Source organism: Triturus cristatus, chromosome 7 (assembly GCF_964204655.1).
Source record: "Triturus cristatus chromosome 7, aTriCri1.1, whole genome shotgun sequence".
NCBI classification, from domain to species: Eukaryota; Metazoa; Chordata; class Amphibia; order Caudata; family Salamandridae; genus Triturus; species Triturus cristatus.
Genome location: NC_140590.1, coordinates 1,852,367,813 through 1,852,884,847, shown reverse-complemented (window position 1 = coordinate 1,852,884,847; position 517,035 = coordinate 1,852,367,813). Strand labels below are relative to the sequence as shown.

General features: G+C 49.1%; 1 protein-coding gene across 1 annotated transcript; it reads left to right on the top strand.

The window, feature by feature from the left end:
- The first annotated feature begins 64,822 nt into the window (after window positions 1-64,822).
- Window positions 64,823-439,158, top strand: LOC146813449 (protein FAM118A-like). The gene is made up of 12 exons (XM_085614763.1): window positions 64,823-65,230; window positions 110,481-110,594; window positions 131,335-131,587; window positions 204,888-205,109; window positions 216,689-216,817; window positions 225,060-225,345; window positions 237,781-237,804; window positions 246,541-246,573; window positions 287,147-287,221; window positions 307,389-307,472; window positions 363,773-363,850; window positions 438,974-439,158. The coding sequence occupies exons 2-12, from the start codon at window positions 110,491-110,493 to the stop codon at window positions 439,000-439,002; spliced, it is 1,317 nt and encodes a 438-aa protein (XP_085470889.1). The 5' UTR covers window positions 64,823-65,230; window positions 110,481-110,490; the 3' UTR covers window positions 439,003-439,158.
- Window positions 439,159-517,035: the final 77,877 nt, after the last annotated feature.

The following is a 517,035-nucleotide window of genomic DNA, read 5'->3' as shown; positions in this document are numbered from 1 at the left end:
GATAACCCATGGGAGGACCTGTCGATAGACATTCTGGGTCCGAAATTGGATGGTCAGGGAATCCAGAAATATGTGGTAGTACTCGTAGACCGGTACTCCAAGTGACCAGAGGTGGACTGAAGTACTGGGTTTTTCAGAACCAACCCAGCGGTGCCAGGGGACACACCCGAAGACTTCGAGTTCTTCCTGTTTCAGACCACAGAAACACAGAGTCTTCTAGATGAAGTCAAAGATCGTATTTATTGGCTGCAGACCAATCACAGGTATCCGAGAAGTACAGCACGGTGTATGTTCTCAGGAGACTGCCCCCAACCAAAAACCTGTCTTTTCTTATATACAGAATATTACGCTCTGGGCAACACCGCCCCTATTTTACAAGTGGTCGTTCACATATTTTCGCTTCAAAGAAAGAGCACAGTCATGATGATAATCCCACATTTCAGCTCAGTCAGCACATAATTATTTACCCAGCGAGGCTCAGAACCCTCATCAGATATCAGCAGACCCCAATAAAACGGACACCTCCTCCTCGTAAAACAAGCCATAAAGTAGGAAACAGAGTCAGGTGTGAAAGAGATTAGTCAGGGTTCGTGTGGGATGCACGACTTTATGATGTGTCGGGCCGTGATGCTAATCCCATTAGGCCGCAGTAAAAGGAACCGGCCGGGCAGGACTGACCTCGGGCAGCGGAGTCAGTTTACACAGGTCACAAAGAAGTCACAGAAAGATTGCGTGTCCTTTAGGCCTAGGCATGGCCTCAGTGCGCAGCCTATGTGAGGACAACCACAAAATGGTTACCGTTTTAAAATGGAACCCGAGGGTTTAATATGTAGTATTGCATACACGGTGAGTTCATCGGGAAAACGTGACGAAAACACTCATACATACCGCATTAGTCATTTGCGGTCCACTGATACCAAAATCGGCATGGTAGGACCATGCTACCAACATGGTTCTGAAATTTACAGTACCACAGACCCTCCTTTTGCCCATACATAGGCAATAACTATACTCATACTAATCTGACTCCAGGTCCATATTCATAAAGTCATGAAGATGTTGCTGTAGCATCATCCTATTGCTTAGCTCGTCCCTCGATACAGGGTTCCTTACACATGATGCAACACAGAGGCTACACATTGCAGGAGCACACTGTATACATAGACAGAACAGGAAAAGAATGGCTAAGATCGTTCCAGTGACTATTAGAATCTTCCATCCCCAAGCTGATATCAGTCCCCAGAACCACCCCATCATCGACCAGTCTCCTTTGTCCACATGAATGGATTCGGAAATCTTATGCAGTTTGGAAATGGCCTGATAGACTATCGGAGCGTTATCTGGTATGAAAATACAGCAGCTTGATTGGATAACCTTACATACCCCACCACGGTCTGCAAGTATGACATCTAGAACCATACGGTTCTGCAACGTCATGAGGCGATCCGCTTGGAGCTCAGCTGTCAAGTTACCAAGGGCACCAGCCGTTACATTAACAGTGGATTCAACTACACAAGTCAGTTGTCTCAGGTTCCTACTATTGACCATTGGTCCCCAAACCGGCAGGAAACCCAGGAAAAAGTCTCCCGCTTCCTGACCGGCAGTATCCTCCTTACTAACAACGCCTCTCACAACTCTGGTCTTGTGATAATCAGAGGCGGCAGTAAATGTCGGCGGTAGCAAATTTGCAACATAACACGTGCCCGAGAAATCAGGGGTCAACCATGTATATGCTCGGTCATTACAAACAAAGTATGTACCCTTGGCAGCCAAAAACGCAGGGGAAAACTGTGATGGAAAAATGTACGTTTCAGCACAGTCACTCTTCCCTAATTGAGCTCTTGGATTCTGACCATTACCTTGTAAATAGAACCGACCTATTTGGGGTACGACCCAAATCGGAGATGAACTTTTACGCTGTTTCTCGCCTAGACTAATGCTATACCCCGTCGCGTTCCAACCCACATAAGCTCGCAACTCATCCTTGGGAATAGATGAATATGCATCGATATCTCTACTCATATCAGCAACTCCTCTCATCAAGGCTTTATTGTTCGTGCTAGGTCTATTGGAACGCGGTGGTCGTGGGGAATAGGTCTCAAGTGCAAAAAGAAACATAGTCTGGAATGCCCATGATGACCCATTATAGCTAAACGGCAGCACTAGATACAGGATATCCTTATCGATGGTATGCGGCATCAAACCACACACCCAGCAATTTGTTGTGTTCATAACTAGTTGGTGCTGGTGCAGGAGTTGAATAAACGAATTGTTTACGAACTCAGAACGTCTAGCTTGTTCGTGTTCAGGCAGAGGGTGGAAAGAGTGTGAGGGAACAGTAGGAGGAGGCATGGGCTGTATAGTGGGTGCAAACGGCACCTGAAAAGACAATAATACATAACCTACAGAAAACATCATCATGCTAAATAGTACAAACAGACATAATATTACAAAACGTTTGCTATTTATTACTTTACATATTCTGCTCTTAAAATTTATTTCCTCAGCGGGTCTCTTCATCTCGAAAAACTCCATCCTCTAATCGTGCTGTTCGCGGCGGATGAGTGTCTTCTGCTAAGGAGTACACCTGTCAGTCCAGGGAACGCCCTAGACCAACCAGACCGTTGACCTAACGTCTCCGGCTTGTACCCCAAAGGCTTGGCACCGCGACCCTGCAGCTGAACCCGGATGGCGGTTCGAAAAAGCAAAAATAAGAAAGTTTCTCAGATGGAAGAGAGAGCTGCACTTCTCTTAAAAATATCAAAGAAAAGGAATTTTTATTTGTCCATAGTTCTCGGCCTCAAATTGTAACGACTTCTTGTAGGCACTGTTTGGTCTTGAAACAAGAGTTCAGGCTCGGTAGTGTCCAATCGAATTGATGGTGGCACAGCTTCTTGCGAGATGTCATCGCTTTCCTTCTCAGAAAGCGTTCCTTTTACTCGTGCATCGCTAAACAGCAGAAAACGAGGTACAGTCTCAGTCTCTGAGTCAGCGATCCCTTCCTGGACCCACTGGTCGTAAGGCAAAGGCAAAGGGACCCTCTTGCAGTGAACGCCGTGTATCCAGTTCTTTTTCCCTTTTACTCGAACAGCCGATCTCGTTGAAAGAAGGACGAGATGGGGGCCGGTCCAACGGGGCTCATCATTCTTTGTCCTCTTGAAGTTTTTGACCAGCACCCATGATCCAGGATTGATAGGATGTCCTGGAGCTTCAGAGACCTGAGGCAGAGTATCATGCACCTGTTGGTGTAAAACACGCAATTTAGCCGTCAATTCATACAAATAATCAAGCAGTACTGGATGTTCGATCTCACTGAATTTTGTAGGCCTTGGCACTCCCCATATATTGGCCGGGCGGCCAAACACGATTTCGTAGGGACTAAGTCCCACTCGTGAATGCGCAGTCATTCTTGTTGATAGGAGTGCTAAGGGCAGAGCATCAGGCCATTTAAGACCAGAACTTGCTTGAATCTTAGCCAACTTAAGTTTCAAAGTGCCATTGTAACACTCTACTAGTCCAGCTGATTGGGGGTGATTTGCAGCGTGGAATTTCTGCTTTATACCTAGTCCCTCACATACATTCTTCGTCACTCGTCCCACAAATTCACTCCCATTATCACTCCATACCATTCTTGGCATTCCAAACCTAGGGAAAAATTCCTTGACAAGGGCTTTAGCTGTGGATAAGGCAGTATTGTCTTTTAGGGGATATGCTTCTATCTACCTTGAAAAAGCGCAGACAACAACAAGTACATATTTCAAATTGTTGCACCTTTCCATGTGGACGAAATCTAGCTGCAAAACCTCAAACGGATACGTTGGAGGCGCAAAATGACCAGCTGGAGTTGGGGTTCCCCTACCAGGATTGTATTTCAAACATACCATGCAATTTCTGACCACATTCTCTGCACACTTGGGAATTCCAGCATTCTGCCATACTGGAGCTAACAACTTACAAATCCCTGAATCAGAAGTTGGTCGCACTCTGCTCGTCACACCAGCAAGTTGCCCCAAGGAACTGTGGTCAATGTAGTGGCGACGGCGAGTACGCCTATGCCACGGTGTATGTAGAAAAGTATGTGTTACATTAGCCATCCCTGGACACGTGTTTCGAGGTAGTTGCCTCTCGTCAGCAGGGAGCAGGTCAGTGTAATGGGGTGCCGCGTGGACTGCCAAAATGTAATTAAAACAGGTAGAGTACCTCTCATGGCGCGCAGGTGCAGGTCCAAGGCTCGTCAGCCCGTTGGCTCAAGGGAGCCGTAATAAAAGAACCAGAAGTTGGTCGCACTCTGCTCGTCACACCAGCAAGTTGCCCCAAGGAACTGTGGTCAATGTAGTGGCGATGGTGAGTACGCCTATGCCACGGTGTATGTAGAAAAGTATGTGTTGCATTAGCCATCCCTGGACACGTGTTTCGAGGTAGTTGCCTCTCGTCAGCAGGGAGCAGGTCAGTGTAAAGGGGTGCCGCGTGGACTGCTAAAATGTAATTAAAACAGGTAGAGTACCTCTCATGGCGCGCAGGTGCAGGTCCAAGGCTCGTCAGCCCGTTGGCTCAAGGGAGCCGTAATAAATGAATCAGAAGTTGGTCGCACTCTGCTCGTCACACCAGCAAGTTGCCCCAAGGAACTGTGGTCAATGTAGTGGCGACGGCGAGTACGCCTATGCCACGGTGTATGTAGAAAAGTATGTGTTGCATTAGCCATCCCTGGACACGTGTTTCGAGGTAGTTGCCTCTCGTCAGCAGGGAGCAGGTCAGTGTAAAGGGGTGCCGCGTGGACTGCCAAAATGTAATTAAAACAGGTAGAGTAGCTCTCATGGCGCGCAGGTGCAGGTCCAAGGCTCGTCAGCCCGTTGGCTCAAGGGAGCCGTAATAAATGAATCAGAAGTTGGTCGCACTCTGCTCGTCACACCAGCAAGTTGCCCCAAGGAACTGTGGTCAATGTAGTGGTGACGGCGAGTACGCCTATGCCACGGTGTATGTAGAAAAGTATGTGTTGCATTAGCCATCCCTGGACACGTGTTTCGAGGTAGTTGCCTCTCGTCAGCAGGGAGCAGGTCAGTGTAAAGGGGTGCCGCGTGGACTGCCAAAATGTAATTAAAACAGGTAGAGTACCTCTCATGGCGCACAGGTGCAGGTCCAAGGCTCGTCAGCCCGTTGGCTCAAGGGAGCCGTAATAAATGAATCAGAAGTTGGTCGCACTCTGCTCGTCACACCAGCAAGTTGCCCCAAGGAACTGTGGTCAATGTAGTGGCGACGGCGAGTACGCCTATGCCACGGTGTATGTAGAAAAGTATGTGTTGCATTAGCCATCCCTGGACACGTGTTTCGAGGTAGTTGCCTCTCGTCAGCAGGGAGCAGGTCAGTGTAAAGGGGTGCCGCGTGGACTGACAAAATGTAATTAAAACAGGTAGAGTACCTCTCATGGCGCGCAGGTGCAGGTCCAAGGCTCGTCAGCCCGTTGGCTCAAGGGAGCCGTAATAAATGAATCAGAAGTTGGTCGCACTCTGCTCGTCACACCAGCAAGTTGCCCCAAGGAACTGTGGTCAATGTAGTGGCGACGGCGAGTACGCCTATGCCATGGTGAATGTAGAAAAGTATGTGTTGCATTAGCCATCCCTGGACACGTGTTTCGAGGTAGTTGCCTCTCATCAGCAGGGAGCAGGTCAGTGTAAAGGGGTGCCGCGTGGACTGCCAAAATGTAATTAAAACAGGTAGAGTACCTCTCATGGCGCGCAGGTGCAGGTCCAAGGCTCGTCAGCCCGTTGGCTCAAGGGAGCCGTAATAAATGAATCAGAAGTTGGTCGCACTCTGCTCGTCACACCAGCAAGTTGCCCCAAGGAACTGTGGTCAATGTAGTGGCGACGGCGGGTACGCCTATGCCACGGTGTATGTAGAAAAGTATGTGTTGCATTAGCCATCCCTGGACACGTGTTTCGAGGTAGTTGCCTCTCGTCAGCAGGGAGCAGGTCAGTGTAAAGGGGTGCCGCGTGGACTGCCAAAATGTAATTAAAACAGGTAGAGTACCTCTCATGGCGCGCAGGTGCAGGTCCAAGGCTCGTCAGCCCGTTGGCTCAAGGGAGCCGTAATAAATGAATCAGAAGTTGGTCGCACTCTGCTCGTCACACCAGCAAGTTGCCCCAAGGAACTGTGGTCAATATAGTGGCGACGGCGAGTACGCCTATGCCACGGTGTATGTAGAAAAGTATGTGTTGCATTAGCCATCCCTGGACACGTGTTTCGAGGTAGTTGCCTCTCGTCAGCAGGGAGCAGGTCAGTGTAAAGGGGTGCCGCGTGGACTGCCAAACTGTAATTAAAACAGGTAGAGTACCTCTCATGGCGCGCAGGTGCAGGTCCAAGGCTCGTCAGCTTGTTGGCTCAAGGGAGCCGTAATAAATGAATCAGAAAATGGTCGCACTCTGCTCGTCACACCAGCAAGTTGCCCCAAGGAACTGTGGTCAATGTAGTGGCGACGGCGAGTACGCCTATGCCACGGTGTATGTAGAAAAGTATGTGTTGCATTAGCCATCCCTGGACACGTGTTTCGAGGTAGTTGCCTCTCGTCAGCAGGGAGCAGGTCAGTGTAAAGGGGTGCCGCGTGGACTGCCAAAATGTAATTAAAACAGGTAGAGTACCTCTCATGGCGCGCAGGTGCAGGTCCAAGGCTCGTCAGCCCGTTGGCTCAAGGGAGCCGTAATAAATGAATCAGAAGTTGGTCGCACTCTGCTCGACACACCAGCAAGTTGCCCCAAGGAACTGTGGTCAATGTAGTGGCGACGGCGAGTACGCCTATGCCACGGTGTATGTAGAAAAGTATGTGTTGCATTAGCCATCCCTGGACACGTGTTTCGAGGTAGTTGCCTCTCGTCAGCAGGGAGCAGGTCGGTGTAAAGGGGTGCCGCGTGGACTGCCAAAATGTAATTAAAACAGGTAGAGTACCTCTCATGGCGCGCAGGTGCAGGTCCAAGGCTCGTCAGCCCGTTGGCTCAAGGGAGCCGTAATAAATGAATCAGAAGTTGGTCGCACTCTGCTCGTCACACCAGCAAGTTGCCCCAAGGAACTGTGGTCAATGTAGTGGCGACGGCGAGTACGCCTATGCCACGGTGTATGTAGAAAAGTATGTGTTGCATTAGCCATCCCTGGACACGTGTTTCGAGGTAGTTGCCTCTCGTCAGCAGGGAGCAGGTCAGTGTAAAGGGGTGCCGCGTGGACGGCCAAAATGTAATTAAAACAGGTAGAGTACCTCTCATGGCGCGCAGGTGCAGGTCCAAGGCTCGTCAGCCCATTGGCTCAAGGGAGCCGTAATAAATGAATCAGAAGTTGGTCGCACTCTGCTCGTCACACCAGCAAGTTGCCCCAAGGAACTGTGGTCAATGTAGTGGCGACGGCGAGTACGCATATGCCACGGTGTATGTAGAAAAGTATGTGTTGCATTAGCCATCCCTGGACACGTGTTTCGAGGTAGTTGCCTCTCGTCAGCAGGGAGCAGGTCAGTGTAAAGGGGTGCCGCGTGGACTGCCAAAATGTAATTAAAACAGGTAGAGTACCTCTCATGGCGCGCAGGTGCAGGTCCAAGGCTCGTCAGCCCGTTGGCTCAAGGGATCCGTAATAAATGAATCAGAAGTTGGTCGCACTCTGCTCGACACATCAGCAAGTTGCCCCAAGGAACTGTGGTCAATGTAGTGGCGACGGCGAGTACGCCTATGCCACGGTGTATGTAGAAAAGTATGTGTTGCATTAGCCATCCCTGGACACGTGTTTCGAGGTAGTTGCCTCTCGACAGCAGGGAGCAGGTTGGTGTAAAGGGGTGCCGCGTGGACTGCCAAAATGTAATTAAAACAGGTAGAGTACCTCTCATGGCGCGCAGGTGCAGGTCCAAGGCTCGTCAGCCCGTTGGCTCAAGGGAGCCGTAATAAATGAATCAGAAGTTGGTCGCACTCTGCTCGTCACACCAGCAAGTTGCCCCAAGGAACTGTGGTCAATGTAGTGGCGACGGCGAGTACGCATATGCCACGGTGTATGTAGAAAAGTATGTGTTGCATTAGCCATCCCTGGACACGTGTTTCGAGGTAGTTGCCTCTCGTCAGCAGGGAGCAGGTCAGTGTAAAGGGGTGCCGCGTGGACTGCCAAAATGTAATTAAAACAGGTAGAGTACCTCTCATGGCGCGCAGGTGCAGGTCCAAGGCTCGTCAGCCCATTGGCTCAAGGGAGCCGTAATAAATGAATCAGAAGTTGGTCGCAACAAAGTCACGGATGCAGAACCACCAGAGAGAGGCAAGGGAGCAACAGGGGACATGAGGACACAGACCAAATGGTCATCCAGACCAGCACCGGCGAAGAAACCGGGCAACGAAAGCAAGAACACGTGCTACAGGTGCGGCAGTCTGTCTCACCCAGCGTATGATAAGCGGTGTCCAGCCTTCAAGGCCAAATGCATGTTTTGTGGGATAGTTGGGCATTACGAAATAGTATGTTGTCGCAAGCAAAAAAGAACGGCAGTTAAGTATGTCGCACAAGAGGCAGAAGAGAAAAAAGAAAGTGAAGAAGATGAAGACAGCGTGCTGTGCATAGACAAACACATACTAGGGATCAACTGCAACCGCTCCAAGAAACCCCAATGCGACCTAGTGATAGGAGGAATACCAATACAGATGGTAGCAGATTCTGGCTCCCCCTACACCATAATACAACGAACAGTGTGGTACGAACACTTCAAGGACCACCTGGGGCACCACCTGGGACCCCGGACATTCGCCCGGTCACCTTCACGGGAGACCCCATTCCCATGGTAGGATATCGCAGTCTGAAATTTGAATTCAAGGAACGAAGTGCTAGGTGCAAACTATACGTGGCAGAGAAAGGTCCCTCGGTCCTAGGGTGGATCGACCAAGGAGACCTGGGAATACAGTTGAACCCTGGTGGCACCACACAAGTCCTGATGACCGGCGAGGACCAACGACCGGATGTAGGAAAACTGAAGGAAGAGTTTCCCACCGTGTTCGGAGGCAAGGTTGGCAAATTAACTAAATTCACGCACAAGATCGATCTCAAAGCAGATGCAAAACCGGTGTACCACAAAGTGAGAAATATCCCACTGGCGATCAGAGAAAAGGTACAAAAAGAATTACACAGACTAGAAGAAAACGGCATCATAGAACCAATAACAAGTGCTGAGTGGTTGGCACCGTTGGTGATAGCGATGAAGTCAAACGGCAAAATACGCCTGTGTGTGGACCTGAGGGAGTTGAACAAAAACATAATAGTAGAAAAGTTCCCACTACCAAGGATAGACAAGATGCTAGCAAAAACCAAGGGGGTGAAATGGGTCTCGACCATCGATCTCACCTCAGCCTACCACCAGATAGCCCTACACCATACCTGCCGGAAGTTGACATCATTCATAACCCCCTTCGGGTGCTATCAGTTTTGCAGGATGCCATTTGGACTGGCCTCAGCAGCAGGCGTATTTCAGAAACTTATGTACAAGTTGTTCTGATAAGTAGAAGGAGTGCAGTACTTCCAAGACGACATCCTGGTAATGGGCATGAACAAAGCAGATCATGATACCAAGTTGTCTAAAGTCCTACAAGTCTTGGAACGCAATGGACTCACGGCAGAATGGGACAAGTGCCGGCTTGGTATGACTTCGGTCACATACTTAGGTCATGTGATCAGCGACCAAGGCATCACACCCAAACAGTCCAACGTCAAAGCGATATGTGAAGCACCACCCCCGAGGACCAAGGAGGAAGTCAGGTCATTCCTTGGTATGGCCGAGTTTTACAGCAAATTCGTACGGCACTTCGCCACCAAGACACACCACTTGCGACAACTCCTACGGGACAAGACAAACTTCAAATGGACGAAGCAAACACAAGAAGAATTCCAAAGGATTAAAGCGGACATCAGCACAGCGGTACCTCTGTGTGGATATGATCAGCAAGCCAGATCCGTATTGACGATGGACGCGAGCGAGAGGGGTCTAGGAGCGGTCCTAATGCAAGAGACGAAGGGAGGAGAACTGGCCACCCTCAGCTTTGCATCCAGATCATTGTCGCCCACGGAACAGAAGTACAGTGTGATAGAAAAGGAAATGTTGGCGGTAGTCTGGGCCATGGAAAAGTTCCGCCAGTTCCTATGGGGCACGAGATTCAGGCTGAGAACAGACCATAAGCCTCTGGTCAAAGTCCTCACGTCATCCGGACATGCGAATGCGACCCCCCGCATCGCGAAGATGACATTGAAATTATTAGACTATAGGTATGATGTGGAACACATCCCGGGAAAAAAGAATAAGGTAGCTGATTATCTCAGTCGAGCATCAGCCATGGAGGAAGCTCCGCGCACTTCCGAGGAGGAGGATACCAAAGTGGCATTCATGGAAGATCACGAACGAGTGATAAGCGAACATGGGTGGAAGGAAGCGTATGAGACTGACGCAGACATAGGAGCGATAAAGCAATTCATACTAAGAGGATGGCCGGAGAAGAGGCATGTGGAGGCAGCACTTAAGAAATTCTTCGAAGTAAGAGAAGAATTATCAGTTTGTGACCGAGGGATCTTCCTGCGGAGAGGAGAAAAGGTAGTGCCCCCCAACAAGTTGGTCCCACATTTACTTGTTCTCATTCACGAAGGTCACCTGGGCATTGTAAAGACAAAACTCAGGGTGAAACAGATGTACTGGTGGCCGGCGATGGATAGCCAGATAGAAAGACATGTGCGGGAGTGCGACCAATGCCTAAGAGCGGACAAGTCCCAAAGCCTTATGCGACCACCCTTAGGAAAGTTCGACAACCCTGATAACCCATGGGAGGACCTGTCGATAGACATTCTGGGTCCGAAATTGGATGGTCAGGGAATCCAGAAATATGTGGTAGTACTCGTAGACCGGTACTTCAAGTGACCAGAGGTGGACTGAAGTACTGGGTTTTTCAGAACCAACCCAGCGGTGCCAGGGGACACACCCGAAGACTTCGAGTTCTTCCTGTTTCAGACCACAGAAACACAGAGTCTTCTAGATGAAGTCAAAGATCGTATTTATTGGCTGCAGACCAATCACAGGTATCCGAGAAGTACAGCACGGTGTATGTTCTCAGGAGACTGCCCCCAACCAAAAACCTGTCTTTTCTTATATACAGAATATTACGCTCTGGGCAACACCGCCCCTATTTTACAAGTGGTCGTTCACATATTTTCGCTTCAAAGAAAGAGCACAGTCATGATGATAATCCCACATTTCAGCTCGGTCAGCACATAATTATTTACCCAGCGAGGCTCAGAACCCTCATCAGATATCAGCAGACCCCAATAAAACGGACACCTCCTCCTCGTAAAACAAGCCATAAAGTAGGAAACAGAGTCAGGTGTGAAAGAGATTAGTCAGGGTTCGTGTGGGATGCACGACTTTATGATGTGTCGGGCCGTGATGCTAATCCCATTAGGCCGCAGTAAAAGGAACCGGCCGGGCAGGACTGACCTCGGGCAGCGGAGTCAGTTTACACAGGTCACAAAGAAGTCACAGAAAGATTGCGTGTCCTTTAGGCCTAGGCATGGCCTCAGTGCGCAGCCTATGTGAGGACAACCACAAAATGGTTACCGTTTTAAAATGGAACCCGAGGGTTTAATATGTAGTATTGCATACACGGTGAGTTCATCGGGAAAACGTGACGAAAACACTCATACATACCGCATTAGTCATTTGCGGTCCACTGATACCAAAATCGGCATGGTAGGACCATGCTACCAACATGGTTCTGAAATTTACAGTACCACAGACCCTCCTTTTGCCCATACATAGGCAATAACTATACTCATACTAATCTGACTCCAGGTCCATATTCATAAAGTCATGAAGATGTTGCTGTAGCATCATCCTATTGCTTAGCTCGTCCCTCGATACAGGGTTCCTTACACATGATGCAACACAGAGGCTACACATTGCAGGAGCACACTGTATACATAGACAGAACAGGAAAAGAATGGCTAAGATCGTTCCAGTGACTATTAGAATCTTCCATCCCCAAGCTGATATCAGTCCCCAGAACCACCCCATCATCGACCAGTCTCCTTTGTCCACATGAATGGATTCGGAAATCTTATGCAGTTTGGAAATGGCCTGATAGACTGTCGGAGCGTTATCTGGTATGAAAATACAGCAGCTTGATTGGATAACCTTACATACCCCACTACGGTCTGCAAGTATGACATCTAGAACCATACGGTTCTGCAACGTCATGAGGCGATCCGCTTGGAGCTCAGTTGTCAAGTTACCAAGGGCACCAGCCGTTACATTAACAGTGGATTCAACTACACAAGTCAGTTGTCTCAGGTTCCTACTATTGACCATTGGTCCCCAAACCGGCAGGAAACCCAAGAAAAAGTCTCCCGCTTCCTGACCGGCAGTATCCTCCTTACTAACAACGCCTCTCACAACTCTGGTCTTGTGATAATCAGAGGCGGCAGTAAATGTCGGCGGTAGCAAATTTGCAACATAACACGTGCCCGAGAAATCAGGGGGCAACCATGTATATGCTCGGTCATTACAAACAAAGTATGTACCCTTGGCAGCCAAAACCGCAGGGGAAAACTGTGATGGAAAAATGTACGTTTCAGCACAGTCACTCTTCCCTAATTGAGCTCTTGGATTCTGACCATTACCTTGTAAATAGAACCGACCTATGTGGGGTACGACCCAAATCGGAGATGAACTTTTACGCTGTTTCTCGCCTAGACTAATGCTATACCCCGTCGCGTTCCAACCCACATAAGCTCGCAACTCATCCTTGGGAATAGATGAATATGCATCGATATCTCTACTCATATCAGCAACTCCTCTCATCAAGGCTTTATTGTTCGTGCTAGGTCTATTGGAACGCGGTGGTCGTGGGGAATAGGTCTCAAGTGCAAAAAGAAACATAGTCTGGAATGCCCATGATGACCCATTATAAACGGCAGCACTAGATACAGGATATCCTTATCGATGGTATGCGGCATCAAACCACACACCCAGCAATTTGTTGTGTTCATAACTAGTTGGTGCTGGTGCAGGAGTTGAATAAACGAATTGTTTACGAACTCAGAACGTCTAGCTTGTTCGTGTTCAGGCAGAGGGTGGAAAGAGTGTGAGGGAACAGTAGGAGGAGGCATGGGCTGTATAGTGGGTGCAAACGGCACCTGAAAAGACAATAATACATAACCTACAGAAAACATCATCATGCTAAATAGTACAAACAGACATAATATTACAAAACGTTTGCTATTTATTACTTTACATATTCTGCTCTTAAAATTTATTTCCTCAGCGGGTCTCTTCATCTCGAAAAACTCCATCCTCTAATCGTGCTGTTCGCGGCGGATGAGTGTCTTCTGCTAAGGAGTACACCTGTCAGTCCAGGGAACGCCCTAGACCAACCAGACCGTTGACCTAACGTCTCCGGCTTGTACCCCAAAGGCTTGGCACCGCGACCCTGCAGCTGAACCCGGATGGCGGTTCGAAAAAGCAAAAATAAGAAAGTTTCTCAGATGGAAGAGAGAGCTGCACTTCTCTTAAAAATATCAAAGAAAAGGAATTTTTATTTGTCCATAGTTCTCGGCCTCAAATTGTAACGACTTCTTGTAGGCACTGTTTGGTCTTGAAACAAGAGTTCAGGCTCGGTAGTGTCCAATCGAATTGATGGTGGCACAGCTTCTTGCGAGATGTCATCGCTTTCCTTCTCAGAAAGCGTTCCTTTTACTCGTGCATCGCTAAACAGCAGAAAACGAGGTACAGTCTCAGTCTCTGAGTCAGCGATCCCTTCCTGGACCCACTGGTCGTAAGGCAAAGGCAAAGGGACCCTCTTGCAGTGAACGCCGTGTATCCAGTTCTTTTTCCCTTTTACTCGAACAGCCGATCTCGTTGAAAGAAGGACGAGATGGGGGCCGGTCCAACGGGGCTCATCATTCTTTGTCCTCTTGAAGTTTTTGACCAGCACCCATGATCCAGGATTGATAGGATGTCCTGGAGCTTCAGAGACCTGAGGCAGAGTATCATGCACCTGTTGGTGTAAAACACGCAATTTAGCCGTCAATTCATACAAATAATCAAGCAGTACTGGATGTTCGATCTCACTGAATTTTGTAGGCCTTGGCACTCCCCATATATTGGCCGGGCGGCCAAACACGATTTCGTAGGGACTAAGTCCCACTCGTGAATGCGCAGTCATTCTTGTTGATAGGAGTGCTAAGGGCAGAGCATCAGGCCATTTAAGACCAGAACTTGCTTGAATCTTAGCCAACTTAAGTTTCAAAGTGCCATTGTAACACTCTACTAGTCCAGCTGATTGGGGGTGATTTGCAGCGTGGAATTTCTGCTTTATACCTAGTCCCTCACATACATTCTTCATCACTCGTCCCACAAATTCACTCCCATTATCACTCCATACCATTCTTGGCATTCCAAACCTAGGGAAAAATTCCTTGACAAGGGCTTTAGCTGTGGATAAGGCAGTATTGTCTTTTAGGAGATATGCTTCTATCCACCTTGAAAAAGCGCAGACAACAACAAGTACATATTTCAAATTGTTGCACCTTTCCATGTGGACGAAATCTAGCTGCAAAACCTCAAACGGATACGTTGGAGGCGCAAAATGACCAGCTGGAGTTGGGGTTCCCCTACCAGGATTGTATTTCAAACATACCATGCAATTTCTGACCACATTCTCTGCACACTTGGGAATTCCAGCATTCTGCCATACTGGAGCTAACAACTTACAAATCCCTGAATCAGAAGTTGGTCGCACTCTGCTCGTCACACCAGCAAGTTGCCCCAAGGAACTGTGGTCAATGTAGTGGCGACGGCGAGTACGCCTATGCCACGGTGTATGTAGAAAAGTATGTGTTACATTAGCCATCCCTGGACACGTGTTTCGAGGTAGTTGCCTCTCGTCAGCAGGGAGCAGGTCAGTGTAATGGGGTGCCGCGTGGACTGCCAAAATGTAATTAAAACAGGTAGAGTACCTCTCATGGCGCGCAGGTGCAGGTCCAAGGCTCGTCAGCCCGTTGGCTCAAGGGAGCCGTAATAAAAGAACCAGAAGTTGGTCGCACTCTGCTCGTCACACCAGCAAGTTGCCCCAAGGAACTGTGGTCAATGTAGTGGCGATGGCGAGTACGCCTATGCCACGGTGTATGTAGAAAAGTATGTGTTGCATTAGCCATCCCTGGACACGTGTTTCGAGGTAGTTGCCTCTCGTCAGCAGGGAGCAGGTCAGTGTAAAGGGGTGCCGCGTGGACTGCTAAAATGTAATTAAAACAGGTAGAGTACCTCTCATGGCGCGCAGGTGCAGGTCCAAGGCTCGTCAGCCCGTTGGCTCAAGGGAGCCGTAATAAATGAATCAGAAGTTGGTCGCACTCTGCTCGTCACACCAGCAAGTTGCCCCAAGGAACTGTGGTCAATGTAGTGGTGACGGCGAGTACGCCTATGCCACGGTGTATGTAGAAAAGTATGTGTTGCATTAGCCATCCCTGGACACGTGTTTCGAGGTAGTTGCCTCTCGTCAGCAGGGAGCAGGTCAGTGTAAAGGGGTGCCGCGTGGACTGCCAAAATGTAATTAAAACAGGTAGAGTACCTCTCATGGCGCGCAGGTGCAGGTCCAAGGCTCGTCAGCCCGTTGGCTCAAGGGAGCCGTAATAAATGAATCAGAAGTTGGTCGCACTCTGCTCGTCACACCAGCAAGTTGCCCCAAGGAACTGTGGTCAATGTAGTGGCGACGGCGAGTACGCCTATGCCACGGTGTATGTAGAAAAGTATGTGTTGCATTAGCCATCCCTGGACACGTGTTTCGAGGTAGTTGCCTCTCGTCAGCAGGGAGCAGGTCAGTGTAAAGGGGTGCCGCGTGGACTGCCAAAATGTAATTAAAACAGGTAGAGTACCTCTCATGGCGCGCAGGTGCAGGTCCAAGGCTCGTCAGCCCGTTGGCTCAAGGGAGCCGTAATAAATGAATCAGAAGTTGGTCGCACTCTGCTCGTCACACCAGCAAGTTGCCCCAAGGAACTGTGGTCAATGTAGTGGCGACGGCGAGTACGCCTATGCCACGGTGAATGTAGAAAAGTATGTGTTGCATTAGCCATCCCTGGACACGTGTTTCGAGGTAGTTGCCTCTCGTCAGCAGGGAGCAGGTCAGTGTAAAGGGGTGCCGCGTGGACTGCCAAAATGTAATTAAAACAGGTAGAGTACCTCTCATGGCGCGCAGGTGCAGGTCCAAGGCTCGTCAGCCCGTTGGCTCAAGGGAGCCGTAATAAATGAATCAGAAGTTGGTCGCACTCTGCTCGTCACACCAGCAAGTTGCCCCAAGGAACTGTGGTCAATATAGTGGCGACGGCGAGTACGCCTATGCCACGGTGTATGTAGAAAAGTATGTGTTGCATTAGCCATCCCTGGACACGTGTTTCGAGGTAGTTGCCTCTCGTCAGCAGGGAGCAGGTCAGTGTAAAGGGGTGCCGCGTGGACTGCCAAAATGTAATTAAAACAGGAAGAGTACCTCTCATGGCGCGCAGGTGCAGGTCCAAGGCTCGTCAGCTTGTTGGCTCAAGGGAGCCGTAATAAATGAATCAGAAAATGGTCGCACTCTGCTCGTCACACCAGCAAGTTGCCCCAAGGAACTGTGGTCAATGTAGTGGCGACGGCGAGTACGCCTATGCCACGGTGTATGTAGAAAAGTATGTGTTGCATTAGCCATCCCTGGACACGTGTTTCGAGGTAGTTGCCTCTCGTCAGCAGGGAGCAGGTCAGTGTAAAGGGGTGCCGCGTGGACTGCCAAAATGTAATTAAAACAGGTAGAGTACCTCTCATGGCGCGCAGGTGCAGGTCCAAGGCTCGTCAGCCCGTTGGCTCAAGGGAGCCGTAATAAATGAATCAGAAGTTGGTCGCACTCTGCTCGACACACCAGCAAGTTGCCCCAAGGAACTGTGGTCAATGTAGTGGCGACGGCGAGTACGCCTATGCCACGGTGTATGTAGAAAAGTATGTGTTGCATTAGCCATCCCTGGACACGTGTTTCGAGGTAGTTGCCTCTCGTCAGCAGGGAGCAGGTCGGTGTAAAGGGGTGCCGCGTGGACTGCCAAAATGTAATTAAAACAGGTAGAGTACCTCTCATGGCGCGCAGGTGCAGGTCCAAGGCTCGTCAGCCCGTTGGCTCAAGGGAGCCGTAATAAATGAATCAGAAGTTGGTCGCACTCTGCTCGTCACACCAGCAAGTTGCCCCAAGGAACTGTGGTCAATGTAGTGGCGACGGCGAGTACGCCTATGCCACGGTGTATGTAGAAAAGTATGTGTTGCATTAGCCATCCCTGGACACGTGTTTCGAGGTAGTTGCCTCTCGTCAGCAGGGAGCAGGTCAGTGTAAAGGGGTGCCGCGTGGACGGCCAAAATGTAATTAAAACAGGTAGAGTACCTCTCATGGCGCGCAGGTGCAGGTCCAAGGCTCGTCAGCCCATTGGCTCAAGGGAGCCGTAATAAATGAATCAGAAGTTGGTCGCACTCTGCTCGTCACACCAGCAAGTTGCCCCAAGGAACTGTGGTCAATGTAGTGGCGACGGCGAGTACGCATATGCCACGGTGTATGTAGAAAAGTATGTGTTGCATTAGCCATCCCTGGACACGTGTTTCGCGGTAGTTGCCTCTCGTCAGCAGGGAGCAGGTCAGTGTAAAGGGGTGCCGCGTGGACTGCCAAAATGTAATTAAAACAGGTAGAGTACCTCTCATGGCGCGCAGGTGCAGGTCCAAGGCTCGTCAGCCCGTTGGCTCAAGGGAGCCGTAATAAATGAATCAGAAGTTGGTCGCACTCTGCTCGACACATCAGCAAGTTGCCCCAAGGAACTGTGGTCAATGTAGTGGCGACGGCGAGTACGCCTATGCCACGGTGTATGTAGAAAAGTATGTGTTGCATTAGCCATCCCTGGACACGTGTTTCGAGGTAGTTGCCTCTCGACAGCAGGGAGCAGGTCGGTGTAAAGGGGTGCCGCGTGGACTGCCAAAATGTAATTAAAACAGGTAGAGTACCTCTCATGGCGCGCAGGTGCAGGTCCAAGGCTCGTCAGCCCGTTGGCTCAAGGGAGCCGTAATAAATGAATCAGAAGTTGGTCGCACTCTGCTCGTCACACCAGCAAGTTGCCCCAAGGAACTGTGGTAAATGTAGTGGCGACGGCGAGTACGCATATGCCACGGTGTATGTAGAAAAGTATGTGTTGCATTAGCCATCCCTGGACACGTGTTTCGAGGTAGTTGCCTCTCGTCAGCAGGGAGCAGGTCAGTGTAAAGGGGTGCCGCGTGGACTGCCAAAATGTAATTAAAACAGGTAGAGTACCTCTCATGGCGCGCAGGTGCAGGTCCAAGGCTCGTCAGCCCATTGGCTCAAGGGAGCCGTAATAAATGAATCAGAAGTTGGTCGCACTCTGCTCGTCACACCAGCAAGTTGCCCCAAGGAACTGTGGTCAATGTAGTGGCGACTACGAGTACGCCTATGCCACGGTGTATGTAGAAAAGTATGTGTTGCATTAGCCATCCCTGGACACGTGTTTCGAGGTAGTTGCCTCTCGTCAGCAGGGAGCAGGTCAGTGTAAAGGGGTGCCGCGTGGACTGCCAAAATGTAATTAAAACAGGTAGAGTACCTCTCATGGCGCCCAGGTGGAGGTCCAAGACTCGTCAGCCCGTTGGCTCAAGGGAGCCGTAATAAATGAATCAGAAGTTGGTCGCACTCTGCTCGTCACACCAGCAAGTTGCCCCAAGGAACTGTGGTCAATGTAGTGGCGACGGCGAGTACGCCTATGCCACGGTGTATGTAGAAAAGTATGTGTTGCATTAGCCATCCCTGGACACGTGTTTCGAGGTAGTTGCCTCTCGTCAGCAGGGAGCAGGTTAGTGTAAAGGGGTGCCGCGTGGACTGCCAAAATGTAATTAAAACAGGTAGAGTACCTCTCATGGCGCGAAGGTGCAGGTCCAAGGCTCGTCAGCCCATTGGCTCAAGGGAGCTGTAATAAATGAATCAGAAGTTGGTAGCACTCTGCTCGTCACACCAGCACGTTGCCCCAAGGAACTGTGGTCAATGTAGTGGCGACGGCGAGTACGCCTATGCCACGGTGTATGTAGAAAAGTATGTGTTGCATTAGCCATCCCTGGACACGTGTTTCGAGGTAGTTGCCTCTCGTCAGCAGGGAGCAGGTCAGTGTAAAGGGGTGCCGCGTGGACTGCCAAAATGTAATTAAAACAGGTAGAGTACCTCTCATGGCGTGCAGGTGCAGGTCCAAGGCTCGTCAGCCCATTGGCTCAAGGGAGCCGTAATAAATTAATCAGAAGTTGGTCGCACTCTGCTCGTCACACCAGCAAGTTGCCCCAAGGAACTGTGGTCAATGTAGTGGCGACGGCGAGTACGCCTATGCCATGGTGTATGTAGAAAAGTATGTGTTGCATTAGCCATCCCTGGACACGTGTTTCGAGGTAGTTGCCTCTCGTCAGCAGGGAGCAGGTTTTCTACATACACCGTGGCATAGGCGTACTCGCCGTCGACACTACATTGACCACAGTTCCTTGGGGCAACTTGCTGGTGTGACGAGCAGAGTGCGACCAACTTCTGATTCATTTATTACGGCTCCCTTGAGCCAACGGGCTGACGAGCCTTGGACCTGCCCCTGCGCGCCATGAGAGGTACTCTACCTGTTTTAATTACATTTTGGCAGTCCACGCGGCACCCCTTTACACTGGCCTGCTTCCTGCTGACGAGAGGAAACTACCTCGAAACACGTGTCCAGGGATGGCTAATGCAACACATACTTTTCTACATACACCGTGGCATAGGCAACGCTCGCAACCCACCAGGGGCTGAAGGCGGAAACAGGAAGTGATGCACCGGAAGTCAGGCAACGAACCACAGGACGGAAACAGAGCTCACCGCAAGAACGCTAAGCGGAGTTGAGAGCATCGCGGGTCCTTAAATACTGACTCGTCTCACGAGTCGGACCCCGGGGCATGACAAGCAGCAGTAATAGGATAGACAGGTGGCAAGTCACTGATTGAGAGAACAGCTACTCACTAGAGCATACAGCACTGACACAGGATCTCACAGGAGGCTGGGAAGAGAGAACAGCAGCAGTTATAGGATAGACAGGTGACAAGTCACTGACTGAGAGAACAGCTACTCACCAGAGCATACAGCACTGACACAGGATCTCACAGGAGGCTGGGAAGAGAGAACAGCAGCAGTTGTAGGATAGACAGGTGACAAGTCACTGACTGGGAGAACAGCTGCTCACCAGAGCATACAGCACTGACACAGGATCTCACAGGAGGCTGGGAAGAGAGAACAGCAGCAGTTATAGGATAGACAGGTGACAAGTCACTGACTGAGAGAACAGCTACTCACCAGAGCATACAGCACTGACACAGGATCTCACAGGAGGCTGGGAAGAGAGAACAGCAGCAGTTATAGGATAGACAGGTGACAAGTCACTGACTGAGAGAACAGTTACTCACCAGAGCATACAGCACTGACACAGGATCTCACAGGAGGCTGGGAAGAGAGAACAGCAGCAGGGATGGGATAGACAGGTGACAAGTCACTGACTGAGAGAACAGCTAATCACCAGAGCATACAGCACTGACAGATGATCTCACAGGAGGCTGGGAAGTGAGAACAGCAGCAGTTATGGGATAGACAGGTGACAAGTCACTGACTGAGAGAACAGCTACTCACCAGAGCATACAGCACTGACACAGGATCTCACAGGAGGCTGGGAAGAGAGAACAGCAGCAGTTATAGGATAGACAGGTGACAAGTCACTGACTGAGAGAACAGCTACTCACCAGAGCATACAGCACTGACACAGGATCTCACAGGAGGCTGGGAAGAGAGAACAGCAGCAGGGATGGGATAGACAGGTGACAAGTCACTGACTGAGAGAACAGCTACTCACCAGAGCATACAGCACTGACACAGGATCTCACAGGAGGCTGGGAAGTGAGAACAGCAGCAGTTATGGGATAGACGGGTGACAAGTCACTGACTGAGAGAACAGCTACTCACCAGAGCATACAGCACTGACACAGGATCTCACAGGAGGCTGGGAAGAGAGAACAGCAGCAGTTATGGGATAGACAGGTGACAAGTCACTGACTGAGAGAACAGCTACTCACCAGAGCATACAGCACTGACACAGGATCTCACAGGAGGCTGGGAAGAGAGAACAGCAGCAGTTATAGGATAGACAGGTGACAAGTCACTGACTGAGAGAACAGCTACTCACCAGAGCATACAGCACTGACAGATGATCTCACAGGAGGCTGGGAAGAGAGAGCAGCAGCAGTTATAGGATAGACAGGTGACAAGTCACTGACTGAGAGAACAGCTACTCACCAGAGCATACAGCACTGACACAGGATCTCACAGGGGCTGGGAAGAGAGAACAGCAGCAGTTGTAGGATAGACAGGTGACAAGTCACTGACTGAGAGAACAGCTACTCACCAGAGCATACAGCACTGACACAGGATCTCACAGGAGGCTGGGAAGAGAGAACAGCAGCAGTTATAGGATAGACAGGTGGCAAGTCACTGACTGAGAGAACAGCTACTCACCAGAGCATCCAGCACTGACACAGGATCTCACAGGAGGCTGGGAAGAGAGAACAGCAGCAGTTATAGGATAGACAGGTGACAAGTCACTGACTGAGAGAACAGCTACTCACCAGAGCATACAGCACTGACACAGGATCTCACAGGAGGCTGGGAAGAGAGAACAGCAGCAGTTATAGGATAGACAGGTGACAAGTCACTGACTGAGAGAACAGCCACTCACCAGAGCATACAGCACTGACACAGGATCTCACAGGAGGCTGGGAAGAGAGAACAGCAGCAGTTATAGGAAAGACAGGTGACAAGTCACTGACTGAGAGAACAGCTACTCACCAGAGCATACAGCACTGACACAGGATCTCACAGGAGGCTGGGAAGAGAGAACAGCAGCAGTTATGGGATAGACAGGTGACAAGTCACTGACTGAGAGAACAGCTACTCACCAGAGCATACAGCACTGACACAGGATCTCACAGGAGGCTGGGAAGAGAGAACAGCAGCAGTTGTAGGATAGACAGGTGACAAGTCACTGACTGAGAGAACAGCTACTCACCAGAGCATACAGCACTGACACAGGATCTCACAGGAGGCTGGGAAGAGAGAACAGCAGCAGTTATAGGATAGACAGGTGGCAAGTCACTGACTGAGAGAACAGCTACTCACCAGAGCATACAGCACTGACACAGGATCTCACAGGAGGCTGGGAAGAGAGAACAGCAGCAGTTATAGGATTATTAGGATAGACAGGTGACAAGTCACTGACTGAGAGAACAGCTACTCACCAGAGCATACAGCACTGACAGATGATCTCACAGGAGGCTGGGAAGAGAGAACAGCAGCAGTTATAGGATAGACAGGTGGCAAGTCACTGACTGAGAGAACAGTTACTCACCAGAGCATACAGCACTGACACCGGATCTCACAGGAGGCTGGGAAGAGAGAACAGCAGCAGTTATGGGATCGACAGGTGACAAGTCACTGACTGAGAGGACAGCTACTCACCAGAGCATACAGCACTGACACATGATCTCACAGGAGGCTGGGAAGAGAGAACAGCAGCAGTTATAGGATAGACAGGTGACAAGTCACTGACTGAGAGAACAGCTACTCTCCAGAGCATACAGCACTGACACAGGATCTCACAGGAGGCTGGGAAGAGAGAACAGCAGCAGTTATAGGATAGACAGGTGGCAAGTCACTGACTGAGAGAACAGCTACTCACCAGAGCATACAGCACTGACACAGGATCTCACAGGTGGCTGGGAAGAGAGAACAGCAGCAGTTATAGGATAGACAGGTGACAAGTCACTGACTGAGAGAACAGCTACTCACCAGAGCATACAGCACTGACACAGGATCTCACAGGAGGCTGGGAAGAGAGAACAGCAGCAGTTATAGGATAGACAGGTGACAAGTCACTGACTGAGAGAACAGCTACTCACCAGAGCATACAGCACTGACACAGGATCTCACAGGAGGCTGGGAAGAGAGAACAGCAGCAGTTATAGGATAGACAGGTGACAAGTCACTGACTGAGAGAACAGCTACTCACCAGAGCATACAGCACTGACAGATGATCTCACAGGAGGCTGGGAAGTGAGAACAGCAGCAGTTATGGGATAGACAGGTGACAAGTCACTGACTTAGAGAACAGCTACTCACCAGAGCATACAGCACTAACACAGGATCTCATAGGAGGCTGGGAAGAGAGAACAGCAGCAGGTATAGGATAGACAGGTGACAAGTCACTGACTGAGAGAACAGCTACTCACCAGAGCATACAGCACTGACACAGGATCTCACAGGAGGCTGGGAAGAGAGAACAGCAGCAGGGATGGGATAGACAGGTGACAAGTCACTGACTGAGAGAACAGCTACTCACCAGAGCATACAGCACTGACACAGGATCTTACAGGAGGCTGGGAAGAGAGAACAGCAGCAGTTATAGGATAGACAGGTGACAAGTCACTGACTGAGAGAACAGCTACTCACCAGAGCATACAGCACTGACACAGGATCTCACAGGAGGCTGGGAAGAGAGAACAGCAGCAGGGATGGGATAGACAGGTGACAAGTCACTGACTGAGAGAACAGCTACTCACCAGAGCATAAAGCACTGACACAGGATCTTACAGGAGGCTGGGAAGAGAGAACAGCAGCAGTTATAGGATAGACAGGTGACAAGTCACTGACTGAGAGAACAGCTACTCACCAGAGCATACAGCACTGGCACAGGATCTCACAGGAGGCTGGGAAGAGAGAACAGCAGCAGTTATGGGATAGACAGGTGACAAGTCACTGATTGAGAGAACAGCTACTCACCAGAGCATACAGCACTGACACAGGATCTCACAGGAGGCTGGGAAGAGAGAACAGCAGCAGTTATAGGATAGACAGGTGACAAGTCACTGACTGAGAGAACAGCTACTCACCAGAGCATACAGCACTGACACAGGATCTTACAGGAGGCTGGGAAGAGAGAACAGCAGCAGTTATAGGATAGACAGGTGACAAGTCACTGACTGAGAGAACAGCTACTCACCAGAGCATACAGCACTGACAGATGATCTCACAGGAGGCTGGGAAGAGAGAACAGCAGCAGTTATAGGATAGACAGGTGAGAAGTCACTGACTGAGAGAACAGCTACTCACCAGAGCATACAGCACTGGCACAGGATCTCACAGGAGGCTGGGAAGAGAGAACAGCAGCAGTTATGGGATAGACAGGTGACAAGTCACTGATTGAGAGAACAGCTACTCACCAGAGCATACAGCACTGTCACAGGATCTCACAGGAGGCTGGGAAGAGAGAACAGCAGCAGTTATAGGATAGACAGGTGAGAAGTCACTGACTGAGAGAACAGCTACTCACCAGAGCGTACAGCACTGACAGATGATCTCACAGGAGGCTGGGAAGTGAGAACAGCAGCAGTTATAAGATAGACAGGTGACAAGTCACTGACTGAGAGAACAGCTACTCACCAGAGCATACCGCACTGACACAGGATCTCACAGGAGGCTGGGAAGAGAGAACAGCAGCAGTTGTAGGATAGACAGGTGACAAGTCACTGACTGGGAGAACAGCTGCTCACCAGAGCATACAGCACTGACACAGGATCTCACAGGAGGCTGGGAAGAGAGAACAGCAGCAGTTATAGGATAGACAGGTGACAAGTCACTGACTGAGAGAACAGCTACTCACCAGAGCATACAGCACTGACACAGGATCTCACAGGAGGCTGGGAAGAGAGAACAGCAGCAGTTATAGGATAGACAGGTGACAAGTCACTGACTGAGAGAACAGTTACTCACCAGAGCATACAGCACCGACACAGGATCTCACAGGAGGCTGGGAAGAGAGAACAGCAGCAGGGATGGGATAGACAGGTGACAAGTCACTGACTGAGAGAACAGCTAATCACCAGAGCATACAGCACTGACAGATGATCTCACAGGAGGCTGGGAAGTGAGAACAGCAGCAGTTATGGGATAGACAGGTGACAAGTCACTGACTGAGAGAACAGCTACTCACCAGAGCATACAGCACTGACACAGGATCTCACAGGAGGCTGGGATGAGAGAACAGCAGCAGTTATAGGATAGACAGGTGACAAGTCACTGACCGATAGAACAGCTACTCACCAGAGCATACAGCACTGACACAGGATCTCACAGGAGGCTGGGAAGAGAGAACAGCAGCAGGGATGGGATAGACAGGTGACAAGTCACTGACTGAGAGAACAGCTACTCACCAGAGCATACAGCACTGACACAGGATCTCACAGGAGGCTGGGAAGTGAGAACAGCAGCAGTTATGGGATAGACGGGTGACAAGTCACTGACTGAGAGAACAGCTACTCACCAGAGCATAGAGCACTGACACAGGATCTCACAGGAGGCTGGGAAGAGAGAACAGCAGCAGTTATGGGATAGACAGGTGACAAGTCACTGACTGAGAGAACAGCTACTCACCAGAGCATACAGCACTGACACAGGATCTCACAGGAGGCTGGGAAGAGAGAACAGCAGCAGTTATAGGATAGACAGGTGACAAGTCACTGACTGAGAGAACAGCTACTCACCAGAGCATACAGCACTGACAGATGATCTCACAGGAGGCTGGGAAGAGAGAGCAGCAGCAGTTATAGGATAGACAGGTGACAAGTCACTGACTGAGAGAACAGCTACTCACCAGAGCATACAGCACTGACACAGGATCTCACAGGGGCTGGGAAGAGAGAACAGCAGCAGTTGTAGGATAGACAGGTGACAAGTCACTGACTGAGAGAACAGCGACTCACCAGAGCATACAGCACTGACACAGGATCTCACAGGAGGCTGGGAAGAGAGAACAGCAGCAGTTATAGGATAGACAGGTGACAAGTCACTGACTGAGAGAACAGCTACTCACCAGAGCATACAGCACTGACACAGGATCTCACAGGAGGCTGGGAAGAGAGAACAGCAGCAGGGATGGGATAGACAGGTGACAAGTCACTGACTGAGAGAACAGCTACTCACCAGAGCATACAGCACTGACACAGGATCTCACAGGAGGCTGGGAAGTGAGAACAGCAGCAGTTATGGGATAGACGGGTGACAAGTCACTGACTGAGAGAACAGCTACTCACCAGAGCATACAGCACTGACACAGGATCTCACAGGAGGCTGGGAAGAGAGAACAGCAGCAGTTATGGGATAGACAGGTGACAAGTCACTGACTGAGAGAACAGCTACTCACCAGAGCATACAGCACTGACACAGGATCTCACAGGAGGCTGGGAAGAGAGAACAGCAGCAGTTATAGGATAGACAGGTGACAAGTCACTGACTGAGAGAACAGCTACTCACCAGAGCATACAGCACTGACAGATGATCTCACAGGAGGCTGGGAAGAGAGAACAGCAGCAGTTATAGGATAGACAGGTGACAAGTCACTGACTGAGAGAACAGCTACTCACCAGAGCATACAGCACTGACACAGGATCTCACAGGAGGCTGGGAAGAGAGAACAGCAGCAGGGATGGGATAGACAGGTGACAAGTCACTGACTGAGAGAACAGATACTCACCAGAGCATACAGCACTGACACAGGATCTCACAGGAGGCTGGGAAGAGAGAACAGCAGCAGTTATAGGATAGACAGGTGACAAGTCACTGACTGAGAGAACAGTTACTCACCAGAGCATACAGCACTGACACAGGATCTCACAGGAGGCTGGGAAGAGAGAACAGCAGCAGTTATAGGATAGACAGGTGGCAAGCCACTGACTGAGAGAACAGCTACTCACCAGAGCATCCAGCACTGACACAGGATCTCACAGGAGGCTGGGAAGAGAGAACAGCAGCAGTTATAGGATAGTAAGGTGACAAGTCACTGATTGAGAGAACAGCTACTCACCAGAGCATACAGCACTGACACAGGATCTCACAGGAGGCTGGGAAGCGAGAACAGCAGCAGTTATAGGATAGACAGGTGACAAGTCACTGACTGAGAGAACAGCTGCTCACCAGAGCATACAGCACTGACACAGGATCTCACAGGAGGCTGGGAAGAGAGAACAGCAGCAGTTATAGGATAGACAGGTGACAAGTCACTGACTGAGAGAACAGCTACTCACCAGAGCATACAGCACTGACACAGGATCTCACAGGAGGCTGGGAAGAGAGAACAGCAGCAGTTATAGGATAGACAGGTGACAAGTCACTGACTGAGAGAACAGCTACTCACCAGAGCATACAGCACTGACACAGGATCTCACAGGAGGCTGGGAAGTGAGAACAGCAGCAATTATGGGATAGACGGGTGACAAGTCACTGACTGAGAGAACAGCTACTCACCAGAGCATACAGCACTGACACAGGATCTCACAGGAGGCTGGGAAGAGAGAACAGCAGCAGTTATGGGATAGACAGGTGACAAGTCACTGACTGAGAGAACAGCTACTCACCAGAGCATACAGCACTGACACAGGATCTCACAGGAGGCTGGGAAGAGAGAACAGCAGCAGTTATAGGATAGACAGGTGACAAGTCACTGACTGAGAGAACAGCTACTCACCAGAGCATACAGCACTGACACAGGATCTCGCAGGAGGCTGGGAAGAGAGAACAGCAGCAGTTATAGGATAGACAGGTGACAAGTCACTGACTGAGAGAACAGCTACTCACCAGAGCATACAGCACTGACACAGGATCTCACAGGAGGCTGGGAAGAGAGAACAGCAGCAGTTATAGGATAGACAGGGTACAAGTCACTGACTGAGAGAACAGCTACTCACCAGAGCATACAGCACTGACACAGGATCTCACAGGAGGCTGGGAAGAGAGAACAGCAGCAGTTATAGGATAGACAGGTGACAAGTCACTGACTGAGAGAACAGCTACTCACCAGAGCATACAGCACTGACACAGGATCTCACAGGAGGCTGGGAAGAGAGAACAGCAGCAGTTATAGGATAGACAGGTGACAAGTCACTGACTGAGAGAACAGCTACTCACCAGAGCATACAGCACTGACAGATGATCTCACAGGAGGCTGGGAAGAGAGAACAGCAGCAGTTATAGGATAGACAGGTGACAAGTCACTGACTGAGAGAACAGCTACTCACCAGAGCATACAGCACTGACACAGGATCTCACAGGAGGCTGGGAAGAGAGAACAGCAGCAGGGATGGGATAGACAGGTGACAAGTCACTGACTGAGAGAACAGCTACTCACCAGAGCATACAGCACTGACACAGGATCTCACAGGAGGCTGGGAAGATAGAACAGCAGCAGTTATGGGATAGACGGGTGACAAGTCACTGACTGAGTGAACAGCTACTCACCAGAGCATACAGCACTGACACAGGATCTCACAGGAGGCTGGGAAGAGAGAACAGCAGCAGTTATGGGATAGACAGGTGACAAGTCACTGACTGAGAGAACAGCTACTCACCAGAGCATACAGCACTGACACAGGATCTCACAGGAGGCTGGGAAGAGAGAACAGCAGCAGTTATAGGATAGACAGGTGACAAGTCACTGACTGAGAGAACAGCTACTCACCAGAGCATACAGCACTGACAGATGATCTCACAGGAGGCTGGGAAGAGAGAACAGCAGCAGTTATAGGATAGACAGGTGACAAGTCACTGACTGAGAGAACAGCTACTCACCAGAGCATACAGCACTGACACAGGATCTCACAGGAGGCTGGGAAGAGAGAACAGCAGCAGGGATGGGATAGACAGGTGACAAGTCACTGACTGAGAGAACAGATACTCACCAGAGCATACAGCACTGACACAGGATCTCACAGGAGGCTGGGAAGAGAGAACAGCAGCAGTTATAGGATAGACAGGTGACAAGTCACTGACTGAGAGAACAGTTACTCACCAGAGCATACAGCACTGACACAGGATCTCACAGGAGGCTGGGAAGAGAGAACAGCAGCAGTTATAGGATAGACAGGTGGCAAGCCACTGACTGAGAGAACAGCTACTCACCAGAGCATCCAGCACTGACACAGGATCTCACAGGAGGCTGGGAAGAGAGAACAGCAGCAGTTATAGGATAGTAAGGTGACAAGTCACTGATTGAGAGAACAGCTACTCACCAGAGCATACAGCACTGACACAGGATCTCACAGGAGGCTGGGAAGCGAGAACAGCAGCAGTTATAGGATAGACAGGTGACAAGTCACTGACTGAGAGAACAGCTGCTCACCAGAGCATACAGCACTGACACAGGATCTCACAGGAGGCTGGGAAGAGAGAACAGCAGCAGTTATAGGATAGACAGGTGACAAGTCACTGACTGAGAGAACAGCTACTCACCAGAGCATACAGCACTGACACAGGATCTCACAGGAGGCTGGGAAGAGAGAACAGCAGCAGTTATAGGATAGACAGGTGACAAGTCACTGACTGAGAGAACAGCTACTCACCAGAGCATACAGCACTGACACAGGATCTCACAGGAGGCTGGGAAGTGAGAACAGCAGCAGTTATGGGATAGACGGGTGACAAGTCACTGACTGAGAGAACAGCTACTCACCAGAGCATACAGCACTGACACAGGATCTCACAGGAGGCTGGGAAGAGAGAACAGCAGCAGTTATGGGATAGACAGGTGACAAGTCACTGACTGAGAGAACAGCTACTCACCAGAGCATACAGCACTGACACAGGATCTCACAGGAGGCTGGGAAGAGAGAACAGCAGCAGTTATAGGATAGACAGGTGACAAGTCACTGACTGAGAGAACAGCTACTCACCAGAGCATACAGCACTGACACAGGATCTCACAGGAGGCTGGGAAGAGAGAACAGCAGCAGTTATAGGATAGACAGGTGACAAGTCACTGACTGAGAGAACAGCTACTCACCAGAGCATACAGCACTGACACAGGATCTCACAGGAGGCTGGGAAGAGAGAACAGCAGCAGTTATAGGATAGACAGGTGACAAGTCACTGACTGAGAGAACAGCTACTCACCAGAGCATACAGCACTGACACAGGATCTCACAGGAGGCTGGGAAGAGAGAACAGCAGCAGTTATAGGATAGACAGGTGACAAGTCACTGACTGAGAGAACAGCTACTCACCAGAGCATACAGCACTGACACAGGATCTCACAGGAGGCTGGGAAGAGAGAACAGCAGCAGTTATAGGATAGACAGGTGACAAGTCACTGACTGAGAGAACAGCTACTCACCAGAGCATACAGCACTGACAGATGATCTCACAGGAGGCTGGGAAGAGAGAACAGCAGCAGTTATAGGATAGACAGGTGACAAGTCACTGACTGAGAGAACAGCTACTCACCAGAGCATACAGCACTGACACAGGATCTCACAGGAGGCTGGGAAGAGAGAACAGCAGCAGTTATAGGATAGACAGGTGACAAGTCACTGGCTGAGAGAACAGCTACTCACCAGAGCATACAGCACTGACACAGGATCTCACAGGAGGCTGGGAAGAGAGAACAGCAGCAGTTATAGGATAGACAGGTGACAAGTTACTGACTGAGAGAACAGCTACTCACCAGAGCATACAGCACTGACACAGGCTCTCACAGGAGGCTGGGAAGAAGGAACATCAGCAGGGATGTGGATTGAACAGTGGTCCACGTGGATATCACCACCCCAGAAGTGTCCAAACAAAGGAAGGGCTCTCTCTTTGAAAGAGGAAACCAAGTCCTAACTTGTCTGGATAGCAGGTGGGGTGGGGATCTGAAGGGAGGAGTCAAACCTATGTTCCCCAGCCAGCCGCAGAGGAAGAGGGGAACAGCCGATACTTTCTTGAGCAGCTGCTGTATGCCAGAAAGTAATGGAGCATACGTGGGCCCCGCGTTTTGTATAGCTGATGCACTTAACTTGCATCTAGAGTTCCTTCTAAGGCATCAGCGCACTGCATGCCGGGTACAGCAGGAAGCTGCAGCTATCAGTGGCTGGGAGACAGAGTTCTCTCGACGGAAACAAACTACCGCTGGGCTCAGCTCGTCTCCTCTCATACTTGGCCCAGTACCAGCTCTCCTCGTCAGGAAGGATGCTGTAAGAGTGTGGCAGCTCTCCTCGTCAGGAAGGATGCTGCGAGAGTGCGGCAGCTCTCCTCGTCAGGAAGGATGCTGTAAGAGTACGGCAGCATCTGCCAGAGTCTTCTGGCGGTGCATTGTGGGATACTCTAGGGCAAAGGACCTCTCTTTCGAACTGGCCACTTCTTGAGAATTTGATACTGTTGATCAATGATCTTATCGATAAGGGGAATTTTCAAGCAATTTCAGACACAACCTGTGCTCGGCTTGAGCATATTACTATATACAAATATGGTAAACATATGTCACTTCAGACCACATTGTATATGTTATTCATGTTATGTGGCTTTGAGACATAGATAACAAGACGCTTGTCCCAGAGTGATGTTGCATTAGATGTTCTCATTGATGTCTTTGTCTGGAGGACTTGACACCTTCACTGGTTCTTAGAAAGATAAGGACAGACGGTATCTACATCAAAGGTGCACATGCCGATGAGTAGACACAAAATGGAACCTGGCCTTATTGGCTTTAGTCACCCCCGGCTTGTACATCTGAATATGACGTCGTTGGGGTGAATATATACATATCTATTTAGGAATTATTGCTCCTGGATATCAGATATAAACTCCTATATCTAAAAATGAATATGTAAAATCAGCACAAATATAAAGCAGAAAGATGACTATATGTAATAATTATGTAAAACTTCAGAAAATATATGGCAGCATAAAATAGCAGGAAATAATGCAGGAAGCTTCACATGAATACTTTTTTTTTCACGTCTTGCATGTTTCCAAGCTATAAGAAATATTTGAAAAATCCTACTGTATAAAAGATATCATAAAAGGTAAGAGAGATGCGTTTTGGGATCAAATAGATCAGGCATGATCCCGAATATACCAAATTGGAAAACATTATGCAGCTTAAAAAGAAAAACAAACATCAGATAGAATTTTTCTTATCCACAGCAGTCTTTGTAGTAGATCCAATATCCTGTGCATGCTCTTTGTGGAATCACAAATGACTCCAAGTCCTCATGTGAGGAGATTTCGGGGACATCAGGTTCACACATAGCATACGTGTGGCCGTGGAGAAGGGGCGCATGTTGTCAGTGGCCCATTACGTGGATGGACCAGAGAGTGGTCGCAGCTCTAGAACAAAGAGCGATGGTGAACGTTCTTCATTTGGCGGCTCAAATGACAGCAGTGACGCAAGCCAATCTCTGGCGATAGATTGATCCATCATAACAAGCATCTTGCAGTATTGACAAATGCAGTGCTCGGCAATGTCTTTACATCAATAATCATAATAGTACATAAATGGTAAATAAACAATTCCAGATTTGTAAAGTGTGACTTGTCACCCCCAAAGGTATCCAGGCACTGGGGGCCGTCAGGGCGATTAAGTGAGCTATTGACCAGAGTCACATGATGCCGAGCTGAGCTGCCGCCAGGGATCGAACCGTGACCCCCATACTCCGGAGTCAGCCACTCTGGCCGCTGCACCACACCTTTTCCTTGGTGGGATTGCAATGGTTGCAGAAGCCCTTTAAGGTCTAGGCATGCCACTGGGGGCTGCTACAGATGTCCATCCAAGATGATTTCAGCTGCACAGTGCATGCACCGGGAGACGGTTACATTTGCTGAGCACCCGGCTTTCACGGCATTCAGCAAGCCAAGCGTGTCCCAGATATCGAGCTAGGGCTGCTCTGCACTTTCGCTCCCCTGGGTACATCTACTCTAGGTTGTCAATTTCCTTGTTGGATCAGGAGGAAGATGACAGTACCACAGCCAGTGAGTAGAAGGATGGTGGGAACTCTTGAAAAAAGATTGAAAAAATGATGGTATCAGTGCGAACTCAGCTTTATATCCAGTCAACAAAACAGATCCGATGATCTTAAAAGGATTACACAATCCCAGTTGTTGTAGATGTGTTAAAGAAGATTATATGAGCAACATCAGCAAAATGAGTTGAGTATTTCGTCTGTGACAGCCTGTGACTCTCCGAAGCAGTTCTGTTTGTAAGATCGAGGTCTCTGCCGCAGAGGCCACTGAGACCAATTTGCTACGTTTGTCGAAATGCATGCCCCTCATATCAATAGTAGACCAAGAGATACCTTTGATGACATGTTCAGGCTCTTCCACAACACTGGATTGTTTTAGAAACTGTAATCACATAAGGTTGGCCAGGTTTCATTCCACAGCAGCTGATGGTGGTTAACATTCAATAGTGGCCATTAGTTAACAGTTCATGGGGCATGGGGATGGATGGAATGTGACTAACAGACAGGACACAATTCAATCCAGGCATGAAAGCGTTGCACGCGCCAGGAAGCCACATTGAATCACGCAGGAATCAATGACCAGGAGGATTCCTGCCGCTGCAAAGGGTCATCTTCATTCAAAAACGCGAGAAAAGGGAAATGTCTACAAATTACACAAACGTGAACTGTGCATTCGTTCATTCCAGGCTAAAGTGGTGCACTTCTGGCCACCATGAAACTGTAAGGTAGTGATAGGCTGGGAAAGAACTCCTTGTATCAGCCCCATGGAACTGGTGGATTTTCACTAACTGAAAACGGTGTTTCTTTCATCTGCTCAATACTCAATAACATGTTTGTGGATTCCTTTTTAGCCATTGTTTTCTGTGCCAGGGTTAATTTATAGGGTTCTAAAATGGCTGTTCCATTCATTAGTTGCCCGGGTACACATAACCTGAACTAAGAGTCTGCAAATACCTATTTAACTGTTCTATAGCTCTTGACTGAGCCAGGCCGTGCTGTAAAAGAGTTAAATCTCCTTTAAGAAGATCTAGGGCCTCATGTAGGTAAATAAATTTTACCGTTTCTAAAATACCGAGCCGTACCGAATCGGTAAATTAGAATCGGTAAGTTATATGTAGGTAAAAATTCGGTAACAGTTACCGATTCGGTAACATTCGGTAATCACGATTCGGAATCCACCGAATCGGTAAATACCGAGGTGGTATTTACCGAATCGGAAAATACCGAGGTGGTATTTACCGAATCGTAAAATACCGAGGTGGTATTTACCGAATCGGTATGTACGGATTCGGCAAATAAAATCACATGACTTGACGAAACAGCTAATCCCGTGCAGCCACAGCCCACCCAACCAGGAAGTGGCCACACCCAGGCAGGTGTACATAATTAGCCGACCCTGGAGAGTCTTGGAGTGCAGAGGAGAGGCAGGGAGCCGGTGCCTGTGCGAGCGGGAAAACGAACATCATGTCCAGCCAGAGAACACAGAGAGACGGAGGGGAAAGGAGGAGGAAGCTGAAATTTAGCCCCAAGGAACTCCAGGTGCTGGTGGAGGAGGTGGTGAAGCAGCACCAGAAGCTGTTCGGAAGGCAATCCCTGCAAGTGCCTGAGGCGGAAAAGCGCAACATATGGCTGGCCATCCAGGCCCAGGTGAATGCAGTGGGAGTGACCCACAGGGACATAGAGGTCCTAAAGAAGCGCTGGTATGACCTGAGGATTGTAACCAAGAGGAAGATGGGCGACATCCAGAAGGAGGCCAGCCAGACTGGAGGTGGAACCAACAGGGCACCTGCCCTCACCGAACTGGAGGAGCTGGTGGGGGCCACAATCGAGCAAGAGAGCGTCGTGGGTCTTGGGGACGCCGACAGCTCTGCCAGAGCCGCCACACAACAAGGTAAGACGAAAGCACAGCAATGTAGCACCCCCTATCCCTATCCCACATCCCCCATTGTGAAACGAGAATCACACTGCAGTCCACACGTGTCAGTGCAGACAGGCAATGCATTCCGGGAGATGTAGTCAGGGAAACACTAACCATGACGTAAATGTAACAGGGCAACAAGGCATGTCACGCACTCGAGGCACAAGGAGACAGAGGACATTTTGGAATGTGAAATGATTCATTGTGACGCTTTCAATGCAGCCCTTCGGGGACACTGAGCCAATGTTGTATTTCTGTCCACAGATGTGACATCATGCAAGACAGGGCATGCTGCAGGAGAGACGGCACAACGGCCACAAATACCACCTCTAGCCAGCACAAGTACAGACCAGGGAGCAGGCCCACTGGCACCCGCACCACCAACACAGGCAGCCTCGCCGCAGCCAGAGCCAGCATCACCTCGCCCAGAGCCAGCATCACCTCACCAAGAGCCAGCATCGCCACTCATGTTTGAGTCACCGGCCACATCTCCGCTTGCAGGTGTGAGAATGATGAGGCGTCCAGCAGCCAGGCTACGAGCCTTAGACACCTCGTCAGACGACAGCATGGGCCCTGACGAACTCACCATGTCCCAGGAAGGGAGCCATGCCACTGTGCCCCACACCTCACAGGCAGCACAGACGGGAGCAAGAGGGCACCGCAGGTCGCGTGTCCAGAGTCCACCAGCACCCATTGACGGCCATGGTGTCTTCTTGGGTCTCGAGGGCCAAATGTTGAAGCAACAGCGCCTGCAACCAAAGGCAGTCATGTCAGTCCAGAGGCACATGCGGGTGATGAAAACCACATTAGTCACCATGGACAATAACATCAGCGGCATGGCTGCGGGCATTCGGGACATGTCCCAGTCAATCCAGCAGTTGTGCAGCAAATTAGATGCTGACATCGAAGCACGGCGCCGGGAACGCCAGAGAAGGGACACTACCAACAGGGCACTCAACCGTCTGGCAACGGCGACTTCTCTACTGTGCCGGCGCTCTGTGACGATGCAGGAGGGCCTAACACAGTGCTGCAGCGACCTGTCTCGGGGGATGGTGCAGGTGACAAGTGCACTAGGGGTGCTATTGACTAGTCAGGCGTCGACAACTGCTGCAGGGGATGCTGCGGAGAGCATCGACACCAGCAGCAGGAGCAGCATCACACCCCCGTCCCAGAAGGACGCAGGAGCAGCAGGCGGCTTGGGGTTGGCTCTAGTGAGGATGCACAGGCCGTGCCATCCACCACTGCAGCGCGTATGCGCAAACATTGATGTGGCCCTGCTTAGCCACTTCCCATTGGGTGACGTAACCCTGGACTTACTTCTTGTATAGATGGGATATTGCCAGATTGGCTTGTTCATGTGTTCATGGCGTGGTGCCACATTAAACTACGTCATGACTTCTCACAACTGGCTGTGTCCCCTTACTTACTCAGAAATAGTTGCATGTGATCTCTGCCCGTCTCTCTCTCCCATCTATTGCAGTTGGCACTCTAGCTGCGTTGCCCTGTGGCTGTCCTGACTCATCCTCGTTGTCCTCAAAATATGTTAGTTCCACATCTGTCCCTTTTTTCGTGGCAAGGTTGTGCAGCATTGCACAAGTGGCAATAATCTTGCAGCAGGTGATGGGTTTGTACTGGCGTGCGCCTCCGCTCTTGTGGAGGCAGCGGAACCTGCTCTTCAGTAGTCCAAACGTGCGCTCCACCACATTGCGTGTTGTTTTGTGTGCCACGTTGTATCGTCTCTCACTCTGGGTTGCTGGGTGTAGGTAGGGAGTGAGGATGAATGACCGGCATGCATATGCACTGTCGCCTAGATGAGTAGAAGGGTGACATCAGTAACATCCCTCTATACACTATGATTTGCAGGTTGCAAGGGGCGTCACTGTTACTTACCTAGCAGGTATCCCTCTCCGAATTCTCCTGCACTCAGTCGTGTGTAGATCCCACTATTCTGGAAGATGTAAGAGTCGTGGGTGCTTCCAGGAAACTTTGCAACAATATCTGTGATGATGTTCCCTGCATCACAGATCACCTGCACATTGATGGAGTGGGTGGACTTCCTGTTCCTGTAGATGTGCTCTGTGTCAGCTGGTGGACAGATTGGGATGTGTGTACCATCAATACAGCCGATGACATGGGGGAACTGTGCCATGTGATAAAAGTCTGTTTTTGTTTTATGCAGTGCAGCCTGTGTGTTGGGGAAGCTGATGTAGTGGTGCATTCTCTGCATCATGGCATCCAGGAACTTCCTGAAGAAACGTGACAGGCAACTCTGGGATACCCCACCCACCGCAGCTATCACCACCTGATAACTGCCGGATGCCAGCAGATGTAGGCTGCAGAGCACCTGCACATGTGGGGGTATGGCGTGCGCCCTTCTTATTGGCTGGTCTAGGAGTGGGTGAAGGTCCCTGATTAAGTCCATGATGGTTTCGGGGTGTAGCCTGTACCTCTCATGTATCTCTGCATCAGTCAGCTGGAATAGTGTGATGCGCTGTCTGTAGATGCGTTCCTCCCGTCGCCAAACCCTCAGTCCTGCTGCCTGTAGACGTAGGCGCCTTGCAATGACATACATAGCGGCCATGTTGTCCACGCTGTTGCATTTTGGGATTGCTAATATGCACTGTTGATGGTTACCACCTGCTTTCAATCCGTGTTAATTACCGACTCTTATTTACCGATTTTCTTGGATTTCTTAATTACCGAGTGCTCCTACATGTCATTTTCATTTTTACCACTTCATATTTACCACTTCATATTTACCGATTCGTTAAGTATGTATTCGGTAAATCTGATTCGGTATTTTAGAATTCGGTAAATATGATTCGGTATTTACCGCCTCATATTTACCGAAAGGTGGTTTTTGGACTCCTACATCTCACTTGTCTGAATACCGGTCGGTAACGGCATATTTACCGAAAATCGGCCGTTACCAACCGGTATTTGGCTACCTACATGAGGCCCCTAATGAGGAAGACATGATGTGGTTCAAAGAAGACAATCTTTTAGAAAGTGTGTGCATGCCACTGCTGATAACTTTAAACACTGTTTTCAGGTTTTCTTTACCTAATAGCAGAATTTGTACAACTTATTTTTCTGAATATTTGTCCTATTCATTGTAAATGGCATATATTCCTCTGACTATAAACCTTTTATTTCTAGTGGGACATGGTCCCGGGAGAAAATCAGAAAAATCTATGGGACTGATTACGAGTTTGGCGCACTTGCGCCAACTCTCCGCCGGTACAGTGGCATCAAACTCGGGCAAGGACTGCCCACCATATTACGAGTTGAACTTGTGTACAGCGGACGGTCCTTTGCCTTTCCCAAACAGGCAGCGCAATGGAAACGGAAAAAAGTTCCAGCATGGCATGGACGATGACGTCCATGCCATGCTGGAAGTTTGAGGGAATTCAGACGGGGGGCACATGTTGTGCCCCCCTGAATGTATCCCATGGCAGGTGGAATGGGGGCCCAGTAGGGCCCCTTTGTTCCTCCACCTCCAGCCTTTTCCTGATGGAACTCCCGCCATAAAATGTCTGGCGTTGGCGAAACTTGTAATCTGCTCAGCGGGACTGCACCAGTACCGCTGAGCATCTCACATCGTGGCGCAGCTGCACCACTACCAGGGAACGACTGGTGCAGCCATTGGTTCTCCGCCACAACAACTTTTAAATTCGTACTGCGGCAGACAATCGACCGCCACCGCGGTCTGAATCCTTCTTGATGTCCAGAATGGTCGGCTTTACAGAACTGGTCACATAGCGCTTCTACATATAGTTAATGGACACTTTTTCTTTTTTCTTTTAACCAGACAAAGGAGGCATGATTACAATTAGTTGACCTTTTACACCAAACATGCATTCAGTGGTCTGTCGGACTGTTTAAAGGCTTGCTCGTCATGGATCTTTCCTCGAATTAGATCTCCTACTTTAGGGACCCACCCATCAGCAGCTGTTAAAACCTTCCCTTTTCTGGTGGCAGCTTCAGAATGCTTTACATTCGACAACTTGTCTCTGGCCTCCTGGACACTATGTAAGACATTCAAACTTTGGTCCAGGTCAAACTTTGTTTTCACCCGTCACCTTCCCAGGGTTATCTAGCATAGGTTTATACATGCCCACTCGAAGAGAATTTCGCATTGAGTGCGCCCTCTCAATACTTGTATAGGCAAGTTATTTAATGCTCTCTGGACTCAATATAGATGATGGTATCAACTAAGACCTGAGCTTGGTAACCTATTAGTCAAGGCTAGTTTAATCATACCATTATCATGCTCAACTAGTCCAATACTTTCTGCTCTGTATGGTTTCTGAATTGCAAACAAACTCCCAGAGCAGGCATAGCATCCCCGTAAGCCTCGCAGGCGAACGCAGGACCATTGTCTGAATGAAATGAATGAACTGCTCTAATGGGATGTTGGAGACTGTGAGGGGAGTCTGCAGGGGGTGCTTTAACAGAAGAAGCTTCAATCTATTGACAAACATCACCTTGTCTATCATAATGTTTGGTCTGTTTATATAAACAAGGCTGCCAGTGGCGTTGTTGTAGCATTGCTCAGTTGCATTTATCTCAGCCTCCTACAAGTGTGACAACTCAGACCACTCCATGCCCCCAAAGTTATAATAATGGCTTCAGTGGCAGGTATTAGCCATTTTTAATGTATATTGAATGAATAAACAACTGTTGCTGTGCTCATCTCTAAGTTCGATAGACAGTACCACCATGTGGCAGACTGTCAAAAGTGTTGGTGTTGACAATTAAGTGCCAGTGCTAAGCACTGAAAACATGTAGTTGCCTGAATCGCTGTTAGTGTATCTGTGTCGATCTTCGTTTGAGATCTGGTTAAGACTGCTACTTTGACGGTATGAATTACAGCCTTTGCAGCTAAGTTGGCCACACTATTCCCTTCGGCGTGAAACCTGTCATATTGATGGCCCATTCTGTCTGTCACATGGACCAATAGAAGCTTATCTTGTAAGACAGCTGCCTTTCCCCAGAGATGTTTATTTTTAATATGTTTTCCCTTTGAATCTGTTTAGGTGCCCGTTTTTAAAACCTACATTTTAACCCTGTGCGTAGAAGCATGAATCTGACACTCTCAGTGTGGGAACTGACGAATCAGCCTTCTGCAGTACAAGTACCAGGGTATGTATTTCTACATGTTGTATAGTGCTTTCACCTAAGATTTTGGTGTGGTTGCACTGTGGGTGGATTTCACCATATTTCACTACACCCTGTACTGCTGCACAGGCTGCGGAGTACTTATATCTGGTTCCTACTGCAGGTTGAGAGAGCCATCCATGTAGAACACGCTGTGTTATGACTCAATGTTTTTCGAGTTGGAGTAATGTTCTGTTCTTATTGCAGAAAAGCTTGTTTCCAAATGCAAGTCATACTGAAACTCGACATACACTACACTTAATGAAAAGTGCCACGTCACCAATCTCAGGTGTAGAGTTCGAGCATTAGCAATGATTGCCTTAGTGGCTGCCTCTAGTGCTGGAATGGGAGAAATCACGGTAATTAGTTTCCCCTGCACCAACAGGCGCTCTTTCAAAATAACTGTCTGCACAGCTGCAAGATGTTTCTCAGTGGAAGCAAAATGTACTAGCTGGAGAATGCAAGTGTGATTTGTAGACTATTGGACTTGCCTGTCCCTCTTTGTGGATGACATATGTGTAACCTGACTGGCTTGTTAGGACCCTCAACACTAGGTTTGTTTTGCTATTCTAAGTATGCAAATATTTTGTCTCCAGCATGTCTGCTTGTAGCGCACGCAAGATAATATTGTCTTTGTTCTTCCATTGTTATGCAGAAAACGTGAGGGAAATCAAGCCGTACAAGGTCTTCACTCGCTAAGCAAAGTATGGCAAGTACGTTTGCTCGAAGTTAAGGAATCCCAGCAGGGATTGTAACATCCTCCGTGTGCTGGAAGGCTGCAGGATGGTGCGTTTCTGAAGGAAATCAGGTGCCAGACCTTTGCTCTCATTGGAAGACTGATATCCAAGAAAAGACACCTTCACGGAGGCAGTTTTAGACTTTTTAATGTTGATCTTATAACTGTGCGATGTTGGCATTTTCACTATCAAGTCCACCCTGATTAGGTGTGCAACTAAATCGTCGTTGGCGAGTCAGATGTCATCAATGTATGACAGCGCCTAGGGATCTGGTTGGGAGATCTCCATGATACGTGCTGAGAAAAGGCCAGGGCTGTTTTTAATACCCCATAGGCAAACGTTTGAAAGAGTTCTGCACTCAGTCAAAACTTAAGGCAGCTAGATACTTGCTTTCAGGCACTAGATTCCGAGTGAAAAATCCATTGGAGATGACCAGGGTTATTTTGTACTTTTCCTGTACCAGGTTTATCATTAAACCCATGCTGCGTGCATTTTGCACTGCATGTGTTTGTGTATGGGAGTTTAGATTATTATAGTCTAAAGTTATTCCATAGGACGCTTTTAGTTTTGGGACAGAAAAAGAGGAGCATTTATTGGTGAGAGACATGGCGCTATAATGGTTCCATATTGCAATTGATTTCATATTGCATTATTGCGCTGTGCTTCTGGCTTCAAGGGGTAATGAGCCTGTGCTTGGGGCTCACTGCCCAAGGGATTGACATGTGGAATAGAGTGTTCATCCCTCCCCACATGGTTTCTGTATAAGGTCGAAGCCTAACAGCCCATTCACTGTTGTAAAGTTTTCTTTATCCTTGGGTACTATGGGAGACAAAGACACTTGCATTACTTCCTCCACCCTGGTTGCTTCTGTAATGAAGACTGGTGTCCAATCATCTTCTGCTAGAATCATGCCATATTCTTCAGCTAAATGCAGCGAGGAGACTGCTTAAATTGTGCGCAGGAGATCCCCTTCAATCTATATATCTGAATTATAAACAGGAGCATTTAAATGTTATCTGGAGTTTCAGTCTGTATGAACTCATCATTTGGACTCACCACCAAAACCTCTGGAGAGTCCGATCCACGATTGCGACTTCTGCTGCGCTGCCTAGAAGCGATCTTGCCCAAATCTCATTTTGCTGAGTATCCGTAGCTGAATTGGCATGCTTCTTAGAAAGTCCTTTCACTTTCTTCTTCTTAAATTGAGTTTTGAAGTCCAAACCTTTCTCTTCCCTCAACCTCTTGTCCTGTTTCATCTCTTTGCTTGTTATAGTCTTCTTTTTTTCAGTACTCGGTCTGAACCCTTCTCTCTGCTTGTTTACCGTCAAAGCCCTCCCTGTAAAGAATGGGGACATAGGCTAACAGAATACTGATGCCGTTGTGGCTTTTTAATTTTTTCTCGATCCCTTAAATAACCGCCCGACTAGACTGCCGAGATACGGAATGTCCGGTCTAGCTTTTCCTTAACGAAACCCTCAATATCGCTTTTATGTTTTAAATGTGGCTTAAGGGCTCGTTTATTCAAGGTATCATGATTCACAATCTTGAACTGGAACTGCTCCACTTCTCTGGAGTATGGCCAGAGGTGACGCATCTCCCTTAATGTTGCTTAGGACGATCGAGGAGACTGTAGAAACGTTTTCCATTCATTTCGTTCCTAGGTCTAGAGCCTGTGCAGCCCGTGCTCATTTTGGTCTTGTTTCAATACAGAAGGAAGATCTGCCAATGAAGCATGCCATGCTTGTTAGTATAAAAGGATGCAAATATACTTCCCCAGGTGCTACACTCGGGTGGCAACATTCCTGGGGCAAAACACATAGGGCCTGATTAAGATCTTGGCGGTAATGGCCCCACCGCCACTTTTTCAATTAATTCACCGCCCACCTACTTAGCAGTTTGCCTGCTCTATTTAGATGTTGGGTGGTCAATGGGTGAAAGACTGATAGAGTCCTACTGAGTCCGCCAGGAATTCTCATCGGCATCGACGTCGTCATAGGCAGAAGTGGCTGTCGGTGGTAGTCCAGCCAAGATGACCGTCGAGCTAATCACAAATTGGCTGTCTGTCGAGGCAACTGTGGTGGGAATACCTCCTACTTTGAGTTGGCGGAATCGAAGGAAATGAGGTAAGAACTTACCTTTTTTAAACTATTTTTCACTTTCCATTTCCATCTTGAACCCCCATCATCCAGGTCCCTTCTTTGCAGCTCCGACTCCACCACAACGGCAAACGACTCCGTTGTTGCCGGGATCTAAGGTAAGCAACTTTTACAGATGTCTGACTATGAAGCGTCTGTTGATAATTGCTGCAGCCTTGTGTATTTTTCGCATTGCTCTTACATGCAATTTCTTCTTATGTGTAATGCAGTAGTGTTCATTTTCCAACTTATCAAGGTGAAATGAACACACCTGTACTGACAAAATTTGCTCTGGTGGTGGTTGTGGGTGTTGTGCTTGTGATCTCTTTCCTTCTGGACCCTTGCCACAAATGCAGCTATGATTTATAGAGGAACTGCCACATTTTTTGGTTCAGTCCGCCCTGGTTGTACCACCATCTCAGGGTGTGGATAGATGCTGATGATGAAGCATGGGAGAACAAAGAAGGGCCAATGCTGATAAGTCCTTCAAAGCCTTAAATTGCACGTGGAAGATACCATCAAACAACCACGAGAGTACTACTTAATAGTATTTATTTCATAACGTTTTTTGGTTTATTTTGTATGAAAATGTTTTTGAATACAAAATTGAGAAGCCGTCAATTACTATAAATGCATGAACATAAAAACATTTTTAGACAAGCAAAATAATTTTTTGAGCAAAGAGAATATTTTTTGAAAAGGGGACTACACTCAACTCATCTGCCGGAGAGGCAGACATGATACTATAAACAAACATTCATACACCACTCCTCAAACATCCAAACAAACACTCAAAAAAACTTTCCTTTGGTAGCCTATTTCTTTGTATTATTCTAAATTACCAAAGGGCCTACCAAACCTGGTGGGATTTTGAAAAAACTGTTTAGAGGTGCATCTCCGTGATTGGTAAACAAATTCTTAACAACTGAGAACAATTCATTTGAATGCACCAGGTATAAATATTTTGACACCAGTGTTTGTTGACACAAAAAACAAAAGGTCGACGCGTTTCGAACCCCTGATCCTTGACTACCAAGTGGGGGGGGGGTTCTCCTCAGGAACAAGACTCAGAGTGGCAGCGTGAATCAAGCCTTTTCGAACTTGGCCAAAACTATGGCGGTAGTAGTCACTTTGGAGATCAATGGATTTCTTTTAAGAAATATAGACAAGTCCCATGGTTAGAATGGAGCGGGGGAGCTCTTGATTCTGTCTTTGACTCGACGCACTGGAATCTCTTGAATTTGAGACGGCGCCGCCGTATCTTGTTAACGGCGGAGGGCACTTGACTTGCGGCAGGGTGCGGAACTTTTGCCAGGCAGAATCGAGAGCTCCCCCGCTCCATTCTAGTAATTGACTGCTTCTCAATTTTGTATTCAAAAAAATTTTCATACAAAATAAACCCAAAAACTTTATGAAATAAATACTATTAAGTAGTACTCTCGTGGTTGTTTGATGGTATCTTCCACGTGCAGTTTAAGGCTTTGAAGGACTTATCAGTATTGGCACTTCTTTGTTCTCCCAGTTATTTGGCTCAGCCTTGCTGATTAGAGCCACACCCATTGTTGTTCACAGATAATGAAGCGTGCCACCATTAAATGGGTGAGGCGTCTACTCCAAACTCTTTAGATATTCCCCTATGACTGTCTCTTCTGGCAAGTTAATCCTAGCTGCCCTTTTGTGTTTGTGATTGGATTTGGGAGAACGCAACTAGGACCCCTTTTCTCTGCTCTCTCATTGTGAATGAAGAATTTATCAAGCTAACATTGGCAAAGTAGCCCCTTCATTACTCAGGGCTCCCTATCTAACATTCTTTTGTGTGTGCGTGCTAACCCACCAGCAAACCAGTTTCGGTGTTCCTGGTTCGTTAAATGAATTTCCAGATCCTGGCACGGCCCATGGGGGCTGCGCATTTCTAACCCTAAAACTGCCATGAAGCAGCATCTACACTCTCAATCTCCACCCATGGGTAAAAAGTTTCAAAGGCATATGCTGCGTGTGCAGCTATTACAAATGTAACGCCCCCACCCCACATCGGGGACACAACTTTTTCTTGAGATGTTGTGTGACTGCATTTCTGCGATGTATTCCTAGTCCAACACAAGCCGCCATTTTAACCAAACTGATTCCAAACACATTGGTTTAAAAATGACACCGAAAACCCCAGATGGGGAAGAGCATTTGAAAAGTCAAGCTTGACAAATCCACGGCAATAGATGCTTCCTCATTCCCTACAAGAGGTAACCAAGATTACTACAGACGTCTCCGTAATGATGTTAGAATAGTTCTTTTGTGTGTGCATATTAGAAGACTACTCAAAGGTCCCAAAAATCCGAATGTCCACTTTGGGCGTCATGTTGCGTAAACTAAGACTGTGGCTTAGCTTCTACAGGGTTTGCTTTCACATCCACAGATGCCTGAATGTGAAAACTCAGGCTATTGTCGTTCCACACAAGCCCACTCAATATGTGGTTGATGTGGTCTATGCTTTGTGGTTTACTAACCGTCCCTTGCACAGTCAAGTGTGTTATGTCTACCGAGCGCGAGCAGACAGAGTCCACACGAGGTATAAGAGTCTGCCCTATTCAGGGCCGGTTTTAGAGATTGTGGTGCCCTGTGCGACAATCTTTGTTGGCGCCCCCCCCCAGCAAACATTATTTTTTGTGTTGAGTTGCATGGTTTCTCAACCGCATTTTAAATATATGCAGCCAAGGGTATTCTCTGTCGCTCTGGGGGCTGCAGGAAGGAACACCACAGCACTGTCAGTGGGTCAACCCTTTGGGGTGGCTGTAGCGAAACTGCAAGCCTGGCACTGGGCCAACCCTGGGTCTGAAGACGGGGACAGCGCAAGAGTGACACATTATTTTTTGTTAAAATCTGCAAAGCATGCAGTGTAGGAGAGTAGGGTCTGCAATCCTATGATCACCCAGATTTTTTGCTTTTGCTTCATTGGTTTATGACTTTCCCCGGCTGTGGGCCTTCCAATCAGACCCACAGCCTAGCTGTTCTCTCTCGAAATTAAACACATGTACATTAGGTGCATCCACCAATTGGAACTGGGCCGCCTTGTCAGTCCCTGTCTCAGCATACCACAGGTATCCAGGGCATCGGTGTACCCAGGGCCTACCAGGGGCTGCAGCATGTATTATGCCACCCCTGGAATGGCCGCCCAAATCTGACACAACTGGCTGCACGACAGCTGGGGCAACGTGGTGTAGTCACCCGTTGCTGTAGGTGTAGTATTCCTACACCTAACCCTAAAATGGACACATGGATTCCTATCAGTCACTCCTATGGCAGGCCTTATCAATCCTGAAGGCAGAGTGCAGGGAATCATGTGGGACGGTGCTCTGGCGCGAGCTGAGCCCGTCGACGGCTTGCGGAACCAAGTCCTAATAGCCGTTCCATGGTGACGCGGGCCAACTACTTTTAAATGCATTATAATCCTCGCGGTTATTTGCTAACTTTGGCATCGCATCACCTACACATGTCGAGTAAGGTGTCATACGAATTGGAATACGAACCCCTCGCCAGTTCTGGCGACGGGGTTAGCATTCCCCCCTTTTAGAGGGGCACGACATGGAAGTAACCTTGAACCCCGGTTAAAGTTGACTCAAGCCTCAGCATCACAAAATGGATGCTGCCACCAGACACAAGTCTGACCTCCTGCTGCTGGGAGACCTTCCAGCGAGGGGAGCTTGGACAAAGGGTTTCCTGTCGAGGGCGGTGTTAGCACCATCCCAGACAGGGTTTGTGTATCCCAGGTGGGCAGGGCTGAAAGGAAGGTGATTGCCAGTGGCACCCCGGTGCTCACTGTGCATAGCCCGGCTCAAACCAGTTTCGGGGGCACACCAGCCCCTGAGCTGGGGCGAAGCCGGACAAAGGAAAGGGGTGTAACCACCCCCCTCCTGGCTCCACCCATAGGTAGAACCTAGTCACGGGCCAGCCCCTTTTTCTTAGAATAAAGGTAGGAGCGAGTCCCCTTCCCAAATTGGATAATTCTGAATCTTGAACTACTTTCCACGAAAGGAACTCTTGACTATTTCTGAAGACTCTCCCTTGTGGCTAAGGAGTAGCCACCCTGCACCAGCAGGCACCACCTAAGCGCTTGCGGTTTGCTGTAAGTCTCTCCTACGGATCAAGACTGCCCAGCTCGACGAGACCCGAGTTCCCTGCCATCTCTGACCTTTTACCTACCTCATCAGCCCAGCTGAGAGCCGTAGGTGTGACGAGACCTGCGGGACCGGCCATCTTCAGAACCTGCACGACGCTTATCTAGCACGCCCACCGAGGGATCCTCGAGTGAGTGCACCTAGGGTTTGAGAAGCCCTAACCCTGAGCAGCTCCAGCACCGAAGTCCACCTCCCCAGCATCCACGAGATCTGCGTGGGGGCCCTTCTGCTCCTTGCTGTTCACCGCGTTGTCCGACCACTCGCCGACCGGCTTGTGGCCCTCCTCACGACGCACCACGTTTGTTTCATCACTGGTCTGGTTGCTCCAGACTGGCCCTTGCTCCCCTTCAACAGAGGAGTACCTCGGACCCTCCTGGTCCACTCCAGACGCCATCTTGACTCCACCGCGTGGGTTGCCACTGCCAAGATCCGCTGCCCCATTCCTGGGCCCAGCCTCATCGACAGCAGACACCTGCGTGGGACAGCTCGCCCTCCATCCTGGTCGCCGCCGCGCCTCCTGGTCCGAGGAACAGCCGAGTCCGACGTCATCCACTCACCTGGTCGAGGTGACTTCAGCCGGTACCCTCCTGGTGCCCACCCGATCGCTGGCTAGCGGTTGAGAACTGAGTCCCCTCTGCTTTCAGGTTTCCTTCATCACCGATCCAGGCTTGGATCTCGCTGAACATCGACACTGGTCGCCTGCCAGCAACTCTTCTTTCAGGCTCCTGAGACTACAACGAGAACTTCCGACATCTTGCCGAACCTTCCACAGTCGCAGCCTCTGGGCTAGGTAACTCGAGCATTTCGGTGCTCCATCGCAGGTTCGCTTTACAAGTGTCCAGTTCCTTTTTCGTTTAGACCCACTGATCGGATCACTCCGGAATCAGTAACTTTAGACTTTCTAACTTCTCCCCTTCCACTTGCAGTGTAATGGTTTCGTGCCCTCGGGCATTTGTGTAAATTGTGCAACCAGAAGTATTTTCCTAAGAGTTTTGTATTGTGCTTAGCTCCCTGACTCATAAAGAGCCAGGGTAGTCTTGTTATAAATAAATATCCTTTATTTTCATAACAACTTGTGTGGTGTCCTTTCACTTGGTGTTCAAGGGGTATATGTGATGGTAAACAGCTGGCTTAACACGCCCTCTAGAGTTTAGCCTAAGACTGCTCGTATCCACGCTACTAGGATAGCTGGTCTATAAGGTTGACTTACAACCAATCATCAATAAGGGTTGTTTGGAATGATACACAGTGATCACTAGAATAGTGAGCACTACATATCAGGCCAACTTCTCACATTGGTGAGCAGCGGTTGGGATTTGAGCTTGCTGTTGTTTTACCACACACGTATCCTAAGAATATCGCAGTGAAAGATCACATAAGTACCCAGGTACATATAACTTAACTTAGAATACTCCGAGTTCTACTGAACCGGCTGTTGTAGTGTAACAGGGCTTAGCACACCCTGACTACAACTCTTAGCAAGGGATCAGTAGGTAAACACATAGTGTAGGTAGGTGCATCACTTACACCTCACTAGAAAAGCATGTCGGTCCACGGAGAGTCTTCGCAGACTCCCTTAGTGGTCAGTGACCCTCCACAGGGCGTGTCACGATATGCAACTCTTAGCTTCAAGGAGATGAGACAACTGTGTGCCTCCAGGAAGCTAAACCAGGGTTCTAACCCTACCATCGCAATTCTGATAGGTCTCTTAGAGGCGTACGATGCTAGGAGGTCCTCCAACACAGGTCCCCCCGATGCTGATGGGAACATGCCGCCCTTAGAGGGAACCCTCGGTGACCCAGACCTCGACCTCCACGCAGAGGAGGAGGACGAGGAGGAGTTATCAGGAGACGAGGCAGACAAAGGTCCAGTGGTAGTCGGCAGGCTTACAAGGACCAACTTAAGCAGGCATGAGAATGGAACTGGGGGAGCCCCGGGCCCACGCTCAAGCAGGCCTAACCTTGGGAACGGACGAGCTAGGTCTCTCTCCAGAGGCTCTGGCAGATCGGTTCACACACATGTCTCTCAGGCATCTTCTCAGAGAGGAATGACGTCCCCTCAGAGAAGGGAGCATGAAGCGAAGATGAGGGAAGTCAATCTGAGGATCGAGCGGGAAGAACTTGCCCTCGCCAAAGAAAGACTTGCCCTGGCCCGAGAGCAGAAATTGAGTGGGTTAGATCCCACTGGTGGCAGCATTCTCAATAGAGAGAAAGACAGGGGTATAGACACTAGACACCTGAGTAAAATAGTGCCCCCCTTTAAACAAGGGGACGACATCCACAAGTGGATAACTGCCTTGGAGAGGGCCTGCACTGTCCAGTGCGTCCCCCCAAGTCAGTGGGCAGCTATACTGTGGCTTTCCTTTGAAGGTAAAGGAAGGGACAAGCTCCTCACTACAAGAGCTGAGGATGCTAACAACTACCAAGTCCTGAAGAACACACTGATTGATGGGTTCGGCTTAACCACGGAACAGTACCGGGTGCTGTTCCGGGACACCCAGAAAATTCAGTCTCAGGATTGGACTGACTTTGTCGATTGTGCCACTAAGGCTTTGGAAGGCTGGTTGCTGGGTAGCAAGGTTACTGATTACACAGGATTGTACAATCTTATCATGCGAGAACAGATTTTAAACAACTGTCAGAACCAATTGTTGCATCAGCACCTTGTCGACTCGGATCTGACCTCTCCCCAAGAATTGGGAAAGAAGGCAGACAGATGGGTCAGAACAAGGGTCAAGCAGAACCAGAACCAGAACCAGGGTGGTCAGAAGAAAGCAGACCAGAAGGGTAGTAACAAGAATGAACAAAATGACCAGAAGTCTTCGACAGGTCCCCAACAAACCAAAGAGGGTGGGGGTCAGGCTTCACAGAAGAAGAAGACTCAAGAAGGCCAGTCAAAAAGGTGGTGCCAATACTGTAAAAGTAAGACTCACTGGTTTAGTGAGTGCACCAAGAAAGGAGGGCAAACTCCTACCACTGCAGCCCCTAAGGCACCTGCACCCCCTAGTACAGTCAGCAGTGGTAGTGCGCCTCCCAAGGCATTAGTTGGGTTAACCTTGGGAACCGAGGGGAGTGACGACTTAGTCGGCACACTCACTCAGGCCGTCCTTGTCTGTACAGGGGATATGGATATGTCCCCTGATGCCAGTCCCAATACTTTGGGCAAATACAGACAGACACCTTTGATTAATGGAAAAGTGGCTCAGGCCTACAGGGACACTTGTGCCAGTGTCACCATGGTGACGCCTAACTTTGTGGACCCTGGACAGATCATGCTAGGTACCAGTTACCTAGTGACCAATGCCAGCAACGTCACTACCAATCACAGTATGGCAGTTGTTGATTTCTCCTGGGGAGGGGTAAGTGGCCCGAAAAAGGTTGTGGTTAGTTCAGACCTCCCCGTGGAATGTCTGTTGGGCAATGATTTGGAAACGTCACAATGGTCAGAAGTGGAGCAGAGGACTCACATGGAAATGTTAGGCTTGCCAGCACATGTCCTTGCTGTGACCAGGTCACAGGCCAAAAGGTGCCCCACTGAACAGGTGCTGGATCCTGGAAGAACGGACCAGACACCTTCCAAGAAGAGGAGCAGTAAGGGTAAGGCTTCGCCTTCCCCCTTGCCCCAGGTCGTGGATCAAGTCTCTGAGGAGGCTGACCTTAAAGAACTGAGGGAAACTGAGCCGAAAGAGCTTGAACCTGGTCAGGTTGAGTTTCTGGGCTCAGGGGGACCCTCCAGGGAAGACCTGGGGAAGGCACAGTTAGACTGCCCCTCCCTTGAACCCCTCAGACAGCAGGCTGCTGCTGAGGCTGCAGGGAACGCCACAGGTACCCACAAGGTGTACTGGGACGATGGACTCCTGTACTCCGAGGCAAGAGACCCCAAACCTGGTGCGACCAGGAGGCTGGTCATCCCCTTGTCTCTGAGAGGTTTCCTTCTTACCTTGGCCCACGAGATTCCCCTTGCAGGTCACTTAGGCCAGAGTAAGACTTGGGACAGAATTGTTCCACACTTTCACTGGCCCCACATGTCCGAAGATACGAAGGAGTTTTGCCGCTCCTGTGTCACTTGCCAAGCCAGCGGTAAGTCAGGTGGCACGACAAAGGCCCCCCTCATACCACTACCGGTGGTGGGGGTACCCTTTGAACGAGTGGGGATCGACATTGTCGGACCAATGGAACCCCAGACAGCATCAGGGCACAAGTTTATACTGGTGGTGGTGGACCACGCCACTAGGTATCCTGAAGCTATTCCACTTAGGACCACTACAGCACCTGTGGTGGCACGGGCCCTACTTGGAGTGTTCTCCAGAGTGGGCTTCCCTAAGGAGGTCGTCTCAGACAGAGGTGCAAACTTCATGTCGGGATATCTGACTGCAATGTGGAAGGAGTGTGGTGTCAACTACAAGTTCACCACACCCTATCACCCACAATGCAATGGGCTTGTTGAGAGATTCAACAGGACCCTAAAAGGGATGATTCACGGACTACCTGAAAAGCTTCGGCGGAGATGGGATGTCCTGATACCCTGCCTCTTGTTCGCCTACAGAGAGGTCCCGCAGAAGGGGGTTGGCTACAGCCCTTTTGAGCTTCTATTCGGACATCCTGTAAGGGGACCCCTTTGTTTGGTAAAGGAAGGATGGGAGAGACCTCTCAGAAAGCCGGCATCGAACATTGTGGACTATGTACTCGGTCTCCGCTCGCGGATGGCGGAGTACATGGAAAAGGCGTCTAAAAACCTTGAGGCGAGCCAAGAATTACAGAAAGCTTGGCACAACCAAAAGGCTGTCCTGACTGTGTACCAGCCTGGACAGAAGGTGTGGGTGCTGGAGCCGGTGGCCCCAGCAGCACTCAAAGACAAATGGTCTGGGCCCCACACGATCATTGAGCAAAAGGGAGAGGTCACCTACTTGGTAGACCTGGGAACTCCCCGGAGCCCCCACAGGGTGCTCCATGTAAACAGGCTCAAGGCATATGTCGACAGGGAGGGCATGGGCTTGCTCATGGCCACAGACGAGGGACAGGAGGAGGAGAGTGACCCTCTCCCAGACCTGCTCTCTCAGAACCCTGACGATGGGTCAGTAGATGGTGTTGTCTTTTGTAGCAGCCTCTCTGGACATCAACAAAAGGATTGTAAACAGGTTCTTCAATCCTTTCGACATATGTTCTCTCTGACGTCCAGTCAGACCAATTGGTGTACCCATGAGGTCGACACTGGGGACAGTCTGCCCGTAAAGAGTAAAATCTATCGGCAACCTGATCATGTCAGAGACTGCATCAAGACGGAGGTGCAGAAAATGTTGGAGCTGGGAGTCATTGAACCCTCGGACAGCCCCTGGGCTAGTCCCGTAGTTCTCGTGCCGAAACCTCACACCCAGGGCGGTAAGAAAGAGATGAGGTTTTGCGTGGACTACAGAGGTCTCAATGCAGTCACTAAGACTGACGCCCACCCAATACCAAGAGCAGACAAACTTATCGACCGGTTGGCTTCGGCCAGCTACTTAAGTACGTTTGACCTGACAGCTGGGTATTGGCAAATCAGGTTAGCTGAGGAGGCCAAGCCCAAAACAGCATTTTCCACCCCGGGTGGGCATTATCAGTTCGTGGTAATGCCCTTTGGTTTGAAAAATGCACCTGCCACCTTCCAAAGGCTGGTGAATCGAGTTCTCACTGGGTTGGACGACTTCTGCGCGGCGTATCTGGACGATATCGCTGTCTTTAGCTCCACCTGGGAGGATCACCTGGTCCACCTGAGGAAAGTGTTAGAGGCCCTGCAAAAGGCAGGCCTCACTATCAAGGCCACTAAGTGCCAGATAGGGCAGACACAGGTTGTATACCTGGGCCACCTTGTAGGTGGAGGCCAGGTTCAACCATTGGAGAGCAAAATACAGGCCATCCAGGACTGGGCTCCTCCAACCACCCAGACTCAGGTTCGAGCTTTCTTGGGCCTGACTGGTTATTACCGGAAGTTTGTCAGAAATTATGGATCCATTGTGACCCCGCTAAACGACCTGACAAGTAAAAAGATGCCAAAAAAAGTTCAGTGGACAGCAAGCTGTCAGAAGGAATTCGATGACCTAAAGCAGGCCATGTGCACAGCACCTATCCTAAAGAGTCCAGACTACTCCAGACCATTCATTGTCCAAACAGACGCTTCGGAGCTGGGTATGGGAGCTGTTCTATCTCAACTGAATTTTGATGGTCATGACCAGCCCATAGCTTTTATTAGCAGGAGGCTGACCCCCAGAGAGAAGAATTGGTCAGCTATTGAGAGGGAGGCCTTTGCTGTGGTTTGGGCCCTGAAGAAGTTGAGGCCATACTTGTTTGGCACTCACTTCAAGATTCAGACCGACCATAAGCCCCTCTTGTGGCTAAATCAAATGAAGGGTGAAAACCCCAAACTACTTAGGTGGTCCATTTCCCTACAGGGGATGGACTTCACAGTAGAGCATAGACCTGGCACTGATCATGGCAATGCAGATGGGCTCTCCAGGTATTTCCACTTAGAGCAAGAAGACTCACCTGGTCAAGGTTAGCTTATTGTCCCAAAGTTTCGGGGGGGGGTCATGTAGGAGAGTAGGGTCTGAAATCCTATGATCACCCAGATTTTTTGCTTTTGCTTCATTGGTTTATGACTTTCCCCGGCTGTGGGCCTGCCAATCAGACCCACAGCCTAGCTGTTCTCTCTCGAAATTAAACACATGTACATTAGGTGCATCCACCAATTGGAACTGGGCCGCCTTGTCAGTCCCTGTCTCAGTATACCACAGGTATCCAGGGCATCGGTGTACCCAGGGCCTACCAGGGGCTGCAGCATGTATTATGCCACCCCTGGAATGGCCGCCCAAATCTGACACAACTGGCTGCACGACAGCTGGGGCAACGTGGTGTAGTCACCCGTTGCTGTAGGTGTAGTATTCCTACACCTAACCTTAAAATGGACACATGGATTCCTATCAGTCACTCCTATGGCAGGCCTTATCAATCCTGAAGGCAGAGTGCAGGGAATCATGTGGGACGGTGCTCTGGCGCGAGCTGAGCCCGTCGACGGCTTGCGGAACCAAGTCCTAATAGCCGTTCCATGGTGACGCGGGCCAACTACTTTTAAATGCATTATAATCCTCGCGGTTATTTGCTAACTTTGGCATCGCATCACCTACACATATCGAGTAAGGTGTCATGCGAATTGGAATACGAACCCCTCGCCAGTTCTAGCGACGGGGTTAGCATTCCCCCCTTTTAGAGGGGCACGACATGGAAGTAACCTTGAACCCCGGTTAAAGTTGACTCAAGCCTCAGCATCACAAAATGGATGCTGCCACCAGACACAAGTCTGACCTCCTGCTGCTGGGAGACCTTCCAGCGAGGGGAGCTTGGACAAAGGGTTTCCTGTCGAGGGCGGTGTTAGCACCATCCCAGACAGGGTTTGTGTATCCCAGGTAGGCAGGGCTGAAAGGAAGGTGATTGCCAGTGGCACCCCGGTGCTCACTGTGCATAGCCCGGCTCAAACCAGTTTCGGGGGCACACCAGCCCCTGAGCTGGGGCGAAGCCGGACAAAGGAAAGGGGTGTAACCACCCCCCTCCTGGCTCCACCCATAGGTAGAACCTAGTCACGGGCCAGCCCCTTTTTCTTAGAATAAAGGTAGGAGCGAGTCCCCTTCCCAAATTGGATAATTCTGAATCTTGAACTACTTTCCACGAAAGGAACTCTTGACTATTTCTGAAGACTCTCCCTTGTGGCTAAGGAGTAGCCACCCTGCACCAGCAGGCACCACCTAAGCGCTTGCGGTTTGCTGTAAGTCTCTCCTACGGATCAAGACTGCCCAGCTCGACGAGACCCGAGTTCCCTGCCATCTCTGACCTTTTACCTACCTCATCAGCCCAGCTGAGAGCCGTAGGTGTGACGAGACCTGCGGGACCGGCCATCTTCAGAACCTGCACGACGCTTATCTAGCACGCCCACCGAAGGATCCTCGAGTGAGTGCACCTAGGGTTTGAGAAGCCCTAACCCTGAGCAGCTCCAGCACCGAAGTCCGCCTCCCCAGCATCCACGAGATCTGCGTGGGGGCCCTTCTGCTCCTTGCTGTTCACCGCGTTGTCCGACCACTCGCCGACCGGCTTGTGGCCCTCCTCACGACGCACCACGTTTGTTTCATCACTGGTCTGGTTGCTCCAGACTGGTCCTTGCTCCCCTTCAACAGAGGAGTACCTCGGACCCTCCTGGTCCACTCCAGACGCCATCTTGACTCCACCGCGTGGGTTGCCACTGCCAAGATCCGCTGCCCAATTCCTGGGCTCAGCCTCATCGACAGCAGACACCTGCGTGGGACAGCTCGCCCTCCATCCTGGTCGCCGCCGCGCCTCCTGGTCCGAGGAACAGCCGAGTCCGACGTCATCCACTCACCTGGTCGAGGTGACTTCAGCCGGTACCCTCCTGGTGCCCACCCGATCGCTGGCTAGCGGTTGAGAACTGAGTCCCCTCTGCTTTCAGGTTTCCTTCATCACCGATCCAGGCTTGGATCTCGCTGAACATCGACACTGGTCGCCTGCCAGCAACTCTTCTTTCAGGCTCCTGAGACTACAACGAGAACTTCCGACATCTTGCCGAACCTTCCACAGTCGCAGCCTCTGGGCTAGGTAACTCGAGCATTTCGGTGCTCCATCGCAGGTTCGCTTTACAAGTGTCCAGTTCCTTTTTCGTTTAGTCCCACTGATCGGATCACTCCGGAATCAGTAACTTTAGACTTTCTAACTTCTCCCCTTCCACTTGCAGTGTAATGGTTTCGTGCCCTCGGGCATTTGTGTAAATTGTGCAACCAGAAGTATTTTCCTAAGAGTTTTGTATTGTGCTTAGCTCCCTGACTCATAAAGAGCCAGGGTAGTCTTGTTATAAATAAATATCCTTTATTTTCATAACAACTTGTGTGGTGTCCTTTCACTTGGTGTTCAAGGGGTATATGTGATGGTAAACAGCTGGCTTAACACGCCCTCTAGAGTTTAGCCTAAGACTGCTCGTATCCACGCTACTAGGATAGCTGGTCTATAAGGTTGACTTACAACCAATCATCAATAAGGGTTGTTTGGAATGATACACAGTGATCACTAGAATAGTGAGCACTACATATCAGGCCAACTTCTCACATGCAGCAGACGTTGGATTATGTGGCAAATGCGGCACATCCATTACTTTGAAAAACAAACAACATGTCTATCAGTCCCTTTCCGAATGCGCCGCAGAAGAATATTCATTCTAGGTTAAGCAAAGCGAATGAACATACATGGCTATAGCCCGATATATGCAAACCGAGACCTCGATGCTCATAGATTAGACATTCAGGATTCTAGGCGCAATGTTTTTTTCCCCGATTACTTTCACTTCAAATCCCTGATTTGTTTTTTTGGATAATTAATTGAAATTACACAATACTAGCAATATTCCAATGTCAACCAATACCAACAGCTGTAGACTATTAGATAAACAATACATTCAAAATCCCCATTCTTGCAGATTAGTGCACTTTTAAAATGGCTATTTAAAGACAAAAAGCGTTGGCACAAAATAATGCGCACATACCGACAGGGATAAGTCACTAGTTTCCATTCAATGTTACTGCAGGCAACATTCTACCGAATACTTTACTGCACTGTTCAACATAATCTTTTCAACAACTTTATCCAGCTAAATACGTTTTCATTGATTGATGAGGTTGGTATAGGGGGCGTGGCTATGTGTTAGCGTGTGCCCCGTGTACTTCACAGGCGCGCAGAATTTCCGACTTGCTCAGTAAATGGGGCTGCTCGAGGCAGCGCCTTGAGCTGAGTTTTTTGGGATCCGATCTAGCGCCTCGTTTTCCATTAGAAACATTTTTCTGTTGGGCGCAGGAGGAGCAGTCCCTGCTTTGTTCTGACATCACTAATACTTTTCGAGTTCCACACCTTGCGGAGCTGTAAAGCGCTGGCAGCTTCGTTGCTTATTAAAGCGCAAAGCACACGGTTAAATATAGCGCCCAAAAATAGCTTCAGGGCACAGGGTTCAAAGTGTTAACCCACACAAAAGTTTGAAGTTTTATCGAACTTGGAAGGGCGACATTCTGCATAGGTCCCTTCAGGCTTTCTTACTACCTGTGACCTGTTGCTTGACCTCCCGGCAGCAGGTGCGGGAGCACACAGCTATTCCCAGCTAAATACAAATTGCAAGTTTTTGAAAAAGCTACACAAGGGCAGGTGAAGCTGTGCTGCCTGCGATAGGCGGCATACTTGATGTAGTGTGTTTTTGGGTAGTATATCATCTGTAAAGAAAAGTCTGAGATGAAAGAGACTCCTGCTCACAAAACAAAAGACAAGCGTGAACACTCTCAGGGTGACGCATTCGGCGACCAGAGCAGTGTTTGAAGTATACCGCCGTGTGGGAGGGGGGGGGCAGAAGGAGGGGAGATCACCACCCTATTTGTTCATTTAATTTAACACTAATTTTTGATTAATAAAAAAAGTTGACTGTGACATATAACTCACTTAATGCTGCAGAGTGAAACTGCCAAAAATCCCTGCCGTGGACTGGAGTCGGAGAGCGCGTGCCACCAGTAACTTTAGCCACCGGAAGTATCTGTCAGGGCCCGGCCGTGTGCGTCCCGCGATGTAGGTTTAAGTTACAGGCAGGCCGGCAGCTAATCAAAACACTTACCGAGGCAGAGCAACGCATGGGCGGGCAAAACCGTGCGTGCCTCCTGATTTATTAACACGGTTTTCCTCTCTTCCATTTCTACGAAAATTAACATCATAGAAAAGAAAGAGGGAAAACCGTTTAACAGGAGTGACTGCCGATTTAAGAGACGCAGGTATGGTGGCGCGCGGCGCCCCCCTGATCTTGGCACCCGGTGCGGTCGCACCGCTCGCACCGCCCAAAAGCCGGCCCTGGCCCTATTGCAAAGAGCCTGTCCAGCATTGATCGCTAGGCCACCTCCCTTCACTATGTACAGCTATGATTGACTGGATGGATTCACGCGCCTGGCCAGTGATTGCGCAGTTGTGTTGCCTTTGTAAGGGTTTGTAATAGTTTGCCTTGCAGACCCCGCTGCGAGGAAGCTGACTCGTGCTTGCCAATCGTGTGGTGCAGATTTTCTGGTGTCTGTGGTGTAGCGGTCTAGTCTGCGGCGCGCACTACGTGCGACGTCAGCGGACTTCCGGCGGCGGCCATTTTGGAATCGGCATTAGCGCGCCGATTCGAACGCGATCGGAGCTCCGAGCCGGCGCTCCTGCATGTAGGTAATTACTTGTGAATAAACCCCCTATACCTCAGACCTGTGCTGCGTCTTCATTGAAGGTGAAGTATCCAAGGGGAGAGCACAACATTACAATGGCGACGAGGATGGGATCGGTACAAGCGGCAATCAGTCAGGGTACAAGCTGGGAGAAGGAACTCAAGCGACTGCTATGGGCATACAGGAGAACTCCCGCATCCACGGGCTACAGCCCGTTCCGAGTACTGAGAGGGAGAGAACCTTTCACTAAAGACAACGTGGCATGGAAGAAGCTCACGGTGCAGAGTCATTGGTCACCGGCAGTAGTATGCAAGAACTTGGAAAGGGCACAAGCCGTGTACACAGACTATTATGATTCACGGCATAACACCAAGGAGGTAGCACTGGAGAGAGGGGAGTGGGTGAGGGTGAAATTGCCGACGCCTGGGAAGAAAGGGGACAGCAAGTTCACACCCCCATTCCAAGTAGTGGAACCATACTCCACATCAGCCTTACTAAGCGACGGGAAGATATGGGCCCAAGATCGCATGGCGAGGTGTGCCAGGGCCGATGAGACGGAACAGGAAAAGGAACTGAGCAGCACAGAAAGGGCCAGAGCCACACCGGCGACAGAAGGTGAAAGGAGGAGACCAGAAGGCGGAGTAGGAAGTTCCCCTCGGGGGCCATGGAGCCCGGGAAGGGGAGGAGTCCGGACGCAAGGACAGGACACTCAAGAGACATTGGAGGAGACTGAACAGGGTGGCCCAGAACTCCGAGAAGTGAGTGGGGCGGCGTTCCCGAGTGGGGTTGACACCACCCCGACTGCGAGCGCAGAAGGCAGGAGAACACGCTGTGGGAGGAGAATAATGCTACCACGAAGGTTCGAAGAGTTCAGCTTGGACCACAAGTAAGACTGTTCATATTTGAAGAGGGGACTTGGTATGTTGTGTTTATAAAGGAGGGAGATGTGGTGTAGCGGTCTAGTCTGCGGCGCGCACTACGTGCGACGTCAGCGGACTTCCGGCGGCGGCCATTTTGGAATCGGCATTAGCGCGCCGATTCGAAAGCGATCGGAGCTCCGAGCCGGCGCTCCTGCATGTAGGTAATTACTTGTGAATAAACCCCCTATACCTCAGACCTGTGCTGCGTCTTCATTGAAGGTGAAGTATCCAAGGGGAGAGCACAACATTACAGTCTGCTTGTTTAATACACGAGGCGAGATGAGACAGGAGCATTTCCGCACTCGAAAACGTAACGATCAAAAACTGAGGTGACGTACATTGAGGGAGATCCAACACGGACCCCCGTCACTTTGACGCTTACACTTACCAAGAACTTCGTCCGAGGAATATTCAAATGAAATGCACAGGAGGAGAGACAGCTTAGATCCCCGCTACCTCAACGAAATTCAAGACTTCTGACGACAGTTCATATTTAGAATACCGCTTCTAAATACTGAGAAGTCCCAGAACAAACACTGAGGACTAGAAGCCTATATTTTTTGTCTTGATAAAGATGGATTAACCAGACACACCATCGAAACGCGTCGACGCTCTAGAATCACACAATCCTGGGAGAACTGTGGTTACAGAAGTAGATATAACTTGGTAACATATCACAAACCACGAAAATCGACTTATTACCCAATAGGATGTGTAACCCATGACAAAGTACACTGTCTCTTGTTGTTTTTCTGTTATGCGGGCTCATAACAGGTTGTTATATGTATTTTATTTATATTTGTTCAATTATATTCTTTGTACAAATTTTGTATTGTTCAATACTCATGTCAAAGTTTAATGAATTTTATTAAATGCATGTATGTAATTTTTACAATAAATGTGATCAACATATTTTAATTCTTTGAATGTGATAACATTTATTGTTTGCTTTTGGCTCTATTAGCATTGTACCATTGTGTCCCAGTACAGGGATTACATTTGATGTAGTAATACACCAATATACATGATTCACAGATTGAAATTTGTCTTGTAGCTTTGCAGCGAATACCCGCAGAAGGAAAAAGACGACCAGGCCACTGAGCTGCCAAGGTGCATGTGTAAGTCGTTGAATAGGTGCGGCGCGGCGACCTCGGCGGCATATCGGTTACAGTGCAAAGAAAGGATTGGGGTCTTGGTTGGTGCTATGCACATTGCTGTTTGGTCCTGCTAATCTTTTTCATTATTCTAGACAGATACTTGAACGCCACGAGGACGGACGCATCGGGGCAGATAAGTTTGAGGTCAGAACAAAGGACATAGGGAACTCCCCCTCCAGGCCCCTAGCAGGAATGCTTTACTCTGAGACCGTGTCTCACAAAGCCTTAAGGTTAGCGGGGGTGGGGAAACGTTCTACTTTCTAAACTTTCCCGTTGGTGCTAAGTGCAGAGAAGGCCTAGGTGTGCGTGGGCCTATCACACGGGAGCCTCGGGCGCTGTTTACCCACGCTCCCCCATTCTCTATTCTAGTCAAGGTAGTATATTTCCTTCGGTCTTCACGCACAGGTCCTCCCCTTAACAGCGACCTAAAGGGACGAGGACGCTCAGGGTAAGTCGGGACTCTCGGGTGGGAAAGCTTGGGGGTGGACCCAGGCGTTGGTGCCCAGAGTAGCGCAAACAAGCTTGGTGCAGGATAATAACCGGTGCTTATCTTTCACATCCCAGACTTCTCAGACTTCAGTACAACAAGTCCGTTGGTTGTCGTGAAACAAAGCGGGAAAGTAAGTATAGCGAAGTTGGGGGCACAATGAACAAAGTTGGGGCAGCGTAAGCCTATCGGGACCTGCTCAGATCAGCGCTCAAGGAGGGAGCGGGGACCAAACTCTATCACGTTTCTCTATCCCTGCAGGGCCTTCCAAGTCGGTTTCTAGCGCTCGAAGGCAAGAGCATGGATGACCTGGGATCACCCACCCCCTTTTTCGCAGATGACCACCGCCAGGGACTCCCAGCCCAGCACGTCTACGGAGGCGGATTAGGCAAGTTTCATAGAGATGGCGAAGGCGAAAGGACTGGAGTGGGCAAGGGGCACTGCACACGTGAGACCCAGAAGACTCAGGGGTTGAAGTGGACAGACCTGGCACGCTCCAGCGGGTGCAAGCAGATGCTGAGCCTACAAGGTCGAAACAGGCCCGCCGGCCTACGAACAAGGAATTCTCTGCAGAGACCCCTGCACCGAAAGCCGGAGCCCCAGTGCTGCAGCGTGAGGTGGAGATCGTGGCTTTGCCAGCAAGCACCATTGACACAACCCCAGCTAGCAGTGAAACCATGGACAAAATGGGTAAGCTTATGGGCTCCGTGTTGAGCTTTATGGCGGACTTCAAAACCCGTTTTGTTAATCCGGGGCCACAGCCCCCTCACATGGACCCAGCTTCCATGGGGGGAAGGGCACAGGCAATTGCGAATGTATGGGGTGAGCAAGCCAGTGTCACGCATACAGAGAGTGCAGTTTCCATCCCCCCCCGAGGCGACTCCTTCGATTCAGCCAGAGAAGCAGTCTCAGATAACTCAGGCCACTAGTAACACCACAGCAAGCGGCAGCCCCACAGCAGTGATATGTCAACCCCCACTGGTATCCACCCCCCCTGTTCTTCCGGCAGGCACACAGGGACCCAAGGTACAGTGTGTGGAACCAGGCCTACTGGTCAATTCACCTGATGCCAGGCCCCACTCCATAGTGATTCAGGCAGCCCAGGCAACACCCCTGGTGGCGGATCGGCTGCCGATGGTTACAGTTGCCCCCTTTGTTTCGGGTCGATGCTCCCTGGCGTGGCAGGTTCCATTAGCTGCCAAGGAGGGGATCCCGCGGCGGGAATTTGTAGATATATTTATTCTCCTGATGCACGGGCTGGATGGGTTGGACACAAGAAAGATGGGAAGGAAGGATGGGGACAAGAAAGTGAAATACCAGGCGTGGCTGGAAAAAAACATTGAGAACTGGTTAGAGGCTTTCTCCATCTTATCAGCTGTGGTGATGGAGAAATATTCAGAACAGGACACCGGGCTTTTTCGGTAATCCCGCTCCATCCATAATGAGGCCATCAGGTCGGGGGGCACCGGGTTGTGCAACTACAACAGGGAGTTTAGGAAGAAGATGGCCATGTGCCCAGAGCCGGGTTGGGACCAGAAGGAAGTCCAGCTCTGAATGAAGCACATGGGTAAGTTCACCTGGCTTCAGAAGGAAGCCTTTAACAAAAACCAGAAGGGGCCAGCACCATTCAAGGCACAGGGCCAGTTAGGGAGGCGCTATTTCAAACAGTCCTTTCGGGGGGTGCAGGGATCAGGCGGCCAGAGGTGGGGGGGGAAACGGTTCAACGTCGGCACTTGTTAAATGCAGGGTCCTGCTCTTGGGGGAAAGCGTGCAAATTCTCCCACAGTTGCAGCAAGCGCGGGGCTCCTTCCACATCCATCAGCAGACAGGACAGTTAGGCAGCATCAGGAAGCTGAGTCCCCCCGACCATCCCCTCCACCCCAATTTGCACCTCAGCAGCCGTCAGCATTGTCTTGAGACCACCCTCCCACCCATTCACCTCCCCAGCCAGAGGGACCCTTCACCACTAATTTTGGGCAACCTCCGCCCTTTTCTCAGGGATTACCCCAACTCTAAAGACGGCTTGGTCTTGGCTAATGGCTTTATTGAAGGCTGCAGAATCCCTTATCCAGGCCCTTTGGGAACCAGGGATGCAGACAACCTCAGGTCAGCCAAAGAACTCCCAGTGACAGTACAGGAGAAGATCATCAAGGAAAGAGGGTGGTTGGGTCTTTTTCAAAACCCCCGTTTGACAACTTTGTGGTCTCCCCCTTGGGAGTGGTCCCTAAAAAAGAACCATGGAGTTTCAGATTAATCCACCGCCTGTCACACCCTGAGGGCGATTCAGTGAACCACTGGTTGGAGGACCGAACCTGTTCTGTCTCCTCCTGCACGTTCGACGTGGCAGTGGACATGGTGAGGAGAGCGGGGAAAGGGGCTTGGTCAGCAGAGGCCGACATTGAATCTGCATTATGCTGGGTTTACCCAGACAGCTACCACCTGCTGGGTTTCAAGGGGCAGGGACAGTTTTACTATGACAGGTGTATGCCGATGGGTTGCGTGGTATCCTGTGCTTACTTCGAGGCATTCGGCTGTTTCCTGCAATGAGCACTCACGTGGTCCTATGGTGTAGTGGGGGTGACACACTACTTAGATAACTTTTTATTCATTAGAGGTGGGGGGACGTAGGATTGCAGTGAAGCACTAAAGTGCTTCCAAGAGATGAATGATCCCCTAGGGGTCCCCTTGGCACCGTGGAAGACCGAGGGTCCGGAGTAGGTTCTTATTTTCCTGGGCATCGAGCTAGACACGGTGGAGGGCATGTCCAGAATTCCGGCAGGAAAGGTGCAGGCCTTAATCCAGGACATCCAGATAATTTTGGCAAAGGACAAAGCATCCTTGGGTGAAATTCAGAACCTTTTCGGTAAACTAAATTTCGCAGCAAGAGTGATCCCAGCAGGCAGGGCTTTCGCAAGAAGGCTGGCCAGGGCCACGGCCAACGTAAAAAGAAACACCACCTGGTCAGACTGAGCGAAGGTTTGAAAGAGGATCTCAAAGTGAGGGCAGAATTCTTGGTAGATTTCAATGGCACTTTGATATGGAGAGCACGGTGGGCAGGCGGCCTAGAACAGTGCTTGTTTACAGTGCTTGTTTACAGTGCTTGTTTACAGTGCTTGTTTACAGTGCTTGTTTACAGATGCTCATAACAACACACATGCCAATACTGATACTTAGTCATACATCGTTCCATGAGATCACACGTGACACTCAATGTGATTGAAAGAAATGTCTTGATTTATTATTTCATTTCAGAGTTTAAACTTCAAATTGAAAACTAGATTTTTGAGGATTTCAATGGTTTACACAAAAACATACATTGGACAAATGTTATATAAACTACACCTATTTTTTCATATACATTACTTGTTTTACATATATTTTGCATCGAACAACTTGGACAACGCAAAACATGACGTAGAAAACAAATTCAACATTTTAAAGGTGAACAAGCTCAAGTTCCATATTTCTAAAAACGTGAACGTAACAAAACGAAAAAACTGAAAAGTGAAACAAAACGAAGCCTAAATTGGTTGAAATTTTTGGAAAACAATTTTTTACAACCTTGGTCTGGTCAGTGACCAAACAGTGTACTATTCAGGGTACCCAAAGAACTTCAACTATCTTTCACAAAAATGTATCTAAAGGACAGGGAGGGTCAGCCTGATAGTGTACTTTTACACACTTGTTAGGTCATATTGTGGTTTACAAACGCATCAGGCAGGGAGGGCTTTGAGGCCATAATGAGGCATGAGTGGTGTGCAGAGAAATGGCCTAGTGCTTGCCAAAAAAAGAAAAATCACCGCAAATGTAACAATACTGGAACTGTTTCCCATAAAGGCACTGCTGTGCTGGGCGGGGCTATCGGGGAGGGCCGTGTCGAGGATCCCACTGTGACGTCACTGCTCGGCAGGGAGGGGCTGTCGGGGAGGGCCGTGTCTAGGATCCCACTGCTACGTCACTGCTGTGCTGGGCGAGGCTATCGGGGAGGGCCGTGTCTAGGATCCCACTGTGACGTCACTGCTGTGCAGTGAGGGGCTGCCCGGGAGGGCCGTGTCGAGGATCCCACTGTGACGTCACAGCTGTGCAGTGAGGGGCCCTCGGTGCTGGGCTCAGTGCCTCTTTTTCCCCATCAGAGAGGGGCTGCCATTACCAGCTGGGCGGCAGCAGAGGAAACGAGAGCTGAAGAAGGCCTCACTCCCAGCAAAGGCGACCAGCAAACCCCCAGGGAGACCCACATGCACCGAAACAGCCATCAAACCCCTGCTGGGAACCTGTCAGCACCAAGTCTTTAGGTGGCCCTTCCCCTGGAAGCAGCCCTGCTGGGTGGTTGTGACTGCTCTCTGGCCTCCCACATCCGACTGACTGCCTTCCAGCTCGGCCAGGAGAGCCCACAGGTAAGCACACCTCCAGCCTTCACGAAAAACAGCCACAACAGGCCACCTGCTTCTTCACTGCGCCTCCAGGGTGGCTGCAGGAGGAGTCCGGCCTGTGAGGAAGCGCTGGGCAGACCCCACAGCCCCTTGGCACCGCTCACTCAACGCTCAGCTATGCCCCTGTATGCGCATTCTGCACCCACTCTGGCCAGATGGACCATTGATTGCTTCTTGATGTGCAGTGAATTGTAGTGCCTTGTAGAATCCATGTAGCGCTTCACAGCCCTGACTGAGGACTCAAGCGCTGCGACTCGTATGGGGCTCCTGGGCACCCTTGTGGAGTGTCTGGGGGAAGTTTAGCCAGCGCTTCATTTGCAAAACAATAAGTTCCAAAGCTCTGGTCACGGGGCCCCTGCAGCTGGCACCACCCATTGCCCCTGCCAGGCTGCCAATGATAGTAGCAACACAACTACTAACCATCACACCCCCACACAGTGTGACAATCCGGGCTAGTTCAGGCCTCTAAAGCTATGGGCAGCGGGGAACAGTCATCTGAATGTACATTGAATTCACTGTTGTTGTCGTCATCTCTAAATTAGCCAGAGAGCGCCGCCTTGTGGCAGACTCTCACAAGCGCCGATAATGACAATTAAGTGCCAGTGCCGAGCACTGGAACCACCGGCTCAAATTAAGCACTGAATTTACACTGCATCTGAAGTGTTGCGTGAGTGGTGTGAGCATCAGGTGATGGTGCAGTGAACTGGTATCAGTGTATAAGCAAGGGTCCTTGTAGGTATCTTAAAATAGGCGCGTTTCTTTTGATGTCAGTCCTCACTGGCAGGAGAGTGTCACTCATAAGAGGCTTCCGCAGACCCTCTTGAATGGAGTTAGAGTATATCTAATTGAAAGAAAATGACCATCTTTTGCGTGATGTCACCCAGGTATTTCCCTATATGCTTTTCTGGCTTTGGGACCCTGCGCACCTTACCTCTGCTAACCAGGAGTAAAGCACCTGTGCCCCCCCCCTTAAACATGGTTACATTGGCCTTTTCTTGATTGACACATTTAACTTGCCTGTAAGTTCCTAGTATATGGTGTAGAAAATGCATTCAGCGCCTAGAAGTTAAATGCCATTAGTGGTCTGCAGCACCTATTATGACAACCACGGCAGTGACAGTGTGAACATGGTTACAGGTGTCGCTGGACGTCTGCAGTGTAAAGCCTACAGTGCGTCCTGTCAAAATAACCCTTTTTGAGTTTTCATTATTCGTAAGGCCCCCCTATGTAATCTTTGCAGCCCAAAAGGCAGGGTGCATGGCATTTAAAAGTGAGACAGGTAGAATTTTAATATTACAATGTCCCTACAGTGATAAGGCCCAAAAGCTATTTTCTTTGTGGCAGACATACCTCGTCCTGTGTAGAAAACCAGAGTACAGATTAAAATGCCTAGTGCTAAGGCCTGTGGGAATGATGGATTCCCTGCGGAGTTTAAAAAAATATTCTCCAGTGAACTGGTGCCTTTTTTGGTGGAGCTTTTTAATTTTATTGGAAAGGGTGGAGAAGTCTCCCCTAACGTTCCGGAATCAACTATTCTTTGCGTCCTGAAGAAAGGTGAGAACCTGAAATGTGTTTGTTCATACAGACCCATTACTCTGTTAAATACGGATTACAAATCGTGGATGAAAATGTGGGCGTCTCGTATAATGCCAGCAGCGCAGCTGCTAATCCATAAAGATCAGTGTGGATTGGGCGCGGGCTGTCTTATGTCCACAAATACACAGTTTTTAATACAGGCAATAGATCATTTTTCAGCCAATCATATAAAAGCTTTAGTCATGATGATCGATGCTGAAAAAGCATTTGATCTGGTGAATTGGTACGCTCTGTTTTGTAGCCTTAAAAAATTCGGATTCCCCTCTTAGTTTATTTCAACGCTGCTAAATCTATACCCGGGGCACAGGCGACCGTAATGGTCAATTCTTGGATGGCCGGCTTAAGTGCACTTAAAAGGGGCACTCGCCAAGGGTGTCCTCTTTCACCAATCCTATTTGAGTTTTCCATTCAGCTTCTCGTGGGACAACTCCTAAAAGGAAATACCAGGGCACCCTGAGAGGGGGTGACTAGGATTAAATTAATTGCAGATAATATTCTTTATTACACCCTGATGAGTATAATATTAGGGAGCTATGCAGATGACAGAAGATTTCCCTACATGGATGGCTATTGGATCCAAAGTCAAACAGAAGTCCTTCTTTTGAATACAGTAGCCCCAGATCTCCCAGCGCCGTTTCGGCCCCAAGCACGATTACAAACCTCAATAAGATATCTGGAGATATTAGTTACGAATAACTTCTCCAAGTTGTTTCATCCGAATATGAGACAGTGTTAAGAAAAATAAAAGGATTGCTTGAGAGGCGGTCCCGGCTCCCATTGACTATAATAGGACAAGTTGCAATGATTAAAATGTCAGTTTTACCATTGCTGGTATTTCTTTTCTCTAATGTCCCCCCAAAATTTCCTAATAGATTTTTTTCAGGAACTAGACTCATTAATAAGCAGTTTGATTTGGAATAAAAAGACAGTGTACTACAATTAGAGAAACGATACCAAAGGGGAAGATGGACGGAGCGTTTGAGCAAATCAAACACTCACCCCCAGTCAACAGATCCGGGTTTGATCCATCACCGTTCTTTAGCCCACTCTGCCACCCCAGTTCAGACATGGCCATATGCAAATCAGTCTGACCCTGTGCCTCATGGGAACAGTCCAGCCCGAACTGCCAAGCCATGCCTTCCCTGGACCGGAAACACGCATCCAGGGACCTGTTTCGGGCGAAACGCCCTCTTCAGCCAGGATAACTTGATTCCAGTGGCAAAGTGAGCAAGGGACCCACGTCTGGGCATACCCTGCCAATTTAGGGCGAACAAAGCAAAACCAAAGGAAATGATGGACGGAGTGTTGAACATTGCAAGCACTTACCCCCAGTCAACTGATCTGGGTTTAATCCATCATCATTATTTAGCTCACTCCACCACCCTAGTTCAGATATGGCCATATGCAAATCAGTCTGACCCTGTGCCTCATGGGAACAGTCCAACCCGAACTGCCAAGCCAGGTTCTCCCTGGACTGGAAACAAGCATCCTAGGACCGGTTTCTGGCATTTCAGCCGTCTTCAGCCAGGCTTGCTTGATTTCCAGTGGCATGGAGAGCAAGGGACCCACGTCTGGGCATACCCTTTCCACTCGGGGTGACAAATGCAAAAACAACAATTGATGGACAGAATGCAGAACAATGTCATACATTCACCTCAGTACAGAGATCTGGGCCTAAATCCATCGTTTTTTTGCTCACCATGCCGTTCCAGTTTGAACCCAGCCATATGCAAATCAGTCTGACCCTGTGCCTCATAGGAACAGTCCAGCAAAAGAATGATGGATTTAACCCAGATCTCTTGACTGGGGGTGCATGTTTTGATTTGTTCTGCATTCCATCCTTCAATTGTGTGTCTTTTGCTTTCTCGCCCTAAGAGCGCGGGTACTGGACTCACTGTGCCACTGGAATCAAGCTATCCTGGCTGAAGAGGGGTGAAACCCTGAAACCGGTCCTAGGATGCTTGTTTACGGTCCAGGGAGGACCTGGCCTGGCAGTTCGGCCTGGACGGTTCCCATGAGGCACAGGGTCAAGACTGATTTGCATATGGCTGGGTCCAAACTGAAATGGCATGGTGAGCAAAAAAACGATGGATTTAGGCCCAGATCTCTGTACTGGGGTGAATGTATGACACTGTTCTGCATTCTGTCCATCAACTGTTGTTTTTGCTACAATTAGAGAAACCACAGGGTTGATTGGCATTTCCCCATATGCAAAGTTCCTATCAGGCGGCATTAATGGATTTTTTAACAAGGTATCTAGATCGGGGTGGAGTATTAGATGATTTTTGTTTTACCAAAATGGTGCAGGAATCAGAAATTAGCCTAGCAGCTTTTATTAAAACAGCAGAATTGGCAAAAAAGAGCAGATATAAGTTTTTACGAGAGACTAAAGGGGGCGTATGTAAGATATCTCAGCCGTCTCTTGGCGGTTCATACTTACTGATCCAGGAGGGCACGTTTTGGGGTTGTTGTTAGCGCCTTGACACCCTTTGGTTTTAGTGTGCTCTATAAATGCTGTCCTGTGCTTGTTAACGAACAGGGATGCCGGGTTCAGGAACTCCATAGGTTTTAAAGCCTGTGGTGATTTTATCTTGCAGGGAAGATGCACCTCTTGGGAAGAGCTGCTCTCTAGGAGTGGGGACAATGTAAGAAACATTTCTGAGGCTTCGGGCAGATGGCTCATTTTTGAAGGTGAATATTCAGGGGGAGAGTCAGCGACCGCGCCCTATTACTAGGGCTTTGGTGAAGAGTAGACCGACAGGGATAGGACATTGGTATAGATCGTTGCAGAACCTATCTTCGCAAGTAGACAGAACTAGCTTTTTGTCTAAGATAATGGAAAAAATACAATCTCACCTGCCTGAAAGGGACCGGCATTCCATCTCTGAGATAGGAAAGAGGTCCCTTTGTGCCGCACATTATAAAAGAATGCCATTCCTGACTAGATGGATTGCATGCGGCACTCCAGAGTCTCTCCATATAATATATTCTTCGGTGCCAGATAATTGTTTTGGCTGCCATCGACAAGGTGCAGGAGTTGGGATCCATACGTTTTAGACTTGCCCGCAAGTGCTCGAATTTTGGCAGGAACTATTCGAGGCCATTAGTCAGGCTACACAGTTTACCATACTTCCAGAGGCAAGTTGAGGGTTGTGTGGGGTTTCTAAAAAAAGCCAACAATTAAATTTAGGTAGACAATATTTCATATCTATAGCTCTGACGATTGCACTCGCCTCTGTCCTGCAGAATTGGAGAACCAGTCCGAGTCCACCAGTTCAGGGCATTAAGACCAAAATGTTACGCACTATGACATTTTAGGAGGCGTACGCAAAGGGGGTGGGGGGATTTAAGAGGTTTAATACTACATGGCAATATCTGGAACACAGTTAAAGGTTAATCAGAGTTCTGAATTGCATATCAGAAGGATTGTCTCCTTGCCTATATAAGTAATAGATTCTAGTTTTGGCAATAGGTTAGAGGAGCTGGAGGGAAGCTCTTGAAAAGATATTCTGAACTTTGTTGCACTTTAAACATGGCACTTTGTATTGCACTATGGCTGCACAAATGCACTTTGATTCGAATGCACTTTAACTTATTAGGAAAGCGATTGGACATTCTAGGTACGGCTGGATAACTGAATAACATTGGCACTTTAATTTGCTATTTGCAAACATAATAGACAATTATTATTGGTTAGGAAAGATGAGATTAGAGAAATTGTAAAGTTTTATCTGTATAATGTGTTTTGATATAACTTTTTGCTTCCTCTGTAAATTAAAAGCATACTGTATCTATTTCTGCTCAATAAAAATGTTTTAAAAAACCCAGTACCAATTAAAATACTAAACTGCCAAGTCGGGAATGCGACACGCTAGAAAAATAATCAACCCACTAATTTTAATAGTTATTAAAAATTCAACTTAGTGGAGAAGTCATATTTTTTATAAATATTAAAGAAAATCAACTTTTTGAAAATTACCTTTATGCTGGCTGAAGCTCATGTAGGCTAATTTACATTAGCTCTCCTGCGAGTCCCAGCTGAATGAGGTGTGAAAATCAAATTAAGTCAAACTGCACCTCGGCCCCAATCTATCCCTTCCATAGACTATCTTTGGCACTTTCTGGTGCTATTTGGTGCAGAATGCAGCACACATAGGTTAAGGATAAAACGAGGAGACATAAAGACATTCCTCCCCGTTACGCCTCACATGGGGGCATGTTAATGGATCCCCAGGTGTACCACTAATGGTAAATCTGGTAATGCACCAAAATCCATGTGTTGATGTGTGGGAACACCCACGCTCCACCCATGGAACGTCTCTCTGGGGTAGAGTAACGCAACACAGATTTGCGCTGCGTTGCGTTGCTCTAGATTTATCATGCCATGGAGGGCGAACGCAAGGTGCCCATGCGTGGCTTGATAAATCTGACTTAGTAGTTGCGTTGCCCTTGTGATCCATTGCGTGGTGCAAGTGAGACGTCATTACTTGATAAATATGTCCCTTGGTGTTTACGTCACTGCACAAGGAAGAATGGTCATCCATGGCCCTACCAGAAACGGCTGTGCTGTTGGCCGTTGGACTGCGGGGCTTCAATGACGTGTTCTGAATAGCATGTTCTGTTGGTTCTGAGGGAGCTGGCGGCACAAGAGGGGTGCTCTGTGGCAGCAGAGATAATATGCACACTTGTTGTTTTCTAGGCCGTGTTGTGAGTGGCCAAATGGTGGACACCAGTCCCTATTGGCAGAAGACGGCCTGCTTGTTAGGCTTCAGTTTTCAGTATCAGAGTTTCCACTTTGTCAGATTTTCTTCTGGGCCCTTTAGGAACGATGGTGCCCCTTATACCAAACGTCTGATGCCAGACTCTGCCAGGGACTTGAATGTTACGGGTATTCATATATATACAGGCCACCCCTGGACCCCCCTCTTTCCATAAGGAGGCAGGACCATTGGGATAAACACAGTGCCAGTCATTCTCTCTGCATATAGGAGGTTCTGACTGTATAAGTATCCCGCTTGCGCCCCCATGAGAGGCAGGCTAGAGACAAGGCCTGAAAGTGACGGTAGATAGAGGCAAACATGTAATAATGTGCACTAGCGTCCTACCCCTAAGTAACTTTACAATTAGCTGCAGCAGAGAATGATTTATGACGGATACAACAGTAATCAGGCCCACGGACATGAGCCGTCCCGCACGGATTCAATGCTGGTGCAACCAAGCTCGATGCTCCACACTCAGACGCCCACATGTCATGTCTATATGTCGTGATATTGACAATCCTATAGGGCGGAGTCTGTCGTTAGCGTGGCCCTGCTGTGTGTTCATATGTTATGTCGTGATATTGATAATCCTATAGGGCAGAGTCTGTCGTTATTATGGCCCCTGCCGCGTGCTCGCCGCTAGTCAGCTTCAGGACTAGGACACGCTGATAAGTTGGGTGCGGGGCGGGGGCATAAACGCTACCCACGCATTCAGGTTACGTAACTTACGTTCTGGCACGGAAGTCTCTGCACCGAGCCCCACCTGATTATTCCTGCCTGCATCATGTGACCGCAGGTGAGAGAGACTACGCGGTGGGTTCGTGACCAACACAGCACGACAATGACTCCAAATAGAGTCCCCCCAGGATCATGCTTAAAGGACAAAACAAAGCAGGTAAATGGATCCAAAGGATCCTGGGGGCGCACATCTGGGGTCCTGGCTGCTAGGGCCTCCTCTCGGTCAGTCCATCACATAGTCCAGGTTGGTCAGAGCCAGTCTGGGCACATTACAGCCCTGCAGCACTGCCCGCTGGCCTCTCACAGGACTCCAAGGCTTCCACCTCAGACCGGAGCCAGATTCTCCCTGTACCAGTGTTTGCGGTGCTGAGTGATGCTTTGCCTCTAAGTCGTCCTAGTGTAGCCTCCATGCTGTGCGGCGAGAGGTCAGATGTATGTGGAAAGGGTCACCCGTGTCACTGATGGGCAGTTGGGAGCTGGGTCATAACCAGTGAGTTGGATACATGATTCTGGGATCAGAGAGGTGGGCCTGAAAGGCTTCACCCATTGCCTCTCCAGCAGGTACAGAGGGGATCGAAGACCATCGCGCTGCAATGCCGCGTCTCTGACGTGAGTGGGACTGGAGTGTGAGCTTCCGGCTAATGCTTTCTATATAATGATGTGTAGCATTGATCTAATGTTTACTATCTCTATTTGCGTTGATGATGCATTCAGCCATAAAGATACCACGCTACAGTGAGTGGGCAGGAGCGGTTCCTCCGCTAGGGCGGAGGAGCGTTGCCCCACAGATTTGTGAGCACTTGAAAAAGAACAAATAAAATGATAATAACGAATATTATTATCATGTTATTTTTCTGTGGCCCGTCTGATCAGGGGCGGAGCCGGCTCTAACACAAAAGGGGAGGAGTGGTAGGCGCTCTGTTAGGTGCACAGAACTGATGGCCAGCCCTCTCGGGCCATAGCCCAGGTGCAGAACATGCACAGCCCCCAGTCCCCTCTCGGGCCATAGCCCGGGTGAAGAACATGCACAGGCCCCAGTCCCCTCTCGGGCCATAGCCCGGGTGAAGAACATGCACAGCCCCCAGTCCCCTCTCGGGCCATAGCCCGGGTGAAGAACATGCACAGGCCCCCGTCCCCTCTCGGGCCATAGCCCGGGTGAAGAACATGCACAGGCCCCCAGTCCCCTCTGGGGCCATAGCCCGGGTGAAGAACATGCACAGCCCCCAGTCCCCTCTCGGGCCATAGCCCGGGTGAAGAACAGGCACAGGCCCCAGTCCTCTCTCGGGCCATAGCCCGGGTGAAGAACATGCACATGCCCCCAGTCCCCTCTTGGGCCAGAGCCCGGGTGAAGAATATTCACAGCCACCAGTCCCCTCTCGGGCCATAGCCCGGGTACAGAACATGCACAGGCCCCCAGACCCATCTCGGGCCATAGCCCGGGTGAAGAATATTCACAGCCACCAGTCCCCTCTCGGGCCATAGCCCGGGTGAAGAACATGCGCAGCCCCCAGTCCCCTCTCGGACCATAGCCCGGGTGAAGAACATGCACAGGCCCCCGTCCCCTCTCGGGCCATAGCCCGGGTGAAGAACATGCACAGCCCCCAGTCCCCTCTCGGGCCATAGCCCGGGTGAAGAACATGCACAGGCCCCAGTTCCCTCTCGGGTCACAGCCCGGGTGAAGAACATGCACAGCCCCCAGTCCCCTCTCGGCCCATAGCCCGGGTGAAGAATATTCACAGCCACCAGTCCCCTCTCGGGCCATAGCCCGGGTGAAGAACATGCACAGCTCCTAGTCCCCTCTCGGGCCATAGCCCGGGTGAAGAACATGCACAGCCCCCAGTCCCCTCTCGGGCCATAGCCCGGGTGAAGAATATTCACAGCCACCAGTCCCCTCTCGGGCCATAACCCGGGTGAAGAACATGCACAGCTCCTAGTCCCCTCTCAGGCCATAGCCCGGGTGAAGAATATTCACAGCCACCAGTCCCCTCTCGGGCCATAGCCCGGGTGAAGAACATGTGCAGCCCCCAGTCCCCTCTCGGGCCATAGCCCGGGTGAAGAACATGCACAGCCCCCAGTCCCCTCTCGGGCCATAGCCCGGGTGAAGAACATGCACAGGCCCCCAGTCCCCTCTCGGGCCATAGCCCGGGTGAAGAACATGCACAGGCCCCCAGTCCCCTCTCGGGCCATAACCCGGGTGAAGAACATGCACAGCTCCTAGTCCCCTCTCAGGCCATAGCCCGGGTGAAGAATATTCACAGCCACCAGTCCCCTCTCGGGCCATAGCCCGGGTGAAGAACATGTGCAGCCCCCAGTCCCCTCTCGGGCCATAGCCCGGGTGAAGAACATGCACAGCCCCCAGTCCCCTCTCGGGCCATAGCCCGGGTGAAGAACATGCACAGGCCCCCAGTCCCCTCTCGGGCCATAGCCCGGGTGAAGAACATGCGCAGCCCCCAGTCCCCTCTCGGACCATAGCCCGGGTGAAGAACATGCACAGGCCCCCGTCCCCTCTCGGGCCATAGCCCGGGTGAAGAACATGCACAGCCCCCAGTCCCCTCTCGGGCCATAGCCCGGGTGAAGAACATGCACAGGCCCCAGTTCCCTCTCGGGTCACAGCCCGGGTGAAGAACATGCACAGCCCCCAGTCCCCTCTCGGCCCATAGCCCGGGTGAAGAATATTCACAGCCACCAGTCCCCTCTCGGGCCATAGCCCGGGTGAAGAACATGCACAGCTCCTAGTCCCCTCTCGGGCCATAGCCCGGGTGAAGAACATGCACAGCCCCCAGTCCCCTCTCGGGCCATAGCCCGGGTGAAGAATATTCACAGCCACCAGTCCCCTCTCGGGCCATAACCCGGGTGAAGAACATGCACAGCTCCTAGTCCCCTCTCAGGCCATAGCCCGGGTGAAGAATATTCACAGCCACCAGTCCCCTCTCGGGCCATAGCCCGGGTGAAGAACATGCGCAGCCCCCAGTCCCCTCTCGGACCATAGCCCGGGTGAAGAACATGCACAGCCCCCAGTCCCCTCTCGGGCCATAGCCCGGGTGAAGAACATGCACAGGCCCCCAGTCCCCTCTCGGGCCATAGCCCGGGTGAAGAACATGCACAGGCCCCCAGTCCCCTCTCGGCCCATAGCCCGGGTGAAGAATATTCACAGCCCCCAGTCCCCTCTCGGGCCATAGCCCGGGTGAAGAACATGCACAGCCCCCAGTCCCCTCTCGGGCCATAGCCCGGGTGAAGAACATGCACAGCCCCCAGTCCCCTCTCGGGCCATAGCCCGGGTGAAGAACATGCACAGCCCCCAGTCCCCTCTTGAGCCATAGCCCGGGTGAAGAACATGCACAGCCCCCAGTCCCCTCTCGGGCCATAGCCCGGGTGAAGAACATGCACAGGCCCCAGTTCCCTCTCGGGTCACAGCCCGGGTGAAGAACATGCACAGCCCCCAGTCCCCTCTCGGCCCATAGCCCGGGTGAAGAATATTCACAGCCACCAGTCCCCTCTCGGGCCATAGCCCGGGTGAAGAACATGCACAGCTCCTAGTCCCCTCTCGGGCCATAGCCCGGGTGAAGAACATGCACAGCCCCCAGTCCCCAGTCCCCTCTCGGGCCATAGCCCGGGTGAAGAATATTCACAGCCACCAGTCCCCTCTCGGGCCATAACCCGGGTGAAGAACATGCACAGCTCCTAGTCCCCTCTCGGGCCATAGCCCGGGTGAAGAATATTCACAGCCACCAGTCCCCTCTCGGGCCATAGCCCGGGTGAAGAACATGTGCAGCCCCCAGTCCCCTCTCGGGCCATAGCCCGGGTGAAGAACATGCGCAGCCCCCAGTCCCCTCTCGGACCATAGCCCGGGTGAAGAACATGCACAGCCCCCAGTCCCCTCTCGGGCCATAGCCCGGGTGAAGAACATGCACAGGCCCCCAGTCCCCTCTCGGGCCATAGCCCGGGTGAAGAACATGCACAGGCCCCCAGTCCCCTCTCGGCCCATAGCCCGGGTGAAGAATATTCACAGCCCCCAGTCCCCTCTCGGGCCATAGCCCGGGTGAAGAACATGCACAGCCCCCAGTCCCCTCTCGGGCCATAGCCCGGGTGAAGAACATGCACAGCCCCCAGTCCCCTCTCGGGCCATAGCCCGGGTGAAGAACATGCACAGCCCCCAGTCCCCTCTTGAGCCATAGCCCGGGTGAAGAACATGCACAGGCCCCCAGTCCCCTCTCGGGCCATAGCCCGGGTGAAGAATATTCACAGCCACCAGTCCCCTCTCGGGCCATAACCCGGGTGAAGAACATGCACAGCTCCTAGTCCCCTCTCGGGCCATAGCCCGGGTGAAGAATATTCACAGCCACCAGTCCCCTCTCGGGCCATAGCCCGGGTGAAGAACATGTGCAGCCCCCAGTCCCCTCTCGGGCCATAGCCCGGGTGAAGAACATGCGCAGCCCCCAGTCCCCTCTCGGACCATAGCCCGGGTGAAGAACATGCGCAGCCCCCAGTCCCCTCTCGGGCCATAGCCCGGGTGAAGAACATGCACAGGCCCCCAGTCCCCTCTCTGGCCATAGCCCGGGTGAAGAACATGCACAGGCCCCAGTCCCCTCTTGAGCCATAGCCCGGGTGAAGAACATGCGCAGCCCCCAGTCCCCTCTCGGACCATAGCCCGGGTGAAGAACATGCACAGGCCCCCGTCCCCTCTCGGGCCATAGCCCGGGTGAAGAACATGCACAGCCCCCAGTCCCCTCTCGGGCCATAGCCCGGGTGAAGAACATGCACAGGCCCCAGTTCCCTCTCGGGTCACAGCCCGGGTGAAGAACATGCACAGCTCCTAGTCCCCTCTCAGGCCATAGCCCGGGTGAAGAACATGCACAGCCCCCAGTCCCCTCTCGGGTCACAGCCCGGGTGAAGAACATGCACAGCCCCCAGTCCCCTCTCGGGCCATAGCCCGGGTGAAGAATATTCACAGCCCCCAGTCCCCTCTCGGGCCATAGCCCGGGTGAAGAACATGCACAGCTCCTAGTCCCCTCTCAGGCCATAGCCCGGGTGAAGAACATGCACAGCTCCTAGTCCCCTCTCAGGCCATAGCCCGGGTGAAGAACATGCACAGCCCCCAGTCCCCTCTCGGGTCACAGCCCGGGTGAAGAACATGCACAGCCCCCAGTCCCCTCTCGGGCCATAGCCCGGGTGAAGAATATTCACAGCCCCCAGTCCCCTCTCGGGCCATAGCCCGGGTGAAGAACATGCACAGCTCCTAGTCCCCTCTCAGGCCATAGCCCGGGTGAAGAACATGCACAGCTCCCAGTCCCCTCTCAGGCCATAGCCCGGGTGAAGAACATGCACAGCCCCCAGTCCCCTCTCGGGTCACAGCCCGGGTGAAGAACATGCACAGCCCCCAGTCCCCTCTCGGGTCACAGCCCGGGTGAAGACCATGCACAGCCCCCAGTCCCCTCTCGGGCCATAGCCCGGGTGAAGACCATGCACAGGCCCCCAGTCCCCTCTCGGGCCATAGCCTGGGTGAAGAACATGCACAGGCCCCCAGTCCCCTCTCGGGCCATAGCCTGGGTGAAGAACATGCACAGCCCCCAGTCCCCTCTCAGGCCATAGCCCGGGTGAAGAACATGCACAGCCCCCAGTCCCCTCTCGGGTCACAGCCCGGGTGAAGAACATGCACAGCCCCCAGTCCCCTCTCGGGCTATAGCCCGGGTGAAGAATATTCACAGCCCCCAGTCCCCTCTCGGGCCATAGCCCGGGTGAAGAACATGCACAGCTCCTAGTCCCCTCTCAGGCCATAGCCCGGGTGAAGAACATGCACAGCTCCTAGTCCCCTCTCAGGCCATAGCCCGGGTGAAGAACATGCACAGCCCCCAGTCCCCTCTCGGGTCACAGCCCAGGTGAAGAACATGCACAGCCCCCAGTCCCCTCTCGGGCCATAGCCCGGGTGAAGAACATGCACAGCCCCCAGTCCCCTCTCGGGTCACAGCCCGGGTGAAGAACATGCACAGCCCCCAGTCCCCTCTCGGGCCATAGCCCGGGTGAAGAATATTCACAGCCCCCCAGTCCCCTCTCGGGCCATAGCCCGGGTGAAGAATATTCACAGCCCCCCAGTCCCCTCTCGGCCATAGCCCGGGTGAAGAACATGCACAGCTCCTAGTCCCCTCTCAGGCCATAGCCTGGGTGAAGAACATGCACAGCTCCCAGTCCCCTCTCGGGCCATAGCCCGGGTGAAGAATATTCACAGCCCCCAGTCCCCTCTCAGGCCATAGCCTGGGTGAAGAACATGCACAGCTCCCAGTCCCCTCTCGGGCCATAGCCCGGGTGAAGAACATGCACAGCCCCCAGTCCCCTCTCGGGCCATAGCCCGGGTGAAGAACATGCACAGGCCCCCGTCCCCTCTCGGGCCATAGCCCGGGTGAAGAACATGCACAGTCCCCAGTCCCCTCTCGGGCCGTAGCTTGGGTGAAGAACATGCACAGCCCCCAGTCCCCTCTCGGGCCATAGCCCGGGTGAAGAACATGCACAGGCCCCCGTCCCCTCTCGGGCCATAGCCCGGGTGAAGAACATGCACAGTCCCCAGTCCCCTCTCGGGCCGTAGCTTGGGTGAAGAACATGCACAGCCCCCAGTCCCCTCTCGGGCCATAGCCCGGGTGAAGAACATGCACAGGCCCCCGTCCCCTCTCGGGCCATAGCCCGGGTGAAGAACATGCACAGTCCCCAGTCCCCTCTCGGGCCGTAGCTTGGGTGAAGAACATGCACAGCCCCCCAGTCCCCTCTCGGGCCGTAGCCCGGGTGAAGAACATGCGCAGGCCCCAGTCCCTCTCTGAGCGCCGAACCATGGTGCTCAGACCAATCGTGATTGGCTAGGGGAGTCTGGAAGTCTGGTTGCTTCTTGTTCCTGGTTCCCGCCCCTGGAAACAGGTGAAGAGGAGCGAGAGGCAGCAGCCGCCCTGCCGGGAAGTGTTTTATTTTTATTATTTAGTTACTTTTGATTACCCCCCCCCCACCCCCTCCCCCCTGTCAAGTTGCGGCCGCCACTGGTGGTTGGAAGGGTGTTGTCTTTACTAAGTGTGTTTTCTTAGCTTTGAGCCTTCGTGGATGGCGTTTCCATGTTATGTGCGATGGTCACAGTGCGGGTATTGTATTATGGCAGTGTGATGGGTCAGGGTCCGAAAGGGCGAGAGACAGACTTGCATTTCATAGTTTGCAGGATGCTGGCAACTCTGACTGGCCTCAATGGTCCCTTCATTATGTTTATCATTTTTGTTTCTCAATCTGATTCTATTCTGGATTTGGGAAGGAGTCATCTAACTGAGATTTAGTGGATCTGGGGGAGGCAACCCTTGTAGAGAAATAGTGAGGGGGTCAGACCTGCCCGGATAGTCTGTGTTACATTTCACCTTTATCTGATGCCATTATAAGACATCAGGCAAAGGCGTTTGCCAAGATGCCCTGCATACTAGGTTTCATTTTTATCGTTGATATTATAAGAGTTCAGAGTACATAAGTATTCGAGAAATGCAGGCTGGACTATGTTCGAGTTCTTAAAATATATTTTTATTGAGGTAGTAGAAAAATATAGATAGAGAAACTGTGAAATAGCAATTACATTTATTAATTACATGCATTCAGTCCTTGAGTCATAGAATAATTCTAACAAACGTATTCCATGTTCACCTGTCAGTGCTTAAATAAAGCAACGTTCCTTGGGTGTCGCTGTTAGATAAAAGAGCAGGCAACGGACACACAAACAAACAGAAACCTTCTTTCGCCGCCTGAGGCAATAGAGATGTTAACATTAGAAGACACGGACCTGGTGACATTAGAATATTGGATTTAAGGCTCAGGAATCCAGAGATCTCAATCAAGAAGGGGTTCAGACTCGGGCAGGATGCCTTCATATGATGCCAGTCTCCCAACGTGTCCTTTCAGCACCTCAAGCAGCAGCTTGAGTCACTTGGAGGAGAGTTAGAATGGTTCATATTTCATTCATCACACTGCAGCCCTCTGAAAACCATCCCATCCTCCTAAACTCTGCTCTGCGAAAGGATATGGAGCCGAACTGCGACATTTTGCACCAATCCTTCCTCGGGATGGTCAGCCCTGTTTTCCTTCTCGATTTTACTGAAATGATGAATTATTTGAGATTCCGGATTCTTTTGTTTAAGGGCCCTATACCAGCATCCAGGGCCTTTAAGTGAGTTCTTAAAATAGGCATTTTATAAAGGTTAGTACCTTGTTGCCATTGGATATAGTAAATGACTCCTCAACTGACTTCATCTGTTGAAGAATATGCCCAAACCATGAAATAATACGTTGACCCGAGTCCCCCCCCCCCCGATCCAACGAAGTCCGCTGGACTAAACATTATAGTAAACATGTCAACCCCAGCAGGAAAGTCCCCTCCCCCACCCCAGAGCTTCCTTGATAGGTAACGTTTAGAAGGCTTACATGTCGGGTCATGTCCTTCATAGAGTCATTATATCCGTTATAGCTCCCACGGGTTCGGATCCCACTACCGTAGGGGTGTTCACTGCAGTAGGGGTGTCCACTACCGTAGGGGTGTCCACTACCGTAGGGGTGTCCCACTACCGTAGGGTTGTCCACTACCGTAGGGGTGTCCCACTACCGTAGGGGTGTCCCACTACCGTAGGGGTGTCCACTACCGTAGGGGTGTCCCACTACCATAGGGGTGTCCCACTAAAGTAGGGGTGTCCACTACCGTAGGGGTGTCCCACTACCGTAGGGGTGCTTCTCTTTGCTCTCCTGGTTCTTATGTATCCGTCCCTGATCCCACAGGTGAGGTTCCCCTCTGGGAATGCGTAGAGGTGAGTAGGCACTGAGTCATCTCCACCCAAGCTGTCAAGGCCTCTTGTGCCTTCGGGTCTCTCCGTGTCCACTTCATGTATTTCCTCTGCCCCTGCCCATTCTATGAGATCCATTCCTCCGCCCCTGCCCATTCTATGGGATCCTCTCCCACGCGTCCCTGCCCATTCTATGAGATCCATTCCTCCGCCCCTGCCCATTCTATGAGATCCATTCCTCCGCCCCTGCCCGTTCTATGAGATCCATTCCTCCACCCCTGCCCATTCTATGAGATTCTCTCCCACGCGTCCCTGCCCATTCTATGAGATCCATTCCTCCACCCCTGCCCATTCTATGAGATCCATTCCTCCGCCCCTGCCCATTCTATGAGATCCATTCCTCCACCCCTGCCCATTCTATGAGATCCTCTCCCACGCGCCCCTGCCCATTCTATGAGATCCATTCCTCCGCCCCTGCCCATTCTATGAGATCCATTCCTCCTCCCCTGCCCATTCTATGAGATCCATTCCTCCACTCCTGCCCATTCTATGAGATCCTCTCCCACGCATCCCTAGCCGGTGCCCGGGAACTCATCCAGTGAATGACAAATCTTCTTTTTGCAATGAGGAGGCCTAAAATATCGTATTGCCTCCTGAGCTTTTCTTAGGATTCTCTGGGAGAAGGCCCAGCCGACATATCCTCAATGTCTGTGGGATCTTCCACCCTGGGGTTTCTCACAACTGATCCAAAATTTCTACCCAAAAACGATGTACTACGGGGCAGGATCAGGTCATGTGCAAAAAGTCAGCCGGTTCCAAATGACACCTCGGGCACTTTGGGTCTCTGGTGGGGTTTATATCATGTAGACGTTTAGGGGATAGATAGGTCATGTGTGTGTAATTATATTGGATCAATTTCCAGCGGGCACTCACCAGCACTCTTTTTACCCCCGTATGTATTTTGAGCCAATCCCGTTGGGAAATTGGATCATCGGCGTGGCTTTGCCAGGCATCCTCTATTGGGTGGGGTTGCAGCTGTTTATAGGTCTGTAATGCTCGATAAAGAAGGGTTATTAATTTACGCCCCGCTGCCATCTCTAGCAATGTAACCAGCTTGTGTGTACGCTCTGGTGCCTCAGGGAAGGCGGGCCAAATTTGTCTCGCCGTTGCCGCAATCTTTGCATACCGTAGGAATTGGCCTGTACCCAGGTGAAATGACTCCAGAGCCTCTTGCATGGATATACATCTATCCTCAGGGTATACGTCCGACAGCATTAAACAACCCCCCTCTTGCCATTTGTCTATAGCCATAGTCTGTGCGATTTGTGCGAAGGGTACCAGCAGCCAAATATCCATGTCTGGGGCATATGGGGTTCTTCTACGTATGCGCTTGACCACTCTTTCCCATATTTTCCCCTTGTGCCTAATTATATGGGTGAGAGTCTTTGGAGTTTCAGCCCCCTTCATCAGGAGCTCTACCAGTTGGTATCCAGGGTGAGTACCTTCCAGCAGGATTCGTTCCCAGTTTGGCTCGCCGTCTAGCCAATAAACCGCATACTGCAATTATGCTGCATAGTAAGGCAGCTCAAAGTACGGAACTTCCATGCCCCCCTTTTCCCACTCTCGTCTCAGAGTAGCTAGACTCACTCTACATCTCTTACCCTGCCAAAGAAGACACGTGGTCAGTTTGTTGAACTCTTAAAATACTGCTCGCGGGAACTCATAGAAGGTGTCCTGCGTTACGTATAGACAGCGCAGGAGCACCACCATCTTGAGAAGTGCGACTTTTGCCATAAAAGATAGTTGGAGGAAGTTCCAGAAATTTATAGACGATTGTAACCCGGCAATAACCCTCCCCATATTGAGATCGAAGAATTGCTTTTCATGACGGGCAATATGAATACCTAAATATTTAATGCTGTCTGTCTCCCATTGGAGACCAAGATCTGGCAGCATTTCTACCTGATGGTTGGCTAGAAGGCTGAGCGGGAATAACACCGATTTTTGAGCATTTACCCGAAGTCCTGAGATCTCCCCGAATGCCCTCATTACACCAAGTACAGTTGGAACCGAAGCTTCCGGTTGCCTGAGGTAGACCAAGGCATCGTCTGCATACAACAAAATTAAATGTTCTGTATTGCCCACGGGAATTCCCCAACCCTGGAGGGTCTGCCCAAGTTTACAGGCCAGGGGTTCAATCGCCATGGCAAAATGAAAATGAGACAGGGGACATCCTTGCCTTGTTACCTGTTGTAAGGCTATTATTTCTGAGACATATTGACCAGTACGGATCCTCGCTCTCTGGGTTGAATATAACAGTTTGACCCAATTTATGTTCGTGGCTCCCAATCAAGGAAGTCAAAGGCTTGCTCAAGATCCAGAAAAGCAAGCGCACAGTTTCTCCCCGGAATAAATGGAGCAGTCATAACATGAGCCAGTCTTTGCAGATTACGTTGCATATTTCTATTTGGAATAAATCCGGACTGATCCACATGAATCAGTCGCGGAAGGTGACGGAGGCGGCGTGCCGCAAGAACCTGACTGAGGAGCTTAAGATGAACATTGAGCATTGATATGGGATGATATGAACCTGGTTTGAGAGGATCTTTTCCTTGTTTGGGTATCAGGGTGATCAGGGCTTTAAACATCGACTGTGGGAGCTCTCATGGCTGGCATGCTTCAGCAAACATCGGGACTAATCTGTCGATTAAGATATTCGGGAAGGTTTTATAGAACTCGGATGGGAGCCCATCCCCACCTGTGTTTTCTCTGTGGTCATTAATTGTGGTCAGGCCCTTTATTCCATCTTAACATCTAGAGGCGCACCGTATGTTTGAGGAGTAAAGAGAACAGGAACTGATAATCCCTAATCTCATGATGTCAGCGACTATAGTACGGCTAAATTCCCCACCGAAGGTCTTTCAAATACTCCTGGGCTTCTTTCCCTGTCACACGACGCGGGAGCCTGCTTATATATAGTACTTTAAGTTTAGACTGTTGTAGTGTGGAGGCTTGAGCACTCACGGCTCTGAATGATTTGACCATATTTCTAAACTCTTTCCATCGCTAAGCTGTGACAACTGTTACAATGCCGTAAACTTGAAATCCAAAATCATTTTCAACCTTAAAAGATTTAGATTGAAAAGCTTTAGACATAACCTATTCTTTGATAGCAAAGTTTTCCATTATTGTTTGCGGAAATGTAGCATAGATATGACATGTTTGGCAGGGGCCAGATGGGCTCTTATAATTGATAAATCTGAGGAAACATTACGTAGAACATATTTATTGATTAAAATCACCACAAATATTATAGAGCCCATGTTATTCTCTTTAGATTCGGGGATACCTAAAAACCGAAGATTAGATTGGCAGGAATGATTTTCAAGCTCCTCCTGATTATAACAGAGTTGAATTATCTCTTTCTCGTATTTAAATCAATGTTCTTGAAGCTTGATCACCTGATCTTCAAGATCTGAAAAGCAGTGCTCCACTTCCTCTCCCCTTTCATTGAATTGGCTTAATTTCTGATTATTGCTGCTTCCTCAACCGTAGCCTGGCAGGCGCTTGTATTGTCTTCATTTTTCTAATCTCAAGAAATATTGCTTGGGGTATTTCATTTGAGGCTATTGCATGGGTTGTGACTCCTTGTTGACGCCTTTTGAATCCGAAGCCATATTTTGTTGCCGGGTTATTTCCTCTGCCAATATATGTGAATTGTCAGGGAATTTGAAGATGGCTGTGCAAAGCTCTGCCAATCAGGGATATTAAACGACGAACCAAGAAACGCAAGGGTTGGATCTATTTGTGCACAAAGAAGTGGATTTGTTCCAATATCCTGTTCAGCATTATCTTGAAGATGCTGTTTTTTCCAAGGTATTAGACCTTATTATAGAAGATGAACTGTTGATTATGTGTGTGAAGACTAATTCAGTTGTAAGAAATTAAAAATAAAGGGCATGAGTTATGACAGCGCAGCGAGACTCTGGGGCTTGTCGTTTATATTGGTAGGTTGTGTCGAACTTCTAGGGTTTTATGAGCTGTGTTAACTGCTGCTTGATGGTGAGGTTTGCTTTATTCTGGCACAGAGGGGAGTGGCAAGTGTGTTTTATGAATAAAGTCAGTACCTTCCTGAGATTTTGCCATGTTGGTTAAGAATAGACTCAAGTTAGAATTCAAAGTTAGAGTTAAGTTCTCAAAGGCCGGTTTTCTGGCAGCGCACACCCTGCTGGCGCAGGCACGCGCTCTTTCCCTGATGGCTCTCTGGCATGTTTGGCTGTGTGAGGGGAACTTCAGAGGCTATACGGCTTCATCAGCCCTCTTGTCTACGCACATCCAATATGCAGTTTAGTAAAAATACGTGCACTACTTCACCGCAAGCCCCACCTATGTAGTTACACAAATAGAGGTCAGATCCCTGGGAGAATGTACATACTCCCACCCTAACACCTTTAGAAAGAGGACACACTGACCTCGGGGTCGAAATCCACAACTAAATTACCCTGGGCTACTTCCACTGCTTCGGCACTGTAACAGCGGCTAACATTCCCGACTCCACTGCTTCGCTGCATCGTTAGTAATGTCCCGAGCCACCTTGATGGCTAGGGCACCCCAGTGACTGCGCAAGCTTCAGCCACTTTCACATGTTGATATCAGCAAACTTTGACCCGCGCATGAGTGTGTCCGCTGTTGGGCATTAGTCAGCTTCTGTTGCAGCTTCAGTTGTGGGTACCATGTTAGTGCATGGGGTATCAGGGTTGTGCTGGCAGTCAGCCCCCCTTAGGCGGAGACTATGTTAGAGTCCTCTGGTAACCAACAATGTGTGTCAGGTGTCTCCAGTCTTCGCAGGCTTGTATGGTTAGTATTGTGTGGTTAATTAAGTGGGCAGGTATAGCCGGCATCTCTGCCCTCCTGTCCATTCATACATTATATGCCTGCCCCCATTGATGAGGAGGGATGAGGTAGTGAACTGGTATATAACTATCATATGGTGACATGGATTGTGTCAGACTGGGACTGGGGGAACAGTGCAAAAGACTGCAGTTGCTGTCCACCATCTTGTGGTTACTGGTAGAAGGGCAGACATTGTTTACTATGCCTGTAATGTGTAGGGAGGGACAACAGTTTCCTCCATTTCATCAGTCAGGGTCTTCCAAAGCTGAGAGGCTTCGGGTACTTCTAATATTGAGTGGGAAGTGGGCACACCACATCCCATGGTTGTGATGGCGCAGTTATTATATCCTTTCCGTACGTCCAGCTCATTGCATGGCTGTGGTAGGGTGCTCATGTCTGCCTTCTTGGTGTGGTGTGGTCGTGTGGACTGTTCCGTAGCTTTGGACCATACTTATACATTTAGGTGGGGTTATTGTTCTCAATTGTTACCAAGATTCAGCAGTTTATGTCATTATCTTGGGAACAACCAGGGTGTTTTCTCTCTCCTGAACTTTAAATGTTCCTGAATGCCTTGAATCTTGGTTGGCGATGGGTCTTGGAGCCTGGCAGCTTGTTCTGTGGAAGCAGAGCCTCCCATGGATTTCTTATTCTGTTGCGAAATGTGCTGGTTGCCTGGAATGCAGTGTCCTCCATAGCTTGTATTGCTTCAGTTCTGCAGTTATCTCATTATGGCTGGTGCTATTGGATGTGTCTGTTATGTAGTGAATGGATGGGTGTAGAATGCTCTGCATAAGATGGTGCTGTGTGTTGCTATTGCTGTAAGTAGCTACATGATATCAACATATTTGGGATACCTGTCCTTTTTCAGATGCACATGAAGTATCTTGTCTAATGGGCTCTCCAGAGGTCATTTATTGGATAAAGCGAGGGGAGGGATCACACTGCCTGGCATACCAGCACACAATTTGCCCAGATGCATTCTGGTAAATGCAGTGCGTGGTAGCACTCACTTTAGTTGGAAGTCTTTAGTATTCCCCAGTATTGGCCCAGCCAGTGCTGTGTATCTCTAGACGTGCTTCAGGATGGTTGTCCTGCTTCAGTGGAGAGTAATACTTTAAATATAGGGATGCTGGCAATGCTGCCCACAGTCTTCTCAGGTTTAGCACTACTCCCACAGTGCGCGCGCATCTAAATGAACTTGTCAGCCCAATGACTCGACAAGTGTCAGGCAGCACGCTCCCTCCTGTCTTGTGTGATTGGCTGTTTGTTGAGATCATTCTTCTTTAAGGAGTTATAACCTCCCTGCTGTCTCTGATATTCGCTCCTGTGTGGCCTCTTAGCTCTGGGACCCCCTCCTTTCAAATAGTCCAAAAACAGCGTGACAGAAGCTCTGGAACATTGTTCAAGCTGCCAGACTAAGTTATATATTCAGTCTCTTAGTTTTATACCCCCAATTTCGAGTAGCATGTTTGAGTCCTCATTCACCTACGGTTATAGTAGTTGCTGCCCATGTCAAATTTTTCCCATCACCCATCAGCACAGGATGTGACATCACTAGATCTCCCCTCATCCACCTACCCAGAAAATGACATCACTGAATTTCCCATCATACATCTGGACAGGAAGTGACATTACTGATTTTCCCTGCCAAAACCCTCTTTAAAAGCAAAAAGCCAAGCAAGAGGACATCCTTTCCCAACACCCATCAGCACAGGTAATGACATCATGGCATCCTGCACTCCTTCCCCTCCCAGGGGCCGCCAAAGACAAGCCCGTCTGTGCCTGGTTCGTGACTAGCTCCAGAAACCCTGGTCCGATCACCACCCAGCGATACTCCACGGCACTCCTTTGGTTGCTGGACCCCAGACGCTGATCTCCCAACTGCAGCCTTGCTGTGACTCACACCCTGGTAGGAACTTTCACCTGCACCCACTACCAGTTTTCCAGCAGCCACACCACCACGCAAATACTAACAACATCCTCAACACCCCCTCCCAACACACATCCCACACAAGCACCAACAGCACCTACACCCCTACCCTACACCACACTCCACAACAACTCTGGAGGCCAACACCTACTTGCATGCATGCGTCTCAACACACATCCCACACAAGCACCAACAGCACCTACACCCCTACCCTACACCACACTCCACAACAACTCTGGAGGTCAACACCCACTAGCATGCATGCGTCTCAACACACATCCCACACAAGCACCAACAGCACCTACACCCCTACCCTACACCACACTCCACAACAACTCTGGAAGCCAACACCCACTCGCATGCATTCAGCTCAACACACATCCCACACAAGCACCAACAGCACCTACACCCCTACCCTACACCACACTCCACAACAACTCAGGAGGTCAACACCCACTTGCTTGCATGCGTCTCAACACACATCCCACACAAGCACCAACAGCACCTACACCCCTACCCTACACCATACTCCACAACAACTCTGGAGGTCAACAACCACTCGCATGCATGCGTCTCAACACACATCCCACACAAGCACCAACAGCACCTACACCCCTACCCTACCCTACACCACACTCCACAACAACTCTGGAGGTCAACACCCACTCGCATGCATGCGTCTCAACACACATCCCACACAAGCACCAACAGCACCTACACCCCTACCCTACCCTACACCACACTCCACAACAACTCTGGAGGTCAACACCCACTCGCATGCATGCGTCTCAACACACATCCCACACAAGCACCAACAGCACCTACACCCCTACCCTACACCACACTCCACAACAACTCTGGAGGTCAACACCCACTCACATGCATTCGTCTCAACACACATCCCACACAAGCACCAACAGCACCTACACCCCTACCCTACACCACACTCCACAACAACTCTGGAGGTCAACACCCACTTGCTTGCATGCGTCTCAACACACATCCCACACAAGCACCAACAGCACCTACACCCCTACCCTACACCACACTCCACACCAACTCTGGAGGTCAACACCCACTTGCTTGCATGCGTCTCAACACACATCCCACACAAGCACCAACAGCACCTACACCCCTACCCTACACCACACTCCACAACAACTCTGGAGGTCAACACCCACTCACATGCATGCGTCTCAACACACATCCTACACAAGCACCAACAGCTCCTACACCCCTACCCTACCCTACACCACACTCCACAACAACTCTGGAGGTCAACACCCACTCGCATGCATGCGTCTCAACACACATCCCACACAAGCACCAACAGCACCTACACCCTTACCCTACCCTACACCACACTCCACAACAACTCTGGAGGTCAACCCCACTCGCATGCCTTTGTCTCAACACACATCCCACACAAGCACCAACAGCACCTACACCCCTACCCTACACCACACTCCACAATTACTCTGGAGGTCAACACCCACTTGCTTGCATGCGTCTCAACACACATCCCACACAAGCACCAACAGCACCTACACCCCTACCCTACCACACACTCCACAACAACTCTGGAGGTCAACACCCACTCACATGCATGCATCTCATCACACATCCCACACAAGCACCAACAGCACCTACACCTCTACCCTACACCACACTCCACAACAACTCTGGAGGTCAACACCCAGTTGCTTGCATGCATCTCAACACACATCCCACACAAGCACCAACAGCACCTACACCCCTACCCTACACCACACTCCACAACAACTCTGGAGGTCAACACCCACTTGCATGCATGCGTCTCAACACACAATCACTCAGCAAACACACAACCGAAATATGGGACCTGCTGAGTAGTGATGCACCTGACATCCTCTTTAACACAGTGACCTGTCTCAACCCCTCATCAGCTCCCAACATCGCCACGGCAATCCCAGAGGACTACAAGATCACTCAACAGGATCGCCTTCACAAGCCAATCACCTACAAGGAATCCATCAAATGCACAACATCCACAGAGAACGCCACCATTCATGAAACACCTGCACTCCAAGCTACAAATCTCAGAAAATGTTACCCTGATTGGAATCCTCGCCTACTGACCGCCCGGACCACAAGCCAGCTTTACCAAGCTATTCAACAACTTCGTCGCTCCGCTCACCATCGCCTCCAGAGCCTACATGTTTGCGTTCATGTGTTTTTCATGGTTGACTGGGCTGCCCTTCAAGGCAAAGGCATTTGTGGATGGTAACATCGCCTCATTTATGCTCCCAGAAACGTTTGGTAATGAGACTCAAGGAAGGTTTCCATCTGTTTTATTTAGGAAGTGCTTTCTGTCTGGATGTTTCATCCTATTATAAAGACACCGTGCAATTTACTTTGGTGTCATTGTAATTAAGTGCCCCTTTTTGCGGGGCTATCCCCCCACATTTTGCATAATCTCTGATGCACTTCAACTGCATGTGCACTGGGTCACTGCTAATCAGGTTCCCAGTGCCTGTGTTCTTTCCCAAAACTGTACCTTTGTTCCACAATTGGCACACCTCTGGCCCACATATAAGTTCCTTGTAAAAGGTACCAGTGGTACCAAGGGCCTTGTGACCAGAGAGGGTCTCTAAGGGGTGCAGCATGTATTGTGCCACCCTCAGAGACCCCTCACCTAACACATATACACTGCCATTGCAGACTGTGTGTTTTGTAGCAGACAAAACCTAAAAGTCGTTATGGCACACATCCTTGTGTGCCATGCCCACAAGCACTACCTGTGGCATAGATAAGTCACCCTTCTAGCAGGCCTCACAGCCCTATGGCACGGTGCACTATACCACAGGTGAGGGCATAGCTGCATGAGCAATATGCCCCTACAGTGTCTAAGTCCATTCTTAGACATTGTAATGCAGAGAAGCCATGTTGAGCACATGAGCTGGGAGTTTGTCATTATGAACTCCACAGCTCCATGATGACTTTACCGAATGCTAAGAAGTTTGGTACCAAACGCCTCAGCACAATAAACCCTCACTGATGCCAGCGTTGGATTTTTTGAAAAATGCACTCGGAGGGCATCTTAGAGATGCCCTCTGAAAAACTTCCAACTCCATTGTGTCCAGCTGACTGGCCTGCACCAGCCTGCCACTTCCAGACATGTTTCTGACTCATGAGGTGGGAGCCCTTGTGCTCTCGTGGGCTTGTTTGGGGTGGGGGTGCTTCTCAACTACCCCCCGTCCTCCAGCAGGAACAGCATTCAGGGCTTCCTGCCTTTTGTTATGCTAGCCAGGGCTTCTCCAGCCGGTGGATATGACCGCGCTCATGACCAAGCCGCACTTTTGGTGGCAAGGTCGGCGGGAAATTAGTAGTCAGTAGAAGTGAGCCTCTTCTCACCCTCAGCCTGGACCACCCCTAAGGTGTCCTGAGCTGAAGTGACCCCCTCTTTTAAAAATCCTGCATGTTAGCTGGAAGGAGTTTTGCCAATTATGTTAGGGGATGCCCCCTCCCCAAAGGGAGGGGACATACAAAGGGTGTAGTCACCCTAAAGGTAAGTGGCCCATTGGTTACTACCTGCCAGTACCTGTAACACCCCTAAATTCAGTATTTAGGGGCACCTCCAACCTTGATTCTCAGATCTGGTACGATCTAAGAAGAAAGAAGACACACTGGAAGACGGCCCTGCAGAGAAGCCTGAAGACAACGACTGCCTTGGCCCCAGCCCGACCTGCCTGTCTCCAAGTTCGAAGAGCCTGCAACCAAAAGGGGACCTGTCTTGCAGCCCGCGACCTCTGGAAACCCTGGGAGGACTGCTACCTTCGAAAAAGACTCCAGTCTCCCAAGGACAGCGGACCTGTCCAGAAGACATCTACTTCCAGGACTCCGGATCCAGCTGGAACCATTCTGCACTCGACACCCACGGCCCATGTCGGATTGCCTCACCTGCCCAGTGAAGTCTCCCCAGTAATCCTGACCTCGAAACCAGCATTGGCTGATCTCTCCTGGACCTCACGAAGACGCCTGCAGCCTGATCACAAAGAGTCCCCCTGACCGCAACCGGATCTGGTAAAGAAAATCTGACACCTAAAGGCGCCCCTGCATCCTCAGCCCCCGACTTTGGTGAGCCCAGCTGATGGTGCCCAGGCCTTCTCTGACATCTCAGCTTACCTGCCCAGCTGGTGGTCACCTTCGTCCAGCCCAGCCGCAGTCCGTGCAGGTAACAGCGGTGGGCCGCATAAGGGGGGATTTCGAGGGATGATGCAGAGTGGAAAATTACATTATTTATTTGATTTTCCCTCTGCATTGTCCCTCAAAATCCCCCCTTAGCCGGCCCCACTGCCCCACCACTGTTACTTGCACGGACCGTGGCTGGTCCAGCCTCCTGGCCGAGCCAGCAGCCTCTTTTTGTGACCACGATCCCCCTTTACTTGCATTGGGCGCCCTGTGCTGATTTGCACCCTGCAGACGGCCACACCTGTGCCACTGGTGGTGTATGGTTGGTGCTGCCTTGTGGCACCCTCTGTGCTTGCTATGACCCCCGAGGCCTTTGGCCTGAAACTGCAGGCCCTCAGTCTCCATTGACTAACATTGGGCTCAGCGACCACTGCACCCGGCCGCCTCAGTGCTGCTGGTGGTGCAGTACCTACCTTGACCTGACCTTAGCCCAGTGTTGGTCTAAACCCCAGAAGACTGGATGTGTAAGTCGAATACTTAACTGTAAATGTGCACGACTGTTTCCTCCCATAGGCTTGCATTCCATTTTCTCCTATTTTCACTAAGTGTCTATCTGTTACAACTGCTAAGTTCTCCTACTGTTGATTAACACCACGACGTAATTTCAGTGCTACTGTAAAGTATGTCTATTGTTTCTTCAACTCAATTTACTGTCCCTGAAAAGTATTGCTATTTTAAATTTGGTACTTGCCTACAAGTGAGTTTGTCTTTGTTACTTTTATTTCTAGAACCAAGTAATATTTTTATACAAATAATTGGTCTTGGATTCAGTCTTTGAGTGTGTGTAATCATTTCTTGCCTGAGTGTGTACAACAAATGCTTAACTCAGCCCTCTGATACAGCCTTACTGCTCGACCACACTATCACAAATAGAGAGTGAGGTGCTATCTAACTTTACCTGTGCCTACCTCTGGGCAGCCAGCTTCCTACATTGGTGGATCAGCGGTGGTGTCTACGACTTTGCATTTGTTAGACCACTTTGACAAAAAGTGACAGCAGGGACTATAATCCAAAATTGCCTTTTTGTTTGCTGGATTATTTTTGAATTGATAATTTTTCCAAATTTTTGAAAGTCTTGTTAGGGCCTTGATTAAGTTGCTTTAGTATTTTAAAAGTTTAAAAGCTGTTGTGTCCAAATAATTATTCCAAGGGCCACACTTACCACTGGCCCGCAATATTAAGTGAAATAAGGAGCAGTTGGCAACGTGGAAGGTTCAAACGTTTATTAGCCACCACAGAGCTCTATATAGAGGAGCCTCGTCGATCCTCACCCATCAGGTGCGCTGAGGAAGACTGCTGGCTCCTTGACAGTAACACACTTTTATACATTATCAGTTCAGCATACAAAACCTTATATGTGGAAAAATACCAGTTAGTCCTGGCGCTCCTAATGAGCTCATGCCTATATCTAGTTTCGGTTACACATACAAAGGGTTACTATCTTTACAGAGAAGGTCGAAAGGGTGACTCCCTTCTCGTCCCAGGTCTAGAGGAATTTGCTTGATACTCCCTTTAGCAGATGTGACCTTGCTTCTCAGTAATTCAGCCTGTCTCCAAACAAATGCATGAAAAGGGGAAGCAGATGGTGTGCGGAAGAGGTCATGTGATTCCTAAGCGAGAGAGCCACAATCCAAGATGGAGGCGGTTCGGTTCTCGGCCCTTTCTGTCGTACTAAGCATAACAGGAATTTCGAACCCTTGAATACACCATAATTAATCATACTGTCATTAGATATTCTGCGCTAATCATACCATAGCAACTTGAACACCTCAGAACGGCCCTTTTAGCGCAGCATAGCTAATGACGGAGTCAGTCTTCAAAAATACCCTCATCGATCTGCATCAAGTCATGCATCTCCTTCTGAGCCCACTGGGTATCTATTCTGGTTTGGATGGGCTTGGGCCTAGGGATAGATTGGCGAACCTGAGTAGCGCAATATGCACAGCAAGCAGGCCCGCACTGGAGACAAAGACAACAGGTGAAAATGAACCCTACTACTCCCAAAAGAATCATGAATAACTTCCATCCCCAGGTAGTCACCAAATCCCAAAACCACCCGGACAAGGACCAAGTACCAGTCTCGGTGTGAATTTCAGAAGCTAGCCGATGCAGTTTCTGGATGGCTAAATGGACGGAAGGGGCGGAATCAGGTATATATACACAACAGGAACTGCCGATGACTCTACAAGCTCCTCCACGATCAGCCAGGATAACATCTAAAACAAGGCAATTTTGAAGGGTCACAAGCCGGGTCGCCTGGATCTCCACCGTGATATTAGTTAATATCCCTGCAGTAGTATTAACCACCCCTTCCACCACTCTGGATAGCCTCCTAATTTCTTTACTAGTGAGGATGGGTCCCCATATGGGCAACACCCCTTTCATGATGTCAACAAAGTGTTGAGCTGGAGTGTCAGTCTGGTCAGTGGCATCATTACTAGCGGCTCTAGCTCCAGACTCCGCCGACTCAAGGAATGGGACCTATGATAGTCAGAAGGGGCTATGTAAACCGGTGGGTAAAGGAAAGATAAGTAACACCTACCTGCCCATCCTCTGGGTAGCCAAGTGTATGCGTTTTCACCGCACACAAAATAAACATTGGGAGGGGTGAGTGTTGGGGGACTGCTGAACGTCTGTAGTCTATACGTGTAATTACATCTGCTATAACCTACAAACAAATGTCCAGTACCCTGCACGCAGAAGAAGGAGGATGTATTCAGCACCGGGACCGGAATGATTTTTTCATCTGAGACATTTCGCTCCTGAAAATATTTTGAAATACTCAGTAAAGTTAAAAGTCACGAAATCCAATACTTCATCCCTCAACCAGGTATCATTTTCATGATCAGTGTACACGTTCATGCAGGCGGTAGGATCAAGGGTACCATCTGTTCCCTCAGCATTAGGAGTAAAACCTTGGTGTTTCTCTATATAGGCTAGAATCAAGGCATAATCCTTCTCTGAGAACCGACGTTCATCTATAGTGTAGTGTTCATACAGCATGGATAACATTTTGAACCAGGCTTCGCAACTACCTAAATAAGATAAGGGCATTGATATAAACAAATCTTGCTTATGCATTACTGACGAGAGGAGACCACAGACCCAACAATCAGTAACATTTGTGGAACTATGAGTCTGGTGCAGCATCTCAATAAAGGCATTATGTACATACGTCTGTCGGTGCCTTTCCTTATGAGGGGCAAAGGTCTGGAAATGATGTTCCTTAGGAGCAGGGGTAGACACTATCAAGGTGTGTACAGGATGGCGGAACTCTAGATATATAAACAAACCTAAGCACAGTACGAATGATACAATTAACATAGAAACGAAAACAATTTTAACACGCAAACTCCATGAGGAGAACATTGGCAAATGCGGGGGAATGGTACGGGGTACTATGGAACGCCCTTCTTCAGGGACAAAACGAGCAAAAGGGTACATTTTCTCACTAAAAGTCCAATATAATCTCGGGAAAAAGGGGTCTACAAGCAGTCTGACCTGCCGGAGGGTGCTTCTTTCCTGTGTCCGTATAGAGCCTCACAGGCAGACTCCTATTGTTCAGAAAAACAAAAAGGTAAAAAGATAAAAACTTCTCGCGTTGGGGTCACACTTGACGCGACCCGTGTCAAAAAGGAACTCCACCTGGGCCCCACCAACTGATCTATGTCTCTATCTTCGTTCTGAACAGAGCTTTAGTGGGGTCAGACAAGGAGCTGGGCTCCCGACCAGATACTTTGCTTTGGGCAATCGGGTGGCCACAAAGAGGGGCTTCCAAGCTCACGGCACTCTCCCCTCGCCCGTCAACCTCTCTGCGGGTGTCCAGGGAAAGTGACTCTTCAGTACTGGGCTCGCCTTGAGTTGGCCGGCCTTCCTCCTGGTCAAGCTGCTCCCTTGGCAATGGGAGGGGAACTCGCTTAAGATGGGAGATATGGATCCAGTGCTGCTTCCCTTCGACTTTCACCGCCGTTCGCGTAGCCAGGAGCACCTGGTACGGCCGGGACCAGCGCGGATCCAAACTCGACTTCCGTTGGTAGTTTCGGACCAAGACCCACTGTCCAGGTTCTACGCTGTGTCCAGGACCCTCCGGCAGGGGCTGCAGTACGGCAGATATCTGTTGATGAATGGAATGAAGATCTTTAGTCAAAGCATACAAATAGTCAGTCAACATAGGATGGTCAATGTCCCTGAAAGATTTGGGCCGGGGTACTCCCCACACGTTGGCAGGTCTGCCAAAAATTACTTCATAAGGGGAGATACCGCTCCGTGAATGGGGAGTAGTTCTCACAGACAACAGGGCCAGGGGCAGGAGATCAGGCCATTTTAATCCTGTCGTGTCCTGAAGTTTAGCCAGTTTCAACTTCAGAATCCCATTATATTTCTCAACCAGGCCCGCTGACTGAGGATGTCGGGCTGCGTGAAACTTCTGCTGGATGGACAGACCTTTGCATACATACTTAACTAAGTTAGCATTAAAATGTGTCCCATTGTCACTCCAAATCACCCGTGGCAACCCATATCGAGGGAAAAACTCCTTTACCAGAGCTTTCGCAGTTGCCAGGGCAGTATTTTCTTTTGTGGGATACGCCTCCACCCATTTACTAAAAGTACAAATCACTACTAGCACGTATTTCAGATTGTTAACTCGCTCTAGCTGTATGTAATCCATTTGGAGTACTTCAAAAGGCAGAGTGGGTGGCGCAAAACTACCCGCCAGGACGGGAATACTAACCCCAGGATTATGCTGGAGACAAATTATGCAATGCTGGACCAAGCTCCTAGCTGTCTTATGGATATTAACGTTATACCACACAGGATCCAATGTTGCACAGATACCCTGAACTCCCACATGCGAAGGTCCGTGTGCCATGGATACTACCGCATTTACAAATGCGTTTGGCAACAACCATCTACACCTTTCTGACAAGTCAGTCCAACATCCATTCTCATCAAGCCTCCCCACCTGTTCTTGCCAGTATGTCAGCTCTTCCGGGGTCACTTCCTTTTGTAGCTCTTTCACACTATCTATGGTGTTGTTAAAAACCCCTGCTTCTATCATTCTTGTTACTACAAACATGGAAGTGGTGTCAGACTGGGCTGTTTCCTTGGCGATTCTATCCGCAAAGAAATTTCCCCTCCCCACATCATCAACTATAACCTTGTGTGCACTGCATTTGACTATGGCCAAGGTCTTGGGCAATGTTAATGCGGCTAGTAATCGTTCAACTAATGGTCCATTCTTTATTTTCTCGCCATGGGATGTCAAGAATCCTCTTTCCGCCCATAACCTCCCGAAGCTCTGTGCTACACCGAACGCGTACTGGCTGTCGGTGTAGACATTTAGCCTCAAGCCTTTCCCCAACTCACAGGCCCTGAATAATGCAACCAATTTGGCCGCCTGGGCCGACCGGTATGGTATCTTTGCTGCCTCAACTACCGTTTGCAGGGTAGTGATCGCATAAGCCGCAGCTGTCGTACCATCAGGTAGTTTGAAACATGACCCATCAACGTACAATTCCCCTTGGGCATCAGATAGTGGGGTGTCAGTTAGATCTATCCGGCCCTTGGTTTCTTCTTCAGTTCAAAAGATACAATCATGTGTGTCTTGTCCACCGTCTCCCAAAGGGAGGGGTAACAACGTGGCAGGGTTCAAATTAACACATCTTTTGATCGTTATATGAGGTGCGAACAGGGTCAATTCGTACCCTGTAAGACGCGCACTAGTTAAGTGCTGCGTCTGTGTCCTGTTTAATAATACATTCACAGCATGAGGCACCATTACTGTCAGATCCGTATTCAGGACTAGCCCTTCCGATTGTCTGATTGCTATGGCCACTGCCGCTGCAGCCCTCAGACAACTGGGAAGTGCTCTGGCGACATTGTCCAAAACCGCCGAGAAATATGCACAAGGCCTTTGCTTACCACCAAAGTCCTGTGTCAACACTGAAAGAGAACAACCGTCCACCTCATGCACGTAGAGCACAAAAGGCTTCCGGTAGTCAGGGGTGCCAAGCACAGGAGCAGAGCAAAGAGCAGTTTTCAGAGCGGAAAAAGCAGTCTGGCATTCATCAGTCCAAGGTAAAGGTTCATGCACATCCTTCGTAGTTAGATACAGGAAAGGTTTAGTCAAGAGGGAATAGTTAGCAATCCATTGGCGACAGTAGGAGGTTATACCAAGCAAAGCGCGGACATCACGTTGCGTGCGAGGAACAGGCATGTTAGTTATGGTTGCGATGCGCTCAGAAGTCAACCGTCTTCCCTCCTTCGACAGGAGATGACCGAGATAGGTCACCTCCGGTCGACAATATTGAAATTTAGAGAGCGACACCTTGTAACCATGAGTAGCCAAGTGCTGTAGCAGGGCAACCGTGGCATCGCGGCAACCATGTTCTGTATCAGAGGCCACAAGGAGGTCGTCGACATACTGCAAGAGGACATTACCTGACGGCAATTGCAAAGTATCCAATACTCTTTTTAGAGCTTGGCTGTAGATACTAGGACTTTCCGTATACCCCTGGGGGGGCGCGACAGAACCTAAAGCTGCGGCCTCCCAACGAGAAACCAAACAAATGTCTACTATCTGGATGAATGGGAATACTAAAGAAAGCATTCTTCAAATCAATCACCGAGAAAAAGATCGCTGTGGGAGGAATCATTGTTAAAATAGAATTAATATCTGGTACCACAGGATATTGGGGCACCACAATCTTGTTAATCTCTCGCAAATCAATCACAAATTGATAGGTATCAGCATAATCAGGGGACTGGGGTACGGGAGCTCATTTAAGAATCAGAAGAATAGGGCTGTTGCAGATATTGGAAGCCGTTTCCTCCACCACCCCTGTTTTAATCAAATCAGAAATAATGGCCAGTAAAGCGCGTTCTCCCTCGGGGTCTATTTTGTACTGTGGGATCCTCGGCAATTTGGCATTCTGTTTCAAAGTGATGGACACCGGGGGAATTTGTAGGAACCCTACATCAGTGTCCCCCAGGGCCCAAAGATCCCTCGGGAGTTTTGCAAGCTCAGGGGGTAGGGAGTCCGTTTTTGTAAAACATTGAATGGAGGGGATAGAGGTATTCCTAATGGTCAGGTAAACTCCATCGGGGGAGCAAAAGATGCGGGCATGCAGTCTTTTTAATATATCCATACCCAGGAGATTTTCCCCACACTGGGAGGTGAGGAGGAAAGGCGATTCTATCGTTACCGGTCCCAGAGTAAGGGAAAGTGGCTTAGAAATGGGGCTCACCACCAGAGTTCCAGAGAACCCCACGGACACATTATTCTGGCCAGACAGAGCGGCCCCCGGGACCAGGGCACGTGAAACAGAACTGTTCATAGCCCCTGTGTCAACCAAAAACTTACCTGATGCATCCAGTAATTGTGCATGGACATAAGGTCCAGCTTGATCTATCAGGATTGACACATGCCCCTTACTCTGCCCTTGGCTGTCCTATGCTTGAGAATATCCGGAGCCTTCGTCCGTCACACGTCCTTCATGGTAGTACTGTTTACCTTGGCTTTGGTCGAAATAATTCTGACTATTCTCACCTCGGGCTGACTGTTCTTGTCTCGTGTATCCACCTCGGTGCCCACTCATCCTTCCCCGTCCACGACCCCTTGAAGCATTATTTTGCTCATACAACATCGGGCACTGGGCTCTCCAATGCCCCTCCTCCTTACAGAAAGCACATTGATTTATGCCTAGATCCGTTCGTCTAACCGTTTGCGTGGGTCCCGCCCCTCTTGGAACGAAATTCTGCAACCCTCTTCCTCTTCCTCTACCCCTCTCTACTTGCTGCAGTAACACTCGTGTTTTCAAGTCTTTCGACTTCTTTTCTGTCTTATCCTTGCTCTCATTTTCCCGATGCTCATAATACTGGGCCATGCTTAATATTGTGGAAGGCGAGGTGGTCGTCCAGGTACTCTCAGCTGCCTGTAACCGGGCCGATACCTCAGGTAGCAGATTTGTTACGAATCTATTAACAAATAAACGCACACCCCCTTCCGTGGCCAGGTCCTGTCCGCTGAAATCAATGAATACTCCCTCAAACCTCGTGAAAAAATCGGATACACTCTCATCCTTATTTTGCTTACAAGCCGTCAGTTTATCCCAATCTACTTTCCTGGGTGGGATCAATGAATGCATATAGGTTATTATTTTTTCAGGCAAGGTCAGTATCTCAGATCGGGGCTTGTTCCCCGGTTTACGATCTCTATCCCAGTTTCTCAGTTGGTCCCATGTCCCACCAAATTCCGTAACATGGTCCTGGTCATGTACCTGGCGCCAAATGTCCACCGGTACTAATAAGGCAAAGAATAATTCAATATCCGCCAGCGTCATTACTGCTGACGAGGCGGCCTCGGTCAGTTCCTTGTAATATGCAGTGGGGTTTTTTCTAGGATCTGGCAACTGGCTTTTTAGGGACAATACCTCACTCCGTTTCCAGGGGGTATAGACCCATTGTTCCTGGAACCGGGCGTCTATTCTCGGACGGGTGACGACACCTTGGGCATCCACCACCTCAGTAACCTCAGGATGGAAGATAGGGTGCACTTCTCGCATAGGGAACTGGGAGAATCCGGCGGGAATGGCAGGCTGCAAACGAGTTCTATAAGAAACCAAAGTCTGCACCTTCCCATACACTTCTTCTGGCGTCAATTGAGATTTGTGAACCTGATCAAGGATATCATACAATATAGCCGGAGCTCTCCCTCCTTGGTGTACCTGTTCCCATAGAGAAATAAGACGGTTGGCCATATGTTCCAGGGCATGCTGTTGCATCACCGGTTCATAGTCTCTCATAGTACTCCAAATATCAGAAAGAGTATAAATAGGATGCCGCATCCATTGGGACGCTTGTGTGGCAATAGTTTCCCTTTCTTCCGTCCCCAAGGCAGAACGAGTGAACAACCTCCTACCCTCCGCTAGACTGGCCGGATGTATTGGAGTAGTTACAGCTGTTACCGGCGTTGTACTGGCGGAGGAGGAGGGCAGAGCAGAAGGGGAAAACGTTGACCCCGACAACAGCTGAGGGGTCCCGGCTGCAGCTGCCGTCAATAAATTAGGCAGCATGGCCATAACTTCAGACACAGATGTCTGCAATCGGGAGAGGTCCGGCAGGGAGGGAGGGGTAGGGGTGGCCGGGGGAGCCGAAGCCGTGGCCCCCAGAGACATATTTGGGACCGGGGCCGAGGCCCCTGTCACCTCCGGATATATTCTCTGCGGTACATAAGGGGGCGGTGGCCTGGTGTCTAATAAATCCTCTATTTCATCTTCCGCATTCGGGCGGGTCACATAGCTCTTATCAACCTTTAATCTAAATTCGCGATTCATGCAATCCAATCCCTTTTCTACTCTGTCTCGGTCATAGGCCATAGCTTTCTGAGTTATTTTCTGTCCTTCCTTGGCTCTAGCTACTTTCTCTTCCCTCATTCGCCGCTGTTTGGCCTCCTTCTGCCATGCAATTAGAGCATCGAACATGGCCTGCCTACTTCGCCTAGAAAACAGTTGTTCTTGTAGGAACGCAATTTTCTTCTCATCAAATGAACCCGTCTTGGGCCATCGTAACTCCTCATTACCCTTGGTGTACTTATGCCACAGAGTGCAGAACAATAAGGGAGAGATCCCATGTTTGACGTACATAAAATGGCTAGGACTGCCCTCCAGCGGGGCGGGTTGGCTCTCAGCTAATCTGGAGTCACTTGTTCGGCAGCAGCAGCCAAAACAATTTAGTTTACTAAAACAGGACATTTTGGTTAGTTTTCAGACATGTACACACAAACAACAATTAACACGAATCATACACAATATACGATCGATATCGGAGAACCAAGCCCGTCGACTCTGGTTCACGGTTCAGTCACCAAACTGCACGCGGGATTCCCGCCACCCTTCCGGCTCACCACTAAGACCAGCCCCAACGAGGACTAGCCCCGTCAGGAGTATGCCTTGTGGCTACCCAGTCTAGGTCGCAGGTCCTTCCACGTGCAATCCGTCTATATTCCTCCGGCGCGCCGTTTTAGTCAAATCAATCAAAAGGTACGTACTTCGAATAAAAAAAAAACACTGTAATGCTAACCCGATCAAGCAAGGCACCACTCTCCGGTGCGCGCCTTCAAATCAATGCACCGCCGTCCGGCGCGAGCTTCAAACAAATGCAGCCAGTGTTCAAATCAAAAAATGCATCGTTCTCAACGAATGCTCTCAAATCAATCAAATAGCGCACCGTCTCCAACGCGTGCTTCAACAAAATAATGCACCGTTTACAACGCGTGCTTCAAATCAAATCAATCTATACTCACCGGGTGCACCCAGATACGAATGTTCATTCTCCGCTGCCAACTTCTCCGGACCAAATCAGTCCATTTTCTGGGTTAAGCCCGTAGGACCCCGGTGAAGGGTGACTAGCAGCAGGGGACGTACCGAGAAGTCGTGCAGAGTGGAAGAAATCCTCAAGCTCCTTTCCCGCCAACCGATCAGGACGCCCCCAATCCCACCACCCGAATACGGGGGGAAGACCCTGTCACGGGGTCCCTTCGTGGTCGCCAACTGTTGTGTCCAAATAATTATTCCAAGGGCCACACTTACCACTGGCCCGCAATATTAAGTGAAATAAGGAGCAGTTGGCAACGTGGAAGGTTCAAACGTTTATTAGCCACCACAGAGCTCTATATAGAGGAGCCTCGTCGATCCTCACCCATCAGGTGCGCCAAGGAAGACTGCTGGCTCCTTGACAGTAACACACTTTTATACATTATCAGTTCAGCATACAAAACCTTATATGTGGAAAAATACCAGTTAGTCCTGGCGCTCCTAATGAGCTCATGCCTATATCTAGTTTCGGTTACACATACAAAGGGTTACTATCTTTACAGAGAAGGTCGAAAGGGTGACTCCCTTCTCGTCCCAGGTCTAGAGGAATTTGCTTGATACTCCCTTTAGCAGATGTGACCTTGCTTCTCAGTAATTCAGCCTGTCTCCAAACAAATGTATAAAAAGGGGAAGCAGATGGTGTGCGGAAGAGGTCATGTGATTCCTAAGCGAGAGAGCCACAATCCAAGATGGAGGCGGTTCGGTTCTCGGCCCTTTCTGTCGTACTAAGCATAACAGGAATTTCGAACCCTTGAATACACCATAATTAATCATACTGTCATTAGATATTCTGCGCTAATCATACCATAGCAACTTGAACACCTCAAAAGCCTAATTTAGTTAGGGGTAATAGTACTTAGAAGTTTTTTTGTCCTTTTAAAAAGACATCAACTATTAGTAAAATGATGGAAGAGGCTGAGAATGTGGGTGCGGAACTCAGCCTGACCCCTTACCTCCATCTTGGCTGAAATGAGCTAAGGACCCACTGTAAACTTAAAAATATCAAAACTGGTTCCAATTGTACAGTCATGATAAGAAGTTCTTAGATTTTCAGCTTTTGCAAACATATGCAATTTTAAGGAAGCAACAATAAAACGGCCCCATGTCCAAATTGATCTACTACGCAATATCTTGCTGTGCATGCTCTAAGACCGACCTGTCCTCTTTTGGTGTGATTTCCCCTTTCTTTTGACCTCCTGTTTTTGTCTGTGTGCTGCATTTAGTTTTCGCTGGTTTAGGACTCTGGGCACTTTACCACTACTGGCCTGTACTAAAGTGTAAGTGATCACTGTGTAAAAGGTACTGGTCATTGTTTTATACGTGATTTGTATATTTGATTTACCAGTAAGTCCCGAGTAAAGTGCACCAAGTGTGCCCAGGGCCTGTAAATCAAATGCTGCTAGTGGGCCTGCAGCACTGATTGTGCCACCCACACACGTAGCCATTCAAACCTGTCTCAGGCCTGCCACTGCAGCTTGCATGTGCAGTTTTGAACTGCCATTTGAATCAGGCAAGTGCACCCACTTGGCAGGCCCAAACCTTCCCTTTTACTACATATCAGTCACCCCTATTGTAAGCTCAAAGCAGCCCCATGGGCAGGGTGCAGTGTATTTAAAAGGTAGGAAATGCGCTGGTGCGTTTTACATGTCCTAATAGTGAAATGTGAAATACTGCTAATTTTGTTTTTACACGATTGCAAGGACTATCTCTCGCATAGGGTAACATGGAGATTGCCTTGAAATATCTTTTAAGAGTAATTCCCAGTTTGGAGCAGATAGATAGAGATTTGGAGTTTGGAGTCTCTGAACTCACAACTTAAAAATACATCTTTTGGTGAAGTTGGTTTTTAAAATACATGTTTGAAAATTCAACTTTTAGAAAGTGTTTATTTTCTTGCTTAACCATTCTGTGCCTCAGCCTTTCTGTAGAATACATGTCTGGGTTGACTGACAGTTGGCCTTCTGTACATTCTGTAGGAAAAGTGCCTCCTTTGACATAGTTAGCTCCCACTTTTTACCTGGTGCATGATGTGATTGCGAATGAAAGTGTACTAGATCCCTATTAACCAGGTTCCCAGTGCCAGATCTCTTTCCTAAAACCAGCCACGGCCTGTATAGGGCGTTCTACTGGGGCGGTGACGTAGGGCGGGGGAGGAGCAGTGTGGGGGGTTGTAAAATGAGGCATACGGCCGATTTCAGGTAAGTAACGAAAAAAAACAAATTATGTTGCGCGCGCTGCATCGCATTTGTTTTATTTTTTTGTCTTGTTTTATTCAGATAAATATTGGCTAATGTTCTAAACTGGTATGGAATCCACCTGTAGTGTTTTCACCATTTTATTGTGTGTTTGTACAAATGCTTTACACATTGCATCCGAGATAAGCCTGACTGCTCGTGCCAAGCTACCAACGGGGCAGGGGGCAGGGGTTACCTTAGCTGTGTGGGTCCCTGCTTGAACAGGGTGCAAAGCACTGCCAACTAGCACCCTATTTCTAACACATGGCTTTTAGGTTCATCCCTTACAACAAACTGGTCATCTTCTAGCTTCTTTTCAGTGCTTTGCTAATGTAACCTGTTTAGGAAAGGAGGCCTACTCCAAGCTTCAATATTGTTGTAGCCCATGATGCAGCTTCATGAGGTTACTTACTTTCTAGAACAGCTGGGAGCATTACACACAAAGTCACCCAACTGTTACCAAGCACTGCCCCTAACAAAAAACCTTAACTATTGTTTTTTTTAAATAATTGTTTTTATTGACAGTATGCATAGTGCAAATATGGTAATACAAAGTATTTCAATCATGTCTGTCTGTTCTTTTTTCCCATTGTTAACCAACCGTAGAAACATGTGGCTATAAGCAGTACAGCAGAACATACATTGAAATCAAGCAAGGTTACCGTATATGCATCGTAATGGGTTGACAATCTTGCAGCAACATAGTCAGTTTAAGTAACATAGTCAGGTGCTGTAGCAGTGCCCTGTGAGAGGAGAAATTGTATCAGTGGCTCCCAAAGATCCTTGGGTCTAGATATGGTGGGCAGTGCCTCAGCGTATCGGGCCAGGGTCTCTTGACAGTACACTAGATCCTTCAACCATTGTGTAATCGTCTGGCAGACACGGCTCTCCCAACACATAGCCACTCGGTGCTTAGCAAGTAGGAGCGCTATGTTGACAAGTTTTCGTCTCGTTCCCTACAGGGTTGGGATGAAACCCAGTAGGCAGGCGTGTGGGGTGCATTCTATGGTAAGGTCCGTTATCTCATTTAGCATGGCTATCACCGCTACCCAATATTCAGCCACCTTACTGACAGTCCCACGCCAGGTGCCAAAAATCCGCCCCAGGGGCGTACAGCGTTGGCATCTATCGTGGTCTCTGAGGCCGCACTTGTATAACTTGGCTGGTGTGTGGTAGACTTGATGCAAATATTTGAAGTGTATTGGTCTGAGGTTGCTGTTGGATGTTAATGTGGTAGAATCTTTAACTATTGTTTTTGCCAGGGCTTATTTAGAGATAGGGGCTATTCAGCATACTTCCCCAAATGACAGTGCTGAAAGCTTACCTCAGTAATATCACTCACCAAATGAGGCTCCTGAGGGCAGCCCCTTGTGTCAGCGACATTGTCTGTTATTCCGCAGATGTGTTCTCTTACTTGACTCAGGCAATCACTTGTCTTGACGTGTTGTAAGGGTCTGACTTCCTCAATCTTGACCGAACCACCTTCACCAGCCATACAACCCCGGCCAAGTGTCCTATGATGTTCCTTCCCTCCATACATGCTCTTCCATCTGCAGGATAAGAGCTCTGGTGTAACTGAAAGGGCCAGCGGGGGCAGATACTTTAGGGAATGATAACCTCTGACAATTGACCAACCCAATTTTGACTTCCTTTTAAGAACTATTGTGAATCTAAGTGTCGATAGTTAAGTATAGCCTTATTATTCTTAATTCAACATCCACGTACCCTGATGATATCAATATATCTTCAGGGAAAATATACATGGAGTAAACCTATGCATGCACTTGACGCATTCGCAATGTTATTGTGGTCAATATTCTAGCTATGATATTTTTGTAGCAGTCATTCAAGAAAAATATTCTGGTAGTAGCCTTAGAGGGGAACCATCCATTCTGGATCTTTAGAGGGGAACCATCCATTCGAGATCCTTAGAGGGGAACCATAATTCAGGATCCCTAGAGGGGGACCATCCATTTGGGATCCTTAGAGAAGAACCATCCATTCAGGATCCTTAAAGGGGAACCATCCATTCTGGATCCTTAAAGGGGAACCATCCATTCTGGACCCTTAGAGGGGAACCATCCATTCAGGATCCTTAAAGGGGAACCATCCATTCTGGATCCTTAGAGGGGAACCATCCATTGGGTATCCTTAGAGGGGGACCATCTATTCGGGATTCTTAGAGGGGAACCATTGATTCTGGATCGAACCATCCATTCTGAATCCTTAGATGGGAACCATACATTCTAGAGCCTTAAAAGGAACCGTCCATTCAGGATCCTTAAAAGGGAGCCATCCATTCTGGATCCTTAAAAGGGAATCATCCATTCAGGATCCTTAGATGGGAAACATGCCTTCTGGATTCTTAGAGAGGAACCATCCATTCTAGAGCCTTAAAAGGAACCATCCATTCAGGATCCTTAAAAGGGAGCCATCCATTCAGGATCCTTAAAAGGGAGCCATCCATTCAGGATCCTTAAAAGGGAGCCATCCATTCAGGATCCTTAAAAGGGAACCATCCATTCAGGATCCTTAAAAGGGAGCCATCCATTCAGGATCCTTAAAAGGGAGCCATCCATTCAGGATCCTTAAAAGGGAACCATCCATTCAGGATCCTTAAAAGGGAGCCATCCATTCAGGATCCTTAAAAGGGAGCCATCCATTCAGGATCCTTAAAAGGGAACCATCCATTCTGGATCCTTAAAAGGGAATCATCCATTCAGGATCCTTAAAAGTGTGCCATCCATTCTGAATCCTTAGATGGGAAACATGCCTTCTGGATTCTTAGAGAGGAACCATCCATTCTAGATCGTTAAAAGGGAACCATCCATTCTGGATTTTTAGAGAGGAACCATCCATTCTAAATCGTTTCCATTCTGAATCCTTAGATGGGAACCATGCATTCTGGATTCATAGAGAGGAACCATCCATTGGGTATCCTTAGAGGGGGACCATCTATTCGGGATTCTTAGAGGGGAACCATTGATTCTGGATCCTTAGAGCGGAACCATTGATTCTGGATCCTTAGAGGTGAACCATCCATTCTGAATCCTTAGATGGGAACCATACATTCTAGAGCCTTAAAAGGAACCGTCCATTCAGGATCCTTAAAAGGGAGCCATCCATTCTGGATCCTTAAAAGGGAATCATCCATTCAGGATCCTTAGATGGGAAACATGCCTTCTGGATTCATAGAGAGGAACCATCCATTCAGGATCCTTAAAAGGGAGCCATCCATTCAGGATCCTTAAAAGGGAGCCATCCATTCAGGATCCTTAAAAGGGAACCATCCATTCAGGATCCTTAAAAGGGAGCCATCCATTCAGGATCCTTAAAAGGGAACCATCCATTCAGGATCCTTAAAAGGGAGCCATCCATTCAGGATCCTTAAAAGGGAGCCATCCATTCAGGATCCTTAAAAGGGAACCATCCATTCAGGATCCTTAAAAGGGAGCCATCCATCCAGGATCCTTAAAAGGGAACCATCCATTCTGGATCCTTAAAAGGGAATCATCCATTCAGGATCCTTAAAAGTGTGCCATCCATTCTGAATCCTTAGATGGGAAACATGCCTTCTGGATTCTTAGAGAGGAACCATCCATTCTAGATCGTTAAAAGGGAACCATCCATTCTGGATTTTTAGAGAGGAACCATCCATTCTAAATCGTTAAAAAGGAACCATCCATTCTGAATCCTTAGATGGGAACCATGCATTCTGGATTCATAGAGAGGAACCATCCATTCTAAAACCTTAAAAGGGAACCATCCATTCAGGATCCTTAAAATGGAGCCATCCATTCGGGATCCTTAGAGGGGAACCATCCATTCGGAATGGGGAACAGCCATTACAACGCGGTTATTACCACGCTGTGCAGTTACATCGCATGCGTTACAACGCATGCGATGTTACAACGCTATGCCATTAGAACGCAAGTTTGTACATCAACTTGCGCTAGATGGCATGCTAACATTACAAATAGTGTAGTTTACTATCCCAACACCTTCCCTACTGTTAAGTGGACTGGAGTTGGAATAGTAAATTACACTTTTTTAATGTCAGCACGCCATCTAGCGCAAGTCGATGTAAAGACTTGCGTTCTAATGGCATAGCGTTGTAACATCGCATGCGTTGTAACGCATGCGATGTAACTGCACACGTGGTAAAAACCCGCGTTGTAATATCATACATCCGGGACGTAACCCAATTCTTTGTGTGGCACAAACCTGTCAAGTGGTTTCTCCCAAGGCAATGGTTTTCAAGATACGGCTGGTTTGCGCCGTAAGTATATTTATGGATTTTTGGGAAAAATGAATCCCAAAGTCTAATACTGTTTTTCAATATCTTGTTTTGTATTTATTATCATAAATACAAGAGAGCAATCGAAAAACCAACATGTGTTTCGCCCCTGCGGCCGGCAGGCCAAGAGCTTTCTCAAGGCTAATTCAATAACAAAGTGAAAGAAAGTAGTATTTAAATAGAGCAAAATCACATATAGTGATAGGAAAATAGTGTGTATGGTAGGGTGAGGTAAAGACCATATGGAAGTGAAGTAGACAGGGCAGAGAAACCAGGAGCCATTCGTCATGACAGAAGAAGAGAAAGTAAGGTGGCCGTCTTAAAGCATAAATAGTAGGATGAAAGTACAAGAGAGTCGTGTGTCATAGACCAAGTTAGCAGCACCAAAGTGAGGCGGGAGGGGTCAAGGGTAAAAAGGGGTTACCAAAATGGGAAAAGCAGAGGGAAGTGGAAGGATGGAGAAATGCAAGTGGTAGACATAGTAGTAGTCAGAGAGGAAAGAAATGGGCCAAAAATGGGTGGAGAGGGTAAGTCAACATGAAATTGAATAACATGCATGTTTACAAATTGGAGCTTCAAATAGGACAAGTTGCAGCTAAACAACAGCATATTAGACCGTGAAATGGTATGGCCATCAGAGCAAGTGATGATTAAAAACAAAGAGTGCTGAAAGTCTAATAGCAAAACGAGATCACATATATGTTACACAGCAACTACGGGAGGCGTCCTTGTGTTGGGCAAAATAGGACGAACAACGTGTAACAGAAAAGCCTCAGGCAGAGTAAGTTGTTTGTATGTAGCACATACTGATGTTACAAACAAAATATAGTGGGACACCATTACACATAAACGATGTTTAGTAGACAAGTGTATATGGTGTGCATTAAGTCGACGGCGTTTCGATCCTTACAAAACATATTAGGATCATCATCAGGACATTTACACTAGCATACCTGGGTAACATCAGTATGTGCTACATTCAAACAACCTACTCTGCCTGAGCCTTTTCTGTTACATGTTGTTTGTCCTATTTTGCTGAGTTGGATGCAGGCTTGTGTCCCACTTCAAATGTCTTTTGTTCATTTTTTGGAAACTAATTGAACATTAAAGTATCTGTCTGGCTGGACAGCTTCAAATATAGTACCGATTGAGTCTATATTCATTGTTTGTTTAATCTTCTGTTTAGGGACTATTGCGTTTGAAACTAGTTAACCACCCAAGGTTCCAGACCAATAGTAATGGGGCCCCCTTGTTTTCCAAAGCAAGTTTTACCCACACAGCAGTCCTGAAGTCCACCCGAACCCTCTACCCCATAGCTATCCAGAGTTCAGTTCTTCCCCAACAGCATGTCTAAAGCTCTTGCTTGTCTTTGTTTTTCAGTGGAGGTTTAATGGCGGGATGTGAGTGTACCAAGCGAGTGTCGTCCCCACAGAGGGGGGACTTGGGCAGTGAGAAGTGTGCAAGGCGCTTTTCGGACCGGCAGCTTGGTGTCAGGTCAGTAGAAAGATTTATAACCCAACTTATCTTCGGAATTTAAAGCAAAACATTCGATTCGTGATTGTGAGTGTAATTGGATTCATATAGTGCTTACTACCCTTGAAGAGGCGTTGAAGCGCTTTGACGTTCTGGTGCTGCACTGAACTCTAGTACAATGTCCAGTTCCGACTGGTTCTTGACATTTCTCAGCAGCACCAGCTTCTTTTGTTCACAGGAATATTTGTACTCTCAGCAAGAGGGGAAAGTGTCACACGGAGGGTGGGGAGGATATGTCGAGTTGGCATTGCTCCAGTAACCAGGCACTGTTTCCTCTACACACAAACCCTTCCTTCTGCGCTCTCCAAGCAGAGGCGAGGACTTGCACAGGAGCACAGGAGCGTCCGCAGGAGGGCCTCGGCCGCTGTGTCCCTGGGGTCAGTGTACACTGGGCGGTGGAGCCCTTTCTGGCCCCAGATATTCTAGACAGAGCTGGAGACCCCCTTCCCACCTTCTTCCTGTTATAGTCCTGCCTTCCTCGGGGGGGGGGGGGTGAGGGCAGGGTGTCTCAAAGACACAGCCAGTAACTGGTGAGTATCTCTAAGTGTGTGGAACTATCATGTTCCGTTTGGGGGTGCTCTGAAGCTTTAAGCTGTCCAAGGGACCTCCCATCACTCACATCTCATGGCTGACCTGTCCTTTCTTGTGCTGGGCTCCTCAGACTGTAGGCTGCACCCCAACCCAGCTCTCATCGGGGCTTTGGCTCCAAGACTGTAGCTGTGACTTCCAGACACCAGAAGGACAGAGCTGCTTCCACGCAGGCCTGAGCTGGAAGGGCCGAGGTCTGTCTCTGCTCCAGTGAGGGCTGCTCGGTCAGACCTCCAGGCACCAGAAGGACAGAGCTGCTCCCACGCAGACGTGAGCTGGAAGGGAGGTCTGTCTCTTGTGAGCTGGAAGGCCCGAGGCCTGTGTCTGCTCCAGTGAGGGCTGCTCGGTCAAGCTGGAAGGGCCGAGGCCTGTCTCTGCTCCAGTGAGGGCTGCTCGGTCAGACCTCCAGGCACCAGAAGGACAGAGCTGCTCCCACGCATGCCTGAGCTGGAAGGGAGGTCTGTCTCTTGTGAGCTGGAAGGGCCGAGGTCTGTCTCTGCTCCAGTGAGGGCTGCTCGATCAGACCTCCAGGCACCAGAAGGACAGAGCTGCTCCCACGCAGACGTGAGCTGGAAGGGAGGTCTGTCTCTTGTGAGCTGGAAGGGCCGAGGTCTGTCTCTGCTCCAGTGAGGGCTGCTCGATCAGACCTCCAGGCACCAGAAGGACAGAGCTGCTCCCACGCAGACGTGAGCTGGAAGGGAGGTCTGTCTCTTGTGAGCTGGAAGGGCCGAGGTCTGTCTCTGCTCCAGTGAGGGCTGCTCGGTCAGACCTCCAGGCACCAGAAGGACAGAGCTGCTCCCACGCAGACGTGAGCTGGAAGGGAGGTCTGTCTCTTGTGAGCTGGAAGGGCCGAGGTCTGTCTCTGCTCCAGTGAGTGAGGGCTGCTCGGTCAGACCTCCAGGCACCAGAGGACAGAGCTGCTTCCACGCAGACGTGAGCTGGAAGGGAGGTCTGTCTCTTGTGAGCTGGAAGGGTCGAGGTCTGTCTCTGCACCAGTGAGGGCTGCTCGGTCAGACCTCCAGGCACTAGAAGGACAGAGCTGCTCCCACGCAGACGTGAGCTGGAAGGGAGGTCTGTCTCTTGTGAGCTGGAAGGGCCGAGGTCTGTCTCTGCTCCAGTGAGGGCTGCTCGGTCTGACCTTCAGGCACCAGAGGACAGAGCTGCTTACACGCAAGCGTGAGCTGGAAGCCTGAGGCCTGTCTCTGCTCCAGTGAGGGCTGCTCGATGAGACCTCCAGGCACCAGAAGGACAGAGCTGCTCCCACGCAGACGTGAGCTGGAAGGGAGGTCTGTCTCTTGTGAGCTGGAAGGGCCGAGGTCTGTCTCTTGTGAGCTGGAAGGCCCGAGGCCTGTGTCTGCTCCAGTGAGGGCTGCTCGGTCAAGCTGGAAGGGCCGAGGCCTGTCTCTGCTCCAGTGAGGGCTGCTCGGTCAGACCTCCAGGCACCAGAGGACAGAGCTGCTCCCACGCAGACGTGAGCTGGAAGGGAGGTCTGTCTCTTGTGAGCTGGAAGGGCCGAGGTCTGTCTCTGCTCCAGTGAGGGCTGCTCGGTCAGACCTCCAGGCACCAGAGGACAGAGCTGCTTCCACCAGACGTGAGCTGGAAGGGAGGTCTGTCTCTTGTGAGCTGGAAGGGTCGAGGTCTGTCTCTGCTCCAGTGAGGGCTGCTCGGTCTGACCTTCAGGCACCAGAGGACAGAGCTGCTTCCACGCAAGCGTGAGCTGGAAGGGAGGTCTGTCTCTTGTGAGCTGGAAGGCCCGAGGCCTGTGTCTGCTCCAGTGAGGGCTGCTCGGTCAAGCTGGAAGGGCCGAGGTCTGTCTCTGCTCCAGTGAGGGCTGCTCGATGAGACCGCCAGGCACCAGAAGAGCTGGAAGGGAGGTCTGTCTCTGCTCCAGTGAGGGCTGCTCGATCAGAACTCCAGGCACCAGAGGACAGAGCGCTTCCAAGCAGGCCTGAGCTGGAAGGCGAGGTCTGTCTCTTGTAAGCTGGAAGGGCCGAGGTCTGTCTCTGCTCCAGTGAGGGCTGCTCGGTCAGACCTCCAGGCACCAGAAGGACAGAGCTGCTCCCACGCAGGCCTGAGCTGGAAGGGAGGTCTGTCTCTGCTCCAGTGAGGGCTGCTCGGTCAGACTTCCAGACACCACGACAGAGCTGCTTCCACGCAGACGTGAGCTGGAAGGCCGAGGTCTGTCTCTGCTCCAGTGAGGGCTCCTCAGTCAGAACTCCAGGCACCAGAGGACAGAGCGCTTCCAAGCAGGCCTGAGCTGGACGGCGAGGTCTGTCGCTTGTAAGCTGGAAGGGCCGAGGTCTGTCTCTGCTCCAGTGAGGGCTGCTCGATCAGACCTCCAGGCACCAGAGGACAGAGCTGCTTCCACGCTGGCGTGAGCTGGAAGGGAGGTCTGTCTCTTGTGAGCTGGAAGGGTCGAGGTCTGTCTCTGCTCCAGTGAGGGCTGCTCGGTCTGACTGACAGGAGGCCGCCGAGAACGGGACTCTTCTGTGAAGCAAAGCACAGGCCGCAGCAGTCTCGTGTCCATGTGCCTAGAATGGACCGCGCGCTGTAAGTAACAAACATCTGACAATCCAAGGCCTGCTTGCTCCAAGCTTGCACACATACAGCAAACCTGGTTTTGATAAGAATTTCCTGTCAAAGGTTCCCAAAAAGGCTTAATTCCTTTTTTTTACTTTGAAAATATGCCCTGTATATGTATTTCAAAATGCAATTTTTACATTTTAGAAACAGGCAAGAAAAGATGTTTCTTTTACACCCCCACACATCTGCATTTTGTGCAAATGAGCAAAACCTCTGCACACATGTTGTTGGTTTATCAAGGAGGAAGTTTAGACTTTTAGACAGCACATGGAACTGCCCAGCAGGCCTCACCAACTCTGAGATTGTTATTAATACGGCAAGGTGGGGGGGGGGGTTCCCTCACAGTATACATGGGCTTTGCTGATGGTAAAGAGTGCATTGCTAACCTTCGAACTTATATATGGGGTGGGTTTATTCATCCTTAGGGAAACCCAGTGTATGTTAGATCTATGGGAAAGGAGAAAGGGAACTAACCCCTCCAAGAGCTCCCCGTAAAAGCCTGGTCCAAGTCAGGGTGGTTCCCTTTGGCGCCTCAGTTTGTCGTTCCCTGGCAGCCAGTTTCTCACATGCGAGACCTGAAATCTGTCGCGCTCGTGCGAGGGGAGACCCTCCTTGCACCGTTGAACCCCCCTCAACTCTACCTTCCTTTTTACTTTTGCTTTTTTTAAATCATCTCATCGGAGGTCAAGGGTGAATTTGGGAATCCAAAAATATAAGTAGAGGGAGAGACCGTGGAAGTAAGACCCAAGCGCCTCGTGTCCTCTGTTTTTTAAGGGGATTGAATCTCGCGCGACACCCCACTCCAGGCTCCCAGCGCGTCTCCAGTTCATCAGGAGAAGTGGACAAGCTTTGGACTAGCGAGCTTCCTTCCTGGAGGGTAGAGGTCACGAGATATCTCCAAAGCCCCTGGAGTTGACGTGGGGGTGCCCAAGGGTTCGGCCTTGAGCCCCACACTGTTCAACGTGTGTCTTACGCCGCTAGTCCAGCTGGCGGAAGCCTTGGTGGTGAAAATGGTCTCATTTGCTGACGACACTCAGCTGCTGTTCCCCTGAGGTAGAGGAGAGGAGATTGCAAGCAAATCCACCAAGTGCTGCCTCACAGCTGTATTCTGCTGGATGACCACCCATCAACTAACCTGTGACGCACACAAAACCGAAATCCTTTTCTACGGTCAAAACCCCCCGGAAACAGGGCAGACCCTATGGCCTGAGGATGCGCCCGGGGCCTTCAGGGGGGAACAGTTAAGCATCTGGGTGCCAAATTTGACAACCGCTTATCCTTCCAACTACAAATAAATTCTGTGGTAGGTACTTGCTTTGGGCTGCTGCACATTTAATAAACATTCTTTCATTTCCTTTCATTCTCTGCGAGGAAATCGGTTTTCCAAGTCCTGATAACTTCAAGGTTGGACTATAGAAGTGCCCTGTGTTTGGGATCCCCTGACTACCAGATCAATAGACTTCAGGCCGTCCAGAATACAGCAGCCCGCATTCTTAGCCTACCTCCAAGAACTAACGTGTCCCCTCACCTACGGCCCGTCCACTGGCTACCAGTAAGGAAGAGGATCCTGTTTAAAGTGCTGGTCCTAGGCCACAAAGCACTTAATTAGGGGAAACATCCATTACAACACAGTCATTACAACGCACTACATTTACAACGCGGCTCTTACAACGCAAATGCCTTTTCATTGCATGCCATTACAGCGCAGCCATTACAATGCATGTCACTACAACGCACGCCATAAGTGGGCCTGCTATACCCTGTAATTGTACCTAGGAGCAGAGCACCGGGATACTCCTCGGAGTACCTGTGCGCTATACAAATTCCATTGTATTCATTGATTCATTCTTTCATGTGGATCTCTGCTCATTTCAAGAAACGACATTGGCTTTTTATTAACAAATTTGTTATCTTCGAATCTCTCTGCTTTAATAAAGCACAAAATAATGTTGGGACTACTTGCCTCAGACGGAAGTTCGCTGGTAGTGTCTTCCGTACACTTTATTCTCCACCACTACATATCTGGTCACACTTTGTCGCTGAAGCTGTCTCAGTGGTCACTCCTTTTCCTTCCTGGCTACCAAGCATTGAAGCTCTTTTCTCTTTATCCAGAACTCTTTCAATCTTCTTCTCTTCCACAAAAGATTGCAATTTTTCCATTTGCCCTGAACCCTCTATCTTAGCCCTGTCCCCACAGCACCAGGACACCCTGTTGGATAATAGTTTGCGCTATACAAATGCATTTGATCCATTCATTGCCAAGCCGAAACGTATCATTATTGGAAGGGGAGAGAGAGCGGCTATTGCACATTCGTTGTAAGTGGCCAGGTAATAAGAGCGGAAACACATTGCTTTACACTCCCACAGCCTTACATTACCATGGAATATTCAAGTTAATAGAGCTTGGACCATTGTGAAGTCAGTTTGTCGGATTACATGCATACATTGGAAGGACGTGAGAAAACACAATCACCGGTGAGGTGTTCCTCAGAATATGTATATGTTTGATAAGCACTAATAAGGGATATAAAATACACTTGGGATACAAGATTGAGTATTTAGGAAAGCTTTTGTTTGGAGAGATATTCTGAAACAAGAGTGTAGTCTTATCTTCCTTGATTTATACAACTCTCCTGCATTTTTTCAGATAATGTAAAGCAAAGAAATAATGTGTCATCTATAATATGCTGGTTGGCCTAACACATTTAAGTTAGTGTGTGTTACTGATTATTTGGTAAATAGCATCTAATTACTAGGTGGGAATGTGTTTGAATGACTATGGGTGTGGTATCTTATACTTTTCTTTGATACACTAGTAATTGTGCTCACAATTCTGAATTCCTACTCTGAGTGCTACTCTACTAAATATATTTTTCTTCTTCTGTACACATATGATTGACGGGGTCAAAAGGTTTAGGGTCCAGTTTGGTGCAATGCTATCTTCTGTTCATTCCCTGGAAAGTCCTTTGTAGATTATAGGCCGTTTCTTAACTAAACTTTGGTGTAAATTGTAGTTTTTAGGTCTGATCAACAGGAAATGAATGATGATGTCAGAGTACCTGAGCAGTTCTGCAGGGATGTCTTGTGGAGATTGCATTTGGACCTCGTCCACCGTGAGTAGTGGGTTGAGATTAGTAAAGAGCACTCAAGGACCAGAGTCTTCAGGGGAAAGGGGAATGGGATCGAGAGAAAGGAGCAGCCAGTTCGCTGTGAGGCGGATATTTATTATAACGGACACAATTTGCATCCGACAAAACAGGTTAATGCTAATTGTTATTTTTGGCGGTTCTATGTACTGTTGTATGCATAACTCATGAATTATAGCCCGCGGCCAAGGGCTATACGGTTGCTAAAGGCCCTGAACCTGAGTTATAGACCCGAGCCGCAGGCGAGTTAACGAGGGGGAGGGGCTTTAACAACTGGTATAGCCTGAGGCGCTGAAGGGCGCTGAAGGGCTGTAAGGCTATTAGAACATTCCACCCACTAAGGGAGAAACATGAAGACAAGCATTAGAATGTTGGAGCTCCGCACTTCTACCGGCCATTATAATCTCGAAGCTACTCCAGTGTCTTCAATATGGCTCTCAAAATTGCAATGTTCCAATATTTCACATATTATTTCTCAACTATTTCCACTTCCTTATCATGGACACATTTTGGGATTCTCCGACTCCCGGTAGTCCAAGAGATTTCTTGGATGATTGCTCCTACGAGGGATCGATCAATGATGATGTGCTCGGCTTGAAGAAAGATCTGGCCCCAGTAAACACATAAAACTGGGTACTGTATGAAGAACACTGCACTCCTTTTCCGACTAGCCGGTTGATCTCGGGCTGCAGAGACCAACCAAGGGATTGCAAGAGTCTTTTGAAAGCCAGGTTGTGGCTTACGTTGAAAGCTATGTTTTTAGTGAGCCGTTTGCCATATAGAAATGGTTTGATGGTTTATAGTACTTCAGGCCAACGCCTTATATGCAACGGGGATGCCCAGATGCGGCTCCTGTGCTCACTGTGTTACTGGAGCCATGCTGCGCTTGACTGACGAGCCCGTATAAGATCGAAACCAGTCTTGGGGTCAACGCCCCATACACAACGGGCATGCCCAGATGTGGCTCTTGTGCTTACTGTGTTACTGGAGCCATGTTGCGCCTGACTGACGAGCCCCAATAAGATCGAAACCAGTCTTGGGGTCAACACCCCGTATACAACGGGCATGCCCAGACGTGGCTCTTGTGCTTACTGTGTTACTGGAGCCATGCTGCACCTGACTGACGAGCCCCAATAAGATCGAAACTGGTCTCAGGTTGCTTGTGTTTCTGGTCAGGGAGGGCCTTGCCTGGCAGTTTGGACTCGACTGTGTACCCAAACTCGCACCTTGGAAGTGGTGGAACAAATTATCCTAAACATGGAGTGGAATTTCATCACTCCCCAACATTTTGTGATGGAATGTGCTGAATTAGCACTAACGGAGAATTTTTTCGAATTCGAAAACACCATCTACCACCAGATTACCGGTACTTCGATGGGCAGCACTTTTTGCCCCAAGCATGGCATGTCTCTATGTCCAACAATTTGAGGAAGACCACATTTACAATCCTAATAATCCATTCCTGAAACACCTCAAGGTGTGGAAACGCTTTATTGATGATGTGCTGATTGTATGGCACGAAACCAAGGAAGAGGCAACAGAATTTGTCCAATGGGTCAATTCCAAGGACACCCATCTCAGATTCACACACACGATAGATGTGAACCACGCAATTTTTCTGGATCTAGACATTACCATAACCCAAGAAGGATTCACAACAAAGGTTCATAACAAAACCACAAATAAAAACCGTTTACTTCTCTATGAGAGCTACCATCCAAGGGCCCTGAGACAAAACCTCCCGGTAGGTCAGATCCTCTGAATCCGACGGAACTGCTCGAATACAACAACCTTTGAGGAGCAGGCAGAACAACTGGAAAATAAACTTCTAGAACGCCACTACCCGAGAAAAATGGTGAGACGAGCAAGGAAACGTGCCAGGAACAATCCAAGAGAGTCACTACTAGAGGATATAACAAAAGGAGACACCAAAAGACCAGTATGCGTCACAACATACACTCCGATCTCAAACAAAGTACAAAAATCGTGAGAAAAAACTGGCACATCCTCAATAGCGCTGGAAACCAGTGGCAGCCACCCTTATTTTCCTTTAGAAAGAATAGGAGTCTGCGCGACTAACTAGTACACGCAAAGAGACCATCGACCGGAGAAGAGGAACAACAAACACTGGAGCCAACCACAGCCCGTCGGCCCCTTCTCCTGTGGGAACTGCACCTCGTGCGCACTGACTTCTAATACCAAGGAGGTAGACATAGGAACGGGGATGTTGGACAGGCCATGTGAAGGGCTTGCTCCCTCCCCGCATGACAGGGCCCGAGCCCCGGCCCTCCAGGTGTTACCCACAGAAACAACCCGCACCCCGTCCCCAGACGGGACTCCTGCCCCCGGACCTCTCTGTATCATGGGGCCGAACCACTACCGGCTCCCTCGCCCGGCCCGGCCGCCATCTTGGACACTGCACCACGAGGCCGCGTGGCCTCAGCTCGACCCTAACCCTGGGCCTGGCCAGGCCCCGACATCCCGGCACCACCATCCACCCAGGAGGTGAACGGACCACTTGGCAGGTCGATGGGAGAAAGAAGTGTCGATGGCTCTCCCCCGCCAGGTGCCGATCGCCCCCCAGCTCCCCCGGGCGCTGGCTCCACCCCCCTGCTGGGTGTCTGGACTCCCTCATCCCGGACCTCCCGACCTCCAAGTGCGAGGGTCCGGACATCAAAGGGCGCCAGACCTATAACTGGGGCAGCTCCAGAGCAGGAAGGCAGTTGTATCCTGGAGTCGAGAGACACCGTGAAGAACTCATCCCTGACGGACTACTGGCGCTGCCGTAGCCCTGCCTTGCGAACTATCGTCCTGCCTGCTGGCGCTGCCGCGGCCTTCTGCATCCTCCATCCTCGTTGGGACCTGCTGGCGCTGCCGCGGACCGTTGTAACTACCACCTTCACTGGGACCTGCTGGCGCTGCCGCGGACCGTTGTAACTACCACCTTCACTGGGACCTGCTGGCGCTGCCGCGGACCGTTGTAACTACCACCTTCACTGGGACCTGCTGGCGCTGCCGCGGACCGTTGTAACTACCACCTTCACCGGGACCTGCTGGCGCCGCCGCGGCCCGTCCATCTAGAACGCCAAGCTCGAGGATTGTGAGCTATCCATCATACCATCTCAGCTACAAGATTGTTTAACAAGACTGTCCCGCTACCCCCTTTCCCAACCAAGAGACTAGAATCGAGGGGACCCCTGAGTCCTGACCTCCTTGTACCATTCGATCGTACCTAAAGATTGCTTATAAAGAACGTCAAAACCTTATCTTTGTGTGGTGTACAACTGTGGGGGGGAAGTTACTCGTCTGTACGATCGCTGGAGACGGCTCTCCCCGGAGACCTCTCCCCTTGTCCTCGGCCGACCCTCCCGGTCCGTCTAACATTGGTGGCCAGCGGCGCGATCCGAATCAACGCATAATCGTACAGAGAGTAGCTCACCCCACGACGAAACCACAATGTCAACCAAAGAGAGCGGATCCACCGAGAAATTCCAGATGGAGAAATTGGAAGAGTACAGCCATCGTGAATTGAAACAATTCTGCATTGAACTAGGCATTGCTACCACCGGCCTGAGTACCAAAGACGATTTCAAGCACGCCATTGAGTCGTGGGCAGAAACCGGGGCCGCCAGATCCCTGGACCAAAACATTGCAGCATCAGAGAGGAACACCACGGCTCCCGAGGAGCGAAGAACGGGTCTCTCGCAGGAAGAGATCCAAGAGAGAGAAAAAAGCAGACTACATGAGCTAGAAATGGCACGGCTCAAAATGGACGGTGAACTAAAATTAGCCGAACAAAAACTGAACCTAGAACATCTGCGGCTCCGAGAAGAATGGGAAGAAAAACAGAGGCAGAGAGAGCTCGAAGAAAAGAGATTAGCGTACGAACACGAGCGCAAACTGGCAGAAATAGACCTACGGAAGCAGAACAAAGAACTGGAGGTGCCCGAGCGACCGCGCACCCCGGGAGCGACAGAAAAGAAAGTCCACATCCCCAAGGATGTCGTTCGAGAGTATGTCCGAGAGGACGACATACAACAGTGGTTCAAGGCCTACGAGATCGCCATGACCTCCCACCGGATCGATCGAAGTGACTGGGGAGCCGGTCTATGGGGGAGGTTCGTCAATGAAGGCCGCGATGCCCTGTTACAGCTCCCAGACCATCTGATGTCATCCTATGACCACATGAAGGCTGCCCTCCTCACCCGATATGGGCTCACACCCGAAATGTACCGCCAGAGGTTCCGAGACTGCACCCGGATCCCGGGTACAACTTGGGTGGAATATGTCAACTATTTCAGCCGAGCCTTCGAGGGTTGGATCAAGGGAAGCCACGTAACGACCTACGAGCAACTTTTTAATCTCATGGTGTGGGAGCACCTCTCTAACAACTGCTTCGTCGAGCTCAGGCAGCACCTCCTCAACAGTAAATTGACTGACCCACGGCAACTCGCCGCCGAAGCTGACCGGTGGGAAAGCACCCGAGTGGGCCGGAGAGGGCCGCACGAACAGAACCGGAACAACCAAGGTCAGCACCGTCCCCGAGGAGGAGGAGGAGGCCAGGGACGAGGAAGAGACACCGTCCCGGCCGCTCCCGCTGCCAGCACCCCGCCCCCGGCCAGCCGGGGCAACCCCCCGATGCGCCCGGGGTTCCGAGCCAATGTCACGTGTCACCGATGCCAGCGAGTCGGCCACTACGCCAATGACCCGAACTGTCCACAGAACCAAACTCCGAGACCCCGCCAGGTAGCTGCCGCCGCCCTGGGGGGAGAACAAATCTCAGAAGAACAGGAAGAATACGAGCAGGAACAACAAGAGTGGGAACCGGCCGCCATGGTTCTAGCGTGCCTAGGGGGAAGAGACATGGTCCCGCGGGCTCCCCTACCCGCCAACACCAGAAAATATAGTCAGTGGGTGAACATTAATGGACGCCGGGCCGAAGCACTACGTGACACGGGGGCCAGTGTGACGGCCGTCCGCTGTCACCTGGTAAAACCAGAGCAGATCCTGCCGAACATTCTCTGCCCCGTCCGTTCAGCCGACAATTCGGAGAGTCTATGTCGGATGGCCTGCGTCCCCATCGAATGGGGAGGAGTCTCCGGCATGTTGAAGGTGACGGTCCGAGATGATGCCCCCGTGGACTGTCTCCTGGGGAATGATCTTGAGAGTTCCCCGTGGGCCGCCGTAGAAAGAAGAGAGCACCTGGGGATGTTGGGCCTCCCGGACTGGGCGTGCGTAACCACCCGGTCCATGGCCGCCCGTGCCATCCCCCGACCAGAAGAACCAGAATGGCCAGCACCTCCTCCCCCGATCGCTCCAGTAGAGGACACCGACCATACCGACCCCCCAGAGCAAACCCCCGAAGGGCTCGCTCAGCCCCAGGACCTTCCCAACCTGGCTCAGTGGCGTCAAGAAGGGGGGCCCACCCAGGAACAGTTCCGTCAAGAACAGAAGACCTGTCCCTCCCTCGAGGGACTCCGCCAGCAAGCCCTCGCCCAGAGCGCAGGGGACACCACCGGAGCCCATTGGATCTATTGGGACAACGACCTATTGTACAGTGAACAGAGAATCGCGGAGTTAGGGGCCAGTCGAGTGCTGGTGGTGCCCCTCCGTTTTAGAGACTTCCTGTTAAATTTGGCCCACGATGTCCCTCTGGCTGGACACCTGGGCCAGGACAAAACCTACAGTCGCCTGGTGTTGGACCCGGCCTCGTGGCATGGTCCTTACCCCCGTGGATTGTGCCCGTTCCCCGCCCCGGCCTTCACGGGCCACCCTTCTGAACTGCACCGAGGCCCTTCATCTTGAGCTGCACGAGGTCGCATACCCCTCGTGGCTCCGCCATCTTGTTTGCACCCACGTGACTCTGTGCACCAGCCAGCACGACCCCGCGCAACCCGGCCTCGACCCCAGCGAAGCCCCGACATCGAGGCACCACGAACTGGCCAGGGGGTGCCGCAGGAACCATTCATCGCCCCCGGCGGAGGACAGTATCGATGGGACCCCCAACTGTCCTCCCCTCTCGAGGTGTGATCGCCCTGCAACTCCCTTGGGCCTTGGGCCTGGCGCCTCTCCTGCTGGGCGTCTGGCCACCTCCACCCGGCCTCTCCGCCCCCACCGGGCGCCTGGGTCCAGACATCAAAGGGCTCCAGACCTATATCTGGGGCGACCCCGCCACAGATCGGCAGTTGTATCCCGGAGTCGAGAGCCCTGCTGATTGAATCGCGGCTGACCCTACGGAGAAGAACTCTTGTCGGAACCATCACGAGCCCTGCTGACTGCGTCGCGGCTCCTTCTTGTGAACACTTTGAAGCCACCTGGAACATCGGAGCCCTGCTGACGCTGTCGCGGCCCAACCTCGCTGAAACCTCCCTCGGAGCCCTGCTGACGACGTCGCGGCTCGAGCTGAGCAGAAACCATCTTGAGAGCCCTGCTGATTGGATCGCGGCTCTCCACGAACTGTACGCCAGAGCCCTGCTGACGCCGTCGCGGCTCGACCCCTCCGAGATCCGGAGGTCCTCCAGCTTGAGGATAAGAACTGGGCCCCAGGTACCCTCGTACCGCACTCCTGCCAAAGACTGTCCCGCTACCCCTACCCTTCCAAAGAGACACTGAGACTTTTGGTGGATCCCGCGATCCCATCGTGTAAATATTGATCTCGTAACCTTTTTATTGCTGATAAAGAATTGCTTGTCTTGAGACAACCTCCTTGAGTCCTGTGTGGTGGTGTTACTGGGCTAGTACGTGATAGGAGAAGGATCTCTCAGGAGACTTCTCGGCAGCGCTCGGCTACTTCGTACAGTGTGAGGGCCCCCCTTGGTGGTCTCGCCGACTCCTCGGGGTCCGCCTTCCAACACCTGGTGACCCACTTTTTCTGGCCAAAGATGAGAAACGACGTCCTCAACCACTGCCGGTCCTGCCCCACGTGCCAGGCCAGCGGGAAGAGCGGCCGCAAACTCAAAGCACCTCTGCAACCCTTCCCAGTTGTCACCACCCCGTTCGAGAGGGTGGGAATAGACATTGTGGGGCCCCTGGACCCCCGTACAGCACAAGGACATCGGTTCATCCTGGTACTGGTGGACCACGCCACCCGCTACCCCGAGGCTGTGCCCCTGCGAACTGTAACAGCCCCGGTGGTCGTCCGGGCCTTAATGGGGATCTTCTCCCGGGTGGGCTTCCCCCGAGAAGTCGTCAGCGACAGAGGCACAAACTTTATTTCGAAGTATATGAAGTCCCTCTGGCAACAGTGCGGGGTCACCTACCGATTCACGACCCCCTATCACCCTCAAGGAAACGGACTAGTCGAGCGGTTCAACCGCACGCTCAAGGGAATGATTGGGGGATTGGAAGAGCCCCTCCGTCGCCAGTGGGATGTACTACTTCCGTGCCTCCTCTTCGCCTATCGAGAAGTTCCCCAGAAGTCCCTCGGCTTTAGCCCTTTGAAACTCTTGTACGGGCACCCTGTGCGAGGGCCCCTCAGCCTAGTCAAAGAAGGTTGGGAGATGGCCCCCCTAAAGACCCCTCCAGACGTCTTCAAGTACCTCCTGACCCTACGCAATCAGACCAGGCGATTCAGAGAAATGGCGAAAGCGAACCTTGAGGCCAGTCAGGAGGACATGAAAAAATGGTATGATCAAAATGCCTCCTCCATCGAATTCGAACCTGGCCAACAAGTGTGGGTGATGTCCCCCACCGAACCATGTGCCTTGCAGGACAAGTGGACGGGGCCCTTCAAAGTGGTCGAACGCAAGAGCCCCGTCACCTATCTCATCGATATGGAATCTCCACGGAACCCCCTCCGGGTCCTCCACACCAACAGACTCAAACCCCACTTTGTGCGCTCGGAGCTCAGCCTCCTGATGGCTACAGACAGTGGAGCGGAAGAAGACTCCGAGCCTCTCCCTGATCTCCTGAAGACTCGTGAGAAAGATGGTTCCGTGGACGGGGTCCGGCTCTCCGATGCCCTCACCCCGGAACAGCGCCAATGCTGCCGGGACCTCCTGCTGCAGTTTGCTACCTTGTTTTCCCTCACCCCAGGGGTCACCCCCTGGTGCTTGCACGACGTGGACACTGGGGACAGTCCCCCTATCAGACACCGGGCGTACCGCGTACCAGATCGGGTACGGGCCTGCATCCAAGAGGAGGTATCAAAGATGCTCACGCTCGGGGCCATCGAGCCCTCGGACAGCCCCTGGGCCAGCCCGGTCGTGCTGGTCCCCAAAGCTGCTGCCCCCGGCACCACTCCTGAGCTCCGATTCTGCGTCGACTATCGGGGCTTGAATGCTGTCACCAGAGCCGACGCTCATCCCATCCCCCGAGCGGATGAACTGATCGACCGCATGGGGGCTGCCCGCTACCTCAGCATCTTCGACCTGACAGCGGGCTACTGGCAGATCGGTCTCACACCCCGGGCCCAAGAACGATCCGCCTTTTCTACCCCCGATGGCCACTACCACTTCAGAGTCATGCCCTTCGGCATGAAGAATGCCCCAGCTACCTTTCAGCGACTGGTGAACCAGGTCTTGGCGGGGCTCGAGGAGTTCAGTGCCGCCTACCTGGACGATATCGCTGTGTACAGCCGCCACTGGTCCGACCACCTCCACCACCTCCGAGAGGTCCTGCAGGCCCTCCAACGGGCCGGCCTCACAATCAAGGCCAGCAAGTGCCAAATTGGTCAGGGGTCCGTGACCTATCTCGGACACCAGGTGGGAAGCGGTCTGGTGGCCCCTCTGCAACTCAAAATCGCTGCCATCCAGTCCTGGCAGCCTCCTGTCACGCAGACCGAGGTCCGAGCCTTCTTGGGGCTCACCGGCTACTACCGGCGGTTCGTGAGGGACTATGGCAGCATTGTGGGGCCCCTCACGGGACTCACATCCAAAAACCACCCGAAGAAGGTCAACTGGACCCCAGACTGTCAAGCGGCCTTCGAGAAGCTGAAAGCCGCCATGTGCACTGCCCCTGTGCTCCAGGCCCCCGACTACAGTCGGGAATTCATCGTACAAACAGATGCCTCCGACCATGGCATCGGGGCGGTCCTCTCCCAGCTGAACTCCGAGGGACTTGACCAACCGGTGGCCTTCATCAGCAGACGCCTCCTGGCCCGAGAACAGCGCTGGAGCACCATCGAGAGGGAGGCCTTCGCAGTGGTGTGGGCCCTCAAAAAGCTCCGGCCCTATCTCTTCGGTACCCACTTCCGGGTGCAAACAGATCATCGACCCCTGCAGTGGCTAATGCAGATGCGGGGGGAAAACCCCAAACTATTGCGTTGGTCCATCTCCCTGCAGGGGATGGACTTCACTGTGGAACATCGACCGGGCCAAGACCACGCCAACGCAGATGGCCTGTCACGCTTTTTCCGCCTCGACGAGGAGAGTCCCCAAGAGGATGGGTGACTCTCCCCGCCTTCAGCTGGGGGGGACGCATGTTGGACAGGCCACGTGAAGGGCTTGCTCCCTCCCCGCATGACAGGGCCCGAGCCCCGGCCCTCCAGGTGTTACCCACAGAAACAACCCGCACCCCGTCCCCAGACGGGACTCCTGCCCCCGGACCTCTCTGTATCATGGGGCCGAACCACTACCGGCTCCCTCGCCCGGCCCGGCCGCCATCTTGGACACTGCACCACGAGGCCGCGTGGCCTCAGCTCGACCCTAACCCTGGGCCTGGCCAGGCCCCGACATCCCGGCACCACCATCCACCCAGGAGGTGAACGGACCACTTGGCAGGTCGATGGGAGAAAGTGTCGATGGCTCTCCCCCGCCAGGTGCCGATCGCCCCCCAGCTCCCCCGGGCGCTGGCTCCACCCCCCTGCTGGGTGTCTGGACTCCCTCATCCCGGACCTCCCGACCTCCAAGTGCGAGGGTCCGGACATCAAAGGGCGCCAGACCTATAACTGGGGCAGCTCCAGAGCAGGAAGGCAGTTGTATCCTGGAGTCGAGAGACACCGTGAAGAACTCATCCCTGACGGACTACTGGCGCTGCCGTAGCCCTGCCTTGCGAACTATCGTCCTGCCTGCTGGCGCTGCCGCGGCCTTCTGCATCCTCCATCCTCATTGGGACCTGCTGGCGCTGCCGCGGACCGTTGTAACTACCACCTTCACTGGGACCTGCTGGCGCTGCCGCGGACCGTTGTAACTACCACCTTCACTGGAACCTGCTGGCGCTGCCGCGGATCGTTGTAACTACCACCTTCACTGGGACCTGCTGGCGCTGCCGCGGACCGTTGTAACTACCACCTTCACCGGGACCTGCTGGCGCCGCCGCGGCCCGTCCATCTAGAACGCCGAGCTCGAGGATTGTGAGCTATCCATCATACCATCTCAGCTACCAGATTGGTAACAAGACTGTCCCGCTACCCCCTTTCCCAACCAAGAGACTAGAATCGAGGGGACCCCTGAGTCCTGACCTCCTTGTACCATTCGATCGTACCTAAAGATTGCTTATAAAGAACGTCAAAACCTTATCTTTGTGTGGTGTACAACTGTGGGGGGGAAGTTACTCGTCTGTACGATCGCTGGAGACGGCTCTCCCCGGAGACCTCTCCCCTTGTCCTCAGCCGACCCTCCCGGTCCGTCTAACAGGGGATCCCTTGGCAACTGCGAGAATTCAGTAATTGCAACACGGAGAACGTCGTATACCTCTTGAACTGCCCATGCGACCTCAAATACGTGGGCATGACCACCAGGAAAATCAAAGTGCGTATCAATGAACATCGGAGCACCATTCGGTGTAAAAAGACCAACACCAAACTGACTCGTCATTTCACTGAAAAAAAACATAAAGACACAGACTTGAAATGGACCATTCTAGAAGTAATGAAAAAATGAAAGTTTGACCTTACTAAAGCCCTACATGTAAGAGAACAACGCTGGGTGTTTCGTTTACGAACCTGGGACAAAGGGCTCAACGATGAAATACCGTGGCTCCAAATGGGGCGCTGAAACCTCTAACAACCACCAGTAGATTAATTCACACTAACACATAGACGGAGTGTACCTGGTATACCATCACACGACACTGTGAAACCATCGGTACATGCAGTGCCCTCAGTTTTAAATGAGTTTACTTAAAATGGGCTGAGTATACCTGGAACTATCACACTTAGCTGGCTTTTAAACCAAGCCGAAGCCGTGAGGCCAATAGGCCACATGCCCTCCAAAGTCATCCTCCCCCAGCTGGAACCGTCTCTCACCCAGGCTTCACACATGAATAGAAATGATAGCGCAGACACTCGGCGCTAATACCCAGCATTTGACATCCTCACCCTTATCACCCTTATTATGATCTTCCTTTGGAATACCTGTTTGCACAAGTGCATCAGAGCAAGTCCAACCTAACACTGCCCGCTAGTACACGCACAACATCGCCCATCTGGGAAACTCTAGACTCTGGGTGGAACACCCCCCTTTTTTCTGGGCAATCAGCCGCTCACCCGTTCACACACTGGGTGCTTCGCAGTCACGCACCAGTCACACACAGAGCAGACGTGTACTTCTGCCCCTTCTGCAAAATCTCGCCCATCTGGGCAGCCAAAAAGATCTAGGTAGAATTTCACCTTGCATCACAATAATTGGCTGCCCACCCGTTTCCACATCGGGTGCCTTGGCAGTCACGCACCAATAGCACACAAGAGCATGCGTGTACTTTTGTCAATTTAAAACTAGGCACTGGCGCGTAGGGCACGGACCACCGCGCACTTTCCCTCAGTGATTCCCGTCACGCGCTTCACTTCTCTAATCTGAGCATGTGTGTAACTCCACCATTTTGGGTCCAGGCACTCTCGCTTCAGGACACAGGAAGAAGTGCTCCGAGTTTATCGGCATCACAGCCTACTGCTCCACACTGAGCATGTGCACAGTTCGGCCATGGATGAATCAGGCTTCCCCTCCACGGACACAGGAAACCACGCACCTGATTTCACCTAGCACCACTTAAAACCAATTTACTTAAGTGAGCTGACTATAAAAGCACAACGGCTCTCCACCCAGTCCTACACCGGGGAGGAACGGGAGCAGTCGCCTAGGATCCACGCAGGAAACTTTCATTGAGGCAGTAAGGGTGTGAATGAGAACGGATTGAATGAAAGTATTTTGGGGCAATTAGTCCACCATAAGCACAATTGGGAATGAATGCTCTGTGTGTTTTTTTGTACTTGAAAAACCATAATTCTCACGCCAGCTGTGATCTATATGTTTTTTTCCCACAGGTTCTGACAAACAGGGGTTTCCCCTCCCCTCCTCCCATGGGGCCAGTAGCTTTGGTTTTTAGGGTAAGAACAGTGAGACACGTGCTCTCACCTTTGCATCCCCATCATGTACACAAATTGAGTGGCACATGTCACATGAGTAGTCACTCACACAGAAACTGGATCAGTGCATGTATTGAGTTCAGTCATTCGCCACTACTACGGTCTGTTGTTATATATATTTTTATTCTCTCCCTACATTTTATTTTACAGGCTTGAATCTAGGAGTCATCCAATTGTGGAGTGTGACACTGATCACGCCCACACAGTGGTACACTCTTGCCACTTTTGGTAAGAACTGAGCCCCCATTTACATATTTAGGTCCTGATGAATGCCCTGGACCCTACTGGGCCAAGACGGCAGAAACATGTCAACCTCTAAACACAACGGTTAGGGGACACTAATTCCCCCCTATACCGTCACCTGCTTTTAAACATCATATAGTTACCTTTCACATTAAAAACACAATGAGGATAACTATAATGATTTTTAAATGCATCCCTGTCGTCAGGTGTATGCCCGCCCTCTATCAAACCAAGGTTTTAGAGGGCGAGGACTGGTCAATGATGAAGCATGACACCAGGTGGTGTGTGAGACCAGTCCGTTACTTTTTTTGAGATGTCGACACTCACAATATAACTCAAACCTTATAGTGGTTATCACTTTAGGAGCAGCTCTTTTGTGTTTAAACAAAAAATACCCAAACTCGCATCCCAGTCCATTGTCATTTTGCCCACCATTCCATTTTAGTGTGATCAGCATATGCAAATCAGTCTTGACCCTACTCCAAATTGGAACAGTCCAGTCTGAACAGACAGGCCGGGTCCTCCCCGAACGGGAACACCAGCAGTCAAAGACCAATTTAGCTGTGATGTGGGCTTGTCAGGCGAGTGCTGCTAGGTTCCTGTGGCACAGTAAGCACGGGGCACGCGTTCGAGCATATCCATTGCACTTAGGGCGTCGCACTGAAGAATACTAAAATGTGTGATGGATAGAAGGCCTGAATTAATATCAGCCACTGGTAATTACTCAGGGCTACATCCTACTCCATCATTATGTTGCACACTGTGCCCCGTCAGTTTGGGCCCAGTCATATGCAAATCAGTCTTGACCCTGCTCCAATAGAAATAGTCCAGGCCGTCACACTAGATCCTCCCTTAACCAGAACACAAGCAAGACAAGATCAATGTCACCCTGATTGGGGTTGTGCAGTCTTGGTTCCAGTGGCACGGGACCCAACGTGTTCCGCAAAGGGGCATAAAAAAGAAAAGAAAACCTTTTCCCTTATTGCCGAACTCCCATTCTCCAACAAACAAGGGCTGGCGGGTCATGGCATCCCTGCCCTGCACCCTTCTATGTGTTTTAAAAGATATTTTCAGGACTCGGGGACATCTTGCAATGGTGGCCCCAGTACTTTTCTTCATCTCGCAGCCGCCTATCAGATGGCTCGGTCCCGCAAGACTCTCACCGGTCCAACCAATCACAATTCATATTTTGCTGCTCTTGTTTTTGGGAGTTCTGCTGGTGTTGCACGGGACTCCTGCAGCAACAGATAGCTCTAAATGTTGAACCTTAATTTCTCTAAAACAGGTAAAACGAATTACAACAATCCCCCGAAGCATGCACTCTGAGTGACGATCCAGCTTTCCTGCCAGACTTGGTGTGATTCTGTTCAGCTGTTCTGGCTGTATTGTTGCCTAATTTTCCTATGTAAAATGCATGGGGGGGGAAGTGTTCTGGGACCCCCCCCCCCATTTATCTCGACCGTGCTTGATGGATCACCCCAAAACTTTCCAGGAGAAGCTCAGGTGGATGACCTTTTTTGTATGGCAAGTTTTGGGAAGATTTGTCAAACAGCTCCAAATGTATTAGCAAAACAAAAAACCTATGGAAACTCTGACTCATATGTAACTACACAGTGGCAACCAACAGTGTCTAATATGTTTATATATAGCTGTCTGTCTTTTACTGAAACCTGAGGAAATGGCCTGATCCTATGTGCAGATGGTATTTCACATACCAGTTTGCGTGCCCAAAGTTCCCTCGGGACGGGCCTGTTCCAATATTGTTCTATGTGCATGAGTGATGCTATCGCACTTTCCTTCCTCACATGACATGTATAACACTGCATGTGTCTTATTGCAGGACTATTTTGACAAGTTTAATCAATAAAGCGCCCAAGGACCTGGTGCTGGTGGTTGGTAGTGGCGTGAGTGCAGCCGCAGCTCCTGGCATCGATGCCCTCAACTGCTTCCGGTGCCTTCTCTTGGCCATCCTCGACGCCGCGGTGAACCTGCTGGTGCTGCACCCGAAAACTGTCCGGCTTTACATCAAGAAAGTGAGGAGAGGAACGGACCTGCTGGCGGTGGCCAATGAACTCATTCGAGAATTGTCGCCGGTGAGTGGTAGTGCTGGCAACGAGGGATAAAGGGTGACCGGGAACCCAAAGCTGCCCTGCCTCGGACCAGCCCCTGGGGAGCACTGCCTGGCCCGGGAGGCTGTAACTCCTGCTTGCTGCTTTTCTTACTGGGGGCTCCAGTAGCAAAACCGGCTCCCACTGATGCAAAACTGGCCCCACCGCTGCAAAACTGGCCCCACCGCTGCAAAACTGGCCCCACCGCTGCAAAACTGGCCCCACCGCTGCAAAACTGGCTCCATGCTTCCAGTCTCCTGCGGAAGCGCCCGGTGCCCGCTACGGCCAGTCCGGCCCTGGTGGATGCTACCAAATGTACTTGAATGAATCACTCTCCTGCTGCAATGTTTTAATCAGTCAGGCTAGTAGAGATGGATTTTTCTTGAGTGTGTCAACTCATCCAGCTTTCATCACACCTAGGGTCTTTTTACAGATTGCACTGTACGTACAGGTGGGGTGCAAACTCTAACAAGCATTGGCATAGCCAATAGGTCTCGCCTTTGGGACCTTATAAGTGTTTAGCCATGCAACAGTTGATGTTCTTGCACCAAGGATATTGTGCTGCAGAACTAAATACTTATAAGGTCCCAAAAGCGAGACCTATTGGCTATGCCAATGCTTGTTTCACACCTGTATTTGGATTTGAACATTTGTAGAGTGCATTATACCCAAGTGTGTCAACGTGCTAGCTGAGTGCAAGAGCTACTACAGCAAGACCTACACTGTAGGGAGAAAAGCCAGGTTTTCAAGTGCTCACGAAAAGCAGCATGGGAGGAAAGACTTGAAATGTAGTTGGGAAGGGTATTCCACTTTGGATCGAAACTGGATTGGCAGATTCGCCTGAACTTTCAGATTTGGCAGGCAGCTTCCAAAGCTTTAGGCTGTTATGTTATAAAAAGGTTTTTGGGACACCTATGAGAGAGTTCATGTTTTAGACTTCCATCCTGACTAACAATGAATATGGTGCACCCCTACAATTTTCGCATCACTACCATCCTCATTCTCTCTTCCTCTGGCTCCGTCTCAAATCTCTTTCTCTCTTTGATTTCTTTATAGACTTGACAGCATTGTCTGTATGGGGCTCTCTCTAGGTAGCGTCTTTACAGGTTCTCATGCATCCACAGAACACTGCAGTTTGGGGTCATTAGGTTATTACAACTTAAACATTGTTCTCTTCCACCAGTGGTACCCCTGAGTAGCACAGAGCTTGCGGATCTTTTTTGGGGCTCCATTTTAAAGTTGCTGGAGGTTGTTAAAAGCTGAAGGTCTGTTGGAAAGAGTGGTAGAAAGATTGGCAATTTATCTGGGCTGCCACCATCCTTGGACAAAAAGTCTGTTTTCAGGGACTCTATTCTCATGCAGGTCACCAAAGGAGCTAGCTAGCCATGGTCAAAAACTAATTCTTGAGCTGTTTTTGTGGAGACCTTTTTGGGAATATAAATGAGAGGACAAGGGTAACTAAGCCCAGTCTAAACGGCACAATGTGATTCCAAAAGTCTACGAACTCACTTGCTCAAAGTGAGCGTATATACAAGCAAAATGAGAGGAAGGAAAAACTGGGCGGAAGAGAAGACAAAATAAAAACCTGATGGGGAGAATACAGAGCAGGTTAAAAACAGTAAAACTAAACCCCCCAAAAATAGACTCATCCATAAAAACCTTGCCCATCAAGTGCCCTGATTTCATAGAACAAATGCAAAAGTGGTGCTGGTCGTCAGCGGAATAAACCATACATTTCCGGAAGGTAGAAAAGTTGGGAAATCCAGAATGGGGCGACCTGGGTTAACCCAACCTAATTTCCCTGCTCATGACTGACTTACAGGAGTAGACCTAATTAAAAGAGGAACAGATGTTAACTACGCAATTTACAATGAAGTGGACCTGTGCTCCAGATGTTTTTCATAGTCCACTAATGACAATACCAAACACCAAGAGTCCTATGATTACAGTGCTTGTTCCCTGAAACTGTGTGGAGGTGTAAGAGGAACAAAGACATTATGACTGCTCAGACGTGCCTTGCAAAACCTTGCGATTCTTTATCCTTGTCATCTGGTAAAGGCGTGCTTCCGTCCACCCACTTCCTGCCACAGGCCGTGGCAGGATTTGGGCTTTTGTAGTTGGGCCCAGTAAAGGAGGGGGGTCAGGCTGAGCAATGCCAGTTAACATCATGGTGACCGGGATAGTATTGCGAGCAGGGTGGGTTGTGGGTAATGAGTGCACAATGGTACTGACCCCCACACTATGGCACTGCTATCATTACACTGCATCTCGGCTGACCCACCCCACCTCTGACTCTTGCTGCTGCACAGGTACCCACACGTGTACCCACCGCCACCGACCATAGTACTGCGTTAGGTGCTTAACGATGACCTTGCCTCAGGACATCTTCTACTCTGTATCCACAGCATTGACTAGTTGCTAAGTGGTTAAACAGCTATGAGAGTCACTTCATTTTTTTATGTTACAATCATCCAACCTTCTAGAATACCAATGGTCGGCTCCAATGTTACGGGGTTATAAAATAGTGATTAAGACTGAATGGATAAAAATATCGATGCAACGGATACATCTAGCTATGAAGGTGTATCCAATGTATTTCTTGCAAAAAATTGGATGCAAAAAAAACTCTAAAACATGTCACCCACCTCATCAACCTTTCCAAGCACAGAAAGGCGTCATGAAGATGGACAAACATTATACCAGTCTCCTGTTCCTGCTCGAGCTCTGCTTAACCACCAAGCACTGTTTCATAGATTAGAAACATGCATGGTCTGCTTGGACCAGGTGCTGCAGTGGTTCATCTATTACCTTGTTAACCATCACAAATTACTCCAGATGAGAAGATCAAGATCCAAGAAGCTTCTCGTCTCCTCCTGAATGCCCCAACTTTCCACCCTGTCCGCTATCATCTTCAATCACTACATGGAAAACACTTGATACCCTACTCTCAGCCAGGAGCGTCAAGGCCCGTCCACACATCGAAAGCTTACACCTCTACCTCAAAATCTCTACCGATCACCACACCCAGCAACTCAAAGCCTACCATAGCCTCACTTAGAATTCTGGGTCCAGTGCCCACCTAAAACCCAACCTAATAAAGAGAGAAATCTCCCTTATTGCACACTGCAACAACACAAGTTTTGGCTGGTTCTCCAAAACAAAATTTGGCAGCGTGGACCCCAGCCGACCTCCAATGCAGAATCTCTCAAATTCTGCCCTGATGGTGAACCCTACGGCACAGAAAATATCATCAAGAAAACTGAAACAATATAATACAAGTTCTCACACCTGAAAAAAGTTAAACGTTTTGCCGCAGAAAATGAACTCAGTCCAAGCCTTAGTCATCCTTCAGCTAAAATGGAGGCAATTCCTGGTTCTTTGGTCTCCCTGACACAGCTCACAGCACAACACTGACCCCTGTCGAAAGTCATCCTGCACACTGCTGCATATCTCAGACAAGGCTTGGAGAAGTATCCTTTCACATCAACCTCAAAGGAATTACACTGACTACAGCTGCAAGTGTGCATCATCTCCAGGACCAGCTGCACCAAAAACAGGGCCAACAGAATCAGCACACCTGTGTACCTGGTGAAAGAATGCCCACCTGAGTGCTATGCAACAATACTGGGAATGATCAAAACTCCAAGATCCGAAACAATACCTCCGACAATAACAACATTGCCTCAATCCTTTTCAATTTACAAAGGAACCTAGGGGCATATGTAGCAAACGATTTTGTATTCGCAAACGCTGCGATTCGCAAAAAAAACAGTGTTTGCGAATACAAAATCGCAAAACGCGATGAATGAGTCATTTTCACATCGCATCATTAAGGAATCGTTAATTTTGCAATTCCTTAATTTTGCGCAAGCATTTAAGGAATCGCAATTTGCGATTCCTTAAATGCTATGTAACAAGCACCCAAGTTGTGTGATTTCTCCTTAAGAAATCGCAAATTACCACCAACTTCAAGTTGGTGGTAATTTGCGATTTCTTTGAAAAATGCACTTTTAGGCATTTTTCAAAGTGCCATGTGGCGCACATACATGCCCTTAGGGCATGTATGTGCGCCATATGCGCACACATGCTCATTTCAGGGGTGCATCAGCGTGTCCTTATGACACCCTTGCACCCTTGAAATTATTCTCAATTTGCGATTCTCTAATTGCGATTCGCAAATTGAGAATGACTTCCCATTCATTCCTATGTGCCACCTGGCCCATAGGAATGAATGGGAAGGTATTCCTTAATTGCGATTTCGCAATTTGCTAATTGCAATTAAGGAATAACAAGAAATCGCAAAATATTTGCGAATTATTAAATACATCCCGTTTTGCGATTCTCAAATAGCGATTCTCAAAATATTGCTATTTGAGAATCGCAATAACAGATTTTGATACATATGCCCCCTACTTCTCAAAATGATTGGAATCACCTCACTCAAATACTTTGCCTTTTGAAATGGATGTTTTATCATATCCCTAGCCCTATGGCCCTGTTTAGAGCCCCCAAACCCTCTAGATAACATGTCACTTTACAATTGTATCTACATACGTACCAAGTATGACCTGTGAAAGCAGCCGCTAATTTTGTTAATGGGGAAGCAATTATCTTTTTTAGCGACTGCTCTAATTACATCTTTAGTTGAGAATTAAATTAGATGGCAGGTGACCTCGTCACTGCCTCGGCATCACCTCCCCTCAGTCCTCATGGCTTCATTGTACATCCTCCTCGTGGAAGCAAAGAAGCCTTTTGGAAAGGATGTGCCTGGCCACCATGAGCTGCCATCAGAAGGATGCGAGAACTGGAGCCCAGTTCATGAAATATGTTGCACTGCTAGCATGTGGGCGTTTTGGAAGGTAAAAATATACCAGAACAGGGACATCTTAAGGATTTTGGGGGCCCTGGGCCAAATGTATTTTGGGGGCCCCTGTTCTGCAGAACCTTGAACGTATGGTCCAATTTCATCTCTTTCATGCCCTCTTAGGCAGGTCACTGGCAGTGCACTGGCCCACTGGTCCAAATTCTAAATGTGTTGGACATCTAATATTTTGGGATAGTGACCTGTGTTTTCAATATTGTAACACGGCAGCAGCTCATTAATATTACTGCAAATAATCTCTGTGACATATGAATATGTGAGGTCCTGTTTTGTCTAAAAAGCTTTTTTTATGGATGTTGCATGCAACATAAACACAACATTTCTGTGCAAAATGTCTGTGATAGATTCTCACACATCACCCACATAAAAAATAAAGGAAAACGGAATTTGAAACAATCTGTTTAAAAATGATGAAGGTTATCAGGGCAAAATACTCTGCAGAACAGAGCTGGCTCTATCAGGGGTCCCCCTGAAAGGGTGGGGCCCTGGGCTAAAGCCCACTTTGCCCATGCCTCAAAACGTCTCTTCCAGAATTAACCTACGTCGAGAACACATTAACAGCTATCTCCACATCAGCCCATTCGAGCTATTTAAGTGAATTTTTACACATAGATTTATTTTAGGGCGAGTTTTATACAGCGCGAACTAGACCCAAAGGTATCAGAGCGCTTTACATGAGTACCAGTTACTTGTTAAAATATACATATTTATATTTATCGATAACAAAAGTTTATTTCGCTTATTTTTTTCTGATGGGAACTTTAGTTAAAGAGAAATCTAGTCTAATCGCAAAAAGAAACAGGCTGAAATTTTAGAACTTAGCAAACAGGTGGGCAACTGAGCCCATTCTGGTCTACGCGGGCAAACGTTACAAAACAGTGAGAAATAACTGATCTCTACAAATCTGTCACAATGGTTAAACCCTAAAGCGCCGACTGACAAACCTATAAAATCCCATGTGCGGAAACAGAAAAGAACACACAGCGTGAAAAGGAAGCTTGCAATGCAATAGCAACCTTGCCTATGAAGTCATTCCCAAGCGACAACGAACGCTCTGTATTGAATCTATTGTCGACGATTCAGAAACACATTTGAGACAATCTTCTGCCACCCTTGCCTTAACTCACTGATAAAGAGGGAGTAAATCTGCTGAACTGAGGTTTGCGAAAACGAGATGCTTGATAGAGTAAAAGCGAGAGCAAGTGAATTAGACAGAGAGAGACTGCATAGTTAGAAACCCGAAATTTGATGAAAAACGAATGCATGGAAAAACAATTAAGTGAAAGGTGAGCAGGATAAAGGAGTACTTTGCGTTTACTTTCCCTTCTTTGAAGTTTTCTAGCACCTAAAATCGCCTGCCAGCCAACACTTCATAAAAGCAAACAAATTAATGTTTTATACATTGACCACTTAAATCAACAAGCATTGGCGGCGCGGCTCACTGAGAACATCAAAGCGGCCGAAAGCGGAGAAAGGAGGGATGAGTGCAAGCCTAGGTGACAAGAAGGGCTGGGCGAGAAGGGAGGGGGGAATGCCAGCAGCAGAGGAGCCTGATTAAAGCTGACGGAAAGGGAGGGGGAGAAGGGAGGAGGGAGTGCGAGCAGCAGCTGTGCACGTGCACGCCATCGTGCACTCAAGCTTCAGGCCTCCAAAATCATGTGGGTAGCACTTTGAAAACCCATATACTAAATGCTCTCCGAGCAGCGCATGCACGCTGGCTCAGCAAGACCTAAAAACAAAATTTACGCCGCAATAAGCTAACACCTCATCAGTACCATGCAATTATGAGCTACTCCCTCAGATTGGGGAATAACTGTTTGGATGTGATTTTACTGTGTGGAATCCTGCATGGCTTCCCCTGTCCCTGTTCTGGGGGGTAACTAACACGCACATTTACCACCTGCTGAGAGCTGGTGATGAATCTGAGCGAGGGGGCAAGTGCTGCGCGGAGGTGGGTGGAGGGGGGTTAGGAGGGTCGGAAGGGAATGGGCAAAAATTGCCCCTCATTAAACACTTAGGCATGGACAGGGCTGAGGCTTGCTGCTGTTTCAGCCAAAGCCACATGCGATATTACTGACCAGAACGCTGACGTTGGGTCCGGTGTTCGTGATGCAGGAACACTGGGCAAACCGGCATCCCGCCCAGCAAGACCGATCCTCGCGACTCGTCACGAAGACGTCAGTGTCTTATCATGGGTTGCCCGTTAATCCTGTTCCCCCCAGGTGCTAAGCTCTTTTTTGATGTTTGGGGAACAGTTCACTTCAGCATTTCGTACCTTTCTGGCACAAAAGCTATCCCGGCGACAGTTGTGTCCTTTTTTCACATGTTAGGGACTATAAACGTACCCCTTGTTTGTGGATTCCCCTGAAGTGAAACCCAGAAATTAGCCAAAATATGGCAACATTTTCATATTTTTTTTTAAAAGGGGAAAATACTATAGTACTGAACAAGAAGGCACCTTTTCCCTAAAAAGTGCATCCCCTAATGGTTTGCTGTGCAAAGATCACCATAGTCCCAGTTTTCACGAACAAGCAAAGTTGTAAAAAAGATTTTTTTTAAATATTTTGCTAAATGGTAATTGATTCTTCCTATTATTAGGGGAGGTGTCAACCTATGTGCCGTTTGAAGTGGGACCAGGTGTGAAACCTATGGGTGAACTATACATTTCAAAATTCAAAAAGGGGTCCTTCATGTAGGTCTCTGATAAGGTTAAGAAACTAATTGTTGAAATTAAAGAATAATGAAAATAAGTAGGCAATATAGCAGTTGGTGACACCATTTTCATCTGTGCTTTTTTGCCCCGATGGCTGATTTACAAGATAGTATACTGTGACATCTGTCAGAACCTTCTAGCTGCAGAAATACATAGTGTTTGCTGATTGTCCAAAAACATGCAATGCGCAGGGCCGACAAGCTGCAGTTAACCATTTGATTTCTATGTGTACGGGTCATGCAGCATTTCATATAGTAAAATCTAATGAATGAAAACTCGCTCTCGTAATGCATGTTGTGCCTTATTACATCACGGTTGTAAAATTTTGCAGCATGGTTTTGCTAATGAAGTTCTTCACCATAGTCTGCTTCCTGGGTGTTAATGAAGTCTCTGGCTCTTCACCATAGTGTATGGCCTGGGTGTTATTGAAGTCGCCGGCTCTTCACCATAGTGTATGGCCTGGGTTTTATTGAAGTCTCCGGCTCTTCACCATAGTGTAAGGCCTGGGTGTTATTGAAGTCGCCGGCTCTTCACCATAGTGTATGGCCTGGGTGTTATTGAAGTCTCCGGCTCTTCACCATAGTGTGCGGCCTGGATGTTATTGAAGTCTCCGGGTCTTCACCATAGTCTGCTTCCTGGGTGTTAATGAAGTCTCTGGCTCTTCACCATAGTGTATGGCCTGGGTTTTATTGAAGTCTCCGGCTCTTCACCATAGTGTATGGCCTGGGTGTTATTGAAGTCTCCGGCTCTTCACCATAGTGTGCGGTCTGGATGCTATTGAAGTCTCCGGGTCTTCACCATAGTCTGCTTCCTGGGTGTTATTGAAGTCTCTGGCTCTTCACCATAGTGTATGGCCTGGGTGTTATTGAAGTCGCCGGCTCTTCACCATAGTGTATGGCCTGGGTTTTATTGAAGTCTCTGGCTCTTCACCATAGTGTATGGCCTGGGTTTTATTGAAGTCTCTGGCTCTTCATCATAGTGTATAGCCTGGTTTTTATTGAAGTCTCCGGCTCTTCATCATAGTGTGCGGCATGGGTGTTTTTGAAGTCTCTGGGTCTTCACAATAGTCTGCGGCCTGGGTGTTAATGAAGTCTCCGGCTCTTCACCATAGTGTGCGGCCTGGGTTTTATTGAAGTCTCCGGCTCTTCATCATAGTGTATAGCCTGGTTTTTATTGAAGTCTCCGGCTCTTCACCATAGTGTATGGCCTGGGTGTTATTGAAGTCTCCGGGTCTTCACCATAGTCTGCTTCCTGGGTGTTATTGAAGTCTCCGTCTCTTCACCATAGTGTGCGGCCTGGGTTTTATTGAAGTCTCCGGCTCTTCATCATAGTGTATAGCCTGGGTTTAATTGAAGTCTCTGGCTCTTCATCATAGTGTGCGGCCTGGGTGCTATTGAAGCCTCTGTCTCTTAACTATAGTGTGCAGCCTGGGTTTTATTGAAGTCTCCAGCTCTTCACCATAGTGTATGGCCTGGGTTTTATTGAAGTCTCCGGCTCTTCATCCTAGTGTATGGCCTGGGTTTTATTGAAGTCTCCGGCTCTTCACCATAGTGTATGGCCTGGGTGTTATTGAAGTCTCTGGCTCTTCACCATAGTGTATGGCCTGGGTTTTATTGAAGTCTCCGGCACTTCACCATAGTGTATGGCCTGGGTTTTATTGAAGTCTCCGGCTCTTCACCATAGTGTATGGCCTGGGTTTTATTGAAGTCTCCGGCTCTTCATCATAGTGTGCGGCCTGGGTGTTATTGAAGTCTCCGGGTCTTCACCATAGTCTGCGGCCTGGGTGTTATTGAAGTCTCCGGCTCTTCACCATAGTGTGCGGCCTGGGTGCTATTGAAGCCTCCGTCTCTTAACTATAGTGTGCGGCCTGGGTGCTATTGAAGTCTCCAGCTCTTTACCATAGTGTATGCCCTGGGTTTTAATTAAGTCTCCAGCTCTTCACCATAGTGTAAGGCCTGGGTTTTATTGAAGTCTCTGGCTCTTCATCATAGTGTGCGGCCTGGGTGTTATTGAAGTCTCCGGGTCTTCACCATAGTCTGCGGCCTGGGTGTTATTCGAGTCTCCGGCTCTTCATCATAGTGTGCGGCCTGGGTGTTATTGAAGTCTCCGGCTCTTCACCATAGTGTATGACCTGGGATTTATTGAAGTCTCTGGCTCTTCACCATAGTGTATGGCCTGGGTTTTATTGAAGTCTCCGGCTCTTCACCATAGTGTATGGCCTGGGTTTTATTGAAGTCTCCGGCTCTTCATCATAGTGTATGGCCTGGGTGTTATTGAAGTCTCTGACTCTTTACCATAGTGTTCAGCCTAGTGTTATTGAAGTCTTTGGTGAGACCATTAATTTGGATGGTGACAAACATTGAAACGTCGATTTAACGTTGATGACTTCAGCTGTCGATGACTGACCGATAAGTGCAAGATGGACAGGATGTTTGTCTTTGATTTAAGCACTGAGTTGCACTGAGTATCTCGATTGGGGGGTTTTATACTGAACTGGTGGGAGAGACTTTGAAGAGTGTACGGGGCATGCATTTCTGACATAGACATTAAGTTGCATTGAGCATCCCCTATGGGTGGGATTGGCATCGAACTAGGGCGTGAGAGACTGCGAAGAGCGGTCGGCTGATGAAAGTCATAATTTCAATCACCAATCAAATGTCAGTGGGCTAATTGGAAGACATATGCAATGCCCTTAATTTTCCCATAAAGGTGTTTCACGTTCGTGTTTAAAGATGTTATGCAAATGTCTAATTATTATCTTGATATTAGAACAATTGGGCAGCATAGACTCCAAGCTAAGTGGTGTGAAATATGTTAATTGCAGGCAGTCTGAGGTAAAGATTACACAGAGAGTGTGCAAGCCTGTGGTTATCGGGCAATGAAACAATTCTCTGTCCATCTAACATTTAACGAGCATTGTCTACGTGAAAATGCAAAAATACAATATCTGCTCCCATCAGGTGTGCAGATTGGGGTAGAGTCCCCGCCATTGGAATTTGGGATGTTTTTCCCATTTGACCATGACTGTTCACACCTGACTCGTTGGATTGCATCACTGCATACATTAATAATCATTTATTATAAAAAGGTACATCTTGTCTACCACCATATGGAGGTTTTAAATTTAAAACCCACTTTTCTGTACAGGTGGCCTCATCTTACCCTATTTGAATTTCAAATTTAATGTTACTACTTTATCTGGATGATGGGTAAGTCTGCCTTGAATCTAAACGTCTACAAAGACTACATATACATCTCTCTGCTCTATTTCATCTCTATAGCTAGTTGGGTCGCTCACTATGATGTGGGGATTTTTATTTTCACAATTGGTTGAAGAATGTAACATTAGGAGTGGCACATTATATGGCCATCCTTTGGTTGAGTTTGCCTTAACATCTCCTATTGTGAACTAATTTTTAAAGTATTTTTTAATGTTTTATAAAAACCTTTATTTATGTCGGTCTGGAACACAGCTATTCAGCCGACATCCCGGAGGTTCGGCAGCCAATTAAGTACAACACATGGAAGTGTCCACAGCTCTGGTACCAGAAAAACAAAGGTTCCTTTTTTTTAAAACAACCTGAAAGTAAATAACACAAGCAAGGCAGTACACACAATGAACTCGAGCCAGTTCCCGAGCCTTTAAAGTATTTTTAATCGTTGTATTATGATATGCCTCCTTTTAAAAACAAAATATATGTATGTTGTATTTTATATATGGATTGTGAAAATACTTTTATTTATGTGTTCCTATATGTTTTATTTATAGCCCTGAGGAAGTTCAAGTCAGTTGAACGAAACGCGTTGGCTATTTGGCTGTTTTGATGAATTAAATAAGGGAATGCAAAAAAACATTTCAAGACTATTGGACTGTGAACTCTTGACTGTTTGGGTGCAACTTTCGATATAGTGTGTGTCGTGTAGTGCCTATATTACCCATACAGGACCTGCGTGTTCCGGATAACATAAACTGTGGGTTTGGCAGCAGACTGACTCTGAGCCCTCCTACCGAGAAATGTTAGCCTGTTTGCATTAGCTATCTCACAATGCCACTAGTGTCTCCTCTTATCGGGGAGAGAATAGTTTCTGGCAACCTTAGAACATGACAACCCTGATCCTCAGGATCGTGGAAACAATGTACTACTTTTCCCTAAGTCACTCGGGCTCACTTTTTCGGTCTCAGAGAGTTACACAGAAGAAACAGTCGGGCGTGTTAAAATAAGTATTTATTGCACAGTTGTTCTTCTAGTGTAAAATAGATGTGCTGCAACAACCGTTAGACAGTAGCAGATATATATGATTAGCAGTACAGTGAATATGAAAGGATAGTACTGTTCTACCATCTTGCAATAAGCATGAATAAATACATGAATATAAAATGCAGGATAAAAGTTAGCATAATCCTACGATGCCTATCTAGAAGTACCTAAGTGTACCTAGCATATGAATAGGTGTGTAGCCAAGAATCCCTCTAGGATTTAGTCGAACCCTACCTGAAGAATGAGAATGTAGGCGCCCGTCCTTGTATCGAATTGGACACCCTGCGAGGGATGTTTAGACCACTGTCAGCTGGAGTGTCTGCATGCAGGAGCCTCAGCGTCTCTGGTCAGTGTGTCGGCCTGGAAGTCTTGGTTCCTTCTAACTAACACTAGCAAGAGGTGTATTTATACAAAAAGTAGTGAGGGTTTCTTTGTCCCTTGTCTCATGTATTAGGCATTGTTGGATTTGAGGATGACGTATGGGATGAACCTTGTACGTGGATATGGTGGGGTAGGTGGTGTAGCCCCTGCCTGGTTTCCAAGAACCCTCATGAATATTCATTCATACTTTATGAGTCCATTAATGAAGTTATAGGACGCAATTGTTCAGGAAAAAACCCTCCTTCTGCACCCAGGACTAGAACTAGGTAAAGGTTCAATCCTAAAGGCTTGTTACTGTGTAGTTTAAGAGAGGTAATGTAGGTGAAGGTGTATGATATTACCCGGGCCTTTATTAGGGTACCTATATGAAACATAACACCCGCTCCTCTTCCGAACAGTCAATAATGATAAAAATGCTAATTAACTACTCGTTTTATTTGGTAGTAGCGCATAGAAATATCAGTGAGTTTCATAAAAACATCATTTCTTTTAAAATAACATTTAAAAACAGTCTAATAGGGGGAAAAAATGTATTTGAAAGTTCAAATTTGGAAATGTTACTCTAAGCCAAAGTCCTAATCGAGTCCATTTATATAAGTCGAATCACTATAAGCAATAGAAGGCCATGCTTTCTCAGTAAATGTGTCAATTTGAGGAAGTGTTCCAATTTAGACAACTTTTGAAACAAAAGGGAAAATGCCGAATTCTTTCCCAGAACACGATGAGCCAATTATAGATTAAGTGCCCTGGCTGGGAGACACAATATTGCTGTCGCTCGCCGCTACAGACGACGGTCCCTGTAACACCTCGCAGCGTACGTCAATGGAGCACAGATGATACTCAGAACTGCCAAAAGCTGGTGTTGAGGCAGCTGGTGCTGTAGTCTATACCTGAGTGCTAGTGGTGGAGGTGTTGCTCAACCCAGTTATAGTGAAAGGCACCAGCAGGTTCTCGAGGAATGCAGCCATCAGTATAGGAATATGCTGGGGACACTGCCGAGCATGGGACCTCAAAGGCTCCAGCCTGGTATTCAAGTCCGCAGGCGTGTCCGATGCAAGTGTCAGACAGAGATCCAACACGCACTCTTCACCGCAAAACAGGCATCGAAGGACAGGTAAGATGCAGTCCATCCAGACTGGTCTAAATGATGGGATCCAAGAGGTGCTCAGTTTCCATAGGCGAGGTGTGCCCAGATGCTGTGCCATGCGTTCACGGTATTTACGCTCCAGGAGCGCTTTTGCCATCTCGTTGGTGATTAGGCCGTCCATTGCGTAGCAGAAAAATGACAATCAGGACTCCTGCTATAGAGAACAGGATCAGTGGAAGACCTCCAAAGATGCTTCCCAATACGGAGTGTATAAAGTTTGGAATACCTCCGAGGATTGTCTGAAAGGTGCTTAGAAATCCTGACCCTATGGTCTTAAATGGGTGTACAATACCACTCATATTAGACATATTAAAGATACTACCCAACATTTCTGCGAAATGAATGGGGCAGTTTGTACGTATAAGTGCCTGGGTCTCAGTCGAGGTCCTTGCAATTTGAAGATCAAAGGTCTCTCGAGAGGAGGTTAAGGGTACGGTTTGCAGTAAAAGCATGGCTTTCCGTCTGCTCAAAGTATTAAACTGTAAAAAGGAAACATTCAATGAAGGCCATATCGGCGCCTTCCTGACTGTACTTGTTGGGTGAAACAATACTTGCATACAACAAGTAACCATGGAGTTCACAGTGACCAGACAGGCAATGCCCGGAAGCATCCCACAGCAACCTTGATCGTTCAACATCAAGTAACTCTCATTTGAGAGCAGCTAGAATACCGGTGTAATCACAGCTGCTGGAGTCCCTTTCATGTGGCAGGATAAGTTTGCTATTGAACCAAACGATTATGGATATCAAATGGTTTTTCATCCGCAACTGTGCCTTCACAATCAAGATCAGGTACCCACATTCTTGCCCCAAATAGGACCTCATATGGAGTGACACCCCCTAGAGAACCTCTTTGCTGGTTATTGAGTGCTCACTGTACCCCATATAAGGGATTGACCCAACTACCGCCCTTGCCTAATACCCTAGCTGTTAAAGATTGCTTTAGGTCACAATCGAATTTCCCTCAGGATGGTACGGAGAGGAGTACCGTAATGCTATGCCCATACTTTCCATGGCCTCTTTGTAAGCCCGAGAGCTGAACGCCGGGCCACGGTCAGAATGTAACGTGCCAACTGCGTCTGTCCCTATAAAGATTCGCAAATCTTTCATAACAGTTCGAGCTCCAGCCAAGCGGTGAGGCCATACCCATGGGAATCTTGAGCAGGAATCCACTGCAACTACGATATACTTGTAAGCCCCATTTGATTGTAAGGGGCCACAGTGGTCCATATACACACCTACATGAGGTTTGTCAGATATTAGTAACGGTGTCTGCGCCGGGCGTGTTATGGTGGAGCCTTTCGTCTGTTGGCAGATGTCACATTTCAAGACATAGCCTTTAGTTTGTTTTGTTAGACCTGGCCACCAATAGCGCTGTTTCAGTAATGAAATAGTCACTGTAACACCTGTATGTGCAGAGCCCAAACCCTCGTGTGCAGCAATAATTAAACCTTGCCTACAATCCATATTTGGTATTACTCTCTCCCCCACTCCAGGAATCTGAGCATATGGAATGTTGTTTGCATCTAACTTTTAGGAGTACTTGAGTGGAAATTCCTCCTTACTGCTGAGCTGCCTTTGTGCAAAGCAATAACAGCCCCCATAATCTCACCGTCTATTCTCGTTTTTGAACGAGTGATTATAGCTACAGAAGCCCTGTGTACAGCCCTCTTCCCGGCTTCAACAACAAATAAATTCCCTTCAACATGAACGCCATCACGTTGATGACTCAGTTAATTTTTCAACTCAACTACCTGTTCGCATAGCATTTTATGCTTAATTGTGCCACCTTTTGCATCTTTAAACCCGTTTTGTTCCCACTGATGTAAATATTCATTGAATGATTGCACACAGTAAAAAGAATCACACACAATTAGTGTGGGGAATTCATGATCCGTATTTACAAGTGCCAGTATCAGTCCTTTAACTTTGCCAACTGTGCCATGCAATCTCCTAGAGATTGCGTTTTGGTGCAACTTGGATGGAACTTTCCATCCTGCATGCGACCTTTAAAGATAACAATATATCGCAGCATGTGCTGTTTACTCCCTATTGCCGGTTGAGCAGATCCGTCAGTGTAAATAATATATTCATACTGATCTAGAGGCAATATTTCATTTGGTAGAGGATATTCTTGTTCGTTCTGCAGAAATGCTGTGTTTTTAGACTTGGATCAAATCTGTATTCAACACCAGTTGCACTAAGAGAATTAGCCCATTGTATCCATCTCGGATGTAAGGCTTTTGCGTTTGGAATATTAGCCTTTGTAACAGCTTCTAAAGCTGGTACCGGGGTGACGACGATTATGCGTTTCCCCTGAGCCAGTGCTCTTTCTCTTGCTACAGGGGTCTGAACTGCTGTCAGGGTTTTTCAGTTGAAGTGAAACGCATTTCTGCACTTTTGTACAGGTGTGATTTGTAAGCGATCGGTACGGTTTCGCCTTCATTGAAAGTTAAATAAGTGGACCCGCATTGACACGCTATTACACGGACCACAAAGTTGCATACGTTTATGCATGTCTGTAAGTGTTTGGAAGCTATCATGTCTTCTTGTGGTGAACGTAGGATATTTGTGTGTTCCTGTGTCCAATGTCTAACTGAAAAGTCAGGTCTTAATAAATCGTAGAAAGGTTTACTCTTTCTGCGTAATCCAAAATGTATGTTCTGCCGAAATTTAGGAATCCCAGTATTGATTGCAGATTTTTTTAATGATTAAGGTGGTTGAAGCAGCACACACTTTTCTAAAGCGTTAGCTGCCAGACTTTTCCTTTCACTTAAAGCTCATATCCTAAAAACAGGACATTGAGGTGGGCTATTATCGATTTCTTAAAATTAAATTTGGAGCCCTCAGAGGCGAAGCCCATAATTATGGTGCTCACCCTGGTCAAGCGTCTTTTTAAGTCATCGTCCGTCAGATAAATATCATTCACATAGGAGAATGCTTCCTCATCAAAATTTTGTAGTAACTCAGTTACTCTTGCTGAAAATACCCCCGGGCTGTTCTTATACCCGTGGGGGAGGCAACAAAATTGTTGCTGGGACCCCAACGCTGAGAATGCGGTCAAATACCTGCTTTCAGGAGCTATATTTTGGCAGCAAAATTCATTTGAGATATCAAGTTTGGTTTTGTATTTTTCCGCACAATGTTATTCATTAATGCGGCACTGTGTGCATTTTGGACAGCGACTGTCTTTGTGCAAGTGTTTAGATGTCTGTAATCTAAAACTAGACAATATAAGTTGTCAGGTTTCATGACAGGAAACAAAGGATTGTTCATTGGTGAGGTACATGTTTCAATGACTCCTTGATGTTCAAGTTGATCTAAGATCTCCTTGACTTGTTTTTTAGCTTCTTGCTTTATTGGGTATTGCCTCTGTGCATTTGGTGAAACTTTTAACGGGATCACGTGGTGGGTTGAATCCTCATGCCATCCGGCGTGATTTTTGTATAATGCTGGAGCTAGGGCAACTGCCCACTCCTGTGCATATGCATGTTGAAGATGTATGGGAACGAGGTCGGGCAATGCTGGAAAAATTACTGTTTATTCCCTAGGACACTCCATAACGAATGCCGGCGACCAATCTTGTTCAGCTAATAGGATATCATAACCAGATGACATATTTTTCCAAAATAGACCTTTAACTTTCCTGGGCTTGTCCCTCTCCATTTGGAGTGTTATTTCGTGTAACGTATGTGGGACGCTCACCCTTGTATCTGGTGTTTACACCGTGATGTTATCATTCAAGTCCGCTGTCACCAGAAATTCAATCAGGTTCTGGCAAGCTATTGTTACTTCTACCGCACTGCCTAGCATCGTCAGAGCCCATTCCCCGTTCAGAAGTTGCGTCCTCAGAATTCTGGGCATGTCTAATCTTCAGGCCTGCAACTTTCTTCTTCTTAAACTGAGGTTTTGATTTTGGCTTTTCTTCTTTTTTGGAAGTATAGTCTTGAGCGTGCTGCTTGTCCCTGGACTTTGTACGCTCTTCCTTGTGTCCTAACTGTCATTCAATCAATCAGGTGTTTGTTAAGCGCGACTACTCACCCGTAAGGGTCTCAATGTGCTGGGGGGTAGGAGGGTCGCAGGTTCCAGTCCATCAAGGAGGGGGTCTGTCGAAGAGCCATGTTTTGAGGTTTCTTGCGAAGATGGGGGGCAATGCTATTTGTCTGAGGTGGAGCGGAAGGTCGTTCCAGGCTCTGGACGTGTGGAAGGAGAAGGAGCGTCTGTTCAGGTATGCTGGTCCGGTGTCGTGGAGGGCCTTGTGAGCGTGGGTTAGCATCTTGAAGGTGACTCTAGCTTTGATGGGGAGCCAGTGGAGTGTGTGCAGGTGATGGGAGATGTGGCAGTTTCTTGGCAGGTTGCGGACCAGTCTTGCAGCGGCGTTTTGGATGTTCTGTAGCTTGCGGGTGAGGTTTTTGTTTATTCCAGTATAGAGGGCGTTGCCGTAGTCGAGCCTGCTGGTGACCAGGGCGTGAGTGACGGTCTTTCTGTGTTCGAGGGGGATCTACTTGAAGGTCTTACGTAGGAGGCAGGGGGTGTGGAAGCAGGAGGACGAGACGGAGTTGATCTGGCGGTCCATTTTGAGCTCTGAGTCCAGGATGATTCCCAGGTTGCGTGCGTGGTCCATGGGGGGGGCGGGCTTCCGAGGGCGGGGGGCCACCAGGTGTCATTCCAGGTGTCGGGGTTTGGGCCCATGATGAGTACTTCAGTTTTGTTGGTGTTTAGTTGTAGGCAGCTGTTGTTCATCCATTTTGCGACGGCTTCCATGCCTTCTCGAAAGTTGTGTCTGGCGGTGTTGGGTTCGTTGGACAGGGAGAGGATGAGTTGGGTGTCGTCTGCGTATGACATAATGTTGAGTCCGTAGGTTGTGATGATGGGGGCGAGTGGGGCCATGTAGACGTTGAAGAGCGTAGGGCTGAGGGAGGACCCCTGGGGGACTCTGCAGGTGGTAGGTGTAGGGTCCGAGAGGAAAGGGGGGAGTCTGACCCGCTGCATTGTGCCGGAGAGGAAGGAGAGGATCCAGTCGAGGCCCTTGTCTTGGATCCCTGTGTCGTGGAGTCTGCGTATAGGGTGCGGTGAGAGACTGTGTCGAATGCCGCTGAGAGGTCTCTCATAGTTTTTCGATGAACCCTGAAAGGAACGAGAGGAACGTGTATCAGTATCCTGATACCTGTCAGGTTTCCTAATATTATCCCTATTCCTAATGTTGTACCTCTTTTCAGAGGGCTCCTGTGGAGGAGATCTACCTTGGGATTGAGATCTCTTTTCTCTGTTATTTTGTTGTTTCTTATTATCCCACTTTTTAGAAGAAGCAGGTGTCTGCTTAGAAGTATCCTTATCAGGACTGCCTATCAGTTGTGGTTTTAAAGCTTTCTCACCCAAACTGTCTCTGCCTAATTCTGCATGTGCAGTTTCAATTATTTTGGGCAGTTCGTGTTGTTGTTCTAACGGACTGAAATCCCTTAGGCGTTGGCGGATTGCCACTGATGCTGCTTCCCCTTTAATATTAGCTAGTATTAGGGCTGATGCCTGGTCATAGTTATTTAGTAACTTCATCCCTAAGTTTAGGGCAGGTTCTGCTCTGTAGTCGTTCTGTATTTGTCCTAATACATCCGTTATCACTGCTAATGAAGGAATACCATGTGTCCTGGTCATAGTTATTTAGTAACTTCATCCCTAAGTTCAGAGCAGGCTCTGCGCCGTACTTGTTCTGTATTTGTCTTAATACATCCGGTATCACTGCTAATGATGGGATACCATGAGTCCAGGTATAAATGGCAGCAAAGACTGTACCCCAAGTGGTACAATCCTCTACCTGTGGTGTTATCCCCATGGGTAAGCAGATTGTTAGCATTCTGTGTTTTTCATACCGGGTAGTATTCGGGAATACCGCCTCAAGCTGAGTTATTTTCTGAGCTACCCAGAATGGCATTTGTTCTCGTTTCGTGGGCATTTTGCTCATTACCGTGGGTAATGTTTGTGGAGTTATTTTTAGTTGCTGTTCCCTGAGATTGAGTTCCATTTGCTGCAACTGTTGCTGGTTGGACTGTGGAATTCCTCATGATGAATTGCGTCAGGTTTCTATAGACTTTAATTAAATCCTTGTGTTGTAAGAGTAACTCTGCCTGTGGCATTGTTTTAATGTCAGGATGTGGTGTGTGGGCCGCTAATATCGGCCATGTTGCCCCCTCTCCTCCGAGCAGGCCTAATATTACTCTGTTTCTTATATGGGGTTGGGCACCTTTAAACCAGTATAAATGTTCCTGGTACGTGAGACGAACCTCTATGTCCTCGAACGGACCATATTCCACTGGTGCATCTCCTTCTGTATAGTAGTGAAATGTCTGTGTTCTCGCATCTGCTGCTGGGAATGTAACCCACGAATAAAATACCTCTGTTATGATTGATTTGTGTGCCTCACTCACGAAAGCTACTAAACCACCCCTAGCTGATAAACCATTTTCTAGTAGTTTAAGGGTGATAGTATATCTGAATTTAGGTGCAATTTGAATTGCGTTTAAATCCTCTTCTCCGGCTGAGATTTGTAGATCTGCTACATTATTTTCGCCCTCAGTAATTTTTTTAAAGAAGAAGTTTGTTCAAGGGAACTAAGATAAGGTTTTATTGCACAATTTTAGGAACACTATGTCCTTCAAGCTTGAATAACCAATAGCTAATAAATAGGTTTTTTAGCCTGCTCAGCTATGGCGGAGTTTGTGTCCTACCCACTCCAGACATCTCGGTTTTTTTGTGAGTAGGGGTCTCTGAGAATAGCACGACTGAACTACTCAGATTCTACTGTTAAATAAGTACCCAACCACAGTTGGCATCACCATGTCGTGTAGTTCCTATATTACCCAAACAGGACCTGCGCGTTCAGGATAACATAAACTGTTGGTTTTGCGGCAGGCAGACTGACTCTGAGTACCCCCACCGAGAAATGTTAGCCTGTTTGTATTAGCTAGCTCACAGTGCCACTAGTGTCTCCTCTTATCGGGGAGAGAATCCTTTCTGGCAACCTCAGAACATGACAACCCTGATCCCTCAGGATCGTGGAAACAATGCACTACTTTTCGCTCAGTCACTCGTGCTCACTTTTTCGTCTCAAAGAGTTACACAGAAGAAAAAGTTAGGGGTGTTACAATAAGTATTTATTGCACAGTTGTTCTTCTAGTGTATAATAGATGTGCTGCAACAACCATTAGATAGTAGCAGATATATATGATTAGCCGTTCAGTGAATATGAAAGGATAGTACAGTTCTACCATCTTGCAATAAGCATGAATAAATACATGAATATAAAATGCAGGATAAAAGTGTGTGCACTCCTTCGATGCCTATCTAGATGTACCTAAGTGTATGTAGCACATGAATATGTGTGTAGCCAAGAATCCCTCGAGGATTTAGTCGAACCACATAACCTGAAGTATAAGAATGTAGGAGCCTGTCCTGGTCTCGAATTGGACACCCTGCGAGGGATTTTTAGACCACTGTCAGCTGGAACGTTTGCATGCAGGAGCCTCAGCGTCTCTGGCCAGTGTGTTGGCCTGGAAGTCTCGGTTCCCTCTCCCAACCCTAGCAAGAGGTGCTGTATTTATACAAAAAGTATCTAGGATTTCTTTGTCCCTTGTCTCATGTATTAGCCATTGTTGGATTTGAAAATTACGTATGGAATGAACCTTGTATGTGGATATGGTGGGGTAGGTGGTATAGCCCCTGCCTGGTTTCCAAGAACCCTCATTCATACTGTATAAGTCCATTGATGAAGTTATTGGACGCTATTGTTCAGGAAAAATCCTCCTTCTGCACCCAGGACTAGAACTAGGTAAAGGTTCAGTCCTAAAGGCTCGTTACTGTGTAGTATAAGGGAGGTAATGTAGGTGAAGGTGTATGATATTACCCGGACCTATATTAGGGTACCTATGTGAAACATAACATGTGTTTCTACTTATTGTCTGCTGAAGCAGCAGTACCAACCAGCGGCTGGTACTGAGGAAGGAGTGCACTAACTTCGTATTTATGGACCTTTGTGGGAGGTGCGGCTTGGAGTGTCCGCCAGTGTTCTTAGTCTCTCAGTCACATCGATGAGGCTACACAAAGCCACTGTGCATGGCTGTGCATGGCCTCATAGATATGGAGTAAGACAAGGAGGCGTTCCATGTGCGTTGCTCTGGGAGTTCCCACTCAACACCCATGGATTTTGATGCTGCCCTAGACTTACAACATCATGTAAACCTGGGGCGGTGCCAAAACTTTACGCCTCCTCAGAGCAGGCGTAATGAGGAGAAATGCTCACATTTCTTCTAGTTTTTTCCTCTTTCCATTCTGCAGCAAACATAGAACGAGGAAAATGCCTCTTGTGATTGTTTTTGTGTAGGAAGGTGCCCCCTCTGCGCAAAAACAATCATGCCAACAACACAGGCACCCTGGCACCATAGTGCAAGGGTGTCTGCGTTGGCGCTCAGCTGTAAATTGTGCACCAGCTGAAAGGAATGCACCGTATCTTGTAAATACAGTGCATTCCTGCTGTTTTGATTGGCATAGGGTAGTTCAGCAAAATGACTTGTGGCGCTGCCCTATGCCAATTATTTGTAAACGGGGCCCGTAGTCTATAGAACTAAGTGGCTGTGTTTGTATTTAAGAATTCTTTTAGGTCATTGTAGCAACCAAGCTGAAAAAAGGAGTTTAGTATTACGTGCTTACGGCTGCCTCTTTGGAGGTTGGTTAAGCTGCCAAAGAAGGCAAGTCGTGCACTTTCAGACTTTTTCAATACGATGGAGATTGAAGGTGGCATAGTTTGAATCGTTGTTGGATAAATCTTGGAGGATCCATTTATTTCTTTTAGAATGTCCTCATGTGCAAACCAGCACTTGCATGCAAAGTTGAAGAGAGAGGCCAGGTATAAGCCGCTCACCGGTATTGGGTTCAAATCCAGGCAAAGATTTACCTGTGGATTGGAGGACCTTAGGTTGAGTCAGAGCTCTACGCTGCACATAAGGATTGTGTCGAGATTATTGATCTGTTTGGCTGGAAGTGCCTCCAAGGGATATAAAAGAGGCGGAAGGAGTTTGACGTTCAAGGCCAGAAGCAAAGGCATGATTGTTCGTGTGCCGTTGTGACAACGTGACACAGGTAGTTGCGAGCGGCATCTATTTGATGTTTGCCAATCTGCCAAGCTATATGCTTCCCCTTTTTGCCAAATGCCAACTTTATTTTGTTTTTGAGGCGTTGATGAATAACCCGTTGGCAGGATTGAATAGATTCAGGTTTGTTAGTTGGCTCTGTAGGTCGGAAGATGTTAAGGAAAAGATCACCAGATTGTCAGCGTACGCAAGATAAGTATTTGGTTGGCTGCCCAGTCTGGGTGCTAGACCATCCACATATGGTCATGAAGTTCTTGGATCATTCGCTGGGCCGTTTTTTGGAAATGTAAAAATGACCCCTTCCAGGACAAAGGTATAAAACTAGTAAGTAAAATGAGATTAAATAGACCAGAGAGGAGTGTCCCCCATAGCGATGGATTCTGTTTCATTAGTGCGATTGGAAGGCGTCCTGGGCGTGGGCCACGAGATACAGTTTTTGATCAGAGAGATTATCTTGCTTCAGGTGACGCTAAATATTTATATTAGAAAATTCTGCAAAAATGAATTGTAAAATATGAAGAAATATTCAAAAGGCTTAGAATGGAATGATTTATGTTGGGCACAAATCAGACAGCAAAGCAAGAACATATTCATGAACTTCAGAACAAGCGGTTGGCCACAAAAAGACTGTAAAACTGAATCAGTTGTGACACTCACCATAAAACCTTCAAATTCCGCTCTTGCTCCTCAATGTCCCTTGATGATCAGTGTGCGCAGAAACAACCATCCTTCTTAGCCTCAATGACCTGTCTATTCGCCTCATCTTGAAGCCCAGACACACTCTGCAATGTTCTATCCCTCCTACACTTTCCCTAACCATCCAAGCTCTCCTCATTCTGCGCATGCACAAGTTCCCCCTCATCAGTGGCTGTGAACGGACACAAGCCATGCAGTTTAAGGCTTTGAAGCCCGCCGTGCCACTGGCACCAAAGGGCCAGACTTCATTCAAGGAACATGTACTGAACAGTTCCTGGCTGGCAGGATGTTTTATCTGTCTCCTGTGCAAGATTAAATCCTTCCCCCTTACACACCTTTTGCCAGCTGTGCAAGGAGGGCACTGAAGACAATGCTCCGCTGATAGGACTCTGACACTACCCTCGCGTCTGTCAAAGAGGCCTTCTCTAGTGTCACACAAACATTTCCTGGGAAACTTAATTGGTAATAACTGCCAGGTGTCTCTGAAATATCTGCTGGTTCTCTATTGAAATTCACACTAAATTGCTTTTGCATCTTCCACAAAGCATTGCGCCCAAACTCCCAGCGACCTCAAGATGCGGGCTGATAGGCCACAATTGCCCCACTTGTAGCAAGAACCTACTAATTGAAGACCTCCCCAAAAGACTGCCCTGGATACCGCTTGCTTCCTGAGTGCCCCCCACCCCCATGGTCCTCCCCTCCCTACCACCCGTGCCAACTACTGATCAACCTAAGGTTTGTCCTAAGCCAACTCCAAGATCAAAGCTTCCATTATAATTCTAAATGCAATGTAATTAATGAAAGTATTACCCCATGTGATATAAGTTGTACCATTTAAAACCAAAGAACTCTGAAGACTGCTCTAGTAGACCTTTGTCTGTCATTCTGAATCCTGTGCACCATTGCCCTCCACTCCAGCCCCACTCTAGCACTACAAACAATAGGGGATCTGGAGAGGAGCCACACTGTGGGGGCATTTTGTGAGAAGTGCTGTTGGGTGATGAGCCATCATTTGGGGGTAATGGTGAATCCAATAATTGAAAGACGAGCCAGAGAGAAGGGGGCGAGCCATGTAAGAGAAAGGCGGACACGGTGAGCTAGAAGAGGGCGAGACATCGCACCTTACAGAGCTGTGTCATTGTTCAGGTCTGCATGTTTAGCGCTGTGTAATGGGAACGCCTGAGAATGCGTTTATGTCTGTGGTATCCTGGATTGCGAACCCAGCCAAGAGGCAGTGGTGCTCTGTAAAGGCTCAAAGCCCAGCATAGAGCCAACGAGTGATAGGGGGGGAGCTGCTTGGTGGAATGCCGATGCACTGGGATGTGGTGTACTTTAAAGAGGTGCACCTCCAACTCTTTTCTAAACTACAGTAGCGTTGGGGCACTCTTGATGGATACATGGATGCTGTTCCAGTTCCTGCTGCCTTGGCTTATTCTTTTTACACTTCAGAGTCTGCAGTCTGATGTGCCCTGGCTGCGGGTGTGCCGAGAACCACCAGAGTTGACGAGCATGTCTTCAGGATAAGAAGGGTGCTGGTTGTGATTGGTTTGTACATGATGCGGCTGCTTTTGAAGATAGTGTGGTCCGTAGCGAGAAGCGGATGGAGCGCCATCAGGGTGGGCATGATGTCACCACTCTGGGTAAGACATGCTGCGGTGTGTAGGATGCCCCTAAGGAATGCCAGTGTGGAGTCTGGGAGGCCATGCTGTGTGGCATTGTCGCCAATCTGAGGTCACAAGGGCTTGAATAGCGGAATCGAAGTCACTTTTTTGAAGAAACAGTTTCACTTTCTTTGGCCGCGACAGCCGGTTCCAGGTCCTCCTTGTTCTTGCGGCCCTGTGCTCCTCGAGAGCGAGGTGCTGTCCAGGGTGGATCTAAGTGACTTCTTGCCATTCAGTGAAGGTTGGAGTTCGGAGCGGCCTAGGTTTATGCCACTGAGCCAGCTTTGTACTGTTCCTCTGTTGTTCTTCTGGCAAATGACAGGAATTCTGTCTTGTTTCGGTTGAGCTTCATGTCTGGATGATGTGCAGACAGTCTTTGAGGCAGTGGAGACGTACAAGTAGAACCATCAGCGACTGGCATATTTTTTTTTATTTGAATGAGAGGGTGTAGATATGCATGAGAGAGCAATAGGCAATACAGTTTATATCAATCAGACCATATCATGTTATATTTTCGATACTCCTCCAATTCTACTGTCGATGAAGATGAGTAGATACGTACGATGGTTGCATATAATCCAAAAATCATACCTCAGTATCCATACATATATATATCTTTACCCGGTCCTTGGTGGGGTTCAGAGCGTGTGCAATAGTACATTCCGACATTATCTAATACATTTTCTGGCAGTATTGTATGGCATGGTTCTCTACTGCTCCACACAAATGTGTACCCTTGGAAGTTGTAGTAGCAGTCTCAAAACAATAGCCTACTGCAATAGACATATTGATTCATCAAAAGCAAACTCTGTAAAGGATACAAAACCTAGGAAACAATGTCATCCAGGGGATCTGAATTTTAAGGAATTGTTTTGGGACCCGCTCTAGTGAGAGTGGTTCCAATGTTCACAATTATATTCACTTAAAGGTGTCGGGGGCGGGGGAGGAAGGGGGCATCATATTTAGCAATTCTCACTCAAGAAGGGTCTTATTAAGTCAGTATATCACCTCCGGGGGATTCCATGATGTATTCATCTCGCTGTGCCCTATCCGTTGCGTCTCCAGTAGCACCTCTCTTTGCCATCCCAGCACCTACGCCCAGAGACCCGCCAATGGGCGACAGCGCACCCCTCGTGCATTCGCTCTGATCTGGGCTCTCTCTTTAGCTCTGGCTCACACATCAACATCCCTTTCTCAGACTGCCACTGTGGGACCTGTCCCAGACATCCAATGCCTTGCTAGGACCACGGCCAGGTCAACAAACCTGGTACCGACCTTGCGTGCCTTGGGTGTGGGAACAGACCCTAGAGGCAAACCTCTGCTGGACATGGAAGCGAGCGAGCCAGCACTCCGTTGATTGTGGTCACTACGGCATCCCAGAAGTCCTGCAGCTTCGGACACCTCCAAGTCAAATGCGCAAACCCTGCGTCCAACCCCCCCACATCTAGGACAAGTCCGCTCATCACCTCCATACATAACGTGCAGTCTGTTTGGGGTCAGATAGGTTACGTGTAGGTAGTTGAATTGGATGAGTTTACATTTGGTATTCCTAAAAATACGCTCTGGGCTCCTCATAATTTTACCCCACTCTACGTCCGCATCGCCCTGCCAAGCAGCGTTCTCCACCGCTCCAGAGTTTTAACCAATGGCTTTGTGTAATCATCAGTAGTGGTGCTCTATAAAGATGACGTCACCAATGCCTGAAGGACACCGTGGGTTTCCGGCCCTTGTCTGCTCCCAGGCCCTAATTCCCCAAACATTCTCACCAATGCATGATAGCTCAAAAACTGTCTGGGGTGCAGATCCTATTGCGACAGGAAATCACCCCGCGTGAGAAGCGCACCCTCCTGGAAACAACCACGCAACGCGACGATGCCGCTGTCGTACAAGCTGATCATTTTTGTATTTATTTATAATTTTTTCAACAAATACCTACAAGTGAAGCTGATTACCATATTCATAAAATAATGTTTTCATATGTGGTACAGCAGGTTACCCAGCAAAAGAAAAAGTTATGTCAGGCAAACAAGAGACATGTATCATCAAACAAGAAACAACTGTAAAAAACATGACATATCTCTAAGTAGATAATGAAAATAAAAGGAGAACATTATGCGCCATGGGGCAATGCAAAGAGATACCCAATAATATAAATAACAAGCATTACAAATGCAATAGGTCTCGCCTTTTATTAAGTTAAAGCCATTTGCTTTGCTGTACCATTAGCAAAGCAAATGGCTGTAACTTAATCAAAGGCGAGACCTATTGCATTTTCAATGCTTGTTATCCTTGTTACTGCCTCATTCATTTGCTCTACATTTTCAATCTCTCTCCTTCTCTCGCTGTTCCTCTTTCCCCTCATTTTACCTTCTCCCATTTTCTTCGGGTTCCTGTTCTTGCTTCCTTTATCCGTGTCTCTTCCTCTCGCTCTTGTTTTCTCCGCTGCAGATTGATTCTTGATACATCGGCTGATATCCTTCACCCCCTTCAGTAAACCAGGCTGCAGGTGGGGCACCTTCGGGAGCCCCGCGCGCCGCGCTCACGGCAGGAACTGCGCACCTCAGCCCGAGGGGAGGAAGCAAGAACCAGAGCCGGCCCGTGACCAGCGTCGCATCTCCCCACACCTGCCCCCTGCACCTCTCCTACCTCACTCCGGGAGTACCTGCCCTCTCTATACCTGCCCCCTGCACCTCTCCTACCTCACTCCGGGAGTACCTGCCCTCTCTATACCTGCCCCCTGCACCTCTCCTACCTCACTCCGGGAGTACCTGCCCTCTCTATACCTGCCCCCTGCACCTCTCCTACCTCACTCTGGGGGTACCTGCCCTCTCTATACCTGCCCCCTGCACCTCTCCTACCTCACAACGAGAGTACCTGCCCTCTCTATACCTGCCCCCTGCACCTCTCCTACCTCACTCCGGGAGTACCTGCCCTCTCTATACCTGCCCCCTGCACCTCTCCTACCTCACTCCGGGAGTACCTGCCCTCTCTATACCTGCCCCCTGCACCTCTCCTACCTCACAACGAGAGTACCTGCCCTCTCTATACCTGCCCCCTGCACCTCTCCTACCTCACAACGGGAGTACCTGCCCTCTCTATACCTGCCCCCTGCACCTCTCCTACCTCACAACGGAAGTACCTGGCCTCTCTATACCTGCCCCCTGCACCTCTCCTACCTCACAACGGGAGTACCTGCCCTCTCTATACCTGCCCCCTGCACCTCTCCTACCTCACTCCGGGAGTACCTGCCCTCTCTATACCTGCCTCCTGCACCTCTCCTACCTCACAACGGGAGTACCTGCCCTCTCTATACCTGCCCCCTGCACCTCTCCTACCTCACTCTGGCAGTACCTGCCCTCCCCACACATGCCCCCTGCACCTCTCCTACCTCACAATGGGAGTACCTGCCCTCTCTATACCTGCCCCCTGCACCTCTCCTACCTCACAATGGGAGTACCTGGCCTCTCTATACCTGCCCCCTGCACCTCTCCTACCTCACTCCTGGAGTACCTGGCCTCTCTATACCTGCCCCCTGCACCTCTCCTACCTCACAACGAGAGTACCTGGCCTCTCTATACCTGCCCCCTGCACCTCTCCTACCTCACTCTGGCAGTACCTGCCCTCCCCACACATGCCCCCTGCACCTCTCCTACCTCACAATGGGAGTACCTGGCCTCTCTATACCTGCCCCCTGCACCTCTCCTACCTCACTCCGGGAGTACCTGGCCTCTCTATACCTGCCCCCTGCACCTCTCCTACCTCACTCCGGGAGTACCTGCCCTCTCTATACCTGCCCCCTGCACCTCTCCTACCTCACTCTGGCAGTACCTGCCCTCCCCACACATGCCCCCTGCACCTCTCCTACCTCACAATGGGAGTACCTGCCCTCTCTATACCTGCCTCCTGCACCTCTCCTACCTCACAACGGGAGTACCTGGCCTCTCTATACCTGCCCCCTGCACCTCTCCTACCTCACAACGGGAGTACCTGGCCTCCCTATACCTGCCCCCTGCACCTCTCCTACCTCACTCCGGGAGTACCTGCCCTCTCTATACCTGCCCCCTGCACCTCTCCTACCTCACAGCGGGAGTACCTGCCCTCTCTATACCTGCCCCCTGCTCCTCTCCTACCTCACTCTGGGGGTACCTGCCCTCTCTATACCTGCCCCCTGCACCTCTCCTACCTCACTCCGGGAGTACCTGCCCTCTCTATACCTGCCCCCTGCACCTCTCCTACCTCACTCCGGGAGTACCTGGCCTCTCTATACCTGCCCCCTGCACCTCTCCTACCTCACAACAGGGGTACCTGCCCTCTCTATACCTGCCCCCTGCACCTCTCCTACCTCACAACAGGGGTACCCGCCCTCTCTATACCTGCCCCCTGAACCTCTCCTACCTCACTCCGGGAGTACCTGCCCTCTCTATACCTGCCCCCTGCACCTCTCCTACCTCACTCCGGGAGTACCTGCCCTCTCTATACCTGCCCCCTGCACCTCTCCTACCTCACTCCGGGAGTACCTGCCCTCTCTATACCTGCCCCCTGCACCTCTCCTACCTCACAACGGTGGTACCTGCCCTCTCTATACCTGCCCCCTGCACCTCTCCTACCTCACTCCGGGAGTACCTGCCCTCTCTATACCTGCCCCCTGCACCTCTCCTACCTCACTCCGGGAGTACCTGCCCTCTCTATACCTGCCTCCTGCACCTCTCCTACCTCACAACGGGAGTACCTGGCCTCTCTATACCTGCCCCCTGCACCTCTCCTACCTCACAACGGGAGTACCTGGCCTCCCTATACCTGCCCCCTGCACCTCTCCTACCTCACTCCGGGAGTACCTGCCCTCTCTATACCTGCCTCCTGCACCTCTCCTACCTCACAACGGGAGTACCTGCCCTCTCTATACCTGCCCCCTGCACCTCTCCTACCTCACAACGGAAGTACCTGGCCTCTCTATACCTGCCCCCTGCACCTCTCCTACCTCACAACGGGAGTACCTGCCCTCTCTATACCTGCCCCCTGCACCTCTCCTACCTCACTCCGGGAGTACCTGCCCTCTCTATACCTGCCTCCTGCACCTCTCCTACCTCACAACGGGAGTACCTGCCCTCTCTGTACCTGCCCCCTGCACCTCTCCTACCTCACAACGGGAGTACCTGCCCTCTCAATACCTGCCCCCTGCACCTCTCCTACCTCACATCGGGAGTACCTGGCTTCCCTATACCTGCCTCCTGCACCTCTCTTACCTCACTCCGGGAGTACCTGCCCTCCCTACACCTGCTCCTTACACCTCTCATACCTCACTCCGGGTGCCAGTGCTGACAATTAAGTGTTGGAGCCGAGCACCGGAAACAACCGGCTCAAATTAAGCACTGCTCCTAACTCTTCAAGGGGCCCCCATTTCACAATGACGCACAGAGCACATAATGTGTCAACCGGCCCATTTGTTTGTTTCAGTGACCTCTCCCAGAGATTGCGTCTCGCCTCTCATTGGTCCAACCTGTGTTCTCTCCCCACTAGATTGCTGGAGCACCCTCTCATAGAGATTAGAACTTGCCTATCATGAGGTCCAACTTACCAGTCACATAATGTACCCAAACCCATATAGACTGTGCCCTAACCATCTGCAGACTGTGCCAGCCTAGCACAGATGATGAGACCAGCCTCCTATATATTTCTCGCAGAATGGTACCAAATATGTACCACGGGTGCCTAAATGACCCATCACAAAAGGCTCCTAAAACTACTGTGGAAATATGACCTGCTCCCTACAGGATACAGCCCCGTTAAAGGATCTGCATCCACCATAACGTGTCACACAATCCGCAGGTAATGTAAGAGAGCGCCAACAATATGCGACGAAATACACACCAAAGTGCACCCAAAATGGAGGGCAAATGTGCCACAAATGTCCACAGAATATACCCTGGAAACATCACGCTGTGCCCCGTTTATACACAGAGGTGGGCGAGCCACTGAAACCTGGTGCCAGGCTCATGCCTGAAGCCTGGCTCTGTCTCAGCCCGAGGTACTGTTGGAACCTCAAGCCCATTGTAAAGGTGGGCCTCAGGCCCACATGACGCTCAAGCACTGACACGGACACAAGGATGTATAGTGTAGTAACTGGCCACAAGCACGTGCACTCGGGCCCTTTTATTGACGGGGCCACGTCACTCGTGGCACCTGTGATGGATGGGTGTGGGGGTGCAGTGTGTCCAGCCCTCGAGGGAGTGGCTAGGATTACAGCTTCCTGCGGGACACTAGAACGTGTCTCGCAGGACACTACATTCCTCCCCAACTTTATTGAGGGACAAGCAAAGTGTCAGTCCAACCTGTGGGAAAGAAACAAACAGTTCACTAAATACCACAGGGTCCATCAGTCTCTCGAGTCAGGTGGCAGGACGACATCAGACATGGGCTGGTGAACTTGGCTTGCAGCAGGACCTTCTCGGCGGGCACCCGTATTTTAACCTGAGGGACTCAGGACACGACCGCTGGCTTGGAAACGTCCGCTGCACACCGTCAGTTCGCTGACAATGCCATGTCTGGCTGTCTTGCATGGCTTCCCCTTGGCTGACGTTGGTGATGGTCTGTGGTGAGTTCTGACTGTTCTTTTTAGTGTGCTGACCATGGATGGAGTCTCAAGTAAGAATTCACAGAGGTGTTACTAGACCGACTATCCTTGTTGACCCGCTTGGCTGTGACCGGTACCCTGTCGGTGGGGCAATGTCTCTCCTCGCTCTCCTGCCTGGGGAGGCCCGTCGTCGGGGTTGCTGCGGGACTGTAGGAAGGCTGTGCTGGGGCCGCTGCTTGTGTGCCGTCTGGGGGCAGCTGCAGGACCGCCGAGGAGCTGTTTCTTGGTCGCACGCACAACCCTCACGGGTGGATGAGTCTTGGTCAGGACTTGCACTCGCTGCCGCGGTTCCGGTGTAGGCCAGGTTCACAGGTGGCTTCTGGTTTCTTTTAGTCGGCTTGTGTAGCAACGGTTTCGGACTCCAGTCCATCGGTACTCGGGGAGTGGTGTTTGACGCATGTGCTGATGGCTGGCGTGATGACGGTTGCCAGCCATGTGGTGGGTCGGAATGACAGGTGGTGGTGACTTGCTGGTAGAGTTTGGATGTCAGGATGGATGGACCTGGGCAGCCACGTGCCTCTGCCTTACTGATGTTGAGTGTCTGTGGCGGCTTAACAGGTAGAGTGTGTGGATCCTCTCTTGCCTGGCTTGGGGCCACTGTCGACTCCGTCTTGAGGCGGTGTGAGGACGGACACTCAGTGCTGATCTTCACCCGTGGCATCTGTGGACAGGAGCAGCGATGCCACTTGACTTAGACTGCCGACGCTTGGGGATGGTCAGTCACCTGGGGAAGCGTAGGGATGAGACGCGGCTTGCGCTTGCTGCGGCTTATGTTCGGTTCACCCGTGGAGCTGTATCCAGGGACGTCGGTCCGCCTCGGTGGCTGTCTGGAGTGTCATGGTGTGCTCTTGCTGGGCGAGTCTTTGGTCTTCTCACTTTTGTTGGTCTATTCAGCCCACCTGTGTTTATCCGGTTCTCAGGGTGACAAGGCTGTCACTCTTCTTTCATCGAGGGCGTTGAGCTTAGACCTCGAGCCGGCGCTGTCATGGCGCCGGCTTCTGCCTTCGCTCCGGCGCACTCCTTGCTTGCTGGGCGACATGATGTCCAGTCGCGTGTGGCTGGCGTTGGAGCGCCTGTTGCTGTGGCGGCCTGCCAAGTGGTGTGTGCGACTCCTCTCTTGCCTGTCGTGGGTCACTGTCGACTCCATCTTGAGGCAGTGTTGAGGAGGACACTGTGTTGCTTTCAGGCCGTTGCGGGTGCGACTCCTCTTGCCTGTCGTGGGTCACCGCCGACTCCATCTTGAGGCAGTGTTGAGGAGGACACTGTTGCTTTCGGCCCACTGCGGGGCTTCGCTGTGGCGGTGGAGATGTGGGTGCTCTCCTACCTGCGTTCAGCAGTGCTTCTTTGCGGAGATGTCTCTATCTCCCAGGCGCCTGCCCGTGCTGTTGGATTCGCTGGTGTGGTCTTCTGCGTGCCTCGGACCACGTGCGCTCCGTCTTCGCTTTGGGCGCTCCCTTCTGGCACTGGTGTGCCTGTGGTGTGGTTTGCGGTTGTGCCTGTTCACCAGTAGGAGCTGGTGATGCGACCTCTTCACTGGCGGTGGCGTTGGGCAGCCATGTGTGGTGCGTGCTCTGCACCAGTCTTTCTTGCGTTGTTGCTGGGGGCAGTTCCCTGGAGACGTTGCTGTCTTGGTTGGCCATCCACTTCTTGCTAGTGGTGGTGGTTGTCTGTGTGTAGCTCAAAGTTACTTGCAGCGCTTTGCGGGGTTTGTCAGTTTCCCCCCATAGTTTGCAGAGGTTGCAGGCTGTGCTCTTGCATATGTGATGCTGGTTTGCGCTGGTGCAGCTTGGGGCGCCTTGGGGCTCTTGAGTGTGGCAGCTACCTGGAGACTTTACGGTCTTCGAAGGTGCCCTTGCTGCGCTCACTTGCAGGGTGCAGAGGTCCACTCTTTGAGCATTCTTCTCCGAGGGCGCGTCTTGCTGTGCCTGGTACAGAGAGTCTCAGCCACTGGGCGTGAGCGGGCCGTCTTCCCCATGGTGGCGGTGTGCCCTCTTGGATCTGTTGGCTGGTGTTGCCGGTCGTGCACTGCTAGTCTGTTGGGTGCCGTGTAGCTACGCTTATCGCAGGTCTGCAGCCTTTGGTCGCGGTGGGCAATCAGAGTGTTGGATCGCTCTCTGGATGTGCCCGTATGGATCCTCTTGCTAGGATCCCTTCGTGAACCTCTTTTGATGATCCTGCCGCTTCTGGCAGGGTGGTGGAGTGTCAGGGCCTCTCCTCCGCTGTAAGGTGCTGTGCGGGCTGGCGGTCGTGGGGTGCAGCTGGCTATTCGCTCAGGCCTGGTAGCGCGTCTGTCCTTCTGCGCGTTGTGCCTGGTGGACCACCCGGTGGCGCTGCGGTCTTTGACACTTTCCTGTGCAGGGGGTAGCTTTGGGCCCTTTGCGCCCCTTGCTGGTTGTGGGTTTGGACTTTCTCTTCTTCTCACTGTTGGTAGCAGCACCTTGGCATGGATTTCAGAGATGCTCCTGAGCAGACCTTAGATGGCGCTGCCGCCGCCTGTACTGTGGTTCCTCTGCTGCTCATGCGGTATCTCTGGGTTTTCTAGGCAGCACTGTGGCCCTCCCCTCGCGGACAGTCTCACTCACAGCCTGGAGGCTCTTGATGGGTGCTGTTGGCTGTTGTGGCACAGGGTACTTTTTTTTCTCTAGGCTTGTCCGTGTGCGTGTGTGGAAGGAGTCCCCCTCAACGTGTAGCAGGTACAGAGGCTGCCGGTTGTGGGAGTGATGTCCTCATGCGCGTGGCTGTTTTTTTGTTTCAGGCAGTTTTGTGCTAGTGGCAGCCTTCTGTTCTGTTGTGGCACTGCGTGTGGCCACTAGATGGCGCAGATCCTTTACACCGGGGCGTTGGCAGCCCTCTCCGGTTGTATGCCGAGTCGCCCCTGCGAGTGTCGTGGGGGCGGGCGTGGCGGTAATACGTGCAGGGGTCCGCTGGTGGCAAGGTGGGAGTTCCCTTACTTTTCTTCAGTGAGATGCAGGTGTGGGCATCCTGTCGGAGGGCTGCAGACAGGGAGAGACACATTGGGGGAGGCAGGTAGATTTATGCTGATAGCCCGTTCTGCGGGCGTGTCGTGCTGTGCTGCATTGAGATGCCGAACTGCCGGTGTGTGACTTCTCCACCGTGACCGGACACCGGTCCCTTACAGACGCCGGGGTGCCAGGCGTGCAGGCTCTGCTGGAGGCGCTGCTCCCGCCTCACGTGTGCAGCTGCAAAGAGGCTGTGAGCGGAGCGCTTCCGTTCCCTGGGCTGCGGCGCTGTGTCAGTCTAATGGTCTCGGCTGCATAGACGCTGAGACTGGAGTAGTGGGGCGGGTGGTCTGTGCCACTTCTCCACGTCCTCCGATGAGGTAAACCGGCTCTGGCCTCATGCGGCTGCTGTCGGCGCTGGGAGCACAGTCGTGTCTCCACCTTTCGCAGGCGAAGCCCCACCGGTGTGCGGGACGGCTTAAAGGTTGCAGGCTGTCTTGCCGCCGCGGGCTGCCTGCTACGCTGCGGGCTGCTTGCAGTGCCGGTTGCGGGAGCAGACTCGGGCTCTGGCTCGCCGCTTGTGTAGCTTCACTTCGGGCCGCGTTGCTGGATCCTCCGCCTTCGGGTCCTTGTCGGTGCTGTCCCTGGCACTTCTTTGGCGGGAGACTCGTCGACCTACCGGGAGGGCTAGTCACAGCTCGGTCGCCTGTTCGCCCTCCTCCACCTCTGACATCCGGGAGAGGGGCATGTCTAGATTCGGACGCTGCTCTGGGACTGCGGGGAGTGGTGTCGCGCCAGAGCAGCACTGCAATCGCAGGTGGCCCTGATCATCGCCGTGAGGGTGCCACCTCTCAGGCACGTTGCTTTTCCTTCCTCCACGAGTGATGAGGAAGTGGTGAGCCGCAGACACGCGGGGGCCAACTATCCGCCTCGTCGCCAGTGTAATGTTGGGCCTCAGGCCCACATGACACTTAAGCACTGACACGGACACAAGGATGTATGGTTTAGTAACTGGCCACGAGCACGTGCACTCGGGCCCTTTTATTGATGGGGCCACGTCACTCATGGCACCCGTGATGGGTGGGGGTGCAGTGTGCCCAGCCCTCGAGGGAGTGGCTGGTATGACAGCTTCCTGCGGGACACTAGAACGTGTCTCGCAGGACACTACACCCATAAGGGGCCGAGCTTTCATGTTACTTCTGCCTGCCACCCTTTACCCACGACACGGCCTAATGGCCTGAGCTGCCAACTGTAGAACTGGGGAATCAGTTCAACATACTGACATTCTCAGCAAATTACTTCATTTCCCGTGCCGACGAACAATGCACGTGACCTTGTGTAATGTAACAGGTCCTCATGAATAATGCTTAGCCTTCCTGTCGAGTTCGCCCTATACTTAACAAGCATCGTCATACAAATAGAACACAGTGACCAGTACGGGGATGTTTGCTCTCCCCCACGCCCCAGTGACACACTCAGGAGTGACACCCTCAGTAATGACACACCCAATAGTGATACATCCAGGAGTGATAACCTCAGGAGAGACACACAGGACTGACAAACTTAAGAGTGACACGCCCAGGAGTGACACACTCTGGAGTGAAAGTACAGGGGCCCCTGTCCCTGCAGGCCGGACTCATTAAGATGTGGCCTAACGGTTAGAGCATATGACCTCGAAGCTGGGTAACCAGGTTCCAGTCTCTGCGGCTCAACCTCTTGTGATTCTGGGCAAATCACTTCATCTCCCCGCACCTAACAAAACATGGATGTGCCCATCTGGAACAGCTGGTGCTCCTGTAAAGCACCCTGATACCTCCAGGTTGAATTCGAGCTATATAAAATTGCGAGACAAAAAACACGGCTCTGCGGATCATACACGCCCGGAAATTGCTTGTACTGTCTCCACGCAAGGAAGCTAGAGATGTTTAGGAACAACTGCTGTGGCACAAAATGCCATGAAGGTGCTTGTGTGTGGCATAGAAGAACTCCCTGTAGATAAATCACGGATTACAGTGACATAGCGCGTGACAGTAAGAAAATAACAAGCGCTCGCCATGACTTTTTCGTCGCCTTTTTCTGACGTCGCACTTGGACGGCCTCGCCTGCTAAAAGGTTTCTCGTCTTTGATCCAGCGCAAAAACCCTAGCAACAGGGAAACAACCCGTACCGGTACCCTCCCTGCGTCGCAGACCCGACGTCACACTAACTCATTCACACATGCAGTCATTGGAGGGGCCCATAACACCAACTCTCACACGTTACTTCCACACCGGTCTGCACGCACAGGAGGGATGAGTGATTCAAGCGCCGGACATGTGAGGGGACCACCTTATAACCTATAGGGAAGGAAAAGTAATTTACAAAATATACATTAACACCCTTTCACCTACAGATCCTTAATCCCAAATATCAAGGCACTCCTCCCACTTCGGTCAATGGACCAAATTAGTTGGATTGGTTGATGGTGATTTAGAACCAGCTAAAACACATTTTAAGACTTTAGAATCTATCTATTAAATGAAACTCTGGACTCATGAATTCTCGTTAATAATTGTCTATTATTTCATAATGATTTAAATTTGCATTTGTCTCGTCAAAGTTTTAGAAAGTTTTATATCAAAATTTTAGTAAAGCGCAGAACACCATATTTACCTATTCTGGCTATTTGAAGTCCTCAAATTCATTGGCTCTGCATAATTTTTGTCATAAACCGTCCGAAAGCAAGCCAAAGCTAAAAGTTCTTTACTCAGCACGCTACAGTCCCACAGATCGGCAAAGGACCAGAGACGTGCAAGCATCTATCATTGCCCGTAGATTTTAGGAAAAGTTCGCAGTCATCAGATAATCGGGCAGCATCCAGACCTTCAAGGATTCAGGAGATCACGCAAAATGAAGCAAAGCGACGTGACCCAAAGGTAAGAGCGACATGAACACCACGAGTTCCTACCCTCTCTATTCTACTACTTCTTTTTATAAAAAAAATGAAGTCAAGAAGATACAATTTAATAATTCAGGACAGCCGTGATTGGCTGGTCGAGAACGTCTGATGTCAAATTTTAGTTTTCAGTTCAGTTCGGGGGGGTGATGTCATGAGATTGTCCAAAGTCGGCTTATTCCGGTTTTATTGTAAGGTTGATTGTTCTCTAGACTTGGCAGATATCCCACTCTGTCCTTGTTTGGGCACATGGTGTATAAAGGTTATGATGAGGTTTAGGAGATTTCTTGCGCCTGCGCAACTCACTCCGCGCCTCGTGGAACTGTGGCCACTTCGTCGTGTAGTGTCAGCGGCCATCTTGGTTTTAGGCCCAAGTGGTAATTTAAGCTAAACAAACACAAAAGTGTAATTAATACATAGAAATAATGAATCTAATGTTATCCCCTTACTAATGCCTCTATGTGCTTGTATTTATCTAGCGTATAGCAACATTTAAAGCCATTATATTCACCTTTTCGGTCCTCCTCTTGGGCAACATTACAAAGGCAACATATATCATGCAGTATTCTAATTACCACATATACTACTGTTAATATGCGTACAGATTTTAATTATACAGATTATTTTGGCCATGCAAAAGCAAATCCCACGTGTAATTCAAATGTTAATAATGTTGGTTAATAAACATGCAAACTCGTTTAATAATATTATGGTTAGTAAATTATTTATCAATCCCCCCTTTGGTGATTTTATCACCACATCATTAAAATTTTGTATCAATTTGTCATGAAAAGCGAAATGAATTCTTTAGTTTAGTTCACATTTCTGTTTCCTCAATTACTTCTCTTCTTGCTGTTTAATACATATTATCTTTCATCTCTTCTAATTCTACTTCTTCAAATTCCCTCTCTTGTCTCTTATTCTGTCTTCTTTTCCAATTTTCTCTTTTTAACTTTTTTCTGTATTTTCTTTCTTTTATAACATAAACATCCTAGTCTTAAAATTAATACTAGAAAAATCACACATGTTAATGGAAATAAGATACTATCTATAAATGTACCTTCTAAATTCAATAAGACTTTTTTTTATAGAAGAAAGTTTCTTTCCAATCTTTTCCCAAACACTTTCAACCTCCAGTGGTGTAATTTCTTCATGCAATTCAGTTATATTTTTAATGTAGATCTTCAGATCTTTACTTTCGTCTGGAATGTAAGTACAACAATGTTGAACTTTCAGCATTCCACAGACTCCACCCTCTTTTGCCAATAATATATCAAGGGCAAGTCGATTTTGCATTACCATGGCACGCATGGCAACCATTTCAGTATTTACCAATAAGAATCCTCCAGCGGTGCTTGTTGACAAGCGATCCACTACTGTTGATAGCTTTCTAATTTTGTGTGCATTCAGAGATATTCCCACTGCTGGTATCAATGCTCTAAAAATGTCTCCTACAATTTCTGACCAAGATTCTCTTTTTCTACGTGTTATTAGACTATCTAACTTATGTACACCATCTTCTCCTCTTCCCATGTGGAATATCTTTGGGAAAACTAGACCTACATAACATGTGCCATACCAATGGTCTGGCAACCGATAATATGCCTTGTTCCCGTAAATAAAATATAACCCAAGAAAAACTGGATCATTTCCTCCTTTAAATCCCCATCCACCCATGATTCGGTATGTATCATGGCATTCACTGTTACCTCCAAAATAATTATCATATGCAGTTTGATTCCTTCTAATACACAACTTTCCTTTCTGAGGCCAATCTAAAGCCATAGTTGGACTAGCTTCTCCCTTTAAGTGTTTTTCCATTTCAACATCCCAGACTGTCTTTTCCTCTCTTCCCTCAGATACCTTCTTTTGCATTTTCAATCTCCTTTCTTCAATCATATCTAAAAAAGGATTTTCCTCTTTCTTTAAGCTGCACGTCAAATTATTTCTAAATATATATTCTAATGTTAGTTCTTTAGTTTCTAGGAAAAATTCACCTAACACCTTTGCAGGCTTTACTTTATTCAATTTGTTAACTGCAGGTACTTGTGAAAATATGTTATCTACATCTGAAAAGTAATATTCTAATTTCCCTATTTTATAAAACAGACTAGCTATCACACTACATGTTATTCCATATGTTACTGGAAGGTGATGGTAGGTCACGCCCTCCGATACAGATGCAGGTAACTGCATACAGACGTAACAATCCCTCACATCCATTGTCTTTACATATTCATACAGTAGTTTAGAAAATACATTGTTAGGGATATCATTTATAGACCTGTCTTTATGAAGATAATTTCTATCTATTTTAGTCGGATATACTTTCTGAATCTTTTCTATATTAGTTTTATTTTCACTATGTCCTTCTATTGTCTCTAGCGTAACTTTAAATGATATCATCAAAGCTAATACACTCCACAGAAGCATTAGTAATCCTGTACAACAACAACACATTTTAAACCACCTTCTAAGAAACGTACATTTAGCTTTTCTACTTTCTGTGTTTGCCATTTTCGTAAAAATGATCAGTGTCTTTTGACTTAGCCTCTTCTACTTCACAACTAGTTTTGTCTAACCCAAGGCTCTAAGCACCTACTTGGTTCTGTCAGTTATGTCTTTTTCCATATCTTATTGTCCTTCCATCTAGCAACACTTTCTTTTTTTTTTTTCTCTTATTCAGTTTGGCATTTGATCGTCTTTCACTTTCCTCTCGTAATCTTGATACAGAACTTCTTGAACATCCATTTCTTCTCCAATATCGGACAAAATAACTCTCAGGATTTCCAATTCTTCGTCTTCCTCAATCACTTCTTGTACAGTCTCCTCTGGGTTTTCTTGGCTATCTGCCTCTTCTTTTATTTCAGGCAGGGCCACATACGTCCATTCCGGCGACTTATACTTCTGGTTAGGCTTTCTCATTCTTTTGTTTTCCTCTGCTGTAGTTATTTTCTAATTTTTCTGGACTAGATACTTCATTCACTCGTGTCAGTCTGTATCTCAATCTCTTGGCCAGATTTCATCTCTTGCTGTTTTTTTTTTATTTATTTCTTTTATCATTCTTTTCAGCGCTCCATGCTCTTTTCCTCAGGACTCGACCTTCTGGTATTTCTTCATCACTATCCTCTGACTCAGTTTTAACTTGCTTTTTGCTTTCAGCTGTTCTTCTTTCCACCACTTCTTTTATTTCCCCAACTTCTGTCCCTCCTCGTGGTTCTTGCACACAATCTTCCTGCTGACTAACTGACCCTTCTTCTAACTGGATGTTCGAATTCCCTACATCTCCTCGGGGGTCTTCCGCAAGAATCTTTCCCTCACTTTCTCTATCTGGCACCTGTTCATCTACTTTTGTTATTTTAGGTGGAATTTCTCTCAGTTTTCCATCAGGAACTTCCTTATCAACAATTTCTTTGATTGTTTCTTCACTGCTTTTCTCTGTTCTCCAATGTACCTGTTCTTGTTCAGTCTCTGAGTCTGAGCTGGTATCAGAAATCTGTAATTTTCTTCTCAAGGGAATATTTTCTGGAGCAACAATCAAATTTGGTTCTGACTCCCCCCTTTCGGGATTTTCTCTAGTTCTTGTTTCTTCAGCATCTGATTCAGAACTAGTCTCTGACTCTTCAAAATATTCTCCTTCCTTGTTATCCACTGGATTTGGAATTCTCAATGTGTGACTAGCATGAATCCAGTTCTTTATTCCAGCACACTTCACGGCTGTTGTTGTGGTCAAAATCACTTGTCGTGGTTTTCCCCAACGTGGGGGACCAGACAGTTCCTTCTTCTGTGTACTTTGATTCTCACCCAGCCTCCTGGGCTCAGATCATGAGCTTGCTTCTTTTGAAGGGTGGTGGCATCCGATCCAACCTGATGAAACACAGAATGAACTGCGTCAGCCAGCCCCTTATAGTAATCCAACGCCAAGTCATCAGATATAGGCAACAGCTTGTTGACTGGTATGAAAACATGTCGCATTGCTCTTCCCATGACAATTTCATGGGGTCTCAGACCTGTGTTCCTATCTGGAATAGACCTAATAGTCATGAGTACTAGAGGCAAGACATCAGGCCATTTCAACCCTGTGGCTAAACAAATGTTTCCCAATCGGTTTTTAATGGTGCCATTCATTTGTTCCACCACACCAAAAGCTTCTGGGCTATAGGCACAATGTAGTTTCTGTTGTACATTCAATGCTTCACAAATCAACTTCATGATCTCATTATGAAAATGCTTTCCTCTATCTGATTCAATTGTGACTGGGAACCCGAATCTAGGGATGAATTCCCTCAAAAGCAATTTTGCTACTGTGATTCCATCACTTCTTCTTGTGGGATATGCTTCTACCCATCTAGAAAATAAACAGACCATCACTAGAACCTACCTCAACCTGTTACAGGGAGGCATTTCAATGAAATCAATGATTAGGCAGCTGTATCGCCTCAAGCAACTTCCCAACCACTTCAGCATTCTTTATAGGAGTTCCACTTGAAGTCAGATATCCTCTCTGCAGCCCTATCTGTCCGAAATCATGCACAACACCAAAGCCATACTGACTATCAGTTATCACAGTCACGCTCACATTCTTTCCCAACTTGCATGCTCAAGTTAAGGCTACCAGTTCAGCAACCTGAGCTGATTTTACTCCCTTCAGGTATGATGCTTCCATTACTGCTGCAACTGTGCATACTGCATATGCTGCACTTAGAATTCCTTCGTCTGTTCTCAAGCATGACCCATCCACAAACATCACAAAGTCACTTTATGACAATGGTACATCTTTTATATCTGGACGTGGTTTGGTACAGAAATCGAGTACGTCCAAACAATCTTGATCCACTTCATCTCTGACTTCTACATTCTCAGCATCAGACAGTAACGTTGAAGGATTCACATTCAAGCATCTCACAAGGCTCACATTCGTTGCACCTAATATGACCTTCTCATATTTAGTCAGCCGACTATGTGTCATGAACTGAGTGCGGCTCCTTGTTAAAAGGATTGCCACATCATGAGGTACAAACACTCGCACAGGATATCCCATCACAATTCCTTCACTCTGTTCCAGACTCTTACAAGTAGCATAGTGGAGAAGATGTCCTTCCAAAAGGATGCTATGATCACACAAGTCCATGTCGAGCGAGAGAAGTCTGCATGATCTGTCTGACATTTCGAGCACTTCTCGGATCTAGTGGGGTCAATGGGCGTAGTGTAAGCTCTGTGGAGGGATTTATAATGCAATATCTTATGCTGGCGAGTACCCAAAACGAGTTTGGTCTGCATACAGCAATCGTACCAGACTTTGTCTGAAATAGGGGCCCCCAGATCACATTCACATGCAGCCCCGGCTCTCTCTGTTCCAGCATGCTTCAGCTGTAGGGAAGTATCAAGTATGATATAATTTAGAGACCAAGTGACCGCTGTCTGCGGATACAATCATTAATGTAAGAGGCAGGAAATCTTAAGGTTCAGTCTGGTGAGCAGACAGCACAGCACGCAGTGTGCTATTCAAGCGATGAAACGTGAATCTATCCATAGTTGACGATTGTCCTTCCTTGGCCATCGTAGAACAGGGCTTGGGCATACCACCTATAAGCAAGTTGCCCGCAACCCGCAAGTCGTGGGCACCAAGAGTGCGCTGTACAGTTTGTGAATGTATGACATTAAAACACAAACTATTACAACGAATACCTTTACAACGCGGTCAATACAATGCAGCTTCCATTACAACCAATGCCATTGCAACGAAAGCCATTACAAACCATATTCCATTACAACGAAAATTACTACTCTAACACTGCCGAGTGCTTACCTCAGGGAAGATGCTGGTTAGAGAGGGACATGCGGTCTAATGGCATGCATTGTAATGGATCCTGCGTTGTATTGACCGCATTGGAGAGGCATTGCGTTGTAATGCCTGCATTGTAATAGATGTTTCCCACAATTCGCTCCTGAGTGAGTGGAAGCCAAGAGTTGTTTATAAGTGAAACATGTGGGTAATAGAGAGCATCTCCACTGAGGTAGTGTAAACGTTTAAACCATGCCCAGATAGTTGTAGCAAGCGTCTGTATTGTTTTGGGATTGCGGGGTAGCCCTTGGGGCAGTATGATAGCAAGTGGAAGATGTGGTAGTTGTGCCCTTTCCGGTTTAAGGAATGGCAACTGGTCATATGGGTGATACCAGTAAAAAGCGTAATGCGCTTGGGCGACGTAGAAATAAAGTTGAAGGTCAGCGACTCCAGATCCGCTGCGATCATAGGGGAGCATTAGGACTTCCCAGCAAATGTGAGGCAGAGAGCCAGCCCATCTAAGCCGAATGAGCAACCCTCGCAAAGAGGTGTAAAAACTGTAAGGGCAATGGGAATAAAAAAAAAAAAGAAAGAAAGCGGGGCAACACAACCATTTTAATGATTGCTATACGCCCTTCTAATTTTGAATCTATGGATAGCATTTTTTCTGCTATTGTAAATAGTGCTCGCAACCGCAAGAAGGGTTGGTCCCTCTTGCACTCTTGACTGGATTTATCTTTGAGGCGCCACGGACAGGCGTCAGGGTGCTCGAAGCACATCATTGACAATTGGCGTACTGGAAGTTTGAATTGTCTAAACACAAGTGTGCATGTTGGCACCAAATAGGTACTTCTACACAATTGGTCCGCAGCATCCAACGTTGCACCTACATCAACATGTCGTTTGAAGAAATAGCTTTGCTTACATCCAATAAAGCAGACACTCTAGCGTTTTCTAACGAAGCAGCCTCGGAAATTTACGGCTTGGTACAGGAGACTAGACTTTTCAGTCCACAAATATCGTCCACAACGCAACTATTGAAACAACTTGAATATCTCAGTCGCAAAGATATCAACCAAAGACTCCATGCTACTACTCTCATTCACTATCACAAGGCTAAAAGAATCCCCAGAGGCCTACAGATTGCTCTTAAACCTATGCTCTGCAAAACAAATAAACAATTCATGGAAAGATGGTACCAGATTCTCAATAAGTGCTCGCTGGATTTGATTCTCCTAATAGTGAAGGAACTATCTAATATTTTAAAATCCTTAGAAGAAGAGATATTCAACATCAAAGCAGAATTATCTAAAAAGTCTATTGAGAATTGGAATGAGCTCCTACAGGATCTTAATGCTAAACTCGATAAGTATGCAAAAGAAATACATGAACGAAAGATCAAGAAATTTTGTCGCCATACCCTAGATTAAAAACTCGATGAGGTTTACACGTGGGCGGAGGTTTATAATCAATGAAAATGGCAAAGACCACAAAATTCTGGTTCATCACAAGAAAGTGTAGTATACGACTCTGAGTTAGCCCAAAATCATCCACCAATGAACAAGAACGCAGCTACGATTGATAACAGTGCCAGCACGTCAGGAGCAGTTCAGGCTTCTATATCAACTTTTTTATCCATCAGCCCAGCGGCAAATCACCGACCGGAAAAACTCACACAAAAACAAGAAGGGGAAAGAGAAAAAGATCAGGAAATAGAGTCGGACAAGAGATCTTTACGCAACAAAAAGAGAGCAACTTAGCCATGAACATCTCTAAGGTCCATCTTTCAAAAGCTCAAATAGCTATTTTAAATAAAGGAACCTCGTATGTCCCAATTTACCATAGTAATCTAGCAGAGACTGAAATTGCCTTTTTAAAGTTCTTAAGAATTCTCAAACTTTAATACTTCTTCAGCACGATTGAAACTCCTGTGACTGCTCAAGAAGAAGCATATTTCAAAGAATTCAAACCAAAAAGTTCATTTTGTTCTCCAATTTCACATAAATCTATCGATACCTTTGAGCGATTGGTTAAATCAGAAATCACGAAGATCAACTTCCGAAAACACAATCAAATGAATTTCACAACTAAAGAATGGAGTACTTTGAATCAATTAGCCAACAACCACCAGTTGACCTTCCAAAAAGCGGATAAAGGAGGGGCGCTTGTGGTGCTCGACACAAAATTTTATGAACAAAGTGTGATGCAACACCTCACAGATAGCGAGCGACACGTACACAAAACTGGATCAAGATCCCACGATGGAGTACCAAAAGCTGTTGAACCAGATCTTAACACATGCTGTTGAGATGAGATGGATCAGCAACAATACTAAGAAATTTTTATTTACAACATACCAAAATTTGGAAAAAACGACCTTTTCGCTCAATAGTCTCTGCATGTGGATCTTTGTCAGAACCAATAGGAAGGTACCTTGATTATTTCTTACAGCCAATTGTACAACAACAAGAGTCATATGTTAAAGACACCTCATCTCTTCTAAATCTACTACAGGAACTTGATTTACATGGAATAGGAAATTGGTGTTTATGCACTGTAGATGTCACTGCCCTCTATACTTCGATCCCACATACTGATGGAATGGATGCCATTGAATGGGCCCTTCTTAAACATGATAACATCAGAGCGGAAAAGGTATTTCTTTTGGAACTTCTACAGTTCGCATTATATCACAGTTATTTTGAATGGAAAAGTGTCTTTTATGCCAGGAACAATGGAACTTCTATGGGCTTTGCGGGAGCTCCTTCGTATGCTAACATCTATATGGCAAAATTGGAAACTGAACACATCTTGAGCAAACCTGAATGGACACAACATCTTGTTCTCTTTAAACGCTACATCGATGATATACTAATAATATGGAAAGGAGATCCCAACCAATCGGAACACAACATCAATGTCTTAAACATAATACATGACCGCATAAAATTCACACATCAAATTGAAAAATCTTGCATCAATTTTCTGGACGTGCTAATCCAAATAGATCTTGGTACCATAAAGACAAGTGTATTCACTAAACCCACTGACAGAAACAATGCTTTGCATTTAGCCAGCTTTCACCACACTGCACTAAAAGAGCATTTACCCTAGTCGCAATTTATTAGGTTAAAAAGAATCACATCTGACCCAGAAGAAACAGAAGGTGTTGTACATCAATTCATGGAGAGATTTTATCAACAAGGTTATCCATTAAACATTCTAGAAAAAGCCAAACAAAGAATTTCAACAGTCGATCGAGCGAGACTATTACGCCCCACAGTTTCTAAGCAATCTGACCTTTTAGTGTGCCTCTTGAAACATTCCACACAAGCTAACACAATTAAATCCATAATCATGAAGCATTGGAACATCATCCACACAGAACCTGATTTAAGATCTTTATTTCCTCAAAGACCCACTTTCGCAATGCAGCGATCTAAAAATTTAAAGGAACTACTAACTAAAGCAAGTATGGTCAAGACCCAAACGCATAAAGGCATGCAAAGGTGCGTGAATTGTGTACACTGCAACACAGTTATTGTAGGAGACTGTTTTATCCATCCCACTAAAGGCAACAAAATCACATTAAGACACTCCAGCACTTGTGACACTTCTAATGTCATTTATGCATTAAAATGCCCTTGTAGCAAAATTGATGTGGGAAGGACAGAAAGAACGTATAGGAGAACATAAAAGCAATATACGTAAAAAAAAATGAGAAAATGACTGTTGCACTACATTGGATGGAAGCCAGACACAATGTAGCTCAATTACGGTTCACGATATTAGAGGTGCAAAAATCAACCCACGACAGGGATCCACAAAAAGCGTTAGCAAGATCTGAATTTTATTGGACTAAAAAATTACAATCTTTACAGCCTCTAGGGATGAATGACAGAATCGAATCCAGCCCGAACTGCCAAGTCAGGCCTTCCCTGGACTGGAAACAAGCACCCTAGGACCGGTTTCGGGGTTTCACCCCTCTTCAGCCAGGATAGCTTGATTCCAGTGGCATGGAGAGCACGGGACCCACGTCTGAGCATACCCGTCTCACTCGGGGTGACAAATGCAAAAACAACAGTGATGGACAGAATGCTGAACAATGTCATACATTCACCCCAGTACAGAGATCTGGACCTAAATCCATTGTTTTTTTGCTCACCATGCCACTCCAGTTTGAACCCAGCCATATGCAAATCAGTCTTGACCCTGTGCCTCATGGGAACAGTCCAGCCCGAACTGCCAAGTCCGGCCTTCCCTGGACTGGAAACAAGCACCCTAGGACCGGTTTCGGGGTTTCACCCCTCTTCAGCAAGGATAGCTTGTTCCAGTGGCATGGAGAGCACGGGACACACGGTTGGACATACCCGTCCCATTCGGGGTGACAAATGCAAAAAAACAACAGTTGATGGACAGAATGCTGAACAATGTCATACATTCACCCCAGTACAGAGATCTGGGCCTAAATGCATCGTTTTTTTGCTCACCATGCCATTCCAGTTTGCACCCAGCCCTATGCAAATCAGTCTTGACCCTGTGCCTCATGGGAACAGTCCAGCCCGAACGGCCAAGCCAGGTCTTCCCTGGACTGGAAACAAGCATCCTAGGACCGGTTTCGGGGTTTCACCCCTCTTCAGCCAGGATAGCTTGATTCCAGTGGCATGGAGAGCACATGACCCACGTCTGGGCATACCTGTCCCACTCGGGGTGACAAATGCAAAAACAACAATGGATGGACAGAATGCTGAACAATGTCATACATTCACCCCAGTACAGAGATCTGGGCCTAAATACATCGTATTTTTGCTCACCATGCCATTCCAGTTTGAACCCAGGCATATGCAAATCAGTCTTCATCAACTATTGGCACTGTTTGACCAGCCAAATGCCCCATCACAAATAAGTACCTACCAACAAGGCCCGATGTAGACTGTGTCAACTGGAAGGGGACTCCACTACTTATCAAGATGCATACCCCTCGCGAATAGGAACTATAGTGAGAGAAATAACGATGCATGCGTCAGGAGGAGGCAAACCAACAATCCAGTCTGGGAGCCAAATGCGTCTCATGAAGGAAGGCCACCTGAACCCCATGCCGGTGTAAATAAGCAAGAACCTGTTTCCCTTTCGGGGATTGTTAAAACCTCTATTTTTCCATGTCATGCAAGAGGATGATGTCACCGTTTCTTTAGTAGTGGCTGCGGGCATGTTATTGAGAAGCAGGATTACACATGAAGAAAACTTATAGGGGTAGATTCAATGCATACCACAGTAATAACAAGGCTTCAAAAAAGACAATTCTAACAAACAATCAATAGACCTCTCCCTCTCCAGTAAGGCCTGGAGAACTCAAATAGCCCAAAAATAGAGCAAAAACATAAACATAGTGGTGTACACCATAGGGGGGTGACAACGCCTGAATAAGTACAACCCGAAAGGGACAATAATTAACATGTAGTAAAGCAGTAGAATTAAAAATAACATGACACAATGCAATTCACTGTGTAAACTAATTGACATGGGCCTGTAGAGCCATCACACAACATATAACAAGCTGCAGCTGACATAGTATCAAAGTGTATAGAGCAATTTAGGATGAATGAGTTCCAGGGGAGGCGTGTGCCAGGTCCACAACAACCACAGCACGCGAACTAGTGTTAGGTGGAGAGTAACTGGAGGGTATTTCTTGCAGAATCATTCAGCATCTGCAGGGGTGCTGAAAATATGATGCCGGCCATCATCTTCCACCCGGAGGTGTGCAGGGTATAGTCCCATCTTTTGGAGGGTACACTTAACATCCGTAAATTTGCTTTGAGCTTTTTGGGCCAATGGTGTGTAGTCGGGATATAGCGAAATTTGAGAACCCTGATATTACAGCAAACCATTTTCTCGAGCCATTCAGAGAGCGATGTCGAAGTCTCTACAAAAAAGGAGTCTGGCAATAATCTGTTGTGGCGGTGCTCCTGGAACTGGCCGGGGACTGAGTATGCAGCGTGATCGTCCGACCACCACAGTATCGGTCAAAGACTTCCTGTCGAAAATCTCCGCTAAGTGGTGTTCCACAAACATATCCAATCAGCCTGTGTTCGTGGATTCTGATATGTCAGCTATACGAATATTGTTACGACGAGATCTTGCCTCCAAGTCTTCACTCTTGGCTGCAATAGTCTTGCGGATATACTCTACTCGCTCAAGGTGCTTCATTGTGTCAGTAGTGCCGTCGAGCAGCACATTATGACGGTTGAGCCACTCGGACTTGGCATCAAAATGTTGCATTAGGGTATCAAATCTGAGGCGATAGATTTGAAGCTGGCTCGAAGTTAGGCCAAAATTGTGGCCATGCCATCTGATGGAGGGTCTGCCATTGTATGGTCTGAGGTACTAGTGGAGTCTAGGGGTGAGCGTTGGCGGTGTGGGGTCCTAAGTGGCTCTACATATCCAATTGTAGTACAGACGCTGCTGTTTCTCGGGTAAAAGTGCTGGGACCAGCCATAATAATGGGCAGTGTGTAGAAGAGAAGTTAAGTGCAAGTTTGTAGAGAAGAACCAGATAGGCAGTGGGCACAGTGGTGGCAGGAGAAGGAACACTGATCAATGGCCCTGGGTAATGCCTGAGTCAGTAGAACGAGCACCCAAAGTCAACATGGAACTATGACGCAGACAGTGCAGTAGGGAGCACTCCATAAGGGGAGAACCACAGTGTAGAGAGTCATTGGGTCAGCCTGCGCCACCAGGTGTGAGAAGTTGACGGCAAGCGAGGAATGAGAGAAGCGTATTACAGCTCTAGAGGCACACAGTTAGGTCCCCCAGCTCGCCCCCAGTGTATAGTCCAAGACCGGATTCAAGCCACCAGACAGGCAAGAAAGCAAATGCACGGGAAACCTGCCCGCAGGCTCCAGTAATAATAGCGGAAGGGCTAGCCAGCAAGGCCACCAGACCAAGCAAATGTAGGAGGGGGGCAGAGACCCCAATGCAGCCAGAATGTATCTTCCACTACAGCCTCTGACTTTGCTGCCACAACCACCGACTCAGTTGGTCCCAGGTTCCATGTGGGGTGACCGCCCAGCAAGTGGCCGATGTAAATCTCACCCAGGGGGTCCTGAGTAACTCCTGCATCAATTTGGGGCTGGTGGGATCCCCAATGGCACTGCAGGCCTGGAGTGGCCCAGACAGCGATTACGGGCCCGATTCCTTTGCACCTCAAACTGGTAGCACGCCCACAGCGCCTCGGTCTACTACGCCACAGTCAGGACCCAACCCAGGCCTCCTCAGTAGATGGGGTATCGTCCATTACTTCCCTTCTGTAATCCCTAGCTACGGGACGGCAAGTATGCCACGGCTCCACCCTCAGGCTCGCCCGCAGGCCCTGTCTCCTTGGATTTATTTATTTGGAAACCCACTAGTACCGAGAACTCCTCCAATAACACCAGCGCATGAGCCTCTCCCAGATAGCCATCACCGAGGTATAATAATAAGTCATCCGCATACAAGGATATGCTATGTTCTTTGCCCTCCAAGAGCAGGCCATGAACAAAGCTCTACCATTGGTTCAATGGGCAAAACAAATAAAAGGGGGGATAATGGGCACCCCTGGCTAGTGCTACGATGAATATCATATGAGGCGGAAATTACACGACCCATCCGAACTCTCGCCGTAAGATTAGTGTATAATAGAAAACCCATCTAAGCCATCCATTTCCTAACCCCAGCTGCAGAAAATCCCATCCTATTGAATCGAAGGCCTTCTCGAGGTCAATTGACATTACTAAAGCATTGGGTAGAGGCCAATGTCCCGTTGGTAGAGGATATGATACAGTCAGCGGAGGTTTCTGGAGGTGGACTTAGTTGGTATGATTCCAAGCAAAAACTTATCTAAGCATGTATGCAGTTTATAAAGATGTGAATAATAAGAATAGTCACGTATTAGCCCATGTTTCACCCTCCAGATATCCGTGAGGCCCCAATGCTCCATCCTGTCTCGAAATCCCTGTGAAGTCTTGGACACCCGCGTCCCAGGCAGAGGAGGTGTGGACCTATCCAGGTGAACATTCGCAACCCAGTTAAAACCCCACTAAAAGGATGTCCTCTACTTTGACAGAGGACAATGGCCTGAATAGATACCAAAGGAAAGGGACCTGTTTGAGGCATAGACACTCCCCAGAGTGACCTCCCTGCCTAAAAGGTTGCCCTTTACCAATACATAATGGCCCTCTGGGTTAATGATACAGTGGGTGGCATCAAAAGGGGTTCTTGCCTGAATCAACAACAGCGCCCCCGGGAATAAGCAGAGTAAGAGGTTGCAAATTTACAGCTTCCTCTGCTTTAAGATGTGTCTCCTGCAACATTACAATTTGAGCTCCTCTGTGACACAAATATCGAATGAATATTATGCTGCTTGGAAGCAAATGTAATCCCCCTTACATTCCAAGACGGTAAATTTATTTTGGTATGCAGGTCCCTCGTGTATGGCATCTATACCAGATCTCCCTCCACACCACCTCCCAGCCACTCCTTGCACCCCTCGACCGCCCCCCAGCAGTAGGATGACTATGTTCAACCCTCTGGACATGTAAAAAAAAACAACTACAAACTCCCTCGCCCAAGGTCAGTCTACCAATGGCTAACCACCCAAACCTGTAAAAAAAAGAGCATTGTTAAGAGAAGGCCTTCTCTAGTAGCCTCATAGGGGCAATCTGTTTGGGGGTGGGCAAAAAAGAAGCTGAGTGCTCATGTGCCACACCAGCCCATCTCCCAATGATATAGCCAAGCAGCATCCCCTGGAGGCCCCGGGTCGTCAACATGTCCCAGGTCCATGTTTTCCAGCTACGACGCTCTTGCAGATCTCTGCTCACTCTTTAGTACCAGGGACGTAACCAGTCTACAGGCCAGAGTGACTCAACCGGCAGCCACTGCTGCATGATGGGGACAGTCAGGATATCATGATAACTTTTCAAATTAACTTGTTTACTGATCATGGGGTCAAAACTGGGAGGACGGTTTTCCTCATGGCTGAGCCCCCAGAGTTGGAGGCAAATGCTTTATGATCAAATGAAATGTCTGTGCCTGCATCCGATTTTTGTTTCGATACAATCTCTGCTACAGCTAGTAACGCCGCCCTCCGCTCTCGCTCCGTCTGGGAAGATGAAGGTTACCTCAAGGTGGCCCTCCTGGATGATCATCGAAGCTGCTTCTTGGGTTTCTGTCCAGGAGTCCCTCCTTTGTAGGCCTCCAGCCAGTAACGCACAGCATCTGGAGTGTTACAGAAATAGGTGCTGCTGTCTAAGATCATCCGAAGCATGGCTGCGAACAAATATTGTATACCTTCTTCGCGGAGGGTTTTCTTGGCTTCTTGAAACGATGCACATTGCGCTTGAACCTTGGCAGTAAAATCAGGGAAAACAAGCCCTTTACTGTATTACATTGCAAATGTACCATTGGTGGAGGCGTTTTGAAGGATAATGTCTCCAACCCTATAATGTAGGAGCCACACCACCACCAGGTACCCGGCCTCCCTCGTGCCAACAGGCGGACTGGCACTTGATGTGTTCTCTGCAGGGCAAAGAATTGAGTGAGCTGGTCCAGGATGACCATAGGGCGCAGCCAGTCCTCCAGAAAAGACACCACGTCTGTTCCCTTAGCCTCCTCAGGGAGTCCCACAACCCTAATGTTATTGCGCCAGTTACGGCCTTCCGCATCTTCAGCCCGCCATAAGAGGGTACACACTCTGGCCGAGAGACATGGGTAGGAGAGGCGTCCACAGCGGGACCAAATATACCTCAGGCCCTTGCTCTCATGCATCTGGCAGCCGTACCAGCCTACTTCTAATGGCCCCAGCCTCCATACCGTAGCAAAGTGTAAGAAAGTGCCCTCTTTTTGCATGATTGCCCCCACTTTTTGCTAAACTGCTGATGTGCTTTAAATGAGTGTGCCCTAAGTTCCCGCCAAACAGGTACCTAGGGCCTATGTTCTTTCACTAAACTGCAGTAAAAACAAAACCCAATTGGCACTCATTGGCCACAGGTCAGTCCCTTGTAAATGGTACCATAGGTACCAAGGGCACTGTGACCAGGGAAGGCCTTTAAGGGCTGCTGCACATATTGTGCCACCCTTAGACGACCTGTACTTTTACACATAGACACTGTCATTGCAGGCGCGTGTTTTGGTGCAGAACAAAGTGAAGAGTCGATATGGCACACATCCCTGTGTGCCATGCCTACTACCCACTGCCCTGACAAAGTACAGCCACTCATCTAGCTGGGTGCACCATGGCAGTGGTGAAGTTAGAGGTGCATGAGCACTGTACCCCTACAATGTCTTAGTCGATTCTTAGTCATTGTAAGTACAGTGCAGCCATTACGGGTATATGGTGCTGGGAGGTTGACATTACGAACTCCACAGCACCATAATTGCTTTACTGAAAACTGGGAAGTTTGGTATCAAACTTCTCAGCACATTAAACCCACACTGATGCCAGTGTGAGATTTAATGAAAAATGCACACAGAGGGCATCTTAGAGATGCCCCCTGAAAAACGACCTAACACTATTGTCCAGGTTGAGTGGCTGCTTGCCAGCTGCCACCACCAGACATGTTTCTTGTCCCCCGGGTGAGAGCAACGCACATCCTGGGACAAGGTGCCAAGCCTCCTTCCCCAGGATGGGCAGTGTCCACGAAGGGGAAGCTTCAAAGGCATGCCTCCTTTGTGAGCCTCCCCAGGCCTGTTGCTGCTTTCAGGAACTGTCCCCCATCGGTTCTGACACCCACTTTGGGCGGGAGAATCGGCGGGAAAACCAAGTGAGGAAGGGAGGTGTGCGCAACTTTGCCAACCCCACCCCTCAGGTGGTGGAGGCGAGGTGAAGCACAACTCTCAGTCCCCCCTATCTTGAAGATGGGGGGACCCAGCCAACCAGAGTGAGGCATATGCCCTCCTCCCACTGGAGGGTGGCATAATAGGGGGTGTACCCACCCCAAGGAAGGGGCAGATTGGTCCCAACCTTTACCCACCTGTAACACCCCTAAATTTAGTATTTAAGGGGCCACCCGACCCTTTCCTCCTGAGACAAGAACCAACCAAGACGCAAAGAAGAAGTACCGAAGAGCCGTGCTGAAACTAAGAAGAGGAGGACGCCCATTGACTTGGCCCCAGCCCTACCGGCCAGTCCCCACCTCTAACCTGCTCCAGCGGAATTTCAGTGTGTCCTGCAGCCAGCAGCCTCAAGAACCCGTAGGACCTGCCCTGCCTTCCAAGCCGAAGACTTTGTCTCCCATGAGCACCGGATTTGCTCACCAACAGACTCAGACTCCAGCCAAAACCGTGGGTGCGCACCACTCGGCACGCGTCGCCCGTGGCCTGAGTTCTAGTGGCCCAACACCACGAGGAGGTCTCCCCGGTGATCCTGACCTGAGATCTGGTGATCTCTGACCTGCACTGAATCTCCAAGCAAAGCCTGCAGCCTCTTTCTGGAGGATTCCCTTGACTGCGACTGGAGCTGGTAAGAAAACCCAACTCCTAAAGACACCCCTGCACCTGAAGCCCCATGGCCTTGGGTGGCCTAACCGACGGTGTCCTAGCATCCCCAGGCATCCCAACTTACCTCTCCAACCGGGGGTCACCTCCAGAAGATCTTCGTCCCCGAGCCTGCAGTCTTTGTTGAAACCAGAGAGTCACCATTGAAATCAACAGAGCACCCGACGCCAAACCAGTACCCTGTACCCAGCCACCCCTGCACTACTGCGGGTGTACTTTGGGTGCTAACTCGGATCCCCCTTTGCCCTGAGCCTAACCCCAGCAGCTTTGCTCCCACAACCTTGGGGCCTGCTCGTGAGCAGCTACCAATCGGAGGCCCCCTAGCCCCCATTGGATAACATCAGGCCTCAGCACTCTGCACCCGGCCGCCATAGTGCTGCAGAGGGTGTTTTGAGAGTGCATCCTTGACCCTGGGGAAACCCTGGTCCTAGCCCCAGAATACCAACTCCCACAACAAAGTACTTACCTTTTAACCAATAACTTCATTTCTCTCCAGAGGAATACCTTGACTGTTTTCCCTTGAAATTTTTGCCAAGTGTGGAGTTGGTTTTTGTATTGAACTTTAAGAAGGCTGCAAAGAACTAAACATTCCTCACTTACCTTTTCTCTAGGAAATGTCCCAGTGTGATATCTAGGTGTATCACACTGAGTAGAAAAAGTAATCAAGAATGTAATCTGCAAAGTACTTCAAAGTAATCTAACAGTAAGTTCCACTGTATTGAAAGCATTTGCAAACCTGTAACAAAGTCCTTTTCATTCACTTTGCTTGTATTGTTCAACCAGCCTTGAAAATTATCAAGTACACTTACCTGTGCCAGGCTTGCTTGATTCTAGGAAATAAATACAACTAAATAATATATTTATACAAAACAAATTGGTCTGAGTTCAGTCTTTGAGTGTGTGACATCATTTGCTGATTGAGTGTGTACAACAAATGCTTAACACTACCCTCTGCTAAAGCCTTACTGCTCGCCCACACTACCACAAATAGAGAATAAGGTGCTATCTATGGTATAGTATATACAGAGCCAGCTTCCTACACCGAGTCCCTCCACGCCTACCGCCCAAAAGGACTAGGCAAGTAAGCTTCACCCCCAATGGCAAGCACCAGAATCACAGTCCAGCAGACATTCAGCACAGGTATTGGGACATTTCCTTTCTCCAATTCCAGCAAAAGCGCTGGACTATGTACATGGGAAAGGTCTCCCAGGCCCTCAAATGGACTAGGTCTGCCGACAGGGGCCACCACTCCAGGGGCCACTCTCAACGGAGGAGTGGCTTCGCCCCCAGGTGTCCCAGTTTCAGCTGGACACCAACCCCAGTAGTCCGCAGCCACACCGATCTGGGCACTGACCACGCCTGAGGGAATCACCGCCTCTTCACTTGTCACTCCTCCCCTGCACCCCAAACCATCAGTCAGGGTAGGGTAAGTTGTCTATGAGGCTTTGGACTGGCCCCAGTCCTTCAGTTCTGATTGTCGCAAAGGGATCTCCACACTCGGGGTCAGGCAGTGGCCCCAACCAGGATGCTTTCTCTGCCCTTCAGCCAGACCTAACACGCACTCGGGAGCCCCTGTGTCTCCTGGACCCAAGACCTGCCTCGTGGTCTTCAACACCTCAGCGCTCCGAGCCTCTGCCTAGACCCTGACCTCCCTCGCAGTTTCCACAAATTTGGCATCCAGGTTCTCCGGACCCCAATCTGGGCATTCATCCCACATCTGCAACAATATGTCCATGCATCGGGCTTCGATGCAGGCCCTGACCTGCCGCGTCGCTACAGCAACCTGGGCAGCCGCAGTTTCTCCGGTCTTACCGACCTGCAGCCTGTAAGCCCTCAAAGGATATACCTCTGGGATTGGCTTCTGAGCGGTAGCCGCAGCCCTCTACCCCCTGCGGTCTCAACCAGGCCTTTCTTTGCTCTTGATTGGATTTACAGACTTCTAAAGCGCACAAATGCCCAAGAGGGCTTGGTGCTAGCATAGTTAAATATTCAATTCAGAAGCACTAATAACAGGCAGGTGCCACGGGTAGATCAATTACCTAGTAAGAAGGAGAGAAAAACAACCAGGTCTTTAAGTGTTTGTGGAAGCAAAGTAAACTAGTTTGATATCACCAAAAACTGGCTTGGGGGACGACCACATGAGTGGTGAGAATTTGTAAGTGTTTGGATGGTTTTAAAAAGCTTTTTCGCTGATTTGGCAGCAAAGGGGATTTTTTTCAGAATAAAATCTAGTTTTTCTTCAATTATAAGTTTTTAGGTCTCGGCTGGCGTTGGAGCGCGCATGCGCTCCTCGCCTCGAGACTTGTAGTTAGCAAGTCAGTTTTAGAAAAGGGCTTCAAGCCCCCCCCCCCCTTATTCCCATTGGCTTGCGTCACCGTTTATGTTAAACGGTGCGCCGCCATTGGAAATAAGGTGTCCAGGGTGCCTCCTTTTGGCTTTTTTGTCCGTCCCCTCTGGACACAGTCGCCTGCTGTATGTGTGCCGTGAAGACTTTTCTTATCTGCTTGTTTATATAACAAGCAGTTAAGAAATGTCATTACAACAGGCATGGAGCTCAGAGGCGCACGGGGTCACGGGGAGAACAAGGCCATGGCGAGCGCTTGTTTGCAAATGGTTCTGTTCAGCATCCTCCCACTTACGTTACGTATGCCTCACAAAGACATTTTTCACCCCCATTCATACCCTACGCCCGCTTGGCGTTAGATTTTGTGTACTCAAAATGCCACTGAGTAATTGTTCTTCGTGTAAAGTAAGCATTAATCCTCGTTTAATGTCTGCCTCCTGCATTGTATGTTTTTAAAGTAATAATTCTCCACATCCGTGAAGTCTGGTAGCGGGATCGTTCTCCGTTTTGAACGAACCTCACGGCTAAAGAACAAGCTATCCTTATTAAACACGCGGTGCTACTTACTGAAAGGAAAGACTTCTTTTTTAAGCAGACATTGTAACTGCTCTGCTCTTAATCCACACCACTGCTGACTTCACATGCGTTCGCCCCCCTCTGCTTCATGTGACTGGCGTGGTGCTAAGACCGGTGGATTCCTTAAGACTTACTGCTAGCTGCAGAAATGTTTGGTTTACAGGAGAATTTGTCTAGTCCCACGTCCAAGGTATTTTAAATGTGACATGTTTCTCATCAGTGCGTGTTTGCTTCCCGGCCTTATTCACGGAGACTTCTTCACCTCCTCTGTGTTCATATATCTTATTAATAGGCTACCACTGCTCCCCGAGCCGGATTCATGTGCGTTCGTCTGATTGGTTCAGTGGGAGCAGGGCTAGCCTACCGTTCCCAAGTGCTTGGAGGTAGGGGAAGAAATCCCAGGACTGGAGCCCGTGTCTGCTGACCTGGAGTGGTCCGGCACTCCTACACGGAGGGGTGGCTCCCAGTGCACGTTTCTTTCTGACACGGTAGGACCGGCTCGATGCTTTTCGTTTCACAGGACGTAAATTAATCAGTCTGGATTAGTCGTCTCTTTGCTTGCAGTGTCCTACATTTTTTATTTGGAAGGTAGTTGATTTTGCTGAGCTTGTGTAGCATGGAAGGTTAATACCAATGGGAAAACCTGGCCTTGTTCGTCTTTTAGGGTGCGTTCTTTTCCTACCTCGATTTTTAGGTCTGGCCACTTCAGCTGTTTTGCTAGCCTCATGTTTTTCAAAACGTTCCTAATAATATTATATATAATATATACCACCCCCCACCAGTTATTGGCCTAAGTGACATTGACATGTTCGTCTTTGGTATGGTTGCTCTGTATGCTGTTATACCTACCGAGGTAATATGTAGCAGCTTGTACACCATTATCTATGTTTTGTATTTGACTGCTTTCTTAAGTAATACTGTATTTTATCAGTAAAGCTACTGATAAAATGCAATAAAGTTAGTGGTAAAAGTAAAGTGTCTTTCACATGTTGCTTCTCACCACTGCAGTATATAGCATGTGGCAGTGGGTCAGGCCACTTCATCCAGTGGCTCATTACACTGAGTGACTGGATTTTCTCATTTCATGCGTACACGTCCACTTAAAAAGGAGACCACGTCAGTGCAGGGCTGCTAGCCAATCTCTGCTTTTATGACATTTTTTGTTTTGTTTATTCTTGAACAAGGTCTTTTTTTTTTAAACTTTTTTTTTATACGTATGTGCATGGCAAATGTAGGTAGTGGCATTGTTACTTTTTTTAAATTTAATTTTACACTTTTAATGTTGATTGCATATATTTTCGAAATGGAAATAAATAAAAACATTCTGTCTTGTCAAGGCCAGAAATATTGGCTTAGCCAATGCTGGTTTTGTTTATTGATGGTGCACTACTTTACAGATCTCACTCTCTACTACTCTCTCTGTATTACTCTCTACTACTCACTCTCTACTACTCTACCACTCTCTACTACTTTCTCTCTACTTCTCTCTCTCTACTACTCACTCTCTACTACTCTCTCTCTACTACTCTCTCTCTACTCTACTACTCTCTTTCTACTACTCTCTACTACTCACTCTCTACTACTCACTCTCTCCTACTCTCTACTACTCTCTCCTACTCACTCTCTACTACTCCCGCTCTACTACTCTCTACTACTCACTCTCTACTACTCACTCTCTACTACTCTCTCTCTACTACTCTCTACTACTCTCTACTACTCACTCTCTACTACTCATTCTCTACTCTACTACTCACTCTCTACTCTCTACTACTCACTCTCTACTCTCTACCTCTCTACCTCTCTACTACTATCTACCTCTCTCTACCTCTCTACCTCTACCCCTCTACCTCTCTCTACCTCTCACTACCTTTATCTCTCTCTCTCGCTACCTCTCTACGCGCACACATATGCACATATAATATATATGCATATATATGCATATGCATTTATATACATGTATGTGTGTATATATATATATATACATACATATATTATCCTTCGTTTCCCGCAGGGCTGGGTTCTCGCGCACTCACGGAAGGAACAAAGCGTCACCAATTCTTATCGTCAAGTTTCTTTCTTTATTTACAGCATGCCAGTTAAAAAAGCTCTACGCGTTTCAGTCCCACCAGGGACCTTGTTCACGAGACTGGTCTTTACTAAAACTTTTTTTGTTTGTTTTAAATCCACCTCTACAATCAAAAGTGACATCACTTCCTTTTAGGGAGCAGCTAGGCATTCTGGTAAATGAAGTCCTAACAATTTTAACTTAATGGGTTATGCTATTGCAAATTAAACTAAACAAAAAGCGACTGGGAATTTCTGCCCTTTGTGAGAACGCAATGTGAGGATGGCAGTATGCACTTAATACGACATTCGATAAGCTTTCTAGACTATGCACTAATGTATCTGAATTACAATTCATTTTACATTGTGTATGGCCCTCCGGTGGGTCCTCATTTTTGAATAATTTGATACACTCATAATTAAATTAACCATATGAGTCCCAGCTTTATGTCGAATTTGCCCTCTGGTGGGCCCTCATTTATCAGGCATGTTTTGTATCTTGATTTGCTCCCAGTCCGTTTTCCGTTCCATTAAGATTATTACTGTTCAACCCAGTGCTCCTAAGTCCACCCAAACTGTGATTAAACCTAAATGAAAAAAAAAAAAAAAAGGTACAATTCGTTGACAGTCAAAGATAATGTCACTCATAATGAAAAGTTAGTTCTGCAGTTTATAGATGGTAATGGAGTTCTTCGTCTTGATTTAGACCATCAGGGGTCAAAGTTCTGAAATTCAGAATATGCTTCGATTCTTTTTGCCTCATCACTCTTTCACGGTCTCCTCCTCTGGGATGTGTTCCCACTGCTTCAATGGCATAGAATTTGAGATCTTTCCAGTTTCCCTTGTGTGCCTTCTCCATGTGTTTGGCCACCGCATTACTCCTGTCGGTGTTGATTGTGGCCCTTACGTGTTCCAAGATGCGTTTTTTCAATTCGCATTTTGTACTCCCCACATATTTCATTGAGCAGGGACATTCAATAATGTAGATCACAAATTGGCTCTTGCAGTTGATTAGCTGTTGGATTTGCCACATACGTTTATTAGCCATAAGTACTTCCTTGGTGTTTTGGGCGATTGCACAGACTTTGCAACATGTGCATTTAAAGAACCCTTTGGGTTTAAGCCAAGTGTCTTGTTTCTTTGGATTCCTGAAGTGACTGTGAACCAATTGATCTCTTAGATTTTTTGCCCGTCTGTACGTTATGTTGGGGTGATCCCCCATTATTGCTGATGTAGTTGCATCCATATGTAGGATATGCCAGTTTTTACGAAGTATTTTCATCACTTTTGCATTTTCCGTGGAGTGAGTTGTTATGAACCTTATTTTGTTTTCTTCGTTTGTTTCTTTTTGTTTTTCTTTCAACAGATCCAGTCTATTGATGGTCGTCGTTTTTTGCAATGAGGTTTGAATCGTCTTAGAGCTATAGTTTCTTTGTTTGAATCTTGTTATAGCTTGATTTCGATGTTTTACCCACTCCTCATCCTTTGAGCAAATTCTTTTAATCCTCAGGAATTCACCGTAAGGAATGTTGTCTATTAGACTTTTTTGGTGGAAGCTCCCAGCGTGTAGAACTGCATTTGTCGCTGTGCTTTTACGGTGTAAGGTCGTATGAACAGTATTTTCCAAGATGTAGATTTCAGTGTCTAGGAATACCACTCTCTGGCCACTGATGTTATATGTGAATTTCAAATTGAAATACGAGTTATTCAATATTTCGAAGTAATCAGCAAATTCCTGCTCGGTTCCTTCCCAGATAATCAATAAGTCGTCGATGTATCTGAACCAGGCTATGGTTTTATTGACAAAGATATCATTTTCCATGCTCCATGCCCAGGTTTTCTCCCATTGACCCATAGTTAAACAGGCGTACGATGGGCTAAAGGAAAAACCCATAGCCGTACCCTTGCGTTGGCGAAAAATTTCCTCCCCAAACATGAACGAATTCTGTTCTAAGCACATCTGGATCATTTCCAGCAACATGTTATTGTTATTGGTAAATTGGATGTTTCTCTCCGACAGGAAGTGTTTGCATGCGTTGAGACCAATGTCATTCTGGATGTTGGAGTACAATGATATAACATCCATAGTTACTAACTTGTATGTCGGGTGCCATGGGGTATCTTGTAGGTGTCTTAATAGATCTCCTGTGTCTTGTAGATATGAAGGGAGACCCTTGACAAATGGTAGAAGGAACACGTCCAAAAAATTAGCCATTGGTTCCAATAAGGCGTCCTTAGCTGAAATTATTGGCCTTCCAGGGGGATGTTTTGAGTTCTTATGTATTTTCGGCAGAAAATAAATTGTGGCCATTTTGGGATATTCCGTTTTGAGGTATTTCACTTCATCCTCATCTAGCAATTTTTGCTTGCTCCATGTGTCCAATTTGATGTCAAGTTCTTCTTTCCATTTTTTTGTGGGATTAGTTTTCAATTTTTCATAATATTCTTCATTTCTTAGTTGTAAGTATGCTTCTTTCATATATGCCTCTTTGTCTAAAACAATGACGTTTCCTCCCTTATCTGCCATTTTTATTTCGATGGTATCATCATTTTTTAGAACGGACAACGCCTTACGTTCTTCATGTGTTAAATTGTCTCGTTTTTTTGAGTGGTTGAGTTGATAAAGATCCCGTATCACACATTCATGAAACAAATCAATTTTGTTTCCGTGTGGCAATTGCGGATAGAATTTAGATTGCGATTTCTTTTGGCTGCTTCCTGCTCCCAATTGGTCACAATAAGCTTGTAAGTCCCCTCTCTCCTCTTCCGGATTTTTGTCCAATTCCATTAGGGTAATGAAGTGTTCTGCATCTTGTGCAATTAGATCCATATTCGGTGTTGTAGTGGTTCTGCTGAATTTAGCCATTTTCGGATTTTCAGTGAACAGTTTCGCTAGTTTGATTTTTCTAACAAACTTGTATAGATCTATTCTTGTTTCCGCTAGGTCCAGGCCGCTGGTGGGACAGAAATTTAGGCCGCGTTTAAGAAGTTCCATTTCAGTTTCTGTGAGAACTTTCTTTGAAAGGTTGATTACTTGTAATTCATGTGTGTCTTTAGTGACAGTGTTATCCAGATTTTTTAGGTCCATTTCTGTCGCATGCTCCGTGTCATCGTTCCCACTCGGTTTGCGCTGAAACTTTGTTTTGTGCTGTCGCTTGCCTCTTCTTGTTGGTTTCTGCGGGCGTTGCCGCGTCCCCTGCCTCTTCCTCGATTGTTGGAGGGTAGTCCTCCCGTGGTCTTTTCCCAATTCTTTTGTTGCAGAGCCAACCTCATTTCCCCTAAAAAAGAACGCTTTGTTCTTGCTTCGGTTGGATCCCCTTCTAGATCACTTAAATCCGTTGATGTGAGGGAAGACAGACTGCTGCTGTTGGTTGCCAAGTCTGATTTTTCATATTGTTTGAAACGGTCGTATTTCCTCGCATAAGTAAAAATGCGGCCTTCCGAATAATCCTCTTTATCGCGTTGAAATTTTGATTGTTTTCTGCTTCGCACAATTACTTCGTGTTTTTCAATATAGTGTTCCAATTCCTCTTTGAATTTAATTAGATCCGAGTTCATTTCCGCAGTTGCAAGCTCTTTTTCGATTTCTTTTAGTTGAGAGGTGGTTTTCTCTAAGGCAATGGCAATGTGTTTGACTAAAATTTCCATAAGTCCTAGCGAGGATTTTAAGATGAATTCGCCCCATTCATTTAGTAATTCATTACTTGTGTCAACATGATTGGGCATCAAACCAATACGAAGTCCACGTGGCACTCGTTTAACTTCCAGATATTTCTTTAGAGATGCCACCTCCCACCACTTGTTTATTTCTTTTTTAGACAATTTTTCCCATGTTCTTAGTTTCTTTTTAATGTCAAGCTTGTTAGAGCCGCTCGTTGCTCCTTCGCCAGCATTAGCGATAACTTCTTCGTCGAAAAACGTGTCGATGAGTGCATTTCTGTTGACTGCTCTTTTATCCATGTTTAACTGGCTGGTTTCATACGACGTTTTCGCTGAGTTTATAGATCAAAGCAATCTTACTTGGTTGTTCCTTCCGCCTTGGTGCATACTAACATTCCTCTATTTCAATGGAATTGGTTTCCGAGTTTAGAATTAACTCTTGTGTGTTACAGGCGAGTATGCACTTCAAAGACCAACCAGCTTACGTTCCTCAATTGGATACATTGTATAAAGGAAAGCAATACAAAGTAGCTTGCTTACCGATTCCAGCTTTCCCGTGCTCCACGTTTCCCTCCGGACTCGCGTCTCCCGTTACAGCCTTTCCCGGTAAGTCTTTGTCAGCAATCCAATGTTTGTCTCCTGGCCGGCGTTCACCCGATTTCCACGTAAATTCTGCAAAGCGACCCACTTCGGAAATCTTTGGGCGCTCTCAGGCGGTGCGTTCAGAGACGGCAGGGTCAAGCCGTAATCAAATTATCCTTCGTTTCCCGCAGGGCTGGGTTCTCGCGCACTCACGGAAGGAACAAAGCGTCACCAATTCTTATCGTCAAGTTTTCAAAGAAAGTTCTCACAGAAACTGAAATGGAACTTCTTAAACGCGGCCTAAATTTCTGTCCCACCAGCGGCCTGGACCTAGCGGAAACAAGAATAGATCTATACAAGTTTGTTAGAAAAATCAAACTAGCGAAACTGTTCACTGAAAATCCGAAAATGGCTAAATTCAGCAGAACCACTACAACACCGAATATGGATCTAATTGCACAAGATGCAGAACACTTCATTACCCTAATGGAATTGGACAAAAATCCGGAAGAGGAGAGAGGGGACTTACAAGCTTATTGTGACCAATTGGGAGCAGGAAGCAGCCAAAAGAAATCGCAATCTAAATTCTATCCGCAATTGCCACACGGAAACAAAATTGATTTGTTTCATGAATGTGTGATACGGGATCTTTATCAACTCAACCACTCAAAAAAAGAGACAATTTAACACATGAAGAACGAAAGGCGTTGTCCGTTCTAAAAAATGATGATACCCTCGAAATAAAAATGGCAGATAAGGGAGGAAACGTCATTGTTTTAGACAAAGAGGCATATATGAAAGAAGCATACTTACAACTAAGAAATGAAGAATATTATGAAAAATTGAAAACTAATCCCACAAAAAAATGGAAAGAAGAACTTGACATCAAATTGGACACATGGAGCAAGCAAAAATTGCTAGATGAGGATGAAGTGAAATACCTCAAAACGGAATATCCCAAAATGGCCACAATTTATTTTCTGCCGAAAATACATAAGAACTCAAAACATCCCCCTGGAAGGCCAATAATTTCAGCTAAGGACGCCTTATTGGAACCAATGGCTAATTTTTTGGACGTGTTCCTTCTACCATTTGTCAAGGGTCTCCCTTCATATCTACAAGACACAGGAGATCTATTAAGACACCTACAAGATACCCCATGGCACCCGACATACAAGTTAGTAACTATGGATGTTATATCATTGTACTCCAACATCCAGAATGACATTGGTCTCAACGCATGCAAACACTTCCTGTCGGAGAGAAACATCCAATTTACCAATCACAATAACATGTTGCTGGAAATGATCCAGATGTGCTTAGAACAGAATTCGTTCATGTTTGGGGAGGAAATTTTTCGCCAACGCAAGGGTACGGCTATGGGTTTTTCCTTTAGCCCATCGTACGCCTGTTTAACTATGGGTCAATGGGAGAAAACCTGGGCATGGAGCATGGAAAATGATATCTTTGTCAATAAAACCATAGCCTGGTTCAGATACATCGACGACTTATTGATTATCTGGGAAGGAACCGAGCAGGAATTTGCTGATTACTTCGAAATATTGAATAACTCGTATTTCAATTTGAAATTCACATATAACATCAGTGGCCAGAGAGTGGTATTCCTAGACACTGAAATCTACATCTTGGAAAATACTGTTCATACGACCTTACACCGTAAAAGCACAGCGACAAATGCAGTTCTACACGCTGGGAGCTTCCACCAAAAAAGTCTAATAGACAACATTCCTTACGGTGAATTCCTGAGGATTAAAAGAATTTGCTCAAAAGATGAGGAGTGGGTAAAACATCGAAATCAAGCTATAACAAGATTCAAACAAAGAAACTATAGCTCTAAGACGATTCAAACCTCATTGCAAAAAACGACGACCATCAATAGACTGGATCTGTTGAAAGAAAAACAAAAAGAAACAAACGAAGAAAACAAAATAAGGTTCACAACAACTCACTCCACGGAAAATGCAAAAGTGATGAAAATACTTCGTAAAAACTGGCATATCCTACATATGGATGCAACTACATCAGCAATAATGGGGGATCACCCCAACATAACGTACAGACGGGCAAAAAATCTAAGAGATCAATTGGTTCACAGTCACTTCAGGAATCCAAAGAAACAAGACACTTGGCTTAAACCCAAAGGGTTCTTTAAATGCACATGTTGCAAAGTCTGTGCAATCGCCCAAAACACCAAGGAAGTACTTATGGCTAATAAACGTATGTGGCAAATCCAACAGCTAATCAACTGCAAGAGCCAATTTGTGATCTACATTATTGAATGTCCCTGCTCAATGAAATATGTGGGGAGTACAAAATGCGAATTGAAAAAACGCATCTTGGAACACGTAAGGGCCACAATCAACACCGACAGGAGTAATGCGGTGGCCAAACACATGGAGAAGGCACACAAAGGAAACTGGAAAGATCTCAAATTCTATGCCATTGAAGCAGTGGGAACACATCCCAGAGGAGGAGACCGTGAAAGAGTGATGAGGCAAAAAGAATCGAAGCATATTCTGAATTTCAGAACTTTGACCCCTGATGGTCTAAATCAAGACGAAGAACTCCATTACCATCTATAAACTGCAGAACTAACTTTTCATTATGAGTGACATTATCTTTGACTGTCAACGAATTGTACCTTTTTATTTTTTATTTTTTCATTTAGGTTTAATCACAGTTTGGGTGGACTTAGGAGCACTGGGTTGAACAGTAATAATCTTAATGGAACGGAAAACAGACTGGGAGCAAATCAAGATACAAAACATGCCTGATAAATGAGGGCCCACCAGAGGGCAAATTCGACATAAAGCTGGGACTCATATGGTTAATTTAATTATGAGTGTATCAAATTATTCAAAAATGAGGACCCACCGGAGGGCCATACACAATGTAAAATGAATTGTAATTCAGATACATTAGTGCATAGTCTAGAAAGCTTATCGAATGTCGTATTAAGTGCATACTGCCATCCTCACATTGCGTTCTCACAAAGGGCAGAAATTCCCAGTCGCTTTTTGTTTAGTTTAATTTGCAATAGCATAACCCATTAAGTTAAAATTGTTAGGACTTCATTTACCAGAATGCCTAGCTGCTCCCTAAAAGGAAGTGATGTCACTTTTGATTGTAGAGGTGGATTTAAAACAAACAAAAAAAGTTTTAGTAAAGACCAGTCTCGTGAACAAGGTCCCTGGTGGGACTGAAACGCGTAGAGCTTTTTTAACTGGCATGCTGTAAATAAAGAAAGAAACTTGACGATAAGAATTGGTGACGCTTTGTTCCTTCCGTGAGTGCGCGAGAACCCAGCCCTGCGGGAAACGAAGGATAATTTGATTACAGCTTGACCCTGCCGTCTCTGAACGCACCGCCTGAGAGCGCCCAAAGATTTCCGAAGTGGGTCGCTTTGCATACATACATATATATATATATATAAATGCATGCATACATATACATATACATATATGCATACATATGCATGTTATGTACATGAAAGTTTGAAAAACACTAATAAAAGCAAAGCTAAAAAGGCACCCTAATTACAAACAGAATTGCTTTAACTTAAACGAGGGCGAGACCTATTGCATTTTCAATGCTTGTTTATATCTTTGATTGAGGTTTTTTTAATTTCTTTTTTCTCCCTTTACAATGCTTTGATCTCCAAACTTTTTCCTACCTTTCGCACTTCTATTTCATTTCCCTTAATTTGGGGGAAATTCATGGTGCTGAGAGATTGGTTCTAAAAGTCTTTTAATTTTTGACCTGAACCAAGTTGGAGACAGCATTTAATATCCACTTGAACTGCTGCCTTATTTGAATCTTCACTAAATAGGGGTATTGAAGTTTCAAGATTTTTCTCCAAATCTTTCTTATCTAATTTGTTCCATGCCTGGCTCTTTTATTCACTATATGCTTAAAGCCTTTCAAAGCTGGTGCAAAATGGACATCTTTATTGGCTGACCAAATAATTGGCAGTACTGCTTCCACCTTGAGCCTATCATAATAAGAAAAAGTTCCATCCAAAGTGTGGCCTGCTAAGTGCGTCGCAATCTTTACTACCTGATTTAAGTACGAGCAGTCTACTATTTCATTTAACAATAATGAATCCTCATCACCCTGGTCTTCTAAATGGAAGTTAAAATCTCCTAGTATCGTAACATTAGAATAGACCACACCGGTCTCAACAAAATTCCTTATTGTTTCCATAAGTCTGGATTTAGGGCCAGGAGGTCTATAAATTAATACACCACTGAACATTTGCTGTTCTGACAATTTACATTTAAACAAAAGATCCTCACAGTCTATCAAATTAGCAGGTTCACAGTTGACTTCAAGCAATATTTGATAAACAATGGTAATACCGCCTCCGCGTTACCTACACGATCAAGTATTTTGGCGGTGTTGCCGCTTGGGAGAGCAAGTGACAAAATATGGGTCGGAGGCTTCGTACACCCAGGTTTCTATTAGAAAAACCAATTGAGGAGAATTAGTCCCTAAAAACTCTAAATACTCCTACTTATATTTAATAAGGGGCCGGAAATTGATCAAATAACAGTTTTAAAATTTTGCATCCTGACCAGGACCAACTTGTAAATTATCCAACTTGACTGCCGGCAGCACCGTCTCCCTCCTACTGCTGAGATCACAGTGGTTACATTCAACATCTTCACACAAACAGAAGTTACAATTATCACATTCATTCTCCTTAACTCATGTGCTGAGCTCCATTAACTCTTCCCTTGAGTATTCTACTTTTGGGAAACGGTTAGGGGTCCTGGTGCTTAGCGCAGACAGGCGCGGACGGGCTTCCCTCTGGCGCTCCTCCAGCACACCATCAGCTCGGTCTTAGCGCGGACGGGTGTAGACAGACTTCCCTCTGGCATACCTAGGGCATGACATCAGTGCGGTCGTGTTAACATGGGACTTTTACAGTATCTATCGCAAGACTAGTGCGTCTACCTGCCTGCTGCACTGGCGCCCGTCGGCTCGCTCTGACAGGAAAGTCTCGAGCCTTAACCAAAGTGCAACATGCTGGAATAAAAAATATTTAAAAAACAAAGCCCCTTACTTTAATGTATTGAAACTTAACTTCTGTTCACGCCCTCTATGGTCTCGGTGTGCGGGGGTCCCCACAACGATGGCGGTGCGGTGGGGGGGTTCACCACTCTTCAATGTCCCCAGATCGGCCGGCGTTCTGCTACAGCCTTCTATTACCCAGTGGCATAATGAAAGTTGAGGGGCCCCCCTGCAAGGTACATGGAGGAGCCCACGCTCTGGATTTAATCTGGAGCTCTGAGGCTTGAGTACTGTGCTGAGGGGGCCCTGTGCAGCTTGGGGGCCCCCCTGCACTGCTGGGGCCCCCCCTGCACCGCTGGGACCCTCCTAAACTGCAAGGGCCCTTCTGCACCGCAGGGGCTTGTATTACGCTACTGCTATCACCAGCGAGGTTTGTTGTCATTCTGTGCCACGATCTCTAGTTGTGCTCCGTCACTGATGTGCGACACCAGCGGGGCGGCCATAGAGTCATAACAAAACTCCTGCTGATCCCCTTGCACCAGCGATCTCCTGCTCCTCAGCTCCGGTGACGGGGTCATTCACTTTAAGCTGAGCCTTCCAGGGCCAGCCGCAGCCACGCCCTCGTGATTGGCATATTAGTGATCCCTGATGCAGTAATCTGTGAGTAAAGCACCCAGCTGGTCCACGTTGAGGTTGAAGAGGACAGTATGGAATCCTGGGGGCCTCCATAGGTGGTATGGATCCTTTAGGACCTGGAGATGGCCATGTTAACAAACTGGTGTCAGTTGAAAGGTTAGGCGGAGATCCAGTGAAGGGCACTGTTGATGAATCATGACTGCGACTCGAGGGTGCGTATGAGGGTGGGATGGTCGACTCTGTCAAAGGCAGCAGAGAGGTCCAGCAATATCAGGAGGCCAGGTTCATCTTCATCAGTGGTCAAGAGGGCATCATCTATGGTGCATAGGCTAGTGGACACCGTGCTGCAGGGTGATCTGAGGCCAGACTTGTAGTTGTGCAGGAGATGGTTAGCATTAATGGAGTTGAACAAAGACTGCTTTTTCAATTACCTTTCCAAAGAATGGCAGGTGAGTGATGGGCCGGTAGTTAGTAAGGTCATCAGAGTCTTGAGTAAGGAAGATCTGGCCTGTCTTGGGAACTTCTGGGAAAATGTCTTAAGTGAAGGAGGTATGGACAGTTGCGAGAAGGAGCGAAAGAGCGTCCATAGAGAGTATTAATGATGGACAACGGTAAGACATCTTCACAGGAATTGGCTTTGAGTTACTTGAGTATGTCAGTGAGATCTACAAGAGATAGGGCTTCGAAGGATGACCATTGTGGGATTCTACAGGGGGGGTGGGTGTAAGAGGTGAAGCAGGCTTGGTATTGTCATTGTGCTGCTGGATCGTCTGTATATTTTTCACTCAAGAGGTTGGTGGCATTGCACTTTTTAATTTGAGGGAGCAGTATGTGGGTCTGGTAGGCGGTTTATGCAGTGCTTGATTGTCCTGCAACCTGTTTTGCTTCTGTTGGTAGCTTCATTGATGGTCTTGGTTTAATACTTCGCCTTGACCTTTGCAGTGAACTGTGTGTGAATTGCAGGTATGGGCTTAAGTCTCAAGAGGTCATCTGGAGTTCTGCTATTCTTCCATTTACTTTCCTGTCTGTGATGGATCGTTTATTGTCAACAATGTCTTAGGGTATCAGGGTGATTACGGGTTTGGCTTCCACTAGCTTGTTTTAAGTAGGGTGAAAGTATCAGATATGACGGTATAGTTCAGCACTGAGTTTGAGAATGTAGAATGTCGGCATGGGAGTCAAGGGGCCTTGTGGTCTGGGTAGGTAAGGCTACATTTAACCCAGGAAGTCAGGAGCTGTCAGGACCTTTTTATGGTTCTGGAGTAAAAAGGATGTTACCAGTTTTGGATATGAGCGAGTGAGTACCCTAGGGTCACAGGCAGTTGGCGGCTGGTGCATAGGGGCGAATGGGGCGTTGCCCCACTAGCCTCTGGACGAGGATCGGGGAGGAAGACAAGAAGGACACCACACCCCACCAATGCAGCAGCCTCAAAAGAAGTGCTCTCTGCCCCATGTGTCGATCACAATACATAGACAATACATGAATACAATTAAATTAAATTAAATTGTCTGACTCTGACTTTTTTTCTTCATGGCACGGACGACGACGAGGTCACAGCAGGTCAGAGACCTCCTGCGCATGTGCTGGCCGGGGCGAGGAATATTGCTTGCCCTGGAAGCACATACGGAAAGAGTGATGTCATCATGAAGAGAGTGGCCAAAGAAAGCGGAAAATGCCTGGTTTCAAATGGGGCGCCTGTGCTGCGCCCCAGGCGTCTTCAGCATTGCGCCACTGAAATCAATGGCAAGGGGCAGGGCAGTGGGTGGCCACAACCGGAACACGCCCCTTTCCTTTGCGCCAGTCCCAGGCCTCCTGATTGGACAATGGGAGGCAGGAGCTTGTGCATTGCTCAGGACGGCACCGGCCACAGTCACAGCACCGCACTGCAGAACACTCTCCCTCCAGCCTCTCACACGCCACAGGCCCTGATGTGTTTCTTGGGCAGAGATCGATGTCACTTGGTAAGTGGATCGTGCAAAATAAACAGTGCAGCGGGTGGCGCTCATGAACATTCACGAACGATTCAGGTTGTGTTGAAAAATAATGAATCGATTCGGCAGCTAGGAAAGCACAAGCAGAGTGACGCCAGGTAGGCACAAAATTAAATAATCCATGTTTCTGTAAAATATTGTCTCAATAAAACCTTTTTGTGCTATTTTTATTATGTTTTTATGAGCAGGAAGGTGATAAAAATTGGTATTACGAACAACAGTTGAAACTTTCTTGGAATTGTGGCTTTAAATGTAATCGCCGGTACCTGTTTGGGAGCTGTAACTTACCGCACATTATGCAACAAACGGGTCGTAAATGAATTGCCAGCGCAGTCTCTCTCTACCGAATCACAGATTGCAGCATACAATCTCCCATGAAGCGCGCTCGTTCCAGGCTTCCCTCCCTGGATTGGCTTCACATTGCAATCAGCGTGCTGCCGCCTCTGGTGCAGGAAACCAGGGTTCGAGCCTCGAGGTCGCGTCCACATCCTGTGATTCTGGGCAAATCCCTTTAATCTCTCCATGCCTGAATGTGTAATGAAATCCGGTGCTATGTTAAGCGCTCCAATACCTTCGGGTCGAGTTCGCGCTATATAAATATGCAACAAAAAAAAAAAACTGTTTCTTCTTTTTTACAGAAATCCGTGGCCCATTAATGAAGAGACATTTTATTACTATCCTTTCCTGTCAAGGCTGTAATAATATTCTTTCCGCCTAAAAAATGCTTACGAGGCGATGGGTTAAATTTGAGCCAAAGAGAATTATAAAATGTTGGGTTCCTCTTGAGGGAACCGTCATAACATTAATGTAGAGGTGCTGTCAACACTCGGAAAAACAGTATTGATGTGGCATAACATTCACAGTTTCAATTATGTTTTAACAGACATGGCATGCCTGCATGGGGGAAATTACAGCCTCAATGCCAAGCATGCCCTCTTCTCTCATTAAATTATGATTTTCACGATTTACTTCCTCTGCGCTATTACATTCTCGCGCTAGCCAGGCTTTAATTATAGTTATGAGAGGAGGTGCGAATGTAAAAGATCGACTGTGGTGGTGACTGCAGTGCAGAAGTCTTAGAGTAGCGCATGTGTACAGTACTTTCAGAAATTCCCGATTGTGGCTTGGGTGGTTTAATTTATAGATTTGTGCGTGTGCAGAGTTGAGCTTTGGCTGCCGAAAGGAGGCATCAGGCATTGTTTCTGTTTGGCAGAAGTCAGTTTAACCCTCCCGAGCCCCCATCCCCCTCCCACCACCGGGCACTCAACACAGACCTCCACGCCTCACCACCTTCAAATGTCACCAGCCGCCCCTGGTCACAGGAGTGGGAGAGGATCGTTCTACTACTTAAGGATGACACAATGAGGGGCAGTCAAAGTCGGATATAAGTGGACCGGTACCCGAGGCTTGTAGTATCCTCTCTTTCTCAACCAGGGCAAGAGCAGGAGGTGCCAATTTAAGGAGGGATCAAGAATCAATTTACTAGTGTTGGATGTTCCAACAAAGTTCTAGTTTATCCTTCTCTTTTTCTTAAAACATCTGTGTGTGCATTTAACTGGGTGAATTATTTTTTTCATTAAGAAGGGAACAGTTAAAATGTGTTGAAAGTCATTTGAAGGCTATTAGTATCTTTCCACCACAAGTATATATCTCTAATGCAGATTTTGTTTTTCTGTTAGCGCTCCGGCGAATCAAAGCCCAACTTTTACCGCGACTGTTTAATGAGGATATTTTCCAACTTGGAGCACTGCATCACTTGCCCGCAAGTCCTGTACGACATCATTTCCCTTGTGGAGCAAGGAGCCATGGTCCTCACCACCAACTATGACACCTTCCTGGAGACCTCCGGCAAATCTAAAAGCAAGCCCATGAAGTCAATCGACATGAGCAATCCTGCTCAGGTATGGTGCTGTCTGAGTGCACATGAAGCTTCAGTAGACACGAGTGATCCCACTCAGGTATGGTGTTGTCTGAGTGCACATGAAGTTTCAGTAGACACAAGTGACCCCACTCAGGTATGGTGTTGTCTGAGTGCACATGAAGTTTCAGTAGACACAAGTGATCCCACTCAGGTATGGTGTTGTCTGAGTGCACATGAAGCTTCAGTAGACACGAGTGATCCCACTCAGGTATGGTGTTGTCTGAGTGCACATGAAGTTTCAGTAGACACAAGTGACCCCACTCAGGTATGGTGCTGTCCTGGTACACATGAAGCGACAATAGACGCAAGCCATCCCGCTCAGGGATGGTGCTGTTTGGGTACACATGAAGCATCAAGAGATGTGAGTGATCCCGCTCATGTATACTGCTGTCTGGGTACACATGAAGTGACAATAGACGCGAGCAATCCTGCTCAGGTATCGTGCTGTCTGGGTGCACATGGAGCTTCAGTAGACAGGAGTGATCCCACTCAGGTATGGTGTTGGCTGAGTGCACATGAAGCTTCAGTAGACACAAGTGATCCCACTCAGGTATGGTGTTGTCTGAGTGCACATGAAGCTTCAGTAGACACAAGTGATCCCACTCAGGTATGGTGTTGTCTGAGTGCACATGAAGCTTCAGTAGACACAAGTGATCCCACTCAGGTATGGTGTTGTCTGAGTGCACATGAAGCTTCAGTAGACACGAGTGATCCCACTCAGGTATGGTGTTGTCTGAGTGCACATGAAGCTTCAGTAGACACAAGTGATCCCACTCAGGTATGGTGTTGTCTGAGTGCACATGAAGCTTCAGTAGACACAAGTGATCCCACTCAGGTATGGTGTTGTCTGAGTGCACATGAAGCTTCAGTAGACACAAGTGATCCCACTCAGGTATGGTGCTGTCCTGGTACACATGAAGCGACAATAGACGCGAGTCATCCCGCTCAGGTATGGTGCTGTTCGGGTACACATGAAGCGTCAATAGATGTGAGCGATCCCACTCAGGTTTGGTGCTGTTCGGGTACACATGAAGGGTCAATAGATGTGGGTGATCCCACTCAGGTATAGTGCTGTTCAGGTACACATGAATCGTCAATAGATGTGAGTGATCTCACTCAGGTATGGTGCTGTCCGGGTACACATGAAGCGTCAATAGATGCAAGAAGTCCCACTCAGGTATGGTGCTGTTCGGGTGCACATGAAGCTTTAATAGACACAAGCGATACCACTCAGGTATGGTGCTGTCTGGGTGTACATGAAACTTCAGCAGACACGAGTAATTCCACTCAGGTATGATGGTGTTCGGGTACACATGAAGCTTTAATAGACACGAGCGATCCCACTCAGGTATGGTGCTGTTCGGGTACACATGAAGCTTTAATAGTCATGAGCGATCCCATTCACGTATGGTGCTGTCCGGGTACACATGAAACATCAATAGATGCAAGCAGTCCCACTCAGGTATGGTGCTGTTCGGGTGCACATGAAGCTTTAATAGTCACGAGCGATCCAACTCAGGTATGGTGCTGTCCGGGTACACATGAAACATCAATAGATGCAAGCAGTCCCACTCAGGTATGGTGCTGTCCGGGTACACATGAAACATCAATAGATGCAAGCAGTCCCACTCAGGTATGATGCCGTTCGGGTACACATGAAGCTTTAATAGTCACGAGCGATCCCACTCAGGTTTGGTGCTGTTCGGGTACACATGAAGGGTCAATAGATGTGGGTGATCCCACTCAGGTATAGTGCTGTTCAGGTACACATGAAGCGTCAATAGATGTGAGTGATCTCACTCAGGTATGGTGCTGTTCGGGTGCACATGAAGCTTTAATAGACACAAGCGATACCACTCAGGTATGGTGCTGTCTGGGTGTACATGAAACTTCAGCAGACACGAGTAATTCCACTCCGTTATGATGGTGTTCGGGTACACATGAAGCTTTAATAGACACGAGCGATCCCACTCAGGTATGGTGCTGTTCGGGTACACATGAAGCTTTAATAGTCATGAGCGATCCCATTCACGTATGGTGCTGTCCGGGTACACATGAAACATCAATAGATGCAAGCAGTCCCACTCAGGTATGGTGCTGTTCGGGTGCACATGAAGCTTTAATAGTCACGAGCGATCCAACTCAGGTATGGTGCTGTCCGGGTACACATGAAACATCAATAGATGCAAGCAGTCCCACTCAGGTATGGTGCTGTCCGGGTACACATGAAACATCAATAGATGCAAGCAGTCCCACTCAGGTATGATGCCGTTCGGGCACACATGAAGCTTTAATAGTCACGAGCGATCCCACTCAGGTATGGTGCTGTCCGGGTACACATGAAACATCAATAGATGCAAGCAGTCCCACTCAGGTATGATGCCGTTCGGGCACACATGAAGCTTTAATAGTCACGAGCGATCCCACTCAGGTATGGTGCTGTCCGGGTACACATGAAACATCAATAGATGCAAGCAGTCCCACTCAGGTATGGTGCTGTCCGGGTACACATGAAACATCAATAGATGCAAGCAGTCCCACTCAGGTATGATGCCGTTCGGGCACACATGAAACATCAATAGTCACGAGCGATCCCACTCAGGTATGGTGCTGTCCGGGTACACATGAAACATCAATAGATGCAAGCAGTCCCACTCAGGTATGATGCCGTTCGGGCACACATGAAGCTTTAATAGTCACGAGCGATCCCACTCAGGTATGGTGCTGTCCGGGTACACATGAAACATCAATAGATGCAAGCAGTCCCACTCAGGTATGGTGCTGTCCGGGTACACATGAAACATCAATAGATGCAAGCAGTCCCACTCAGGTATGATGCCGTTCGGGCACACATGAAACATCAATAGTCACGAGCGATCCCACTCAGGTATGGTGCTGTCCGGGTACACATGAAACATCAATAGATGCAAGCAGTCCCACTCAGGTATGATGCCGTTCGGGCACACATGAAGCTTTAATAGTCACGAGCGATCCCACTCAGGTATGGTGCTGTCCGGGTACACATGAAACATCAATAGATGCAAGCAGTCCCACTCAGGTATGATGCCGTTCGGGCACACATGAAGCTTTAATAGTCACGAGCGATCCCACTCAGGTATGGTGCTGTCCGGGTACACATGAAACATCAATAGATGCAAGCAGTCCCACTCAGGAATGGTGCTGTTCGGGTGCACAAGAAGCGACAATAGAAACTGGGAATGTGTAAAAATCCATGGGACTTGCGTGGAAACACCTACTGCAATGCCCATGGAACGCCTACCCTGGGCAGAGTAGTTCAACGCAGCAATTTGTGCTACTTTGCACTACTCCGGATGTATGAAGCCACTCAGAGCAACGCAAAGTAAATCTGTCTTAGAGGTTTGCGTTACGCATGTACCACCTTGCGTGGTGCACATATGACGCAACCCTCTTATAAATAGGCCCCTCTGTTTGAACCAAGCACTGCGATCTCCCTAGGTAGAAACAATAAGAATGATGTTCAGATGTCACCCTGCTTCAAGACCTTTTAATTGACAGTTGGCACAGAAATAATCATTCAAGACAACGCTTACAAAAGTGCTTTCAGGCAAGAAAGCCTCACTGCGAAGACCTATGCTGCGACGATTTATCAGCCACCAAAGCTCACTGGATTTAGTTTGTCAGGGTCACAGCAATTATGAGGCTTAAAATGCCCATATTATGTGATAACATTAACTTACCTATGCAGCTAGAAAAAGGCAAATTATGCAGCATAATGCAGCTCATTGTGTGCTAGGTTTGCTACTTTACTTTGTATTTTTCACATATGAGGGCACTAGCTGGTAAAAGGCTTCACCTCATTAGTAACAGGTTAACACCCAAATACAGCAAAAAGCACCAGACATGGGACCAGTCAATCTTTGCTCCAGCCTCACAGCCACAGCCTCAGAGCCACAGCTCCAGCCTCACAGACACTGCTCCAGCCTCACATACACAGCTCCAGCTTCAAAGTCACAGCTCCACCCTCACAGCCATAGCTCCAGCCTCACAGACACTGCTCCAGCCTCACATACACAGCTCCAGCCACACAGCCACAGCTCCAGCCTCACAGACACGTCTCCAGCCTCACAGCCACAGCCCCAGCCTCACAGCCACAGCTCCAGCCTCACAGCCACAGCTCCAGCCTCACAGCCACATCTCCAACCTGACAGCACAGCTGCAGCCTCACAGCCACAGCTCCAGCCTCACAGACAGAGCTCCAGCCGCACAGCCACAGCTCCAGCCTCACAGCCACAGCCTCACAGACACAGGACCAGCCTCACAGCCACAGCTCCTGCCTCACAGACACTGCTCCAGCCTTACAGCCATAACTCCAACCTCACAGCCACAGCTGCAGCCTCACAGCTCTAGCCTCACAGTCACAGCTCCAGCCTCACAGCCACAGCTCCAGCCTCACAGTCACAACTCCATCCTCAAAGACACAGCTCCAGCCTCACAGCCACAGCTCCAGCCTCACAGTCACAACTCCAGTCTCACAGCCACAGCTCCAGCCTCACAGCAACAGCTCCAGGCTCACAGCTCCAGCCTCACAGTCACAGCCACAGCTCCAGCCTCACAGCTCCAGCCTTACAGCCACAGCTCCAGCCTCACAGTCCCAGCTCCAGCCTCACAGCCACAGCTCCAGCCTCACAGACAGAGCTCCAGCCGCACAGCCACAGCTCCAGCCTCACAGCCACAGCCTCACAGACACAGGACCAGCCTCACAGCCACAGCTCCTGCCTCACAGACACTGCTCCAGCCTTACAGCCATAACTCCAACCTCACAGCCACAGCTGCAGCCTCACAGCTCTAGCCTCACAGTCACAGCTCCAGCCTCACAGCCACAGCTCCAGCCTCACAGTCACAGCTCCATCCTCAAAGACACAGCTCCAGCCTCACAGCCACAGCTCCAGCCTCACAGCTCCAGCCTCACAGTCACAACTCCAGTCTCACAGCCACAGCTCCAGCCTCACAGCAACAGCTCCAGCCTCACAGCTCCAGCCTCACAGTCACAGCCAAAGCTCCAGCCTCACAGCTCCAGCCTTACAGCCACAGCTCCAGCCTCACAGTCCCAGCTCCAGCCTCACAGACACAGCTTCAGCCTCACAGCCACAGCTACAGCCTCACATACACAGCTCCAGCCTCACAGTCAGAGCTCCAGCCTCACAGTCAGAGCTCCAGCCTCACAGGCACATGCTCCAGCCTCACTGACACATGCTCCAGCCTCACAGCCACAGCTCCAGTCTCACAGGCACTGCACCAGCCTCACATACACAGCTCCAGCCTCACATACACAGCTCCAGCCTCACAGCCACAGCTCCGGCCTCACAGCCAAAGCTCTGGCCTTACAGCCACAGCTCCGGCCTTACAGCCACAGCTCCGGCCTCACAGATACTGCTCCAGCCTCACATACACAGCTCCGGCCTCACAGTCACTGCTCCGGCCTCACAGTCACTGCTCCGGCCTCACAGCCACAGCCCCAGCCTCACAGCCACAGCCCCAGCCTCACAGCCACAGCCTCAGAGCCACAGCTCCAGCCTCACAGACACTGCTCCAGCCTCACATACACAGCTCCAGCTTCAAAGTCACAGCTCCACCCTCGCAGCCATAGCTCCAGCCTCACAGACACTGCTCCAGCCTCACATACACAGCTCCAGCCACACAGCCACAGCTCCAGCCTCACAGACACGTCTCCAGCCTCACAGCCACAGCCCCAGCCTCACAGCCACAGCCCCAGCCTCACAGCCACCGCTCCAGCCTCACAGTCACAGCTCCAGCCTCACAGACCCAGCCTCACAGCCACAGCTCCAGCCTCACAGACATTGCTCCAGCCTCACATACACAGCTCCAGCCTCTCAGCAACAGCTCCAGCCTCACAGTCACAGCTCCAGCTTCACAGACACAGCTTCAGCCTCACAGTCACAGCTCCAGCCACACCGCCACAGCTCCAGCCTCACAGACACTGCACCAGACTCACATACACAGCTCAAGCCTCACAGCCACAACTCCAGTCTGACAGCCACAGCTCCGGCCTCACAGACACACCTCCGGCCTTACAGCAACAGCTCCTGCCTCACAGACACTGCTCCGGCCTCACATACACTGCTACGGCCTCACAGTCACAGCTCCAGCCCCACAGCCACAGCTCAAGCCTCACAGCCCCAGCCTCACAGCCACAGCCTCACAGCCACAGCTCCAGCCTCACAGACACTGCTCCAGCCTCACATACACTGCTCCCGCCTCACATACACAACTCCACCCTCACAGCCACAGCTCCAGACTCAAAGCCACAGCTCCGGCCTCAAAGCCACAGCTCCGGCCTTACAGCCACAGCTCCAGCCTCACAGCCACAGCTCCGGCCTCACAGCCACAGCTCCGGCCTCACAGCCACAGCTCCTGGCTCACAGCCACATCTCCAGCCTCAGAGCCACAGCTCCAGCCTCACAACCACAGCTCCAACCTCACATACACAGCTCCAGCCTCAAAGTCACAGCTCCAGCCTCACAGCCACAGCTCCAGCCTCACAGCCACAGCTCCAGCCTCACAGCCACAGCTCCGGCCTCACAGCCACAGCTCCGGCCTCACAGCCACGGCTCTGGCCTTACAGCCACAGCTCCGGCCTCACAGACACAGCTCCAGCCTCACATACACAGCTCCAGCCTCACAGTCACAGCTCCAGCCTAACAGCCTTACAGCCACAGCTCCAACCTCACAGACACAGCTCCAGCCTCACGTACACAGCTCCAGCCTCACAGCCACAGCGCCAGCCTCACGGCCACATCTCCGGCCTCACAGCCACAGCTTCGGCCTCACAGCCACAGCTCCAGCCTCACAGCCACAGCTCCGGCCTCACAGCCACAGCTCCGGCCTCACAGCCACAGCTCCAGCCTCACAGTCACAGCTCCAGCCAAATAGCCACTGCTCCAGCCTCACGTACACTGCTCTGGCCTCACATACACAACTCCAGCCTCACAGTCACAGCTCCGGCCTTACAGACACTGCTCCAGCCTCACGTACACTGCTCCAGCCTCACAGCTACAGCCCCAGCCTCACAGCCACAGCTCCGGCCTCACAGCCATAGCTCCGGCCTCACAGCCACAGCTCTGGCCTCACAGCCACAGCTCTGGCCTCACAGCCACAGCTTCGGCCTCACAGCCACAGCTCCTGCCTCACAGCCACATCTCCAGCCTCACAGCCACAGCTCCAGCCTCACATACACAGCTCCCGCCTCACAGTCACAGCTCCAGCCTAACAGCCACAGCTTCAGCCTCACAACCACAGATCCAGCCTCACAGACACAGCTCCAGCCTCACATACACAGCTCCAGCCTCTCAGCCACAGCTCCAGCCTCACAGCCACAGCTTCGGCCTCACAGCCACAGCTCCGGCCTCACAGCCACAGCTCCGCCTTACAGCCACAGCTCAGGTCTCACAAACACTGCTCCAGCCTCACATACACATCTGCAGCCGCACAGCCTCAGCTCCGGCCTCACAGCCACAGCTCTGGCCTTACAGCCACAGCTCCGGCCTCACCGATATTGCTCCAACCCCACTTACACAGCTCCATCCTCACAGCCACAGCTCCAGCCTCACAGCCAGAGCTCCGGCCTCACAGCCACAGCTCCAGCCTCACAGCCACAGCTTCTGCCTCACAGCCACATCTCCAGCCTCACAGCCACAGCCTCACAGCTCCAGCCTCACAGTCACAGCTCCAGCCTCACAGACACAGCTCAAGCCTCACAGCCACAGCACCAGCCGCACAGCCACAGCTCTAGCCTTACAGACACAGCTCCAGCCTCACAACCACAGCTCTAGTCTCACAGCTCCAGCCTCACAGTCACACCTCCAGCCTCACAGCCATAGCTTCAGCCTCACAGACACGGCTCCAGCCTCACATACACAGCTCCAGCTGCACATATACAGCTCCAGCCTCACAGCCCCAGCTCCAGCCTCACAGACACTGCTCTAGCTTCACAGCCACAGCTTCAGCCTCACATACACAGCTCCAGCCTCACATACACAGCTGCAGCCTCACAGTCACAGCTCCTGCCTCACAGTCACAGCTCCTACCTCACAGCCACAGCTCTAGCCTCACAGACACTGCTCCAGCCTCACATACACAGCTCCAGCCTCACAGCCCCAGCTCCAGCCTCACAGACACAGCTTCAGCCTCAGCCTCACATTCACAGCTCTGGCCTCACAGCCACAGCTCCAGCCTCTCAGCCACAGCTCCAGCCTCACAGCCACAGCTTCGACCTCACAGCCACAGCTCCGGCCTCACAGCCACAGCTCCGCCTTACAGCCATAGCTCAGGTCTCACAGACACTGCTCCAGCCTCACATACACATCTCCAGCCTCACAGCCTCAGCTCCGGCCTCACAGCCACTGCTCCAGCCTCACATACACAGCTCCAGCCTCACAGACACAGCTTCAGCCTCAGCCTCACATTCACAGCTCTGGCCTCACAGCCACAGCTCCAGCCTCACAGCCACAGCTTCGGCCTCACAGCCACAGCTTCGGCCTCACAGCCACAGCTCCGCCTTACAGCCACAGCTCAGGTCTCACAGACACTGCTCCAGCCTCACATACACATCTCCAGCCTCACAGCCTCAGCTCCGGCCTCACAGCCACAGCTCTGGCCTTACAGCCACAGCTCTGGCCTTACAGCCACAGCTCTGGCCTCACAGCCACAGCTTCTGCCTCCAGCCACATCTCCAGCCTCACAGCTCCAGCCTCACAGTCACAGCTTCAGCCTCACAGACACAGCTCAAGCCTCACAGCCACAGTACCAGCCTCACAGCCACAGCTCTAGCCTTACAGACACAGCTCCAGCCTCACAACCACAGCTCTAGCCTCACAGCTCCAGCCTCACAGTCACAGCTCCAGCCTCACGGCCACAGCTTCAGCCTCACAGACATGGCTCCAGCCTCACATACACAGCTCCAGCCACACATATACAGCTCCAGCCTCACAGCCCCAGCTCCAGCCTCACAGACACTGCTCTAGCTTCACAGCCACAGCTTCAGCCTCACATACACAGCTCCAGCCTCACATACACAGCTGCAGCCTCACAGTCACAGCTCCTGCCTCACAGCCACAGCTCCAGCCTCACAGACACTGCTCCAGCCTCACATACACAGCTCCAGCCTCACAGCCCCAGCTCCAGCCTCACAGACACAGCTTCAGCCTCAGCCTCACATTCACAGCTCTGGCCTCACAGCCACAGCTCCAGCCTCTCAGCCACAGCTCCAGCCTCACAGCCACAGCTTCGGCCTCACAGCCACAGCTCCGGCCTCACAGCCACAGCTCCGCCTTACAGCCACAGCTCAGGTCTCACAGACACTGCTCCAGCCTCACATACACATCTCCAGCCTCACAGCCTCAGCTCCGGCCTCACAGCCACAGCTCTGGCCTTACAGCCACAGCTCTGGCCTTACAGCCACAGCTCTGGCCTCACAGCCACAGCTTCTGCCTCCAGACACATCTCCAGCCTCACAGCTCCAGCCTCACAGTCACAGCTTCAGCCTCACAGACACAGCTCAAGCCTCACAGCCACAGTACCAGCCTCACAGCCACAGCTCTAGCCTTACAGACACAGCTCCAGCCTCACAACCACAGCTCTAGCCTCACAGCTCCAGCCTCACAGTCACAGCTCCAGCCTCACGGCCACAGCTTCAGCCTCACAGACATGGCTCCAGCCTCACATACACAGCTCCAGCCACACATATACAGCTCCAGCCTCACAGCCCCAGCTCCAGCCTCACAGACACTGCTCTAGCTTCACAGCCACAGCTTCAGCCTCACATACACAGCTCCAGCCTCACATACACAGCTGCAGCCTCACAGTCACAGCTCCTGCCTCACAGCCACAGCTCCAGCCTCACAGCCACAGCTCCAGCCTCACAGACACTGCTCCAGCCTCACATACACAGCTCCAGCCTCACAGCCCCAGCTCCAGCCTCACAGACACAGCTTCAGCCTCAGCCTCACAGCCACAGCTCTGGCCTCACAGCCACAGCTCCAGCCTTACAGCCACAGCTCCAGCCTCACAGACACTGCTCCAGCCTCGCATACACAGCTCCAGCCTCACAGACACAGCTCCAGCCTCATAGACACAGCTTCAGCCTCACAGCCACAGCTCTAGCCTCACAGGCACTGCTCCAGCCTCACAGCTCAAGCCTCACAGCCACAGCTCTAGCCTCACAGCCACAGCTCCGGCCTCACAGACACTGCTCCAGCCTCACAGCCACAGATTCAGCCTCACATACACAGCTCCAGCCTCACATACACAGCTCCAGCCTTACAGCCACGGCTCCTGGCCTCTCAGAAGTCTCCGGTGCTCTGTTCCTGCTAGCATCATTCTGGCCTTGGTCAAGCAGCAAGCTAGTGACCAGGACATTCAGTTGTGGAGGTCTGCTTACAAAACGAAATGGAAACTCTGCACATTTATATTTTTAAACAAACGTTTAATGACTTTAGCAAACACAAGGCCACAACCTACTCCAAGGGTGTGGTGAGCTACTGTGAGCGCGCGATTGACCGGTTGGAGACACCTACCTTAGCGCCTTCAAACAAAGAGTATCCGTAGCTAAAAATGAGAGCGCCTGAACAAAACTTGCAAAACCCTTTACAGACTGTGGAAGGCCATGTTATCAATGGGAGGTTGTCCAAGGGAGAAGGGATTATGTATTAGAGCCCCTGCTCATTCAGGGCCTCTTCACCAAGGGTGCATCATATAGGCAATGATAAGCATTCCTGTGGTAGAAACAAAGCCATGGTCTACACACTCTTATGACACCCAGCCAGAGTTTGTTCGCTCTACCCCTCCACTCTCTGCGGATTATATTTGCCAGTGTTCTTTCTTCATTTGTGTTCTCTGCTACAGGACGAAGCCACTGGTCTAAGGTACTGTCCTCAGGAATCTCTTACTTGCATGGTTGCCTTGGACCCTCTCCATAATGTTCTCCGTCTCCCCTGCTCCTGGACCAACCAGGCCGCCACACCCTGGAGGTGCAAGGGACCAAGTTGGGGCAACACCCACGTCAGAGTCACCCGGGGTCAAACTAGTGGAGGGACTCACATGATAACTTGTTATGCTGGTTGGAGGTGTGGTTGCAAGTCCAGGGGTAGGCAGGTAACCAGAGAGCCAGGTAATTCAGGGGTCTGCCTATGATATACCAGTCTAGCTAACGGGGTGCTCCGTGCTGTCGAGGTATAGATTGTTATATTGTAATAATATGATCATAAACATACACCAACTAAAATAACAGCAAACCTGTCAGTGTGAGCTGTTTTGCAGTGAGAGCAGCAGAGCCTCACACCCTCAGACTCCCTACACAGTGCTCTGTTAGGTCCCAGTACTACACTAAAGTCCATGCCGGTGTGACTCACCACAAGCACCAGCTCAAATTAACCCCTGGTCACAGGCATGTCCTTTTTAATGCCTATCTCTGTGATTTGTTGAAACTCTTCTTTTGTAAAGATTGCTATTGAGAGAAGAAGATGTCAGTTGTGTGGAATAATAAGGTGTCTCTCTTTTTAGTTCGTCCTTTGGGCGAATGGCATGGAACCCTACGGCGTCCTTCACATCCATGGCGTCTACGACTATCCCAACGGCATTGCATGGAATCCGAAAGCCCATAAAGAATTATATCATAACGCTCAAATCACGGTATGTTCTTGGCGTGAAGCCTTCTCCTTTACTCATTGATGTAGATGCCATGTTCACAGCAGGGGCTTCTCTTACTGCGGTTTCTGTATCTGCTGCATCTGTGCTGCTGGGCACAGGGAGGGCGGACCACAAGCTCTTGTTACCACAGTGATGCTTCACACAGCCATGCAATGGTGAAGAAGCAAAAAACCATTCTTCTAAGTGGTGTTTTACAGAACTGAAGGAAAGCAGCCTGATTCAGAGGTGGTCAGAGGCCATTGCCGATGGAGGCGGTAGCTACTGACTTTTGTGGGGTCACCAGCGGCTGAATTACGTCCCGCGTAATAGTGTGGGAGAGAAAATCTGCAGGCGATAATGCCCCAATTGATTTACCACAGCCTCTGGGTAAGCAGCGGATCTCACTTTAGCGCCACTACCCTGACGGGCTGCCATCCACCAGATCTAGAGACAACCATCAGCCCGCGGTCATCTCTACAGAAGCCGCTGTCATGGTGGTACCTTTAAATCTACAAAATATTTGGGGGCCGTCCCCTGTTGGTTTTGATGGCCATCCATCAAACTTTTTTCATTTTTTTGTGTTTTTCAGAAACAAACTTCCAAAGTGGGAGTTTGTTTCTGAAAAACACAAAACTAATGACTCCCACATGTTGGGAGCTTTCTCCCACGATGTGGGAGTCACTGCTTGTTTTTTCTGTTCCTAGGTTTTTCCTGGCTGTGACGGACAGGAACAAAAAGGACATTGCACCGTCCACCCTAAACATGGCAGGTAGTGTAATGTTTTCTTCCAACATTCCCTACAACGTCAGAGAAAGTATTCCGCTTATGGAAACTATGGGGCTTTGTAGGCAAAGTCCCTAAGATGTTCCCATCTGTAAATGAGCGGGCGGACCCGGGGCTTGGAGGGGAGGGTACTACGATGTGTTTGCGACAGAGTAGCCTTCGCAGCGAACAGTAAATCGGACCCTTTACCAGTAGGAAGGTCCAAGGTGTGTGAACAAATTTAATATCCATTTCAGTAAATTCATTGACATGATTTGCAAATGTTCCCTACAAATGCATCAAAAATTTGCAAATTGCGTCATTGTCAGAGAAAGCGGACGCAGGCATGATCCAGTAAATCGCGGCTCCGTCAGAATTCACTAGGGGTTGAGAAGCAAGATGGCGCCCTCAGCACCAGTGATCACTTGTAGGGAATTCAGGCATCTGCAGGTGAACTGTCTCCTGGGTAGAATCCCACCTTGTAGCTGGAGGGGTGTGGAGCGATGGTAAGCTGTCCTCGTGCTCAGAACCAGGACGACCCCACAGAACACATCCCTCAAGAAGGAGCGCTGACTAGCTTCCTAAGGCTCGTCTTGAGGTTTTCAGTGCCAATGGTGCAGAAGGGCCCAGCTGTCATTGGCCGCCACTCTCACTTCTGCACATAGACTCTGGGTCCACTGAATAAGTAATGTGTAAAAGCATGCACCGAACGGCTGCAAATTCCATAATGCTCGCCGCAGCCGAGCCCCAGAAAAAGGGCAAACCCCCCACCAAGGTTAAAAATGTCCCAATGATGGTGACAGAGCGACTTACCTATTGTCCATGCTGCGGCCCGCGGTGGGAGGTGGGACCGCTTCTTAATGGCAAACGACGAGACATCAAAGTGGCACTTAAATGTTCCAGTGTGTAACAGGACTTACTGCATGGTTTACCTTTTTTAAGGATGTAACATGTTTGAACTACTCTGGATATAACTTGACTTTACCCACACAAGCGAAAAAAATTGGAGAAAGCTTCTTGATGATGTAAACTATGATACAAATGTTGTTTTATATGTGTCAATGCACGACCCGCCTTCTTTGGTGTTTAACACTGATTCTAATGAAAAGATTTACAAAAAAGAAAATGGCCCTCTACCCACAAAAGAGCATTCTCAGCCCTCTAGAAAATGAATCTATGCACTTAAGAAAATGTAAATACACCAGGACAGAAAGGACAACCTGGAAGGGGACACCAGATGTAGTGGTCTCTTCCCCTGTGTGTGGACCATAGAAGTGGTGGGAACAGCATCGAAATACTCCACCCGTGGGGCGGCCGGATTGTGTCTGTCTGAGGGGGCTGAAATAAACTCTGCATACAGTGAAACAATGCACCCCCAGGCACTGCTGGGCCCCTCATAGATTATAAACTGGACCATGCAGTACCCTGCATGGGAGACCTCCCCCAGTACCGAATAGCTTGTCTTCTACAAGGTCATGGTGACAAGACTGGCCCCATAGAGGAACATTTGACAGCATCTCAAGAAGTATACCGCCCTCGTTGGCTATCGGCAATCAAGTGCGTCATCTGCTTTGGAATGCTTGGTATAAATGTAGTAATTAAAGAGCATCAGTTTATCTTCAAAGAGAACAGAACCCGATCCCTCCCCTCTGCTAATATGAGATAAGAGAACCTTGGAGCCGATGTACAAGGCTTTTCAACCATCGCAAACACTCCGCTTCAGTCTACACCAGCAAAAATGCCTTTTGAAATGTACTAATCCCATTTTGGGAATCAGTAAAATTCCATCAATTCCTAAAATGGGATTGTGATGTCCATTTGTGACCCTCTTGCGCCGACGAAACATCACTTTTTGTGACACTCCCTGGCACAGGAGCCTGCTCCATATTTACGAGGCAGCACTAAGCCACTTTTTTTGGGTTGATGCTGCCTCGTAAATATCGTTCCCTTTAACGCAGTTTTCTGCGTTAAAGGGACGTGCAATGAGTGTTGCTGGGAGAAAGCGTAAATCTGAGGTAGCACCAAAAAAGTACACCTCCCTGGAGAGGCTTAAGGGAGGCACAACGAGGAGGAATATCTCTATTTCGCCTTGTTTTTCCTTTTTCTATGTGAGCTGCATTCTGAAGCACACACAGATTGTTTTCGCTGTAGGAAGGTGGAATCTGACTATATTGTTGTCCCCACTTTTTTTCCTGGTGTTTGAATGGTTTTTGACTAGTCTGGCTGGGATCCTGCTATCCAGGACCCCATCCTATCTGCTTACTCCCTTAAATGATTGGTGTGCATATTAGATGCACTAGTGATTGGATACTGTGGTACCTTATGAGCCCCTAGTATATGGTACCTTAGGTACCTAGGGCATTGGTACTTCACAGGCCTCCCAGGGGCTGCAGCATGTATTATGCCACCCCTGGGAAGCATTCACAATCTGACACCACAGGCCTGCTACTGCAGCCTGTGTGAGGTAGTGTTAGCACTCCTCACTGAGATATAGGTTCCTATATCTTACCATACACACACATATAAACCTATTAGTCACCCCTATTGCAGGCCCTGACAATCCTGGGGGCAGTGTGCTTGGTTTACTATGTGAGGGGGTGCTTCTGCATGAGCAGGGCCCCTCTGCAGCTGGCAGAGTCTATTCTCTGCTGCTGTTTGTGGATGCGGTTAAACCATATACTCTTAAGTGCATTATAACCTCGCGGTAAATGCTAACTTTGGAATGACTGCATCAAAACATGTCGTGTTTGGTGTCAAACAACTTGGAATCATACCCCCACACCAGTAACTGGTGTGGGAGTATGATCCCACCCTTCTAGAGGGGACGACATGTACCCACTGTACTAAACGGTAGAAATCTCATAGAGCCCTGGCATCACAAAATGGATGCCACCAGCACAGACACTGGACTGCCCTCCTGCTGCTGACCGAAACTCGCAGTGGAGGAAGCCCAACAAAAGGTATCCTGTCACAGGGAGGTGTCACCACCTCCCAGACAGGATTTAGTGTATTGGAGCTGGGTGGGTGCACTCTTAGGGCCCGATTCACAGAACTAACTTAAGACAAAATCCTAAACTGACTATCATTTTCGTATTGGCTGAAGGCACTTACTCATTTTGGTATTCTCAGAAGACACTTACTAACTTCTGTATTCACAAAAGTTAGGACTCCTACCTTTAGGACTCCTAAATGCCTTCTGTGAATACCGAAAGTCTTAAAATTTGGACTTTTCTCAGTTTAGGAGTCCTAAAGTTAGGACTCCTAACTATACTACTACTAAACTGAGAAAAATCCTAATTTTAAGGCTTTCGGTATTCACAGAAGGCATTTAGGAGTCCTAAAGTTAGGAGTCCTAACTTTACTACTACTAAATTGAGAAAAATCCTAATTTTAAGACTTTAGGTAATCACAGAAGGCATGTAGGAGTCTTAAAGTTAGGAGTCCTAACTATACTACTACTAAACTGAGAAAAATCCTAAATTTAAGACTTTCGATATTCACAGAAGGCATTTAGGAGTCCTAAAGTTAGGAGTCCAAACTTCTGTGAATACCGAAATGAGTAAGTGCCTTCTGTGAATACGAAAATGAGTAAGTGCCTTCTGTGAATACCAAAATGGTAGTAAGTTTAGGATTTTGTTTTAAGTTAGTTCTGTGAATCAGGCCCTTAGAGTGCTTTGAAGTCCTGCACTGGGGGAGCAGTAGGCTCCTCTGTGCATATGCCAGCTCAAACCGGTTCAGGGGCTACCTGTCCCAGCTCTGGCGCAAAACTGGACAAAGGGAAGTGGGTGTAACCACCCACTACCCTGACCCTCCTAGAGGAGTGGTCATAGAGCTAGTCCCTCCCCTATCTTCACTATAAGATACCAAGCATTGCCAATGCAATTCTGATTACCCTGGACGACGCTCTACAAAGAAGAATCCTGGCCCTTCAACGTTCCACTATCTCTGGAAAACTGAAGAATCTCCCTTGGAGTCAAGGAGTTACTCCCCTGCTTGGCAGGCACCAGTAACTTTGATCAACGGTTGCAAACTTCACCGCTCCCGCTGGAGTCCGAAGTCCCTGCGTCCCCTGAAGCGGATTTCCTGACCTCTTGACAGCCATTTTTAGTCCCCAGCAAAGCTGTGGCATCTGCACCCCACGAGTGACGAGGAACAGCAATACCAGGGAACCGTGCACTGATTTCGAGTGAAAACCCTAAACAACGTTCTACGAACTTGTGCTTTGGCCCATCTGTAGTCCAAGTCCCTAGCAGGTCTGGTACCGAAAATCAGCGGCCTACCCCGTCCCGGGTGACCGTGGGCTCCTGTGGAACTTTTCCTGCAAAGGCGTCTTCGCGGTTGCTTGCCCATTGGCTAGTGACTCACCCGAAGACTTTCTTATTGACTTCAAGAGCTCTCCTATTTGCTCCAGGCCTGCCCTCACTTACCCTAGCTGGGTAAGTCCATCAGATCTTGCTGGTCTGCATCATCGTCAATCTTCATTCCACACGAGACTTGCAGTTGCCAAGGCTTGTTGGCTCCAATCCGGTTGCGGACACCGTCATCAGCTGCAGACGTCATGGGACCCTCCGAATCCAGCTGCTGGTCATCGTCGATCTCTCCTGGACTTCGTGAGCGAAGAGACAAATCACCATCGATGACCTGAAGCAACGTGACATCAGTGGTCATCCATTCTGCTGGCCACCGGTCACTGGCAAGTGACTTTGAACACTGTCCCCTCAATTTTCAGGTCCTCTTCAACTTCAATCCATCTTCGGATTCCAGCGGACACCTCTCCAGTCGTCACAAGCAGCAAGTCTTCATTGGTCTCCATTGAAAACAGCATCGCGATCCGACACCAAAAGACACCTATGCACCCGGCTTCCCTGGGTGAGGTAACTCGTGCACTCCGGTATCCAAGTGTGTGTTGGCCCTCGAAATACTTACCCTTTAAGTGGCTTGCTTGTTGACTTCTCCGAAGTGCCCTAAAACTTTAAAATACAAACTGCGACTTTCCCCATTGAAACCAATAGGAAACCCGCGGCTGTGTTTAGACACTGCACGCGTCTCCCGTGGGCTGATTACTTACCTGCTAACACTGCAGAAGTGAAGCCCCAGCGATTCCCAAGGCCCTAGGCCTTCTCATTTTGCAAGTCGAGTTTGTTAAACCATTTTCTTAGTATATGGTCTGGTACGCCCCTAGGGCTCCAGCCATATTTGTGCTTAATTTATTGAGAAGTGTTGACATTTGAATGTGTATCTGGGTTCTAATCTCATAAAGAGATTAGTAGAGTGTATCTAAGAATAAATACATATATATTTGATATATATACCTGTGTGGTGTCCTTTTCATTTGGTAATTCAAGAGATTATAAGGTAAAACAAGCTGCTTTACATTCCTCAGAGACTTAGCCTGAAGGCTGCTCTCCACAGCTACCACTAGGATAGCTTTCTTTAAAAGGTTGTCTTAAACCTATCACCATAAGAGTCGAATTGGACTGGTGCAAGGTGGCCACTATAACTAGTGACCAGCATATGCCAGGCCAACTTCTCACATTCGTGCAGAAAGGTTCCCCTTCCTGCACAATTATAATCACCCCGCAACACAGGCACCCTGGCACAATGGTGCAAAGGTGCCTGTGTTGGTGCACGGCAGCCCATTGGGCAACGACGCTGGGGAAAAGGACAGGAGTGCGCCGTATCTTATAGATTCCTGTCTTTTTCTTTTGCCATACGGCAGAGCAGCAGAAAGGCCTGTGGAGCTTCCCTACGGCAACCTAATGAGGCCCTTCTTGTAGGTGCCCCTCCCAAACACTGAATCGGTACGCAATTTATTAATGTTACGAACGAAATCCAGTCCCAAAACATTGAAAAAAATCCCGACCCCTGAGTTGGGGTGGGAATGCGTTTTCAAAAGAGAAGAGGTCACTTTGCTGGGGAGATTGTTGGGGGGTAGACAGCGATCCAGGGGACTACTGCCAACTCTCAAACAAACCTTTCAAAAAATGAAAACTTTTCTTTTAAAATGCACTATGTTTCCATCAAAGAAAATGGGCTACATTTAAAGTTTACTTTATTTAAAGGTGATCACAGGCATGCTGGTATGCCGACCCTCGCAGGCCACCATCTCTGTGATAGCCACCATTCAGAGTGAGTCACAGTTTGAGACCTACCTCATTAATATTCTAGAAGTAGGTCAGGTTGCTACTCTGAGTTGTAATTTCGCAAATTGACGTATTAGTGCATAGGTCGTATTGTTAAATTCTGATTGCAAATTGCGACCGGATTTTCACAACCAGTAATTAGTACATTGGCACGTTGGCTTCCTAAATATTTCCTAAACTCCTCCTTGATGGAAAGTTGACACAACTCTAGCAATGTGTCCAGAGCCTGTGTCAGTCTTACGCCGGCTGTGAGGCAGGCATAAGGTTTTGAAGCAGTGAAATCTGATAGAATTCAGTGCGCCATTTCTACGAGACTTTCTACGGGGTAATGCCCACCCTGCATACATTATACCTGACACAGGTATAATGTAGCGCGCGGCTTTACAAAGTGATGCATCTACTTAGATGCATCACTTTGTTAATAGGGCGCAACATGGCACATTTATTACACCGCTGGTGCTTCCCATACAGCGACGCAACGGCAGCTCAAAAGTGTCACAAGGCCTCATAAATAAGGCTCAAAGAGACTGACACAATGGGGTATCAGTCCCTCCTCGCACTTTGCGTTGATATTCTGAGCTGTCCCCTCAAATGTGTGGTCGTACATGTGGCCTACCCATAGTATTTTGTGGTCGAGCATCAAAAAATGCCTTGGTTAGCATAGTTTGGCCATTAACATAAAAACTGGAGTTGGCGCTTATGAGGAAATGCACGATGCCGGGCCAACGCTATGATCTGGCGCACACAGACCTTTGCCTTGAGTGGCAGGAGAGCAGGGGGGGCACAATCTTCTCTTCCAAAAACCCTTCCATCCCAGACCTCATTGCTCTGAGCCTGTTTCAGAAAGAGCTGGAGAGGAGATCTACCTGCTGGAGGCTTCGGTTGAGATACATATGTCTGCTTCAGACGCAGCCTTCAGCGTGAGGTCACTCGGCACATAACGTGTGTTTCTTGTACTTTGTTGATATATTTTATGTACCTTGTGACAGTGAAAAGTGCAGATAATATGCCCCCTATTTTAAATGTTTGGTATTTTGAACAAGTTATAATCTCAAGTATTCCTTTAACTTTTCACGTCATACATATAATTTGATTGGCAAATGCTCTTGTTCATGTAGACTGTGTCTGTGTTTGAGCACACTCACTGAAAAAGGGAGGTGAGTGATGGGCGCACTTGTGCATCTTCACCTAGGGGAGCAAACTCTCTAGGGGCTACTCTGCACAAACCTCTACTAGTCTTTTTCCTTCGTTTTCTGAACGTAGAGTTTCACACCGGGCGCATGTATATCACAATTCCTTTGCTTATTTGCCAATCTGTGATGTTTCCTTCCTTTTGGCAGACTGCTCTTCAGAACTTGTACAACACGAAGACCTTTGTATTCCTTGGCTGCGGAGCAGTCCTCCGCGAGCATGTTTTCCAAGCGCTCTTTTGGTACCCGATAAAGAAGAAACGCGAGATTGAGCACTACATGCTAGTCCTGAAGAAGGACACCGACATGTTTTTCAAACTTCAGAGAGAAATGCTGCAACTTGGCATCAAATTAATATCGTATGGAGACCACTGCGCTCAGTTCCCAAACTTCTTCAGAGAGTTGACTGACTTACTTCGCAAAGAGAAGCCCACAGGTAAAACCATTTCAACTTCACGCTGAGTTGTAGGCATTTGTGTGGTCAGGCGTCGCCAAGTGTTCAAGAACCTGTAAAAACAGGTAATAAGAGTTTTAGGCACGATTGTAACTCATTATGGTTGGTACTATGCTGAAATCATGAATGATGGTGAATTTACGAAGATTCAGGGCACGCTTCTAGGGTGTAAACTGTTTTCTGAATGATAAGGCAGGGCCAGAGAGAGTGTTAGCTGTTATCCAGAGCTCATGTCTTTATAGCAAAATAAATGCACTAAGAGAGGGTGTTAGTTGGAGAACTTTGACCATTGGTTGCTTTGAGTGGGCCTCCTTCAACTATTGGTTGCTTTGAGTGAGCCCCCTACATCACTGGTTGCTTTGAGTGGGCTTCCTTCAACTATTGGTTGCTTTGAGTGAGACCCCTTCAAAACTGGTTGCTTTGAGTGGGCTTCCTTCAACTATTGGTTGCTTTGAGTGAGCCCCCTTCATCACTGGTTGCTTTGTGTGAGCCTCCTCCAACTATTGGTTGCTTTGAGTGATCCCCCTTCAATCATTGGTTGCTTTGAGTTGGCCTCCTCCAACTATTGATTGCTTTGAGTGGGCCTCTTCCAACTATTGGTTGCTTTGAGTGATCTCCTTTTAATCACTGGTTGCTTTGAGTGATCCCCTTCAATAATTGGTTGCTTTGAGTGAGCCCCCTTCATCACTGGTTGCTTTGTGTGAGCCTCCTCCAACTATTGGTTGCTTTGAGTGATCCCCCTTCAATCATTGGTTGCTTTGAGTGGGCCTCCTCCAACTATTGGACGCTTTGAGTGATCTCCCTTCAATCATTGGTTGCTTTGAGTGATCCCCCTTCAAAAATTGGTTGCTTTGCATGAGCCCCCTTCACCACTGATGTATTTGAGTGATCCCCCTTCAACTATAGGTTGCTTCGAGTGATACCCCTTCAACTATTTGTTGCTTTCAGTGAGCCCCCCTTCAATTAGTGGCTGCTTTGACCATTGCTTGATTGCATCATCTTTCACATCTTGCTTCCAATAAGAGGAATGGGGAGCAGATTCACATTTTCCATTCGTGGTTGTGAGAGGATTCCATCTCCAGCATCGTAGCTGATGAGGCGCTGATGAGGCACTGCAGGAGAGCAGGACTGGATCAAATACTCTAACTTCTGCTCAGCTGCATGGACCCTGGAGGGGAGCGTGCCTTCAGCAAGAGCAGCCAGATGCTGTGTGAGTCATACACAAGTACTGGACCACTGATAAATGTGAGAGAACCCCCGCAGATGGGGCTGTAATGGAACGGTCCACATCCTAGATTAGGGATTCCCATCAGAATGACACATGTCCACTACTGATGGCAGCCTCCTCCCGTACAGTGTCCGAAGGGCGCTCTCAAAAGGGGGCTATTCCACCAGTGGACAAAGTCATGTGTCCAGCTGCAGGACTGCGCGGGAGTGAGGGAGCCCCCAAATCTAGCAAACCTTCAATCTGTGTTGAGTGGAAAAACAAGAGCTGGTCCACTCGTGGCCCTGTGGGTTCAGGGCCTCTGGTGCGAAACGTTCAGGGAGAGCTAGTGGAAAGTTGAAATATTGAGACAAGTGCCACCGATCCTCTTCTCAAAATAAGCATATCGACCACAAGATGCCCAAACTGATCCCACCTCTCACAGATCAGGAACAGGCTTCAAAGCATAGACCGTAAACATTAAAACAATATATTCCCATGAATTAAGAAGGCATTGTCTTAACATGTATTAGAACATTGGAATGCTCTATTGAATACAATGGAGTGCCCCGTGCTTCTACGGGCCAGCAAAAGCCTGCAGAGCAACATTCCAGGTTGTTTCTGTTCACAGCTGTTGATTTAAACCCCCTCGGGGTCCGAGAGGCCTTTGTTTCATTTGTTAGAACATTCTGTCCTCTAGTGGCAGAATGTTCTAATAGCCTTATAGCCCATCGTAGCTGGGCTATACCCGCCATTAAAGTTCCGAAACAGCAAAAAACGTCTCGGGCCTTTAGCGCTGGAGCAGGCCTTTAAGCGCCGGTTTAAGGCTAAATTAAAAACCAGACTCAAGATCATTTGCACATCTTTAGTGTATCTAGTAATACAACAGAAATAATGTACTATTTGTCAGGAACAGATCAATAGCAGAGATTTGGTACTTATAGGCCAGCAGCCGGATAAAGAGCCATGAACAGTCAGCCACTGCGAGCCCAGCGATGTGAACCCAAACTATTGGCCGGATGTATTGTTTGCTGATTGGGTCACTCTGTCACAAAGGTGCTGGATATCCCTCCTTCGTATTACAAGTGCATTATATCTTCCGGCACTTGCGATATGGTGACGGGAGATGTGCCACGGTTGTGATCGAGTATCTCATTCGCCAAACTCGTAATCAGGGCCTACATTACTGACTTGTAAACAACCCAAGGTCCGCGATCTGCAGCTCTTCCGTGGCAATAGTGACGAGTGAGAAGAAGACAGTAATCTGCCTTTAAACCTGTCTGTTTCCGTCGAAGCCACTGTGCAAGAAGACAGACTAGCACTGACATACCGGCAGATAATTCTTCACTCAAAGCCAGGAGCCCTAGCATCCATTTCTCAGACTTGCACTGTGGTTTCAGTCGGCACATTCCCTAGGCCCTTCACCTGCCACTCATCCAGGGGCCGTATTATACATTGTTCCCCAGGGGTGCAGGGGGCATGTGTGTCTGCTTGGTGTACCCCCTTGGCACAATGGTATTTCAAAAGGGCCACAGACACTTGTGCGACCCCTTTTGTAATACAGATAGCGCTGGCCCACACAGATATTGCCAGCGATATCACCATAAGGTGTTCCCTCAATTGCATTCGGGCATGGCCCTAAGCAAATAAGGGAATCTCTTTGCGTTTGCGTTGTATTATGCACACTGGCGCAAAGTCAGAGAAGCGGTCAGGAGGCAGACTGACACTGCACCACATAAGGGTGGTGCACTATCAGTGAGGCTTCTGAGGGCACGCCTCTGGAGGGAGAAAGAGGATCCAAGGGAACCCCTAGACATCCCCGAGCAGGCAAGTGCAGTCACTCACTGCACCCGCCTGCAAAGGGATATCTAACACCTCCTCAAAGTGCAGGCAGGTTGCGGCCTGCACAGTGAAAAACGGAGCAGCTTTGAAGCAGCCGCTCCATATTTAACTTGAATGCGCTACCCCGAGGAAGGCGCAAGCTTACGGCTGCCCTAGCGTCAGAGAACTCTTTGTAGTACCGCACACTGTACCTTTATGCTCCTGGTGCACCTTTTAAAAGGTGCGCCGTGGCACAAACGGGAAAGTGTGCTCTGTTCATAATACAGCCCCTCGTGTTTCCTGTGGAAGGGGGTCCGGGTGTACATGCCTTCAAGGCCCAACAGCGACTTTCAGTCATGCGGCATTAGGCAAGAGACAAACTCTGCCACCATTTTGAAGGACTTTTTTGGATATATCCTTTGGCCAATGATGGCCCGCCCCCTTTTTCTCCACCAGGAAAGACCTGGAATAAGTCAAGGGGTTCCTTTTGTGGGCCGGTTTGATTCCCCAGCTGTGCAGGACCAGCACGTCCGTTTCCAGCAGGTTGAGATACATTCCTGACTCTTCCCGGCTTAGATGTTGATGTGTGGTGGTTTCTCCATGAATGCCAGTGTGTGGCTGGACTCAAGAATCCTCCGCCCTCACGTGCTGAAGTGATGTTGTCCCTGTGGGACCTGTACCCAGCCCTTCTGGGGTTGGGTGGCGGAAGATTCCTTCTGGACCCATCGTACTCGCTTCTGATTGGCTCCATCGCGTCTCCAATCCACCCCTCTTTGACCAGCGAGTGGATTTGTAACGGTCTGGCCACCCTGAAAGTGCTGCTGATGGTGTTCTTGTGAAAGAGCAGTGCTTCCCAAACTTTTTACAAGCAAACCCAATTTTTAGAATAATAAACTTTTGGGGCCGACCTAGCTTTAGTGGACTTTAGGCGGGCGATTCTTTTAATGTTACTAAAGCATGGTGTGTTAGGGCACTGTCATTTACAGAAGGCACATGTTCCATGGAAATGTGCACTAAAGACAGACAGTTTTACTGATAAAAGTACACTGCACACAAATAATAATGCGTGGAAGTCGGATTTCTGTGACTATTTATTATTTGTGAATCACCAAGTTTAGTGTCTTGATTTGTTTTGACCCCATTGAAATCTTTGCTTCCATCACACTTCAGAATTACAAAACAATGTGCTTCATGTTTGCTTTCCTATCTGCTGAATGTGGCGCCGCGACTGACTCCGGAATATGGGGTTCACGGTTCAACTCTCGGCGCCGGCGGCAGATTAGCCCAGCACCATGTGACTCTGGGCAATAGCTTGCTTAATCTTCCCGACGGCCCCCAGCGCCTAGAGACCCTTACGGGTGATTGTTCGCGCTTTACAAATGTGGATTTTACTGGTATTTACGCCTTGCTGTTTGTCCCAAAAGTGGCTTCCGACCTCCTTTCCTTTCACAATCCCTGCTCCCCAGCAAGACTGCCAGAGCATTCACTTCACTTCTCTTACTCTGACTGCAAAGGGAGAGGAGTTTGTGAACACCAGTCCCCGTGTTAAAAAACATAAGCAGCTAATTGTGGGAAGTCATAGGCTGACGTTTGTCCCTGGCCTTCGAAGGACAGCAAATGTGGCAAGATAAATACAGAATCTAAAGGCTTCTTTCATTATTGCTTGGACTTTTGCGACCCACTGAAAATCGACTTGCGGCCCACAGTTTGGGAAACACTTCCGTAGGGCCTGGAAGGGTCACTGAAAGCCCCTAGTGCAGCAGTCTAGTTTTTATCTGGACTCATTTATTGTGCAATGAAAGGCAGTAGTCGAGTCATTTAGTGCCTCCTGACAAAACCGACCTTGTTTACCCTGAAGATTAGTGTTCACTTTTGCTTTCCTTGACTACAACATGAGGGAACTGGACTGTGAACCAGTTGCGGCTACCTGGCCCGGCATGCATAAAGGTGGAAGTGCGTCATCCACACATCCTGTTCTTTTTTTTGCATGCTGCAGACTGATTGCCTGTATGAGTCAGGTACGTTCTTTTTTCTGGTACGTTGCGCGGCTTGCTTTAGCAGCTGCGCTGTTTTTCGTCTGCTTGGCATGTACGCCCTGCTCAGCTGGCGTTTGTCCTTGCCGGCGCTGAGCGTCCTGATGCCCGTTCTCATCCCCACAGCCCTGGTCTGAAGCTCAGAGGCAGCGTTGGGGATGGCGTCTTGTTTGGGGTCACTGAAGAAAGTGGGGCGGATTACCCACCCCACACCGGACGCACAGCCTTCAAGTGCATAAGGATGCCAATTAGTCAAGTTCATCTCAAATGTTTATTTCTGGTTAAATCATTCAATGTGTTCAGTTATTCTTAGTTCACATGTTAGACACACTATGTCCAATTTGAATTCCTTAATGCTATAGACATGCCATAACGAGCCTTATTCTGTAGCATGGAAAATTACATAGTTGCTCCTCGATAAGATAATTTGCGTCTCCCAATGCATTTCGTGCCTTCCTGGCACTTCGTCAGGGGTTCACTACAATGTTAAAGAAACATGACTATTAGGTTATGTCACAAAATAACCTTTGCTTATCAAGTTATACGATCACAGAACTTAATGCTCACCCCGTAATTAACGTTACGGGGTGAGCATTAAGTTTAGCATGTTTCTTTAACATTGGGTGACGCAAATTATCTTATCGAGGAGCAACTATGTAATTTTCCATGCTACAGAATAAGGCTCGTTATGGCATGTCTATAGCATTAAGGAATTCAAATTGGACATAGTGTGTCTAACATGTGAACTAAGAATAACTGAACACATTGAATGATTTAACCAGAAATAAACATTTGAGATGAACTTGACTAATTGGCATCCTTATGCACTTGAAGGCTGTGCGTCCGGTGTGGGGTGGGTAATCCGCCCCACTTTCTTCAGTGACATTTCTACCACGTGGCTGGGCAGTCCACGGTTCCGGGCCAGCACGCTCAAAAATTGATTATTATGAACGATGTTGAAATTTGAAAGATTTGGTGTGCACTTTGTCATCATTCTTGAGTCTTGTTTGGGGTGGCATGCCCCTCCTCTGCGAGGGCTCAAGTCCCGCTCCCAGAAGCAGATGGTTGGTGTGTCTTTTGCGGCGGTCTTATGACTCCTTATGGTTCAGTTCAGTTCAATAGAAACTTTATTCGGTCTTTTACAACCATAAAAGTATATACAAAAAATTAACATAGTATTCAATTAAATATATATATATAAAAAAAAATTCAAATAGATCTATACACATTCTTGGAGCCAATATCTCTCAGGGCTTTTTTTAAAAGAAAAAGAAAAAGAAGATTTTAAAAATATCTAAAACACACAAATTCATTTTAATCTCCTCAAACATCGTGTGTTTCTATCCACATAGCTTCTACCCTTTTGTGGCTCATTCTCCTCATGCACATAACACCAAATCTTCTCAATTCTCAATGCATTTAAGGTACTTTGTAACTTTTTAAAATATATTTTCCCATGGCACAAGCTATGTCTAAATTAATCATTTCCACTAAAAGGTTTACTGCTTGCGTCCTATTTTTAATGTTATACTTTTTAAATATCGCTATTTTCGAATCTCTATAAACTTCTGACAATCCAGTAAATATGTATGATATCAGATGTTGTTCCTAAGGTGCAGGTGCATTTTCCTTTATTATTTATCATGGAACTTTTTACCCCTTTGTTCGCATAGCATGGGTTTACTCCAATTCTTAGCCTTAGCACTTCTCACCTTAACGGGCAGCTAGGTAGCCTGTCAGTATAGGGGAAGTGTAGATCCTTTTGCCACACTGCTGCCATACGGAGAACTGAGCTTTTCCTCAAGAGGTAATCTTGGTCCTGTACTCGAGATGTCTCTTTTCCCAGGATCCTAAGTTCCCTCTTGTCTATCATGAGATGGAGGGACGGGGGCACAGCTTAAGCTTAACATACTACACGCTTTATTGACAATGTCTCTGGTCTCTTTTGCCCAATTTAGCTCACTATTTACAATTTCATTCCTGCACCATTGTGAGATTTTGTGTTCATCACCCGAACCCAAACGTTGCCAAAAGCGTAGTAGTGCCATGTTATACCCCATGAGGTGATTCCCAGTTCTAGTCTCGCTGCCTGTACTATCGACCATTTTGGCAAAGAGAATAGATTTTTCAGGCTATTTCCCTCCTCCATGTCCCCCCGATTTTTCCCACTCTAGTAAAGCCCCTCTGCGCCATACAAAAATTGGGGTGGAACCATTGCAGAGTAAGCTTTTAGAGCCGGTCTGTCAGACATTTCACCGTACACATTATTAAATCTTTTTAAACCCTTCGCTGAGGCTGCTGTCCTCAGTTTTAGTGCGTCGAGATGGGTACGCCATTGCAAGCGTCCCTCAAACCACATCCCCAAGTATTTATATTGTTACTTTTTCCAACTTTTCGGTCCCCTAATGCCAAGAAAACCCTGTTTTCCTTCTACCGAAACATACGATCTTAGTCTTCTCCATGTTAACCACTAGTTTCTTTGACCTGGCAGTGTTCTTTAAACATGTTTAATTTTCTTTGTAGACCAATCTCCGTCTGGACCATGATTACCAGGTCGTCCGCGTAAAGTAAACATGAAATATGTTTCCCACCTTGCTTCGGGCTTGCCCCTCTGGCGTTTCCTAAGTTTACGGGCAAGTCCGCGATGAACAGGGAAAAGAGCAGGGGGGCCAGTACGCGCCCCTGCCCATTACCAATTTGGATTTTCCATGATAAGCTCCCCTCTACATCCAAAATTATCTGGGCCCAGTTTTCTGTATGCAGGGCTCGAATCAAGCTCAGTAGATCCCCTGGGATATTGTACCCTATCAAGGTCGACCACAGCTGATCCCTGTCCACCAGGTCAAATTCTAAGCGGGAGTCTACGAAGCAGCAAAACAGGCTACCCTTCTGCTCGTGCGACTTCCGCGCAATTGCCCAGAGGGCGAAGCAATGGTCCAGCGTTGAGTGTCCCTCTTTAAACCCTCCCTGTTCTGGGGGCACAATCTGTTTTTCTTTCGCCCAGTCTTTAAGTAGTCCCAAGATTACTTTGCCGAATAATTTTTCACCTATGTCTAGTAGGTTTATTAGTCTGTAGTTTTTTAGGGCATTTACGTCACCTTTTTTGTGGATTGGTCTAACGATAGCCCCTTTCCAATTATCTGGCACGATCCCTGTCTCAAGAATCCCCTGGAACATATTCGCAAGGAACTCTGACCACCATTCTGGCTTAGTTTTTATAATAACAGCCGGCAAATTATCTGGGCCAGCGGCACGGGTTAAGTTTAGGCTAGATATTATCTTCCTAATGTGGCTAGGGGTAAAATGGACTTTTAACTCTTCCCTTACTCCTTATGGACAAGGGTTCAAGTCCCGCTCTAGAAGTCAGCAGTGATCTTATTGCAGCTGCAGTGGTCAGAATAGCTCAGTGAGTTGACAGCTCACCTCTGAAGACATTGTTCTGGGCTTGTCATGAGTTTGTCTCTTAGCACGGCCTCACTAGAAAGTGAGGGCCTGTGACCCTCCTGCAGTGCGCTATATAATGACACCGTTCAAATGTTAGGAGTCCACCCAGGTTGTTTTGGTTTGTGGCTCTTTTCCTGCCAGGGCTCCTGGTTTGGCGTTTTGTCTCCACAGGAGCTGATTGCCTTTCTCTGCTGGGTCATTGCCACTGTTATGCGCTTCGCCCTGCTATAGCGAGCCAGGCTTGCTGAGTGGAGTCCTCTGTGGGCACGTGCTTTTGGCCCGCTACTTCTCCCTGATCGTGCTCGCCCGCGGCAACCTGCCTTGGTGGGCAGGGCTGGTGCCCGCGTGTTCTTACACCGTGTTATAGCAACGTTTTTGGTGTTTCCAGCCCATGTTGGGGTCTCCGGGTTTGGCTCCTTCGCGTCCCTCTCCAGATGCGCTTGGCATTTTTAGTGGGGCTTTGGGGTCTCCACATACTATTTGCCCTGCTGTTGTTGGCGTGTTGGTTGTTTGCCTCTTGCCGTGGCTCGCACTATGGTCGTGTGGCGAGGGGGCTGGGTGTGCTGTGGCCTGACTTGTTTTCCCTGCATGGCATTTTGGAGTTACATTGGGTTGTCTCCGACCCTGGCGTGATCTCTCCGGATGCCTTCCTGTGGTATGACGCAGGAGGTCGCCTTTGTTACCTTGTGTTTTTGACATCCCGTTTCGGCTCTCTGCAAGCCCTTTTGGCATTTCCTCCTTCTGGGGTTTGTTGGCCAAGTTCCTTTGTGCTGTTTGCCATTCTGTGCTCCTTGCCCAGAAGGGTGTGTTTGCACCATATTTGGACCATGCTAAGGCTGCAGAGGTGGTGGCTTTTCTGTCCTGGGTATCCCCTCTTTGAGTCCAGCTGCGGGTTGTGTTTGGCCTGATGGGGGTCATGAGAAGGCATGCCGCAGGGGTCCTTATGTCCGGGGTTCTGCTTGGGCAGGCCTACTGTGGAATCTTGGTGACTGTTAGTCTCCCCTCATCTTGCGCTTCGGTCCCTTGCCCTTTTGCCTGGCTGTTTGTCTTTCCTTCTTTTGCTTTGCGGAGAACGTGCATGTGGTCTGTCATCTTTTGGGTTTCTTCTCCCCACTGGTGGCCCCCTCTTAGTCTGCTGCAACTGCTTTTGGTTGGGTTGCAATACACTTCCGTTTTTCGTGCCCCAGTGCCCTTCTGGGTGCATGTGCATCTTGCACTCACACCTCTCGCATGTATGGCATGTGGTAGGCAGGTCCTTTTTCCCTTGCTTTCTGTCACGGTGTTCTCCTGTGGACGTGTTTGCAGATGCTTTTCCATAAGCGGCGTCTGCGACATTGGGCTTGCTGGGTCTGATTTTAGTGGACTGCTGCCTCCACTGTTGGGCCCTGTGTTTGGCCTCATGGTCACTGGTTAAGATCCCAGTGGGTCGAATCCGCTTTTCCTCCTTCTGAGTTCGATAAAAGGAGTACCATAGAGTTGGGTGGCAAACCCATGTGTTCTTCCTCGCCAAGATACCCTTCTAGGTGAATGTGTGCCTTAAATTTACTTATGTTGCACACTCCAGGTTGATCCCAGTTCTGGCTTTGGTTTCCTCCTGTCTGTCGGGGGTCACCGGGGTGTGTAATCGGATGGAAGCCCGGATGACAAGTTTCTTTTTTGTGTCATGCGGGCCTCTTCCTTTCTGTTTGCGCCCGGTTGAGGAGCAGGGGTCTGCGGTTCTGCTTGGTCTTCCATGGGACTGTCTTCGCTGCTCCTGTGGATTGCTCTTCACATTCCTCGTCCTGATGGCCGTCTGACTGCGTATTTCTTCCATCTGGTTGGACTGCTGTGGACTCATGCTCCTGGGTGCCTCTTTTTGGCTTTTCATCATTGCCATAGATTTTTCTGACCCTCTTGGCCCCGCTGGCTTTGTAGTTCTTTGGGGCCCTCTACACTCTGTTCCACCATATTTGCTGGTTTCTTCTCCATCCTTGGGTGTCTGCCAGGCTCTGACTGCTGCATCTGGGGTAGATAGCCCATGCTCACCGGGATCAATGGCTTCATTCCTGGGCCCCCTGAGTTTGGGGGGTTTTCTGGTGGAGGTTGTCGCCTCTTGCTACCTCAGGGGCTTGTTCCTTCTCCCTCAATGGTATTTGGGACCGTTGTAGGCGCCTGGACGAGTGGCATTGCTGAGGGATTCCTGGCCTGCTGTTTGTATTTCTGGGCTCTCCAGTCTTTGTCCTGGTGAGTATTGGTGGCATTGTGGCGGACATTGTCTTTGTTTCACTCCTCTTCTTCGGCCCGTGCTATCTGTGTTCGGACATCTGTCCTGGAGGTTCGTGCCTCAGTCCACCAGTGGGGGAGTTGTGCCTGTCTCTCTTTTCTGATTTCTCCAGAGAATTGGCTGATTTGTGAGCCTTGGGGAGTCTCCTCTCTTGGCGATCTCTCTTGTGGGGTGGAGAAGGGCCTGCGTTTTTTTTTTAACCTGGGTGTGCTCCTTTTCTGTTGGCCATTTTTCTCTTTGCCTTGGTGGGGTTGGCCCCTCTCCCTCTGTTTGCGGCTTGGTTCCCTCATGGTTCAGCCTGGGCATTCACTGCTTGCTTCATCCCATAGACATTGCTTTCCTGGTTCCTCGAGGGGATTTGAGTGGTTCTGCCGGCGATTCATCTGTTTGTTCCATCCTGGTCTTGAGACTGTGGTTTCCCTTTCTTATGGGTTTGTCTGCTTGTCTGCGATCGTTGGTTCCCATGAACCCATCTCCTCTGCTTGCTCCCCTTTTCAGCCCGTCCTCTCTCCTGTGCCTCAGGCTGGGAGTTTGCCACGGGGATGGGTGTCCCTGTTGGCTTGGGGTTGTTCGCTTGCAGTGCCTCACTCCATCCGGTTCTCTCATGATCCTTTGACTCTGGCATCTTGCAGTCCATTGGGCGGTGCTTTGGCTCTTGCTGTAGGGGACTGGGCCTGTCTCCTGTCTCCATGATGGTTCCATTTTTGCAGAGTCGTTTTGCTTCTGGATCCTGTTCCTGTTCTGTGGTTCCCGCCCGGAGTCTTCCATTAGTGCTTCTGGCATAGCTTGGTCCTTTTTTTTACCCCTTTTTTCAGTTGGTCTTGAGGGTTTTTGTCCTGGTGTTTTCTCCTGCATCGTCTTCTCCAGAGATGGGGGTTCTCCGCTCTCTGGATGTTTTATGGGCTCATTGAGTGTTGTTTTCCTCGTCCTGGACCATGTTTCAGGGTGCCTCCTTCCATGATGTTTGCAGGGCTGCTACATGGGCCTCTCCCCACGTTTTGGTTTCCCCTTCCCGTCTTCTGTTGGGGGATGGTGGCTTCTGCTGCTTTTGGCACTTATGTTTTGTCTTATGTATATGGTTTGTGATTTGTACTCTTTTCTTCTGTCATTACAACGACCTGTTGGTTTTTGCTACATAAACTGTTCTAGTCTTTGTGTTTCACTCACCGTGTACTTGGGTATTGGCTCATTGTTAAGGAATGGGATGGGAAGACGGACAAAGAGGTAATGCCCGGTTACTCACTGGTAATCTTCATTACTCCGAGTCCTGGTTTTCCCATACCATTCCTGAGCCCGTCTCTTCCTCCCTATTTTTGTTCATGGTGATTGGTTTGTGTTTGTTTTCTTCTTGAGTTTCTTTGGTATTCTTAGCTGAAGCACTTCTCCCTTTATGCATGCCGGGCCAGGTAGGAGGCGCCATATTGGAGGAAGTATTTGACTTTGCTAGATAATAGGTTTCTGTAGAGCCGACAAGCTGCTCTTTGTTAAGGAATGGAACGGGAAGAGCAGAACTCGGAGTAATGAAGATTACTGGTGAGTAACCGGTCATTACTGGTGTGTCCTTCTAACATTTGGGTTTGCTTCAGTGTTAAATGTGCTTTCTAATAAATCCTATTTGCAGAACACTAACTCTTCTCTCTTGTGTTCCACAGAGATGGGGGACCCGGAGGAGTCCGGTGAGTGGGCCAGTCCATGGGGTCAGTGAATCTGGTGGGTGTTATAATGTACAGACAAAATAGCAAAATGCCTGCATGGAGCACCTCGTCACATGTGGGCAGATTCATAATCTTTTTTTCACCCTTTAATGGGATATAGCAACATAAATACCATTACATCCTCAAACCTTCCTTCCTTACTGTGTGTTGCCCACCTCCTTCCAGACACCACGTGACCTAACAAACCCAAAACTGCCTCCTGCTGCTCCCTTTCTGCCCATCCTTCCAGGCTCAATCAATCAGTCTGGATTTGTAGAGCATGCCTAATCCCCAACGAACGTATCCAGGTGCTAGGTCCTTGGTGGAATCAGTCGAACAGCTAGGTCGTGAGCCCCTTTCTGAATTCCAGGAGAGAGGATGATGTTCGGAAGTGAAATGGGAGGTTATTCCAGGCCTTGGTGGCGAGGTAGGAGAAGGAGTGTCCCTCACTGTAGCTTTGGCAGATGCAGGAAGTGTGAGCGAGGGTGAGGGAGGCAAAGTGCAGGTATCTGGAGGCTCCTCCTCATCCAAGGACCGTAAAGGGGGCAGAACCCCCAGATCGTCCTATATTTCCCAAGCACTGAGGAGCGAGGTGTGTTCATAGGAAGGATGGTGGGCCGAGGGTGGTTAATCAGAGTAGTGAATATTACCAGTAAGTAATCCAGGCATTTCCTCCTCAACGCTTCCTTCTCCCAATGCATACTAAATGAGGATATACAGAGGAAGTAATCTCACACCACAGTCACTACCAAATGCCAACCACTTTTACGAAACATAGTCTCTCCAACTGTAAGGTCGGAAGAGATACAAATCGTAGACCCCAAAATGACAGAGAGACCACCACTATTAAATGACTTTCTTCTTTTCCCAGCAATCTAACTCACATCTCCCTCCAAAATACCCCGGCCTTCTCCTTTTCATCTTTCTGAACCTTCTCGACATCCAACTTAAAGTCCAGGGTCTAAGCCAGACGTAACCCACTCAAGGGACCAACTCGTGGATTTGTTAATTTTGGTACCTTAAACTTTGGGTAGAGGGGTTGTCTTGCTGAAATGCTGAGAAGCAAATTTGGGGACACACTTCGGGTGTGTCAGGGAAAGACTTGTCCTATATCTAGAGGTTGAGCCATCAATGATCAGAACCTTAGTCTTATCCGAGTTTAGTTTTAGCCAGATGACAACCTCTGGAAGACAGGCACAAAGATTGTCCTTGGCATCTAGTCTGAGACATCTGCATATGACGGTCTCCAGCGTACACGCCGGAAGGAGCTCTGTTCATCACAGAGGCAAAGGTCCCGTATTCATACCGGCAAGGATATGGCTACCAGTTATTTTCTTTAACACAAACTGTATCGAGTTGGAGCAATGCACCACGGATTTTATTTATTCATGCCTGAATAAACTTGCACTATTACTAAATCCTCGTTTAAGGGACTCCTCATTGGGAAACACATCCAGGATATGTATACTGTGAATAGGAGGGATTAATTCTGGACACCGGATATGTGCAGTCCTAACTGTGTGTCTAACATTGGACCCTATTGAATCCCATTAGGGACGGAAATACGACCGGATTTAAGGATTTTCAGGCATTGAGTATAGCCCTGAAGAAGTCGCTGCGCACAACTGTAAGCGCAACGAAACACGTGTTGGCTAAGGCCGTTGTGAATAAACTGAAGCGCATGTTCCAGCAAAGACTTAAGCTTTTGTTACACTGTTGTTGATATAATTAATATACTGTTAGTGTGTGCAGGGGACTGTTGTTCTGTTTTGCCAGTGGATATCCACACGTTGGGGAGGAGGGTTGCTCTCCCTACCCTTATGCACTGCAATCCTCACTCAGTACTAGAGTAGACTTACCTGTATATTGTCCAGGAGCGCCAATACCCTATAGAACCACCTACCAAGCAGTTTCATGCATATGACATAAGCTTATGACCAAATGGCTTGGTGATCTTAGCGTGGGGAACATACATGTTAAACAGAGCAGAGCTAAGTGAAGAGCGCTGCGGAACACTGCAGGGAAGAGATCTGAACTTAGGGATGAAAGCGGGAAGATGTACTGTGGGCATCCAGGTTGTGAGAAGAGAAGAAAGAGAAGAAAAAGTTTGTTTTTGGATGCCATACTCGGAAAGACAAGCAAGAAGGAAAGGGTGGGACATGGTGTCGAAGGGGCTGACAAATCTAAAAGGATCAGAGCAGTGATGTCAGGAGGGAATATAGGCGTCAATGGTCACCCCGATATAGGAGGGAATATTGGCATCAATGGTCAGTCGGATATAGGAGGGAATATTGGCGTCAATGGTCACTCGGATATAGGAGGGAATATTGGCGTCAATGGTCACTCGGATATAGGAGGGAATATTGGCGTCAATGGTCACTCGGATATAGGAGGGAATATTGGTGTCAATGGTCACCCCGATATAGGAGGGAATATTGGCATCAATGGTCACCCTGATATAGGAGGGAATATTGGCGTCAATGGTCACCCCGATATAGGAGGGAATATTGGCGTCAATGGTCACCCCGATATAGGAGAGAATATTGGCATCAATGGTCACTCGGATATAGGAGGGAATATTGGCATCAATGGTCACTCGGATATAGGAGGGAATATTGGCGTCAATGGTCACCCCGATATAGGAGAGAATATTGGCGTCAATGGTCACTCGGATATAGGAGGGAATATTGGCGTCAATGGTCACTCGGATATAGGAGGGAATATAGGCGTCAATGGTCACTCGGATATAGGAGGGAATATTGGCGTCAATGGTCACTCGGATATAGGAGGGAATATAGGCGTCAATGGTCACTCTGATATAGGAGGGAATATTGGCATCAATGGTCACCCCAATATAGCAGGGAATATTGGCGTCAATGGTCACCCCGATATAGGGGGGAATATTGGCGTCAACGGTCACACCAATATAGGAGGGAATATTGGCATCAACGGTCACACCAATATAGGAGGGAATATAGGCGTCAATGGTCACTCTGATATAGGAGGGAATATTGGCATCAATGGTCACCCCAATATAGCAGGGAATATTGGCGTCAATGGACACCCCGATATAGGAGGGAATATTGGCGTCAACGGTCACACCAATATAGGAGGGAATATAGGCGTCAATGATCACCCTGATATAGGAGGGAATATTGGCATCAATGGTCACCCCGATATAGGAGGGAATATTGGCGTTAATGGTCACCCCGATATAGGAGGGAATATTGGCGTCAACGGTCACCCCGATATAGGAGGGAATATTGGCGTTATGCAGCCCATCCCTGGCATATTGTTGACTCTGGCTGGGCCAGGTCTGGTGACTTAGTGGGCTAATGTCGTCCACAGTAGGGACCTGTGTTTGACCTCATGGTCACAGGCTCAGATTCTGTGGGATCCACTCAGCCTTTCATCCTTCTGAGGTTGATAAAAAAGTACCATTGAGATGGGTAACAATAAACATCTATTATTCAGCGCCAAGATGCCTACGGGTGAATTTGTGCTTTACAAATGCACATATTATGTTAAGGCAATGGTGTAACTTTAGCCCCTGTGGTGTAAGGAGGCCAAGCTCCAGGGGGCCCTCACCGGCACTGTGCATTGGCCACTATCCTGAGCGCTACTGACTGGGTCGCCGTGGGCCCAAGCTCCATGGGGCCCCCACTGGCAATGTGCCTGGGTGGCAGGCCCCTGGCCTGAGAGCTCCTGACTGCTGGGTCAAGGGGGGCCCATGTACTTTACAGGGGGGCATCCTCAAGTTTTGTTACAGCATTGCATAATGGCAGTCCTTGTGAAAGCTGGAGGCTTCATGAGAACAAATGCATGCAGTTGTAAATTACTGCGAATCTATTGAACAGGTGCTCGGTTGCAAGACAATGAATTTCGCTTTAGACACCTTTCTTTCTCTGAATTTATGTGCCCTTGTTGCTGGAATGTAGCGTACTTTGTGTTTGTTGCTCTTATTACTCTCTGTCTCTAGTCCTGCACTCCTTAAGAGCATCTAGTGCTGGAGTTGGTGATGGTAACTGAGCCGAGCCGTTCAGGCTCCATCACTTTTCTACTGACCTGTTGCGAATCCCCACAGGCTCTGCTGTTCAGGCCTGTATCGCTGCCCACTTCAATCATACATCGTGGTCCAGACCAATGTATTCTCTCAACTAAAACCTAGACATGTTGCTCTCATGTCTTTTCCCGCTTCAGTGTCCCACTTGGTGATTTTAGTATTAATAACCAGCATTCTTTATCTCATCATCCTATTGTCTGACCAGCGCCTATTTACCGTGGTGGCTTGCACGGATCAGGGTTCGTGGGGCGGGGGTGAAAAAATAATATTACACTTACCTCTTCATGGTCGCCATCTCTCCTCTGTCGTCTCTTCTCCGCTTCTCTTCTTGACGAGTCCCGGAAGCACACAGGCTCCCCTTAGCCAATCACACCGCGGCTGTCACCAGCAATACAGCTGGGTGGAGAACATGCTAAGTGTGCATGACTGTTTGACCGGCCCAATACCGCTGGCAAAACCGTCATGTGCACTTAAGAGAGTGCCCACCACTCCTCCCCCTGCTCTGGACAGCCGAGCCCCGCCCGCACCTAGACCTGAGCCAGTACGGAAAACTAAAATAACATTGCGTTATTATCATATTATAATTCCTTTTTTTGTACTGCTGAAAAGCAGTTGGACGGCGCTCCTCTGCCTTAGTGGAGGAGCCACCGCTGCCTATTAATCTCTTCCTCCTACGAGCACAGATGTGGATCAGCATCTTCTGATACCTCTTTTTGTATCGAGCCTAGACATATCTGCCTCTTGAGACCATTTCCTGCTCCAACCTTTGTGCCCTTATCCTTCCCTCTTCTAAACCACTCACTCACGCGTAAAATATTGTATGGCAGGACTTCACTCTGCATCTAACACGTTTCTGTCAAATCACACCAGACTTCCTTATAGACCAGAGGACACAAAAGCTAAATAAACAGAAAAGATCTGGGTTTTTCTGAAAATTGTGTCTTGGACAGCTTCTCCCCCCTCAGGAACATATCCCAAGTGTCTCTGGCGTGTAGTTGTTGCCTCTTCTCGACAAATGAGATGGTTGGTGTTTAGTGTCCTATCTACATGCAGCCATGCAGTATCAATTAGAATCCCTAGAAAATTGGTGGCTTCCAAGGGTCTGCATGCTTCTTCCAGTCACTGAGGCAAGAAGGGCACGTGCTGCCTCTCCAGAGGTCAGTGAACCCTCTTTGTCATATGCCCCTTTTTGTTTCCTCTTGTTTGTAAGCTTTTGGTCAAAATAAAGAGAGAAACGGTGGCTCTTGGATTTGTGGTCCACTCCTATTGTGCCCATGCGGTAGCCTTGCTTTGAGAGCTTCTATGAGGTCCTCTCAAGGCTCTCTAGTCTAACATTGTTAGGAAAAAGCAGTGACCCAGGGGCCTGGGGGTCTGATCCGCTGGGCCTACATAGGCCGGTCCAAAGTGTTAGCCACAGCAGGGCAGCGATCAGTGACAGTGGCTGCTTTTCAGTGAGGTTGTGTGAAGTTGCAAAGATTTCTCTCCTTTGTGAGTCTGCAAAGTTTTTTAAACTGCAGTCTGTAAATTTAACATTTTTGAAAAATAGGTTAAACCTTTTCAAAAGTAGCTTTGTAATAACTGGAAAGCAGCCACCTGGATAGGATAGCTCTCTCAAATCCCACAGGATTCAGGGCACCTATGGGGTAAAGGGTCAGAGCAGGAAGGGCATGAAATGTAACACTGCCATCTTATGGATATGAGTTCTCTTTTCCGGTGGTAATTCGTGGTAGCACTCACCATCCTACAGGCAGTCAAGGAGGGTCAACAAGAGAGGTCTCTGCACCCTTGCAGTGGTGCACTGTTCCTCTGCTCCATCATTTCGAGGCGACATTGTGGGCGTGTCCTCGTTCTTTTGCTTGTCACTATTGCCTTTTGGTCCTCAAGTTCTGCGTAAGAAGAGGTCCCGCCCATCCTGAGCTCAGCCTAATCACACATACCTGTTCCTGAGAATCCCTTTACCTTGAAGTTTGCCTTATATTTTCAGGTGCCCTCTGCTGGCGACTGGTGTAGGGCAGAAGCACTCAAACTGATTGCAGTTCCTTCTTGGGGCAGGCTGATGGTTCTGCTTCCAATAAAGGAGTCCACAACACAGATCATTCAGTTCAAGTAGGGGTGCGTGGTAACCCCTGAAGAAGAGCAGAATCATTTCCACGATTCTGACCCCGGCTCATATCTGACAGTGGAATCCAGCTACACCAGAGACGTCAAACCCAACACAAGAGGGCCCATGACAGATGTCTAGAATAACCGCTGGCTCCATTTAGCTTGAGTGTGTGCAAATGTATTATACACAGATATCCTAAAATCTAGCATGTATCAGGTGCTGCTGGACATACGTTGTAGACCCCTGAACCATACCACACATCACTATCTTAGAAACCCCCTCCAATGAGTCTATCCTAAGATGAAATGGCCACGAGTGGGGGCTGCTCATGTATGTGCACCCCTATAGCACACACCTGGCTACAAAGCAATGGAGAGACGAACAAGGAGGGTCACAGATAATCAAGGGAACTTGCGGGCTCTCCAGGTCCTGTTACTCTATGAAAGAAAAACAAAAAAATAGATGGAGACCTCGGTGGCGTTCAGAAAAGCAATCAAAACCTTCCTTCTCCATGTTAGTAATTATAATAATTATATTCCTAAAGTGCGGCAATTGCCTAAAGACGTCCTGGTGCTAAAACATCCTAACAGCTCAGTCCTGCTTCACCCCACTATTATCTAGTAAAACGCCAACTTTTAAGAGATTTCCTGAACTGACCAAGATCCGGTGATTTTCAAAGCGACCTCGGTAGGTTATTCCATAGATGCTCAGAGAACGCACTGCTTCCAGCCCAGAAAAGTCTAGATTTTCTCTGCACCAGGAAACCTGCTTCGGCTGATCTTAATCGGCGACCTGGATAGTAATTCCTGAGCCTATTTCTGAAGTGGACAGGACCCATCGTGTGTGCAGCCTTAGAACTGACGTGAAGTCATCTAAAGAGAATCCGCTGGCCTACTGGAAACCAATGCCAAAGACACTGAGGACCTTTTCAGGAGATCCAGGTGATCCAGGTGATCCAGGAGATCCAGGCTCTATAGGAAATCCAGGCTCTATAGGAGATCCAGGAGATCTGGGTGATCCAGGCTGTCCAGGAGAGCCAGGCTCTATAGGAGATCCAGGCGATCCAGGAGAGGGGGCGATCCAGGAAATCTGGGTGATCCAGGCTGTCCAGGAGATCCAGGCTCTATAGGAGATCCAAGCAATCCCAGAGATCCAGGTGATCCAGGTGATCCAGGAGATCCAGGCTCTATAGGAAATCCAGGCTCTATAGGAGATCCAGGAGATCTGGGTGATCCAGGCTGTCCAGGAGAGCCAGGCTCTATAGGAGATCCAGGTGATCCAGGAGATCTGTGTGATCCAGGCTGTCCAGGAGATCCAGGCTCTATAGGAGATCCAAGCAATCCCAGTGATCTGGGTGATCCAGGTGATCCAGGAGATCCAGGCTCTATAGGAAATCCAGGCTCTATAGGAGATCCAGGAGATCTGGGTGATCCAGGCTGTCCAGGAGAGCCAGGCTCTCTAGGAGATCCAGGCGATCCAGGAGATCTGGGTGATCCAGGCTGTCCAGGAGATCCAGGCTCTATAGGAGATCCAAGCAATCCCAGAGAACCAGGCTGTCCAGGAGATCCAGGCTGTCCAGGAGATCCAGGCTGTCCAGGAGATCCAGGCTCTCCAGGAGATCCAGGCCATCCAGGACTAGCCGAGCTGCTGCTTTTGGGATGCGGGATGATGGTTTAATGTGCATGTCTGGTGCACCCAGGAGCAGTGCATTACCATAGTCTTGCTGGCTAAGAATGGTAGTTTGGCTATACGAACTCTAGGTTCTGCCAGAAGAACTTGTAATCATTTCCTTAATGTTTTTAGGAGAGCACACCAGGTTGAAGATAACCTTCTAACATGAGCGGTCAATGAAAGATGGTTGTCAGAAAAGACTCCAAGGCTCGGACGTCCAAAGATGGCGGCTGTGGACAGCTGGTTTGAGGCGGCCAGAAGTCAGCCGCTAGTAACCGTGCAAAATTCCTCAGTTTTATCTTCATTGATTTTGAGGAAATTGGATAAATGCCAACTAGTAAACGCCGTCATACACTGGTGGAAACAGTCGTACAGTGCAATTACAGTGCTTGGTTCTTGCCAGGGTTTAAGCGCTGTGCTACAATCTACAGGGGTTATGTTTTTTTTAGCTCTAAAGGGCAGATTCAGTGCCTTTACCAATGCAGTGTGATTACAGTGGGACCATTTGTTTAAGTTTCTGTAATGCCAACTCAGATCAGAAACACAGGTGGCTTCAGTTGGCAGCTGATTAGGCTATGTTGGTGCCAGGGCAGGAGTTGTGGCCATTTCGCACATTCAAGAAAAAGTTTCCAAAACAAGAGGCTAGAATGAGGAGGGTGGTGGGTGTGCCCATGGACCATGCAAGGGAGTGCAGCATTTGGGAGCCTTTAGTCAAAGCTAGGGGGTCTCACTGGGTCCCTAATACACGCAGTTTAATAGGTTTTGCGAATCGCAGTGCCCTACATTGTCCGGAGCATGTCCAGTGACGAGTGACGTGTCTGAGTGTTTGCAGTATATTACAATTTTTTAAAAGTTAATTTCCTGGTTTCTTTCTTTACAGATGACGAGGTTTCCACGCCTGGACGTGTCCAAGGTAAGCTTGACGCCTTGCTTGTCTTTTGCCTTCTAAGCGCTGCATTCGTGCAATTCTCAGGTGTGTCATGGAAGATTGTGATGCTGCTCTGCTAAACTGCGTGGTACAGCTGCGCCCGCCTGAGAGGTCATGTAGGGCGGAGAGGGCAAACATCAGCCCATCAACCAGCACAAACCGGGGGCTTGTTTATGGGGTTTTGACATAGCGTAGTAAGTCACCTTGCTGCGCTGCCCTCTGCCAATGTGAAAGGCCAGGAATGCACAGTATTTAACCATTGCAAAGCATTCCTCTCCTTACCCCTTGTGCTGGTGCCATTTTGGCAGCTTAGTGCCAGCGTAGGCCCACCTTAGTGCAAGGGGGCCTGTGTTGTCAGCAGGATTGTTTTTGTGCACAAGGGGCACCTTCCTAGGAGGCGTTTTCCTCTTTCTATTTGTGCTGCAGAAAGCAGGAAAAAATAAGAAATAATAAACATATTTCTCCTCATAACGCCTCACGTCAGGAGGCGTAAGGTTATGGTGCTCCCTCAGATTTACGTTATTTTGTAAATCTGGGACAGCATCAGATTCCATGAGTGTTGCATGGGTAAACCCACCGCAACACCCATGGAACGCCTCCTGTGCACAGAGTAAGGTGACAGCGATTTGCGCAGTGTGACCTTACTCATGATATATGAGGCCACTCAAAGCCATGCAGGGAGACTTTGCGTGGCTTTATAGATCTTTATGAGAGCCCTGCGTCATGCATGTACCATTTTACGTGGAGCAAAAGTAACGCCGGGCTCTCATAAATGAGCCCCCTGCTGTCTGGCGTCCAAAGCCACCAGGACTTGATTAACACACCACTTTTCAAGGCTGAAAACAGACAGGTTTACGCCTAGACAAAGGGATCACTTGTGCTGGTGCAAACCGCGCCATGCTTATAAAGGTACAGAACATGTATGCGTCTGAGGAACGTGTGTGGGTAACTCTCTTAAATATGTATAGCATACTCCCTTGTAAACTTCAGCGTAAAGGGCAGTGTCAACGCTTCCAGAGGATTGTACTGCTGCATACTTGTTGTAATTTACCTTCATCCTCCCTCCTTCTCTTGGTACCTTCCTTCCCCCCTGCCCTCTTTCCCTGTTTAGAACGTTCCACTGTGAAGCTTAGCCTAGAATATTCACATGATTATAACACAGTTGAGGCGAGTGGATGATTGGAATAAAGAAGCACGTTCTTACCTGCAATTGTGTCTTCTAGTATTTTGAACTTTTTAACAATACTGAACACAGAAATGTTGTGATATAAGAAAATCGTGGCCAGTGCTTAACTTGAGCCGGTGGTTTCCGGTGCTTGGCACCGGCACTTAATTGTTAATACCCAGACTTATGTCAGTCTGCCACTTAGTGGCGCTATATATCTAATTTAGATATGAGGACTGCCACAGGTTTTTGTTCAGTATACCGTAAAAATGACTAATACCTGCTGCCCAAGCAATTCTAACAGCGTTGGGGCCGGGAAGAGCATGACGTGTCACACTTGTAGGAGTGAGATGGTTAGCAGTTGTGGTGGTGCTGTCATTGGCCGCGCTGGCGGGGGCAATAGGTGTTACAAGCTGCACTGACCTCCTGACGAGGGTCCGGGCACTTATTGTTTTACAAATTGAACCCAGCGTGAACCTAAATATTGTAAGGAAGTATTAATTTACTATTCCTAACTCCACATCTGTGTACCTTGAGGATATATGTATATATCCTCAAGGTACTTATATGACCAGTTAGCGATAGAAAATCTATAGTATTTCGGTTTCAATATTCTTTCCTCGATATTTCCATACCACAAAATTCAGTATTCGGTGTTCAATAGGCACACCCGCCCTGGGGCGTGCCAGTGGTAGGATCATCGGAATCCCTTTGGAATGAGGTGGACACCGACTAAGGCCCTCTTTACATTTTTGAAACACATTTATTAGGTACTTGCATGTAAAGTCAGACAATGCCATAATGAGTACAGTGACATAAATCGACACTGGCAATACAAATCTGGTGCCCCCGTATAGTCATGCCTTTCATAGGGTTGTAATGTCAGCCATAGGGAGCATGTATGCATTCCTCAGCATAATTATAACAAGAGAAATGGTTAACCGTAACAGCAAGCAGGGCACGAGCAGTTCCAGCACTGGTGTCTGAAGCTCCCAGATGGGAGGTGCAGCCATGGTAAGAAGTGGGCATCAAGCTCCCCCAATTCCCCGCATCTCACATCAGACATACACCCAATGGTTTAGTACCGCTCCATTCGCATACAGTAGTGTTGGACAGGCCACGTGAAGGGCTTGCTCCCTCCCCGCATGACAGGGCCTGAGCCCCGGCCCTCCAGGTGTTACCCACAGAAACAACCCGCACCCCGTCCCCAGACGGGACTCCTGCCCCCGGACCTCTCTGTATCATGGGGCCGAACCACTACCGGCTCCCTCGCCCGGCCCGGCCGCCATCTTGGACACTGCACCACGAGGCCGCGTGGCCTCAGCTCGACCCTAACCCTGGGCCTGGCCAGGCCCCGACATCCCGGCACCACCATCCCCCCAGGAGGTGAACGGACCACTTGGCAGGTCGATGGGAGAAAGAAGTGTCGATGGCTCTCCCCCGCCAGGTGCCGCACGCCCCCCCAGCTCCCCCGGGCGCTGGCTCCACCCCCCTGCTGGGTGTCTGGACTCCCTCATCCCGGACCTCCCGACCGCCAAGTGCGAGGGTCCGGACATCAAAGGGCGCCAGACCTATAACTGGGGCAGCTCCAGAGCAGGAAGGCAGTTGTATCCTGGAGTCGAGAGACACCGAGAAGAACTCATCCTTGACGGACTACCGGCGCTGCCGTAGCCCTGCCCTGTGAACTATCACTCTGCCTGCTGGCGCTGCCGCGGCCTTCTGCATCCTCCATCCTCGTCGGGACCTGCTGGCGCTGCTGCGGACCGTTGTAACTACCACCTTCATCGGGACCTGCTGGCGCTGCCGCGGACCGTTGTAACTACCACCTTCATCGGGACCTGCTGGCGCTGCCGCGGACCGTGTAACGACCACCTTCACCGGGACCTGCTGGCGCTGCCGCGGCCCGTCTAACTAGAACACCGAGCTCGAGGATTGTGAGCTATCCATCATTTCATCGCATCTACCAGATTGGTAACAAGACTGTCCCGCTACCCCCTTTTCCCAACCAAGAGACTAGAATCGAGGGGACCCCTGAGTCCTGACCTCCTTGTACCATTCTATCGTACCTAAAGATTGCTTATAAATAACGTTAGAACCTATCTTTGTGTGGTGTACATCTGTGGGGGGGAAGTTACTCGTCTGTACGATCGCTGGAGACGGCTCTCCCCGGAGACCTCTCCCCTTGTCCTCGGCCGACCCTCCCGGTCCGTCTAACAAGTAGGAATAGTGAGACGGAGTGAGGGCAGGAACCTCTCTGGCATGTCTTTAAACACAAGGCGAGGTGGGGGAGGAAAGTCACAGCCCGCTACCCGACTCCCCCTCCTCAGATCCCTCAGAGTAGAGTTGTAACTCACGTATGAGGGCTTCCCACTCCAGCGCAACTCTGTGGACTCTGATCTACTCCATTTCAGCATGGTCGCATACCAGTCGGACATGCTTGGAAGGTGAGTGCTCTTCCCGTTCATGGCAATTGCACATTTAGTTATAATTAGGGCAAGGTCTATGAAATGGCCTCTGCGCCTTGTCCCATCGGTAAATCCCCAGCAGTCCCGCCTCCACGGTATCCAGAGGTGCTCAACCCGTGACCACCGCTAAGGCATTGAAGACTGTCCCCCATAGCGTCTGCGCCTCTGGGCAGTTCCAAAACATGTGCACCAGACTACGGCCCTCATTACAAGTTAGCGGGGTGCTATCCACAAGGTGGAAGGGTAAGTTGGAGATGTATTGGCAACCGACTCTGAGTAGTCCAGTGTTTCTGAACTTGAAATTATGGGTGTGAGAAGACCAAGCCCACTCCTGCTGGTTGTAAAGAAGAACCCAATAAACCCACCAGGGGCGGGAAGCAGCTTGACTGCTGCGCTGCTGTAACCCACTCCAGCAGCACACTGCTCCCAGCAGTCCCTTGGCTGTCTGACCCCGGCGCCCTGGAAAAAAAAAATAAATACCACTTACCTTTTTGCCAGCTGCTGGCTCTCCTCTGTCTTGTTCAGCTTCCTTCCTCCTGCAGTCCTGACAGCAGGAAGCACCTGGCTCTTAGGCTTCTCTGAGCCAATCACAATGCTGCAATGCAGCATTGTGATTGGTCTGAGCGTTGTGGTTCGGCGCTCAGACAGGGACAGGGAGGCTTTGCATGTTCCTCCCCAGGCTGTGTAATGCTGATAGTAGAGTAAGGTCTCTATTACCCATGTAAGGAGAAGTATTCTTCTGGTGGTACTGCGGTCAGTAGAGTAATGTCTCTATTATTCATGTTGGAAGCAGACTCTGTCTGTGTTAGACATCAAGCTTCCTGCATCCTACAGAGTAACGTAAGGAAAGCTTAGGTGCTTGCTCTTTGAGAAATCTAGCATACTTTTGAGACGGTCCCTGAGCTCTTCTCACGAGGCAGAGTTTGTTGATACTCCCCACCTTCAAAAAGCACACCAGCTGTGGAAGCCGTTGCTTGGCTTACAATTCCTGTTGAGTAACCTCGCTCCTCTGACTCCCTGATTCATTGTGCTTTCAGCCCTGTTTCCCTGCTCTTCCCTTCCTTGCTACCGGATTTGCATATCCTTTTGGCTCCGTGCTCGAATTCACAGCTGTTCATTGTTTACGAGAGCCCCGGGCAGTTACGTCTCCTTGGTGTTCCGTTTCTCCGTGGAAGAAGCCCTCATCTACTTCGTTCCCTGCTCCTGAAATTGAGGCATACACGGAACCGACACAACTCCTTTTTTTCCCTGCTATATCCAGCCTCCCCGTAACCTGCCAGCGTCGCTGTCTGAAAATCTAGTAGGAGCGACCCACGAACGAAGAGTTTCTCTGAGCCTAGTAGTCCTTGTGAACTGCTTTAGTGACCGCGTCTACAGAGTGCGGTTTCATTCCAGAAGCTCTTGGACCTCGAGTTCTTTTTTTTTTTGCGACCTCGTCTGAAAGTATAAGACGTGGTCGTTTGTTTGCACTTTGAATTGAAGATACATTGTATCTTCCATTAGAGACGCTTCCTGAGCGCTTCATTTTCTTTCGTCCTTGGATTAAGATCGAGCTAATTCGATCGTAAAAACAAACTGCTATTGTACTTAAAGATATATATATAACGGAGACCCTAAACCAGCATATAAGTTGGAACAAGCATTGCCACATCTTAATCTCCCTGAATTGAGTGGCCCTTAGTTTTTATCTTTTGGTTCGACCTGCTCCTGCTGCTAGTAAAGACTACATTTACTCCGGATTCTCCTACAACGACTGGATACTGCATTTGACCTCACGAGATGTTCAGCCGGTGAGTGTTGTTTTATTTCTAAAAGAGCAAGCACTTCATAGGAGATAGACGATTGGTACTGTTTAGTCAGAAATAAGGGAGGGAGTAAATTTTCTAAATGTCATGTTCTTCTTTCTATAGGTTATCACCATTCCTGTTCCAAGAGCCATACTATTAAACCGGCTGGGGGAGTTAGAAGTGACACATCCAGGTTTCTAATCCCCACATCTCCTGAAGTCAGTTTATGAGTGTTGATGCTGTTTTAGTGCTCACATTCGTGCTTTGATTTGGGGAGAGTGGGGAGTTTATCGTCGCTCCTGTGGATTGAGCCTTGCTGGAATTGAGGTTAGTGGCATCGGCAACAGTCTGGTGGTACAGCTGCAGGTAGAGTAAGGTCTCTGTTATCCATGGAGGACATTGCCTCCTTCTGGTGGTATCACGGGCAGTAGAGTAAGGTCTTTGTTATCCATGTATGTAGCAGCCTTCTTTGGTGGTACTGCTGACAGTAGAGTAAGGTCTCTGTTATTCATAGAGGAAGCAGTCTTCTGCCGGTGGTTACTGCTGACAGTAGAGTAAGGTCTCTGTTATCCATGGAGGAAGCAGTCTTCTCCGGTGGTTACTGCTGACAGTAGAGTAAGGTCTCTATTATCCATGGGGGAAGCAGTCTTCTTCCGGTGGTGAGTAAGGTCTCTGTTATCCATGGAGGAAGCAGTCTTCTTCCGGTGGTTACTGCTGACAGTAGAGTAAGGTCTCTGTTATCCATGGAGGAAGCAGTCTTCTTCCGGTGGCTACTGCTGACAGTAGAGTAAGGTCTCTGTTATTCATAGAGGAAGCAGTCTTTTTCTGGTGGTTACTGCTGACAGTCGAGTAAGGTGTCTGTTATCCATGGAGGAAGCAGTCTTCTTTCGGTGGTTACTGCTGACAGTAGAGTAAGGTCTCTGTTATTCATAGAGGAAGCAGTCATCTTCCGGTGGTTACTGCTGACAGTAGAGTAAGGTCTCTGTTATCCATGGAGGAAGCAGTCTTCTTCCGGTGGTTACTGCTGACAGAGTAAGGTCTCTGTTATCCATGGAGGAAGCAGTCTTCTTCCGGTGGTGAGTAAGGTCTCTGTTATCCATGGAGGAAGCAGTCTTCTTCCGGTGGTTACTGCTGACAGTAGAGTAAGGTCTCTGTTATCCATGGAGGAAGCAGTCTTCTTCCGGTGGCTACTGCTGACAGTAGAGTAAGGTCTCTGTTATCCATGGAGGAAGCAGTCTTCTTCCGGTGGTTACTGCTGACAGTAGAGTAAGGTCTCTGTTATCCATGGAGGAAGCAGCCTTCTTCCGGTGGTTACTGCTGACAGTAGAGTAAGGTCTCTGTTATCCATGGAGGAAGCAGTCTTTTTCTGGTGGTACTGCTGATGGTAGAGTAATGTCTTTGTTATTCATGTAGGAAGCTGTTTTCTTCTGGTTGTGATGCAGTCAGTAGAGTAAGGTCTCTGTTATCCATGGAGGAAGCAGTCTTCATCCGGTGGTTACTGCTGACAGTAGAGTAAGGTCTCTGTTATCCATTGAGGAAGCAGTCTTCTTCCGGTGGTTACTGCTGACAGTAGAGTATGGTCTCTGTTATCCATGGAGGAAGCTGTCTTCTTCTGGTGGGTACTGCTGACAGTAGAGTAAGGTCTCTGTTATACATAGAGGAAGCAGTCTTTTTCCGGTGGTTACTGCTGACAGTAGAGTAAGGTCTCTGTTATCCATGGAGGAAGCTGTCTTCTTCTGGTGGGTACTGCTGACAGTAGAGTAAGGTCTCTGTTATACATAGAGGAAGCAGTCTTTTTCCGGTGGTTACTGCTGACAGTAGAGTAAGGTCTCTGTTATCCATGGAGGAAGCAGTCTTCTTCCGGTGGTTACTGCTGACAGTAGGGTAAGGTCTCTGTTATCCATGGCGGAAGCAGTCTTCTTCCGGTGGTTACTGCTGACAGTAGATTAAGGTCTCTGTTGTCCATGGAGGAAGCAGTCTTTTTCTCGTGGTACTGCTGATGGTAGAGTAATGTCTTTGTTATTCATGTAGGAAGCTGTTTTCTTCTGGTTGTGATGCAGTCAGTAGAGTAAGGTCTCTGTTATCCATGGAGGAAGCAGTCTTCTTCCAGTGGCTACTGCTGACAGAGTAAGGTCTCTGTTATCCATGGAGGAAGCAGTCTTCTTCCGGTGGTTACTGCTGGCAGTAGACTAAGGTCTCTGTTATCCATGTGGGAAGCAGTCTTCTTCCGGTGGTTACTGCTGACAGTAGAGTAAGGTCTCTGTTATCCATGGAGGAAGCATTCTTCTTCCGGTGGTTACTGCTGACAGTAGAGTAAGTCCTCTGTTATCCATGGAGGAAGCAGTCTTCTTCCGGTGGTTACTGCTGACAGTAGAGTAAGGTCTCTGTTATCCATGGAGGAAGCAGCCTTCTTCCGGTGGTTACTGCTGACAGTAGAGTAAGGTCTCTGTTATCCATGGAGGAAGCTGTCTTCTTCCGGTGGTTACTGCTGACAGTAGAGTAAGGTCTCTGTTATCCATGGAGGAAGCAGTCTTCTTCCGGTGGTTACTGCTGACAGTAGAGTAAGGTCTCTGTTGTCCATGGAGGAAGCAGTCTTCTTCCGGTGGTTACTGCTGACAGTAGAGTAAGGTCTCTGTTGTCCATGGAGGAAGCAGTCTTCTTCCGGTGGTTACTGCTGACAGTAGAGTAAGGTCTCTGTTGTCCATGGAGGAAGCAGTCTTTTTCTCGTGGTTACTGCTGACAGTAGACTAAGGTCTCTGTTGTCCATGGAGGAAGCAGTCTTCTTCCGGTGGTTACTGCTGACAGTAGAGTAAGGTCTCTGTTGTCCATGGAGGAAGCAGTCTTTTTCTCGTGGTTACTGCTGACAGTAGACTAAGGTCTCTGTTGTCCATGGAGGAAGCAGTCTTTTTCTTGTGGTACTGCTGATGGTAGAGTAAGGTCTCTGTTATCCATGGAGGAAGTAGTCTTCTTCCGGTGATACCGTGGGCTGTATAGTAAGGTCTGTGTTTTACCTGCAGGAAGCTGTTTTCTTTTGGTGGTACTGCTATCTGTCGAGTAAGGTCTCTGTTATCCATGGGGGAAGCAGTCTTCTTCTGGTGATACCGTGGGCTGTATAGTAAGGTCCCTGTTATCCATGTACTACGCAGCCTGTACTTGCCCAAAACTAGTCATTGATATCCTAAACATTATGAGTTATTTTCTATTGACAGATACAGATAAACAGTATTTGAGCCATGGAAACTGAGGCTGAAAGATTTGGCAGTTTTATTAAGAAGGCGCAACTTCAAAAACTGCAAGACAAAGGCATAAAAATACAAAATACAGAATCCAGATAGTCACATGGATAAGATGGCATTTCTGTAATAAAACTATTGTACTGTCTGGGAGAGAGAAAGACTAAACCTCAAAGACACATTTATAAATGCATTATGAGAAACATAAGTTACATCAAGGAGAATGTAAAATACACTTGATCTAAAATACGGAGAATACTCACGTACCTACCTAAAACCTAAAATAAAGCAACTTTGCAAATGTAATATAAGTATGGAATGCTCAATAAGAAAACACCAATTTAGGGACAAAATAGCATAGCAAAATAGCATACATAGCATATACAGCAAATATATTGGCAAGTTAAATAGTATCTTAAAAACAAAAGCTTTTAGGAACCACCCACACCCGCCTGCCATCTACTAACAGATGGGTGGGGTAGTCCAAAGGTGTCTCTGTGGTCTCCCTTCTTATACTCTTTAAGGGGGTCAGAAGTCCCTACGGTATCGTCATCTCATGCCACGTCTACCTCGTGACTTACGGTATGGTTCTAATATTTTACCATACATGGTGACGCCCTTTCCAGTAACTGTGGTACGTGAGCTAGGTGAAAGTTCATATCTAAGGCAAGGCGCTTGCCGTAAATTGGATGTGCAACCAGATTGTAAAGGGATTCTGCCTCAGCTTGACACATCTGCGGTGGCAACTTCCCTAAAAGTATGTACCAGCCCAGGAAGCAGTCTGCTGTATGTCGAAAGAACAGGGGGATGTTGAACCTTGAGACAGTGAACTTCGCACACGAGTAGGGTGGGGGCTCTTAGTTTGGAGCAGGAGGCCTCACAGAGAGAGGAGCTGGATATGATTTGGATCAGACCTGCCCTTAGCCTGTTATACAGGAAAATGGCCGAACTATGGTCAGTCTACAAATTAGGCTCGCAGGGCAAGGACAAGGGTATCATACTTCAGGTGTGGACAGAACGGGACCCTCTCTCAGGGGCATCCCCGCCAAAGTGGGAGGGACATCTGCTGAAATGAGTCCAGACCAAGGGAGGGGCACCCCCGTCAGAGGGGGAGGGACATCTGCTGAAATGAGTCCAGACCAAGGGAAGGGCATCCCCGCCAGAGTGGGAGGAACATCCTTGAGAAGAGACGCCACTCCCTGTCAAAATGGCTGTGACGTCATTTAACAGAGAGTACAATCTTCCCCTAATGAGATAGATGTACATATTATGAAATATGGACTGGTGACTCTCAACATCCTCGAAAAAGATAAAGATGTCAATGAATTATTCTTTTTTAATTTTTCTTCAGTCACATAATTGATACACACAGTCTTCTTAACAATATTGCCATACGCAGTCTGCTCTGTATACAGTGTATTATTCACTTCCTACGCCGGTCTTAATTGCTAACTTTAGACTTAAACAATAGCATCACAGTGCAAATGTTATGTAGGTGGAAGAGACATGGAAGGGGACACGTTAGATGTTGGTTAGCGTTAATCTTGATGTTTGCGATACATTGTGTCGTGAGGGTTTAGGGGTGCCTGCGGACGTTGCTAAGTTAGCATTAGTTTGTGTGTTGCATCACCGCCATCTTGACGCTTATGCACACGACACTACATGCCTTGGTTCCCGTAAACACTTTTGCTTGTGCTGCTTAACATGGGAACTGTCTGCCTTTCAGTATTTCTGTTGTGCTCTGAGTTCTCGTCTGTACTTCGTGTTCAAGGCCAGAAAACGACTCCACTGGTTAATCGGCTTTGGTCCGTCCCACACACATATAGACATTACATGGAACACAGCTGCACGTCTGACTTTCTCGGTGCTTTTAATATTGCGCGGGATGCAAGTTAGCAACACTTGGAGAAAACCTTTCCAGAGAAAGAGCTGTGCTTGTCCGGAGATGTAACTCCTATCATCTAAGACTTGAGGTAGGGGGTTCCGCTGTCCAAGCCCAGAGGTCTTCCACTGATATAATAAACATAGCTTGTAGCACGGGGAGGGTGGTAAAGTGCTATAAGGCTTAATCCACTGTCATTATAATATGCTATCCCCGTTCGTATTATATGGAATTGTAACCATGCTGATTATATTGTTTTTATGCATTTTTTTCCTAGTGTTAGCAAGTGTACTGCATTACAGAGCATGTTAGTTGAAATAAACGTTTTAAACTATACAGTGTCTGAGGTTACTCACATTGTGAACAGGTATGAGTATCTAAGCGAAAGAGTGTCTTGTTCCCACGAATTATGAGAGTCGCATGTTCTATATCCAATCATTGGTAGCTGCGCTGTAGTACGGAGACCGAATGGGATACTATAGCTAGCCGGGTAAGGGTTCTGGGCACTGAGGCGTGTTTTTGGTACACCACAATACACCGAGGTCCTGGTTTCCTGTGCATAGTTCTGTATATGTGCAGAATCCCTGCAACAATTGTGTATGGGCAAGGTGTGACAATAACCAAATGATAACATGTCACACTGCCAATAACCAATAGTGAAACCTCACACATAATAACCAACAGTAAAACGTAAATCAAAATGCAACAGTAACACATCAAACTACCTAATAACCAACAGTAAAAAGTCAAAATACATAATAACCAACAATAAAACCTCACACTACCTAATAGTATGACAGTAAAACGCAAAACCTCATACTACCTATTAACCAACAATAGAACGTCACACTACCAATAATCACTAGTAAATCATCAGAGGACCTAATAACCAACATTAAAATGTCACACTAACTGATAACCTACATTAACACATCACACTACCTATCTGGGGGGAGGATGGATTTGAAGACCGCATAGCATTATATGCTGATAACATTCTTCTGTTCCGCAGAGATCCTCAGATATCTGGACCCTGAAGCCTTGAGATCCTTCGTCTTCACGGCGAAGCCTCGAGCCTCCAAATCAAAGCAAGCAAATTTAACTTGGTGGAGGGGAGGGATGATGCTGAGGGCGGTATTGGTGCCCAGATATTCCTCTCTGGCAGAATTCCTTTAAATACTGGGGGATTCACATGTCCCCATCTCCCTGACCTGGCAAGGACGCTCAACTTTCAATGCTTAGCCCGGACTCTCGATCGGGACCTTCGTTGCTGGACCAGTTTACCCCTCATCCCCATAGGGTGCATCGCGCTCTTCAAGATGCTATGTCTTCCCCGTTACCTAGAGGTCCTTTCGAACTTTCCCTATCCTACCCCATAAGTGGTTTCACTCCTTGACCTCTAAACATACGACTTTTGTATGGTAGTTGTCTTTTTCAGCATAGCAACATCTATCCCTGTTTTAGGATCAGTGGGGACCCCTCTTCCTCTTCCCTGTTCCGCCGGACCTGCAACTGAGGTAACCTGAACACCTCCTGGGACATTCCCATTTGAACCAACATTAACTTTTCCTTTATCCTCCTATGTTTGGAATCCACCTCATCACTACAATACCTGGCATACCGTAGAAGTTGGTCCACTGATCAAATGTTGCTGGATCATGAGGCTGATTTCTGGCCTCAGTCCTGTCACAAATTTTGAGACAAATTGGCCCATATCATTAGGGTCGAGTGTCCAACCCACTGTACTGCTTAAAGGCTTGCAAGAGCCTTTCATAATAGGCATAGACTGACTCTTTAGGCTCCTGGGTTGTTCGATCTAATTTAACTCAATGTCTTGAGGGGCTATTTTGGACTCCAACCATGTGGTCAACTGATCGTACAGTTTCATGACCAATGGCGAAGGACCATGAGTTACAGGATCCCTCGCTGGCTCAGTAGCAGGCCAATCAATGGCAATTTTACATGCAGACCACAGATCACCAGGAACCACAATTTCGAACAGAGTATTTAAGTCAATCCAGAGCACCTTTGAGATCTTAACAAAACGATCAACTTGCTTGTACCACTCAGCAGGTTTCTCTCTCAACTCTGAAGAAATCATTTGTGAATGCAGCAAGATCACCTCTACTCCATGGAACATGCACATATCCTCCGCTAGGCACCTCTCGTAGTGGACATGTCTCAACACCTGATGTTCCCCCTCCTGGAGGTGGTGTTTCCGTTGTCACCGTTCTCATACTCTTCTTCTTAGACCACCTTTCCTCCCACTTATCCAGCATACTCCAAGCCCTTATTCCTATAACCAACTCTCTAATATGGGTTTTCAATCCTGTCACTCTCTTTCCCTCCAGCTCCGGGTCACTATAGTTAAGCCTCTGATTTCACTGTAGTATTTTTGTTTGAGACAAGTCCACTTCGTCCCTCTGAGCTAGTTCTGACAACTTCTCATGCGCTCGTCTCACTTCGCGTGTGACATCCTTTGCTACAAAGAACAGGTCATCTGGCTTATAGGTCTCTATTCTCTCTAAAGGTAAGTTCCCACTGATGATCATGTCTACTTCAGCCTTCAACCTCACCACATCCAATAGTTTCGCCATTACTGCAGCTTCAATGGTTCCTTGACATGATGTACCACTCTGACCTTCCTTGCTGTTATTGTGATCTCTCAACCAAGTCTAAGTCTGCAACTTCCAAAACATGTTGATTTCCTGTGATTCCCTGACTTGTACTTGCTTCTGAAGCTGCACCCATTGGTCCTCTCACTGGAGTTACCCATATCCTCAGGTCTGAGCTACTGCTTGCCATAGGACTCGACCGTATAGTACTGGAACCAATGCGTACTTCCAAAGGATCGGCAGTAGCTGGAAAGAGGTGCTAGATTCTAGAGGCACTAGAGACAGAACATTTCCAATCCGGTCCCCTGACCTTCCCAATCCGGTTCCTTCTACTTGGACAGACTGTCGCAGACTAAGGTTTCCCACTGAGCTCGGGTCATACACACGAACAACAGGACCAATATTGACTGGTACTGTAAGAGCTTCTGGTAACCGTGAAGCAGCAATTACTTCATTCTGTTACATACCTCCTAAGGCGGACACTAGTGTCCCCCCTACTCCTGCGGATATCCTTCCCACAATTCCCGTACTAGGACCTGTTAGAGGTGCTGACACAATTTCCATGTTCACTGCATTTGCCAAATCTCGCCTTCCCTCCTATGATTGAGGATTATAAGGTGATGGATGCTCACATAACAACCCATCCAATAAGCTGTCGTCAGTATCCCTCACGTCATTTCCACCTCTTTTCCCCCTGTTCCTGTTCTGAGAATCTCCCTCTCCTACCAGCATTGGGTACAACCTTTCTTCCTCTATGGTATCCACTCTCCACCTCTTAAGCTGTGCATCCCATTGCGCTTCCTGACATGTCCTCAAAGCTTTCCTCATCTTCCCTTGGTATATCTCCCTTGCTTTACATGTGCTGCACGCATCCATGCGTCTAACGCATCAAAATGTGTTGGTCTAGGCAAAGGTCACAGCACAAACATCATTCCTCTCAACTGGTGCAACACTTTCAACCGAAATGAACCAAAACGTGGAAATGACAATTCACCCTCTTTTTCAGTGAGTTTATGCCAATTTTGATGCCAAATTATAGTGTGGAGCCCTACTTTGGTCGCCAAGTAATGAGCTGGAGTATCACCAGGCAGCGCCTCTTTGCCCCCTTGGGTAACAATACCTTGATCACCAATGAAAATATCCAGCAACACCCTAAAACAATGCATGATTCAATGCAAGTTGTTCAAAATTTTGATGACGGAACAATATTCTCCAATAACAACCTCCTGGTGACTACCAACCAATCCCAGCGCAGTGTTACACCAACTGGCCTATTGCAGTTCAGCACACTCTGACGTGACCTTCACTCCTCTTAGCGACTCACCCTCCTTTACAATTTCTCCGTACACATTCACTCACGCAATCGTCTTAAATCCTGTAATTGTCTGCCATCTAAAAGACTCGATAGAATTAAATCATCCAAGACCATACACACAGTGACCTTTGACCTACACTGATCACCCGTATCAGTATAGCTCACCTCTGTACATAAGGTTCACTAAACAATTCCCATACATCCCATTCATACAAAATTCCCTGTGTTAGGTGGAACTGCTGATGACGTTTCACGACAACTCCTCAATTCTTTGGTCAGACAATCCCAATCAATCTCGGTATCTTCTGCAACATCTAGGGCCATATCTATCAAGCCTTTTTCCCATTTGCAAATGGGAATATTCTCAGAATCGGATCGTTGGCGAATTGGAAAAAGCCTTTTGGGATGTATCATCCCAAAAGGCCATCGCAAAATAGAGAATTGCAAAATTTGCGATTCTCTATTTTGCAAATGCAATTAAGGAATTGCAAATTCCGATTCCTTAAATGCAATCCTGGAAGCACCAGAAATTTGCTATTTGGCCTTAAGGAATTGCAAATTACCACCAACTTCAAGTTGGTGGTAATTTGAGATTTTCTTTAAAAAAACACTTTTTTGATTTTTTAAAAGTGCCATATGTTGCACATACTTGCCCTTAGTGCATGTATGTGCGCAAAATGTGCACCCATGCATATTTCAGGGGTGCAACTGGGTGTCCTTTTGGCACCCTTGCAACACTGAAATTGCATTCTCAATTTGTGATTCTCTAATTGGTAATCGCAAATTGAGAATGTCTTCCCATTCATTCCTATGGACCTCCTAGCCCATAGGAATGAATAGGAAGGTATTCCTTATTTGCGAATCTCAATTTGCGATTCGCAAATAGGGAATATATAGGATTCTCAACATTTTTAGCAAATCCTACATGCATTGCATTTTACGATTCTCTAATTGCGATTCACTGAAAACGCAATTTGAGAATTGCAAAACTCTTTTTGATACATATGGCACCTAATATATCCCTGGATCTTAGGCCACTCCGGGACCTGAAATTCAAATCTCAATCCTTGGACCTCGTCCGGCCCAAAACCACATTCACTCGACTCTCACACCAACTCCGCCAGACATCACACAATCATTTAATTCCCGCAATCTAACACACAACATCCACCCTATTGATACTCACTCCTCCGTTCGCTGCTGATCTCGCCGGACATCAGACTCTGTTAGTCTCTGACGAAATCTGTCGCTCTCCCTTCTTGGTCATTGGTTCCGCTTTCCTAGACTAGTTATGGATTCTCCCCCCACTTCATGTGCTAACCTTGCTCCTATGCTACCAAGTGAAAGGGCCGGGCCCATAAGTTCTGGACCTATTCTAGAATCACAATCCAATGGTTCTTTTTAGCAGCATGTAAGTGTAGAAGGGAGAAAGTCATTAATAATGCCAATCTACTCAGCAGGAATTTCTCTGGACACATAATAACCACAAACATCTACGTAAGGTTAGTTAATTTCTTAGAAAGCCAAAAATAACTGAACATAAAGGCACCATAAAATGAGAGTGTAAAAATACATCGGAATCGACATGAAGCCAAATCTGCGAATCAAGTTGAGGCAATGCAACATGCACAAAACAACTCAAGAAGTAGGATGCAGAGGATCAGAAAGCATGAGTCCAAGTTTACCGGCATTGAGGGTTGATGAAATAAAGCATTAATCTATCCCTACACTATCCCTAAAATGGCATCCTAATGTTTGCATCTTCTGGGACAAGAGATAACAAGCATTTGCAATGCAATAGGTCTCGCATTTGCAAGAGTTTGAGCTATTGGCATTGTAAATGCCTATGCCTTTTATTGATGTGTTTTGAAAACCTGCAAGCGGTGCGTAAACACGCACTTTGTACAGATAGTCTTTGCTTACGAGAAGCAAGGCTGGCAGTAAAATTGGCGCAGTTATTGCCAGCCATGCTTCTCGTAAGCAAAGGCTATAAGTACAGAGTGCATGTTTACGCCCCTCTTGCAAGTTTTCAAAACATAAATAAAAGGCATTGTTATTTACAATGCGAATAGCTCAAACTCTCGCAAAAGCGAGACCTATTGCATTGCAAATGCTTTTTTTTATTGAAAAAGAAAGTTGGAATGAGATTTAATGCGCTTTTCAGGTCAAAAGCCTAAATGGAAAACAATGTACTTTAAAGGTCTGGCTAAAGAGGCTACAGGTAGCATTCGTCTAAATATTGCTCTTACGCCGACATCTGCAGACTGGTCACAGTGGAATAATGCAGACCATTTCTTTTGGCAGTTTTGTATGGCGTGAACATGTGTGAAGGTGCTGGAGCACTTTATATGAACGCCAGTTACATTACACAAGGTCATGGTCTTTATTTGAGTCACGGAGAGATTAAGCGGCTTGCCCAGAATCACACGATGCTGACTGAACCGACGCCAAGACTTTAAGTGAGTCCCGTCCCCCACAGTTCCTAAGTAGGCAGTGCTACCCTAACACCACATCCTTCCCCCCAAGGGAGCAGCAGCCTGCGCTTTAATCACAAGTAGATGATAGACGGATGAAGTATATTGAGGGAGGATGGTGTAGAATGAAAGGCTGAAAGTTCTAGAAGCAGTGCATCAATTGGGCAGACATTTTGTTCTCTTGATGGCGTAGGTTTGATGTTGTGAAAGGAGCAAGAAGGGCCAGCCAGTAGTGGAGGAGCAGATAATGGAATGTTGAGAGTTGTGCTGGAATTAAAATGTCTTTTGGATGATATGCTGCGTTGTGGAAAACATGAAGGTGTTCATTTTTCCTTCATTGTGTTCGACTTTAAGTGTCTTCGAGCTCTGCGGTGGAGACTGCAATGTTGACATTTATGCTCAAAGCCAATAGTCCCGTCAGTGGTCTAGAAATTGGACAGGTGAAGTGCAAGGTGCGTGCCTCATGGAGCTGTGCAATGTGCGCATGAAAGGTATGCAGATTTGAATCTGCATATTTCTGACTCTGCTTTATATTCAGCAGTGTTCATTTAAATGGCAGCGTTCCAGTGCTTTAAACCCAGTGAATCAAACCATCTGCACATTGCCAAATAGCCAGGCACCACATTTGCGCAGTTCCATAAAGAACAAGTTGATCAAACATTTAAATGCAAATCAAATAAAGTAAGGCAGATGGAGTGAAACCACAACTCCCTGTAAACAAGTAACCCGTCGCTTATTAGGTGTAAACCTGAAATGTATTTAGTGGTAGTCTGCAAAGTTGTCAAACTGTACTCTTGTGTGATGATGCCCGATGGACACTCACTGGCAGTGCGAGCACGGCCCAAGAACAGAAGGGGTGAAAGCCACCACGGGCGCCCCGCGCACTCACCTAAAGACACTACAGTAACAAGCCCGGGAGTTACTAGAGCCTCTTCCGCCAGAAAGCAGCTCCATATCCGGGCGAGGAGGAGACGTGGGAGGTCGAGGGCTGCCCGCGCATGCGCTGTAACTGAATTTTTTGCGTGTTCTGCGACTGCGGCACAGTGGCGGCGGCGCGCGTGGACTTCTAAAGCCGCCGTACTTTAATGAGTGCTGCATCGTGCAGCCCAGGGAGGGGGCCGCCAAAGCAGCCAAGGCAAAAAAACAAAAGCAGAAGTCCGGCGGGAGCGCACCCCGCCTTCGTGAATGCCGCATGGTTTCAGACGGGGCTCCTGTGCTCAAGACGGAGCCCCGCGTGGTGCTGCAGTGAGCTGCTGAAGACACGCGACCAGCCGGAGTCCCCACAAGAGCTGGTAAGTGGGGCATGCTGTACGTAAAAATAACGTGTGCATTTAAAAAAAAAAAAAAATTGTAATAACCTTCACCTTAAGCATCACAATATCTAATAACCTACAGTAAAATGTACCTCTATCTAATAACTAAAAGCAGTAAAACATCACACTACCTAATAACCAAAAGTCAAATGTCATTCTACCCAGTAACAAACAGGAAACATCACTCTACCTAATAACCATCAGTAAAATGCCCCAGTTCCAAATAACCAACGGTAAAATCATCATGCTACCAATGAACCAACAGTAAAGCCTCATGCAATAACCAACATTACATCAGACTACCTTTCTTTTTTTTCTTTCTTTTCTTTTTTCTTTTTTTATTGAGATCCATACAAATTTCACAAATTCATCCATATATCACAATATAAATGTCCGATAATAATGCGTTTCCAAACGGAAAGTACAGCATACATAAAAAGAAGAATGCATGATCAGAATAAAATCCAGAATTGCATTGGACTAAAAAACCTTAGAGACCAGATACAGTATCAATTCTCAGTTTAAGAGAAAATATCTAAAGTGCCCATGGGGCATTAAAGTGCAAATCCGAATAAAGCACAGAGATATAGCAGAAGATAAGGCTTCTGATAGTATTTTGCCACAAAAGACCAAGTATAACGTCAACTGCCTGTTTTAAGAGGAACTAAAGTGTCTATAGTGCAATAAGTACAATAAAGTATCCAAAAATGTGGACATATGAGACATCGAATAGTGTCTCATCATATTAACACGACATTGACTACCTGTTTGAAAAGGAATTAAAGTGTCTATAGTGCAATAAAGTGCAATAAAGTATACAAATATATCGACATATGAGACATCGGATAATATTTCATCGTATTAAGAGTGCCTTTAAAATTGTAAGCTCTATTTAGTATTTAGTTGAAATATGCCTCCCAGACTTTTTCAAATGTCCTAATCCCCCCACTTTGAATTGCAAACAATCATTTATTATTTCTAACCTGCTTCATTTTATAAGCCCACTCATATTTTGTTGGTACCAGACCTGTTCGCCATCTTTGAATCAGCAGCGACCTAGCGACCACCATTGCAATTTATAATAGTTTAACCAATTTATCAGATACGCGAAGGGAGGGATCGTAACCTAAGACTTTCAGCCAACTGTTAGAATCCAATGTAATTAGACATTTGGCCTCCAAATGTCGGAAAATATAATTCCCAAACCCCTGAATTGAAGGGCACTGTGAAATGACATGCGTCCAGTTGACTGTCGACTGATTTGAGCTACGAAAACACTGACTAGATTGACTAGAGTAAACCTTGGATGGAAAGTGTGAGTTTGCTAAAAAATAGCATCTGGCGCCAATTAGCCCCCCATAACGAACTGAAATTAAGTTTATTTACTTCGGTACACATACTCGCTGTTACCCCAAATTCTTCATGTTTTTCCCATTTTATTATTGCTTTCTGAGCAGGGTCCGGATCTTTGATAGGGTCTAAAAGATTTTTCCACTCCCCGGGTTTCCTAGCGACACTTTCTTCATATAGCACGTTCGCCAGATTTTTATGCTCATTAATCTGCATCAGGTCCAGATCACTAAGGAACTTGATGAGCATGTTATAGGACCCGAGAAGAAGAAACTCATTTGGAATTAGATCATACATTTTGGAAATATTTAGCCACCTATCAATCGTAATAAAGTCTGAGATTTTCCAGAATCCGGCCTTGGCCCATTTTTGAGTAATTTCAGACTATTCTTTAATGCCGACTACCGGAGTGAATTCAGATAAAGGGGTTGAAGTATTGATTGCTGGGATTGTATATCTTCTATATAAATCCTGACGTTTGTGAAAGAACCCCTGAATACACTTATAGCGCACTAATTTTGGTGATTTCGTGATTTTTAATGGACAACATATCTGGTGCTCTTAACAGATTAAACTGATAAAATAGTTTACAAATACTCCTGTATGCAATTCTGACTTAAAACTAGGCATATATTGTGCAAAATTTGCAAAATAATAATCCCTGAGATTAGGGAGGGCTAACCCACCCTTCTCCAACTCCATTTGGTTTGTTTTTTTCCCCTGAGGAAAGACGTAAACATGGACTCTAACTTACCGAAGAAAGGTGCTGTTAAAACACACGGAATTGCAGAAAATAAGACGTTAAACAACGGGAGAACAGACATCTTAATCAATGACACCCTCCCCATGATAGTTAACAATAGCGAGTTCCAACGGAGCAATAAATCCTGTACTTTCAACAGAAGCGGAGCAAAATTTAAATCATACAGGCCAGAGATTCGTGACAAAAAATGAGTTCCCGAGTATTTTTTTTAATTGGAATTTACGCATGACAAGATATCAGTATGTAAGACTTCAGGCTTCAGTTTTCACTTTATTAATTTTATACCCGCATAACGATTAAAACTGTTTAAAGATCACCAAAACTTTTGCTTGACCCCCCCTTATCACAATCGATAATGAGAATGATATCGTCAGCATATAGTTTTAATTTCCCCATTGTAGGTAGAGGGGGGCACATAGCTACATTATCTCGGATGGCAATAGCCAAAGGCTCAATGAAAAAAGCGATTAAAACAGGGGACAGTGGACAACCTGGTCTGGTCCCACCTTTAACACTAATTTGTCCTACCTCAGAGGTGTTGACAGTAATATTGGCTTCTGCTTTGTGATACGTTCTCTGAATCAACCCTGTGATCTGGGGGGTATACCGAAATTAGAGAGGATACGGAATAAAGTCTCCCAGACCACGAGGTCTACGCCTTCTCAGCATCTAACAGAAGGACCAGGGCCGGTATTTTCTTGGTCTCGAAGTAATCCAGTACTTCTGCTAAATAATGCATGTTTGTCCCAAGCCGTCTTCCTACAACAAAACCATGGTGATCAGAATGGATCAGGCTTGAAGCTATTGTATTAAATCTATTGACTAAAAGTTTAGTAAATACTTTTATAGTCAGAATTCAAAAGTGTGATTGGGCGATATGAATTAAAGTCTTTGCAGTCCTTCCCCTTTTTTAAAACGTTGACTACATTCCCTTTTTTAAATGAAACTGGTATCGGACCTCCCTCCAGGATAGAGTTGGCAATCAATAAAAAATATCCGGTAACAGCCCTGGAAAATGTTTTAAAAAATTCCGATGGAATACCATGCGGTCCACAGGCTTTACCGTGACGGGAGGTTTTTTATAACATTCCCGAGTTCTTCTTTAGAGAAGGGGCGCATCATATTCATTTTATCAGTCTCAGAGAGTAACATTTCCAGGGACGCATTATCAATTGTTTGTTTTGGACAATAAATACGCCTTAAATGTTCCAGCATTATGTTCCCTATGTTAGCTGGTTCCTCGCTTCAGGTACCAGTTGCGGAACATCTCAATATGCTGATCCGGTTACTTGCGGTCTGCTCCCGAGCCTGCGATGAGAGAAACCTCCCTGTAAAATTACTTTCTTCATATACCCTTTGCCTATAGTTACGATTGGAGGTTTCACATTCTAATTAATAAGCCTCGCTTAGAGCCCGTTTAGCCTGGTCACGTTTTCGTTGATTGAGAGCCGAAGGGCGTCTAAGTAAGGTATCATGGCACCTCTGAACCTTCTGCTCTAGGATTTGCTTTTTTTCTTTCTCTTTTTTAAAACTTTCTGCGTCTTTACCTATGGCCAGACCACGAATATATGCCTTAAGGGATTTCTTGCGAGAAATTCCTTTCTCTCTGTTTTACAGAGTGGCACCCAACTTTCTTCCAGCAAGTGTTGCCTATTAAAAGTCCATCTCTTGGGGTGAACCAGGATTTTGCCTGACTCAACATCCAAAATCATGGCATGATATGAGAATCCATTAGGGAGGATTCCCCGATGACTAAAATTCAGGACCTTGGATGTAAGAAAAAAATCAATATGTGAAGGAGTGAGGAATCTGCCTGAAAAACAGGTATATGCAATTTTAGTCGGAAATGCTTCACTCCAGGGGACAATTATCTCCACAGTCTTGCTATGGTTTTGATTAATTTTAAAAGTTTTAGGTTTTATTTGCTTTTTGGAAATGACTGAGGAGTCATCTATGGGTTTAATAAAAAATTGAAATCGCCCCCTATGATTATCTCACCGGGAATTTGTATTAAGGATTGAAATAACTCTTCGTATGGCTCATTATTATCTTCTACTGGGGCATAAATACTAGCGAAGGGTAGGTATCTACTCCCCAGCGTACAAGTCGCCTAAGACCACCTTCCTCTCTTATCACTTCACCGCCTCTGCTTGAAATGTTTTACCCATAAAAATTGCTGTGCCCCCGATTTGTTGCGGGGAAGAGGAGAAGCCCCGATATGCTTCCCAGGATCTAAACATAGAGAAATCCGCTAACTTCCTAACCGGTATATGGGTCTCTTGAATTAAAACTACAGCTGGATTTTCCGTCTTAATCCAGGCTTCAATGGCCCGCATTTTCTTTTTATTATTGAGCCCGTTAACATTAAAAGAGACAACCTTTAGTATTTCCTTTTTATCCATTAGCCCGCTATACTATTTTAGCCCTAGAGGGGTCTCAAATATAAACTGAAATTTTAAGTAAGATAAATCCTCCGATATACCTGGCTACCCCCAAAGATCTATCATTGATACAGCACTGACACTCACAGGGTATAAATTTAGAAATATAGTTCAGATAGCGCATTTTACTTTTTTGAAATGGATCTCTTTTTCCCATCTTACTTACCATTCCTGCACACCCCCTCCACCCTACCCATTCCATGTTCCACCCACCCCTCCCCCCCAAAAAGCTGCAGTGAGCGGTCCACCGTCCTGGCTCACACCTGACAGGCTTACCCCACTCCCCAAAACTGGCATCTTGACCTTGTGTCAGAAGCTATCGGCCTACCCACCCCATCCCTCCCCACCCCAGGATGTGAAAAAAAGATAAGGAAGCCCCAGAAGACTATCTGAAAACAGATTCAAAAATGGAAAGAAAAAGACAAAAGATATGCAGACAGACATGGCATCCGCATAAGAGACCCAATCTAAGAAATTAGGACTTGTTAGAGATTTGTTACAATAGTTCCTGGGCTTCGGGGACATTTCAGAATACATGAAATCTTCCCTTTACAAGCACTTTTAGTCTACGTTGTTGTGTTATCATTGCCTGTGCCCCCTGTTATTTGAACAAATGCAACATTTTAACAAATTCTTGGCCGTGGAGGCAGACATATCAGTGAAAATACGACACAATGATACTTCCGATGAGGTGAACTGTCGCTGCTTCACCGCTTTGGATAGAATTTGTTCCTTCACCCTGTAGTCTCCAAAGTTGACAAGGATCGTCCATGGGAATTTGGCGTTGGGAGGAAGATACGCAGGCACGCGATGGGCCCTCGTGAGAGTCAAATCCCCATTGTATTCCAGAAGGAAATTTTTTTAAATAAAGGAATCGGCCCATTGTAGTGTCTGCTGGCCCTCAATGCCTACCGGAATACCGAGAATACGAAGATTAGAGCGCCTGGAGTGATTCTCCAATTCCTGCATTTGGCTCTGGTAAGGAGCTACCTTATCTTTCGTAATGGAAACAAGATCCTCCAGCAGCGATATCCTAGTTTCTGCCGCATTAAGTCACGCCGGAACACAGGCCATATCGCCTTCAATTTTAGTAAGACGGGTATGGATAGCAGCAATCGCCATTATCTGAGAGGCTTTGAGCTCCCTAATCTCCTCCAAAATTGGGTTGAGCAGGCTCTTGGCGCCCCATTGCAGAGTGAAGGGTATATCGCCCTGAGACGGACCTTCCTAAATTGATTCAAACCCGGATTTTGATTGTGCTGCTGATGCTTCGGTGTTTTCGGGAACTGCCTGACCTGTGATTTCCGGCACGGCTAATCCCCGTGAGCAAGACAGCAGAGATTGTGGTGGAAGTTGTGATAAAACATTGCTGTCACCTCTGGGAGACATACCCTCCGTAGAGGCAGGAGACTGCCCAGCTACTGGTGGAACAGTCTCCAGCACATCTGCGCCTGGCGTTGACCCAGATTTAGCCTTAAAAAATAGAGTTTATTTTTTATGTTTCTTGGATTTTCCAACCTCAGCATCACTCATGGAAGTAATCGCCTATGATTCCTCTACAGATATTTGTGCAGTTGGGGGTCCCCCCCTGCAGAGTCAGCGAGGACTGGGCTAAAACTCGTACCCAAATCGGCTGAGGCACCCCCTGACAGTCTTTCTGAGAGAGCTCTGTGGCAGCCATCTCCAAATTTTCTGTAGGCAATACCAGGTCTTTCCGTGAGGACACAGCGTGATTTGCCCGGGCTGCTGCTTGCCTTACACGTTTTTTGACCCTCTGGACCAAGACTGGGGAATCAAGATGGGTTGCGGCAGTACTTTTAGAGAAGTTTCACATGTTGAGAGTTCCTTCCCTTTGCTTTCTCAATTCTTCTTCCCCTCTTCTCCGCCTCCCCTCAAAGTCTCTGCTGAAATGATATGCTGCTTTACTATGCTGCGCTTGCCGGGATTACATCCGACTACCCAATAACCAACAATAAAACGTCATACAATAACCAACAGTAAAACATCAGACTACTTAATAACCAAATGTAAAACGTCCGACTACCTATGAACCAACAGTAAAACATCATGCAATAACCAGCTGTGTGAAGCTAATAAAGTGGGTAAGATGCGTGCATCTTATCTAATATATAAGCAACAAAAAACGGTATCACTTTGATTAAAGACAATTGCAACCACATACAAACAAAGCCCCACTAAAATCACAGACACTTTTAAAGACTTCTACCATTAGCGGTTGTTAAAGAAATCTATGGTGCAAAAATAGTATCTGTTGCTTCTTATGGAGCAGCCGTTTTGGGGTATACCTGACACCTCTAAACTCCAGTGTATAGAGCATGGGTACTCACAAACAATTTCCCGGGGGCCACAAAGTTTGGTCTATGGTGTGTCCGAGGGCCACACTGATGCCAGCGGGGTGTAAAGTGGGTGTAGGGGAAGCAAAGCATGTGTATATAGTGCTGTCTTTACAAATTAAGGTGTTCCTAAAGTTAAAGGCCTAGTTACACCCTTTCCCTAACTGCAATTAACCTTTAAATAAGTTTGCTGTATATGTAACTTTTTTTTCCATGTTAGTGCTGAGTCGACAAAGCTGCAGCCCAGTGCGCCTGCTGCCCTCCATGCCCATGCACAACATGCATATATTGCATTGTGGCGGGTGCTGCTTACAGCACCGCCCGCCGCAATGCAATATATGTAGGATGCCACCGCCACCGCCACCATGGTGGTGGCATCCTGATTGCCATGGCGGGACCGCCGCACCTCTGGTGGTCGGTCCCGTGTACCGTTACGGTGACCATCGTAATGGACCCCTAAGACTCCCTAAGGTACTAGATGGTGTTACCCTAGCTCCTTTTTAGGTCGAGGGACCATCCGGTCTGAGAGTGGCTCTTTAGCCCGCCTCTCTTTTTGGCTCTCCTCCATTGGCTGGCTTCCTAAACGGAGGCCAGCCATTGGAGGAGAGAGCCGTCCCTCCAAATAGGCTCCGTCTTTTTCAGATTCGGGGGCGTGTTCCGTGCTGTTCTTTCCACTTTTTAGCCACGCCCTTTTTCGAACAGCAGGATTACGCCACCGAATCTGAAAAAATTTCGAAGCTTCCATCCGCCATTTTTTTGCTGTCGTCTGGCCGCGCCAGAGCGAAGCGATTATCGGCGTCAGGGCTCGCGCAGCGTCACATTTAAGTACAGCCAGCTTGTAAAAATAACTAGACCACGCCGTCAACAGGCAGGCGGTGACGGTCAGAAGCTGGACTACGATCAGGTCAGGTTCCCTCTTAATACCGATGTAGAGAACATGTGTTGTTACCTATGAGAGATCATAAGAGAAGGAGGGTTTGAAGCGCACGCCACTGAAGGAGTGACTCACACAGGGCGAGTGATGTTCACAAGGAGAGGCCAAGGGTTGAGTCCTGGACACTCTGCTCTTTTACCACTTTAGATATGAGTTCCTCCACAGAGGCCCTAAATAGCATAAGTAAATCCGGTCGGACAGGTATGTGTCTGTCCATCGGTCGGTTTGTCATCTGTCTCTGCGTGTGTCTGTGTACCTCCATTTGTGTTGTGTCTGCATAGGTGCCTTGCTTGTCTGCTAACGCGTTCATGGGTACCTTGCACGTCTATGTCTGTGCACACCATTGCCTTTATGCCATTAGCCCTATGCAGTGCTTTAAATGGGCCGGGACTCATCGGTACCCAGTACCGGCAGTTCTGAATGACCCACCCTTCAGTACCGGAGCTTGTCCTTAGCTAGGGAGAGTACCGACACTGATGGACTGCAGGGCGGTGGGCTTGGCAGGATCGGGTTAGGTACGTATGACTACCAGCGCAGGCGCCTCTCTGCTCCCGAGGGGTTTCTAGGCACCTAGAGCCTCTGTGTACCCCAATGCGGAGTTACTGCTGAGAACCCAGCAGCGCTCCTCTGAAGTTCACCAGGGCTGCCTTGGCCTGCCAGGGGTGGAGAGGGCCTGCGTCACACCGTGGCCGATAGCAGGGTCTAATCTAGCCCTGCGAAGATAAGCACAAGGCGCCCCGACCAACCTTCCAAGCGGTGCAGGTGAAGTGCCGTGTCTTGTCGGCCAAGGTCGGCGCATGACCCGCTACGCGGGTTTCACAATACGTGAGTGAGGAACAGTCTGTGTGACCTGAACTGGATGAGAACCGCTCAGACCCCAACGGATCAGGGGAGTACAGGGCTCTTCAGCTCTGTGTGTGACCCTGGGCACACGGAGAGAGAGCCCTGTAGCAAGGAGAACGGGGGTCTGTGCAGCCTTAAGTACTCTGTCCTACATTACCTTTCAAACGACGTGCGTGTTCATCTGACGTCACTAGCGTTGGGCGCGAGTGTGTGTGCCTGCACTGTGTGTGCTTCTGTGGCCAGCTCTCACCGATATCAAAACGCTGCCAGCACTTCCTCGCACCCCTCAAACCCTGCTGTCGGCAGACACCAATCTTTCACAAAAGGCAGTTTCCAAACGGACACATTATCATGTGCACTTTTAAAGAATGGAAATAGATGAAGTCACTTTTAACGAAATATGTCAACAAGCATTCCGCATTCACAATGCATTTATTCTATTACAAAATAAATGGCAGGTCACAACACGTGTGATATCAGACAATTGTGGCCTAATCCTCACTGGCAGGATACACTTTATTTTTAGCGCTTAGATTCATGCTTCATTGCTTAAGCACTGTAAATAACCGATGATGCTTTTACAGTTTTGTTGGTACTCAATTTCCCAACGTCCGGCCTGGAAGAGAAGTGCTTGCACCTTAACTCCAAACTCCGTGCCTCGTTTGGGTGAGGGTTGCCCTTATTTTCCCATTTAAAGCACCGCCTGTGTGGGTGAGGATTTGTGTATTTTAAGCTGTGCGTGTTTGTGCCTGTGAGTTTGTGGTCTGTGTGTGTGAAAGTGTGAGGTTGTGCGTGCACAGATTCCTGCCGGTGTGTGATGCATACGTGATTGCTTGCACCCATCTCTTTGAGTGGTCGTCCATCTCCCTGCCTGTCGATGTGTGTCTGCTTGTGTGTTGTTTGACTGTGTGTGCTGCTTAAGAGAGAGCGCGATAGTGTGTGCGTGTCCATGTGTGTGTGTGGCACTTGGCCCTTTCTCCAAGACGGCGCTTGAAGTGCACAACCCGCGTCATGTCTCCCTTGTCCTGCCACACCGGCCTCAGAACATTCCATCTCTGCCTCTTCCGAGACATGGGCACAGCTGTCACCAGACTCACTAGAAGGAAGGTCTTGCTGTAATAGAGGCGTGGGTGTCCTCGCTGAGGGTTCACGTCACTGAAAGGGGGCGGAGCAAGTTGGAAGAACCCAAAGCTGTGTGCTTTAGAAATGTGTTGATAGAAAATCCCACCCAGGGAGCCGGAGAGCGAAGATCTGAAGCCTTTGACAGGGCTATGTTTTAAAGTCTGTCATTAGTCAAGATCTATTGGTTTTACGAAAATTATATGCAAAATATTCTTACTTATGAGCAGTGGTAAAGTATGGGAACTGTGATGCTGCGTGCAATGGGGGCGGGGTCAGTGAGCGTGGCGGCGGGATCCACGGTGTGGTTTTTAGGTCGAGGGACCATCCGGTCTGCCGAAGGCAGAACCGGAAGTCCGGAGATCTTCTGTTTCTGAGAGTGGCTCTTTAGCCCGCCTCTCTTTTCGGCTCTCCTCCATTGGCTGGCTTCCTAAACGGAGGCCAGCCATTGGAGGAGAGAGCCGTCCCTCCAAATAGGCTCCGTCTTTTTCAGATTCGGGGGCTTGTTCCGTGCTGTTCTTTCCACTTTTTAGCCACGCCCTTTTTCGAACAGCAGGAACACGCCCCCGAATCCGAAAAAATTTCGAAGCCTCCATCCGCCATTTTTTTGCTGTCGTCTGGCCGTGAGGATCCATCCGTCCGGCGCCGTGTTGTTGTACTGGTGGCAGCGCTGCCGGGGCAGGCTCCAGTTCGACGAGCAGGGATCCGCACCGTGCTTTGGACGCCTTTCCCCCTTGTGCCTCCGGAGCTTGCATTTCCCCGGACTCGCAGTGATCCCGCCGGAGATGGTGTTGGTTACAGACTCCCACGCTGGCTCCTGCGTGGTGTAAGCCATATCTAATGTTAACTTGTTTTTCATATAGCGCTCCATACTGCTTTATTATCGTTTGAGCGCTGTAAATAATGGAGTGCTATTACCCAATGCATTTGTTCTCCCATTTACCAAACTAAGACGGATGGGTGGTCCTTGATGTGGCTGGAACTTGTGACCCAAAGAAACTCGTGTTTTAGCAGCGAACTTAACCCAGTGTGCCATCCACGTTATGTTGGCAGCGTGTCCGTTTCGAGCGAGTAAATCAATGTAGTTTTAAAAATAACTTACACCGATATCTTCTTTTCCAAGATTGCCCTTCAGTTTAATTGGAGTGCGGACATTTAAACTTTCAGAATCGTTGTGTCATTTATCAGGCTTGTATTTTCGATTCATATTGCTCTAAAACCTAAATCAGTGGTATTCAAGAGCTCAGCTATCATACTGACGTATGCCATTCCAGCTCCTCTCTGCTGACCACATTTCTTTTACTTTTTATTATTTTCGTTTATGATACTTCCGTTTTTAGCGAAAATCCAATCGTAGGCCATTGCTCGACTTTTCTCCTCTCTTGCAAATGGATACCAGCTCTTGCAGGTCTGTACATTTTAGAATTTTTAGGTGTCCTTCTAAATTTGAACAATCCTCTCCACCTGGCTCGAAATGTGCTTACTGTATGTCGTCTATTTACTTCTGTGCCAGGCTTTTCGGAGTGTGCAGGGCTGTCCCGCTGCTTGAACTCACTGTGTTACTTCTTTCTAAAAACTCCTTACTTGTTGCTTTTAATACCGCGTGCATTGCTTTATGAAATCGGTTTGGGTTGCCAACGTGCCTTGCTCGCAGCTCACAGTATCAAACTTTCCATATAATAATTGTAAAGCTGCCAGCTGACTCGTGCTGTTCGCTCGCTTATTATATGTTCAAACTCCACATCCTTAGCCCTGCGAGTCTAACTGATCTGCACTCTCCCCCACGCCCTTGGCAGAGCATTCACGTCTCTCCCGATGCACTTTTCTAGATGTAGTCAGAGCCCTGAAATGAGGTATTATGTAGTGGTAATTACTCCATGTCAGGGTAAATAGAGCATTAATTTACTGGCTTATATATGATAATGTGTTTTAAAAAAGTGCTGTTTATCACTTGTAATAAATACCGCATGTTTGCGGTCCACTTTAGCTATTAAATGCTTGTGTTATTTACCGCTAAGTACAAGTGTGAGAGGTCATTGACTCAATGCTACTGGTGCCCTATCAAGTCAAATTGCATTGTACAGAACCCTTCAGTCGTTTCGATCAGCAAGCTTCCATGTGATTGCAGACACGGATCTCAGTAGGCTTCAACCCTTCACAGATCTTTACTCCGTGCTATAAAAAGGGGCGTGCAGACAAAAATATGTATGGTCATGGTGGGGAATATGGAAGCAGATTGCAGATCCGTTTAGTTCTGGGTCATACTGTGTCTGCAAAATATAGGTAACATTTTTTCACTTCCTAACCTGCATGAGCGCTTGGTGCAGTTTTGCAGCTGTGCACTTTGCCCCATTCCGAGTTTGACACCCTCGAAAGGATAATAAAATGCTAATAGCACAAGTTATCCCCCATTCTGACATGTTCAAACAGAACTTATGTCCTATTAGTTTCAAATGTGTGTACTATTTACTTCTACGATTTATAGCAAATAGTGGCCACAAACATCCAGGGTTTGCACCCAGATTGTAATCCCGTTTTGGGCACAAATTTGGGTTTGAACACAGAACGAGATTGCCAGTCCCATAGTGTTCGGGGCTTTGTTCTCCCATTTACCAAACTAAGACGGATGGGTGGTCCTTGATGTGGCTGGAACTTGTGACCCAAAGAAACTCGTGTTTTAGCAGCGAACTTAACCCAGTGTGCCATCCACGTTATGTTGGCAGCGTGTCCGTTTCGAGCGAGTAAATCAATGTAGTTTTAAAAATAACTTACACCGATATCTTCTTTTCCAAGATTGCCCTTCAGTTTAATTGGAGTGCGGACATTTAAACTTTCAGAATCGTTGTGTCATTTATCAGGCTTGTATTTTCGATTCATATTGCTCTAAAACCTAAATCAGTGGTATTCAAGAGCTCAGCTATCATACTGACGTATGCCATTCCAGCTCCTCTCTGCTGACCACATTTCTTTTACTTTTTATTATTTTCGTTTATGATACTTCCGTTTTTAGCGAAAATCCAATCGTAGGCCATTGCTCGACTTTTCTCCTCTCTTGCAAATGGATACCAGCTCTTGCAGGTCTGTACATTTTAGAATTTTTAGGTGTCCTTCTAAATTTGAACAATCCTCTCCACCTGGCTCGAAATGTGCTTACTGTATGTCGTCTATTTACTTCTGTGCCAGGCTTTTCGGAGTGTGCAGGGCTGTCCCGCTGCTTGAACTCACTGTGTTACTTCTTTCTAAAAACTCCTTACTTGTTGCTTTTAATACCGCGTGCATTGCTTTATGAAATCGGTTTGGGTTGCCAACGTGCCTTGCTCGCAGCTCACAGTATCAAACTTTCCATATAATAATTGTAAAGCTGCCAGCTGACTCGTGCTGTTCGCTCGCTTATTATATGTTCAAACTCCACATCCTTAGCCCTGCGAGTCTAACTGATCTGCACTCTCCCCCACGCCCTTGGCAGAGCATTCACGTCTCTCCCGATGCACTTTTCTAGATGTAGTCAGAGCCCTGAAATGAGGTATTATGTAGTGGTAATTACTCCATGTCAGGGTAAATAGAGCATTAATTTACTGGCTTATATATGATAATGTGTTTTAAAAAAGTGCTGTTTATCACTTGTAATAAATACCGCATGTTTGCGGTCCACTTTAGCTATTAAATGCTTGTGTTATTTACCGCTAAGTACAAGTGTGAGAGGTCATTGACTCAATGCTACTGGTGCCCTATCAAGTCAAATTGCATTGTACAGAACCCTTCAGTCGTTTCGATCAGCAAGCTTCCATGTGATTGCAGACACGGATCTCAGTAGGCTTCAACCCTTCACAGATCTTTACTCCGTGCTATAAAAAGGGGCGTGCAGACAAAAATATGTATGGTCATGGTGGGGAATATGGAAGCAGATTGCAGATCCGTTTAGTTCTGGGTCATACTGTGTCTGCAAAATATAGGTAACATTTTTTCACTTCCTAACCTGCATGAGCGCTTGGTGCAGTTTTGCAGCTGTGCACTTTGCCCCATTCCGAGTTTGACACCCTCGAAAGGATAATAAAATGCTAATAGCACAAGTTATCCCCCATTCTGACATGTTCAAACAGAACTTATGTCCTATTAGTTTCAAATGTGTGTACTATTTACTTCTACGATTTATAGCAAATAGTGGCCACAAACATCCAGGGTTTGCACCCAGATTGTAATCCCGTTTTGGGCACAAATTTGGGTTTGAACACAGAACGAGATTGCCAGTCCCATAGTGTTCGGGGCTTTGTTCTCCCATTTACCAAACTAAGACGGATGGGTGGTCCTTGATGTGGCTGGAACTTGTGACCCAAAGAAACTCGTGTTTTAGCAGCGAACTTAACCCAGTGTGCCATCCACGTTATGTTGGCAGCGTGTCCGTTTCGAGCGAGTAAATCAATGTAGTTTTAAAAATAACTTACACCGATATCTTCTTTTCCAAGATTGCCCTTCAGTTTAATTGGAGTGCGGACATTTAAACTTTCAGAATCGTTGTGTCATTTATCAGGCTTGTATTTTCGATTCATATTGCTCTAAAACCTAAATCAGTGGTATTCAAGAGCTCAGCTATCATACTGACGTATGCCATTCCAGCTGCTCTCTGCTGACCACATTTCTTTTACTTTTTATTATTTTCGTTTATGATACTTCAGTTTTTAGCGAAAATCCAATCGTAGGCCATTGCTCGACTTTTCTCCTCTCTTGCAAATGGATACCAGCTCTTGCAGGTCTGTACATTTTAGAATTTTTAGGTGTCCTTCTAAATTTGAACAATCCTCTCCACCTGGCTCGAAATGTGAAGCTTAAAGTATCAGAAACACAAAGTATCCAAGGTTCATGCCTGCTGCCTTAAACTGCTCCAGCGTGAATGTGCAAACTTACCTTGCACAAACACTGCACACGAAAACAAGCAAATGTTATACTCCCACCGGAGCCAAGTTCAGCAGCGTGTGTGCTCCTCATCACGGGATCAGAACTCTGCAACATCTCACTAACTCACTTTCACTGTCTCTTTCACTACCTCTCTCTATCTCACTACATCACAACACCACTCTGCTTACATCTCACTACCTCACAACATCCCTCTCCCTCACTACATCACTGTTTCACTACCTCACTCGCTCTCACTACATAACTCTCTCTACCTCACTACTCCACTCTATCTCACTACCTCACAACTTCTCTCTCTCAAAACATCACTACCTCACCCTCTAGCTCACAACCTCACAACTTCACTCTCTCTCACTCACTACCTCAATCACTCTCTATCTCACTAGCTCACTCTTTTTATCTCACTAACTCACTTTCACTCTCTTTAACTACCTCTCTCTATCTCACTACATCACAACATCACTCTATGCTTATATATCACTACCTCACAACATCCCTCTCCCTCACTACCTCACTCTCTCACTACCTCACTACCTCACTCTCTATCTACCTCACTCTCTATCTCACTACCTCACTCTCTATCTACCTCACTCTCTCTCCCTACCTCACTCTCTATTTAAATACCTCACTCTCTCTCTCTATCTCACTACCTCACTCTCTCTCTGCTAATGCAATAGGTATCACATATGCAAAAAAAAGCTAATGCCAATAGAAATGACAATGCCATTTAGTTAGGGATACAAAAAAAATAAAAAAATAATGAGCAATACCAATAGCTCTACCTATAATATTGCCGAGACCATTGCATTGTAAATGCTTGTTTAGGTCTCGTCTGATCCAGCGCTTGCGCTGATCTGGCCGAGATATTTTGTATACAGGCTTTTTAAAGTGCTGCCGTGGCCTAAAGCGTCAGTGCACGTGAACGTGCACGCGCGCAGCGCCATGTGTCATCGCGATCACTTTCACTTTCGTGTCACTTCGCGGCCGCGTTGCCAAAGCTTGTTTCATCTCAGCATGCGGTATAGGATTTCCGTCCATCTCTTACTGAAAGACGTGAAAGCGATTCCGTGTGTTTCAGAAACATATCACACATTGGAATACACACCGCGGGTTCAGTTACCCTGGAAACCGGAGCACTCAAGGTGACCCGAGGAATATAGGACGTCACGTGCCGTATCATGGCCGTGAAAAACAACACCGGGCGGAAAAGAACGGAATGCGCGTTCATTATTACAGAATATCAGCAGATTAAATTCCCGGTTTTCAAACTCACATATTTGTGCGTCAGATAAACAACAGTGAATGCACACGCTATTGTGGAGTTGGCCACTTTACTCAGTATCACTTTACACAGTTTGTACTTCACTGAGTTTCAAATGTCCCTTTTGCTTTACAAAGTGTAAATCCCGCGAAGGCTCTTTTCTTCCACAGAATCTCCAGTTTCACCCAGTTTCAACCGAACCCTTCTCTATCCGAGGGTACTTGACTTATTTCTAAGCGGATCCCCATGCCCACACAAAAAACTACAATACTCAAGGCAGGGCATCACCGGGGCACTTCTGGCGCTTCATTTAAGTCACAACAAACTTCCTCCGGAAGAAGGGTGGGCAGTGGACTGCTTTTTTCCCTTTCTCAGTTTCTCTTAACACACGCCAAGCTAAAGCTACTCGCATTGTTCTGGCAAAAGAACATGTGTTTTAGCCTGTTGGTTTTTTAATTTTAACCTGTCATAAAATCATTGGCTTGTAATTTCCCCTTTGACATTGAATCATGGCCCATTTCCTAAACAACAGTCATATAGGTCGTGGACGATTGCTGTCAAAGGCATGTCTCTATGACTCTGTTAAGACTGGATGTAAGTACCTGATCTGTGTGCATCTGACACTACACATTGATATCTATGTGCTAGTGCCTGTATGCAGATGAAATTTACAAGCAATGTATGTATTATTCAGTTGTTGTGGTGCTTACTGTGCCTGTTTTTGATGGAGCGAAGAGATGCTGAAATAAGTCTGAACCCAGTTAGTGTATATTCCCTTCCGTGAAATGTTTAGCATGACTGTGCCATGACATACAGACCAATCAGATAGAAACAATACAAATAACTTGTTTTTATAACGAGTTACATAACAGGCCTTTTTTCTTTTTCTAAGCGCTATAATTTATTGAACTTCAAGATATGGAGCTCTGAGTAGGAGTCAGGGTTTCAACTCGCAAACTGATGATGACTACATATTGCAGCAGCAATGACCCAACCCACTGAGCTGCATAGAAAATCAGTGTTAATGTGTTTCTATGCCACCACTTCGATTAAGAATGCTACTACACCAGGCACTTTGTGGTCTTCTTGATCCTAATCAGTGATGCGCAGCTTGAATCTCTAGGGCACAATGATATCAAGACCCATGTTTGGGAATAACTCCGTGACTCAGGGCAACTCACTTAGCACAAAGGCAATGGCTAGAAATGCCCTAGCCAGCCTGAACCACTGAGAACGACACTGCGCGCATTCCATTCCATCGTTTTGACCTCGCCTAAGCTATTACAAACTAGGACCAAGCATATTTAAACTCTTTCACTCAACCGAACTCCGGTAGTCTTAATCCTTAGGAGAACGAGTCACCTTTTTAACCTCATACTCTCTGCAAACAAATCAAGCAGTAGGTATGTTCGAATCTGCTCCCAGCTGAATTTCCAAACCAACCCCCGCCCCTGGTAATGCAACACATTTTGTCGATTTATTATGCAGTCTGTAAATGTATTTAATGGGTATTGAATGCCCTCTTACCCCTCTTAGAAGTACAGCTTCAACAACTGAGCTGTGTTATGTAAGTGGCAATAAATAACGTTCATAGCTTTATTGTGTTCTTGGCCTGGAAGCGGCAATCACTGAACAGCCTGTTCTGCAATGTGACATTAGAGCCGCTGCCCATTTAAAAACTATCTTCCTGTTCTCTCTGCCTTCGTAGCCCAGTCCCCAAAGTCTCACTTCAGAAACGCATTTGGCGCTAAACTATTTCAAAGGCTCAAATTCCTGCAGCAGCTAAGAACTTTCGAATGCTGACATACGACGTGGAGGCGCGCGCACGTCAGTAGTCAATTAACAATTTATTCGCCGGGAATGCCCTTTGAGATGTGCTGTGCCATTCCTTTCTCTCGGTATGAGCCTATTTCGACTTTAATATTTGCACAGCAGACTGTATGAAATAAAACGTGGTACGTTCATGTTAACTTGGGAGGGGACGCAATTTAATACTCTCTCACCTCCTAAATGAAACAAGCATTTACAATGCAATAGGTCTCACATTTACGCGAGTTTGAGCTATTTACATTGCAAATAACAATGCCTTTTATTTGTGTTTTCGTTTTTCAAACATAAATAAAAGGCATCGTCATTTACAATGCCAATAGCTTAAACTCGCGTAAATGCGAGACCTATTGCATTGCAAATGCTTGTTTTAATTGCCAGCAGCCTTCCTAGTCAAACAGGGGATTTACTGGCGAATCCACAGAGAGAAATACCGCCATCTAAGGGTAGAAATAGAAAATACAATTCTCCCCATAGGAAACATGACTTCACTTCTTTCCATGGGCAAGATCACTCCCCTGCACTCCAAATATATCCTTAATATCACCAAACAGGTGGACTCTCTTGTAGATAATAAAATCCACTCATCAAATTTGAACTTTTTTGGAATAATCCCAGAGTCAAGATAAACACTTCACTGGTCCGACTGAACTAATTGGGGCCGTTTCGCTACTAGATAGTTAGGGACGGACAGAAACCCCTCTAACCTTTGTCAACCTGCAACATGCGTATGCTTTGCACTATATCGACTTCTATAAGTTCCTGGAATTAATGCATGTGCAAATTCACATTTGCTGACAAAGAACCGACTCTTCCCCTTTTTGCCCAAATCCTCTCTAGATCGGGACATCAAGTATCCAAAATCTACCAATGTTTACTACCGAATTCATCTAACTTGCGGAAGGAGGTGCACAATAAATGGACTAGGGATGGCTTAGTAGCTCCCCATTCTTTGAGTTGGACAAAGATGTGGAAGTCTCCATTCACACATGAGATCACCCCGGTCCTGGAACGAACCAAATCCGTGTTATTGCATAGGACCTTCTGGACCCCGTCTCGACTGTACCATTCTGAATCTTAGACCATCCCCCACTTGTTGGAGCTGTAACCAGAGCCTTGGCGACCTACCTACCCTTTAAAGTTCTGGAAAGATATTTTTTAATTCATTAAATCACTCTTCCAAATTCAACCACCGGAAGAATTCTCATACCTACTCATGGGTCATGAAACACCTGTTAGATCTTCCACTTACCCTTGCTTGTAAACGAATCCTTACTAACTGGGAAAATACTTCCAATCTTAAGTTTGCTACTTGGAAAATGTGGATTTCTTTTATTAGAGGTGCAGAGAACATCTCTCCACAGACCTCCTCTTGGAAAGCCAGATCCTTCTCATTATTGGGCACGTTGGATCATTTTATGGCTAGCAAAAGGCCACCTTGAAACAAGTACGATGGACCTGGTTTAGGGAGCGAGAATAGGCTGAGATTACCCATAACGGTGCCCCATAATCGAGGCTACCCTCCGGGTGAATCCCTGACTAAGTGGCCATGGTGCGAAATGTTTTGAAACGACTAGCTACTTATCGGATGTACCTTTGCTCCAATGCGTTTGGGGATTTTCTTTACGTTACTTTATTACTCTTGAGTGTCCATTACTGGCTGAATATGTAATCGTGACTCACAACTTTACTGTGTTCATTTTACATCTACTGTCATTTTCCTATGTTGTCTCTCAAAACTCAATAAAGACATTTATATTAAAAAAAACTTCACACTACCTAATAATCTATAGTAAAATGTAAATAACCAACAGTAAAACGCCATACTACCTAGAAACCAACAATCAAACTTCACACTGCCCCATGCTCTTCAGTGACATGTCCCAGCACCAGATAGCCAGCAGTGCGCGGTCACACCGCCCTGGTTGGATGTTCAGAAACAATCAGTCGATGATGAGCGCGCATAGCTCTTATAAGGGCTGTCTTCATTTTAAACGTGCGATGCTTTAAAGGAAAAAGAAAATAAAGAATTGAACACAATTTAGAGTTTGAATGGGACTTTTTGTTCATATGACAACATCGATGGGAATCGCCTCTGTTCTGTATTACAGTTAGTCTAAGGGCTGGATTTAGATCACCGCGGATGGGTTACTCCATCACAGCAGGGACGGACATCCCATCCGCCGAAATATAAATCCCATTATATCCTATGGGATTTATATTTCAGCGGATGGGATATCCGTCACCGTTCTGGTGGAGTAACCCATCCGCCAAGATCTAAATACAGCTGTAAGTGTTTGACTACAAGAGACAACAAGAAGGGGCAGAAAGTAGGTCTGAGGTAAGATGAAAGCCCATATTGTAGCTTCTCATACTGGGAAGAGGTGCGGCGCCGCGGCCAGGGCGACTGACTCCAGAATCTGGGATCACAGTTTGATCCCCGGCGCCGCGGCCAGGGCGACTGACTCCAGAATCTGGGATCACGGTTTGGTCCCCGGCGCCGCGGCCAGGGCGACTGATTCCAGAATCTGGGATCACAGTTTGATCCCCGGCGCCGCGGCCAGGGCGACTGACTCCAGAATCTGGGATCACGGTTTGATCCCCGGCGCCGCGGCCAGGGCGACTGACTCCAGAATCTGGGATCACGGTTTGATCCCCGGTGCCGCGGCCAGGGCGACTGACTCCAGAATCTGGGGATCACGGTTCGATCCCCGGCGCTGCGGCCAGGGCGACTGACTCCAGAATCTGGGATCACAGTTTGATCCCCGGCGCCGCGGCCAGGGCGACTGACTCCAGAATCTGGGATCACGGTTTGATTCCCGGCGCCGCGGCCAGGGCGACTGACTCCAGAATCTGGGATCACAGTTTGATCCCCGGCGCCGCGGCCAGGGCGACTGACTCCAGAATCTGGGATCACAGTTTGATCCCCGGCGCCGCGGCCAGGGCGACTGACTCCAGAATCTGGGATCACAGTTTGATCCCCGGCGCCGCGGCCAGGGCGACTGACTCCAGAATCTGGGATCACGGTTTGATTCCCGGCGCCGCGGCCAGGGCGACTGACTCCAGAATCTGGGATCACAGTTTGATCCCCGGCGCCACGGCCAGGGCGACTGACTCCAGAATCTGGGATCACAGTTTGATCCCCGGCGCCGCGGCCAGGGCGACTGACTCCAGAATCTGGGATCACGGTTTGATCCCCGGCGCCGCGGCCAGGGCGACTGACTCCAGAATCTGGGATCACGGTTTGATTCCCGGCGCCGCGGCCAGGGCGACTGACTCCAGAATCTGGGATCACAGTTTGATCCCCGGCGCCGCGGCCAGGGCGACTGACTCCAGAATCTGGGATCACAGTTTGATCCCCGGCGCCGCGGCCAGGGCGACTGACTCCAGAATCTGGGATCACAGTTTGATCCCCGGCGCCGCGGCCAGGGCGACTGACTCCAGAATCTGGGATCACGGTTTGATTCCCGGCGCCGCGGCCAGGGCGACTGACTCCAGAATCTGGGATCACAGTTTGATCCCCGGCGCCACGGCCAGGGCGACTGACTCCAGAATCTGGGATCACAGTTTGATCCCCGGCGCCGCGGCCAGGGCGACTGACTCCAGAATCTGGGATCACGGTTTGATCCCCGGCGCCGCGGCCAGGGCGACTGACTCCAGAATCTGGGGATCACGGTTCGATCCCCGGCGCTGCGGCCAGGGCGACTGACTCCAGAATCTGGGATCACAGTTTGATCCCCGGCGCCGCGGCCAGGGCGACTGACTCCAGAATCTGGGGATCACGGTTTGATCCCCGGCGCTGCGGCCAGGGCGACTGACTCCAGAATCTGGGATCACGGTTTGATCCTCGGCGCCGCGGCCAAGGCGACTGACTCCAGAATCTGGGATCACGGTTTGATCCCCGGCGCCGCGGCCAGGGCGACTGATTCCAGAATCTGGGATCACGGTTTGATCCCCGGCGCCGCGGCCAGGGCGACTGACTCCAGAATCTGGGGATCACGGTTCGATCCCCGGCGCCGCGGCCAGGGCGACTGACTCTGGAATCTGGGGATCACAGTTCGATCCCGGCGCCGCGGCCAGGGCGACTGACTCCAGAATCTGGGGTTCACGGTTCGATCCCCGGCGCAGCAGCCAGGGCAACTGACTCCAGAATCTGGGGATCACGGTTCGATCCCGGCGCCGCGGCCAGGGCGACTGACTCCAGAATCTGGGGATCACGGTTTGATCCCCGGCGCCGCGGCCAGGGCGACTGACTCCAGAATCTGGGGATCACGGTTTGATCCCCGGCGCCACGGCCAGGGCGACTGACTCCAGAATCTGGGGATCATAGTTCGATCCCCGGCACCGGTGGCAGATTAGCCCAGCACCATGTGACTCTTGGCAATAGCTCGCTTAATCTGCCCGACGGCCCCCAGCGCCTAGAGACCCTTACGGGTGATTGTTCGCACTTTACAAATGTGAATAATTATTATTATTATATATTACTAAATTCTTTCTTTTCAACAGGATCTTGCAGATTGGATTGTTCTATAAGGAAAACGTTCAAAACTGAGGAGATCCACCATTGCATGAATGAAGAAGGTAAATGAACTCATTTAAATGAATAATATTTAGAAATTTGTGTTGCACTTTGTGGACTGTGGTGGGATTTTAGTGAATCTGCTTTCACGACGACAGACATGTGCGACAGAGAGGGCCTGAGGGAGTGTATGATTTGCAAAGCAGGATTCAATTCTTTCAAATCAAATGCGTAAAGTCAGTGTTTGAAAATGTGTTGACTAATTCATTTATTTGAAGCTTTGTGCAACACCACTGATATCAACTAAGGACGGAGTGTGTCTTGAAAATGTTAGTTTTGGTTGTGTGTGGACAATAGCCTCAGCGCATGGATTCTGTTGCCAAGCCAGGGCCCAGGGTAATATGTTGGTGTGCTCAGAAATCAGGAACTCCGTGCACCCAGAGCTCTATATACAACCGTTTATAAAACTTAATGGGGACGGTCCTAGAACAAGAGGTTCTGGTTCCTCACTGAAGGCAATAATCCTTTGACGCATGGCATACTGTGTGGAGATTGCCCGGCCTGAGGTCAGCGTGGGGTCTGGGAGGTTTATAACCGCAGCTCTGGTGCTTAGGTACCATGGGATGCTCCTGAGTTGATCACTGCTTGGATGGAGACCATGAAGCTATCTTCAGGTTGGTACCCACTGGCTCCTGGATCCAAAGATGTTGTCGATCGCTCCAACAGCGGGACACCAACTCTCTACTCTGTTCATCTGTTGGCAAAAGGGTGATTTGAGGGAAATAAAGTTTGTCTCGAGTTTTTCACGACTATGTTTTACGATTGAGACACACGTCCACTATCGTCAACAGCTCAACCCACCAGAAGCTGACTGTCACCTGGTCTATAGAGTTGTGGGTGCAAGTGACTGTGTGGAGCCAGAGAGAACCTACACACCCGCTGCCACTCAACGCTCATGCCCACCCAGATCTCAAAACCAAAATGATTGCAGCGCATAGACATTGACACCTTAGTGCATCAGAAAAGGGATTCCCAACAATCCATCCATGCCCCTGTGGCTCCAAGCCCAGAGGACGAGGCATGCCTCATTACAAAAACCTACAGAAGCAGCTGGCCTCCATTTCATATCCCATTGATGAAAGATCTCACAGCTGCATGTGGGGGGAGTTTTGAGATCCCAAGCTCTTCCATATATTCAGTAGAAAATGTAGACTTTGCTGGACGGGTCCATAGGAAGCTGAATGTAAACATGGAGATAACGTTGTTGCTTTGGGCCAAGGGGCTGCTGGAAGGTGGCCCTAGTATTTGCAATTCCCATCTCAGTCACGCCTCCTGCGACAAAAGTGCTGGTCACAAGGACTGCGGTTCTATCTCTTTAAAGTGCTGCTCTACCTGGGAATGTTCCCCCAGCGAGACAGATGTGCCTGTCACGAGAAACTAAAACCATAGAGTTTCTCTCCAGTTTTCTGGCATTGTCTGGAACCTCTATTGAGTCAAGAAATATCTTTGTTTGATTTCATTAAAGTTGTAATATGTTGTCTGCTTCCAACCCTACACCAACCGCATGCTGATTCACACAGCACTAAGGGGAAAACAAATTGTGGGGTGCAGAAACAAATAACAATTGTGGGGCGTCCAGTGGACAGATGACTTTCTCCGCTATTATTTGTCATTTTTTTGACAAGCGTAGATAGAGGGAATAATTTTCTTAGGATAGGTTTATCTCAGTGATGATTGGATGGTGCGAGGGTCTTGGGTACTCACAGCACTGATAATTCCATTCTCTGCCCCATGGTTTCTTACATGGGGTCTTTACTGGACGCCCGGCAGGTGGTAGACACATAGGTAGGAACAGCTACAAGTTATCTTGGTCAGTTGACAAACCCAGCTCAAACCACCGGAGCTGGACTCTAAGCTGATGCCTTGGGGATCTGCGGAGCCTCTGTCGATAGATAGGGTTTTTGTAGACACACCTGCTGCCCACCGTAATGCCACCAGCAGAATGATCATGGCATGTGGTGCAGCTATACCATGAAGGACCTGCCAGAACCTCAGGAGGAGAAGGTGACATTGATCTCAGGTGAGAAAATGTGCGGAAGAAAGAAGTGACTTTTCCAGGTGTCCAAACTTGACTACCAAGCAGTATATGGGTCCAACAGGACAGCAGTGGAAAGGCTGTGTCCGGACAAGAGCCATCTCACTGGAATAGAGCAATCCCCAGGACAGGAAGCTGACAGAACAGGAACACCACCAGGAACCGATAGCGGCACACCACCTGCAGTGCAGATCTGAGTGCTGCCGCATGAGTCTCTGGATGTGCAAAACAGATGTCAATGTTCACTCTTCTGATAGGAAGTCAAAACTAGCAGCAGCAAATTCCACCAACAGGCGACCTGTAGGCCATACACCGTGTAACCCATCTCTGGCTTCTAGCAATCGACAGAATGACCAGCATTCATGACTTAAAGCCAATGCGGCAGATATTTCAAGGAGTGGGGAGATCTGTATTTAGGCACACAGCTCCTGCATCCAAACCAAGGGGCACTTCTGTTAGGAAAGTGACCACAACAAGCCAAAGAAGGTATGCATTGATATAGAGGCAGACAACATAAACTACTCAACCGGGGATTGAAGATCTAAGCTAAGGCCAGTGGCCTCACTACCTGCAGAAGGAGGAGCATTATAAGATCCGATGAATGGCATTCCCAGTCTGCTTGTCAACCACAGACCTTGAATGAATGGATGACCAAGATTTATAATGCGCACAAAAGGCCCATAGGCATCTAGGCGCTCTAGTATTGTAAACCACGCGGTGAGCTGTAAGCAAGTAGAGCGTACTGGGCCTATTTAGAGTGAACAGCCATGTTTTTAAGGCTGTCCTAAAAGGGAGACCCATTTTCAGGGATGTGAGATAATGGGGAAGGGTGGTCAGAGCCTAGCCACTTCTTCCTCCGGAGTCTGGAAACCCTTACCCAGTTTTGGCGTGCTGAGCGGAGATTTCTGGAGGGCACATAGCATTTAAACATGGCTTTGATGTCAACTGGACTTACCGCATAGAGAACTTTATGTACTGCACATACGATCTTAAACCATACATGTTTATTTACTGGAAACCAGTGCAATTCCTTTGCCTTCCTTGCCTCACACTTTCAGCTCAGATCAGTTAAATTCTCACATTGGGGGCGTACTGTTGAGTGCTGATGCTGGCCTGGTTTCTGATGCCAAATGTGAGCGGCCGCCTCATACAGCCCACGGTGTGTAGTGGGAAACAAATGTACACAGAAACTAAGCCAAGGTGTTTGGGTGCGCATGAGTCCAGGCCTTGAGCAGCAGCTCAGGATGTGCTGGTCTCGGCTCTCAGTGCGAGTGAGTATGAGAAACCAGTTCAGAGAGGGTCTCTCCCACCGCAGGTCAGAACAGAGCGTTGGCGAAAACTGGTAACAGGTGAAGGGAACGGATTGATACCCAGCGTCCCATAAAGGTGAGCTTCACAGGCACTACACCATATCATCCTCCACCATTCTTCAAACTTGCAGCCCCTAGATGGAGACTCTGGGTTGGCTGTCTTAAAAACAATCACTCTGAGATATCAAGTGTATGGATATCGTGGCCACTAATACCGTAGAGAAGACATCCAAGGGCAAAGTATTGAAAGTTAAGCGCATGTAGAGAAGTATAGAGTTACTATTCTTAGCTCCAAATCTATGCACCTTGAAGATATATATATATATATTCTAGGTATAATATGAGGCGTAGGATACAGAAGAGCTGTGCATACGTACCTTTTGATGTTTTGTCCCGCTATCTTTAGTCAACAAAATTCCGCATTCGATATTGAGAATCCACACCCAGGCAAAGAGATGTACAAGTGGTTTCAGAATGTCCCAACAGTGGCGACGAGGAATGGTATGGAAAGGTGGTACTGGCACTTGAGGCACTTATCAATCTATAGGGGAATCCTGACTAAGACTGGTCTGTGCTGTGGCAGGGTCAACGAGAAGAAACCTTAGACAGCCTCCTTCCATGTCCACCTGCCTGAACGATGATAGGACCAGGAGAGGGCGTGAGTCAGTGAAACCTGCCACTCCTCAGTCCTGAAGGAGGCATCCTTCATCTACCCTGGATGTGCTTAGAGGCCGTTTAGACGCAGTGAGGTCACCCAGGTTATCTCGTGTTCCTGCGTCCATGCTATACTCCATGCTTGCGCACATGGTGGCCAACAAGAACCAAAGGAAGATTTTTTTAGGAACATTGGCAAATTTAATACAATAGGGGGGGGGGTGTCCAAAAACCACAGAGGGGGTTGGCTGTATTTCAGCAATCCGATGAGGCATCGCGGGCAATGTAGAAATAAAAAGCAGAATCATGACATTTGCCCAGCATGTAGGAGGTAATGTCCCATTTGTGGGAAGGAAAACTATTTTGTGTGCTTTTACTGCAACTCGTCCACACACTATGTGACCTGAAGGCAAGCCATGGCATCCAAGAAAGTTGGTTTCATCAGCACTGAACATGGTGACCACTCCGCACCATTGCAGAACATGCCAAAGCGAGGAAGACGTTTTATCCCTCATTTCATTTGTGAACGCCCACCCTAAAGTGGTCCCTGCCCAAACTCAAGGTTGAGTTGGATGCTATTGCTTTAATTGAGACAGGAGCATCAGGAGAAAAAGATGGGCAAGAAGCAATAAACACAACTGTAGCCTCAGCCAACGCTGGCTCCAACCAACACTAGGAGATCCGAACCAGGAGAGTTGAATCCTCTGCCAGGCAACGACTCGTTTGAAACTGAAGCAAGGCGCAGAGATAACAAAATAAAAGGCCAGTTCTTTGTCGCTGAGTGTGGCAACTGAACACTCATGAACCACCACCAGGAGCTGCACCAAATTCATTTTGCAGCCAGCTTGCACACCTGAGAGAGTAAAAATATCCTTCAGCAATACAATTCCTGCTTTCTGGCCTCTAGTGCCTAAGAACCAGACCAACCCCCTCTCCCCTCCTTCCAACACATAAGAGTCCTAGAACCAGACCAACCCCCTCTCCCCTCCTTCCAACACATAAGAGTCCTAGAACCAGACCAACCCCCTCTCCCCTCCTTCCAACACATAAGACTCCTAGAACCAGACCAACCCCCTCTTCTCTCCTTCCAACACATAAGAGTCCTAGAACCAGACCAAACCCCTCTCCCCTCCTTCCAACACATAAGAGTCCTAGAACCAGACCAACCCCCTCTCCCCTCCTTCCAACAATTAAGACCCCTAGAACCAGACCAACCCCCTCTCCCCTCCTTCCAACACATAAGAGTCCTAGAACCAGACCAATCCCCTCTCCCCTCCTTCCAACACATAAGAGTCCTAGAACCAGACCAACCCCCCTCTCCCCTCCTTCCAACACATAAGAGTCCTAGAACCAGACCAACCCCCTCTCCCCTCCTTCCAACACATAAGACTCCTAGAACCAGACCAACCCCCTCTCCCCTCCTTCCAACACATAAGAGTCCTAGAACCAGACCCACCCCCTCTCCCCTCCTTCCAACACATAAGAGTCCTAGAACCAGACCCACCCCCTCTCCCCTCCTTCCAACACATAAGAGTCCTAGAACCAGACCAACCCCCTCTCCCCTCCTTCCAACACATAAGAGTCCTAGAACCAGACCAAACCCCTCTCCCCTCCTTCCAACACATAAGAGTCCTAGAACCAGACCAACCCCCTCTCCCCTCCTTCCAACACATAAGAGTCCTAGAACCAGACCAACCCCCTCTCCCCTCCTTCCAACACATAAGATTCCTAGAACCAGACCAACCCCCTCTCCCCTCCTTCCAACACATAAGAGTCCTAGAACCAGACAAACCCCCTCTCCCCTCCTTCCAACACATAAGAGTCCTAGAACCAGACAAAACCCCTCCCCTCCTTCCAACACATAAGACTCCTAGAACCTAGAACCAGACCAACCCCCTCTCCCCTCCTTCCAACACATAAGAGTCCTAGAACCAGACCAACCCCCTCTCCCCTCCTTCCAACACATAAGAGTCCTAGAACCAGACCAACCCCCTCTCCCCTCCTTCCAACACATAAGACTCCTAGAACCAGACCAACCCCCTCTTCTCTCCTTCCAACACATAAGAGTCCTAGAACCAGACCAAACCCCTCTCCCCTCCTTCCAACACATAAGAGTCCTAGAACCAGACCAACCCCCTCTCCCCTCCTTCCAACAATTAAGACCCCTAGAACCAGACCAACCCCCTCTCCCCTCCTTCCAACACATAAGAGTCCTAGAACCAGACCAAACCCCTCTCCCCTCCTTCCAACACATAAGAGTCCTAGAACCAGACCAACCCCCTCTCCCCTCCTTCCAACAATTAAGACCCCTAGAACCAGACCAACCCCCTCTCCCCTCCTTCCAACACATAAGAGTCCTAGAACCAGACCAATCCCCTCTCCCCTCCTTCCAACACATAAGAGTCCTAGAACCAGACCAACCCCCCTCTCCCCTCCTTCCAACACATAAGAGTCCTAGAACCAGACCAACCCCCTCTCCCCTCCTTCCAACACATAAGACTCCTAGAACCAGACCAACCCCCTCTCCCCTCCTTCCAACACATAAGAGTCCTAGAACCAGACCCACCCCCTCTCCCCTCCTTCCAACACATAAGAGTCCTAGAACCAGACCCACCCCCTCTCCCCTCCTTCCAACACATAAGAGTCCTAGAACCAGACCAACCCCCTCTCCCCTCCTTCCAACACATAAGAGTCCTAGAACCAGACCAAACCCCTCTCCCCTCCTTCCAACACATAAGAGTCCTAGAACCAGACCAACCCCCTCTCCCCTCCTTCCAACACATAAGAGTCCTAGAACCAGACCAACCCCCTCTCCCCTCCTTCCAACACATAAGAGTCCTAGAACCAGACCAACCCCCTCTCCCCTCCTTCCAACACATAAGAGTCCTAGAACCAGACAAACCCCCTCTCCCCTCCTTCCAACACATAAGAGTCCTAGAACCAGACAAAACCCCTCCCCTCCTTCCAACACATAAGACTCCTAGAACCTAGAACCAGACCAACCCCCTCTCCCCTCCTTCCAACACATAAGAGTCCTAGAACCAGACCAACCCCCCTCCCCTCCTTCCAACACATAAGAGTCCTAGAACCAGACCAACCCCCTCTCCCCTCCTTCCAACACATAAGAGTCCTAGAACCAGACGCACCCCCTCTCCCCTCCTTCCAACACATAAGATTCGAGTCCTAGAACCAGACCGACCCCCTCTCCCCTCCTTCCAACACATAAGAGTCCTAGAACCAGACCAAACCCCTCTCCCCTCCTTCCAACACATAAGAGTCCTAGAACCAGACCAACCCCCTCTCCCCTCCTTCCAACACATAAGACTCCTAGAACCAGACCAACCCCCTCTCCCCTCCTTCCAACACATAAGAGTCCTAGAACCAGACCAACCCCCTCTCCCCTCCTTCCAACACATAAGAGTCCTAGAACCAGACCAACCCCCTCTCCCCTCCTTCCAACACATAAGAGTCCTAGAACCAGACCAACCCCCTCTCCCCTCCTTCCAACACATAAGACTCCTAGAACCAGACCAACCCCCTCTACCCTCCTTCCAACACATAAGAGTCCTAGAACCAGACCAACCCCCCTCCCCTCCTTCCAACACATAAGAGTCCTAGAACCAGACCAACCCCCTCGCCCCTCCTTCCAACACATAAGACTCCTAGAACCAGACCAACCCCCTCTCCCCTCCTTGCAACACATAAGACTCCTAGAACCAGATCAACCCCCTCTCCCCTCCTTCCAACACATAAGAGTCCTAGAACCAGACCCACCCCCTCTCCCCTCCTTCCAACACATAAGAGTCCTAGAACCAGACCAACCCCCTCTCCCCTCCTTCCAACACATAAGAGTCCTAGAACCAGACCAAACCCCTCTCCCCTCCTTCCAACACATAAGAGTCCTAGAACCAGACCCACCCCCTCTCCCCTCCTTCCAACACATAAGAGTCCTAGAACCAGACCAACCCCCTCTCCCCTCCTTCCAACACATAAGAGTCCTAGAACCAGACCAAACCCCTCTCCCCTCCTTCCAACACATAAGAGTCCTAGAACCAGACCAACCCCCTCTCCCCTCCTTCCAACACATAAGAGTCCTAGAACCAGACCAACCCCCTCTCCCCTCCTTCCAACACATAAGAGTCCTAGAACCAGACGCACCCCCTCTCCCCTCCTTCCAACACATAAGAGTCGAGTCCTAGAACCAGACCAAACCCCTCTCCCCTCCTTCCAACACATAAGAGTCCTAGAACCAGACCAACCCCCTCTCCCCTCCTTCCAACACATAAGAGTCCTAGAACCAGACCAACCCCCTCTCCCCTCCTTCCAACACATAAGAGTCCTAGAACCAGACCAACCCCCTCTCCCCTCCTTCCAACACATAAGAGTCCTAGAACCAGACCAACCCCCTCTCCCCTCCTTCCAACACATAAGAGTCCTAGAGCCAGACCAACCCCCTCTCCCCTCCTTCCAACACATAAGACTCCTAGAACCAGACCAACTCCCTCTCCCCTCCTTCCAACACATAAGAGTCCTAGAACCAGACCAACCCCCTCTCCCCTCCTTCCAACACATAAGAGTCCTAGAACCAGATCAACCCCCTCTCCCCTCCTTCCAACACATAAGAGTCCTAGAACCAGACCCACCCCCTCTCCCCTCCTTCCAACACATAAGACTCCTAGAACCAGACCAACCCCCTCTCCCCTCCTTCCAACACATAAGAATCTTAGAACCAGACCAACCCCCTCTCCCCTCCTTCAAACACATAAGAGTCCTAGAACCAGATCAACCCCCTCTCCCCTCCTTCCAACACATAAGAGTCCTAGAACCAGACCCACCCCCTCTCCCCTCCTTCCAACACATAAGAGTCCTAGAACCAGACCAACCCCCTCTCCCCTCCTTCCAACACATAAGAGTCCTAGAACCAGACCAAACCCCTCTCCCCTCCTTCCAACACATAAGAGTCCTAGAACCAGACCAACCCCCTCTCCCCTCCTTCCAACACATAAGAGTCCTAGAACCAGACCAACCCCCTCTCCCCTCCTTCCAACACATAAGAGTCCTAGAACCAGACCAACCCCCTCTCCCCTCCTTCCAACACATAAGAGTCCTAGAACCAGACGAACCCCCTCTCCTCTCCTTCCAACACATAAGAGTCCCTTTCCTCAATCACTCACTGAACGACGAGGGGTATTTGGAAACTCAGTAGCCCCACAGTAGCAGGCAGAAAGCCACTGCAACTAGGGGCAGGCAGAATGTGCACCAATGTTTAGGAGCGTTTGTAGGCCCAAGAGGGTTTTCCAGAGGGAGGTCCAGCTGACTTTGACACTGACCTGTTGTCAGACCTGAACACAGCCCAGTGGTTGTCCAGGCTGGCTACAATCAGCTACCATTAGGTGGGGCCAGCACGGACGTAGCCACCTTCTTTTTGTATGGGCTCTTATGGAGCTGTAACAGACGTCCTTTCAGAAGTATAATCAAATGCAAGGCAAGAAGCTCTGACATGCCTAAGCCTGACCTAGGATGCAAATGCTGCTGACCCCCATGAGTGAGTGCATGCTGTGGTGCAACGCATACCAGTGTAGTCTGGCTTAGGATGCGAACGCTGCTTAGCCCTATGAGTGAGTGCATGCAGTGGTGCAACGCATACCATTGTAGTCTGACCTAGGATGCAAACGCTGCCGAACCCCATGAGTGAGCGCATGCTGTGGTGCAAGTCAAAACCAGTGTGGTCTGACCTAGGATACAAATGCTGCCGAACCCCATGCGTGAGCGCATGCTGTGGTGCAGCACATACCAGTGTAGTCTGACCTAGGATGCAAACGCTGCTGACCCCATGCGTGAGCGCATGCTGTGGTGCCACGCATACCAGTGTAGTCTGACCTAGGATGCAAACGCTGCTGACCCCCATGCATGAGCGCATGCTGTGGTGCAACGCATACCAGTGTAGTCTGACCTAGGATGCAAACGCTGCCGAACCCCATGAGTGAGCGCATGCTGTGGTGCAACGCATACTAGTGTAGTCTGACCTAGGATGCAAATGCTGCCGAACCCCATGAGTGAGCGCATGCTGTGGTGCGACGCATACCAGTGTAGTCTGACCTAGGATGCAAACGCTGCTGACCCCCATGCATGAGCGCATGCTGTGGTGCAACACATACCAGTGTAGTCTGACCTAGGATGCAAACGCTGCTGACCCCAAGCGTGAGCGCATGCTGTGGTGCAATGCATACCAGTGCAGTCTGACCTAGGATGCAAACGCTGCCGAACCCCATGAGTGAGCGCATGCTGTGGTGCAACGCATACCAGTGTAGTCTGACCTACGATGCAAACACTGCCTAGCCCCATGAGTGAGCGCATGCTGTGGTGCAACGCATACCGGTGTAGTCTGACCTAGGATGCAAACGCTGCTGATCCCCATGAGTGAGCACATGCTGTGGTGCAAGTCATACCAGTGTAGTCTGACCTAGGATGCAAATGCTGCTGACCCCCATGAGTGAGCGCATGCGGTGGTGCAATGTATACCAGTGTAGTCTGACCTAGGATGCAAACGCTGCTGACCCCCATGAATGAGCGCATGCTGTGGTGCAATGCATACAAGTGTAGTCTGACCTAGGATGGAAACGCTGCTGACCCCCATGAATGAGTGCATGCTGTGGTGCAAGGCATACCATTGTAGTCTGACCTAGGATGCAAACGCTGCCGAACCCCATGAGTGAGCACATGCTGTGGTGCAATGCATACCAGCGTAGTCTGACCTAGGATGCAAACGCTGCTGAACCCCATGCGTGAGCGCAGGCTGTGGTGCAACACATACCAGTGTAGTCTGACCTAGGATGCAAACGCTGCTGACCCCCATGCGTGAGCGCATGCTGTGGTGTCACACATACCAGTGTAGTCTGACCTAGGATGCAAATGCTGCTGACCCCCATGCATGAGCGCATGCTGTGGTGCAACGCATACCAGTGTAGTCTGACCTAGGATGCAAACGCTGCCAAACCCCATGAGTGAGCGCATGCTGTGGTGCAATGCATACCAGTGTAGTCTGACCTAGGATGCAAACGCTGCCTAACCCCATGAGTGAGCACATGCTGTGGTGCACCGCATACCAGTGTAGTCTGACCTAGGATGCAAACGCTGCTGACCCCCATGCATGAGCGCATGCTGTGGTGCAACGCATACCAGTGTAGTCTGACCTAGGATGCAAAAGCTGCCGAACCCCATGAGTGAGCGCATGCTGTGGTGCAATGCATACCAGTGTAGCTCACCTAGGATGCAAACGCTGCCGAACCCCATGAGTGAGCGCATGCTGTGGTGCACCGCATACCAGTGTAGTCTGACCTAGCATGCAAACGCTGCTGACCCCCATGCGTGAGCGCCTGCTGTGGTGCAACGCATACCAGTGTAGTCTGACCTAGGATGCAAACGCTGCCAAACCCCATGAGTGAGCGCATGCTGTGGTGCAACGCATACCAGTGTAGTCTGACCTAGGATGCAAACGCTGCCTAGCCCCATGAGTGAGCGCATGCTGTGGTGCAATGCATACCAGTGTAGTCTGACCTAGGATGCAAACGCTGCTGCCCCCCTTGAATGAGCGCATGCTGTGATGCAACGCATACCAATGTAGCCTGACCCAACACAAAACCAAATGCGTTTTCTTAAAACGCACACTGAAATATATTGGGTATATGGTCTCCAGTCAGGAGAAAATCTACCACATTAAACCAGCACCACCACCACCACAAAATCCACACAAGGCATAAGCTTTGTAGGTGTGAACACATTCTGCAGTTATTTTATTCCCAATCTGACAACAACTACCGAGCCTCTAGAGGAACGAACACAGAACTCGATGCAGTGACCTTGGTCAGAATGGCATGGGAAGGCCTTAAAAGGGATGAAAGACAACCTATAGATCCTGGGAGAGCCGCAGAGCAGGTGGCGGATCCTGCAAGAACAAAAGACAGATGCCTGGCCCCCACTGCATGTGCCGGCAGGGCTCGCACAGGTACCGGGTCCAGAGCTAGTGCGCTTCCCGTGCAAAGTGAAGAAAACACTGGAGAAGGAGAAGCAACAAACATGGAGCATCTGACCCACTGGTAGAAACATCCCTCACTGAGCAAATAATGATGCACCTCTTTACATTCTGTTTGAGATTGTGGTGAGAGACACCCTCCACACCACCACCACGCAGTCCCCACCACTACAGGGACTGAGCGGAGATGACACCCCAACAGTGAAGGAGTCGGGTCTGGCCGGGGAACTCCAGCATGGCCCTGGGGATTAGCGACAAGGATCCTGTGTCCATCAGCATTCAGGAGGCATGCATTTCATGCCATGATAGCGTTTATCCTATCCTATGACCACAGAAACTGCACAACTGTCATCTCAGAGAGAGGTGGGCACAAGTGACCAGGAATATGTCAATGAGAGAAACTTCACGCCTGTCGTCAATGGTTGCTCGCCCACTCCATGAAGTCCACCACAAGGCCATAATAAGCTCTAGGCCAGGCCAGAGCTCTTAGGACCAGAACCAAACAGTAACAGCAACTGCGTGGCTAGGATACCGGCTTTAGTGTGTCCAGAGCTAGCAGGCAGTACTGGGAGCAAGACTCCGAAGACTCCGAGACCACGAACGAAAGTGATTGAAATAAGATTTTTGCATTGTGAGTAATATGTTTTAAACATATTTTCTGTAAACATTTTTTGGGGCTTGTTTTTCATTGCAACAGTGCTTGTGTCTGAAGTCAGATGTAAGCACCCTCTTGATGCTGGACCCACACCCGTGGCTGATCAGGGCCTGCAAGAGCCATAGTGCATCCCACCTCCTCGGCTGACCAGGGCCTGCAGGAGTCCAAGTACATCCCTCCTCTATGGCTGACCAGGGCCTGCAGGAGTCCAAGTACATCCCTCCTCTATGGCTGACCAGGGCCTGAAGGAGCCCCAGTGTATCCCACCTCCGCAGCTGACCAGGGCCTGCTGGAGCCCCATTGCATCCCTCCTCTACGGATGACCAGGGCCTGCAGGAATCCCAGTGCATCCCACCTCCGCAGCTGACCAGGGCCTGCAGGAGCCCCAGTGCATCCCTCCTCCACGGCTGACCAGGGCCTGCAGGAGCCCCATTGCATCCCTCCTCTACGGATGACCAGGGCCTGCAGGAATCCCAGTGCATCCCACCTCCGCAGCTGACCAGGGCCTGCAGGAGCCCCAGTGCATCCCTCCTCTATGGCTGACCGGGGCCTGCAGGAGCCCTAGTGCAGCCCCTCCTCTGTGGCTGACCAGGGCCTGCAGGAGTCCCAGTGCATCCCATCTCTGTGGCTGACCAGGTCCTGCAGGAATCCCAGTACATACCACCTCCACGGCTGACCAGGGCCTGCAGGAGCCCCATTGCATCCCTCCTCTACGGATGACCAGGGCCTGCAGGAATCCCAGTGTATCTCACCTCTGCCGCTGACCAGGGCCTGCAGGAGCCTCAGTGCATCCCTCCTCTGTGGCTGACCAGGGCCTGCAGGAGTTCCAGTGTATCCCACCTCCGCCGCTGACCTGGGCCTGCAGAAGCCCCAGTGCATCCCACCTCTGCGCTGACCAGGGCCTGCAGGAGTTCCAGTGTATCCCACCTCCGCCGCTGACCTGGGCATGCAGAAGCCCCAGTGCATCCCACCTCTGCGCGACCAGGGCCTGCAGGAGTTCCAGTGCATCCCTCCTCTACGGCTGACCAGGGCCTGCAGAAGCCCCATTGCATCCCTCCTCTATGGATGACCAGGGCCTGCAAGAATCCCAGTGCATCCCACCTCCGCAGCTGACCAGGGCCTGCAGGAGCCCCAGTGCACCCCTCCTCTGTGGCTGACCAGGGCCTGCAGGAGCCCCAGTGCACCCCTCCTCTATGGCTGACCAGGGCCTGCAGGAGCCCCAGTGCACCCCTCCTCTATGGCTGACCAGGGCCTGCAGGAGCCCCAGTGCACCCCTCCTCTGTGGCTGACCAGGGCCTGCAGGAGCCCCAGCGCATCCCTCCTCTATGGCTGACCGGGGCCTGCAGGAGCCCTAGTGCATCCCAGCTCTGCCGCCGACCAGTGCCTGCAGAAGTCCCAGTGCATCTCACCTCTGCCGCTGACCAGGGCCTGCAGGAGCCCCAGTGCATCCCACCTCCAACGCTGACCAGGTCCTGCAGGAGTCCCATTGCATCCCATCTCTGCCGCTGACCAGGCCCTGCAGGAGCCTCCGTGCATCCCACCTCTGCCGCTGACCATGGCCTGCAGGAGTCCAAGTGCATCCCACCTCTGCACGACCAGGGCCTGCAGGAGCCCCAGTGCATCCCAGCTCCGCGGCTGACCACGGCCTGCAGTAGCCCCAGTGCATCCCACTTCCGCCGCTGACCAGGGGCTGCAGGAGTTCCATTGCATCCCATCTCTGCCGCTTACCAGGCCCTGCAGGAGCCCCCATGCATCCAACCTCCACCGCTGACCAGGTTCTGCAGGAGTCCCAGTGCATCCCAGCTCTGCGCCTGACCAGGGCCTGCAGGGGCCCCAGTGCATCCCACCTCTGCCACCGACCAGGGACTGCAGGAGTCCCAGTGTATCTCACGTCCTCCGCTGACCATGGCCTGCTGGAGTCCCACTGCATCACACCTCCATGGCTGACCAGGGCCTGCAGGAGCCCAATTGCATCCCACCTCTACGGCTGACCAGGGCCTGCGTGAGCCCCAGTCCATCCCACTCTGCGGCTGACTAGGGCCTGCAGGAGCCTCAGTGCATCCAACCTCCGTGGCTGATCAGGGCCTTCAGGAGCCCCTGTGCACCTCACCTCCGCGGCTGACTAGTGCCTGCGTGAGCCCCAGGGCATTCCACCTCCACAGATGACCAGGCCCTTCAGGAGGTCCAGTCCATCCCACCTCTGCCGCTGACCAGGGCCTGCAGGAGCCCCAGTGCATCCCACCTCTGTGACTGACCAGGGCCTGCAGGAGCCCCATTGCATCCCACCTCCACAGCTCACCAGGCCCTTCAGGAGCTACAGTGTATTCCACCTCCGCTGCTGACTAGGGCCTGCAGGAGCCTCAGTGCACATCCTCCGCCGCCGACCAGTGCCTGCAGGAGTCCCAGTGCATCCCGCCGTCACGGCTGACCAGGGCCTGCAGGAGTCCCAGAGTATCCCACCTCCGCTGCTTTCCACGGCCTGCAGGTGCCCCAGTGCACCCCTCCTCTACGGCTGACCAGGGCCTGCATAAAGTCCCAGTGCATCCCACCTCTGCGGCTGACCAGGACCTGCAGGAGCCCCAGTGCATCCCACCTCAATGGCTGACCAGGGTCTGCAGAAGCCCAATTGCATCCCACCCCTACGGCTGACCAGGACCTGTGTGAGCCCCAGTCCATCCCACCGCTGCGGCTGACTAGGGCCTGCAGGAGCCTCAATGCATCCAACCTCCGTGGCTGACCGGGGCCTTCAGGAGCCCCAGTGCATCCCACCTCTACGGCTGACCAGGGCCTGCAGGAGCCCCAGTGCATCCAACCTCTACGGCTGACCAGGGCCTGCAGGAGCCCCAGTGCATCCCACCTCCGCCGCTGACTAGGGCCTGCAGGAGCCCCAGTGCACCCCTCCTCTGCCGCTGACCTGGGCCTGCAGGAGCCCCAGTGCACCCCTCCTCTATGGCTGACCACGGCCTGCAGGAGCCCCAGTGCACCCCTCCTCTATGGCTGACCACGGCCTGCAGGAGCCCCAGTGCACCCCTCCTCTGTGGCTGACCAGGGCCTGCAGGAGCCCCAGTGCATCCCTCCTCTACGGCTGACCAGGGCCTGCAGGAGCCCCAGTGCACCCCTCCTCTGCCGCTGACCAGGGCCTGCAGGAGCCCCAGTGCACCCCTCCTCTGTGGCCGACCAGGGCCTGCAGGAGCCCCAGTGCACCCCTCCTCTGCCGCTGACCTGGGCCTGCAGGAGCCCCAGTGCACCCCTCCTCTGTGGCTGACCACGGCCTGCAGGAGTCCCAGAGCACCCCTCCTCTGCGGCCGACCGGGGCCTGCAGGAGCCGCAGTGCACCCCTCCTCTGCGGCTGACCAGGGCCTGCAGGAGTCCCAGTGCACCCCTCCTCTATGGCTGACCGGGGCCTGCAGGTGCCCCAGTGCACCCCTCCTCTGCGGCTGACCAGGGCCTGCAGGAGCCCCAGTGCACCCCTCCTCTGTGGCTGACCAGGGCCTGCAGGAGCCCCAGTGCACCCCTCCTCTGCGGCTGACCACGGCCTGCAGGAGCCCCAGTGCACCCCTCCTCTGTGGCTGACCAGGGCCTGCAGGAGCCCCAGTGCACCCCTCCTCTGTGGCTGACCAGGGCCTGCAGGAGCCCCAGTGCACCCCTCCTCTGCGGCTGACCAGGGCCTGCAGGAGCCCCAGTGCACCCCTCCTCTATGGCTGACCGGGGCCTGCAGGAGCCGCAGTGCATCCCACCTCTGCGGCTGACCACGGCCTGCAGGAGCCCCAGTGCATCACACCTCCATGGCTGACCGGGGCCTGCAGGAGCCGCAGTGCACCCCTCCTCTATGGCTGACCGGGGCCTGCAGGAGCCGCAGTGCATCCCACCTCTGCGGCTGACCACGGCCTGCAGGAGCCGCAGTGCACCCCTCCTCTGCGGCTGACCAGGGCCTGCAGGAGCCCCAGTGCATCACACCTCTGCGGCTGACCACGGCCTGCAGGAGCCGCAGTGCACCCCTCCTCTGCGGCTGACCAGGGCCTGCAGGAGTCCCAGTGCATCCCACCTCCGCTGCTGACCACGGCCTGCAGGAGCCCCAGTGCACCCCTCCTCTGTGGCTGACCAGGGCCTGCAGGAGCCCCAGTGCACCCCTCCTCTGCGGCCGACCGGGGCCTGCAGGAGCCCCAGTGCACCCCTCCTCTGCGGCTGACCACGGCCTGCAGGAGCCCCAGTGCACCCCTCCTCTGCGGCTGACCACGGCCTGCAGGAGCCGCAGTGCACCCCTCCTCTGCGGCTGACCACGGCCTGCAGGAGCCGCAGTGCACCCCTCCTCTGCGGCTGACGAGGGCCTGCAGGAGCCGCAGTGCACCCCTCCTCTGCGGCTGACCACGGCCTGCAGGAGCCGCAGTGCACCCCTCCTCTGCGGCTGACCACGGCCTGCAGGAGCCCCAGTGCACCCCTCCTCTGCGGCTGACCACGGCCTGCAGGAGCCCCAGTGCACCCCTCCTCTGCGGCTGACCACGGCCTGCAGGAGCCGCAGTGCACCCCTCCTCTGCGGCTGACCACGGCCTGCAGGAGCCGCAGTGCACCCCTCCTCTACGGCTGACGAGGGCCTGCAGGAGCCGCAGTGCACCCCTCCTCTGCGGCTGACCACGGCCTGCAGGAGCCGCAGTGCACCCCTCCTCTGCGGCTGACGAGGGCCTGCAGGAGTCTCAGTTCCTTTCCTCCTTTCTTACTTGCCTCTCATTCCTTCTCTTTTTTCCTTGCTTTCATGTCATTAATTCCTTACTCAATTTATTTCATCCCATAGTTTATACTTTTCCTTTATCTGCTTTTTCTTTTTCTCTCTCATTCCTACTTCTACTTTTCTCCTTTTCCTTCATGTTCCCCCAGGATTCTTTCTTTTTTCTTTCTTCTCCTTCTTTTTCTTTTTTTTATGCTTCTTACTTTTTCCCTCATTTTGTCATTCTTTCCTATACTTTTTGTCTTTTCTCACGTTCTTTGTCTCTTTTTCTTTTCTTTTCATCATTGAGCACAGGGACAAAACTGTTCCTCAGGGGCCCCACGTGTAATCCTTTTGCGATCCGGCTCCTGTGCTATTAATACTGTCTGCTCCCTGTGGCTGGAGTGGGGTATTCTGGGGGCATTGTTCCAGTTATTTGTACATTTATCAAATCAAATCAAGTATTAGGCAGTAGCTCATGGTGGTTTTAATGGATCAGAAGTAGCTCCAACTATAGGAAAGGCTGGATTCCCCTGTCCTTAAGTGTCTTCTGCAAGCGCAGGTGCGGCCTTGTGAAAATGTAGGTGAGTGGATAGGGGACCCCCATCTCATGCTGACCTTAGAAACGTCCCCTAACATACCCTCCTCCTCCCTATGGGCTAAAATATGGTCTTATTATACTACATTATACTAGAAAAAGTAGCAAGACAGTAGCAGGAAATAAACACGTGAGCATAGACAATGTCTTTCTCCAGATGTTTGTGGGAATCAGACATAATATATGTAGACATGTAGGGTACAACCCAGGCACAGAGTTCTATTTCTCCAAGCTGTGTCTTGTGGCCAGTGTGTGAACATCGATAGCAGCTGATCCGAACCCATACAAACATCTTACAACTGCAAGATACAAATCCATAATATGTGACCCTACTTAAGGGCTGAGGCCAAAGGGCATAGTCAGAACCCTGAACATCTGTAGCAGGAGGTGTCCAGTAAGATGGACGCAGAGATGTGTCCTCAGTGGTGGAGGACGGACCTTAAACTTGGTGACCTGCGGGATGTTGTTGATGTGGTTAATTCATTTCTATCATCTAGTGCTATATATGTTGCCTTACAGCCACTTCAAAGCGCTTTACCATTGGATTCCCTGCAGGACTTTGATTGTCTTTGTAAAATACTAAAGTGCACTTCCCCTGAGAGAGCCCTGGGCCTTAGAGCATAATCTCTTAGTCAAGTCTTCAAAGATCTTTCCCCATTGGTCGTACGGACCTTTATCGCTGACATGAAGCATTGAAATTTGAAAAATTTGTGAAGCCAGTGTAACTCCACAATAGGGACCAGGAATCATTAAATATAGTTAAAAGGTTTTATTTTGGATTACCATTCAATCCAGTATAAATGCAAAATAAATTCAGTAGGTGCCGAAATACAAAAGGTATGCTGAAGTGTCTTGGCAGGGTAAGTCGTAACAGAATGACATATTGAATTGTAATAATCCCAATTGTATAAACAAAGATTACATTAAAGCAAATAAGTGTTCCATAAAGACAGGGCCGGACTGGGAACCAAAACCGTCCCTGGCAAAGTGCTCGGCCAGCCCCGGGGGGGGGGGGGGGGGGGGGGGGGGGTTGGGGGTGCGGCCGAGTTGTTTGCCAGGGCCGGTTTCGGCCGATTTTATTCCCTGGGGCCGAAATTGCAGCTATGCGGCAAAAACTGCCCTGTAACAAACGGCCCCCCCAAGGGCCCAAAACCAGCCCTCACCCTGGTGGACCACCGGGGAAATGCCCGGTGCCTGCTACGGCCAGTCCGGCCCTGTATAAAGAACTTTGAAAGAGAAGGTTTCTCTCCTGTAGCATAGACCAAATATATGGTCATCTATTAAGGGCTCCTAAACCAGGAGCATGGAAGGGAAGGAAGGTGTCAAGAAAGGATACGAGGGCTTAGCATAAAGCTTCACGCCTGCAAGAATAGGGCAAGCAGAGAGGTCTGTCCCTCTCCAGATCTAAAGGGAATCTGCTCTACCTTTAGCTGTGAGAACACCAATTTAATAGTAGCAAGAGGCCCTGGCACGTTCTTATCTCTCCCACTCCACCAGGGACCAATCAGGTCTCTACTTGAGTGCCCCAGCAGCCTCAGTTCAGGGTCACACTGCCACGGACGGCAGCTTCGGCGCCCATCCTGTAAGATCTCGCCATCCTTGCTCAGGGTGAGCAGAAGGCCTCTTTCAAACGCTATTCCTCCACGCTCTCTTCCAAGTGTCCTCTCCTGCCTCTCTATCACTCATCTCACAGAGACCACTGAGCTTACTCGAGCGAAAGAATGCCATGATGATAAACCTGCAAGGGAAAGAAGAACGCCTGCTGGCGAAGCAAAAAACAGGGAACTGAGGCCTGTAGTCAGACTAACTTCAGTTGAGCATGAATGTTCACTTAAAATGTATGGATATACGTTCACCTGTAACTTTAGGAATCAATGTAAAACGCGAGAAAATGAGTACTTGTTTACAAATGCAAATACCACTGAAATGCAGTCTGACTTGAAACACAATTGTAAGATGTCAATGAGAATGACCCGTCTTCATGTTTAACTGAACATTAGTGCTCACGCATAGAAATGTCCAGTCTCTACAGTGAATATATTTCAGTAATGCATTTAAATGTTTCACACACGTTAGTAGAGTTAAGGCACACAGTGAGTACACTGCCAGGTGCATGTATATAGTGTACACTTTTGTGACTTGTGAGGGTGGAGTCTCGATGACGCTGCTCCATTCCTTTTCAGAACCTTGCCGACCAGACTGCGCCAAAAAGACGGATTTGATCTTGGAGTGGGATGAAAACAGCCATCATCAGCAGGGCAAAGCTGGTAAATATGAACATCAAAGCTAATAACGTGAAGATTGCTTCGGAGAATTTACAAGAGATGTTCTCAGCTCCATAACAGGACAAGAAGGTAGTGTGAAAGCTGACGGATGTGGTAAGGCCGGGCCGGGCAGGGATCAGTTCTTTTCTTCCTCCCCCTGGGCCCTGGTCACGCGAGCAAGCCTCGTGTATGGGAAGCAGTCGGTGTCAGAGCCCCATGACTGAGTTGATGCATGTGGGAGTTGGTGGAGGGTGGTAGAGGGTGGTCTAGGCGCAGCTCTAGATTGGTGGGGTGTTGTAGGGTGGGGAGACCCTGGGGGTGTGGCTTGTGGGCAGCAGCCGCTGCAGGTTGTAACGTTCTACACTGACACTGAATACCTCCTTCTGCAGCGGCGCCTCCTGGAGGGTCCTGAGGGGTCAAAGCACCTCAGCAGATGATTTGATTCATCTTTGGAGCCCTGGTATAAGCGGGGAGCCAGTGAGTTGGCCAGCCCAGCTGGACCGCTAACATCTTTGTCAGGTGGTCGGTGGTTGACGGGTGTTTTTGGAAGCTCCGGGCCGTGGTTGCAACATTTTGAAGAACATGTGAGGATTTTACAGTATATGGAGGTCCGAGCCAAGTAAAGTCAATGTTATTTGTTCCCGCCCTGTTTGCTGTTTCCATCTCATTGTAAGGGCTGGTGTACTGATAGAGCAGTGTCCCTGGCCAACGGCGGGAGTCTGCTAACTCCCAGCCAAGAGTTGATGTATATCTTGCCCTGTAAAGACATGAGAAGTGACCAGACGGCGAGGTGCTTGAGGAGTGAGATATAACACGTCAGGTTAAAGAACGCGTATATAACATATAACACAAATGCCATTTTCCACAATCTTTATTCATGATGGCAGGCTATTCTAATTAAATTTAATTTAAGTTAAAAATGTCTCTCGCTCCTTCTGATGAAGTATTGCAAGAACAGCTGTAAATGTATGGAATTCCTGATGTGGTGTCTGCCGCAGGAGCGAGCTTTGGAGGGACCAAACAGGGATTGTCAATCCTAATGCAGCACAATCCGATCAGTAGAAATAGTCGCTTTGGGAGCGATTGTCCAGCTGGAGCCACATAGAGATTCAGAAGGTGCCTGGTCCGGGTTGATCACTCCTTTACTCCATTGAATCCGTTTTTCCCAACTTGATGACTTTGTATGGTGATCAATCTTGGAGTAGGCGATCACCTCACCATGGAGATAATGCTCAGGGGACAATCCCTAAAAAATCTAATAATTCAGCAACCTTAGAGTCAGATCTGGTTTATAACCATAGAATCAGGGTTGTAATTGTAAAAGAAAATCTTCAGGAACTATTTAGTTTCAAAACAGATAAGTTCTGTATTAGTTCTTATGGGCTCTCAATGGTATAATTAACTCATAAAAAGAGTGTTGCACTGTCTGTAAGTATATTACAAATCAATCTAGGAAATACCTCAGGTGCTAACAAAGCAAGGTTTCCTTTGGGATGGGTTGATGGTGAGCGTGCTCACCAAAGGAAGGAGTTCAATAGGATGCGCTGCAAATGAATCCATCCTAAGAGCCATACTATTGGATGGGGTTTTATTGTAATGAAAAACAAATACTGCTCACTGCTTGTTCAAACCAAACAAAAGTTCTATTAATCTATTTGGTGCAAAATGCATGGAGCAATCTCACAAGATGGTCTCAGCAGGGAGCTCGGAGGATGAAGTATCTGATGAGCAATGGATAGAATTCATCTCCAAATTATACAAAAGTTCCTCATTGAAAGCTCTGACTCAGTTTGATGTTGAGTATTCCGTGAATCTGCATTTAATGTTGCTGCAGTAAGTAGGTATCATTTCCGAGCTAATTAGCAATATGAAGTTGTCTTGGGCCGGGGCACGTTTAGTCGTCCAGCAGCAGCATTTACAGCTGATCCCTTGTGGGCGGCCAGTATCATAAGCCAACTTTTTAAAGGGGTCACCTCTAGTGGGACAACACCTTACATGTGGTGTGGTGCAATTATTAAACCAATCCATAAGAAAGGCAGTCCGGGGAGCCAGCCAGTTATGGAGTGATCTCCCAACTTGACACTACTTGAAGGATTTATGCAAATTCCATTTTAAAACATCTTGAGAGATGGCCTTTGGCACAGTGATTCGGCTGGCGGCCAAGAGATAAATAGCAACAATTGGCAAGCTATGCTGCTTTTTTGTAGATTTCCAGGACGCTTTCAACTTTCGATGGAGACCTAGGGCTTGATTTAGATCTTGCAGGACGGGTTACTGCATCAAAACAGTGATGGATATCCCGTCCACCAAAATATATATCCCATTATACCCTATGGTATTTATATTTTGGCGGACGGGATATCTGCCTCCGTTGTGGCATAGTAACTCGTCCTCCAAGATCTAAATAGGCCCCTAGTATGAAAAAAGTTACAGGGCTATGATCCGTAGCTTTTTTTTTTTTTTTTTATTGCAACAACTGATCACATCTCTCTTTTAATTACACAACAGAACAGAAGACAATAAATTAATGTAACGCAAAGCAAAATAACACCAAAACGAAAGCATGGCAGCAAAACATAAGAAAACATCCAAAACAGAATGTAGCTATATTCTAATGCAACAGTAACACAATGCAGTAATCCACAACAAAGCACAACAGCGTAGTAAATAATATAATACACAATGAAAAGGCAACAAATATGCATAATTATTCTTGCCTCATAGTATCACATCCAAAAGTCTGCTTTCATAATAAGGTAATAAAAGCTGAAGTTCACAAGCTGAAGCTCGTTTTTATTATCCAACTTTGTTTTATTTAGAAAAGAGGTGAGCTCAAAGTACACAGCTGTGTGCCTACAACCATCCTGGCCGGCAGCGAACAAAATCAAATTCCATTTTACAAAAGGCCTTACTGCCTAACATATCGCATGGTTTCCCCCCCTTCCAATTCACTGCTGTCAGCGTGTCATACTCCGGAGGCCCACCGCCCCACATCCCACCCAAAGCCGCGTGTATGCCCGATGTGGGGGCCGATAAGGCAGGTGTACCTGGTGGTGCCCGGTAGTCTCCGACACGAAACTCGCAGCTGAGGGCAACCCTGTCGCGAAGCCGGGGCTGCAGCGTGCTGCGCGGGTACACAATGTGTGAAGTAGCTCGTGTGTGGCGGTGTAGCGCCCCGATGTAAGCGCGCAGGGTCGGAAGGGGTTGGATAGAGGCGCGTCGCGCCACCGCGTTGGGTTATCAAGGCCCTATTAACGCACTTAACCTCTACACGTCCTGAAGGCAGGACAAACTTAAGTAAACAGAAAGCGGGGGGGGGGAAGTGGCGGGGGGAGGGGGAGGGCGGCGGGGGAGGGGGAGGCAGAACGGCAGTCCTCGCAGCGGTGTGGTGGGGGAGGCCCAGGTCTAAGGGACGCAGCCTGTGGGGAAACGTGTCTGTACCGTGGTGGGGTCCGGCCCCGGCAAGCCCACCCGCAGCTAGGAACCCCCCAACGTCGAGGGTGTCAATGCCCCCGGCCGTGTGAGAACCTCAGAGCGCGTCTGAGATATCTCGTCATCGAACAGTTTCAAGGCCCGCAGCCTCGGCGGTTTCATTCGCGCGTGTTCTATCCTGCCCAAATGGGCCACCAAGGGAGACCAGAGGGTCTTAAACCTGGTGTCTCTAAACTGAAGGCGGGCTGTAAGCAGTTCCATCGCCAGTACCTGCCAAAGACGAGTGAACCACACGTTGACGGACGGTGGCTCCGCCTTCTTCCAGTACACCGCCACCGTTTGCTTTGCAGCGCCTAACATATGAAGGCTCAGGTGCCAATCTCGGCCTGTCATTGCCCTTCGCGACGTCGGCCGAAGGCCCAAAATAATCGTGAGGGGGTCCTCTGGCAGGGGGTAACCAAGCACCCTCTTGATGTGGCTGAGGACTTCCTTCCAATAGGTAGTCAGACTCGGGCACGTCCACCAAATGTGGATAAAGTCTCCTGGTGCCTGGGCACAGCGCCAGCACAGCGGGGACACCTTGGGGAACATCTTCTGCAATCGGACAGGGGTGTAGTACCACTGGGTCATCACCTTGTAGGCTGACTCCTGTTGAGGAATGCTACGGAAGGTTTTGGGGATATCGCTCCAGAGCCTCGTCCATTGGGCGGGATTAATCTCGGAGCCCGAAAGAGTCTGCCAGCGCTCTTGGTACGGGTGTAGGCCTGGCCGCTGAGAATGTTGAAGCACTTTATAGATTCGAGAGACTAGGCCCTTGTATGAGCCAAACGTACGCGCCAAGTGTTCAAACTGGGTGAGAGGTCTCGTGGCCGCCTGCATCAGCGAAGAGCCCTGCACCCAATGCCGAAGCTGGGCGTATTGGAACTTGTCCCCGTCTGCCAGCCCAAAGTCCCTTTGACATTGCTGGAAGGATTTGAAGGTCCCTCCCTCGAAGAGGTCTCGGATCGTCCGGCAGCCACTCTCCGTCCAGTTCTCGAAATATGGCGCGCAGCAGGCCGGCGGGAACTGGGGATTGCGAGCTAGAGGGGTGTGCGGTGAGGGGAAGGTGGTGAGGCCCCTGCGGACCGCCACTTTATCCCAAATCTCTAGGACCGTCCTAGTGGGGATCGCCATATACGCACTACGGTGACGCGCCGCCCGGGGCAGCCAAGCGTGATCCCAAATCGGGCGACAGGTAACTGCCCTGTCCATGTGGAACCAGATTTTCTCGCTTTCCCACGCCCCCCACTCCAGGACACAACGGAGGTGTGACGCCCAGTAGTACTCAAGTAAATTGGGACAAGCAAGGCCGCCTCTATCCCGAGGAAGCTTTAATATTTTGTTAGAGAATCGCGGCTTCTTGCCTCCCCAAATAAAGGAGATCAAATCCCTTTGTAGCCCCTGGATGTAATGTTCCGGGATGGGGGTCGGCAGGGTCTGAAACAAGTAGAGAATCTTTGGCAGCACGGACATCTTAATCGCGTTGAGGCGACCAAGCCAGGAAAGCGGCAGTGCCTTCCAGGCGCGCAAGTCGTCTAGGACAGAGCGTCTGCACTCCTGCCAGTTGGCCTGCGTCCAGGTGGCTAGGTCCGGCGTCAGGTTGAGACCAAGGTATCTCACGGAGTCGCTCGCCCATTGATATGGGGTGCTCGTCCGCAACGTCGCTGCCTCTGTCTCCGGGATCGTAAGATTGAGCACCCAAGACTTGGCGTGGTTAATTTTAAGCCCGGAGGCCCGCTCATAGGTATGTAGCAACGAGTGCGCAGCTGGGAGCGAGGCTGAGGGCGAAGACAGCGTGAGGAGGAGGTCGTCAGCGAAGAGCGCAACTTTATGGTCGCGTCCCCGAAGGGAGATACCCTTGATGTCCGGCGACTGGCGAATGAGAATAGCTAAGGGTTCTACCACCAGGGCGAAAAGCAGAGGCGATAGGGGGCAACCCTGCCGCGTGCCCCTGCAGATGGGGAAAGGCTGCGTGAGTTGGCCATTCACGCGCACCCGGGCAGCCGGGGCAGCGTATGGGGCCATGATGCGTGCCTCCATTTTGGGTCCAATCCCCACTTTCCGCAGAACCGCTCGAAGGAACTCCCAATCCACCCGGTCGAACGCTTTTTCAGCGTCTAGGGACAACAAGCAAGCCGGGATATTCCAATGCCTGGCCTTTCCCACTATGTGGGCAATGCGGCGAACATTATCTGCCCCCTGGCGTTGGTGGATGAACCCCACCTGATCCGGGTCCACGAGGTGTGGGAGATGGGCACTAAGCCGTTTGGCAAGGATTTTAGTATAAAGTTTAAGATCCGAGTTCAACAGGGCTATGGGCCGGTATGAGGAGCAGAGGGTGTGGTCTTTCCCTGGCTTTGGGATGAGAGCAATCTCGGCCATCGCCATGTCCGGGGACGGCCCCCCCGAGTCCGCGAAGGAGTTAAAGAGACGGTGTAGGTAGGGTTGCAGCTGCGGCAGAAAGGCACGGAAGAATGCCACCGGTAGCCCGTCTGGTCCAGGTGTCTTGCCAAGCGGAAGATCTCCCAGGGCTCCCGCTATTTCTTCCAGCGTGATGGGCTCCTCTAGGAGCTCAGAGTGGTGTTTACTCAGCGGTTCCCATTCACAACTACCCAGTGTCTCTGTGATCAGCGCAGGATCTGGCGGCTCTCTCTCGTACAGGGAGGAATAATATCCATGGAACGCCCGAAGTTTAGCTGCCTCGGTGGTCACCCATGTACCTCCCCCTCCCTGTAACTTCGCAATGTGGGCCTTCGCCGTCCTAGCGCGCAGCCGCCTTGCCAGCACCTTTCCCACCTTATCCCCACCGATGTAAAAGCGCTGCCGGAGCGCAAGAAGTGCCCGTTCCGCCTTATTCGTTCGGTGTGCCCGTAACTGACCTCTAAGGACCGCCAGGCGCCGCTTATGGACCGCCAAAGGGCGGGTCTGGTCCATCTTCTCCAACGTCTGGAGTTCGCGGGTGAGTCTGGTTTCATACAGTTGGGCCTCCCGTGTCCGCGCGGCAGAGATAGCCGTGAGGGTGCCCCGTATCGTGGCCTTAAAAGCGTCCCATAGGAGGGGGAGGGGGGTCTCCGGCAACTCGTTGTGCTCGAAGTAGTCCAAGATGGCCGTCTTTATTTCCTCCCTGTCTCTCGGGTCCCGTAGGGCGTGATCTGGGAACCGCCAGCGGCGCGGGCCGGGGGCGCGAGCGGAGCGCTCGTGGAGTAGCAGCTCCACGTGGGCATGGTCGGAGACCGAGATGCTCGAGTGCGAAACCGATATAGTGTCAGAGAGCAAAGAGTGGGAGACAAAGAGCATGTCGATGCGGGAGTAGGAGCGGTGGACGTGCGAGTAAAAAGTGAAGTCTTTCAGCCCCGGGGAGTGGTAACGCCACACATCTACCAAGGTCAGAGCAGTAAGGGATTTTTTCACAGTAGCCGACAGGGCCCCCACGCCTCGGAAGCCTCCCCCACAGCGGTCTAACTCCGCGTCCCAAACCAGGTTAAAGTCCCCCCCCACTATGAGGTCCGAATCCACCGGGTCGAGATACTCCCGGGTGACCCCGCGCAAAAAGGTATCTTGCCCCTGATTAGGGGCGTAAAGATTGCAAAGCGTGAGCCTACGGCGCCCCCTCGTGAGCTCCACCCTCAGGACCCGGCCCGCAGTGTCTCTACGCACCTGTGTGTCCCCGTGACAGAATCCCGCCCGGCAGAAAATAGCAACCCCCGCTGTCTTGGTGGCTGCGGAAGCCCAAAATCTGTGAGGATAGCGCGGATGGGCCATACGACCCACGTCAGCCCGCAGAAGGTGCGTCTCCTGCAGGAATACCACGTCTGCCCCCTGTTGGAGCAGGTACCTCCAGATCTGATGGCGTTTGCTAGGCGAATTAAGCCCCTGTACGTTCAAGGAGACGACCTTCCAGGAGGGTACAGTAGTCACAGACATGGGTCAGCGTGTGCAGATATCCCCCCCGGCCACCCCCAGCCCCCCCACAAAGCCCCCCCGCCAGAGGGTAAGGAAAGAATGAGGAAGAAAGTCAAAGAACAAAGATAAATGAAAGAATTAGAGGCACCAAACGGCCAACATGGCCAACAAGGACTATTCCAGTCTAGGGAGTGGCCAGGCACTTCGGCACAGGTTATCCCAGAGAAGTCACTCTCCCAGGAATAGTGGTGGGGGTCCGTCGGCACTACCGCCATTCTCCAAGTTCGAAGGAGCCCCGGGCCGCCGCCCGGCATCAGGAGTTGCAGCAGCGACAACAGCGAGAGGGCCGCCGTCTCCTCCCGCACCAACAGCCGGGATCCACAAGGCGGGCCATCTCAGTTACCCAAGGGAGAAGGAGCCCAAATTGCATGCCCGGAAGGCTACTAGGGAGCAGGCTCCTGTGACCCCGCCGGCGAGGTTCCGGCCTCCAGCGACCGAATGTGGCGTATGATGTCTTGCTTGTCCTTCGAGGAGCGGCTAGCGGCAGGGGAAGGAGAACGCCCCCCCCGGCGCACCCTGGACCAGCTAGGCTTAAGCGAGGCTCGAGGCCCCGCGGCACCGCGCACCGGGCTGGCCGGAGGGGAGTCCGGGATCTGGAGTAGCTGCGCGGCTTCCCTGTAGGACCGCAGCACCCGTCGTCTGGACTCCCAGTTGAAGATGAGGGCGAAGGGGTGTCCCCATTGATATCGAATGTTGAGGGCTCGCAACTTGTCCGTAACCGGTCGGAAGGCCCGCCTGCGCCGGAGGGTCGTGGGAGCCAGGTCCTGGAACAGCTGTATCGGGGCCCCGTTGAATTTGATGTCCGTCCTGTCTCTTGTCGCCTTGATAATGGCCTCTTTTTCGACAAAGAAGTGGACCCTCGTCAGGATATCGGGAATCAAACCTGGCCTTCCGGGTGGGCCCGACACTCTATGGGCCCTGTCCAAAGCCGGCGGGGAAGCGTCGTCGTCCCCCCGGAGTTCATGCAGGAGGTCCGCCACGAAGGTCATGATATCCGTCCCCTCCGCGCCAATCGGGACGCCCCTAATGCGGATGTTATTGCGGCGCCCCCTATTTTCCAAGTCCTCCTGCCTGATCTGCAGCTCCACATTCTGCTCCTCCAGGGCCGCTATCCTCTGCCACAGGCGCTCCTGATCCTCCGAGCGGGCGTCCAGGGTTTTCTCCATGTCGTCAACTCTATCCCCCAGCTCCCCCACATCTCTCCGGAGCTCCTTGACGCAAGCCTGGACCTCGGTGCGCAGCGAGCCGATTTCGGACTTGAGGTCCTGCATGAAGACCGCCATGAAGGACTGCGTCACTGGCTCTGCCGACCCACCGGCTCCGACCGCCTGCGAGCTCGTCGGCGCCCCTCCAGGCTTACTCCAAAGGTCCTTTACTGTAGCATCTTTCGCGGGCGCCGATGGGTCCTTTCCTGACTTGGTGCGCGTCATCGTGCCGTTATACGCCGCCTCTACAGGGAGACCCCAGCCGCAGGACGGCCCGTCCACTCAGCGCCCCCGGGGAGCCAGCCCGCGCCGAAGGGTGTACAGGCCAGGTCGAGCCACGTCCAGTGTAGGGCCGCTCCACCCCCCAAGTCGCGGGCCCTGCCGCAGTGCCGCCGCGGACGTGCCTCAGATGCAGCAGGTAACCAAGGCCTCGCGGCCCACGCCGGTCCGCGTCGTCTTCAGGGCACGGAGGCCACCAGGTCGCCGGACCCACCAGAGACCAACTCAGGGCCCTCCCCACTCACACAGGGAGCAAGCAGCACAGCGTCCGGCGCTCCAGGAAAGCGCGCCGTCCCCGCAGCTCAGCAACCACCCGGGGGGGGGCCGGCAGCCAAGCGGTCCCACCGTCCCGGGTCCCGCTGCCACCGCACCCCTCAGCCCCGCTCCTCCGTCGAGTCCAGCAGGAGGGGCGAGCTAATAGCCAGGGCTCGGTCCAGCCTCCAGGCCCACAGCCGCCGCCCGCAAGGTCCAGCCAGCCCAGCCACCTCTAGTCCAAAGCTCAGATTCAGGGCCGCAGCAACCTCCTCCGCTCCAGGCCTTCGGGCGCCCCCACCGCAGCCGCCGCCACCACACGGACAGCGCTCTCTGGAGCCCCCCAGCGTCCGGGACCACCGCTGACAGGGCACCCTCCGCGGCTACAGGCTTTTACCCAACCAGGGTGAATCGCCCCGCGGGCCGATGCCTCCCGCCGACCTCCTCACCTCGGGCGCAGTCCAGCGCAGCAGGATCCGGTGCTCGCAGGCAGCGTCCGCAGCTTCCGCGGTGCAGGGTCCCCAAAATGGCGGCCTCGCCCGCCGGGTCAGACAGCCCAGGTCCGCTGTCCTCGACCGGCACCAGGGGGTCTCGGCCCCCGCCCTCCGCCGCCTCAGATCACCTCAGTCCGGCCAGGCGGCCTCTCAGACGGCCCTTCAGCAGGCTCCAGCGACCGGGTGGTCCGCCGGACCCAGCAGCATTCGCCGGCGCAGGTCGCGCAAGATGGCGGCCGTCTCTTCCGTGCCCGGGAGTCCCCAGTGTCCGGCCTCCGATATCGCCAGTCGTGCTCCCCGAGCCCGGCACACCAGGCAGCGGCAGCCCCCTCCAGCTCCGATGGCCTCTCGCACCAGGGGAAGCCTTGTACCGGCAGACAAAAGTGCTTTAAAAGCTTATTTTAGCCGGCGGCAGCCCGGAGCCCCGACAGCTCGCGTCCTACACCATGCTCGGCTTGGCCACGCCCCCGATCCGTAGCTTTTTATCAAAGACAAACTCTTTTCTATAAAACAGGTGTGGATCATGTACTGTGCCTTATGCATGGATGATCTAGTACTTATGGACTATCCTCCAATGGGTTTAGAAAGAAAACTCCACGCCCGTTATGAATATTGCAAAACTAACAGATTAACAATAAGGGGCCGATTCCGATCCGGGTCGGAAGGGCACCAAACGCGATCCGGACAGAAAAACTATGAGCCGTACGCTTGTTTTCCGGCTGACTAGTACAGCAGTACGAGCGAGCAAGTACGATGCGAGCTACGTGAGATTCACCGATCGAGTCGTTTCCGGGTCCGGACCGCTCCGTACGTCTCGGTCGGAAGCTAACCGTGGCGTGCAATGGATGCAATTTACAACTGAGTCAGTACGATGCACGCGTCAGACAGCCTTTGCGAGCCGGAGTGTCCGGCTTGCAAAAGCTCCCGGAGTCGGACTTTCAGGGTCCGCGTCGGACCCCCTGACACCCACAGCCCTACGACTCGGACACAGGGGAAGACCTATGGGTCTCCCCAACACAGGCATGTACAGTGCGGATGACACCGACGCGTACCCACTGTAGGGGGTGCACTTGTTCGAGACGTACCCATTCAGTCAATGGGAGCGCATGTACGCGTCGTACAACTGGCTCCCATTGACTTCTATGGGAGTCCGACCGAACCGAGTCCGACAGCATACGTGCGCATCGTACTTGCTCGATCGGACTGTAGGGGTCCGGCTCGGTCGGAAAACCCTCCGGATCCGACTCGGTCGGAATGCTTTCCGACCAGGATCGAAATCGGCCCCTTAATGTTAAGAAGATGAAGACGCTGGTCATTTTGAAGCGTTTAAAGAAATGTGCTTGATTTCTTAACTGTGTTCTGCTCAAGCAGGTCAGCGTCTATAAATATCTTGGTATTTGCAAAGCGCAGCTTATCACCTGTGAGGATGTCCAGGCCCTAAGGTACTTACTCTCCACAGATATGATTTAGATCACTGACAGAATATCGATGACAGGAATATCGAGGTACACAAATATCGTGTACAGAATATCGATGTCAAGAATAGCAACATCCTATCTAAACAAAGGTATGTACAAAAATATCGAAACCAAAATATCGTTGTTTAAAATATCCTTGTCCAAAATATCATTTTTTTTAAATGTCTTAAAAATAATATAAAATAAATTAAATAATAAATTATTAAAAACATAGGGGTCGATTATGATGGCGGGCAGATGGCCGCCGCCGGGTCTGCGGTGGCAACTGCCGGTCCGACGGCGGCCATCCGCCCGCTGTCGAAAGCCGGGAAACTGCTGGTTCGATTAGCATAGCGGTCGTGACCACGGCTGTGTTATTTTCCACCCACCACATTTCCACCGGTTGCAGTCCGCCCGCTTGCCTTGCGGGGCGGAGCTGGACCGCTGCAATTGTTGCGGATCAGGGCCAAGCACCGCCGGCACGATTAGGATGCCGTCGGTAGCCAGCCTTTCTGCTGCTGTGGGACCGCCATTGAGAGGCTGGCAGAGACTGGTTCCGGGGGCACATTGCAGGCCCCCAATGTGTTTGTGGGGGTGTGGGTGCACTGGGGAGGTACCCATGGTACCCCCGTAAATTTTCCTGTGCCAGGTGCAGTGCCTGCCACTCAGTGCAGGGAGATGCAGGAAATGCTCCTTTTAACATCACGGCGGTGCTGCTGGCAGCAGCGACCGCCGCAATATTGAACGCCAGAATCCGACTGCCGCGGTTCGGATTTCGACTGCGGAGCATCCTAATTGGGCTGGTGGTTATGCCGCGGTCCTTGCGGGCAGTCTTTTCCCGCTACCATGGCGGTCGGGGAGATTTTCTGCACGCCATCCCAATAGATCCCATAGTTAGAATTATTAATTTTTAATTTTTTTTATCAATAATAAATGTAATATTAAAAACAATTAAACATACAAATATAAAAATGATTATATATTTACTTAATAATATTGATAAAAAATAATTTTATTAAATTGTCAAATGTTAGAAACATAATAAAATTTATAAATCCATATATATATATATATATACATACACCTGTAACATAAATATAAAAATAATATATATATAATATATATATATATATATATTTATATATATATATATATATATATATATATATCTCCAAACACTCCGCTTAGATTGCGCGTCTATTTAGGCAAACAACGGATACGGACCACAAATAGGTGCAAAGATTTATTTAGTGCAAGAGGTCGCCATGACGGGTTTCAGCCCTTCCCACGGGCCTTGATCACATGACACAGTGCAAAAACATGCATTGGTTTAAATAACGTGAATATGCGGATGTAGTCATTGGTGCATTAGGCATACAAAAACAGTTGAGATAAAAGACAGACTTATAATGAACTACGAGTCTGTTTTTTCTTTTTTTGTCATGATTACAGATAGGCTTCAAATATATATAATTTGCATAAGAACCTAAAATACCAAGATTAATCTTTATAACATTGATCCAATCGCTGCATCATGAATGATGTTATCGTGAGCCTATTTCCACCGTTAATACAATGCAAAATACACATAATTGTGCAAAAGACGTGCAGAATAAGTGCAAATGTGAATATTTCTGAAGTTTTTTTGTTTTTCTAGACAAATAATAACAACAGTCAGGGAAATTCCTTTGAGTGGTATAATACCATTTCCAACTGTATAGATGTATAAATACATTAAATCTATTACTGGCAGAACTATCATGAGTAATAGAAAAGGTTTGTGGATTGCTGGAGCCCCCGCGATCCTCCTTCTCAGACCAGTTGATTCGTGAGTTGTTATAAAGTGCAAATGCATAAAGTTGAACAGTGATTTGCCTAATGGTCTATCACATGGTGGTTATTTTGACATGATCTCATATCAATTTTTAGAATTAATATGTGGGCGATAAACATTTGTAAGATGATACTAATATTGATAGATGTTATAAAGAAGTATAAGGATAAAATATCCATTTCTTGATCATGAGAAGACCAGGAACCCTACATACATAAATGAATGAGTGCAGAAATGATAAATATTAAATAAGCAAATGCAAAACAATCTATAATAGATAAAATGTGCTTAAATATTTATATATGCATCGAATAAATATGTATATAAAAGATCACTAGATCGTTCATAAATAGTTAATAAATATAACGATAAAATCCACAAATTCATAAAATCCCATATAAATATCACAAGTAAAATTTTAGATATGAAAACATGTAGCAGCATTTGTCAACAATATAGAAATCATTCTTATAAACATGTAAAGAGATCCTCAGTAATATTCAGGCCAAAGGGTTGTTTGGTATTTAATTCTAGGATGTATCTGGTTTCCATTTGGCGCAGTTTTTGTTCCCTGTTGCCGCCCCTTCTACTGGCAGGAATAGAGTCAATTACAAAGTATTTTAAATCTTTACTTTTGGAGTCATGTTTGGCTTTAAAGTGACGAGCTACTGGGTAGGTATTGTCTTGATTATTAATAGCCCTTAAATGTTGTAAGATTCTTTTATGAACTTGGAGTTTTGTGCTCCCTACATAAAGTAGATTGCATGGGCATGACAAGACATAAACCGCATACTCAGTTTTACATGTGAGTAGCTTGTCAATTTTATGTTTTTTCTGATCAAGAGGGGTGATATATGTAGTTTTGTTTTCACCCTGTTGGCAAGCTTTCCATGATTTGCAGTTGAAAAAGCCAGTGTGTGTTTGTAGCCAATTTGTAGATTCTATAACTTCCGGGCTGGTTCTAACCAGTTCATCCCGCATAGATTGACCTCTACTATAAGTTATAGAGGGCCTTTTGGGTAATCTAGGGCCTATTACAGGATCACTTAAAATCAAAGGCCAGTTCCGAGTTATAATGGATTCGACCCTTCTATGCTGTTGACTATACTGGACAATGATTCTAAATTTATTTTCAGCATTCTCAGTGCTTGTTCCTGTCTTAGCTACAACGGTGTTGGTCATAATTTCTGTCTCTCTTAATAGCTCAGCCCTATTCTTGCGCATGGATTTTTTAACAGCGTTATCTATGATATTGTCAGAGTAGCCTCTTTCTTTGAATCTTTGTTTACATTCCAAATTGGGCCATCTGCAGATCACTATCTTTGCTGTGAATTCACCTAAGTCTGAGCATCTCACCGTAAGGAATGCTGTTCAACAAATGTTTTACGTGGGAGCTTCTAGCGTGAAGCATTGAATTCCCAGCAGTTTCCTTACGATGGTGTTTGGTTTCAATTCTGTCATTCTCAACATAAACCTCCGTATCCAGAAAGCTCACTGAGGTAGCGCTAATGTTGGCAGTGAATTGTAGGTTTAGATCATTTATGCTAATAGCCTGCACACATTCTTGAGCTCTATTTAGACTGCCATCCCATACAATGAATAGGTCGTCTATAAAGCGCAACCGTAACTTGACATTAGTTGTCGTGACCTCCTTGTGTTCCGTCATGAGGACCAGCTCCTCCCACCAGCCCATGTGAAGAAATGCATAGCCTGGAGAGAAGCTGACCCCCGTCGCAACACCTCTTAACTGTCTGTAAAGAAGGTTATTGAACATGAAAATGTTCTTTGTTAAGCAGAACTCAACCATTTCAATCAACATCTTTTTATGACTCGTCAGGTTGCCCATTGATTTTTCCCAAAAATAGTCGAGTGCCCTCAAGCCATCTACATGTTGAATACTAGTATACAGTGAGCTGACATCAAGGGCAATTAATAGGAAACTAGGTTTTCAAGTTACATTTTTTATCTACATATATATAATAAATTAAAATATTAAAATAATTATTTAATTTTAAAACAACATTTTACACTACATTAACTAAAACAGTAGGGAAAATGTTGGATAGCATAGAGGATAAAATTACTATTCCCACTCCAGGGGATGCAAAATTAGGGAAAGTGTTGGAAAGCGGAGGGGATAAAATTACTATTCCTACTCCAGCAAGTGCAACAGTAGGGAACGTGTTGGATAGCGGAGTGGAATAACTTACTATTCCCACTCCAGGGAGTGCAACAGTAGGGAAAGTGTTGGATAGCGGAGGGGGATAAAATTACTATTCCCACTCCAGAAAGTGAAACAATAGGAAAGTGTTGGCTAGCAGAGGGGAATAATTTAATATTCCCACTCCAGCAAATGCAACAGTAGGGAAAGTGTTGGATAGCAGAGGGGATAAAATTACTATTCCCATTCCAGGGAGTGCAACAGTAGAGAAAGTGTTGGATAGCGGAGGGGATATAATTACTAATCCCATTCCAGAGAGTGCAACAGTAGGGAAAAATGTTGGATAGCGGGGTGGAATAATTTACTATTCCCACTCCATTAAGTGCAACAATAGGGAAAGTGTTGAATAGCGTAGGGGATAAAATTACTATTCCCACTCCAACAATTGCAACAAGAGGGAAAGTGTTGGATAGCGCAGTAGAATAAGTTACTATACCCACTCCAGCACAATAATAAACATTAATTAACAAATACTCAAATAATAAAAAATAATATACCTCCACCAAATCCCCCTATAAATTACAGCACCAATATTGTAAAACATGACACAATTAACATAATTGCTTAACAATTAATTAATGAACTAATAACAATGAAAAAGCAAATTAAAAACAATCAGTAATAAATTAATTCACACTAGAGCCAACATGGCGGATGCAAGTCTGTAGAGCAGCGACCGATATCCCCTATTTATCCGCCACAACGATCTTGAAGTGCTGCCTTCTATGCCGGCAACCAGTGGGACAGACGAGGCACTGAGTGGAGGCGCCTGTGAATCCTAAAGACGCGCCAGTTCATCGACCGGGCCTGCAGCTGTGGACCTGGGTGAATGAACGCGCAGAGGAAACGCGCGGAGAGGGGCTGCGGCCATGGCTGAGGTCCCCGGCGGCACCCACAGCGGTAGACACAGACCGTGGACACCCACACCAGTGCGGGCGTGCTGAACGGGGCGGCCCCCGTTATAACTCGGGAGTGGCAGGCAGACTCCTGAAGCTGGCGGACGGTAAGCGGAAATCGCCCGAGGGACGCAGCGAGCATTCTGAGGCCAGTGACCGCGGAGAGTTGTGCGGGCTCCCGCAATAGATGTCCGGACGGGGAGACCTGGACCCAAGCTGGTGCTGGTAGCTAACGAAGTGCCCTGTCGCCTGAAGGGAAAAGCAGGGCCCCGACGGAGGGCATGTCTCGACGGGAGCTGTGTGCCAGGCGCTACGAAGACGTCTTCAGGAATTAATGGTGGTGAGAGGCACCAAAGCGCTGTGACACCCTGGAAGCCTCGAGACGGATCGCGCCGGCGGCCACACATGGGGCCTAGGGGTTGCTGAGCGGTGTGGGAGCCTAGCAGTAACGAACATTCCCGGTGGGGGCGCCATTTTGTACGCATGTTGTGTGACTGTACTGTGGAACGAAAGCGGCGCGGGAGTTGAGGAGCCTGGTGGTGCGGCCCCCAGACCGGAAGGGAGGCTGAGTGCGACGCGTTGGGGTACCCAAGCACACGTAGAAATAAAGTTTACATAGATTATTACATCAAGTAGAAATTGTAACACAATAAGTGAATCTCCGTTTCTTTCTTGTAGCTTTCTCCAATTTAATATTCTTGATTCATAGTAATTTCACAGTCTTCACAGTGGTTTCCAAGCCAACACGTGTTTCGTCGCCTCTAGTAATATTGTACATGCGACTTGTTCACGGCTAGGTACAAATTGATATGGTAACTTACATTAGTCCAACTGATTATTTAGAAAATTGCATACATTTGTTAACACTGTAAACAAATGTGCTCCCAGGGTAAGTGTCAAAAGTTATGGGTTCTTTTCGTGGGAGGTGGTATCCCAAGGCTATAGTGTACTTAGCATGCACCGTGAGGTCAGGTGAGTACTAGCCTTATAATATCAGTTTGTGACCAATCAGATACATGAAGCTTTAGCGTGAGTGTGGTGTATAGTGAAAATACACATATGTGATAGGAATCCATTTTTTGTGATGTCTACTGATTAAAGCATGCGGTATGCAGAGCCAAAGACCCAGGTAGGTGGTTTATGGGCAGATGCAAATGATATAACATCAATGTAGGGTATGTTTAGCTGGAAAGTTATTTAGTCGAAAGTATGAGCAAACTGACCTGCACACTGTCTAATTATCAGTATCTGCAATGAGTAAAAAGGAAAAAAGAAAATGCACATGTGGCCATGAGTACCCACGTAAAAGGGGACACTGAAGTAATAAGAATCGTCACAGGCATATGCCAGAGAGAGATACATACTTAGGGTATGACGATAATTCCGGGACATACAGTCATGCGACGGGGGGGGCCCGGTCCTTATAAGGTAAACAATTTCGATTGGTGGCTGTGCTCAGTATATCAGCAAAGATCCCATCTACGATCAACGAGACAAAATAATAGGATCCGTATAAGGAAACACTATTTAGATTAATAGGTATTCAAAAGAACCCAGTATGCGCGTCCCGAGTACTGCTAGTTACTATCTTACCTCCGAGTAGTGGAGAGTATGTCCGTGATATGAGACTGCCCCCATCCGCGTCTGGCTCCAATTCGAGTTGCCGGTAGAAATCACTCGGCATGTTTTTAACTCGGAATCGGAAGTCACATGACCGGAAATCGGTCATGTGTACTAACACAATGCAAGTAACCGCAAGCGCCATGTCTAGGACTGTTGTGAATAGCAAAATCCAATGTATATAGGAGATCAAAATATGATCATGTTCATCGTGTGGGTAATTCAAGACGTAAATATTTTCTTGCGTGCATGATAAGATTATAGTCCCGAAAAAGCGAAGAAAGTATGTTCGGGTGTATTGTAAAAATGATGATGTTAGTAATTGTATCCTATAATTTCCATGGATACGTAATATATCTCAAAGGCCAATATCAGAATGTCAAAACTAGGTAAATCTAAATTGTAACGTCTGGTTGGAGCAATGTGTTATAGAAAGACGGCGGCCATCTTGGGTCAGGATATGCCCCCGTTTACATTAATAAGAGAAAATAACGGCAGTGAAGCGGTGGGGTCAGTTTAACTCGGTATTTGACACGAACACAGAAACGCCAAATATAGTTAGCAAAATCTGTATTCGAGCTAACAGGCGTATATCAGTTAAAAATGTATGGATTTGATCTGATGTTATATACAGGCTCTTCTAAATGTTATTACTAACTATAAGGACAATGATTGGGCCCCGAGGGGGATGGGTATATTGCCCATAAAGTGGCAGAGCTGGTATAAAACCTTGAGGGATTGGGCATAAACTGTGTATAGTCTATATCAGCGAACCTCAGAAATTGCTGAGAATATTTATATATATGAAGGGCTAAACATACCGCTGTGTGTAATTTAGTGATAACATGTAAATTATGATTGTCAGTGGCTATGGTGCAGGGATGAGTGACATCTTAAAACGTAATATACGCATATGTTAAAACACTTAAATGGCATATGTACAAAATTTATGCAGTTATCATAGATACTTCATTACTGTGTATACATGACAGGAGATGATATATCTATATGGTTACATATGAGGCACTTCTTTTATTTGCCAAGGAAATAATGCATCTCATCATCGACATTCATCCCTATATCAGTCGTACGTAGTTTTAGGATCCAGGATGCTTCGTTCCTGCGAAGTGTAAGTTCTCTGTTACCCCCTCTGGGGTTTCTTATTGTCTGCTCTATACCATAGAACAGGAAGTCCTTATGTACACCCTGTGATTGGCATTCAAGGATATGTGTCGCGATGGGATATCTGCGGTCACCCTGCTTGACTGCCCTCATGTGTTCGCCTATCCTGACACGTAAAGGACATATTGTGCTCCCCACATATTTCCTGTTACATCTGCACTCAATGATGTATACTACATAGCTTGTGCTACAGGTGATATTTGTAAGGATCTTGTAGCGTCTTCCATTAGGACCCACGTGTTCTAATTTCTTGCTACATGCCCATTTACAGGCTGAGCAATGTCCACACCTGTGGAAACCCACCATGTATGTAGACAGCCAGTTTCTGCTGATACGGGGTGTGGGATAGCTGGGGCTAAGGAGACTTCTAAGGCAGGTCCCTGTTCTGTAAGTGATCTCTGGTTTGTTGTCAATCACCCCTGTCATGGTCTCATCTTTCTTAAGGATGTGCCAATGTCTATTCAGACTTTTCACTAGCACGTCCGAAAGGTTATTAAAATTCGTAATGAACCTGACTTTGTTTTCGTCTTTCTTTCTACTAGTGGTGTCCCTTAGGGTCGTGTCTCTTTTGATCCTCTTGATCCTAGATTCAGCCTTCTTTAGGGTGTTTGTGTTGTAACCTCTAGACTTGAAGCGTTTAGTCATTTCTTCAGTACATTTTGTGAAGTCAGAATCCACACTACAATTGCGTCTAGCTCTGACAAATTCCCCATAGGGGATGGCATTTATCTGGTGCTTAGGGTGTGCGCTGGACGCATGCAGTATTGCATTACACGCTGTCTCTTTGCGATATAATCTGCTGTTGATCTGATTATTTTCTATATACAGTTCCGTATCCAGAAATGTCACCTTCACCTTGCTGTGTACGTGTGTAAATCTGATGTTCCATGTGTTATCGTTAAGGTGTTCCACAAATTTCATAAGTTTAACATCGTCTCCTGTCCAAATCATCAGGCAGTCATCAATATATCTGCCCCAGAAGAGAATGAACTCTGTCCATTCTGATCCATGTTGGCCCCAGATCCACTCCTCCTCAAACCATCCCATGAACAGGTTGGCGTACGAAGGAGAGAATCTGGAGCCCATGGCAACTCCTTGTTTTTGACGGTACCATTTCTCCTTAAAGAGAAAAACATTGTTATCAAGGATGAGTTCTATCATGGTAATGAGCATTTCTGTATGTTCCCATGTGCTGGCAGATCTAGTGCTGAGAATTTTCCTGATGGCTTTCAATCCACTCTCTCTTTTGATGCTCGTGTACAGTGCTGTAACATCTAGTGTTACTAGTGTCATGTCAGGCCCCCACGTTATGTCTGTTAAAAGACCTAATATATGTTTGGTATCTCGTATAAATGATGGCAGGTTATATACCAATGGTTTCAAGAAGATGTCAACATATTCAGACAATCTTTCAGTAGGTCCTTCTATCCCAGAGATAATAGGCCTACCAGGAGGGAAAGGTAGATTCTTGTGTATTTTTGGGAGTGTGTATATACAAGGGAATCTTGGTTTATTAACCTCTAGGTAGCTATACTCGTCATTGTCAAGGATACCCATGCCATACCACTGTTTTAGGTGTCTATTAATGTGATCTGTAAGTTTCCAAATAGGATTAGTGGAGATATGTTCATAACATTCCAAGTCTCCCAATTGTGAGAGAATTTGGTTTTCATAGTCTAGGTTAGACATAATGACGATGTTGCCCCCTTTATCTGCCTCCTTTATGATAATGCTATCATCAGTCCTCAACTTCCTGAGTGCTTGTCTCTCACCGTGTGTCAAGTTGTCATTTCTTAGGTGTGGTGTGTGTTTCTTTAGGTCAAATTTATCAAGATCATTGATAACTAGTTTATAGAAAATATCTATACTGTTTCCACTCTGTAACGTGGGTGTCCATTTTGATTTTTCCTTTAGACCACTCTCCACTCGTGCATCACTTATCACATTCAGATCTCGCATGACAATATCTGCAGTTGTGATTTCATCCTCACAGTCTGTTAGTGACAGAAGTAGCTTAGTGTCAATAATTTCTTGAATAGTTATCTCACTCAACGGATGTAATTGTCGATCAACAGTGTTTCTTTTATTGACTACATTGTCAAACATGAAATGCTTTTTAATTTTCATTTTCCTAATAAATTTATACAAGTCTATTTTCAGATCCACCACATTTCCGTGACTTTTGGGACAGAAGTTAAGGCCTTTCTTAAGGAGAGCTTCATCATCATTTGTCAGTGTTTTGGTGGATAGATTAATTATGCTCACTGTATCTATTTCTTCCTGTTCCAGGACCTTGTTTTCATTCCTGCCTTCTCTTCTTTTTCTACCTCCTCTCTTCCCTCTCCTTGTCTTGGGCTTATTAGGGGGCGTTTGTTCTGTTCCCAAGAAAGGGAACAGGGAACTTCTGTCCCAAAAGTCACGGAAATGTGGTGGATCTGAAAATAGACTTGTATAAATTTATTAGGAAAATGAAAATTAAAAAGCATTTCATGTTTGACAATGTAGTCAATAAAAGAAACACTGTTGATCGACAATTACATCCGTTGAGTGAGATAACTATTCAAGAAATTATTGACACTAAGCTACTTCTGTCACTAACAGACTGTGAGGATGAAATCACAACTGCAGATATTGTCATGCGAGATCTGAATGTGATAAGTGATGCACGAGTGGAGAGTGGTCTAAAGGAAAAATCAAAATGGACACCCACGTTACAGAGTGGAAACAGTATAGATATTTTCTATAAACTAGTTATCAATGATCTTGATAAATTTGACCTAAAGAAACACACACCACACCTAAGAAATGACAACTTGACACACGGTGAGAGACAAGCACTCAGGAAGTTGAGGACTGATGATAGCATTATCATAAAGGAGGCAGATAAAGGGGGCAACATCGTCATTATGTCTAACCTAGACTATGAAAACCAAATTCTCTCACAATTGGGAGACTTGGAATGTTATGAACATATCTCCACTAATCCTATTTGGAAACTTACAGATCACATTAATAGACACCTAAAACAGTGGTATGGCATGGGTATCCTTGACAATGACGAGTATAGCTACCTAGAGGTTAATAAACCAAGATTCCCATGCATATACACACTCCCAAAAATACACAAGAATCTACCTTTCCCTCCTGGTAGGCCTATTATCTCTGGGATAGAAGGACCTACTGAAAGATTGTCTGAATATGTTGACATCTTCTTGAAACCATTGGTATATAACCTGCCATCATTTATACGAGATACCAAACATATATTAGGTCTTTTAACAGACATAACGTGGGGGCCTGACATGACACTAGTAACACTAGATGTTACAGCACTGTACACGAGCATCAAAAGAGAGAGTGGATTGAAAGCCATCAGGAAAATTCTCAGCACTAGATCTGCCAGCACATGGGAACATACAGAAATGCTCATTACCATGATAGAACTCATCCTTGATAACAATGTTTTTCTCTTTAAGGAGAAATGGTACCGTCAAAAACAAGGAGTTGCCATGGGCTCCAGATTCTCTCCTTCGTACGCCAATCTTTTCATGGGTTGGTTTGAGGAGGAGTGGATCTGGGGCCAACATGGATCAGAATGGACAGAGTTCATTCTCTTCTGGGGCAGATATATTGATGACTGCCTGATGATTTGGACAGGAGACGATGTTAAACTTATGAAATTTGTGGAACACCTTAACGATAACACATGGAACATCAGATTTACACACGTACACAGCAAGGTGAAGGTGACATTTCTGGATACGGAACTGTATATAGAAAATAATCAGATCAACAGCAGATTATATCGCAAAGAGACAGCGTGTAATGCAATACTGCATGCGTCCAGCGCACACCCTAAGCACCAGATAAATGCCATCCCCTATGGGGAATTTGTCAGAGCTAGACGCAATTGTAGTGTGGATTCTGACTTCACAAAATGTACTGAAGAAATGACTAAACGCTTCAAGTCTAGAGGTTACAACACAAACACCCTAAAGAAGGCTGAATCTAGGATCAAGAGGATCAAAAGAGACACGACCCTAAGGGACACCACTAGTAGAAAGAAAGACGAAAACAAAGTCAGGTTCATTACGAATTTTAATAACCTTTCGGACGTGCTAGTGAAAAGTCTGAATAGACATTGGCACATCCTTAAGAAAGATGAGACCATGACAGGGGTGATTGACAACAAACCAGAGATCACTTACAGAAAAGGGACCTGCCTTAGAAGTCTCCTTAGCCCCAGCTATCCCACACCCCGTATCAGCAGAAACTGGCTGTCTACATACATGTTGGGTTTCCACAGGTGTGGACATTGCTCAGCCTGTAAATGGGCATGTAGCAAGAAATTAGAACACGTGGGTCCTAATGGAAGACGCTACAAGATCCTTACAAATATCACCTGTAGCACAAGCTATGTAGTATACATCATTGAGTGCAGATGTAACAGGAAATATGTGGGGAGCACGATACGTCCTTTACGTGTCAGGATAGGCGAACACATGAGGGCAGTCAAGCAGGGTGACCGCAGATATCCCATCGCGACACATATCCTTGAATGCCAATCACAGGGTGTACATAAGGACTTCCTGTTCTATGGTATAGAGCAGACAATAAGAAACCCCAGAGGAGGTAACAGAGAACTTACACTTCGCAGGAACGAAGCATCCTGGATCCTAAAACTACGTACGACTGATATAGGGACGAATGTCGATGATGAGATGCATTATTTCCTTGGCATATAAAAGAAGTGCCTCATATGTAACCATATAGATATATCATCTCCTGTCATGTATACACAGTAATGAAGTATCTATGATAACTGTATAAATTTTGTACATATGCCATTTAAGTGTTTTAACATATGCGTATATTACGTTTTAAGATGTCACTCATCCCTGCACCATAGCCACTGACAATCATAATTTACATGTTATCACTAAATTACACACAGCGGTATGTTTAGCCCTTCATATATATAAATATTCTCAGCAATTTCAGAGGTTCGCTGATATAGACTATACACAGTTTATGCCCAATCCCTCAAGGTTTTATACCAGCTCTGCCACTTTATGGGCAATATACCCATCCCCCTCGGGGCCCAATCATTGTCCTTATAGTTAGTAATAACATTTAGAAGAGCCTGTATATAACATCAGATCAAATCCATACATTTTTAACTGATATACGCCTGTTATCTCGAATACAGATTTTGCTAACTATATTTGGCGTTTCTGTGTTCGTGTCAAATACCGAGTTAAACTGACCCCACCGCTTCACTGCCGTTTTTTTCTCTTATTAATGTAAACGGGGGCATATCCTGACCCAAGATGGCCGCCGTCTTTCTATAACACATTGCTCCAACCAGACGTTACAATTTAGATTTACCTAGTTTTGACATTCTGATATTGGCCTTTGAGATATATTACGTATCCATGGACATTATAGGATACAATTACTAACATCATCATTTTTACAATACACCCGAACATACTTTCTTCGCTTTTTCGGGACTATAATCTTATCATGCACGCAAGAAAATATTTACGTCTTGAATTACCCACACGATGAACATGATCATATTTTGATCTCCTATATACATTGGATTTTGCTATTCACAACAGTCCTAGACATGGCGCTTGCGGTTACTTGCATTGTGTTAGTACACATGACCTATTTCCGGTCATGTGACTTCAGATTCCGAGTTAAAAACATACCGAGTGATTTCTACCGGCAACTCGAATTGGAGCCAGACGCGGATGGGGGCAGTCTCATATCACGGACATACTCTCCACTACTCGGAGGTAAGATAGTAACTAGCAGTACTCGGGACGCGCATATTGGGTTCTTTTGAATACCTATTAATCTAAATAGTGTTTCCTTATACGGATCCTATTATTTTGTCTCGTTGATCGTAGATGGGATCTTTGCTGTTATACTGAGCACAGCCACCAATCGAAATTGTTTACCTTATAAGGACCGGGCACCCCCCGTCGCATGACTGTATGACCCGGAATTATCGTCATACCCTAAGTATGTATCTCTCTCTGGCATATGCCTGTGACGATTCTTATTACTTCAGTGTCCCCTTTTACGTGGGTACTCATGGCCACATGTACATTTTCTTTTTTCCTTTTTACTCATTGCAGATACTGATAATTAGACAGTGTGCAGGTCAGTTTGCTCATACTTTCGACTAAATAACTTTCCAGCTAAACATACCCTACATTGATGTTATATCATTTGCATCTGCCCATAAACCACCTACCTGGGTCTTTGGCTCTGCATACCGCATGCTTTAATCAGTAGACATCACAAAAAATGGATTCCTATCACATATGTGTATTTTCACTATACACCACACTCACGCTAAAGCTTCATGTATCTGATTGGTCACAAACTGATATTATAAGGCTAGTACTCACCTGACCTCACGGTGCATGCTAAGTACACTATAGCCTTGGGATACCACCTCCCACGAAAAGAACCCATAACTTTTGACACTTACCCTGGGAGCACATTTGTTTACAGTGTTAACAAATGTATGCAATTTTCTAAATAATCAGTTGGACTAATGTAAGTTACCATATCAATTTGTACCTAGCCGTGAACAAGTCGCATGTACAATATTACTAGAGGCGACGAAACACGTGTTGGCTTGGAAACCACTGTGAAGACTGTGAAATTACTATGAATCAAGAATATTAAATTGAAGAAAGCTACAAGAAAGAAACGGAGATTCACTTATTGTGTTACAATTTCTACTTGATGTAATAATCTATGTAAACTTTATTTCTACGTGTGCTTGGGTACCCCAACATTTGACTTTTGTTGCTCTGGCCACAAATCTTTTAGGGAGGCTAGTGGTTCTCCCCTGCCCTCTAGCACCGTTACTGATTTAGAACTTCACGAATACCGGGTGCACTCACCACAAGCGCCTATTGTCTATTATAAATACCACTGCCCAGCTCAAAAAAACTGAGTGCGACGCGTGGGCCGCCGCCTTGAGCGAAAAGGACATCAGGGCTATCCCAGTCGGCGGGGGTGCGGCAGGCTCCCGGAGGACGTACTGACCCACCCTGGGTGAAACACGTAGCGGGAGCGGGGCGTCTGACCCGCTGAAGAGCCGCGAGGCCTACTAAGACTGGAGCTGGCCTGGTGAGAGGCACAACGGGGACGGCGGCACTACGGAGGCAGAAGGCTGAGGTGGAAGCTGATGGGGCCAATGCGGCCTATGGGAGATGCGGCGGTGAGTCGGAGATCCCTCCCGGAAAGCGGACGTCCACGCTGCTAGACAGTCCGTAGCGAGACATACAGAGCACGGGAAGTGAGAGCTGAGGCGCGCTTCCAGTGATATCCTGCCCCGGGTGAAAGAAGTACGAAGTGGACGCCGGCGACCACCAGCAGGTGAGGGGAGTGGGCGACCCCCGGGAGGCAAGCCGACCAGTCCTGTGAGACACACGATGTAGCAGGGGGGTGCCTGACCCGCCAAAGAGCAGCACGGCCTGCCAGGATAGGCCCAGACCCAGTCGGAGGCGCCCCCAGGGACTGTGATAGCGCGGAGACGGTGGACGCAAGGGGAAAGGAGTCCCCGGGCTCAACTGAGTCCTGCGCGCTGGAGAGGACCCTGTGCACGGACCCCCTGGTGACACTAGGGGCCATAGACTGACGCTGGGGGAGTTGTGGGCCCACGCCTGCGCAGAATTGTGGTGGTAGCTTTGTTGATCAGACAGGCGGCTCGCGCAGAGGCGCAGGAGACTGGTGAGGACCCCCTTGACAAGCTCAGGTCACCGAGGGCATAGGGCCATAGCCACAGAGGACTCAGAGACCATGTGCACAGGGGAACATAACTGTGCTGCAGTGAACGGAGCCAGTTGACGTAACGCTGGGTGAGGACCGCACGGATTGATTGCGTGCATGGACCGCATACTCCTGGCAGCTGACTACGAACGAGGCTGGGCATGTAATGGGCAAGCGGAGGAGGTCGCCAGAGAAATCACAACTAATACCTTGGGACCTGCAAGGCGCGAGAGATATCCGCTGACCTACTGCAAGAAGGGACAGACGAAGGGCGTTCATCTGTGGAAGAGTGGCAAGATCTGGCTGTGTTTGTCACCTGGGGGGGCTTCCGAGGAGACTCGGCGACGGATTGGTAGACTTAAGCATGTGAGCAGTGGGAGCAGGGGTGAAACACTGGGCGCGCTAAGTGCATGCACTACCCTTAGTGCAGTGAATGTGCGCATACCCTGTGAGTTGGAGCTACCTGCCCTTCCCACGGCCTAAGCCTCACCCAACCCCTGCCAACCATGGGCCCCGCCATCAGGGAAGCAAAACTGCCCAGCGACATGATGGAGATGCGATGAACAAACTGGCACTCGCCTTTGCCCTGGCGGGTGACGGTCACATCTGTCGTAGCAAGCGGGACGCTGGGCGTATATAAGCGCTTTTGGAGCTGCCTTTGCTGGCCCGCATTGCTTTCAAGGTAGAATACACCACCCGACGCCGTGGTGGTCAGAATCACAGGAGGTCCTGGTGCGAGGAGAGAACCCCAACTGCCGCAACCCGGACGTGCGGAGTACATGGCGAACAAGGAGAGAAGGTGGCTGGGAACCTGCCAGTTGAGGCTGGGATAGGAGGCATCCAAAGGACAAGTATTATCAGTGGCAAACGCATCCACGATTGTCGGTTCCCCCACTGGAGCCCTTGACACGCTCACATTGTTCACAGCGAAGCTTGCCAAGCGGCAGCCGTAAATGCCCTCAGCGCAACAACACTTGATGGGGCGCATGAGAGCCAAAATGCAGCAGGGACCGCTGCGAGCTGGCACCCTGGACTCTCAACGTGCAAGGGAGGAGAACGAAATGGAGCCGGCGACTGCAGCACTGGCAGCCAAAATGGATTCCGTCCTTGCGGCTGTGAAGAGAATAGGGACTGCACTAGAGCAAACCAGGACGTCCTTGGAAACGCGGATCGATAAGGTCACATCTGACTTTACGCTTCTACATGCGGACCACCACAAACTAGCTGACAGGGTTGCTGCTCAGGGTCAAGTGCTTCAAGATCTCCAGCCGGTTACTCACAGTCATGCAGCTGCATTACAAGATATGATGGAGCGGATACATGCCCTAGAAGACAGGGCGGAGGATGCGGAAGGACGCTCACGGCGAAGCAACATTAGAGTGGTGGGATTGCCGGAGGGGGAAGAAGGCAGGCACCCTGAACAGTACACAGAGACCTGGCTGCGAGACCTACTTCCGCAGGGAACGCTATCGAAGCAGTTTGCAGTGGAAAGGGCCCATCGGGTGCCAGCCCAGAGGCCTCAACCGAGAGCCAGACCGAGACTGTTCCTGTTCAAACGTCTTAACTACAGGGATGGAGACGCGGTACTGCGGGAGACACGGAAATTGGACGAACTGACAGTGGGCGGTAGCCACGTCATGCCTTTCCCTGATTACACCGCCCTGGTGCAATGCCGTAGGAGCAACTATATGATGGTAAAGTGACAACTCTGGGAGCTAGAACTCCCATACTCCCTGTTCCCCGCCAGGCTGCGAGTAACAGCAAAGGGTAAAACACACTTCTTTGACACACCTGTGGAGACGTGGGACTGGCTGGACGAATCGGGTCTTTGGACGGGGAAGAGGCCTCCAGAACTGGACGATAGAGATACTGTCAGCAGGAGAAGCAGATGCCGGCCCCGCCGCAGGGCACGCCGAGGAGCGGCGGCCAGCACGGTGGCCCCTAGCCCAGAGAGGATGAGAAAGGAGCGTCAAAATGTCCTGGAAGCGGTCACGACTCTTGGCACACCAAACTCTCCAGCCTATCGGGAGCCTTCTAGGCAAACGACGGTGGTATCAAGTGGAGCATCAACGCCATTGATCGAACTCTCTGAAGAGCTGTGTATGCCGGTGGTCACCCCGCAAACGGCGGAGGATATCATATGATCCGAAGTCTGATGCAACGATCATTGTAGATAGCCGCACACGCAAGTACGATATCGAGGGCTGTGTTGGTTTGCGTGTGCTGTGGAGGGGGCGGTGGGGACTGGCGGGACACTGGGTGCGCCTTCTGGTGGGCAGCTGCTAGGGTTCTGCCTCATTTACGTCAAACTGCCTAGTGGGTCCTTGAGGGGGGGCCCTTTGCATACACGTAGCTCCTTGGCGCCGACACTTGAGGATTGCTCTCTAAGTGAGCTGGGATAGTGGGTTCCCGAATGGCGCACCGCATGCACGGGACATGAGGGGGACGGTCATGGCAGGTTGCTTATCGCGCACACACCCCGCCGGGCCACACACTGACCTAGCTCCTTTTCCCCATGCATGGTCACATAGTTTGGACGGACAGCTTCGAGATGTCTGCCCCACACGTTATGTTCTTGTTAGTTCCTAAGTTGTTATGGTTATTACAGACCGGTTCGCATGCATTTGGGCGTGCTGGGTGCTTACAAAACTACAACTCACCTCTTGTTCCCCAGCAGATAACACACCATAGCATGGAACATACGCGGTATGCACTCACCCTCGCGCAGATATTCCATATTTGCTTACCTTCAACGACACTCAGTCGGCATCGCCCTATTACAAGAGACACACCTAACACAGCTGGAGCTTGATAGATTGCGCAGGCGCTGGAGGGGCCAAGTATACGGCACCGTGTATTCTGCGCATGCTAGGGGCACACTCGTGTGGGTCAGGGCAGGTGTCCCATTTGTTAGCACAGACACAGTAGTAGACCCTGAAAGCAGATACACCCTGGTTCGTGGAATGCTTAATGGTCAGCACATATTGCTGGCATCGATATATGCTCCAAATGCTCTCCAAGAGCCATTCCTAACATGGCTGTCGCAGGTGCCCACGCCATACGCTGGTCTCCCCTGGCTACTAGGCGGCGACTTCAACTCAGTACTCGACATACATATGGACAGATCCTTCCCCTCTCTTTGGGTTACGACTGCGAGATCCAACGCACAGGCGCTCACGGACTGGCTTTCACACTGGGCATTACTGGATGTTTGGCGGGTCCTCCACCCAGCGGACCGGGTTTACTCCTACTATTCCGCGACACACGACCTACATGTCCGGCTGGATAGGGTGGTGGGGTCCCAGTCTATACTACCGTTAATCGAGGCCTCGGAATATTTAGGCCGGACACATTCCGATCATAATCCCTTGCAGATTCATATCAGTTGGGCGGCTGATCGACCCCCTATCCCCACATGGCGACTCCAACCCAGGGCATTGGAAGATCCTGAGTTCCGCTCGTCATTGGGGACGGCTATTCTGACATATTCTTAACAAAATGAGGGCACGGCCAGCATCGCGCTGGTGGAGTGGGATGCCCTCAATCAACAATTAGAGGTCACTTCTTAGGTGCCACCTGGAACGGAAGGAAACAGCTGTCGACGGGCATCGCTCGTATCGAATCTCAATTACTGCAATACGAGCGTGGGGGGGGGGAGGTAGACAGCCGTGCCGCCTTAAGGACCTACGGACGCAACTAGAACGTCTGCGGTGCCATAACTATGCAGCCCATACAGCCCGCACGCATGCTACAGCGGACCGGGCGGGCCGCTTGCTCGCTTGGCTGTTGAAGCAGGATAATACTCGTGCTCCGATTGCGGCGATACGCACAAGGGCGGGAGAACTGGTGTATACGCAAAGGGAGATCCACAAGGTGATGGTGGACCACTATGCACAGCTGTACCAGTCACAAATTCACTGTTCAGACTTCGAACTAAGGACATTCCTGGAAAGGATCCAGTTGCCCACAGCTTCGGCCGAGCATCAGGAGGCGCTTAATTGCCCCTTAACTCTGGAAGAGATAGGAGAGGCTGTTGCATCCCTGGCATCCGGGAAGACACCAGGGCCGGACGGCATACCGGCCAAATTTTATAAAGCCTATCGGGAGTCCTTGGTGTCGCAATTACACGTGCTCTATTCCAAGGCAGGTAGGTGCGAGGCCTACTTGGTGTCCCTGCTGAAGCCTGACCGAGACTCGACGGCCTTGGGATCTTATAGACCGCTGGCGCTTCTGAATGCCGACTATAAAATACTCGCCAAAGTTCTGGCGGAGCGTCTGGCACCAGTGGTCTCAGCCCTGATCCATAGCGACCAATACGGGTTTGTGCCTAAGCGGAGTACGTCCCTGAACCTGAGGAGATTCTTTAGAGTTGCGGCAGAAGGCGTGAAAGAATGGCCCAGAGCGGGCTGCCTAATGCTGGACTTAGAAAAAGCCTTTGATTATTTGGAATGGAGGTACTTGGCGACACTATTGCAGCACTATGATCTAGGAGCAGAATTTTTACAAATGGTAGGCCTATTATATAGAAACCCCACAGTGCGGGTAAGGTTAGGTCCGTATACATCTGAAACAGTGCCGGTGTGCAGGGGCACTAGGCAGGGGTGCCCGCTGTTGCCACTCCTGTTTGTGTTGGCGATTGAGGCTTTAGCGGCGGCTCTTCGTGTATTAGTGGGGGAGGGTATCCCGCTGGGAGATGCAACACATCAGGTGTCACGGACGACCTGTTGGTTTACGTGAGAGACATTGAGCATATCCTGGCTCAGCTGACCCTCATTCTGCGGGATTTTGCAGCTATCTCGGGACTACAGGTAAACGCCAGCAAATCCTGTATATATGTGTTCGGAGCGGGCAGGCAGGATCCTGGATATACGCTTAACGGTACGAGAGTGGTGTGGAAGGAAGACACCTTCCGATACTTGGGAATACAAATATACCGCCAACCGCTGGACCTCTTTGACGGAAATGTGGGTAGAGCTGTTGCGGCTATTAAGTCGCAGATGCGTTTTTGGGGCACGTTGCCGCTGACAATCACGGGCAGGGTGGCATTGTCCAAAATGGTGATCCTCCCCAGACTATTGTACTACTTTGCCAACCTGCCATTATACATACCGGCGGCCTTTTTTGACACATTCTCTAAACTGATCCGGGATTTCATATGGGGGAGTAGCCGACATAGGTTGTCACTAGCAAAATTATATCTGCCCAAAGATCAGGGGGGCTTGGCGGCGCCCTGCTTGGAGCACTACTACTTAGCAGCGCAATTGCAGTGGATCGCTCGCTGGTTTGCAGATAAGGGTAGGGATGACACGGCGACTGTGCTGCCCCCGTCCTCTCTGGAACGGCTTCTTACGATTTTCCATCCAGCTGTTAAGCGCGCAACGCCAATACCGCTCCTCCTGAAGGTGGCGTATAAATGTTATCATAGAAGCCTATTCCTCACCAGAAATCTGATCCCCTATGCGCCTGTGTTGCCATTAGAGGGTTCTCCCAGTGGGGTGCAGACACTTACCCCTCTAGCTCTGGCGCATTGGAGAGAGGCTGATATACAGACGATAGGAGACCTGTACCGAGACGGCTCGTTGGCAACGTATGATTCGTTAGTGGAGGAAGAGGGACTCCCGCCAGGGCAATTTCTCATGCACCGCTCACTGGTTGCCACTCTGACTGCTAAATGGGGGGACATGTCAACGGAGCCAAAACAGCACCTTACCATACAATACCTTCACATTATGGGGCGCGGTATACACCTGGTCCACTGGTTTGCAGCGTCTTTACGCACACATGCAGCGATCACACTGGAGCCACTCCGACGCAAGTGGGAAACCGATCAGGGGAGGCCATTAGCAGACAGGGAGTGGGAGCGGGTATTGCAGGGGCCAGTGTTCATCCCCAGGAATATGAGGCTCCGACAGATTCAGCTGTTCATAGTACATAGAGCATACCTCACGCCAGAGGCTGTCAATAGGTATTTCCATCGTGCGGATGCGGTGTGCCCCAGGTGCATGGAGCCTGGGGTGGGTCTTGTCCACATGCTATGGAGCTGCCAAAGGATACGCACTTACTGGAGCACGATCAGTGAACTGCTACACATTAGTACGGGTCGTAACTTGTCCTTTGAATGGGAGGTGTATCTGCTGCACCAGTTTCGCAGAACCCCAGCTATGAAGGTGACATCTAGGTTCCTGGATCTGGGAATAGCGGTGGCCAAACGATTACTAACCAGACGATGGAAGGCGCAGGACCCACCCCATGTGCAGGCATGGGGACACTTGTTTTATGCATGGGCTGGGGCAGAGGGGACCGCCATCAGGAGGGAGAAAACGTTGGGATTACGGAAGGAGCCAATAGCAGCTCAATGGGAAGGGCTACTCCAGGCATTCCAGAGGGGTGAAGAAGAACATATGAGGGGACAACCGGAGGGGAGAGACGCAAGCCCAGGGTAGATGCCAGAGCCAAAGCGGGGTGTGAGCGCGTTGTTCCATGTTTCATGCTTCATATGCTTGTCATTTCACAGCATCATCAGGGGAGGAAAATGATAAGTGCCATTGTGGGGAGATAATAGTCTATTTGTAATACTGGGCAGGGTTGCCGGGGAAGACAAGAGGGGAGTGGAATGGGGACACGGTAACTAGCGCCAGTCTGAGTTGAGATTGTTGGGTGTTAACTGTTTTTACACTGCTATGTCTGTTAGCCAGTTCATGAGAAAATACCAGAAGGACTTATACATGGGACTCTCAAAACTATGCAGTCGTCGAGCAGGGGTACATCCCACGCACAGCAAGAACTGAATGCTCTTCCTGTATCCACCCTGGTACGATGGTTGTGTCAGGGATAGGTATGAGACTAAATATATGTGCGATAGGAACTGGTACCTATAGCGCTTTGGTGATGCCATGCATGGAGTGTAACTTGTTCATGATGCCTTGCAAGTATCTGTAACCTTTAAAATTTTAATAAAACAGATTTAAAAAAATTATGATAATACATTAATTCACACTATTAAGACTATAAAATAGCAATAACTAAATATTATATAAAAAATATATTAAATTTCAATTACTTCCCACACTACTCCCCTATAAATCCACAACCCGCTCCTAAAAAAAATGACACAATTTAAATGTTTACCAATTAATAATTAATAACCAATTATTAATTAATCAATAATAAATTATTTAACACATTTAACAATATAAAATATTAAGTACACAAATATCAATTAATAAAAATTATTTATTAGTTATTTATAATTAAATTACTTCCAACCCTACTCACTAACAAACCCACAACCCGCTCCTAACAAAATAAGACAATTACCATATTTACCAATTAACAATTAATAATCAATATCCAATTCATAACTAATTACTAACAATATAAATTATCAAATACATAAAATATTAATTAATACAATTATTTATTAATTATTTATAATTAAATTACTTCCCACCCTACTCCCCTACAAACCCACAACCTGCTCCTAAAAAAATGACACCGTTAACATATTTACCAATTAATGATTAATAATTAATAACTAACTAATTACTAACAAATTATTTAACACAAGTAACAATATAAATTATCAAATACATAAATAGTAATTAATAAAATTATGAATTAATTAATTATATTTAAATTACTTCCCACCCTACTCCCCTATAGACCCACAAGCTGCTCCTAAAAAAAGACACAATTAACATATTTACTAATTAATATTTAATAACCAATTAATAACTGATTAATAACAAGTTAATTAACACAATTAACAATATAAATTATAAAATACAAAAATATTAATTATTTACCATTATTAATTAATTAATTAGAATTAAATTACTTCCCACCCTATTCCCCTATAAACCCACAACCCGCTACGGAACTAAAACACAATATTTAATTTTTATAAAATTAATAACTTCTAAAAATTATTATTAAATATATAATAATTAAATTACTTCCCACCCTATTCCCCTATAAACCCACAACCTGGTACGGAACAAAAATACGCAAAAATGACTTTTTTTTTTGTACTTTTTTTTTACTAAGCACTGCTCCAACGATATCCGTAACAGGTGTCATACACATACATCTATATTTCAAGAATTGTGTTGTTACAGTAAAATAAGGAGATGACCCCTTTTTTCCTTCGCCCTCACTACCCGTGAGTCGACTGGGATAGAAAAGCAGTGCATTTTTAACAATCGCTCAAACATGCATACAATAATACAATAATAATAACAATAATCAAGAGGAACAAGATTCCCCCACCCCTATCCCATCCCTCCCCCTTACGCAAAAATTACTTAACATAAAATTAATTACTTCTAAAAATTTCAAACATACATTAGAAAAATAAACTATACTTTTAACACATATACTAAAATACAGAACCCTAAAATAATGTTCGATATTATTAACAACGATATTTTGACTAACGATATTACTAACTTCGATATTAACAAAAACGATATTTCTTACCTGCATGTCGATATTCTGGTCTACGATATTCTTGCAGGCCGATATTGTGTCATATCGATATTTAAACCGATATTATGGCATATTGATAATTAAACTTTGATATCATGACTCTATACCATGAAATGTGACACCCATTTCTGGTTGCTTTTCAGTTGAACCATTAAAAAGGGCTTTACTAGGTAAACTGATACCTCAGGCCCTTCATGGGTGTGTAGGAAAGTGCCCCTTCTTGCATGGGTACCCCCCCACACACATTTTTTGCCTGATATCTGATGAACTTTGACCGAGTGTGCCCTGGGTCCCTGCCAATCAGGGCCTGTGTTCTTTCCCAAAGCTGTACACTTCTGGCTCACATATAAGTCCCTTGTAAAAGGTACCAGTGGTACCAAGGGCCTTGTGACCAGAGAGGGTCTCTAAGGATGCAGATTGTATTGTGCCATCCTCAGAGACCCCGCACCAAACAAATACACACGGTAATTGCAGACTGTGGGCTGATTACTATGGTGGGCGGATCACCACTGCTTGCCCGGCGGTGGTGATCCACCTGCCATCAAAAGGGGATTTACCCATCGCCATATTAGGATGGTGGTGGGAATCACTATTGTTCCGCGGCGATCGGAAAGACTGACCGCCACGGTTCCGCAAGGCGGTCCTTTTCCGCCCGCCTTGCGGAACCCAATACCAGGCAATCATTGCGGCGGTGCTGTGCAGGCACCGCCATCGTGGTTATAATGGGCCTCTCCTCCTGTCTTTTTGTGGCGGATTCTCCGCTGGAAAAAGGCAGGCAGAGACTGGCTTTGGGGGCCCGTTGCAGGCCCCTGGGGGGGGGCAGTTGTGCACTGGGGGTGGTACTCATGGTACCCCCCTCCATTTCCCTGCACAAGATGGCAGGCACCACTCTGTGCCTGCCAAGTTGTGCAGGGAAATGCACAACATGGCCATTTCACATTGTGGCGGGCCTACAGTCAGCAGCACCCGACACAGGGGTCGATTCCGATCCTGCATTTTTTTTTCCGTATGACTCGTAACTGTAATTTTTTCCGTACGAATCGTACAAGTCCCGTCTGACCCGTGAAGTACGATTCATACGGGGAAAATACATACGGATCGGCCCGATCTGTACGAATCGTATCGGGAAAAGTTGTACTAGACGGACCCGGACACTTTTCCGTACGAATCCTAAAAATAGTGTCCGACCGTACAAGTTGATCCGGACCGGATTTCCGATTTACCAATCGTACGGAAAAACGTCCCGTACACGGGGAATGACTTTACCCGCTATGAAGCGAACTTTGTACGACTCGTATCCCGGGAAAAGTTGTTCCCGGGTGCGAGTCGTTCAGGGGTACGAGTCGTACAGGCCCCCCCATGCATATGTACGCACCTTACAACAACATCACATATGTACGGTGCGTACCCCAACATCGCGTATGTACGCACCTTACAACAACATCGCGTATGTACGGTGCGTACCCCAACATCGCGTATGTACGCACCTTACAACAACATCGCGTATGTACGCACCGTACATTCGCAATGTTGGGGTATGCACCGTACATACACAACGCATGGGGGTGTATGCCTGTACGACTCGTAGCCCTGTACGACTCACACCCCTGGGAACGTGTCGGAGCACGACTCGTACCGCAGAGAACGTCGCGTATGACCGAGTCGGACACAAAGAAACAGAAGTAAATACAACGAAACGTGTCGTACTGAACCACGGACACTGTAAAACAGCAGAAGGAGGGTCTATTCGACTCGCACAACATCACAAAACACGTCTACAGTGCACAAAACATCGAAATGACTGACCTGGCCACATCCAAACAGGCAAACAGAGGGGCAAACTCACAACCACCCCTTATAACACACCCAACAAAAATTCAAACTGAGTCCCACCCACAAATGGACCAATAAAAAGGGCCCACACACACAAACCATGAGCTTTTGCAACAGACTCACTGCAGCTAGAGAGCACACACCAACAACTGCACCCATCCACCTTAACATATACACCTTCACACAACCTCCTTCACACATACCCCCTCTTCACATTCCGACCCACACCTTCACATTCAGACCCACACACCCACAACCATCCACACCCTCACCCCACACCATGCCCACAGACAAGAATCCAAAGTTTACAAGGGAGGAGCTGGAGATCCTTGTCAATGAAGTCATCAGAGTCGAGACACAGCTGTTTGGAACATTGGTCAGACAGACCAGCATAGGCGAAAAATCACGCCTGTGGCAGAGGATCGTCGATAGGGTGAATGCTGTTGCACCCATCAGAAGGACCAGAACTGAATGCCAAGCCAGGTGGTACGATCTGCGGAGGTCAGTCAAGCGAAAAATGAATGACGACTACGCCCAGAGCAACATCACTGGAGGTGGTGGGCCGCGCAGACCAGTACATTTCCATCCCTGGGAGGAGAAGGTGATGGCCCTGCTTCCGCCGGTGGGAGTACATGGACTTCAAGGACTTCCAGAGCCTGGTGAGTACACAAACAACTTGTGTAACATGGGGGTAATGGCATCCACACCCCAACTACACAAAATGCACGCAACTACCCCCAAGCCCTCACCATCCAGAACCACAGTCAAAAACAACGCTAATGCCATTAACATGTGTATGCCCCATTGAGAAAGCAAGGCCATGCTATGTCCCATGCTACACGAAGCACTAACCCAAGAATGGATGTCTGGTATGCTGGGAGGGTGGGTGTCACAAAACGCATTGTTGAACTTCAAATCAGACACAATTGCCCTCATCCCATATGGCCCAGGTACATACCCATGCACCTTGCGCAATGCACAGGGACTCGGAAAGTACTGACAAGATAGCTGACACTTGGCCCTGGTGTAGGCAGCACAAGGCCCTCCTGTGACCAGTGCAAACACAAACACCAAGTCAACAAGGTCAGATATCTAGGACAGGAACTCACACTCACTGTCATGGCAGCATGCTCCATGGGGGGACAGCTACATCACCTGGGAGCCCCAGTGCCAAATCACACTACACCCACCAGCAGGCCCTGTCACACACACCCCTTACACAAGCAGACCCTCCCGGGACAGGCAATGGATTTACCCACTGTCACAATGGACATGTAACACAAAAAGACTAATACATAGCCAAAGAAGCATCCAAGCCAAAAATCTACATGTCAAAGACTCAGGAGAACATATCCTTCTGTCCCCCGCAACATACCCATCCACAAGTGAACATTGAGGAGAATGCTAGGCACATGCAACTACCTGGAAGAACAGTGCCAACTTGAATGTGTATGAAACATGGATGTTGCATGAAACAACATTAACATTGTCTGTCTCTCACACACAGGGCAACGTGATGAATCTCCCCCCAACAATGGGGGTGAAGAATCACAGTCCCAGGCTCGGGAGGAACCTGATCCCACCGGCAGCGACGCCTCTCAACACTCTGCGGATGACCCCGACTGACCTGGACCCTCTGCTGTCCAAGCCCCTGCAGCACCTGGTTCAGGAACATCTGTGCCAACTACCACCCCCATTCCTGCCACATCCCAGGAGACACCGAGGAACCGTGCCCGCAGTGAACAACTGAGCCAGTCTGACCAGGAGGGACAAGGTGCGCCGGGCAGACAACACCGCCACTGCCATCCCTCAGGGGTCCCGTAGACCCGATGTGCCCACAACGGCAGCCCAGGCTCGTGTGGGCAGGGGTGGTGGGAGTGTAGGCAGGCAGAGGCGAGAACCTGACCAGCCAGCTGAAGGGACCGGCATGTCACACATACACAACATCATGGGCGCATACCGGCGTGACACCAGGGAGTTCAGCCAGGTAGGGGTGACCCTCACAGAGATAAAGGGGACCATCACAGAGATGAAGAACCAGCAGGCCGAGCAACACGCCAGTCAACAAGAACACCAAGGACGGATGGAGGCAAGACTGGTTGAGCTCCTGGCGGTGCAAAGGGACATAAGCCATTCACTCCGTTGGATCGCCGACAACATGGGCAACCCTCCCTGTGCCACCAGGCGAAAACCACCACCAGCCACAGGGAGGGAGGAGGAGGAGGATTCGTCCGACGGAGCGTCCCAAGCATCGTCAAGGCCTGCATCTGCGGGTCCCCCGAGGAAGGTGGGTCGTCCACGGAAAAGACCGTGAGAGGCAGCGGCCCATCCACATCTCCCAGGTCACCTGGCCTGGCACCTGGCCTTCATGTGCGACAGCATCACCTCATTGACTGACATTATCTGCCACATGGACTTGCTGGTCACAGTCTGACCAATGATGCCAAACACTGTGGTCTGGACTCTGCTGCCTTCAAATGGCAAGGATCCCATCTCCCCCTGTGAACTTTGGATTCTATGGTCCCTGTATTGCACCTTTTCCTTAGCACAAATCACGCACCAGACCTATAATACAAAAAGAATAATTGAAATTTTATGTTGCCGTCATTTAGCATGAGTCCACAACATACGTGTGGGGATATGTCAAAGTATGCCTGAGTGTGGAACTAACTCCAGCCATCCATACACTTGGATCTGAGTCCGGTCGAGGACACACATGGGTCACAATGTATCATCAAATACAGACATAGAGCCCAATACTCACCCGTGATGGCCTCTAGCTGCTGAGGAGGGGCTGGCAATACTGCTCGGACAGACAAATTTGGAAGAGTATCATGAAGGCGTAGAGGTCATGGGTCATGTGGAGGTGCCCGGGGAGGGAGTCCCAGGTCTGTTTGGCGAGGTGGGAGAACTATCTCCTGCATGCAGTTGTTCTGTGGATGTGATGAATGGTGGCCAGGGCAAGGTAGGCTGCACAGAGTTGGGCCAACGGGGTGTAGGATGACAGACGTCCAAGGTCGGTTTTGGGACTGGGGTTGTGGACTGCCTCCTGAGTGTGGTTGAGGAGTCTGAAGGTGATCCTGCAGCAGACAGTGAGCCATTGTAGCTATCTCAGGTGGACGGTGAAGTGGCTAGGGCGGGGGATGTTGAAGATGAGTTGTGCGGATGCACCCTGGATGTGGACAACTTCTTCTGCAGTTTTGCTGTTGTTCCTCCGTAGAGGGCGGTGCTGTAGTTGACCCAGCTGGTGTCGTGGACCTGGGGGACGGTCTGTCTTGCCTTGGAGTGGATCTATCTGTGGATCATTTGCAGCATGCGGAGGGTGTTGCAGCATGAGGTACAGATGGTGTTTTATTGCATGGTAATTGTGAGCGATGAGTCCATGATGAACACCAGCTTGCGTGCGTGGCCACTGGGTGCTGGTGCGGAGCCCAGACCAGTGGGACACAAGGAGTTGACCCAGCCATAAGGGGACAATCCTCAGATGATGATCTCAGTCCTGTCCAAGTCCAGCCTCAGGTGGCTGATGTTCAGCCATTCGTCAACGGATCTCATGCCTTCTTGAAGGTTGGATCTGGCAATGGCTGGGTCTTTGGTGAGGATGAGGAGCAGCTGGGTGTCAATGGCATACGAGATGATGATGAGGTCGTGTGCGCATGTGATGGTGGAGAGGGGGGTCATGGAGACATTGAAGATCGTCACGCTGAGAGATGAGCCCTGGGGCATGGGCCAGATGACCCCAGTGTACTACATGCTGAAGGGTGGAGGCCGACTCCCTGGGCATTGCTGGTGAGCTACTTGTTGATTTAATCCTGGGCCCTCCTCTGGATACCAGTGTTGGAGATGTGTGAGCTGACAGTGTTGTAGCACATGGTGTAGAATGCCGTTGAGAGGTCAAGGGGGGTGGTCTCACCAATGTTGAGCAGGGCAAAGTTGTCGTTGGTGGTGGCAATTATGACGGTTGCAGTGGTGTGATTACTGTGGAAGATGGTCTGGTGCCGGTTGCCTGGAGCTGTTTACGTCGAGGAAGTTTGTCAGTTGCTCGTTGAGTGTCTCCCTGATGACATTCTCTGGGTAGGGAAGCAGGGTGATGTTCCAGGAGATCCTGCGGTACTGCCGTCCTTTGTTTAAGAAGGGCCTGGGTCTCTGCATGCCTCCAGCTCCTATGGAATGTGGCAAACTCAAAGGAGACATTCATGACGCCCTGGACGTGGGCTTCAAGGATGGGGAATGATGTGGTTGAGATGTTGTGTGGGAAGGGGCCTGATGGAGAGCCAGAGTGGATGGTGCACATGAGGCAGGTGGGGTATTTGCTGCTGACGGGAGTCCAGAACCTGAGGGGGGGTTGTCTGCCTCTGTGTGCCAAGGCTGTCGTGTATGTCCAAGAGCTTGCAGTGGTAGAAAGTTGCAAGGGATTTGATCTGCCTTGCAAGGGTGGGGTGTCTTTTGGATGGAGAGCTGCTGTCAGTTCACTCACAATGCTGATGAGCTCCTTGATGTCGTGTGTTTTGGTGTCTCGGCTCTATCTGAAGGATCTCCACTTGTCCTTGCTGATGATATGGTGATGGCTGTGTGTGGCGTTTTCCAGGCCTGTAAGGTAACTGATGGTTCTTTGTGTTGCAAGGTTTGCACAAGAGTCCGGCTAGATCTGTATGAGTCCAGTAGGTCTGCCTTGTCCCAGGTGGCTTAACTGTTGTTGTGCTTCACAGGAAAGTCTGTCAATGTGGCAAGATTGTTGGATCAGTAGCTGATCCAGTGTGTGAAGTTGCAGGGTGTGGCGGTGGTGTTGGTTCGAGTGTCCCACACAGCTTGTCTGTGGTGACTTACATCAAGCATCTTTGGGGAATCGGTAGCGGGGTGTGGGCCAGTGTGTTGCTTGTCGGAGACGTGGATGCAAATGTTGATGGCCCAATGATGGATGGTGGTGTGGTTCTCCTTCAGCAAGAAGTTACTGGCCCCCAGCCACATGTAGCCTGTGGCGGTGAGGGCGTGCGTGCAGATGTACGTGTTGATGGCTTTGCGGAATTGTGGATGTAGGCCTGGACATCTGTAGATGAGTGTTACTCTGAGGGTTGCCAGAGGGTTGGTGCGAAACCGGATTTGTGACTCTGAGGGTGTACTTGTGAATAAATTGCAATTTATCCTCCTGGATTGTTGGTGCAGTCCCTGCGGGTGATCTTGTATCCGTCAGAGATGGCAATGAAGAAGTTGTGTGCTGAGGATGCTTTTATCCAGGTTACTGTCATGAAGGTGATGTGTGGAGGGCCCTGTGTGCTGGCCCCTGGGCCCAGCTCTGCCACTGAAACTCTCCTCGACTTTTTGCTGTGGAGCCGTGGCTCCTAAACCTGAAGGGGGCTTTTATTTGAATTTCCCCCAGGAGGAAGGAGCGCTTCTGCTTTCCGCTGCAGTGCTGAGCTGCAGCTTGTTGGGAGGGAACCCCGACGTGGGGATACCCCCTCTATCGATGCTGATCTTTGCGAGTGCCCACCCCGCTTATTTCTTTATTTAAAAGGCGGGTGCCCACCCCGCATTCTAGTGGAGCTTTTGCGGGTGCCCACCCCGCTTTATATCATTATTTTGCAGAGCGGGAGCCCACCCCACGTTTCACCGCCGCTGCCCGAGTGAGTATTGGCCGCCGACCCGGAAGCCAGGCAAAGTTCGCCTGCTTCTGGCCGGGGCCGGCGGCAGCACCGGAAGTTGTGCCTGTGTCGATGCGGGGCTACGGTGAGTCGACGGGAGCCCCGATGTGCCAGGGGGGAGGACTGGAGCCTACCCCGCCTCCCTGAGTACTGATGACGAGTCTCGGGTCCCAGGAGGGGGCCCGGGTGAAGAGCCATGATGCAGCGACCCCAGGCGGGACTCCCGTAGAGGGAGTCCCGCAGGCAGCCACAGTGCGACCGAGAGAGGCGAGCCTCCACAAAGCCCCGATGGCGCAGAGAACAGCAGAGCTTGTCAGGATGACGGCCCGCAGCCCGGTGAGTGAAGAGGGCTGGGGGGGAAGAGGGGACCGAGGCACAAGTACAGGTGCCTACCTCCTGAGCGGCCCCACATGGCAGAGGGCCGCTCCATCATGGGCATGTTTTGTTTTAGAGCCCGTGTGGCTCCATCGGGGGCATGTTGGTTTTAAAGTGCCAGTGCGCTCCATTGGGGCAGATGTGTTTAGGATAGGAGAGCCCGTGTGCTCCAACGTGGGAGCCAATTTTCTTTAATAGCCCTAGTAAGGCCCCGAAGACCCAGATGTGCCGGGGCCCCCTTGTTCCTTTCCCAGCTGCCCTGCGTGAGCGCAGGCAGCTGCAACGTTTTGCATAACTATTTGTCCAGAAGGCACAATGGTGCCCGACCTCATTTTAATATTCCCAGCTGCCCAGCAAGTAGTGGACCGCTGCATCGTTTAGGCCTCAGTGCTTTGGGGGCATGTCTTTTTGAAGTTAGGAGTGAGATGCACTCCTTTGCACCATATCTTTGCAGCTGCCCAGCAAGTAGTGGGCAGCTGCAATGTTTAGGCCTGCGCAGAGTGCGCACCCTTGACTTCCGCTGCACTGGCAGTGCGCCCTGACATTCTAGACACAGGGCATTTGAGCCCCTTTGAGATGGCCAGTTGGCCAGGGGGACTGTGAGGTAAATAGGGCGCTAAGTCCTAATGTGAGTAATGCCTCTACTATGGTCTTTTTAGGAGACTTTGTGCTAAATGTAAGTTATGCGGTGCTAGGAAATGTGATTCCTGTAGTATGATTTACGCACCCTGTTTTAATACCTCTAAATGTAGTTTTAAGATTATGAGGTTGGTTCGCATATTATGGTTTATGCTATTGAAATTATGTTCTACTATGTGATTTATGCCCCTAATGTGAGGTATGCTTAGGAGGTTATGGTCTAATGCGTTTAGACTTATGAGATGATTGCATAATGTGTTTATGCTGGTGAGGTTGGCGCAGAATGTATTTCATGCCTAAATGTAATACTGTGCATAATGTGGTTTATGTTACAGGCTGATGCTAAGTACAGTGATTACCAGTGGTTACTGGTTGTACGTTTATGATATGTTTTACTTTTACTAAGTTCACTGTGATGGTTCTGACAGTGGTCCAGTGGGCCCTGCCAGGTGTATATGATCCCTTGTAAATATGACCTATTGCCAGGTGGCACCATGTATATTATGTGTTTACTATTCTAATGTGTTATGAGAATACAAAGGCTATTTTTGATATAACCTTGTGTGGAGTTCCTTTTGTAGTGTGCCTGGGATGTTGTTGCTGTGTGCGTGCGCAAATGCTTTACACATGGCCTCCGGGATAAGCCTGACTGCTCGTGCCAAGCTACCAAGGGGGTGAGCAGGGGTTATCTTTGGCGTGTAACTCCCTTGCCCTGACTAGAGTGGTGGTCTTTGCCTGGCTTTGGCGCAAGCCTTAGCCAACCAGAGATCCCATTTCTAAAAGGGCCTCTCCAGCTAGTGGAGATGCCCGCCCCCATGACCCGGCCCCACTTTTGGTGGCAGGGTCAGTGGGAAAATTAGTAGTCAGGAGAGGTGTATCCCCTCTCTGTCAGCACGACCCTTAAGGTGCCCTGGACCAAGGGAACAACTACATGCCCTTTAAAAATTTAACAACCGTTTCATTTGTCTTTGTTTTAAATCCATCTCGTTTTCCTTTAAGGAAAACAGGCAGCATTTTTAAAAAACTGCTTTATTTAAAAGCAGTCCCAGACATGGAGGTCTGCTGAGCCCAGCAGGCCACCATACCTGGGGGGCCCAGCCATTCTCAGTGGGGTCGCAAATTGCGAGTGCCTCATGAATATTGATGAGGCATGCAATTTGCGACCCCATTGAGAATCACAGTGTCTCTGACACTGTTGTACATGTAATTTTGCGAGTCGCTAATTGCGACTCGCAATTGAGCACAATTTGCAACTCGTAAAAAGACATGGTTGTACGTCTGGCCCCTACTGCCTTGGCCCCAGCCCTACCGACCTGTCGCCTGTTTCCCAACACCTGTCCCATGGCCAGCAACTTTCAAGGAGCCCATGAAGACTGCTACTCTTAAATAAAGACCAGATTGCCAATGGCCAGCGGCCATGTCCAGAAAACACGAAGGATTCCGGATCTCGGCAGATCCGCAACCCCTGCCCACTTTGCACCCGATGCCCTTGGTCCAAGTTTGAGTGGCTCACCTGTCCAGTGAAGTCTACCCAGTGAACCTGACCTCTCCTCCATTGGTGGTTGACACTCCCGGACCCCACGAAGTCGCCTGCAGCCTCTACATGAAGGGTCCCCCTGACCGTGACCGGCTACAATCTAGAAGATCCGACATCAAAAGGTACCCCTGCATTCTCAGCCAACTGTCCTTGGGGCTCTCAACTGATGGTGCCTCAACCCCCTCCAACTTACCTGCCCAACAGGTGGTCACCTTCAGTCAGCCTTCTGGCCCGAGCCTGCAGCCTCTTTGTGTGATCTACAACCTCCATTGATACGCATTAGTCGCCCAATGCTGATTTTGCACCCGGCACCAGGCTTCCTGTATTGCCAGTGGTGCTGCTTGGGCCTCCGCTTTGCTGATCTTATCCCCCGGTCCTGTGCCTTGAAACCATAAACCGTGCCTCTCCGAGGTTTCCCCAGCCTCCATTGATTTACACTGAGCCCAGTGACCACTGCACCCAGCCGCCTCAGTGCCGCTGCTGGTGCAGTACCAACCTGAAACCTTGCCAGTGTTGGTCAAACCCCCGGAAGACTGGGATTGTAAATTGAATACTTACCAGCTAATGCGTAACACTGATTCCTCCCTCTGGATTGCATTGCATTAAGAAAACCTATTTCATACAAAAGTCCATCCCTTCCCATTGCAAAGTTCTACGGTTCTAATCTGATCCTACAAAAGTATTTCTGAAACTGTAAAGCATTTTATATTGCCTTGCAAACCAATTCTTACTGTACTTGTCACTGCTTTTAAAATGGTTACTTACCTGCAACTGAGTTCCTCTTGATTCTAGAAATAAATAACAAGATATTAGCTTTTTATACAAAACAATAAGGGGGTGATTAGGATGGCGGGCGGACTTAAGTCTGACCGCCATCCCCGCGGTGTTGGGACCCAGCCAGACATGCGGCAGTCCCACACCGCGAATTAGGATGCAACCGCCACCCTGGCGGTCGCATTCCGCAATTTAACATTGCGGCAGGTGCTGCTTACAGCAGCACCCGCCTCAATGCAAAATTGCCATGTTGTACATTTCCATGCACAACATGGGAGGCACCGCGTGGTGCCTGCCACCTTGTGGATGGAAATGGAGGGGGTACCATGGGTACCCCCCAAGTGCACCCCCCACCCCCCGGGGGCCGGCAACGGGCCCCCAAAGCAAATCCCTGCCAGCCTTTACAACCCAGCATCCTAATATGGCTGGTGGTGCCTGCTAGGCACCACCACCATATTAGTGGCCCAAGTCCGCCCGGCCGGCAATCGGAACGCCGCGTTACCCACCGCCATTGTAATCTGGCGGTGGGTGAATCAGGTTACGATGGCCGGCGGTGGTGATCCGCTCGCCATCATAATCAGCCCCTTAGTCTGGATTCAGTCTTTAAGTGTGTGCTATCATTTCTTGCCTGAGTGTGTACAATAAATGTTTAACACTACCTTTGATCATTCTAACTGCTCCACCACACTACCACAAATGGAGCTTTTAGTATTATCTACTTAAGTCTCTGTAAGCCTCTGAGGATCCACTGGACTCTGTGCACACTATACCTACTTTGGTATAGTATATACAGAGCCAGCTTCTTACAGGGTGGAATTGGTGACCTTTGACCGAAAAGCTACTTGAGAGCATGCTGAGAGCCTGCCTTCAGTCAGGCTTGAAGGTGAGAGCATGGGCCTGCCTTCCTGTGGCATGTTGGCACAATCTTGCACCCTATAGGTAGGGCCACTGGAATTATGCAACAGAAAAAGACCACTTATACAGCAAGGTTGAGTAAATTAAGTGGCAAGAAAAGGCACATTATGCAGCATAATGCGCCACATTTTGTAATAGTATTACTTCATTATTTGGTCATTTTTAAACTTGGTAACACTGTAGGCATTGATTGCACCTCATTAGTACCAGTTTAACTACCAAGGGGTCGATTCCGATCCTGTATTTTTTCCCGTATGACTCGTATCTGTATTTTTTTCCGTACGAATCGTACAAGACACGTCCGACCCGTGAAGTACGATCCGTACGGGAAAAGGTACATACAGATCGGCCCGATCCGTACGAATCGTAGCGGGAAAATTAGTACGAGACGGACCCGGACACTTCTCCGTACAAATCGTAAAAATGACCGGCGTTACAATTCACGATTCGTACGGAAAATATCCCGTACACGGGGAATGACTTTGGCCGCTATGAAGCGAAGTTTGTATGCACCGTACCCCCGTGCAAATGTATGCTGCGTACCCCCAGCGCGTAGGTACGCACCGTACCCCCAGCACGAATGTACGGTGCATACCCCCAGCGCGTAGGTATGCACCGTACCCCCAGCGTGTAGGTACGCACCGTACCCCCAGCACGTATGTACGGTGCGTACACCAAGCGCGTATGTATGCACCATACCCCCATAGCGAATGTACGGTGCGTACCCCTAACATCGCGTATGTACGGTGGATGATGTGGGTACGCGATGTTGCAGGTACGCACCGTACATTCGCTATGAGGGTACGGTGCGTACATATGCGCTGGATGTACGCACCATACCCACGCATGTTGTTCTCACCTTCTGCGGCGTGTGCATCGGGTGCGGTGCACCAGGTCGTAGGGCAAGAGGACCGGGATGACATGTACGATGTGGTTCATGGCTGTACATCGCGTACCGGGGCTCCGTGGCGTTGCCGTTCACGTCGGACTCTGCTTTTCCGGCTGTGTTTGGCTCCCGTAAACAAAGAGCCGTACGGAGTGACGTCGGTACGAATCGTACTAGCTGGGCCAGAAAACGGTGGTGAAATACGTACGGACGTCGCGTACAAGCATTTCCGGATCGGAATCGTGGGTATGTTTTGGCTGTATGGTCTTTTGTACGATTCGTACAGAAAAAGGCTTTCTGTATGAATCGTACTTCCTAGGTTGTGAAATGAGTTTACCTGGTACAAGTCGTACTGGGAAAACGCTCCGTACGACTATTCGTAGGGCCTTTTTACAGGATCGGAATCGACCCCCAAATATAACAATAAGCAACAGAAAAGTGACCAGTGCAGCTTCCACCACATAGTAACACGTGTTGCTGCATTTTTAGTAACTTTAGAACCATTTGAGCTGGGAAAAAAATAAATCTACTAAAATCTGCAGATTATGTGGCAGGTGATGGATTATGTGGCAAATGCAGCAAATCTATAATTATGTGAGAATCGCTGCAGCCGCACTATCGCATAAATCCCGTGGCCCTGCCTATGGTTCCTATCTTCATCGATGACGTGGAAAGGCAGAAAAGAACTCTCAGGAATAAGGTTCCGGGACATATAGAATGGGCCAGATTCATTATCTGGTTCAGTTTTAAGGTTGCTTCTACCTCTGACCTGGGGGTTTATCATTTCTAATTTGAAAGTTCCCTTCCAGCAGCTCAAACAACAGGATTTCTAAGTGAAAGACAGAAGTCTGTAATGACCTCTTTGAAACCTGGGAGACCAAGGGATTTTTCCTGCTCTATTTCAAATTCCTAATAAACGTATTTGAAATCAAATATTGCGATATCCCGGTGTGATGATCCAGTTTGGCAAATACCTGGGGGTCTATTATGATGGCCTGCGGACTTTGTCCGCCCGCCATTGCCCCGGGAAATGGGACTGCCTGCTAAGGGTGCGGTGGTCCCGCATGGGCAATTAGGATGCGCCCACCACACAGGCGGGTGCATCCCGCATTTTTTGCATTGCGGCGGACGGTGCTGTCAGCATCACCCGCCACAATACAAAAAAGGCATGTGCGCATTTGCATGCACAACGTGGCAGGCACTGTGCGGTGCCAGCCACATCGTCCAAGCAAATGAAGGGGGGGACCATAGGTGCCCCCCATGTGCCCCCCCATCCCCCAACACCCTGGGGGCCTGCAACGGGCCCCCAACTGAGGAAACCGAATGCCTTTAAAGGCTGCTTCCCGCTGCCATCATAATATGGATGGCGGTGTCTAGCAGACACCGCCACCATATCAGACCCCTTTTTCACCTGGTTACCTGTGTGACCGGTGGAAAACCGACAGACGGTCTTTCCGTTCGCCGGGGTCCCTCCCACCATACTAATATGGTGGGGGGAAATGGCATGCGGGTGGAGGAGAATGATGAGCGGATCGCCACCGCCATGCGGGCGGTGGCGATCCACCCGACATTCTAATAGACCGCTTAGTCTTAGGTGTGATTGGTTCAAAGAAGGAATGCAGCTTATGTGAGTTGAAAGTTACACACAGTACAAGCTCTCTACTCTTAGACTGTTTCCTTTTTTTGTAAGAGTGAAAAAAAACATTTTCCCTTTTTTAGGTAATGTAAGTTAGGACTCGTAGGGAAGCACTGGTCACTTTACTTATAATGAAATATTGTGATCTTACCAATGCCTTGGCAAAATACATCCAACTAATTTATAAAAGAACTTTTGCTGCCTAATGTTAGAGTGTACTATGCTCACTGTATTTGTAAACGTGTTGGGTGATGTACGAATGTATCATTTAAGATTTATGCCTATCACATCAAATTATTGCAATATTTGATTTTATGGTGATTGGATTTAGAATGAAACTGTTCTTATACATTGAATAATATTTTAAATGTTTAATATTTCAATAAAACTGCTTCTTGGAAATAACAAATGTCATCACTATAATATGCTAACCTGCTGAAGGGTTCACTGACAGAATACAGACTACAAAAATATTGATAAAAAAATATTGAGGTAAAAACATAGAATGCAAAAATATTGACTCCCTACACTTAAACAGGTAATTACAAAAATATCGGAAAAAAGATTGATGCGAAAAATATAGTTTTTTAACATATCGATTTTCATATACATAAAATAAAATCATAAATATTAAATATATTAAATAATACAACTAATTACAAAAAATAAATTAGATTTAATATACATTTTAACAAATATAACAGATAAAAGTAATTTAAAAAAATGTAAACACCGATACATAATAATTAATATATATATATATACATTTACTTTTAATGTATCTCAACAATTTATAATTCTATAGAATTTACATATAAATGTATGTGTGTGTGTATATATATATTCACTGAAAAAACCAAAGGTTTCAGGGGCGTTATAGTTAGGAATTGGCATTTAAAAAACCTTAGAAATTCACTGAAAAAAACATAGGTTTCAGGGGTGTTATAGTTAGCTGGACATTTCCCTCGTACAAAACCCTAGAAATTCCCCTGTTATAGTTAGTTCAGCTAACTATAACTCGCGCCCCCGCAATGCACTGCTGATGACGTCACATATTACATCACTCATGACATGGTCAGTGACATCACTGATGACATCACTGACGACATCTCAAATGACATCACTGATGACATCACTGATGACGTCATCCATGTGATAAATTACTGCATTTTCTCACACCCTAATTTAACCGTTGATACACCAACTCAAAATTTCAGACGTCCATTCTCAAAACCATAGATACTCCAATACCAATAACTACATACCCACTTATTAACTCTTAGGTCTACATACACCCCCACTCATTCACCTGTACATTCACTCATACTTACAGTCACTCCGTACAAGACTATCATATGCATTTATACACCTACATAGACACTTACACACCACCAATCATCCATAGAGGTACTCTCACACCTAGTCAGTCAAGCAAATAATTAATTACACTCCAATTTACTCACCTATGCAGTTATACACACTCAAGTTCACTTACTCATAAAAATAGTACCACATTCTTACGCTCTTATACAATCATTGATACAAGCACACACTCATCCATACAGCCACTCTCACAATCACACACTCTCACATATACCCACTTATATACTCTTACACAAATATATACTGCCTTTCCCATATGTAGTTAGTCACAAATGTACCACTGAGATACACAACGGCCCCCACAACGCTAAGGATGCCTGGCCTCCACCTTGGTGGTGCCCAGGAGTGGGCGCCTCACAGGGAAAGCCAGGATGGGTTCCACAGCGGTATTCGTACAAGCGCCTTGAGACCCTTGCGGGTGAGTAATGCGCTATACAAGTATCAATTTACAATTTACATTCAATCCCTAACACACCCATACATACACTCACTCAACCATACAGTTCATCACAGATGCACTCTTAAAACCATGCACCCATAGAATCACCCACTCACACATCTATGCACGAAGTCACACACAGCCTACGCACACAAACACTCAGGCACCCATACAGATACTCAGACAACCAATTAATAACCCATATAGACACTCATATAGCTATTCACAAAACCATGCAGCCACTTATACACAAACACACAGACACATACAGACATTCACACAGTTTAGTCACTAGTCTGCAGTAAGATACATTTAATGACTCACTTATAGAGTCAGTTACACACCTACAAAATCATCCATTCACACACTTGTACACCCACTCATTCTTCAACAGGCCTTTCACTATAAATATATAAAACATATTTAAACTTTACAGAAACACACAGTCACTGGATGACATCATCAGTGATGTCATCAGTGATGTCATTTGAGATGTCATCAGTGATGTCATCAGTGATGTCACTGACCATGTCATGAGTGATGTAATATGTGACGTCATCAGCAGTGCATTGCGGGGGCGCGAGATATAGTTATCTGAACTAACTATAACAGGGGAATTTCTAGGGTTTTGTACGAGGGAAATGTCCAGCTAACTATAACACCCCTGAAACCTATGGTTTTTTTCAGTGAATTTCTAAAGTTTTTTAAATGCCAATTCCTAACTATAACGCCCCTGAAACCTTTGGTTTTTTCAGTGAATTTCAAAGGTTTTTTAAATGCCAATTCCTAACTATAACGTGCATGAAACCTATGGTTTTTTCAGTGAATTTTAAAGGTTTTTTAAATGCTAATTCCTATCTATAACTTATCTCTGAAGATATCATGTTTAATGATTTTGATTGGATTTGTATATTTTTCAAATTCAGTGTATCAATTTCATTAATTACATTTTTTTTAACATACTTTTTAATCACCATTTTTTAAACTTATTTTTTCAATTAATTCTTTTAAAAATTAAAAAATATTATTTGAACTTAATGGGTTTTTCAAACATATGTTTTTTATATTTTTCAAAATATTTTTTTAACTGTATGTGCAAAACTTTATTTTATATATATTTTGCAATGTTTTTGGATCCGCGCACCCTAAGCACACCGTTCCCGATCCCTACGCGGTAGCATCTGCGCATGGTATGCGTTGGGTACGTGTTCAGTGCGCGATTGCAATGCGACCGGTACGCGACTCCCAGTGTATACGCGACACGTTCGATGTACGTAACGTGACATTTACGCGCTTCCGCGATGCGTCATCTGCGTCTATGACACGGTAGGTGCGCGGATCCCGCAAAATATTTAACATTTAAAAAAACATATATATCTATTTCATGTGAATATTAATTGAAGACAAACTCTAAACTAGTCTTAAAATTAATATATTTTTACATCTAATCCTATTTATTTGTTTTTTATTCAATTTCACGGATGCGCGCTGGGTGTGTGCTGCGTAAGCGCACGGTGCGCGGTTCCCATGTGACCTGCAAAAAAAGAGATTTGATTTGTTCATTACACTTTCTATTCTAACTATTGAAAGACCCCACCCATTTCAATCATTCTTAGAGCTTCTTTGGAGGAACATCTCACACCTTAGAACTAGAAGAAACTTTTTGGGGAAGATTTCCACAGCTGCAATTTTTCTGAAGACAATGGCTTCTGCACAGCAGCCACCATCAGAATCAGACCATTCGTCCGATGAGGAATTAGTTGTGGAACCTCCACGCCCAGAAAGATACACCTCTGTGGTGTGGAAATTTTTTTCCTTCCCAGAAGGACAAAATAAAACTAATTCAACTAAAGTGACATGTAAAATATGTCAAAGAGTGCTTTCCAGAGGAGATCCATCAAAAAAATACTCTTGTGGGACTGCAAGGATGTTAAAACACCTGAAGACTCTGAATCCCTTGAACCTGGCCAAGAAGGAATGTAGAAGACTCCGACAGCAGCCTCAGCCAGCAGTGGCAAGCACTTCTGCAGCATCACCATCGAGCACTCACCCGGACATACGTCCAGAATTTGGAAAACTAAAAATTAGTTGCATTAAATGCAACAAACTACTATGTTACGGCGAGCAGTCAATTGAACTAATCTGCCGAGCGCAGCAAAACCACAAGTGCTAAACTTGTGTTTATTTTGTTTTTTGCAGAAGTTGACTGTTTTGTTCCTCCTGTTGTCTTTTTTTCCTTTTGAAAAAAACAAAAAAATAACAAAATTGTTCCAAAAAGTACAAAAAAATTAAAAAACAAAAGAGAAGAAAAAAAAAGTTCTTCGAAGAACTAACTTTCTTGGTTTAAAAAAAGAGCTAAATTTCTTTGTTAGTGTGTGAAAGTTTAGAGGAATGTATGTATAACCAATAAGAATCATACCTTTAAAAAACAGAAATATACACCCTACCTTTCAGTGTACAAAGTAGTCAAACAACCAATGATTTCCTGTCTTTTTAAAAAAAAAATTCCGTGGATCCGCGCACCCAACGCGATAGGATGCGCGCACCGTGCACGCATTTCGCCGTTTTTCTTTTTTTTTTAAAAGGGGGCCCCAGGGGGTCCTTCTAGAACCCCCTAAGCACCTCTAGAGGGTCAGAGTATTTCCACTCTGCCCCCTTTATATGTTTTACACACTTATTCCCCTTGCTTCTTCAGCCTCGCTTCTACCGAGGCAGAAAATGGCCGCCAACAGTTCCTGGTTTCGAATGTAGAGAGACACTCGACAGCCAATTAGCATTATGTGCGCGATCGGGAGGGTGCGTGCTCGGTTCGGGGAGGGTTCGCATACGGTGCGGGTAGGGTCTGCGGTTCCTCCCCGGCCATAGATATTTATGTTCTTTTAACTCTAATTTTCTCAGGAACTACTGAACGGCTTCACACCATTTATGCAAAAGGCACGAGTCTTAACTGCGGACTACCTCTTTGCCAAATTTGGTGTCATTCCGTTCAGCGGTTCGGGCTGTAGCTGCGACAACAGATCCTATGGGAAATTGCATGGGGAAAACGCGTTTTGGGGGACCCCCCTTTTTCTCAGCCCCCGCTTGACGAATCACCACGAAACTTTCAGGGTAGGAGCGGAGCGGAGCTGGCCAAAAGTTCGGAAAATTTTGCGAGGATTCGTCAACCGGTGCCAGACTTATTGGGATTAGAATGTTGTGGATTTCCTATGGAAAATAGGTCCTAACTATAACTATCTACTGGCGACCGCCAGTATGTGTATATATATATATATATATATATATATATATATATATATATATATATATATATATATATATATATATATATACAGATACCAGTAAAATCTAATTTAAAATGTTTTTTATTATAAATTAAAACATTAAACTATTAAAAAGTCTTTAAACTTAAATTCCCCACTGCAGTCAGTGCAACAGTAGGGAAAGTGTTGGATAGCGGAGGAGTAAAAATTACTATTCCCACTCCAGTGAGTGTAACAGTAGGGAAAGTGTTGGATAGCGGAGGGGTAAAAACTACTATTCACACTCCAGTCAGTTCAAAATTATAATCAAACAAAATATTAACAATAAAAAAAATATATATATATATAAATATGTTAAAAATAATTCAAATACAAATATATTTAATATTACAAATTAAAAAAATAAAAACTTATTATACTGTTGAATACGTAGGACAAATGCGTACAAATATTTGATTAAATACACTAAAAAATCATTTTCAAACAAATAAATATTTTTAATGAGAAAATATTTAGAAACAAAAACATTAATTATTACATACATTTTTTTTTATTTCCCACCCTATAACACCACACAATTCACAACTCGCATCTAAATTTAAAAAAAATGTACTTCCATATTTAACATAATTAATTACCAATTAAAGAAATAATCAAAAAACAAATAAAACTCATAAAAATGTATTACCTTCCTGCACTTTAGCCCTATAATCCCCACAACCCACAGCTAAAATTAAACTGTAAAAAAATTAATTACACAATTAAAACTTATTTCCAATTACAAATCCAATAGTATTTAGCAACTAACTATAGAGTAAGTAAAATTCATTTACTCCCCACCCTTTACTCCTATAAAAGCAAAATCCACACAAAAAAATAGACAATTACCCTAATTAAATATCAATTAATTAATTAATATTAATGATCAACTAATTAAACATACAATACTTCCCATCCCTTTACCCCTATAAACCCCACAACCTGCACCTAAAATTAATCACTCAATTTCCATCTTTAATTTAAATTACTTAATTAATATTGATTAACAAATTATTATTAATTAAAAATAAATTACTTCCCACTCTTTACCCCTAAAAAAACCCCACAACCAGCACCTAAATAAATGACACAATTTCCATAATTAATTGCTAATTAATTAATATTAATTAGCAACCAATTAATAATTAATTAATAATAAATTACTTCCCACAATTAACACTGTAAAATCTCAATCTCAAATTAAAATAAAATTGATAACTAGTAAAAATTTTACGCATATATTAAAAATCATAAACAATTCTTATACACAAAAAAGACATCACATACATTTAAAATATATACTAAAATACATAACACTAACTAAAAATCGATATTTTAAACAACTATATTTTTGCAAATTATATTAATGACTTACAGATTTTTAAATTTGATATTACTTTCCTTCAAATCGATATTTTTGACAACAATATTCTTGCACTCGATAATTCCTCTACACGATATTTCCAAATCGATGTTCATGTAGTTTGAATTTTTGAGTGTCGATATTCTGTCTCATTACCCTGCTCAAGGGCTGGGGCCAAAGGTCATAGGGGAAACCTCTGAAAGTCTGCAGGACAAGTTGTCCAGCTGGGATGGACGCACAGTCCCCAGTGGGTCAAAGACGGAGCTTACGCTCGGTAACCTGCAGGATGTCGTTGATGTGTTTATTTCATTTCTGTTGTATAGCGCCACATATGTTGCCTCACAGCCAGCTCAGGGCGCTTTAGCATGGGCTTCCCTGCAAGGCTCTGGTTTTTTCACCACTAAAGGGCTCTTTTCCTCTTCAGAAACCTGCCGGCCCGAGTGCGCCAAGAGGAAGGTGTCCAACATGGAATGGGACGGCAAGAAGAAGCAGAAATCTGACGGTAACTATGGCGGCCACGATTATTAACCTGAAGAGAGCTTTGAGAATGTGCAGGAGGTGTTCTCAGTCTCTCACTGGGCAAGAAGGCGGAGTACAGCGCAGGCGTTGCAAGCGTTCCAGGGAGGTGTGGTCGATAGGTGCCTTAAGTGTATGACGTATAAGAGACAGCTGGTTTTAGATGTCCATGCACCACTCAGGGGTGATTACCAGTCAGGTGGAGCGGTATCCCTGGATGAGCTACAGACACAGCCACTGGAATTATGAGGCAGGGGAGGGACAAATCATGTGGCAGTGTTGGCTAAATTGTGTGGCAAGAAACGGCAAATTATGCAGCATGATGCGGCACATTTTGTGATAGTATTACTTCATTATTTTGCCATTTTCAAACTTGTTAACATTGTGCACCTCATTAGTTCTAGTTTAACACCTAAATATAGCAATAAGCTACAAACGTTTAACTAGGCAACCTTTGCAAAGGTCCTTTCACTGCGCGGCATCACGTTTTGCTCCATTTTTAGTAGCTTTTGAACCGTTTGAGATAGAAACAAAAAAACATTTTTTGTTCAAATCTGCAGATTATGGGGTCGATTCCGATCCTGTATTTATTTTTTCCGTACGACTCGTATCCGTATTTTTTTCCGTACGAATCGTACAAGTCACGTCCGACCCGTGAAGTACGATTCGTACGGCCTTTTTCCAGGATTGGAATCGGCCCCTATGTGTCAGATGATGGATTATGTGGGAAATGTGGCAAATCTATGATTATGCGAAAATCTCCACGGCTGAACGGTCACATAATTCCAGGGCCCTGATTACAGATGTGTCTGACCACCACTGGCCAGGTGCTCCCCGGGGCGCAGCTGTTTTTTCTGGGTGCAGGAAATCCAGACCCACTTTTAGTGGCTGATGAAGTAGAATGAGACACTGACCTGAACTGCAAGCAAGCCTCTCCCCCTCCACCCACCCCAGCTTTCTTTCCTGGTGGGGGGGCATTGAATGCAGTCCTCTGCCAGATGTGTTCTTTTCCTTCGCTCCCTTACCCCTGCACCTGCCACCCCAGCCCCACACAGAAGCTCCACTGGTGTTACCGCACCATAACGGTAATTACAGACGTCACTTCCGCACTGATCGTTTGGTGCACATAATCCTTCTGTGCTGGTCAGTCAGTGCACGTCACTTTTGCACTGGTCAGTTGGTGGAAATGTGCTTTATTCACTTGCTGGGTGATGCAGACGGCAGTGTAGGTAATGTCATGCAGAAATGACACAGCAGAGCCGCCTGACACCCTGGGACCCAGTTCTGACCTGATGGCTGTGCGTCCTGTGGTCAGGCGATACGTCCTTTCTGCATTGCCTGCGTCGAGGCTGCGTGTGTGTAAACCATGCCTGCGTCGAGGCTGCGTGTGTGTAAACACAGCATCCCACTGGGAACCTTTCAAGGAACACCTAACACTCAACAGGGGCCCTCAGAACAGACAGGCCCTGTTACACTGTGATCCGAAACAATCTTTCTATGTCACTTATGTTCTCAACACACCACAAAAGAATTCCTAGACAGTTGAAACAAAAAAGAGTCGGTGGTTAAAAAAATGGGTGAATGAGTGACTGAGTGCAAAGATGGATGGATAGACGAGGACACGGAAGGGTGACCAATTCAGGCTTCAACTCATTTAAACTGAGCCATTAGCCTCCCAGAGGGACCTTCCCACCTACAAACCAATGACTCTCCCATCTGAACCAAAGCCTCAGAACTGTCTGAGGCACTGCTTAATTTGTAAAAAAAAAAAGTGCAAGGGCCCTCTTCCGGGGATCTCTGCACCACCCGCTGCCCCTGCCAATTACAGTACCAACACAGCTACTAACCATCACACCCCTACAAAAGTGACAAATCAGACTATTCCAGGCTCCAAAGCTATGAGAATGGCATAGGCAGCAGGTATTAGTTTTCATGATTGTTGATTTAATTAATAAACAACTGTTGTGTGCTCATCTTTAACTTAGACAAACAGCGGCACCATGTGGCAGACTGTCATAAGTACTGCAGTTGACAATTAAGTACCAGTGGCAAGCACCGGAAACCACAGGCTCAAATTAAGCACTGCTCTGAGGAGACAGCCCTGTTAGCTTAAAAGTCCTAAGACCCAGTTTGCCACCTAGTATCGATAGGTGCAGTAACTTCTGATACCGTCTGTTCTGTATTATTATTATTAGTGAGATGTATATAGTGCTCAGCTCCCCACATGGGGTTTCCTGGCGCTTTGGCAACAGGTGGGGTTTGGCAGGTCCCACTGACTCAGAACATCTAGATCTTCCACTGTTTTTGGAAGGTGGTCAAAGAGGTGCAGCTTGTCAGCGATCCGGGCAGGGCATTCCACTGCTGGAGCCCGATGCCAAAAGCTGGACCTCCTCGGATGGACTCATGAATTATGAGTATTGCATCCCCAGACAAATGTCGGCAGGTAAAACCTGTCAAACTTCATCATTGGAAAAATGTCTGGTACACACCAGGGCTCACCACCCTAAAACGTGCAACTTTTGTAACAGTGTCTGGTTGTCATAAAATGCTGCATTTTGATAATATTGTTGGCAGTTTAAAAACAGGTGTGTACCCACTTATGTAGTTGAGAGTAAAGTCCCTGGCATTTGCATTTCTTGTTTCTGCTGACATCATCATAAATGTATTTTTTTTATCACCGGATGACATTCCAAAATGATCCATAGTTCCTCATCTTTTTCAGTTGGCGTGTACAATTATCGCCACCTTGCAATACCCGCATCGAACAATGTTTGTATCGAACAATGTTTGTATCCGACCCCGATATTCCTTCAGTCCTCAGACTGAGGGTCTGGGAGCTTTATAACCTGAGCCCTCATCTATGGGGTTTTGGCGTAGGGCAGCGCAGCGCTGTACTGGGTCACAGTATTTATCCCATACGGCACATTCCTGCCTTTTCCCTTGCACTGGCGCTCAGTGCAGCCTAGCGCCAACGCAGGCACGCTTGCACCATGGTGCAAGGATGCCTCAGTTGCATGCACAATTGTTTTTGTACAGGAAGGGGCACCTTTCTGCACAAAAACAATCCTGAGAGCAGCCGCGGCCCGTGCAGGTAAGAGCGGAGAGGCTGTGGGGCCGGGGGGGATTTCGAGAGACGACCAGGAGGGAAAATTAAATAAATTCCCTCGTGGTCATCTTTCGAAATCCCCCCTCACCTGGCCCCCCGCCCCACCACTATTTCCTGCAGCGACCGCGGCTGCCTGAGAGGCGCTTTCATCTTTCTGTGTGCGCTGCAGAATGCAGCACACATAGAAAGAAGAAAAAACAATGAGAGATAAAGATATTTCTCCTCGTTACGCCTCTCCTGGGGAGGTGTAATGGAGAGAAGTATCTTTATTCCTCCTTGTTTTTTCCGTGGGGAGGTGGAAGGTTTTGGCACATCCCCGGGTTTGCATCACTTTGTAAATCTGCAGGAAGCATCAAAATCCATGGGTGTTGTGCAGGAACACCCACCGCAACGCCCATGGAACACCTCCCTGACGCAGAGTAAGGCAACGCAGCGATTTGGGCTGCCTTGCCTTACTCCGTATCTATGAGGCCATGAAACGCAAAGAGGCTTTGCGTGGCCTCAAATATGATTTTGTCATTTGCGCCGAAGAGAGTCACAAAAAGTGACGCTCCGGCAGCATAAGGGGCCCCTGGATTTGGGCTTGGTCGTCAGTCTCTTCGTGCAAAGCAGGCTAACTGACTCAGAATTACAGGCATAGTCGTAGCACATACATCTCTCCAAAGTGTCCCACCTATTCGTCTGTCGTGACCAATGAGCGACTCTTCTGCGTTGGCTTAAGTCACAGATAAACTACGTGGGAGGGCTTGAGCTCCTGCTCTCTGGGTCCCCGCCTTCATGCAGCTATTCGGGCGGGGGGTCCCTTTGTGAGTGCTTTTATCATGTAATATTTTGAGTTTAATTTGGTGCATTGCTCGCTGTGCCTTCAGCATGCATTTTATGCCCTAGTGGGAGTCAGTGTTCTTTTTTTTTAATTTTCTTTTTATTAGTGACAAATTCCAATCATCACAGGTATAAATTGCAGGCAGTTCAATCTTAAGATATCAGGCATGGATTACTGAACCTAATCATACAATCATTCAGTCATGCAAAATGTGAGATGTTTCCCCTTAGCCGTTTCCAATTTTACAGTCGGAGATATACAAGAATTTCCACGGTATGCATTCCACCCATTCCATTTTCTGTCCCATTTCTTAGGGCATCCTATGGATTTGAATACTTCTTTTTCTGCTACCATACATTTGTCCAGGTCAGCCGCCCAGACATTTATGGAGGGTCGCCCTGCCACCCCCCACTTCATCGCGATGGCTCTCTTAACCAACACATAGCCCAAGGTAACTAGTTGTTCTACTTCAGTAAGGTCGGTTGGCTCCCAAATGTTGAGGAGCCCCAGTGGTGGAGTAAGGCTGATTGTTTTGCCCAGTGCGTCTTGCATGTGTGTGGTTGCCCCCTCCCACATGGGACGCAGGAATGGGCAATCCCAAATAGTATGGTAAAAGGTCACAACAAAATGCATCCTGTTGCGTCCCAATTTTAGCCAATGTCACCCCGGTGTGGTACGTTCTATGCAGGACTTTTCATTGGATCAACCGAAAGCAAAGTGAAATGGCTGCCTCCCTCGGCGACATTAGTGCAGTTCGCCAATCGTCATCGTCAATGTCCCAATGTCGGCTTGCTACCGGCTGCGAAGAGCTAGGAAAGGGTCAGGTAGGTTATCACACAACTTGCGGTACGTAAGGGAGATTGCCTTGACAGGGAGTGATTCAGAAAGTAGACAGTCCTCAAGTGGAGACGATTCCGGAAGATTGGTCAAGTCTGGGAGAGCAGTCGTTAGAGCATGACGAACTTGCAGGTAGCGAAACACCTCCGCCTGGGCCATTACGTATTTCTCCTGCAGTTCCGGAAACAAGAGAACCTTGCCCTTTTTCACAAGATGCCCTATATTGGAGAGGCCAATCGCGTCCCATTTATCAAACCCCGGTTGATGGCACAGGAGTCCTAATTTCTGGGTGTGCCACAACGGAGTGGACAGCGTTAGTACATCTGTTCAGCCCAATCATGTGGTCGCTTGGTTCCAGAGTTGTACCGTGCATGCTGTGGGACCCACAAACCTCCCCCTCCTAACCTTCGAGAAGAGGGCACCCAGATACCCTTCCCACCCCACTTGGTACCTGTCCAGCATATAGGCGGGGTCTAGCGGAGAGCGGTACAACCAGTGGTTCACCACTACAAGCTGCGAAGCCCAATAGTAGAGCCGCATGTGCGGGAGGACGATCCCTCCATCATACCACCCCTTGGACAGTTTATGTAGTGCAATACGCGGCGTCCCTCCACTCCATAACAGTGACCTCAACTCGCCATCAATGTTTTTAAAATACGAATCAGAGATTGAGTATGAGCAGTTCTGGAGGACATATAGGAACCGGGGGAGGGCCAGCATCTTGAAGAGGGCCGCTCGGCCCAATAGAGACAGCGGTAGGGATTTCCAGTGGGTAACATCTTTTCTGAGCCTATCTAATGGTGCAGCAAAGTTCCTTTCATAGGAGAGGCGAGGGTCGGGGGTTATAAAAATACCTTGATAACGAAAGCCGTCAAGGGCCACCTCCAAGTCACAGCCCCGGGGGAGTCTGGCTATGGAGAACATATAGTACTGATTTCGTCCAATTAATGGCGTAGCCTGAGTATTTGCCAAAGTTGGTAAATATATTGAGGAGCCTGTGTAGGGATACACGGGGGGACGCTAAGTACACCAGTATATCATCGGCATACAACAATATTCTGTCTTCATGTCCGACATCCCATTTCAGGCCCCTGAGAAGCACGTCTCCTCGCACCCAGGTAGCCAACGGTTCCAGGATCAAAGAGAAGATAGGAGGGTGCCCCTGTGTTGTGATTGGCTGGGACATCGACCGCACAGGCGTCTATGGGGAGGCCGTTTTCTCCATGCAGAGCAAACACAAGGAGATGATGGATGGAGTGCTGAAACTTTTCAAACACTCACCCCCAGTCACAGATCTGGGTTGAATCCATCATCGTTCTTTAGCTCAGTTCGCCACCTCAGTTCAGACCCAGCTAAATGCAAATCAGTGTTGACCCTGTGCCTCATGGAAACAGTCCATCCAGAACTGCCAAGCCATATCTTCTCTGGACCGCAAACAAGTATCCTGGGATCGGTTTTGAGCTAACTGCCCTCATCAGCCAGGCTAGCTTGTATCCAGTGGCATAGTGAGCAAGGGGCACACATCTGGGCATACCCTGCCATCTTAGGGTGAACAAACCAAACACAAGGAGATGATGGACGGAGCGCTGAAACTTTTCGGACACACTTCCATTGCCTCTTAGAGAGACCAGCTTTACACCCAGCTTGCTAAGCCTGGCTATGTGCATCCATTGCCTCTTAGAGAGGCCAGCTTTTCGCCTATGCCTGCTGACCCTGGCTGTGCACATCCATTGCCTCTTATAGAGGCCAGCTTTACACCCAGCTTGCTAAGCCTGGTTGTGCGTCTCCATTGCCTCTTAGAGAAGCCAGCTTACACCCACGCTTGCTACGCCTGGCTGTGTGCATCCATTACTTCTTAGAGAGGCCAGCTTTACACCTACGCTTGATTAGGCTGGCTCTGCACATCCATTTCCTCTTATAGAGGTCGGCCTTACACCGACGCTTGCTAGGCATGGCTGTGAGCATCCCCTGCCTCTCAGAGAGGTCAGCTTTACACCCACGCTTGCTAAGCCTGGCTGTGCAAACCCATTGCCTCTTAGGGAGGCCAGCTTTATACCCACACTTGCTAAGCCTGGCTGTGCGCATCCATTGCATCTTAGAGAGGTCGGCCTTACACCCACGCTTGCCAGGCCTAGCTGTGCGCATCCCCTGCCTCTCAGGGAGGCCAGCTTTGCACCCTGCTTGCTAAGCCTGGCTGTGCACATCCATTGCCTCTTAGAGAGGCCAGCTTTACACCCACATCTGTTTTCACCTGTCTGTGTTTGAAATTAAATACAAGCTTGGCAGTGAATGTTATGGTTGTAAATGTGTGCCTATCAGTGGCAAGTTATGAGTAAATACTGTGTGGGGATCAGGTCAAAATATGGCAGAGTGAAAGCAGGGGAATGTATTTGGCTGAAATACCTCAAATTAGAACGTTTTAATGTTGGAAACTCCATTGAAAACAATGGAGTAGCTCCGGGCTTATAATGGCTGGTATAAGCCCGGAGCTCCAACATTCCAATGTTTCTGTGTTCACAGCTCTGGCTGTGAACAATGGCTTCAGGGAGCCTGAGGGGATTTGAATCCCCTCGTGCTGCCTGAAGGCTTTGTTTTATTTGTTAGAGCATTCTGCCCTCTAGTGGCAGAATGTTCTAATAGCCTTATAGCCCTTCATAGCTGGGCTATTCCGGCTATTAAAGTCCCGCTCCCTTGTTAAAGTCCCTCGCCTTTGGCTCAGGTCTTTAATGCTGGAGCGGCCTTTAATAGCCGGCATAGCCCACTACGGCGGGCTATAAGGCTATAATATGGATTGGAGGATTGAGTTTTTGTCTGCTGCAACATGTGAAAAGGGGGCGGAGGTATTGCCCCGCCAACACGCGCTGAAAATAAATAAATAAGAAGATGTTAAAAGGACATGTGCTTTGAGCCACCACAAGAGGCCGATGGAGATTTCCTGGCCTCAGGTACACAAAGGGCTCTATTCCCCATAAGCAGAAATTGCATTTGTATAGCGCTTACTACCCCTGACGAGGCGCTGAATTATAACATCAAAAGATGCACCCTACACATTGAAACTCAGCATCCTTTGATGTGCATTACCAGGTGACAGTGCAAGTTTGTTGACCACCTCAGGCATCCGAGCCTTAGATGCATCGGCCTGACTGCAGGGAACCAGCACTCCAGGATGTGCTGTTGGAAGTAAAAAACAAAGGGCTTTATTTAGAGATTGGCAGGCAGGATATCCCGTCCGCTGTATTAAAAGAACCATCATACTCTATTTCAACGCCTCAGCATGGGTCGGAAGTGATATATAAATGAAATAATGTACTTATAATACGGGTAATGAACACCTGCCATGTTTGTGACAGACTTTCCCATGCATCAAACTGTAAATAAGGCCCTTAGTATTAAACCTATAGACCAGTGGTTCTTAACCTTTCGATTTCTGTGGACCCTGCTTAATCATTACTGGACTTCGGGGACCCTCACTGAGGCTTTATTGGAAGGCGGGGATCCTGGCCTTAGCATTTACGACGATATGAAACAGAAAACAATACACTAAAATACACAAATGATTAAATATTTATTTGATTGACAAACAAATACAAACATTTAAAAAAAATGTTTAATGGGAAGGTTGGTGCGTTTCTAAATTAATTCAGGCCGCCCGTAGTCCGCACTATATTCTCTTTGATGCACTTGCACAGTTTCCACGAATCAGTCTAAGGATACTGACTTAATTTTTAGCCTCCAATTTCAATTACTTCAAATTTACAGAAAGCTTTAATTTTGCCTGTTTCATGTCCCTTATTTATTTATATGCACTTTATAAGTCTGTTAATATTATTTAATTTTCTAAGCAGTTGCACACCCCCCTGAGCGGGCTTTGCAGACCCCAGGATTAAGAACCACTGATATAGACTATTTGCACATGAAAGAACTTGGGCTGAAACTTTACTTGGTGCACGTGCTGCAGACAATCTATTGAACGGAGACTTCACTGTCATCCTGATTCTGGCATTTCAAGGTGGTTAGTAATGTCTTAAAGAGGAGCTGCTAAAGAATATTATCATTTGTGACCTACATCCTGGCCAGCCACCCACTCCTAGGGTACAGGACATCCTGCACCTTGGCCACTCATTCGCCAGTCCAGGTGAAACGCTCTTTCTTCCAAGAAGAAACAGTAACTTTTTAGGTCGAACATGTCAAGACCTGTTGTAAATTCTCTTGTGGGCTTAAAGCCACCCCCCTTCTATTGATTTGTTTCTTTCAGTGTCCTTTAAAAATCCTTGCTTTCTAGTGGTCAGCCTCGTCTCTTTGTCCCTCCTTTTTCCCTTTTGTTCCTCCCACGCAGCAGGGACTAAGTACTGTCTTATTCCGCTATGGTTCTTTATATGTTCTTTGGGGGGCTATTTTTTTCTTGGTCTGTTACTGTTTGCCTGTGTTCAGCTTTGGTGCCATAGCTGCTTACATGTAAATATAGTATTCCTCTCTCCCACCTCCTCTTAATTCAATAGTTGTGTTAGTGCTGCCTCCCTCACCGTGCTTCCACTCTGTTGCTTGAATTTATTTAGCCTTTTTACACTTTTCATGTCCACCATCAGTTGGGCTTCTTTTTGGAGGGATATTCATTTTGTTTTGGGCTTTTCTTTAAAGGGGATTGGGCTTGTTAAAATCTTGTCTCCCACTCCTCCTTTTGCCTGTTGCTCCCGTCCAATCCCTCACCCCTCTCGCCATTTTGCTACAGCTGCAGCCTCGTAGGAGCCACAGTTGTATCGCACTTTCAGTTAACTGAAGTGAAAGCACAAAGTGGTGCTTTTACTTTAAAATGTTTGTATCCCGTGTCGCTGTTTGTTTTTTAAAAGGGCACGCTCCCAAAAAGTTGAGTACAAAGTAGAAGACAAGGAAACCCTAGAAGTTGGGCGGGACCAAGGGTAGACATATATTTTAAGGAACAATGGTCCCAGTCACAAAAATGGATAAAGTATCACAATTAATACAATGAGAAATTGGATTTGTACACCTTAGTCAATGCAAAGAGTAATAATTAATGCAATTTAATTATGTTTCACGAACAACTTAATAAGCAAAAACAGTGAGTGCGCTAACGTGACAGGGTAAAAAGGGAAATCAGCCGATTTCCTAAACCCAGGCAGATGACTTAAAAAGGTGACTTTTGGTGCATAAAAATGAGCAATAACAGAAAAAGTCACAACGGTATCTCATACTCAAACATTTGGATAACAGATAATATAGAGTTTAGAGATGGAAGTCGACGACGTTTCGATCCCCTTGAAAATAGTGGGATCTCTTCAGGATAAAGCAATAACAGAAATGCCTGGGAAGTTAGCAATGTAAATTGCGGAAGCGACCGATGGTCGTAAGCGGCGAAGGCACGGTGGCGCGATGACCTAAAAAGGTCTGGGGAAATCCAGGAAAAGATGCGGAGGTAGCCGTGCGGCCGTCACTGCTGGCCGAGCGTTGAGGAATAAGGGGAATTTCGCGCCGGTCCCAGCTGGGACCGGAATTCACAATAGGAGTGCGCTGCGAGGCCGTGGCGTACCTGTGGCTCTGAGCCTTCGTCTATTGATCTGCGACTCTGCCGGCTCACTTGATCGCCCGGTGCTGCTTCATTCCGTTCTGACCATCTTCACAGGTACGCCGCGCCCTCCCAGCTCACTCCTATTGTGAATTCCGGTCTCGGCTAACCCGAGCGCGCGACAGCTTTTTCATTCCGTCCTTACCATCCCCACAGGTACGCCGCGCCCTCGCAGCGCACTCCTATTGTGAATTCCGGTCCCGGCTGGGACCGGCGCGAAATTCCCCTTATTCCTCAACGCTCGGCCAACAGTGACGACCGCACGGCTACCTCCGCATCTTTTCCTGGATTTCCCCAGACCTTTTTAGGTCATCGCGCCACCGTGCCTTTCCCGCTTACGACCATCGGTCGCTTCCGCAATTTACATTGCTAACTTCCCAGGCATTTCTGTTATCTCTTTGTCCTGAAGAGATCCCACTATTTTCAAGGGGATCGAAACGTCGTCGACTTCCATCTCTAAACTCTATATTATCTGTTATCCAAATGTTTGAGTATGAGATGCCGATCTGACTTTTTCTGATATTGCCCATTTTTATGCACCAAAAGTCACCTTTTTAAGTCATCTGCCTGGGTTTAGGAAATCGGCTGATTTCCCTTTTTAACCTGTCACGTTAGCTCACTCACTGTTGTTGCTTATTAAGTTCTTCGTGAAACATAATTAAATTGCATTAATTATTACTCTTTGCATTGACTAAGGTGTACAAATCCAATTTCTCATTGTAATAATTGTGATACTTTATCCATTTTTGTGAATGGGACCATTGTTCCTTAAAACCCAAAAAGTTGAGTGTCATAATTGGCAGTCATATTAGGGTCAAGCAAATGGATGCTGTCACTTGTTTATTTTCAAGAGACTTTAACATATTTTTATTCAGCACTGCACCCTTTCACCAGCGCCACGCTTTATCTACTTGTTCAATGGGTACAATAAAATGGTACAATTAGATGGTACGTGTTAAGCTGTATCAATATTTTAAATCCATATCGGTTTACATACTTACGTATTACGCTCTCCCTTCTAGAATCTTTCCTTTTTCCCATCAACACAGTAACGTCTTTCTTGTTACCCTCGTCACCTGGGATGTAGTTTAGCTGAATTTCTAAAAGCTTCGTCACCCTTGTTAGCTCTCCACAGAGTCATTAGTGCCCGTGAAAGAACCATGAGATTGCATCGTACCCTGAAAACGTAATGTGATACCGATGAGATGGGTGATGTAATTGCCACAAAGCCCCTCTCCCTTGAAGGGCTGCTCCTTCCCGTTACTGCTGCATCTCGTACAAAACAGTGCCTCGCAACAGGCTTGGACACTTGCAGCTGCAGGTGTTTGCGGTTGTGCTACCGCATATATTAGCCCCGGGTATGGCGACATATATATATATATGTATGCAGCTCTTCGACGGGAAGAATTAGATTTCTTCCATCCCGGATCCAATCAACAGCTTGTGAGCCTAGTGTGCTAAAGTGCCAAGCAGGTCACGTTGGCGCTGTGCTCTTCCATCGCGGTCTCTCCAGGCACCTGACATTTATGATTAGGAAAAAGATGAGCTGTTGTCTTCAGCACATCTAAACATCTAAACTTCACAATCCCATTAGGGGGTCGATTCCGATACCGGGTCGGACAGCTCTCCGAGTGCTGTCCATAGCCTTACCGTGCGACTGTCACGTACCCGTAGCCGGTCAGTCCTGCAGAGGAAGTATGATGCGCATAACTGCCAAACATCCGACCGACACGTAGGCTCTGATTCAAGCTCCATTCTCCGTCCGAGCCGTAACTCCTAACACTGAACCGAGTCGTCCGGAAGCAGTATCCATAGCAGTTTCCGGCCTGACAAGTACGATGCGTACTTCCTACGCGCCGGACGGGTCGCCACGTACAGAACGTCACAGCATCTGGAAAACAAGCATATCAGCTACGATTAACGTCACCAATCAATACACGGCTACGAGACGGACCAGCTTGCAGCGGGTACGAGACGGAGCAACAAGCAGCGTGTACGACACGAACACATCATGAATCCCATCGCGCAGGTCATACCAGTACTCTACATCTATGACCGGCTCAGAAACCGACGCCGACGGCGCAGGCGGTAAGTCAGACACCTACCACATAAACAAACGACATGTACCTGCAAAATGGTACACACACACAGGGGATCCACATCCTGGCCACTAACAACAAGCCACCACAGCGGTTGCATGGCCAGCACCACTACCACCCCCACCCATAGGGCTTATGTTCCCCAGCACCCCTGCCACCCCCAGCCATAGGGGACCTGTTGCCCATCACCCCTGCCACCCCCACTCATAGGGGACCTGGTGCTTATCACTCCTGCCACCCCCATTCATAGGGGACCTGTGGCCCATCACCCCTGCCACCCCCAGCCCTAGGGGACCTGTTGCCCAGCACCCCTGCCACCCCCAGCCATAAGGCTAATGTTGCCCAGCACCCCCACCACCCCCAACCATAGGGGACCTGTTGTCTATCACCCCTGCCACCCCCACTCATAGGGGACCTGGTGCCCATCACTCCTACCACCCAAACTCATAGGGCTTATGTTGCCCATCACCCCTGCCACCCCCACTCATACGGGACCTGTTGCCCATCACTACTGCCTCCCCCACTCATAGGGGACCTGTTGCCCAGCACTACTGCCACCCCAACTCATAGGGGACCTGTTGCCCAGCACTACTGCCACCCCCACCCCTAGGGGACCTGTTGCCCATCACCCCTGCCACCCCCACTCACAGGGCTTATGTTGCCCATCACTCCTGCCACCCTCACCCCTAGGGGACCTGTTGTCCATCACCCCTGCCACCCCCAGCCATAGGGCTAATGTTGCCCAGCACCCCTGCCACCCCCAGCCATAGGGGACCTGTTGCCCATCACCCCTGCCACCCCCACTCATAGGGGTCCTGGTGCCCATCACTCCTGCCACCCACACTCATAGGGCTTATGTTGCCCATCACCCCTGCCACCCCCACTCATAGGGGACCTGTTGCACATCACTACTGCCACCCGCACTCATAGGGGACCTGTTGCCCAGCACTACTGCCACCCCCACTCATAGAGGACCTGTTGCCCAGCACTACTGCCACCCCCACCCCTTGGGGACCTGTTGCCCATCACCCCTGCCACCCCCAGCCATAGTGCTAATGCTGCCCATCACCCCTGCCACCCCCACCCATAGGGGACCTGTTGCCCATCACCCCTGCCACCCCCACTCATAGGGAACCTGTTGCCCAGCACTACTGCCACCCCCACTCATAGGGGACCTGTTGCCCAGCACTACTGCCACCCCCACCCCTAGAGGACCTGTTGCCCATCACCCCTGCCACACCCACTCATAGGACTTATGTTGCCCATCACCCCTGCCAACCCCACTCATAGGGGACCTGTTGCCCATCACTACTGCCACCCCCACTCATAGGGGACCTGTTTCCCATCACTACTGCCACTCCCACCCCTAGGGGACCTGTTGCCCATCACCCCTGCCACCCCCACTCATAGGGCTTATGTTGCCCATCACCCCTGCCACCCCCACTCATAGGGGACCTGTTGCCCATCACTACTGCCACCCTCACTCATAGGGGATCTGTTGTCCATCACTACTGCCACCCCCACTCATAGGGGACCTGTTTCCCATCACCCCTGTCACCCCCAGCCATAGGGCTAATGTTGCCCATCACCCCTGCCACCACCACCCATAGGGGACCTGTTGCCCATCACCCCTGCCATCCCCACTCATAGGGGACCTGTTGCCCAGCACTACTGCCACCCCCACTCGTAGGGGACCTGTTGCCCAGCACTACTGCCACCCCCACCCCCAGGGGACCTGTTGCCCATCACCCCTGCCACCCCCACTCATAGGGCTTATGTTGCCCATCACCCCTCCCAACCCCACTCATAGGGGACCTGTTACCCATCACTACTGCCACCCCCACTCATAGGGGACCTGTTGCCCATCACTACTGCCACCCCCACTCATAGGGGAGCTGTTGCCCATCATCCCTGCCACCCCCAGCCATAGGGCTAATGTTGCCCATCACCCCTGCCACCCCCACCCATAGGGGACCTGTTGCCCATCACCCCTGCCACCCCCACTCATAGGGGACCTGTTGCCCATCACTACTGCCACCCCCACTCATAGGGGACCTGTTGCCCATCACTACTGCCACCCCCACTCATAGGGGACCTGTTGCCCATTACCCCTGCCACCCCCAGCCATAGGGCACCTGTTGCCCATCACTCCTGCCACCCCCACTCATAGGGGACCTGTTGCCCATCACTACTGTTACCCCCACTCATAGGGGACCTGTTGCCCATCACCCTTGCCACCCTCACCCATAGGGGACCTGTTGCCCATCACCCCTGCCACCCCCACTCATAGGGCTTATGTTGCCCATCACCCCTGCCAACCCCACTCATAGGGGACCTGTTACCCATCACTACTGCCACCCCCACTCATAGGGGACCTGTTGCCCATCACTACTGCCACTCCCACCCCTAGGGGACCTGTTTCCCATCACCCCTGCCACCCCCACTCATAGGGCTTATGTTGCTCATCACCCCTGCCACCCCCACTCATAGGGGACCTGTTGCCCATCACTACTGCCACCCTCCCTCATAGGGGACCTGTTGTCCATCACTACTGCCACCCCCACTCATAGGGGACCTGTTTCCCATCACCCCTGCCACCCCCAGCCATAGGGCTAATATTGCCCATCACCCCTGCCACCCCCACCCATAGGGGACCTGTTGCCCATCACCCCTGCCACCCCCCCACTCATAGGGGACCTGTTGCCCAGCACTACTGCCACCCCCACTCATAGGGGACCTGTTGCACAGCACTACTGCCACCCCCACCCCCAGGGGACCTGTTGTTCATCACCCCTGCCACCCCCACTCATAGGGCTTATGTTGCCCATCACCCCTGCCTACCCCACTCATAGGGGACCTGTTGCCCATCACTACTGCCATCCCCACTCATAGGGGACCTATTGCCCATCACCATTGCCACCCCCACTCATAGGGGAGCTGTTACCCATCACCCCTGCCACCCCCAGTCATAGGGCTAATGTTGCCCATCACCCCTACCACCCCCACTCATAGGGGACCTGTTGCCCATCACCCCTGCCACCCCCACTCATAGGGGACCTGTTGCCTATCACCCCTGCCACCCCCACTCATAGGGCTAATGTTGCCCATCACCCCTGCCACCCCCACTCATAGGGGACGTGTTGCCCATCACTACTGCCACCCCCACTCATAGGGGACCTGTTGCCCATCACTACTGCCACCCCCACTCATAGGGGAGCTGTTACCCATCACCCCTGCCACCCCCAGTCATAGGGCTAATGTTGCCCATCACCCCTACCACCCCCACTCATAGGGGACCTGTTGCCCATCACCCCTGCCACCCCCACTCATAGGGGACCTGTTGCCCATCACTACTGCCACCCCCACTCATAGGGGACCTGTTGCCTATCACCCCTGCCACCCCCACTCATAGGGCTAATGTTGCCCATCACCCCTGCCACCCCCACTCATAGGGGACGTGTTGCCCATCACTACTGCCACCCCCACTCATAGGGGACCTGTTGCCCATCACTACTGCCACCCCCACTCATAGGGGACCTGTTGCCCAGCACTACTGCCACCCCCACCCCTAGAGGACCTGTTGCCCATCACCCCTGCCACACCCACTCATAGGACTTATGTTGCCCATCACCCCTGCCAATCCCACTCATAGGGGACCTGTTGCCCATCACTACTGCCACCCCCACTCATAGGGGACCTGTTGCCCATCACTACTGCCACTCCCACCCCTAGGGGACCTGTTGCCCATCACCCCTGCCACCCCCACTCATAGGGCTTATGTTGCCCATCACCCCTGCCACCCCCACTCATAGGGGACCTGTTGCCCATCACTACTGCCACCCTCACTCATAGGGGATCTGTTGTCCATCACTACTGCCACCCCCACTCATAGGGGACCTGTTTCCCATCACCCCTGTCACCCCCAGCCATAGGGCTAATTTTGCCCATCACCCCTGCCACCACCACCCATAGGGGACCTGTTGCCCATCACCCCTGCCATCCCCACTCATAGGGGACCTGTTGCCCAGGACTTCTGCCACCCCCACTCGTAGGGGACCTGTTGCCCAGCACTACTGCCACCCCCACCCCCAGGGGACCTGTTGCCCATCACCCCTGCCACCCCCACTCATAGGGCTTATGTTGCCCATCACCCCTGCCAACCCCACTCATAGGGGACCTGTTACCCATCACTACTGCCACCCCCACTCATAGGGGACCTGTTGCCCATCACTACTGCCACCCCCACTCATAGGGGAGCTGTTGCCCATCATCCCTGCCACCCCCAGCCATAGGGCTAATGTTGCCCATCACTACTGCCACCCCCACTCATAGGGGACCTGTTGCCCATCACTACTGCCACCCCCACTCATAGGGGACCTGTTGCCCATTACCCCTGCCACCCCCAGCCATAGGGCACCTGTTGCCCATCACTCCTGCCACCCCCACTCATAGGGGACCTGTTGCCCATCACTACTGTTACCCCCACTCATAGGGGACCTGTTGCCCATCACCCCTGCCACCCTCACCCATAGGGGACCTGTTGCCCATCACCCCTGCCACCCCCACTCATAGGGCTTATGTTGCCCATCACCCCTGCCAACCCCACTCATAGGGGACCTGTTACCCATCACTACTGCCACCCCCACTCATAGGGGACCTGTTGCCCATCACTACTGCCACTCCCACCCCTAGGGGACCTGTTTCCCATCACCCCTGCCACCCCCACTCATAGGGCTTATGTTGCTCATCACCCCTGCCACCCCCACTCATAGGGGACCTGTTGCCCATCACTACTGCCACCCTCCCTCATAGGGGACCTGTTGTCCATCACTACTGCCACCCCCACTCATAGGGGACCTGTTTCCCATCACCCCTGCCACCCCCAGCCTTAGGGCTAATATTGCCCATCACCCCTGCCACCCCCACCCATAGGGGACCTGTTGCCCATCACCCCTGCCACCCCCCCACTCATAGGGGACCTGTTGCCCAGCACTACTGCCACCCCCACTCATAGGGGACCTGTTGCACAGCACTACTGCCACCCCCACCCCCAGGGGACCTGTTGTTCATCACCCCTGCCACCCCCACTCATAGGGCTTATGTTGCCCATCACCCCTGCCTACCCCACTCATAGGGGACCTGTTGCCCATCACTACTGCCATCCCCACTCATAGGGGACCTATTGCCCATCACCATTGCCACCCCCACTCATAGGGGAGCTGTTACCCATCACCCCTGCCACCCCCAGTCATAGGGCTAATGTTGCCCATCACCCCTACCACCCCCGCTCATAGGGGACCTGTTGCCCATCACCCCTGCCACCCCCACTCATAGGGGACCTGTTGCCTATCACCCCTGCCACCCCCACTCATAGGGCTAATGTTGCCCATCCCCCCTGCCACCCCCACTCATAGGGGACGTGTTGCCCATCACTACTGCCACCCCCACTCATAGGGGACCTGTTGCCCATCACTACTGCCACCCCCACTCATAGGGGAGCTGTTACCCATCACCCCTGCCACCCCCACTCATAGGGCTAATGTTGCCCATCACCCCTACCACCCCCACTCATAGGGGACGTGTTGCCCATCACTACTGCCACCCCCACTCATAGGGGACCTGTTGCCCATCACTACTGCCACCCCCACTCATAGGGGACCTGTTGCCCACCACTACTGCCACCCCCACCCCTAGAGGACCTGTTGCCCATCACCCCTGCCACACCCACTCATAGGACTTTTGTTGCCCATCACCCCTGCCAACCCCACTCATAGGGGACCTGTTGCCCATCACTACTGCCACCCCCACTCATAGGGGACCTGTTGCCCATCACTACTGCCACTCCCACCCCTAGGGGACCTGTTGCCCATCACCCCTGCCACCCCCACTCATAGGGCTTATGTTGCCCATCACCCCTGCCACCCCCACTCATAGGGGACCTGTTGCCCATCACTACTGCCACCCTCACTCATAGGGGATCTGTTGTCCATCACTACTGCCACCCCCACTCATAGGGGACCTGTTTCCTGTCACCCCCAGCCATAGTGCTAATGTTGCCCATCACCCCTGCCACCACCACCCATAGGGGACCTGTTGCCCATCACCCCTGCCATCCCCACTCATAGGGGACCTGTTGCCCAGCACTTCTGCCACCCCCACTCGTAGGGGACCTGTTGCCCAGCACTACTGCCACCCCCACCCCCAGGGGACCTGTTGCCCATCACCCCTGCCACCCCCACTCATAGGGCTTATGTTGCCCATCACCCCTGCCAACCCCACTCATAGGGGACCTGTTACCCATCACTACTGCCACCCCCACTCATAGGGGACCTGTTGCCCATCACTACTGCCACCCCCACTCATAGGGGAGCTGTTGCCCATCATCCCTGCCACCCCCAGCCATAGGGCTAATGTTGCCCATCACCCCTGCCACCCCCACTCATAGGGGACCTGTTGCCCATCACCCCTGCCACCCCCACTCATAGGGGACCTGTTGCCCATCACTACTGCCACCCCCACTCATAGGGGACCTGTTGCCCATCACTACTGCCACCCCCACTCATAGGGGACCTGTTGCCCATTACCCCTGCCACCCCCAGCCATAGGGCACCTGTTGCCCATCACTCCTGCCACCCCCACTCATAGGGGACCTGTTGCCCATCACTACTGTTACCCCCACTCATAGGGGACCTGTTGCCCATCACCCCTGCCACCCTCACCCATAGGGGACCTGTTGCCCATCACCCCTGCCACCCCCACTCATAGGGCTTATGTTGCCCATCACCCCTGCCAACCCCACTCATAGGGGACCTGTTACCCATCACTACTGCCACCCCCACTCATAGGGGACCTGTTGCCCATCACTACTGCCACTCCCACCCCTAGGGGACCTGTTTCCCATCACCCCTGCCACCCCCACTCATAGGGCTTATGTTGCTCATCACCCCTGCCACCCCCACTCATAGGGGACCTGTTGCCCATCACTACTGCCACCCTCCCTCATAGGGGACCTGTTGTCCATCACTACTGCCACCCCCACTCATAGGGGACCTGTTTCCCATCACCCCTGCCACCCCCAGCCTTAGGGCTAATATTGCCCATCACCCCTGCCACCCCCACCCATAGGGGACCTGTTGCCTATCACCCCTGCCACCCCCCCACTCATAGGGGACCTGTTGCCCAGCACTACTGCCACCCCCACTCATAGGGGACCTGTTGCACAGCACTACTGCCACCCCCACCCCCAGGGGACCTGTTGTTCATCACCCCTGCCACCCCCACTCATAGGGCTTATGTTGCCCATCACCCCTGCCTACCCCACTCATAGAGGACCTGTTGCCCATCACTACTGCCATCCCCACTCATAGGGGACCTATTGCCCATCACCATTGCCACCCCCACTCATAGGGGAGCTGTTACCCATCACCCCTGCCACCCCCAGTCATAGGGCTAATGTTGCCCATCACCCCTACCACCCCCACTCATAGGGGACCTGTTGCCCATCACCCCTGCCACCCCCACTCATAGGGGACCTGTTGCCCATCACTACTGCCAGCCCCACTCATAGGGGACCTGTTGCCTATCACCCCTGCCACCCCCACTCATAGGGCTAATGTTGCCCATCACCCCTGCCACCCCCACTCATAGGGGACGTGTTGCCCATCACTACTGCCACCCCCACTCATAGGGGACCTGTTGCCCATCACTACTGCCACCCCCACTCATAGGGGACCTGTTGCCCATCACCCCTGCCACCCCCAGCCATAGGGCTAATGTTGCCCATCACCCCTGCCACCCCCACTCATAGGGGACCTGTTGCCCATCACTACTGCCACCCCCACTCATAGGGGACCTGTTGCCCATCACCCCTGCCACCCCCAGCCATAGGGCTAATGTTGCCAATCACCCCTGCCACCCCCACTCATAGGGGACCTGTTGCCCATCATTACTGCCACCCCCACTCATAGGGGACCTGTTGCCCATCACTACTGCCACCCCCACTCATAGGGGACCTGTTGCCCATTACCCCTGCCACCCCCAGCCATAGGGCACCTGTTGCCCATCACTCCTGCCACCCCCACTCATAGGGGACCTGTTGCCCATCACTACTGTTACCCCCACTCATAGGGGACCTGTTGCCCATCACCCCTGCCACCCTCACCCATAGGGGACCTGTTGCCCATCACCCCTGCCACCCCCACTCATAGGGCTTATGTTGCCCATCACCCCTGCCAACCCCACTCATAGGGGACCTGTTACCCATCACTACTGCCACCCCCACTCATAGGGGACCTGTTGCCCATCACTACTGCCACTCCCACCCCTAGGGGACCTGTTTCCCATCACCCCTGCCACCCCCACTCATAGGGCTTATGTTGCTCATCACCCCTGCCACCCCCACTCATAGGGGACCTGTTGCCCATCACTACTGCCACCCTCCCTCATAGGGGACCTGTTGTCCATCACTACTGCCACCCCCACTCATAGGGGACCTGTTTCCCATCACCCCTGCCACCCCCAGCCTTAGGGCTAATATTGCCCATCACCCCTGCCACCCCCACCCATAGGGGACCTGTTGCCTATCACCCCTGCCACCCCCCCACTCATAGGGGACCTGTTGCCCAGCACTACTGCCACCCCACTCATAGGGGACCTGTTGCACAGCACTACTGCCACCCCCACCCCCAGGGGACCTGTTGTTCATCACCCCTGCCACCCCCACTCATAGGGCTTATGTTGTCCATCACCCCTGCCTACCCCACTCATAGGGGACCTGTTGCCCATCACTACTGCCATCCCCACTCATAGGGGACCTATTGCCCATCACCATTGCCACCCCCACTCATAGGGGAGCTGTTACCCATCACCCCTGCCACCCCCAGTCATAGGGCTAATGTTGCCCATCACCCCTACCACCCCCACTCATAGGGGACATGTTGCCCATCACCCCTGCCACCCCCACTCATAGGGGACCTGTTGCCCATCACTACTGCCACCCCCACTCATAGGGGACCTGTTGCCTATCACCCCTGCCACCCCCACTCATAGGGCTAATGTTGCCCATCACCCCTGCCACCCCCACTCATAGGGGACGTGTTGCCCATCACTACTGCCACCCCCACTCATAGGGGACCTGTTGCCCATCACTACTGCCACCCCCACTCATAGGGGAGCTGTTACCCATCACCCCTGCCACCCCCACTCATAGGGCTAATGTTGCCCATCACCCCTACCACCCCCACTCATAGGGGACGTGTTGCCCATCACTACTGCCACCCCCACTCATAGGGGACCTGTTGCCCATCACTACTGCCACCCCCACTCATAGGGGACCTGTTGCCCAGCACTACTGCCACCCCCACCCCTAGAGGACCTGTTGCCCATCACCCCTGCCACACCCACTCATAGGACTTATGTTGCCCATAACCCCTGCCAACCCCACTCATAGGGGACCTGTTGCCCATCACTACTGCCACCCCCACTCATAGGGGACCTGTTGCCCATCACCCCTGCCACCCCCAGCCATAGGGCTAATGTTGCCCATCACCCCTGCCACCCCCACTCATAGGGGACCTGTTGCCCATCACTACTGCCACCCCCACTCATAGGGGACCTGTTGCCCATCACCCCTGCCACCCCCAGCCATAGGGCTAATGTTGCCAATCACCCCTGCCACCCCCACTCATAGGGGACCTGTTGCCCATCATTACTGCCACCCCCACTCATAGGGGACCTGTTGCCCATCACCCCTGTCACCCCCACTCATAGGATGGGTGCCACACATCCATCATACTCCAACATTAGGTATGTCAGCAAAATACATCCCCCCTAACATCATGATAACAGTGTGTAGTCTGTGACAAATGCCCACAACAGTGATTATGACTTCGAACATACAATGTAACTAACAGCACATGTGTGACCAACAAATGAGTGTGCCCTACACAAGGCAAGCATCACCATAGCACTGTGGCAATGTAAAAAGAACCCCCCCTCACTGTGTAGAACAAAAGTTAAGTGTGGTCTTCCAAACTGCAGCAGATGTTGAGCATTGTGGTGATGGGGTCTAAACCCCACCTCATCTCAGTGACCAAAAGGTAAGTGTCATCATGGTCAAAGCTGCAAATAACAAACAGCATGTATGATCCCTGCTCCCAACACATTAAACACTTCTGTGGCAAACTAGTGGTTGTGTCCCATTCCCACAGAGATGTGGTGAGGCTAACAGTGCTGTGAAAACCTAACACACTCTCGGCCATGTGCAGACAAGCACCACACATGGGGGCTGACAATGCATACAGTGTACAATTACACAAGAGCAGAAGTGACCATCACCAAGCATACACACATCTCGAAAATAGACACACTAATCAAAACAACCTGTGTAGACTGTAGGTGTCAGCTCACAAACTCCCATTCCATGCCAGCAATGGCACCTAACAAGCAGGATGCATGTGCACAATGACGTGATATGACTCACAGGGACAGCAGGGAAAATCACAGAAACAGCATCCAGACAAAGGCCCACAACAGCAATACCAATGCACTGATGCAGATGCACAAACACAAACAGGCAACCTCACACTGCACATCTGACACAGCATGTGTGTGTGTGTGTCACAGTATCCCCAGGCAACTACACAACACATGAGGGGGGCTGAACCACAGTGACACAGATGTGGACATAGTGCCATTCAAAAGTAAACCATCATTGGGACACCCTTAGTGGGCAATCAGGCATGGTGAGATGAGAGGGAGCACAAAAGACACATGTGACACAAGCTGGAATGAACACCAACTAACACAGAAAGAGACTGACACACAACAGCACTACCGCCAGGGACCAGACATTGGGGTGACACAAGCATGCATGACACCTCCACTGTGATGACAAAGGCAGATGTCGTACAAACTGGGAAACCCAGACATGTGTCCTGTTCCACAAACGTACATCACACATACACAAACTAAATCACTCAGCATGGCCCCTCATCCATGGACAAATGGGAGCTAGGGGACCATCCATACAAACATTCACATCAGTCCACTCTCAACACCACACACCCTGAACTGCAACAATGTGCACCTGTGAAGCCTACATGGACAGGAGACATTGCACATGCACCAATGACAAACACAGGAATGTTGGGAGGAACTAAGGTGCACAGACACATCTCACATGGACAGTTTACAACCCTGGGGAATGACAGACATACTGCACAGTATGCAGTACATGGCCATGACTTCAAAGCTCACGTAACCTTCAGAATCCCTGCCACAGTCCCAGGACAATGCAGAAGCCAAGGAGAACCACAAGGCACACATTCTGACACCTGCCAACATTGCAGCCATGAACCCGACAAGTGGGAGCAGTCACACACACATACAAATGTGTCAATCCCTGAAAGGTACCACCTAGGGACAACTACATGATTTTGCAAATAAACAAGTGCCTTGGGGACCCCTGACTGTGCCCGTCTGCGTCTGACCACATCATCACCACTCAGAACTGACAAATCCCAATGATGATACAACAATTAACAGTAGTGTGTCATGCACCCACACATCTGGTAGCCCATGGCAAAGTAGTGGGATGAACCCAGTACCACTCAGCAAGCATCAACAACAGGAACATATCAAGGGAACACTGCCTGTGTATGAACAGGGATGTGGACACACACACATGCTCATACAACACACATCATGGGCCCAGGCTATGTCACGGGACAACACACTTACTTGAGGGGACCCAACTCCTGTGGAAGCCCAGCTGTGCCAAACATATTCACAGCACCTCTCACTCATGTCTGCAGAACACTTGGTCAGTCAGCCATCAGTTACCACACAATGAAGGCTCTGGTCACAACAGCCTGGGTACGTGAGTCTCCCCTAAGTCATCTGCACATACTCAAAACATATGTCTAGCAAGTTGCACAGAGGACCCAGTTGCTCCTATACCAATGATGCCCACACCTGTAGGTCCAGAGGTGATGCGCACAAAGTTTGTGGAATTGACAAATTGGACAATGGGAAGCACATCATATGTGCATGGGTGCAAGCCAGAGATGTGACCATGCAAATGAAATGTTCACAGAGATGTCCACAAATAGTTGATCATGACACACCCAGGTAGCTGCAAAGGATGACATGGATACCCACCAGAATAGGATACATATCTCATGGACCACATGGAGTACCTCACAGCAACACATCAGTATTCAACATTGGAAACCAAGCATTACAGGTGCAAGGGCATGTTAAACATCATCAACATAATGTACAGCTAAATCAAGTTCACAGGGATAAAGAAAAAAGCTTTATTCAGCATATTAAAAGTTAAACGTCCGTTCAAACAAAAGGCCAATGGCCAGTCCATGTCCAAATGCCAAGGAGTGAACTAGAGTGACAACTGTCACATGTTGCTTGCCTGCACTGCTAAGGACCGGGGTCATCCCCTCGGAGGGGCATACATGGGGGCAGGCCTTGCAACTGCAGTGGAGCTGACTGAAGTGGTGGGTGCAGTCACAACTGTGGGGCACAAGTCAGAAGTGGTGGGTGCCGGCACAACTCCAGTGAGCAGGTCAGATGTAGTGGATTGGGTCCCCACTGCAGTGCCCAAGTCAGATGGGGTGGTCGTGGACTCCACTGCAGTGCCTACATCCATGGGAGCGGAATGGGGGGCAAGTGAGGTCGGCAGGACGGGGGGGACACGGTCCCCACATCAGTAGCACTAACCGTCTGACCAGGTTTGGAGGAGCAAGTGGTAGGGGGGATGGCCTTAGCATTTTGGGGATGGTGTATCTGTGGGTGGGGGAACCCGGGGCAGGGAGTGGCGGGGAACCTCTGGAGTGGTGGCCTGGGGGATGGAGGATGCAGACTTTGCCTTGGAGCTGCGTGGTGGCGGGGGGGGTCTTGCTCTTCCGGCTCCGGGGGGACTTGCAGGTGGGGGTCTCAGTCTGACTGTGCCTGGGGGAGGGTGTCCGGGTGTGAGGGGCACTTCCCTCTGTATGTGGGTGTTAAATGGTAGCGGCACCTTCAGTTGATAACCTTCAAGTATTGCCCGGCGGTAATCGCCTCTTATACCATTCGATAATTAACCAACAAAAGAGGCAGGCGCCGGAGACTGGAAGGCAGGAAACAAAGTTTTATTCCGTCGGAGCAGAACACATCAGATCAGACAGCAAGGTATCGTCACGAGGTGCTCTAACCACATCTCTGAGGCCTGGCCTCTTATACACAGGTTTATTGCTTTATTACATGTTACACATTTTTGTTGAGCCTTTGGTGTACGGAAAGACATCCTTGGAATCCCCACTTCAAGCTCGTTCCCACACATACCTACAGTGGAAGTCCCCACCCCACCCACAGTAGGAGATGGCTATCACACAGCTGGACATTCCGCCAATTCCCGGGGGTGTGTGCGACTGGCAGGGTCTCAGGGGGTGGGGGGGCCTTGATCTACTGTAATCCCTTTGATGTGGGGTGTTTCCCTTACAGTAGGGGCAATAAACTGCATCCGCAGGGCTAGGTGATGGCCTGGGATCGGTTCGGACAATCGGGCGCAGAGGAAGGGGGTTATCAAAGGGATGTATGACCATGTATGGGATGAAAAGAAGTTGTCGGTCAGGCGTGGGATGTGGTTCCATGGCAGGGTCGCGCAGAAGGAGAGGGTTTATGGCCCATGTATGAGAGAGCGGGGGTGGCCGGCGCGCGGGGGGATGTTCGCAGCGCCAGAGGGACGCGCTGGCAGTCGGCAATGAGCGGGGAGAGAGACCAGGGTGCCTAAAATGGCTGCCGTGCGTTTTTCTGTGTGTGGCGCTGGGGAGAGACAAGATGGCGCAGATAATGTTCAGTTACGAGCTACATTTCCACAGTCCTCCCTTTTAACATATCTCGCCAGCTTGTTTAGTTCGGATCTATCTCCATAATGCCACGTACCTCTACCTCGTACAGAGCTTTCATTCTTTCTGCTTCGAAGTTCAGAGTCTTAGGGCAGATGCAGTTTATGAAAAGTGAACATAAGGGTGGCAAACACTGAATCCCCAGGCAACATCCACATAGGATCACAATCGGTATTAGGATAAACGTAAACAACCTCCACCCCCAGTTCTTTATCGAGTCCCAGAACCAATTCCCAAGCGACCACCCTTCTTGTTCCTGATGCACCTCTGAGGAAAGTCTGTGGAGGTGTTCGATCGCCTTGTAGACTGAGGGTGAGTTGTCCGGTACATAGGTACAACAGCTGGACCCAATGATGCGGCATGCTCCTCCACGATCAGCCAGAACCACATCTAGAACGAGGCGGTTCTGAAGAGCCACCAGGCGGACGGCCTGAAGCTCGGCGGTGTTGTTGGTGAGGATGCCAGCTGTAATGTTCATTGTTGTTTCGACTGCCTGGGTTAAGTGCCGGATGGCACGGCTGTTTGCCATCGGACCCCAAAGTGGAACAAGTCCTTTTACTGCGTCCATGAACTGTGCTCCGGTGGAGTCGGCTTGCACAATGTCCTTGGCACGTTTCTGCCGGTGATGGTTTGCTGGAGCCACATATGTTGGAGGAAGGATAAAAGCAATGTAACAGGTGCCTCTCCAGCCTTTCGGAAGCCAGGTGTAGGCCTTAGTACCACAGACGAAGTACATATTTGGGGAGGTAACAAAGGAGGGTGGGTCAACTGAGTCCAATGTTCGGGTGATGAGACAGGAACTGTGGCCCACCAGCTGCGTTCCCAGACCTTCGAGGCACACAAGACCTGTGATGTTGATGACGGATAGGGCTACTGTTAGGGTGTTCGTTTCCGGAGGTAAGAGAAGGTGGGTCTGGCTGGGTTGTTGAACACCTGCATTTCGACTCGCTCTTTGGCAGGGATGTCCATATGAAAGGAAGTGTTTGATCTCAGAGGACAGAAGGGAGCAGAAGTTTTTCCAGTTTTGTTCAGCCAGAACCCATGGTAGAAGTGTGACACAGTTTTGCCGGAAGTGGCATTGTCCTTGTAGCTTTCTTGCAGGAGGATTAGCCAAGCGAGGCAGGAGCCATGGACAGAGAAGGGCGAAGGGATGAAAGGGATAGAATGTCCAGTGGCATGTGGCAGCAATCCACAGATCCAGCAGTTAGTGGCATTGGCGGCAAGATTGTGTTGGTGGAGCAACTGCACAAAAGAGTTATTCCAGAACTCCTTACGCCTTTCTCGGAGTTGGGGTGAAAGTGAGATCAGATGGTGTTCTTTCATGGTGGTAGGTTGGACAGTGGTCAACAATGTCTCATGAGCGGGTGCACTCTCTTCCACGATCCAGAAGGTGATCATGAGGAGAAGGCAAAAGAGAAGGGTAATAAAAAGTGCGATAGTCTTTGAGCTGTGCATCTTGTCAGTCTTTGGGTTTTGATAGTGGATCTTCGGACGTCCGGTTGCTTCCATCACCTTCAAGGGACTCGGTAGCGGGCAGAACCACAGACTTTGTTTAGTTTCTCTCCTGGAGGCCTTGAGGTGATTAGGCTACCGATCTGAGATTTCAACTCAGTTCGTGGTCTGCTTAGCCGAAGTTCCCTCCTTTCGTCGCAGATTATACCCTTCTTTGGATGGCACAGTGGGATCGGGATATTTCGTTAACTCAAGTGTCTCTGTATTCGGGTAGCAGTTCAGGGGTGGTCGGCTTTTGTCCGGGAGTTCTTCTTGGCCGGTGATGTTGTCGGTTGTCGTCAGGGTCGGTGATACCTTTTTGCAGTGATGTGCATGCAGCCAGTTGCGCTTCCCCTCCACTCGAAGAGCTGTTCGGGTGGTGATCAGGACTTGCAGGGGGCCCGTCCACCGGGGCTCCAGACTCCTTGCACGCTGGAAATTGCGCACTAGGACGTAATCTCCGGGTTGGATATCGTGTGCGGGGCCCCTGGAAGCATTGGGAATGGCTTGCAGCACCTGCTGATGGATAACAGACAACGTTTTAGTTAGGTTGTACAAATAATCAGACATGAGGACGTCCGGGACGTCGTGGATGGATGTCGGTTTCGGTGCAGTCCAGAGGTTCATGGGTCGTCCGAAGACGACCTCGTAGGGGGTTAAGTGGTGTTTGGTGGGAGTGGAACGCATTGATAGCAATGCTAGCGGGAGGGCGTCTGGCCATTTTAGTCCTGTGGTGGCAACTATTTTGGCTATTTTGAGCTTCAATGTGGCATTATGTCGCTCAACCAAGCCTGCGGATTGGGGGTGGAAGACTGCATGGAATTTTTGTTTTACACCCAACCCCTTCAAGATGAGTTGGATAACTTCGGCTACGAAGTGGGGGCCGTTGTCGCTCCACAGAATTCGACAAAGGCCGTAACGGGGGAAGAATTCCTTTAGTAGTACCTTGGTGGTAGTCATAGCAGTGTTGTCGCGGGTTGGGTAGGCTTCCACCCACTTGCTGAAGGCACACACGACGACAAGTACGTATTTCAGGCCTTGGCACCTTTCTAATTGGATGTAGTCCATTTGTAGGACCTCAAAGGGATGATTAGGAACCCCAAATCCTCCCCGGGGTACAGCAGTTCCTTTCCCAGGGTTGTGTTGAAGGCATACCAGGCATTGTTGGACTAGGCGTCTAGCCGAGTCTGGGATCTTGTCGTTGTGCCAGACTTTGGAGATGAGCTCGATCATGGGGGCGGACCCTATGTGTGCGGGGGAGTGTGTCGTGGTCAGCATGGGGATCAGGTATGAGTCAGGTAGCAACCATTTGTTCGTGTCTTTAGTTCGCCAGCAGCCTTCATCGTCTTTCAATCCCACCCGTGCCCATTCAGTCAATTCGTGTGGTGAGCTGGCTAACTGGATGTCCCTAATCGTTTCCCTAGCATCCCTCCATTTCTCGGTTTGTGACCTGGTCACGTACATGCGTGTCGTGGACCTATTTTCGGCCGTGGTTCGGGCAGTGATGTCAGCCAGTGCATTTCCCTGTCCTATAATGTCTGTCACCTTCTTGTGTGCCTGGCATTTGATCACAGCCAGCCGTGTGGGGAGGAGGACTGCTTCGGTCAGAGCGGAGACTAGATCTCCATGTAGGATGGGTGTGCCATGGGAAGTCAGAAATCCCCTCTCCTTCCATAGGAGTCCAAAGTGGTGGACTACCCCGAAGGCGTACTGGCTGTCTGTGTAAATGTTTGCGGTTGTCCCTGCTGCTAGGATGCATGCTCGTGTAAGGGCGATCAGCTCAGCCGCCTGTGCGGATCGCTGTGTGATGCGGGCTGTTTCAACAACTGTTCGGGCCGTGGTGACTGCATAGGCAGCTGAAGTGGTGCCATCGGGAAGCTTGATGCATGAGCCATCTACCCACAGTTCTCTGTCAGGGTCAGGAAGGCAGTATCTCAGAGGTTGACCCTACTCTTGGTTTGTTCGTCAGTGAGGGTCACACAGTCATGTATAGGGGACGCATTTGGGTCTGTGTCAGGGAGAGGTAGCAGTGTGGCTGGATTCAGAGTGGTGCATCGTTTCAACGTGATATGGGGCGCAAGCAGAGTCAGTTCATAACCCGTCAGTCGTGCACTAGTCAGGTGTTGAGTCTTGGTCTGGTTCAGGAGAGTGTCAACGGAATGGGGCACTAGCACAGTGAGGGGGTTCGAGAGCCCGATCCCCTCGCTTTGTTGGATAGAGATAGCAGCGGCAGCTACTGCTCGAAGGCAGGCGGGCAAAGCTCTGGCTACAGGGTCAAGAGTGGCAGAGAAGTAGGCACAAGGGCGTTGTTTGGGACCTATGGGCTGGGTTAGAACAGACAACGCACATCCCTCCCTTTCGTGGGTGAAGAGGGAGAAAGGTTTGGTGTAGTCTGGGGTTCCTAGAACTGGTGCTGAGCAAAGGGCATCTCGCAATTCTTTGAAGGAGGACTGGCATTCGGGGGTCCAGGGGAGGGGGATGGTGACGTCTTTAGCTAGCAGGGAAAGTAGAGGTTTTATAATAAGACTGAAGTTTGGCAACCACTGTCGACAGAAGGAGGTGAGGCCTACCAGAGACCGCACTTGCTTCTGAGTTTTGGGAACAGGGGTTTCTAGGATGGTCTGAATTCGGTCAGGTGTAAGCTTCCTCCCATCTTTGGATAGGAGGTGGCCTAGATATGTCACTTGGGGTTGGCAGAATTGCAACTTCTTCCTGGAGACCTTGTGACCGTTCTCCGTGAGGAAGTGGAGGAGGTGGATGGTGGCCGTGACTGCAAGTGGAGTGGTGTTGGCCGCCAAAAGAATGTCGTCGACGTACTGTATTAACACCACTCCATATGGCAGTTGGACCGCATCCAGTTGTCTTTTGAGGGCTTGGCTATAAATGCTGGGGCTCTCAGTGTAGCCTTGGGGTGCCCTGCAAAATCTATACGAACGGGCTTTTAAGGTGAAGCCAAAGAGGTAGCGGCTGTCTGGGTGGATGGGGATAGAAAAGAATGCGTTCTTGAGATCAATAACAGTGAAGGTAGTGGCAGTGGACGGAATCAGGGTGAGGATGGTGGTGATGTCTGAGACCACGGGGTACTGAGGTACGACTACCTTGTTAACCTCTCGTAAGTCAACAATGAAGCGGTATGCTTTCTCATCTCCCTCGCCTTGCTTCTTTACAATGGGTAGGATAGGGCTGTTGCAAACATTACTAACTACTTCTTCTACCACTCCTGCATCGACTAGGGACTGGATGATTTCCACCAATGCCTTCTCGCCTTCGGGCGATATCCGATACTGTGGAAGCTTTGGGAGCACCGCGTACGGTCGGACAGTTATGTGTACAGGGTCGATCACCATGCGTCCTACGTCTGAGTCGGTTTTAGCCTATAGGTGTGAGGGCAACGTGTCGAGTAGAGACAAGTCAGCATCGGTTATAGAGAACATACGTCGTGTGAGACAAGGCTTGAACAGATCTGGATTATCGTGCAATATGACTCGAACACCGTTTGGGGAACATCTGATGGTGGCTCGGAAATGTTTTAGCAAATCGAGACCCATAATGGCATCAGGGGTGTTGGAGGAGAGCAAAAAGGTCGTGTCAGTGGTGTTATTTTCTAGGTCAAAGGAGATTGGTGCGGACAAGGGGTTAGTGGAGGGCATTCCATCAAACCCTATTGAGGTTACGTGTGAGCCAGACAAGGGTGCCCTTGGAATCAGTCGTTTAGATAGCGCACTACGTGTCGCCCCAGTATCTACCAAAAATGGAGACTTTGTGCCCAAGACCTTAGCCGTGACGTAAGGACCTTGCTGGTCAACACGGAGTTCGACTGGATCCATCCCTTGCCCCTGGCGGTCCTATGCAAAGTTATGGGTATCTTCATAGTCGGACTGCTGGCACTGGTTCTGTCGGGGGCGGTCAAAGGCGTTTGGTCTGCTTGGCCTGTCGTTGGTGGCGTCGTTCGTGTACCCTCGTCCCTGTCCTCTACTTCTGGGGCCATATGCTACGTCCCTGGTGTCTCTATTTTTGTTCATTTCCAGAAGGACCGGGCACTGGGATTTCCAGTGTCCGAACCCTCTACAGAACGCACACTGATTCTCGTCTAAGTCCCTGCGTCCAGCGTAGGGTGAGGGTGCATGGTCTCTAGGGGGTGGTTTTCTAGGGACAGCCGGTTGATGATTTCCCTTGGGAGGTTCCCTTCCTATGGTCACCCCCTGCAACTGTGCGATCATTACCCTTTCCTTCAGTTCCTTTTTCTTTCTCTCGGACGCCCTATCATTCTCATTCTTTTGGTGTTCATAGTATTGGGCCATCTGGAGGATAGCCGCGGGTTTGGAGGCTGCCCAACTACTCTCGCTGGTCTGCAGCTTCTGGGAGACTTCCTGGGACAGACCCTTCACATAATTCTGGACAAAGAGGGGATGTCCGGTTGCAGTGGTCATGTCCTGGCCACTATAATCGGAAAACACTGTCTCGAATCGGGAGAAGTATTCGGACACATCCTCCTGGGGCTTCTGGCGGCAAGCCGTCACTATTGACCAGTCTACCTTTCTTTCTGGGATTAGAGTCTTCAATTTCTGTACAATTTTGTCTGGGAGTTCCAATATGGCTTTTAGGGGTTTTTGTCCAGGCTCTCGCTGCTTATCTATGGTATCGAGTTGTACCCAGGTATATCCGAACGGCTCAGCGTGGTCGACTTTCCGGATTTGCTTCCACACATCAGCCGGCAGACATAGCCCGAAGAACAAGTCGATATCCGCCAAGGTCATTATAGTTGAACCCAAGGCCATACCTAGTTCGGTGTAGAAGGCAGTCGGGTTCTTTCGTAAGTCGGGAAGGGTTTTTCTAAAGGTCAAGATGTCTTGTCGGTCCCATGGCTGATAGACCCAGTTATATACAACCCTTCCCTTCGCATCTTGGTGGTTGATGTCATCGTGTGTTCCCTGACCTCGTGGGGGGACCCAGTAGGGGGCGGCCTCCTTGATGGGCATCATGGTATCAGCCTTTCCTGCCTGGGGTTCAGTCGCTATGGGGGTCTCTGTCTTGGTTGTCTGTCGGTGTTCTTTAAGATGCCGGAAGACTTCGAGTGTACGAGTGAAGAGGTTCGTCACATCGCCCTCTCCTCCCTCCCCAATGTCTACCTTCCTATACAAGGTCGCTAAGCCTTCGGGACCTCTATCTTGGTACCTATCCTCATAGGCATTCAGGGTGTGGTAACAAAGTCGTACGATAAAGTGTCGTCTGTGGTTGTCGGCATGCGAGTTATACAGGTCTGTTACGTATTCCTCACTTTCTTTTCGTTCTACTAGTGTCCTTACTACCTTATCGATTCCGGCTCGTTCATCCTTTGTTAGTCGATTCATTCTGGCGGAATCTTTCTTTCTCATCTCAGGGTCATCTAACGTTATTGCTAACATTGTGTTCAGTACAAGAGGCTCGGCCGGCGCGGAGGCCATGAGGACCGAGGCCCTGGTACTGCTTTCACTTGCGTTTGGGGGTTGTGGGTGCTGTACTATAGGTTGGGAGGGAGCATATGGAGGGGGCATGTAGATGTTCGGGGGACCTAATAGCAATTCGTCATTTGCTCGTTGCTTGGAAGGTAACTCAGGGTAGAGCGTAGAGGGGGTCCTAACAGGGCACTGGCCTGATGTTTCAGACTCTGGTTTTAGTTTAGCTTCCTTTCTCTCCTTTATCTCTTCCTCTAACTTTCTAGCGGCAAGGTGAGCTGCCTTTCGTAACTCCTTTTCTGCTTTTACTTCTTCTCTCTGTTTTCGTTGTGTTGTTTCTTTGCGCCACATGCCGAAACTGTCGAGCATAGTAGGCGTCGTTTTATTACTACGTAGAGCTATTTCTAGCGTTTCTATTTTATGATCATCAAAGGATCCCATCAGTGGCCACTGACTCTCGGGGTCCTTCTTTGTATATTTATGCCATAGCTTGCTATAAGCTACCGCGACTAGTCCATATTTAGTGAACATGTCCTTATTAGGGGTGCCTTCCAGTGGAGCCGGATGGTTCACCTCTAATAAGCGGTCCGGGCAGAACCAACTACCAATCAATGGGGAGAAGATAGGCATGACGGGTTACAACGGGGACAAAAGTCTGCACTACCTATCTTTTCACTGCTTGCAAAGACTAGACAGAATATCTCTATTCCACGTTATTTGCAAGCAGAGAATACCTCAAAAGAACCAATATCGAACAACTAGTGTTCAGAAAATCAATCAATCAATGGTGAGAAAGAGATAGGCACGACGGGTTACAACGGGGGACAAAAGTCCGCGTTACCTATCCTTCACTATCTGCAAAGATTAGACAGAATATCTCTATTCTACGTTATTTGCAAACAGAGAATATCTCAAGAAGTACTATTCTTCAAAACAATCAATATTCGGACAATCAATCAGTGGGGAGGAAAATAGGCACGACAGATTACAATGGGGGACAAAAGTCCGCGTTACCTACCCTTCACTATCTGCAAAGGGAGAGAGAGTATTTCTACTCTTCCCCATTTGTAGGCAGCGAATACCTCAAAAAGAACAACCAATAAGCAATACTAGTATTTTCAATCAATCAATCAATCGTTTCGCAATTTGTCGTGTTACACGACCTTACCCGGACCGCATGGACAGTTTCTCGTCTTCCGCCTCCAGCGCCCGATCGTCCTCTACTCTCCGTATTTGCCGCGGCACTCCTGATGGTTCCCAGTCAGGACCGTAGATCACTCGAGAGAGGTCTGCTCGGAACCAGTGAAGTTCGGATGATCGGCTGCCAGACGAGGCTCTATCGGGCAGGAGCTCTTCCCGATCGTTGCAGTCGTTCACTCTGTCGTTGGGACCTCTCTCATTGGATCCACGTGTCGCTGATGGGCCCCACGTTTGGGACGCCAATTGTTAAATGGTAGCGGCACCTTCAGTTGATAACCTTCAAGTATTGCCCGGCGGTAATCGCCTCTTATACCATTCGATAATTAACCAACAAAAGAGGCAGGCGCCGGAGACTGGAAGGCAGGAAACAAAGTTTTATTCCGTCGGAGCAGAACACATCAGATCAGACAGCAAGGTATCGTCACGAGGTGCTCTAACCACATCTCTGAGGCCTGGCCTCTTATACACAGGTTTATTGCTTTATTACATGTTACACATTCTTGTTGAGCCTTTGGTGTACGGAAAGACATCCTTGGAATCCCCACTTCAAGCTCGTTCCCACACATATCTACAGTGGAAGTCCCCACCCCACCCACAGTAGGAGATGGCTATCACACAGCTGGACATTCCGCCAATTCCCGGGGGTGTGTGCGACTGGCAGGGTCTCAGGGGGTGGGGGGGCCTTGATCTACTGTAATCCCTTTGATGTGGGGTGTTTCCCTTACAGTAGGGGCAATAAACTGCATCCGCAGGGCTAGGTGATGGCCTGGGATCGGTTCGGACAATCGGGCGCAGAGGAAGGGGGTTATCAAAGGGATGTATGACCATGTATGGGATGAAAAGAAGGTGTCGGTCAGGCGTGGGATGTGGTTCCATGGCAGGGTCGCGCAGAAGGAGAGGGTTTATGGCCCATGTATGAGAGAGCGGGGGTGGCCGGCGCGCAGGGGGATGTTCGCAGCGCCAGAGGGACGCGCTGGCAGTCGGCAATGAGCGGGGAGAGAGACCAGGGTGCCTAAAATGGCTGCCGTGCGTTTTTCTGTGTGTGGCGCTGGGGAGAGACAAGATGGCGCAGATAATGTTCAGTTACGAGCTACATTTCCACATGGGGACTTCCTCTTCCCCTTGTAATCGGGATCTGCTGGGTCGGTGAGGAAGAGGCCAAGGTCACAGAGGAAGAGCTTCTGGGGAGCTGGGGTTGCAGGTGATGCAAGGGAAGGGGGCTGGGAGGGAGAGGTCTCGGAGTACTGCAGAGTGGTTGTGGATGACTGTGTGTGTGTCTGCAAACCAGCCCCTGTGAGTGTGGTATCAGTCCCCTGCGCTTGCTTGTGTGCACGTCTAGACCTTGGTTTGGGTGTTTGTGTGCTTGGGACAGGTAGGCTGCTAGGAATCGTGGGTGGTGCGGGGGTAGGAGGGGTGCGGGACTGTTGGAGGAGGGACCCTGCTGCCGACAGGGAGGAGGCCATGGACTGATTGGTCCCCTGTGGGCAGACATGCCCGAGGAAATGCCCTCCATGAATGACACCAGTTGTGTCATCAGACTTGTGTGTGCATGGAGGACCTTCAGCATCGATGTCTGCCCTATATGGATCTGTCTAAGTAAGTCCACAGACTCCTCACTCAGGGCAGCAGGGGACACAGGGGCAGGGGGTGCGGTGCCTGGCACAAAGGAGACATGCTCACAAACACGGGAGCCCACAGGGACCTCTGGGATGGGAGCCAATGGGAGGGTGGTGGTGGTGGTGGCGGGGACAGCCTCACTAGCTGGGGTTTGGTGGCTGCTGACACCCGCCTCCACAAGGGAGTCATTCTCAGAGCTGCTGTGGCCCTCAGCTGGGGGTGATGTTGCTGACGACTCCTCTGTGTGGCTCCACTCGCCCTCCGTGCCACTGGGTCCCCCCGACTCCTCTCCTTCTGTCCCTGTCAGGCTCTGTGGCTCCTCCTGGTCCGTGGAGCTGTCCCCTCCTGTGGCCGTGGATGTTTCTGGATAGAAATAGGAAGTAAGAGAACAACATCAGTCACCTGCACCGACTGCACACACCACAGTGAGTTCATCACATCACAGGGCAAGCCCTGGCATCATCAGCTGAACACAGCTCAAAGTACCAACACTGTTTAGAATAAGCCAATTGTCATTCTCAACCTCAACCATGGCACACATATCCCTCCTTGACTTTCACACATATGTCTGTTGTATGTTGGATGGTAACACCCCAATGTGCCGACATGCACCACCCACACCGCATTTGGACATGCAAGTGAACATGTAGGAGTACGTCACTATACACACAGCACATCTCTTGCTACTACAACACACACTATGATGTTCTCATGACCTGATGGGCAATGCCACAATGGGGTGCATGGTGCACACTTGAACACAATGCAGGATCACTCATAGCAAGTTAAATGCCATGGCACTGGGATGCCCAGAAAGTCAGTCAACACTGTCTCCTGTCACAGGGGCAGGGCATCCAGACAACAACAATATGCACTGACTCACAATCCTAGCTCAGGGGTAAAGCTAACTCTGCAGATGACCCGCGCACTTGCCCATCCCCTGCAAACAACATATACAGGACCCAGAAGACACCACATCATGCAAATCAGACATATGAGTCTCTGCAAACACAACTCCCTGTACATTAACACATCACAGTCTGCCATGCATATAACCCAGCTGCATGAAGGACACAGTTGCATACACCATTGTGTGCTGTCAGATGATCACACACCTATATGTCACACAGGTCTTGTCTCTCACAGTCACATCTCAGATGTCATGCTGACCCTCTGAATCATGGACACCCCAGTTGTACGTAATAACAAGCCACACCCTAATGACACAGAGGCAGACACCTGAAGGCACATGTCACTAAGCACAACCTGTTATTTGATACACAGGAGTGGGATTACAGAGTGTTTCTAAATGCCCTTGAGGAGCCATAACTGGCCAGGTCTACATGAAACAGTGTTTGGCCCTGGACAGTAGTCAGGTGGCTAAGCAAGTGTGACATACTTGATATACATACTCCTGAGGCCCCAAAATTGGAGTCCCCTGCTGCATGGGTTTGTTTGGAATACCCCAGCCACATGTGGCGAGTCAGACCAGCAACTGGAACACATCTCAAGGGCACACACAGATCACATGTCAGATCTCAGGCATTGGGTAAACAATTGACCCACCCATGAAACACACACCAGAGTCACGGGAACACATGCTGTCCGGTAGATGAAGCATAGCTGACTGCAGGGACACAGTGCCCTAGTGACACGAGCAACAGACTGTAGGGGCCACACCTGTGGAACAGATGAGGAGGGTGCATCACACAATTGAGGGACCTGAGTATGGACTACAAGACCTACGTAATGTGGAAGTGTGACCAGGCCAAAAAACTGCAATTGGCATGTCAGATATAGTACACAGATTAGGCATGGACTTACCCCCTTCCTGCTACTGTCTGGCCTTAGCTGCCTATCCAGGTCCGGGAAGACCACCACCAGTATCCGGAGCATGTGGGGGGGTCAGGGTCCGGTGTCCGCCCCTTCTGCGTGGAGGTGACAGCTTCAGCTGGACTCTAGCTATCTTCCGGGTCCAGCCCCGAAGGTCCTGCCACCTCTTCTGGCAGTTGCGGATCCGGCGCTTGTAGACCCCCACCGAACGAACAGCCCGGGCAATGGTCAGCCATATCTCCTGCTTCTGGTGGGCATCAACCTGTGAGGATGACAAAGTGAATTAACACACATGCCCCAGATTTGTGAAGCACACATTTGGATATACATGTCATCATCACAAAGGGAAATGAGTTACACAGGTAGTGCAACCATGTGGAAGGAAAAATCACCTGCATGTCTGACATGTTAACAATGCCTGGATAGTTTAAACTTGCACTAATGCACTTTAGCAGCAGGACACCTGTTCATTACAAGTACCTACACACTTTGAGTCATGAAAGTAGTCAGTGAGAATGCTTGCCACTGGTGAACACACTGCTAGTCCTGCTAGTCAGACAACATGCATAACTAGGAAGGCAGTGGACTGCACACTCACCTGCTCCCCTGGTTTCCCATAGAGCTTGCTGTACTGTGGAAGGAGCCCGTCCAGCAGGGCCTGGTTCTCCTCCTCAGTGAAGGCTGGGGCCCTCTCCAGAGTACGTGCCATAGCAGGAGCCAGAGGATGCAGAGACAGCAGCAGTGGTAGCAGGAATGTGGTCCAGTAGCATGTAGTGCAGGCATGTGAGCTCCCTGGGGGCCAGCCAGCCTTATATCTGTGCTGCAGAGGCAGAATCTGTGCCATGTGTCTAAAGTGATAGGTCCAACACGGTTGCATTCTATGAATCTGGCCAATCCATTTAAATGCAAGACTCGTACACGCCTTCCGCATCGTTCAAATCTTCACCTTCATGAAACACTTGAAATTGCAACATTGTTGTAGGCATCCAACTGAATTTCCAGTGCACAACTCGTACAAGTTTTGAATCCGCATCCGTCTGCATGACAGTCAGGAGCCAATGGGTGCGCCCGGCTCGTTCAACTGACTGTACAACGCATATTTTGGAAATACACATGCACCCGTCCCCATACGATTCAATGGCCAAGGCGTACATCTGTCTCGGACCATGCCTGCCCGACGCGTATGCATGATAGTCACCCGCGTCGGACCTCATTGCATTCAATGACAAAGCGTACGCACGGCTCGGTCATGAACCGTGCAAGGCGTACGCATTGTCACCGCGTCGGACCTCATTGGTGTGACTATTCTACAGATGCAACACACATTTACTGGCCAGGGACACCTGTGCACACCTACCACACTACAGCATTGGCCACACAGTGTCCCATGGCATGTAAGGCTGCATTCCCTGGGTGTTTGGGGGGGCCACATAGGGTTTGTTGGGTGGCACTTTTGTGCAGCCACTCCCAGGCTGTGCACGTGTACATGGGGGCAGAATCCTTTGTGTGTTGTGCACATTACCACTGTGATGTGCAATTGTACAGTAATGGGCATGAGTCACGGACACAGTTTCATGTTGGATATGTTTGGGGCATGTCACATACACCCTGAGTCCAGGGGGTGATGGCATGTACGTCACAGTCAGACCTGTAGCCACAATACTGATGTGCACCCACAGTCTGTGTGCATGTTGTGTCTCAGATCTGTCTGATTAAATGTGCCCAATGGGTGCCAGTCTCCACATCCATGTGGTATATGCATCAACCTTGATGGTGTGTGTGTGTCTAAGAGACGTACATGTAGGGCCGGCAGGAACAACAGTGTCCACTACCTGTGGGACTTACGCTTGCCTTGTGGTGTGTACGTGATACTCTATGTCCATGCCAGTGTCGATGTGGCAATACAGGGACCCTAGGTTTCTGCATAGCAAAGATCTGTGATGCCTGGGAGACTTCAGGCCTCACTAGTCACTGTGGTGTGTTTGTTTGGAACGTTGCAGCAGTACATAGGTTGGGTGACACAGCCAGATGATTGGCCATTGCACTACATGGGACTCATGTGGACATGTGGAATTTAGATGTGAGGTGGTGGTCATGTAGGTGACATATGTGTCCATGCCCAACATCACACACCTCAGTACATTGTGTAATGTCATGATCTATCATGTGATATTGAGCCTGGTCATGGCCACATGGGTGGATAAACCGACATTCTTCCTTTGTTCATCTCTGTTCTGCAGGGCTCCAGCTGTCCATCAACCGTTCCCAGACCTTGCAACCATGGAGGAACGCGACAGCATCAGACGGTACCGCTTCACCAGGCCACTGATTGAGGAGTTGGCGGAGCAGTTGGCGCCACATCTGCTACCTGGCCGGACATACCCTACAGCACTGACCCCAGAGGTGAAGGTGATGGCAGCCCTGCACTTCTTTGCTACTGGTACCTTCCAGTACACTGGGGCTACTGCTGGTGGTATGTCGCAAACGATGTTTAGTCGGGTGCTACGCGATGTCTTGGAGGGGATGTTGCATTTCCTAGACTTTTACATCAAGTTCCCTAGCCCAGCTTAACTCCCTGAGATAAAGGATGCCTTTTATACACTGGGGAGGATGCTGAACGTCATCGGATCTATTGATGGGACACATGTGGCCCTGATACCACCACAGGCACATGAGCAGGCATACCGGAACAGGAAGCACTACCACTCCATCAATGCTCTGGTGGTATGTCTTGCTGACATGTCTATCACACATGTGTGTGCACGGTTCTCTGGTTCTGCGCACGATGCCTACATTATGAGGAGTAGTCACATTGCAACGCTGATTTCACAGATGCCAGCTCAGCATGCCTGGCTTGTCGGTGTGAACTGACTGTTTCTCATTGTGTGTGTTTGTCAATGTTGTATTCCGCACTCCTACAAAACTCAGCTACTTGTTCATTTTTGTTTGTGTAGGTGACTCCGGATACCCCAACATGCAGTGGTTGCTGACACCCCTCAGGAACCCTGTGACACCAGCCGAGCTGCGCAACAATGAGGCACATGGTCGGAGCAGGAGTGTGATTGAGCAGACATTTGGCCTACTTAAAAGCCGCTTTCGCTGCCTGGACAAGACCAGAGGGGCCCTCCCATAAGAGCCTGCAAAGGTGTGCAAAATAATCCTTGTATGCTGCATGCTACACAACATGGCAGTGCGGAAGGAGGTGCCTCTCATCCAGGATGACGATGACCAACCAACGGCACCTGTGGAGGATCCCGGGCTGGGCCAAGATGCCAGTGATGATGAGGATGAGGGTGACGTCCGCTCACAGCTCATCAACAACTTCTTCAGCTGAATGTGAGTTTCAAGTGTTGTTATGTGAATTTATGGAGGTAGCCTGGAATGTGTTGTGGCAGCTCTGTTGCTGTCTGAGTGTGTCTGTGTGCCACTTGACTGGATGCGTGCAGTGATGTGTCCATTCAGGTGGTGTGTACTCCACAATAGGGTAGTACTGCTAACTTGTTTTTGTGTAGGTTTCTTGCGACATGTTTTGTGTATGTGTATTGCATTTCTCTCCTGTTCTGCTGTGCTTTTGACTGTGTCTTGTGTCTGTCCTTCCCAGGGTACTTTGCCTGTTGTTTGGTCAACACTGACCCCCAACACCCAGAAGCCAACACCAGTGTGGAAGTTGTCAATTCCCATCAACTGATGTACCACACATCCCTGGACTTCAATTCTCCAACACTTTGTGAGCATGTGTCCACTGTTACGTAGTATTACCGTGCAACTATTGTGGAATAAACGTGTTGCTGATGTGTAATGAACCTGTGCTACGTTTTGTTATGTGCGCTGTCTGTCTTCCCACATCTGAGAGACATCTGCTTACCTCACCTGTGGACTTGTTACCACTGACTGGGGTTGGTGTTGTGTCTGTGCATGCCAATGTGTTTCAGGTCAACATCATTGTGTGGGATGAGTAACATGGCCATGGTGAGTATGGGTTGTGGTGCCATAGTGGTGTGTCTCCCTCACATGTGTCACATTACCATGACTCACCTTAGGTTGGTCACATTGTTGCAGTATTTGGCATGCACTGTGTTGTGTAGGAGATCGACATCTCCCTGAACATGACAAGTTGGAATCACAACAGAGGCAAGTATGGTGTACTGGTGAGTTTATTTTCAAACATGTGTGAGGGAAGTGCACAGGATGGTGGGTGTTGTACATTGTTTTTGGAATCCAAAGTTCACATTAGAGTTGGAAGTGCTGGTAGATGAAATGTCCAGAGTAAAGTCCACAGTCATCTGCTACATTGGCCCAACATGAACCCTCCATGTCCTGTGGGCGAGTTGTGTGCGACTGGACAAGGTGAACGGGTTGCGCACAAAGTACATTGTCCAGAACAGGTTTAGAGGCCCTGGGCGATGTGCTGGGACATCTGCCTCTCACATGTCCTTCTTCGGACGACCCCTCTTCTTCCGGGGGGGGGGGGGGATCCTCAGGTGCAGGCCTCTGCGGTGCAGGGGACTCTCCACTAGAGTCCTCCTCCCTCCCTGTGGCGCTTGCAGATGGTGTTGCGAAAGATGTTGTGGCCACACAGGGAGGTGTGGACAGGTTGGTGTTGATCTGGCGGAGGCATTGGAGTATGTCCCGATGCACTGCAGTAAGGGCATCCCACTTGGCCTCTATGCGGGCATGGTGGGCGTCCTGCTCGTATTGATTGTCCTTGAGGATCCCCACTACCTGGCCAAATCCTCCGGTGCTATCCTGGTACGCATCTATGATGCGTGCCAGGTGGGGGTCATCATGCAGTCCAGACCCCTCTGCAAGGCGTGCCCTCTGCCTCTCACCCCTCCCAGCACCCCTATCCACACGGGCAGGACCAGCGGCGGGATGCACAGGTGACACTGTGACCCCTTGGGTGGTGTTGCTGGTGGTGTTTGCTGTAGCTTCCTGGGGGTCCTGTGTCCCTGTGCTGTGGGTGTTCATTGGCCTTGGTCTGTCCGTGTTGGCGGGGGTGCCCTGTCGGTGTCCAGATGCTGGAGGTGTGGGTACAGGGGGTGCAGATGTTGATGCTGCTGGTGCTGCATGATGGCTCACATCAGAGGTGCCAGGTTGGTCGTCGTCATCCGAAGAGGACAGAGAGAGAGTCAGACCGGAGAGCTCAGTGTCCTCCAGAGTCTGGGCCGGGGAATCCTCATCATTTGGTGCTGGTTGCCCAGCACCACCTGTGTTTGGAAGAGACACACGATGTGAGTTATGTTTCTACATGCATTGATGGTTCACAAACATGACATTTTCTACTTTTCGAACAGATGCCTGCCTGTACACTGCTTTTTCCCAGCTTGTCACGGACAGAGTTTGATATTGTTGTTGGCCATTTCCCAGCATGACCTTGTGCTCCCCACAACAGAGCCCAGTGTCAGACATCTTGTCAGTCCCTTCCCACTCCCTGTGAGGCGAGTATGGTTCAGTGTGAGCTTGCTGGGCCATGTGGGTGGGTGTAGATTGTCTGTGACTGCGACTCCCATCATACTCTTAGCTACACCCCCCTTCCCAGCATGCACATACTTCCTTCCTCTTGACTCTGCTTCCCTGTGAGGGGGTGTGACAGCAATGGCAAGATGGCTGACTGTGCAGTCGTGGTGTTTGTGGTTGGCCATTTCCCAGCATGGCCTTGTGCTCCCCACAACAGAGCCCAGTGTCAGACATCTTGTCAGTCCCTTCCCACTCCCTGTGAGGCGAGTATGGTTCAGTGTGAGCTTGCTGGGCCATGTGGGTGGGTGTAGATTGTCTGTGACTGCGACTCCCATCATACTCTTGGCTACACCCCCCTCCCCAGCATGCACATACTTCCTTCCTCTTGACTCTGCTTCCCTGTGAGGGGGTGTGACAGCAATGGCAAGATGGCTGACTGTGAAATCCTGGTGTTTGTTTGGCTACAAGTCCAAAGAGAGCCCCTGTGCTTCACACAGCAGCACCCAGTATGGGGTATCTTTTGCTGATATTTCAATGAGGTGTGTGTCAATGCATTGTACCCGGTGAGTTGTGTGGAGTTTGTGTTGGGGGGGGTGTCTCCACATGCTGATAAGTATGGTCAGGGCAGTCAGTCCTCTTTCCCATCATGAAACGTGCTTCCATTGTAGGACGTGCAAGTTGTCTTTCAGGATGTCAGTCAGTGGTGTCCTGCTTCTGATTTGCACACTACCCCTAGCAGGGCCTTGTGATACCCACAGCAGGACCCAGTGTCAGCCATCTTGTCAGTCATTTTCCACTCCCTGTGTTGTGGGCATGTTTCAGTGAGGTCTTGATGGGCCAATCTGGAGGGGGAGCATTCTCTGTGACTACAGGCCCCATCATGCTTTTGCATACACTCACTTCACCTGCATTCCCACAATTCCTTCCTGTCAGTCAGCTGCACTGTGAGGTAGTGTGTTTGTGGTGGCAAACTGTCTGGCAGTGTCTATTTAGCTTTGTGCCACTGACTTGCTCTATTTGTTTGTAGGTTGGTGCATGTCATGACACAGTTCCAAGTCACTATGAGATGGCAGGTATTGTGTGTGTCTGACTGGCATACACATCTTGGGATGATTATCTATTGGTTACTGTAGCTTTGCTTGCGGTGCATGGTTTCACTGTCCCCTTGCCACACAATCTTGGGTATGTTGTTTGTGTAGTCACCAGGCTCTGGGATGTGTGTTAGGCCATGGACGCTCTCTGGTGGTAGGATGTCCCGCACCTTCTCCTCCCAGGTCCTGAAGAAGACTGGTTTGGCAGGAGGGCCACCGCCGGTGCACTGACTCAGGGCGTGATCTTTTGCGATGAGTTTCTTAACCCTCCTGCGCACGTCATACCACCTGTTCTGGATATCGTCCTTTGTGCGCCTTGCTGGTGCTTGAGCGTTCACCTTGTCCACAATCCTCGCCCACATCTTTGTTTTCTGTGACATGGGGGTCCTTTGGACCAATGTAGCAAACAAATGTGGCTCTACTCTGATGATCTCGTCTACCAGTACTTCTAACTCACTATCTGTGAACTTTGGATTCTTCTTTGGGGGCATGGTGATGGGTGGTGGTGGTGAGGGATGTGTGTGTGAGGGTGCAAGTAAGGGTGGGTTGGTGTTGGTTTTGCTGGCTGTATGTGTGTGTGCTTTTGGATGAGGTGCTGATGGTGTGTGGGTTGTGTGATGTGTGAGTTGTGAGTGTGTCTGTGGTTGCTGTGTAATGGTGTTTGCTGCTGGCTGTGTCTCCTGTTTGCAAGGGATGATGGTAGTGATTGTAGTCCTTTATATAGTTGGAGTTGTGGGTGTGTCTTTGTCCCATGTTTATTTATTTGGTATTTATTGGCTTTCTCATTGCTTGTTTGGTCCTTTTTTTGTCTTTTTTCCTTTGGGTTTTGTAGGCATGAAGGAGACGTTCATGTGACGGAAATGGACGCTGCTGTTGTCTCGTGCGGTCTTCTCCGCCTCGTTCACGCTGCCTATCTTCTGTGTTTGAAATGCGTCGGTCCGAAGGTCTCTATTGCTTGTGTGCCTGTTTTTGTGTGCGTGTCGGTCGTGCGGCTTGGTCTCCGTGCGAGTCAGTCTGGTTTTACACGCATTGCATCGTACTGCGCGGATCGAACATTGTAGGTACAGGTCGGTCGGGTTCATTCCGGGTTCGTGTCGGTCGGTGAAAATCGCGTCGGTTTTCCGTCCGGATCACTATTTTCCCTACGGCTCGGTCGTACGGCTTGTATTCCGTACATGTCGGTTGTAATTCACTCGCGTTGCATCATACTGCACGGGTCGTACGGCGCCGGTCAATGTCGTCGGTATTCGGTCCGGGTCCGTGTCGGTCGGGTCGTTTTGCGGCCGGTATCGGAATCTGCCCCTAGGTGTCCCTTCCTGCACATGAGCAATCATTTAATAATGACGATTTGCAACTTCAATGTGTGCTGCAAAATGCAGCACACATAGAAGTTGCAACTCGTCATTTTTAAAATGATTGTTTATTTGCAGGAAGGGACACCTTCCTGCACATAAACAATCATACATGGCGTTTTGCTGTTCCTGTGTGCTGGACAATGCCACACACATAGAAACAGCAAAAACAAGGCAAAGTAAAGCATTTCTCCTTGTTTCGCCTGTTTAAGACCAATGGTCTTAATGGTCTTAATTTTGGCGCTTCCTCCTATTTACGCCTCCCTTGTAAAGAGGAGGCAGCATCAAAATCAATGGGTTTTGTGGCAGAACACCCACTGCAACACCCATTGCCCAAACCTTTCACACTAAGGGGTCGATTCCAATCTCGGTCGGAAGGGCACCGAATCGGGTTCGGCCGTAGCGGATCGAATTCCGATGCTTCTTTTCCGACCGATCCGTACACAGGTCCGGACGACGAAGTACGATGCGAAGATGCGCGAATTCTCTGACCGACTCGTTCCCGGCTCCGACCCGTTCCGCCCGACTCGGTCGCACGCAAACCGACGCGTGCAATGGAGACGATTCTCGACCAAACAAGTACAATGCTCAAATCGAACAGCTCGAACGAGTCGAAGCGTCCAGCTCGTAAAGGTTCCCGGAGTTGGGACTTCGGGGGTCCGCGTCGGACCCACGACACCCACAGCCGTACAACTCGCACACAGGGGGAGACACATGGGTCTCCCCCACACAGGCATGTACGGCGCGGATGGCACCGATGCGTACCCACTGTAGGGGGTGCACTTGTTCGAGACGTACCCATTCAGTCAATGGGAGCGCATGTACGCGTCGTACAACTGGCTCCCATTGACTTCTATGGGAGTCTGACCGAACCAAGTCCGACAGCATACGTGCGCATCATAGTCGCTCGTTCGGACTGTAGGGGTCCGGCTCGATCGGAAAACACTCCGGATCCGACTCGATCGGAGTGCTTTCCGACCCGGATCGGAATCAGCACCTAAGTATAGCGTGAAAGGCTGCCTTATTCACAAGGTGGCGTTAAGCCACCTTGTTAATATGTACTGCTAGGGCAATGCGTGTATTTTCAGACCAAATAAATATTTTGAATATTACGCTTGTAGCCATTTGTTTTTTTATTGGCGCGGTTCTAGTAGTTGTCCCATCAATAAAGATTACAAAAAACCATGATAAAACACAACGAGCAGTGACAAAGTCAAAAGGCTGAGCACCAATCCAAGAGCTATTGGCTTTGTCAACGTGTGCTTCATCACCACTCTACATATATATTATTGATGTGTTTGTACCACTACTTCTGTTGCTGGTTGCAATTGACACCCTTTTCCGGTCCACGGCATGCTAAACACAACAGAAGGAACAGGCTTCAGTGTGAGGAGCATTAGCACTTCATACGAGTGCCCCTTTCATAACGTGCACAAAATCTGCTCCTTAGACATGGTGTAGTCACTCTGCACGTCTGCACACTTAGGGGCCCATTAGGATGGCGGGCGGACTTCACTATAGCGGTGCTGGGACCGGCCGCCAGTGGTGCGGCGTTCCCGCACTGGCAATTACGATGCCACCACCACGGTGGCATCCCACATATATTAAATTGTGGCGGTTGGTGCTGTAAGCAGCACCCGCCACAATGCAATATATGCATGTTGTGCAGTGGCATGCACAACGTGACAGGCACCGCGGTGAGGTGCCTGCCACCTTGTGCATGCCAATGTTGGGGGGTACCATAGGTACCCCCCAAGTGTAGCCCTCCACCCCCCCAGCCCTCTTCAGTCACTTTTGCATTCTTTGCAGCTAGATGTCGTAGGTGTGCACCTGCATAACTCCTGCCAGATTCCTTATCTACAGCTTCCATTGCTAGCTCAAAGGCAATTTCCGAGAAAAGCAATGATAACATCCCCAAACAAACCTTGTGTTTTTTGTGCAGACATAATTCAACAACAAACTACATAATTGCAGTCAACAACACAATTACATAATACACCGGATACATTCTATCCACATCACATAATTCGACATCATACCACAAAATTCAATAGTACACCACATAATTGAACTCCACTACATAACACTCCACAACAGAAAATACCATTCCACATATTTACACACCATGATACACAATCCCACTCCACATAATTACAATACAGTCAATACCACATAATTACTATCCACATAATTCCACAGAACACCATGCCACATAATTCCACTACACAAATCCACTCCACACCACACAAAGCCATGCCACACAATGCCACAACTAACCATTCCAAACCAACACACATTATTCCACTACACGCCACGTTTATCCACTCAACTCCATTACATATCGGTAAAACACATTTACAGCACTGATAGCTCTAACTCTTGTTTTACTTTATTCTGTAAAGCACATGCTTTTGCCTCGTGGGGGCACTTTGTAGGCCTTATCTGCTAATTTTTCTAAAAGTAGTATATTTTGTTATTTGTAAAACATGTAAAAGGTTTAAATAAACAGGGCACACAAAAAACAAAATTTGTAAATGTATAGCTTCTACTGGTGCGTGGGAGGGTGGTTACAAACATCCATTTTTTACACACACAATTGCCAGTTCCACATCACACAAATAAACTCAACACATTTCCATTACACACCACATATTTCAACAAGAAACCACATAACACAAATCAACAAAACAATTACATAACACACTACATACATGCAATCCACACCACAAAATTACAACAGCACACCACATAATAAAACTCCAATACATAATACTCCACAACACAAAATACCATACCACAGAATTACTCTTCATAACACACAATCCCACTGCACATAACTCCTATACACTAAATGCCACAATTCTATCCACATAATTCAACTGCACAACACACCACATAATTCCATTACACACCACATACATCCACTTCAAAACACATTAAAAAAACAATTACATTTACAATGCCAAAAGCTCTTACTCTAGCAAATGCAAGACCTATTGCATTGCAAATGCTTGTTTTGTAAGCTTTTTTCACATATATTATCACATGCACAAAAGTGTTGCATAGGCTGTAAATGCCTAAGCAATATTGGTTCAGTCAAGTAGCTAATAACACTTTGGCAGGGAGAGCCACACTCTTGGAAGCAAGGGGAGATTGGTGGGAAATAACAGGCATTTGCAAAGCCAGTAGTTCTGGCTTTTAACTTCCAGTGTTTCAGTTTTGTCAATGCTTGTTTGTTTTTGTAAAACTTTGGGGCCGATTACGATGGCAGAAGGCCCGCCACTGCCAGCCGTGCCATGGCGGGCCATCCGACAACGATTTTCCCCACACCAAAGTATGATGGCAGGGGGAATCGTCCTAGAACCGTGGTGGGCGCAAAGACCGCATTCCACGGGTCCCCCACAGGCAATCGTTCCGATTGCCTGGCGGACCGGCCAGATTGTGTAAAATGGTGGCGGTGCCTAGCAGGCACCATCTGCCAAATTACAATGCTGGAGCCAGCCTAGTGGGGATGGGATTCGGGAACCCCATGTGTTTGGGGGTGGTGGTGCACCGGGCATTTCACTGCAAAAAGAGGCAGGCATCGCGTGGTGCCTGCCACGTAGTGCAGTGAAATGCACAACATGGCTATTTAGCAGTGCAGCGGGTGCTGCAGCCGTCAGCACCCGCCGCAATGTTAAATTGCTGGATGCGACACCCATGGTGGGGGTCGCATCGTAATATGGGGTGCGAGACCTCCGCTTTACAGGCGGGCGCTCCCAATCCCCGCTACGATGGCTGGCGGACTCAAGTCTGCCCACTATCGTAATTGACCCCTTTCTTGTTCCGGGAGCGGCTGGACCCTTGATCATATAAGCAAGCATTGGCAAGACCAGATAGTCTGTCCTTTGAAGAGTGAATGCTTTTCCAAAGGTTGTGCATGTGTGAATGGCCGCCATATGCCATTGCAAAATGGCGGACGCATAGCTTCTATTGGCCAACACATTTAGAAGCAACCCTCCAGCCATACTGGAAAAGTAAAGCATTAATAGAGTATGTGAAAAACATTTGAAGGTTGTGGCCTAAGTGTGTGTGTAAGGACTAGCGGTTAATATTGAATGGTTGCCAACACTCTTATTCTTAGATTACCATTTCAATATAGCCGGCATATTTAGAAGCAACGTATCAACCTTGTTGGAAAAGCAATCTAATAATAAAGTACAGAAGGTATCGGTAAACCACTCGGAGATGAGCACCACTGAAAGTAGTTGCTGCTTAAAATACCCAGAATGCGGCTAAAGCCATTTCGATAGGCTCATGGGAAGGGTGGTAAATACTCACACATAGATTATTATACAGTGTGGACCATGGGCACTTGTGTCCACTGCTGGACGTAGAGGCAAAATACTTTGCCTCACTACTACTCGAGAATTTACAAGACTGGGCAATGACAAACAACCTCCTTTCCTTCAACCAAACCGGGTTTAGAACACAGGCCGGCACTATAGACAACCTGGTGGCCATAAGGATGCTTGTAACCAAACAAATGGTGTGCAGACAGAATATTGAGTAAAAAATATCGAGTGGCACAAATATGGAGTAATAAATATTGTGGTTCAGAAATATCGACAGCAAGAATATTATGGTCAAGAATATCGACTTAAGGTAAGTAATATCGGTTTTAAAAGTATTGAAGCATTTAATATCGTCTGCAAAAATATAGTTGTTAAAATATCGTTTTTTAATTAATGTTATGTTTTTTAGTATATATTTTATATGTATGTACTGTATGTTTTTTTGTATAAGAATTGCTTTTTTAATATATGTGTTACATTTTTAGTAGTTATTAATTTTATTTATTTGAATTTGGGGTTTTTAGTTCTGTAGTGGGTTGTGAGTTTATAGGGGAATAGGGTGGGAAGTAATTTAATTATATTAAATTAATTGAATATTTATTATTCATTAATATTTCATTGGTAAAGAAATGATGTTAATTGTGTAATTAATTTTAGGTGTGTGTTGTGGTGTTTATAGGAGCAAAGGGTGGGAAGTAATTTGTGTTTAATTAATTAATATTCAGGTGCCGATTCCGATCCTGTAAAACCCGGGTACGAATGGTCGTACGGAGCGTATTCTCCGTACGACTCGTACCCGGGAATTCCACCTTACAAACCAGCAAGTACGATTCGTACAGAAATACCATTTCCATACGAATCGTAAAAAACACTGTACGGCTAAAAAATACCTACTATTCTGATCCTGGACAGCGCATACGCGACGTCCGCACGGAGTCAGGCAGCGTTTTACGGACCAGCAAGTAGGATTCGTACCTACAGCACTCCGCACGGCTATATTTTTACGGGAGCCAAAAAGTGCCGGAAAATCTAAGTACGCTGCGATGCATGGCGAAAAGGGGGCGGGGTACGTGACGTACACGTCATCACCCACATCGTATGTGTCATCATGTACGGTGCGTACCCCAACATTGCATATGTGCGGTGCATACATACCGTTGGGGTACGCACCGTGCATAGGCCAACAGTGCGAATGACCGGTGCGTATGTCCGCACCATACCCCCCCACCCGCGTATGTCCGCACCGTACCCCAGGCGTACCCCAATCCTCGCGTATGTACGGACCGTACATACGCGAGGATTGGGGTATGCCTGGGGTACGGTGCGGACATACATGGGTGGGGGGTACGGTGCAGACATACGCAGGTGGGGGGGTACGGTGCGGACATACGCGGGTGGGGGGAGACTGGGTGAGCCGTACGACTCGTACCCCGGGCACAAATGTACTCGGGGTAGGGGTCGTACAAAGTTTGCTCCGTACGGGATGTTTTCCATACGCTTGTGGATTCGGAACGCCGGTACGGATCGGACTTGTGCGCTCGGACTTCAGTTTTATGACTCATACATAAAACTGTCCGGGGACGTCTCGTAGACTTTTCCCGAAGCGATTCATATGTATTTTTCACGTACGAATCGTACTTCACCGGTTGTACGGGACTTGTACGATTCGTACGTAAAAAAATACGGATACGAGTCGTACGGTAATTTTTTTTTACGGATCGGAATCGGCACCATAGTTGTTAAGGTTAATTATTTGATATTTATTTTGGGTAATTGTTTTTTTTTGTGTGTTCTTACTTTTAAAGGGGTAAAGGGTGGGCACTAAATACATTTTAATTACTTTATTATTAATTGTTAATAGTAATAGTTTTTAATTTAAAAATAAGTTTTCATTGTGTTTTATTACTTTATAGTTCAATTTAGGTATGTTTTATGGATATTATTGTGTTAAAGTGTGTGTAGTCAATTAATGTTAATCATTTTTTTTTTTTTTTTTGTAAAATCTTTTTTATTGGTTTTATGACAGAACACAACAAAAGCAGGTCACAAAAGACAGGTCTTAAAAGTGCATTCACATCTGGGGTGTCACAGCACCGGGAACCTACAGAGACAGCAGGAGGACTAAACCAATATGCTTGAAGTCGGGCACCAGCCATTGATTATACCGGAATCTCGAGGCCAGACAGCCGGGCCTGCGGAGGCTCAACTATGTCCCCTCGGAAGGTGTTCCACAGTGACCACACCTCCCCCCACTTCCGCGGGCATCCTCGCGCCGTATATACCGCTTTTTCCTGTAGCATGCACCAGTCCATATCGTTTTGCCAGTCCACCAGTTTAGGCGGTGTCGATGCTCCCCACAGACGAGCAATGTTCCGCTTTGCAACCATTTGCCCCAGCGTAACCCAGAGTCTCCCCCGCTGGGGCAAATCCGTAGGCTCCCAAATGTTAAGCAAGCACCTCTTGGCCTCAGTGCGAATAGGAGTCTCCCATACCTCACCCATGCAGGACACCACTTGCCTCCAATACCGCTGCACCCTAGGGCATTCCCACAAAACATGGAAGAAGGAGCCCCTCTCTCTGCACCCCCGCCGACACAGTCCCTCCCCTCCCCGCTCCATCGCCTGTAGCCTGGTGCAGGAGACGTATACCCTGTGCAGTATTTTAAGCTGCACCAAACGGAGTCTAGCCAAGATTGCGACTTCCCTAGGGGATGCCAAAGCGATGGTCCACTCCTCGTCATCAATCTCCAGGCCATCCGCCACCCACTTCTCTTTCAGGGATTCCAGAGGATCAGGGGGGTTGTTAATCAATTTCTTATATGTGAGCGAGATGGCATGCTCTGGCATGTGGCCATCCAGCAACCTGTCCCCCAACGGGGAGGCCTGCGGGGGCCTGGTGCCCGAAGGGATATTAGCTCGGAGGGAGTGACGGATCTGTAGATACCGAAAATATTCCGTGCGCGCCAGGTCGTAAGTGTCCTGGAGATAGGCGAAGGATCTGACCCCCTCCGGCCCCCAAAGGTCCCCCACCCGGGAGATCCCAATAAGATCCCAGCTACGAAACCCCTTTGTGTGACGCAGGCTACCCAGCCTCTCCGATGCCCACAGTGGTGTGGCCAAGGTCAGCGTGTTAGACCAGCCCAGCGCCCTGTGCGCGGCGTGCCATATGTGAACCGAATGCTTCGTAGGCCCCGTGAGGTGGAGTCTGCCCGAACCGGAGTACAGCGCAACCTCGAAGTTCCCCCCCGGGAGCAGCCATCTGTCCATCGCGTACCCCGGGTCGTTCCCGTCGCAATACGTCCCCTGATTTATCGCCGAGAGGTGAGCGTCCCATAGTACTTGCGAATATCCGGGAGGGCTATCCCCCTGTCATACCACCCCAGCGTAAGTTTCCGTAACGCTATTCTGGGCGTACCCGACCACAGGAGGGTCCGCTGCGCCGCCTCCACCGCCGCAAAGTACGAGGCTGGCACCGGGTCTGGGTGGTTTTGGAGAGCGTACAAAAATCTGGGGAGCGCCATCATTTTAAAAAGGGCCGCGTGACCCAGCAGCGACAACGGCAGCTGCCGCCATGAGGTCGAATCGCGCTGGAACCGCTGGAGCGGTGGCATGAGGTTCCTCTCAAACCGGAGAGGCCCATCCCGCGTGATAAACACTCCGAGGTATCGAAAGCCCTACTCCGCCACTACAAGCGGGCAACCGTCAGGGAGCCGGGGAGGACCGCCGTGGAGAACATAGAGGACCGATTTAGCCCAGTTGATGCGGAATCCGGAGTTCTTCCCAAAGCTGACAAAGATATCTATTGCCGCCAGAATAGATTTCCGTGGGTGGGAGAGATAGAGAAGGATATCGTCTGCATAGAGCGAAATCTTGTCCTCCCAGCCCTCCGCCCACCGCAGCCCCGTTATGCAGCTGGCCTGCCGGATCCATGACGCCAACGGTTCAAGTGAGAGCGCGAATAGGAGGGGGGAGAGCGGGCATCCCTGTCTGGTGCCCCGTTCAAGGCCAAACACCTCAGACACCCTACCATTAATTACCACTTGAGCCAGCGGCTCCGAGTAGAGAAGGCGGACCCAAGCAACGAAATACGGACCAAATCCCAGTTTTCGGAGTACGGCCATCATGTATGGCCACTCGAGGGTGTCGAATGCCATGGTGGCGTCAAGCGACACCACCACCGCGTCTTCCTGAATCGTGTGACACCGTCCCAGCACCCCGTGCAGGCGGCGGATGTTAAGCGCCGTGTTACGGAGGGGCATGAAGCCGGACTGGTCCGGGTGGACCAGCTTGGGGAGTACCGAGTGGAGCCTGTTTGTGAGGGCCTTAGCAAGGATTTTCGGCTCCGCGTTCAGCAGAGAGATCGGCCTGTACGAGGAGCAGGCATCTCTTGGCTTCCCTTCTTTTGGGATGGCCACTATAGTCGCCAGGCGCTGGTCGCGTGGCAATATTCCCGCCGCTGCGCTCTCCTCGAACATGTGGAGGAGATGCACGCTAAGGACATCCGGCTTTAACTTGTAAAGCTCGATAGGCAAACCGTTGGGGCCTAGCGCTTTCCCCGGTTTAAGGTCCACAATAGCCCGTTCCAATTCGGACGCGGCGAGGGGGGCCTCCAGGACATACCGGTCGGCCTCCGACTGACAGGGCATACGAATGTCCGCGAGCAAGGCATCGGAGTCTTCCCCCGGCCGGTCCGACCCCCTGCTGTAAACCTGCCGGAAGTGTCCCGCAAATTCCTCAACAATTTCTGTAGGCTCCGTGAGCGTCGCGCCCGACACTGTCATGATCACCGGCACCACCGTCGGGGCCCGCTGCTTTTTGTCCAGCCACGCAATAAGTTTGCCTGCCTTATCTCCCTGGTCATACAGCTTGCCCACCTTGTGCTGAATGGCTGTCTGAGCAGCGAGCGTGACCAGCTCTTTGTACTCTGCGGTTTTGAGCCGTAGCCGAAGGTGCACCCCCGGCTCCGTCTCCGCGCATGCTGCCCCTTCCAACACTCGCAGGTCCGTCTCGACTGAGGCGATCTGCGCCTCTCGTTCTTTACGGCCGCCGGCAATGGCCGAGAGGGCCTCCCCCCGCCACACCGCCTTGAAAGCTTCCCACAGGGTTACCGCGGAGCCCGTCGACCCAATGTTGAGCTCGAAATAGCGCTCAATGGCGCTGGTTAGTTTTTTCCGCAGGTCCTCATTCGTGAGACGCCAAGCGAGTATTGGGGAGACGCATCACTCCCGGCCACCCCCCAGCGCGATCTGTATGTATACTGGGGAATGGTCAGAAATACCCCGCGCCAGGAGAGAGGCCTCTCGGATGAGCATGTCCGGCCGCATGGAGGTCAGGACGTAGTCCAGGCGGGAGAAAGAGCGGTGCGGGCCGGAGTGGAATGTGAAGTGCCTACTCGCAGGGTGCAGCAGCCGCCAGGTGTCTGTGAGCCCAAAGGCGTCGATGAAATCCGCCAACCACCTTTGCCCCGTGGGCGTGTCCCTGGGTGGGTGCCTGTCGAGGGTGCCGGAGGCAACGGCATTGAAGTCCCCCCCTATGATCAACTGCCCGTCAGGGAGGGAGAGCAGGAGTTTCCCCAGGTCCACGTATGCCTGTGCCTGCAGGCCGGGAGGGATATATATGGAGACAAAGTTAACCCGTCGACCCGCCCACCTCCCCGACAGACCCGCAAAACGGCCGAGGGGGTCTAGCTCAGTGTGGTCAATGTGCAGGGGCAGGGAACGGCGAACCAGTATCCCCACTCCCCGCGATCCAGAGGTGAAGCCGGAGTGAACCGCAAGGGTATATCCCCATCTATTGAGAGCCTGGCACATATTCCCCATCAAGTGTGTTTCCTGCAGAAATACTATATCAGGGAGGTGTCGTTTAAGGAACTGCAGGACAATAGTACGTTTAAGCCCATTCCCCAGCCCATTGACATTCCAGCTAAGGATCTTAAGGCTGTACCCCCCTCCACTAGCCATAGTCCCTGCTCCTGGCCGCCTCCAAGCACCGGCGCTGCCAGCCACCCCTTGTCGCCCATCAGTGTGTGACCAAAACAAACAAACAACCTCCCCACCTTCCCCCCACCCCCCCAACACCCCACTGCTATACATAGCCGAAGTCGGACCGAGTCCAATGAATCAACACCTGACAATCGCAGCAACATGAGTGCATCAGCTGTAACATTTCCCCAAACAAGCCCCCCCACCCCCCGCCCTGCCCCCTGCTCCGTAGGTCTGAAACTACACACTTCCCCAACTAGCAGAGCGCCTGTCGCCCGTCCCAACCCGGAGAGAGTATCCACCCTCCCCGGAAAAACTATGTGGGGGAGAACGGAGGCCAGCACCCACTCCAGCCGCCGCCACCACTGTGCCGCCCAAACTGTTACACCAGCAAGCATGCAAGGCAATCAAGGGACCCCCTCAATGTCAATGTGCGGGAGAGTAACCATGCCCTCACCAGAGTCCGCCACAGTCTTTGGAACCCCAGCACATAACAGATACATTACTGTTCGTGGCGGCCGGAGGCCGTTGGCGCAAGGCTCAGCGCTTCGCCGTGTCCGGGGGAGAGTCCCAGCGGGGGCTGTTCGATCTGGACCGCCACGACCCTTGACTCTGCTCTGCTCTCCCCAGTCCGTCCGCCGCCAATCCAGGGGAAGCCTCCACCACCCGCAGCGGGCGGCCACGTTCGCGCCTACTGCGGTCCTCCGTCTGCGCCACGTCGAGCCACTCCTGGACCGCAGCCGGCGAAGTGAAGAAGTACGACTTGCCCTCCGCGATGATTTTCAACTTGGCGGGAAAAAACATCATGTATTTAATACCGCGATCCCTGAGCGCCGCCTTGACGCCCAGGAACGAGCGGCGCTCCTGCTGCACTCGGAGCGTGAAATCTGGGAAGAATCTGATAGTGGCCCCTTCGCGCTGAAGATCCCCCCGCAGCCTGGCCTCCTGAAGGATAGCGTCCCGGTCCCGGTAGTTGAGGATCTTGGCGATAATTGTCCTGGGCGGGGCTCCTGGTCTGGGCCTGGGGATCGGGGCTCGGTGAGCGCGCTCAACCGTGAAGAGCTTCGAAAGTCTCCCGGGCTGCAGGTGGTGGAGAATGAGGTCTTCGAGAAAGAGCTCAACGCTGTCCCCCTCCATTCCCTCCGGCATGCCTACGACGCGGATGTTGCTGCGCTGCACCCTCCCTTCTTGATCCTCGAGCCGCAGCGCCATTTGGCGGTGTTGGAGGACGAGCTCGTTGATGCGGCCCTCCAGTCACTTCTCCGAGGCCTGCAGGGCGGTAATGTTCGTCTCGTTTGTTTTGGACCTCTCCGTGGTTTTGCCGAGGTCCGCACGCAGAAGGTTGACCTCAATCGCGATCTTGTCTACTTTGGTCTCGAGATTAGTGCCCAGGGTCTGTATGGCGGCCATAATGGAGGGCTCCGTCTTCTCCGCGTTAGCGTCCATCGGTACCCCAGAGAGCGGCGGGCCAGTGGGCACCGCATACTTGTCCAGCTTGTTAGTCTGCGTGTGCTTCCCCACCTTTGGGCGCATGGCGACCGCCGTCTGCCGCCTCGCCAAGGACGTCACTCAGCGCAGTCGCCGGTAAGGACTCCCGGCCCACGTTGTCGTCTCCTCGCCTCTCGGGACAGCACCTCGTCGCCGACCCTCCGGCTGTAAACCTGCGCTCTGGAGGATCAGCAGCGGCAGCACCACTCCCGGCGCCGATCCCTCACACCCTCCGCTCACACCATCCGCTGGGCGGGGGCCACACTCGGGGTCCCGCGAGCCACTGGGCGATTGAGTGCTGGTCTGGGCTCGTTACACCCCCGGGCAGGCCGCACCCGCCAAACTGCGTCGTCGCCGGCGATCACTGCCTGTCCCGCAGCCGGGCCTCTCGGTAATCCACTGATAGGGCCGCCGCACTCTCCCCACCGTTCCAACAGGCCACGATGTCTCCGCGGGCATGCAGCCCCTTCTTTGGCCACGGATTCCCCCGTTTGCCAGGATGTAGGCCCGGGGGCTCAGCCACCCATACACAGTCCGCTCCTCCCGGCCATCAGCGGCACTGGTCACCTCGTCAGTAAAGCGCCAGAGAGCCTCCGCTATTCACAGCAGCTAGGCCGCTGCCCTCCGCGATCCGCACCTCACCAGCTCCTCACACGGGGTAGGCCACACGCCAGGGCCTCGAGTGGCAGCGAGCCCGCGCCCTCGGCTCCAGCCGCACGCCAACGCCGTCGGTACAGCAGCAGCCACCGCCGCCGCGCGACCCTTCGCTTTTCGAGCGCCGCTCCCGGGCACCAGCGGTCGAGCCACCCTTCGGGAGTGTGGCGCGGGGTTCCCGATGTCTGCAGCCCGGATGATGGTCGGATGGTCGCCGGCAGCACAGTTAGCTTGGCGGAGCTCGGGACCTAAGCAGCCATCTTCGTTGGCGCCTCTCATTTTGTTTTTATTAATATTATTGTTTAATTGTTTATTAATTATGTTAATTGTGGAAGTGAATTTAATTTAAAATGTTGAAGTGTTTTGTTTTTGGTGTGGTGTTATAGGGTAGGAAATCAAATAAATACATTTATGTATTAATTAATTTTTTTGTTTGTAAATATTTTCTAGTTTAAATGTTTTTTTAAATGTATTTATTATTATTTTATTTTATATAATTGTAGGTTTTTGTTATATGTAATTAATATTATAATATGTTTTATTTATATATATTTAAAATATTTGATTTTTTCTGTTAATTTATTTTTAATATTTTTTTAATTGTAATAGATATATATTTTTTAACTGATTGTGAATAGTCATTTTTGTCTCTCCGCTTTCCAACACTTTCCCTAATGTTGCACTTACTGGAGTGGGAATAGTTATTTTTACCTCTCCGCCATCCAGCACTTTCCCTACTGTTGCACTCTCTGGAGTGGGAATAGTAATTTTCACCCCTCCACTATCTAACACTTTCCCTACTGTTGTTCTCACTGGAGTGGGAATAGTAATTTTTACCCCTCCGCTATCCAACACTTTCCCTATTGTTGCACTCACTGGAGTTGGAATAGTACATTTAATTCCTCTGCTATCCAACACTTACCCTACTGTTACACTCACTGGAGTGGGAATAGTAATTTTTACCCCTTCGCTATCCAGCACTTTCCATAGTGTTGCACTCAGTGGAGTGGGAATAGTAAATGTTACCCCTCCGCTATCCAACACCTATCCTACTGTTGCACTCAGTGGAGTGGGAATAGTAATTTTTACCCCTCCGCAATCCAACAGTTTCCCTACTGTTGAACTTTTTGGAGTGGGCATAGTAATTTTTACCCCTCCACTATCTAAAACTTTCCCTACTGTTGCTCTCACTGGAGTGGGAATAGTTATTTGTACCCCTTTGCTATCCAACACTTTCTCTACTGTGGCATTGATTTTATTGTCAAATTTAAGTTTAAATATTTTTAATAGTTGAATGTTTTAATTTGTTATACATTTTTGTTTTTTTATGTTTTCAATCATTAATATATGTTCTTATTTTTATATTGTTTTAAACTTTTAACATAACTTAAAAATAATAGTTTATTAATTGTGTTTAAAGTAAATATATATGTATAAATTATTATGTTTGTGTGTTTATTTTTTTATTAAGTTTATTTGTTACATTTTATCAAAATGTATATGAAATTTATTTTATTTTGTTAAAATTATATTTAATATTTAATATAAATGATTTTATCTTATATTTATATAAATGTCGATATTTTATACATCTATATTTTTTACATCAATATTTTGTAGTCGATATTTTTGTACTTACCCGTTTTAGTATAGGAGTCGATATTTTTGTTGTCTCTATTTTCTACTCAATATTTTTAACATCGATAATTTTTTACAACAATGTTGTGTCAGTGAGCCTAAACAAATACAGAAAAAAGAAGAGCTGTACTGTTGTTTCGTAGACGACAGTAAAGCCTTTGACAGAGTCAACGGTCGCTTACTGTGGGCTATACTTACAGCCTAGAAAATCCCAGAGCCACTATCACAAGGCATCATGCTGCTCTACTCTAAGACGTGGGCCAGAGTAAAATTAGGACAACACACCGCGGTCTTAGAAAAAAACAGCATGTAACACGGTGTCAAACAGGAGTGCTTATTAGTACCCACCCTTTTTTAACTTGTACATGAGCAACTTGGTTCCTGCATTAAATCTAAATTAGCCAACCAACACATCTCTTCTCTGCTTTATGCCGACAATTTCGTCCTGCTCAGCCAAACGCCGGTAGGGCTTCAAAGACTGCTAGATGTCTTAAATACGCAGTGCCTTGCAATCAAGATGAATATTATTCACGAAAAACTAATATCGTCATCTTTGGCCGAAAAAAGAAAAACACCACCACTGGCATCTTGACTACCATCGCCTGACTATCGCGATTAAATTGAAATATTTGGGATGCTGGCTAGACGACAAAGTAGGTCACTTATTGCATCTAAACTCATTAAAACCAAAACTAGCTCCATTGCAATGTGCCTTTTGAACAATTTTTAAGAGCACTAAAAAGTTTTCTTTTGAGGCACTGCTGGAAATAGTCTCTGCCAAATTAGCGCCAACATTGTCATATGGGTCAGAGGCTTACCCGGGGAAACTGGGGGCCTTTTTATATGTGGCACAGAGCGCAGTGTTCATGTGTCTATTTCAATTACCATGTAATACCTCGCCGGCCCGGATCAGGATGGAATTTTCATGAAAGGACCAGTTGTTCGTACAGAAGACCAGCATAATAAAATACCCGCACTCCTCAAGGTAAGCTGAGCAATGATCATTGAAAAACCTCATCTGGCTCAAAGTTGCGTGCCCCTATAGCGCAAGCCACTGAAATGTCTGGTCACACGCCCTTTCTGAAGCACTAGTGCAAACAGGCTCAACGGAGCTATGGAATTTAAAACTACCACACCTTCGGTTTAAAATAGCTCTGACTAGAAAAGTGAAAATTAAATCTCTTGAATTTGACCAAAGAGCATTTCCAAAGGAGAACAGGCCCACTTGGTCCTTAGCAGTTACAATAGAGAAGGTCCACAAAAATATATCATGGAACCCTTCTCCTCCTATTACAAAACAAAACACCTGCAGCTTCGGATGGGCTCTTTTTCATCATTAGATTTATCTCCTCCATCGGCAGTTAAACCCGAGTCGAAAACATGTTGACTATGCGGTCTATTCCAGGAATCAATAACCCACTTGCTCTGCATATGCCTATATTCCTGGAAGACCGCAGAAGTAGGACTATATAGACAAGCAACTAAGAAATAACCCAAAAGTACAAAACAAAGGAGAGGAACCTTGAATTTCAGCCGATCCAAAGTCTACCTTCAAATAGAAATATATCATTGCTTCCTAAAGTACTGTTTTTTATCCAAGCAGACCCGACAGTAATAGTAAGCTTTCACATGGCGAAATTTTAGTCAAAGATATTTTTTTCAAGTTATTAGTTGCTTATTGAATTGCATTTTAAATTATTAACAGTGCCACCATTGATGGAACCTGCTCAAAGATCCTATGGTTTATCTGTCAAATTGTCGACATTTCTGTAAAAATTTGGCACAGACTATTATTTTAATTCTATTTGGCACTACTGCACTTTGATAGACTTGATTGTCTAAATAAAGTATCTTGAATTGTATTTTTTTTTATTTGTCCACTGCTGATGGCCATTTCTGTGTTAGAATGTTACTGCTGTACTACAGTTTGTAGCAGAGGACAATCCCCAATGTTGTGCACTCTTCACGAGCCATACATAGACATCAACCTTATTTTGGGTTTAAAAAGTTGATCTGTACCCTGGGAGTGCTGGCAAAGAAAGCTCCTCGTGCTGCTGGACCCAGATAGGAAAGGGAGTTGTGCAGGCCTAGGAACACTGTGAAAAGAATGGCCGTACAGCATTCTGAAATTCAGCATTTGTTTTAGGTTGAGCGTCAGCACTCATGCGCTGTCTGCAAGACCTGCTGTAATCAAACACCGAGTGTAATCCCACCTGCTGCTTACCATACACTGACTCCAGCGTCCCTCATCTTTCCTGCCTTCTAATCGGTTCACAAACCTGATAGAGCACTTCTTTTTGTACCTGAGGAGCACCTACAGATTTATTCCCGTTGATAAGTGGCCGTCCGCATTGATACAGGTACTGTTTCTTTTTCCCCATCCTATTTCCCTGCCCTCTTTGCCAAGGCGTGTATTTTCACATAATAGTAATTAATTTTGCCATACTATTTTGTTGATTGTTACGTGTGGCTCCCTGGCTTTAACAATACTTGTCTCTTTTTCCTAGTTTGGTGTGCGGGGTTAAACACGCTCAGAAAACTTATTTTATTCCGTTGGCAAAGGTTTTCAGGAGGAGGCGTGGGGAAGCAGCTAAATGTGAATTAGTGTGTTGAGTAATTCTTAAAACCATCTGGCAAAGAGCATTATATGTCTGTTAAAACACAGAGCCTTACAGAGAGTGCTCAGCTGGAATGCGTATATAAGAATGTCATTACCACATATAAATAAGCTGCAACCTTGAGAGGCACTGCCAGCGCATCCTGCGAACGAGGCACTTCCAGGCGCTTGGCTCCCTCAAGGAGCCGCGTCTGATGTGGAGATGCCAGCACATCCTGCGAACAAGGCACTTCCAGGCACTTGGCTCCTTCAAGGAGAAGTGTGTGAGCTGGCAGGAGAACCGTGAAAGCTCAAATGTGACACTCCTTGCCAGCACCCTTCTCCACACACAAGACACCTTCCTTCTTTTACTTGCGTGTGTTGGTGCTTGTGCTCAGTTAAGAAGTTTGGGGTGACTGCGGGACAGGATCCGTTATTCAGAGATCCGAAGTCAGACCCCAGAAAAGCAGCAGATGTAAATGGTTTTGGAGAGTAAAATGCCATGGACTCCGACAGAGCATGAGAGAAGGATTTAGCAGATGTAAAGACAGGGAGCCAGTAGTCCTCGAGGTGCTAGATTAGGAGTGGAAATGTGCAGTCTGGTGGGGGTTTCGAGTCGCCCCTGCACAGACTGCTTTGCCAAAGGATGCTTTTGTGTTGGAGAGGCGAATTACGCACACATTGATAGCTCTAGGACAGCCTTCGGGAATGGAAAGCCAGTAGGTAGGCAATGTGTTTTTTAACACAGCAACATTTAAATAGATGTAAAACAACTACAAATCTTGCAAACTATATCATCAGCTAGGAAAGACAAGTGAATTGCAGTGGAAACAAAGATTATAATAGGATGAAAATAAATCAAGACACCTTACTTGGTGATGTGTAAATGGTAAATATTTGCTGAAACCAATTTCCACAGATACCTTTTTGTGTGCTATATGGTTTTATCAGTAACACTGCAGGGCAGCATGAATTTTGTGGCTTTCTTAATGGAAAATGAGCTGTTTGTAAATGACTGTGTGCTTGCACACCACGCTTTAGCAATATATTTAAAACATTGTGCTGCAAAATGCACCACGAGCTAAGTACCGCAACTGTACAGCTCTCCTTCTGAATGGGCGTGGTACACTTGCGCACTTGTTCTTTGTGTGAGGCTTGGATTGTTTTCATTCCGTATGAATTCATTGATGTAACACTGATGCCAGCACCCACACTCTAGGAAGTGTCCCGACGGCCCCTGGGGCTTTTCCTGACACTGAGCACCGTCTGTCAGTACCTGTCGCTGGCAAGCGCTGTCTGCTGCTTGCGCGCGCAGGCACATGACACAACATGTGCCACTATATTTAGCATACATGCAGTCAAAGTATAGTGTGCACACCGGGTGAATTGCGTGCCTGCTGCGCGTGCGTCTGCTCAATAACACACCTCACTACTGCAAACAAGTTCAGCTTGTAAGCTGTTAGAAGCAACGTAAAGCCACCATCATGTGACTCTGCCCAAACGCAGAGTCAGTACTTTGGTCAGTAAATGAAACATAAAACAAAATAAAGTAATAAGCAATGTATGAAGAGGGACCCTCTAACCTCAGAACTGAAATGCACTATTTTTTATGCACATGTGCTGAGACAAAACTGCGTCCTTCACACAGAGTGGAAAAAAACTTTGGCTAAAAGCAAATATACTTTTTAGTCTCAAAAAGCACAGATTGCTATAGTAGTCCCTGGCACTTAAGGAAACTACTGTGTGGTGGGTGTACTTTTTATGCAAGGCCTTAATGTCATCATAGTGAATGTAGCCAATGGTTACAGCAGGTTGACCCGTTGCGCCATGCTTGATAATGTAGAGGAAGAAAAAAAGAACGAGCAACATAAAACCTGAAGAGAAAATGTATGCAAGTGCAATTTTTATATTCAATAAAAAATAGCCAGTAGATGGCAGTGTTGTCCGGTTCTTCCAATATGGGGAGAGAGTGACGCGAGATCTTCACACGGACTCGTGCAGGCACACTAAACAAGCATTGGCATAGCCAATAGGTCTCGCATTTGTGACCTTATAAGTGTTTAGCCATGCAACAGTTGCATAACTAAATACTTATAAGGTCCCAAAAGCGAGACCTATTGGCTATGCAAAGCGGCCCTGCGGCCGCGAAAGTGAAAGTTATCGCGGTAAAGCGCGGCGCGCGCGCCCGTGCACATGCACTGTAGCTCTAGGCTGGCCTGGTAGCACTTTTTGGAGCCCTCACAAAAAGTCTCGCCAGAACAGCGCATGCGCTGGGTCAGGTGAGACCTAAAAACTGCATAAAACAAAGTCATAAAATTGAGTTCAAGAACTTAAGCCCACTTAAAGTGTAAAGTGAGATGAAATGAATACTCTCCAGTGGCGTTACGATGACAAGATCAGGAATGTAACACAGCTGTTTCAATGCTGCAGCCAGGGAAAGTAAACAACAACAAAGTTCCACACAACAAGCGGGTGGACACAGTAATTCGGCCTGGGAGCTGAGAGGAGTCCATTTTTAGGATATATTAAATACACGAGATTTCACCGCTGTGCAGGCACAATCTTAAAATGTGAATGGCGCAATACCAGAGTCCATGGGTTGAGAGGACTGGCTGAAAACCACCATTTCTAAGACTTTTACAAGTATTTCAGTCAATAATAGTTGTATTTCATCAGCAGGAAGACCCTTAGATGTATCTGCGCACACTGGTCCCATGTGGGATGAAGGCTGCCAAGGTGAGCATCTTACAGAGGGCAGAGGTCATCACTGACGGGGACCTCTGTGTTTAAGAACGTTGCATTGAGTAATAAAGAAAAAGAATGCATGAAAAGGTAATCCACAGCGAGAGGCTTTGGGTCAGCCTCCTCTAGGCATTGACAGAAAACATCTATACAAAACAGGAAGAGGGGGGGGGGACCAGGAGCTTGTTGTAGTCCAGTGTCTGTGCTCCGTGTAACATCTGTATTAATCAAAAGGGGGAGACACTGTTCCAAAAAAAGGAGGGAATAAAGAAAAACCCAAAAGGGTGTTGGGGAGATAAAGTCCTAGTCTATTATTGAGCCCAATTACGAGAAAGGGGGAAGCAGAGCTTAATTTCTCTTGTTGCCCTCACACACCCCGAAGGATGTCATGCTTCATCATTGGGCGTTTTGCTCCTCGTCGGGCCGGCGCTGCAATGCCCTACGGGTCCCCCGTAGGGTCACTTTACCGGAGATCTTTTAAGAGAAAAACGCCGTTTGGTGCATGCGGGTGTGTGAATTGGGGCCTAATAAAAGGCAAAAAGTGATGCAATATGTGACGTGGTGAGTTAAAAATGTCTAAGGGTTGCTTGTAGAATGAGCTTTAATAAGACAAAAAGGGGGATGGCACCCTTGACACACTAAAAAACCCGTAGGTTAGGTGTTACCTTAACGGTAATAATGTTCCATCAGATAACATGAAAAGTGGTCAAAATGGACATGTTTCACGCCCTGGCGGTCCAGAACGGATCTGTGGCGCTTCCTCAGGACCAACTGAAGGTTAAGTGAATTGTGAAAATGAACTAGGGGATAGTACCCACAGTATATATCCGGGCGTCCAGGGTATAAGTGGCCCTGCTCTCTGTAATGTCAGAGTGAGGTTCGCTCCTGGATATAAGCCTAAGTATGGGAGAACGATGCTCCATAGACTAGGGGACGAGCGTACACACCTTCTTGTGGGTTTTGCTCCGGTGTGGTCTCTCACACACCTACCCCAGCCGTCCTCCTGTCTGGAAAGGACAGGAGGACTTTATCTCCCTAAAACCCTTTTGGGTTTTTCTTTATTCCCTCCTGTTTTTTGGAACAGTGTCTCCCCCTTTTGATTAATATTGACAGAAAACAGACAGAGATATTGTTTGGTAGGCGGTGCTACGATCTGAACACTGGCCAGCCATTCGGTGGTCATAGTGCCAGTCAGCTTAAGTGACTGCATGTAGCCCATTTACATCTGAGACAACGTCACAATGGGAAGGGAGAGCCGGAAGTCAAAGGAAGCCCCTTCCGCCACTGAGAGCACCGACTCATAAGCTAGTGTGGTTCATTGGCTGTACCAGGCCACAAACACCCCTTGATTGTGAGGGCCATCCCTTCTTGTAAGATGGCTACAGTGTCGCGATGCTGATACAGCAGCCGTCTCAGGAAAGGAGAGCGCCTCGGGATTCAGTCAGGTTCACCAGCTGGGCCTTTTCAGTTATATGGCCCCAGCATGCTTGTGGCAGCCTTGGTGGTCAAATAGAGGCTGCTTTGAGACATGGTTTACGGGATTCTGTTTACTTCAGTGCTTAATTTGAGCCGCCGGGTTCTGGTGCTGGTCACCGGCATTTAATTGTCAACACCGGCACTTATGACAGTCTCAGTCTACCACTTGCTAATGCTGTTTGTCTTATTTCGGCATGAGCACAATCAAAGTTGTTTGTTTATTCAATATCCATTGAAATCGACTAATGCCTGTTGCCCAGGCCATTCCTATAGCTTTGGGGCCTGCACTGGTCTCAGTTGTCACTCTTGTAGGAGTGTGATGATTAGGCGTTGTGTTGGCACTGATATTGGCAGCTGAAGGAAGGAGCAATGGGTAGTGGAAGCTGCTGTGGCCCCTTGACAAGGGCCCTGGCACTTATCCTTTTACAGATTAGGCACTGGTTTACTCTTGCAGCAGTTGCATTATCAAATTTCACCCAACCTGTAAACCCTTCAGGGACATTGAGCATTTTAATGAAGTTCGCATGGAGAGGGCAAAATGGCTTTGGAAACGCTGTAGGTACTGGCTCCGGGGCTAGATCGGATCAGCGATGAAGGCTGCTGGCAGTCCATCAATGAGGGAGACGATCCACCCTTCTTCCTTCCTCTCACAGCATAGGACTCGGGCACAACCAAGCACGGACCTTAAATCTCACTCATTGCGAGTGAGACTCACACTTTTGAAGATCAGGTTGAGCTCTCGCTTACAGATGGCTAAATGTCACACACAGGTAGAAAGGCTAGAACCTGAACTTCATTCCGTGCTCTGCTGTGCGCAGACCTGCCCTTTGGAACTGTGGGGGCTTCATGAAGCCACTTAGCTACAAGTGAGGTCCTCCTAAGGACCCCTTCAGTTGATAGGAGAAGCTGTCTTGGGCACCACAAAGTGTTGCTCCACTACTTGTGTGTGCATGAGAATACGGTACTGAGGTCCTGTGTTAGTTTACATTACTTTTAATTTAATACTGCTTAATTTAAAACTGCTTTACTTAACTTTGTTAAAGGTTGTTAGGAATTTCACATGTTGAGAGCTCTTGCAGTGGTGGGTGACAGCAGGGCCAGACTGGGACAGAAAATAGTTAGTGGCACCAAAATATATGTGCCCCCTTTGGTAAATTTGATAGCTTAAAATGGTGGCTCATGTTTGCAAATTGGGGCAGGTTTAAACTTTCAAAGGCACAGTGGGTAAATGTTTGCAAAGTATGGAGGACTCCATGGATCTGAGCTTATTGCAGGCAATGTTTGTTATAATATCAGGGGAAAACAAATGACCCAGCAGACCATTACACAGGCCCAGAAACAGTCAAGCCCGTCCACACACTAACCTGGTAGAGCAGCCCCTCGGGCACTGCCCCATCGCCTTATAGGCAGGGCCACTGGAAATATGCTGCAGGAGAGGGACAAACTAAATGGCAGGGTTGAATAAATTATGTGTCGAGAAACAACATATTATGAGGAGTAATGCGGCACATTTTTTAATAGTATTACTTCATTATTATTTACGTTGTACACCTGTTAGCGCTGTTTGGGCATTGGGTGCACCTCTTACGTACCAGTTTAATACCCAAATATAGCGATAAGCTACAGAAAGGTGACCATTCAACATTTGCAAAGGGCCTTCCACTGTGCAGTAACACGTGCTGCTGCGTGGGACGCAGCATGAGTGTGAATAAATCATAGTGTGCGCACTGATCCCAGCGCGCATAATGTGGAGCTATACAACTTGACATGTGCAGCCATAGGAAGGTAGAGGCTTTCACTGGTGGGATGTGCGTAAGATGCCTGTGGTGGAAACGACGAGGGCGCCAAGGCTCCTGTCGGCAAAAAATCCTTTAATCAGTGCAAATCATTTAATCACCACATCTGCATCAAAAGGGAGCACAAACAGGTTTGTTGCATAGGCAAGGCTAGTTCAGCTGGGAGAGTGATGTGCTATAAGAAAAGCACAAGTCAGTCTCTACTTACATACACTGCGAGTCTACTCTTATAATACACATTTTGGCCTAGATCCATGTTTAACACAATGTTCACAATAGAAGAAGCTTCCTGCTTTTCCGTTATGTTGAATATAAAAATTGCACTTGCATACATTTTCTCTTCAGGTTTTATGTTGCTCGTTCTTTTTTTCTTCCTCTACATTATCAAGCATGGCGCAACGGGTCAACCTGCTGTAACCATTGGCTACATTCACTATGATGACATTAAGGCCTTGCATAAAAAGGACACCCACCACACAGTAGTTTCCTTAAGTGCCAGATTACATACATTTCCTGCAGCTTTCCACTGTGTTCGTGACTCTTCACGCCACACTTACAGACTACAATGGGAGCATTCTTGCTGCTCCGAATTTCCTGTTGCATATTCCAAGACAGGACGTTTCTCAGCCAGAATACAATAGTAAGGAAGACACACTTAAGCCAGACCGCATTGAGACCTTTTTTTGAAAGCAGGCTGTAGGTTATTTCCAGATACAAATGTGCGACATCATCCACGTTTAACCACACATTTAAACCACATTATACTCTTTTTCTTTTTTTACATGAAAAAGAGTCTTAGTTTGTGGGCAAGTGACGGGTAAAACAGAATAATTACGGCCTAAATCTAAATTAGGATTTTGATTCCTTTCACTGCCTTTCCTCGGACTCTGTGGGTGCTTGCTCTCTCGTTAGGAAGAGAGCAAGCTTCAGAAACAGTACCTGCAGAACCAGCACTTGCAGAACCAGGAGCTGCAGGAGCTGGAGAACCAGGAGCTGCAGAACCAGCACATACAGAACCAGCACCTGCAGAACCAGGAGCTGCAGAACCAGGAGCTGCAGAACCAGCACATGCAGAACCAGCACCTGCAGAACCAGGAGCTGGAGAACCAGCACCTGCAAAACCAGCACCTGCAGAACCAGGAGCTGGAGAACCAGGAGCTGGAGAACCAGGAGCTGCAGAACCAGGAGCTACAGAACCAGCACTTGCAGAACCAGCACTTGCAGAACCAGGAGCTGCAGAACCAGGAGCTGGAGAACCAGGAGCTGCAGAACCAGCACATACAGAACCAGCACCTGCAAAACCAGGAGCTGCAGAACCAGCACATGCAGAACCAGCACCTGCAGAACCAGGAGCTGGAGAACCAGGAGCTGCAGAACCAGGAGCTGCAGAACCAGGAGCTACAGAACCAGCACTTGCAGAACCACCACTTGCAGAACCAGGAGCTGCAGAACCAGGAGCTGGAGAACCAGGAGCTGCAGAACCAGCACATACAGAACCAGCACCTGCAAAACCAGGAGCTGCAGAACCAGCACATGCAGAACCAGCACCTGCAGAACCAGGAGCTGGAGAACCAGGAGCTGGAGAACCAGCACCTGCAAAACCAGCACCTGCAGAACCAGGAGCTGCAGAACCAGGAGCTGGAGAACCAGCACCAGCAGAACCAGGAGCTGCAGAACCAGGAGCTGGAGAACCAGGTGCTGCAGAACCAGGAGCTGCAGAACCAGCAACTGCAGAACCAGCACCTGCAGAACCAGGAGCCTAAACCTGTCTGTGCTGGCATCCCTGGTGAACGAGCTTCGGCAGCTCTGGTTCAGCACCATAGATAGCCCGGTACACCACTACAGCCGAGACGCCCGAGCTGGGTAGAGCTGCGCTGCCTGGTGATTCCTGGTCCAGGGCCCCTCCAAGCTTTCCCTCCAAGGGCCTCCTCTGAATTCTTACAAGGAATGTGTTTGAATATGAAGGAACGTTCTACCTACAGAACTATGGAACTTGCATGGGGAGCACTTGTGCTCACAGTCTTGCGTGTCTGCACGTACATATCTCTGAAGTGCTGTACATCTATGACGATGCCAATCCATACCTGAATCATATTAGGCTATGGAAGACGTAAATATTGATGATATCCTGGGAGTATAAAGGGGTACCAGAGAAGAAGCCAACGATTGTAATGCTTGGATTAATGACTTGAATCCCCACCTAAGGTTTACAATGGAATATAGCGCCACGGAGATGCCCTTTTTAGATCTAAGGATTTAAACAGATGGAGGAGTCCTGAAGGCAGAGATTTACTAAAAACCCAGCAATAGGTACAGCTTCCTGTGCTTTGAAAGTTTTCATCCTCGATCACTAAGGGAATTGCTCTCTATTGGACAGTTCCTTAGGCTAACAGGAACTGCACTGTAACAGCAAAATACAAGGAACGCGCTGAGATTATGCGTAATAAACATAAAGAAAAAACTGCTCAATAAAAACCACCATGAAGGCACAGAAACAATGACAGATAAGCCCTGCTGGGCACTTATAAAAAACCATGGCCACCTGGACCTATATGTGTGACTATATTTCGACCGAACTCTAACCAAGTGATGAATCTGGTGAAGAGACACTGGGGTATTCTGACCTCGGGGGGCCTCAATATTGAAAAGCCCACGTTCTCGTTCATAAGGAGCCATAGCCTGAGGGACGCCTTGGTACACACAAGTCCAAAGAAAGCTCCTACAACGGACACTGTGGAACAATCCCATCCCGACACGACGATGACAACTAGGAAAGTAAGAACACACATCACGGAGCACAGGAGCACGATAAGATACATGAAAGACAACACCAAACCTACAAGACACTGAAGAACAAAAACACACTGCAGACAGTATAGAATGGCTTGTCATAGAAAAACTAGAACATGGACATATGGACATGAGGGAGGAGCCCTTCTGAGATATGAACAACGATGGGTGTTCCGCTTGAAGACAGACACACAGGGCCTGAATGACGACATTCCCTGGACCTTCATAAGTCAATAATATCCAGAGTAATAGCTTTCTTTCCCTAACAACATACACGGTCTGATTTCTTCAGAATGATTGGCCCTTCGTAGCACTCCCACCTAGTGATGGTGATATTACATAGAGTGAGCTGTAGTGATATCTCTTCGTCATCATGGAATGGATATCATGGGTTGACCGCATGTCCCAATATAACTCACCTCAACCTCTCAGCCTCCAAACCTCCTACTACCATCATTTTGGGGATCATCTGGACATTCCAATATGGAAGGCATATATTGAAGAAAAGCCTACAGACTGTTCTAAAGATAAATTAAAGCGCGTTTTAATAAAGAGTATGCGTACATTTATTCAAAACAACTCTTGTCAGAGATGGTTTTTTTCTCTGGACCTGGCCTTTTTATCTGCCTCAGTTCTCTAAAAAGCATAATATACCTTTTGGAATTCATCAAGGTGATGGAATAAAACTACCTCACAATGTCTGCTGTGTCATTTATTTAAGAATATATATATCTTCATGAGCTTTTCAATGAAAAGGGAATTGAATAGCCCAACTACGTAATTTGGGTCTGTTCCCATTTCTGTAGGACCTGCGCCCCTCAAGACCTAGCACTAGGGAAAAAATACAGCCCCCAGGGTAAACTGTAACAGGTAAGGGCCCTTAAAACAGGTGATTATGACTGCTCGGCTCTTTAAATAGACGAGCTCAGACCATACACGCCATCCTACCAATCGGCTGTTGGTAAGTCAATGGTTACGATTGAAGAGGGCATTACTCCTTGATGAAGTACGTTTAGAAATTTCCGTGCTTTTTTTAAAACAAACTCCCCTCCGGCAGAAGACGCTGGTCTCTGCAGCATATGGTAATGGGATACCTTTCTTTTTACAAGGAAGTGAAAGGATGCAATAAGACATGCATGCAAATAATGACTAACTGGTGTAAAAATATTCTTTCAGTGTGTGACTACAGGAGGTGCCCCCCTCAATAGCTTCAAAATTAGAGGTAAAGATGCACAGGGTCCCTTTGTCTTAAGCATGTGCTTATTATTTCACGTGTGTCTTTTGTCACCTCCGTGAGCCTGTCTTTTTATCTCCCACGTGTGCCACAATGGTTATATGATTATGCAAATGAATGTATTTGTATTTTATGTGTTCTTAATCAGACAGTAAAAAGATTTTTAGCAGACTATATATTAGGTATTTTTGAAAACTCATCAGAATACACCCCCTTGACATTTGCCTTATATTTTCTAGATGGTCACAATAAATTGCCTGTTTCTGTCTCCTTAATTCAAAGGTGTCTAAGTCAGATGTCTTAATTTCAGAGAGGTAGGCCCTCTTTGGTTGGATTTTTTTGTTCCTTACTTACATCCCTGGTGAATGCCCAAGACCTTTTAGGCTCTTGAGAAGGGTAGAAACATGTTGGTGAAAACTATGGGAAGGCAAGGATCAAAATATCCATGGCCATACCCCTACATTACCGTATGGTAATTTATTTTATCTATACCCAAGGTACCGCACCAATAAAAGGATACTTAGTGATATGCCCTGAGGTATATTTAGTTAGTAACTGGACCATTGTTATCCAGAAAAGAGAAGAATATCTAAGAACTCCCTCGGAACAGCCCAGCCTGGGGTCGAGTCTGCCCTGGTGGTATCGTCCTACCAGGGTGGGATGAGGTGGCCTTTGATGAAGCATGTCACATCACATGAGTGAGCCCACCTCGTCCAATTTTTGGAATTGTCATTTTCAATAGAAGACACACAAACATAATATTGTTTTGTGCATGTGAAGTAATAAATAACGGACCCACACATCCAGACCTGGGGTATCTCTTGTGTGGTTGTCTCTCAGCCTCATTTTTCTCCCTTTGTTTTCTATATACTTCCTATGAACTCAACCTGCTAGTGACGTTTTGTCACAAGTACTGCTTTTTGGCAGCAACCGTGGCTCCCATTTTTAGCACCAAGGAGGGCCAAGTCACCTCTGCACCCGGACTCCCTGTCCGATTGTCGACATGACTCGCAAGACCTTAACTCCAAGTGGGTTCCATTGAACTGACCCCGCAAGTGTCAGAAAGCCACCTAGGGATTTCTCTATTGACTGCAATGGTAATGTTTGACACTCTGCAAAGTACTGATATAATTTTCACAGAAAAACCTATAACTTAGGTTTCGTGTCTAAATTTATATAAAAATAACTTCCATTTTTATAAATTGGTATCGGATTTATTTTGAGTCATGTAGATTACTTATCTTCCATATTGGTGCTCTGAAATGCTTAACACATGTTCCTCTAAGCAAGCCTGACTGCTCTTTGCCACTCTACCAGGGCTGAGCAAAGGATTACTAGTCTGAATCCGAGGTCCACTTTTGGGTATTGTGTTAATATTACGTGGTAAGGCCACCCAGCCATACCACATAATATGTCCACCTTGCTACAGAGGGCCAAAGTCAACCTAGTCAAAAGTGTGCCATGGTAGGGGCATTGATCCGGTGGCCAGCTGCATGTCTTGTACACAGCTGTGCCTAGACTGGACTGGCACTACCCTTAATGCTTGTCTCCTGGCGTGTGTTGGCTGTGTAGCAGCACCAGGCAGACATGGCTGAGTGGCTTACGGCACTACCAGCCCGAGTGAGCTAGAACAACTCCCGGCTCAGCCTGAACCCTTTATACACAAACGCCTCAGAGGTTCATCCTATATCGGCAACAGAGATCACAGGGGAAGCCTGAGTGGCTGGAAGATGTCTTCAGAGCCTTATTTCTTTCTGTGTTGATTTGTTGCAAAGAGCAGCTGGACGAGAGTGCCGATTGAAGCCAGGAAACAGAAGGACAAGGGCGGGTTGTGGTTACATCCACTATAGGAGCTGTGATTGGGAAGCTGGATGGGGGACACTTCAGACGTCCCAGAGCCTGTTCTGTTTCACCATGCCATGCACCCCCTCTTCCTCTCACTTCTGCTGATATTCTCTGCTTCCTGCCTCCTGCACGTGCTGCAGGGTGACCCCCGGAAGTAAACAAATCACCTTTCACCATGACTCTGATGAGCTCCCAGCCATCCCTTGAGGCCTGGACTCTGGTGCTGTTGACCCACTTCACACTTCTTGTGGTTTCCAGATGTGTCTGTGTCAGAACCAGCTTGTTCCGTTAGTGCCTGACGACATTTCAGAATGTTTCTACGAGTTATTTTACACATCACACAGTACCTTTGCTTTAAAAACATGACAAAGGCCGACCCTCTGATTGAAGGTACCTTGGTTGTCCAGAAAGTTACTGATCCATCAATCATTGGTCTATAGAGCAGGCTACTCACCCATGAGGGTCTCAAGGTGCTGGGAGTGGGGGGGAGCAGCTCTGGGTCAGTTGAAGAGCCAGGTCTTGAGGTCCTTCCTGAACGTGTGGAGGGTAGGGGAGCGTGTGATGTTGACCGGGAGCTCGTTCCAGGATTTGGCCGCCATGTAGGAGAAAGTTCTCCCGCAGGTTCTGCTTCTGCGTATGTGGGGGACCTCTGCCAGGGGGATGAGGTTGACTTTCCTAAACCAGGCATTAATTGTTCCTTTCTTCTTTTGCAGAAACTTCCGAGGACGTCTGTCATCTTTAGATAAAGATGGATGTTGCAGCTCCCAATGCATGAGTCCCACCTCAGTGTCTTTCTTTTACGCGGCAGGCGACAGTGGGACCCTCACCAGATCACAGCAACATGGGACCTTCCTGTTCACTTGTAAAGAACCACAGTAAACTTCTCCTTCCCCCCATCACCGCGTTGTGGAACTTTCAAGCACTGTGGTCAAAACTGTGAAAAATGTCCAATGATGTGTAAGGTAACAAGGGCCACCCTAGTCACTTGGAACCAGGGTGTTTAGTATGTAAACAGAAAAAGTGGTTCCTGTGCCCAGGAGTCCACAGGAAGCACTGTTTCTGTTTACACAATGAACAAGTGAGGCAGCATGGGCAAGGTGAACCATGGTGATGGGTAATGGACAACCTCGTAGCTGGCACCTCGCTGCTGCGGGCACTAACAGGTGACGAGCGGGTGCGCAAGGGTCCCGTCACAGGGATGAGCTTCAGAAGGGGCACTATTTTAACCATGGTTCATTGCTCAGTCTTGTGAAAGAACTGTGAAGAAAAAACACATTCCCCTTTACTACCTAGATTTTTATTTGACAATTGGTTGCAATGTTGTATTGTAGTGATAGCGTCTCTCGCTCCCGGAGGGATCTGCGGTGATGTATCCACTGGTCAAAGACATTCAGGTCAACGGGTGACCATGTATGGACTGTGGATATTATGAAATGTCATGGGCGAGACCAGACTCTCTTCTCTGGTGACACCATATTAGTAAGGGTGATTGCGCAATGCCTCCAGGCAACTCCTTCAGTCAGAGGCCTTTATTCATATTTTCATTTGAGCTGGAAAATTAAATGTGCCAGGAAGCGCCCTGCGCAGAGCATCTGCCCAGAGCGTGCTCCACCATCACCATGCAGAGCAGCAGAGGCTTGTGTCAGCAGGAAAGGATGTGTGAGTTGCAGGTAGCCTGGTGCATGGACATCATTTTTGTCCTTCTCAGGCTAGCATGTTATGTTATGTGTGCGCACTAACACTCCGGGCGCTGTTCATTGAAGAGAAGCGTCTGATCACTGAACATGTGAGGAGACGGCAGAGCACCTCCAGGAAGCAGCCCCGAAGGAAGTGGTGTCCACACTTACACCCAAAGAGGTCAACTCTGCTGCAGCTTCATACAGCACATCGAGAGCAAGGCATCAGTGCAAGATTCATAACAATAGAGTTATTCCCCAGCCTCAGGCTGGACCTTGGAAGGAGGTCAAAAAAACTTCCAAACCTCTTTTCCACTCTTGCATAAAAAAGAGCAGAGCTGAAAACAGCTAAGGAGCACAGCACTGAAACAGTGCCTGCCACTTTAAGGTGCCAATTCCGATCCGGTAAAAAAATTCCCCGTCCGACTCGTATCCGGATTTTTTTCCGTCCGAATCGTCAAAGTAGCGTACAAACTGCCAAGTACGATTCGAACGGAAAAAAGTCCATACGAATCGCATTGGGAAGATTTCCCCACACGTCCTCGGGTCGGGAAAAGTCACCGACACGTCCCCGGGCGAGAAACCCACCGTGCGGAAAAATAAAGTCCGACTGCGCAAGTACGATCCCTCCCGTCCTCCCCATTTCACAACCGTACGCAAAAAACACCGTCCGAACCGAACTCCCATAGCAACCATGGAGACATGTGCCCGCATACGCGCCGAACACCCCACCACCCCCCGCCCGCGTATGTACGCCCCGAACCCCCACCCGTGTATGTACGCACCAAACACCCACCCGTGTATGTACGCCCCCGAACCCCCCCCCCAGCCGTGTATGTACGCACCGAACCACCAGCCGTGTATGTACGCCCCCGAACCCCCCCCAGCCGTGTATGTACGCACCGAACCACCAGCCGTGTATGTACGCACCAAACACCCACCCGTGTATGTACGCCCCCGAACCCCCCCCAGCCGTGTATGTACGCACCGAACCACCAGCCGTGTATGTACGCCCCCGAACCCCCCCCAGCCGTGTATGTACGCACCGAACCACCAGCCGTGTATGTACGCACCAAACACCCACCCGTGTATGTACGCCCCCGAACCCCCCCCCAGCCGTGTATGTACGCACCGAACCACCAGCCGTGTATGTACGCCCCCGAACCCCCCCCAGCCGTGTATGTACGCACCGAACCACCAGCCGTGTATGTACGCACCAAACACCCACCCGTGTATGTACGCCCCCGAACCCCCCCCCCAGCCGTGTATGTACGCACCGAACCACCAGCCGTGTATGTACGCCCCCGAACCCCCCCCAGCCGTGTATGTACGCACCGAACCACCAGCCGTGTATGTACGCACCAAACACCCACCCGTGTATGTACGCCCCCGAACCCCCCCCAGCCGTGTATGTACGCACCGAACCACCAGCCGTGTATGTACGCACCAAACACCCACCCGTGTATGTACGCCCCCGAACCCCCCCCAGCCGTGTATGTACGCACCGAACCACCAGCCGTGTATGTACGCACCAAACACCCACCCGTGTATGTACGCCCCCGAACCCCCCCCAGCCGTGTATGTACGCACCGAACCACCAGCCGTGTATGTACGCCCCCGAACCCCCCCCAGCCGTGTATGTACGCACCGAACCACCAGCCGTGTATGTACGCACCAAACACCCACCCGTGTATGTACGCCCCCGAACCCCCCCAGCCGTGTATGTACGCACCGAACCACCAGCCGTGTATGTACGCCCCCGAACCCCCCCCAGCCGTGTATGTACGCACCGAACCACCAGCCGTGTATGTACGCACCAAACACCCACCCGTGTATGTACGCCCCCGAACCCCCCCCAGCCGTGTATGTACGCACCGAACCACCAGCCGTGTATGTACGCACCAAACACCCACCCGTGTATGTACGCCCCCGAACCCCCCCCCAGCCGTGTATGTACGCACCGAACCACCAGCCGTGTATGTACGCACCAAACCCCCACCCCAGCCGTGTATGTACGCACCGAACCACCAGCCGTGTATGTACGCACCAAACACCCACCCGTGTATGTACGCCCCCGAACCCCCCCCCAGCCGTGTATGTACGCACCGAACCACCAGCCGTGTATGTACGCCCCCGAACCCCCCCCAGCCGTGTATGTACGCACCGAACCACCAGCCGTGTATGTACGCACCAAACACCCACCCGTGTATGTACGCCCCCGAACCCCCCCCAGCCGTGTATGTACGCACCGAACCACCAGCCGTGTATGTACGCACCAAACACCCACCCGTGTATGTACGCCCCCGAACCCCCCCCAGCCGTGTATGTACGCACCGAACCACCACCCGTGTATGTACGCCCCCGAACCCCCCCCCAGCCGTGTATGTACGCACCGAACCACCACCCGTGTATGTACGCACCAAACACCCACCCCAGCCGTGTATGTACGCACCGAACCACCACCCCACCAGGGAATGTACGGACCGCACCCCCACCAGTGCATGTACGGACCGTACTGACGCCAAAAAAACACGTACTGAACCCGGACAAACCATATTTACACAAGGAGAGTCAAGTAGAGTTTCCCCACACCACCAAACAGGCCCAACAACCCCACAAACATCACATACACTCACCTGCAACTGCCAAACTGCCAAACAGAGGCCCAAAACTCAATCACTCCTCATAACACACCCACACAAATTTCAAACACAGCCACACCCACAAATGGACCAATAAAAATGGACCACACACACAAACCATGAGCCTTTGCAACAGACCCACTGCTGCCAGAGCCCACAGACGACCCACACCACCATACTTGAACCTCACACTTGCATACCTTCACACAAACACCTACACAAACACCCCCTCATCACATTCACACACACACCTCCACTACCACACCCACACACCCACAGCCATCCACACCCACACCCCCACAACCACACCCCACGCCATGTCCACCACCAAGAATCCAAAGTTCACAAAGGAGGAGCTGGAGATCCTTGTCGACGAAATCCTCAGAGTCGAGCCACAGCTCTTTGGGACATTGGTCAGACAGACCAGCATATCCGAAAAAACCGCCATGTGGCAGAGGATCGTCGATTCTGTGAATGCTGTTGGGACAACCAGAAGGACCAGGCACGAGTGCCAATCCAGGTGGTACGATCTGCGGAGGACGGTCAAGAGGAAGATGACTGACAATCACAACCAGGGGAACATCACTGGAGGAGGGCCGCCCCCCAGACCGGTACAATACCATCCCTGGGAGGAGAAGGTGATGTCCACGCTGGCGGTGGAGGGACTACACGGACTGCCAGGACTCCCAGACCCTGGTGAGTACACAAACAACTCACCTCACATGGGGGGGATGCCATACACAATCAATCATGCATGCCACCCCCCCCAAGCCACCACCGGACACAACAACACTCCACAAACACACACATGCCACTGGCGCCTCCATGCCCCATGCATCAATCAGGGCCATGCCAAGTCACAGGCCACACAAAACACCAACACAACACAGGATGTGGTCGATGCTGGGAGTGGGGGCAGCAAAACTAACATTGAGCAACTCACAAGCACACAACAATGCCCTCAGCCCATATGGCCCAGGGCACAGCCATACAAACTGTGTGTACCCACACAGTACTGTCTTGCCTGCAAATGATGGCTGCCATGCAGGATGCCATGGGTCTGAAGGCACAATTTGCACATAACAGCAGACAATGAAGATGCATCGCTCTGATAGAGTCTCAGCACACACCGCCACAGCAGCAGCCTACACTCAGACACACTGCCCAATGGGTGCCCGGAGAACAGGGACTAACTCACATGAACAAGCCAATGGCCATTCAAAGACCGGCTAACTGTGTGTGCCCAGGAAGCTGGCCTGAGGTGACAGAGAGTGACAAAGAGAGGGAGGGAGAGGGGGAATGAGAGGGAAGGAGACAGAGGGGGGACACAGGGAGACAGACAGAGGAAGGGAGTAGGGTGACAGAGGGAGACCGACAGAGGGAGGGAGGAGGGTGACAGAGGGAGGGAGGAAGGGAGACACAGGGAGACTAAATCACCCTTGGGTGGTGTGGCCATGTCCACTCGTCAGCCGGTGGACTGTGTGCATGCAGACCAGGTCTGGCAGTGCCTCAACCCCCCCTTCCGTAGATGAAGACCGGTCCATGTGTCAATCTGTGCACGAGTCCATCCGTGCTGCAGGCACAGACCTAACCACACACCCAGTATACCCACCCACCGTGTCGGTAAGAACCCTGTCACAAATGCTTCAGTCCCCTACCTGCAACATCAAATTGCCTTGCCAAAACACCATTTGGCCACGTACAGTGCAACACGTAAGGCGCCTCTGCATGGCTCGCTACGCCCGCACACCACACTGCTGACTGTGTACCCAAATAGATGCATCAACTAAGATTGTGTCTCACACATGCGTAAAGCCCTGACAGCTGTGGCCAAGGGACATAGCCATGCACAAGTGCACTGTGAGAGGAATGCAGGACAGATCCAACTACCCAGAGGAAGAGTGCCAAATCAGAAATGCATGCAACATGCATGCCACATGTGACACTGTTAACATTGTCTCTCTCACACACAGGTCAACGTCGACGAACACCCCCCAACACTGGGGGGGAAGTCACACAGGACCAGGCTCCGCGGGATGATGACCCCACCGCCAGCGATGACTCTCACCACTCCGTGGATGACCCAGACCAACCTGGCCCCTCTGGTGTCCAACCACCTGCAGCACCTGCGTCAGGTACAACTGTGCCAACCACCACCCCCATTCCTGCCACATCCCAGGAGACGTCCAGGAGCCCTGCCCGCACACGACCACCCAGCCAGTCTGCCCAGGAGGGACACGGTCCTCCGGGCACCCAGGAGGAGGCAGGCGGCAACGCAGATGCCATCCCTCAGGGGTCCCGGAGACCCGATGCACCCACAACGGCAGGCCAGGTGCACGTGGGCAGGGGTGGCGGGAGTGGAGGACGGCGGAGGCGCGAACCTGACCAGGCAGCTCAGGACCCGGTAGTGTCCCAGGTCAGCAACATCCTGGATACATACCGGCGTGACACCAGGGGCATGGACCAGATTGCGTCCACCCTCAATGACATCAAGGGGACCCTCCAGGAGATGAAGACCCTGCAGTCCCAGCAACATGCCTGTCAACTGCAACACCAAGGAAGGATGGAGGATAGACAGGCTGAGCTCGTGGCGGTGCAAACCCAAATGACCGGTGTACTCCGTCGGATTGCCGACAACATGGGCAACCCTCCCTGTGGCACCAGGCGAAGGCCATTACCAGACACAGGGAGGGATCAGGAGGAGGAGGATTCATCCGACGGAGCGTCACAGACATCGTCACGGACTGCTTCCGAGGGTCCCCGCAGGAAGGTGGGTCGTCCACGAAAAAGACTGTGAGAGTCAGCAGAACATCACCATCTCCCAGGTCACCTGGCCTGGCACCTGGCCCTCTGGCCCAATAGCAGCACATGACATTCTCTGCCACATGGACTTGCTGGTCACTGTCTGACCTATGTTGACGAAGACTGTGGCATGGACTCTGACATTTTGCTACGACAAGGATACCAACTCCCCCAGTGAACTTTGGATTCTACACTCCCGCTGTGCACCTCTTGTCATCCCCACAAACCCGTACCCCACCACAAATAAATTAATCACACTTACAAGATGATGCCGTGATTCTACATTATTACAATACATGTGTGTGTCGTACAGTCAAAGCATGCCTGATCTCAGAATTAACTCCAACCATCCAAACCGTGGGGTCGCAGTCTTGCCCAGGACACACATGGGTCCCAATGTCTCATCTGATACAGACATGGAGTACCAAACTCACCTGTGCTGGGCCCAACCAGCTGAGTGGTTCCCGCACAACTGTGGCTACAGACACATTCAGGGGAGCAACAGTCATGCGCAGAGGTCAGGGATCATGTGGAGTGACCTGGCTTGCCGCTCCCAGGTATGTCTAGACATGTGTCCCTACAATGTGCAGCATGCTTGCGTCAGGCGGATGTTGAGAATGGTGGCTAGGCCAAGGTTGGATGCATGGAGATGCCAGAATGCAGTTTAGGATCACTGTGCCACATGGTTGTGTTGGGGTTGTGGGCTGCATCATGAGTGTGGGCGTGGATCTAGAAGGTCATCCTGCAGCTGGCTGTGAAACATTCCCCCCATCCCGTTAGGACGTTGATGTGGCCTGGTTGCCCGACGCAGTAGCAGAGCTGTGCAGATGCACTCCGGATATGGACAAGTACCATGGGAGTCGTCAGGCACATGTCCGTAGACTGCAGGGTAGGATTCGACACGGATGTTGTAGTTGCCCTGGGGGATGGTCTCTCTTGCCTTGAGGTGGATGGAACTGTGCATCTTGTGCATAATACAGTTCCCACTCCCTGACAAACCCCTAGCATCTTGTCACTCTACACATAGACACATATGCACCACCTATGAAAACTATGCCAGACCTGCGGCACGCACAGTGGCAACAGGGCACCATTGACAGGGAAGAGGCACCTTGGAGACAGAGGGACAAATTTATTAGTCATGTGTGTTGGAATGACAATGATACTCTGTCAACACATACACAGGTCATGTGGATGTACATGTGGGAGCAACACTGGCACCCCCCATTGCAACACAGATGCTGGCATCCCATTGACCTGGCACACAAGTGACGGATAACAGCTAAACACCCCCTGCTGCCACGGAGAGGCCGCTATACACCATTGAGGCCCTGATGGGGCAATCACACACCATGTCAACCCGGTGCAACCTGTATGTTTCCGAGGCCAGTGTTACACACAATGATGGCCTCATCACAATCCCCAATCCCCTGCCACATGACAGTCACCAAGTCTGAGCATGGCTCCAGGTGAAGCCTGCCCCATGTCATGTTCCCCATGTAGGATCACCATGTATGCAAATGGAACACACATGAACCGGAGAAGTGCACACAGACTACAAACAATTCACACACCCAAAACGACGTGAGGCATCCCTTACCCTGAGGAGATTTCAACACTTGCCCGTGCATGTGACGCTGAATCAGCACATGTCGCTGTGTTCATGAGGAGTAGCAGGAGCACAACAATGCCACCAGCAGACAGCATGCACATGGACCTGTGGAAGAGAGACACACAAGGATTCAGCACAAAGGAGCACATCCGCAAGCATGTACTTAACACGTATCATGTTGTTAACATGACAGGTGACAATGATGACCCTCAGACAACATCCTTCCATTGCGCCATCACTTGAGTGACACTTCAATACACACCACTGACTCACTTGGCAGACATGCAGATGGACACACACATTGCAACACATGCCACACACGGCCCAATGCGTGCACACTCAGACACTGGAACTCACCACTAAGCAAAGAAGTTGCGTATGAGCCGACTCCGCATGTCCTCCACAGCCTCCTCCTCCTCCACATCACTTGCCCCGTCACCAAGCCCTTCATCCTCCACGGGTGGATGGTCCTGGTCATCTTGATCCAGTATGAGTGGAACAGCTTCCTCCACTGCCATGTTGTGCAGCATGCAGCAGACGATGATGATCTTGCACACCTTCACCGGGGCATATGGGAGTGCTCCGCCGGTCTTGTGGAGGCACCGGAATCGGCTCTTCAGAAGTCCAAACGTCCTCTCAATGACTCTCCTGGTCCGCCCATGTGCGTTGTTGTAGCGGTGCTCGGCAGCCGTGCTGGGGTTGCGGACAGGCGTCATCAGCCATGGCATGTTGGGATAGCCAGCGTCCCCTACAAGGAAACATCATGGACAGAAGTGTGTCAGCACAGGCAGTGAGATTGGAAGATGACGCCAAACACTGAACTGCCAGAGTCTACCCACCAACAATACATGCTCGCTCGTTCCGCAGCTGCAGCATCATTTCTGGCACCCTGCTACGCCTCATGATGAAGGCATCGTGTGCTGATCCTGGAAAGCGAACACAGACATGTGAAATCACCATGTTGGACAGACACACCACAAGGGCATTAATGGAGTGATAATGTTTGCGATTCCTATACACCACCTCCTGTGCCTGTGGTGGTACCAACGCAACATGTGTCCCATCTATGGACCCAATGACATGGGGCATCCCTCCCAGGGCATAGAACTCACGCTTGACATCTGTCAACTGCTCACGATTTGGGAATTTAATGTACTCATCCAGGTGAACCAACATGGCCTCTAAGAAATCATGCAGAACACGGCTGAACATCGTCTGGGACATGCCCCCGACATCAGCAATGGTATGTTGGAACGTACCCGTGGCAAGGAAATGTAGGGCTGCCATCACCTTCAACTTGGGTGTCAGTGCACTTGGATACCTGTGGCGCGGGAGGAGTTGTGCTTCCAGCCGGCCAGTCAACTCATCAATCAACCGTTGGCTGAATCTGTAGCGGCGTATACAGTCCCGTTCATGCAGTGCAGCAATGTCTGGCATACGTCGAGGGAGAGGCGGAGCCCTGCAGTGAAATGGAAGGAACACCTAAGAGTGAGCACTGTACAACAACATCGTCAATGCACTGAGCACATGTTACACAGCCAATACACATATGCCACGTTGTGAGTCAGGTCTGTGCCACAGTTCCTGGACACGTACGCCAGTCAGGTTACACTCCTACCAAGGGACAGCCACTAACGGAGGGGTCAAGATCACGATGACATGGCATGAGACTAGCTGTGGGCCAGTGTAAGTGAACATGCACACGCATCACAGGATTCACAGACATCCACACATGTGCAGAAGTAGTATGCGTATGGTACAGACAGGTAGTTGGATGCGATATGCACTGGTCACATGTCATAGGAATAGGACAGGCCACACACATTGCCTTTGAGGAGTACATGTCGAGACAGAACATACATAGGGAGCATGTGGATATGTACTTGTGTTGATACTCCGTGTAGTTGGATACATACACACCTCATGGCAAATCACATATGTGGGCTGGTGTGCGGAACAGTGTGCCATGCCCATCGACACACAGACACATGTTGGCAGCAGCAACTGCTGACGCATTGAACCACACACCTACAGCAAAATCATGGAAAGACATGCCACACACATGACATGGTTGCAGCATGCAACGCAGCCATACACGTGTCATATGTAATATTCCGTGTACCTGGCATCAGGGGACAGGTGCGGGTGTCCGTGACTGGGACATGCAAGTGACTCATGGCTCCACTAGTGTGTACGACATGCACACATGTCAAAGGAGTGCAGGGGATGTGTGGTACAATGCGCACCATCACACACGACATGTGTACACAGCTCATCGTACATGTGCTTTGCCCACACCTCAGGGGTAAAGTGCCACATCACATCCTGACACACCTGTGTCACACACAGGTGGTATTGCACAGACAATGCATTGGTGTCCACCCTTGGCAATACCTGTCCGCTCCATTCCTGTCTGTGTGCCGCCTGTCACCACTGACAGTTGTTATACGCACCGTACATACGCTCGGAGCGCGTGTATAGGGTCCCTGGGCCAATATTGCCGCTGGCGTATGCGTACGCCACAGTAGTACGGACTGTACACGCGCTTGTGCGGTCCGGATCACAATATGGGCGCTGGCGTATGCGTACGCCACAGTAGTACGGACTGTACACGCGCTTGTACGGTCCGGATCACAATATGGGCGCTGGCGTATGCGTACGCCACAGTAGTACGGACTGTACACGCGCTTGTACGGTCCGTACTACTGTGGCGTACGCATACGCCAGCGCCCATATTGTGATCCGGACCGCACAAGCGCGTGTACAGTCCGTACTACTGTGGCGTACGCATACGCCAGCGCCCATATTGTGATCCGGACCGCACAAGCGCGTGTACAGTCCGTACTACTGTGGCGTACGCATACGCCAGCGCCAATATTGTGATCCGGACCGTACAAGCGCATGTACGGTCGGTATCACTGCTTGTGGGGTGCCCTAGGGCGTGGAACGCACCGTACCTGTGTGTAAATGTATGAAAACACATAGGGGACACATGAGGGACAAGTATAAGGGCCTAAATGCCTGATGGTTGCCATGGAGACTGAGTTAAATTTTTGAATTTGAGCACCAGGTGCACAGCAGAAGTCAGTTTGAAAGAATCTACATTGTTGCAATGTGGATGTTGACTTGACATCATTATCAAAACTGAAACCATGCAAAGCCACACACTGGGGTAGGTTTGAAGGGATTGGATGAAACGTAGGATGCTAATGTGACTGACCAATCAATCTGTACTCCTATACATGAACAGGCCAGCCAGGCATATATAAGGCAGCCAGGTCCCATGAGAGAGCACTTGCCTGCACATCCATTCATCCATGACCACTGCTGCTGATAGTGATTCCTCTGGCACCATGTCCAGGACTGTGGAGAGGTCACAGCCATTCACCCAGGAGGAGAACCTTGCCCTGATAGATGTGATCCTCCCACAGTTCCAGAGCCTGTATGGTCGACCAGGGGTTCAGGTGAGTGCAGACTCCACTAGCTTAGACTGTGCCCCTTTTGTGTGACAGTGACTTCTGGCATTGTGTCCATGTGTGACAGACATGCACTGTTGTTTGGAGTGGGTCCCAGGGTGTGGAAGGCCTCATGTCACCCATGCAGAGCATGCTGTGTTTCCTGTGTGCACTCCTCACTTGCATAGTGCCTACTGTGACAATGAATGCAAGGTGCATGCCACATTCTGCCTGCATACTCCTCCTGGGGATGTTGTTTCCACAGTCCTGATGTGATCCTGTGTTCCCCCCAGTGTGACAGGTGTCAGTACCCATGTATGTGTGTTTGTTCAGTGTACCTGTGCTGTGAGTGTCCAAAGGCCGTGTTCGTCCCCTGCACATTGGTGTGTGTGTTAGTCCCCTGTCATGTGGGTGAGTGCATATGGGGAGTGTTGCACACAAGCAGCATGAGGGATGGATATGGCCTGGCCATCGGATGTGAGCAGGGAGCAGTGCTGTGTGCATGCCGTGCTGAGCCAGCCCCACACCTGTGACACCCCCGTCTACTGGCACATGGGCAGAGTGAGGTGTGTACCCGCAGTTGGCAATGCCATGTGATTGTCCTGTACCTGTGTGTGTCTGTGTACTCTGCTGAGGTAGCATCAGTGTGCTGGGGCAGGTGACTGCTGTGAGGTGCTGTACATAATCCTGGTGTAGCCTGTGAGGCACAGTGTGATCCCTGGTCAGTGAGTGTGTGGTACCCCTCATGCCACCCGTGTGCTTCCACTGGCACGTAGTGCATTTGGCCTTCCACAGTGGATAATGTCCCTATGACAAAGGTGCAATTAGTTGCATGCATACCATGGCCTGTTCATAATGAGGATTGTTCTATATGTGTGTCTCTGTGTCTTTGCTCATGTGGATTAATGTATTCTCTCTTTTGCATCCTCACAGGTAGGCGCCATTGCCAAGGGGGAGATCTGGAGGGAAGCCGTCAGTGCCGTGAGGGGTACAGAGGGTCGGAGGCGGAGCCTGTCTCAGGTGAGGAAACGCTGGCAGGACATCCGGTGCTGGACGAGGAGGATTGCACGGCTCCTGCTGGGGGACTCACCTGAGAGCCGTAAGAACCGTGGCCGCCGTCGTCTGACCCACATCCAGAAGCGTGTGCTGGCGGTGGTCTTCCCCGATATGGACAGGCGCCTACAGGAGAGGCAGCAGCAGGAAGGGGGTAGGTACATGTGTGTCAGTTGTGTGTCCCCAGCCAATGTAAGTGTGCAGTTGCATGGATACACTGCCAGGGTTTGATTGTGCAGTGCGTCAACTTCTCCACAAAGTAGCACAGTGCTGTTCTCACTCCCTCCCTTCCCCTCCTTGCAATGTGTTCCCTGGTCTGTCGCCACTCTTGCACAAGGTTATTTAGGCAGGCAGTTCATGCAGGTGCCCTATGCTATCAGCATCATGTGTGGGGGTGATGTGCCACAGGTATGGGGACCTTGCGTGTGCCATGGCCAATTTCAGTCATTGTGGTGTCCATGTCACTTGGCACTGATTGTGAATCACGACATAGGGGTGTGTCTCCAAAATGTACAGCCTTCCAGCATGCATGTCCAATTGTGTGCCCTCTGACATGATGTGCCTGAGTGGGAGGCCTGCTAAGTGCAGGGACGGTTGCTTAATTTGCAGTCATGTCCATCCTGGACCATGGAGGAGTGTGGGCACTACTGTGCCCTGGGGCACCTCTTCCTAGGTATCATGTGCGTCATCCAACAATATGGCCATTCACTGTGTCTTTGCCATGGGTTGCGTAGGGTGGCATTGTACCCTGGGCTCAACTGTTAGGACCTACAGGTTGCTACATGTGTCCACTGTACAGGGGGACCCATTTTGCTTGTGCATACTCACAGTGGGCATTACCTGTGTGTGTTGTTGAGACAATCTGATGATGTTTGCCTGTCAATGATGTGTGGACATGGCCACCAGGGGCTGTGTGTGTACAGTCATGAATTAGTGGAGGCCATGTGTTTCCATCCCAGAGTAAGAGGTGTACATACTTTCTCCGTCTCAATGAGATTGTCTCAGGTGTGGGTGGTTTGTGCGTACAAGGCATACATGTCAGAAGCTTCATCCTCCTTGCTGGGTTTAGCCTGTGTGTGATGTTTGACTGGACATACGCTCAAGGTGCAGTGACCCTGTCATGTGTGGCCTGGTTTCATGTATTGCCTTTGCAGCATGCGGCAAGAGTAAATGGATTGATTCATGCTCATCCCTTTTTGACGACGCAGTGTGGTGCAGGTGCTGTGCACATTTGTCCCCAGAGGCTGACTCCTCTCTAAAATTTCAGGTGCAGTGATTTGCTGTTGTGTCATGATCTCCATTGTGTCTCAGTGGCATGGTGGGTAGAAAAACTGTGTGTTCCATGGCCTACATGTGTACATTGTTTTGTAGGTGTTACTCCTGTTGCTTTTCAGGCTATGCAATGTGACCTATGTATATTTGACTCATGTGACATAAGTGTACAGGTGTCTGATTTTCTCCTGTCTCTTCACCTTGCCCACAGCATCGCCGGGGGACACGGAAGGAGACACTAGCACGGACCGGGAGGAGAGATTGAGCACCAGTACCAGCAGTGCTGTCCTGTCTGGCACATGGAGTGGCACGGAGGCCGAAGGGAGTGAGGCGGAGGACCTGTTGACTGCCAACACAGACTATGACGCAGACGGGTCCGAGGCTGAGCTCCCAGAGGTGGCGGAGTCTGCCCCCCCAGCTGATGGCAGCCCTCCACATCCCCCCGCCACCTCAGGTTCCATCACCGGCCTCCCACATGCTCGTGGCCCTTCCCTCCGTGCTCGGTCCCCACATGTCTCCTTCCTGCCAGGCACCGCACCCCCTGCCCCTGTCACCACTGCTGCGGTGAGTGCGGAGTCTGTGGACATCCTGAGGCAGTTGCAGGTTGGTCAGACTGCGATGCTAAATGTCCTCCATGCCCACACCCAGGTGCTGACCCAGATGGAGGCATACATGGAGGGCATGTCGGCTGCGCAGTCTGACCAACGGCAGTTGCTGAGGTCCATAGACTCCACACTGACTGCAGCACTGGATCTCCTGCAGCGCTGCGTAACACCCCCTACCCCTGCCCCATCCACAATTCCCACTCCCGTGCCTGTCCCACGCACATCCAGACGTCAGCGTGCACGCACCCCAACAGACACAGGCACCACACCACCAGGGAAGTCGAAGCGCACACCTCCTGTCACGCACACACAGGGTGAGGAAGGCACACCCACTGGGTCGGGGGGGAAACGTAGAACACGCAGCCACAGTGGGAGTCCGCATTCCACACAACCCACTCCCTCCAAATCCACTCCCCTTAGCTCTCCTGGCCAACAGTCAGTGACAGCATCATCCACTGCGAGTGTGCCCCCCAGCCCCAGGATGACACCACCCCGCAAGCGGTGGAGGCGGGACCCGGCCAGGGGAGTTGAGTCCCCCACCCTGTCCACACCCTCCCCCAGTGGCGCTGCGACCCATCCCTTTGCCCCCCCCCCCTCCTTGGGGCCTGTGGTTGGATTGGGTACGGGGGAGTCGCTGGGGGAACTTGCCGACGTGTGCAGCGCCATTCTGTCCTCCACCTTTGGCGCTGGCACCCCCCCTGTGGCAGATTCATCCCTCCCTGCACCCACAACACCTACCCTTTCCCCTCCTGTCCCTGCGGTGCCTGTTTCCACCCTCCCCCCTGATGCCCCCTCTTCTGTGGATGAAATGGACTTGTGAACTGTGCAGGCAAGCTAGGGGACACACGTCCCGATGTGTACCCCCCCCCCGGACATTGCTGTTGGGCTGGCCCATGGCCCTTGTACATAGTGGACATTTTCTCAGATATATTTTCCTGCTGAATAAAGCCTTTTCTTTTTGTTTTGCACACTGATGCTTTCCTGGACTTGCTGTTGGTGCTGGTGCTCCCTGCGTTGGGGTGGTGATAATGTGTTAGGGGTCTGTGAAATGTTGGAGTGTGCTGCTCATGGGGTGTACCCTGCCATCTGCGTGCCATCACAAAGGTCTCTGCAAATGGTATTTGGTCATGTTTGCTCTCACTGTATGGTGACATTGTCCCAAGGTGTGTTCCGTCCTCTGTGGCCCAGGCCATTTTTCCTGCAGGGTGTCTCCCAAATGCTGTGCTGTGCTGTGCCTACATTTCCTGGATGTGTGAGGGTTGCCTTTCAATATAGCCATGCTGGCTCAGCGATGGCTCCGCCTGCATCTGGGGTATCACCCTTGTAGGTCACTGAACTTGTTGATGGGGTATATTGTCCGATGTCTGGGCACTGCTGGGAGTGATAGGTACACACCCCTCCTGTGTCTGGGCACTGCTGGGAGTGATAGGCACACACCCCTCCTGTGTCTGGGCACTGCTGGGAGGACCCTGCACCCACCCCTCCTGTGTCTGGGCACTGCTGGGGGTGTTTTGCACACCCCATTCTTATAGCAGGTTCGGTGCGTACATGCACGGGTGGGGGTTGGGTGCGTACATACACGGGTGGGGGTTCGGTCCGTACATACACGGGTGGGGGTTCGGGGCGTACATACTCTGCTGGGGTGGGGGTTCGGTGCGTACATACACGGGTGGTGGTTCGGTGCGTACATACACGGCTGGGGTGGGGGTTTGGTGCGTACATACACGGCTGGTGTGGTGGTTTGGTGCGTACATACACGGGTGGGGGTTTGGTGCGTACATACACGGGTGGTGGTTTGGTGCGTACATACACGGCTGGGGTGGTGGTTTGGTGCGTACATACACGGGTGGGGGTTTGGTGCGTACATACACGGCTGGGGTGGTGGTTTGGTGCGTACATACACGGGTGGGGGTTTGGTGCGTACATACACGGGTGGTGGTTTGGTGCGTACATACACGGCTGGGGTGGGGGTTCGGTCCGTACATACACGGGTGGGGGTTCGGGGCGTACATACTCTGCTGGGGTGGGGGTTCGGTCCGTACATACACGGGTGGTGGTTCGGTGCGTACATACACGGCTGGGGTGGGTGTTAGGTGCGTACATACACGGGTGGGGGTTTGGTGCGTACATACACGGCTGGTGGTTCGGGGCGTACATACTCTGCTGGGGTGGGGGTTCGGTCCGTACATACACGGGTGGTGGTTTGGTGCGTACATACACGGCTGGGGTGGTGGTTTGGTGCGTACATACACGGGTGGGGGTTTGGTGCGTACATACACGGGTGGTGGTTTGGTGCGTACATACACGGCTGGGGTGGGGGTTCGGTCCGTACATACACGGGTGGGGGTTCGGGGCGTACATACTCTGCTGGGGTGGGGGTTCGGTCCGTACATACACGGGTGGTGGTTCGGTGCGTACATACACGGCTGGGGTGGGTGTTAGGTGCGTACATACATGGGTGGGGGTTCGGTCCGTACATACACGGGTGGGGGTTCGGGGCGTACATACTCTGCTGGGGTGGGGGTTCGGTCCGTACATACACGGGTGGGGGTTCGGGGCGTACATACTCTGCTGGGGTGGGTGTTAGGTGCGTACATACACGGGTGGGGGTTTGGTGCGTACATACACGGCTGGTGGTTCGGTGCGTACATACACGGCTGGGGGGGTTCGGGGGCGTACATACACGGGTGGTGGTTTGGTGCGTACATACACGGCTGGGGTGGGGGTTCGGTCCGTACATACACGGGTGGGGGTTCGGGGCGTACATACTCTGCTGGGGTGGGGGTTCGGTCCGTACATCCACGGGTGGTGGTTCGGTGCGTACATACACGGCTGGGGTGGGTGTTAGGTGCGTACATACACGGGTGGGGGTTTGGTGCGTACATACACGGCTGGTGGTTCGGTGCGTACATACACGGCTGGGGGGGGTTCGGGGGCGTACATACACGGGTGGTGGTTCGGTGCGTACATACACGGGTGGTGGTTCGGTGCGTACATACACGGCTGGGGTGGGGGTTTGGTGCGTACATACACGGCTGGTGTGGTGGTTTGGTGCGTACATACATGGGTGGGGGTTTGGTGCGTACATACACGGGTGGGGGTTCGGGGCGTACATACGAGGGTGGGGTGGGGGTTCGGGGCATACATGCACGGGTGGCGCTTGGGTGCGTACATACACGGGTGGGGGTTCGGGGCGTACATACCAGGGTGGGGTGGGGGTTCGGGGCGTACATACACGGGTGGCGCTTGGGTGCGTACATACACGGGTGGCGGTTCGGGGCGTACATACACGGGTGGGGGTTCGGGGCGTACATACACGAGTGGGGGTTCGGGGCGTACATGCACGGGTGGGGGTACGGGCCGTACTTCCACGGGTGGGGGTACGGTCCGTACATACCCCTGCCCACGCTCTGCGTGCCTGGGTACGGGCCGTACCCATGCCTTTGGTGTGTGGGTACGGTGCGTCCCACCATTGTTGCGGGGCCGTGGGGTCCGCACCGTACACAGGCCTTGGGGGCGTGGCTACGGGTCGTACCACGCGTACCCCTACATGACCCCAGCAATGCTGGTACGAGCTGTACCAAGGCCTTTCTGACGTGGGTACGGGCCGTACCGCTATTGTTGGAGTGACGTAGGGGGAAGCGTGGTACGTTCCGTACCCACGCTCTTGCGGCCTGGGTAGGGTACGTACCGGTTCGCGTGACCATCCACTTCCGTTGTGGCGGACGCTTGCGTTGCTGGCCTCGCCCCCACCCCCTGGAAGTGACCAGGCCCTGATGGTCAGGTATGTCCAGGCCATGTGTGATTTGGTACCATGTGTTGGTGTTGTGTGTCCTGCCCCTGCCCCCCCCTTTGCCCCTGGTTGTTGTGCTGACCTTCTGCGGCGTCTGCGTCGGTTCCTGTACGCCAGGTGGACTGCTAGGAGGGCAGGGATGGCACGTAGGTTCGGGTCCATGTCTGTTCGTCGCGTCCAGCTGCTCCTTGCGTGTGTCGTCCTGATTTCCCGGCAGTTTTTGGCAGCCGGTAAATATTTTCCGTGCGGGATGACGTCGGTTCGAATCGTACTTCCTGGTTCGTGAAACGTAGGCTGGATGCGTACCGACGTCACGTCGGCTCCTTTCAGGATCGGAATTGTGTTTAGTTTCTGTTCGGTCGGTGTTTTGTTCGAATCGTACGGAAATGGTGTTTCCGTATGAATCGTACTTGCATTTTCGGATGGATTTCGCACCGGGTACGAGTCGGACGGAGAAAAGGCTCCGTCCGACGGTTCGTACCCGGTTTTTACCGGATCGGAATTGGCACCTAAGGCTTTTATCTACAGTCAGTAGGGCTTACTTAAGGGCAGGGGATTAGACTCACTCTGCCACTTAACCTCAGGTCCCTTTTCCAACCCAACAAAGCTTTACAACGTCATCCTTTTTGCGAATCACTGACAGAATATCGAAGGTCAGAATAGCGACCTACAAAAATATCGCAGCAAGAATATCGAAGTCAAGAATATCGACATCCTATCTACTTTATGGTAAGTACAAAATGTCGAGAAAAAAAATATCGATGTCAAAAATATCGTTGTTAAAAATATCGTTTGTTATTTAAGTTAAAAAAATACATAATACATATAATTAAAATAAACATAGTTAAAATTATTTCAAAATGTTTAAAAATTATAAGTAATATACATATATATAATGTAAAAGTAAATTAAACATATACATATATTATATAATATATATATATATATAGCCTGATTTGGAGAAAGTCGGATTTGGTTGCAAATATATATATATATATATATATATACTTATTAATATGTTTTAAACATTATTTTAATAACTTATAAATTGTTTTTTTTTTTTTATAAATTATAAATACATCTATCCACACCAAACAATAATATAAATAAAAATGTAATAAATATATGTAACAAATTAAAAAAAGTAAAATTATTTTTAATCTTTTTTAAATTCATTATATACTACATTAGCTAAAATAATACAAAAAATATTAGGTAGCGGAGGGAATAAAATTACTATTCCAACTCCAAACAGCGCAACAGTAGGGAAAGTGCTGGATAGCATAGGGGTTACAATTACTGTTCCAAATCCATTGAGTGTAACAGTGTGGAAAATGTAGGATAGCGTAGGGGTTAAATTAACATACATATTAATTAAATAATTTTTTGTAAAATGAATAACATTAATAATTAATTTTCAAAAATAATAAATACCAATAAAATTAAAGTAATATTTACTTAATTATAATAAATTACTTCCCACCCTATTCCCCTATAACCCCACAACCCGCTACACATAACAAATGTAATTATCAATTAATCAATTAATAAAAATGAATAATAAATTAACAGTAAATTAATTAACAATAACAATCAATAAAAAATAATACATTAATTATAATTAATATAATTGTAAATTAACCAATTAATACAAATTAATTACCAATCAATAATTAATTAACAATACATTAATAATCAACAACAATGAATAAAAACATATTAATTAATTAGTTATAATTAAATTACTTCCCACCCTATGCCCCTATAAACCCACAACCCGTTACACATAAAAATAACATAATTAATTTAATTATCAATGAATAAAAAGTAATTACCAATTAATAATTAATTAACAATAACAATAAATACAAATTAATAATACATTAATTATAATTAATATAATGATACATTAATCAATTAATAAAAATTAATTACCAATTAATAATTATTTGACAATAAATTAATAATAAAAACAATAAATAAAAACATGTTAATTAATTAATTATAATTAAATTACTTCCCACCCTATTCCCCTATAAACCCACAACCCACTCTAATACTAAAATGCAAAATTACTATTTTCTAAACATTTAATACATTTATTTAAAAATAATAAAAATACATTACAAAAAATGTTAAACATACATATAAAACACATACTAAAATACATAACACTAATATAAATATCGATATTATTAACTATATTTTTGCTAACGATATTACTTACTTCGATATTACTTACTTCGATATTAAAAAAACACAATATTACTTACCTTAAGGGCGATATTCTCGTCACCAATATTCTACACATCGATATTCTGTCCCTACGATATTAAAAACTCGATACTATTGTAGGTCGATATGAAAAATTCTATATTTTGACTGTGCACCCCTTTTTGCCTCCTTTGGGTTTTTATATCTTTTGTCAGTTCCTCTCATTTTTTGAGCCTGGGTTGATTTTCTGTTATCTTCTCTGGTGAATTATGGGGTCTTTTAAGTTTCACATCCAGTGTGATGTGAAGATGTCTGGTGACAACACTTCGGTTGCCTTTGCCGTCAGCCACCTCAACATGACTTTTTGACTTGTATCAGTGCCTTCAAATGAAGCCTAAACTATCAAAATAAGGCAATTGAAGTGTCTCGTCTTCCAATTGTAAGGGTCCTGTGCAGTCAAAATCAACCATCAATAAGCGTTCAAGGTCTAGCCTGAGGCCTAGGTGAGATCCCTTCCTAAGAAATCTCCCTGGAGGACACATGCTCCTTCCTTGGGCATGTTGAGTGTGGCCTACACGCCGTTTACGATGTGTCTCTTGAGCTTTCCTCCCGGTCCGTTCTCTTCACCTTGTGGTCTCTTTCGGTGACAAGGCTCCCATCGGTACTGGGTTTGGCACCATCTTCGGCACCTACTCCAGCTTACCTCGGTAACTGTCAGTACCAGTACATGCGTTGACAATGAATAATGAGTATTCCCCTCAGCACCACAAGTGTCCGTAAAGAGTGGCTTGGCACTCCAACCTTCAGTCACTCACCTCAGGAGAGAGAACCTACACAGTCCACCTCCGTTGGGCACCAGAGTTTGGATCAGTTAGGTACTCGCCCACTGGCTTCTACAGGAAGTACTCGGAAGAGGATGATGGTGATCAGGGTGATGATGGTGAGATGCTGAAGATGAGCGGCATTCCATAGGTACCTAGCAGGAGCATCCTTTGCATCTACCTTTCTGTGACTTGACGTACACTGCACTGCACTGAAACCCGCACAGGCAGCTGCTCAATGTGAGAAACAGTGGCTTGAGACCTAGAGAAAGGGGTGAGGAGTTGCCTTGTTCCCTCCTCTCCAGAGAGCACTGATCAATTCGAATTATGAATGAACCACAACCTTCAGCCCGGTGGAGTCCAAGATGTCATTATTTCTTGCTTGCTGGGAGACACCACAACAGATTCTTGATCTTGGAGGCTGCAGCCTTTGGACAGAGCCTCCTGTTTCTGCAGCTTCCTCGTGATATACCACCCCACTGCAAGAAATCTATTTTGCCTTCAGCAGGAGGTGGCCTCTCTTCTCCAGAAAAATAGAATGGTGTTTGTACTCCAATTCTTGACTATGGTGGTAGCTAGTTGGCTGTCAGTGAAGTGGCACCCCAACCATCTATGGTTGTCCTTTGCACCTCCAATCAGATTTCTATGCAGTGAGGATGGATTTACCACCACAACCAGATCTTGCTCATGGTGAGTCTGACGCCCAGGGTCCTGCAAAATGGGAATTTACATTTTCCTAAGGATTGTAAGAATATCCTAAAAGAAGCCCCTTGACTACCATGTTGTGTTATTCCAAGAAGTCAGGAAGGCTTTGCACGTGCTGCACCTCTCACTGGGATGATGCTTTGTGGAGACTTGTGGGAGCTGTAGCCCCATTGTAGCATCTTTCACCATGCCACTGAGGTTCTATGTTACGTTATTAAAGTTTAGTGAGATAGAGGTCCTATTTGTCGTTGAATCTTTCAGTGTTTTTCATCACAACATGGTATGTCATTGGACTCATCCTGAAGTACTTTTCGATTTCTATTTAAACCAGACGATTTCTTTACCTACTTTCTTTCTGACTCCGGATAGGCCGGTGGATCATGCTCATTACACTTTGAATGTTGGAAGGATTTTGGAATCCTTCATCAAAAGAGCAATGTCATTTAGAGTAATCGGACAGGTTCTGGCCTCATGACCAGAGTCATTTGGTAAACCGATAACTAAACAATGCATAAGGTTGGTAGAGTGTATTCAGCTGGGTTACGCTACAGTGGACTGATCACTTCCAGGCTGTCCCAGGGTGTGCTAGGCTAGACGTAAAGCAGCCACAGTGGCGCTTTTGAAAATGTGGAAGGCAGCCACATGGAGGTCAGTGCATTCTTTTTTGTTTTCATTACTAAGGTGCTGATTCCGATCCGGGTCGGAAAGCGGTCCGACCGAGCCGGTTCCGGAGTGTTTTCCGACCGAGCCGGAGTCCTGCAGTCCGACCGAGCGAGTACGATGCGGCCGTATGCTGTCGGACTCGGTTCGGTCGGACTCCCATAGAAGTCAATGGGAGCCGGTCGTACGACGCGAACATGGGCTCCCATTGACTGAATGGGTACGTCGTGGACAAGTGCGCCCCCTACAGTGAGTACGCATCGGTACCATCTGCACCGTACATGCCTGTGTTGGGGGAACCCTTGGGTCTCCCCCTGTGTCAGAGTCGTAGGGCTGCGGGTGACAGGGGGTCCGACGCGGACCCCCAAAGGCAACCACCCAGACGATTTGCAAGCCGGACACTCTGGCTCGCACAGGCTGTCTGACTCGGTCGTGAATCGCATCCATTGCACGCCACGGTTAGCTTACGACCGAGATGTACGGAGCGGTTCGGACCCGGAAACGACTCGGTCGGTGAATTTCATGTAGCTTGCATCGTACTTGCTCGCTCGTACAGCTGTACGAGTCGGGCAGAAAACAAGCGTACGGCTCGTCGTTTTTCCGGCCGGGTCGCGTTCGGTGCCCTTCCGACCCGGATCGGAATCAGCCCCTAAGTGTCATGGTTGATGCCCAGGGGAAGATCCCATGCTTGATAATGAAAAGTTACTTACCTGTAACAATTGTCCTCCAGAGAGGGATCATCCCCAGATTCTTAAACACCCTCTGTTACTCCCCTATTGAATGTTCTTGTGCTGCCAGTTCCTCTAGGAAAAGAATTGAGGTGAAATGGCTGACTGAGGGCTGATCTCCTGTTTTGAGGTAAGTCTTCCTGACTGTGGATAGAAGTGTTAAAGTGACAGACCAGTGGCAATAGCAAACCCTGAGGTGCCCCCACACAAGCTATGATGAAGGGGCCCCCTCCACATCTGGCTTCCTTATGGTCTCCCAATCCCTGCCTTCGTGAGACCTCAATGGTCCGAGCTATCCCATACAAGACACAGTCCCTCCAGTCTGGATTCAGACTCCAGGGCTAATCTTCATGTGCATTGCATCAAACACACAAGAGGTGATGGGAGGCTGCTTGCAATAGGTCTAACCGCTGCCAGTCGCCCGGAGTAGCATTCCAGCCCAGGGTTCTTTTATCCATCATTACACCTCAGTTTGGACCCAGCCTTATGCAATTTAGTCATGACCCTGCTCCGTGTGGGAACAGTACAGACAGAACTACCAGGCCCAGTCCTCCCTGAAACGTAACACAAGCAACCCAGGACCATTTACGCACCCAAATGGCAAGTCCCAAACAGGGCGCAGCCGGTCCTGGGTTGCTTGTGTTCCGGTTCGGAGAGGACCTGGCTTGGCAGTTCGAGCTGGACTGTTCCCACGGAGCCTTAATGCCGTTTCAGTCAACCCTCAGGAACCTCTTTTATTCCTTATCCCTTTCTTCTCATCCCTTTCTTAAAACAGCCTGACTCTTTTCCACTGCTCTTCATGCAGCACACTTTTTTTATATAGTGAAAGCATGAATAATGGTGGATGTTGCTACATCCCCAGCATAGGCTGATTTTTTTAATTTTAATTATTTGATGTATTTCTAAAGCATGGGGTTCCCCGAAGGTCTTGTGGCGCTGACAAAGATTTAGAAAACAACATGGTTGCGATTAAACTGTAAATAGCCAATCTTGAGGAGTTTCTGAGTCTATATAGATTGGTTTGTCACTGTGAATGTAACGAATGAGAGTTCCAAAGTGTGGCTGCCTGAAAAGCAAGGGATCTGCCACCTCAGTGGACAGGAATAGACTGGCAAAAAGAACAAGCATTGGCAAAGCCAATTGGTCTTGGTGAATGTTAATGTCTTTTAGCCATGTGGAATAGCAGCACGTCTGCTCTTCAGCATGGCAGAAAGTGAAGTACACATCCATGACGTATGAGCCTGTAGACATGCAGAATGGCTTTAGATGTGAGCGTGTTAATTAACTGGGTGCGTAATAACTTTTATTGCAAAATTGTTACAACAAATAAAAAGATCATGCCTATTTTAAAAAGCATTCCAGAGAATTCCGCTTGAAACCAACTTTTTTGGTAGTTTTATATAGCACAAGCTCGACCCGGAGGTATTAGGGTGCTTTACATGAGCACCAGTTGCATTCTTTCATTTTTAGGAACAGAGAAAATGATGAGCCCCGATTCACAGGATGTTGAGCTGATGCTGAGACGGTCTCCCAGCTTCAAAGTCAGTTGCTCAAGTAGTTACGCCATATCCTCTCCCGGTGTCTATAAAAGGATGCCTAGGGGAACAATAAGGAAGAAAACCTCTAACAAAGTAAGAGGCAAGCTTTTCCACTGCACCCGTCTGGTGAAAATAAACACTGGCAGCGGCAAGCACCAAACATTGCAACTATAAAGCATCCAGGATGTGTCAGAATCACAGAATGAAAGGAAGCAGTGGGGAACAGTAAAAAGGAAAGATTTTAACAAACTAGTAGGCAAGATATTCCACTACTCACACTTATAAACAAGATTTATAGGCCTGTTTACAGAAATTGAGCTCTCGGAAGAATACTGGAAGAGGCAACAGCAAATGGAGAATGGTGCAAGAGAAAACATGAGCACTTGTGTGAAGTGTTGGAAAACGAAGAGCAAAGTAGGTCCTAAAATGGTCAGACATTGGGAGCAGTGGAAGGATACTAGTACTTGGTCCCTGCTCTTGGGGAGGGCTAAACACAAGAAGAGACATAACACATGCATGCCATGGACCAATGGGGAGAAAGAATATGAGAGCGACGATGGAGCCGGCAAATGGGAAGCCTATGGGCGGGTTGGAGCCCACAAATTAAATACAACATTCTCTTCAAGACGGCTCATGCACTCTCTAGCCAAGACCTAAAAAGGGCAGTGGCATCACCAGCATGAGCTCCTGACATACATGCCAACATTTAAAAACAAGAAAGAAGGAGATAGTGATAAAATAATTACGGAAATGCGTTTGCCCCTTTGGCTAACATTGAAATGGAGGCAATTTCAGGCAGGAGACAACTAAAATATTCCCATTTTTGGTCTTTAAAATCCGGAGTGTCTCGCCTGCATTGGGTCTTTTGCCATGTATGTCTTAATAGCATTTGGTTGATAGCAAAGTGGGCAGATTGTGGAATAAACAGTAGGATTTCCCTTAACATTCTTAATTAACGAAAGCAGGTAACAGATACTTTATCAAAGTGAGGGGAAAAGGAAAGATTGTCGTCAAAGCTTTGACCTTCCAGTCTGAGAACGATTCTAGTTTCTTCTGAATAGCACATGTAGGAGAGCGGAAAAACTTGGATTTTGGAAAGTGTAGAGTGCAAAGAAGATCCTTGTGGCACCCCGAGAGAGATGGTTTTGTTAGTAGCCCTTAATGAGGGCATGATGACTACGCGGCTCCTACCTCTCAGAAAAGATCCATCCGAACAGAGTGGCCGACAATGGGCCTGATTTAGATGTTGGTGGACGGGTTACTCTGTCACAACGGTGACGTATATCCCGTCTGCTGAAATATAAATCCCAACGGTGACGTATATCCCGTCTGCTGAAATATAAATCCCAACGGTGCGTATATCCCGTCTGCTGAAATATAAATCCCAACGGTGACGTATATCCCGTCTGCTGAAATATAAATCCCAACGGTGACGTATATCCCGTCTGCTGAAATATAAATCCCAACGGTGACGTATATCCCGTCTTCTGAAATATAATCCCCTAGAATATAATTGGATTTATATTGCGGCAGATAGAATATCCGTCAACCTTGTGGCGGAGTAACCCATCCGCCGAGATGTAGATCAGACACAATGTGAAAGGTACCGCAGAAGGCAAGGAGGGTAATGAGGGGATAGTCGCTTGGAATTCCAGGACCAGTGCAGTTTTTTTTATTACAGAACTGCCCTTGAATGTTTCCAGTCTTTCTGCAGCTGATTGGACCCATAGGACGAGTTTGTTAGCTGAGCTAGAGAAGCATAAATAAATAGTGCCACCAGAAGAAAATACGAGGGGTCGCCTGGTGACCAAGAGTAAATAGTTTGCATAATTTGAAAAACAGCCCCAGGGCAGATGGAGTCAGAATGCATGGACAATCTGCTCGAGTCGTTTTGGGCTGCAGGCTGCACGCATGAGACACAATACTGCCCGATGTATCTCTGACTTGCATGTTTGGTTCCTGATTTGTGTTCAGAACTCAACCTGTAGCACATATTATCTTCATTTTGGACTTTGAAACAAGCTGAACCATATAGACGAGGAAGGTGCAAGAATTAGAGGTGCTGTGAGATTTTTCCTCCAACACCCACCCTGATTCTGCAATCTGGGGTCCATATTTATGAGCCCCATGTGCCGCTGCAGCATCACTTTTTTGTGATGCTCCGGCTGGGCAGCCGACCTAATGATATCTATGAGGCCACACAAAGCCACTTTGCGAGGCTTTGAATGGCCTCATAGATATGAAGTAAGGCTAGGCAGTGCAAATAACTGCGTTGGCTTACACTGTGCTAGGAGGTATTCCATGGGCATTGTGTTGGGTGTACCATATAACCTGTGATTGCGCCAAAACCTTACTCCTCCCTAGAGGAGGGGCAACGAGGAGAAATAACTTTATTTTTCTAATTAAGGGGCCAATAACGATGCCCGCCCGCCATCGCAGCTGCAAAAGGGACCGACCACCATAGGTGCGGAGGTCCTGCAATACGAATTGTGATGCGCCCGCCACACTGGCGGGCGCATCCCGTATAGTTTACATTGCGGCGGGCGTTGCTGCAAGCAGTACCCGCCGCACAGTAAAATATATATGTTGTGCTTTTACATGCACAACGTGACAGACACCGCACGGTGCCTGCCACAGTGTACATGCAAATGCAGGGGGGTACCATAGGTACCCCCCATGTGCACCCCCCAACACCCTGGGTGCCCGCAACGGGCCCCCAACAGCAGGAACCACCAGCCTTTCCATGGAGGCAATGCAGCCATGGAAAGGCTGATCTCAGCCTGCATTGTAATATGGATGGCGGTGTCCATATTAAACACGTTTTACGCCGGTCGACAAGTTGACCGGCGGAAAAGCAGCGGACGGCATATTAAAATCTGATTTAAAATCCTCGAAGGATCGAAGGCTCTCCGTATCAAAGAAATGCTCTATAGACCTGTGTCCCGCTTTGTCCCAATGACTGAACGCCTCCCATTCAAGGCCTGGTGAGAAGTTTGGATTTTCAGTAATAGGAGTGGGAGGTGATGAAAAGGTTGTCAAATTATTGCGTATGGCTGTGGCATCAATGTAGCTCGTGCCACCAGTGAGCCATAAAGCCCAGAGGGCCTAGAGGCCTTGCAAAGGAAGGGAACCTGAAGGACTGGGTTATTCTAAGACCCAGCGGTGCCAGGGGACAACACCTGAAACCTTCGTGGGTTACCTGTTCTGGCGTACAAAACACAGAGACACGGGACACTTCCAGCGACGTCAGAGATCAGCGTTTATTTACTGCAGGGATACAGAGATCACAAGAAGTACACAACGTGTAGGTTCTCGGAGACTGCTTCAAATTGCAAAAGTGGATCGCTCCTTTTATACACGTTTTTGCCATTGCACAGTATGGCGAACAAAGGTTACAACTCAGTTCCCACAATAAACTTCAAAAGAGTCGTGTTCATGTTTCAGGAGGCCGGAACATAATTACAGCAGCATTGCCGGTTCCCAACTGTAAAAACATATCTACCCCGTAATAAAACACATTCCATTCTGACCGTAAACACATTAGGAGAAAGGACAAGAACAGATGCAAAGAAAGGACAAGGATGCACAACAGGTTAAAGAAGAGTGTCGGGAGTAATAAAGGAAACTTGATGACAGGATCAAAGACCTCGTGTCCAATGCATGCATGACTGAAACAATAGGCTAGCACGGCGAGATGAGTCCCGAGCGGGGCCATCTGCCTTCGCCGTGTCATTTCCCTTATCGTAAAAGTCACCCTCAAGGAAACACGTGTCCCTCATGTAAGCTTGGGAGTCCCAGGGTCACGAAGCGGGCAACGTCCGTTCGCTGGCTACTTGAGGGCAAGAAACAAAATGGATGTCGTATCTAAAATGGAACCCGAGGGTTCGGATGAACAAACCCAAAAATGAGATGAACCATACGTGGTTGCGTAGCGAAACTGCGTACACCCACTATACTCGTCATTTGCGGTTCGTAGACACCAAACTCATCCATATTCGTCACCACTCAAAAAGTGTCGTTCCGTCTCACATGGAACCTCAAACCTTCCAGAGAGACTTTCCTGCCAATGCATGCTCCATAAAGAGTCAGTTCTTCTCGGACTCCGGTTGGGCCCATTCTAATAGGATTCGCAACTGCATTGCTTTGTAATAGCGGTCGAGGCCGGGAATACCCAGACCCCCACTCTTCATGCAGTCTGACGCTCAGGTCCCTATTTATTCGCGGCCTTTTATCTGCCCAAATGAAAGTGCCAAATTGAAGTTGCTTCAAGAAGCCTGATGGCGGTTCTACCCAAAGGGTTTGAAACAGATACAAGACTTTGGGTGGTATTCTTATCTTGAGAGCTGCAACCCTGCCTAGCCAGGAGAGATTGAATGGCTGTCATCTTTAAGCTCTTGTCTGGTCTGTCGCAGCAACTTAGTGTAGTTCAGGGAGAATGTCTCGGCTGTGGAGACTGACAGTGATATGCCCAGGTATGGGATGACCATCTGATCCCAGGGAATGGGGCTCGCTAGTGCCAGGGTATCGACAGTTGACGGCTGCAAAGAGAAGCCCAATGCTTGGGACTTAGTCACATTGACTTTAAAGCTGGAGGCTGTGGAAAATTCCTCTAGCTCGGCCCAAAAAGCTGGGACAGAAACTGGGGGGACTCCAACGTAGCGATGACATCATCTGCATAAAGGCTGATGTTATGCCGCTCTCCCCCAAAAAGGATCCCCTTGATCCGCTGGTTTTCCTGAACCCTCTGAGCGAACAACTCCATATAGAAAGCAAATAAGAGGGGGAGAGTGGACAGCCCTGTCGTGTGCCCCTGGTGATATGGAAGGGGTCGGAGGTGAAGCCATTCACCTGAACAGTGGCTGAGGGGCGACCATAACCGCTGAACACCCATTGGCGGAATCGGCGCCCAATTCCAAATTCCTCCAAAACGGTCTCTAAAAAGGGCCAATGGACCCCGTCAAATGCCTTTTCGGCGTCTATCGACAGGAAGACGTGTTCCTCAAACTGATGGTGGGACTTATCCAAAAGAGGCAGTAGCCTTCTGGTATTATCACTACATTGTCTAGTCGTTACAAATCCGGCCTGATCTGGTTCTATCAATCCGGGGCATCATGGGTCCCAGTCTGGACGCTAAAATACCAGTGAAAATTTTTAAATCTATGTTTAATAGGGATATCGGCCTGTAAGAGGCGCAATATCTATTGTCCTTCCCTGGTTTGGGCAATACTGCTATCGATGCCAGGAGCATTGTGGGCGGCAGCTCAGTGGTGCCGTCAAAAGCATTAAAAAGTCAAGTCAGCATTGGGGCTAGAATAGAACAGAAAGTTTTATAAAAGATGACGGTGAAGCCGTCTGGGCCGGGAGATTTAAGGAATTTAAGAGGAGATATGGCCGAGATGACCTCTTCGGTCCTAATGGGGCTATCTAGGGCAGCTGCCTGGTCAGGTGTCAACCTAGAATGTGTTATGCCCTGACAGTACCTGGCAATGACTGAGCAGTGTATAGAGTTGTGTTGAAGTCCCTAAATGCATTAGCTGTATCCTTTTCCCGTGTGATCTCCGCACCCCCTTCAGCCAGGGGGAGCGGGTCTGTTGCCGCCTGCCGCTGTGCACGCAACTTATGTTGTTTCCAAGAAATAGGGGGACTCAGGGCCAATTTAAACTAGGTCCAGCATACAGGCCCAAAAGCAATACAAACAGTGGCATGCCGTACCTATTGTGTGGTACAGGTAGATGTGTATATAGAGGGCACCAATGTGCTCGCTTCAGGCAGGAGAAAGATATACTCCTTTCGGGAAAAGACCCTCGCACACCCAATCAGCTAGGTGTCTTGCTTCATCATTGGGTCTGCTCCTCGTCGGGTCGGCGCTGCAATACCCGATCGGCACCCATGATGGGGCCTTTTGGCGGAGATCTTTTTTCCTGGCCGTTGGGTGCAGTGCGTGTGAGGGCCCTAGTGTATGTAGATGTGAGGTTAGTGAGGCTAAAACAGGAGTTAGAGGTCCACTCAGAACAATTTTTAATGAACGTGGCCACTATCGTGATTAAAAACAAAACTGCGCGCACTCCTGCTCTAAGGTTGCAGGGTATTGCGCTTTGAAATCAGGCCAACATGTTTCTTGCCCTAGGTCAAGTGGACGGCAATTCTTCAGGGCCGGTGTGAGATCTATCTACACTTTTTGGACCAGGAAATCTGGGGATTCTCCAAGAATGGAGCAGAAGAGGCCACCAGTGCCTCGATGTCACCAACGCCTTCTTAATGCGCCATGCCTTGGATGCGAATATTGTTCCGCCGAGGCCTAGTTTCTAGATCCTCGCTGTGAGCCTGTAGGCCCAAGTTCTGTTCTTTGCTGCTGAAGGACTTCTTTTTTCTTTTCTTTTTTTTATTGAGAGTTCATAGGAATTACAAACCTACAATACTATCAAAAATAAAAACATGTTCCAGAATATTGCAGAGTAAAATCAAAGCAATCATATAGGATAGTGAGGGATCACCCTAAGTTAAAGTGCAATGTGCTAAATACTATCTGATATAGATACATATTCCAAAATATTACAGAGTAAAATCAGAGCATTCATATGAGGCAGTAAAGAAATCATCTTAAATTAAAGTGCAAAGTGCTAAATATCACAGAGGTAAGTACACATATGCTCTATCACCCTATACCAGGTGTAACATAAATTGAAATACGTAGATAAAGCAGTTAGCAATCACACTAGATTAATATGCTACATACATTATGTTAAATCTATAAATAATGAACAGAATAACAACGTTTTCCCTACCTATCGGATGCGATATAAATTCGTAGCAATTTTAATCAATCGGTTGAAAATCGTGATAGAGAAAAGTGCAAAGTGCGTGTTGGCAGATAAGCAAAATCCCCATCCTTCTATTAAAAATCCAGTTTCAACATATTTCAGTCTAGTCTTCCCATTCATAATATTAAATAGCCGATAGGTCCAGATCGCTGTCCTATATCTCAAGTAGACTCCAATATTTCTCACACTTTCTTATTGCGTCTGATCTTATTGCATATTTCTTTTCTAATTCTTGGATTTCACGCAATTTCGTTCTCCAGGCCTGGAAGGTCGGTACCTTCTCCGTTCTCCAGAATTGTAAGATTAAAGATCTTGCTATTAATTCTACAATACATAGGCATTTTTCATGTGTAGAGATAACAGGCGAACAACCCAAAACTGCAATAGATGTATCAATTGATTAAGGGGTGTTCCAATGTGGATCTAAGATATATCTCGATTTCTTCCCACAAACTGCAAATTTTTGGACACTCCCAAATAATATGCATCCAGGTGCCTCCACCCTCCTTTGCACAGCGGAAACACCTGTTTTCAATTTGTGGGTATATCTTATGGAGAAAAGAGGGTGTCCTGTAGATCAAACCATTTTGAGTAGTATTGCATGCGTTTAAAATTCGAGCCTCTAAATATAACTGCATTAAATGTATTTATTCTATTCCAGGTCGATTTAGAGACCTGTATATCTTCCCTTTTCCTCCATCTATCCCTGGCTTTTTCATATAATGAAAGAGGTTTGCTCACATCAAAGATCTTAAACCAAGTGCTGATCTTCCGTTGTATCAGGGAATCCAGCGCTTCATATATACTTGTTCTAAAGGTCATATTTTCCATCTCTAATTTCTCCAACGCAGGTTTTAATCTAATAAATGACCATTTCAAAATTGTATTAGAGTGTTGAAGCCCCATTTCAATCACTAGCCAAGATTAACAGCAGTTACCTATGATAAAATCCCGGATCTGAACATACCCGTTTTCTTCCCACAGCCTTAAAATGCTGGTCTCTAAAATACATCTTTCCCCCGTATATATATGGGAAAGCCTAGTCGAATTATTAACTCTTGGAATGCTGTAATATGTTAGAAGTTGAGATTTTTGCTTAAGTACCCATTGAAGGATCTTATAACGTACTTTCTTAGGGTTCTTGGTTATTCTTGTAGGATCGGTGATATTATATTCCCTTAAGATCTTTTTCATGAAAAAATGATCTGCTTCTTGAGGATCTGAAAAAAATAATCGAAAGCTGTAGTGTGCAAATGTCGCATAATAATAATTTCTAATATTTGGAAGAGACAGTCCTCCTCCTGCAGCAGGATAACTTAAAGTGCTGAGTGCAAGTCACGGTGTCTTATTTAACCATAAAAAGGAGGAGAACATACTGTCCATCTCTTTAAAAAAAGAGGTCTGTAATACACATGGAGCGGCGCTAAAAAGAAAATTGAACAATGGTAGGATAGACATGCGAATTAGTGCAACTCGACCTATTATTGAGAGTGGGAGCTGGCTCCAACGTGCTAACAGAGGTTTCACCTTTTTCAGCAACTGGATGTAATTTAAGTGAAATAGATCTTCTGCTCTCTCCGTCGCATGGATCCCTAAGTATCTCCTTGGGCAAGTATTATATACCTTTCTAAATTCTGTCAATAAGGAATTGGCACCGCAATTGCACAATATGATTTCTGTTTTGGTCTTATCCATTTTATAGCCTCCTATCTCTTGAAAATCGGAGAATATCCTTATGATTCCGTCTGGGTGTCTGTTTTCGAATCCAGAAAAAGAACAATGTCGTCGGCATAGAGCTTTATACTTGTCATCCCTTGGACAGGGACCGGATGAGCTGCTGAAGGACTACTTGTTGGAGGTACTCTATTTCCTCATCGCGGCCTGTTTCATGCTCCTCTAGTGTATGGACTCGCTCGCCCAGGGAGTCCACACCTCGGCGGACGTCTCGTAAGTCGGCCAGCAGCTCGTGTTTCATGGCAGACAGATCATCTCGAAGAGAGGAAAAAAGCGACTCCAGGAAGTATCGGCTGATTGGGGCCTCCGAGCTTTCAATCCCCTCTGTCTTGTCCGCTCGCCCCACTCCCGGCTGAGTCTCTGACTGTTGTGTTGATGTAAGCAAGAGGTCCTTCACTGACCTGTCCTTCCTGCCCTTAGGGGCAGCCATGATCCTGTACGTGTGGGATTCATTGCTGAGTGGAGAGCTGAGCACCCAGGGATTAGCAGATGCAGGAAGCCAGGAGGGAGAGCTGAAGGGAAATATCACAGCTGGGGGGTCACTGTAGCGCGCCCCTCCCACACCGGACCCCCACTCTCACCTCGGGCCCAGCCCCGTGGGGTATGAGCTCTGTTGATACTGGAGGCCTACCGCCGGAGCCCCACTGCCCCAGTGCTGGTGCAGTGTTGTCTTCCTCTTGGCAGGGCTGCCCAATGATGTGCTGGTTTATCCCGGGGGCCCTCTGCATGCAAGGGATGTAAGCATAAGGTGCAGTGGCCCTAGGTGTCCTCTTGACCAAGGCCGGTGGATGGAAGGTGCCACCAAGACTCCCCACCTGGGCGCCCCCGCCTGCAAACGTCCCTCTCACCAGCTGCAGTGCATGTGCCACTGCTCACCATCCAATGAGGCCTCCCTGAGCTGCAATGTGCTTATTTAGGCACTCTGCCTGGGTAAAGAATGCTGGTGTCCGCAACAGTGATCCCGGGGGGGGCCCCAAGCCGGGCTGGCAGATGGATAGGTCCAGCTCCGTGCCCCTACCAGGATCTCCCAATGTCATGGCCGCACTCGTAGCCCAGTTGGCCTCCAGACTCCTCCGGCCTCACACGCAGCCAAGCATATCTCTCCCTGAGGCCAGCCCCAGAGGCCGCTGCCTTGGCACGGGCTCAGCAGGGTTGTTGGGCTGACCAATGTGTGCTACTCTTCAAGCTCTCAAGTGAGGGGACGCTGTAAGGTGCGAAACGATATGAGCGCACCCTGGGAGCTGCAAGCGTGGCAGCCCCTCCCCCACTCAGCTTCCGAAGTTGTGGCCTACTCGCAGCAGCGGAGCCGGGACCTCGCGTATTGGATGCGGTCCTCTTTATAACCTCTCTCTCTAAAGGAGACTTCCCGTACCATTTCATGTTATCCTTCTGACACCACCTGGTCCCCTCTTCACTTCTTTCTCAACTCATGGCCTCTCTTTCAGCGAAACATTTGGGCCATTTCCACCTGGGCCTCTCTGCATCAACAACACAAAGTACAATTTGCATCTCTGCTTCTTTTTCCAGGGAACTGCTCATTTCTCGAACTGTAGGCCGCAGCCAGACAGCAACCACTGTTCTGTATTTGGACTTGCTTTCACAATCTCACAGTGGCACTCCAGTTACAGAGGAGCTTGAGGGGCCCTGTCTAGGATGGGGAAACTTGAGGGCCACCCCGCAACACAGGAGTGCACCTCTGTCCTATCAGCCCTATCACTTCCTGTGATGTCTCCTGGCCCCTTTGACCACCGACCTCTTTCAGAATCAAAGAGCCCCTTTTGAAGTGTACTGACAGCCTGGCTCTTCCTTCCTCCAGTGTTTGTCTCACCCAGCTCTCAGGAAGGCGCCAGTCATCTGTCTGGGGGATCTTCTTTCTCCACATTCCCATTTCAGCCAGCCCTGGGGTTCCCAGTCTGGACCCACAGGCTTTCTTGCAGTGCACCACTCACAGACACTCGTGCATCCTTAGTACTGGTCATGAACCAGAGTGTAGCTTACCATGAACGGCTGCCACGGAATGCCTATATAACAGAGTGCTCTGTAAAGGCACATGCACGGGCCTCCATGCACTGCTGTCATGGGCACACTTACATACTAGTGTGCCACCGCGTAATTACATGTACGTCGGATTCCCTATACAACTGCTAAGGGGACCACTTACATAAAAGGGTGATGTGTAACAACATTGTCACGATGTGTCCATCCGGGACCGAGAGGAAGAAGACTATACTGACCAGTTACCACCTTATGTTTCTTCTGTCCTTTGTTTTCAGTCGCCGTGGGAATCGTCCATGCAGGACTGTCACATCCCCTTTAATTATGCTCACTTCCCGAAATACCCGACCCATGTGATGGAGTCACATGTTCCTATGTGGAGTTCGTATCTTGAGGAGGCCGCCCATTTAAGCGACGTACAGGAGGGGAGGAGCGTCGTCACATCGGACCACGGAAGTGAAGACTCCGGAAGAAACCTCACAGCGTCCCATGAGATTCCCTGACCGGCAGGACAAGCGGCCATCATCCCTTCGGGATCAGAGGGGGAGAGAATGTCGGGGGCCACAGCGGAGAAGCCGTGACGAACCTCGTGAACAAGAGCCGGACCCCATCCGGTACTGCGGACAAGCCAGTCACGCTTCTGGAGGAGCGTGGCTCCCAGAAATATGTGCCGCTTACGGGGCTGGTTTTCAAAAGGGGATTCGACTACCAGGAAACCTCTTTGTAAGCCTGGGGAGGAAGGAGGGAACTAAAGGGCTGACCCGCTCATAGTGAAAGTCCCGTGTGGCGCTCGCGATCACTTGGTGACGATCAAGGTGCTCTTCCCCCACACCTTTCCCTTGCACGGTGCGTGCCCAAAGAGCCTCTGGTGAAATCCGTTTCTTTCTTCTTTCCTTTGTTTCCTATGATTTCATCGCCTTACCTGTCCCAGAGCGCTAAAGAGAACAGGAGGATCCAGTAATGGACTGTACCCTACCTCTGAAGTCAAGAAGGAAAAGGGGATCTCATCTGCTGGCCGGCAATACTGGGGCCCAAAAAACCAGCCAGAACATTCTGGAACATTTCTATTGTCCTGGTATACATGCACACATTGATAAATACTGCCAAGAATGTGAAATATGCCAAAAGAGAAATCCATACAGACCCTCGGCTGTATCCTTGCAACCCCTATCAATTATAGGGAAGCCGTTTGAGCATGTAGGTATGGACCTCATAGGACCCTTTCCCAGATCTCGAAAAGGCAATCAGTACGCTCTTGTCCTTATCGATTATGCCACTAGATACCCGGATGCTTTTCCCTTTGCGGACCCCAAATACCCTTACCATCTGTGAGAAACTGATAGAATTCTTCTCACGTTTGGGGTTCCCCGAGGAGATCCTCACGGATCAGGGCACACCATTCATTTCTCGTCTAATGGGTCAGGTGTGTAAATCCCTAGACATTACACAAATAAGAACATCAGTATACCACCCCCAAACGGACGGGTTGTGCGAACGGTATAACGGCACGATCAAGCTGACCTTCAAAAAGATGATGACAGCAGAGGGCGCGGACTGGGATGCGTTACTACCCTTGGCCTTGTTTGTCATCCGCTGTCAAAAACAGAGCAGTCTGGTTGTTCACCATTCAAACTCCTGTACGGGAGACAACCACGTACTCTCTTGGAGATGACCAAGGAGGCTTGGTAAAGAGAGAAACCTGAGGAGAACCAAAGCTTCCTCGACTATTCAGAGAAACTAAAAACCCGGTTGTCCAAGTTACGAGAGTTTGCCTGTGACAACCTTGAGAAGGCTCAGCGGCGACAGCAGGTGTTTTACGACAAGGGTAAGAGGTGGCAACATCTCCAGGTGCATGACTGGGTTCTAGTCCTTTTACCATCCTCCCTTCCCAAAACCAGGGCAAAGTGGAAAGGCCTCTATGAGGTGATTGACAAAATAGGTCTAACAACCTACCGTCTCCGCCTTAGTAAAAACAAAACACAGATATTTCACATTAACTTACTAAAAAAATGGTTAGGACCAGCCCCTAAATCCCCCCTGATGTTAGATACAGAACCCGACAAGACATCATCTACTATTCCCCAACTGGACATAAACAATGCCCTTCACGAGACACAAAGGGAGTCCTTAGAGGCCCTGCTCTCTTCTTTTTCCTCTATATTTTCTGATAATCCAGGACGGACCAGCCTGATAGAGCACACCATCCCTTCTATACCAGGAAATACCAAAAGACAACGGCTTTATCGCATTCCAACAGCCCATCGAAAAGCCATTGAGGACGAAATACAGAGTATGCTCTCCTCGGGGATCATACGACCCTCCAAAAGTGACTGGTCCTCACCTGTGGTCCTCGACCCAAGGCCAGACGGGTCTGTGAGATTTTGCATAGACTTCAGAGCCGTGAATTCTATCACCCGATTCGATTCCTATCCCCTACCTCGGGTAGACGAGTTAATAGAACAACTAAGGGAAGCCCAGTACATAACCACCTTAGATCTTACCAAGGGGTATTGGCAGGTCCCCCTTACCCCACAAGATCAACCTAAAACAGCCTTTTCCAGTCCCTCTGGCCTATATGAATTCACCGTTCTCCCTTTTGGCCTTCATGGCGCACTAGCTACTTTTCCACGCCTCATGGACGTGGTAATGCAACACCATCAGAGATACTCTTCTGCATACCTCGATGACATCGTAATATACAGTCCAGACTGGGAACAACACCTCTCCCATTGTCAGACGGTATTCCAAGCCCTACAGGAAGCAGGTTTGCATATAAATTCCAAGAAATCTAGGGTAGCCTACCATAAAGTCTGCTATTTGGGTTACCTCTTGGGGAATGGCGTAGTAGAACCCCAACATGACAAGGGCCATCACCAACACTCCGTTCCCCACGACCAAAAAGGGAGTTAGGGCATTCTTGGGGTTACTTGGGTACTACCGCCGGTTCATTTCCCATTACTCCCAGATAGCCTCCCCTCTGACCGATCTCCTACAGAAAGTCGTTAGGGAAAAATACCTCCTATCACCTCCCTTGCCAGCCCTCCAGGCTTTCCAGAATCTGAAACAGACTATTACAACCAGTCCTGTTTTAATATCACCTGACTTCAAAAAGCCTTTCATCCTCCAGATCGACGCATCTGACATGGGTCTGGGTGCAGTCCTATTCCAACTGACTGTGGGCGGCGTTGAAAGGCCTATTGCCTTTATCATTCGCAAACTATTCCTCGGCGAGAGGAACTACCTGTCATCGAAAAGGAGTGTCTGGCGGTCAAATGGGGTGTGGAAAAGATGCGATATTACCTTGAGGGCTCCCCTTTTCTCCTGTATACTGATCATGCTCCCATTCAGTGGTTGAGTCGCAACAAGGGGAACAACGCCAGGGTCCTGAGATGGTTCCTGTCCCATCAGCCCTTTACCTTTGAGGTCCGGCACCGGAAGGGCAGGCTCAATGCGAACGCTGACTTCCTATCCCTTGTCAGTCAGTTCCCCGATCGTGAACTGCCTAGGTGGAAGATGTGTCACGATGTGTCCATCCGGGACCGGAAGCAAGAAGACTATACTGACCAGTTACCTCCTTATGTTACTCCTGTCCTTTCTTTTCAGTCACCTTGGGAATCGTCCATGCAGGACTGTCACGTCCCCTTTAATTATGCTCACTTCCCGGAATACCCGACCCATGTGATGAAGTCACATGTTCCTATGTGGAGTTCGTACCCTGAGGAGGCCGCCCATTTAAGCGGTGTACAGGAGGGGAGGAGCGTCGTCACATCGGACCACGGAAGTGAAGACTCCGGAAGAAACCTCACAGCGTCCCGTGAGATTCCCCGACCGGCAGGACAAGTGGCCATCATCCCTTCGGGATCAGAGAGGGAGAGAACGCTGGAGCCACAGCGGAGAAGCCGTGACGAACCTCGTGAACGGGAGCCGGACCCCATCCGGTACTGCGGACAAGCCAGCCATGCACCTGGAGAAACGTGGCTCCCAGAGGTACGTGCCCGCGTACGGGGCTGGTTTTCAATAGGGGATTCGACTACCAGGAAATCTCTTTTTAAGCCTAGGGAGGAAGGAGGGAACTAAAGGGCTGACCCGCTCATAGTGAAAGTCCCGTGTGGCGCTCGCGATCGCTTGGTGGCGGTCAAGGTGCTCTTCCCCCCACACCTTTCCCTTGCACTGTGCGTGCCCAAAGAGCCTCTGGTGAAACCAGTTTCTTTCTTCTTTCCTTTGTTTCCTATGGTTTCATTGCCTCACCTGTCCCAGAGCGAGAAAGAGAACAGGAGGTTCCAGTAAAGGAGTGTACCCTACCTCTGAAATCAAGAAGGAAAAGGGGATCTCGTTGTGTTGCAATTGACTTAATAGTGGAGTCTCTCAAAATAAAACTCCTTGTTTCACCATCCTAGTATCCTGGCCCCTTACTGGTTATCCACAAACATGTATGCAGGTCTCCAAGCACTGCTGTCAGGGCACGCATAAATAACAGCATGCCGTGTAATGACTTTATATTTGGTACTACATCCATCCTGAGGTAGGCAAAGAGGGAGCTAAGCACACAGAAGCAGAACTTCAATGAAGTGGACTGGCAGCCCTGCTCCCATGGCAGACACAGACCAGCATGGCCGAGATACGGATCACCAGTCACAGGATGGTATTCTGCCACCACTGTGCTCGGGCATCTTAGCTCTTGGTAATTACAGTAGCCCTTCACCACTAGGGCGGTAGTGCATGGTGAGCACCTACCGGTCTAACCAGACCGCAATCCATAAGACAGGCCTAGGTCATGGTGCACACGTATGATCTGTGTTTGCCTATGACCAAAAATTGTTACCATGGATCTAGATATCACCGCAGCTGGGGCACTTAGGGCAGGTTTACACGTTTGTTACATGTGAAGGGCTTTTCGGTCCCAACAAACACCACTCCCAGATCCAGCTACCCAAGTCAACCACTAACCTGGAGCAGTTAGATTGTCAGATTGGTAAAAGCATCAGTATTTCCGTGGCTCAATCTGGCTCTGTGCGCCTCTACAAAATCTAACCCTTGCAAAGAGATAGACCATTTCAACATCTTGGGATTCTCTCCCTTTATAGCGTTCAACCACTTTAGTAGCTATTGACCTGTTTGCACTGCAGACACAGTGCCAAAGAGGTAAGCACTCTTTCTCAATAGCCGGACAGTTCTGTTCTCTAGGTAGTAACCTACTAATAAAGGCTATCTGATGTTCTCTACCTGTGCTATCCAGTTGAGCTAACCCCGCTCCAAGTCCTTTGCCCAAAGCATTTGTCTGTACATTGAAAGGATGACCACAGTCAGGTGCTGTCAGTGCCAGTGTATTGCATAATGGCTCAGTCGAGTTCACATTTTTAGGCTGCTTCTTGGATATCAAAGTATTTACTGAGGCATCTATACTCCTGTAGTTGCCACAAAGTTCCTGTAGTATCGATAAGTCCTAGAAAGACCCTCACTTCAGTCTGTGTAGTAGGCACTTCCCAGTCCAACACTGACTGAGTTTTGTCATCCAATGGGTGAATCTTGCCGGTCCTGACCTCATGACCTAGGTGGATTACAGAGGACTGCCCCACCTGACACTTGGTTGCCTCGATGGTCCGTATCCTTGCCAACACCTGTCCCCTGTGTCTCACCACAATATCATCCAGGTAAGCCACACAAAACTCTCCCAGGCTTGCAAGACCACGGTTCCCTAGGCGCTGAAAAGTAGTAGAAGCATTCTTCACCCCAAAGGGCATTACCTTCATTACCTTCAACTGCTACAATCCCTCTGGTGCACAAAATGCAGCCTTCTCCTTGGTCGTTTGTGCTAAGGTGATCTGCCAGTAGTCACTGGTCAAATCAAAGGTGCTCAAATACCTTGCAGCGCCGAACCGACCGCAAGCTCAGCCGCTCTTGGGATTGGATGGGCATCGGACTTTGTCACCTCATTGAGGGTTCATTAGTCCACACAGACCCGCAAGTCAGTAGACCTTTGCTTTCGTACTAGAACTACAGGAGTAGACCACAGACTAAGAGGTCTGTCAATGCCCTCCAGGGCCAACATTTGGGCAATTTCCCCTTTAATGCTCTGAATCCTCTCAGGCGTTCCGTACATTCCACCCCTCGATGGCAAACTCTCTCCTGTGTGTAGTGTTTGGGCACAAGGACCCCGCAGAGGGGTCTCACCTAAATCATGAAGGGAGAGACAACACCGTTGGGTGTGGCCAGTGGGGAGGAATGGGAAGTGACGTGGCAGGGTTATTCGTACTGGGAAGTAGTTGTGTTTGAGGGCGAAGTAAACAAATAAACTGCACGTCTGCCCACAACCTCCTGTTTGTGCCTATTGCTATGAGCTAGCGCCCTATGAGACACGACAGCTTGCGACGAGGTTGAACAATACCCGCCTGCATCACACTTGCTCGCACGTCAGAGCTTCCATCACCGTCTGCTGGTTTCGCTCCCGCCAGATGCCCGCGGCGTGTTTTCCAAAGCCCTGCCCACTGCTGTGTTGATTTCTTGGGTGAGAGATGGAGACAAACCAAGGGCTAACTGGAGAAGTGCAACTGCTGCTTCTGAGCACCCCTTTCACCGGCATCACCACGATGTACATGGCGCTGCCTGGTGTGCGTTACGGGTGAGTAGTCGCGCTTAACAAACACTCGATGGATTGATTGAATAGTAAAGCTGGGATGGAGGTTGGGGGATATGTTTTCAGCCAGAGGTCAGAGGTCACCGAAACAGTTTAGATCAGGCCAGCCTTGGTATTCTAGGGGAGGAATACATGTAAATAGACTGAATAAGGACAGCCATCTGTTTATTTGTTCCCAGTGTAACCTCTTGAAAGCCTTGGTCTGACCACTGATGTAGCAGAGTCTTTGCTGGAAGGAGAGACTGTCCTAGGTCGCAGGAGGAGGGAATTAGAGTAAGGCACCGCCCCCCCCCCCCCACCTCTGCAAGGTGCTGTGTGTTAATCTGTTTGAGATCAAAGCATTGGATGTGAGACAGCCGTGCTACTGCTGCCTGCTGCTTGCTTGTGAGGCTCGGACACAGACCCTTTGAGGTGGCAGGAGGTTTTGCACGGCCTTTCAGCCATTAAGACCTGACTCGATAAGTACGGGGGGCAAAGGTGAGCTGGAAGTCTGAGACAACAGACAGAGAGACCCACGCAGGCATGCGTAGTGCAGGATTTGGAGGTGGACAATGACTACTGTGTGATGTTTGGGAGCGTGACCCAACCCAACCACGCCTTGTGTTGTTGGTACTACAAAAGGGTCAGTGTTGCCGACCCCTGGTTTGCTCTTCTCGCCAGCCCCTGGCTTGCTCATCTGGGCCATCCAAGAGCATTCAAGGTCTCTTCTTGTGCGGGATCACTAGAAGCCAGAAGTAGGTTTAAATGCGGGAGGCTCTCCTTGATGAATGTTTGACTACAGGCGCTCCCTGCCTCAGGGATCCGTTTGATCTTACCTTGGTAACGAACAATATTGTTACCAGCCAATAAATCTGTAAGTAAGATTCTCACACCACACACACAGCACACCTTAGCGTGTGTGCTGATAATCACCCACTCACTCACGTGGCACCAAAAGAATCTTTCTTGCCATATCTTTCTCATGGTCCTGAAGAAATCCTCGTTTAAACTATTAAGAGGCTGAAACATGTCAGCCTTTTTTTAAACGGAGATATTGAAGATCATTGCTACTTTCACAATATCTCACTTTGGAACCGATGTAGGTGGCTAAATACCGGTGGGTCACCCCGAAATTCGGTAAATTTCAGGGTTACCAACCGGTATTTAGCCATTCCTAATGTAGGTGATGATTCGGTAAAAATCGGAGTGCTTATGTGCTTTAAGAATTCGTTAATTACCATGGTGGTAATTAACAAATTCCTTTAAAAATTCACTTCTGCATTTTTTTTTAAGTGCCATGTGGCACACATCTATGCCCTTAGGGCATGTATGTGCGCCACATGTGCACACAGGCTCATTTCAGGGGTGCAACAGGGTGTCCTTTGGACACCCCGGCACCCTTGAAATACCTCCTGGTATTACCGATTCGGTATTACAGAATGGCCTTACATTCATTCCTATTGGCCTCCGAGCCCATAGGAATGAATGGCTAAGGTATTCCTTATTACCGAATCGGAATTACCGATTCCGTAATAAAGAATATTAAGGAATCGGTATCTTTTACCGATTCATTAGCTACATATGAAATACCGATTTCTTAATACCGAATCGGTAAAATTCAGTATTAAGAATTCGGTATTTATAGATTATCTACATCTGGCCCTTTGTTTTTAATGTGTCCTAAAGCCCCATAAAATACACTACTAGTCGTCAGGGCAATTTAGAGACATTTTTAACCATGCCACTTCTTCAAAAGACACTTTTTCACACGCACACTGTCACCAAAATAAACCCGCTCCACTGTAATCAGGTGTTGCAGCACAGCTAGGTTCCATTCGGGTACCTAGCTGGGAACCCTATGATGAAGCATGCCCCCAGCTAGGTTGTTGGGTGAGGGGCAAAGCTAACTTACACTCACTTCGACCTGGTTTCTGGGAAGGGGACTCTCCAGAGGAAGGCGAGGAATTTCGCGTCTACACCTAAGACTACAATGGCTCCTGAGAAAGAACAAGGTCTACACCAAGGACTGCACTGGCCCCTGAGAAGGAACGGGGTCTACAGCAAGTACTGCACCGGTCCCTGAGAAGGTACGGGGTCTACACCAAGGACTGCACTGGCCCCTGAGAAAGAACGGGCTCTACACCAAGGACGACACTGATTCCTGAGAAGGAACGGGGTCTACACCAAGGACTGCACTGGTACCTGAGAAGGAAAGGGGTCTACACTAAGGACTTCGCTGGTCCCTGAGAAGGAACGTGGTCCACACCAAAGACTGCACTGGCCCCTGAGAAGGAACGGGGTCTACACCAAGGACTTCCCTGGTCCCTGAGAAGGAACGGGGTCTACACCAAGGACGTCCCTGGCCCCTGAGAAGGAACGGGGTCTACACCAAGTACTTCGCCGGTCCCTGAGAAGGAACGGGGTCTACACCAAGGACTACACCGTTCCCTGAGAAGGAACCGGGTCTACACCAAGGACGACACTGATCCCTGAGAAGGAACAGGGTCTACACCAAGGATTTCCCTGGTCCCTGAGAAGGAACGGGGTCTACACCAAGGACTGCACTGGTCCCTGAGAAGGAATGGGGCCTACTCCAAGGACTTCCCTGGTCCCTGAGAAGGAACAAGGTCCACACCAAGGACTGCACTGGTCCCTGAGAGGGAACGAGGTCTACACCAAGGACTGCACTGGTCCCTGAGAAGGAACGGGGTCTACATCAAGGAATGCACTGGTCCCTGAGAAGGAACGGGGTCTACACCAAGGACTGCACTGGACCCTTAGAAGGAATGGGGTCTATACCAAGGACTGCACTGCTCCCTGAGAAGGAATTAGTTCTACACCAAGGACTGCACTGGCCCCTTAGAAAGAATGGGGTCTACCCCAAGGACTGCACTGGTCCCTAAGAAGAAGAGGGTTCTACACCAAGAACTGCACTGGACCCTTAGAAGGAATGGGGTCTACACCAAGGACGACACTGATCCCTGAGAAGGAACGGGGTCTACACCAAGGACTGCACTGGCCCCTGAGAAGGAACGGGGTCTACTCCTAGGACTGCACTGGCCTCTGAGAAGAAATGGGGTCTACACCAAGGACTGCACTGATCCCTGAGAAGGAACGGGGTCTACACCAAGGACTGCACTGGTCCCTGAGAGGGAACGGGGTCTATACCAAGGACTTCACTGGTCCCTGAGAAGGGATGGGGTCTACACCAAGGACTGCACTCGTCCCTGAGAAGGAATGGGGTCCACACCAAGAGCAGCACTGGTCCCTGAGAAGGAACGGGGTCCACACCAAGGACTGCTCTGGTCCTTGAGAAGGAACGGGGTCAACACCAAGGACTGAACTGGTCCCTGAGAAGGAATGAGTTCTACACCAAAGACTGCACTGGCCCCTGAGAAAGAACGGGCTCTAAACCAAGGACTGCACTGGTCCCTGAGAGGAAGACAGTTCTACAACAAGGACTGCACTGGTCCCTGAGAGCGAACAGGGTCTACACCAAGGACTGCACTGGACCCTTAGAAGGAATGGGGTCTACACCAAGGACGACACTGATCCCTGAGAAGGAATAGGATCTACACCAAGGACTGCACTGGACCCTTAGAATGAACGGGGTCTACACCAAGGACTGCACTGGCCCCTGAGAAGGAACAGGGTCTACACCAAGGACTGCACTGGACCCTTAGAAGTAATGGGGTCTACACCAAGGACGACACTGATCCCTGAGAAGGAATAGGATCTACACCAAGGACTGCACTGGACCCTTAGAAGGAACGGGGTCTACACCAAGGACTGCACTGTCCCCTGAGAAGGAACGGGGTCTACTCCAAGGACTGCACTGGCCCCTGAGAAGAAACGGGGTCTATACCAAGGACTTCCGTGGTCCCTGAGAACAAACAGGGTCTCCACAAAGTACTGCACTGGTCCCTGAGAAGGAACGTGGTCTACACCAAGGACTGCACTGGTCCCTGTAAAGGAACGGGGTCTACACCAAGGACTGCACTGAGCCCTGAGAAGGAACGGGGTCTACACCAAGGACTGCACTTGTCCCTGAGAAGGAACGCGGTCTACACCAAGGACTGCACTGGCCCCTGAGAAGGAAGGGGGTTTACACCAAGGTCTGCTCTGGTCCCTGAGAAGGAACGGGGTCAACACCAAGGTCTTCCCTGGTCCCTGAGAAGGAATGGGGTCTACACCAAGGACTGCACTGGTCCCTAAGAAGGAGTGGGGGCAACACCAAGGACTTCCCTGGTCCCTGAGAAGGAACGGGGTCTCCACAAAGGACGGCACTGGTCCCTGAGAAGGAACGGGGTCTACACCAAGGACTGCACTGGTCCGGAGAAGGAATGGGGTCTACACCAATGACTGCACTGGTCCCTGAGAAGGAATGGGGTCTACACCAAGGACTGCACTGGACCCTTAGAAGGAACGGGGTCTATACCAAGGACTGCACTGGTCCGTAAGAAGGAATGGGGTCTACACCAAGGACTGCACTGGAACCTTAGACGGAACGGGGTCTACACCAAGGAAAGCACTGGCCCCTGAGAAGGAACGGGGTCTACACCAAGGACTGCACTGGTCCCTGAGAAGGAACGGGGTCTACACCAAGGACTGCACTGGCCCCTGATAAGGAACGAGGTTTACACCAAGGACTGCTCTGGTCCCTGAGAAGGAACGGGGTCTACACCAAGGACTGCACTGGTCCCTGAGATGGAATGGGGTCCTCACCAAGGACTGCACTGGTCCCCAAGAAGGAACGGAGTCTACACCAAGGACTTCCCTGGTCCCTGAGAAGGAGCGGGGTCTACACCAAGGACTGCACTGGTCCCTGAGAAGGAACGGGGTCTACACCAAGGACTGCACTGGTCCCTGAGAAGGAACGGGGTCTACACCAAGGACTGCAATGGACCCTTAAAAGGAACGGGGTCTACACCAAGGACTGCACTGAGCCCTGAGAAGGAATGGGGTCTACACCAAGGACAACACTGATCCCTGAGAAGGAATAGGATCTACACCAAGGACTGCACTGGACCCTTAGAAGGAACGGGGTCTACACCAAGGACTGCACTGTCCCCTGAGAAGGAACGGGGTCTACTCCAAGGACTGCACTGGCCCCTGAGAAGAAACGGGGTCTATACCAAGGACTTCCGTGGTCCCTGAGAACAAACAGGGTCTCCACAAAGTACTGCACTGGTCCCTGAGAAGGAACGTGGTCTACACCAAGGACTGCACTGGTCCCTGTAAAGGAACGGGGTCTACACCAAGGACTGCACTGAGCCCTGAGAAGGAACGGGGTCTACACCAAGGACTGCACTTGTCCCTGAGAAGGAACGCGGTCTACACCAAGGACTGCACTGGCCCCTGAGAAGGAAGGGGGTTTACACCAAGGTCTGCTCTGGTCCCTGAGAAGGAACGGGGTCTACACCAAGGTCTTCCCTGGTCCCTGAGAAGGAATGGGGTCTACACCAAGGACTGCACTGGTCCCTAAGAAGGAGTGGGGGCAACACCAAGGACTTCCCTGGTCCCTGAGAAGGAACGGGGTCTCCACAAAGGACGGCACTGGTCCCTGAGAAGGAACGGGGTCTACACCAAGGACTGCACTGGTCCGGAGAAGGAATGGGGTCTACACCAATGACTGCACTGGTCCCTGAGAAGGAATGGGGTCTACACCAAGGACTGCACTGGACCCTTAGAAGGAACGGGGTCTATACCAAGGACTGCACTGGTCCGTAAGAAGGAATGGGGTCTACACCAAGGACTGCACTGGAACCTTAGACGGAACGGGGTCTACACCAAGGAAAGCACTGGCCCCTGAGAAGGAACGGGGTCTACACCAAGGACTGCACTGGTCCCTGAGAAGGAACGGGGTCTACACCAAGGACTGCACTGGCCCCTGATAAGGAACAAGGTTTACACCAAGGACTGCTCTGGTCCCTGAGAAGGAACGGGGTCTACACCAAGGACTGCACTGGTCCCTGAGATGGAATGGGGTCCTCACCAAGGACTGCACTGGTCCCCAAGAAGGAACGGAGTCTACACCAAGGACTTCCCTGGTCCCTGAGAAGGAGCGGGGTCTACACCAAGGACTGCACTGGTCCCTGAGAAGGAACGGGGTCTACACCAAGGACTTCCCTGGTCCCTGAGAAGGAACGGGGTCTACACCAAGGACTGCAATGGACCCTTAAAAGGAACGGGGTCTACACCAAGGACTGCACTGAGCCCTGAGAAGGAACGGGGTCTACACCGAGGACTGCACTTGTCCCTGAAAAGGAACACGGTCTACACCAAGGACTGCACTGGCCCCTGAGAAGGAAGGGGGTTTACACCAAGGTCTGCTCTGGTCCCTGAGAAGGAACGGGGTCTACACCAAGGTCTTCCCTGGTCCCTGAGAAGAAATGGGGTCTACACCAAGGACTGCACTGGTCCCTAAGAAGGAGTGGGGGCAACACCAAGGACTTCCCTGGTCCCTGAGAAGGAACGGGGTATACACCAAGGACTGCACTAGTCTCTGAGAAGGAGCAGGGTCTACACCAAGGACTACACTGGTTCCTGAGAAGGAACGGGGTCTACACCAAGGACTTCCCCGGTCCCTGAGAATAAACGGTGTCTACACCAATGACTTCCCTGGTCCCTGAGAAGGAATGGGGTCTACTCCAAGGACTGCACTGGTCCCTGACAAGGAACGGGGTCTACATCAAGGGTTGCGCTGGTCCCTGAGAGGGAACTGGGTCTACACCAAGGACTGTATTGGTCCCTGAGAAGAAACGGGGTCTACACCAAGGACTGCACTGATCCCTGAGAAGGAATGGGGTCTACACCAAGGTTTGCACTGGTCTCTGAGAGGGAACAGGGTCTACACCAAGGACTGTATTTGTCCCTGAGAAGAATCGGGGTCTACACCAAGGACTGCACTGGCCCCTGAGAAGGAACGGAGTCTACACCAAGGGCTGCACTGGTCCCTGAGAAGAAACTGGGTCTACACTAAGGACTTCCCTGGACCCTGAGAAGGAACGGGATCTACTCCAAGGTCTGCACTTTGCCCTGAGAAGGAACTGGGTTTACACCAAGGATTGCACTGGTCCCTGAGAGGGAACGGGGTCTACACCAAGGACTGTATTGGTCCCTGAGAAGGAACGGGTGCCATCTCCTGATTTAGAAAGACCCAGAATGACCAGAGAGACTATGTGCTGTGGAGTTGCAAACCTGAGACACCCAAAGGAGCTCGGTAATGTTTGGAAGTGGTGAGCCGTGCCTGCCTGCACCTGGAGGCTGAATCTCACACAGTCCTCGAGGCCTCGTTGAAAGCTAGAGGCCTCCTGGACATGGGATTCCTGCTGAGTGGCTGGAGGGAGAAGATATGTTGGGCACTTGTGAGTACTGCACAGGAACCCTTCTTGTCTCTCCATACCGCATGCAGAAGCCCTGCGGGTGTTTAGGAAGCTACAGCTTTCCAGAGAGTGATCATATGTTTTTAGATTTGACCCTATTTTAATTATAGAACACTTATTGATTTAACTACATTGATCTGGGTGGTTTCTTGAGGCAGGAATTGTGCTGGTTTTATTACCCCCACCTCCTTGTAAACATTTGTTGAAGTTATCTTCCATCTCAGTCCTGTGCTACTAAGGGGTAGACAAGTCTGTATTAGGGAAACAGGGCCCGATTCACAGAACTAACTTAAGACAAAATCCTAAACTTACTACTTTTGGTATTCACAGAAGTTAGGATTTGTCTTAAGTTTGTCTTAAGACAAACTTAAGACAGACTTAAGACAGACTTGAGACAGACTTAAGACAAACTTAAGACAAAATCCTAACTTCTGTGAATACCAAAAGTAGTAAGTTTAGGATTTTGTCTTAAGTTTGTTCTGTGAATCGGCCTCACAGTGTTTGCCTGGTGAGGAGCTAGTTTTCACAATGGTGGAAGACTTCGCCTCAGTGGGTAACCCAGCTTCCTACAGCAGGAATGCCGCCAAATAGTCTAAACTACTGGAAACCGCTCTGTGTAGCATTCCAAGCTGTTGTTTTTTGCCCACAGTGCTACTCCAGACAGAGGCGCCTTGGAGAAATCAGGACTGAACATGCTACTCATGGGAACAGTCCATTCCAAACTGAGGCTAGGACCCTCCAGACGGGGCCACAAGCAGCCCCAATGGCTAACATACATCAACATGTTTCGGTAAAATTCTTCAGATGGCCACCACCTTCTTCAGGGCTATATGGTATAGTTCAACAATGAAATAGAGGGGGATCCTGAATCCTGCAAGATGGCCGAGGGGTCTGATATTTCAACAGACAAAACTATCAAGTTACTAAAAAAACTGACAGTGCTGTCAGGCTGATCATCTTCTTAATGGAGAAAATGTCATCTCAGTTCTCACAATTACAAAAGGAAGTGAATAAACACCAGCTCATCCTGAGACAGAATCAAGTATTCAAGAGAAAAAAGGAACATTGCTAGATTGGCTTCAATCCCTGCATAAAATGCCTCATGTACGCGACTGAGTGGGGTCGAGTGTACCCCACACATATTTTACACTGTGTTTCCTCTAAGGTATGCGCTAGGGCGCTCACGCAATGTTTGTCTTCTTGCTGCGCATGAAGAGACTGAGAGCGCCACAAAAGAGAAACAACAGAGGCTAATCATTACACCAAGTGTGAATTGCTAATTAACTTTATCAAGCTCTTCACTGCAGGAAAATCTTAAGGATTTTGGGGGTCTGAGCCAAATTTATTTAGGGGCCCTGTTCGGAACAGCTTTGGATTTAGGATCCAGTTTCAGGTCTTTCATTCCCTGTTGGCCAGGGTCGTGGACAGTGCAGAGGACACTCGTCCAAATTTTAAGTGTGTTTACATCTAATACTCTGAGCTAAGGACATATTTTCAATATCATAATAAAGCAGCAGCCCATGAATATTATTGCAAATAATCTGTCACCCACCTCAGTTCTCTCATATGTGCGGTCCTGTTTCGACCTAAAAGAAACTTTTTTATGGATGCAGACATAAAATTTGTCTGCAAAACGTCCCTAATAGAGTCCCACAGATCACCCATTTAAAAAATAAACTAAAGGGGAAAAGTATTTTAAAGCAATCTGTGTAAGAATCATTCATGCTCATCAGGTAAGGATTGTCTGTATGACAGAGCTGGCTCTATTAGAGGGCCCCCTGAAAGGCTTGGACCCTCGGCCAGTAGCCACGTTGCCCATGCTTTAAAACGTCCCCTGCTGGTGTTGGGCAGTCAGAGCTGGAAGAATTGCCAGATAATGTTTTTGAGGGATGCAGTAATTATCTGGAAGATGGCCATGTGTTTATGTTGGAAACATCTGGAATGCAAACACCAGAACAAACTGATGACTTCAAAAACTGTTTAGAATAGTATGGAGTGGCTTTTTGTTTTAGGGTAGATTGAGGAAGAGTGGGGTGGTGTAGATTGGAGTGGGTTAGATTGGGAGTGGAGTGGGTTAGATTTGAGTGGAGTGTGGTAGATTAGGGTGTGGTAAATTTGGGTAGATCGGGATAGATTGGGGTAGAGTGGATTGGAATGGGCTAGATTTGATTGGAGTGTGGTATATTGGAATGTGGCTGATTGGGGTGGAGTGGGGTAGATTGGGGTAGAGTGAATTGGAGTTGGGCAGATTGGGGTAGCATGGATTGGAGTGGGGTAGAGTGGAGTGGAGTAGATTGGGTGGATTGGAGTGGGGTAAATTGTAGTAGCTAGGAGTGGAGTACATTTATCAAAGTGCGCTCCTGTTCATGAACCTGCTGGCGTTAGGTCCTTCCTCCCAACGTTCATCAGCAGGTTCACAGATAGGAGCCCACCTTGATGAAAGTGACTACAAGGGTTCTTGAGCCCTTCCTCCTTGGGACCCAGATGACTCGATAGTGGGGTGCCTAGGTGCCTCAGAGTAGACTGAGGTCAACCCTACATTGTATAGTGGCATGCACATCTGCAGTGGCCACGCTTGGATCCTGTGTTTCCTTCCTGAAGAATGCCACAAACTCGCATTAGCCATCAGGCAGAAACATGTTGACGGTGTGTGTGGTGATGGGATACTAATTCCCCTTATCCCCACGGTTGGTTTTTAATACCAAGTGGTGTTCCATGTAAATATAAAGGTGACTTTGGCATATCACATTGGTTTTTAATGTTTATATTTCATGGGTCCATTCTTAGGAAGCAGTGCCTCCCTGATTCCAGGTGTAGGCCCACTCTTCATCAGACTGGGTTTGTGAAGAGCGTGGGTAGTTCTATTATGAAGCGTGACAGGTGGTGGTGTGTGAGGACACCCCGTCACATTTTTGTGTATGCCCAGAAGTAGATTGGTATGAGGTGGAGCATTGGTTGGTACACAGGAATAAACTGAATCTTGGTGGCTTTGTTGAGTGAAAGCTGCTGTGACTAGAGGCCAGCTCGCCCTTAAGTCCCCATAGCTTCTTCTTTCCTACCATGGATGGTGTCCAGACAGTAGCGGCTCACATAGGGCGTGCTGTGGGGCAGTGAGCGAGGTGGGGGAGGGGCAGGGTGGGGGGGGTAGCAAACACAGACATACGGAGGAACGGAATAATTACTTTCCTCCCTTCCGTTCTCTGTCCGTGTTTGCTACCCCCCACCCTACCCCACCGCCCCGCAGCACACCCTATGCTAGCCGCTATTGTGTCCAGAGTGTGTCTGTTTAGGTCTGGCAGAAGGCACTCAGCCGTCACTACTCAGCTGTACTTGTGGACAATTGTTACAAGCCACTTCTGCTGTACAATTCGTACGGGTCACCTGTGATGCACATTTATTACAAGTCCCTTCTGTTGCACAATTCTTACAAGTCACTTGTGATGCACAAATAGAAGTCACTTGTGATGTTGCAGCTGGATTGTAGTATAAAAACTAGAGGCAGTTTTGGATACAGGGATTACAAGCTTACATCTGATATCAAACCTGGCTTTGCATAAAAATACACACATAGAAAGTGCCTTTACTCACCACATTTGGGATGTGACACCAGTAACATATTATCTGTCCTCAGCTTGAAGGTTCCTAGCCCCTGGAAGGTCTCCGGGCTGCACAGGGTGCTGGGGTAAAGCACCCCCTTGTAGGTGAGCAGAAGCTCTTCGGGGGCCCTGTCTCTGTCTTCAATGGACAGCTTTCCCCCTAGTTATATGACTTCTTTCACGTGTGCCATGTGTGTGTGCAGACTTTGATAGTGTGCGTGCAGGCTTTGATGGTGTGTGCGTGCAGGCTTTGATGGTGTGGGTGCAGGCTTTGATGGTGTGCGTGCAGGCTTTGATGGTGTGTGCATGCAGGCTTTGAAGGTCTGTGTGTGCAGGCTTTGATAATGTGCGTGCAGGCTTTGATGGTGTGTGCGTGCAGGCTTTGATGGTGTGGGTGCAGGCTTTGATAATGTGCGTGCAGGCTTTGATGGTGTGTGCGTGCAGGCTTTGATGGTGTGGGTGCAGGCTTTGATGGTGTGCATGCAGGCTTTGATGGTGTGTGTGCAGGCTTTGATGGTGTGTGCATGCAGGCTTTGATGGTGTGCGTGCAGGCTTTGATGGTGTGTGCGTGCAGGCTTTGATGGTGTGGGTGCATGCTTTGATGGTGTGCGTGCAGGCTTTGATGGTGTGCGTGCAGGCTTTGATGGTGTGGGTGCATGCTTTGATGGTGTGCATGCAGGCTTTGATGGTGTGTGTGCAGGCTTTAATGGTGTGTGCATGCAGGATTTGATGGTCTGTGTGTGCAGGCTTTGATAATGTGCGTGCAGGCTTTGATGGTGTGGGTGCAGGCTTTGATGGTGTGCATGCAGGCTTTGATGGTGTGGGTGCAGGCTTTGATGGTGTGGGTGCAGACTTTGATGGTGTGGGTGCAGACTTTGATGGTGTGGGTGCAGACTTTGATGGTGTGGGTGCAGGCTTTGATGGTGTCCGTACAGGCTTTGATGGTGTGTGGGCAGGCTTTGATGGTGTGGGTGCAGGCGTTGATGGTGTGCGTGCAGACTTTGATGGTGTGGGTGCAGGCTTTGATGGTGTGTGTGCAGGCTTTGATGGTGTGTGCATGCAGGATTTGATGGTCTGTGTGTGCAGGCTTTGATAATGTACGTGCAGGCTTTGATGGTGTGGGTGCAGGCTTTGATGGTGTGCATGCAGGCTTTGATGGTGTGGGTGCAGGCTTTGATGGTGTGGGTGCAGACTTTGATGGTGTGGGTGCAGACTTTGATGGTGTGGGTGCAGACTTTGATGGTGTGGGTGCAGGCTTTGATGGTGTCCGTACAGGCTTTGATGGTGTGTGGGCAGGCTTTGATGGTGTGGGTGCAGGCGTTGATGGTGTGCGTGCAGACTTTGACGGTGTGGGTGCAGGCTTTGATGGTGTCCGTACAGGCTTTGATGGTGTGTGGGCAGGCTGTGATAATGTGCGTGCAGGCTTTGATGGTGTGCGTGCAGGCCTTTATTGTGTGCGTGCAGGCTTTGATGGTGTGTGCTTGCAGGCTTTGATGGTGTGTGCATGCAGGCTTTGATGGTGTGTGCGTGCAGTCTTTGATGGTGTGTGCATGCAGGCTTTGATGGTGTGTGTCAGGAAGGCCAAACGGAAACTCTCCACGGAGGCAGAATGAAGATAAGTTCCCAATGCCCTCCTCCCAGAGCTCACTGCGTTAAATCAGCTGCTCCAGGCAGGGGGAAAGTGGAGTTGGACAGAGAAAGAGACACTCGAGCTGGCCTGGCTCCCTCCTCAATCTTCAGCGGGATTTCAGGGAGACCTAATGCACAGAAGGAGACAGAATGCCATTCAGTACCTTTTCTACCCTACTTAACAGATCTTGTTCATTCGCTCTCTCTCTCTCTCTCTATCTGAGCTTTTCTCCTACCAGATCTTTTGCTTGAGTATTGCCTCTCTTTATATTGTTCGATGTTGTTCTGGTTTACGGCTTTCTATAAACCTGTATATGCACAGAAATACACTGGGTTACTCTCCACTTACTTCCTTCAAGATTCCATCATAACATTACTCTTCTACTCTTTCTTACCAGTCTATGGTCTTAGCAGATATGTCAATTCGTAACCGCAGTTCTGAGAACCTGTAGTTCTTTCTTCTACTACAAGTCTTTGCTGCTTGGAAGGATGGCTGCAGTGAAGTCTCAAGTCTCCCTTGCTCTCAAGGTAACGCGCAAAAAGGGACAGGGAAGGATAGACAGGAGGAAGGGAAAGTTCAAGGAAAAGCGCAAGGGCGGTAAGGGGAGACAGAGCTTGAGACGAAGCAAAGTTCTGCTGAATGGAGAATGAACTGGACACCAGTCTCTCTGAATCTGCTACTTAAGATAACTGAGTGAACACTCTCACCGTAACTGCTGCCGGTCTCCAGGCGGACTCATTATTCAACGGTAAGCCTACCGGAGGACGAGAGACCCTGGATATTCTGAAGTTACTCTGGAACTCTGATATCACTTCTCCTTACTTCCGCGACTCTGGTTCAATCCTCCAACTGACTAAGATTATTTCTCTCTCAGACTTTAAATCTACAATTCTCTCGAAGATGCGTCTCCATCCGCTGACAACAGTCCTGCGGAGACAAATTAACTTCCTAGTGCCAAGAGTTCTTTTGTGAGGAGCGTGAACTAAAGCTCCCTCACACGACTATGGTTAAATTGAAGTGCGCAGCAAGACGCGCTTCGTGAGGAGACGAAATCTCGTGATCCCGCGAGACTTCAAACGCAATGGGCTAGTCAGGAAAACTCGGCGGCCATCTTTGAACGAAGTCTAAAGCTCTAAATACTTGTCCATAAATTGCAGAGGGAGGGCTTAACCCAAACTCGATGCAGTCCTAACGAACTGCGCGGCGTGATTGTAGCATTCAGCCCCATCCTGACAGTACCCCCTCTCAAAGACCGATCCATCGGTCTAGGTTTCAGGGGATGTTGAGCATGAAATCGTCTAATTAGTCTAGGAGCATGTACATTCTTTGCGGGTTCCCATGATCTCTCCTCAGGACCAAACCCCTTCCAATCCACTAAATAGTGTAGGGTTCCTTTGCTCCTCTTGGAATCTAGCACTCCCTTTACTTCATATTCTAAATGTTTGTCAAACATAACTGGGGGGGGAGGTTTGTTTAGTCTGAGGTTAGGAGCTGTTTTCTTTAGAAGGGATACATGGAACACTGGATGAATTCCTAACTGAGCAGGTAATTTTAATTTGACAGTGACCGGACCCAGAATTTGTTCGATGACAAAGGGACCTATGAAGCGAGGTTGGAACTTCCTATTTCCCTTTAACCTAAGATGCCTCGAAGACAACCATACTGAATCTCCAACTTGATACTGCTGTGTCTTCCTCCTGTGTTTGTCTGCCTGTTTCTTGTAGCCTGCCTTAGCCTGGTGTAAGTTGGATTCTGCAGATTTACGAGCCCTACTCAGATCTGTGAATAAATCACTGACTGCTGGAACTCCAAAATCTCCCTGGTTACTAAAGGGATTAGGATGCAGCCCAGAGTTTAGGTAGAAGGGAGAATAACCTGTGGAAGCGTGTTTGGCATTGTTATGCGCAAATTCAGCCATCCATAATAAATCTGGGCAGTCACCTCCCTGATCTAAGAGAAACAGACGCAAGTACTGTTCAAGCTCTTGGTTCACTCGCTCGGTCTGACCATCGGTCTCAGGGTGATAGCTAGTAGATAGTGTGACCTCCACTCCCATTCCCTTCATGAATGCTTTCCAAAAGTGTGACACAAATTGGGGTCCCCGGTCGGAAATCACTATCTTGGGAACTCCATGGACCTTTACAATGTTTTCCCTGAAAAGACGGGCTAATTCAGAAGCTGAAGGGATCCCTTTGACTGGAATGAAGTGGCTCATCTTGGTGAAGGTGTCTACTATTACTAAGATGGTGTTGTAACCCTTACTCAGTGGGAGGTCTACTATTAAGTCTAATGTGACAGTGTGCCAAGGATGTGGTGGGGTGGGCAAAGGCTGTAACAACCCCTGTGGAGCCTGCCTACTAGCTTTTCCCCGGGCACAGATCTCACAAGACTCTACATATTTCTTTATTTGAGAAGTCATATTAGGTCACCAGAAGTATCTCTGAACCAGATCAATGGTCTTCATTGCTCCCTTGTGACCAGCCAAAGGCTGATCATGGCAGTCTTTCAAAACTTGTTCTTGGATCTCCTTAGTAGGAAGGTAGAGGGCCCCGTCTTGATAAGGCAAGGAATTAATTACTTGCCGACCTTCTTCTTGACTGGCCCACTCGGCCATCTCTGCTTCTGACATTAGCTTCCGGATTGCTTCTTGATAATGGGCTTCAGAAATGGAACACACAATCTTGGATTCAGGAATTATGGGTTGCGGAGTCACTGAATGTTCGGTGTCTTCGGTTTGAATCCGGGACAAGGCATCCGCCTTCCCATTCTTGTTTCCTGGCCGATAAGTTATCACAAAGTCAAAATCTGCGAAGTATAGGGACCATCGTAGTTGACGGGGAGTTAACGTTCTTGCAGATTTTAGAAATTGAAGATTTTTGTGGTCTGTAAACACTGTAACGGTGTGTCTGGCCCCTAACAAATGATGTCTCCATTCGACAAAGGCGTCTTTCACAGCCAGCAGCTCCTTTTCAGCGATGGTGTAGTTTACTTCAGCTGAATTCAATTTCCGAGAATGATAGGCCACCGGATGTAGTTGCCCAGTTGACTTGTGTCGTTGAGACAAAATTCCACCAATTGCTTGATCAGAAGCATCAGCTTCCACAAAGAAAGGTTCTGTAGGGTCTGCATGAAGCAGGATGGGAGCAGTGGTGAAACTCGTCTTGAGAAACTCGAAAGCATGTTCTGCCTCCACTGTCCAGTGGAACTTCACTCCCTTCTTCAGCAATCTGGTGATTGGAATGATCTTCTGCGAGAATCCCTGGATGAATCGCCGATAGAAATTAGCGAATCCTAAGAATCTCTGAATCTCTCTCACATCCTTTGGTGACGGCCAGTCTACCACCGCTTGCACCTTCTTTGCTTCCATGGTGATTCCTCCTGGAGATAACACGAAACCTAGGAATTCCACAGTTCGCACATTGAAGGCGCAGTTCTCCAGTTTTACAAAAAGTTGATGCTTGCGCAATCTCTCCAAGACAGCCTTTACATGATTTGAATGTTCTTTTGGGTCAGTGGAGTATATCAAGATGTCATCCAAATAGATCACTGCGATCCGATCCACCAAATCTCCCATAATATCGTTGATGAAATGCTGGAAGGCTGCTGGAGCGTTAAACAAGCCAAAAGGCATGACTTGATACTCAAATAGTCCGTACTTCGTCCTAAAAGCAGTCTTCCATTCATGGCCTTCTTTCATGCGGACGAGATGATAGGCCCCTCGAAGATCCAATTTTGTGAAGATTTGAGCGTCCTTTATCTGATCTAGGAGGACAGAAATCAGAGGCAAAGGGTATCGGTTCTTGACCGTTACCCGATTGATAGCACGATAATCGATGCAAGTTCTCAGAGACCCCTCCTTCTTTGGAATAAAAAATAGTGGCAAAGACACTGGGGACTGAGATGGTCGGATAAATCCGTTAGCCAGGTAACGATCTAGGTATTCTTTCAGATAGCAGTTCTCCGCTTCCGTTAACGCATAAACCCTACTGCAAGGTAATGCAGCCCCAGGTTCCAGATCGATGGTGCAGTCGTAGGAACGATGTGGAGGGAGTTTCTCGGCCTCCTGTTCACTGAAGACTTCTTGGAATTCTTGATACTCTGCTGGAATTTCCAAGGTATTTATTACTCCAATAGACTCTCCACTAAAAGACAGCAAGGTGGCCAAAGATGGTTCGGGAGGTTCGCTCACTGAAGAAAAGCAATGGTCAGCACAATAGACGGAATCCATCTCGATGGTTCGATCTTCCCAATCGATGGTAGGATTATGCAGGGTCAGCCAAGGAAGTCCCAAAATTATCTGAAATTGCGGGGCATCAATCAAGTTGAACTCTAAAGCCTCGCTATGACCATTGGACTGAATCAATTCCACCATTTCGGTGTGATGAGTGATCGGACCTGACGAGAGGTTAGTACCATCAACAGCCCGGACTGATTCCTTCTGCTCCTTACGCATTGCCAGGATTCCCATCTTCTTGGCAAATTTTATATCGCAGAAATTGCCAGTGGCACCTGAATCAATCATTATTGCCACTCCTTGCCGCTCTTGCCTCCTAAATCTTAATTTCATCTGTAAAGTTAAATGTGGTGCCCGAGTCTGAAGGGTGTTCGAAATTTGGTGATCTCTTGGAGTCTGATTTTTCTCCTCCGCCATCTGAGCGACTCCGCCTACAGATGGTTTTGGGAGTTTCCCGGATTTGGGGTCTTCGGCCTCTTCGGACACTCTCTCACAAAATGCCCAGATCCCCCACAATACATGCATAGTTTCTTCAGTCTCCTTTGATCCTTCTCTTCCTTACTCAAAGGGCCTCGAACAGACCCAATCTGCATTGGCTCACTTTCTACCGTTCCACCAGTAGACTTGCTGGGTTCTGTCTTCATTCGATCAAAGCGTGGATAATTCCAGCGAAAGTCCTTCGTCTTCCTTTCTCCTCTTCTCTCTGCACTGCGGAAATCGATTTCTAGAACTAAATCCACCAGCTCCGAGAATTCGATAGGTCGCTTTGGAATCTGTGCTAAGGTATCTTTGATGTCATCACGGAGGCCTCGATAAAACAGAGCTGATCTCTTCTCCTCTGGCCAATTGGTCTCCACCAATAGTTTATTGAACTGAGTTAAGTAAGAGATAAGATCCTTATTACCTTGACGCAGTTCTAAAAGTTCATTATCTGTAGCCTGAGATACTCTACGCCTGTCAAAGATTCTGAGGAATTCTGTCTTGAACTGTTCTAAATTATATAAAAAAGGATCGTCCCGAGATACTAATGGCATGGCCCAATTTGCAGCATCCCCTCCCAAATAGGACAAAATAAAAGCCACTCGTGATTGAGCATCTGGGAATAAATTGGCACGACACATAAAATGTAAGGAACATTGGGTGAGAAAGAGCTGCGCCTTCTGAGGGTCCCCACAATATCTTTCGGGGGGGCCAAAGGAATGATGGGGGATACAGAGTGTACAACCTGAGCTACAGTGCGTGGGTCTTGTTTTGTTTGTGCATCACTAGGAAAGGTTTGAGCGGAGGTTCCCCCTGAGGATATCTCACTAACTCTCTGGGACAATAACAGTGTCTCCTGTCTAGAAGCCATAACCTCCTGCCTTAAACTCTTATTTTCATCACTTAGGGTGCCTAATTCCCTCTGAATACCCTCCAACATATCCCCTAAGGCCTTTAAACTGAAACCCTCCGCCATTCTGCCCAGGTGAAGGAAACTCGTGGGCACTTCAATCTGTCAGGAAGGCCAAACGGAAACTCTCCACGGAGGCAGAATGAAGATAAGTTCCCAATGACCTCCTCCCAGAGCTCACTGCGTTAAATCAGCTGCTCCAGGCAGGGGGAAAGGGGAGTTGGACAGAGAAAGAGACACTCGAGCTGGCCTGGCTCCCTCCTCAATCTTCAGCGGGATTTCAGGGAGACCTAATGCACAGAAGGAGACAGAATGCCATTCAGTACCTTTTCTACCCTACTTAACAGATCTTGTTCATTCGCTCTCTCTCTCTCTCTATCTGAGCTTATCTCCTACCAGATCTTTTGCTTGAGTATTGCCTCTCTTTATATTGTTCGATGTTGTTCTGGTTTACGGCTTTCTATAAACCTGTATATGCACAGAAATACACTGGGTTACTCTCCACTTACTTCCTTCAAGATTCCATCATAACATTACTCTTCTACTCTTTCTTACCAGTCTATGGTCTTAGCAGATATGTCAATTCGTAACCGCAGTTCTGAGAACCTGTAGTTCTTTCTTCTACTACAAGTCTTTGCTGCTTGGAAGGATGGCTGCAGTGAAGTCTCAAGTCTCCCTTGCTCTCAAGGTAACGCGCAAAAAGGGACAGGGAAGGATAGACAGGAGGAAGGGAAAGTTCAAGGAAAAGCGCAAGGGCGGTAAGGGGAGACAGAGCTTGAGACGAAGCAAAGTTCTGCTGAATGGAGAATGAACTGGACACCAGTCTCTCTGAATCTGCTACTTGAGATAACTGAGTGAACACTCTCACCGTAACTGCTGCCGGTCTCCAGGCGGACTCCTTATTCAACGGTAAGCCTACCGGAGGACGAGAGACCCTGGATATTCTGAAGTTACTCTGGAACTCTGATATCACTTCTCCTTACTTCCGCGACTCTGGTTCAATCCTCCAACTGACTAAGATTATTTCTCTCTCAGACTTTAAATCTACAATTCTCTCGAAGATGCGTCTCCATCCGCTGACAACAGTCCTGCGGAGACAAATTAATTTCCTAGTGCCAAGAGTTCTTTTATGAGGAGCGTGAACTAAAGCTCCCTCACACGACTATGGTTAAATTGAAGTGCGCAGCAAGACGCGCTTCGTGAGGAGACGAAATCTCGTGATCCCGCGAGACTTCAAACGCAATGGGCTAGTCAGGAAAACTCGGCGGCCATCTTTGAACGAAGTCTAAAGCTCTAAATACTTGTCCATAAATTGCAGAGGGAGGGCTTAACCCAAACTCGATGCAGTCCTAACGAACTGCGCGGCGTGATTGTAGCATTCAGCCCCATCCTGACAGTGTGTGTGCAGGCTTTGATAATGTGTGTGCAAGCTTTGATGGTGTGGCTGCAGGCTTTGATGCTGTGGGTGTGTGTGTGCAGGCTTTGATGGTGTGGGTGCAGGCTTAGATGGTGTGGGTGCAGGCTTTGATGGTGTGGGTGCAGGCTTTGATGGTGTGGGTGCAGGCTTTGATTGTGTGGGTGCAGGCTTTGATGGTGTCCGTGCAGGCTTTGATGGTGTAGGTGCAGCCTTTGATGGTGTGTGCGTGCAGGCTTTTATTGTGTGCGTGCAGGCTTTGATGGTGTGTGCGTGCAGTCTTTGATGGTGTGTGCATGCAGGCTTTGATGGTGTGTGTGCAGGCTTTGATAATGTGCGTGCAAGCTTTGATGGTGTGGCTGCAGGCTTTGATGCTGTGGGTGTGTGTGTGCAGGCTTTGATGGTGTGTGCGTGCAGGCTTTTATTGTGTGCGTGCAGGCTTTGATGGTGTGTGCATGCAGGCTTTGATGGTGTGTGCGTGCAGTCTTTGATGGTGTGTGCATGCAGGCTTTGATGGTGTGTGCGTGCAGTCTTTGATGGTGTGTGCATGCAGGCTTTGATGGTGTGTGTGCAGGCTTTGATAATGTGCGTGCAAGCTTTGATGGTGTGGGTGCAGGCTTTGATGCTGTGGGTGTGTGTGTGCAGGCTTTGATGGTGTGGGTGCAGGCTTTGATGCTGTGGGTGTGTGTGTGCAGGCTTTGATGGTGTGGGTGCAGGCTTTGATGGTATCCGTGCAGGCTTTGATGGTGTGGGTGCAGGCTTTGATGGTGTGGGTGCAGGCTTTTATTGTGTGGGTGCAGGCTTTGATGGTGTCCGTGCAGGCGTTGATGGTGTCCGTGCAGGCTTTGATGGTGTAGGTGCAGCCTTTGATGGTGTGTGCGTGCAGGCTTTTATTGTGTGGGTGCAGGCTTTGATGGTGTCCGTGCAGGCTTTGATGGTGTCCGTGCAGGCTTTGTGCGAGCAGGCTTTGATGGTGTGCATGCAGGCTTTGATAATGTGTGTGCAAGCTTTGATGGTGTGGCTGCAGGCTTTGATGCTGTGGGTGTGTGTGTGCAGGCTTTGATGGTGTGGGTGCAGGCTTAGATGGTGTGGGTGCAGGCTTTGATGGTGTGGGTGCAGGCTTTGATGGTGTGGGTGCAGGCTTTGATTGTGTGGGTGCAGGCTTTGATGGTGTCCGTGCAGGCTTTGATGGTGTAGGTGCAGCCTTTGATGGTGTGTGCGTGCAGGCTTTTATTGTGTGCGTGCAGGCTTTGATGGTGTGTGCGTGCAGTCTTTGATGGTGTGTGCATGCAGGCTTTGATGGTGTGTGTGCAGGCTTTGATAATGTGCGTGCAAGCTTTGATGGTGTGGCTGCAGGCTTTGATGCTGTGGGTGTGTGTGTGCAGGCTTTGATGGTGTGTGCGTGCAGGCTTTTATTGTGTGCGTGCAGGCTTTGATGGTGTGTGCATGCAGGCTTTGATGGTGTGTGCGTGCAGTCTTTGATGGTGTGTGCATGCAGGCTTTGATGGTGTGTGCGTGCAGTCTTTGATGGTGTGTGCATGCAGGCTTTGATGGTGTGTGTGCAGGCTTTGATAATGTGCGTGCAAGCTTTGATGGTGTGGGTGCAGGCTTTGATGCTGTGGGTGTGTGTGTGCAGGCTTTGATGGTGTGGGTGCAGGCTTTGATGCTGTGGGTGTGTGTGTGCAGGCTTTGATGGTGTGGGTGCAGGCTTTGATGGTGTGGGTGCAGGCTTTTATTGTGTGGGTGCAGGCTTTGATGGTGTCCGTGCAGGCGTTGATGGTGTCCGTGCAGGCTTTGATGGTGTAGGTGCAGCCTTTGATGGTGTGTGCGTGCAGGCTTTTATTGTGTGGGTGCAGGCTTTGATGGTGTCCGTGCAGGCTTTGATGGTGTCCGTGCAGGCTTTGTGCGAGCAGGCTTTGATGGTGTGCATGCAGGCTTTGATAATGTGTGTGCAAGCTTTGATGGTGTGGCTGCAGGCTTTGATGCTGTGGGTGTGTGTGTGCAGGCTTTGATGGTGTGGGTGCAGGCTTAGATGGTGTGGGTGCAGGCTTTGATGGTGTGGGTGCAGGCTTTGATGGTGTGGGTGCAGGCTTTGATTGTGTGGGTGCAGGCTTTGATGGTGTCCGTGCAGGCTTTGATGGTGTAGGTGCAGCCTTTGATGGTGTGTGCGTGCAGGCTTTTATTGTGTGCGTGCAGGCTTTGATGGTGTGTGCGTGCAGTCTTTGATGGTGTGTGCATGCAGGCTTTGATGGTGTGTGTGCAGGCTTTGATAATGTGCGTGCAAGCTTTGATGGTGTGGCTGCAGGCTTTGATGCTGTGGGTGTGTGTGTGCAGGCTTTGATGGTGTGTGCGTGCAGGCTTTTATTGTGTGCGTGCAGGCTTTGATGGTGTGTGCATGCAGGCTTTGATGGTGTGTGCGTGCAGTCTTTGATGGTGTGTGCATGCAGGCTTTGATGGTGTGTGCGTGCAGTCTTTGATGGTGTGTGCATGCAGGCTTTGATGGTGTGTGTGCAGGCTTTGATAATGTGCGTGCAAGCTTTGATGGTGTGGGTGCAGGCTTTGATGCTGTGGGTGTGTGTGTGCAGGCTTTGATGGTGTGGGTGCAGGCTTTGATGCTGTGGGTGTGTGTGTGCAGGCTTTGATGGTGTGGGTGCAGGCTTTGATGGTGTCCGTGCAGGCTTTGATGGTGTGGGTGCAGGCTTTGATGGTGTGGGTGCAGGCTTTTATTGTGTGGGTGCAGGCTTTGATGGTGTCCGTGCAGGCGTTGATGGTGTCCGTGCAGGCTTTGATGGTGTAGGTGCAGCCTTTGATGGTGTGTGCGTGCAGGCTTTTATTGTGTGGGTGCAGGCTTTGATGGTGTCCGTGCAGGCTTTGATGGTGTCCGTGCAGGCTTTGTGCGAGCAGGCTTTGATGGTGTGCATGCAGGCTTTGATAATGTGCGTGCAGGCTTTGATAGTGTGTGCGTGCAGGCTTTTATGGTGTGCGTGCAGGCTTTGATGGTGTGTGTGTGCAGGCTTTGATAACATGCGTGCAGGCTTTGAAAGGAAAGCGCTCTAGCGCCTAGCTGCCGATTAGCCGCAAACCATGTGTGACGCCCTCAGCCGACGCTGCCTTCCAGCCAAGAGCACGTGGACTGGCGCGTGTTATTACTTTTAACAGTAATTTTATTAACATCAACCTCACAATTGACAGTAAATTCACCAAACTTGGTAAGGGCAAGTTACATCATCAAAAGGGGTGGTTTGATCACGCGAGTACTACCGCGCTTAAGGGGCTTAAAGCGGCATTGGCAGCCAAACCAAGAGATAATAGTGTGGTTAGGGAGCTTAGATTCACCTACCAGGCTGCAGTCAAACGTAGGAAGACCGAACTAAGGCAAGAGGCCTGGGATAATTTAGACCAGGCAGCCGCAACTTCGTACTCCTCTTTATTTTGGGCCGCAGTTAACTGTCCGTTTCTTAAGGACGACAAGGTGCCCGAATTGACGGCTAACGTTAGTGTGGAAAATTGGATTACCCACTTCTCTTTGATCTTTGATTCGGATAGACTGATGGGTGTGCATGAGGACTGCTGGCCTATTGTTCCGCTGGACATTTCCACGGTTGAAGTCCTGGGAAGCATCACCTCCAGTAATGGTGGGAAGGCCCAGGGGCCCGATGGGGTGCCCATCGATGTGTACAAACTAGAACCGGAGTTGTGGGGCCCGTTGTTAACTAACGTTTTTAATGCTGCTGTATGTAAGGGTGTCCCACCTACCTGGGAGGAATCCATCATTATTCCAATCTATAAGAAGGGAGATAGGGGGGATGTGAAGAACTATCGCCCAATTTCCTTGCTCGATTCCTCAGTGAAAATAATGAGCAGGGTGCTTTTGGTTAGGCTGGAAGAATGGGCCGAATCCAAATGCATTCTGGCCAATTGCCAATATGGCTTTAGAAAGGGACGAGGGACTATTGAACAATGCCTTAACCTTGAACTCTTAATTAGGAAATATACGCAGGCTAAGAAAGGCTCTCTCTATCTCTGCTTTGCAGATCTGAGTAGTGCCTTCGACATGGTGGATCATAACATCCTTTGGGCTAAATTGTTAGAAATGGGGGCACCTGAGGGCATTGTTTATTTTTTGGCCCGACTCTATGCCAACCTAAGCACCAGTGTCCGTTATGGACCCGGCGGTGAGCGCACCCCAAAGTTTAAGATCAGGCGTGGCATAAGACAAGGGTGTGTTCTCGCCCCCTTACTCTTTACCCTCTTTATCAACGAAGTTGACTCCGTCTTAAAGACGATTGCGGCAGATGCCCCAAAAAATCAATGATCTTAACGTCCCTGTATTACTCTACGCGGACGATGCCGTGATCTTGTCCAGGACCCCCATAGGTCTACAACGCCTGATGGACAGGTTTTCGCTGTTCATCAAGGATAGAAAGTTGTTGATCAATAAATCCAAAACCTACATTATGGAAAGTGGAACAGGGCGAGGGAAACCTCATTCCTATTTTATCGATGGGCACAAGGTGCAAACGGTGGACACCTTTAGCTATCTTGGCACCACATTTTCTAAGAATTGTAGCTGGACTAGTGAGCTTACCAATGTTCGGGCCAAGATGGCGAAATGCGCCCATGGGGTGTTCAAGTTTGCTACCAAATTAGGGGACAAACGGATTAAAGACATGTTAAAAATCTATCAATTGAGATGCCTTTCCATTGCCCTCTATGGTGCTGGGGTTTGGGGACATGTCACGGCAGGGAGCCTACAAGTGGAGGAAAATCTCTTTTTAAAGAGACTCCTGTGTTTGCCCAAATCAGCCTCTAACAACCTGGTGCACAGAGAGCTTGGGATCCAACATCTTTCAGATCTGATTGCCTTAAGACCATTAATGTTATGGCGTGCTATTTAGTTGAAGGAGGAGACTTCCCTAAATAGAGCCATCATAAGAGATTGTCTCTCTACCGATAACCATTTAAAGATTCCTTGGATTAAATTTGTTATCAATAGTTTTTCAGAGATTTATGGTCTCGATATAAGAGAGGATAGCTATGTTGCTTCTAGTCTGTCCAAATCCGAGATGAAGACTGCCTTCATGAGCTATAAGCCAGAGAGGCGGGGGAGGGACTGGGGCAATCTCCCCACCTGTGTGCTCTATGGAAGATATTGCGAGAATGTGGGCTACCAACCGTATTTGAGTCATGTCACCAGAGCTTCCCACCAGTTTGTCTTAACGAGACTAAGGTTCGGGATCGTGCACCACCTGGTGGCCTTCCCCTGCAACAAAAAACATCCGACTGGTCCGTGCCCATGTGACAATACTTCAGCACAAAGCACTATGCACTTTCTATTGCTGTGTAAACTTTACGGTAACTTTCGTTCAGCCTTTTTAAAACCCATTTTCATCAAGTTTGGAGTTAGAAATGTACATGATACCATGAAGTTGCTTTTTAACATGCCCCACCCTGACGTTTGTTTTTTTACCGCTACTTTCCTTCTTCATGCTATTAAGGCAAGGACTAGTATGATTTTTTAACTGTTTTTAACCATGTATTCTCTACTGCATTTTCTACCATGGTTTTTATTGATTATTGTTTATGTAAAGTAAATGTATGTGCTTTTATGGACATTGTCTTTATGCTCCGAATAAAGCCTTATGAAATGAAATGAACAGTCTCAGTGCTCAATTGTATAAATAATAAGTGCCCAGGCTCTAGCCACAGGCCACTTCCGCTTGCACTGCCCATTGCCGATGCCAATTGCAGTAACAGTAGAACTGATAAGTCACACTCCTACCAATGTCAGGACACCAAAGTTATAGGAATGGTTTTGTCAGCAGGTATTAGTCCTTCTTAAGATCTATTGAATTAATAAACAACAGTTGTTGTGCTTTTCTCTGGTTTACCACCATGTGGCAGACTGTCATAGGTACTGGTGCTGACAATTAAGTGCCGGTGCCGAGCACCGGAAACCACAGGCTCAAATTAAGCACTGAACAGTCTAGGGGGCATATCAGCAACAACTGGCGATAATTATCACTAAGCGCACTTAGCGCTAGGATAATTATCGCCGGCTAATGTGGATTTTTATCGCTGAGATAGCGTGCTATTAGCAACGCTTATCTCCTCAGCGATAAAAATCCTAGCGCTAACTGCCTAACGTGAGATTATCGCTGGAAACCCAGCGATAATCTCACGCAATGTGGCGTTAGATTGCTGATAGGGACTCACAAACTTAGCCATGATATCCACCTTCCATAGGATATCATGGCTAAGTCAGTCCTGAAGCAGGCGTAAGTAAAGTAGCGATAACAGGGGTTATCGCTACTTTTCCTGCCGCTATGCTTCATAGCGTGGGGCTTGATGATAGGAGAAATGTCGCTTAGCGACATTTCCCCTGGCATGTTAGGTCAGGAACGCCCACTTTGCATCTCATTAGAGATGCAAAGCTGGGCGTTAGGAATCCTGACGCTAAAGCAAGGTTTCAAGCGTTAGTGTGGCCTTGCTAATTAGGCGATAAAATTATTGCCGCTTTTTGGCCAAAAACGGCCGCAAAAGCGGCGATAATTTTTTATCGCCAGCTTGTTAATATGCCCCCAAGTGTGGGTGCCGGTGCCGAGCACCGGAAACAACAGGCTCTAATTAAGCACTGAACAGTCTAAGTGGGGGTTTAAAAACCTAGCAGGGACAGCAGACAGCTAACAAGAGAGTCGACAGAAAGTAACCCCTCCCCCCACTCTGAACCACCCCTCTGATGGCCCAAACAACTGAAGCAAGTGAGCCCAGCCCTCCCTAGAAGAACTCCCTTGACTCTTCCATCCAACCATTTACCCATTCATCCTTCCACCGACTCGCTGATATCCAAAATTCCACCGTTCAATCTGTCATACTTTCATCCTTACACATCATTAAATCTTTTGCTGTTCCATTTATTCATCTATTCACCCATCCATTGTCTGTCTATGCATGCAACTGTCCATCCATACATCCATTCTTTGACTTACCCATTCATCAATAAATTATTGTATCCCTCAATTGATGATTGCACGCATCCATCCACCCGCTCTCACCTTTCTATCCACTCTGCCTTTCGTTCCGTGTTTCACCGTCTATCTATCTATCTATCTATCTATCTATCTATCTATCTATCTATCTATCTATCTATCTATCTATCTATCTATCTATCTATCTATCTATCCATCCATCCATCCATCCATCCATCCATCCATCCATCCATCCATCCATCCATCCATCCATCCATCCATCCATCCATCCATCCATCCATCCATCTATCCATCTATCCATCTATCCATCTATCTATCTATCTATCTATCTATCTATCTATCTATCTATCTATATCTGTTTATTTTAAGACCAAGAAATACGTAAAGTGCTTTATTCATGAGAGATACTTTTCACTTTCATAAGTGGACACTGGGTGCAATTTTGAAGGGGTCCCACCATCTTCAAGGTGGCAGGCCCTGAACAATGTGCTTCACTTCACCTCCTGCACCTGAGGGGCGGAGTTGGCGAAGGGTGGCAACCTCCTCTTCTTACAAAGTTTTCTCGACAGTTCTCCCGCCAAAAGTGGGGATTTGAACTGGAGGTTGCCTTCTGCTGCTAGCAGCAGAGGCTGGGGTCACATTATAAAGGCAGCGGGCCTTTGAAGCTTCCCTCTCGAGCACTGTGCTCATTCTGGGGGAGGAGGTGTGACACCTCCGCCCAGGGTGTGCTTTGTTTCTGGTCCCAGAGAGCAGAGGCTCTCGTCCGAGGGGTCCAGAAACATGCCTGGTGGCTGACTGCCTAAAGCCAGTCAAAGACCACACCAGGGTTGGTAGGTTTCAGGGGGCACCTCTGAGGTGCCCTCTGGGTACATGTTTCGATAAATCCCACACTGGCATCAGTGTGGGTTTATTGAGAGGAGTCGTTTGGCACCAGGCACGCCTGTGTTCAGTGAAGCCATCATGGTGCTGGGGAACTCGAGTTGTTGAGTTTCCAGCCTGTGTACTCTCTATGGCTTCACTGGCTCTAACGATATCTAACAATGGACTTAAATTTTGTAGGGGCCTCTCTGCTCAGGCAGATATGCACACAGAGCAGATATAGTGCACCCTGCCTTAGGGCCTATGAGGCCTGCTAGAGGGGTGACTTACCCATGCCTTAGGCAGTGCTGCTTGGCATGGCACACAAGTAGCGTGCCATGTCAACATTGTTGTTTTGTCTGCAGCAAGGCATGCAGGCTGCAGTGGCCTGGCCTTGGTGAGGGGTCCCTAGGAGACCCTCTTCAGTCCCAATGTCCTAGGTACCAGACTTACAGGGGGGCCTGAAGTGGCCATCGTGGTACAGTTGTAGAGAAGGAACTCTGCCACAGGGGACCTAGTTGACAGGGACTATATGCACTTTCAATCCAAACCACATCATTTTCCAGACAAAAAGAGGGAGGCTAACCATATCAAAAGAGGCACTTGCTCACAGTATCCATCCATCCATCCATTCATCCATCCATCCATCCATCCATCCATCCACCCACCCTTTCCCTCTTCTATCCATTCAGCCTATCACCCATCCATGCACCTAGCCATCCATGCACCTCGCCATCCCTCCATTCATTCAAGCTTCCATTCGTCCACACCCTCCTTCCTTCCTTCCTCCTTCTGTTTCTCTCTGTCCATCTTTCTTTCTTCCTCGCTCTCTCTTTCTCTGCTATTCCATCACGCCCCTTCCTATTCTCCCATTCTCTTCCTTAATCTCTCTACGTCCCCATAACTCTATATGTTCCATTTTTACGGCCCTTTGGCCAAATGCTGGCCAAATGTGAGCTTTTGTCTGCAGGGCTGCAGTCAGAAGTGGCCCATGAAGAACCCTCCCCCGCACATTAGGCGCTAAAGAGGGGGTTCATGATGCCCCTGCCTGCATATGGATGATCCGTTACAAGGGGACCTTACTGGCCTGGACTTCACCAATTCTTACCCCAGCCACCCTTCCCTGTGTGCTTCCTACAATGCCCCCGAAACGTACCTTTCTCTTCATGGTGTGATGGTGGCCTTGGGTCCCGTGCATCAGTTACCCCTTCTCCCACTCTAAGGGCCTGATTTTGATTTCGGCGGACGGGTTACTCCGTCACAGCGGTTATGGATATCCCATCTGCCAAAATATAAATCCCATTGTATCCTATGGGATTTAAATTTTGGGGACGGGATATCCGTCACCGTTGTGCCGGAATAAACCATCCGCCGAGATCTAAATCAGGCCCTTTGTATTCAGCCACTGACCCCAATGAACTCCCGCAGGTCCTTGTCGCAGCGACAACATCCGAGCCACGGAAATTGAACTATGGATTCAATAACATTAGGGTCGCTGGATGAGCACAGTCGTATTGGCGAAAAGGGATACTGCATTCCGGATCGCTGAGAGAATATTGCACACACAAATATCGCGTGGACAGAATATCGCGTCAAAAATATTAAGGAACTAAATATTGAGAAGGTAAGTGCAAATAGATAAGTATGGTTTTACTATTCTGAACTCCGGATCCCCGTACCGTGAAGATATATATATATCATCAAGGTGCTTATGTGTGGAGTTATATAGAGTAAAACTTTACTCACCTATAGAAACTTACCTTCTTAATATTCTTGACTCGATATTTTGTCTCACAATAGTTTTGCTTCCGATATTATTTCTAAACACCTGCATTCCATAAGCAGGAGAGGTTCTACCTTGGTGTAACAAAAATAGATCCTGGGGTATTTGTCAACACTTTGCAGACTTTGCAAACTGCAGCTGTACTGATAACAAATCCTGCCAAACCCACTCCGAGGCAAAGATTCTTAATTTAAAAACATTTTCACTAATGGTAATTCCCCGATATCAATAGATTCTTTGGATAAGAAGAAGGTGTGATGTTATGAGAAGTTGACAAACTTTGAAACGCAGAAGAAGAGGAGCGTTTGAAAGTTTGCAGGTGAAAAATAATGTATATTGTGCTTAGCCCTAGTTTTATGCTGCAGAATCCCACAAAGAGGTTACCATGAGAAGCCAACACTCTCTTAGAGAAGGCGCTGGACAAGCAGTGAGGCTGTGCAGACTGCATCTAAGACCACAAGCTTTGCACAAAGAGTCGCGTGAGAAGCCAACACTCTCTTAGAGAAGGCGCTGGACAAGCAGTGAGGCTGTGCAGACTGCATCTAAGACCACAAGCTTTGCACAAAGAGTCGCACGAGAAGCCAACACTCTCTTAGAGAAGGCGCTGGACAAGCAGTGAGGCTGTGCAGACTGCATCTAAGACCACAAGCTTTGCACAAAGAGTCGCATGAGAAGCCAACACTCTCTTAGAGAAGGCGCTGGACAAGCAGTGAGGCTGTGCAGACTGAATCTAAGACCACAAGCTTTGCACAAAGAGTCGCATGAGAAGCCAACACTCTCTTAGAGAAGGCGCTGGACAAGCAGTGAGGCTGTGCAGACTGAATCTAAGACCACAAGCTTTGCACAAAGAGTCGCACGAGAAGCCAACACTCTCTTAGAGAAGGCGCTGGACAAGCAGTGAGGCTGTGCAGACTGCATCTAAGACCACAAGCTTTGCACAAAGAGTCGCATGAGAAGCCAACACTCTCTTGGATAAGGCACTGAACAAGCAGTGAGGCTGTGCAGACTGCATCTAAGACCACAAGCTTTGCACAAAGAGGTTACCATGAGAAGCCAACACTCTCTTAGAGAAGGCACTGAACAAGCAGTGAGGCTGTGCAGACTGCATCTAAGACCACAAGCTTTGCACAAAGAGTCGCATGAGAAGCCAACACTCTCTAGAAGGCGCTGGACAAGCAGTGAGGCTGTGCAGACTGCATCTAAGACCACAAGCTTTGCACAAAGAGTCGCATGAGAAGCCAACACTCTCTAGAAGGCGCTGGACAAGCAGTGAGGCTGTGCAGACTGCATCTAAGACCACAAGCTTTGCACAAAGAGTCGCATGAGAAGCCAACACTCTCTTAGAGAAGGCGCTGGACAAGCAGTGAGGCTGTGCAGACTGCATCTAAGACCACAAGCTTTGCACAAAGAGTCGCACGAGAAGCCAACACTCTCTTAGAGAAGGCACTGAACAAGCAGTGAGGCTGTGCAGACTGCATCTAAGACCACAAGCTTTGCACAAAGAGTCGCATGAGAAGCCAACACTCTCTTAGAGAAGGCACTGAACAAGCAGTGAGGCTGTGCAGACTGCATCTAAGACCACAAGCTTTGCACAAAGAGTCGCATGAGAAGCCAACACTCTCTTAGAGAAGGCGCTGGACAAGCAGTGAGGCTGTGCAGACTGCATCTAAGACAACAAGCTTTGCACAAAGAGTCGCATGAGAAGCCAACACTCTCTTAGAGAAGGCACTGAACAAGCAGTGAGGCTGTGCAGACTGCATCTAAGACCACAAGCTTTGCACAAAGAGTCGCATGAGAAGCCAACACTCTCTTAGAGAAGGCGCTGGACAAGCAGTGAGGCTGTGCAGACTGCATCTAAGACCACAAGCTTTGCACAAAGAGTCGCATGAGAAGCCAACACTCTCTTAGAGAAGGCGCTGGACAAGCAGTGAGGCTGTGCAGACTGAATCTAAGACCACAAGCTTTGCACAAAGAGTCGCATGAGAAGCCAACACTCTCTTAGAGAAGGCGCTGGACAAGCAGTGAGGCTGTGCAGACTGAATCTAAGACCACAAGCTTTGCACAAAGAGTCGCACGAGAAGCCAACACTCTCTTAGAGAAGGCGCTGGACAAGCAGTGAGGCTGTGCAGACTGCATCTAAGACCACAAGCTTTGCACAAAGAGTCGCATGAGAAGCCAACACTCTCTTGGATAAGGCACTGAACAAGCAGTGAGGCTGTGCAGACTGCATCTAAGACCACAAGCTTTGCACAAAGAGGTTACCATGAGAAGCCAACACTCTCTTAGAGAAGGCACTGAACAAGCAGTGAGGCTGTGCAGACTGCATCTAAGACCACAAGCTTTGCACAAAGAGTCGCATGAGAAGCCAACACTCTCTAGAAGGCGCTGGACAAGCAGTGAGGCTGTGCAGACTGCATCTAAGACCACAAGCTTTGCACAAAGAGTCGCATGAGAAGCCAACACTCTCTTAGAGAAGGCGCTGGACAAGCAGTGAGGCTGTGCAGACTGCATCTAAGACCACAAGCTTTGCACAAAGAGTCGCACGAGAAGCCAACACTCTCTTAGAGAAGGCACTGAACAAGCAGTGAGGCTGTGCAGACTGCATCTAAGACCACAAGCTTTGCACAAAGAGTCGCATGAGAAGCCAACACTCTCTAGAAGGCGCTGGACAAGCAGTGAGGCTGTGCAGACTGCATCTAAGACCACAAGCTTTGCACAAAGAGTCGCATGAGAAGCCAACACTCTCTTAGAGAAGGCGCTGGACAAGCAGTGAGGCTGTGCAGACTGCATCTAAGACCACAAGCTTTGCACAAAGAGTCGCACGAGAAGCCAACACTCTCTTAGAGAAGGCACTGAACAAGCAGTGAGGCTGTGCAGACTGCATCTAAGACCACAAGCTTTGCACAAAGAGTCGCATGAGAAGCCAACACTCTCTTAGAGAAGGCACTGAACAAGCAGTGAGGCTGTGCAGACTGCATCTAAGACCACAAGCTTTGCACAAAGAGTCGCATGAGAAGCCAACACTCTCTTAGAGAAGGCGCTGGACAAGCAGTGAGGCTGTGCAGACTGCATCTAAGACAACAAGCTTTGCACAAAGAGTCGCATGAGAAGCCAACACTCTCTTAGAGAAGGCACTGAACAAGCAGTGAGGCTGTGCAGACTGCATCTAAGACCACAAGCTTTGCACAAAGAGTCGCATGAGAAGCCAACACTCTCTTAGAGAAGGCACTGAACAAGCAGTGAGGCTGTGCAGACTGCATCTAAGACCACAAGCTTTGCACAAAGAGTCGCACGAGAAGCCAACACTCTCTTAGAGAAGGCGCTGAACAAGCAGTGAGGCTGTGCAGACTGCATCTAAGACCACAAGCTTTGCACAAAGAGTCGCATGAGAAGCCAACACTCGCTTAGAGAAGGCGCTGAACAAGCAGTGAGGCTGTGCAGACTGCATCTAAGACCACAAGCTTTGCACAAAGAGTCGCATGAGAAGCCAACACTCTCTTAGAGAAGGCGCTGGACAAGCAGTGAGGCTGTGCAGACTGCATCTAAGACCACAAGCTTTGCACAAAGAGTCGCATGAGAAGCCAACACTCTCTTAGAGAAGGCGCTGGACAAGCAGTGAGGCTGTGCAGACTGCATCTAAGACCACAAGCTTTGCACAAAGAGTCGCATGAGAAGCCAACACTCTCTTAGAGAAGGCGCTGGACAAGCAGTGAGGCTGTGCAGACTGAATCTAAGACCACAAGCTTTGCACAAAGAGTCGCATGAGAAGCCAACACTCTCTTAGAGAAGGCGCTGGACAAGCAGTGAGGCTGTGCAGACTGAATCTAAGACCACAAGCTTTGCACAAAGAGTCGCACGAGAAGCCAACACTCTCTTAGAGAAGGCGCTGGACAAGCAGTGAGGCTGTGCAGACTGCATCTAAGACCACAAGCTTTGCACAAAGAGTCGCATGAGAAGCCAACACTCTCTTGGATAAGGCACTGAACAAGCAGTGAGGCTGTGCAGACTGCATCTAAGACCACAAGCTTTGCACAAAGAGGTTACCATGAGAAGCCAACACTCTCTTAGAGAAGGCACTGAACAAGCAGTGAGGCTGTGCAGACTGCATCTAAGACCACAAGCTTTGCACAAAGAGTCGCATGAGAAGCCAACACTCTCTAGAAGGCGCTGGACAAGCAGTGAGGCTGTGCAGACTGCATCTAAGACCACAAGCTTTGCACAAAGAGTCGCATGAGAAGCCAACACTCTCTTAGAGAAGGCGCTGGACAAGCAGTGAGGCTGTGCAGACTGCATCTAAGACCACAAGCTTTGCACAAAGAGTCGCACGAGAAGCCAACACTCTCTTAGAGAAGGCACTGAACAAGCAGTGAGGCTGTGCAGACTGCATCTAAGACCACAAGCTTTGCACAAAGAGTCGCATGAGAAGCCAACACTCTCTTAGAGAAGGCGCTGGACAAGCAGTGAGGCTGTGCAGACTGCATCTAAGACCACAAGCTTTGCACAAAGAGTCGCAGGAGAAGCCAACACTCTCTTAGAGAAGGCGCTGAACAAGCAGTGAGGCTGTGCAGACTGCATCTAAGACCACAAGCTTTGCACAAAGAGTCGCATGAGAAGCCAACACTCTCTTAGAGAAAGCGCTGGACAAGCAGTGAGGCTGTGCAGACTGCATCTAAGACCACAAGCTTTGCACAAAGAGTCGCATGAGAAGCCAACACTCTCTTAGAGAAGGCGCTGGACAAGCAGTGAGGCTGTGCAGACTGCATCTAAGACCACAAGCTTTGCACAAAGAGTCGCAGGAGAAGCCAACACTCTCTTAGAGAAGGCACTGAACAAGCAGTGAGGCTGTGCAGACTGCATCTAAGACCACAAGCTTTGCACAAAGAGTCGCATGAGAAGCCAACACTCTCTTAGAGAAGGCGCTGGACAAGCAGTGAGGCTGTGCAGACTGCATCTAAGACCACAAGCTTTGCACAAAGAGTCGCATGAGAAGCCAACACTCTCTTAGAGAAGGCGCTGAACAAGCAGTGAGGCTGTGCAGACTGCATCTAAGACCACAAGCTTTGCACAAAGAGTCGCATGAGAAGCCAACACTCTCTTAGAGAAGGCGCTGGACAAGCAGTGAGGCTGTGCAGACTGCATCTAAGACCACAAGCTTTGCACAAAGAGTCGCACGAGAAGCCAACACTCTCTTAGAGAAGGCACTGAACAAGCAGTGAGGCTGGGCAGACTGCATCTAAGACAACAAGCTTTGCACAAAGAGTCGCATGAGAAGCCAACACTCTCTTAGAGAAGGCGCTGGACAAGCAGTGAGGCTGTGCAGACTGCATCTAAGACCACAAGCTTTGCACAAAGAGGTTAGCATGAGAAGCCAACACTCTCTTAGAGAAGGCGCTGGACAAGCAGTGAGGCTGTGCAGACTGCATCTAAGACCACAAGCTTTGCACAAAGAGTCGCACGAGAAGCCAACACTCTCTTAGAGAAGGCGCTGGACAAGCAGTGAGGCTGTGCAGACTGCATCTAAGACCACAACCTTTGCACAAAGAGTCGCACGAGAAGCCAACACTCTCTTAGAGAAGGCGCTGGACAAGCAGTGAGGCTGTGCAGACTGCATCTAAGACCACAAGCTTTGCACAAAGAGTCGCATGAGAAGCCAACACTCTCTTAGAGAAGGCGCTGGACAAGCAGTGAGGCTGTGCAGACTGCATCTAAGACCACAAGCTTTGCACAAAGAGTCGCATGAGAATCCAACACTCTCTTAGAGAAGGCGCTGGACAAGCAGTGAGGCTGTGCAGACTGCATCTAAGACCACAAGCTTTGCACAAAGAGTCGCATGAGAAGCCAACACTCTCTTAGAGAAGGCGCTGACCAAGCAGTGAGGCTGTGCAGACTGCATCTAAGACCACAAGCTTTGCACAAAGAGTCGCATGAGAAGCCAACACTCTCTTAGAGAAGGGGCTGAACAAGCAGTGAGGCTGTGCAGACTGCATCTAAGACCACAACCTTTGCACAAAGAGTCGCATGAGAAGCCAACACTCTCTTAGAGAAGGCGCTGGACAAGCAGTGGGGCTGTGCAGACTGCATCTAAGACCACAAGCTTTGCACAAAGAGTCGCATGAGAAGCCAACACTCTCTTAGAGAAGGCGCTGGACAAGCAGTGAGGCTGTGCAGACTGCATCTAAGACCACAAGCTTTGCACAAAGAGTCGCATGAGAAGCCAACACTCTCTTAGAGAAGGCGCTGGACAAGCAGTGAGGCTGTGCAGACTGCATCTAAGACCACAAGCTTTGCACAAAGAGTCGCATGAGAAGCCAACACTCTCTTAGAGAAGGCGCTGGACAAGCAGTGAGGCTGTGCAGACTGCATCTAAGACCACAAGCTTTGCACAAAGAGTCGCATGAGAAGCCAACACTCTCTTAGAGAAGGCGCTGAACAAGCAGTGAGGCTGTGCAGACTGAATCTAAGACCACAAGCTTTGCACAAAGAGTCGCATGAGAAGCCAACACTCTCTTAGAGAAGGCGCTGAACAAGCAGTGAGGCTGTGCAGACTGCATCTAAGACCACAAGCTTTGCACAAAGAGTCGCAGGAGAAGCCAACACTCTCTTAGAGAAGGCACTGAACAAGCAGTGAGGCTGTGCAGACTGCATCTAAGACCACAAGCTTTGCACAAAGAGTCGCATGAGAAGCCAACACTCTCTTAGAGAAGGCGCTGAACAAGCAGTGAGGCTGTGCAGACTGCATCTAAGACCACAATCTTTG

Bases quoted from the DNA above. Each gene is read 5' to 3' on its own strand.
- LOC146813449 (XM_085614763.1), top strand. From the start codon at position 110,491: ATGGCGGGATGTGAGTGTACCAAGCGAGTGTCGTCCCCACAGAGGGGG. The intron at 246,574-287,146 runs GTAAGCTTGACG...TCTTTTCAACAG, and splicing joins CACGCCTGGACGTGTCCAAG to GATCTTGCAGATTGGATTGT. The intron at 307,473-363,772 runs GTAAATATGAAC...TTTCCTCTTCAG, and splicing joins TCATCAGCAGGGCAAAGCTG to AAACCTGCCGGCCCGAGTGC.